Source organism: Dermochelys coriacea, chromosome 4, assembly GCF_009764565.3.
Source record: "Dermochelys coriacea isolate rDerCor1 chromosome 4, rDerCor1.pri.v4, whole genome shotgun sequence".
In the NCBI taxonomy this organism is placed as follows: Eukaryota; Metazoa; Chordata; order Testudines; family Dermochelyidae; genus Dermochelys; species Dermochelys coriacea.
The window spans coordinates 139,496,534-140,073,249 of NC_050071.1; the positions used below are offsets into that span (position 1 = coordinate 139,496,534).

Sequence of the window (576,716 nt, forward strand, 5' to 3'; positions counted from 1 at the left end):
CTAATATTGGCCTGGTATTGTGGCTGGCCCTTTAGGGTCAGAAGAACATTTTGTATATGTGAGCAGAGTTTTTAAATAATTTCTTACTGTACGGGACCCAGGTGCTGGTTGGGAGCCAGAGAACTGGAATGCAAGAAAGGGGGCTGTGTGATTTCCTTTTTTTGCTTCTTGATAACCAGTGTGAAGGATCAGAAACACAGTTTGTGACTGGTTGGTGAGTTTAACTTCAGTGTGAATCACGAATTTTGGGAATGTCTGCTCCCCTTTTGCAGCCTGCTCTGATTTTGGCATTTTCAGTGAGGGCTGCCCCAGAAACCCCAGCTCACAGAGGGCCCTGTAATACACACTCACCAGTGGGTCACAATTGCACAAGCAACATTAATTCTTGCATTTCCTAATTTTTGGGTCCTTGGTTTTGCAACCTGAATATTCTTTTAATTTAGGATTTTTCTACGCTTTACACACCGTACCCTCTATATTTAAATATTTATCTACATATCGTCTGAGAAAAGCACAATGGAGTGCTTTAACCAAAATGTTAGATGCCCTTTTTAATATTCAACCTGTTTAGCTTTAGATTGGCTACTTTTAACTGTCAGATCACCTGCAAAGCCAATGCATCCCTGCTAGAGCAACTGGTTTAAGAAGCTTTACTCATGCTGGCATAGCTCGACTTGGGATGAGAGCTTGAGGAGACCCATTTGGGGGTGATGGGGCTGCAGTTTAGCGAATGGAGTGGGGTCTAAATAGTGTTCAATCTATTGTGACGTAGTCAGACCAGAATTATGTAAGAGAGCGGTGGAAAGCAGATATATCAGCCTCAGGATGAGCAGGTCCCTGTTCCCTGGATAGCCAAACAAAGGCTACTCCAGGCCAATCAAGACACCTGACGCCAATGAACCAGTTAAGGTTGTTAGGCTAATGGAGACACGTGGAACCAGTGGTGAGCTGGAGCCAGTTCGCACTGGTTCAGGCGAACCAGTTGTTAAATTTTGAAGCTGGTTTAGAACCGGTTGTTAAAGGAGTGGGCAAAATTGCCTGAGCTCTCAGTTGGGGAGGCTCAGAATCCCTTTTTAATCCCTGAGAATCCCTTTTTAATTTTTACTCACCTGGTGGCGCTCCAGGTCTTCGGTGGCACATCCTACACTCGCTCCAGGTCTCTGGCGGCACTTTGGTGGCGGGTCCTTCACTCGCTCCGTGTCTTCGGTGGCGCTTTGGCAGTGGGCCCTTCAGTGCCGACGAAGACCTGGAGAGACTGAAGGATCTGTTGCCGAAGTGCCACCGAAGACCCGGAGCAACTGAAGGAACCGGTTCTTCAGCTTTTGGCAGCTCATCACTGGGTGGAACCAATCAAGGTCTCACTCAGACAGCTTAAAAGCTCTCCTTTCAAGTTCCCTCGAGAGAGCCCAGGTGAAAGGAGCTGGAGGAGGAAGCATTGCTGTATCCTGAGGTAGGGGTGAAGCTAGGGACCACAGGGGAAGTGGCCCATGGAATCAAAGCAGCATTTAGCGGTGGAGGGAAAGCCACCAACAGCTGTTTCCATTAGGGTCCCTGGACTGGAACCCGCAGTAGAAGGGGGGCCGGGTTCTCCCCTCCCCCCACATACTCTACAGAGATCCCCTTGAGAGGGGAAGCAAGACTTGGTCCATTCAGGAGGCTGAACTGTTCCTACTGAGCTCTATGGAGCAACCAAGACTGTGGGGTATTTCCCCTTCCCATCTCCCATACTGGCCTGTGATGAAAGTAACTCAATAGGCTGTGACACTTGCCACTACACTGTGAAAGGAAGGTCACACTGGGGCCTTCGTGAGTTTCTGAGGCTCCTGGATCCGCCAGGAAGCGCGGGACCCACAATTACAGGCTCGGAACTTTGTCACACTATGCAGGTCTTATACACTGGGGAAAAAAAGTGGCGTGTCAACGAGTGCACTCACCACTGGTGGTGCCTCCTTCTGGCCGTCCTGGGGATAAACTCTAGCCAGGTATCGTGCCCTCTCGCCCTGCGGACCCCTCTTGCTCGAGGAACTGCAACCCCCTCTTCATGACTTGGCTCCCCGACTAGGCCATTATAGTGGGGTGGTCACCCCGCTCCGGTTTGGAAGGGGTTAAAAGCAAACAAGGGAAGGTGGTTGGGTGGTCAGCCGCAGGTGTGGGTGCATCCAATTAGGGCACAGTTGGCCCTGATAAAAGGGCAGGTTGAGAGAGTGGGGGAGAGAGAGAGTCTTGCTCCAGCAGTGGAGAAAGAAGGACCTAGCTGCCATGTAGAGACAGGGGTACCTCAGATAGAGCAGTACTGGGAAAGGGCAGGCTGAGCTGGGGAGCTCTGGCCTGAGGCCCTCCCAGGCTGAGGCCTTGCGACAAAGGCCTGAGGAGGTACTAGGGCTGCAGGGAGGCAGCAAGGGCAAGAAAAGGCAGCAGGTCCAACCCCCTTGCCAGTGATGAGCGGCCATTGCAGACTGAAGTTTGCCCAAGAGAAGGGGCTAGATGACGACTGGCAGTAGCCACTGAGGCAAGGTGGGTATAGGGGGTTGGGGTTCCCTTGGGAGGGGAGACCCAGAGTGTGGGGACACTGCCATGGGGCAGCACCCCAAGGTAAGGGGCACCGTGGTCCAGGAGGGACTCGGGGCCTGAACTGGCGGAGATAAAGGGACTGCAGAGGGGCAGGTAAGGGCAGGGGGGAAACTGGCCAGAGGTGGGCGCTCCTGAGCTAATTCCCAGACTGAGCAGCAGGAGGCGCTGTGCCGGTGAGCCCCACCTGCTGCAGTCACTACCTGGTTTCCCTTTGCAGGGGTTACCCAAAGTCCTTCCATGCAAACCGTTTCGGACAGTCTGCTCCGGCACTGTCCTGATGGTGCCACTTCCCCAGTGGCCTGTAGGGGAACCCGGACTCGCCCACTACTCCAAGTTCCAATCCAGGGCCCCTCAGCTCAGCAGTTCTGGGCTCTACCCACTGATCTCTCACTGCACCTTCTCTGGACTGCTTCCTGCAGCCTTTCCCAGCATCCCCTCTCTGTTGCCAGCTTCCTGGTGTAATAGGGCCTGCCTGTTCCAGCCCAGCTGAGCCTGCTTTCCATCAATTCCCTGTTCCCTGCTGCAGCCTGTGGAGTGATTAGCCTGTCTAGCTGCCTTAACCCCTTCCAGGCTTGTGTGGGGTGGACACCTCATCACAAGATGTAATACTTGGTTTCACTCAGACCAAAGCTACACGGGAATCAGAATGATTGACCATGGAGTTTCCAATAACCCACGCAACATTGCCATTGATTGCAGGTTTCATAAGCTGCTCTGGGAAGCTTTACTGAAGTATTCCTCAAAAGTCCAAAATGACCGATTAGCTGGTGCAGGGATTGCATAACCGGAACCTATCAGGAAAAAGCATTTTGCAGAAAAATATAAAATAACTCCACTGTGTCAGCAATGTAACAGACAAGTTACAGATACAATACATGCTGAGGGTGAAATCCTGGTCCCCACTAAAATCAATGGGAATTTTGCCATTGACTTCAATGGGGCTGAGATTTCACCCTTCAAGGGTTGTCTTCTGTGTGTTCAGGGTTCAAGCTGAGCTGGTATTGCTGACATGACCCATCAGGGCTTCTGGTCATTGTACTAATGCAATTTGCAGCCTCTGGGGGCTTCAGCTGCTGTCCCTCGGGGTTCTAGTCAGTGAAAGAACAAAAACAACCCGCAGGGATGGCAAGGAGGCTCTAGAAAGAGAGGGAAGTGCTATGTGCCAGCATACCAAAGAGAAGGAAAGGATTCAGCAGAGAATAGTGGTAGAGTTGGGAGTAGAGTATAACTGAAACATCTTTAATGAACGCAAATATCTGCAAGGCACTACACTTGCTAGAGCTGGCTACCAAAACCTCCTGATTTAAAGGCAGAAATCACACAGGAAACAGCATCCCTTCCTGCTACACCACCATACTGTCATTATGACACTTATCCTGCCTCCCCAAGTAGCATGAGCATCCTTTGGTCCCATTCAAGCTCCACTGACAGTAGCTTTGCCGCTGGAATAGCTATAGTGTAGACATATCCTCAGAAATAAAAAAATATATTAAATAAAACAGACTGAACAAACTCCAGTAATAGTTCTGTTGCTATTTGGGACCTACAGTGTCATCTTTGGTGAAATCTAAACCAATTGTCTGGTGTATTTATGGGCGTTTTACAGACTCTGGAAGGTTAACTTAGTGATTAAATACATTTTAGTGAGATTTTTTTAGATTAATAGATTTGTTGAACTATTATTTGGTAAATATCCCATGGACACAAACTAATCTTTCATTTTCGAATCATTTTTACATTTCTACCCTGACTGGGGTCCACAAAAGATGATTTGGTAAATTCTCCTATTAAAAACAAAGTGTAAAACGGGGGGGGGGAAAAAACCCTAAACCAAATACCACCCTGGCGCTAGTGCAGTTTGAATATACTCTGGCTGTTTTAAGGGGAGTTTTTCTAAGGCCCAAGGCAGCTAGGCAGCTCCCACTCTTTGAAGAACAAAGAACTGTTCATTTCTCTTTGCTGTATTGAGGTGGTCCAGAAGCATTCAGTTGGCTTCAGAAAATCAAACCGTTTACTGACTCACAGCAGTCTGATTTACTAGCTCTGATGCCACCCAAAACCTCACCATTCAAGAACATGTTAGCAATCTTCTAACCCGCTGAATATCCCATGACCGTCACTGAGAGGATGCACATTATAAGGGCCTTTCTCAAAGCTCTGCAAGAGAGCCGCTCAGAGCTTCGACTTGGGCACAAAGAGCTAAACTATAACCTATGATTGGAAAAACAGAGTCACAACTGTCCGCTTTTCACAGTCTAGTTAACCTTTTAACATACAAGCCAGAGCAGATTCTTTGAAGCTGCTATGGTCTGTTGTATAAACACATTTAGAGAACCAGAATAGTCTTTGACATGCCTCCACTGACTGATTACTCTTCATACACCAAAATGTCATCCACGCTTCAACATCCTCTTGAAACATTTCAAATAAATCATTGCACTCAGAGCATAACAGAACAGCTTGCCTAAAACCACTTGGGAATCAAAGGCAGTTTTGAGCATTAAAATAGCATGTGAAACTAGCAAACTTTGGGATTTCTGTAATCAGGAAATAAAGTTCCAATTAAAAAAGTACATAGATGGATGGGAAAAAATGCTCTTTGGCTAAGACCTTATTTGCAAAGCTTCAGCATGGGGCAACTTTCACGAACCCCTGACAAATGATACTGAAATACAAGCATCAAGGTAAAAGGGATATAAAGCTTATACTAACATTCAGAAATGTAGCTCTAAAATTGAAATTAAACTGCTCTTGCAAGGAAATTAATGTGATCATTTAAGAGCTGATCCTGCAGTAAGCCCCATGCAGAAGGACCCAGTACATCTGCCTGGATTTGGGGAGGCTCCCTGCAGGCAAAGGTCTTCCCTGCCATTGCAGGATCAGGGCCATACAATGTCTTTGTCACAGGGCAGCCTGGGCCCTTTAAGAGGGAAATGCACCAGCCCAGCTGTGCCTTATTAACAGCCTTGATAGGATAGAGGACAGATATTCCCTTTCAAGAGCCAGAGGGGAACAGGAACAAGGTAGAGGAATCTGTGGCAACGAGAAGGAGCAAGAGGCTTCAGGAAACCTTCACTGGGAGAATGGTTGGTGTCTGGAAACCAGAAGACTGAGCTCCAGCTAGAAAGAACTGGGAGTTGTAGCAGCCAGGGACAGAAGAGCTCCAGGTGTGATAGAAGACATCACTGTTGAGCAGGTTGCTGTGATGGACTTTATTTTGGGACCCTGAGGATTGGTTTTGAACATCTTCGGTTATTAAACCGGCCTCAAGCAGGGAGGGTGTTTAGTTGCAAGAGAGACTGTGTGTAGTTCCTAAGGGGCCCTGGGGACAGGAAACAGAGCCATCCTTGGCCACGAGGGGGCACATGGGATGCAGTTGCCCCGTTACAGACTTGTAGAAACTGCAGTAGAATGTTTCTTACGTGCAATGAGCCAAGTGCATTTTGTTCTGAGCTTGCAGTTTCCAGTTTGTTACATACCCAAAAGATCCAGTCAGTATAAACAGAGCATGTAGATTAACATCACACTTCCACATGATAGTATAATTAAACCTCCTACCAGCCCCCAGATATAGTACTGGCAACCTCAAAGGTTCAGAAACCATGAGTCAGAACCTCCAAAAATCATAAGATCTTTTTAATGAAGCTTATATTGTGTTTCTTTGGTCTTGTGATTACTGAATACCCCTCCCCCATCCCTAAGGCGCGTGAGACAATTAGTGTCGCCAACTCTCCCAGCTTTAGTGGGTAAGGTCAGTTTGGATCCCCTTACAGACGTTCTCACCCTGCCACATCTGCCCAGCAACTAATGCTGCCCCATTAATCTTTAAATCAATCCTCTGCTCCTGGTGCTTGCACCAGTTCTGCCCCCGGGGCCATCCAGCCTCCATGGCAATTCTGCCCACACTTCAATTCAGGCCCCCTTCCCACACCTAGCCTCATCTCCAGTTATTCATCTCCCTCTCCCAAGCCTAGGGGGCTGCTGTGGGGTCCCCTCTGCCTTTTCCAGGCTGGGGGCGGGGGGAGATCCTGTGGCTCTTCACCCTCCTCTGCTCCCCTTTCCAGGCCAGGTACTGTAGGGGGGAAGGAAGTATCGAGGAGCCATCCTGTTGCTCACTGGAAGGGAGGAGGGAGTGGAGTTGCTCTGAGCTGCGTGGGGGGTGGGGGGGCTCTTTCTGCTCCCTCCTTCCTGCTACGAGAACAGTGTTGGGTCCCGAGGGTGGGGGGGGGAGGGTGGAGAGACCTTGGCTTGATTCCTGCAGCAGCTTTAATTGGCGTCTCTTCCCCAGGAGGCGGGCAAGTGGGGCAGGCAGCCAATCGAAGGAGGCATTCTTCTGGACAGTACAGAAATTCTCAAGAGGGATGGAGCTTCCCGTATCACAGTCAAGCTGGCTTCAGCCCCAGCTGAAATCCAGACATGGGGGGGGGGGAATAAATAAATCACAAGAATTGATAACACTGCAGCTATAAGCAGACTTTGGTACCTGGGGACCGACTCTGCAAGCCCTCCTGTTGGGAGTTCTGTGCTCGGAGGGTCAAACCCACCCCTGTGCACAGAGCCAGCATGAGTCCTAGGGCCATTTCAGTCCTGAGAACTTTGAAAAAAGAATATGCAAAAAACCGGTCCCACCTCAACATATCCACCCCCCCGACACACACACACGCACAGGTGTAGGTAAAGTCAGAACTGCTGACTTTTTTGACAAAACTACGTTGTTAGAGGTTTTTTTACTCCTGTTAGCCCTGCAGTGTAGCTAAGGCTTAGACTATATTTAAAAGTTTTTTGTTTTTTTTTTCCAGCATAGCTAGGTCAGTTCAGGATGTGATTTCCCCACCCCCACAGCATAGCTGTGCCCACGAAAGCCCTTGTGTTGATGAAGTTACACTGAGGTGTTTTTTTCCAATACAGCTCATTTTGTTCTGGAAACCTGTACAAGCTATCCCAGCCAAAGGACTCTTTTGCTGATATAAACTGTCTGACAAAGTGGGACTCTGCTGTAATTTTATGAATAAGATGCATGGCAGGGAGTTACTTGAGTAGGGATTGCTACCCAATGGGTGCAAAAGTGCTAAAGCTTTGGGCAGAACAGGAGATATGAGGTGTGGGGTCACATAACTCTTTGGGGAGGTATGAAAAGATCATGAAGGACTGGCTGAAACTGACCCCATATCAATGCAGGATCCGGAAAGACAGTGGGAATCCCAAGGAATGAACAACTGGCACCTATCAATGGGAAATTCCAGCACAAAGGACATGTGAATTTTGCAGGAGGAGGAAGACAGAGGACCAAGAGATGACAGGAGGCTGGCCTTCAGAGAGACACGGGGCTCTCACCTGGGACCGACAAAGGGCGAGAGAGCAGAAATGGATTCCACAGCAGTGTGACTGGATGATTGGGCTGGCTTGGCCAGAGCGGACCATGTCTTAACCATTGCTTCTCCTAGCTACCGTAAGGACTTCCTGAAGCTATGCTCCAGCTGCCTAATAAATCCGGCTCTGTTTTGAAAAGGTTACCTGGTGTCACTGCAAATATGCCGAGGTGCATTGGTCCTTGAACTGCGAAAAGTCTCTGACCAGGAGTCTGTCTCAGCTGGACCCGTGGGGCAGAGCTCCTGTGTGAAATAGGAGTGCTGGAGTCCAGCATCATAAGCAATGAGACTACATGGCCTCCCCTTAAGGAACAGTGGGACCCCTTGCGGGGCCTGGCACACTGCAGGGGTCCTCCAAGCGACTGTATAAAAGCAGTCCTGTGGATCCGTGACCAGCTGCATTGACACAGGAAATTTTGCTGGTATAGCTGTTCCGGCAAACCTTTTAAATCTAGACAAAGCCCTGGGGACAGGGAACTGGCATTTCTTTTCTGTCTTCTCTCTTCAGATCCATTTGGGCAACCCCCCATACAAAGCAATGGGGGTGCACCAATGCCACTGGGCTGAAAACTTGGCCTGCAGAATCTTTACCACTTGCTGTTGCCCAAAGAGGAAATAAGCCAGCTCAACTGTCAACTCGTGTTGCATTTGCAGGGTTAGCAGTCGGCAGCAGAAACCTTCTTTTTCTTTCAGAGTAGCAGCCGTGTTAGTCTGTATTCGCAAAAAGAAAAGGAGTACTTGTGGCACCTTAGAGACTAACAAATTTATTTGAGCATAAGCTTTCGTGAGCTTATGCTCAAATAAATTTTTTAGTCTCTAAGTGCCACAAGTACTCCTTTTCTTCTTTTACTTGCAGGCTGAGCCCATTTGATGTGGTCACTGAGAAGCAACGAGCGTGGCACCCCACAGGGCCATCTTGACAATCCGTATCCAGAAAATGTAAAAAAGCAAAAATGTCTCCAGTGTGCTAACACTGGCTCTGTGCAAACAGCCCAGGGGAGAAAGGGCAAGACCGCCCATGGTGCTAGCTAACAGCAGAGGCTTTGCAAAGGAGTGGAGTTCCATGGGTGATACCCTTTCGGGGAGGAGGTGGAGGAACACCATTCAGTCCATGCCACTTGAACTCATTGGTAAAGATCCTCCAGAGCAGAGTCCCCAACCCCTCCACAAGTCTTGATGCTCTCCAGAGTCAGGTCCTTTGCCCATTATTCTGAGCAGAGAAGAACCGGTTCCCCGACTCCCTGCAAAAGCTGGTGTTGTTCAGAGGAACTGGGTCTCCCACTCCACTGTTATGAGGGCTGGCACTGTCCAGAGGAGTCCCGTTCCACCCCTGTGCTCCCCCACTGCTCCCCACCCAGAATCGTACCTGACTGGAGAAGCCCAGTCCTTCTCACATGCACGCACTCACAGCTCTCCTGCTTAAGCCGGCAGGTTCCTCTGCCCCCCACGCACATTCTGCTCTCCAGCTCACCTGAAGCAGGTCCCCGCAGTGCTGACACAGGTCCCACACTCAGCGAGCCTGGCAGTTGCACTGTCCACGCTCCAACTGTCACTGCCTGCCATCCAGACCCTGCTTCTCGCATTCCCTCTCCTCAGCCACCAGCTCCGGTGCTGGCACCAACAGGCCTAGGAGCAGATTAGCCACTGCTGAGGAGGGCCATCTGCCCTGACATCTTCCAGACCTCATCTCCCTTCTCCTGGAGTCTGCCTCCTTCAGTCTGTAGCCACCTGCCTGTATCTACTCCTCAGATGCCTCAAGCACCTGTTATGCTTCTCCTCATGAAACAGATCAGCGACTGAGTGAGGAACAAGTCTAAGATGAGTGTTTTCTTCCTACCCACTCTCCAAACTGCCATTACTGCTAAGGATGCTTTGTCTCTAACCCGATTCTGTCCTGCTGAGCCAAGGAGATCCAAGTGCCAAGAGGAACCCCACAGTGGTACCCTGGGAGCCATTATGGGCCATGGGACATTTGCAAGACAGCTGCAATGGGATTGCAAAATAATAAAGGTGGGGAGTAGACTGGAATGAACTAACGTGCCCAGGAATTCGATTACAGATATAGCAACATTTTTCCAACAAATAGTTTGGTCGACAAAATTAGTCACAAATCTGACCCAACTGATTTCAGCCATTTACAAAACAGCCCGAAGCAGAGGAGGTGAAGGAAGTAGTGGTGGTGATGGTGCAGTTTTTCTGACACTCCAAAAATAAACTTTAGCCCAGGGCTTAGTGCACCTGAGAGGTGGGAAACCCAGGTTCAAATCCCCACCTTGGCCCAGACCTCCAATGGATTTTTTTTGATTCACCAAAAATTGTCCGATTTGGTTTGACCAAAACTGTGTTGTTGTTTTTTTCTTTCTTTTTCAGACCCGCCACTGAACTGAAAAATCAATTATTAGCCCAGCTCTAATTACAACCTTCTACTTCATATGCAGGAGTATCATGTCTCTCAGCGAGATACCACAGGAAGCCTGGATTTCCAGGGCCTGCTGAGCCATGCTGGCTGTGTCCTCTCCATCCTCTGCGGGGGATGGCTGCTTGACAGCATAGGTCATCATGAAGCTCAGGAGTGATAAAGTTTCTGTACTCCTGAGAGCCCCTTAGTTCTGGACCCTTCTAGGGATGATGGAGATGCACAGATAAGAGGGCACCTCACTACTCAGGGTGGACAGATGTTAGTCATGACACTGAATAGGACCCAGGCCTACCCGCTACTCTGGATCCCAACCCAGGGACCTCTAGTGGCAGCCTCTTTCTGCCCTCCCTCTCTCCGCTTGTCTATCTATCTTTCCCAGGCCACTTCCCCTTTGGTCCTTGCACCTTCTCAACCCTTTTTAGCAGGGGCACAGCCTGGCAGGTAACAGGCCGGAGCTCTCCTCTGCTCCCCCAAGCCTGCCCGGCACTGCTCTGTCCAAGCTGCTACCCTCAGGAGCCAGTCCTCCTCCCTTGCTAGTCAGGGACAGACTGCCCTCTCCTCTCTGCTGCAGCCTTTATATAGGGTTCAGTCTGGCCCTGATTAGCTCCCCCCAGGCCCTTGCTGTTTGGCTGCTGGTCTGCATAGCCTCTCTGGCCTGTTCCAGCCCTTTTTCTCATGGAGTGGGGCAGCCACCCCACTACAGGCAATGATAACTTGTTTGTATCAGGGTATAAAGATGCATCGCAGAGGGAGTATCTTTGTCCGGCCTAGGGAGGAAGAGAAAGTCCCGCCACTCACTGAGCTGGTCCATTGTTACAGACACACATGTATTAGTGGTCCAGTAGAGTCTGCTGGATACCTAGTCCTGTGCTTCATCAACAATAAACCTGGCTAAGTGCCTTCATCCTTTAATGGATCTTGTGGTCATTGGATGGTCCGCCCGAGGTCTGCCGTGCCAGCTGCCTGTGCAGGGTGGGAGCGGCACACAGAGGGAACACACACACGCAGCCAAACACTCTTCTCAGGGCACCCAGAACCATAAGCCACTATTTTACCTCTGTGCCTCAGCTAGGGAGAACTTTGCAGCTCACTTCCACACCCGCCTGTCCGCTTCACCATCAAACTCCTCGAGACTCTGCCAGTCTGAACTGTGCCTTGCAGGTAACCATCAGTGAACGTCAGTGCCCCAGAGACATCTCTCTGCAGCATCCAATCCCTCTCACTGGACACTCACAGAAATGATTAAGTTCACTGCCTCCAAAGAGACCGTGCACCCGCCTCCACACCCCACGTCTGTTAGCTTAGCTAAGGCCTCACCCTTTTCTTCAATATAACAGCACTGAGATGGTTTATAGTAAAGGTAAGAATACATTTATTAATAAACAAGATAGATTTAAGTGATACTAAGCAAGAGTAACACACAGAAGTGGTTACAAATACAACAAAAACAATATGCTTCCTACTGACTAAAAGTTAAACTTTGCCAAGTCAGTCTTGGCCTAACCAGTGTTCTCCCTTGCATCAAACTACCGGCATCTCTAGCCCTTCTTGTCAGAGGATCCAACGTTCCCAGAATCAGAGGGTGCTACCCCCTGTAGCCCCTGAGCAATAGATAACTAGAATATCTTTTTTGCTTCCCTTATATTTCCCACAGTCCATTGTCTTTGCCTCAAGAGCCAGGAAGACCTGAGGAAGACTACAGGTTCTTTTGTTGCTGCCTAGGCCAGCACCCTTTGTTCCTGTGAGGCTGGGCTGGGTTTGTCCCATACCTGCCCTGATGAGGTATGAATTGCCCCTCTGCTTCTGGAGAGTTTTTGTTTGGGCTTGCTTTAAGCCATGAGGATACATTTTCAGCCTCGTAACTACATAAATGAAATTATAACCTATAACATTACTGTAACAGGTTTCAGAGTAGCAGCCGTGTTAGTCTGTATTCTCAAAAAGAAAAGGAGTACTTGTGGCACCTTAGAGACTAACAAATTTATTAGAGCATAAGCTTTCGTGAGCTACAGCTCACTTCATCGGATGCATCCGATGAAGTGAGCTGTAGCTCACGAAAGCTTATGCTCTAATAAATTTGTTAGTCTCTAAGGTGCCACAAGTACTCCTTTTCTTTTTGAGATTACTGTAACAATCACTATAACAACCATGCTCATGCTACAGTGGGCTTTTGAATGGGGGTGGAGAGGGGGTGTTCAGTGCACCAGGCCCCACATGAACCTGATGACTATTTTATAGCAGCCTTCAACTACCTAAAGGGGGGTTCCAAAGAGGATGGAACTAGGCTGTTCTCAGTGGTGGCAGATGACTGAACAAGGAGCAATGGTCTCAAGTTGCAGTGTGGGAGGTCTAGGAATAAACAAGATAGATTTAAGTGATACTAAGCAAGAGTAACACACAGAAGTGGTTACAAATACAACAAAAACAATATGCTTCCTACTGACTAAAAGTTAAACTTTGCCAGGTAAAACATTCCAGTGCTTCACCACCCTCTGAGTGAAATAGCGTTTCCTAATATCCAACCTAGACCTCCCACACTGCAACTTGAGACCATTGCTCCTTGTTCAGTCATCTGCCACCACTGAGAACAGCCTAGTTCCATCCTCTTTGGAACCCCCCTTCAGGTAGTTGAAGGCTGCTATAAAATTCCCCCTCACTCTTCTCTTCTGCAGACTAAACATATCCAGTTCCCTCATAATTGTAAAATAGGAGAGTTTAGTTACGAGGATTCAAATTTGAAACTTCTCCCTTGACATTCAAAGGATTTCAGGTGAATTTTGAATCTTCTTTAGATAGATTCCAGCACATAACTGGGAGCTGTTTGTATACACACCTGATCCTTGTAAGCCAGTGTGCGCACATTAGACTTACAACTATTCATGGTACCCACAAGCAGCTATCACCTTGTACACATCCTGCCAGGCAATTCTTATCCAGTGTCATGCCTAAGCATGTGAAATTATTTTGTGTGAGATGTAGCTATACCACCACACATCTGAGCAATACTGACTGGTATTCATAGAATCATAAACTCATAGAAAATTAGGGCTGGATGAGACCTTAGGAGGTCATCTAAACCAACCCCCTGCTCAAAGCAGGACCAACACCAACTAAATCATCCCAGCCAGGTCTTTGTCAAGCCGGGCCTTAAAAAGCTCTAAGGATGGAAATTCCACCACCTACCTAGGTAAAACATTCCAGTGCTTCACCACCCTCTGAGTGAAATAGTGTTTCCTAATATCCAACCTAGACCTCCCACACTGCAACTTGAGACCATTGCTCCTTGTTCAGTCATCTGCCACCACTGAGAACAGCCTAGTTCCATCCTCTTTGGAACCCCCCTTCAGGTAGTTGAAGGCTGCTATAAAATTCCCCCTCACTCTTCTCTTCTGCAGACTAAACATATCCAGTTCCCTCAGCCTCTCCTCGTGAGTCATGTGCCTTAGCCCCCTAATCATTTATGTTGTCATCATGAGCCTTCTGAAGACACCCAACATGACAAACTTTGCATTGGCTACCACACAATCATTTTATAGAGATGAACATGGGAGTGCAGGGTGTTCCCCTGAGGTACAGAGCATCACAGCTCCTCCAACACCTTTTTAAGAACATTTCAAGCACACGAACATAACTCTTTACATTCAGCCCATACATACATCATGCAATGATATTTATGACCAGCATGTCCCCAGTTTTTATACCACCTTAAGGCACTGTTGAGCTAAATATTCTGACAACAGTGTGTTGAGCATGTCAGGCCCGATGAGAGTTACAGTGTAACTCCTGGCCCTCTGCCACTTGGCATTGAGGGGCTCCTAGTGTCACAGGGTGAGGAGGACAGTGTAAAATCCTGTATAGAACAGGACCTCTTTCCCTGTGGGCATGATTTCTGAGAGAGTAGAAGTCAAGAGGCATGGTGTTTCCTCTGCCATAGTGCCTACTAGTCTTGCTTGTCAAGCATTGCTAGGCCAGCCATGAGCCAAGCCTTCCACTTCTCTGCTAAGTTCGTTTCATCCTCTACTGCCTTTGTCTGTTTTGTCTGCTTGCAGCATCCCTGTCTGACACCTGGATAGTGAGCTCTCTGGGGCCTGAGCTGTCTTCTTTGTGATGTGTCTGTCCAGTGCTTAGGCTGTACTGTAAGAACAATGAACACTATTAAGAAGAAGTCAGAAGACATTTCTGAGAAGGTGTTTCAGCTCCTCATAGTCTACCAGAAGGTCAGACAGATTCATGCAGACTTGGCCAGAAGAAGTTCACAGTCTAGTACAAAAGAATTAGACATGGATATTGCTATTCATTTTCTTCACCTGCCAAACTCTCAGTTTTAGGTGTCTTTCCTCAGAGTTCATCAGGCAGCTAGCTTGGCCTTTCACGGACACCTTGTAGGCAGGGCATTTTCTCCGCAGCTTCTAGTCATCAGGTTCATGTGGGGCCTGGTGCACTGAACACCCCCTCTCCACCCCCATTCAAAAGCCCACTGTAGCATGAGATATTATTTTGACTGAGCCAATGAGCTTTTCTTTTAAGCCATTCCAGAACAGTTTGCACATGTACTTTTGTTTGTTTTTTCCCATGAATTAACACATTCCTGGTAGCAGAGATGCAGTTGGAGGTGCTAGTGTCTGACATACTTTATGCATGGCATAAGGGGCTCAGACAGCATGGTGATGACAGCAGTAGATGGCCAGACAGATATGCCAAGAAGCAGACTGCAGGCAATTTTGGTCCGCAGCTCTGCATGGTAAGCCCGCAAAGCCTATGATCTTTATCATCACTCTGACACGGGTGAATGATGCAGTGGCGCTCAAACATTTTTAGTATTGGGGGTGCTGAAAGCCAGCCCCCTTACCCTTGTTCATGCCCAAGCCCCAGTTGAGGCTGGGAGCAGGGCTGTGTCTCCAGGAGAGGGGGACCTGAACAGGGGTAAGGAGGCTAAGGATGTGGTCTCAGCTGGGGGCGAGTGTGGGGCCAAGAATGGAGCCCCGGGCAGGAGCCAGCAGCTGGATCCCCACATGCAGGGCCAGGAGCAGAGCCCCCTTACCGGGAGTGGGACCAGTTGCCGGGGAGCAGGGCCGCCGGCCAGGGCCCCAGGAACAGAGCCCTGGTGTGGGGCCGGGAGTGGGGAGCAGAGTGCGGGGTGTGGACCCAGTGGCTGGGGACTAGGGCTGGCAGCTGGGACAGGGAGTGGAGTGCGGGGCATGGACCCAGCGGCTGGGTAGCAGGGCCGGTGCCCGGGACCAGAGCCATGGGCAGGGGGTGGAAGGCTAGGTGGAAGGCCGGGAGCAGGGTCCTGGGCTCAGAGCCAGTGGCCCCACATAAAACCTGGAGGTGCTGCATCACCCCCTGCACCCCTACTTCTCTGGAATGATGAGCCTCTCTGGAGTTCTGGATGAATTAGCAATTTTATTCCCCCAGCCATTTAAAAAGATCAATTTGTTTGAAGCGCATTGTGGCTCCCATTGTAAATTTGTGCCTCCTCTAGGCAACTCCTCACAAGGCTGACTTCTGGGGAGGAGGGTTCCCACTGAGTAAGTTATTTCTGCTCTGCTTTAGCTTCTGGCAATAGTGACAGGCGGTTTCTCGGAGAAAACAGAAGACACGCAGAAGCCATAACTGCACCTATTTTAATTGCTTAATTTTTCATCTGTAAATATGATGAGAAAGCAGTCTTAAGCACATAACAGCTTAGGGTGAAATCTTTCCCTGTGCAGAAGGCCATTTCAAAAGGCCTAGCACCACTTAAATCTCTCAACTCCCCTTTGCCATCCTTCCCAGGGAATTTTACCCTTGGAGAGGAACTTGGGTATTTTGAATTTTGAACAATATAAAATGTAACTAGAGGGCTAGTAATGCCCTTTCTACTCCTGGTATTATACAAGAAAAACACTCTCAAAGCACATTTTCTGCAGGGGTTAGTTATTATAGCTTGCATTTATATAGCAGCTTTCATCCCAAAGTCTCATGAGATACTGTAAAAACTGATACACAGATATCTATCATTCTCTTTGCTGCTGAAATGCAGCCACCTCTGGGGTGAAACAGAACAGGCATTTAACTGCACAGGAATAGTACACAATCATTTAGGACAGGTAGTGAAGATGAACTCCTTATGTAATTAACACTGCCGGGTGAATCTGGTTACAGAGAATGTTAAAAATGGTCTGGAGCACTGGACTTAACACCTCCACTCTCGTGAACTGGTGCCTGGGACATTATTTAATGATCTCAAGTGAGCAGGACTTCACTTCTGCACCTTACCAAAAAAGACAACGCTTCCTTCAGCACAACTTTCCCTGACACCCCGATGAGGCACTGGACTCAGCAGCACTTGAATCACACAGTCACCTGGAGCAATTACGTTTTCTTTGAAGGACTCTGTGGCAGCAGAATGTAGCAAGATCTTTGTAGCAGCCCTGGAGCAGCAGTGAAGAGCTGTTTCTCCCTTTCTTCCTGTCCCCTGTACCTGGGTCTGAGGCAGCAATAAAATGGTTAATATCCTGTAGGACAATGGATGGAAAGAAAAGCTATTTCAACAGTCTCAAGATTCTTAAAGTGATGCAACAACCTTAATGCTAAATGCTCTGCAGTGCTCAATTTAAACATGGTTTCCATGATTCCCTGCACCCCCCCAAGCCCTGCCACAATACATTCTGCTCATGTAAACAAGTAGCTGACTCATTTCCTATTAAGAAGAAAAGCACTGACAAAAGGAACTAGAAAAATCAATATGCCTGACTCAACTCATCAAAAATTCTGGAGATATTCAGGTCAACAAACAGCAGTAGATTTGGGTAAAAAATATCTTTTAAACCCTCCTACCCACTTCTTCTTTGAAGACACAAGTGAACAGTAAAAAACAAAACTCTCAGAGCTATAAAGGATATTCAAATAAACAGATTAAAATGGAGGTTAGTAATATCTGCCAGATGTAATAATATCTCATTAGCAGAGTAGAAGAAATGAAGGGGGAAAACAGGCCAAGAAACGTCAAAGGGAGCTAAGGAGTGTACAATCTTGAAGGCTATCTTGATATGTGGAATCACAGTCCATCTTAAAACAGAAGGCATTTATTAAGGAAACTAATTATATGTACAAACAGGCTTCCACACAACTTGAACTCCAGCTTTGTCTCCCTTGTTTACCAGGGACCACAGGTTGTCTGGAGCTCTATGCAGCACACAGAGACATCTAATGGATGTTTAAGGTACTGCAAGACAAGGAATCATTATAAAGGTATGGACAAAAAAGGTTGAACTTAATATGCAGAGTAATATGGAGCCACTGAAGGACTTCAAAAAAGCTGCGAAGACAGTCATAGTAGTAGGTGAGAAAAATTATTTTGGCAGCAGTATTTTGTGCAGACCTTCTTCCTTCCTTATGTGCTTATTGCTGCTCCCTGCACCAGGCACAGTGTTTGTTTGCGAAGAGATTCAAAATGGAGGATAGGTGTCAGAGTGGACTCACTGCTGGCCTGCCTCCTCATAGCTGGGCACAGTGTAACAGGCTCTCCTCATCTAATGCCCCCCACCCCCCCGATGACCAATTGCTCCAGCCCTGCGGCCATCAGCTTCCTCCTTCGACTCAGCCCTCTGGCCAAGACACTTTTAGTCCCTCCACTTCTGGGGTAAGAGAGATTCCAACAAAACAGAAGTCCAGTAGCCTCAGGTTGCATCTTTGATCAAGTCCAGACTTCTTCCGCCCCTGGTGTCTGTGGTCTTTGCATCACCTTTTCCAGTGGCTGGTAGGGAAATCCAGGCTTTCCCTCTTCTCTGGGTTCCACTCCAGTTCCTTTGTTGTGAGCAGTCCAGGTCTGCATTTTCAGGCCTTCTGCTTGCACCCTGGGTTTCTGCCTCCTCAGCCTGTCCACAGGCTGTTCCCACAGACCTTTCTGGGACCACTGAGTGCCTGTATTCTTCCCAGGTTCCATGACCTCTTCAGTATCACCCTTCTTTCAGGGCAAGGACTCACAGGACTTGCCCCTGCCGTCCCCCAACAAATCCTAAATGAAAAAAGTAAATTTAAACCACGGCTTCCCTCCTCTCGCTTCAACTGTCATCCCTGTCAAATTTCCCCTTTTTGCATGCAGCATGTAAGTTGTTTCTCTGGTGAACTGGCCCATGCAGTTCAAAATACCTGTAAGGTTAGGCAAGGCTATGTCAGGTGATTTCAGCTCTGGGAGAGGTTGAAGGTCCCTTCTGAGAGGACTGTGACATCTGCTCATGAGTATCTTTTAAAGTCAATAGTATTTCTGTGAATATTCAGTTTCATTGCCAGGCAGGCACTGTGCCATCTCACGTGATAAATCCCAGCAACAATGGCTCTTGATTGTCTGTAACATTACTCAACTCCCTGACTGGCTTGGTATACCAAATAGCTGCAAAATATTCCATATTCTGTGCATTTATTACACCTCATGCCTTTGGCTAAACATACATCTGTTGGGCTATGAATTTTTACCACATCTTGTACATTTATTCTGAAAGGCTGTGTAGTTTGCCTGAAATATCCGCATACTGTAAAAGTCTTGAGGCTAATGATTTTTAGCGCTCATATGTCTGTTTATAGCTTCTAAACTAGTTTCAGGTTTTCAAGTTGCTCCTGCCTTTGGTTCTGCTGTTTGACTAGTTCAGACTGCTTTGCTATCTGTATAGCTGTGGGTAGATTTAAGTCTGTCATTTATTATAGTTGCTGTGAGAGGTTCTTGTCTGTTAACCCAAAACCAGCCTGTCACTGATATTTTCATGTTTTGCCGTCCCCCAAAAAATCAAAACTTGCAGCCAGTGCATGCAAAGCTATTATGAAAGATTCAGCATTTTCTCTTGGTTCCTGAATTATCTGGTGAAAATATGCTTTCATAAACTACATTTCTGAGGTATAAAGCATGCATCAAACATAACCCAAACTCTTTCAAAGTCATCTTTGCAATGGTCTTCAGTAAAGATAAAAGATAGAAAGATAGACTCTGCTTGCTTCCCCATAGCATAAATTAAAAATGATACCTGACTATCTCCGGTTTCTTGGTGGACTTGTGTAGCAATGTGAAATCTTGCAAAATATTGCTTCCATTCTATCCATTCTGAAGGTGTGTCTACTGAAGTTTGCTAGGGCACTGAAGAGTGACACGTTGATGAAATCAATCCTGCCAACTTTTCTTGCTATTTTCCTTCTGTTTCTGTTCTCCTCTGGCACTAGTTTATTTCTGATACGATGTCGTGGACACCTAGTACACAGTAGATTGCAGGGTTGCTACTAGCAGGTCACGCTTCTGTACCACATATGGAATGGCTACAGAGCTTCCTTCCCAGAGAGATACACCAGAGATGTCCCCACTTTAAGACACTTTAATGCACAGCCAGGAATGGCTGTTAAGAGATGAAGTAAGGTATGTTACACATGTCACACTCTAGTAGCTGAACATTATAACTTAGATAATATTTTTACTTCACAGTCCAAGAGACACAGACAAGGTTTTCATCTCAAGGCCAAAAGACCAAAAACATCAAGACACTTGATCATGGCCTTGCACTACAGACACTACCAGCTGCCTCTATAGTACATGTCTAGGAAAAGCTTTTTAATTTCAGATGATTTCCATTTGTATGTTACCTTCTAAGAACAAAGGGCCAGATGCTGCCCTCTGTTACATCAGTGTCCAGTAACACAGACACAGGTAACTAACCGCTTTCATGTTCTCTCCACAGGTACCATTGCGGAGAGTGGACCAGATGATAGGTCTGGGGGGAGAAAGCAGAAGGAGACTCCGCTGGTTGGGAGGCATGAGATGCGATGTCCTGAGGTTGGGGGTTCCACGACCACCACTCCCAAGAGGAGAAGGCGGGTGGTGGTGGTCGGGGACTCTCTCCTCCGGGGGACTGAGTCATCTATCTGCCGCCCTGACCGGGAAAACCGAGAAGTCTGCTGCTTGCCAGGGGCTAAGATTCGTGATGTGACGGAGAGACTGCCGAGACTCATCAAGCCCTCGGATCGCTACCCCTTCCTGCTTCTCCACGTGGGCACCAATGATACTGCCAAGAATGACCCTGAGCGGATCACTGCGGACTACGTGGCTCTGGGAAGAAGGATAAAGGAGTTGGAGGCCAAGTGGTGTTCTCGTCCATCCTCCCCGTGGAAGGAAAAGGCCTGGGTAGGGACCGTCGAATCGTGGAGGTCAACGAATGGCTACGCAGGTGGTGTCGGAGAGAAGGCTTTGGATTCTTTGACCATGGGATGGTGTTCCATGAAGGAGGAGTGCTGGGCAGAGACGGGCTCCATCTTACGAAGAGAGGGAAGAACATCTTGGCCAGCAGGCTGGCTAACCTAGTGAGGAGGGCTTTAAACTAGGTTCACCGGGGGAAGGAGACCAAAGCCCTGAGGTAAGTGGGAAAGCGGGATACCGGGAGGAAGCACAGGCAGGAATGTCTGTGAGGGGAGGGCTCCTGCCTCATACTGGGAATGAGGGGCGATCAACAGGTTATCTCAAGTGCTTATATACAAATGCACAAAGCCTTGGAAACAAGCAGGGAGAACTGGAGGTCCTGGTGATGTCAAAGAATTATGACGTGATTGGAATAACAGAGACTTGGTGGGATAACTCACATGACTGGAGTACAGTCATGGATGGTTATAAACTGTTCAGGAAGGACAGGCAGGGCAGAAAAGGTGGGGGAGTAGCACTGTATGTAAGGGAGCAGTATGACTGCTCAGAGCTCCGGTACGAAACTGTGGAAAAACCTGAGTGTCTCTGGATTAAGTTTAGAAGTGTGTGCAACAAGAGTGATGTCATGGTGGGAGTCTGCTATAGACCACCGGACCAGGGGGATGAGGTGGATGAGGCTTTCTTCCGGCAACTCACGGAAGCTACTAGATCGCATGCCCTGATTCTCATGGGTGACTTTAATTTTCCTGATATCTGCTGGGAGAGCAATACAGCGGTGCATAGACAATCCAGGAAGTTTTTGGAAAGCGTAGGGGACAATTTCCTGGTGCAAGTGCTAGGGGAGCCAACTAGGGGGAGCGCTTTTCTTGACCTGCTGCTCACAAACCGGGTAGAATTAGTGGGGGAAGCAAAAGTGGATGGGAATCTGGGAGGCAGTGACCATGAGTTGGTTGAGTTCAGGATCCTGACGCAGGGAAGAAAGGTAAGCAGCAGGATACGGACCCTGGACTTCAGGAAAGCAGACTTTGACTCCCTCAGGGAACAGATGGCCAGGATCCCCTGGGGGACTAACATGAAAGGGAAGGGAGTCCAGGAGAGCTGGCTGTATTTCAAGGAATCCCTGTTGAGGTTACAGGGACAAACCATCCCGATGAGTCGAAAGAATAGTAAATATGGCAGGCGACCAGCTTGGCTTAATGGTGAAATCCTAGCGGATCTTAAACATAAAAAAGAAGCTTACAAGAAGTGGAAGGTTGGACATATGACCAGGGAAGAGTATAAAAATATTGCTCGGGCATGTAGGAAAGATATCAGGAGGGCCAAATCGCACCTGGAGCTGCAGCTAGCAAGAGATGTCAAGAGTAACAAGAAGGGTTTCTTCAGGTATGTTGGCAACAAGAAGAAAGCCAAGGAAAGTGTGGGCCCCTTACTGAATGAGGGAGGCAAGCTAGTGACAGAGGATGTGGAAAAAGCTAATGTACTCAATGCTTTTTTTGCCTCTGTTTTCACTAACAAGGTCAGCTCCCAGACTGCTGTGCTGGGCATCACAAAATGGGGAAGAGATGGCCAGCCCTCTGTAGAGATAGAGGTGGTTAGGGACTATTTAGAAAAGCTGGACGTGCACAAGTCCATGGGGCCGGACGAATTGCATCCGAGAGTGCTGAGGGAATTGGCGGCTGTGATTGCAGAGCCCTTGGCCATTATCTTTGAAAACTCGTGGCGAACGGGGGAAGTCCCGGATGACTGGAAAAAAGCTAATGTAGTGCCCATCTTTAAAAAAGGGAAGAAGGAGGATCCTGGGAACTACAGGCCAGTCAGCCTCACCTCAGTCCCTGGAAAAATCATGGAGCAGGTCCTCAAAGAATCAATCCTGAAGCACTTAGAGGAGAGGAAAGTGATCAGGAACAGTCAGCATGAATTCACCAAGGGAAGGTCATGCCTGACTAATCTAATCGCCTTTTATGATGAGATTACTGGTTCTGTGGATGAAGGGAAAGCAGTGGATGTATTGTTTCTTGACTTTAGCAAAGCTTTTGACACGGTCTCCCACAGCATTCTTGTCAGCAAGTTAAGGAAGTATGGGCCGGATGAATGCACTATAAGGTGGGTAGAAAGCTGGCTAGATTGTCGGGCTCAACGGGTAGTGATCAATGGCTCCATGTCTAGTTGGCAGCCGGTGTCAAGTGGAGTGCCCCAGGGGTCGGTCCTGGGGCCCGTTTTGTTCAATATCTTCATAAATGATCTGGAGGATGGTGTGGATTGCACTCTCAGCAAATTTGCGGATGATACTAAACTGGGAGGAGTGGTAGATACGCTGGAGGGGAGGGATAGGATACAGAAGGACCTAGACAAATTGGAGGATTGGGCCAAAAGAAATCTAATGAGGTTCAATAAGGATAAGTGCAGGGTCCTGCACTTAGGATGGAAGAATCCAATGCACCGCTACAGACTAGGGACCGAATGGCTCGGCAGCAGTTCTGCGGAAAAGGACCTAGGGGTGACAGTGGACGAGAAGCTGGATATGAGTCAGCAGTGTGCCCTTGTTGCCAAGAAGGCCAATGGCATTTTGGGATGTATAAGTAGGGGCATAGCGAGCAGATCGAGGGACGTGATCGTTCCCCTCTATTCGACACTGGTGAGGCCTCATCTGGAGTACTGTGTCCAGTTTTGGGCCCCACACTACAAGAAGGATGTGGATAAATTGGAAAGAGTACAGCGAAGGGCAACAAAAATGATTAGGGGTCTAGAGCACATGACTTATGAGGAGAGGCTGAGGGAGCTGGGATTGTTTAGTCTGCAGAAGAGAAGAATGAGGGGGGATTTGATAGCTGCTTTCAACTACCTGAAAGGGGGTTTCAAAGAGGATGGCTCTAGACTGTTCTCAATGGTAGCAGATGACAGAACGAGGAGTAATGGTCTCAAGTTGCAATGGGGGAGGTTTAGATTGGATATTAGGAAAAACTTTTTCACTAAGAGGGTGGTGAAACACTGGAATGCGTTACCTAGGGAGGTGGTAGAATCTCCTTCCTTAGAGGTTTTTAAGGTCAGGCTTGACAAAGCCCTGGCTAGGATGATTTAACTGGGACTTGGTCCTGCTTTGAGCAGGGGGTTGGACTAGATGACCTTCTGGGGTCCCTTCCAACCCTGATATTCTATGATTCTATGATTCTATGAAACCCTGGATTCTATAGCTTTGGTGGATTTAACTGCAGGGCAGAATTTGGCTTAGTGTTTGCAATCATTGTTTTGCTCCGAGTTCCATAACAGTGCTAGGTAAATTAGTAGATCAGTTTTGCAAGACAAAAGATAAGTGCTGGAGTAAGTGGCATACAATCCAGCTGTCTCTTGAATCCATGATCCCTATGGAAAAAATGAGTGATACAAATGCCTGTCTAGATCAATGGTATTAGTCTCTCCACCTGGACTATATGAGAAGCAGTGGGCATATACCAATTTCACTGAAATACATATATTTTCCTTCTGTTGTTTTCTAAGGCCTGGTCTACACTAGGGGGGGATCGACCTAAGATATGCAACTTCAGCTTCAAGAATAGCGTAGCTGAAGTCGACGTATCTTAGGTCAATTTATCTCGTGTCCTCACAGAGCGGAGTCAACTGCTGCCGCTTCCCCGTCAACTCTGCTTCTGCCTCTTGCTGCGGTGGAGTACAGGAGTCGATGGCAGAGCGATTGGGGATCAATTTATCGCGACTACACTAGATGCGATAAATCAATCCCCTATAGATCGATCGCTACCAGCCAATCTGGCGGGTAGTGTAGACATACCCTAATACTCCACAACAAAAGCTGCTTGAGCTTATTTCCTTTTGAGATATCCTGTAGTCTGGCAGTTACTGTGAATTTACTGCTTTGTTCTGAGCAGGAGAGAATCATAAGACCTGTATAATCTTCTACCTTATGACCCTGTTGGGTAAAAAACAAGATGGGCTTAAAAACAGTTGATTTTAGCTTTATTCTATGTGTTTTAAGATGATGCTATTATCAGCTATGAATTCCATAGCTATGCAAAACCAGATAAGGCAAGAAAGATGAGAAGAAGAAAGACTAATTTCAAATCTCTGGTTTCTGCTGTGTTTTTCCTCTTTTTCTTCTCCACCTCTTTGCACAGACTCAATTTACCAAGTTACCTCATCTGTCTGCCTATCTAATTAAAACATTCCCATGCATAAATCACAGTAACTAACCTAAATCAATACGTTTTAGCAGGATAAACAACAATTTATCTGTCTACTTCTGTCAACTTTTCGCTGCTGTCCACCCCTTTGGCTCTATCCCGTTCTTATCTGACTGGTCTGTTTCTTGTGGTCTTAGGTTTTTACTTTTTGGTTGGTTTGGTTAGGAAGGGGTGGGAGGCACATGAAGTTAACAATTCTATCATGACCCTCTGTTTTACCTTGCTACTTACACAGGCCAAAGATTTGACAAAGACACACAAACCAGGTTTCATGAAGCTGTTTCAGCTAAGTTCTGAAATGCTGCATCAGCAAATACACATTCAGAAAGCAAAAATTCCTTCATAGAATATCAGGGTTGGAAGGGACCTCAGGAGGTCATCTAGTCTAATCCCCTGCTCAAAGCAAGACCAATCCCCAACTAAATCATCCCAGCCAGGGCTTTGTCAAGCCAGGCCTTAAAAACCTCTTCATATCTTCTTATAATACTATATATAGAATGTTATTTAATAAATAAGACTAACACAATTCATTATACAGTTTTCTAACAACTCAATCCCACACCCCTTAAAATCAAGGGCATTTTTGCTACTAGCTTCAATAGGAGCAGGTTTTTCTATAGTGCAGTGACATAACCTGCCTCAGAGAGCTTCCTGATTCATTTGCTTTTCCACCCTACCATTGATTTACTTTGCCACTCCATTTGTTCTGTTCATAGTGCCAGTATAAACTCCTCTTTAAGCCTCTTTCTCCAGTTTTCTTCCCCTTTACTGAGTTATAGAGGTAGAATGTTATATTTTTCCATTAAAGGAAATTGCCTTGGAACCCAAGGGCAATAATGATTAAGGGAAAGATACCCCAGGCAGGGCAGATAAAGAAGGTGTGTGCGCACATGCTACAGTACATTTCCTGCGCATTTCAACTTTGCTTTTCTTTCCTCAGTGCGCAGCATGTTCCCTGGAGGCATTTGCTGTCAAAAAGAAGAGCGTTAGCCCTTAAGCAATTTAAAAACAGATCCATTACTAGATTTAAAATGGTAGAGTTAATCAATAATAATGCAGACAGAAGTGTTTCATAAATATTTCTATTCTATATTTGGGAAAGAAACATGTTTTACTGATATCATATAACAACACTCTTTTCATTCCCCTAGTGTCTCAGAAGGACTTTAAACAACAGCTACTAAAGTTAGATATTTTTAAATCAGCAAGTCTGGGTAATTTACATCCAAGGGTTTTAAAAGAACTGGCTGGGCTTAGGTTAATGTTGATTTTCAATAAGTCCTGGCACTTCCCCAGTGTTCCAAAAGACTGGAAGAAAGCTAATTTTGTACTAATCTTTAGAAAAGGTAATGACCTGGGTAATTATATATTGTGAATGAGGAAATCATTGATCAGGTGTGTTTCTAGTGGGGTCCTGCAGGGACTGGTCCTTGGTCCTACGCTATTTAACAATTTTATCAATGACCTGAAATAAAACCAAGTCATCACTGATAAAGTTTGCAGAAGACACAAAAATTGGGGGTGTGGTAAATAAAAGCGATCTGGATCATTTGGTAAGCTGTACACATGCAAACAATATGCATTTTAATATGGGTAAATGTAAATGTATACATCAAGGAACAAAGCATGTAGGACATACTTACAGGATAGGGGACTCTATCCTGGGAAGCTGTGACTCAGAAAAAAATTGGGGGGTTATGGTGAATGATCAGCTGCACATGAGCTCTCAGTGCAATGCTGTAGCCAAAGGAGCTAAAGTGACCCTTGGGTGTATAAAGAGGGGGATCTCAAGTAGGAGTAAAGAGGTTATTTTACCCCAGTATTTGGCACTGGTGCAACTGCTGCTGGAATCCTGTGTCCAGTTCTGGTGTCCACAATTCAAGAAGGATGTTGATAAATTGGAGAGGACTCAGAGAAGAGCCACAAGAATAATTAATAGGATTAGAAAACATGCCTTATAGTGATAAATAGATTGAGATCCTGGATTCTAACTAATAAAGAGAAGAGGGTGACTTGATGACAGTCTGTAAGTACTTGCATGGAGAACAAATATTTAACAATAGGCTCTTCATTGTAACAGAGTAAGGTTTAACATGACCCAATGGCTGGAAGTTGAAACTAGACAAGTTCAGATCAGATGTAAGGCATACATTTTTAACAGAGAGAGTAATTAACCATTGGAACAACTTACCAAGGTTCATGGCGGATTCTCCATCACTGACAATTTTAAAATCAAGATTGGATGTTTTTCTAGAAGATCTGCTCTAGGAATTATTTGGGGGAAAGTTTTCTGGCCTGTGTTATACAAAAGATCAGACTAGATGATCACAATGGTCCCTTCTGGCCTTGGAATCTATCAATGTATTCAGCAGTCCGTCCCTGCTCAGCAAAGCACATGCTTAACATTAGCCATCTGTTTGATTGCACAATTGCTGAATTAAGGTTAAGATCACTGCACTAGAGGTAAGCAAGGGACTGATACACCTATCTGTCTCACAGAAATGTAGAGCTGGAAGGGACTTCAAGAGGTCATCTAGTCCACCACTTTGTGCTGAAGTAGGATCAAGCATACCTAGGCTATCCCTGACAGATGGTTGTCTAACTTATTCTTAACCTGCCTTCATTGACTTCCCTGGCATTAAATCACAATGTATGCCAGTATGAGAAGACAATCTGTCCACAGGTGCCCAGTGGCAATATTGTACTGTGTCCTTCCTAAATCACCACAACACACTTCATGGAGAGAAAAGGAGGGTGTTAAAGCAAGATTTCAAGAGGGGAACTGCTTCTATCTTGGAGACAAAGTGGAGAAACGCTAGTAGAGAACTGGATTAAACAAAGTAAACTGGTTTATGCCTTCTTTCTAACAAGATAGCAGAGCTGAGCTTTCCATGCCATAGTTCAATCAACAAGGATTTAAGTGAGACCTCACATTCAGACTTTCAGGAATACTCAGTGTAATATAGACATAAGATACCTGTTCAGCCAGAATGTTCTAGAATACGCAAGCTCTTAGGACCCAAAAGATCCCTTCTTCAGGGCTTCATTTATACTATTATTAGGTGTCTGTTTGCAGGCTAGAGAGATGTCACCATAAAACAAGCAATGCAGTGTTCCCAATCACCGAGATAATGTTTACTATCAACTGTTCCTGTTAATATCTTGTGCTCCCTGGCAATTAAATATTTAATGCCAAGATCTTTTCTTTGCCCTGCGATTGGCCTAGACCACAAGATGAAAACATGTTGAAGGATATTAGCGGTAGAGGAGAAAAATGCCTGGAAAAGTCAAAGAATTCAGGAGAACCTGAGAACAAGCGTCAACTAAAAGATTTGCATTATTAATGTGTTGTTTTGGTGGAAAACAAGAGATTTGCTTGGCATAATGAGCAGCTCAAAGGCTGTATTTCAACAAAAAAATGTAACCCACACACACCTCATAGGTGTGGTGTTCTCTCCCTTCTAGTGGCACCGAGATCACTTAGAGATTAATGAGTCTGCTACCGCCTTAGCTAACAGCCACATGGCTTCTAGCTCATGCAGTAGAGGCTCCTGCATTTAGCTCCAGAGGTCCCAGGTCTGATCCTGCTCGCCATCGAGCAGGATCTGACGGTGTTACAAAGATTGAACACCAGCCTTATTTACATAGGGAAAATGTAATGATACTGAGAACTTATAGGACCACATCCTCTGCTGGTAAAAAATGATGTAGTTCAGCAGAGTTATACTATTTTACAGTTGGTGAAGATCTGGCTGATATCATATAGCCCTTCTTACCCACAGATTTGAAAGAACATTACAGATATGGGTAGAGATGGCAATGAATTTGGGTGCCCCTGTTAACAAGGGATGTTTTTCTATCCCAATCTGATTGCTGATGATTTTGAACTACTCTAAAGCCTAGATTAATAAAGGTATTATTATGAGCTAGGTGAAACCTTTCTATGGGTTGAGTTAAAACTGATATGTGAATGTGCTGATCTTTTAAGACAGTTGTAAGAGACAGGTAAGGGGTCACGCCTAAAACAAGGCCTATTAGAGTCTGCCCAGAAATTTGCACCATGTGTGTGGGGGGTTCCACTGGGTATTGTGACCAGTGTGGGTGAGAGAGAACACAGAATCTGAGAACAGACAAGAAAAGAGAGAGGCAGAGGCAAAAAGCAAGAATGCAAAGCAGTAGCCTATGAGTGCAGTGTGATCCTGGAAAAAACGAGAGACAGAGAGCTTTTAGGGCTGGTATTGGCTAACGAGGCATGGGGCTGCAAACTAAGAAATTGTTCCTTTTGTTCCTGGTTCCTCCTCCGTTGCATAAAGCAGGGTTTTGTACATTCCTTGTAAATAAAACAAGATTCCATTAAAAGGAGAGAGAGACAGAGACTCTCTCTCAATTTCTGCTTCCAACTGGAACATCCCAGGGCCCCCAAAATTGACACACTGCTCAGGTCAATAAGGAACAACATTGGTGTCAGGAACTGGATGCAATTTCCAAGGGGAGAGATTGTGAGCTGGTACTCCTGTTGAACCAAGAGGGAACAAATAATAGAGGTGCTTGCAGAAATGAAAAATAGCCAGTGGATTTTACAACAAGACCTAAAACAGGAGCTGGGGGGTTTCATGAAAGGAATTAAAGCAGCAGCTGGAGGTTTGTGTGAAAGGGCTCGGAGATGACTTGCTGGCGGAGGCAATCTCTGTTGGAGCAGCAACTACAAAGAGTCTGGACAGATTGGGAAGCAGAGCTGCAACAGACCCAGGCAAGAACGGTAAAATGGATTTATGATGTGACCAGCAATCTGACTACCATAGACCAGAATTTCTTCCATGAAATAGTGAAGAACAAGCAAGCTTTAGCCAATCCAATAGGATTTAGAATCCTAAGTGCCTATGTCACTTTTGAAAAGGAGACTTAGGCATGGCAATGCTGAGCAGAACACCTAAAAACCTTTAAAAATCTCCCCTAAAGTGAATTTAGAAGATGAAGCCAAGACCACCAGTGCCTGTAATCTATAATTACCTTTACAGATTGGGAAAGAGTTTGTGGGCACGATCCTGAAAACCCTTGCTCATGCCCATAGTCGTCATTCTTGCAGGTAGTCTCACGGAGATCAATGGGACTATTTGCTGACACACGACAATGATGAGGAATCAGAAGGTGCCACTTTCTCCTAACACCAAACTAGGAACTTCAATAGACTAAGGAAAACAGCGAGGGGTAATGGAGTATCATAGAAGATTGGGGTTGGAAGAGACCTCAGGAGGTTATCTAGTCCAACCCCCTGCTCAAAGCAGGACTAACACCCACTAAATCATCCTAGCCAGCGCTTTGTCAAGCTGGGCCTTAAAAACCTCCAAGGATGGAGATTCCACCACCTCCCTAGGTAACCCATTCCAGTGCTTCACCACCCTCCTAGTGAAATAGTGTTTCCTAATATCCAACCTAGACCTTCCCCACTGCAACTTGAGACCACTGCTCCTTGTTCTGTCATCTACCACCACTGAGAATAGCCGAGCTCCATCCTCTTTGGAACCCCTCTTCAGGTAGTTGAAGGCTGCTATCAAATCCCCCCTCACTCTTCTCTTCTGCAGACTAAACAAGCCCAGTTCCCTCACCATCTCCTCGTAAGTCATGTGCCCCAGCCCCCTGATCATTTTTGTTGCCCTCCACTGGACTCTCTCCAATTTGTCCACATCATTTCTGTAGTGGAGGGCCCAAAACTGGATGCAGTACTCCAGATGTGGCCTCACCAGTGCCGAATAGAGAGGAATAATCACTTCCCTCGATCTGCTGCAATGCTCCTACTAATGCAGCCCAATCTGCCATTAGCCTTCTTGGCAACGAGGGCACACTGCTGACTCATATCCAACTGTAATCCCCCGTAGATGACCAGTAATGTCTTTTTCTCCACCTCTAGATTCTATGAATAATTATTGAGTGACTTGTGGGTCCTGCAGACCAGGGCTAGCAAGTTGTTTTGTATGTAGGTACAAAACCCAGGAGTATTTATCCTTAGCTCTCTGTGCATGAAAGGAAAGTTTCCAATTCACTTGTATCATGCAATGGCATAATCTGGCTTGGCCTTGCCCCTCGACTGAGCGAGCTCCACTCATTTATTACAGAGCCATCTCAGCAGATTGCAGGGATGCTTTTCATAGTGGCAAATTGCGATAACTCATAGTAAACTGACCACACTCTCCACCATAGCTACAGATTCCAAATGATTCTGAACAAGCAGCTCAGCCATCTCACACGTGCTCAGTCTCATCTTTCCTTCATTAAAAAAAAACCACCCACCCTGTACCTTCCACCAAGAAATATAGTCAGTCATTTCCTTTGCGTCCTGTCTGGTTTTAGACATTATTCATATAATCTCTGGCTTCTCTGAGCTGCTGCAATCCAAATCTAAAGTATTGATTAGTCTCTCTGGGCCAGATGCTCAGATGCACAGTTCGGTTGGCTTTACTGGAGCTAAGTGGATTTAAACCAGTTGCTGATCTGGCTGTATATTTTAAACCAGGTTTGGGCCAGTTGATGAAAACAGATTGTTGTCAAGATTTTAATTTAGTCTTAAAAATCTCTGCATGCTGAATTCAAGGACTGAATGAGTGTAGTTATGAATAATGCCCAGGTAATAACAAAGCAAGAGAGACCAGGGATGCAGTGAGCCATGGACCCTGAACTAGCTTCCTCTATACGTAAGCAGAGTCAGGATGAGCTTTACCCTGACATCTGGTGGCGAGTCATGGTGGGTTGTGGAAAAGAACTTCAGGGGCTGATCTCATTTGCATAGGCACACCCACCCTGCCTAGATGGTCACTTTGGCTGCTGTAGGAGCCCCAGTTTCTCTGTTATTGGGGCAGGAATAAACTGTTATCCTGATTATGTGAACCAAGGACAGTAGAACTATACTCGGCCTTTTGTTATGATGAAGGGACTCACCATCAACTAAGCAGCACTTGCTAGGCAAGGGTCATGGGTTCCACAACCCAGTGAAGGGAAAGAGGTTAGGGACAGGTACTAATACTGGGTGGCATGGGCCTGGGCCTACTAGTGAGGGCTTTACATGCTAGTTATGCTTCCTCCTCTCTCTACTGTGGAATATTAGAGTTAATTTTGATTCTAATACGAGTCTAGTTGTAGGCTGCTGAACTGAATTTGCTTTGGGCTAATGGTGCACAGCACTGAAGCTCCCTTCTAAGTACTAACCAGGCCTGACCTTGCTTAGCTTCTGAGAGCAGGTGTGTTCAGGGTGATATGGCTGTAGACATACTACAAGTAGAAATCACAAAAGAGCTAAACTTGCTAAGAGCTGAAATCACTGAGTGTTGTGTAGTGGGGGAGCCTGAAGATATATGGTAGAGCAGAGCATTGCAGTTTGCAGGTTGGTGAGCAGAGCAAAGTGGCTGGTGGAGCAGAGCGGTTTGTCAGATGCCTGGAGCAGCTCATGGGGGGCAGCTGGCAGAGTGGAGCCCCATGGAGAGGTGGGGCAATTGGCTTTGGACCACATAAGGTGCCCCTTAACCCCTTCCCCCCCATCTCCACCCAGGTTGGGAGGTAAAACTCTGCAGATAAACTTTCGAACTCTGGGGCTGCCCTGACCAGGGACAGAGACTTTTGGGTCGTTGGACTTTTGGGACTTTGGGTGATTTGGGGTTGCTGGACTCAAGAACCAAAGGGAAATAACACGCCCCAATTTGCTTGGGGTGGGTTTTCGCTCATGGGTTGTGTTATGAATCCTGTGGGTGGTGTTTCCCCAACATAATGCCACATTGTTTCTCTCTGTTATTAAAAGGCTTTCTGCTACACGCAGACGATGTGCTTGCGAGAGGGGAAGTATTGCCTCTTGGAGGCACCCAGCAGGGGTGGTATATATTTGTCCCAGGTCCCTGGGTGGGGGCTTGAGCCGGTTTTCTATTGTGTCATTGGAATGGATCCCCTCGATACTGAACCCGGCCCTTGTTGCTGCCAACTCTGACGGGCAGAAGGTTTACATATAGAAGTGGCTTACTTAGATCATAAGGTCTCTGGGGACAGGGACTGTTTGTTTGTTCTGTGTTTGTACGACATCTAGCACAATCGTTTCCTGGCCCATAACTGGGGCTCCTTGGCATCACCACAATACAAATAATTTAAAAAAATGGTCCTTCTTGGGCTTGAAACACATTTGTCTATATGGCACAAAGGATGCCTGTATGGATGCTACTAATGCCATGCCCGCTCTGTGTGGCCCTTCTTCAGCAAAAACACTTAAGTGCATGCTTAAACTTAAGCATGTAGTTAAGTCCCATTGAGATTTAAGCGTGTACTTAAAGGCTTTCCTGAACAGGGGTACTTTCCTTAATCAGGCCCTGGGTTAACACAATTCTTTAATTTCCAGGGCATCTTTCATAAACCCTACATTCAAGAAAAATCCTTACACTTTTTTGAACATGACAAACAAGGTATTCTGGTTAATAAACTATGATCCTGCTTAGAAGAATTCACAGAGTGCTTTGATTTGCACTTCTTGAGTAGAAATGTAGCTGCCTTCTGTTGTCCTTAAAGAGCAGTTGTGGAAGAGGGGAAAAATAATTTTATACAGCTGCTAGTAATAAATTATTAAAGCCTTTTAGGAATACACCGCATGCTCAATCCCAGTGCCTTCAGGCATTTTCTGCTCCTTTTGTGTTTTCAGAGCAATTAATCTTGTGCTTTCTCATCAGTTCGAAGCAGATTTGACAACTCTCTGACGAGGTGTGAAAAATCACAGAAACTACAGAATGAAAAATGTGAGATCCCCCAGCCCCTCTGCAGGATTATCCCCACAGGACATTTTCTGGGACTTTGTCTGATCCAGATTTAAAATCCCACACAATGGAAGGGACCTTTTCCCTTGGGAGATTATTTTGCTGTCTAATACATTTGTTAGTGTAATCCTGCTGCCAGGTGATGTCAGCAACAAGGGCCAGATTCAATATGTTGGGGTTCCTCTTAACATTACAAAACAGACTTGACTCAAGCACCCTGTCCAGAATTCTGGGAAAACTAAACACTACCTCTGGGTGCCTCTAGGAGGCAATACTTCCCGTCTCATAAGCACTGCGTATATCAACAGAAGGTAGCGGTATATAAAAAGAAAGCTTTTATTACAAGGAAGAACACAGCATTCGTTTGGGAAAACACTCTATCAAGGATTCAAAAGTATGCAACAATCAGTAAACAAACTCCCCACTGTATCTTAGGCTGTAGTCATTGGCTTTAGTATTCTCACCTTGTGCTGTGACAGTTCAGTGCTAAAGTCCCTTTAACATGCCACTTCCTTTCCTCCCTCCACTGCACCCCCCTCACAACTGGTTGTCAGAGGTCAGCAAAGTCCCAGGATCCAGGGATGTGTTCACCTCCAACTGCTAAAGGGCAGGGGATAGGCATGATAAAAGATTCCACTGCTGCCCCTTCTCACCATTGCTGCTATTCCCTCTGCCACTGCTTACTGTCATCTCTGCTACTGCTTGCACTGCCTCTGCCTCTAGCTGTGATGCTGCGTTCTGAGGTTCCTCCACTGAGCCCAGATCTGCACGATTTCAGCTCTTTATGATTTCTCTAGGTAGAAGGGAAACTCTCTGCATTATTTTTCACTGCAACACCATCCCCACACCAGGTCTAAGGGTGAGCACCTAGACCAGCTACATAGTGATTACAACTCTAGTGATTGATGAGCAGAAACAAGGAACTTTAATTGAGTCTTATGAGCTCTGTCTTTAAACACTGGAAAAGGAAGGTCAAATAGCATTTAGAACTCTTTAAACAAACTCTACACCACTAAATAAGAACATCTGCTCACACCCTCTCTCTCATTTGAGCTGGGCATCATTATCCCCTGCTTAGCAAGTGAGTTTATATTTAGGGTGACTTCCTCAATTAGGGCATATTAAGTACAGCTCAGTTTCCCTTTAATTACACAGTAAGGATAACATTTCATTACCTCTGCATCCAAGATTAAAGTGAATTTTCAGCCAAAACTGAGACTTTGGCATAGCAGGTCTGTGCTGATTACCTAGGTAAAATAAGTGTGTCTATGCAAATATGGTGTTCTCCTTAGGTCTCTTCCCTGAGTTCATCAATAGATGATGGGGAAAGTTCATTCAGACCCTGGTTTACAAGCATTTCTCCATTTTAAGCTTAAAGTTTCCCCTTCCTAATGCAATCACAGTATTCCCAATCCTATCCTCCATGTGCCTGCCAAAATAATTTTCCTTCCTCCTTGGTGATTAGATCCTTCATATATTTGTAGATGTTTATCACATTCGCCTTTGCCTGGATAGGATAAATAATGACAAAGTTACCTCTTAATTTTCCCTCATGCTGTAGATCATTCTCTCTGATTTCCAGGGCCATTTTTGTAGCTGTTCTCTGAGCTTTCTCCAGTTTGTCTGTCTGTATTAAAGTGCCCCCAGTTGTTGGATAATAAAATTAGCCTAATTACCATTAACTTCATTAGAATTTACTCATATCCTAGAAGAGGGGAATGGGTCCCACAAGCTGTCTCCCTAGAGTCACAGAGAGAGAATATAGAAATGCATCCTCTGTCCTGTGACATAATGCCTCTGCCATGGATAGAATCATAGAATCATAGAATATCAGGGTTGGAAGGGACCCCAGAAGGTCATCTAGTCCAACCCCCTGCTCAAAGCAGGACCAAGTCCCAGTTAAATCATCCCAGCTAGGGCTTTGTCAAGCCTGACCTTAAAAACCTCTAAGGAAGGAGATTCTACCACCTCCCTAGGTAACGCATTCCAGTGTTTCACCACCCTCTTAGTGAAAAAGTTTTTCCTAATATCCAATCTAAACCTCCCCCATTGCAACTTGAGACCATTACTCCTCGTTCTGTCATCTGCTAGTTAGTTAAACTAGCAGATAGTTAAACTATGGATAGTTAACTAGGATAGTTAAACTATGGATTATGTTATCTAAGGGTACTAGAGTCATGCTCTTATTTTATTAATAGCAGTTGTGGTTATACCTGCTAGACTCAGCACAATCTAGTTTCATGCTTCAGGACCTGACTTCATCATGGCAGGGACTAGAAAGAGTGATTTTCCCCACATAGTTAGCCTTGCACAAGAAGGCAGGGGAATTGGTTAAGAAACCAGTACTGGTGGTCTTCTTCCTGAAAACTAGATTTTTGTAATGTAAACAGGATCTACAATGCAGAGGGAACCAATTGCAACATGGCCATACCTTGTTATGATTCATCTTGCAATGCAAGCGGAGTCAAAATATGTATTAGCCATTTGCTAATGCCTTGGACAAGTCTAGTTAGAAACCATTAAAGTCAAAGGAGTTAGCATGAGTTGAAGAAATGGTTATAACACTACACCACATCCACACTTCAGGATGGAACTATGCCTTGACATACATCACAAGACAACTATGTTGTAAGCAGGTTTCCTGATAGAGCTGAATCTATAGGATCCTGATTACACTAAGGTCCACAGGGCAAAGAATCCAGGTTAGGAAAAGATCAGGGGTAAAGCCAAGAAACTGTATTTTCAATGGAAGAAAAATCAAATCATCCACATTCCAATGAGAATTACTGCTTCTGGTGTCGGCAGGTGCCAAAAAGGGACAATGTTTATTGCAGAAGCTATTTAAAGGCAGCTGGTTACAACTAGATGTAAGGATTACAGTCTGTTTATTTAGCACTGTCAGTTTTCCTAATGTTATAAACACATTAGATTACTGCCCAGTTATAGGAGACATGGATTCTGACTTGCAGCCGAAGTAAATCTCCCCCCCGCACCCCCCAGTTTAGTATGTTTTCCAAGTTAGAAGTATCCTGTTTTAAGAGCAATGCACTGAAGAAACATTTAATTTTTTAAATGCCTTAACCAAAGTCTCCAGACTTCCAGGCAGCTAGTCCGTTTTGGCTGTATATTGACTAGATATTACCTCTCTAAGCAGCAGAAAAGGAGACCAAATGATGCGCATTATTGGAACAATATTTTTCTCACAAGGTACTGAGTTACAGAGCTTGTCGCTCAAAATCTCAGAGTACCCAGAACAAGGAAAAAGTGAGAGAGGCTATCACTGTCACTCACGCATCAAAGCGGCTTCATTTTTGGTGCCCTGGTCTTCCACCAAAATTGAAACTTATCTTGCCTACTATCTATGAACCTGAGCATTTATTATTATGATTAATGTTTATTACATGCCTAAGGGCCAACCAAGATTGGTGATACGTTATGCTACATGCTGGACAAACAGAGTAGCAGATGGGTTCCTGTTCCCAAGTGAAAAGAAAAGGAGTACTTGTGGCACCTTAGAGACTAACAAATTTATTAGAGCATAAGCTTTCGTGAGCTACAGCTCACTTCATCGGATGCATTTGGTGGAAAAAACAGAGGAGAGATTTATATACACACACACACAGAGAACATGAAACAATGGGTTTATCATACACACTGTAAGGAGAGTGATCACTTAAGATAAGCCATCACCAACAGCAGGGGGGGGGGGGGAAGGAGGAAAACCTTTCATGGTGACAAGCAAGGTAGGCTAATTCCAGCAGTTAACAAGAATATCAGATTTCAGAGTAGCAGCCGTGTTAGTCTACAGACTAACACGGCTGCTACTCTGAAACCTGTCATTATGGAAGGCACTGAATTTAGCCGTATAGAGTGGAAATCTGTCAACTTCAAGAATATCAGAGGAACAGTGGGGGGTGGGGTGGGACCTTGACCTTAGATCACAGACCTAAGAGTGGCTATACTTCAACAAAAAAGCTTCAAAAACAGACTCCAACGAGAGACTGCTGAATTGGAATTAATTTGCAAACTGGATACAATTAACTTAGGCTTGAATAGAGACTGGGAATGGATGAGTCATTACACAAAGTAAAACTATTTCCCCATGGTATTTCTCCCTCCCACCCCACCCCCCACTGTTCCTCTGATATTCTTGTTAACTGCTGGAATTAGCCTACCTGCTTGTCACCATGAAAGGTTTTCCTCCTTCCCCCCCCCCCCTGCTGCTGGTGATGGCTTATCTTAAGTGATCACTCTCCTTACAGTGTGTATGATAAACCCATTGTTTCATGTTCTCTGTGTGTGTGTATATATAAATCTCTCCTCTGTTTTTTCCACCAAATGCATCCGATGAAGTGAGCTGTAGCTCACGAAAGCTTATGCTCTAATAAATTTGTTAGTCTCTAAGGTGCCACAAGTACTCCTTTTCTTTTTGCGAATACAGACTAACACGGCTGCTACTCTGAAACCTGTTCCCAAGTGCTGACTGTCTAAATAGGCAAGACAGACCTAGAGTGGGGGAAAGGGAACAACACGCCACCAATGTGATGGCAGCAAGCATCATGGCAGAGCCACAATTTTTTGTTTGGGTGGTGTGATGGAGTGCGCGCCCCACACCAACCCCAACAGAGTTGAATTAGGCCAGGCAGGCACAAACAGTCAATTAAACTGCAAAGGGGGGGAGATGTAGGCTGACTCAAGGGGGACAGCAGGCAGGAAGTCTGCCACCTGTCTTGCTGAGGTAAGGGAGATATAGGAACCCATGAGGTACTAGGAGACCTAAGAGAGAGGGGTCTGATTATGAATGCTGGTGAAGGAGAAGCCTAAAGAAGCTTGGCAGAAAGTTGTCCAGGGAAGAGAGCAGTAAGGTTGGAGGAATCCCAGACCTTAGCTGCTCTCTGTAGGGCTCTGGACTGGAACCCAGCATACAACGTGGGCCTAGGTTCCTCTGCCATCCTCTACCGAGTGGAATTGCTGGGGGCAGTGAGCAGGAAGACTGCCTGAATCACTGCGGCAGTGACCTACTCAGCACAGCGGGTGTGAGGACTGCCTGATGCTGCTTGTGCAAAGAGACTTGGAAAGACTCCCCCAGAAGGGGAACTCACAGCGTGACCTGGCCAGAGGGCCGAGTCACAAAGCAGCTGTCCTGCGACTCCATGAGCAGGAAGAGAGCTGTAACAGTGGAAGACCAGGAACGAGGCACTGAACGGGGTGGAGCTAATCTGCAGAATTGCCAGAAGAGGGTGCCACTCAGCGGTGAGCAGAGAACCCCACGACAGGTGGGTTTAGTTAAGAGGGGATCGTTATGTAGCAAGGGAAGGAAAAGGGGCTGAGGGGGACAGGCCAGGAGAGAAGAGGATGGGAGGGCCAGGTGTGCAGTGAATAAAAGATGGAGAGGGAAAGGGATGTTGCGCCCCGTCTCCACCTGGTTACCTTCTTTAATGCCAATCTGTTTACAGGTTTTGATGGACAGGTCTGGGTTCTTCTGGATCCCGCCACCCACTCAGCAGGGTGTATCTTCCTTATTTTTTCCTATGAATTTATTTGGCAGTGCCTCCACCCCCCTTGCTCCTTCCTGGCAGGGTCACCAGAGCAGCTTGGGAGGAAAATTCTAACCACAGGGTAATCCCCACTTACTTGCCAGATAGTTGAGACTTCCAAGAAATAACACAAACACAAACACAATAATTATATTAAACATAACATGGTAAAACACTATTTTTAGGTTCACTGGTGCCCACGCTGCTAATACCTGTGACCCTTTCCCAAGGCACGTGACTCGAAGTAGCAAATGTAAGATTAGTGTCCCATTGGTACGCGTACTTTGTTGGGGCCCTTGGTGACCTATGACCACAAAATTCTTCTCTGCAGTGGTTTAGCAGTGTGGCTGACTGGGTTCAGTACAGCCCAAAGGACTCAAGTGGGAGAAGGTGGTAAATCCCTCCACAGGTTTAATATGCAGCAGGTTATAACATCCCCACACCCTTACTCCCTGGCTTGAGGACACAGTTCAGGGAGTAGGGGGTCCCTAAAACAAATTCCCTGACTGACAAACTAAAAGATGGTGCGTTCACAAATTCCATGAATGATCCTCAGGTTCAGAGAGGACTCTGGACTCCTCGGTCACTGCAGAGGGGCTGATCTCTGCTGGCAGGGATCCTCTTCAGGCAGGAATCAGGTGGCTTCGGTCCCAGAATTTCCCCTCACCACAAAGGGGGGCAGGCCTCAAGGTGCAGATTACACAACTGTACTAAAATCCAAACTGTCGTCTCCTAGCCCAGCCTCCAGCCACACACAGCAGGCAGCAGCCCTGGACTAGCAGGCAGAGCAGAGCTGACCATGTGGTGACGGGTCTCACCCAGGGAGCTGGAGGGACTCAGCCTGGCTGGGGAAGTTTCCCAGCAAAACTCTACAAAGTGGGAGTCACCAGTGGAGAGGGAAAAGATCTTGCTTTCAGGTCCCTAGAGGCCAGTTCTCAGGGGAAACCCTGCATGCAGGCTTGGGACTCACCAGCCCCCCCAGCCCGTCCTGCCCTTGCCCTGCCCTGGCTGGATCCAGACTGACTCAAAAATGGCTTCTCCCCTTTCCTGAACTCCCTGGGAGGGCCTCTCACTCCCTGTTGGTTGCCGGGCAGACTCTGAGTTTGCTTTGGCTCTCACTCCCTACCAGGGACAGAGCTGCCAGCAGACAGAGCCCCCGGAAGCCAGGTCATCTGCTCGGGGGTTAGAGGGAGGAGGGACATGGGAAAGGCTGTAGCAGGGACTGCAAAAAGTGACAAAGGTCTCTAGCTTTGCTGCTGATCTTCCTACTGGCTGGAGTCTCTGGCTAGCTCCTCTCTGCAGTCTCCCCCCCATCCCAAAGCCACATAACAGAGGTGTGGTGGGCACCACTTGGGTCCTCATGCACAAGAGTTGGGGATGGGGTCTCTCCTGTGCAGTTCTGGGTCCAGGGGGCTGCTGGGGAAGGGATGGCCCCAGCTGGGCCCCATTTTACCCCTCCCCCCGCCTTGCTGAGTGCAGCAGTCCCTGTTTTGGCTGCTTCTGTTCCTACCCGGTGGAGTCTCTGGCGGTACAGCTGCCCTGGAATAAAAGGCCCATGGCACAGTCATGGCTGGTCTGGGTCAGCTGACCCAAGCTCACAGGGCTAAAAGCTACAGTTGAGATGTTTGGGCTCAGGGACACCACTCCCCTTGTGGGGTTCCAGAGCTCCAGCCCTAACCCAAACACCTGCACAGAAATTTTACTGTCCTGAGACAAGCCTGAGTCAGCTGACCTGGGGTCAGCCGTGGGTGTTTAATTGCTGTAAAGAAATACCCTCTCTGCAGTTTTCCGTCCCTTCCCCCACCACACACAGGACACTAGAGTATCTGAGCCCCTTACATCTGACATTTGCATGTAAATTGTATACATATGTAACCCTTCTGCCCATCAGAGTTGGCAGCAACAAGGGCCGGGTTCAGTATCGTGGGGATCCATTCCAATAACACAATGGAAAACCAGCTCGAGCCCCAACCCAGGGACCTGGGACAAATATATACCACCCCTGCTGGGTGCCTCCAAGAGGCAATACTTCCCCTCTCGCAAGCACATCGTCTGAGTGTAGCAGAAAGCCTTTTAATAACAGAGAGAAACAATGTGGCATTATGTTGGGGAAACATCACCCACAGGATTCATAACACAACCCATGAGCGAAAACCCACCCCAAGCAAATTGGGGCATGTCGTTTCCCTTTGGTTCTTGAGTCCAGCAACCCCAAATCACCCAAAGTCCCAAAAGTCTCTGTCCCTGGTCAGGGCAGCCCCAGAGTTTGAAAGTTTATCTGCAGAGTTTTACCTCCCAACCTGGGTGGAGATGGGGAAGGTGTTAAGGGGTACCTTATGTGGTCCAAAGCCGATTGCCCCACCTCTCCGTGGGGCTCTGCTCTGCCAGCAGCCCCCCCATGAGCTGCTCCGAGCATCCAACAAACTGCTCTGCTCCACCAGCCACTCTGCTCTGCCAGCCGTCCCGCAAATGGCTCCGCTCCACCAGCTGCTCTGCTCACTGTCCTGCAAACAGCTCTGCCATACACTACACAACACTCAGTGATTTCAGCTCTTAGCCAGTTTAGCTCTTTTGTGATTTCAGCTTGTGCTAGTACACCATTAGCCCAAAACAAATTCATCTCAGCAGCCTGTAACTAGACTCCTAATGGAATCAAAATTAGCTCTGATATTCCACAATGGAGCAAGGAGGAAGTGTAATTGGCATATAGGGCCCTTACCCCCAAGTATTAATACCTGTCCCCAGCCTCTCTCCCTTCATTGGGAGTTGGAACCCATGACCCTTGCCTAGCAAGTGCTGCTTAGTTGATGGTGAGTCCCTCCATCATAACAAAAGGCCGAGTATAGTTCTACTGTCCTTGGTTCACATAATCAGGATAACAACAGTTTATTCCTGCCCCAATAACAGAGAAACTGGGGCTCCTACAGCAGCCAAAGTGACCATCTAGGCAGGGTGGGTGTGCCTGTGTAAATGAGATCAGCCCCTGAAGTTCTTTTCCACAACCCACCATGACTCGCCACCAGATGTCAGGGTAGAGCTCGTCCTGACTCTGCTTACACATAGACCTAAAATTCTCTCTCCTTTCTGAGAGCAGGAAGAGGTTTGTGGGCCTGTCGGGACATCACAACCAGAAGGAACATCTCCCCCGCTTTCCAGCGGCACCAGCTGCCGAGGGTCAACCCCCCCGCCTTACAGCAGCTCTTGACCGAGAGCCCCCCCCTCTCTCCAGCAACACCAGCCGCCAATGGAGAGCCCCCCCCTCTGCAGCTGCAAGATGCTTTCAGGCAACCACCTCCCACTCCCACAGCTGCCCAGGTCCCCGACGCTGGTCGTGCTCTCACTGCTCTACACACCATCAAGAGAGGAATCTCCATAGATGGGATCAGCATCTCTCCAGAGAGACTACCCAGAGGGTCACCAGCACCTCGTCGGATGCTTGCCCAGCCTCAAACCACCCAGAGTGACCCCAGGTCCCTGCCCAGCCGAACCTCTCGACCCCAACTGCCCACATCAGGATGAACCAGCCAGCGATACTGCTGATGCTGCTGGAACCCTCCCGCTGCAAGGTAATGAGGACACCATCTATCTGCAGTACCCCCTTGCTGTGGACGTGCTCATCTGCCCCATCTGCTCTCAGCCCCGAAGCTTCCACCTCCTCGGTGGCGTCACCAGGCACCTGAAGAGATGCCACAGCAAGCAGGTCGCCTTCAGCTGTGCCCTCTGCAGCCTGCCCTTCAAGACACAGAAGCAATGCAAGACGCACCAAGTCGCCTGCAGAAAACTCCTCAAGGGAACAACACAGTCTCCTGCCCCAGCTCCCAACCCTCCTGCTGCACACCAGCCCGCTGCTCCTGAGCCTCAGCAAAGAAAAGCGATCATGCAAGCTGCCATCAAGAAGCCTTTCCCCATCGCCAGGCCAGCGCAACGGGGTGCTGCGACCGAGAAGGTACCTGCTGCCTCAGGGAACATCACCCAGGTCCTCGCCAGCAGGAGGCCCGTCTCACCCTCTCATGTCGCCAAGCAAATCTCCATACTCAGATGACTCAGTACTACCCTGCCACCTGCCCAGCACGTCCCCGTCCCCAGAAGGATCAGCGCCCCACCGTGCATAGCTGCTTGAGATCCTGTCGCCAGAAGAGCCAGCGCCACCCCTCAGAATGCCCTGCGAACTCCAACCACCGGAGGAGCCAAAGCCACACCTCAGACCGCCCTACGAGGTCCAGCAGCCAGAGGAGCCAGTGCCAAGCCTCAGACCGCCCTGCGAGCTCCAGCCACCGGAGGAGCCAGCACCATCCTCCAGATCGCCCTACAAACTCCAGATGTTACTGGAGGAACCAGCCCCACAGCCACAGCAAAGCACCAGGCCTTCATCACCAGACAGCCCAGCATGACCCCCGAGTTCATTCTGCAGGACACAGCCTACGGGAGATCTCCTGCTCCAGCAGCAACCACCCAGACAGCAGCCACTCCTAGAAGGACCAGCGATGTCCCAGCAACCCCCAAGCCAGACCGTGTCTCTCCGACCGCTAGCAACACCAGCATCCCGCCAGAGATCCCGCCCCAGCACCCAACCAATGGGAATCCTGAGCCACGAGATAGACGGCAGGCCGACCATGCAGGCTTTGAGCCTGCACCAGACGAGGTCGAGGACCATGAGGGCCAGATTGCCTGGACTGAGGAGCTGCAAGCAACAGCTTCCTTTGACGACTTTGACCTCCTCATAGACAGGCTCACCCAAGAACTGTCTGCTAAAACCGCTCCCAGGAGAAGTTCGAACCAGGAGAACGCCCCGCCTGCTCCAAACCTCAACACCATCACCAGGGGAGCCAGAAGTAGAGACGCCAGCCACCGCTACGATCCAACAGTGGCTTCAAGGATCCAAAAGCTGTACCGGGCAAACTGCTCCAAAGCCATGAGGGAGATCCTAGATGGGCCCTCGCCCTACTGCACGATCCCATCTGAGCATCTCTACAGCTACTTCAAGGATGTATTCGACAGCATAGCCCAGAATGACGCACAGCGCCCAGAGTGCCTCCACCCCCTGCCCCGTGTCGACAAAGCAGGGTGTCCTGGAAACTGACTTTACACCCAAGGAAGTGATGGCCAGACTCTCAAAAACAAAAAACACAGCTCCGGTGAAAGATGACATCCCCTACAGCCTCCTGAAAAAGCGAGATCCCGGATGCCTGGTCCTCACCACGCTCTTCAACCAGTGCAAGCGATTCTGCCGGACTCCCAGCTCCTGGAAGAAGACCATGACGGTACTGGTGTACAAGAAGGGTGAGCGGGACGACCCCAGCAACTGGAGGCCCATCTCCCTCTGCTCCACGATGTACAAGCTCTATGCCAGCTGCCTGGCGTCGAGGATCAGGGAGTGGTCAGTGAGCGGAGGAGCCATCAGCTCCACTCAGAAAGGCTTCATGTCCTGTGAGGGCTGCTATGAACACAACTTTGTCCTCCAAACCACCATCAGAAGGCCAGAAGGGCGCGGAGGCAGTGCACGGTAGCATGGCTCGACCTGGCTAATGCTTTTGGGTCCATGCCCCACCGCCACATCTTTGCCATGCTCCAGGAGTTTGGGATGCCAGAGAACTTCCTCCATGTGATCCAAGAGGTGTACGAGGGATGCAGCACCACCATTCGCTCGGTCGAAGGGGAGACTGCCAAAATCCCAATCCGGAGCGGAGTTAAGCAGGGCTGTCCCCTCAGCCCCATCATCTTTAACCTCACCATGGAGCTGTTGCTGCGAGCGATCTCCAATAGTACAGATGGCTTCAACCTCCACAGCGAGAGGGTGAGCGCCCTAGCTTATGCGGATGACTTGGTCCTGACCGCAGATGACCCAGAGAACCTCCAACGTATGCTAGATGCCACTAGTTGAGCTGCCGATTGGATGGGGCTCCGCTTCAATGCAAAGAAGTGTGCATCTCTCCACATTGACGGCAGCAAAAGGGACTCGGTGCAGGCGAAAGGGTTCCAGATCCAGGGCGAGCCAGTCATCCCCCTGGCAGAGGGGCAGGCGTACCGACACCTAGGCACACCGACAGGTTTCTGTGTCCGGCAGACACCCGAGGACACCATTCAGGATATCTTGCAGGATGCTGCCAAGATCGACGCCTCCTTGCTAGCACTGTGGCAGAAGATAAATGCCCTGAACGCCTTCCTGATCCCCCGCATCTCGTTCGTCCTAAGGGGATCAGCCGTGGCGAAGGTACCCCTCAACAAGGCAAACAAGATCGTCTGGCAGCTGGTGAAGAAGTGGCTGTTCCTTCCCCAGAGAGCCAGCAATGAGCTGGTCTATATCGCCCACAGGCATGGTGGTGCCAATGTCCCCGCATGCGTGACCTGTGTGACATCCCGGTGATCACCCATGCCTTCCGCCTGCTGACGTGTCCCGACGCCATGGTAAGGAACATCGCGGCAAACGCCCTCCATGACGCAACAAAGAAGCGGATCGGCAGTGCCCCCTCCAACCAAGACACTGCCAGATTCCTGAGCGGTTCTCTGGATGGCGAATTTGGACGGGACTGTGGCGATAACGCTTCGCTGTGGTCCCGCGCTCGCAATGCCACGTGTCGCCTGGGGAAGTGCATCAGCTGCCGCTGGGAGTGGTGTGAGGAGCACCAGGAGCTGGGAGTCCTGGTGCCACAGATCAGGTCCGACAACAACACCATCGTCACCCCGAGCGCCAGGGGCATGCTGGAGAGGACCCTGAAGGCGGCCATCCACTTGCTGTACATGGAAACTCTGAAGCATAAACCAGACCAAGGTAAAGTCTTCGAACTGACCAGCAAGTGGGACGCCAGCAAACACTTCGTCACCGCGGGCAGCTTCACCCATTTCACCGACTGGCGGTTCATCCACCGCGCCCAGCTCAACTGGGTCCTGCTCAACGGAGCCGTCCACCACGGGAACCGAGACAAGTGTTGCAGGAAGTGCGGCTACTCCAGCGAGACCCTGCCCCACGTCCTGTGCAGCTGCAAGCCCCACTCCAGAGCCTGGCAGCTGTGCCACAACGCCATCCAGAACCGCCTGGTGAAAACCATCGCACCGCACCTGGGGGAGGTCGCCGTGAACTCCATCATCCCTGGGACGGACAGCCAGTTGCAACCTGACGTGGTAGTCACCGACGAGGACCAGAAAAAGATCATCCTCATCGACATCACGGTCTCCTTCGAGAACAGGACCCTGGCCTTCCGTGAATCCCGAGCTCGTAAACTGGAAAAATACACCCCCCTGGCCGACACCCTGAGAGCGAAGGGCTACGAGGTGCAGATAGATGCCCTGATTGTCGGAACCCTGGGCACTTGCGACCCCTGCAACGAATGTGTGCTGCGGACCTATGGGATCGGTCGACGGTACGCACGGCTCATGCGGCGCCTCATGGTCTCGGACACAATCCGATGGTCCAGGGACATCTACATCGAACACATCACCGGCCACCGACAGTACCAAGAGGCGTGAGCCGGTACGACATCGTGCATCAACTATGGGAAAGGGACTGAGAGACTTTTTCCATTGGACCCTATGAACTGGAACCATAAACTCACTGAACATTAAATCCCACCAAATGAAGGTAGATCCATCCTCATCATCGTATCCGCTCATTATACTCCACAATGAACTTAGCCACTATATGGACAACATACCCTCATATCTCAATGTTTATACTTTGACCCGTTAAACCTTTACCCCCAATCAGGGAAATTGCAGATTATGTATTCCTTACGCCACCCGCTCCTAAACTGAATTTCACACCCCTTAATAATCTGTACCTTATTCCCTGATAACCAGAAACTTCTATGCCTAAACTGTGTACCGTTTTCTTTTTACTTCAACATTATCTTAATAATATTATGGGAACGCTGTAGCAAAGATAAACACTGAACATCAGGCTCATGCACCAACTGCTGCAGGGAGCACACATGGGCCACGTTTACAGATGGGGGCCCGCAACTCTCTGCTGCAGTTCCATCATCTCTAAAATATCTACTAGGCATTGATACTTTCTGGCTAGTAATGCTTCCCTATTGGAATAAGAGTGGAAAGAGAATGAATTTTATTTCCAAACTCCAGTCACTTGACCTGGGTCCATTTACAAAGGTTAATATCCTGCTGTGACATAAAAAAAGTCAATTTCTGCAGGTAGCATTACACCTGGCTCCTGGCTAGTGAGAGTGAACTAGCTCACTCTGGTTCAGCGCTTTGAAAAGGTAAATCGCTCAGTGCTGTTTGTGTGTTGAGAACCCCAGAGAGGAGCCGCGTCGGAATCAAGACTCTGCCCTTTACATTTCAGTGTGTTCCAAAATTATGCTGATGTGGGTTAAATTATGTTTTACAGGCAGACTGTGCTGAATTGATTCATTTCCACAAATAGCCTCCCTATTGATTGGTAGGCACAGATGTTTATTCAAATCCATGTCAAATTCCCAATCTATGATGATGCAGGGGAGATAGTGAGTCCTACCAGTGCTAACTCAACTGTGTCACATTTTCATTTATTCTTTAATCTTCTGCCCCAGGTCATAGACTGAAAAAATTGTTCGGTTAGAATGAGTGCAGCCATTTGCAACAGCATCCCTCATGGCAGGAGCCTCTGGAGTCCTGATATCCCAGCCCCACTTCCAGCAAGTGGGGAAGTATAGAGCAGCAAGAGGGACCAAGGAGAGCCAGTGTGGGGAGCCAGAGGAATAAGAGCTAGTGGTAGAGAGAGTAGGAGAATCGGGAGAGCCAGTAGCAGGGAAAGAAGGGAGTAGCAGCTACAAGGAAGGGACCAGGGAAGCCTGCAGCTGGGGCAGACACAGTGCAGTGTTCCATCTATATAAACACTTGAGAGATATTCCCACAACACCTGCATACATGTGTGTGCATATGCAACCCTGGGGTGCGGTGTTACTGTACAGAATAGCAATTTCCCCAAGTTTTATGCAGCAAAGGGAGCAGCTGCAGAACATTAATGAGGCTCAAAAAAATAGTATGTGATCAGACGATATCCTGATGTCTACGCTCAAGGGAGCTGCATAGGCCACCTTCACTCTGGCGTTTCCCAATTTGAGTGCTGGATTTTGGAGCCTTACTGGTTTTTAAATGGAGATTTTTGGTATGTAATATATAACATTTTATTATATGGCCCTATAACAGCATGGCACCCGCCTCTTGCAAGTGCCCCTTTCTGGTCAGCTGTGTTTGCAGTCTTTAAACCAATCCCGGCCCCGGTATCAGGCCAGACCCCCAGGGCTTCCTCCCTGGAGGCAATGGTTTAGCCCTTTTATAGTCTGTTCTGGCCCCAGCTCTTCAGCTGGGCCTCCTGACAGTTCAGTCCCCTTCTGGGGATTTACTGCTGTCCAATTGCAGGCCCTTCCCCAGTGGCCTATGGGGGGGACCTGGACCCATCCACTACTCTGGGTCCCAGCCCAGGGACCCTAAGAATAGCAGCCACGCACCACCACATCCCTTTAGCAAAACTGCCTTCAGCTCCCTGGGCCACTTCCCAGCAGCCCTAGCCTTCACAGTTCAAACCCAGCAGCCAGCCAGAAGCTCTTCCTTGCTCCATTTTCAGAGTAGCAGCTGTATTAGTCTGTATTCTCAAAAAGAAAAGGAGTACTTGTAGCACCTTAGAGACTAACAAATTTATTTGACCATAAGCTTTCGTGAGCTACAGCTCACTTCATCGGATGCATCCGATGAAGTGAGCTGTAGCTCACGAAAGCTTATGGTCAAATAAATTTGTTAGTCTCTAAGGTGCCACAAGTACTCCTTTTCCTTGCTCCCTGGGTCGCTACTAGCACTGAGCTGTCCGTTATGCTACAGTTCCCTTTGACTAACCAGGAGCACCATCTGCATTCCTCTAGCAGGGAAATTCCTGTCTCTGGCATGTTAGCTCCTTTTTATATGGCCCTCCTGGGCTCTGATTGGATGCTCCTGCAGCCTCTGATTGGCTGCTTCCCCAGCAACCACACTAGCCCGCTTGGAGGATCTCTCCATTGCTCCTTTCCTGGGACAAGCATGGCAAGACCCTGAGTCATCCAACAGGGGACTTCTGGACTTAGTTCATCCCATCACATCTCTGCCCACCCAGATAGGATTGGGGTGGTAGCTCTGTAGAGGGTACTCTCTCTTTTTACCCCCCATTTTGCCCTGCATTAGCAGGGTCTTCTCCCTCCCAGACCTCTCTGTCTGGAGGACTATTCGTTATAGTCTCTGTGTGCCACAATCTACCAGGCTCCTTTTCTCTCAGGCCTCTTCACCTTAAGAGTCTGTATTAGTCCTTGCCTCTTTCAATCGGGGGCTTCTCCCCCAGACCTCACTGTCTGGAGAGCTTCTACCCAGGCTTTCCTCTGGTTTCCCAGAGTCTACTCTCCCAGGTCTTTCTTACCTGAAGAGCATGTTTGGGGTCCCTTGACTCACTTTCACTTCCTGGGCTTTGGGGTCTCTGTACGCCATGCCTCTAACTGAATCTCATACACTGTGTGGAGCAAGTGCTCTTTTCCCTCCTTGGTGAACTGGAGATCTTCAGTCAGCTGTTCATTCCTGAACTTGAAATCCTCCAGCTCCTTTTCTGCTGCCTTCAGTCATTTCACCAGGCCATCCTCTCTTAGGAGGGAGCTCACAAAGCTTACCTGTGCCACTCCCTTCCCTATCCTAGGGTCCTGTTCTCTACCCCTTTCACATCTCCCTACTGGGGCGACTCTGTCTAGGCCTCTGTGCTAGTTATCACACTGGGTATTTTAACCTGAGTTCCAATGCTTACTCCAAGCTTCAAAAGCCTCTGAAGTTCAGGCTCTTGGGCTTCAGCCCATTATGCAAAGTGAGACAAGCTATGAAATTCAGCTCTGACTTTGGACCCTGGAACCCACCTGCCCCTGTTTGAGAGGGGTTTGTATCCCAGGCTTTGGTTTTGGCTTGGTCTCTCTAATACGATTATAGAGCTTCTTCCATCCAAGAGCAAGTTAAGAACATGTCCTGTTGCTGCTCTGAACCAACAGGCTGCTATGTTGGTTATAATGACAACTTACATTTCCATAGTCCCATGTTTCTGATGGATCAGCAGACATTTTAAAGACTACGTAGATCACTCACTCATCTCTGGGGTTACTATAAAGCCCATGAGTGGTAGGAGCTGCAGTTTTACATCAATTTTGAACAATGGCAGTGGCCCCTTAACCACAACTCTGAGGTAAGAGCATCACCTAGTGACTTGTGCTCCCGTACCCTATCAGCATCTCCCACCCATGCAACTCCAACTCAGAATGCCCTTTTCTGAAGGCTTCACAAAGCCCTTCTTGCTTCTCGTCCAGCGTACTAACCAAGGGTGACAGAGCATCTACATGAACAATAGTGGGTCTGTTTGTAGTGTGGCTGTGGTCACAATATGACTATGAAAGGAACTGGCTGCTTCTTTCTCAGCAGATCTGCTTCGGGTGTGTGCTCAAGTCATATCTGATTACTGATGTGCACATGATCCTTTCTACTGTCAGCATGGTGGTGCCAATACTGCTGTGGGAAAGCAAGCTCTGCGTTACTAACAGTGTGAGCTGAGATCTAATTGCAGTATCTTGTTTTATCTGGGATGACAAGAAAAACAAAGAATAGCCAGCTTATTACAGTATCATCCAAACAGTGATCCCTGATGTGACCATGTTACAGAAACCCCATTTGACCTGGCCACCAGCTCATACAACAAGAAGTTATATGTAGGTCTCACTGGACCCCCTACCACGATGTAGAGTTGATGCTCGGTGCTTGTAGGATGTACTGGGACAAGACTGCACCTTGACACGCACACCATAGAGTTCCCAGCCATTAATGGCTTCTGGGAGGTAGCATGCACTAGTATTAATATTACTATTCAAGCCATTGTTTCATTGACACCATATAGTCTGTTCCTACTGGGAGCCATTCTTAAATCATTGAAACTCTCAGATTCATTGGAGATAGGGCTGCTCCAGAATGCCAAACCTGAAGGCTTCTTTCATGGCCAAGGAAATCACAGTGCAATGCTAAAAAGTATCAACATTGCCAGGCACAGAGGGATGGTGCCATTAATTTTTCAACCAAGAGGCTAATGGGAAAAATACTTATTTATGAAAGTCTCCAGAAACCAGAGGACTTCAATAAAATATAGTTCAAAAGAGTGGCATGTATGTCTCCACAGAGCTCAAACCAAAGGTGCTCCCTTCTAGTTTAAACCAAGCTCTACCTAACCGCAAGGCACTATGAAAACCATGCTCCCAGCAATATAATAATAATATAAATAATCACTATCCTCTCTAGCAGCCACATACAAAGCAGATTCAGGAACCTGATTTTTTTTTTTAAGCCTGAAAAGACTGCTTTACCCTTACACAGCACCAGTACTGCACTTCTGGGTTAGGGAGGGAGAGAAAGCCAATGGGATAACACATAAAAACCTCCCTTATCCCATGCAAGCCTGTTTGAAATAACGCATACAGTTAGGGTTCAGAAAGTCAAGCTCAAGAACTGCTTAGAGGGCAGATGCCTGGAGCAAGTCTGCTTTACAGGAGCAAGTCCACTTTATTATATTGTGGTACCTTTTAGCAGCTCAGCAGCCATAGGGGCAAAACCAGCCTCTCTCTGTACAAAGTCCAGTTCAACAAGCTTTATGCCAGAGGTACTCCATTGCAGCTGGAGACAGAAACCTCCCCATCAGGATGAGGAATGCCAGCAATGCTAAGTAGCTTCCACTGCTACTGCTCCCCATCCACTATCAGAATAGAGAATTGGCTGATGTGCAGTCTCACTGGCCATGCTCCTGGCCTCCCTTTGGACCTGCCCCCAATGTCACAGTTCCATGCAAGGCAGATAGCAACACCTACACAGACTTTCTATAGCCTGTTGCCTTTATCCTTATGTGCTAAGAAATGACTTAAATATTAATATTTTACACTTGAATATGATGAATTACACTGTTGAATAGCTCTCCCAAGGGAACCCGATCACATGGGTCATAAAAAGTTGCTTATACAGAGCTAGAAAACACTTGACAATATTCCATCGAGAACCATTCTATGCTGGCAGAGGATGATCTGACAACACAACCAAAATAATAATAGCTCTTTCATCAAGGAATCTCTCTTTAAAGTCACTGATGGTTTCACTGAAAGTTTTGGGAAAAAAATGCCATTTTATAACCATTGTATAATACATCCAATATTTTCTAGAGAGGAATTTTTCCTCCATTTGTTTTTAATTATTTACTTCAGTCTTCACTGAAAAGGTTAACTGTGATTAGATACTCAGCACAATTAATATTAACAACATTAAGGGGGAAGGAATGCAAGCCAAAATAGGGAAAAAGCAGGTTAAAAATATTTAGGTAAATTGGATGTATTAAAGTCCACAGAGCCTGATGAAATTCACCCTATGGTATTTAAGGAACTAGCTGAAGCAATCTCAGAACCCTTAGCAATTATCTTTGAGAACGCATGGAGGACAGGTGAGGTCCCAGAAGACTGGAGAAGAAAAAACATAGTACCTGTTGTTAAAAAAGGGAAGAGGACCTGGGGAATTATAGACCCGTCAGCCTAACTTCAAAACCTGGCAAGTTACTGGAATAAAATATTAAACAATCAATTTGTAAACACCTAGAGAATAATATGGTTATAAGGAATAGCCAGCATGGATTTGTCGAGAACAAATAATAACAAGCTAACCTAATTTCCATTTTTGACAGGGTTACTGGTCTAGTGGATGAGGGGAAAGCAGATGATGTGATATATTTTTGACTTTAGTAAGGCTGTTGACACAGTACCACGACTGATTTCCCACCAATATTCCAATGGCATATTGGGCTGTATTAGTAGGAGCAGTGCCAGCAGATCGAGGGAAGTGATTATTCCCCTCTATTCGGCACTGGTGAGGCCACATCTGGAGTATTGCGTCCAGTTTTGGTCCCCCCACTACGCAAGGTATGTGGACAAATTGGAGAGAGTCCAGCAGAGGGCAACAAAAATTATTAGGGGCTGGGGCACATGACTTACGAGGAGAGGCTGAGGGAACTGGGATTATTTAGACTGCAGAAGAGAAGAGTGAGGGGGGATTTGATAGCAGCCTTCAACTACCTGAAGGGGGGGTTCCAAAGAGGATGGAGCTCGGCTGTTCTCAGTGGAGGCAGATGACAGAACAAGGAGCAGTGGTCTCAAGTTGCAGTGGGGAAGGTCTAGGTTGGATATTAGGAAACACTATTTCACTAGGAGGGTGGTGAAGCAATGGAATGGGTTACCGATGGAGGTGATGGAATTGCCATCCTTAGAGGTTTTCACGGCCCAGCTTGACAAAGCCCTGGCTGGGATGATTTAGTTGGTGTTGGCTTTGAGCAGGGGATTGGACTAGGTGACTTTCTGAGGTCTCTTCCAACCCTAACCTTCTATGATTCTATGACATACTCATAAACAAGCTAGGGAAATGTGGTCTAAATTAAATTACTATATAATGGGTGCAACTGATTGAAAAACTTACTCAAAGAGTAGTTATCAGCGGTTCGCTGTTAAACTGGGGGGGGAAGGGGCATGTATCTAGTGAGGTCCCAGAGGGGTCAGTCCAGAATTAGCCCATATTTTCACTGGTGACCTGGATAATGGAGTGGAAACTATGCTTATAAAATTTGCTGAGGATGCCAAGATGAGAGAGATTTCAAGCACTTTGGAGGACAGGGTTCAAAATTACCTTGATAAATTGGAGAATTGGTCTGAATTCAACAAGCTGAAATTCAGTAAGGACAAGTGCAAATTATTTCACTTTGGGAGGAAAAATCAAATGCAAAACTACAAATGGGGAATAGCTGGCTAGGCGGTAGTACTGCTGAAAGGATCTGGGGGTTACAGTGGATCACAAATTGAATACGAGTCAACAATGTGATGCAGTTATGTAAAAGGCAAATATCATCCTGGGGTGTATTTACAGGAATGTCATATGTAAGACAAGGGAGCTAACCGTCCCACTCTGTTTGGCACTGGTGAGGCTCAGCTGGGGTACTGTGTCCCATTCTGAGCACCACACTTAGGAAGGACAGAGGAGAGACTCAAAAATGCTAAAAGGGGCAAAAGGGGCATGTTTAGTCTTGAGAAAAGAAGGCTGAGGTGGGGACCTGATAGACCTTAACATATCTGAAGACTTGTTATGAAGAGAACGGTGATCCATTGTTCTCCATGTCCACTAAAGGTAATACAAGTAGTAATGGGCTTAATGTGCAGCAAAGGAGATTTAGGTTAGATATGAGGAAAAACTTTGTAACTATAAAGGCAGTTAAGCTCTGGAATAGGCCTTCAATGAAGATTGTGGAATCCCCGTCGTGGGAGGTTTTTAAGAACAGATTGGACAAACACCTGTCAGGAATGGTCTAGGTTTACTTGGTCCTGCCGCAGTGCAGCAGGCTGGACTTGATTACTTTTCAAGGTTCCTTCCAGCCCTACATATCTATGACAATCTGAATGAAAGGAGACTCCATGATGCTTAGGATTTCTTCAGCTCCTGCTCCCTATGGAGTTACTCCTGATTTACACCTGTGTAAATGAGACCAGAAGCTGGGCCAGAATTCCATGCTCATGACATACTAGTTTATTACTGGTTTCACTTTAGGGCTAGGTCTTGCTCTGATTTCATTTTACGATCATAATCACACAACCAATGGGTAAACACACAGACACAAAAAAAGAACAGTTAACAACAACGAGAACATAAATGTTACATTCAGTCATTTCTGTAGGTCACATGAGGAAGCACATTTTCCAAATGTGAGCTCCTAATTGTCTCTCAATCTCATATTTGGACAGTCAAATTAGCATTTAGGTGCATAAACTGGCAGTTATGTCAACTAATGGGTGGTCTGAGATTCCAAACATAGAATTTAAACATCCATTAAAGCTCATAGGTTTAAAAATTGGACCTTAAAATACCTTGGTCTCTAAGGTGCCACAAGGACTCCTCGTTGTTCTAGCTAGGAGAGTCCATCATGATGAACCTTTGCCTATTCCATGTTACTTTCATTCCCCGTCAGATCAATAAGGAAAATCCCTGTTTCCAATTTGCCAGATAAAGGTTGGATTATTAGCACAACTAATTCATCTTTCTCGAGAACCGACTTTATGGAAAACTCCTATAAAATTTACTAGGGATGAAACTACTAGGGTTCTACAGGAATTAATTTAAAATCTTATCCATTCTAATAGACATCCTTTTTTCTTATTTATTATTTGAACCGGGGTAGTGCCTAGAGGCCCAAGCCACAATGTGCCAGATGCTGTACAAACATAGAACAAAGAGACAATCCTTGCCCTGAAAGTTTATAATCTAAGAAGGTACAACCTTTCCATGGTTTCTGGAACCATCCTAGAGCAGGGATATACATCTTATTAAATTATGTTAAATGGTTTTTAAAACCTATAGAAAATATATAGATTTTTATTAGATTGTATAGGACTTTTGAGTAGGGTGGTATTCTGCCCATTAGGTATCCTGTCTCTGGTTCATAACTAATCCTTGAGAGGAAAGTACTCTACCATGCACTCTCAGTTTGGACAATGTTGTATTTATGGGTGGCTGTGGGGAGTAATCCTTCCTGAATTCAACAGATAAATCATCCTGCATAAAAGCCTGGCCTGCTGAAGTCAAAGGCCTCAATGGGGCCAGGATTTCATCTTTATGTTTTGACATAAATTTGCTACCAGAGTCATTTAACCATCTAAGAGACCCCGTTTGGAAAATGAAGGTTCTGTAATCATAAGCAGCTGTCCATTCTTCCGTAGCACCAACAGTTCTGCTGGTGTGTTGCTTTTGGAAAGCATGTGGAGTTACACAGCGGATTTGAAACAACACAGGCTTTTGACTCTTGTTTGAACTTTAAGACCTAGAATATGTGAGACATGGCTGTACAAGCAGAGAGATGCTGCGATGTACAATTTATAACTGCAGGTTGCTGTAAACACATCAAGTAGATTTCCTGTCTCCTTTCCCTAAGAGTAACATCATCCATTAATTACCATAGTTGACTGAGCACATGGTTTTCCCTAATGCCTCTTAACAGTAAACAAAACCAGATGACCCAATATGTGATAAACCTGCAGTGACATGCCAGGAACCCATTTATTCAGGATAATAGGATGTTGTTCTTTCAGGGAGGAAAAATTCATAGGATGTGAATGAAAAAGACAGAAGGGAAGAGGCAGACTTCAAAATGTTGTGTAAGAAGTGACATGGGTTGGATGTGGGCAAAGGGGAAAGCGCTGAAAATGGCTACCAGGTTACAAGAGAGATAGGTAAGGAGTAAGTTTGATTGTAATGGAGAATACACATAGCAGAGATTAGGAGGAAAGAAAGAGGGCTAACTGGCAATGTCAAACTTTAGGTGATGGTGGGCTGTGCAAGATGGAACATTAAAGACAATGAGCGATGCAAGATTAAAGCTATGGAAGGTCATGGACTCTGCTCTTTATATCCAGGTCACAAAGTACATTTGTAAGACATCGAACTGCCTAAAATGTAAAACACTTTCAAAATAAACGAGATGAGAGGGAGAATGTTGCAGATTCCTCATCTGTTGGGGATATTCATTTATATTGCTCATTTGTACAAATCTAAATAACTGAAGATGTCAATTGCGACTTTGTAAGGTTAAGTATAGACCAAGTAACGGACTTGTCTATAGAAGAGCTGGATAAAAGCCTTGATACGTCCTTTTGAAATCACTATAGAAAACTGCAGTAGGTTTTTCACCATAGCAGTGATAATTGACTAGTAGGCTCTCTCCTGTTAGTTACAGGTTTAAAATTCACTTCAGCTAGTCAGTGACTGAGAGTCATTACCCTCTTATGGCTATGTAACTATGTGCTATGAGTTAGCGGTCTCAGACCAATTCCTAGTGTACAAATAGAAGAACACAAAAAGGGCCATGCTGGGTCCCGACCAATAGTATATCTAGCTCAGTATCTTGTCTTTCAACAGTTTCAACAGGCAACAGCTAGTGCCAGATGCTTCAGGGGGGAATGAACAGAATAGGGCAATAATCGAGTGATCCACCTGTCATGCAGTCCCAGCTTCTGGCATTCAGAGGCCTAGGGACTTCCAGAGCATGGGGTTCTGTCACTGACCATCTTGGATAATAGCCACTGTTGGACCTATCCTCCATACATTTATCTAATTTTTTTTAAAACCTAGTTATTATACTTCTGGCCTTTGTAACATTCCCTGGCACACAAGTTCCACAGGCTGACTGTGAATTTGTGAAGAAGTACTTCCTTATGTTTGTTGGAAACCTGCTGCCTATTCATTTCAGCGGGTGACCCCCTGGTTCTTGTGTTATGTGAAGGGGTAAAAAAAACCACTTTCCTATTCGCTTTCTCCCAACCATTCGTGATTTTATAGACTTCTATCCCATACCCCCTTAGTCGTCTCTTTTCTAAGATGAACAGGCCCAGTTTTTTTAATCTCTCCTGGTGAGGAAAGTGGTCGAGAGCCCTATCATTTTTGTTGCCATTCTCTGTACCTTTTCCAGTTCTAATATAGCTTTTTTGAGATGGAGTGACCAGAATGGCACACAGTATTCAAGGTGCAGGAATACCATGGAGTTATATAGTGATATTATAATATTTCTGTCTTCTTGTTACCCCTTTCCTAATATGCTAGCTTTTTTGACTGTCACTGCATATGAACAGATGTTTTCAGAGGAACCTTATCCATGATCACTCCAGACTTTTTCTTGAGTGGTAAAGAAAATTTAGACCCCATAGTACGTCTAGTTGGGATTATGTTTTCCAGTGTGCATTTCATGCATTTATCAACAGTGACTTTCATCTGCCATATTGTTGCCTAAGTCTCTTTGTAACTCCTCACAGTCAGCTTGGACTGAACAAAATTACTCAAGTCAGTATCCTATGCAAACTTTGCCACCTCAGTATTTATCCCCTTTTCCAGGTCATTTCTAAATATGTTGAATAACTGAGGTCCCCCAAGGACCTGTGCATTTACCCTCTCTCCATTGTGAAACTGACCCATTTAGTCCTACTCTTTGTTTCCTGTTTTAACCAGTTACTGATCCATGAGAGGACTTTCCCTCTTATCCCAGACAGCTTACTTTGCTTAAGCGCCTTGGTGAGGGACCTTGTCGAAAGCTTTTCTGAAAGTTCAGGTACACCATTTCACTGAATCACCCTGTCCATATACTTGTTAACCTCTTTAAAGAATTCTAATAGATTAGCGAGGCATGATTTCCCTTCACAAAAGCCATGTTGGCTTTTACCCAAAATATTGTGTTCAGCTACATGGCTGATAATTCTGTTCTTTACTATAGTTTCAACCAATTTTCCTGGTACTGAAGTTAGGCTTATTGACCTGTAATTGTCAGGATTGCCTCTGGAGACTTAAAAAAAAATCAACTTTACATTAGCTATCCTCCAGTCATCTCGTACTGAGGCTGATTTAAGCAATATGTTATATGCCACACATCGTAGTTCTGCAATTTCATATTTCAGTTCTTTCAGACCTCTTGACTGAATACCATCTGGTCCTGGTGACTTATTACTGTTTAATTTACAATTTGTTCCGAAACCTTCTCTATTGACCTCTCAGTCTGAGACAGTTCCTCAGCTTTGTCACCAAAAAAGAATGGCTCAGGTGTGGGAATCTCCCTCTCATCGTCTGCAGTGAAGATGAAGGCAAAGAATTTATTCAGCCTTGTCTTCCCTGAGTGCTCCTGCAGTGGTTCAGTGGCAGGGTTCCTCCCCTTCCGGGTCCGTGGGAGGCCAGTCCACCTCATTACATCTCTGGGCATCGCCTGTAGTGGGGAATTAGCTGCGTGGCAAGAGTCTATAGCTTGGGCCTGTGTTCAGGGCCCCAGCCGAAGGCCGTAACAATGGCAGTGTGATTTGCCACTGGGTTAGCACGGATCCTGATTGCAACACACTGACCTAAACTCAGGCAGTGCTGCAGCCAGAGTAGGGTCAGCTGCCTCTGGGCCACTTCCTAACTCTGCCTCAGGTTGTACTTGGGTCTGTAGAGGGTTGTCCAGATCATCAGGGTAGAAGGCCTGTGGTAGTCCTGGCAACTCCTCCGTGGTCTGGTCAACATATGGCTCCAGTGGCTCTGACCAATCCTCAGCTCTGTGGGGGCCTGAAGCAGTCTCCCAGCTCGGGAGCAAGCATAAGACATCTGGCTCCTCCAGCAGTTGCAGCCCAACTACACTTCCAGGCCTGCCTTTTATACTTCCTTTCCTGCCTACTGACTTCCAGTGGGAGGGGTGAATATGGCTTGGCTCCACCCAACAGGGTGGACGTTCCAGTGAGGGGTTCCTCCCCCTCCAGGTCTCTGGGAGCTCCCTCAACCCCAGTCCAGCTGCTGGTTGTTCTTATTGGAAGGGCTAGGAAGTGGGCAGGCACAAGCCCGCCCATTTCTAAAGGCCCCTCCCCCAATCTAGTGGGAGGGACCACTGAACCTGGGAACCAACTGAAAACGAGGGACAACTAATGAATAACAGGGTCAGGAGTGAAGGTCAGAGGTTCAAAACTAGGGATCCAAGGGGGACACTGAGCAGATAACCCCGAACAGCACCCAGTGCTCCTCAAAGCTGTCTAGGGAGCCAGTGGACGCTTCCCAAAGGAACTCTGCCCGGATGGGTCAGACCAGGGAGGAACAGAAATAGACCCCACAGTCGCAGAGCACCTCCCCGTCTAGCATCCTCCTCCTGGTGTTGAAGATGGGCATTTTGGCCAGGGCCAGGAGGAGGTTGTTGAGGAGTTCTCACGACTTGGTGGGTCCATGGACAGCGTGTGCAAATATAAACTGCTCCTTCCTGGTCTCACGCATCTGCACAGAATTCCTCTGGGCGATGTCCGCTGGCTCCCTAGACAGCTTTGAGGAGCAGTGGGTGCTGTCCAGCGTTCTCTGGATCCCCCTCTGGATCCCTAGTTATAAACCATTGACCTCTACTCCCGTTCCTGTTGTTCATTAGTTGTCCCCCAAATTCAGTTGGTTCCCGGATCCAGTTGACCCTCCCAAGGGTCAAGGCTGTGGGAAGGGCCTTTAGACGTGGGCGGGCTTGTGTCCGCTCGCCTTCCAGGATTTCCGAAAAGGCCTCACTACAGCTCCGTTAGCATCTCGATTGTCCAGTGACCCCACTGAACTGGCTGGCTTCCTGCTTCAGATGCACTTAATTTTTTTGCTGTTAGTTTTGTGTCTTTTGCTAGTTGCTCTTCAAGTTCTTTTTTGGCCTGCCTAATTATAGTTTTTACACCTGACTTGCCAAAATTGATGCTCCTTTTTATTTTCCTCAGTAGGAACTGACTTCCAGTTTTTAAAGGGTGGCTTTTTGCCTCTAACTGCCTATTTTACTCTGTTGTTTATCCATGGTGGCTTTTTTGGGGGCAGGGTCCTCTTACTATTTTGTTTGATTTGGGCTATACATTTAGTTTGAGCCTCTATTATGGTGTTTTTAAATAGTTTCCATGTAGCTTTCAGGTGTTTCACCCTGGGTGACTTTTCCCTTTAATTTTTATTTAAGTAGCTTCCTCATTTTTGTGTAGTTCCCCTTTTTGAAGTTAAATGCTATTGTGGTGAGTTTCTTCAGTATTTCCCCCCCTACAAGGATGTTAAATTTAACTACATTATGGTCACTGTTACCAAGCTGTTTAGCTATATTCACCTCTTGGACCAGATCCCATGCTCCACTTAGGACTAAATCAAGTATTGCCTCTCCCCTTGTGGGTTGCAGGACTCGCTGCTCCAAGAAGCTGTCATTAACGGTGTTTAGACATTTTACCTCTGCTTTCTGGCCTGAGGTAACATGTTCCCAGTCAATATGGGGATAGTTGAAATCCTCCATTATTATTGAGTTTTTTGTCTTTGTATCCTCTCACCTCCCTGAGCATTTAACAATCATTGTCACCATCCTGGTCAGGTGGTCAGTAGTGAATAATAAGAGTATAGCAGTAAGAATACAAGCATGGAATTTCTGCCCCTAAAGATTCTATAGTACAGTTTGGTTCATTTCAGATTTTTACTGTATTTGACTCTCCGCTTTCTTTCACATATAGTGCCACTCCCCCACCAGCACAACCTACTCGGTCATTCCTATATTTTGTGCCCTCACATTATCATGCCCCATTGGTTATCATCATTCCACCAAGTTTCCGTGATGCCCATTATATCAATATCTTCATTTAATATCCGGCACTCAAGTTCACCCATCTTAGAATTTAGACTTCTAGCGTTTGTATACAAGCACTCAAAATTTGTAAATATTTAGTTGTCTGCCTTCATGTCATGTAACTGAATGGGACTCTTTCATTTGACTGTTTCTCTTCAGTTCCTATCTATATTTCATCAACTTCTATCCTCTCCCATTTACTAGGATATAGAGAATCCCCTTAATAGATCCTCCCCTAAGGGATGTCTCTGTCTGAACCGTGTGCTCCTCCACACCTGTTGGCTTTCCCCCAGCTCTTAGTTTAAAATCTCCTCTGTGCCCTTTTTAATTTTACATGCCAGAAATCTGGTTCTGTTTTGGTGTAGGTGGAACCCATCCTTCCTATATAGACTTCCCCCTTTCCCCCAAAATTCCCCTGTTCCTAATAAACCTAAATTCCTCAAACCAACAGTCTCATCCACACATTGAGACCCTGCAATTTTGTCTATCTACCTGGCACTGCATGTGGAACTGGAAGTATTTCCGAGACTGCTACCATGGAGGTCCTGGACTTTAATCTCTACCTAGCAGCCTAAATTTGGCCTCCAGGACCTCTGTCCTATCTTTCTCTATGTCATTGGTACCTACATGCCGCGGCCACTGGCTCCTCCCCAGTACTGCATATAAGTCTGTCTAGATGTTTTGAGAAGTCCGCAACCTTAGCACCCGGCAGGCAAGTCACCATGCAGTTCTCCCACTCATCACAAACCTTAATATATATTTTCAATAATCAAATTACTCATTACTATTACCTGTCTCTTCCTAATAACTGGGGTCCCCTCTCCTGGAGGGGTATCATCTGAAAGCAAGGTCCCACATCACAGCCGCATCACAAAGCCACCGTTATCACGGACTGATTCCCTTTTCTAGTCATCTAAGCAGAGGAGCAAGGGTTGAATGGGAAGTAGAGACTGAACTCCTTTCTCATCCAGGCAGGTCAGTATGAAGGCACATTGGAAGGGACAGCGAGTAGGATGAAGCGTGCACTGTCTCTGTTAGTGAGTCTGGGGATAAAGAAAGCACATTAACACCCTCGACCGAGTCTGAAATCATTAATATTCTAAATATACCTTACTGGGCCCTATTACTACAACCATGGAAAGGGGGTGAGGAGAGAGAGAGAGAAAGAGTACTGAGGTAAAGCAGACTATACAATTCCACTCAATGACATTTTAAGCTCTTTAATTAAAGCTCAGCCATGCTGTATCCATCCATCCCCAGGACTAGCAACTGTTCTGGAACTGCCTGATGCTGATGGTTTGAAACTCCAGAAAACACAGCTGAGATAGGAGCTGATTGGCATGGGTTGTACTTCAACATTGTTTGTGATCATAGTTATTTCTTTCCTCTCTGTTGCTTACATGTATCATCTGGGTAATTATTCCCATTCACAGAATCATAGAATATCAGGGTTGGAAGGGACCTCAGGAGGTCATCTAGCCCAACCCCCTACTCAAAGCAGGACCAATCCCCAACTAAATCTTCCATTGCCTATGACAGTCTCATACTGGAACCACTGAGTATGAAGTAGCAAGGCGAGATCTATAAGGACAAAATATATTATCACTCGGCGCCACAAAGACAGTCAAAATTTACGTAGAGAGGCTAAAAAAACCCCCCTGAAGATGTGGAGCCTGCTTTGCATCACAGCCAGGCACCTGGGGTCTCTCTTTTGGAGAACAAACATGTTGCAAGTTAGTTGTCTTCAAAATAATCTAGCTATATGTACAGTCTGCCACCTCAGAAACCTCAAAAACCAATGGGATGCTGGGGTCTCCTTAAAACTATAGGTAGGAAGAGCCATTTTAGAATCTGCTGTGTGGAGAGCCAGGCACCTAGAATAACAGGGACATATTTATTAAGGTATTCTGCTCATTGAGATGGTGGCTCTTTCAGAGCGAAAGGGTTACTTGGATTGTCAGCTCTTCAGAACAGAAGCGGTCTCTTGCTGTGTTTGTACAGCACCCAGCACAATTGGGTTGTGCTCTAAGTGGAGTCCTCTGATGCTACTGTCATAAATTATAACAATACATAAAAAGTTAGACACCAACTACAGCAGAGACACCTCCCAACAATAAATTCAACCAACTAACTTTTACTGCACTGCACCTTTGTAGCTACATTGCTAAGTGAGGAATTATACTAACAAAACAGCATCGAGGGTCCTGACCTGGACGTTTGTCCTAAATCCAGCCTGTCCAGAGGGTGCCTAATGCACTGGGATATTGGCAATGACATGCTACAGTTTGTACTGGCAGAGGGAATACTCCTCCCCAATCCAAGAGCTGTTAACCTCTGATTTCTGCTGCGTATGAACACAATGCAGCAAGAACTGCTTTACACGAACCTTTAGACAGCCTGGAACTAGTCCACCGCACCACGAATACCACCACGAATACCAACCCCAGGGTGACATGGTTAAGCAAACATCCACTCCCTGGTTTAAATTTAAGTTCCCAGAGCAGAGACTAGGCCATCTTGGGAGGCCAAACCAGAAATGGGAAGCAACAGGAAGAATTACTGTCATACCACGGGGGCCAAAAAAAAAGGGCTAGACTACAACCCATATTGCAGTTAGGGAATGTTGTTGGGTCAGCCACCATGTGAGCTCCCACTCATGGCCAGGGGTGGCTCTGCAGCACCCTGCCTCAGTTTGCCTTTTCTTAGCTCCTCACAGGCTTCTCTGTAAACAGCCCTCCTTAGGGTATGTGTTTATTAACATACAGTTGCAAAACAAAACTCAAAGTCCCAAAATAAACTCCCCAGAATCGAACTCAATTCCCCACTGTTAGCAGCCCATCCTCAGCCCTCCCCATTCCTCCTCGTCGCCTAAACGCTCTTGCAGCCCTCTAGTCTCTGCAACCAATTAGTAATTAGGGCTGGCTGATCCCAGGCCTCTAGGTTTTAAAGGAGCAAGCCATCCTGTTAAAGGGAAATACTAGTATTCCTTCCAAAAACATTGCAACCACAGGGAGAGCAAGCCAAGCACAGACTCAGTTGGCATTCCCTTTTTAAAATGATTGCATTAGACACTCAGCTGCACCATTTGATGCTGGTGATACAGTGCAGAGCTCATGTGTGCAATACCCTATGACTGCAGGAACCTTCTAAACAAACATGTCATGAACTGTGCATGCCAGTAGAAGGGGGTCAAGGGTAACCTATTATGCAGGAATAGCCCCTGCAAGAGTTTGATTCTGGAGGTAACAGATGGGTCATTGATTACAAAAATTTCGGCCTATTTCTCTACCACCACTAATTAAAAAACAAAAACAAAACATCCTGGTCTCTGGAGTGGAGTCTGTGTACAGATGCTGGCAGGTCCCAGCCATTTTGCCCCACCAGGACTTTTACTGGTTTTACATTATGAGTCAAATGATCAGATGGGGAGGTAGGTACTATCTCTATTAACTGGCTTTCTGATAAGAGCCCTCACACAGAACTACATGTTGGTGTTTTAGGCACTACCGGTCCCTGTAATCCCTGTCGACTACCCATAACACCACTCCTTGTAAGGCCTTAGACTACCATGCAAAGACCTGACAGTACACACCTTTACTTCGTGGATAATGTCTGCCTGCATAAAACCATGGGCAACCATACCTGTGGTTGTCACTTGCCCTCCAGCAAAAATAGTGCTGAGAACTCAGTTGAAGCCTACTCACTGCTTGCTTCCATCTGTCAAATATAGACACATCCAGGGCCAAATCCTGCTTATTAACGTGAGGGACCACCCGACCCTGAGAGGCAGTGAGCACTTGCAACTCCCACTGAAGTCAATGAGCCTGCATTTGCTGGTATTGAAATCAGCAGCAAACCTCCTGTTGACTAGTTGGAGCCGGGGGAACGGATTTCCAAGCATTCAGGCTCAGGTAAGACAAACAAGATTGGGGCTCAAGGGTAGGTCTCCTAAAGCAGTGATTAATTAAATAAATAACATATATAGGCCTTGGATTGATACAGTTTTTAGGAGACAGTAGATCCACTATGGCAAGGGAAAGAAAGGGTTAAACAGGAAGCAGCATGCTGTGCAAACACTAGTGAGGGTGTTCTGAAGCGTTGGGGGGAGCAGGGGTTCTGAAAGCCTCCTTCGCTTTTGCCCAGCTGCAGAAGGGAATTTCTCATCATTAGAGTCAATTCTTCCAGGACAGCATGGAGGGGCATTTTCATGCCTGATTAGCTTCTTCGGAAGATGAGGCCAATGCAGTCATTGTAGGATGACCTTTCGTGCTGCCCCAGCGAAATAAGCAACAGAGAAACTTGCTGTTGAAACAGACAAGACAGAGCATTTCTCAGCACAGCATAGCAGATGGCAGGAGAGCCATGGCACCAAAAATAGATGGGATGCTTCCAGCTGGAGATCAAAAAGAGTGACAAGGTTTCCGAGCTAGATTTCAAGCCCTGACATGTCTTCCTCATTTCTGGGGTGATGTTTGTATGTTACATGTCCATATTAAGGAAGCTGAGGCCAGGGCCAATCAGCTACCATGGAAGGGCTAGGGAGGAAGAAAATCAGCAGGAGAAGAGGCCTTAACCCAGATAGCAAACAGCATGGCTCCGTATACTTTTGGTGGACTCTTCCTTCTATTGCATCCTTTGCCCTTCCCCCACTGATTCCACATGACTGGTGCCTTAACCTACAGAAATAAAAAAACGGAGTTCACTGTATCTCTGCCCTGCTTAGCCCGAGCAGCTGCAACTCAGGGCTTGTCTACATAGGGCAAAGTCACACATTCGTGCTTACTGGCTACTCTCCCCTCATGCCGTTTAGATACTCTTACTGTGCACTTGGAGTGCCTTTGTCTGCAGCAGCTTACTGTACTTTGGAAGGGAGACTTAATGCACAAGGGTGCTTACACCTCGTCTACACTACGAGTGAGGGGTGTGATGCTCCTGCTAGCGTACACGCACTCGCACGAACTCTCATCGAGCTAGCATGAGCATAAATAGCAACATAGCCATGGTAGGACAGGGAGTGGCAGTATAGGCACGGTTTCAGGCAGGTTTGTACTAGACACGCCTCCACGGCCGCTACCAGGGCTACCATGGCTACATACTCGTGCAAGCTCAATGAGACTGTGTGTACACACAGGCAGGGGAAGCGTGCCTACAGAGCGTAGTGTAGACGTCGCCTAAGAGCATTGTAAGAGTGCCCAGGCAAGGAGTTAGGGCAGAGTAGCTAGTATACTTTAAATTCCCACCCTCACTTACTGCACACTCGCTTCCCCATGTGAGCAAACCCTTAAGCTGAGCAGAGTTTCACTTCCTGAGAGAAGTGGTTTTGACAGTCCCTGTGACTTGAGGGGGAGGTTATGCAATCTGGAGGGTGGTTTCTTACTGCAGACCCATTGTTCTCAGTTATTCAGGCGCTTGATTTATACATGCCTGAGGTAAAGCCCTTAACTAGCCAAGGCAAACTGAAACTGAGCTTGTCGGCTGCTGGCTTACGTGTGGGGAATTTTAGGTGTCAGACACAATGGGGCAGATCCTGGGCAGCTGGCCAGCCACCAAATGGTTCCCACTGCACAGGTTATGTCTCCCTGGGCTCTTGCAATCCCACTCAACTGTAATAGCCTTTGGGGCTATTGGCTATCAGCACAAGTGAGAGCAGACCTCAAGCTGCTCTGATTTGCACCAGGGGACTGGGCTGTACACTGACAGCCCAGGATCTGGGAGCAAAGGGATATCTTATAGTCACCCCTGCAGCTCCTACATCACTACAAGTTGCACTGAGGGCTCTTTGGCTAGGCCCAAGGCTCTGACCCAGTAATTGTATCTATCCACTAAAGAAATTCTAGGCAGGTAGTAGTGGGGAAAGAAAGAAGGAGATGGTGGGGCAGAACACATCCAGAGGACTGTAGAAGGTGTGACAGGTATGGAGCTGCCTGTGCTATTTATGAATGCTGTGTGTTGGCTTGGTCATTGGGATGGTGTTTACTGTGTGAATATATTGGTTTAACTCCATAGGGGTCTCACTGGATACAGCGGGAAGGAGAAGAATGGTTCAATAAACTGTCTCTTAGCATACACATAAGCATTGTTATGGTACATGTTACAGAACTCACTGTCTGACATTCCTTCACAACACAGGGAGGCATTGCACCAGCTTTACCTCACTTTCCCCTTGGTTGTCTACAGCTCCACCCAGCCTTCCAGCTTGGCCTTCCAGCTAAGTCATTAACAAAAGCCCCGCATTTCTTGGATATCCTAATCCAAAAACAAACAAACCAAAAAGGCTTTGCTCCAGTCTCAAACTGGGCCCAGCCTCTCCTTCCCCCAGGTTCTGTCTTCTCTCCTCTAATTCAAGCACTCTTCTCCCCACTGAGCTCAGCTTTTGCCCTTCCCAGGTTCCTTTCCATCTCTCCTCACAGCCCCTTCTGGGCTCTTTGGGTTGCTCTTGCTCTTCCCTGAGCAGCCACTTCAGGACTTCCTACTTGGAGTCTTCCATTGCCCTTGGCCTGCCTTGTGCTCTCCTCACAGCCTTCTCCTCTCCAGCCAGTTTCCTGCTGCTGGGCTTCCTTCCTTTTAAATCGAACACACTGCACATGTGTAGGAGGGCAAGACTCACTGAACAGGGCTGACTGGCTCCAGGCAACCTGGCCTTTAAAATGGGCAGGCTGTCCTGTTACGGGTCTGTGAGGGTTCCCCCACGCACACTCTGAACTCTGGGATACAGATGTGGGGACCCGCATGAAAGACCCCCTAAGCTTATATTTTACCAGCTTAGGTTAAAACTTCCCCAAGGCACAAATTCCTTTCCATGTCCTTGGACAGTATTGCTGCCACCACCACGTGATTTACATAAAAATTCAGGGAAGGGTCACTTGGAATCCCTATCCCTCCAAAATATGCCCCCAAGTCCCTTCACCCCCTTTCTTGGGGAGGCTTGAGAATAATATACCAACCAATTGCCTTAGCAATGTGAGCACAGACCAGACCCTTTGTCTTCGGGACACTAAAATCAATCAGGTTCTTAAAAGAAGAACTTTATTTATAAAGAAAAAAATAAAAGAATCACACCTGCAAAATCAGGATAGAAGGTAACTTTACAGGGTAATAAAAAGATTTAAAACACAGAGGATTCCCCTCTGGGTTCAGCTTCACAGTTAAAAAAACAGGAATAACACTACCTCTGTAGCATAGGAAAATTCACAAGCTAAAACAAAAGATAACCTAACGTATTTCCTTGCCCTACTTACAATTTCTGTTGATTTAGATGGATTATTCCAGGTATATTTTCAGGAGCTGTTGTACCTGCTTGGCTTCTCCCTCTGTCCAGAGAGGGAAAAACAAAAGAGAACAACAAACAAATCCTGCCCCACCACATTTGAAAGTATCTTCTTTTCTCGTTGGTCCTTCTGGTCAGGTGCCAATTAGGTTATTTGAACTACTTAACCCCTTACAGGTTACCTCACTTTCCCCTTGGCTGTCTGTCCCCTTCCCTTTATATTCATGACAGGGACAATACCAGAACTGTTAGCTTTGTTGATTCTGGCTTTAGTCTCCTACCAACCCATGACACTGGTTTGACTTGGCCCACCAAACACTGGAGAACAAAAAATTCAGGCAGGATTAAAAGGTGCGAACTCTTTCAGAGCAAGGGAAAGCAAGAGAGGAATCAGCCAGAAATGAGACTTGGATACAAAGCTTTCTGGGGGTACCTGGAGCAACTAGGTCTGCCCAGGTAGCCATCACAGGATGGTAGGATCCTAGGTAAGACACACAGACATGTAGGCTTTTTATTGTTTTAAAATCTCTCTCATGCTTTGTTCCTCCTGCTAAGTAAGAGCTAGTTTTGTTTTAAGAAGTCTGTCTGACACTATACAGCACTGGTTACAGATTCCACAACATAAGAGCCACAGGTGTCCAAACTCAGTCAGATGTGCAGGGTAAGAACAGTTGATACACAGTACTGTAGCCCAGGGCCCAACCTAAGAGGGGGAGAAATGCAGAATTCCACCCCAAGTCAGGAAAAGGCCTGAGGCCCGAGGCCTGAAGGGGTGCCTTTACATCAGAAAGGGAAAAGAAGTGCAGCTAACCCCATAACTGTGACAGAGGGATTATGCTTGCACTTTCTATTGGGGATGTGGTGCTGCCATTTTCCCATATGATTCACAATTTGGGGGTCCTTTGGGATTGTTTATAGCTTCTAGAGCTGCACATTGCATTAATTGCCTTCCCTCCTCATCTGCAGCTGGCTAGCTTGCAGCCCTTGCCCTATTCTTGATTGCTGTGTGATTGCTCAGCTTGAGAAGGGAGTGCTGAGAACAGTATAGTTAATTGCAGTATAAAGTGGGAATACATTTTTGATTTACAGGTGTCTAGTGTTGGATTTTGGCAGCTCATACAAGACTTTTTATCAGTAGCTCTTAAAGCATTTTACAAAGGAGGTCACTAACTATCTCCATTTTACATTTAACAAAAACACTAACCCTGCAACAAACCCCATTGCCAACTCTGTCCATGTATCTATTCAAGGGACACCATCATAGGACCTAACCACATCAGCTACACCATCCGGGGCTCGTTCACCTGCACATCTACCAATGTGATATATGCCATCATGTGCCAGCAATGCCCCTCTGCCATGTACATTGGCCCAACCGGACAGTCTCTATTCAAATGGACACCAATCTGACATCAGGAATTATAACATTCAAAAACCAGTCAGAGAACACTTCAACCTCCCTGGTCACTCAATAACAGACTTAAAAGTGGCCATTCTTCCACAAAAAAACTTCAAAACCAGACTCCAACATGAAATTGCAGAACTTGAATTAACCTGCAAACTGGACACCGTCAAATTAGGCCTGAAAAAAGACTGGGAGTGGATGGGTCATTACAAAAACTGATTTTACCATACTAATTTCCCTCTACTGTTACTCACACCTTCTTGTCAACTGTTTGAAATGGGCCACCCCCATTACCACTACAAAATGATTTTCCTCCCTTGGTATTCTACTGTTAATTGAATTGTTTCATTAGACTGCCCCCTCACTTGGTAAGGCAACTCCCATTGTTTCATGTACTATGTCTATATATACCTGCTACTGTATTTTCCACTCCGTGCATCTGATGAAGTGGGTTCTAGCCCATGAAAGCTTACGCCCAAATACATTTGTTAGTCTCTAAGGTGCCACAAGGACTTCTTCTCATTTTCTTGAGAGACTACAAAAGCCAAACTCATTCTAATACAATCTCTGTCCTACTGCTCTATTATCAGAAGTCAGTGACTTCCAGGGGTGAACAGATAATGATTATTGTATTATCTTAAACAAGATGAATCCCTCCAAAACAATCAGCAAAGCATTTTTCAGTGCCTCACAAGAGATATTCACCCAAGTTCCTTCTCCTTTCCTTGATTCTGCTTCATCTTTATTCCTCCACTCTAGGTACCAGACTCAGGAAAATAACTTGTATGGTTTTGATTGTTGGATTACATGTCCCATACCAATGTCCTAACAATCTCATTCTTTGTAACAATGAAGCAGGAGTTTGCCATGTTCTTTGTGCATGTGCTGGGGAAATTTAAAAACTCCTATTTTTATTGAAGCACAATGGGAGTAATGGCAAATTAGAGTGCAAAAATGTAGCGTGCACAAAAAGCCAGCTTTGGAGGTAATTCTTCTCCACTCTGATCACTCTTCTCTAGTGAAGAATCTGCTAAATCAATAGCAACCCTCATAAACAATCAGAAAAAATCTTGTCCGTCAACCCAATTTTGCAAATTAAGGTACGTAGATTATTAATTACAATGATGGCTATGAGAGGGAAAGGAACTTGGCATCTGGATACTTTTGTAAAAATACCCCACCCTCACCCACCCCATATCCTCTACTCTGACATTCTTATATGACATTTATATTAAACTATGTCATTAGTTGTTTATTTAAGTAATAACAATTGAGGTCCAAGGCATTTCCTGGAGATAACCGCACGGTGGGGAAGCTCTCTTGTTTCAACTGTTCATTAATCCCATAGTGAATATTCTGGTTTGAGGTCATTATTGAGACTATAATAAGATCATTTAATCGTAGGTTATTTTTTCACATTTAATTATACTAAGGTGCTGGTTGCAAGCTACCATCATTACTTCTGTTCCCAACCCCCTGTTGTCAGTCACTCGTAACTCTGAAAATTGCACTTTTTGAGCTAAAATTTTCCAGGTTTGGTCCCAGCCCAAAGGGGACTGGAAGGGGCACTGGACATAGTGGGGGCTCTGGCCATAGGGAGTGTTGCAGAGGTGCCTACTTTCTTATTTCCCCAGAGTTCCCCATGGAATCAGTGCCTATGGGGTGTTGGTGGGGAAGCTGTGTGGAGTCACATGAGCCAACCCCCAAGGGGAAGGGGCGTGCTAGTAGCCCAGAGCATGCAGGCCACCACGCGCCTGGCAACTGCTGGTTTGTAATAGTGCCCTGCATTGGACAAAGTGGGACCACCCCTGCCCTGCCCTGCCCTGCCCTGCCCTGCCATACCCCCCATGCCCCATTGCCATTGGCTGGCCCCTAGCTCTGGGGACTGACCTCCCCATGCCATGCTCCATTGCGGCACACAAAAAGTTAATCCAGCCCTGCTAGCAGCTCTTCCCTACTGCCTTTCTCCTGATCAACTCAGATGGTGCTGGGTACTGACTGACCTTCTATAGCCCCCAGGTGCTGCCCCACCCTCTTAATTAGCTCAGCTGGGAATACCTGGACTGGAATAGGAAAGCTGAGCCAGGTTCACGTAATGGGCCAGCTACCCTGTGACAGGGCCCTGATCCTTACCTGAGGTCCGTAGTTGCTAGTGTAATACAAAAAATATAAAAAGAAAAGGAGTACTTGTGGCACCTTAGAGACTAACAAATTTATTAGAGCATAAGCTTTCGTGAGCTACAGCTCACTTCATCGGATGCAGCTCACGAAAGCTTATGGTCTAATAAATGTGTTAGTCTCTAAGGTGCCACAAGTACTCCTTTTCTTTTTGCGAATACAGACTAACACTGCTACTCTGAAACCTGACAAAAAATATATAATCAATAATAGAATCAGTTAAGTAATTTGGACTAGGAGATATATATAGATAGATAGATAGATAGTATAGGACTTAGTTAGACTATGGGAATAAAATCTATTTTCCATTTACTTGTATAGTCCCTTTAGAAATGTGTTGATTGCTTTTAAATCTGTAGAGTTAGAGTACAAATTCAGTTGGCAGATTCTCGTGAAGAAAGACAGATTAATGGCACGTTAAAGAAAACCCAGCAGTTCGCATGCTGCAGTTTTACGAAGGCAATTTGAGGAGTTGTCACAGGAGCATTTCCAAATATTTGCACGGCATTGGGGGATTGAGATTCCAGTCCAGCAGGGCATGGATGCATATTTTTTGTCTCATTGCATTCAGTAGGAAGGCTCATGTGATGCAGGTTATCATGTGTTTGAGTGCTCTGCTCAGCTGGGGCCCACCGTGCAACAAGTCTTTCAAAATATGTACTGGCAATAATCCAGATTGTTCTGAGAAGCAACATTTGAGATGCTAATGTCGGCCTAGATAATGCCTTGTGGGTATGGTCTTGCACTGGGGACAGTGTAATCTGCACAGCCTCAAAGGGGCAGACTACCTCTCGGAGTTCCCTGGGGCATAGGGAGAGGCACCGTTTAAACACTGCATTATAGCACTATTAAAATGCAGTCTTTTTAGGGCCTAATCAAATTCTCATGGTCTTTACAAGAGCCTTTTTATTGACTTCCAAGAGCTATAGATCAGGCCCACAATGTAGAGGACTTAACAATTAAAAAAATAATAATTAAGAGATAGAGATGCTAAGCATCTCTAGTTTCCACTGAAGTCAAAGGGAGTTGCAGGTACAAAGCGGGTTCTGAGAAGTTCTCAGGAGTACTTGGCCTTGTCTCAGTTATAATACACTAGACCATTATGACAGTGAAATTAGTGGATACATACAAAAATGGAACATGTGTGTATCTAAGTGTGTAGAAAAATGTATGATACACTGTTATTTGAAAAATAGCATGATGTTATTGGAGTGCAGATGCACAAGGGGAAGGAGTTAGGGGGCATTCATGTCTTTGCAGAGGGCCGGCACAGGTCCTATGCACCACTAACCTCCTGTTCTACAGAGCAGTGAATTTCACTGGCATTCCCAGAGTAATGAGCACTTAATCATAACAGCCTATTTTCACAGATGGCTGTCACCAGTTTGAAAATAATACCGGACATAGCTACTGTCTTTGTATTTGAGCTGTTTCCGTAGTCTTGGAGGTGGGTATTATTAGTAGTATTCAGCTATCATACAAATCTAAATATACTGAACATAAGCTTGTTCACCGAGCCCAAGATGTATCTGTCTGAAGTTATTTATGAAGCACTCCTCACTGTGGTATAATGACACCTTTTAGGAAACAATAGTCCCTTGAGAACTCTCTCTTTTGTTCATCTACCTTCTCAAACACAACCAATGTGGCTACAGCTACCACATACAGACATACATTAGACACTTTTTTATAAACCTCCTGGAACTGCTGTGCACTAATGGTTTTCTCTGCCTCCAAAATAGCAGTCTCTTCTTTTGGTACAAGGCTACCCATGACTCACCCGCAGGCCAGCTCCCTCTGCTAGTAAAGTATTTACAGACCTACCCCACCCACCAACCACATGTTAGCACAGCCCACTCGCCATCCTGCCAATTTCCTGGCAGAGCTTTTTTTACCCCTCTGTTGAAAACATTAGAACTTTACCTCTTCGAGCAGGGCCCCCACGTTTTCCTTTGACTGTAACCTTTCTTGGATCCACCCCCGTTGCTCATCTCAGGCTGCCTTTCCTCAGTCCAGCACCTCTCACACGGTAACTCTGACAAGAGAAGTTCAAAGCAAAGAAACAGCATGCAAACCCCTTTTATATTTCTTGAATAAATCACAATCAGTTTTAAATTTTTATTAAAAAAATATTTAGATTATAATGAGACAATGTTGCCTTGCAAGAAACCCAAGGGATTCTGTAGTAATAGTCTTTTGGAGCCAACTCCTACGTGCCTCTGAACAGCTGCACCAGGATCAAATTGCAGTGGAAATACAACCCACAGTGTGCTCCAGAGCAATGATCCGTGGCAGCATTCTGAAACACAGAGTGAGTCGACACAATAGTGGCGTGTGATGGACAAAGAGTCTACATATAGGCACAGTACAGGGTAACTGGCTGAAATTTAAGAGCCTGTGGTATCCAGAAAGTCAGGCTAAATGATCTAACGGTCTGTTCTGTCCTTAAACTCTATGAGTATGTCTATACAGCAATTAAACACACGTGGCTGGCCTGGGTCAGCTTCTTAACTATTTGCAACTTGTCTCAGGTGGCACGTGACCAGGATTCATCACCAAATTTGGTCCACTGGTTGGATCATTAGCTTCCCCGGGCCAGGTTCTGATGGGGAGTAGGACATGAATGCTGATCCATGCCCCCCTGGGTCAGCTGACTCAGGCTCACAGGGCTCGGGCTTGCAAGTGGGGAGGGTCCCCGAGCCTGGGCTCACGCCCAGGATTGAACATCTACACTACAATTTTACAGCCCTGCAGCCCAAGTCAGCTGACACGGGTCAGCCATGGGTGTTTAATTGCTGTGTAGACATAGCCTATAAATATAAGCCCACAAGGCCCACACAGTCAAGGCCCGCGCTGGGTCACATCTGCTATTATCCCCACATACCCAAGAATGTCTGCTGCTTGTTGTAGCTGAGAATTCCAGCCCTCAGTCCTATGCATTTCACTCATATGTAGCGAGGCAGTGTGGTACAGTGGATAACACACTAGACTAGGAATCAAGAGATAAAGGCTCATTGACCTGCTATGTGACCTCTGGAAAATCAGTTTGCCTACCTGTGCCTCTACTTTCCTGTTCTGCCTATTTAGATTGCAAGTGTAACGCCAAGAGACCTGGTCGTCGGCGGGCGGAATCGAACCTGGGACTTCTGGAGCTAAATGCATGAGCCAAAAGCCACATGGCTGTTAGCTAACATTGTAGCAGATCCATTAATCTCTAAATGGTCTCGGTGCCACTACATGAGACAGAGTATCACACCCAGGAGGTGTGTGGATTACATAAACTCTTCAAGGTAGGGACTAAAAGAAAAGGAGTACTTGTGGCACCTTAGAGACTAACAAATTTATTTGAGCATAAGCTTTCGTGAGCTACATGAAGTGAGCTGTAGCTCATGAAAGCTTATGCTCAAATAAATTTGTTAGTCTCTAAGGTGCCACAAGTACTCCTTTTCTTTTTGCGAATACAGACTAACACGGCTGCTACTCTGAAAGGTAGGGACTGTTTCTCACTATGTGTATATACAGCACCCAGGGCAATCAGGCACCTAATATTAGTTGGGGCCTGTAGGCAATAGTTTGACGATAATAAATAATGGTTCATCACAGTAGGCTGATTGAATGTCTTATTTGTTTGGTTTGCATGCTGCTTTCCAGGGTCTGGCCCTGTAACAGAGAATGGAAGCAAAGCAGTATATAAAGCTCAGTATTAGGTGAACTCCAACCGGAGCTACACTTCCATAAGCAACAGATGTTTTACCTGTGAGACAGGGAGCAGCATGATTTAGTGACTGAGCACAGGACTGGGAATCAGGAATTCCTGACGTCTAATTCCACTTGTGTGGTACTCAAACTCTAGAAGACCAGAGATTCAGCTGGCGAAAATTGGTGTAGCTCCCTAGAAACTAATGGAGCTATGCTGATTTATACCAGCTGAGGATCTCACCCTGGGTATTGCAGTTTCTCCACCTGTAAAATGGGGATAGTCCTTTGCTACAAGTATTAAATATTGCAATACATCTATATTTGTAAGTGTATTGGAGTTTAACAGTATTAAACTATTAATACTTTGATGGTTTGAGATTTTTGTGTTTCCCTTTTTTCTCCAGCCCTTCTCTAATTATTGTTCTGGGGCTTTATCAATGACTGTATGGTGACCTATGTTTGTAAAACAGTGTATATCTTTTTTTTTTTTTTTTTATATAATAGTCTTTCAGGAACTTCATACTTTCCAATGTGACTCAGCCAACTCCTAATCACATGCCATTTACAGTACTATACTTATCTTGGGCTTTACGATTTATAATATTATACTTTGCAAAATTATTTCCTGTATGCATTTTATTGGCACTGATCACACTGCATCTCAAGCTGTGTTTACTGAACTGGTTCCAAACATGGTTTTAAAATGGGCTGACCAGTCATTATGAGCAGGGACAAAACTTACTCACTGAATCTGGAAACAAGGTTCACTACATTCTGTTTAAACACAGAATGGCCCCACTCACAATGGGGGGTCAATCATGCAAAGATTTAGGCATGTGCTTAAGTTTAAGCATGCATGTGAATAGTACCACTGAAGTCAACAGTGTTACTGACATGCTAAATTTCAAGCGGATGTGTAAATCTTTACAGGACCCAGGCTCAAGAGGCCAAACTGTGCTTAAACCAAGTTAGCCTGACAGGGTTTCAAATCATGCTTTAAATTGATTCTGCAGACACAGTTCCCAGCTCAGAATCCATTGTTAACATGATTTAAAACAGTATGATTTTAGGTTTTAAAGTAGACTGATTACAATTCTCTCACTTCAACCTGTGATTTTAAATAAAAGAAGTGTAGAACTGGAGTGAGGGACTTACAGAAATGTAATTTCAAAGATCTATGAACCAATAATTCCAAACCCAAGAGGTCTTTCCAGTACCATGAATTATTAACATGTGTTAAGAGCTGATGTAAAAACTACACATAAGAATCCATTTAGGGTGCACAAGTTTTATTGGTCCTACAAAACCCAAGAAAGACTATGCTACATATTTAGGGCTTTCTGGGTTTGGGTTTTTTTTTTTGGTTAATTAATTTCACTGGGGGGTGGTATTTTTAAATAATTTTTGGATTTTATGTAGGTGTCCAAAAATCAAAGTTTGTTGGAGCTTACTCATTCTATATACTGTAATGAGTAATGTTATTATATACATTACTCATTACAGTCGTCTAAACGGTAATGAGTATTCTCTTTGTAATGTTCTCTAGTGCACTTTAACGTAATACTGTTTCAAACAGCACTATGTTAAAGCTCACTAGGGAATCTTTAGTGCATGCCAGCAGGGTCTACACGGACCAATTAATGTGCTTTAGAAATTACATCCCCATAGTCTGCATTACTGCTCTGTGCAGACAAGCCCTTTGATACAAATAACTATAACCAGTGCTTACTGGATAAACACTGATTTGATTTTATTAATTTTTATACTGGGGGAGTTGTATCGGTGTTTTATGAGTTAAAACTGTTTTATCAGTTTTGTCAGTTAAAACTGAAAATCAGAAGCCCTACATATTCTTGGTTGTCATCGACTGGCACCTTATCCATTGACTATTTACGTAAAGATAGATACAGAACACTCCTGTAACAACATCAACCTCCAGTATATGTGTAAGGGGAACAAAACAATCCAAGGAGTAAAACTATGAAAGGGTTAATACAAAAATGAATTTTAATTGCATTAAAATTACACATACATGTTATGACCAAGGGAAAAGACAAAGATAACCCAAATACTGAACTGTTTCTTCTTTTCTTCTGTCCTCACTACCTAAAGTAAGGACCTAGGCATTCTTTCCTGGGGGACAATGTTGTTTTGCCCCAAGGTTTCTCCAGATCCAGGGGAAGTCTCCAGTATTTACTCTTAGTTCTGTTTTAGGTCACATGACGCAGCTTGTGAGGGCTGCTACTTACACTCCCATATGGCAGCAGCATGGAAAGGTGGAGGGAGTTTATTAGCTGAAACAAAATGGGGTGAGAGCCATGCAACTATAGAATTTGTCTATAGTACTTAGGAATCCATTGTGAGAACAATTTAATATATAGGCTGGATTTTTAGCAAGATGCGCTCTTGTGTTGTAAAATAGGTCTTCCAAAGGGGTGACTACTGAATGAACTAGATTGTTGGTCTCAGTCTAGTTTCCAGTGGGCAGGTGTCCATATTACAATGCCTGGCACTAGCTAGCACCCTTGTTGGGAGCGTCAGTAGAGGCTGAATGCACAGGAATCACAAGTTACCTTCTCAGTTGAGATGGTCCTCCAAAAGACCAGATTGGAAGAGGCCCTGGAGGTTTTTCACCTTCCTCTGTAGCATGGGGCACAGGTCACTTGAGGGAGGATTCTCTGCTCCTTGAAGTCTTTAAACCATGATCTGAGGACTTCAATAACTCAGACATAGGTGAGGTTTTTCATAGGAATGGGTGGGTGAGATTCTGTGGCCTGCGTTGTGCAGGAAGTTGGACTAGATGATCAGAATGGTCCCTTCTGACCTTAGTATTATGAAAACAGGACTGAGGCCCATTGGTGGGGCAGTGTGGACAGAGTAAATTCCCATTGCTACTGCTTTTCTGTTCGTGCCCAGAACAGGTAACTTCAGCCTCAATTGAGGTTAAATAGGCCAGCATCTTGCACCAGTATGAAGTTCCTTACCAGTTTTAAATAACAAGCAGACGTCCTCCCAAACACCAGAAAGGATTGGTATAATGTGTGCATGGGTGAAAGAGAGGAGTATAGGTCCACTAGTTATTACCCAGTCTTGCACTCCTTATGAAGGTAAAGTAATGTATGGGATTGGTTTCTTTTATGGTACGTTTACACTACAGGTGGGAACGTGCTTCCCAGCTTGGGCAGATAGACACGCACTGGCTGCGCTCAAGCTAGCATGCTAAAATAGTAGTGTAGCCAGGGGTAACAAGGGGGTCAGCTCAATATGTATCCAGGGGGCCTGGGTGGGTTTGTAATCCAGCAGCTAGCCCCAGCTGCTGCTCATGCTACTCTGGCTATACTGCTATTTTCAGTTTGCTGGTTTGAGCAGAGCTAGTATGTGTCTGCCGACCTGTGCTGGGAAGCAGGCACCCAGCTGCAGTGTAGACATACCCCAAGGGGTCTGATTTGCAGCTCATGTAGACATACCTGCGTGAACTGCATTCTAGCTAGTTCACCAGAAATAGCAGTGATGACACTGCACACAGGCTTCAGTGCCAACTGAACAAACAAGTACATATCCTAGGGTGTCAGGTGGGTTTGTATAGTCCATGCTGAAGCCCATATTGCCGTGTCCTCGCTTCTATTTTGAGCAAGATAGCTAGAGTACAGCTAGCCCGGGTACATCTACACAAGCTGCAAATCACACCTATGGTTGCAGTGTAGATGTGCTCTGAATGTTACAATCACTGTTGACCCTGGACATTCCTTTAACTCCATCATTGAGTAACAAAGCCGTCTGTGTCAGCCTTAAGAGACTTGCTCCTCTGCCAAGGTCTCTGTAAACCCTGTTGTCAATATGTAACCTCTCTTTTAAATAATAATTCCTAAACAGCTGCCCTGATTCCTTTTGTTCTTTCATTGAGTGTCCTGCATATTTGCAGCAGCACAACTCTTCATAGCAAATTTACTGAAGACTGGAAATGAAACATGATTGTCCACATTGCATTGAGGCTAATCAATGAAATATTAACTTCCAGTGAATCTTTTTTGGGCGGGGAGGAGAGATGGGAAAGAGGGTGGTGTTTTTAATACATTTTATGCTTTCTGCAGGGGTTATCTAACTTCTGCTTGTCAGCTAATAGTCTGCAAATTACTTATTGCAGTTGGGACTTCGCAGTCTGTTCTAGAAGAAAGCAACATGATGTATAAAGCACATGCTTGCCAAAAAACCCAACAACCTAGAATTGGACAATTAGAATTTAAGGAAGTGTGGCTCACAGACAAAGCCTTTATTCTTGTAATACTGGAGTTCAAGATTGTTATAAGTACTTCTTGTTCGCTTTGTGGTATTTCTCCGAGAACATTCATCAGGTACAGCCCATTGAGTTGATTTTTTGTTACTGAGGAGTGTAGTCCATTTCCTTTTAACTCTTTGCAGAATAATAAGACTTAAAAACAGAAGCAAGTCTGTTTCAGAGTGTGGAAGAGTTGGTGAGTAACGGTTATAGCACAGGACTGGCATTCTTTACTCCAGGGTTCCATTCACATCTCTGCTGTTGGCTTGCTGTGTGATCTCTGGGAAGGCACATTTTTAAGTATTTGCTACTTTTATATACCTTCATTTTTTAGGTGCCCAACTTGTGAGAATTAGGGACTGATCTTCAGAGCACTCACAGCTCCCCAGGGAAGCCAAATGGAGTTGCATGGGTCTCTGAAAATCTGGGTCCAGGTGGCTAAGATGGACCCCCAAAATTCAAGGCATTCAGAATTAGTAGACACTTTTGAACATTTAGGCCTTGACTTTAGTATAGTCCGTGCAGAGTTCAAACTGACTGAATTCTGTCAGTCATTGCTGCTGAATTCCTGCAAATTTTGGTGCCTACAAGGTAAGAAGGGTCAGGCTTGGTCAATACATAGATGGGAAACCTACAAGGAAAACACAGGTGCTGCAGGAAGTAGTGTTGTTATTCTTCCTTTTGAATCATAATTGATCCAATACCTCATTGTGCTGTTAGGAGCATTGTACTATTGAAGGCACTGTCTTCTCAATAAGATATAAAAACAAGGTCCTAACAACTTGTGATTGTTAGAGATCCTACTGAAATTCATGCAAGAATAGGTTTGTTGAAATATATTTCATTTTAGTAATTATATTCTGTCTACCTACAATTTCCACTGCAGTTCTGAAGAAGTATGACTTACTAACCTAACTTGTATAGTGCTGATATGCACCAGTTGTTACTGTCAACCCCAGAAATGACTGCATTTCAGGGTGAATCCAAATTATTTTAAAATCCTGTTGAATAGAAGGTGTTTTATAATTTTTCATCTATCCATTATTATGTCTGTAAATTTCACTGACATTTGATTAATTAAAGCAATTTCATAGTTATATGTGCATTTCTATTTAATTATATTTTCTAAGAATCTTTGGCAAATATGCTCACAACTAAAGGAAGGAAAAGGTAAGGTCAAATGAGACCTTTCGCAATATCTTGGGTTATGCATAAGTTCACTGTAAATGAGAGACCAGTGTGTTGTCAAACATACTTACAATGAGATTTGCAGGTAGATAAATAGAAAATAGTGGATTCTGATCTCACGTCCACTGGCTTTACACTGATGCAATTCCACTGACTTCACAGGATATACCCCTGATTTATACCCATGTAAGAGAGAGCAGAATTAGTACCAAGATGGTGTATTACATACTACAACAGAGACAAAACTAGAGCAACAGTGAGCTGTTTGCAAGAAATCTTAATGATGAAAAAAACCCAAACCTCTTCTTCAAACTACTGAAACAAAACTTTGGAGATAAATCACCTGGCTGCATGTCACTATAAAGCCTAGAATGTCTGTTGAGTCAGTGTGAAGTGATGAAACAGCTACAAGCATAGCAGAGAGCTCTTATTGCTCAGAATATCCCCATGTTCAATCATCGCTGGCATTCATGGTCTGTACCATCCAATTTTTAAGTTTGCAGCCATTTTGACTTTATGAACTATACCCAGGCAGTATACAGCTACAGTAAGGCATGTTATCTATTCCATGCCAAGAGTTCTAGATCACTGTGGTATCAGAGGTAATTGAACCAATCATCACCCTACGCTACAGCTAATTTCCATGCAACAATTTAATTGATCATATAAGGGACACGGCACAGCTGGTAGATTAGATGGCCCAAGTGCCACACCTGTGCGAGAGCATGGGGGCTTTTAACTACTAGTTAGATATAAGACTGGTAGGGTTGCAGATTTGTCAAGGCATTTTATTTATCAAAAAAAATCACAGATTATTCACGATAAATGTAATAAAATTCACAGGTTTAGTGACTGCTCTATGATTTTTGCTAAAAAAAAATGCTGTGACAGATGACGGAGCACCAACCAACCCAGCAGCACTCTCTGCCTTGGTACCACAATGCTATTCCAGATCCAGTGCAGAGGAGGGGCCAGGGCGGATGGAGAGGGCAGCAGGGTCTCCTGTGCTAAGCAGGACTGGGTCTTGTTCCCCACTCTGGGTGTTCCAGATCACAGTGCCGCTCAGGTTTGGCCTGCTCACTCCTGGCATGACACAGAGGCAGTTGGGCCAAACCTGAGTTGTGCTGTGACCCCGCACCCCTGGAAGCAATGGCAAGAGCAGGATGACAGGTCCAGCCCATGGGACACAGGAGCTGCCACTCTGAGGTGCATCATGGACGCATAAAAAATGTCACAGACAATGGGAAAATCATGTTCTCTCTTACTTTTTCCCCACTATGACAAACCTGCAGCCTTAATGGTTGACCAATACATGTCCTTCAAAGCTAACTGGGTATTTCAAGTATATATTGTTTAGGGACTAGGAGAGGCCTGATACTGCAGAGTTCAGATTCAGGTCCAAAATCTGGTGGTGGCTTTAGAGGGAGTGGGATTGCTGTTTGGATCCTGGGTTTTTGTTTAGCCCCATCTCTAGTGGGGGCCTCAATTTTTATATTGGTGGGGAGGATGAGAATATTGCTATCATTGGGAATGAGTCCTAGTTCATTCCCAATAAAGGGGGACTAGACAGGGAGAGGGAGGGATAGCTCAGTGGTTTGAGCATTGGCCTACTAAACTCAGGATTGTGAGTTCAATCCTTGAAGGGGCCATTTAGGGATCTGGGGCAGGGATTGGTCCTGCTTTCAGCAGGGGGTTGGACTAGATGACCTCCTGAGGTCCCTTCCAACCCTGATAATCTATAATTCTAGTTTTGGTGAGAAACTGGAATCCATGATGACTAAGATGAATATCCATGTGTCAGTGTGGTTCCAGTTTAAAGGTCTGATTCACTCTTACTCATAAGATATTTACTCACATGAGTATGAACCCAATAGAACTACTCAAAGTGAGCAAGAATATCAGAATTATCCCCCAAATTAAGCCATTAAATATCTTCATTACTCATCCCAGTCAAGATTCAGGTGACTCAGGCTGTTGTTTGGGCAACAGCATCTTCCTTCTTGCTACCGTCTGCATCCTGGAAGGGGTGAGACTTTGGCTGGTGGAGCAAGGAACCGCTTTGAAGTGGTCAGACAGTCCTACAGCCAAATGACAATACCTTTGCCACAAATGTGGTATCTGGCTGTTGCCATGAATGTATTCCTACAGCTATGCTGGGGTTGTAGGAGCAGAAGGAACTTCTGCACATATAGTAGGAAACATATGGGGTGCTATCTTTCCCCTGTTACTGAAGCAGCAAGAAGGATGTTTCTGAGTGATATGTCTTTACCAGGAAGAGGACAGAATGTTGGAAACAGAATATCCTGTGGCAGTCGTGTGTGACCGTTACCAGAAGGGACAGATGCTCAGAGGAGAAGGTTCCATGGCAGTTGGGTGGGACCGTTACCAGAAGGGACAGATGCTCAGAGCAGAAGGTTCCATGGCAGTCGTGTGTGACCGTTACCAGAAGGGACAGATGCTCAGAGCAGAAGGTTCCATGGCAGTCGGGTGGGACCGTTACCGAAGGGACAGATGCTCAGAGCAGAAGGTTCCATGGCAGTTGGGTGGGACCGTTACCAGAAGGGACAGATGCTCAGAGGAGAAGGTTCCATGGCAGTCGGGTGGGACCGTTACCAGAAGGGACAGATGCTCAGAGCAGAAGGTTCCATGGCAGTTGGGTGGGACCGTTACCAGAAGGGACAGATGCTCAGAGCAGAAGGTTCCATGGCAGTCGTGTGTGACCGTTACCAGAAGGGACAGATGCTCAGAGCAGAAGGTTCCATGGCAGTCGGTGGACCGTTACCAGAAGGGACAGATGCTCAGAGCAGAAGGTTCCATGGCAGTTGGGTGGGACCGTTACCAGAAGGGACAGATGCTCAGAGCAGAAGGTTCCATGGCAGTTGGGTGGGACCGTTACCAGAAGGGACAGATGCTCAGAAGAAGGTTCCATGGCAGTTGGGTGGGACCGTTACCAGAAGGGACAGATGCTCAGAGCAGAAGGTTCCATGGCAGTTGGGTGTGACCGTTACCAGAAGGGACAGATGCTCAGAGCAGAAGGTTCCATGGCAGTTGGTGACCGTTACCAGAAGGCACAGATGCTCAGAGCAGAAGGTTCCATGGCAGTTGGGTGGGACCGTTACCAGAAGGGACAGATGCTCAGAGCAGAAGGTTCCATGGCAGTTGGGTGGGACCGTTACCAGAAGGGACAGATGCTCAGAGCAGAAGGTTCCATGGCAGTCGGGTGGGACCGTTACCAGAAGGGACAGATGCTCAGAGCAGAAGGTTCCATGGCAGTTGGGTGGGACCGTTACCAGAAGGGACAGATGCTCAGAGCAGAAGGTTCCATGGCAGTTGGGGGACCGTTACCAGAAGGGACAGATGCTCAGAGCAGAAGGTTCCATGGCAGTTGGGTGGGACCGTTACCAGAAGGGACAGATGCTCAGAGCAGAAGGTTCCATGGCAGTTGGGTGTGACCGTTACCAGAAGGGACAGATGCTCAGAGCAGAAGGTTCCATGGCAGTTGGGTGGGACCGTTACCAGAAGGGACAGATGCTCAGAGCAGAAGGTTCCATGGCAGTTGGGTGGGACCGTTACCAGAAGGGACAGAATGCTCAGAGCAGAAGGTTCCATGGCAGTCGGGTGGGACCGTTACCAGAAGGGACAGATGCTCAGAGCAGAAGGTTCCATGGCAGTCGGGTGGGACCGTTACCAGAAGGGACAGATGCTCAGAGCAGAAGGTTCCATGGCAGTTGGGTGGACCGTTACCAAAGGACAGATGCTCAGAGCAGAAGGTTCCATGGCAGTGGGTGGACCGTTACCAGAAGGGACAGATGCTCAGAGCAGAAGGTTCCATGGCAGTCGGGTGGGACCGTTACCAGAAGGGACAGATGCTCAGAGCAGAAGGTTCCATGGCAGTCGGGTGGGACCGTTACCAGAAGGGACAGATGCTCAGAGCAGAAGGTTCCATGGCAGTCGGGTGGGACCGTTACCAGAAGGGACAGATGCTCAGAGCAGAAGGTTCCATGGCAGTTGGGTGGGACCGTTACCAGAAGGGACAGATGCTCAGAGCAGAAGGTTCCATGGCAGTTGGGTGGGACCGTTACCAGAAGGGACAGATGCTCAGAGCAGAAGGTTCCATGGCAGTTGGGTGGGACCGTTACCAGAAGGGACAGATGCTCAGAGCAGAAGGTTCCATGGCAGTCGGGTGGGACCGTTACCAGAAGGGACAGATGCTCAGAGCAGAAGGTTCCATGGCAGTCGGTGGGACCGTTACCAGAAGGGACAGATGCTCAGAGCAGAAGGTTCCATGGCAGTTGGGTGGGACCGTTACCAGAAGGGACAGATGCTCAGAGCAGAAGGTTCCATGGCAGTTGGTGGGACCGTTACCAGAAGGGACAGATGCTCAGAGCAGAAGGTTCCATGGCAGTTGGGTGGGACCGTTACCAGAAGGACAGATGCTCAGAGCAGAAGGTTCCATGGCAGTTGGGTGGGACCGTTACCAGAAGGGACAGATGCTCAGAGCAGAAGGTTCCATGGCAGTTGGGCATGACTGTTGTAGACCCTTTAACAGAAGGGCTGGAACGCTGGGACCAGAAGGTTCCTTGGCAGTTGAAGGTGAGAGTCAGGAGATGGCTCCTTGCAACTGAGGAGAAAAGCTGCTCTGAATGGGTTGTGGAGAAGGAATGAAAAGCTACTGAAGTTAGGGACACACTAGTCAGCAGTAGCTGGTCTCAGTGTCTAATAACTTGAGAAGGGAGTTATACTTGTTTGTTTCCACGGAGAGTAATGGAGATAAGAGGACACAACAAGGAAAGGGTCATTGCAAAACCATTCTTCTCTCAAAGAGGGAAAGATTCATTAATATAGCGGTGAGCATGCTGTAGTTACAATTTCTTGCAATCTTGACACCCAGACACCATGGTGACTGACACACAAGTTAGACAGGCTGGTAGTCAGCTTCCCAAAGCATTTCCACTGTGTGCATCTCTCCCTGATATTGAGCTCAGCTACGACTCAGCCCCTAGGGGAAATACTGGCCCGTTAAAGTCAGCGGGAGTTTTGTTGTTGACTTTGAGGGGGCCATAATTTCATCCCAAGTGTCTATTTACAACGCAGTCAGTCTCTGGCTATCTTGTCATTGTGCATCTCAGAAGGATAGTAACTTGACCTGCACCATGAATAAAGAGGTGACATTTAATTGCAAATATATACAGTGATCAGCTTCATAAGGGTTTAAAGTCTCTAGAGAGTGAGAAAGAGCGTAAGTGTAGTTCATCATTACAAACATGTTAGTGTAGTTCATCACAGACGCAACTGAGTTTAATACATCTGGGGAAATGTCTATTTAATAACCAGTTACTGATTTAAATGCTGTGTAGAAATATGTAAGGATAACTGAGGAGTATACTGTTCTAATGCAGGTCTAGGTCTCGGTATCCTGGGTTCTCCCTTTCCTAAATGTAATAATCACACTGAATGTGGTTTATAGAAACAGCATTGTCCTCTTTCACCTATTGCCAACAAATGTGTTTTAACCAGTTCAATATGTCTATTAGTAAATTTTCAGGAAAAAAAAGAAAGAAAAAAAAGCTCAGTCCAGACTCTGGGCTTACTTAATCCCTCCCACTCTATTCCATATATGTTTGTAGGTAAACTGTTTACCAACAATTGTATGAACTGGGAACTTTAATTTTCTTAGAAATTCCTGTCTTGTCATGTAAAATTGAACCAACCAAATTTACAATTAAATTAGCAAAGAAACTTTAAAAAAATCCTTATTGCTGAGATTGTGTATGCAAAGGGCAAACAATTATCATGCTTCAGAGCACAATTTGTTTATCACTTAGAGTCAGGAAGGAATTTCTTCTGATGGTAGTATGGAGCAGTTAAAAGGCATTTGGGATTGTTACAACTCTCTCTGAAGCATCCAAGATTGGCCTCTGTCAGAGGAAGGATACTGTCTTTGATGGAGTAGAGGTCTGTCTCACTATGAAAACTCCTTTGTTCTACTTTTCAACTCAAGTGAATCTGTAGAGCTGAACTCTTTTTAACTTTACAGTGTAACTTGAGAGATTCAAAGTTTGCTTGATAAAAACAAATCTATTATATTCTAACATGCAAGTATTCTAGTTACCCAGTTTATTTTCATCCAATGGAATTTTCACTGTAAGAAAAACACTTGAGTGAGAAATCCATTATCTAGAGAGAATACCGAGAGATATAGGTGAGTCAGAGATGGAAAGACATCACTCACGCCTTATTTGTTTTGATGTTTCATTTTAAGTTGATGGTATTTTATTATATTACTGTGTTGTAACTGATTTTATTCTCTTGGACAACATCCATGTGTTTTGGCAGAAACAAAAGTATTATCGTCTATGACAATTGCAGGCAAGCCCAGACCTGGCGAGTCAGAGCAAGTCTGAATGCAGGATCTCTTTAGCAGATGCCAGAACTAGCAAGATCTCTGTGACACATGAAAGCAGAGCTGCCTCAGAGAAGTGTCCACTGGTAGGATCCCTATGGCATGAGCAGATAGGAGCAAGGTAGGGTAGTCTCATCTATATTGCACACGCAGGGCAGAAGCTGAGTAGAAACAACATGCACTGCTAGTATCTCTATCCTTGGGGTGCTTGGTTAAGTCTCTGACCCAGTGCACCTTGGCAGCAGTCTGCAGCTCCAGGAATCATAGAATCATAGAATCATAGAATATCAGGGTTGGAAGGGACCCCAGAAGGTCATCTAGTCCAACCCCCTGCTCAAAGCAGGACCAAGTCCCAGTTAAATCATCCCAGCTAGGGCTTTGTCAAGCCTGACCTTAAAAACCTCTAAGGAAGGAGATTCTACCACCTCCCTAGGTAACGCATTCCAGTGTTTCACCACTCTCTTAGTGAAAAAGTTTTTCCTAATATCCAATCTAAACCTCCCCCATTGCAACTTGAGACCATTACTCCTCGTTCTGTCATCTGCTACCATTGAGAACAGTCTAGAGCCATCCTCTTTGAAACCCCCTTTCAGGTAGTTGAAAGCAGCTATCAAATCCCCCCTCATTCTTCTCTTCTGCAGACTAAACAATCCCAGCTCCCTCAGCCTCTCCTCATAAGTCATGTGCTCTAGACCCCTAATCATTTTCGTTGCCCTTCGTTGTACTCTTTCCAATTTATCCACATCCTTCCTGTAGTGTGGGGCCCAAAACTGGACACAGTACTCCAGATGAGGCCTCACCAGTGTCGAATAGAGGGAACGATCACGTCCCTCGATCTGCTCGCTATGCCCCTACTTATACAACCCAAAATGCCATTGGCCTTCTTGGCAACAAGGGCACACTGCTGACTCATATCCAGCTCTCGTCCACTGTCACCCTAGGTCCTTTTCCGCAGAACTGCTGCCGAGCCATTCGGTCCCTAGTCTGTAGCGGTGCATTGGATTCTTCCATCCTAAGTGCAGGACCCTGCACTTATCCTTATTGAACCTCATTAGATTTCTTTTGGCCCAATCCTCCAATTTGTCTAGGTCCTTCTGTATCCTATCCCTCCCCTCCAGCGTATCTACCACTCCTCCCAGTTTAGTATCATCCGCAAATTTGCTGAGAGTGCAATCCACACCATCCTCCAGATCATTTATGAAGATATTGAACAAAACGGGCCCCAGGACCGACCCTGGGGCACTCCACTTGACACCGGCTGCCAACTAGACATGGAGCCATTGATCACTACCACGTTGAGCCCGACAATCTAGCCAGCTTTCTACCCACCTTATAGTGCATTCATCAGCCATACTTCCTTAACTTGCTGACAAGAATGCTGTGGGAGACCGTGTCAAAAGCTTTGCTAAAGTCAAGAAACAATACATCCACTGCTTTCCCTTCATCCACAGAACCAGTAATCTCATCATAAAAGGCGATTAGATTAGTCAGGCATGACCTTCCCTTGGTGAATCCATGCTGACTGTTCCTGATCACTTTCCTCTCCTCTAAGTGCTTCAGGATTGATTCTTTGAGGACCTGCTCCATGATTTTTCCAGGGACTGAGGTGAGCTGACCGGCCTGTATTCCCAGGATCCTCCTTCTTCCCTTTTTTAAAGATGGGCACTACATTAGCCTTTTTCCAGTCATCCGGGACTTCCCCCTTCGCCACGAGTTTTCAAAGATAATGGCCAAGGGCTCTGCAATCACAGCCGCCAATTCCTTCAGCACTCTCGGATGCAATTCGTCCGGCCCCATGGACTTGTGCACGTCCAGCTTTTCTAAATAGTCCCTAACCACCTCTATCTCTACAGAGGGCTGGCCATCTCTTCCCCATTTTGTGTTGCCCAGCACAGCAGTCTGGGAGCTGACCTTGTTAGTGAAAACAGAGGCAAAAAAAGCATTGAGTACATTAGCTTTTTCCACATCCTCTGTCACTAGCTTGCCTCCCTCATTCAGTAAGGGGCCCACACTTTCCTTGGCTTTCTTCTTGTTGCCAACATACCTGAAGAAACCCTTCTTGTTACTCTTGACATCTCTTGCTAGCTGCAGCTCCAGGTGCGATTTGGCCCTCCTGATATCTTTCCTACATGCCCGAGCAATATTTTTATACTCTTCCCTGGTCATATGTCCAAGCTTCCACTTCTTGTAAGCTTCTTTTTTATGTTTAAGATCCGCTAGGATTTCACCATTAAGCCAAGCTGGTCGCCTGCCATATTTACTATTCTTTCGACTCATCGGGATGGTTTGTCCCTGTAACCTCAACAGGGATTCCTTGAAATACAGCCAGCTCTCCTGGACTCCCTTCCCTTTCATGTTAGTCCCCCAGGGGATCCTGGCCATCTGTTCCCTGAGGGAGTCAAAGTCTGCTTTCCTGAAGTCCAGGGTCCGTATCCTGCTGCTTACCTTTCTTCCCTGCGTCAGGATCCTGAACTCAACCAACTCATGGTCACTGCCTCCCAGATTCCCATCCACTTTTGCTCCCCCACTAATTCTACCCGGTTTGTGAGCACAGGTCAAGAAAAGCGCTCCCCCTAGTTGGCTCCCCTAGCACTTGCACCAGGAAATTGTCCCCTACGCTTTCCAAAAACTTCCTGGATTGTCTATGCACCGCTGTATTGCTCTCCCAGCAGATATCAGGAAAATTAAAGTCACCCATGAGAATCAGGGCATGCGATCTAGTAGCTTCCGTGAGTTGCCGGAAGAAAGCCTCATCCACCTCATCCCCCTGGTCCGGTGGTCTATAGCAGACTCCCACCATGACATCACTCTTGTTGCACACACTTCTAAACTTAATCCAGAGACACTCAGGTTTTTCCACAGTTTCGTACCGGAGCTCTGAGCAGTCATACTGCTCCCTTACATACAGTGCTACTCCCCCACCTTTTCTGCCCTGCCTGTCCTTCCTGAACAGTTTATAACCATCCATGACTGTACTCCAGTCATGTGAGTTATCCCACCAAGTCTCTGTTATTCCAATCACAGGAATGTGAGTATAGGGCACCCCGGAAAGAGCCCTCCATTCCTCCACCTTTATAGTATGGAAAGGAGGGTTTAACTGTAATAGCTATCTTAAATCTCTAACAGTTTACTTTATTATCTTTCTTTGGGTGCCAGGACATCTTAGCACAGAACTTTTAAACTAAGGCCTTGTCTACACTACAGGGGAAATTCCATCTAAGCTACGCAATTTGAGTTACGTGAATAGCGTAACTCAAATCAACGTAGCTTAGATCTACTTACCATAGGGTCCACACTATGCGATGTCAACAGGAGATGCTCTCCTGTCAACTCCCCCTGTTCTTCTTGAATGGGAGAGCGATCTGTGGTCAATTTAGCGGGTCACTAGACCCGCTAAATCGACCACTGATGCATCCCACTCATCGATCCCCGGTAAGTGTAGACAAGCCCTAAGTTGCAAACTTTCATTCTGATGACAGGCTCTGCCACTCTCTCAGGCTTGGAAGGTAAAAGGTTTAATAATCATGAGCGTGTCAGCTAAGTGCTTTGACTGACTAGATTTTCCATTTACATACATCTTTAGATTTACTTTCTGGTGTTTCTAATCAATACTTTCATTCTCTTCAGTAACCCACTCAGAAACCACATTGAAACCATCAGGAACCTGGCTCAGCTCAAACAAGCAAGTGCTTTTTTTTTTTTTTTTTAACTTCTAAATACAAATAATCTGTCTGGATTAAATATAGTAATTGATTGACTATTGTATTTTAGATTTTTTACCTGACCAGTTAGCCAAAGTTCAGAGCCCTGTACATTGTTTCCATTAGGAGGAGAAATTGATGACAGAATCAGCTACCTTTCATACAACCTTGTTTACAAAATCCTGTTTTCCTGAACACAGCAGGAATCAAACAACAGGAAATAGTGTCTTTGCTCCCAGCCCTGACCATCTTTCAGCCAGCATTCAGCCCAAAAGCTCTGTCTCTCTAGCTCACGAAAGCTTATGCTCTAATAAATTTGTTAGTCTCTAAGGTGCCACAAGTACTCCTTTTCTTTTGCGAATACAGACTAACACGGCTGCTACTCTGAAACCTGTACACCTTTTTCACAGCCACACTCTCAGTTTTTGTTCAGGTTATGTCTAGCTTTATGCTCCTCTATACGTTTCTACAGTGTTTTTCTTTCTTCTCTCTCTTTCTCATACACTGCTACTCAAAACCACATACAGCAAAACCTCTCTGCTCACATGTAGCTTTGTTCTGGGTGGTGACATACTTGTATTTTAGGTGGCAGCTGCTATTGTTTCACATTTCTGGTTCCATAAAGAAGCCCACTGGTTTCTTAAGGCTATTTTAAATAAAGGGTGACAGTTACACCCATCAGCTTCAATGACGTTTTTACCCAACCCTCAAAAACATAATTCTTTGCACTGCTGCACCTTACTTCAACCCCTCCCTTTTACAGTGCTTCCAAAACTTTCACTTTTGATTTCCCACTTAATAAAATAATTTAATCATCAGCCTTACCATGCACCTCTTTCCAAATTTAAAACAATGGATTAAATTTACCCTTAATGTAACTTCACTGCTATTATAAACAGATCAATGGAGAGCCACGAGGGATGAATTTGACCCAGTAACTTCAGTGAAATTTAGCCTCTTGTCACTTAAGTACTTCACATACTTCTCCAAACCCATAATCGAAGTTTTACTTATTTCTAACAAAACCTTTAATTTGAGCTCTCTTCCATCTTCTTCCCATTGCAAATAATAACCTTATTCCTATTAGTCTGTTTAGAAATGTATTTGTCACCTCACTCAGATAACTCAGGTCAATCACAGCTATGATGATGATATTGTTCTACTTGTTCTTTCTGACTCTTTAGCGCTCCTGGACCAGCCCCTAAACAACGGTGAAGATTCTCAAACCGCAACTTCTTCTTTATTCAAGCAAGCCTACAGCATACCCCTTTCTGAGTAATATCTGTTTTAACTACTCCCAAATGTAGCTATGGGAATTCAACTTCCCTTCCCAGTTACCGATTCTTTGGAATACATCAAGCATTGTGATATTGCAAACTTTTTAGCTACACAGTAGTAACTGAGGTATGAAATTTGAGAGTTTCAGTATAAAACTAAAATACTGCTATGTCCTTTAGTCATTAGTGGTGAGTACTATCAATGCAAATGCCATTTTTTGTTCCCTTGTACTTCTTGTTCCACCTGTTAACTGTTTATTCACCTGTTGTTTAGTCTCTAAATCCTAGATTGTAAGACCTGTGGGCTTGGGATGTCTGTTATTTTGTACAGTGCTTAGTGCAATTAAGTCTTTAGATAATAAATTGGAGAAGGTTCAGAGAAGAGCCACAAAATGATTAACAGATTAGAAAACATACCTTATAGTGATAGATTTAAGGACCTCTATTTAGCTTAACAAACAGAAGGCTGAGGGATGACTTGATTACAGTGTGTAAGTATCTATTTAAGGATCAAATATTTAATAATGTGCTCTTCACTTTAGCAGAGAAAAATGTAACATGATCCAATGGCTGGAAGTTAAAGCTAGACAAACTCAGACAGGAAATAACAAGTGAGCTGTAGCTCACGAAAGCTTATGCTCTAATAAATTTGTTAATCTCCAAGGTGCCACAAGTACTCCTTTTTCTTTTAGGAAATAAACAGTAAGTTTTTACCAGCAAAGGTAATTAACCATTGCAACAATTTACCATGGGTCATGGTGGATTCTCCGTCACTGTCAATTTTTAAATTAAATTAGCTATTTTTCTAAAAGACCTGCACTAGCAATTATTTTGGGAAGTTCTATGGTCTGTGTCATACAGGTGATCACACTGGATGATCAGAGGGGTCTTAGGCTCTATGACCATTAGAACAGAAAAATTAATTTTCTCCCATTGCAGGCTCCACCACCGCATCTCATCACTGAGTCAGGGCTTTCTTTTGCGGATGTTTGTTTCTTCCGCCTTGCGCTGGACGGGCTTTGAGAGAGTCCTTAGGCTTCCTTCAGTTTGAGCATTGGCCTGCTAACCCAGGGTTGTGAGTTCAATCCTTGAGGGGGCCATTTAGGGATGTGGGGCAAAAATTGGGGGATTGGTCCTGCTTTGAGCAGGGGGTTGGACTAGATGATCTCCTGAGGTCCCTTCCGAGCCCGGAAGTCTATGATTCAGCTACGAGGAGAAAGAAGAATTTTATGAGTGGGAAGGTGCCGCCCTGCAAACGTCCCCCCCCCCCCCCCCGGGACGGGGCCAGCAGTTTGCAATAACCAGGGAAATCCAGGCCCGCGTTTGCTCCCAGGGCCTGCTGCTCCGGGCTTGGGAGCGTGTCTGGGGCTGGCTGAAGACTCCCCAGCCCGCACCTCCTTGGCGAGGCTCTGGTTTGACGAGCAGCCAGTCGCCCAGGGGCAGCTGCGCCCTTTGCATTAAGCTGAGCTCCGAGGCATGGCCACCTCCTGTTCCCCCCGCACCGCTGCTGAGCCGGTCCGCGCCTGGGAAGCGGCGCCTCCAGCACGGTCCCATCCCCGCCTCTGTGGCGCGGTGGCGGAAGACGGGCCCCGCCCCGCCCCGCCCCGCCCCGCGCCGCGCCGCTCTGGCCGCCGCTGCCCCGCTCTCGATGCCGGTCCCCGTCCGCTCCGGAGAGCGCGTCGGGCGGCGACATGACGTCAGCGGGCGGCGGGCGGGTGATGACGTCATGGCGCCGCGGCCCGACGGGCTCCTCAGTCCTCCCGCGCCGAGAGAGAGAGGGGAGAGCGCGAGCCGCCTCCTTCCTCATCGGCCACCGTATCGGAAGCCCGCAGCGCCCCTCGCCGGCCACCGTCCGTCCGGTCGCTCAGTCCGGCCCGGGAGGCTTAGGGAGCCCGACTCCTCTCCCCCCCCCCCCTCCCAAGTCGACGGCAGCCGATAGCGGAGCAGCCGGAGCGGAGGCGCGGCGGCGCTGGGAGCCTGGGCTCGCAGGGCGGCGGCCTCCGCTCAGCTTCTCCTGGTGCTGTTGATGCTGGCGGCGGCGGCGGCGGCCGAGGGGAAGGAGTGCGATAAGCCGTGCGCCAATGGCGGGCGCTGCCAGCCGGGCAGTGGCCAGTGCGAGTGCCAGGCCGGCTGGGTGGGGGACCATGCCAGCACTGCGGGGGCCGCTTCAGGTGAGCTGGGGGCTAGGACCTGGGCGGGCGGGCGCCGCAATGTGGGAGAAGGGGCCTGGCTTCTTTCGCCCTGGGGATCGCTGCGGCGGCTGCGAGAAGGGGATTGGTCCCCGTCCCCGGGGGAGGCAGCCCCAGGGCAAGGAGCTTGGAAACGAGGCGACTAAGGGGGGGGATATGATAGAGGCCTATGAAATCATGAGTGGTGTAGAGACAGTAAATAGGGGAGTGTTATTTACTCCTTCTCATAATACAAGAACAGGGGGCCACCAAATGAAATTAATAGGTAGCAGGTTTAAAACAAACACAAGAAAGTATTTTTTCACACAACGCATTGTCAACCTCTGGAACTCCTTGCCGGAGGGTGTTGTGAAGGCCAGTACTATAACAGGGTTCAAAAGGGAGCTAGCTAGATTCATGGAAAGTAGGTTCATCAGTGGCTATTAGCCAGGATGGTGTCCCTAGCCTCTGTTTGCCAGAAGCTGGGATTGGGTGACAGGGCATGTATCACTTGATGATAACCTATCCGTTCATCTCTTTGGGACATCTGCCATTGGCCACTGTTAGAGGACAGGATACTGGGCTTGATGGAGCTTTGGACTGATCCAGTATGGCCGTTATTATCTTCTTAAGGAGTGCAGCAGGGTGTATGTGCAAGGGACACGGGTTTCTTGGTAAAAAAAAAGGAGTACTTGTGGCACCTTAGAGACTAACAAATTTATTTGAGCATAAGCTTTCGTGAGCTACAGCTCACTTCATCGGATGCACTCGGTGGAAAAACATCCTGGGTAGCTCCTCATCAAAGGTTAAGGGGTTAGTGGGATGGATGTGTACGAGGGCTCTGGCTTCTCTGGTAGTTCCAATCTTGGCTCCAAAGGGATTATGGGTCATGACTGTGTCAAGGGCTAGTCTCCTGTGGGTATGGTGAGCTCTGGAGGAGGGGAGGGGACTGTGGAGTATGTTTCGTAGCTTTGGCTCTTCTAGGCAGTGGCATCTCTGATGGGGAAGCAAAATAGTGTTTAATGAGGTGTCCAGTTTCTTTGTTAAGACCAGCTGTTTGGGTCAGAAAGCAAAATGCTTGGTCCTTTTGGGCAAGGCTGATTTTCCTCTGTCTGAAAGCTATCTTGGGGTTGAGGGCAACTAGATATTTGTGAAGGAAATCCAGCTAATGTAGATGACATACATTGAGTATTCTGTAGACAGCGTGTGTGGTTGGATCCTAGTTCCCCTTAATGTGCTGGCTGTGAAGTATTTGTGAGGAACATAACCCTGGGCCATGCTAGCTCTTGAAATCAATTGTTTGGTTCTTAAAGTTCTTACTGAGTTAGAAACAAGAACTGAATGTTGTCTGCACCCCCTGGTTGACAGAATTCAGTTTGATTCTGACATCATTTGATATTTGTCAGTTTATGTGCAACTAGTTTTAGGATATCTTTCAGGTTGTTTCATTTTAAGGAGACCATTCTTGAAAGGAGGCAGACTTCCCTGTGTATTTGAATTTCATGACTAGTACAGATGAGTAACTCTGTTCCTATCTAGATGTTAACGATTAATGTATATCTGGCCACGATTCCTTTATGCTTGTGTTGCAACACCTAGTTTGACATCTAGTGGAAATTTTGGTTCATTGACCTACTAAACTCGCCCAGATGTTAATAGAAAAGGAGTGCTTGTGGCACCTTAGAGACTAATAAATTTGCCACTGAATGCATCACGAAAGCTTATGCTGAAATAAATTTGTTAGTCTCTAAGGTGCCACAAGTACTCCTTTTCTTTTTGCGAATACAGACTAACACGGCCGCTACTCTGACAGATGTTAATGTTACGTAAAGTTTAGTTACGTATTTTTTAATGGAAGAATGAATGCCTTAGCTTTAAATTGTTGGCTTCTGATCTACTTATTCTTTTCTGTGTACGTTCTTATTCTTCATCACTGTAGCATCTGAGCACCTTTCTGTAATAAACAATGTGGCTAACAACTGTTATGCAGGTTATATTCTCTCTTTCTCATTCTTTCTCTCAGATTTTGTGTGCAGTGTAGTGTTTTGTTTTAGTAGGATTTTGTGATTTTTTTTTTTTTTTTAAATGTACACACCTACTTGGCATTTTAGAGAGGGCAAGGTCAGAAAGTGTGCCAGGAAGGTGGTGATGATTCTTAGTTCCTGTGGGAGTTCATTTCATAGTCTCTTACTTGCTTCCAAGGAGGCTCTGTTTCTTGCACAATTGAGCTTTACCCTTGTAGAAAATTACTCTCTGCCTGAGGAGCAGAATGGTCAACTGTGGTTCTCAGCGAAGATGATCTGCGATATGCTGGGCCTAGGCCTTTGAACAAGTTGAAGACAAGGACTGAGACCTTGAAGTTAACCTCAATATTCTGTGGTAAGCTAGTCTAGAGAGCAAAGGACAGACTTCATGTTTGAGGTAGTCTTTGTTGCTGAGGAGACATTCTGTACTTTATAGAGTTAACTGGACCATCAGCCCGTAGGAATGTTACGTTGTTATAGTCAAGACAGGAGGTGACAAAGGTAACTGCAGTCAGGTCATAGTCTGCTAGGATGGGACAGCGTTACCTACTGCATCAGAGACAGTAGCATCTGTGACTAATACTTTCTATCAGATGAGCGCTTAGCCTCAGCAAGGAATCCAGGAGCACTCCTAAATTATGAAGTGAATTGACCAATTGTGGATGCGTAGACACCAAAAAGAGATTGTGCCATGGCTGTGAACTCTTCAAGATGCTTTCTTCTGCCCATAAGCAAAACTTCTGTCTTGCTTGGGTTTGGCTTCAACCAGCTGTTCTTCGTCCTTGGTGGTACTGGTCTGATTGTACATGGTGAAGGATAGTTAGGGCTGTATAGGCTAGGTAGAGCTCATGCTTAAAAGATTAACACTATTCTATACAGTACTTTTCATACAAAAAGTTCCCAAAATGTTGGATTTACAAATTCTCGATCTGACTTTCAAAATTCATCACCATGATGGCAAATCCAGAAAGTGTAACCTCCTTACAAATCAGCATCACCTGGATCAATCCATAGCTAGTTCCTTCAGATGGTCTGGCTTAATATTCAGTTTATGTCCATTATTTGGCAATCTGATTGTGTCGCTGAAGCTTTTGGCTACGTAGCTGCATTCCTTGTTAAACATGTTTCATAATTCATTGATCTTCAGTCCTAATACATCTACACAAAGAAAGCCACTGAAACTGAACTCATAGAGGCTGTTGCTGGTTTCAGCTGCAAATATCTTCATTACTGATTTTGTCTTTTCAAAACACTAGTTGAATGCAAATAAGATTTATGCATGCAGATGGATAACTAGATGTATGATTGTAGTTGCGTACATAAAAGGCCAAACGCTTTTTGAATGTGCAATTGCATACCTAACTCTTTTAAAAATTGCACACTGCATGTATGGGGACACTCCATTGCCACTGAAATAATAGCTACTTCTGAGGTCAGTGAAAACTCTTCAATAGTGCTTAGCCCCACAAAACCACACTTTAAGAAATAAAATAGCTTAACAAGTATATTATTTTTAATTATCTTAATAGAAGCTTTATATATATATATATATATATATATATATAATGGTTGATTATTATAGAGTATGTAATGTACTTACATGACCAAAGAATACATAGTAAAGTAGAATTTTGTGGTTGAAAAATGTAGGTAAATCACTAGCTGAGTGAGCCATTAGCTAGCAAAGTATTATCACAATTTTCACTCTTAAAATACAATGGGACTTTTTGGAAAAACACAAACAAGCAAAATATATTCAGTTGCCAAAATGGTTAGTGATACAGTATTGTCAGAACTAAGTTAAGAATCAAACAAAACAAAATAAAAACCCTCAAGCAACAGTTAAAGTACATTGGCAACAAGAAATCTAGTTTAAAAAAAATTCTTTCAAAGAGTTATAAGTAGTTTCAGGTACTGCAGCTCCTCTCATCTCATGCCATTTTGTTTGTTTTTACAATCATATTATCATATATATTAAAAAAAGAAAAGAAAACCTTCCTTGTTCTATGAAAGACCCACACAAACAATGGACAGTGACAATACAAGGGGAACCACTAGGTATACATTAAATTGAAAATTAAACATTTTTTTCTCCATCTTCTTTCAGTTAGGCTATACTTTTAACTATAGAATGTATCATTTTCCAGCAGAATTATGATTTTTAAATTGACTGTTGTTTTAAGGCAGAAAATTTTAGCTTACACTTTCACCCTTATTTCATATTGTTTCATCTTCACTAATGTTCTCTGAATGGACAAGGGCAATGTTGGAGTTATTATTATTTATGCAGAATGTTACCAAGATACTAATTTAAATTCCTTTAATAAATCCAAACATCCAATGGTGTTTATACAATTCATCTAAACATGCCTAAATAATGAGCAATTTACTAGATGCAAACAGTAACAAAACATTTATACGTAGTTGATCAAGATACTTACAAATGGGCTAAAGCCAGGAGTAGTCCAACTTGGTCAGGCAGGTATTAGCAATGAACCTCAGGAGTTTATTTTTTTATTGCGTTTAACAAACAAGTGTGATGGCATTACCAATTATCAGACCTTAGCTAAGGCCAGATGAAGGATTTCCTGATATAGTCAATTATTTACTGCTCATAGTACCCAATTAACCATGTTTTATTTGTGTTACTTTAGCCCAATCCTTAAATAAGATAACACTGGCATTTTGAAGGGTCACTACAAATTTAACACAACTCCTTTTTTTCTCATGATTTCATTGTTTTTGGTTCAATGCTTTGAGCCTATTGTTCATGCTAATATTCCAACTCAATTTAAAACTATCGTTCACCCAGTGTAAGGTGGGCCTATATTCTACAGCAGTGGTGGGCAACCTGTGGACCATCAGGGTAATCTGATTGCGGGCCATGAGACATTTTGCTGACATTGACTGTCCGCAGCTCCCAGTGGCCGCGATTTGCCATTCCTGGCCAATGGAGCTGCAGGAAGTGATGGGCCACAGGGACGTGCTGGGAACTGTGGCCACTGGGAGCTATGGGGGGGCCGTGCCTGCGTATGGTCAACATCGGCAAAATGTCTTGCGGTCGGCAATCAGATTACCCTGATGGGCCACAGGTTGCCCATCACTCCTCTACAGGCGGTCTCTGACATTTTGTATAGGGCACAATTTAACAGGAAAGATCAACAAATGAATGTATGGAGTTTTTTTTGGTTGTTCCTAGGTCAATGTAAGCTTTCTCACTTTCTCACTGCCGTGCACAAAATGACCAGCACAAATATGTTGCTTGCTGCTATGTTTTTTCATAATTGTCCGAAAATTCTGATTTTTCCCCTCAGTTCAAACTTTCCACCTTATGGCAAATGAGCAATGGCTGAAAAGTCAGAGAAGGTTAAGTGGAAGACATAAGTGTATCTCTTATGGTGAGATAATGTAAGTCAGTCTGGGTCTTTCTGCTTCTTTCATGTCACACCTCTGAACTGTTCTAGTGTAATTATCTAAGTTGTCAAAAACTCCCGGGCTCAAATGAAGACCATTGAGGAGAGCAGCATCCAACAGCCTCCTTCCTCCTACATTTCTCTGAGAGTTAAGAGCTCTGTGGTATGAACAGCACAACTGGAGATTTCCTACTTCCTTTGCCAAATCCAAGAACTTGCCAGTGCCGAAAAGAGAAAAGACTGATTGTAAAAGTCCCCTTGTTTCCACTGGTCAAGGCTAAAGTAATTTCAGGTTCTCTTTTTTTTTTTTTTTTTTGGTCTCCTCTATTAATTTCTGTGTCAATATCATGCATCAGCCTTCTGAGTCAGCTGCCACTCCGGATTTTTTCATTATTCCACGTCTCCTATTGACACTTTTATTATCAACTTAAATGAGCTCATCTTTTCTGGTGAGGACTGTATCCAAATGGGATTCTTAAACATTTTAGGCAAGTTACCATCAATCTAAATGATTTCCTCTGAAATATCGCTCACACTACTGAAGTGAATGCTGTCTTCACAGGAGCAGTCTTTAATTTAAGTTTTGAGAAGATCAAGACCAATGATGCTGTTCACTTGCATCAAAGTGAAGCTAAATGTTACCATGTGCAGTATGTGTGACAAATTTCACTCTCCTGGTTTGTTTCACTAAGCTCTGCAAATTACGAGCTTTAAAGGTAAAACTGTGATAGTCACATAATATACATTTGGCTGTGACAAATTGCTCTGAAAATGTGCTACATATTGAAGGTAATGCACCTGTTCGCTAGATAGTTGCATGAGCAGGTTTAAGTATTTTTTTAAGATCCCTTTCTCAGAATAGCAGGGTGCTATGGAGAGATCCTTCAAATGTTCCTCTTTTGACCATCTGTATGTCTCTGTGTTTTCTATGCCTAGAACTTCCTTCTCAATCCCGTATGCCATTTTGCCTGCCTCTTTTCTTTAAATCCATTCTCAAAAATCACTTCTTCAAGGTGTCTTAAACTTAAACCTCTAATACATTAAAAAATAAAGTAAGAATTAGGATTGAGATTTGTGGGACTTGACAGAGGAGGGTCGGGTGATGGAGGAACAAACCACCACAAACCCTTGAAATAAGTCTGAGGGGCAGGACTAGAGTAATTTTAATAATATTTAGCCTCCATGTAATTGTATATTAAGGTATTTCTGTACACCCTGTGGCCTGTCTTGAAAGCTGGACTTGGTGAGCAGCAAATACAGAGTATTACAGGTTTCAGAGTAGCAGCCGTGTTAGTCTGTATTTGCAAAAAGAAAAGGAGTACTTGTGGCACCTTAGAGACTAACAAATGTATTTGAGCATAAGCTTTCGTGAGCTACAGCTCACTTCATCGGATGCATTATTACAGTAACTGTGAAAATGTGCTGCACATAAGAATTTGAATTAAATTACTCTATTTCAGTGACTACATCACTGTCACTGGTGCTTTGTTTCCATCTTCTGCTTCTTTCTTCTTGCCTTTTATCCATGCTGCCTAATCTGCATGAAATTGCCTTATAACCTATTTAAGGACGCCACCACTATCACTCCTGCATCCATCATCAATTTCTTAGTGCCTCAGTGTCCACAGGTTGAATTCGTAATCCCCTCCAGCTCGCCCTGCCCAATTTAAAAAAAAAAAAATTCTCAAAATTTGCATTTCCCAAATTTTGATTTTCTTTTTCTGACCTTTCTTCTCTCACTTAAATTGTAAGATTCTTAGGACAGTTCTTGCTTGAAACTGTGTTGTGTACAATGTCAATTTATTGTTGGTGCCAAATATTAAATGTAATACTACGTAATATAGTTCAGAACTTGACACCTAGAAATACATTTTCATCTCCGTTTAATCAAATCAGTTTTCAATTTATTTGTACTTGTCTTGTTAACTTTCACATCTTCACGTATTTCACATCCAAGTTTAAATTCCATATGGAAATTCTCACTGAAGAAGTAGCTTAGCAATATTAAGTGCATTTCTGCTCTAAAAATGACTTTGTAAAAATGGCATAATGAGGTTTTATATTAATTGTCTCACCAATTTCCATAACAAATGTATTAAATTTGCAAGTAAAAAGATGTCAGTTAAAAACATAAAAGCCTCACATAGCCTGGGCTTTGAAAGTCAAATTAGATTCTTTCCATCTTTTGCATCTTTACGAGACGGATTCCATAGGCCAAATTATGATGTGAGTTTGCCCAGGTGTCTGAAGACCGTGGAATTGCACAGATGTAGTTAATGGTATAATTTGGTTTGCAGAATCTCAAATATTGGTGCTGTTCAGGATGGACAGAACTCAGGGTTTGTGTACATTTAAAAGTTTGGTCGACATAGCTGTGTCTTCAGTGTGTGGCTGCAGCTATGTCCATTGAACAAAGCTGTGTTGGTGGAAGCAAAATTTGTTAGTCTCTAAGGTGCCACAAATACTCCTTTTCTTTTTGCGAATACAGACTAACACAGCTGCTACTCTGAAACCTTTCATTTGGGAAGTTGCTGTTCCTACAGCTTTGGGAAAAACTCCTGTTGGTGTAGGCTGCATCTTCACTTTAGGGTTATCCTGACATAGCTATTCTGGCATAACTGTGCTGGTATAGTCTCCGTAGTGTGGACGTACTCTCAGTTGCAGTTGCTATGTGTAGGGTTTGGTAGTTAGAATACACATATTTTACTTGCAAACTAAGCAATTTTGGTATGGAAAGCTGAGTCAATGAATACTGAATGCCAGAATGCCACCCACCCAGGCTAAGACCATGCTTTAAAGAAAAAGATCCATTATGCTGAGGCATATTTACATTGAAGATCGTTTTTAGGATAAATCGTGAAAAATATAATGTAAAGTTTTGCAATACTCAACTGAGCAGCATTTCTGTTTAAAGGCAAATTTTCAATAGTCTAAAATTCACACGCACTCAGATGGGTTTGAAAATTTTATACCACCTGAGGGCTTGGGGTAGAGTTTGTGGTGTGCCTTTGAGGTCATTTTGATAAGGGATTCCGGAAATATAGACACCCCCCCCCCCCAAATGTGCTATTTTGAATCTTCAGTGTGCTCTAAAATCCACATGCAAAGTTGGATTGGCTTGAAAATGGTTTTCTAATGAGGGTCTGAGGTTGTCTGAAGAAAATATAAGATCATTTTAATTAAGGGGTTCCTGAGATACAGCCTGCCCCTTAATTACTTTTTTTTATTTTTTTTTAATGCTTGGTCAGTGCATGTCACAAGCATCACATGCTGGGATTGGATTTAGGAGCTGAAAACAGGCAGGCTTGATGCATGACATGCAGACCCCCCTGTGGCAGACATGTTTGGTGAATGTCACAAGTGTTCAAACAGGAGTCATGATTTGAGGTTTAGGCACTGAGAAAATGACAGGTTTTGCTGGAATGACTAAGGTTCCTAATGTCTATTGCCATTTCCATGGATGCATTGTAAGGTTGTGTACGTTTGTGGTGTGGGAGGCATGACTGTAACTGTACTCTTCCTGGCTTTCTGATGTTTGTGTTTTGTTTATCTGAGTGTATTTTCTGCTGTTGAGAGGCTTCTGTTTTTGGTAGCTAATTTTCATATTCTGGGGGCACTGCTAAACAGTCTTAACTCCTCTTTAATGACATATTTTTGTTATTGGGTATTTGCTTGTGGCTGAAACTGAATATCTACAACTCTGCACAGACTTTAAGATCACTGGAAAAAACAAATGGACAGTTTGTTTTTAAAATTGTTTTATAAATTTTAATAAAAACACGTGAGCTTTACAGAGTTCCGAACTTGTTTTGCATTTTTTTTTAAAGAGAATAAATTATGGTTTCAGTGGGAAACTGAAACAGAAAGGTGACTTCACTTCCTTAACTCCAGTTATTGTTCTTTTAAAACCATTTCTTGAAGTGGGAGTTTTATTAAATTTGGTGGCTTTTGTCCATTATTAATGCAATGAAAATACGTTTTTTAGTGTTTTTGTTTTTAAATGACCTATTATAAGTTAAACCCTAGATCTGTTGAATGGATCTTATTTTTTTTCAGTCTCTTGTGTGCATATTATTATACTTTCTCTGCCCCACTTTTATGGTCTTATAATATTCAAATGGCTTCAGTGCTATGTCATGCATATTTCCATCAATTATTTTAATCTTAATAAGCAGTTGACTCATTTGTGGGCTTCTGGAATAAGTCCTATAATTGAGGTTTTTTGGTTGTACAACTTTTGTGAATTTGGAGTTTGTGGAGCTCAAGGATCAATATTTTTGGGTGAAACTATGTATGTTTGAGTCATGCTAAAGCAAGCTTTCTGAGATAGCTTTGCCCAGGCCGTTCTATGATGACCTATAGCAAGCTCACAACTGAAGTCCTGGGCTGTTTTTGTGTAATGATTGATTAGTAGACAGATGCTCTGTTGGTATTAAGTTAGGAATGCCAAATTAATTTTATTGGTAACTTTTTATCAGACCTGACTCCAGGGCTCAATATATGACATTTCAGCCTTTACCTCCTATATTTAATCTTGTGTGCTATTATTGGACTGATGCCAAGAAATACTTTTTTTTTAGTTACTGCAAGTCTTAAATAAAATGAAAATTAATGTATACCTTTAGTGCTGACTGTGCATGTTAGTACTGTAAGACAAAATATAATGATCAGGGTCAGCATGCAGCAGTTTTTCTCTAAAGACTTATTACAGGCTTCACTGTTATCTTATTTCAAGTGTACCATGTGTGTCTGCCTCCAAGTGTGATCAGATGTAAAACATGCCTGTCCAGTGGAAGGAAGATGCTGAATTTAAATGGTACATCAAGAAAGAATGGTTTTCGAGGCTGCTGCTGATTAAAATTTTCCAACACCTTGTGTTTGGATTAGGAGGTCAATATACGATTTTTGCCGTCCATGGCTTGCAAATTTTTAAAATTTGGAACTAAGTCGGTTGAACAGGGTATGCTGTACTTTTAGCTGTATTTATTTATAGCTACTTTTTGATTGCCTGACCGCATTTGAGTGCATTTTTGTAAATGGATTGATTCACTCTATTCAAATATATCTTCTGGCAGAGAGAGTCCTTTAAATTTAAACTAGGGCTGTCGATTAATTGCAGTTAGCTCACGTGAGTAACTCAAATTAATTGTGATTAAAAAAATTAATCGCAATTAATAGCAGTTTTAATTGCACTGTTAAACAATAGAATACCAATTGAAATTTTTTAAATATTTTGGATGTTTTTCTCCATTTTCATATGTATATTGTATTCTGTGTTGTAATTGAAATCAAAGTGTATATTTTTGATGACAAATATCTGCACTGTAAAAATGATAAACAAATAAATATTTTTCACTTTAACTCATAAATACTGTAGTGCAATCTCTTTGTTGTGAAAGAGCAATTTACAAATGTAGATTTTTGTTGTTGCGTAACTGCACTCAAAACCAAAGCAATGTAAAACTTCAGAGTCTACAAGTCCACTCAGTCCTATTTTTTGTTCAGCCAATCGCTAAGACAAACAAGTTTGTTTACATTTACAGGAGATAATGCTGCCCTCTTCTTATTTACAATGTCACCAGAAAGTGAGAACTGGCATTTGCATGGCACTTTTGTAACTGGCATTGTAAGATATTTACGTGCCAGATATGCAAAACATTTGTATGGAATGGTGGCCAAAGCATGAAGGGGCAGAGAACATGCTTCCATGCTGACGACACTTGATTTAAAAAAAAAAAAAAGCATTAATTAAATTTGTGACTGAACTCCTCGGAGGGAGGGGCCATGCTTCCATGCTGATGATGTTCATTTTAAAAAAAATGTGTTAATTAAATTTGTGACAGAACTCATTGGGGGAGAACTGTATGTCCTCTGCTCTGTTTTATCCGCATTCTGCCATATATTTCATGTTGTGGCAGTCTTGGATGATGACCCAGCACATCTTGTTCATTTTAAGAACACTTTCACTGCAGATTTGACAAAACGCAAAGAAGATACTATGTGAGATTTCTAAAGATAGCTAAAGCACTAAACCCAAGATTTAAGAATCTGAAGTGCCTTCCAAAATCTGAAAGGGACTAGGTGTGGAGCATGCTTTGAGAGAGCAATACTGCAATGTGGAAACTACAGAACCAGAACCACCAAAAAAAGAAAATCACTCTTCTACAGGTGGCATCTGACGCAGATAATGAAAATGAACATGCGTTGGTCCACACTGCTTTGGATTGTTGTCGAGAAGAACCAGTCATCAGCATGGACACATGTCCCCTGGAATGGGGTTGAAGCATGAAGGGACATGTGAATCTTTAGCGCATCTGGCACGTAAATATCTTGCAGTGCCGGCTACATCAGTGCCATGAGAACATCTCTTCTCCCTTTCAGGTGACATTGTAAACAAGAAGCGGGCAGCATTATCTCCTGTAAATGTAAACAAACTTGTTTCTCTTTGGTTGGCTGAACAAGAAGTAGGACTGAGTGGACTTGCAGGCTGTAAAATTTTATATTGTTTTATTTTTGAATGCAGTTTTTTTTTGTACATAATTCTACATTTGTAATTCAACTTTCATAATAGATTGCACTACAGTACTTGTATTTGGTTAATTGAAAAATACTATTTCTTTTGTTTTTTACAGCGCAAATATTTGTAATACAAAATAAATGTAAAGTGAGTACTGTACGCTTTGTATTCTGTCTTGTAATTGAAATCAATGTTTGAAAATGTAGAAAACATCCAAATATTTCAATAAATGGCATTCTATTATTGTTTAATCGCTTGACAGCCCTAAAGTAAACAGTCAGTATCTGTTCCTTGTCATTTCACGTTGCAAAGAATCTCTAAAGCCAGTCTCCTCTGTTCTGGGGCTGGAAATAGGCTTTAAACATGTCTGATTTAGTTGGCCTTTATTTGGGTTTTTAAATATGCCTTTATTTAGGAAACAGATATTTTAAAACATCAATATTGTAAGGAAGGGGATGAAAAAATCCTTTGTTACTGTCAATTTTTTTCAAAATGTTTATTGAATGTTTTTTTAATTCATGTTACAAATGAGATTGTATGGTACATGTCTGTAGTTCCTTGTAGTACATTTTAATAACTCCATTACTTTGCTTGGTGCTTTAGATAGATAGATAGTCAAAAAAAGAGACAGTTTCTGCCCTCAAGAGTTTATAATCTTTTTAACATGAAGAGAGCAAAAAAGGGGACAGAGAGAAAGAAGAGATCAAGATTAAAGTCAATAAACATGACGTATGGTGAATAAGTCATAAGTTCTGATAGGTTTTTTTTTTTTAAGGTAGAGACTCCGTGCCTATCTTTTTTTTTTTTTTTTTTTTTTTTAAACTGCATTGTCCCAGAGTTTTGCATCTGTCTTGTCAGGTAGTGGACAGAGATGTAGTTGACAGATGTAGCAAGGTTCTATCTAATCCATCATTGTCTCTGAAGATCAGGAACTGACAGGGGTGGTGGTGTTATGCTTGCTGAGGAAGCAGGTGCATATTGTACAAGTTGGAGTCTCTGTAGTGCTTCCACATTCAGTGTGTTACAATAAGGCACGTTGGAGGTGAGAAGTATGTGGCTTGTTGTTGCCCAGTTCTTCTCACAGGGAGAAGAACAAAGTTTGCCAGCAAACTGGACATGGAAGTTGGTGTGTTTTGACTCATATGACATCCGGTCATTTCAGCTTACTTGTAAATCAACAAGATGCCTAAACTTTGTACCAGTTTGAGTTGTGGGGTTCTTCTGGTGATGGTCCCTATTGTATTCCACTGAGGAACATGCACATATCCCCAGAGCTGGAGCTTTTGCAAGTAGTACTATTCAGCAGTCTGCACATGCATGCTGCACTGCCTCATGGTTTCTCCTGAGCTGATAAAGGCATTTCCTGTTCCTTCACACTGCCACATGGTCCAAGTGGAGCTTCTACTGTCCTATCGTCCTTAACACATTTTCCAAAAGTTTACAGAAGTACTCTTAGTACTGTTCAAAATCTGTGCTTCCTGCCCCTGCTCGTTTTCCATCAGCGACTAGCACCAGTGCTGTTTGTACTGGCTTGGAGAAGCCCACATCAGGTTCAGCAGTACTCCTCTCCTCCTGTGCCCATTCTCAAGAAAACTGGACTCTTTGCCTCAGGAAACACCTTATGGAGGCTGCTATGGGACTGGCATCAGAACCTGACTGGGGAACCCCCCTATAAATTGGCCTGAACAGGCAAAGAGCTCTTCTCCTACCACGGAACCTCCATCGGGCTCTGCCAGTAACACAGCTAAGGACCTTGTGCTGGAGCCCAGCCATGAACCAAGGCAGCATGCACATAAGCATGGCAGTAAGTCTTCCTCCAAATCTAAGAAGGAGTCGGCACCATCCATGAGTTCTGGACATGAAGGAATCACGCGTTCCTAGACTCACAAGACTAAGAAATACCCGCACCGATCGCCAAATCCGGCAGATACCGATCGTGGATCCCGTGACTCTGTCTGCTCTGGTGCTGCCAGTATCCCGGGAACCGCCAGTCTACAGACAGATGCAGTTACTGATACTTACTTCTCCAACGGAATGGATACAGTTGACCCCTGGGAGACTCAGAAACATTCCTGCTCCTCATGAGTTGTTTGCATTGGAGGCGCTGCAGTCTCCACGAGCCCTGATCTGATCATCAGTTCATAGGGATCCTTCTCCCGCTATGTTCCTGCTGCCTCCCATTCGGGCAGTTCCGATGGCACCATCATTTGGCGAGGTTTCTAACTCCTCTGATTTGGAAGACATTGATGTCCGACATGGTCCACTGCTCCTGTTCCAGAAACATGACTGCCGGAAGGCTCAGACGGCACTATGGCAGTTCCTAATCTTGCCTTCCCTGCAGAGTTGGTATCTGGCATCACACAACAGTAGGGTCAATCAGGTTGGCCATACTGGATCTCGTGGCCCCAATATTCACCCTCTGAACAGTCCTCCTCGGTTTGGGAGGACACCCCCACTTTGTCACTACAATTCTTATCAGGTAGGTGCTCCGATGTAGCATTGGATAACTCACCGATTAGCCTGATTCTGATGCTACCGATGGATTGGAGAGGCATCCTTCATCTTCTCCAGATGTGGCCACCTCGTCAATCCCCTCTTTTCCCCCGGACAACTGTCGCCAGTTCCAGGAGCTGCTGTGGAGAATAGCCAATGCCCTAGAGATCTCCTTAGAAGAAGTACAGGACAGTCAACACCAGCTGCTTGACATTCTCCACTCTTTGGTACCAGTGAGGGTGGCCCTACTAAGCAATGATGCCATCCTGCAGCTGGCATGCACTGTATGGCGCACCCCAGCCACGTGTGTTCCCACCCTGAAAGGCGCTGAGGAGAGGTACTGTTCCTCCCCCCCCCCCCAAAAGGTTCAGAGTTTCTATTCTCTCATCCCCAGCAAACTCATTGGTCATCCAGGTGGCATCAGAGCATTCCAAGCAGCAACAGCTCCACACTACCCCATCCGATAGAGAGGGTAAGAGGCTAGACCTCATGGGGAGAAAGATCTCCTCGGTGGGGCTCCAATTTAATATTTCAAATTACGCAACTCTGATGACCAAATATGATTTTATTAACTATGGACGGTTGGCTGAGTTCACAGACAAGCTACCCTTGCAAGATAACCAATTTCAGGCAGCTTCGCAGGAGGACAAGTTACTTACCAGGTCCATGCTACAAGCCACAGGGACTCCGCAGACATGGCTTCTTGTATCTTGGCAATGGGATTGTAATGAGGAGGAAATCCTGGTTACACTCCTGTGACTTCCCCAGAGAGGTGCAGAACACTATAGAAGATTCTCTCCTTAACAAATCACATCTCTTCAATCAGAAGACTGATGAGTCCTTCACTCCCTAAAGGACTCTAGAGCCACTTTAAGATCTGTGGGTATCTACACACCAGCACCCACGAAGAAATTCTATTGCCCACCCCAGTCACATCGTTACAGAGACCGTAGCTGTACCACCAACGTACCTATGAGCCTCCTCAAAAACACCCTAAGGTTCATAGACCCCATCTGCCTATGCCGACTGCCCAGTCATCCATGCAACACACCCCAACGTCCTGTAAGCCATATTTGAGTGTTCTTAGAGAGCCGTCACTCACTCCATACACAAGTGCCCACTTTGCCTACCCCCTTTGGGGACTGTCTCAAACTTTTTCTACCAGCATGGAAAGCCATAACCATGGACAAGTGGGTCCTAGATATTATCCAGAACAGCTAAGTCATAAAGTTTACAGCGATAGCCCCATCTTGCTCTTTTTCTTGATCCACATGCATGGAACACGTCCATGTAATGACCTCTACCAACTAGAGGTAAAAAGAAAAGGAAAGGGGAATGTATCCGATGAAGTGAGCTGTAGCTCATGAAAGCTTATGCTCTAATAAATTTGTTAGTCTCTAAGGTGCCACAAGTTCTCCTTTTCTTTTTGCGAATACAGACTAACACGGCTGCTACTCTGAAACCTGTCAACTAGAGGTAGACTCTCTCTTTTGGAGGGGAGCTGTGTCGGGGAATAGGGTTCTATTCAAGCTACTTCCTAGTCCCCAAAAAGAATGGAGGATGGAGACAATATTGGATCTTCAATGCCTCCACTGTTTGATTTCCAAACAGATTCCAAGATTCCACATGGTCATGCTTGTGACTATCATTCCCTCCCTAGAAAAAGGCATGTGGTGTACAGCTGTCGATGTGGGTGGGGGATGCCTACTTCCATATCGATATTCACCCGACACACACAAGGTTCTTGAGGTTCAAGGTCGGACCTCGACAATTTCAATATAGAGGTTTCCCTTTTGGGCTTACTGCTCCACGAATATTCACAAATGTTTTCATTGTGGTGGCAGCGCATCTCCAGACATCAGAGGATCGTAATTTTCACCTATTTTTATGACTGGCTAATAGCAGCATGGTCCAAAGAAGAGACCCAAGAATTGATGTCCCAATTGCTTCTACTCCTCTCCCTAGGGGTCAGCATCAGCATAAAAAAATTGACTTTATACCCTGCACAATCCCTTGATTTCATAGGAGCTTACGTGGGCGGAAGTCTCATCTGAGTTTATCTACCATGGGACAGATTCTAGACAATGCAAGAACTAATCAGTTTGGTGACTTCCAGGCTCTTCAGTTTCAACCAAAGTCTACCTTTTTCTATTGGGACACATGGCAGCCTACACATACGTCACACCCTTCACTTTCCTGCACCTGCACTACCTTCAACTCTGCCTCCAAAGAGTCTACTCTCCCATGTATCGACCTATGCACCTGTTCTGCATGCCACCAGAAGTCCTCTCCTCACTACAATGGTGGATGGATCCACTATGAGTCTGCTCAGGGATGACCTTCTTCCCATCCTCGCCTCATGGGCTGGGGTGCCCACATAGGCGACTGCATGACACAGGGTAGCTGGACAACACGGGAGGTCAGGATGTACATAAACGTATTGCAACTCTGGGCAGTATGCAAAGCTTGCCAGGCATTCCTGGCAACCACTCATGGCTGACACATTCTTGTCATGTCAGACAACACCATCATGGTCTTTTACATAAGCAAGCAAAGGGAACAAGAGGGGAATGGTGCATTGCACATCATGTGCTCTTGATGGCAGCCTACCTACTGGGCACCCAGAACACGATTGCCGATGCTCTCAGCAGAAACTTTGAAATTGACCATGCATGGGAGTTACACGACTCTGTAATCATGGACATTTTTGGCCAGTGGGAAATACCAGTGAGAGAGCTTTTTGCATCCCACAACACCACCAAATGTACCCAATTTTGTTCAATGGGGGGGAATTGTAGCTCACTCACGGAGAGACACCTTACTCATTGAATGGTTGGACTGGGCGAACTATGCTTTTCCCAGCCTTTATCTCTCCTCGCACGAGTAATCCACAAGATCAGATGAGAAAAAGCAACAGCCAGCTTGGTCACCCTCTTCTGGCCTCTCCAGTTCTGGCTCCTGCTTCTCCTTTTCATGTTGAGGCATCCTCCACTCACACTTCGGACATTCCCAGAGCTACTGACTCAGCACAATGGCACTCAGACACCCCAACATGGAAACACTTTGACTGACGGCTTGGTGTTTGGATGGACACCTCCACTAGCACAGGAGTGCTCTCTAGTAGTGCGCAATGTCCTTTCAAGCAGCAGGAAAGACTCCACAAGATGCTCATATTGAGCCAAATTGATGTGTTTCATTTCCTGGACTACATGCCAGGGCCTTGTCCCTGAAGCTGGGAGCATTTTACTCGTAGAATATTTCCTCTATCTGAAGAATTCAGGACTTGCCCTTTGTTCCATTAAGGTGCATGCAACTGCCCTTAGTGCTTTTCGCCCACAGGTGGACGGTCATTTGATTTTTACCCACCTTTTAATGTATGATTCTGGAAGGGCCTCCTATGAAAATACCCTCCCATTCAGCATATTGCCCCCCTAATGGGACCTTAACCTAGTCCTTACCTCATTAATGATCACTCCCTTGGAACCTATGGTCTCCTGCTCACTGTCTCTCCTTTTCATGAAAGTCACTTTCTTCATTGCTGTTGCTTCGGCTAGGAGGGTTGGCGAACTGCGAGCCATGGTGGTCTAACCCCCCTTTCACCTCTTTCCATAAAGACACGGTCTCTTTACTCTATCTCCCCAAGTTCCTACCCAAGGTGGTTTCCCAATTCCACCTCAGTCAACCGATACACGTACCTACCTTTTTCTCCAAGCCTCATGCCTCCAATGAAGAACAGAGACTTCACTTGTTAGATGTTCAGGGGATCTTGGCTTTTTATCTTGAGCCGGGAAAAAACATTTAGAAAATCTCCTGGGCTTTTTGTAGCTGTAGCCAAGAGAATCAAAGGTCAAGCCATTTCCACCCAGAGAAATTCCAAGTGGGTCTTTGAGTGAATTATGCACGGCTGTCAGTTACTGGGACATCCCTTGAAGAAGAAAAAAGGTTACTTTATCTCTAACTGAAGGCTCTTCGAGATTCCAAATTCACCATCTTTCCCCTTTGCTATGGATCCAACAGTATATCTGTGGTAGAGAAGGAACTGGAGACACTAGCGGCCTACTGCACCCTTTATCACCTTGGGCAAAACCACGAGGCGGTGCAGGGCACACACGTGGACCGCCGGACAGGACTACTCTGAAAAGCTCTGGCTCTGAGCTCATGGCACATGGACATAACCCTCAGTGGAATACAGATAAGGACCACAGATCTTGAAGACCCTCCAGTTACAGGGAAGTAACTTCATAATACCTGCGATGGAAGTGAGAATGGTACCCCTGCTAGTGCCTTGAAATGTTTTTCTTGTCTAGGCAGCGCCACTACAGTATTGACCAAATTATGATGTGCAAGTTTATATGATATTTAAGTTTGTATAATTTCATGATTATTTTGCCTTAATAGGAATGGGATGTTATATCCTTGAAAAAGAAAACACAAAGGTAGGATGTAGGAAAATGCAAATGTAAGATTTGATGACAACACAACTGGGGCAAATTGTTGATCCTCACTGACTTAGTTTCCACATCTACAAATTAGGGACAAGTTATTCGTATACTTTTATCAGGTGTATTATGATTAATATTTATATAGCAATTTGAAAATGAAAAGTATAAAGTGCTTATTTTGCATTGCAACTATTCCTGGAGCTTTTGGCTACTACTCACATCTTCTTATCAACTCTTTGAAATGGGCCATCCTAATTATCACTACAGAAGTTTTTTTTTTCTCCTATTGATAATAGCCCACCTTAGTTGATTAGTCTCATTACAGTTGGTATAGCAACACCCATTTTTCATGTTTTCTGCGTGTATATATATCTTCCTACTGTATTTTTCCACTGCATGCATCCGATGAAGTGGGTTTTAGCCCACGAAAGCTTATGCCCAAATAAATTTTATTCTCTAAAGTGCCACAAGTACTCGTTTTTTTTGTTAGAAAAATATTTTCCTATAGAAGTACAGTTAACGTGTAATACATATTTCTAAATCACTGTCGATACCAACTTTATTGAAGCTTACAAAAAAAGTTTAATGCTTGCTGACAGAGATAAAATCCAACTCTGATGTGGATGCTCAGTTAGCTTCTAACCTTAGTATTGACAGAAAATTATGATATGATATAAATGAAGTCAAGTTTAGGACAGGCTATTAACTTCATGTCTGCTCCTTGTCTTCTAATACTCCTGGTAAGTTCACAGATAAATAGTAAATGGTGATAAATAGTGTGATCCAGGAAAAATAAGAAAATGATGAATCCTCTTGTCATCTTATATTATTTTGTGGCCTATTAGCTAAGGCTTGGTTATAAATTATGGATGTGGCCTCTGATTTTGGGTGAAACCAGAATACCTGCTGATTTTCTCCTATTCTGCTTCCTGGTGTGTGTGTGTGTGTGTTAAGTTTCTAAGACAAATATTTTCTAGCTAAAAGAAAAGGAGTACTTGTGGCACCTTGGAGACTAACAAATTTATTAGAGCATAAGCTTTCGTGAGCTACAGCTCACCTTCATCGGATGCATTTGGTGGAAAAAACAGAGGAGAGATTTATATACACACACACACACACAGAGAACATGAAACAATGGGTTTATCATACACACTGTAAGGAGAGTGATCACTTAAGATAAACCATCACCCACAGCAGGGGGGGGGAAAGGAGGAAAACCTTCCATGGTGACAAGCAAGGTAGGCTAATTCCAGCAGTTAACAAGAATATCAGAGGAACAGTGGGGGTGGGGTGGGAGGGAGAAATACCATGGGGAAATAGTTTTAGTTTGTGTAATGACTCGTCCATTCCCAGTCTCTATTCAAGCCTAAGTTTTGTATCCAGTTTGCAAATTAATTCCAATTCAGCAGTCTCTCGTTGGAGTCTGTTTTTGAAGCTTTTTTGTTGAAGTATAGCCACTCTTAGGTCTGTGATCGAGTGACCAGAGAGATTGAAGTGTTCTCCAACTGGTTTTTGAATGTTATAATTTCTACAACCCATTACCCTCTGATCCCACTGAGAGTTACCAAAAAACTACAGCATTTGCTCAAGAAACTCCCTGAAAAAGCACAAGAACAAATCCGCACAGACACACCCCTGGAGCCCCGACCTGGGGTATTCTATCTGCTACCCAAGATCCATAAACCTGGAAATCCTGGACGCCCCATCATCTCAGGCATTGGCACCCTGACAGCAGGATTGTCTGGCTATGTAGACTCCCTCTCAGGCCCTTCGTTACCAGCACTCCCAGCTATCTTCGAGACACCACCGATTTCCTGAGGAAACTACAGTCCATTGGTGATCTTCCTAAAAACCATCCTAGCCACTATGGATGTAGAAGCCTCTACACCAACATTCCACACAAAGATGGACTACAAGCCGTCAGGAACAGTATCCCCGATACTGTCACGGCTAACCTGGTGGCAGAACTTTGTGACTTTGTCCTGACCCATAACTATTTCACATTTGGTGACAATGTATACCTTCAAATCAGCGGCACTGCGATGGGTACCCGCATGGCCCCACAGTATGCCAACATTTTTATGGCTGACTTAGAACAACGCTTCCTCAGCTCTCGTCCCCTAATGCCCTACTCTACTTACGCTACATTGATGACATCTTCATCATCTGGACCCATGGAAAAGAAGCTCTTGAGGAATTCCACCATGATTTCAACAATTTCCATCCCACCATCAACCTCAGCCTGGACCAGTCCACACAAGAGATCCACTTCCTGGACACTACGGTGCTAATAAGCGATGGTCACATAAACACCACCCTATATCGGAAACCTACTGACCGCTATTCCTACCTACATGCCTCTAGCTTTCATCCAGATCATACCACTCGATCCATTGTCTACAGCCAAGCGCTACGATATAACCGCATTTGCTCCAACCCCTCAGACAGAGACAAACACCTACAAGATCTCTATCATGCATTCCTACAACTACAGTACCCACCTGCTGAAGTGAAGAAACAGATTGACAGAGCCAGAAGAGTACCCAGAAGTCACCTACTACAGGACAGGCCCAACAAAGAAAACAACAGAACGCCACTAGCCATCACCTTCAGCCCCCAACTAAAACCTCTCCAACGCATCATCAAGGATCTACAACCTATCCTGAAGGACGAGCCATCGCTCTCTCAGATCTTGGGAGACAGACCAGTCCTTGCTTACAGACAGCCCCCCAATCTGAAGCAAATACTCACCAGCAACCACACACCACACAACAGAACCACTAACCCAGGAACCTATCCTTGCAACAAAGCCCGTTGCCAACTCTGTCCACATATCTATTCAGGGGATACCATCATAGGGCCTAATCACATCAGCCACACTATCAGAGGCTCGTTCACCTGCGCATCTACCAATGTGATTATGCCATCATGTGCCAGCAATGCCCCTCTGCCATGTACATTGGCCAAACTGGACAGTCTCTATGTAAAAGAATGAATGGACACAAGACGTCAAGAATTATAACATTCAAAAACCAGTTGGAGAACACTTCCATCTCTCTGGTCACTCGATTACAGACCTAAGAGTGGCTATCCTTCAACAAAAAAGCTTCAAAAACAGACTCCAACGAGAGACTGCTGAATTGGATTTAATTTGCAAACTGGATACAATTAACTTAGGCTTGAATAGAGACTGGGAATGAATGAGTCATTACACAAAGTAACACTATTTCCCCATGGTATTTCTCCCTCCCACCCCACCCCCCACTGTTCCTCTGATATTCTTGTTAACTGCTGGAATTAGCCTACCTGCTTATCACCATGAAAGGTTTTCCTCCTTTCCCCCCCCTGCTGCTGGTGATGGCTTATCTTAAGTGATCACTCTCCTTACAGTGTGTATGATAAACCCATTGTTTCATGTTCTCTCTGTGTGTGTGTGTGTGTGTGTGTGTGTGTGTGTGTGTGTGTGAGGTGTGTGTGTGTGTGGTGTGTGTGTGTGGTATAAATCTCTCCTCTGTTTTTTCCACCAAATGCATCTGATGAAGTGAGCTGTAGCTGACGAAAGCTTATGCTCTAATAAATTTGTTAGTCTCTAAGGTGCCCCAAGTACTCCTTTTTCTTTTTGCGAATACAAACTAACACGGCTGCTACTCTGAAACCTGTCATTTTCTAGCTAATCCACTATAATGTATCTCTGTTTCTCACTGCTGCTTTTAACTTAACACAAGGGAATGGCCAAAAGTGGTAAGGAGACTTGCATATGCAAAACTTTTTGAATTCATGCCATAAACACTTGAAATATCTAGTGTTGTGACATCGGAAACGTATTGAGCTTTTCACACTTTCTGCTGCTTTGAAATTCTTGACATGGAAGTTGCATTAATTCATGTCATTTTGGTGCATTTAATGTAATGGAGAAAAGCTCCTTCTCAGAATAGGATAAAACTGGAGGTTTACAAGGAAAATGATAGAAGCTAATGTATCCTTCAAAAGTTAATCATGAAAATACTTTGCAGTTCCTTAGATGAAAGATGCTATGCATCTCAAAGCTCTTTATGAACTTATTAATGTAATCCCTCTGTGAAGTAGGTAAGTACTATACCCATTTTGCTAGCTCATGAGGGCCATACCAAATTCACAGTCTATTTTGATCAATTTCACGGCCAGAGGGTTTTAAAATTGGTCAGTTTTATGTTTTCAGTTGTTTACACCTGAAATTTCACGGTGTTGTAACCATGGGGGTCCCAACCCAAAAGGTACCCGGAAGTGGGTCTGATCTCCTCCCTTTCCCCCCCCCCAGACATGCCATGCCAGGGAAGGACAAGTCCTGTCTCTCCACAGCCCAGCAGGACTCACCGCTAGGAACTCCGTGGCTGGGGCTCTTCCAGGAGCAGGAGAATATTGGACCCACCTCCACAAGTCTCCTCCAGCTGCAGGAACCTCCGGGACTGGAGCTTCTCGCCTAAGGAGAGGCACTCCAAGGTGTATCTGATCTCCCCTGAGAGCGATCATGCAGGGGAAGGACAAGTTCTCTCCCTCCCCAGCCCAGCTGGGACTTGCAAGTGAGTAGGTCCCAGACAGATGGCGCTCTCAGCAGCAAGGCGGAGATCAGATTTCATGGGGAAGGGCTTATTTCATGGTCTGTGACACATTTTTCACAGGGTGAAATTGGTAGGGCCAATTTCATGAGAGAACTCATGAGAGAATAACCTATTGTATGACTTCCAGTTCACTTCTCTCGCCACTAAATCTGTGCATCACAAATAATAAAAATCTCATTTTGTGACGATAATTAGCATCTTTGCAAAATGAAAGTGATACAAAAACTAGAAGGCTTGATTTTGCTACAGAAATTTATTGTTGAAAGTCTGATCTTATGTTTTCCTCAAATGCAAGAGTTAGGGCCCATTTTATAATACGACACATCATAAATCTTTTTTATGTAGGAAAATCTTCCATGGAAAATATGATGCCTGACTTCCCTGCCCTACATGTTAGCCTTGTTTGATGCTTACCAACTAGTAGCTATTTCAGAATCATAATTGGAGGGTGCTTAGTGTGAGTGAATAAGTTGGTGAGAAAAGGCAAAGGGTCTTGTGAGACCCCTTTGTTCATGACGTTGTTAAATAAACTTTCTATAAAACTAACTGCAAATCATGTTTAAAAAAAAAGTTTCAGATCTGATTTAGCTGTCAACACAAAATGGAGCATAACAAGGGCGGAGTAGCTAGAGGATTCTGATTGCTAGGCTAACATGACCATTACTGCTACACGTAGCAGGAAGTGGGCTGGTTCCAATATGAAAATTAACTGCCATCTGACAGCATTTGAAGGTAAGTGGGGTTGAGGTTCTCCTGACTGAAATATAGTAGTAAAGGTTTCCATATGTAGAATAACTGCAAAAGTTCTGTACTGTTAGTGTTTGGAATCTAAGAAGATACTGAGTTTTCTGTCCACATTATGTCACTTATTTTGCTGTTAGCTGGAGCAAAGTGCAGTGGTATTTGCCACGTGATCTAGGTGTCTTTTTTTTCTTGTAACTTGCTCGGTGCACTTTTGGTATATCAGGTACTGGATCAAAAACGTGAGGTTTTCAGTTGCTTTAAAAATAAGTACAAACTATCTGATTCAAATACATGTTTCATTGCGCTTTCCTGGTGTGTTTGCCCTCTCAAACCCTCATATTTATCCTCTGCCTCTCTCCCCTGTCCTTTGGGAACTTCCTAAAGTCAGCTGGAGCAGTACTCCATTCTTATGGCACTTATGAGGCTCACAGAAAGGGGGCTTCCCTTTTGCAGAGTTCAGGAGGTGCACTGGTGGGGAAGGGAGAAGGTCTCTGCTCTGATGCTCCTTAAGCCCCCTGCTACCAATAGTCCCCCATCTCCTTTCTTATGGACTGACCCTAAAAGCTGAAGAGTACCTTGAAGGAGATATTGTTTGGTCTCCTCCAGTAGGTCTGGGGAACAGCAGGATGCAACTGTGGGAAGGAATTCTTCGCTCCCCATGTCTTCTATGCTGAATGTGGATCAGAGAATTTTAATTTGCTGGGACTCTTGTGCAAAGTGTGAGGTGGGGACTAAGTGGTATGTACTCCCTTAACTCTACTGTAAAACAAGTTTTGTTTCGTATTTTTTTGTCTTTGGATAAGAGGTGACTTGGTTATTTCTTAGGTGGTAAAAATACCAGGTTTTCAGTGGTGTATGAAGTAGGAAGCAGAAATTCTGCATGAGATGCACTTACAATTTAGAGGTAATACATGCCAACTGTGTTTAAAGTAGTAGATAATTTTAAAAATTTTAGAATGATGACAGGAAAACTGGATGGCTCTATATTTGCAGAAGACAGCGCACACTTAACAGCTGGTTTGCAGATTCCAATCTAGGTCTGTAGGCTGTTTTGTCATGTGTGAAATGTGTAGTGTGTATGCATATGGGTTATTTTGGAATAATTCCAAAACACTGCTGTCCACTTCACACAGCCATTTATACAACTGACTTACAAGAGTGAGGTCAAAAACTGAATGGACTGAAAGTACTGTCCCACCCCCCACTGTTCCTCTGATATTCTTGTTAACTGCTGGAATTAGCCTACCTGCTTGTCACCATGAAAGGTTTTCCTCCTTTCCCCCCCCTGCTGTTGGTGATGGCTTATCTTAAGTGATCACTCTCCTTACAGTGTGTATGATAAACCCATTGTTTCATGTTCTCTGTGTGTGTGTATAAATCTCTCTCTGTTTTTTCCACCAAATGCATCCGATGAAGTGAGCTGTAGCTCACGAAAGCTTATGCTCTAATAAATTTGTTAGTCTCTAAGGTGCCACAAGTACTCCTTTTCTTTTTGCGAATACAGACTAACACGGCTGCTACTCTGAAACCAGTCATATTGTAAAGGTAATCCTCCCATGTCATCCTTATGCACATTCCTAGGGCACGGTAACTGAAGGTCACTATAGCTGAAGTTTGCACTGTTGATGCTCGGGCTGTCCTGTTACATGGATAAAGGACTCAGATTCTAAGGTCAGAAGTGACCATTATGATCATCAAGCTTGACCTGCTGTATAGCACAGGCCATAAAATTTTCCCAGAATAACTCCTAAAACATATCTTTAGAAAAACATCCAATCTTGATTTAAAATTGTCAGTGATGGAGAATCCACCTCAACTCTTGGTAAATTGTTCCGTTGACTAATTACTGTCACCATTAAAAATATATACCTTATTTTCCAGTCTGAATTTGTCTAGCTTCAACTTCCAGCTGTTGGATCGTGTTATACTTTCTCTGCTAAAGAGCCCGTTATTAATATTTGTTCCCCATGTGGGTAGCTAGACTATAATCAATCACCCCTTAACCTTCTCTTTGTTAAGCTAACTAGATACACTTAAGGAGCTCAATCACTATAAGGCATGTTTCTTATCCTTTAATCCAGAGGTGGGCCAACCTGACTATTAGAAGGAGCCAGAATTTACCAATGTACATTGCCAAAGAGCCACAATAATACGTCAGCAGCTCCCTTCCCCCCACTTCCAGCGCCTCCCACCCGCCGGCAGTCCTGCCGATCAGCGCCTCCCCCTCCCTCCCCATACCTCCCGATCAGCTGTTTCATGGTGTGCAGGAGGCTCGGGTGTGGGGGAGAGGGGAGGAGGCAAGGGCAATGGCAGGCTCAAGGCAGGGGTTGGAAGGGTTGGAGTGGGGGCAGGGCCTGCGGCAAAGCCAGGGATTGAGCAGGGGCACCCCCTGGCACATTGGAAAGTTTGCGCCTGTAGCTCCAGCCCTGCAGTTAGTTCCTATACAAGGAGCCGCGTATTAAATTCTGAAGAGCCGCAGGTTGGCCACCCCTGCTTAAATCATTCTTACGGCTCTTCTCTGAATCCCTTTACAATTTATCCACATCCTTCTTGAATTGTGGGCATCAGAAGTGGGACACAGTATTCAAGCAGTGGTCGCACAAATGCCAGATATAGAGTTAATAGAACATCTCCACTCCTACTCAAGATTCCCCTGTTCATGCATCTCAGGATCGCATTAATTTTTTTGGCCACAGCATCACACTGAAAGTTCATGTGCAGCTGATTATCCACCGTGACTCTTAAACCTTCGCCACTGTTTCCCAGGATAGCATCCCCAATCCTATCAGAATGGCCTTCATTCTTTGTTCCCAGACTCAGTCTTCAGTGTGGCCATAAATATTAATTCACATGAAAAAATTAAAATAACTAATGTAATAAATTCTGGCTAGAAGCTGGCTATCCATAGTAACTCCAGTATACAGAGTCAAGCCTTTAGAGTAGCAGCCGTGTTAGTCTGTATTCGCAAAAAGAAAAGGAGTACTTGTGGCACCTTAGAGACTAACAAATTTATTAGAGCATAAGCTTTCGTGAGCTACAGCTCACTTCATCGGATGGGGAGAAACTATTCATGAGGATGCAAACAGATACCTGCTATAGTTTCAAAATTCTCTCCATTCCCTACACTCTGAGAACAGCGTAAGGTACCATAGCCAATAAAATAAGAGCTTCTGATAGGAAATACAGAATCCTGATTGGCTTTTGATGAAGTAATGAGTTTATAACAGGACATGATTCTGACTTTGGCACAAGTTGCTCTTACACTAATCTGCATTTAATTTTTTAAAAATAAATTCATCTGATTGTGTTAACCACATTAAAATTGATAGAAATAAATCAATACATCTAGTGAACAGTTTGCACTTCTGGTAGTGATTCTCCTCTTTGCTAATCACTTTTTAAGACAGGACTTGAATTGAAATCATGTAAATGTAGAATTTACATAAAGTATCCTAATAAGATTTTTCTCTCGGTGATGAGTTTCTAATTTTAGTTTTTAGATATGTAGCCAAACTAAGTGACTTGATCATCTCTTAAAAAATAAAAATAAAGAAATCACTCATGCCTGGTGCTGAATACTCTTGAATCACTGCAGTGTCTGTGGGTGAAGGTATTTTGTGTGGTAATATTCTGGGTATGTTCTGTTTTGGACTTTAGAATCCTTTTACTTGTTGGCAGACACTTCTGTATCTGAATTTTATTTAAAACTGTTTTATCTTAGGGAAAGTTGCTCAAATGGCTAAATGTTGCTTACAATATCAATAACTTGCACATATCCCTTAATATGCCCATAATTTAATCTCACCCATTTAATCGATAGAGCTGGAGGAAGCCCAGGGTCAGAGAGGCTAAATGGCTTTTCTGAGGTCATACTGAGCCAGTAGAAAGCTGAGAATAGAACTGATACCTGTGCAGTCCCTTGCTCGAGCCATCACCATACTTCATCCTAGAACTCAGCTAACCTTGTACCAGAACTAGCTTAGTATAGATAAGTATTCCATTAACCGATGCAGTGAGTCATATTCAAATCACATTATTAATGTTAGCAGGGGCATCATTACATAATGGGACAGCTACCATCAGGTTAGTTCTGCTACTTAGTGCAAAATTTTATTCAGGTTTCTGTTTGGTAGTTCATCTAAACATTAGGTATTCTCTCTTTTGACATGTGGGTTCAGAATGCTTATAGCTGTTTTACTTTATGATCCACAAGCGACTCTTGGTGCACTAACATTGCATGTAAGGACCAATATTACAGTATCAGTACTTCTGAGTGTGTGCATAGTAGAGCTATGTGCACTGTTCTGTGATATTTTAATATTAAACTGTGCCTATGGTCTGAAAATACCCTATACAAAATATGGAATATCAAGGTTTTTATTTTTTATACTGTTGTGTCATATTTGCCAAGCTGGAAAAGTCAAAGCGAGATTATTGTACAGTCAGTCCTGCAAACTCAGCCTTGGATTGAACTATTTTCTGTTGGTGGAATACGCTAAAAGACATGTCTGTTCTGGAGTTTAGCAGTTGTAGATGATGCCAAAAGAATACAGCTTGCTCTTCAGCAGTTTTAGCTCACCAGTAATAATAGTAACTAACTTTGTGGCAGTAAATTTAAGCAGATGACTGAAGGTGCAGAGGAGAAATGCACAGGGAACAGAAGTACTGTTTCTTTACATACAATCCCTAAGATAGAAAAGGAGTACTTGTGGCACCTTAGAGACTAACAAATTTATTTGAGCATAAGCTTTCGTGAGCTACAGCTCACTTCATCGGATGCATTTGGTGGAAAAAACAGAGTAGAGATTTATATACACACACACAGAGAACATGAAACAATGGGTTTATCATACACACTGTAAGGAGAGTGATCACTTAAGATAAGCCATCACCAACAGCAGGGGGGGAAGGAGGAAAACCTTTCATGGTGACAAGCAGGTAGGCTAATTCCAGCAGTTAACAAGATATCAGAGGAACAGTGGGGGGCGGGGGGGGAGGGAGAAATACCATGGGGAAATAGTTTTACTTTGTGTAATGACTCATCCATTCCCAGTCTCTATTCAAGCCTAAGTTAATTGTATCCAGTTTGCAAATTAATTCCAATTCAGCAGTCTCTCGTTGGAGTCTGTTTTTGAAGCTTTTTTGTTGAAGTATAGCCACTCTTAGGTCTGTGATCGAGTGACCAGAGAGATTGAAGTGTTCTCCAACTGGTTTTTGAATGTTATAATTCTTGACGTCTGATTTGTGTCCATTCATTCTTTTACGTAGAGACTGTCCAGTTTGGCCAATGTACATGGCAGAGGGGCATTGCTGGCACATGATGGCATATATCACATTGGTAGATGCGCAGGTGAACGAGCCTCTGATAGTGTGGCTGATGTGATTAGGCCCTATGATGGTATCCCCTGAATAGATATGTGGACAGAGTTGGCAACGGGCTTTGTTGCAAGGATAGGTTCCTGGGTTAGTGGTTCTGTTGTGTGGTGTTGGTTGCTGGTGAGTATTTGCTTCAGATTGGGGGGCTGTCTGTAAGCAAGGACTGGTCTATCTCCCAAGATCTGAGAGAGCGATGGCTCGTCCTTCAGGATAGGTTGTAGATCCTTGATGATGCGTTGGAGGGGTTTTAGTTGGGGGCTGAAGGTGATGGCTAGTGGCGTTCTGTTGTTTCTTTGTTGGGCCTGTCCTGTAGTAGGTGACTTCTGGGTACTCTTCTGGCTCTGTCAATCTGTCAATCCTACCTACATGCCTCTAGCTTTCATCCAGATCATACCACTCGATCCATTGTCTACAGCCAAGCGCTACGATATAACCGCATTTGCTCCAACCCCTCAGACAGAGACAAACACCTACAAGATCTCTATCATGCATTCCTACAACTACAGTACCCACCTGCTGAAGTGAAGAAACAGATTGACAGAGCCAGAAGAGTACCCAGAAGTCACCTACTACAGGACAGGCCCAACAAAGAAAACAACAGAACGCCACTAGCCATCACCTTCAGCCCCCAACTAAAACCCCTCCAACGCATCATCAAGGATCTACAACCTATCCTGAAGGACGAGCCATCGCTCTCTCAGATCTTGGGAGATAGACCAGTCCTTGCTTACAGACAGCCCCCCAATCTGAAGCAAATACTCACCAGCAACCACACACCACACACAGAACCACTAACCCAGGAACCTATCCTTGCAACAAAGCCCGTTGCCAACTCTGTCCACATATCTATTCAGGGGATACCATCATAGGGCCTAATCACATCAGCCACACTATCAGAGGCTCCTTCACCTGCGCATCTACCAATGTGATATATGCCATCATGTGCCAGCAATGCCCCTCTGCCATGTACATTGGCCAACTGGACAGTCTCTACGTAAAAGAATGAATGGACACAAATCAGACGTCAAGAATTATGACATTCAAAACCAGTTGGAGAACACTTCAATCTCTCTGGTCACTCGATCACAGACCTAAGAGTGGCTATACTTCAACAAAAAAGCTTCAAAAACAGACTCCAACGAGAGACTGCTGAATTGGAATTAATTTGCAAACTGGATACAATTAACTTAGGCTTGAATAGAGACTGGGAATGGATGAGTCATTACACAAAGTAAAACTATTTCCCCATGGTATTTCTCCCTCCCACCCCACCCCCCACTGTTCCTCTGATATTCTTGTTAACTGCTGGAATTAGCCTACCTGCTTGTCACCATGAAAGGTTTCCTCCTTCCCCCCCCTGCTGTTGGTGATGGCTTATCTTAAGTGATCACTCTCCTTACAGTGTGTATGATAAACCCATTGTTTCATGTTCTCTGTGTGTGTGTATATAAATCTCTACTCTGTTTTTTCCACCAAATGCATCCGATGAAGTGAGCTGTAGCTCACGAAAGCTTATGCTCAAATAAATTTGTTAGTCTCTAAGGTGCCACAAGTACTCCTTTTCTTTTTGAGAATACAGACTAACACGGCTGCTACTCTAAATCCCTAAGATATTACTGTTTTACCTTTATTGAAACTTCATACATAGAAGCAAGTAAGCAATGAGGAAGAGTGCAGCACGTTTTTCTTTTAAAGTGATTTAGACTCAGAAGAATTAAAAGATTGTTTGTTGGTTTTTCATTGTCTGATTTCTGAGTTAGCCAATTGGACTGACGTCTGATCCATTACAGAAAGTGGATATTTGCAGCCGTTACAGTTTGATTTCTGGAGTATTGTCATACTTCTGAAGCTGATCAGTGAATCTAATCTGCACTTTAAAGTTGATAATAGTGAACTTCTTGCTATAGCTTTGTCTTTGGGAGTGAGGATTTCTTTTCTAAGCTGTGTTAGAGTGCTGGAGCTTAAAATAAAGGTTGCAAGTGAGAGCATGTTTCTGTATACAGGAGGATTGATTATTTATTTATTTATTTATTTATTTATTTATTTATCTGTATTGCAGGAGAACATAGGAGTCTCGTCAAAATTTAGAATGGACCATTTTGGGTGGAGTGGAGTCCTTTAAAGATGCTTGACATTTAAACAAATAGCATGCTTACTATTTACACTTGTAATTTGAGTGCATGCATGCATGTATTGTGTTCCACTAAATTTGTTGTTACATCAGTCCTGCTGTTTTCACACACAAGCAGAAAAACTACAGGTGTTTCTACACTCTTTAAATTTAGTCTTAAATAATTTTAGCTAATAATACTCCTAGGAACAGACCTTCTTCTTAGGATATCAAATATGTATTGAACACAATGCTCAAAGTGTCCACTAGGGAGAAGGTAAGGAAAAAGAATAAAATTATAGCCTCCTAATCAACATTATCTCAAAATGGTGAAGCATAGACCTAGGGGGCCCAGGCTGTGCTAGGAAGTTTAGTTTAAGTAGATTTCAGTCTCTCTCATTTTTGGATTATCATTTGTTTGTTCTATCCTCTGGCCAGGCTAAAAACTGATTAAATGCTATTGTTATCTCAAAAGCACTGCATAAATGTGTGTGTGTGTGTGTGTGTGTGAACATACGTATGTTTGAGCGATTGGCTGAACAAGAAATTGGACTGAGTGGACTTGTAGGCTCTAAAGTTTTACATTGTTTTATTTTTGAATGCAGGTATTTTTTGTACATAATTCTACATTTGTAAGTTCGACTTCCATGATAAAGAGATTGCACTACAGCACTTGTATAAAGTGAATTGAAAAATACTATTTCTTTTGTTTTTTACAGTGCAAATATTTGTAATAAAAATAAATATGAAGTGAGCACTGTACACTTTGTATTCTGTGTTATAATTGAAATCAATATCTTTGAAAATGTGGAAAACATCAAAAACATTTAAATAAATTGTGTTCTATTGTTTAACAGTGCAATTAATCGTGATTAATTTTTTTAATCACATGATTAATCACGATTAATTTTTTTAATTGCTTGATAGCCCTAATATAGATATAGATAAAAATATGGACTGTCTCAAGCCTCCACTTCTGTAGAGGCTTCTTTTTTAACTAATTCCAGTTATCTCTCCGAGACATAACTATCTGCATTGACATTAGAAAAAAATAAGTTTTCTGTCTTTTGATGTTGCTACTCCTTTTTCTCTTACCTCTCTCTCTGTGTCTTTGTGTTTTCATCTCACTGTAAAATGGGCTTGACTGGAGTTCTAGACTCGTGAGTTCAGTATCCAGTTTCAATATGAGAATGAGGAACATGCTCCATTTATTATATTTTGGTACACCAGCATTCTAAATATCTTGGTCTGTTTTCCAAAGTTCTAATTGCTTCCCTCCCGTCATCCCTGTCTCTCCTCCTTTCATCACAGTAGTGGAAACCTAGGTCTTGCTGGCATGCAGATAATACTTATAAAGATATAATTTAGATGGACCGGGATCACGTTATGTAAATAAATGAGAAGCCTATACCAAAGTAATTAATCTATAGTTAACTTCATGGTGGGAAACTTTTTTGACAAACAATAGAATGTCTTGAAGATATTAAAACTGTATGATAGGACAAAGCTTTGGGATGGTAGTTGCCAGTCAGTCTAATTAGTAGTAGATGGCGATCCCTCGGAGTTTGAGGATGATTGTCTTCCATTAAATGATAGCCGGTGTTTGATGGTGGATCCACAGATGGCTAATGAGACCAGTCTGGGATCTGTAGATCTTATCACAGTCGGGGCAGATGTTTGCTGGTGGAAGGGGTGGATCTGGATAGTTGATTCGGGCTGTGGCACATTATTTCTTCCTTTCCTGTTTTTCCATTTCCAGTTGTGTGTGTTGGGTCTTGGAATGCTGGGATCCTTACCACAAGGTCCTTCCAAGATTGAAGGCTTGGGTTTCGCATGAGTTTGTCAGTGTCACACTTCTTTATGTTGGCTTTGAGGTTGTCTTTGAAGTGCTTTTTTCCCTCCCCGTATCTATTGGCCATAGCTCAGTTGTGAGAATATGACCTGCTTTGAGAGTTGATTGTCGGACATTCAAAGAATGTGACGAGCCCAATGATGGATGATCATAGCTTCAATAGTGAAGGTTTTAGTTTGGTACAGAATACCGATGTTGGGGTGTCAGTCATCCCACTTGATATGGAAGATCTTTTCCAGGCACCATTGATGGTATCATTCAAGAGTCTTGAGGTGTCTACTGTACGTTCCTGCACCATGCAGGAGAGCAGAGATAATGATGGCCTGGTACATGAGAAGCTTGGTTTGGTTCTTAATGTCACGCTCTTCAGACACATTTTCGCAAGCATCTGAAAGCTGCACTGGCTCATTGGAGATAGTGTTGAATCTCCTTATCAATGATGGCTTTCTGTGACAGATAGCTGCCAAGGTGGGGGAAGTGCTCAAGGTCTCTTTGTTGATCTTGATTGTGGAAGCAGGCTACAGGTGGTTGGAAGCCTGTTCGAGGAGCACTTCAGTTTTCTTGGTGTTGAGTGTGAGGCCTACTTGGTTGTAGGCATCAGAGAAGATTTTTGACTGTTTTTTGGCGATCTTCCAAGTCTACGCACAGAGCACTGTCATCCACATATTGGAGTTCAGTGACTGATTTAATGTTGGTCTTTTTCTTGGATTGGAAGTGATTGAGGTTAAAGAGCTTGCTGTCCATTCTGTATTGGATGTCAAATCCGGAGGGGAGCTTGTCATCATTCTTCTCATCGCTGACAGCAAGGAAGGTGGAGAAAAAGGTTGTAGTGTTGACACAGCCTTGCTTGACTTGGAAGAGGTTTGTTTTGCATCCATTGCCGATGACCATTATGGGCATGTTATCATGGAGGAGTTGGACTGCAACAAATCGGTAACTAATAATTAACAGGACATTGAAGCTTTTGGAAAATAGCCATTATGACTGAGAAACAGAATGCAGTCTGCAGCTACACAAGCAGTCATGTCAGTGTGTGAACCCCACCAGCAGTCCACCTGACCAATTGCAGAACATGCAGGTTCCAGTTGACTCTACAATTACGAATGGATTTCTGAGCCAGAAAATCCATATTCTTGAGTTATAAAGTAAGAGCCGTCCGTGGAAGCTTGCTTGCTCTGCTATAAACTTTTACTTGGTTGTAATATATTTTGAAATAAGGCTTTATTCTGTCCTATAGAATCTGCTTTTTTCATTGGTTTCAGAGTAGCAGCCGTGTTAGTCTGTATTCGCAAAAAGAAAAGGAGTACTTGTGGCACCTTACAGGTTTCAGAGTATCGATGAAGTGAGCTGTAGCTCACGAAAGCTTATGCTCTAATAAATTTGTTAGTCTCTAAGGTGCCACAAGTACTCCTCTTCTTTTTACTGTAAGGAGAGTGATCACTTAAGATAAGCCATCACCAGCAGCAGGGGGGGGAAAGGAGGAAAACCTTTCATGGTGACAAGCAAGGTAGGCTAATTCCAGCAGTTAACAAGAATATCAGAGGAACAGTGGGGGATGGGGTGGGAGGGAGAAATACCATGGGGAAATCAAGGATCTACAACCTATCCTGAAGGACGACCCATCACTCTCACAGATCTTGGGAGACAGACCAGTCCTTGCTTACAGACAGCCCCCCAATCTGAAGCAAATACTCACCAGCAACCACACACCACACAACAGAACCACTAACCCAGGAACCTATCCTTGCAACAAAGCCCGTTGCCAACTCTGTCCACATATCTATTCAGGGGACACCATCATAGGGCCTAATCACATCAGCCACACTATCAGAGGCTCGTTCACCTGCGCATCTACCAATGTGATATATGCCATCATGTGCCAGCAATGCCCCTCTGCCATGTACATTGGTCAAACTGGACAGTCCTCTACGTAAAAGAATGAATGGACACAAATCAGACGTCAAGAATTATAACATTCAAAAACCAGTTGGAGAACACTTCAATCTCTCTGGTCACTCGATCACAGACCTAAGAGTGGCTATCCTTCAACAAAAAGCTTCAAAAACAGACTCCAACGAGAGACTGCTGAATTGGAATTAATTTGCAAACTGGATACAATTAACTTAGGCTTGAATAGAGACTGGGAATGGATGAGTCATTACACAAAGTAAAACTATTTCCCCATGGTATTTCTCCCTCCCAGCCCACCCCCCACTGTTCCTCTGATATTCTTGTTAACTGCTGGAATTAGCCTACCTTGCTTGTCACCATGAAAGGTTTTCCTCCTCTCCCTCTCCCCCCATCTCCCCCCCCCCCCCCCCCCCCCCCGCTGCTGGTGATGGCTTATCTTAAGTGATCACTCTCCTAACACGGCTGCTACTCTGAAACCTCTCCTTACAGTGTTTATGATAAACCCATTGTTTCATGTTCTCCGTGTGTGTATATCAATCTCCCCTCTGTTTTTTTCCACCAAATGCATCCGATGAAGCAAGCTGTAGCTCACGAAAGCTTATGCTCTAATAAATTTGTTAGTCTCTAAGGTGCCACAAGTACTCCTTTTCTTTTTGCTTTTTTCATTGTGTGTTTGAACTTTTAAATCTGTGTCTATTTTGCTAATTGAAACACTTTAGCAAAAACAGCTATATGGCTTTTCTGTGTATCTCTTAGAGAGGCGGTTCTTATAATTAATTAGCACCATGGTTATCATTTTAGGCCATGTTTTTTCTCAATTAAGTCAGAGTTTGTCTGCTCACTTTTTTCTTTACTTGTATAATGATCAATATAATAAAATGTACTTAAACATGTATGAAGTAAGCTTCACATTTAGCCAAATAATAATTTCAAATTTAATTTGTCAGGGGGAAGTTCTTGTACATCTGTGGTGTTTCCCATTAATGAAGATTTTTCTTTAGTTGCTGAATATTTAAGGGTTGGAGATAAGTACTGAAGAACTGCTATTAAAATATAGCATTAGTCATTATGTATGCGGTCATTATTAGGTGCTGGATACTGTGTGACTAGCGCTGACTTTTTTTCATCTCTGTGAGGAATAGGTAATGTTGGAACAGTGCTACGAGAGTATTGGATATTAACCAATTTTCAGAATACTGAGAGTGTATTTTGGCTAGCATGCAATTATGGTCTTATGATTAAAGAATTGGAAAAGCCACTCATTTTGACTTCAAAGAAGTGCTGGTCTAATTTGGGTCAGCCAGTGACTCACTATGCCTCAAGTAAATCACTTGACCATCTTATGCCTAACTAAACTTGTGTGTAAAATTTGTTGAGGTCAGGATCTTACTAGAAGTGTGATGTATTGAAATCGGATTGTGTACTGGGCTTTCATCACTTGAGATGTCTATTCAAATCTTCATTGCAGGGTGGATAAAAATCATGATTTAAAATCAGTGGGACTTGTACTGATTTTTTTTTTATTAAGTTAGATTGGTTTTATTTTTATGTACATGTTGCTAGTTCTTTACTTTTTACCATATTATAGTCTTAAATTGCTAAAGTGGAAGTTTTGTAATTGTTAGTAGAATTTCAGATTTCATATAGTCTTTTTTCTAAGAAATGTTCATCTATGCTGAAAGACAAGCCCAGGGTCTCATTAACATCCTTGATGTGAGAACAATGCAAACTCTGACTCAAAATTGATAAGCAAATGGCCTATCCTATGTTTGCATCCAGTACCACGTGATGATTTATTGAACTTTTGCAAGTCCAAAAGGTTGAAATGCTTCACCCATCTTATTTGATTTGAAGTCAGTAGGACTTGGTATGCTTAAGTCCCTAAGCCCTGGTCTACACTATGGGGTTAGGTCAAATTTAGCTGCGTTAGGTTGATTTTAAAATGAATGCATCTACACAACCAACCCCGTTCTATTGACCTAAAGGGCTCTTAAAATCAACTTCTGTACTTCTCCCTGGCGAGGGGAGTAGTGCTAAAATCGACCTTGCTGGGTTGAATTTGGGGTAGTGCAGACATAATTCGACAATATTGGCCTCTGGCAGCTATCCAATGTGGCTCCAATGTGACTGCTCTGGACAGCACTTTGAACTCCGATGCACTAGTCAGGTACACAGGAAAAGCCCTGGGAAATTTTGAATTTCATTTCCTGTTTGGTCAGTGTGGTGAGCTCAGCAGCACAGATGATTATGCAGTCCCCCCAGAATCGCAAACAAGCTCCAGCATGGAGCGAATGGGACACTGGATCTGATTGCTGTATGGGGAGAAGAATCTGTGCAGGCCAAACTCCGATCAAAAAGAAGAAATGCTAATAAATATGCCAAAATCACACAGGGCATGGTGGAGAGAGCCTACACCAGGGACACACAGCAGTGCCACGTGAAAGTTAAGGAGCTCAGGCAAGCATACCAAAAGACAAAGGAGGCAAACGGTCACTCCGGGTCAGAGCCCCATACATACCACTTCTATGATCAGCTGTATGGCATTCTAGGGGGGGACCCTGCCACTACCCCACCACTGTCCGTGGACACCTGCAAGGTGGGAGTCTCGCGCAACAAGGAGGAGGATTTTGTGGATGAGGAAGAAGAAGAGGAGGAGGAGGAGGAGAATGCGCAGCAGGAAAGCGGTGAATCCGTTCTCCCTGGCAGCCAGACCTTTTCATCACCCTGGAGCCAATATCCTCCCAAGGTGGGATCCCTGACCGTGAAGCCTGAGAAGGTACCTCTGGTGAGTGCTTATTTGTAACTACACTACAGGGTTTAAAAGCAATAGTGTTTAATATTTGATTTGCCCTGAAGAATTGGAATGCATTCGCGGCCAGCACAGCTCCTGGAAAAGTCTGCTAACGTGTCTGGGGATGGAGCTTGAATCCTCCAGGGGCATCTCCATGAAGCTCTCCTGGAGGTACTCTGAAAGCCTTTGCAGAAGGTTTCTGGGGAGGGCTGCCTTATTTCGTCCTTCATGGTAGGACACTTTACCACGCTTAGCCAGTAGCAAGTAGTCTGGAATCATTGCAGCACAGAGCATGGCAGCGAATGGTCCTGGGTTTTGGTTGCATTCAAGCAACATTTGGTCTGTGTCTTTCTGTTTTAGCCTCAGGAAAGTGATATCATTCACGGTCACCTGGTTGAAATAGAGGAATTTTTGTAAGGGAACAGTAAAAGGACCCTGTTCATGATGGGCTGTTTGTGCTTGGCTAAAAGGGATCATCCCGGAGAATAGCCATGTGGAGGCAGGAGGGATGAAGGGATTATCCCAGAGAATAGCCACGCAATGGGGTGGGGGAGGTGTATGCTGCACATCCACCCGAAAACCGCAGCCCCTCCTTTTAAATGTGAAACTCAACCGGCATTGCTTGCTATGGGAAAGGAGAGCACTGCAGTTTGAAACCATTCCCACATGTTATGAAGGCGTAAGAAGCCAACCCTGCATACCCTTTGGCTTACCATGGCTGCCTGGAAACCGAATTCTGTTGCCCAGCCATGTGTGATGTGTCACCATACTGGCAGGCGCTCAATATAAAAGCAAAATGCGACCTTATACCTAAAGCACATGTGCTGTCTGCTGTGAATTGCTTGATTCACTGTGGAAGAGTCTTCCTTTTTTTTAGTAACATTGCTACTAGTCCTTAGTGTATGTATTGTCTTACCATTGTGCTATTGTACCTAGTACAACTGGTTTTCCCCTGTAACGTTCCACTAATGTTAGACAAGTGGTTAACTCGAGTTAACTTTCTAGCTGAAATTATATATTGAGATGTTTTCATTAGGAATGCCATTCCATGGGTTGCTGGATGCTCTAAGCACTGTAGTATGGTAATGTATGTTCAGTTTAGAGTTCAAGTCCATAAAGTTGATGTTAGGTGGTTGGAGAACCTTGACTTTGGATTCACTCCCTAAAATAGGATGCCCCCTGCCATATACATTGGTCAAACTGGACAGTCTCTATGTAAAAGAATAAATGGACACAAATCAGATGTCAAGAATTATAACATTCAAAAATCAGTCAGAGAACACTTCAGTCTCTCTGGTCACTTGATTACAGACCTAAGAGTGGCTATTCTTCAACAAAAAAACTTCAAAAACAGACTCCAACGAGAGACTGCTGAATTGGAATTAATTTGTAAACTGGATACAATTAACTTAGGCTTGAATAGAGACTGGGAGTGGATGAGTCATTACACAAAGTAAAACTATTTCCCCATGGTATTTCCCCCTACCCCACCCCCCGCTGTTCCTCAGACGTTCTTGTCAACTGCTGGAAATGACCCACCTTGATTATCACTACTAAAGGTTTTCTTCCTCCCCCCTCACCCACCCACCTGCTGGTAATAGCTCATCTTAACTGATCACTCTCCTTACAATGTGTATGATAACACCCATTGTTTCATGTTCGCTGTGTATATAAATCATCTCCCCACTGTATTTTTCCACTGAATGCATCCGATGAAGTATTCGTTAGTCTCTAAGGTGCCATAAGTACTCCTTTTCTTTTTGCGAATACAGACTAACACGGCTGCTACTCTGAAACCTAATTAGTAGGATATCTTGACTGTATGCCATTTGGCAGATTCATCAGCCCAGGGCAATGCAAATAAGCCTAAGTGCTTGAGTTGAATTTCATGTCTTTCTTCAGGATAGGTTTATTAAATAATGGAAGATGCAAGAAGCTCAAAGTAATACAAGACACTTAAAAACAGAGACTTTTCTGCTTTCTGGTAGCTGGAGGGGAAGTGGGAGGGATAGTGTGCTCCAGTTAGCCGTTCCTGGCTACTCTGTAGGGTGGTGGTGCAGGTCCTTCCATGATCCTGAGTTTTTTCTGTCTCTTGCCCCTCGTGAGAGGCAGGAAGACTTTTATATCTGGCTTCCTGTATAGGTCATATGCTTGTTCCTAATCTTGTGGTCTGCAACTACAGTTGCCTGTTTTAAAGGACTCGGGACTGGGATGTCTGTGCATGCTCCATGGTCTTGTGGATTGTTACAGTGATCCTTAAAGTAAGGAATTTTTTTTTTTTGAGGTCGCAGAGGAAACCTGATGGGGCCATGTCTTCTTTTCACATTTGTAAAATGGGAACAAAACACTTACCTTTGTAAAGTGCTTTGAGATGCATGGACAAGACTTTGTAAAGCCTTGCATCCAAGGCAGGGAGTAGAATTAAATTAGGTTTGTAAAGCCAGAAGGGAAACTCAGCTGTTACATACCCAACATTATTCAAAGTACATTGCACTATGAAACTTACCTGATTACATTTAAGGTAGAAAAGGCACTAAGGCAAGTTGATGTTTACTTATGTCAGCAACATGGGGAAATAACTATTGAAGAAACACAACCAAGTGCTGACAATATTATGTCTGGTGACCAGTGAGTTGTCATATTACGTGTGATCTTTTCTTCAAAGATGGAATTTATTTTCTGTCGTTCTGTCATTCTTTCTTTCGTTCTGATTTGTAAATTAACAAGAGGCCCTATTGAACATTTGAGGTACCTCTGTCAGATAACTGAAATGACAATAAACTAGAGGCTCCAATGCGTTGTTGCTTATGTAGGCTGAGCTGTACACCTAGTGAGAGACCATCTTATAAAGCTGCTGCCTGTGATGTGTAGGCAGAAGCAGGAGGCACCAGAGACACTCCTCTGCCTGCTGCACCCAATGGGCACTCTGTGGTCCTTCTTCTCTCACTTGCACTAATGGAAATCAGGCTTTTCCAGTTTTCCAATTTTTACCAAAATCAGTAGGTTCTTTCCAGTGATACCTAGAACAGCCCCTGAAATTTTGGAATTGGTCAGATGAGTGGCACCATGCCCCTTCAGTCCAAAATTTATGTGATTGCTAAGGAACCAGCAGTATTGTCTGTTGAAGTCAAGTATTGGGAAGGCAGGAACACAGCCTCTACCCCTGAAACTGAATGCCCTACCCTTTTAAAGCATCACTCATCTGAGGGTCTCAAAGCACTTTACAGGCCTTGAGTAACAGGAGGCAAAGGAAAATTAAGATTCATTAGTCTCTTCCTGCTGCTTTGCTGCCCTCCTGCTCTCCCCTATATCTCTAACCTCCCTACCACCCAGACTTGTTGCCTTTTACTCATCCTCTCCTTCTCACTTACACCAAGGACGCTATTGACTCCTCTGTTCTTCATCCCTGCTCTCACTCCCCACCCTCCCAACTCTTGCTGCCTGTTTTAAAAAAAAAAATCTCATTCTAAGTGAAAGTAAGGGGCTACTAGAGGTGCTCATTGTAGGGTGTTTTGGGTTTCTAGCTTTATTGTACTTTATTGCTGACCCTTCTTAATAACTTAAATGCCACACAGCAGGATCTGTAGTCATAATTAACTAAAACTGCGTGAAACAGATATAAATTGGGAGGACAGAACAAGGAAAAATATTTTAATTAAAAATATGGAAACTCCAAAATGGTGATGTTAAAACAAAATGCACGTTGTCAGTGAACTCTTTTTCTACTTATGATCTGAATGGACAATATCAATCAAAAGTCATGATTTTCAGGTGTCAAATATGGCAGTTTGTTTTTGTTGGTTTCTCCCCTGCCCCCAGAAAGGTTATATTGAGAGCAACTGGCAAGATAAGTACGTCCTGGAGAATTTCCTTTACTTCCAAGGCTGTTTACTTTTAAACTTTCTGACGATGTGTGAGTGGTGTTGAGCAAGTGTTTTTTGTTAATTTGGTGGGAACAGATGGGATTTGATTGATCTCACAATTATGTCCAAGAATAACTCCTATTAAATCATCTTTGAGGAGGTGGGAAAGGTACATATAGCAGATGGGGAACTGGAAGCAATGATATTACTACTAAGTCTTCTCTCAAGCAACTATCCTTTTACTAAAAAAAAGGAAAAGGAGTACTTGCGGCACCATAGAGACTAACACATTTATTTGAGCATATTTGTTAGTCTCTAAGGTGCTACAAATACTCTTTTTCTTTTTGTGGATATAAACTAACACGGCTGCTACTCTGAAACCTATCCTTTTACTGAGCTGCAGGAGCTTCGGTTTCGTTTGCTTGAACTGACTGCTGCATTTAAAGGGATAAGGTCAACTCGATATGTTTTTAAATTGAGTAGAGCATGCTTCACGTAGTTCGTCCCTTAAAAATCCCCTTTAAATTTGATTTATAAGAGTTTCTGTGCTCTCTTGTTGTTAATGTTCATAAGGGTCTTTTCAGCAAGGGAGAAAAATAACTATACATGGAGAAAAAGGATTACTATGAGGAAGGAAATTAAATAAAAAAAACCCGTGGTACTATTGAGTTGTGTAGCTTGGGCTGCGGGACTAAAATAGACATTTGGGTTGCGTGTGGAGCCTGGGCTCTGAAACCTGGGGAATGTCTTGTCTGTCTTTTTTTAGCCCCATAGCCTGAGTCAGTTGACTGGGGTTCAGAGACTTGACACTGGGGGTTTTTCTTTGCAGTGTAGACATGTCCTTAGAAATCAATAGGCTGTTGGCCGTGGCCTCCACTGCACTGTCTGAGCTATTTCACAAACACTCACAGCTGCTTGTAACGTAAACACTAACACTTCCTGTATTACGAAGATTCTGTAGTGGATCCACAGTTAAGGTAACACTGATGAAAATTTAATCTCTGCTTTATATATGAGTAGTGAATCCTCCCCAAATTTACAGCATTTACTCTTCAAGTGCAAAAGTAATACCTGAAAAACTGCAACTTCAGTTTAGTCTGAGATACAAGCCCTTAAAAACAATCCTTTTTTGGAGGGTTTTTTTTTAATGAGTCTTTCTCTTTTTCCAGAACCCTCTAGCAAAGAAATGTGTGGATTTTGATAGCATAAAATAAATGCACTTGCAGATTATTCCAAAATATGAAAGGGGCGATTGAAGTTTATTGCAAAAATTGTTATTAAAATATAATCGTTTGGACATTGGTTACCTGAGAGAGTGCCTTTCTCCCTGGACAATACTGCTGTTGCATGTAGTGAGGGCATTCCATCTGAAATTCCTTTGCTATAAATAGTAGGTTGCTATTGGTAAGTGTGCTCAATGAGAGGCCCCCAACTTTGAAAATTGCTCCAATCGGAGTGCTGGTGGGTCAAGAGAGAACATGTCTTTTTGTTTTCCTAGGCTTTCTTGAAAGAGGTGTGCTTCATAATTGAGGAGCTGTGTTTATTTTATATTCAGAGAAGCTGAACATTTGTCCATGTGGGAGGATTAGTCTTTCCTATTATTTGGTATTGTAGGTTTTTATTAAAAATAAATGCCCAGACCATAAGAGAGTTGCCCAGCAAGAGGTATTTTTAAGCCTGACTAGATAAATGTTAGAGGCACAAGGTGGATGATGTAATATGTTTTGTTGAACCAGCTTCTGTTGGTGAGGGAGACAGGCTTTGAAGCAACACACAGCTTTGAAGAAGACCTAAAGAAGAGTTCTGTATAAGCTTGTCTCTCACCAACAGACGCTGATCCAATAAAAGATACGACTTCACCCCCTTGTCTCTCTAATCCTGGGATCAATTGTTTATGACTAAGGCCCTACCAAATTCACGATCCATTTTGGTCAATGTCATGGTCATAGGATTTTTAAAATAGTAAATGTCGTGATTTTACCTTAACTTTCATGGTGTTACAATGCTAGGAGTGCTGACCCAAAAAGGCGTTGTGGGAGGGTTGTAAGGTTATTGCAGGGGAGGTTGTGGTCCTGTTACCTTACTTCTGCGCTGCTGGTGGCAGTGGCTGCCTTCAGAACTGAGCAGCTGGAAAGCGGTGGTTGCTGGCCTGTACTCCAGTTCTGAAGGCAGAGCTGCCGCCAGCAACAGCACAGAAGTAAGGATGGCATGGTATGGTATTGCCACCTTTACTTCTGGGCTGCTGCCTGCAGAGCTGGGCCCTTAGTCAGCAGCCACCACTCTCCAGCCGCCCAGCTCTGAAGGCAGCACAGAAGTAAGGGTGGTAATATCGTGACCCCCTCCCCCCAAATTGTGACCCCCTGTAACTCTCTTTTGGGTCAGGTCCCCCAATTTGAGAAACTGGCCTCCCCTGTGAAATCTGTATAATATAGGGTAAAAGCACACAAAAGACCAGATTTCACAGTCAGTGATGTGTTTTTCATGGCCGTGAATTTGGTAGGGCCCTAGTTATGACATTAGATAATTACAGCATATTCGTGGCAACAAAAAAATTAGAAAAATGAGACTTACCCATAAGAATAAAAATGTGAATTTTGAACAGCATGTGAGTGTAGTCATCGGGAGTTTCTATTTAATCTTGGGTTTTGTTCTGTTTAACAAAGAAGACACTTGTTTCCTCAGGGGAGCTAAATGTACACATTTGGCCAGACCAATCAATAAGGCTTGCCAGATATTAAGGAGTACTTTAATGTTTAGTTCCCATAATTTCTCCTTAACTGTGCAAAATAGCTTTTCTTTTTAACTAAAGATGAGTAGACAGGGGAAAATCACAGTCCTAGTGTTCTGGAACAGAAAGTTAGCAATCGTTCTCCTGTCTCACTGTCATACTGTGGGTCATTAGGAAATTATAATTTATCAAAGCAGTTTGTGGGTTAGGAGAAACAGCTGGCTTGAATGTGAAAATGCCTAAATGGAAAAAGCCGAACATTCTTGATATTTATATAACGCGATTAAATGAACACAATGCTGTACAAACTGTAAATATGCAAATACACTGAGTTTATAAGGCTGAATAAAAGTTGAAGATAGAGCAGAAAAAAATGTTTGTACCCAGTTACCTCATTTGGACCCCTCCCAATCTGAAGTTAAATACTGCCTGCTTCCGTCATGGAGAGATGGCTGCTGTTTGTTTCCAGCTGCTTCTACAAGCCTTGGAAGAGCCTGGATGTCTGGAAAAACAGCTAGAAACAAGGATAAACTAGACTAACTGCTTTTGCTAAGGACTACTGCTCCATTAGAGCAAGAAGAGGTGAGGAGCTGCTGGCTACCACTTGAAGGTGCCAGTGGTTCCAGAAGAGGAGTTGAGAGGGGTTTAGTGGAGCCTAAACATTGGCAAAATGTTTATGGGAATAGAAAATGTAAAAAATTACAATTTAAAACATCAGATTTCTTATTTAAATTCATTTTTCTTTTTAAAATTAAATTTGAAATCATGACAATGTACATTAAGGCCTAAACTTGCTATAATCTAGTAAAACATTTAAATTACATAAGTAATATTCCAATAGTCCATATTTGCTGTCAAGGATTTCAAGAAAGTCAGACCACTGAACTGATGGAAGTCACTGGCTAAGCACCTGGTTACCTAGAGTTGCCAACTTTCTAATCACACAAACCCAAACACCCTTGTCCCGCTCCCTGCCCTGCCCCTTTCTGAGGCCCCGCCCCCTCACTCCATATGCCCTCCCTCTGTCATTTGCTGTCCCCCACCCTCACTCATTTTCACCAGACTGGGTCAGGGGTTTGGAGTGCAGGAGGGGGCTTTGGACTGGGGTAGGGGGTTGGGGTGCGGGATGGGGTGAGGGCTCTGGGGTGGGGCTAGGGATGAGGGGGCTTAGGGCTGGGGCAGGAGGTTGGGGTGTGGTAAGAGGTGAGGGGTGCAGGCTCTGGCTGGGTGGCGCTTACCTTACCAATTTTTGACAGCAGTAGGCTCGTCTGCAGGCACAGAGAATATTTTTTTCATTTCTGTTTGTTCAGCTAGTTCATTCAAAATTGAGAAACTGGTTGGGAGTTGAGCAAGCTTGTTGATGTCTTCCAATCTATGAATAGAAACAAGATGTAAGAGGATGAGATCTAGTTCTAAAATCTTGAAGGACATGCTGATGAGAAACAATCAGGTTAATTTGCTAACTACAGACACCTTTTGCTTCATTTAATATATCAGTTAATTATAAATGCAAAACACGTTTTGGTAAACTTTTTTCTTCTGTATCCAGCAAATGTAAAGTAGCTTTATTTAACTAATAAAAACAATTATTTTAAAGTGCTGTTTTTGTGCATTTTTAATTGAAGTCCAATTTCCATCCAAACACAGCTTGACACAGATTGTGAACAAACCGTTAATTATTATCTAGTAAATAAGAAATATCATTCACTATTTTCTAATAAAATGTAAAGATTAAGATTCGAAATGAATGTAATTGTATAATTGCTTAAATGTGCATAGATGTAGTGTTTCCCACTTGTTTGCAAAAAAAAAAAAAAAAAAAAACCATACTACATCAACCAGTGAGACTCAACCTTTCTTTAGGAAAATAACTCAAAAGTACAAATGCAAAACAAGATTAAAATTGATTTATTTAAATCATGATTAAATCACTGATTTTAATTGCATTGATATAAATAAATGTACCCTGCTTACAGTTAGTTTGAGCTTGTCTCCTAAAAATATTAGCCAGTCAATTTTTTGTGTAAAGATCTATTTCATTATTAAATGTAATTTGAAAACTTCTTTAGAGTTTGCTTTCTGATACTGGTTAAACTCTAGTGTCAGAGTGGGTTCGAAGTATTTGGGTAGTATCAGACTCTTTTTATTTGAAATCTTTTCTGAGCACTCAAGGTGTTCTTCTGTAGCATCAAATCGATATAAACAAAATTAGTTTTAACAAGTTACCTAAAATGTGCATTGCAATTTGAAACCGATCTGTAGATATTGACTTTTTAGTCTACAGATGAGCTTCTGTTTGTCAGTGTAGCTGAAAAAGTTTTAGAATCTGCTTCGCTATTATATACTCATTTTCCCCCAGGAGCTTCATCGCATCCCAGCTGGAACTTGAGGCGTCCCTTGCTTATCAGTTACTTTAATGCTCTGCATTCAAGGTACAAGTCCTTCATTCTTCCAGCTGAAGGCTGAACAAAACTTTAATCTTGGGCCGTAGTTGTTCCTTAATCTGCAGGAAACTATTTCCCAGGTGGATAGCACTGGGAAACTGGCTGAGGGTTTTGAACGTTAGGCCGGGACTATCTGCGAGTAGTTGCAGTAGTGAGAGGAATGCAGCGCAGGTTATGATGCTTACTTGTAGAAGTCTTGATTCCAGTAGCCCCCCTTTGGTCTGAAAAACTGTTAGATCTTTGGCCTGAACTTCCCTGATCAGCCTGCTTCCCCGCTACCAATTCTTGTCCTTGGACTGGGAATCATCAGTGGGGAAGAACACAGCTAGAATCCAGAATAGGATAGAACTGGGATGTGGGGAGAGAAGCAATTTGGTGTTGTGGGTTCAAATTTAGCCACTTTCCAGATGTGTAGATTGTGAAGAATTTAAGGAATTGTTGCATGTTTGTAGCCGTGGGAGGAGAGATGAGCAGAGAGGGAGGTCAACATGTCTGTTTGGAAGTTGGAGGTTTTGATAATGTAACTCATTGTCCTAGGGCATTAAATGTCTACATGGTCACAGAGCAAAATTATGCACTTTGCTCCCGGGAGCTGACCTCGTGCCTCTAAAATACTGTTGACTCCTACTGTCCTGGAGGGAGGAATACATGTCTGGAAATCAAACCCTCTTCAATCATATAACAAAGTGGATACACAATTAGGCCATTAGCCCAGCCCTCCTATCTGTATTTAAATGTAAGTCTTCACGTTATTGTTACAGAGTAAAAGTTCTTTCAAACTGGGGAGGAATATTGATGTGACTATAAATCTTGAAACATTTGAGTGGTTTTAAAAATTATAATTATGATGCCATATTTACAAGGTACACAGGTGCAGAATACTGTAATTTAAGCTCTCACATGTATTTAAGATACATTTTTGGCTAATTGTATGTTTCTAATTTTGGGAAACTGCTGAACTATCAGTAGGCAAACCTTGCTTGCTGTTGGCAACTGAGTATGAATCACAATGAGCTTTGAAACCGAACGGAGGTTGAGGAAAAAAAAGTGAAAAGGGAGTGACTGCTAGAAGCACTGAATCAGTTTAGTAGATTCACGGGTGCAAATTGTATCCTGAAATTATTTAAAACAACCCTTTGTTAAAAAATTTGTCATTGCTAACTGAGCTCTTGCTCTAGAAGGGGCTTATAAAATTTACCAAACTCATTGTAACCAGTGGTCTAACATTCTGGCTCTGGTTACGCTACCGCTTATGTTGGTATAACTTAGATCGTAGCCCCCTGAGTGACATAAGTTGCACCAACCTAAGCACTGGTGTTGATAGCCCTATGTTGCTAGGAGAAGCTCTCCTACCGACATAGCTACTGCCACTCATTGGGGAGGGTTAATTAAGTCGACAGGAGACCTCTCTCCAGTCGGCTTAGAGCTAATACACTAGAGAGCTTACAGTGGCGCAGCTGCATCAGTGCAGACTATGTGATCACTTTGGTCCCTTCTGACCTTAACATCTACAAATAAACTCACAGAGTTATGGGAGGACTGTTTTTACCAGTTACAGTGTCATGGTTAGTGTTGCCTGCCCACATAGCAAAATAGCCATGTGTCTAACCCATTACAGGAATCAGTCATTGTGCTGGATAACAGGTATGATGCATATGTAAGATCTACCTGTTGTTGACTTTGTGGACAATCACTATTGGTTTTTAGCCACTTGTCATGTCAGTTGAAGGCACAGTAAAATATTGCTGTGTGATTCTTTATAGAGATACCCCTAATTACACTAAAGTCCTTAAGGGTATGTCTATACTCCATTGTAAGCCCAGGGTTAGTGGGACTCAAGTCAGCTGACCCTGGGTTCAAGAACCCAGGGCTTGAGCATCTACACTGATTGTCAACCCTAGGTTAAGAATTGACTAAGCCGGGCTTGAATTTGGGCCTCTTGCGTCCACATTGCAGGGTGCAGACCGGAGTCAAATCAGCCATATCTCAGAATCCCTAGCATCCTCCTGAAATGTGGCCATTCTAGCCCTTTGACCGTGGTGCACTGTGGGGAAACTTGACTGTGCATCCTGCATGTTACAGGAAGTTGGCACAGCGTTCCAACACATCCTGCCAAGCAGTCATTTTGGTCTGTGTGCTTCCAGCACACAGGAGTGTGGAGGAGGCACCTTTTGAAGAATTTCTGTTGCTTATGCTTTCACTCCTGTGTCAGGAAAAGGGCAGAGCTTCTGTGAGACGCTGGTGAACATTTCAGCAACATTTTCTGACTCACTGAAGAAATCTGACAGAACTTATAATGGAGGAGGTGGAGGACACAGGCATGCCAGACTCAAATTGGCTGATGCTGCTCATGTCACTTGGTACAGCTTCTGATGCCCCCTACTTACACAGTCGCTCCTGGAGCAGGGCCACAAGCACAGACTGGTGGGACCACATTGTCATGCAGAGCTGGGATGACCAGCAGTGGGTCCAGAAGAAACGCATGAAGAAAGCTACATTTCTGGAACTTTGTGCGCAGCTTGCCCTGAGCCTCCAGTGTAAAGATACCCACATGTGAGTGGCCAAACTGGTCCAGAAATGGGTTGCTGTAACTGTCTGGAAGCTGGCTACCCCAAACTGCTACAGGTCCATTGCTAACCAGTTTGGTGTGAAAAAGTTGACAGTGGGTAAAGTGGTGGCAAGGTTTCTGAGGCAGTCAGGGTGTGGTTTACCTCAAGGTGAGCAGGCATAAAAGAGACTCTTGAGGTAATTTCTGGCTTTGAGAGAATGGAGTTTCCAAACTGCACCAGGGCCATTGATGGGACTCGTATCCATTGTTTGCCCTCCTCAGGAGCACATGAGTACATAAATATAAAAGAGTACTACTCCATTGTTATACAGGCCCTCAGGGACCACAGAGGTCAATTTATGAATGTCAATGTGGGTTGCACTGGAAAAGTTCATGATGACAGGGTTTTGTTTTGTTTTTTTTGCTGATGGGTAGTCTAAATTCATGAACAGGCTGGGACACTATTCCCACTAGATTACCTTGTCATAAATGTCTAGTTACTGTCCACTGTTAATCTGGGGGACCCCACATACCGTCTTTTGCCTGAGCTTATGAACCGTACACTGATTTCAGAGGCCCTGGAAAAATGTGCTCCTTTCCAAAAATTTACTTTCAAGACTTACTGTTTGCATTTCCCAATTGCCATTTTGAACTCTTTGGGGTAGGGTGCGGGAGGGAGCTGAGCTGCTGGCATTCATTCCACCATGCTGTTAGCTGGGGCTTCATAAGTGTTTCATTGGTTCATACAACGGAAGTCACTCCTAGTCCTATATTAATAAACATTAAAATGGAGCCAGAAACTTGTCAGGCTTCAGGGTGGCTTCTGTCCCTTCCTTATCTGCTGCCAGTTCCATGATGCTTTGTTTCTTGGGTGCGGGGGGAGGGGCATCAGAAAGCTTCTCTGGGTACAACCCCAAGATGTGCTACTTCTGCAGCAAAGTCTTTTCTGGGACTGGTGTCAGGAGCAGAGACACTTCACTGGCCTCACTCTGCACCTTCTGCTTGCTCCCACCAGTTCCCATGCTGGATTCTGGGGCCAGCAGATCGCATCCCAGCTTACAGGCCACCGTGTGCCATTATTTGCTCTGTGCTGGGTGCAGCATGCAACACTTGGTCAAACTCGTAAAATGGGCAAGATGTTGGTGAGTTGCCCAACGCGGAGTTCTGGTTCCCAATTCTCTGGTACTTGGTATTGAGTCAGTTAATCTGCTCTCTGCACTTGTTACCTGTCTGGTAAATTTGCAGTGCTGCCAGCTCCTTTACTATTTACTGGTTTGCGTGATCATTCCTGGTACCCTTACTAAAGTCTACTTTTTTGCTGACCTTGCACCAGAGATTCACCAAAATCTAACTGTGTTCCCAGACCTTGAAGCAGCATGCTTTGCAAAGGACTTCTTCTGGTCAGTCTCCATTGCAAATGTAGGAGGTTCTGTGATGGTGTGTTTGCAGCTTAGTTGTCCAAAAACAATGGAAGAGTTAACTGCTGACTCAGCAAGTTGCTACACTACCACAAGGGGAGTTGCTTCCATTTCTCCAGAGTTGATTGGCAATTTTTGGGATAGAGAAGATGAAGGAAGTTGGCTCATGGGATTGTTGGATGCTTTTGGTGGACTTCCAGGACCTAAGTTGAGGAGGACTGTGTTAGCATTGCAAAGCAAGAGGGCTTGAACCCTGAGACTCTGACTCAAGCCCTTCATTCCCACAGAGTCCTAGGACCCTGTGACTGAACCAGAGTCTGAGGGTTTGTCTACACTGCAATGTAAGAGCAAGGTTAGTAAAACTCGAATTAGCAGACCCTGGGTTTTAAGGCTTGAGCCTTTACACTGCCTTCTAATCTCCAGGTTAGGAATTGTTGAACTGTATCTTAACTTGGGGCTCTAGTTTCTACACTGCATAATGCAGGCCTGAGTCCAACCACCTGTGCCCCAGACTTCCTCGTGCCCTCTCAAAGTGTGACCTTTCTAGTTTTTTGTGGTGCATTGTGGGAAAACTTGATTGTCCACCAAACTTGACTGTCTAGGGGTTTGTCTACACTGCAGTTAGACACCCTTGACTGGCCCATGCCCACTGCCCATGCCTTGTGGGGCTTGGGCTAAGGGACAGTTTAATTGAGGTGTAGACGTTCAGGCTCGGGCTGCAGCCTGAGCTCTGGGACCCTCCTACCTCTCAGGGTCTTAGAGCTCAGGGTCTTAGAGCCCAGGCTCCAACCTGAACCTGAACATCTGCACCTCAATTAAACAGTCCATTAGCCCAAGTCTGTTGGCATGGGCCAGCCGTAGGTTTTTAATTGCAGTGTAGATATACCCTAGAGGACAAAGAAAGTCGGCCTATGGGACTGTGGAATACTCTTGGTGGACTCCCAGAGCATGAGTTCAGTGGGGCTGTGTCTATGCTGCAAAGCAATGGGGCATAAATCCTGGGTCCTGGGTTGACTCAGGTTTGGACTCTCCATGCCTGTGGAGTTCTGGGACCCTGGGTTCAAGCTCTGGGTTAGCACAAGTTGTTTGTAGATAGAGTGGGGGTTTGGGCTCAAGCCTGAGTCTGTGCCCAGGCTTACGCCGCAGTGTAGACATATCCTTAGGGTGTTAAAACTTCCAACATTTCAACACAGATGGTATTATCCTACAGATTTCCTTTTGCTTCCTGAGAACTAGATAAACCTGTATCTGTGCATATTTTTCAATTGACTGTTGCACAAAAGAATCCATGTAATACCATCTTAGGTAGTTTCTTTAACGTGCAAATGAAAAGTTCACACTTGTCTTCAGCATTGGAAGCGAAAAATTTTCATGCACATAACCACAGTTTTCAAAAGTACAAACTCTATTTGTAAGAGGTATGTGTTTGAAGGGACACTCCTGCTGGCAGTCCTGCCTAGCTAAGGTTTGGCTCTCGGGTGTACTAATGATCTTTGCAATTGGTAAGGAAAAGAGACAAAGCTTTTATAGGAATCATAAGGTAGATGCACTGGTTAATTTGTCTATATCGCTCGTCAATTTTGTCAGCTGTTCTTTGTCTACAATTTAAACAAAAACGTACATATGTCGAACCGTACCGTATCTGCGTGCCTTTCCACTTCAAGCAATGTGTGCACTATTTGAGAAAATAAGCAATTATGAAATAAGAGCTACATTAATTAATTTAGTATGGGATGCTGTGGGACTAGTAAATAGGATATATGAAACCTTTTAGTTATAGATCAGCAGTTTAAATTCATCTATAATAATGGCTATAAGTGATTTATGTGGAATTAATATGTGGTCTCATTCCAGGTCCAAGTGAAGAGGAGTCCACATCACAGCCAGCACTAATGAGCATTGTTGTCGACAGTATTTTAGAGAGGTCAAGGATTTGATGGGCTGGAGGGATAGAATTATCTGCTTTCCCTAGGGTTGGCCTTACAGGCCCTGATTAAGTAAGTCATGATGGTGAAAGACCAATGAATGAAGGGTAGGGGGAGTTTTACATTGTTTGTATTGTGCTACTTCTGTAGATAAATAGAAGGCAAATACTTTTTACTGTTTGTCACCAGTATCAAATTTACCTCAAATGTTGCTATGCTCTTCTAATAAACACATCATTACGTGACTGAGTGGTAGTTCTATTGTAGTACTGTTTAGTCTTTTTTTTTTTTAATGTTATGCACTTTGTTGTTAGCAAGGTGGGCTACTTGATATTTTAAGTAACTGAGCTGATGTATTAGCCTGGTTGCAGTCTGTGATTTTAGAGTAATGCTGTGAATATGCAATCATTTGTGTGTTTAAAAAAAATCCTTTCAGTATTAATAAATCTGAGATTGAGAGGTGAAGTTGCTAAATCTGATTTTCTGTTGTGGTCAGTTTTTGCATTTCATTCTGTTGGTCTGTTGAAACTTGATAGGTTGGTTTCACTCTCTGGTTCACTTGTATTAGGATTTTGCTTTTGGGTGGGTTGTTGGAACCTCACAGTAGAATCTAAATACAGAAAATATTTTAAATAATAAAACATTTCACATGAAATTTTGTAAGCTTTTTTTCAGCAAAATCTATTGAGCCTTTATACTGCTTCATCTTCCTTTTGATTTATAAAAAATTGAAACCCACAGTGTTCATGGCTTGATAACTCTCTTGTATGTGTCTAACTGTTAAGCATGAAATAGTTAGGTACTTTTGAAAATGGGACTACAGGACTACAATTTTCAAAAGTGACTTAAGTACTTAAGAGCCTAAGTCTGATTGAAAGCCAATGATGCTTAGGCTTTTAAGTCACCTAAGTGCTTTGGAAAATGTTACCTCAATACTATAAAAATCTGAGGTGTATTTGTAAAACAGATACTGTTTATAGCATTTTTCCACCCTGGAGGTCCTCCAAGTGCCTCTTAGAACTCTGAAGGTGTTAAGCCTCTCTATCCTCACTCCCTTCATTTGTTTGCCTGTTGTCCTTACATTACAGCAACTGCTTATCCCTGTCAAGAAGAGAGGTTGGAGCCAATTAAAACATGAACAGTCCAGAAGAGCTTCTTACAGAATGATAAGGAGTACTTGTGGCATCTCAGAGACTAACAAATTTATTTGAGCATAAGCTTTCGTGAGCTACAGCTCACTTCATTGGATGCATTCGGTGGAAAATACAGTGGGGAGGTTTATATACACAGAGAACATGAAACAATAGGTGTTACCATACACACTGTAACGAGTGATCAGGTAAGGTGAGCTATTACCAGCAGGAGAGCGGGGGGGGGGCGGGCAGGGACAGGGAGACCTTTTTGTAGTGATAGTCAAGGTGGCCATTTCCAGCAGTTGACAAGAATGTCTGAGGAACAGCACAGGGGGCATGGGGCGGGGGATAAACATGGGGAAATAGTTTTACTTTGTGTAATGACCCATCCACTCCCAGTCTGTATTCGAGCATAAGTTAATTGTATTCACTTTGCAAATTAATTCCAATTCAGCAGTCTCTCGTTGGAGTCTGTTTCTGACGTTTTTTTGTTGAAGAATTGCCACTTTTAGGTCCGTAATCGAGTGACCCAAGAAATTGAAGTGTTCTCCGACTGGTTTTTGAATACACAGCCTTCAAGTTATGGATTAATATATGCGTACAATTTTTAGTTCATTTCTAGACTGCCCATCACCATAGTATCTAGGTGATAACATTATAAATATACAAAAATACTGATGTCAGAGTCAAACTGTATGAGAATCAGTGACAGTATAGGATCCGATGAAGTGAGCTGTAGCTCACGAAAGCTTATGCTCAAATAAATTTGTTAGTCTCTAAGGTGCCACAAGTACTCCTTTTCTTTTTATAGGACTCAAGTGACCTTTATTCTCAATAGTATGTTAGTAAAAAGATCTCTCTCTTACAATGGTTCTGGTTGTCATATCATCTGGTGTTGGGGTGGCACTAGCTACACTGCAAATTTTCCCAGACCTTAAGTACCTTGCTCCTAGATTGTATGTTTTGATCTTATTCACATAGGGAAAACCAAACCATGTTTAAGGACTTGATGGGCCACTACCAAGCCAAAGTACAGTGCTTTAGTATGGTAGATTTTTGTGTAGTGTAGACAGAGGACCAATATTAGAAAAATTCTAGGGGTTTTTGTTTTTCATTAGTAATGGGAACCCAGTTTAACCTCTTATCAGCTCGTTTTTGTTGAATTTAACGATAAGACTCCAGCCTTAGCTTGCTTTGGTGCCAAGTATTTCTCCTTATCTCCAGCTTGTGGGTTGTTCATAGAATACCATGTGTTCTGTAATACCAGAGTGCAGTTATGAGAACTTAGTTTCAATTTCATTTGCTTTGGAAAGTGTTGAACTCTCAGCAATGATACTTAGTATACGTGGGTTTATTTGAGTTTAATATGTTCCAAAGGTTACTGAGGGATGTAAATCATTTACAGATTAGTATTTCAGATCTTGTTTTTACTAAGGAAACTTTGTTGATTAAAGTCTTGATTTTTTTTTAACTTAAACAGTTCATTTTGTTTTTGGATTGTTCAAATATGTCTAAGTTCTGTCAACACTGGAGCCTGCAAGATTTCCTGGAATGTTTGAGACATTATCTTACATTGCCTTTGATCAATTTCTGTAATGAATGCCAGAGTAATTGTTTCCAGAGCAGAGCAGGTTGTTCATAATGATTTCTGGGTAAAGGTTACTAGTTGTTTGAGAGCATGACAGATTGTTTTTTAGTTCCTGAGATTTACTCTGCTTCCAAAGTGTGCATACTATCAATTGCAGGCAAAGTGCCTTCAGAGTTGAAACATCAGCTTACTTAAAACATTAAGATTCCCAGGCTCCCCATTGACGCTGTTTTCAAAAAATTAATGTTTAGAAAAGAGTGCCAAATTTTTCAAATATTAGTGCCTAGAATTAGGTACCTGAGTCCTTGTTTGTTTAAAAATATAAATGGATAGTCTGACTCTTCAGAAATGCTGAACAATTGAAAAAACAAATAAACATAGTCCAAGCCTCCTCACTGAAGTTCATGGAAGCTGCAGGAACTCGGCACATGTCTGAAAATTGGGCCACTGCTCTAGTTGCCCCAAAATGGATTCGGTGCTGAACTTCAGGCTTAAAAGTTTTGGGCCCTGATATATTAAGTTGGAAAGTATAAAATGTAGAGCTGTGCAGAGAATGGGAATTCAATGAAGACATCAACATTTGTTTTAGTTCCAATTCGGAACAAACACCCCAAATTTGAAATTTCTCAGTGAAAGAAAATGTCAAAAGTTTCATTTTGGGTCAGTCAAAATAGTTAAAAGAAAAGGAGTACTTGTGGCACCTTAGAGACTAACAAATTTATTAGAGCATAAGCTTTCGTGAGCTACAGCTCACTTCACGAAAGCTTATGCTCTAATAAATTTGTTAGTCTCTAAGGTGCCACAAGTACTCCTTTTCTTTTTGCGAATACAGACTAACACGGCTGCTACTCTGAAACCTCAAAATAGTTAGCTTCAGTAAAATGGGAACATTTCACTTCCATTTGACTTTTATTTATAATATATAGCATGCAAAATTTGAAAAAAAAATTCCAAACCAGTCATTTAGAAAGGAAAAGTGAAACCATTTTTTTCTTAAACGTTGAAATGGGACATTTCGACATAGTTGGAACTTCTTTCCATTTTTGGTGAAATCAACACGATTTCATCAAGTATTTTTCATTTTGGTGGAGCTGCATTCTCCAGAAATGGTTCTGCCTAACTTTTTCCCGACCAGCTCTGATAAAATATACTTCTCTGAGAACTTGCTAAGCTGCTTTAAAATACAAGCATATTCTCCAGTGGAGCATCTTGTGGCTGCTCAGTTGCCAGAAAATGTTACTGGAACATGTTGATTGCTACTTCACAATGGTTTTAATGCCAAAATTCTCTTGTAAAATTTTCCACTGGCTTTTGGTACTCTTCTTTTTTTTAATGCATTTGTGAGGAACTACTAGGACTACTTGGTCTGATTTTATGTGCATCAGTCAAACTGGACCAGATAGTTATGGTCTTGATCTTGCTTTCTCCCCTAACTTCCAGTGGATTCTCAGACTCTCTCAGGATGGGTTGCACGTGTCCACTTCTGCTGCTCCCTTGGGGAAGGATGTTGCTCAGCACCAGTCAATAGTTAAACTGAGGAAAAAAGCAAGGAACCTGTAACTTGTAGTGGTTTTAAATCTCACAAGCCTTCCAGAAGCCTGGTGAGCTTGGAAATAGTGGAATGACGCAACTGTGGGGGAGGATGAATGAAGTCATGGTTTAGTGCTCCGTTCTCTTCCAGATGGAGGGTGAAAGCCAGGATTTGGAGAAATTTTTCACATTTATCTCCTGGAAAGGACTTTTGCTTTTATGTTACTGAAATAGTGGGGACTTGTGAGTATGTAATTAAAAAATAGTTTTCAGTTGATATAATAACTGAAGCAGAGTAGCTTATGAGATACAAAGCCACTACCCACAAGAAGTGCAGCTGCTTGGAGTAACTGCATTTTCTGCAGCGTGAGGATGGGTTTTTATTTGGCCTGTTGATTAATCACAGTTAACTCTCACGTGATTTACTCAAAATTAATCTCAATTTAAAAAAAATCAACCTGGATGAATTATGGTTTTAATTGCACTATTAAAGAATAGCATACCAATTGAAATTTATTAAATATTTGTGGATGGTTTTTCTACATTTTCAAATATATTGATTTAAATTACAGCACAGAATACGAAGTGTACAGAGCTCACTTTATATTATTTTTTATTACAAATATTTACACTGTAAAAATGATAAAAGAAAGTTTTTCAGTTCACCTCATACAAGTACTGTTGTGCAATTTTTATCATGAAAGTGCAGTTTACAAATGTAGATTTTGGGGGGGGGGTTATATAACTGTACTCAAAACCAAAGCAATGTCAAACTTTGTTTGTTTACATTTACGGGAGATAATGCTGTCTGCTTCTTGTTTATAATATCACCTAACAGTAAAAACAGGTGTTCACATGGCACTTCTGTAGCTGGCATTGCAAGATATTTATGTGACAGATATGCTAAACATTCATATGCCTTCATGCTTTGGCCACCATTCCAGAGGACATCCTTCTATGCTGATGATGCTCATTTGAAGAAAAAAAAATGCATTAATTAAATTTGTGACTGAACGTCTCGGCGGGGGAGAATTGTGTCTCCTGCTCTGTTTTACCTGCATTCTGCCATATAATTCATGTTATAGCAGCCTCAGATGATGACCCAGCACATGTTGTTTGTTTTAAGAACACTTTTTTACTGCAGATTTGACAAAATGCAAGAAAGCTACCAATGTGAGATTTCTAAAGATAGCTACGGTTCTTGACCCAAAAGTCTCAAGTGCTTTCCAAAATCTGAGAGTGGCGAAGTGTGGAGCATGCTTTCAGAAGTCTTAAAAGAGCAACACTCTGAAGCGGAAACTTACAGAATCCGAACCACCAAAAAAGAAAATCAACCTTCTGCTGGTGGCATCTGGCTCAGATGATGAAAATGAATATGCATCCATCCACACTGCTTTGGATAGTTATCGAGCAGAACCCGACATCGGCATGGACGCATGTCTTTTGGAAAGGTGGTCAAAGCATAAGGGGACATATGAATCTTTAGTGCATCTGGCATGTAAATATCTTGCAATGCGGTTACAACAGTCCAGGCAAACACCTGTTCTCGCTTTCAGGTGACATTGTAAACAAGAAGTGGGCAGCATTGTCTGCTATAAATGTAAACAAACTTGTTTGTCTGAGCGATTGGCTGAACAAGAAATAGGACTGAGTGGACTTATAGGCTCTAAAGTTTTACATTGTTTTTTTTTTTTTTGAGTGCAGGGTTTTTTTGTACATAATTCTACATTTGTAAGTTCAATTTCCGTGATAAAGAGATTGCATTATAGTACTTGTATGGGGTGAATTGAAAAATACTATTTCTTTTGGTTTTTACAGTGCAAATATTTGTAATCAAAAATTAAATATAAAGTTAGTGATGTACACTTCGTATTCTGTGTTGTAACTGAAATCAATATATTTGAAAATGTAGAAAACACCCAAATATTTAAATAAATGGTATTCTATTGTTTAGCATCTCAATTAATGTTTTTAATCACTTGACAGCCCTAGTTTTCATAACATGTTATGATAGAATTTGCTAATTATCCTTAATTTATGAGGTTATATTGGGTACCTGCTGTTACAAATAATTTTATCTAACTTTTAGTAAGATTGGATTTTATATCATTTAAAGTTTGCATTTGTGTTGCTTAAAGTGGAGTATTAGTATACTCATTGCAAGTGACACACAGGCCTGAGTCTTAACTGGACAATTGGAATGCTAATTTGGAAGTAATTACGCCCAGGGAGAAAGGGAAACATCAGGGAAATACAGTTTAATTGAGGACACTTAATCACTCACTCCACACCAGTACAGTTGGTGCATCCTCTATTGCTCTCGAATTCTTCCATAAGTAGGGTTTTGTTTTTGTTTTTACATAAACACCTCAAATGCTAGCTTTTATGAATCTGCTAATGAGTGCCTAAAATCATGCATTCAATCGGTATCCAGCAGTGATGCATTTTAACAAAGAGAGTGGAAAATATTTTGAGTAGTCTAAGGGGAAACAAATTGCTGGAAGAGGCAGCATTTTTAAGAAATAAACTTGTACCAGGAGCAGGGACCATTGCCCTTAAGGTGGATTATCAAAGTCTTCAAAGCAGAAATGAGTTATAACTGATCCAGGCACTGACAGAGAGGGATTATTCCATTTTCAAATGGAGTGGAGACTAAGGGGAGTTCAGCACATAGGTCTTGGACAAGAGTCTGTAACATGAGTCCAATCTAGACTGGACCATGAGTTACCCTTGAGACTGTTTTTGAAAGTAATATTTTGTTGTATTTTGAATTTTACTTTTGTAGTAACTTTGCAGTTTGTTTTAAACAAATCTTTCATTTTCTATTTGTTTTCACTACAGTCCTTATAAACAAGTACCTTGTTTCATCACTTTTTACTGCTCGATTAAGGAAAACTCTGTTGCCATCCTCCCTACATTACTCTTTCTGTACCCGACTTCAGTTATGAAAGAGATACCATTTGTCTGAGTTGCTGGTCTGAGAAGGAAGCTAGATGAGAACACCACGTTGAATTTCCTGGCAGAACTTGTGGGTACTCTGGCTAGTTACGAGAAGGAGTACAGACCAAGAGTACAATAGCAGAATCCCAATTGTCTGATCCATTTGTGTGTGTATTTTTTATAATGGCCATTCAATAAATGAAAACTTAAAGCTGGGTGCTTTAATCAGGGTATTTTTTTGAAACTAAGATGGTTGGAAAAACTCAAGTATTTAATCACATTGGAAACCTACATTTCTAATTTTTATTTACAGGCTAACTGGATCTTCTGGATATGTAACAGATGGGCCTGGAAATTATAAATACAAAACAAAATGCACTTGGCTCATTGAAGGAAAGTAAGTAGCAAACATCTTAATTTTTAGAGGGTGTTATTTACAGTAAATTTAAGTGCAGTTCAATTAGTGAACACGTTTAGACCTTGGTTTCACTCACTTTTGTGAATTATTGTGGGAAAGAACACTCTCACAATAATCAACATTGTCCTTTCTTTCTAAATGATGAATTTCAATGGCTTGACTGCTTTATAAAATTGGATAGTTGAAAAGATCAAAATGAATAGAATTTTGTCCTTGTGTTAAAATGACTTAAATGTTATGGTTGCAAACCCTCCAGATTTCCAAAGTTCAGATGGTTGGCTAGACTGCATTTGTAAACCCCTTCCCCCTCCCCCGCCCCATGCCAAAAGCAGAAAGCTCTAACTTTAAAAAGATCCTGTGCATGGAAAAAAAAATCAATTTTCAAATAAATGCTGAGCTTCTGTTGCTTTCCAAATATGTTTCCTTCTTGGAAAGATCTCTTAAAGTCGGAAAAGGCAGTTGGGAATCTCCCACACCAACACCCTCCTGTTGCTGTTGTAACTCACACACCTCCTGGGTGTAGTGATCTGTTCCCCTCTAGTGGCACTGAGACCACTTAGAGATTAATGAGTCTGCGATAGCCTTAGTTAAGAGCCCTGTGGCTTCTAGCTCATGCAGTAGAGGCTCATGCATTTAACTCCAGAGGTCACAGGTTTGAGCCTGCCTGCCGATGACCGAGATCTATTAGTGTTACACTGTGACATTGATCGCTTTTTTTTGCTTTTACTGACTTTTTTGCAGTAATTTTAAGAGTGACACTTACAGCGTTTAGCTTCTGACTGTCATCTGATTAGTAGTGTAACCATCATAAATGTTTGTTTTTTGCATTTTTTTAGTGTGTGAGTGCTGGCAGCAGAGCTGCAAAATCAGTCTAGTTTTTAAACATTTGAACTGTCAGCTGTCATGCATTAAACAATGTAGCTTTAAGTGAGGTTGAAGCAGAACTGTGGAACTCTGGAAAGAGGCTAAATGGGCAGGTTTCTGAATAAACACTAGGTTTTGTGATGAAATGAGTGACTTCACCTGTGCTAGGTTTCGTAGCTCACAAAAGCTTATGCTCTAATAAATTTGTTAGTCTCTAAGGTACCACAAGTACTCCTTTTCTTTTCACCTGTGCTGAAATTCATGGGAGTTGAGGTTACTCAGCATCTTGCGAGATCTGGTTCCCTAAGATCTTGAAACAGCAAAGAATACATTTTTAACAACGTTCTCTTCACATTTCGTTTCTGTTGGTTTTGTAAAATGATTTGACTCTACTCTGTTTTGAATCTCAAATAATAGATGTCTCTGTTTGTCTCTGTGGAATGTTCCTTAAGATTCTCCAAAGCTCAGCAATTTTGTTATAACAAGCTTTAATCTCGTATCACTATGCTAAAGTTTTCTACTTATTAACTTATTTTTCCAAATGTTCTATTCACAATTCCCTGATAAATATCAAAATAGCTAATCTTAGTCAGGTGCAGCGTTTCCTTGCATGTATCTGGCTGCTTTCCCAGGAAAACATATATTTTATGAGTAGTGAGTGAGGGATCTTCTTCCTCAGTCATACCACATGTTTGGTGTAGAGAGATGCACACAATGAACCTGTTAGTTGAAGTACTGAGCTGCACAAAGCTCTTCCAGCTTCTCATTCTCACTTGACTTTAGTCTTGGCATCAGAGGATCATGTGAATGAGGGTTCAGGCTGGACAGAAAGGAGACAGCAGAGAATTACGCTGCCAAAAACAAAGCACACATCCTTACAGAAATAGTCTGTTCTATCTCTGGTTTGCCAAATGTAAAGGTATGCAATTCTGAAGTATAGTTCTACTCTGAAAAGTTTCTATAAAACTGTCGATTGTGTAGGTGTCTTCACATTATGCCCTAAGTGAATCATGTGCTGCTGTTAAGAGAGCTCTTGAGCCTAGTAGACAAAGGTGTGTATCAAGATGCATAGCAGGAAGTTGAAGCTAGACAAATTCAGACTGGAAATAAGATGCAGGGAAATCATGTAAACTGCTGAACATTCCCTACCTTTTCATGCTTGGTAGGCTTACCATGCCTGTAAAACAGGGACTGCTGGAACCTGCAAAGCACTTGTGGCAGACTCCAGCATCGATTCCAGCCTTCAAAAGGATTTGAGTACTTTTGTTCTCTTCCAGTGTCAGGATCTCTTGTAGCAGCTGTCCAGGAGAAGTTCAAACAGCAAGGACCTCCCAAACCAACCCAAAGGGAGAAAGCTCCAGCTTTGTGGTGTATATTTGGGCAATAAAGTCTACTTCCTAGCCAGTCTCTAGATGTGAGAAATTAATTACCCAGAACTGGTAGCAAAATACAATTACTTGCCCTGGGACAAGCTGTCTCAATTTACGGTCACACTTCCTCTAGAGCAGGGGTGGGCAATTTTTGGGGCCCGAGGGCCACATTGGGGTTGCAAAACGGTATGGAGGGCCTAGTAGGGAAGGCTGTATCTCCACAAACAGCCTGGCCCCTATCCACCCCCTCCCACTTTCTGCCCCCTCAGAACCCCTGACCCATCCAACCCCCCCCGCTCCTTGTCTCCTGACCGCCCCCTCCCGGGACCCCCGTCCCTAACTGCCCCCCCACGACCTCACCCCCTATCCAACCCCCCCTTCTCCCTGTCTCCTGACCACCCCCCTCCCCAAACCTCCGCCCCATCTGACCACCCCCGTCCCCTGACTGTCCCCCGGGACCTCCTGCCCCTTATCCAACCCCCACTCTCCCCACCCCCTTACCATGCCACTTAGAGTGGCAGGACTAGCTTATTGGAAAGCCTGGGAGGTGGGTGGGCGCAAGCTGTGCTGCCCACGTGGCAGCATTTGGTGCGGGGGGGGGGAGGAGCTGGGGACTAGCCTCCCTGGCCAGGAGCTCAGGGACCGGGTAGGACGGTCCCGTGGGCCGTAGTTTGCCCACCTCTGCTTTAGAGTCTAGGAAAGAGTTCAAATCTATAATGAATGAGGAGAAGCTGGTATCTCACACTTCTCTATGGGCTGCGCTAGATTCATCTAATACAGCGTCACTCTCCATGGTCACATCTGAGATGTGAAGATTATCCTGGTTCCAAGCATTTGGGATTCCTATGGAGATCCAAATAACTGACTAGGGCTGTCGATTAATTGCAGTTAATTCACGTGATTAACTCAAAAAAATTAATTGTGATTAAAAAATTATTCGTGATTAATTGCAGTTTTAATTGCACTGTTAAATAATAGAATACCAGTTGAAATTTTTTAAATATTATGCATGTTTTTCTACATTTTTATATATATTGTATTCTGTGTTGTAATTGAAATCAAAGTGTATATTTTACTTACAAATATTTGCACTGCAAAAATGATAAAAGAAATAGTATTTTTCAATTCGTCTCATACAAGTACTGTAGGGCAAGTCTTTCTCTTTATAGTGAAAGTGCAATTTACAAATGTAGATTTGTTTGTTTGTTACATGACTGCATTCAAAAACAAAACAATGTAATACTTCAGAGCCTACAAGTCCACTAAGTCCTACTTCTTGTTCAGCCAATCGCTAAGACAAACAAGTTTGTTTACATTTACAGGAGATAATGCTGCCCCTCTTCTTATTTACGATGTCACCAGAAAATGAGAACAGGCATTTGCATGGCACTTTGTAGCCTGCATTGCAAGGTATTTACGTGCCAGATATGCAAAACATTTGTATGCCCCTTCATGCTTTGGCCACCATTCCAGAGGGCATGCTTCCATGCTGATAACGCTCATTAAAAAAATAAGCATTAATTAAATTTCTGACTGAACTCCTTGGAGCAGAATTGTATGTCCCCTGCTCTGTTTTACCCACATTCTGCCATACATATATGTCATGTTATAGCAGTCTTGGATGATAACCCAGCACATGTTCTTTTTAAGAACACAGTTGCTGCAGATCTGACAAAACGCAAAGAAGGTACCAGTGAGAGATTTCTAGAGATACCGACAGCACTCGACCCAAGATTTAAGAATCTGAAGTGCCTTCCAAAATCTGAGAGGGAGGGCGTGTGGGGCTTGCTTTCAGAAGTCTTAAAAGAGCATGTAGAAGTGTTCTCAAATTTCATTGCACCGCAACCCCCTTCCAACAACAAAAAATTACTATGTGACCCCAGGAAGGGGGACCGAAGCCAGACCCTCCAGAGCAGTGGGTCTCAGGCAGGCTAAGACAAAGACAAAACCTGAGCCCCACCACCCCAGGTGAGGAAGAGGTCAAAGCCAAAGGCTTTAGCCCCAGCCAGGGGACCTGTAACCTGAGGCTTGCCACATAGGGTTGAATGCCTTGGGCTTTGCTCTTGCATGGTGGGGCTTGGGCTTTGAGAACCGCTGCAGTAGATAGATTTCTGAAAAGTCTCATACATGATTATTTCCCCCCAATTTAGGAGCCCCCTTCCTCTTTGTGCCTCAATAGAGGATTAGCAAGGTTGATGGGTTCCCACCCTTTGAGTCTTTAGCAACTTGTTCACTATACCACCTTCCAGTGAAGACTGCTTTTTTTAGTGGCATTGCATCAGCTCAAAGGATAGGTGGCACATGGCAGATCCTCCTTGTATAGTGTTTCATAAGGATAGCGTCACAATCAGACCTCATTTCAAGTTCCTTCCAAAAATTGTTTGAGTTCCATATGAACCAGTCTGTTCATCTCCCAGTTTTCTTCCCCCAAGCCTCACTCCCAGGGAAAGCTAAGTTTCACACACTTGTCGTAAGGGCACTGCCTTTTTATATTGACAGGTCAAAACCATTCAGGAATACACTTGCACTGTTTCGCCTTTGCAGAAATGGTTAAGGGTCAGTCACTATTCTCTCAGATTATCTAAGTGGGACTCCAACTGTGTGAGAACTTTTTATGGGTTAGCCAAATTAGTCACCTGGTCACATCAGAGCTCAGGTAGCCTCTGCTGCCTGTTTCAAAAACATCCCTAGTTCTGAAATCTGTAGGGCAGCTACATGGAGCTCAGTACACACCTTTGCAAGACACTACTCTTTCGTCCTCTCTAGTCATTGTTTAAGTATCTATGCTGTATATGTTGTTATACCATATTTATCCAATTCCATGCAAACAAATAAATGCTTGTTAGTCACCAAAAGTGGAATCTATTTTTCTTCAAGTCATTGTCTAATAATTGAATACTTACCTTACAGAAATTGAGATGTGTGGATATCAAGGATCTCATGGCCCACCCTCCTTTCCTGCTTTTAGAGGCTTCTACCTAGAGAATTCTGTATTGGCATAGGAACAGAGGGATGGCTGGGTCCAGCCTGCCCTTAATGCCTTTGGGGGGCTAGGGTGGGGCGGTGAGAATGTTCTGGGCTCAGGTGTGGCCCCAGTGGACACTGCTAGCCAAATCTTGTGCATGGGGTACACAGAGTAGAATCTAAAAGGACAACATATCTTGAGAAATCACAGTTACTGTAAGATGAATAGCTGATTTTTTTTTTTGAGTCACTTTGAGAGTGAAACTGCACATCAAGGCAGTTTGGAGATGCTGCCATTGTGGGGTTTTTGTATGGTTAATTTAGGATTTTGTTTTTTCTTTAGGCCAAATACAATCCTGAGGCTTCGATTCAATCACTTTGCTACAGAATGCAGTTGGGACCATTTGTATGTGTATGACGGAGACTCAGTTTATGCTCCATTAGTGGCAGCTTTTAGGTAAGTCCTAACACACAGTATGAAGCTAATTGCATATTATGCTATTATTTTATTTGACTCCTAAATGAAGATTTGGCTTTCCAAGGAAAAAAATATGATCTAAGTATCATAAATATATAGCTCTGTGTGTATTGGTGATGGTGTACTGTTACGCAAACCAGAGCCAATCAAGAGTAAAAACTGTTAGTATTTCTCTGAGGGATGGATCAGGGGATTTCATGGTAGTACACTTGAATTCTTATTTTGTGTGAACTACATAAATCCTGTTGTTGTGGGTTTTTTTAATACCAAAAATGTTTAATTTGAAGTTATTCATTATGCAAGCCTTATGTAAACTACAAAATCTGCCCTTAAAGTATCAGGCTTACACATGGTAGTGAACTTACTATGTTATAGTAGGTTTGGGTCTTGCTTGTATGCCTGGAACCAAGCAGAATTACAGCCATACATTCCTCACAAACGGATCAGCAGCACCCTCAATTATATAGGTTTTTTTTTTTAAAAAAAGTCAAAACTTAAAGCTAGATTCTTCCAGTAATTTTGAAAGAGAGATTCGTGTTTACTTCTCATGAAGTCATTTGGATGCCACATTGATGGACCTTTTAAAAACAAATACAGGTAGAGTGATAAGCTCCTGGGGATGAGGGAGATTTGGCAGTATTGGTAGTAACATAAGGCATTATGGCTACTGGTGCCAAGAGGTTAATAATTTAAATGCAGAAGAAAGACCTAAATACAATATAGTTTAGTCTTCTAGCAACAGACCACCTTATGTTCTTGCCATCTTCAGCTGAGGTAAATAGATCCCAGAAGATGTATATGAATTGTTAATACCCACATTGGGCTCGAATCCTTTCCTGTGGGCCAGCTGTGCTCCCGTTTCCAGAATTACCATTGTACTTAATTTACACTTCATTTTTCATATAATGTTCCAAAAATACATTGCATTTGCTCTAGACATGACAGCCTTTCTACTCTGTACGCAGAAAAGGGAACAAGAATTAGGTAGAGACAATGGACAGGGAAAGGAAGTACAAAAAAGGTTGTAACTTATTAAAAACAAATTAGTGGGGTTTTTTTTGTTTTTTGTTTTTTTACTTTCACTGAAAATGTAAAGATTAACATTTTGTTATACCTTAAGGATGCTTCCTGTAGACCGGGGTGCGCAAACTACGGCCTGTGGAGAGCAGGGTCTGGGGTTGTCACCCTCCTGCGCTCCAGCCGTGGAGCAGGGTCGGGGGCCGCTCCACGCTGCTTCCGGAAGCAGCGGCGTGGCCCCACTCTGGCTCCTGTGTGTAGGGACAGCCAGGGGGCTCTGCTCTGCATGCTGCTGCCATACCAAGCACCGCCCCCCCACAGCTCCCATTGGCTGGGAACTGCAGCCGATGGAAGCTGCTGGGGCGGTGCCTGCAGACGGGTGCTCCTGCATAGGAGCCGAAGTGGGGACATGGCCTCTGCTTCCAGGAGCCGCTTGAGGTAAGTGCCGCCTGGAGCCTGCACCCCATAGCCTCTCCCCGTGCCCCAACCCCCTGCCCCAGCCCCGATCCCCCTCTCACCCTCCAAACCCCTTGGTCCCAACCCGGAGCATCTTCCTCCACCCCAAACTCCTCATTCTCAGCCGGAGCCAGCACCCTGCTCTCTGCCTAGAGCCCTCTCCTGCACCCTGAACTCCTCATTTCTGGCCCCACGCTGAGCCCTTACCCCCAACCAGAGCCCTCACCCATCCTGCATCCCAACCCCAATTTTGTGAGCATTCATGGCCCGCCATACAATTTCTATTCCCAGATGTGGCTCTTGGGCCGAAAAGTTTGCCTACCCGTGCTGTAAACACTCTACCTGTATTTAGGGCTCAAAAAGAGGAAGCACAATTAGGATATCATATTATTCTCATTCCTATTTTATACATGGGAAAATCATAGAATCATAGAATATCAGGGTTGGAAGGGACCTCAGGAGATCATCTAATCCAACCCCCTGCTCAAAGCAGGACCAATCCCCAATTTTTGCCCCAAATCCCTAAATGGCCCCCTCAAGGATTGAACTCACAACCCAAAATTTTTGGCTTTAAAAAGAAAATTAAGTGACTTGGCTTTGGGTCATCAATTTGGGTGATATCTGCGCTGGGAAAAAATTTTTCATTTTCCTGACTCCAATCATCAGCTCTTATCAAGCTGATTCTTAGTACATTGCTGAACAGGTGGAATAAGCATCGTATGTGCCTCCAGTTTTTATATATTTTCCCCAAATTAATTGGTTTTAAAATGAGGTTATTGGTAGTTCATAGCATTAAAATTCGTGATTCATAGTTTTAAAATCATGTTGCAAATCACCAGGAAGTCTGTGCCTGAAAATTTAAGCATAATGCAGTGGTGCTTTTGAGGTAGAAAAATTATATTCAATTGTTTAATTGCTGCTTTAGTTGGCATTTGAATTACACTCTTCATTAGTACAGAGCTGATTTGCTCTCTCAACTGATTTGAAGAAATAGCAGATGCCTCTAATCCTGATGAAGAGTGAAAAAAGGCATCTGTTCAAAAATTCTCCTCCTAGTACCATAACACAAGAGAACTGTTTAGAATTTTTAAGGAAGTATGGCCATAGTGTCTCACTTTCCTTTGCTTGGGTTGAATTTTAATATTTACTGTTATCACTTTCTTTAGCTTTTCACCTCTTTCCCTCATTGACTATGCTGACAGAGAACTTGTAGGAATTAAAGGGTGCAGCGTGTATGCTTTTAAACCTTCAAAATTTGGTATTAACTTATTATGAACAAAACATGTGAGAGTGGTATTATTTGTATTACAATAGCATCCAGAGACCCAGTCAAAAGGGGGAATACAGACACATAGGAAGAGACAGACTTTATCCTCAAAGAGCTTAGACAAAATGCAAAAAAATCGGTGTAACAAACAAATGTAGGGAGCATGAGGGAACAGGGATAAGAAAATGTGTCTAATGCAGGTTTGACGTTTCTCCATTTGCTTGACTAGAAACTTGAAAATTTGTGGGCTCTGCTCGTCTATGTAACCATATTTTCCGCTGTTTCCTCATCCTGCCTCCATTTCTTTGTTACAACCACTTGATGTATCAGATCTTTAATAAACTCATGAATTTGGGACAGGGAATGTCTCTCACCATGTTTTTATATAATACTTACCTCAGTGGGGCCTTGATCTAGACCCTACTATAACACGAGATGTAGAAGTAGTAATAATCTGTGTTGCACATTTCCTTTTCTATTCTGCTCCCTATTTGCTAAGTTAAGATTTGTTATGTGGGGTGATAAGCATTAATTAGAAAGCTGTATATTAGAATATGCTGTTATAGATTTACCGTGGTACATTTTCAATTGCTCATAGCTATTCACTAACACATCCGCTTGCACATGCAAGTGCAGCTGCTCAGTGGTGAATTGAAATAGCACAATTCTAGGTTGACTGAGATGAGATATCAGAAGCTTGCCTCTGATTTCTTGAGCATATGCTTTTCTTCTTGTTCTTTCTAGCCGAAGGTGCCATGGCCTAGAAGAATGAGCTTGGGGTTTATTATATGTGCCTTACAGCACTTGATAATGAAGAGAAATATCATTGCTTACATTTTGCAAATGGAATAACTGAAGCACCAAGAAGTTTATATGGCCAGTGACACTTAACAAATCAGTGCCAGAAATAGGTCTGTTCACTGCTGTTCAGATACTACAGTGATGGGCAGTGGAATAAAAGGCTCAGAGAACATCTATGCCTCATTCAGTCCAAATCTGATAGTTTGGATGGAGCCGAACAACAGTAAAGTTGAGCATTAAAAAGGCTGCATTTCTTACTACAGAACATTAGTGCATACATCCATTGAATTCTGTTTATCCAGGAAGGGATGATACATATTTGCTGGAGAAGAGATGTCTGAACAGAAGCTTTTTTACATTTGTTTTAACTCAAAGTTCTAAAGAATGTATTGCAGGGAAAACCCAGAATTTGCAATGGAGTGAGCTAAGTTGCTCAAAATGTCTTCATTTCTAGTTTCCAGGGTCCTGGAAGTTCTCAGAGAAAGAGGCAAGACCTGCTCTTCACATCTACGCTCTCTGTATGTTTATAGAGTAACTTTGATTGGAAGTAAATGTAATGGACTCTTCTGTTTGAGAGGCCTAGGTTCATAATTTAAGGCCAGAAGAGACCACTGGACCATCTAGTCTGACCTCCTGCATAACACAGGCCACAGGACTTTTGTTAATTAACTCATGCCTAAAGTACAATAGTGGTGATTGAACTAGAGCATATCCTTGAGATAAAATCATCTTAATTACAATATTTCCAGTGATGGAGAATCCACCACTACTCTTGACAGGTTGTCTCCATGTTAATTATCCTTTCTGTTAAAAATGTACACCTTATTTCTAGTCTAAATATGTCTAGCCTGAATATGCCTGGCTTCAATTTCTAACTATTGGATCTTGTTATATCTTTGTCTGCTAGATTGACGTGCCCTCTATTATCAAATATTTGTTCCTTATGTAGGTACTTGTAAACTATGATCAAGTTACCCTTTAACCTTTTCTTTGATGAGCTGAATAGATTGAGGTCCAAGAATCTTTCACTGTCAGGCATGTTTTCCAATCCTGTAATCATTCTTGTGGTTCTTCTTTGAACCCTCTCCAATTTATCAACATCTTCTTTACTTGTGTATTCCAGAACTGGGCACGTTATTCCAGTAGGGTCTCACTCCAATGCCAGTTATAGAGGTAAAATAACCTCTGTACTCCTATTCATTATTTCCTCCGGTTATACTTCGCAGAATCACATCAGCCCTTTAAGCCACCTCATCACAGTGGGAGCTCATGTTCAGCTGATTATCTACCATGACTTCCAAATCTCTTCCATGTCACTACTTCCCATGATGACCCCATCCTGTAAATATGGCATACGTTCTTTGTTCCTAGATGTATGACCTAACATCTGGCCATGTTGCAACACATTGTTTTCTTATGCTCAGCTTACCAAATGGTCCATATAGCTCTGTAGTGGTCTGTCCTCTTCATTATTTACCCTCTCCTTCAAGATGTCATCTTCAAACTTTAACAGTGGTGATTTTATGTTTTCTTTAAGATTATTGATAAAAATATTAAATGGCATAGAACTGAGAACCAGTCTGTGTGGGACCTCGCTAAAACACAAGCACTCAGTGATCATTCCTTGTGTACAATTACGTTTTGAGACCCATTAGCCAGTTTTTAATCCATTTAGTGTGTGCTAAGTTGATTTTCTGTCATGTTAGTTGCTTAATCAAAATGTCATGCAGTACCTAGTCAAATGTCTTTCAGAAGTTTTAAGTATATTTCATCAACACCATGATCTCCATTAACCCAATTTGTAATTTCAACAAAAAAGTAGATAAAGTTAGATAAGCTGTATTTAAACAGCATCTATTTTAGGGCATAAAGATAAGCCCTCAAAGTTTGTGTGAAGTGAATCTCTGTTTACAGTTGAAGAGGTTTTGAGGGTAGAAAGTGTCCCTGGTCTTTTTAAACTAAGGACTCTGAACTGAAAATTGTCACTTGATGGACTGAAGAAGAATTTTTTTTTTGGTCAGGAGCTTAAGTCTTCGGTGCCAGATATTTAATTGATAGCAATAGAATTCATGCTGAAAAATAAGTTTTGGCACCATAGGCATTAACACGATTAAATTAACATAGTGCATCTGTCTATGAATAACTACTTTAACACACTAGAAATATTTTAATAAGTCGCCACTGTGGTGGTAAAGCAAGACATATGTTGTTCTTACACTTGTCCCTTGCAACGGTTGATTTCACTAGACATAACGTAATGAATTATGGGCTTTACAGGAATGCATCTAAAGTGGCGTGAATTCATTATTAAGCTTGTTCATGGGACACAGTTGCTAAACTAAGATTGATACTGTTTTCTTAGCATAGTTTAGAAGGACAATGTAACCTAGATATTGAAGTGCTGATCGAGCAAAGAAAACTTTTTGAACAAGCCCCTGCACAAAGCATCATTGACTTCTGGGGAACTCTGCATGGATGCAGGTGTCCACCTTCATTGCTCTTAACATAGGATCAGGCCTGTAATGGTTTCAAGGACCTGAACTGCCGGGTCTATGTTAAACTAAGAAAAATGGTTTTCTCTTGCTTACATCGCTGTATGGGGAGTAAGTGTACGGGTAGCCTTCCTACAACAGTTTTGTGTTACTTTTATCCTTTTTCTTTTCCTGTTGTCCTTTGTATCTTTGTATTTTTCTCTTTCCCATCATAATTTTCAAGTTGTCTCTTAGGTGTTCCACTCCCTTCTGTGTGCAGGCAGCGCTTATTAGACTTTTGACATTTGATATGCTGAAAGGTAATGTCTCAAGAGAACATGATTCTTGTATATGCACTCTGCTGCCTGCATCCTGCAGAGAGAAGAGACCACACAAGAATGGGAATTGTTAAAAATGAAGCATGCAGGGGGGGAGAGAATCTAATAGAGCAGGGGAGAGAGGGCTTCTGGATACTGCTGTTAGCTCTGCCATTGACTCTGCCACTCAGACAATTGCTGCATTAGTTTCCGCACCTATGAAAGAGGGAAATTTTACTTACCTTACCTGGATGTTGAGACTGACTATTGTGAAGTGCTCGGAGATCCTCCAAGAGAGCCTAGGGATGACAACCTCTGAAACAGACTAGTCTAGAGCAGAATAAGGGCTTCAGGAGATTCTGGACCAGATTAAAGCATGTTTTTTTAAAGGTTGTCATCTTTCCAATTCTCCCCCATTACGTTACCGAATTCTGATGAAATTCAATAAAGACAAGTGCAGAGTACTTCACTTAGGAAGGAAAAGTCAAATGTACAAGTACGAAATGGGGAATAACTGTCGAGGTGGTAGTACTGTGGAAAAGTATCTGGGGGTTATAGTGAACCACAAACTGAATGAGTTGTCAATGTGATGCAGCTGCCAAAAAGGCTAATATTATTCTCAGGATGTGGTAACAGGAGTGTTGTATGTAAGACACTAAAGGTAATTGTCCTGCTTTACTCGGTACTGGTGAGGCCCCAGCTGGAGTACTGTGTCCAATTTTGGCTTGCTCCAGAGTGATACTAAACATTGTTTAACATAATTATGGTTGGCCTGCCTTTTAAGGCAGCTATATTGTCAAATATTCATTACACATTTTCAAGACTTCGTACTTGTGTGTAAAGGCTTTTGCCATATGTTTTAGATCACGGGTATGATGCAGTTCTGCAAATAGCAGTGTGAAGATCACCACATCATCCACCTTTCAGAGAGTTCTCAAAGAGGAATGTTGTCTAAGATTCCATACATGTTGGATTAAACAGTTAGTTCATGTGGTACCATCAAACATTCAAATCCATCCTGATTTTTCTCAGGTTCTCTCTTAGATTAATTTATTCTCTTAAGTATCTTCACATATGTAGTCACTAGAGTTGTCTGGTTTATTTCCCACACCCCTTACATTTCAACAATTAAATACATGTTTGTAAAACTGTCTAAAGAATTTGGTACTAAACAGTAACTTGATTACATCGGGGCTCATAGAGTATGACACACAGATGTGGAAAGGCCTACATGCCATTCAGAGAAAATGGAGAGAAATAAATTGAAAGAATGGAAAAGCAGCAGGAGACGGAAGTGAAGAGTGACAGACATATATCTTAACTCTTGCCACATAAATCCTGAACATCGCTTCTTCTAAAACGAGACATACCTGTCACCTTTCAGCCATTTTAAAAGTACTTTTCTTAACTTTATATCTGTTTTATTCCTTTTCTTATTACTTCACAAGCACTTTTTCTCTTCCATGTTCCTCCTCTGTCATTAATGTACACCTTTCTTTTGCTTGTATTTTCTTCCTGATGTTGCTGATCCCAATTCCGTCCAATTCTGGATTGGCTATGCTTTTGATATTAATAGTACATGGTGGATGATTAGAGAGGCAGAGAAAGGTATGCTGTCCCTCTGGTCCATGAGGAGTTGTTCTGCCCTGGCTGAATTACACTGAGATCACTATTTTCATATGGCAGGGACATGCTGTTCCTGTAATCATCTTATATAAAGGAAAATGGTACTCCAAGCAACAAAGAGAAACTTATGAGACTTTTCATCTTTGACATGTCGGAAGATAGTATCTCCAGGGAGATCATCTTCAGATCAGCAATCTAAAATTTCAAAATGAAACAAGCGTCTCTAATGCATGAATAAACTGCGAAAAGGAATTAATTCGGTGCTATTGATAAAAAAATTTCCGGGATCTGGCATAAAAAAAAATTCATCTGGCTTTCTTACAAAAAATGTTTTACAAAATCATGTTTTGTGGACATACTGGAATGGAAATTGCCTAGCCAAAACATCAGATGATGCAGAATTTTGTGGCATGTCAATGAAATGAAGCATGTAGCACATACTTACTTTAGTAAGGTGCAACCACATGCCAGCTTCTAACAAGTAGTGTCTTTGGACAGTTTAGCTGTACTACCATGGCCAAAATGTGTTTTTGTAACAAGGCATGATGCAAACTATTGCAACTTCTTGTTTTCATTTTCAGGTGTCAAAATGTAGTGAAAACTTCTGATAATGGGCAGGAAGGGTCTGTAGTATTCCTAGCTGTTAAAGCAGGCAATCGTATAATAGCACCATTAATATGGAAGTACTTATGTGGGGACTGAGATTTTATAGGCAATTAGGACATTTAACCCTGGCTAGCAGGATGGTTAGTAAAAGTTTCACTGCATATCGCTTTCCTGGGCTGAAAAACTCAAGGATAAATAGTAGCATTCTATTTATGTAGCCTTGTGAACCAGTCTTTGAATGAATTTGTTTTATTTTATATTCTGAAAGGGAATATAAAAATGCACATTTTTAAGTTGGGAAAATGTTCCATTTTCAGCATTGCTTTTTAGTCAGTCCTGCCCTTATATGAATCCAAGCTCATCTACATATCTCTGTAGAATCAGCTTCTTTACATGAGTGCTTCAGGATACTAGATTTCTACATGGTGCATGCCTGCATACAGAACTAACTATTGCATCTAAAATTTTCTTAGAAACAGTTCTCTCTCTTGCCAGTCAAGGTTTTGGGGGGAAGATATGACTCTTCTGTTTTTAATTTAAATTGGATTTAGCTACTATTAAAATATTCCTGATGGAAAATAGGTTAGAGGTTGAGGTGGGAGAAGTTTGATGGAGATGAGGGAAAAGTTTTGCTGTTAGAAACAGAAAAGCAGAATGTAAATTAAACACTGGTGTTAAATACAGTGCTTTAATACATAAAGATAAAAATGGATGTATTCATATTGGTTGTCTCTTTGTCGGAGGGGGACTGATTATTTTCTCATTGTTAAACTTAAAGAATTAGACCTTTCTCTTCAGATACCAAAGACTTTTTTTTTTTTTTTTGGCAAACCCGATAATGGCTTAGTATAGAAAGGTAACATTTTCAAAAGAGCCCAAACCCTATTTTTCCAGTGACTTAGGCCTTTAGGAGCTAAATCTCTTCTGAAAACTGCCCTTAGGCTCTTTTTTGAAAATTTTGCCTCAGACCTTAAGTGACCTTAGATCATCCAAATTTTTTCTATGGCACAGCGATAAGGAGGAGTGAGAGAAAGAGGGAAGTATTTTCATTAAGAGTAGAATTTCTGTTTTGAGACATCTTGAAGATTACTCCGGCCAGATATAAAAAAAACTGGTTCCTTTAAGCGTTCCCACCTCGATTCTTTTTCCTACATAGTTAAGATTGGTAGTCCATTGCTGACAATGATGACGATATTATCGGAGTTCTCATCTACGGCTACACATATGACTCTGAAGTCCGAACCATGATGCACAGAGTCGGCTGCACTGAGGGCATGGGAAGTCTGTATTTATGATGCTTGATGATGCAGCTCTGTGGTGCCTTTCACGTATAGCCTGGAGATGATTTTGTCAATCCTGCTCAAATCTGTCACATGCTGATCTTGTCCGAGACCACCAGTGAATCGTGTTCTGAGCCATTTGCTCAAGTTCTTTGGGATTGATGCCAGCTCACTGCAGACTGCTCTTCAGATTAGCTTTGAAGTGCTTATACGGATGACCCGTCTTTCTTTTACCCTGACTCAGTTCACCGTAGAAGATCTGTTTTGTGAGATGGTGGTCTTCCATTTTGATGACATGTCAGGTCCACCTAAGTTGTGCTCTCAGTAACTTTTCTTAGTGCTGGTTTTGTTTGCTCTCTCAAGGACCTTAATATAACCACTCTGTCTTGCTAGCGAATGCTCATTATTGAGTGGAGGGAGTGCATGTGAAATTGCTCAAGCTATTTAATGTGATGTCTATAGAGAGTCCACGTCTCAGATCCATACAGGAGAGATGTTAGAACCACTTCACTGTAGATCTTCAATTTAGTGGAGAGATGAATGTTGTGTTGGTTAAGGACTTTTGTTCAGAGTTGGACAAGGCTTTACTAATTTTGGAGGAAATTTCCTTATCAAGGAATCGTCGCTCGAGATGGTGCTGCCCAAATACTCAAACTGACCCATATGTTTCAGCTGTGTACCTTGGATGAAGATGGCTGGCACTGGGCATTGGAATGAGGTGCTGGTTGGAACAAACCTCTGTCTTCCCAAGACTGATGATGAGGCAAAGAGCTGGGATGCTTCAGAAAATCTGTCAATGATGACATGAAGGTCATCACGTCTATAGGACTAAAGGTGCAGTCATCTGCAAAAAATACGTGGATAAAAAGTCTCTCCAGCATCTTGGTCTTAGCATTGAGGTGCTGAAGATCAAAGAGGGAGCCATCAAGCCAGTACCGGATATATATATATATATCCCCTGATCCAAGTCCCTTGTGGAATGGCTGAGGACACAGACAAAGAACAAGCTGAACACCACTGGAGCAAGTATGCAGCCTTGCTTCACTCCATTTGAGATTTAGAATGTGTCAGGAAAGTCACCACTGGCGAGCCCTTGCACCGTCATGTTGTCATGGAACAGATGGATGATTTGTATGAACCTTCTTGGGCAGCCCAGTTTATGTAGAATAGCACATAGACTCTCTCTGACCATATCAAAAGCAGATGGGTAAGAGCAGTGGTAACCTGCATATAGTCCCATTCACAGCACAAGTGCCTCAAGCTTAATAGAACAGCCTTCAACATAGTAAAGCTAAAGCACACCAACAATCAGTTGCAGTTTCAGTAGTCATTTGATGACAAGCTTTTTTTCTTGCTTGCCAGTCACTGGCAACCCAACAGAAAAATGGAACTAGTTCAAACATGTGATAGTTAAGATTATACAAAGACCAAAAGCAGTATGTATTTTTCATCTGTTATGTTAGCTATGTGGCGGGTTTTTTTTTTTTTTGGCATTGTAAATTTCAAAATAGATGATGATTTTGCAAATTATTATACTGACTTGTTTGCTGAATGGCCTTATGCATCACATTTCTAAAGATTCCAATTTCACCTTAGTGACTGTTTCATATACATTCTTATGCCTTTGGAGATATGTAATTATTTCTTGGGGATAGTGTATTTCATAGATTGTGTTGGTTTTTTTTAAATAGAATTTCAGTCCAGAAGGGACCATTAGATTATTCAGTATGATCTCCTGTGTTTGTCGGTCACTAAATTTTACCCAGGTACCCTTTATTTTGAGCCCAATGACTTTAGTCAGACTGTAGCTAGACCCCATCTCTCGCAGTGGCCTATCAGTGTTTCAGCAGGAGGGGGGGAAAACCCAGAGTACATCTGGCCAGTTGTGTATTGGGGGAAATACAGCTCCTTCTTGACCCTTCTAAGTGACCAGCAAAAGCCCTGAAGCATAAGATTTGATTATACATAATGATACTGATCTCATTTGTAAAGCACTTTGAGAACTACTTATGAAAAGTGACAGGTTTCAGAGTAGCAGCCGTGTTAGTCTGTATTCGCAAAAAGAAAAGGAGTACTTGTGGCACCTTAGAGACTAACAAATTTATTAGAGCATAAGCTTTCGTGAGCTACAGCTCACTTCATCGGATGCATCCGATGAAGTGAGCTGTAGCTCACGAAAGCTTATGCTCTAATAAATTTGTTAGTCTCTAAGGTGCCACAAGTACTCCTTTTCTTTTTATGAAAAGTGCTATGATAAGGGTGAGGTGGTATTATTATTTATTGTCTTAGGACAGAGCTGCAAGTGTTAAGAGCATGCTGAGAGCAATGCAGGCAAGCCTGTAATCCCCATGGCCCATAAAGGTAGGGTATGAGAAGGGGAATTCATATATTTGGATTCCAGGGTCAGAAGGGACCGCTACAACCATGCAGTCTGACACCTTGCCACACTCCACGTTGTGCACAGGGCGTAGAATATCTCCCAAAGCTTAATTAAAGCCCCTCTTTTAAAAAGACATCTAATCTCTTTTAAAGATTCCAGGCAGTGGTGACCACCACTATTTCTGCGAGTGATGGTCCTTGTGTGTATTCCACTCGAGGTGTGCATGCACTGTGTGCATCTGAGACCAGAAGATTTTTCATTGGCAGTGTCTATTGGTCCATGCCTGCGCCTTTCACCACCTCATGCTCCAAACAGAGGGCCTAAAGGGCACATGGACTGCCTGCCTCTCTGGTTTCTTTCTACTGCCATTAGACTTAACTTCTCAGTGTCCATAGCTTTGCTGGTATTCCTGTTAAAAAATCCATTTTTCTTGTTATCAGTTGTTCTCTAATAGATATATTTTTGTTAGAATAGGATTAGAATGGGCCTGGGGGCTCTGTCCCCCTCCCTGTCCCCCTTCCTCTTTTGGTGTCACGTAATATGCCCAAGATCTCAGGATTCAGGAACTGTGGTGTGACACTTTGTGGGGTTACCCTAGATATTTGGGGTGAATCACTATCATCAGGAGAAACTGTCCCCGACGAGCTGATGGCAAAACAAGCACTCCACTCCAGGCTCCAAAAGTCCCGATCTTTTTCTGTGTAAGCTCTCTATTTGCATACCCCACTTGTTATATTTGAGTGACAATCATTTATATTCTGAACACCAGCAATGTGCACTGATCCTCTGCCTCCTGGGAAGCAATGCTCCCCACTTCACTGTTTCACCCGAGTTCAGTGCTGTACGTAGAACAAGGCACTTAGACAGGTTTATAGTAAAACCAAGTTGTAGTTTATTTAACAGAACTTGAGATAAAGATTCAAATAAAAGCAAGTATGAAGATCTGGAAGCATGAGGTTACAGTAAAGAAAAACAAGATGCAAACTATGGTCTGTACTGATTAACAAGTTACTTTCCTGTCTAGTAAGGTATTTCTCACCCAATGAGTAGTCCTTGCAGCTATATCTTTCATAAGACACCTCTGCTGGCAGAGTTTCTCCTCTCTAATGGATAACCCCTTGTGCCATGTCTTCTGTTCTCATACAGTTACAGGCTATTGTCTCGTAGTCTCGGTGGCCCCCTCTTCAGAGAACCCTCCTGAGGTTTTATTTGTCTTCGTCAATACGTAAATCTCCATGTAGACAGACAGTAAATGAAGTGCTGTCTCTCTGGATGTCCATTGTTCTTAATGTTGAATGTGTTAGCCCTGAGATCCTCCCTCATCTCAGATGACAAGTTTCTCTTCAACAGTTTTCCAACCTAATAGTCTGCATTTTCCATCTTCCATGAACTCTTTCCCATGTAAACATCACTCAGTAATCATGACAATCAGATTTTTAGCGGACTGCACACTGCCCTTTTCCACGTAATACTGAGAAAATGGTCAGACACAGATGTAATCTAGCCAGGGCATGCCTTTTACACATGTCACCTGTCCAAGGGTCATCCTGATTAGTGATTTGCACGACACTAGCCTTCATTGCCTTGGGGAATCCATCATCCACTCTCAGTGCAAATCTGCCTCTCCTTCTCCCCTCTGAACCCATCAATCCTGGGAATTCCAGCTCAGGAGATTTCTGATGGAATGGTCAATGAGACCCTAGTCGAACCCTGGGTCATCAGACCCCATGTCCATCTGCTGCAGGCTACCAAAAGTGCCCCTTTGAGCATGGTTTTACCCGGCTCTGGAATCACAGAGGGCAGAGCTAAGGACTCTAGGAAACAGGAGAAGAAGAGCAAGAATTCTCACAAAAAGTTGAGAAAAATCCCCTTCTAATCATCTTCTAAGAAGAAGACCTCTCCCCTTACACCTCTAAGCCCAGCAATACTCTGCACCCGAGTATGGGTGTGTCAGGAGCTCAAAAGGAGAACAGATCTTGCTCATTGGCACAGGGAGCCAAAAATGCACTGAACAGCCAGCCATTGAAGGGTGTGGAACCAGCATCAGTGTGGGTGAGGGAGGGAAGAGAATGAACACCCCTTACACAGAAGCTCCATACTCTGGATGTTTATCAGGCCTTGGCTTTCTACCTGCAGAACACAAGGAAATCTCCTAGACTATTCATCTCCTTTGCTCAACATATAAAAGGGAGGCAATCGCCTCATGGTCTTTGCATGTGCTTTGCTGTGAGCTGGCAGTGACAACTACCCTCTTAAGGTGAGAGCCCATTCAACCAGAGACCAGGCTACCTCAGTGTTCTTCTTCTTGAGGTCTGTAGAGCAGCAGTATGAGGTTCTGCATACCTTAGTAGTCATTGTGCCCTGGAACAAGCTTTTCAGCAGACGCATCCTTTGGCACAGCGGCCTGCATTATGGTACAGCAGGTTCCTTGCATCTTCCTCCTCAAGGAGTACTGCTTAGAAGTCAACCCAAGTTACACATGGGGACCATCACTCGAAGAAAAGAGGTTACTTACCTTACAGTAACTGAAGTTTTTGAGATCCAGAGTCCCTAAGTATATTCCACTACCCACTCTCCTTTCCCTTTTCTTTGGATGTTTTTTCCTAAGGTGATTCGTGGTAAGAAGAACTAGAGAGGCAGTCATTCTGCGCCACCCCTTGTGCCCTTGATTTGGAGCACAAGGAGGTGATGGGCACAGGTGTGGACCAATGGACATTTTTTTAATGAAAAATCTTTGTCTCAGGTGCCTGGAGCACATGCATACCTCGAGTGGAATACACATATGGACAATACATTTTTATAACACGAACTCCTGTTATACAATACAAGAACAAGAAGACAAGACAAAAACTCCTCTTCTGGCAGGTAACCAGAATTTCCCCCATGTAAACTGTTAGAATGTTTAATTACCCACACTGCTAGGAAATTGCATCTTATTTTAAGATTGAACTTCAGCTTTCAGTCATTTAATCTTATGCCTTTTCAGCAAGGTTGAAAGCCCATGGTATCTGATACCTTTTCTGTGCGTACAATGCAACATAGTGATCAAGTCACCTGTCATCCTTCTCTTAGATAAGCCAAATAAATTGAGCTCCTTAACCCTTTCATCATAAGGTTTATTTCTAGCCCCTGGATTATTTTTGTGTTCTTCCTTGTAAATACTGAGAGTTCAGCATTCTTCTTGACGTGTCCTAGAGCAGAACTGATCACAGCACTCCAGTAGCAGTCCTGTCAATGTTGTGTCTACAAAAGCAAGATTGCTTCCTACTTCTACTTAATTTTCCCCTTTTAATACATCCAAAGATCACATTGCACCCCTTTTTTGCTACACTATTGCACTGAGAGCTCATGTTGAGGTGATTATTTACAGTGATCCCATAGTCTCTGAGTCACTGCTTTCCAAGACTGTCTCCCATCCTTCATTCTTTGTTCCCAGCATTAGTCTACATTAAAATAGATTTTGTTGGATTCTGACCATATAAAGAGGAGATTCAGATTACTCTGTAATAGTAATTGGTGTTCTTTATTTACTATCCCACCAATCTTTGTCATTTGCAAAACCAGCAAAGATTTTTTATCATCATCTAGATAGTCAATAAAAATGTCAAATAGCTTTGGATCAAGAACTGATCCCTGTTGGAGCCTGCTAGAAATGTCCCACTCATTGATATCTTCCCATTAGCAACCACATTTTGAGAACTGTCAATGACTAGTTTTTAATCCATTTAATTATGTGTCCTATTAATTCTATGTAATGCAATTTTTTAAAATCAGAATGTCATGTGAGACTAAGTTAATTGCTTTGGAGAAATCCAAGGTATATTTAAGAAGTTAAGGGCTTTATCATTTTTTCCCCCTCTTAAGATATTTTTAAGGAGTTTCTTCAACAAAACACTAAATCTGATAATATTTCCATATTAAAGTCTTTGGTTATTATTGTAAATAAATAATACTTCAAAGTGATCGAATTTAAGAAATCATCCGGCCTGTGTCTTGAATTTATTTTTTTACACATGTATACATGTGTATACATGAGACACGTGTATAGTGGAGTTACTATAATTGTTATGCTCCCATGACTGTATATGTAACGTCGTACATTATCTTTCTTTTTCAGTGGTCTTATTGTTCCTGAGAGGGATGGCAATGAAACAATCCCAGAAGTTGTAGCCACTTCTGGCTATGTCCTACTCCATTTCTTTAGTGATGCTGCCTATAATTTGACAGGGTTTAACATCACCTATAAGTAAGTAATACTTCTTCCAAATTGTTTTGAGGAAATTTAAATGTTTTGTATTGAAAGAGCAGTCTAAATGCACTCCGACGATGGATCAGGAGAGGTATTTCCAGTAGGGACAGGGAAGTATGAATTCCACAGTACAAGGCACTGGCAAGACCTCACCTGGACAGCTGTGTATAGTTGTGGTCACCATATTTCAAGAAAGATGAGTTCAAACGGGAATAGGTGCAGAGAAGGATGATCGGGGATATGGAGAACCAATCTTATGGGACCAAGTATCAGAGGGGTAGCTGTGTTAGTCTGTATCCACAAAAACAATGAGGAGTCTGGTGGCACCTTAAAGACTAACAGATTTATTTGGGCATAAGCTTTCATGAGTAAAAAATCCACTTCTTCAGATGCAATTGAAGAAATGGGTTTTTTACCCACAAAAGCTTATGCCTAAATAAATCTGTTTAGTCTTTAAGGTGCTACTGGACTCCTCATTAATCTCATGGGAGAAGACTAAAAGAGCTTGGCTTGGTCAACATAGCAAAGCAAAGGCTGGGGGGCAGAAAAGAGCTATTTAAACTGAAAGACCATGTTGGCACAAGAACAAATGGGGTTAAACTGGTCAGGAATAAATTTAGGCTGGAAATTAGAAGGTTTCTAAGCATCGGAGAAGTGAGGTTCTGGAACAGCGGTCTAATAGGAGAAGTGGGAGCAAACAGCCTAACTAGTTTTAAGACAAAGCTTGATATGTTTATGAATGGGACGGCATGATAGCATTGCCTGAGACAGGAGGGATCTGGGCTCAATTACCCAGGAGCTACCTTCCTGTCCTATGATTTATGTCTTTTCTCTGTTTCTCTTGGTACTTGCAGCTGCCCTTGAAACATGAAACTGGAAGTTAATTTAAGTTTTAATCCTTCATTACCTTTTCTAGAAAGGTAAATATGTTCATGTGAACTTTTTGTAATGGATGGTTTAACACATGAAGTTAATAAATAGCTTATTTGGAAGGCCAAGAGGCAAATTAATCACATAATTTGTGTAAGGTGTCTAATATTCTGTCACTAACATTAATCTCACATGTGGATTGTAAACTTGGGTAAATGCAACATGAGTAATAGTGACTATTTTTGAGCAAATGTTACATTTCTACAATCACATGCAATCAATAGAATTTATCCCCTTTATGCATATGACTTCTTACGCTTTTTCGTTTCTCCTCCCTACATTCCTGCATACACACAAGAATTTCCCTCAGGCCACTGGACTAAACCTATATAGTAAAGAGAAATGTGTCGGGGCATCTCTAAAAAGCTTAAGACCATCTTAGTTCCAGTTGGTTACTGGGCTGCCTTAGCAGAGCTACCCGTCAGGGACTAATGACTATGAAGAAACTTCCTCACTTTCCCTGTTCATAATTTTAAGAGGCATTATGCATTGGTTCTTTGTGAACATTTGCTACAGTGTACTTTATGCTCAATGCTGTTTTTTTTAAATTCCTTTTAGGCTATTCCCTAATGGGCTAATTATTTGCAGAATGGTCACTTTAGAGACATAAGTAGAAGAAGCTGGTGTACACATGCTAGTAGAGATACTCATGGTATTGGACATTTAATTGAATTTCTTGCTTTGTGGCTGTAACAGCCTCTGAATTTTATTTCAATATAGTTGTGTCTGAGGATTTTGTATGGAGTGGGATTTGTTTTACTGTGGGTGTGAATTGGTGTTCATGTGCAGGAATTTTTAGCTCTTGGTAACATTTAATGTTGGTTGGTTGGTTGAAGAAATTCAGTTGCAAATGACTGTCTACAGAGCCCACAGGAAAAGCTTAAGCATCCCTGGTTGTTAAATGTGTATCAACCTGTGAAATGCATTTGTCATGTGAACCAACTATCTATATTGGGCTGTTTTTAAATAGGAAAAGAAGTCAGAAGCGAGTGGATGGAGTGCTACTTACTCAGAGGAACATGGTATAGCTACAGCTGAGCTATCCGTGTCTTCCCAGGCTTTCCTTTGACTTAATACATTTTGTCTGCTAGAGAGCCCTTTGCTTAAACTCGCTGGCCAAGATTTTCAAAACTGGATACCTAAAGTTAGGCTCTTAATCCACATTTAAGCACCTAAAAAGTGGTCTGTTTTTTTCCCAAAGGTGCTGAGCATTCCAGCAGCGGGAGGTGAGGGTACTCAGCACTTTCTAAAGTCATGCCAAAACTTGTTTAGCAGCCTTATTTTAGACATCTAATTTTGAAAATCTTGTTCACTCTGAAACCAAAAACCATGATACCATCTACTGGCAGCTGCCAATACTACATTGTGACAATAACAATGGTAGAACCGAAAAAAGCCAAAGAGAAGTTTCAGAGTAGCAGCCGTGTTAGTCTGTATTCGCAAAAAGAAAAGGAGTACTTGTGGCACCTTAGAGACTAACAAATTTATTAGAGCATAAGCTTTCGTGAGCTACAGCTCACTTCATCGGATGCATCCGATGAAGTGAGCTGTAGCTCACGAAAGCTTATGCTCTAATAAATTTGTTAGTCTCTAAGGTGCCACAAGTACTCCTTTTCTTTTTTCCAAAGAGAAGTGTGAGTGAAGAAAGCAAGCTGTGCCAAAAACATGAGGCCATGTCTGCTTGAGATGTGGACGCATCTGTGGATCCCTCGTGAGTTTACATTTGTACAAGATGCACTGAAACAAACTGACTCTCGTACATCAACTATGGTGGGAGACTCCAACATCATAATGCAATGAATAAATTCACTAACAACTAAACTGCCTTCCTTTAAAAGAAGGTGGATATAACTTGCTATATTTAAGCTGTATTTTAAAATTTCCCTTAATTCTACATGCTCAATCTCATTTCAGAACATTTTCTTTTAAAAAATAAAATAAAAAAATCTTGTTTTGATTTTTGATTGTTCTGTGTGTTATGGGTGAGAGACTTCCTTCTAATGTGTCCTTAACAGAAAGGATGCAAGGATTTTCTGTTTTTAAATTTGGATGTATTATAACCAGCTCAGAGTATTGTTGCTGGAGTTTTAATTCAAAGTCAAGCTTTGAAATTCACTCTGACCCTTACTATAATGGAGAGTGAAATCCTTTTATTCATTTAGTCTTTGTGCAGTTGGTTTAATCTGTTACAAGACCATAGGTGCCAATTAATACTGGGTGCTCAGCACCCACCGGCGGCCCTGCCTATCAGCTCCTCCCAGGGCCTCCCACTCACTGGTGATCAGCTGCTCAGCGGTGTTTAAGAGGCTCTGGGCAGGAGGAGGTGGAGCAAGGGCAGGGCGTGCTTGGGGGAGGCGCAGAGTGGGGGCATGATGGGGTGGGGCCTTGGGGGAAGCGGTGGGGTGGGTGCGGGGCCTGGGGTGGAGTGGGATTCGAGCACCCCTGAGGAAATTAGAAAGTCAGAGCCTCTGTACAGGAGAATGGGGTTTTGGATAGTGACCCCTATCTTTGATTCATGTTGTTGAATGCAAGGTCAGTGGTTATTTAAAGATCAGTTATCCACGATTTGATAAAGAATAAGGCCCTCTGAATGTGAATCTGTAACAGAGATATTGCTTAAAAATACTGGAGGACTAGTTTTCCCATAGTTGATTCCACTTGAGTGACTGTGTGCACCATGATTCAAGGGGATGTGTGTGGCTGGGTTATTGACATGCACCCTGTGGTGCATTTGTTAAGCGAATCCCAGAATAAAGTGTAATTGGGACTAGTTCTGATGCATAAATCACACTCTTACCACAAAGCCCTCATGTGAGCTGATGAAATCCTTCACTGTAGTGGTGTTGAGGTGATTTATTTTCATTATAAATAACTGGCATATATATGGATTGTTTTAGAAGCGTTGCTGTAGATTTAACTTGTTAAGCGAGCCAGCTCTTTAAATTATGGACCAAATCAACAAAACTTTTTACAAAGGCGGTTCAAATCCGAAAAGCATAACTTGTCAGTCATTTATTTTGGGACTCGCAGTAAAGTACCAGTTGTTCTGCTGAGCACTAAGAATTTAGTTTTCAGAGTAGCAGCCGTGTTAGTCTGTATCCGCAAAAAGAACAGGAGTACTTGTGGCACCTTGGAGATGAACAAATTTGTTAGTGCCACAAGTACTCCTGTTCTTTTTAAGAACTTAGTGAATCACTTAGTTTCCTCATCAGCTCACCTAATTTGGGACTCAGTTATAGAAATTGCTCTTAATGTTACTACTTAAAATATTAGCTAGACCAAAAACAAGTATAGACCCATAACTTCAAATCCTATCTCAGCAGAGACATGTAGAACAAACATTTATACCTTTGTATTAACATTGTTCAGCAGCTCTTTGTGTAATAAGAGGCAAGACTTGGTAGTCAGTTGAACTGCTGACAAATGTAGTTTTCCCCATGTTTGCAGTTTCAACATGTGTCCCAATAATTGTTCTGGACGAGGAGAGTGCAAACTTAGTAACGACAGTAACACTGTTAAATGTGAATGTTCTGAACACTGGAAAGGAGAGGCGTGTGATATTCCTTATTGCACAGATGATTGTGGATATCCTGTGAGAGGTCAGTGCAACATGAATGGGACCAAAGGATGCTCGTGCTATTCAGATTGGCAAGGTAAGTGCCTTGATAAACAGGAAGAGATTTTTTGCTAAGAGGGGGATGCTTTTCTCTGTGGGACATTTGCAGTTAAATCAGGGTTGCATGCTGCAGAGATTATAGTGTCTGGCAGATGTTTTCACTCAGCAGATGTTCTGATTCAACTCTCCTCCCTGCTGTACCTTGCTCACCTGCATACATCAGAGCCTTGATCCTGCTTTCTCAAACATTACCATGTATCTCTTTAAAAAAAAAAAAAAAAAAAAGGGGGGGGGGGGAAGGGAGCTAAGTTACTGACCATATGAGCAAGTGAATGCGATCTTAGAAGACGTAAGGATGTACGATTGTATCTGAAAGCAAAGTTGAGCCTTCAGGTAGGATTTAACTTGTCTCAAAAATACATGAAACGTATTTGTTTCTAATTCTGTTCAGGTACTGCCACACTGAAGTGTGGAGCTGTGCTCCATTTTTAATTAAAAACCCCTATAATTTCACCTCTTGCAATGTTCATTTTCTCACATAAAATTGATTTTCTTTGTATATTTTAAGAGCTAAAATTAGTCAGTCACATTTAAAAAAAAATCCCCAAATACTTTAAGAAGTGAATGTGTATAGTAATGAAATATAGCCACCTTTAGGGTTAAGCACAGCAGCTGTTTGACGGCATATAGCAACACTGCAAATTAGTTTAGAGAAAGAATTGTGAATAGAATATTGGCAGAAATTTTAGAAGGAATTTAGATAAGCAAAATTAAATTATCCAAATCCAGGGCACCAGGGATTATCCAAATTTACCAGAGCATCAAGGATAACAGTTCTACTCCTGGGGGAAAAACCTATGGAATGTTTAATGGCTACAGGTGATTAGGGCCCAGATCTTATGTACACTGCATCTTATGTACACTGTGCCTCCAAATAATGTGTTAGAGGACTGGTTGAGTACTGTCAGAGAGGGAAGATTTCTCTTTACTGAATCCCCAGCTTCAGTGTTTTTGAGGTCTACCATCCAAGTATTGGGCTTAAGTTGTGAAATCTGCAATGAAATTGCCACCCAACATGGCACAGCTACAAGCTGCGTCCTTACTTTCCTACTTTGAAGCTTTATTTTATCCATAAATGGTCACTTACATGTATGTTTGTAACAGTGTTTCTCAACATTTTAAACTTATTTTTCATTAAAAGGTCCTGGCTGTGCACTCCCTGTACCAGCTAATCAGTCGTTCTGGACTCGTGAGGAATACTCTAGTCCAAAGCTTCCCAGAGCGTCTCACAAAGCTGTTGTCAATGGCAATGTAATGTGGGTTGTTGGAGGCTACATGTTCAATCATTCCGATTCCCATATGGTTTTAGCGTGAGTAAAACCCAAATACCTTGATATCATTTTTGTTTTTCCAACTACAAGAGGATATTAGATGTCAAGAATTAATTTTAGAAAATATCACCTTGCAAACTGTGTCCAGACCTGCGCCCTATGCAAAGCTAGGATCTGTCAACATGAGTTTACTAATGTTTGTTGGGAGCTAGTTTTGGAAAAACTTCATACAGAGTCCTGAGGTTCAGTAAGTGCTGGCCTACTCCATCCTTCCTGCAACAGTATCCTGTCTCATTATTATTATTATTATTATTATTCTCTGTATATTCATCCATAAGCCCCACAAATTCTGTCTTGCCTCACCTTCAGTGAGGTCGAGTCTACATCCTCTCAGAGGCCATCTGAATTAACTCATTCTAATAAAACAGGTTTCAGAGTAGCAGCTGTGTTAGTCTGCATTCGCAAAAAGAAAAGGAGTACTTGTGGCACCTTAGAGACTAAAGTACCACAAGTACTCCTTTTCTAATAAAACAGTTTCTGCTATTTAACCTGCATGATTTCAGGCTGTGACTGCTCAATGAAGCTCTATTGGCTAATTGAAATGGATATTTGCACTTAGAAAGAGAGGAAGCATATCTCAATGGAGGAGGCACCAGACTGGGACGGACTCAGTGTATGACTTTGAGCAAGTCATTTAAATTCTGTGCCCTCATCTGTAAAATGAGGATGACACCCACTGTTGTGAAGAATATTGTTATGTCTTCTATACCATTATCATTAAGTGCACACTGATATTCTCTGTGGAAAGCTTTTAAACCACCTCTTGATCCAGATAGTGTTACAAACTAACAGATATAGGGCCTAATTCTACCCTAAAATGCATACATATAGCTTCCGTCAGCTTCAGTGAGAGTCATGCATTCAGAACTTGGGACAGCGTTTGGTCCATAAGTAGCAGTTTCTCTAAGCCATACTTGAAGGTCATTTGAAAATTCACACATCGTTGCAAGGCAGTCCATCCTCATTTTCACTAACTACTTTTTCAAAGTCTTGCCTTGTTTTTTCGTCTCACTAGACATATGCGGATAGACTTCATTAAAGATTTATCTTAAAGCTGATTTTTCTTTACATGAATGTAAGCATTGCAAATATAGCTACTTCCCTAGATGTAAAGCCAATTAACTTTTTTTGTGATGGGGTCTTTCTCTTGTTGATTTCCCTTGCCAAATTAAGAGAGAGTTTTTATGGTTGAATGATGAAAGTGTAATTACAAAATATTATGCTGTGAATACTGATGGTTTTCTTTAGAAATGTTGGAATTTACCCTGAGCTTTTGTAGAACCTATTTTTGACACACCTCAGATCCTCAGTTGGTATAAATTGGTATAGCTCTGTTGTGAATGTTGTCACTCTTGGTTTTGCATAGGGAAGTGCAACACTAAGTATGGTAAAGAAACAAAAGTATATTTGTTTAAAGTATACTGCTTAAGTTTGACTTTTATCCATAAAAGATTTTTTTATATATAATTTGTAACAATGTGTCTTCACACTTTTATTAATATATCTTTCCTAACAAATCCTGAGAAGGACTGGTAAATTTGTATATAAATTACACAGAAAAAACTCAAATTCTCATTTATACAGGTATGACCTTGTTTCTGAGGAGTGGCTTTCACTGAACAGTACTGTGAACTCTGTAGAGATTAGATATGGTCATTCATTGGCGTTACATGAGGTAGGTAGTTTTATTAGTGCTAATTAAATCTTGCTTTCAGTTGTTTTAGTTCTGTGTATATAATGTCTTGGGAGAAGCCACCTAGCTGAGTGGCAAGGGCAGCCCAAGGGATAAAAGAAAAGAAAACAAAAAGTTCACCTTAAGGTAATCCTACCAGACAGTTAAATTTAGTGGCATATACATTGCGTTGGAATTTTTTTGAATACAAATACAAAGAATATGGCTGGATGTGTCATTTGTATATTAGCATAATTTCAGACTTGGTCATCTTTCGTTAGATCCTAACTGCTTAACTAATTTGAGGCTCTTCACTTGCTTAGTAGTCATAGACTTTTAAAGTAATATACTTTTCATTTTTATTTTTCTTGAGATAGAGAGGATAGCATAGGGAACTTATTTTTTTCCTCCTTAAGTACGTTGTACATCAGACAACATAATTTGAATAAGACCAGGAGGAGGTGGACAGATGTTGCCCTAGATTTGCATTGGCCTTCTTAAACTCTACCATAACTCCTTAATAGTTAACGAGAAAAAGGTACATTACTGTAGTCCTTTTCCAGAGTGAGGCTGAGGAGAATTCAAATAGTTTTATTTACCTTATACTTAGAAGGAAAAATGAGAAACAGTTTTTCTTAATTTTTGTTTAACAGTGAAATGGTTGTATCTTCCATAATGCTTAGGAGACGTTTTCATTTAACTTTCCATTAGCATTAGCAGGAGTTGTTGTTAGTAAAAATCTGCACATATTGCACAATATGTGGGGACATTTGTTGGGGAACTATAAACCATAGCAGTTTGTTTCTTTTGTATGTGTGGTGTGTTAATGGCCAAAAAGTCTGACCATTTCTTTATTAAACCAACTTTTTTCCAGAATAAAATCTATATGTATGGAGGAAAAATAGATGCAACAGGGAATGTGACCAAACAGCTGTGGGTATTCCATATACACAATGAGTCATGGGTTCAAGTGACCCCAAAAGCCAAGGAGCAGTATGCAGTTGTTGGCCACTCAGCACACGTTGTCACTCTGGAAGATGGCAGTGTTGTGATGCTCGTCATCTTTGGGCACTGCCCTCTGTATGGATATATCAGCAATATGCAGGAATACAACCTTGGTAGGTACAGTCTTACCACTTGCTTGAATTTCAGTGTTCAGTTTGCAACCATTAATCAGATCTATGCAAAAACAGAATATTGAACTTATTGATGTTCAACTTCTTCCTTTTTTTCTACAGTATATTTTTTAGAACTTGAATCTAATGCCTTGTACAAAATGCTTGAATATCTGTACAGTGACTAGAAAGGCATGTACCCCTTAAGGCTATCCAGTAATGTGATAGAACTGCAATGAAGTATGAGGCAAGTTTAAGTGATTATGAAGCAACCTTGAGTTTTGTTGAAAGCATTCTAAAAATATACAGCAAAGTAGAAATGTAACTAAAATACTAGGAATGCCACACTCTTGCAGGGCTTGTGGAGAGCCTTTCTGGACTGGGGAAGTGTTGGTGTCTCCCCACCATGGTGTCTCCCTACCATGCCTCCAGAATGAAACTTCAAACTCTCCATGTTTTTTTTCTTGATGTTTAGAAAGCTACAAACTCTTTTGTAGCAGCTTTCATTATGCATGATATGTGAATAATTGAGTCAGATTCATTATAAAATGAATTTAAAACAAATCTGTTCTTTGCTTGCAAGTGGGATGCCTTTTTTTCTTGTGTATATATTGCTGCATTCAGTACTTAGCGCCCAGATAAAACATTATGTAGCATCATCCTCTTTGGGGGTGACTGGATTCACGTTTCATGTATTGTATTTCACACACATGCATACCTTCATCAAAAGCTATTTGTATCTCAGAAGTTGATCAGTTTTTAGAGACGTTCAGATATAAAAGTTAGACTGTAAGCTCTCCCAGATGGTTGCTGTTTCTTGCTGTATTTATATACAATGTCCAAGATAGTAAGGCACTGATCTCAATTGGTGCCTATAACTATTAGCGTACTATAAACAGCAAATCATAATTTTTGCAGTATATTATTGGTTTATACATTGTATTCATATATGTGTCAGCTCTTCCAGTTCATTTTCATAAATAACTTTTTTACTTCTTTAATTCATTGAAGTTTTATCTTGATTTTAAAGCATAGTACCCAACATTTGGTTGGGGCCAAATTTTGTAGTTAGCCACTACAGAGTTTTTTTTTTACTAGTTCTCCTTTAAATCTCTAATGTCACAGTCCTGGAATTAGTTTGACTTTTTGATTTACTTGGAGAACTTTTTGTTTAATCTAGGCATGCAGTGCCATTAGATAACATGCTGGGATGTAGTTACTGTATCTGAAATAGCTGATGATAGGAATTTGTGATTTTTCTTAAGAAGTGGGCAAAAGGAAACAAGATTTCTAGATTGCCATGTTGAATGAATCATAGAATCATAGAATATCAGGGTTGGAAGGGACCCCAGAAGGTCATCTAGTCCAACCCCCTGCTCAAAGCAGGACCAAGTCCCAGTTAAATCATCCTAGCCAGGGCTTTGTCAAGCCTGACCTTAAAAACCTCTAAGGAAGGAGATTCTACCACCTCCCTAGGTAACGCATTCCAGTGTTTCACCACCCTCTTAGTGAAAAAGTTTTTCCTAATATCCAATCTAAACCTCCCCCATTGCAACTTGAGACCATTACTCCTCGTTCTGTCATCTGCTACCATTGAGAACAGTCTAGAGCCATCCTCTTTGAAACCCCCTTTCAGGTAGTGAAACCCCCTTTCAGGTAGAATGGTGGCATCAGAGGCTATGGCAAATATGGATACCAAAATCTCCCTTGTGGGTCATTCAAATTATCAGCATTACTTTGGCAAAAAATCTATACAGCTGATTGTGGCCTAGTATTAAAGCTGAGAAGAGGCATTTTTCACCCTGTGTTACCCTCTCCTTTAAATAAAAACAGTCCAAAACTTTTTTCGGTATCTAGGAAACACAGCCTCCTGATATATGAACAACAACTGTGTCCTGATTTATTGTCAGAGGCAATGATTCTGATAGAAACAAACCAAGAGACGGTCTTGGTTCATTAGGGGAGTCTCCTTCACCCTCAGTTTTATATTTCCTGTATGGAAAAATACCTTTGGGGAGATAGACTTTAATCAGAGCTAGAGTCTGCTGTTTTAGAAAATTATGATGTGGGAACTCCGATATGGTTTTCTTCCTAGTTCTTAGACACTAAGGTGCATAAGTTTCCAAAGGCTACATCATTCGTTTCTTTTAATTTTGGGGAAGAAGTTCTTGCATATCTGTGAGAACCCTGAATTTATTTTGTTTCTTCCTGTATTTGCCTGCCTTGGGAAGTCTGCATAGCGTTTCATTCAGAGCCTCTCGGCATTCAGAGCTCCTTAATTGGGGGGGGAGGGGAGGGGAAGAAGTTTTTGTGTTTAGTTGGGTAAAATGCTTCTTTCAGGCTTATGATGTTTCCTTTGTTATGCTCCCAAACCCTGCCATTCCAGAGAGTCAGAGACCAGGGCCATCAATCACACTTGGGCTCTCGAGCATGACTATGAAGAATACTATAGTTAGGCCACCAGGCGGGCATTCTTTTAAAAAATATATCCCAGTGAGTTTGGCTTCTATGCTTTCTTGATTTACATCTATAGAATATTCAAAAAGAGTGCTTATTGATTTGCCATAACAAATCAAGTCACTTTAGTGGTGATTTGATGTCACCGAAATGTGACAGATTATTTTAATGTTTTTTTTATATTTCACTCTCTTGGCTTGTCTTTGAAGTTTAATGAATGACTGTTGGAGGAGAATGCTTATGGTCTAATTCAGGGGTAGGCATCCTATGGCACGCATGTCAAAGGCGGCACACGAGCTGATTTTCAGTGGCCCTCACACTGCCCGGGTCCTGGCCATTGGTCTGGGGGGCTCTGCATTTTAATTTAATTTTAAATGAAGCTTCTTAAACATTTTAAAAACCTTATTGACTTTACATACAACAATAGTTTAGTTATCTATTATAGACTTGTAGAAAGAGACCTTTTAAAAATGTAAAAATGTATTACTGGCATGCGAAACCTTAAATTAGAGTGAATAAATGAAGGCTCGGCACACCTCTTCTGAAAAGTTGCCGATCCCTGTTCTAATTAAAAGAATTAGACTGCACAATACCTCTTGGCAGCTAACTTACCCACTGAGTAGGCACTTTTTTCCCCTTTGAGGAGTAACTTAGACTGGCTCTTAAACAATAAAAGATAAAGAGAAGCTGTAGCTATGGCGTATGCAGTACTAATGGTTTCGAGTTAAGGGAGAGTCTGTTCCCTAGCTAAATCTGTTGACCTGTTTTCAGTGCTGATACATTACATGTCTTTTGTCACATACAAGTTTCATTCTCTTCTTAGCGACAAATACATGGAATATTTTACAAACAAGTGGAGCCTTGGTGCAGGGAGGCTATGGTCACAGCAGTGTTTACGATCCAAACACCAAATCAATCTATATCCATGGAGGTTACAAAGCATTCAGTGCCAACAAGTATAGATTAGCAGATGACTTATATAAATATGAAATTGATACACGGATGTGGTAAGTATCTTTTCACCTTCTGACCTCATCTGCATGTAATGTCTGAGTACTGGCTATTTGCAGAACAATAAAGTATTACCTGGTTAATTAAACTGAAGATAGAATACTACTGGTTTCTGTGACTTAGGTTTCAGGTTGTGAGTCCACTCCTTTCTGCCCAACTAAATTAGAAGTTCAGGCTTCCACTTCCCTCCCTTCTCAGGACTGGTGGTACATCCCATAAGATCTTCTAAACTGCCTTCTGGCAGCCCATTTTTTTCTGAGCACTTTCCTCCCCTTCAAGGGGAGTGGTGCTTCAAAAGCCCACCCATGCTTTTGGCTGGTTGCTCAACAGGCTTTTGTATTCCAGCCTCCGTCCAGGAGCAGAGCAGTGCTCAGAAACTTCTTCCATGCAGGAAGCACCACAGCACTCATCTCGCTATTCCACATCAGAGCAGGTCATTGGGCTGCATTGTTGAGTGCTTTGTTGTAGAAATGTGACTTACAGGTAGGGAAAATCTTTCCGTCTACATGAACTATAGTCACAATGTTGATGTCCAGCCGCATCCCAGCTACAACTTTGCTGGTTCTAGTGGCATGAACCCTCACAGCCAGGAAACTGATATTCAGTCAGCTATGCATTCCGTCCCAAACCTTTTAAGGCTCTCTCAAAACAAGGAGGAAATCGCAGATGAGACTGCTGTGTTTAGCTCTCAGTACTGTTGTTATTTTTGATTTGATGCAAGGTCAGTGGCTAATATAATTAATGCTGTCCATGATTTAATCATGGATGAGGCATCCAATTTTACATGTATTAATCTGAAGAGCTGTATTACTAGTTCAGAAGTTTCAGTCAAGATATTTGGCTTAGGTTGAGGGAGGGACAGCATCCAATTTAAATGATGACCCTTTTGGGTTGGCTTAGGGTTTTTTAACCACCAGGACAATCATGAAATTCTCCCAGGTAGTTTTTGGTTCAACAGCTGTTGCTGACCATATGCTAAATATTGTTTTTTGGTGAAGACTGGAGGTGGCAGATCGATGTATTACATCCTTGTCCAGGACAAGAAGTTTCAGTAGAATGCCACTGAATGAATATGGCCCCAAGAATCGGGGGGAGGGAGGGTAGTTGAGAAGAGGAGATCAAATTATAGGAGGCAAGGAGCAGACTGGAAAGAAAAGGCCATTGCATATTATATTAGAAAAATAAGTAAATGGATTGCCACCACAAATCTCTCTCCAAAGTGGGTTTGGAAATCACTTTGTCTTTGTCAGGTGGTTGTTAGTTTCTTAAAAAAATGTGTGTGTGTGTTTTAATTTCTGAAGGACGATTCTTAAAGATAGTAGATTTTTCCGCTATTTGCACACTGCTGTGATAATGAGTGGAACCATGCTGGTGTTTGGAGGAAATACACACAATGACACATCAATGAGCCATGGTGCTAAGTGCTTTTCTTCAGATTTTATGGCATATGATATTGGTAAGTTCCCAAGCAAAAACTTTTTCATAGAGATGAAAAGAGATAACTGTCTTTAAAAAGACTAATTTACATGCTGTGTAATGATACCAAATTTTATTGTAAGAATACTGCAGGAGAATGCATATGCAGGCAAGACTGACTTAACTTGATTTACTATACATTTCAAAACAATTGAACTGGATACTAGCAGTGCAGCGATTTTGTAGGCCAGTACAGGAGCAGTTACAAAGTCAGTAGGAGCTCACATACAACCTTGAATATTAAAACCCCGTCTCTGAGTAGGAGGTATATGGTTGGAATAAGTTTGTTGTTTACTCATTTTGGAAAGTGTTTGGGGATGTTTAGCTTGGGTAAACCACACACATTAGCATAAAGGATATAGATTTAACATCTCATCCGGGGAACTACTCTGGCATCTCCTAAACGCTGTATCTATGATGTAACAGAAACTTAGTATGTCATGACAAATACTAACACTGGATGCTGCTAGAGCTTGCCATGTAGTCAGCATTCTCTATTAGTTGACCTTAGGTCTAGGAGCAGGGTCTCCTGAATATAAAGCATCACAACAAGATAAATCTTGATTGATTAATGTGTACGCTCCATAAATCCAAATGTCTCTGCAAGTGCTATTGAATAACCAAGCCAAATGACTGGATTTTATTTCTAAAGGATTAGACATTGGTGACTTCGTGTAGCCAGAAGAGGGCAGCATTTATTTGCAAATACCTAGTCCAGAAACTATGTTAAATAAACATAAGAGGTGAAATTATTTAAAAAGAGAAAATACATGCATATCCAGAGAATTGAAATTTTAGGAGAAAGCACCATACAGAATTCAAATCGCTGTATCTTAGGGTATAGCTACACTGCAGTTAAACACCTGCAACTGGCTCGGGCTAAGGGGGTGTTTAATTGAGGTATACATATTCGGGCTGGAGCCTGGGTTGTAGGACCCTACAGAGTGAGAAGGGCGCAGAGCTTGGGCTACAGCCCAAGCCTGAACATCTGCATTGCAGTTAAATACCCCTTTAGCCTGAGCCCTGTAAGTCTGAGTCAGCTGACACAGGCCAGCTGTGGGTTTTTAATTGCAGTGTAGACATACCCTTAGATATTAAATACAGCAAAGGATAGATCTCACGTACTGAAATTCCCCTAAGTAAAGAATCCCTTCTTGATTCCCGGTAATAGGGTTAATATTCTGAATTTTGACTTCTTGATTTAAGCAAGTTTTTAAACTACACCAGACCCTCGCTAGGACGCAGGATTTGGGATCCATGTGCGGTACCACGTTAACGCGGGGATCGCGTTAAAATGAATTGCAATTAAAGTAATTAAATTTGGGATCCATGGCTGCGACCGCGTTATATGTGAATTCGCGCTATATAGATGCGCGTTCTAGCAAGGGTCCGGTGTATTTATCATTTTAAAAGGTCAACATAAAAATCATTTACAGTAAGGCCATGAATACAATTACTCTCCCCGCAAAAGGAGAAAAAAATAAATCTCTAATGTTTGCCCTATCAAACTGTTGTTATACCAATTACTGAGTAAAGCTGTATATTTTGACAGTACATATATTCTGTTTGGATAATCGATACATTGTAAATCTCAGGTTGGAAGGAGAGAATTCTTAGTAATTTCTAAACCATTAGTTTTTTCCAGTATTAGATCTTCTGTTAGAGATTGAGAAAGGAGCTTAGAAAGCAAAACATACCAAGTCTCCTAATTCTCTAGAAAAATATATTTTTTGGCCCCTCATAACTCACAATTTGCTGGATATAAAATTACAAATTATGGTCCAATTTTGCTGAAGTCTTCCATTACAAACTTGAACCATGTGTGCTAGTCTTATGAATGATGTCAGAAAAAGTTACATCCTGTAACAATTGAGTAGATAACTTAAAAAAAAAATCAATTTCAGAATAACCATTTGCTAGAGCATTAAATGCAGCTAGTAGAGTCATAACTGTTTTTCTTCTCACCACACCTTCTTGTCTAGGTATGGCACAGGAAGAAGGTAAATAAATGACTCTTTGTGGAAGGGTAGTGGCAGATCAAATCTCTTACCCCACAGTTCCTCAAATAACTTTCCTAAAGAAATAATAGGGTTATTTCTCACTGCACCATCTTGTAAGTCGATTTGCGCACCTGTTGGAGGATGTGGATTTATTTTCCAATGGCTTCAACCTGTGATGCAACATAGCATTACCTTATATTAAAGACTTTGTCAACAGTCTGGAGCTCTTTAGATTTTCTTCCCGAACAAAATACTGACTTTTCTCTATTAATTGCATAGAGATTTCCAGTTTCTCAGTCTTATGAAACATGTCAACTAATTGTAGATCAATTAACAAAGTTCAGTGTCTTCTTCTTCTGATGCTGAAGAAGCCAAACTATGAGAGAGGTTCTACCTAGACTGGCAGGGATAAGAAGTGTGCAGTCTTTTGGACATTAGCCTCCATGGCATTCCCTTTTACTTGGCCCAACATATAGCACTTTAATTTAGCTAACTTTTTCTGTTTTTGTTCCTTTGGCTAATTAGTGGGTTCTCTGTGTCTTGTGTGATTTCTTCATAGTGCCTAAAGAAAGAAATTACATGAGAAACCAAAGTAAATAAGCCGCACTCAGAAATGTAGTTTATTATCCAATAAGTTCTTGGAATGTATTGGAGGCAATATTTTATTTCAGAAGATAGAGACAGCTATGAGAGGAGAGGCTGTTGTAGGTTTGATTTTGACAATTAGGGAGGAACTGGTAGAGAATTTGAAAGTGGAAGTCAGCTTGGGTGAAAGTGATCATGAAATGATAGAGTTCATGATTCTAAGGAATGGTAGGAGGGAGAACAGCAAAATAAAGACAATGGATTTCAAGTAGGCAGACTTTAGCAAACTCAGGGAGTTCATAGGTAAGCTCCCATGAGAAGCAAGTCTAAGGGGAAAAACAATTGAAGACAGTCGGCAGTTTTTCAAAGAGATATTATTCAGGGCACAAGAAGAAACTATTGCACTGTGTAGGAAAGATAGGAAGTATGGCAAGAGACTACCCTGACTTAACCAGGAGATCGTCAATGATCTAAAAATCAAAAAAGTCCTACGAAAAGTGGAAACTAGGTCAAATTACAAAGGATGAATGTAAACAAATAACACAAGTATATAGAGAAAAAATTAGAAAGGCCAAGGCACAAAATGAGATCAAACTAGCTAGAGACATAAAGGGTAACAAGAAAACGTTCTACAAATACATTAGAAGCAAGGGGAAGACCAAGGACAGGGTAGGCCCGTTACTCAATGAGGGGGGGAAAAAAACAGTAGAAAATGTGGAAATGGCAAAGGTGCTTAACAACTTTTTTGTTTCGGTTTTCACCAAGAAGATTGGTGCTGATTGGATGTCTAATGTAGTGAATGCCAGTGAAAATGAGGAAGCATCAGAAGAGGCTCAAATAGGGAAAGAACAAGTTAAAAATTACTTGGACAAATTAGATGTCTTCAAGTCACCAGGGCCTGATGAAATGCATCCTAGAATACTCAAGGAGCTGAGGAGATATCTGAGCCATTAGCGATTTATCTTTGAGAAGTCATGGAAGATGGGAGAGATTCTAGAAGACTAGAAAAGAGCAAACATAGTGCCCATCTATAAAAAGGGAAATAAGGACAACCCAGGGAATTACAGACCAGTCAGCTTAACTTCTGTACCCGGAAAGATAATGGAGCAAAATAATTAAGCAAGCAATTTACAAACACCTAGAAGATAATAAGGTGAAAAGTTAGCATGTTTTTGTCAAAAACAAATAGTGTCAAACCAACCTGATAGCTTTTTTTGACAGGGTAACAAGCCTTGTGGATAGTGGGGAAGCGGTAGACACGGTATATCTTGATTTTAATAAAACTTTTGATACTGTCCAGCATGACCTTCTCATAAATAAACTAGGGAAATGCAATCTAGATGGAGCTACTATAAGGCGAGTGCAAAACTGGTTGGAAAACCATTCCCAGAGAGTAGTTATCTGTGGTTCAGTCATGCTGGAAGGGCATAATGAGTGGGGTCCCACAGGGATCAGTTCTGAGTCCGGTTCTGGTCAATATCTTCATCAATGATTTAGATAATGGCATGGAGAGTACACTTGTAAAGTTTGCCGACAATACCAATCTGGGAGGGGTAGCAAGTGCTTTGGAGGATAGGATTAAAATTCAAAACGATCTGGAGAAATGGTCTGAAGTAAATAGGATGAAATTCAATAAGGATAAATGCAAAGTACTGCACTTAGGAAGGAACAATCAGTTGCACATATACAAAATGGGAAATGACTGCCTAGGAAGGAGTACAGCGGAAAAGGATCTGGAGGTCATAGTGGGCCACAAGCTAAATATGAGTAAAAAGTATAACGCTGTTGCAAAAAAAGCGAACGTCATTCTGGGATGTATTAGCAGGAGTGTTGTAAGCAAGACACAAGAAGTAATTCTTCCACTCTACTCCGTGCTGATTAGGCCTCAGGTGGAGTATTGTGTCCAGTTCTGGGTGCCACATTTCAGGAAAGATGTGGACAAATTGGAGAAAATCCAGAGAAGAGAAGCAAAAATGATTAAAGGTCTAGAAAACATCACATATGAGGGAAGATTGAAAAAAATGTGTTTGTTTAGTCTGGAGAAGAGAAGAGTGAGAGGGGACATGCTAACAGTTTTCCAGTACATATAATGTTCTTACAAGGAGGAGGGAGAAGAATTGTTCTTATCCTCTGAGGATAGGACAAGAAGCAATGGGGTTAAATTGCAGCAAGGGAGGTTTAGGTTGGACATTCGGAAAACTTTCAGGGTGGTTAAACACTGGAATAAATTGCCTAGGGAGGTTGTGGAATCTCCATCATTGGAGATTTTTTAAAAGCGGGTTAGACAAACGCCTGTCGGGATAGTCTAGATACTTAGTCCTGCCTTGAGTGCAGGGGACTGGACTAGATGACCTCTCGAGGTTTCTTCAAGTTCTGTGATTCTATGTTATGCTAAAAGAAAAGAATGGAATAATCACACAGTAGTTTTAAAAAAAAATCATGACTCAAAACTATTATGCCAGGCTACCCTCAAATCACATAATTGCAAAATAATAATTATATGTGTATACATATCTTAAAGTCCTTGCTCCACATTATGTTCATTCAGGGCAAAATTGAGCATGTTCACATATAAACAGGTAAAAAGTAGGTTCATTTTTTGGTGATTAATTCCAGTAATTAAAACAGACAAACAAACAACCCACAAACTGTTACCCATAGTTCTCCCAAAGTCCTTGAAGTGAGTCCCTCAAAGTGAGGCCAGCAGGAGTAGCTAGCTCTCCAGCAGTACAGCTTACTCCCCATCTGCATGGATGGGTGCGAAGGTTGGGGAAGAACCACTGCATACCATCTCCTCCTCTTTGGGGGCTTCATGGGAAAGTAGGGATAAGAGCAGTTCCTTAACTCCCTGAAGCACAGGGAATGCTATTGTGCCCAGTCCTTATGCAGGTTGCATGATGGCGTAGGGAAGGCTTATTGCACTCCTGCCCACCAGAGACCCGTGTAAGGGCCAGACTGTATCTGGCTCTAAGATAGTTTCAAATGGATACAGTGTTCACTTTATCGTGAAATGTTGTATTGTGTGTTGTGCCTTGTGCTTTTAAACAGCTATCACATTCCACTGTAGAAGGTGGTTGCATTGTGGTGAGGGATGAAATGGTTTCTGTGTAGCTATTGAAGTACTGTACTTTGGAATCTTTCAGGAAGAAATGTGCTATTTAAATGTCAGTTATTAATTATGCTAGAGGAACTTTTCTGAAGTGAGCTTTCCTTAATCCTAGCTTGTGATCATTGGTCAGTACTTCCTCGACCTGATCTCCATCATGATGTGGACAGATTTGGACATTCTGCTGTGCTGAGTAACAGGTCAGAAGACAAAAAAAAGTCTTGCTTTATATCTGCATACTGTGTAGTTAAATGAGCCCATATGCAAACATATATGCATCTGTTTATAAGGTCACTGAGAACTTCCAACTGGAAACCAAATTCAAGTTCTGTGACCTTACTTCCTGTCATAGCTTCAACTTGCATCTCTGCTGAAGATTTCCAACCTATAACCTTTCTTATTTTTAGCTGCCCTGACTCATTCTCTTCTCTGACTAGACCAGACACTATTGCCATCTCATCTCTAGAACTTAATCAGTCCAAAATTGAGTTTTTCCTCTTCCTTCCAAATACTTCTCTTTCTCTTCCCTTCTCCATCTCCATCTCCATTGTCATCTCTGTTTTTGATTAGTTTTAATAGTTCCAAAAATAGACTGTTTCTTCACTGCTCCTACTTATAAGACCTCAGTTCACATCTTGGTTACCTTTTTTTGCTTGCTTGTAGCCTTCCTCCGGTCTGGCCTCATCTCTCTTTTGCACCCACGAAACATATGCTGTTTAGGCACAAATACAGTTGGGGTCCATGCCATTTTCCTGGCTGAGTTTGGTATAATAAAATCCATGTTTTAAGGAATATGTGATTTGCTAAGTCTCTGGTTTTGGTTCCAGTGTCATCTCTCTCTGAGGATGCCTCTCTTAAACACATGAAAGGAGGGAGATTATTTAAGTCACAAATGGGAGCTAGGCTTGTAATTCCCAATAACTTTCAAGGGAATTGAGCTTCTAGCTGCCCTTCATGCCTTTGAAAATCTCACACAAAATAGATAGCAGCTTGACTGTATACTAAATACCTTCAATGCAATGACTTTTGTGAATTGCATTTAAGCACATACTTAAGTTTTTTTCTTAATTGGGACCAAAAATAACTGTAGGATGAAAGGAAAGAACTTTTGCCAACCAAATTTCTATTCAGTTCTATTAGTTTTCACATTCTGCATTAACTAGTCCAGTGGTTCTCAAACTGTGGGTTGGGACCCCAAAGTGGGTTGTGACCCCATTTTAATTGGGTTGCCAGGGCCTGCATTAGACTTGCTGGGAGCCAGGGCTGAAGCTAAAGCCTGAGCTCCACCCCTGTCCTTGGGCTGTGGCTCCCTCTTCCCCCACCCAAGGTGGCAGGGCCTGGTCTCTGCCCCCCTCCAGGATCACTTCGTAACTTTGTTGTCAGAAGGGGGTCGCGGTGCAATGAAGTTTGAGACCCCCTGAACTAGTCATTATTAAAACAAAATTGTGTGTGCAGGTGTGTAAAAATAGCAGTAACGCATATGGTGTTATTGTGCCTAAAACATGGATGTGATCCTTGCCCTCATGAGCTTGGAAAAATCAATTCCCTAGCTAAATAGTGTTCTATTTTATCAGTTGACAAAATGACTCTTTGACTGTTCATGTGCAAAGGGCTACAGCATAATTTTGATCTTTGTGATGGCATTGTCTCACCCAAGACATTTTCCTTCATAACGTCTCAATATCAAACGAATTCAACACCCCAACCTCAGCACCAGTGCCACCCACAATATATTCTCCTATACCTCTTTGACTTGTTTTAGCGCCATCTCCCCATTGATGTTGCCATGCTAGTAATAGAAGCAAGGCATATGGCGTACACTCTGAATGTTGTGCACTCACATTTAATCGCGACCCCTCCAGCTACATCATTTGGTGCACAATAGTTGGGGCTTCAGTTATTTCCCCCCTTCTATATGGATGTTCGTCCACCATGATTCTTGGTGTGGTTTTATTTACTGGTATTTGATTAAGAAGCATGAAATACCTACCATGTCCCCAAAAGTATATTCCTGTATTGATTTTCCTGAAACAGCTTAATTTCACCATTATGGAAGAATTTACCGTAACATCATACATCTACACTTCGAGAGCTGCTGACTCATTCCATCCCACATGGACATTAGCCACTTCTTTTTCATAAATCACATCCAGAGTAGTTGCATTAAATCCCAAATTCCAAAAAGTGCAATTCAGGATGCTTATATTTGGGTTATTTTCATTATAACTAAATTTAAAGGTCAACCAGCACTCCCCTGTTATAATATAAAAATACCTCCATTGCTTCTCCAAGTCCTCTGGTTTTAAATATTCTCATGTAAATCCTTATTATTTTCCCACCATATTTCAAATTTCACCTCAAAAGGTTCCCACTCCCATCGGTCTTTGTTTGGTCGTATTTTCTCCATTATGTCACATGGATAGTTGAATGTATTAGCTCCTTTAAATCTATATCTCCATTTTAGAGGTGCTCTCATGTGCATATCCTTGTGCTCCTAAAGTTCTCCTGATACTCACAAAATATAAAAACAAGAAGTCATATCCCCCACCTTTCAGGGTGCCAAAATTTCTGTTTTTTCCTGAATCATTGCTGACACGGTTAGAACTTTTACTTTAAAATCAGTTTTCATTCCCTGCAAACTTTTTTTCTTCTGGTTCCACCTCTTATGTGTTGAGGTCATGGTCGTTATTCCAAAAGAATAATGTCCAGTGCCTCAGAATATACTACCTCAACCGCTTTTGTTAAGCCTTTGCTAACCCCTTCTGTTTTTGCTCGAGCTCTGATAGTCTTCTTCCTAAAATGTAATTCACACAGCACAATCTTTCCACCAGACAAATAATGCAAAGCAAAACGAGCGTAAGCAGCAAGCCCATTGCAAAAGTCATAGCACAGTATCCACACTTCCAATTCAGGATCTGTTCGGGATATCTCCGATGCAGTTGGACATTCCTCTTCTATTAAGCTTTGGTCCGTAACTTTAATTGTGATGTGTGTACCCATTTCCCCCTTTTTCCCTTATTAATTTGCACTACATTGAGGGAAATTTTTATTCATAATTGAAAAAGCTCCAACCCATTTTGATTCCAAGACATGATCTTTTGATGTCAGCCTCAGATACATCACCTTATCCCCTATGTTCACAAATTCGTATCTTGAGTGGTCTGTGTGAGTCCACATGTTCTCTTGCTTTCTAAATTGCACCTGTTAATCTAAATTCCATTTTCTTAAGTTCAGTCGGTAACTCTTTAACGCATTGGGTAAGCAATACTTCCTCTACTTCCCCTTCTCCTGGCTATAGTAGAGGGCTCCACAGCCTCATAGGCCTTCCAAAGAGAATTTAGTACGGCTAGTTCCCTGTACCTACCCGATGACTACTTCAAATTGCCACAAACACCAATGGTAATTTCTCATCCCAATCTTTACCTGTTTCCTGTACCATCTTTCGTAGAGCCTGCTTAATTGTTGGATTCATTCTCTCTACTGATCCTGATGATTGAGGATGGTAAGGAATGTGTAACTGCTGCTTTATTCCTAAAGCTTTTAGTAAGCTTTTCACTACTTGCCCCACAAAATGCTGTCTATTATCCAAATCAATTACTCTGAGTTCCATATCTGCTAAAAACAATTTCCCATAATTTCTTAGTGGTTGTCTCTGCAGTATAATTCCAGGTAGGAATCGCCTCCACCCATCCGGAAAAAGAATCTACCACCACCAGCAAATACTGATTTCCTCTGAAAGTGTTAGGCAACTTGTCAATATAGTCCATTTATATCCTACTCCGTGGCCATACAATTCTCTGATGTAACAATGGCCCTGCACTAGGTGTTTTATTGCTGTCTGCCACTCATTTTGTACAATTTTTAACAAATCCTTCTACATCTTCCCGTACTCGAGGCCAAATTTCAGTTTGTTTCACCTTAAAAAGCATGTTCTCTATTCCTTGATGTGCCATGGCGTGGCAGACGTTAATAATTTCATCCCTTTGCAGTTTTTTTCAGGTACCCATCTTACCTCTCCTGTCTTTGTTCACTGCATACAATGAACCTATTTCCACCCTCCATTCTCTGTTCCCAGTAGCAGCAGGCTGGGAATAGATAATGTTCTCCTGGAATTTGGTATATCACTTAAATTCCCATCTTGAGTGGACCAGGCTTTCTAGGCAGATCATACCATGCGTTGACTTTTGCTGCTATATGTGTTAATCTGTCTTGTACAAATTTCCATCAAAATAATGGTAATGACAAGACAAACTAGACAAATCACACGGCATAATTTTCGTTGTGACAGTAGACCCATGGTGTTCTAAGTTGTTCTGCTGGCACCAGCTTGCCTGTAGTGTCTGAAAAACAAAAAAAAAAATTTCCTTCCCCGTTGTGGGGACAGATTATTGCTTAAAATCACTCTCTTATGAATCTCCTTGCTGATTGCAAGAAAAACAGAGAAATTACCTCTATACTTTCCTATGATTTGTTCTATAGACAGGTGGGATTTCAATGGCTTCTATCCTTAAAGAAAAGGGTGAATTATCCCACTGTTTGTTTATGAAATTCATGAGGTGGAGTACCTCAGTTTTCCTTTTTGTACTGCAGACCAGGTTTGTAATGGCATCTCTGCTGTGCCAAGCTTTAAGTTTATTCACAGGTAATAGCTGAGAGTATTACTATGAGATCTTTGAACATGAGATTTATTTTTAATTATCATTTTTAGCATGCTGAAAATCTCCCTCCCTCCCTCCCCCCCCCAAAAAAAAAATTACACACATTATACATTGTTACAAGGATACTCACTAGCATTTATGTCAAGGTTTAACATTGTGACAGTCTGAATACTTAGAGCCACTTCAAGGCTGGGTGTTTCTGACATTGCTTCTTTTGTACATTTCACCTCTGCTCTTGCTTCAGAGATACACTGTCTGTCTCTTTGTGCCCCTCCTGCAGTACTCAACTGCTATTTATTACCAAAATAAAAAGGATCCAGAGTCTCTCTCCATTTTCCCAGTTGTGGCTACCCCTGCCATGGCCACATTCTTTGGTCCTCATTTTAAAAGATATTAAACTTTATAACCACATGGAAGTACCCAAAGGGTTAAATGCTAAATACCAAAGCCAGATCATACTAGCTGGCCATCTCTGGCAAAAGGGTCTGTCAATGTTGCAACTTTGGATGTGAGATTCAAATGTCGTTTTAATGGCATTACTATTTTATTTACAAACTAAACAAACCCAATTTATCTTAAACCTACAAACAGAATTTTACAAACAAGGAGTGTTGGTTTAGGTCCTTAAAACCTTACTTAATTACACACAAATATTTATACACACATATTCTTTTTTTTTTTTTTGCCTAATATCCCTTGCACTGCTCTAATTATTTTTTTCATAATACTATACCCAGATTACATTCCCATTTTGTATAATTGAAGGCAGTCAAGTTAAGTTCCAATACCCCTCCTCTTCCCCCCCCCCCCTTGCAAAAAGGGCCCATTTCCCCTCAGAATACTTGTAAAGACTTCTGGGGATAACACATTGTGGAGCAGTAGCCACTCTACCTGACCCCCTTGTATAATTTGTTTAACTACCACGGTTCCACCCAATGTGGCACTACTGCATTGCACATGTATTTATATTTACATTACTGGGTTTTATTATTAAACCAAGAATTCCCTTTTTATAACACCACAATTGTTACTTTTTAATGTTCTCACAGATCCTAAGTGTTTAATTCCCTACAAAGTCTATAGTATTAATTTTAGCAAAAGCTACTTGCAACTCTTCTCTTATTACTTCTGCATTCAATTCTTTAAGGTGCAATACAGCTGCCTTACCCTGTGGCTTTTCTGTTGTTGTTGCTTTTGTTTGCACCTCTGTTGAATTGCAGAAGTGCTATTCTCTGTTGCAGTTAATTGTTTCTGAGCAACTTCAGGGGTTAACCCATTCGCTCTCCTTTTTTCATCTCAAAACTTTTTTTTTTTCCTTTTTTCACTCTAACCAAGTGGCAGCTCCTGTCTCTTAAGATGTCTATTAACTTGGCTTCTGACTCCAAACCCTGTTGTGCCAAGTTATTTTTAACCGCCCCAAACTTTAATTTACAATCCTCCAGTAGCCTTTACTAGAGTAGCACCAAACGTAAAAAAAAATTACTGGCAGTCTCTCATAATGCTGCCTTTACTCGAAACCAGAGGTCTCAAACTCAAATGACCACGAGGGCCACATGAGGACTAGTACATTGGCCTGAGGGACGCACCACTGACCAACCCCTCCCTGCCCCGGTCCCGCCCCACTCCACCCCTTCTGTGAGGCCACGCCCCTACCCCACTTCGTCCCTCCCGTTCCCTGCCCCCATTCCAACCCCTTCCCTGAAATCTCCACCCCAACTCTGCCCCTCCCTGTCCCCAGAGGGTGCAGGAGGGGTGCGGGGTGCATCAGCGGGCAGGGGGTCAGGGTGCAGGGTGGGGCAGGGGGTCAGGGTGCAGGGTATGGCAGGTGGCTCAAGGCAGGGGGTTGGTGTGCAGGAGGGGTGTGGGGTGCGGCAGGGGGCTCAGGGCAGGGGGTTCGGCTGCAGGAGGACTTCAGGGGGCAGGTCTGGCCCAGCATGCACGGGGGGGCAGGTCTGGCCCAGCATGCACGGGGGGGCAGGTCTGGCCCAGCATGCACGGGGGGGCAGGGCAGGCTGCCTGCCTGCCTGCCCTGCCCCTGCGCCGCTCCGGGAAGTGGCCGGGATCTGGGAGAGGGGGGAGCACAGGGGTCTGTGTGTTGCCCTGGCTGCTCCTCCAGGTACCTCTCCCGAAGCTTCCGTTGGCTGGGAACGGGGAACCGCGGCCAACGGGAGCTTCGGGAGAGGTACCTGGAGGAGCAGCCAGGGCAACACACAGACCCCTGTGCCCCATCCTCCCAGGTCCCGGCCGCTTCCCGGAGCGGCGCGGGGGCAGGCAAGGAGGGAGCCTGTCCTGCCCCCGGTGCGCGCCGGGATGGAGCTGCTCTAGGTAAATGCTGGGCCGACGGGAATGCCGCAAGGAGCTGGCAGGCGGTGTGTTTGAGACCCCTGCTTTAAACTTTGTACAAGCGGACTTAAGTGTCTCATTTCTTTTACCCTCTCCCCTGGTTCCTGTCACACCAACAGAAAGCAGAAGACCAAAAATCCAAAATGCAGGCACTGTAATGTTTATTGGGGTTAATTCCAAGCAAACATATTCATAGCTCACATGCTGGCAGAGTCTGTTCCCCAGTATTCCGTTCCCAGCTCTCAGAGTAGCAGCCGTGTTAGTCTGTATTCGCAAAAAGAAAAGGAGTACTTGTGGCACCTTGGAGACTAACAAATTTATTTGAGCATAAGCTTTCGTGAGCTACTGCTCACTTCATCTGATGCATCGGATGAAGTAAGCTGTAGCTCACGAAAGCTTATGCTCAAATAAATTTGTTAGTCTCTAAGGTGCCACAAGTACTCCTTTTCTTTTTGTTCCCAGCTCTGATGCCACAGAGCCTTGCCTGTCTCCCCATTCCATCATTCTCTTTTCCAGTTCTCTAGTTTCTTTTCCCAGCTGTTACAAATGAGTCTGCATTACTTGTGCTTGCCTTACTTCCTTCTCTAAACTTTCCTGGCAGATTTTAAAACTTTCTTGCGGGGTCTGTAGCCCTGCACATGCCTCCCCCTTGTATTCAATTACCTTTTTCGTAGCCCGCCACACAACCATATCACAGCTCCCCTGCTTCTTGCTGGCATTAGGCTTGTATAGCTGTACATACTTCTCAAACATGTTTTCTAATGTATCAATTATCACATCAGGTTCCACTGTATCCTCCATCCAAGGGCAGGTCCCAAATGCAGTAATCTCCGTCTCTAACATAGAAGGGGCTTAACTTTAATCCGTTAGCATGCCTCCTCTACCCCTTTACTCTTTTTAAACATCTCAAAAACCTCACACGGTATCTCCCCGCACGCTCTCACTCACTTATACTTAATATGGCATGTTCCCAAAACTTGACGCAGTATCTCCCCATGCATACTTCTAATCCCACAAATAAGGAGTCACCTGTGAGACCCTGTCTCACAATCCGGCACTCCTTATATCTCTCCCCTCCACCCCCTCGCAATTCTCCACCAAATGTTAGGCTCTGATAGAGGCCTTCCTACGGGATGGGGTAGCAGGCAGATGCTGGACAGTGTTGGTATATAATGCTCTAAATATTTTTTTGGTTTATAATATAAACCCCACTCACTCCACATTCACACTCCTTTCATACTACACCAGAGTCTGAAGATCTGAAGCAAATCCCAATGGCTAGTCGAAATTCAGTCCGATCACAAGGCGTGGGCAGTCGCACATTACACGCCTCTTCTTTTTCAGGGATCTGGGTCTGTGTCTGACTCCAATTTCAGCTATAGCAAACAACTTTTTTTATAGACCAGACTGTTGCGTCATTAGCTCTTTGTCTGTTTAATAAATCTTTCATCCATAATTTCAGGACAGCAATTCTGGGCAGGCCGCCATAATCCAAGACATTCCATTTCCTCTTATGGACATGACAAAGTTTGTTTTGCATGACAATTCTTGACTGCTCATAACCTTAAATCCTTGCTTCAAGTGCCAGCACACAACTCACGTATGCATACAACATTTATACTAGGCCTGTATGACCTATACCGTATTGCAACATATACATCACAACAATCCCTGACTGAGGAGTGATCTGATGCAGTTTATGGCTCAAAAGTCATGGATTCAGATTTATTGAACTAATGGAAATCTGAGACATCATTCTGTTTAATATGTTCCTTAACCAACATCTATTTATTTAGTTGGATTTACAAGAAAAGGGCTCCTATCCCTTTTCTAGGTGCCCTGCACAGTTATCAAGAGCTGTATAACTGAAATGCAGCTATATATGGTCTACAAATATAGGTACAAATATATGAACATAACATTTACTTCAATTTTCTTATTTATGTTTAGCACTATGTATATATTTGGAGGTTTCAACAGTCTCCTCCTGAGTGATATCCTGAGGTATACACCAGAAAGCTGTGAAGCTTATGACAATGAGACATCTTGCTTAAGAGCAGGTCCTGGAGTCAGGTGTGTGTGGAACACCACTTTTTCTCTGTGTGTCCCATGGGAAAGAGCAACAGTAGAGCAACAACAAAAAGTTTTTGAAGAATGTCCTTCGAGACCAGGTATGTATGCATTACACTTGTGTAACCTAGACACATAGCAACAAGTATATTTGTGTTAAAAAGATGCACTACCACCAAAACAAGACACTCCACCACTCATGCTTCTCCATCAGAGGAGAGGATAAAAGAACAAACATCATGTGACCGATGTACAGTCACATAGCTTAATGCACTACTGGAAGGTACTCGGATACTATGGTGATGAATGTGGAATAAAAGCGTATATAGAATAGACTTCTGCTTTTTTTCTTTCCATACTGTTTCAAATCTTCTCTGTTCCTCCTCACATTTTTGTACATTACATTGTTCACTAAATAGCCAATGTCAGGGACTGTGGGCCAGGATTCTATATGATATGAACTTCAGATATAATCATGAACAAGTCAAGTGCGCCTACACTATTGGGTATGCCAAATCTTTTCATTACCACAGTTATAAACTTCAGGTTATTTCTTGAAAATATTCAACATTCCAAGAGTTAGCAAAAAGATAAACGAGTAAAAATCCAGGAGTTGGCTGGTTTTGTGGTCCCAAAAATAATTTGAATGTGTTTAGTATTTGTTTCTTCTAGCAGTAAACGACAACAGCGTGTGCGTTAGCAATCTATTGCTACATACCTTGTGTAGAAGGTGCACCTGTAGACTTGTAATAAATAGCCTTGTGTGTCTTACTGTGAGAGCATGACTTTAATTTTGTGTTAATAAAAACTGGACAGTTTACAAATTAAATGCTACAGTAAAGTGATAGAAATGGCTTGAGGGCCGCAGACTGCTGCTGAAATGATTGCTTGGCGATTTTGGAGTGGACAGTTAAAACTCTCAATTTTTCTCCTTTAAACATCCACCCAACTCAGACTGTTGCTATTTTCTTTGCTCCATTATTAAATTTCCCAATAGGAGCCAGGCTTGGACCATTGTTCCATAGAAAGTGACTGAGATTTGTCATTCTGAGAGCCACCAACTCTGTTGACAAGCACCATTGGGAAAGATGGAACAGGGCCATGCTGCACTCCTTTGTGCTCACCAAGAGAGGAGGTGACATCAGATGATTGTTGCTATCGCTTTTTCAACAAGAGTGAGAAGGGGGCTCATAGAGTTACTAATCTTTGAGCAATTTCTTGGAACTACATTTAATTCTGGACTCCGTTTTTATTAAATTTTCTAACAGCTATCAAGTCTGCAGTAGTTTATGCCAGTACTCTGCCAGCTCCCAGAGTTGATTTTTTTCAGAAACGTCCTTCTGTAGTATATTGCATCCTTTAATTGTGCGTAAACAATTGATATAAAAGGACAGTAATTTGGGATCTTTACTGTATAAACAAAGTACTGCATAAGCAGAGAAGATAAACGAGGAAGATGATGAACTGGAAGATTTAAACTTCATATGAAACTCCCAATTGAGAGTCAGGATTTCAGAAAAATGTGTCTGCATTTGCACACTTAAATTAGATGTCCATTTGTCATTTGTACATATATCTATTGGGCTTACATGGGCAATCTCAACATTTGTGTGTATTTCTGCATTTAATTGCACGTGCACTTTCCTGAAAGCAACTTAAAATTATTCACAGAAGAAATTAATGGAATTTCTTTCAACTTAGTTAAATTAAAGTAAAAACCAGAAGTCCAGTTTAATTGATAGATGTTGTGGGTTATGGGAAATCTGTTGGCACAGCCATTGGTTATATCACGTCTGTAAACAGCTTCTTAGAACTCTGTCAGGAAATGTTTGTTTTGGGTCATGCAGGTTTTTTTCTTTAATTGTTGTAGACCATGAAAAATGTAATCAGATTACAGACTGCTATAGCTGTACAGCGAATACGAATAACTGTCAATGGTGCACTGACCAGTGTATCTTAAAGCATAACAACTGCACAGATGATCAGGTAAAGGTGTTTAAATATCACTCTAAAAATGTTAATCTCACTATGAAGTTTCAAATGTCAGGAAAACTAATGTGTGTCACAATGACCTCATGTATGTGTTTCTGCTGTGTAAGTAACTGTAATTACAAACATCTGAATTTCTTGAGGTTCAGTGGCTTTTTGTGGGAATGAGGATTATATTATACTTCAGCTACTTAAGTAGTGAGTATCCTAAAGAGAGAATGGGAAGGGGCAAGGAAAGGTGAGGGTATCAGTAATAACATCAAGAATGAGGGGGTAGCCGTGTTAGTCTGGATCTGTAAAAGCGGCAAAGAATCCTGTGGCACCTTATAGACTAACAGACTTATTGGAGCATAAGCTTTCGTGGGTGAATACCCACTTCATCGACATCTTTGCCAGTAATAACTTCATACTATTTATTTGGTAAGGCATGTGCACATCTTGATGATTCCATTCATAAGGTCAAAAACCCCTTGATTCTCTCCTCAATCTTTTAAGCAAGATGGCACAACTGGTTTAAGAGGGACTTGAGCATGGTGAGGGAGGTGGCTTAGCATGCAGGTTTTGGGAAGGAATTCTGAACATGATACATCTTCTGAAAATATTGGTCCTTCGGTAGACCTAATTTGTTGCCCCTTCTACAGAATTATAGTTGTGGTCCTTGTGAGTGTGAATAGACATGTAAGAAAAAAACGTAAACATCCCATGTGTTTTAGGTACCCCTTACTGAATATGACAAATGCCCCAAGGATAACCCCGCATATTATTGTAACAAAAAGACAAGTTGTAAAAGCTGTGCCATGGATCAGAACTGTCAGTGGGAGCCCAGAAATCAAGAGTGCATAGCTTTACCTGGTACGTATATATTGTATTTAAAAACAAATGCAAAATCCCTAAATCCAAAAACATTCTTTATTTTCCTCCTCAAAATCTATGGTATGTTTTTAAGATTAGGGTGAGGTAAGGACTGTTCTCTATAAGGAACAATTAATTTTATATACATGTTAATTTTACGTGAGATTTGCTTTGAAATCCAACTGATTTTTATTTTTGATTACAAATATTTGTTCTGTAAAAAAGATACAGAAAAGAAATACTATTTTTCAGTTCACCTCATACAAGTACTGTACCGCAATCTCTTTATCGTGAAAACACCACTTACAAATGTGGACTTTTTTTATGTAACTGCACTCAAAACAAAAACAATGTAAAACTTTAGAGCCTACAAGTCCAAGCATGAACGGGCATACAAATGTTTAGTGTATTTGGCACATAAATACCTTTCAGAGTAGCAGCCATGTTAGTCTGTATTTGCAAAAAAGAAAAGGAGTACTTGTGGCACCTTAGAGACTAACAAATTTATTTGAGCATAAGCTTTTGTGAGCTACAGCTCACTTCATCGGATGCATGTGCTCAAATAAATTTGTTAGTCTCTAAGGTGCCACAAGTACTCCTTTTCTTTTTTTTTTATAAATACCTTGCAAAGCTTACAACAGTAGCAGGTGAATGCCTGTTCTTACTTTCAGGTGACATTGTAAATAAGAAGCAGGCATTAAATAAGAAGCATTGTCTCCTGTAAATGTAAACAAACTTGTTTCTCTTAGCAATTGCTGAACAAGCAGTAGGACTGAATGGGCTTGTATGAGGTTTTGTTTATATTTTTTACAGTGCAAATATTTGTAATAAAAATAATTTAAAGTGAGCACTGTACACTATGTATTCTGTGTTGTAATTGAAATCAGTATTTTTGAAAAATGTAGAAAAACATCCAAAATATTTATAATGAATTTAAATTTGTATTTTATGATTAACAGTGTGATTAAAACTGAAATTAATCGTGACAATTTTTTAATCTAGTTAATTTGTTTTGCATTAATCACATGCATTAACTGTGATTAATTGACAGCCCAAGCAGTAGTAATATAGTGGATGAAGAGATTGTACTTAAGCTCCAAGCATAATATTTCAGATCTGCTTTTGTCCTGCTTTTTTCTATTTCTTTATTCATGTAATTGTTTCAAAAGATTTTATATTCCATAAGACCCAGTTGTAATCAAGGCTAATTTAATTATCAAAAAATGTGTGCTTTCCCATCATCTGTTGTCTAATGTGAGATTGGTACTGTATTATTCATTTGGGAATCAAGAGGATGTTATAAAATACTAAATTCTATTATTTTTCCTAGTACTTCTGTATCCTGAATATTTCTACAACTGGATGAAGTAGGGCAACGAGTATACTGGCTTGAATTAATACTTTATTTTTCAAAAAATCTGAAAGAGAAATGTTTCTTCCCTCCCACCTCCAAAATTGCCAGCTTTCATAATTTAATGTTTTTCTCTGTTTGACACTTTTCTTTAGTCCTAAGCGCTTGGAGTCGTGTGACAAGAAACGGCTTTCATTTAACAAAAAATAAGTTTCTAGCCCATTTGGTTATAGAGAGAGGTTTTAAAACGTGACCTGAATGCACCCTAAAAATTCAAAGAACCGAAAGCAGTTAAAAAGCCCAAAATGTATTCATTTTTTATGTAATATTTTTCAAGCCAATTTCATGATTGGGTCGGGGGGGAGTGAGTCTAACTCAAAATTTAATTCTTGGGATTGGCAATACTGCACCCTACCTCCTGTTTTGGTTGTTTCCGACGGCAAGGGCATATTTCTTCTACTAGAATTTAGTTGAATATTTAATTTCTTTCAGTTGACAAAAATATTAAAAAGGTGCATTTGACATAAATTAGAGACAAATATCCAACTAAAACTAGTAGCTAACCTGCATACCCCAAACAAAACTCCACTCCTGCCGAAAGATCTGTTCCCATCAAAGCTACTCCTTCTCCAAAAGCCTTTGTTAATAGATGTGCCTTTTAGTATGGCAGGAAGGTTGGTGAACCAAGCTCTTTTGGATTAAATAGGCTCCAATGCTGAGGGCCCCTTGTGGAGGACATTTTCCATCTCTGAGTGATTTTTTTTGACCTGTGGGATAAAGGTTTTGTGTATCATGAATTGCTTTCACTTTTTTCATAGAAAATATCTGTGGAGCAAACTGGCATTTGGTTGGCAACTCGTGTTTGAAAATCACTAGTACAAAAGAGAGCTATGACAATGCTAAATTGGCATGCAGAACTCACAATGCTCTACTGGCATCTCTCACAACCCAGAAGAAGGTGGAATTTGTTCTAAAGGAGCTGCAGAGAATGCAGTCTTTGGTGAGTGTGATTCTTGAATATCATTTGAGTATTAGAACGCTGAATATGGAAGAGTACTTCCTGTGGTAGTGTGTGTTTTGTACCAAAGTCAAAATATGCCTCTTAAATCAGGGGACTGATTTTTCTTTTAAAATTCAACATATTCCATGGCAGCTTTGCAGTGAAATAGTAGAGAATGTAAATGTGTAACATAAATATAAACATGCAGGGTGCCTCAAGAATATCATTACATAATAAAATCACACACACACTTCTGATTTGGGATACATGACTGCAACATGAAGGTGAGTAGTTCTCATGTGAACTGTACCCTAGACTGTAAATAAAGGTTCCACTGGGGCGTGTAGCAAGGCATTCTCTTGCTTTTGCAACAAATCACACACAGACCTCTTCTGAGTGCAATCACCAGTGCCTTTTATTTACAGTGTCAACTCCCACCACCTTCTATTTACAGACCACTGCATAGTAGCAACCTGGGGGGACAGCTAGCTTCTCCAGCCAGCGGGGATGCCCAGCCTTTTTTGGGTTCTTCCCTTTCCTCCGCCCCCTTACTTCTTTCCTGCCAGCCCTTTATAGCCTCCTGGCTAATGAGGCCCTCAGGTGCTTCCCTTCTAGCAATTATGCGAGGCATACTCAGCCAGCCCCAATTAATATTTCTTAACTGGAGCTGAGCTAACAGGGGCCTGGCTCAGGACCTCCTGGCCAGCACCCTGTTACAGGGCACCATATATACTTCATGTAAAGCTCTTAAATTGTTGTTCTGTTCTGAAAAGTGGTTTGATACTCAACAGACCCATGTGAAATATTCAGTTAGATCTGCTCTTGTGACCAACATTTTCCCGTTAACGTTACAGAGCCAACACAACTAATAAAATGATTTAGAATCTATTACTGCTTGCACATCAATAGAATTGATTTTTTTTCTAATCACAGGTTTCAGAGTAGCAGCCGTGTTAGTCTGAATTCGCTAAAAGAAAAGGAGTACTTGTGGCACCTTAGAGACTAACAAATTTATTAGAGCATAAGCTTTCGTGAGCTACAGCTCACTTCATCGGATGCGTTTGGTGGGAAAAAAAAAACCAAATTTTTTTTCCACCAAATGTATCCGATGAAGTGAGCTGTAGCTCACGAAAGCTTATGCTCTAATAAATTTGTTAGTCTCTAAGGTGCCACAAGTACTCAGTTTCTTTTTGCAAATACAGACTAACACGGCTGCTACTCTGAAACCTGTCTTTATTGCTTAGAGAGTTGGTAATGGTGAGGGTCTTAGAAAAACTATGCAGATTTTCAAGGAATCTTTTGGTTTTAGTTTATATTTGTATGTTTTATTGTTTTAGCAAGTTTTGTAATTTCTAAAAATAGCTTTGGTAGAAAGCCACACTGTATCTGGTATTTGAACTCTGCCTTTCAATGATGTGCTGCTTTCACTCTGGTAATGACCTTCTGAGGGAGAGTGCTCACTGGTTGAGAGCCGAGTGATTGCAGCTTGTCTGTTCGTTTGTAGTTCCTCTGAAAAAATGTGGCCTGATTTTTCAGAGGTGCTGGATACCCACATTGCTTCAGTAAGTGTTGCAGGCTTAAGTTAAGCAAAGATAAAAGGTTTTGAAGTAGATGGATTACTTTGTGAGGCGTCCCAAAGTTTTCATTGCTTAGATAAACTATTTGTAGCTGCAAAAAGAAAAGGAGTACTTGTGGCACCTTAGAGACTAACAAATTTATTAGAGCATAAGCTTTCGTGAGCTACAGCTCACTTCATCGGATGCATGAAGTGAGCTGTAGCTCACGAAAGCTTATGCTCTAATAAATTTGTTAGTCTCTAAGGTGCCACAAGTACTCCTTTTCTTTTTGCGAATACAGACTAACACGGCTGCTACTCTGAAATATTTGTAGCTGTTTTCTTTAAGTTGTCATTACTTTCTGTATAACAATCACCCCAGAAAACTGCTGTTTCTATTTCCAACCTTTTACAGTACACTCATGAGCATCTAAGGCCAACTTTTTGTTAATTTCAGAATTGTTCAGGTTTAGTATATGTAAATGTTCTGCCTCCTCTCTAGTGCTTACCTTTTTTCAGCTATTTAAAAACTATGTGTGAAGTGGTGTGGGAGATGGGAGGGGGTGTGTTTTAAATTAGAGAAATAAGGCACGTGCCTGAAGAATGTTAATTCTCCAGTTGATGTGCTCTGTAAGTCCAGTGGGACTGAGAAAACGATATGCTCTTAATTAATGTTTGCACCTCCAAATCTGGTAGAGTGGTTCATACACGTTGCATGATGTTAGTTTTTTATTTGTTTGTTTGTTTGTTTTTAAAGTCCTGCTTCTTAACTATGCGAAGTGGTAAAATTGTGGTGTTCATTCAATCGAACATTTATTTTATCTCTAGCCCAAAACTTTGACCCCATGGGTTGGGCTGCGGAAGATCAATGTGTCGTACTGGTGCTGGGAAGACATGTCTCCATTTACAAACACCTTGCTCCAGTGGCTGCCTGGGGAACCAAGTGATGCTGGATTTTGTGGATATTTAGCTGAGCCTTATCAGCAGGGATTGAAGGCCGCAACATGTATCAACCAAGTTAATAGCAGTATCTGTGAAAGGCCTGGTAAATATGCGGCTGATAAAAAAAAAATTTTTTTTTTGTGGGAAACTAGTTGAGAAGTATTTTACTGTCTAAGTAACACAAATAAGATTCCCCCAATTAAATTTTGAATGTTTGCATCATTCAGTAACCAAACAGACCAGTTTGAACAATACTTTTTTTAGTTATTCTGTACAAAAATCAGGCATTTAAAAAACCAGCAGAAGTTCAGTGAGACTATTCAGTAATAATTATCTTTAAAACTTTCTCCCTATTGTATATTTGTATGTGACATTCAGGTTAATTATGGTATGGAACAATCTTCTTACTAAAAAATAAAATCTATTCTCTACCTGAATTTTTTTTGTTGTCTAGCCAGAGGATAATTTTTTTTGAAGTTTAAAATTAATTGAGCAAAACACTTTGGAAATATGAGAGGTTTTTAAAAATGAGTTTATTTGCTTTTGGAAAAGTCCTCTATCATTTTTGGAACTGCATATCTTTAAAATGGCTGGGTATATTAACTCTCCATTTTAGATAGTTAATCTAAATAACAATTAGAGCCTTCTTTTTAATTTTTTTAGAAAGGCTGGCTGATTACATATCTAAATTAGCCACACCAATGTAAGTCCTGCTTTGCGCTAGAGCAGGATGAAGTTAGAGATGAAGATGTTTGCAGAAACTTTCTCACAACATTTTAACCTAGTCTATAACTAGTTTAAACTTAACTTGGTCTGTGTCTGTCCCTTTTGATCTGAGAATGGTTCGTCTAAATTGTCATCTAATGGATTAAGCACCGGACTAGGAGCCAAAAATTCTTGAGTTAGAATTCTGGTTCTAATACTGATTTGATCTGTAGCATTGGTCAAGTTACTTAACCTTTATCCCACTCTTCCACATGTAAAATGCTGACACTATTAACTTCACAAAAGTGTGAAGAGGGCTATATAGATAACGTATATGCAGCACTATAAAGATATAAATAGCAATAACATTCAAGTTGTTTCCTTTCAGTTTTACTCTGCATTTGCCCTGAAGATAAGTCATAATGACTGAAAAATGAATTTGTTGTAACTGATATATTTCCTACTGGATCTTGTATTGTAAAGTTTCTCATCATGGCCACTTTACAGATGAAATGATTCAGTTCAGCAACAACTGAATGAAATACTCAAACTAAATTTTGAGAGATTTTTCAATTAGTAGTACAGTTGGGCTAATTATTTTTTGTGAAATAAACTAATCACTGAAAAATGCAGTTTTGGCGAACCCGAAACTATTCACAAATTGGGCACGAGTTAATCACATAGTTTTTTGACCAAACAAAAAATATCAAAACATTTTGGCAATGCCATTTTGTTTTGACCAGACTCAAAATGTCGTCTGTTTCAGTTTTGGGCATTTTGACAGAAGCAAAGGAGTTTATTCACAAAATGCATTGCGGCAATTTGTAATCATTCATAAAGACAATGACTAGGTTCTGAGCCAGGGAAAGAGAGTGAGAATGATTACCGGTATATTGATTGGTGGTTAGGGTTCTCACCTAAAGTGTGAGAAACCAGAGTTTAAGTCCCTGTTTCCAAGACTATTTAATTATTTATACAAAGTAGAACAGGTTCAATGGGGGAGACTGAGACCTGGTCTACACTAATGGCGTAAGTCGATCTAAGTTACGCTAGTTCCGTTATGTAACTGAAGTTGACGTAGCTTAGATCGATTTACAGCGGTGTCCACACTGCGCTATGTTGACAGGCGACGGTCTCCCCTCGGCATAGCTTCTGCCTCTCAGGGAGATGAATTACAGAGTCAACGGGAGAGTGCTCTCCCATAGACTTAGCGGTGCCAGTTTAGCTGGTAGTGTAGACATGGCCTGAGAGAGCACCATACCAGAATATCCCGTAGCCAGGACCCTGTCCTGCAGTGGGGGAGACCCAAATTCAAGTTAATTTCTCCACATCAAGCAGAAGGGGGAATTGAACCCAGGAAAGTACATTAACCACTAGAGTAACGATTACAATAGAAGTCATCTTCCCCCTGCCCTACATTTTGTGAATCTAGTTCTTTTTTGCATTTATGAAAATACCTGAAATTGGAACAAAAAAATTTCAAGTTAGGTTAAAACTAAATGTTTTGTTTCAACCCAACTCAATTTTTTTTGACTTCTTGATTCATCATAAATTTTGAAAATATTTTATTTTTGGTTCAACCTGAAACAAAGCTGTTTTCAATTTTTCAGAACTGCCAGCAAACCAAAAAAAATCCAGTATTTACCCAGCTCTAGTATATTTGTCACACTGAACTTCCCAGTTTGGCTAGTTGACAAAGAGCGATTCACCTCTATTTTTTTTTAATTGTGCAAATGAGCAAGGGCCTGTAATTTATTACCATAAAACAGAATATCGTGTAATCTGTTTTCTCATGTGATTGAGTGTTGTTTCTTAATGCCCAGCTAACCACAGTGCCAAGCAATGTCGCACACCCTGTGCCTTGAGGACGGCGTGTGGAGAATGCACGAGTAGCAGCTCTGAATGCATGTGGTGCAGTAACATGAAACAGTGCGTGGACTCAAATGCTTACGTGGCCTCTTTCCCCTATGGCCAGTGTATGGAGTGGTACACCATGAGCAGTTGTCCACGTGAGTAATTTCCTCTGTACCTGGAAAGATGGTCTAAGAAAGCTTGGCTTAGATAAATTGCTAACAAATTTAATGTGACAAAATCATAAGCAGTTACACAGTGTTAGAAAAATCACAGATCCCTGATTGGATGAGCTTTACAAACTCAAGGGCTAATCCTTGACCATGCTATGTTTCATGGAAGGTGTTGAGCAGGATTGTGCCCTAAAGTATGGCTCTAACCTAAACAGCAAATAACATAAGCTTTCAAATGGGGTTATGAAAACTCAGTTTTTTCAGGAAGAAAACATATCCAGTATTTTTTTCAGAATTTTTTCAATTTTTCAACTTGTCATTCTGAAATGTTTAAATTAGCAAAACATATGTAAAATATTTTTGCTAAGTTAGAAGTATTCATTTCTAATTTGATCTGTTAATTAAAAGGAGAGCTATTCTAAAAGTTAAACAGCAGTGAGGAGAACATCAAGGTTCTCGTTTTGTGTATTTTGAAACCATAAAATACCAGGTTATAGAATTTTGTAGGAGCCTCGTAGGAATGGGGGTCTGGGCAAAGTCATTGGTAATAGAGAATGGTGTAGTTGGGGGAATGAATTATCATTAAATATTGGAGGGGAAAATTAGGGGGCTGAGTTTGCTAGGATCTAGAAACTCCTGGAAGCTGGTCAAGAAATCTGATGATACGATTCTGGACGAAGCCGACTAGCATCTTATTTTTCATTCTACAGTATTTTATGCAATAGGTTGTTTCTTTTCATTCTCTTTTCAGTGAATATGAAAATTTCTTATAAACACTGTACAATGATTAGTTTTGAATTATTAATTCATAAACAGATAGGTATTTTACTCCACATGCCTGAAGTTGAAGGAAGTGATAGGAGATGTGATTGAATGGAGCAAAGTAATAGAAGCATATTGTTCTGCCTCTAAAGTCAAAATGCAAACACTGCCAAGAATTCAATAGTTTAGATAGAAAGACATAATACTACTCTACAAGTACAGAAAATCTTGCTTCATTTGTTCAAGATCAAATCTGTGATTGAATGAAACTGTGTATTTAAGCAGAATAGCACAACATTGAGGTTGATCCTGCAAATAAGACAAATTCTATGTCATCACGGAAACAGTCCCACTTATTAGCAAGGAACTGAGGAATAGCTAACGGGTGTGTGGAATTTACACCCTAGCTCAGCAGGATGCTGGGCTTGAGGGACCTTCATACCCCCCTAATTGTTGAGTTTGCTTTAGAATGTTTTGCGTATGCATGGTGCTGCACTCCATTTCTACGAAGTGGTTCTGTGGAGACAGTAGACTGAGGACAAATTACCTTGATAACCCCTTCTTTCTAATTTAGTTTTATATTTGCTATAGAAGCTGTATATGGTTCATGTATAAATAAAGTGGGGCACATCTCGGTAAAGATTTGAAACAGGTCATTGGTTAATCAAATTAAAACCGTTTCTTTCCTTCATTTGGAGACCATGTATTTCATGTTTCTAATATTTTATTGTAAATAAGACAGTTATAATTCAAAGAGTTAATTGAAAACATTAGGCAAAATTTTAGTGTGCATTGTTTAATTTTTAGAAAGGGACTGGGTGTTTTTCTGCTGTTTAATGGCTTTCTCTGTAACTGGTTAAATGATTTAGACTCTGTGCCTTACTGTACCAATTTGGATAACAGGCTGTTTTTTGTTTGTTTGTTTGTTTAGTCTGTAATAAAGTTTAAAAGCAAGCTTTGAGATTGTCGGATTAAGTACACGAATAGAAATTCATGAAAATACATCTGTTTATAAATGTATTAGAATAAATGTTGATTCCAACTTGTAAGGATCAGTCAAGATCAATAAAAGGCATATGAAGATTCTTATTTCAAATATTGTCTTGTACTGTGAGGTATCCAATGGTTTATTTTACCATTTGACATTTATTTTCAAAGCTGCAAACTGTTCTGGCTACTGTACATGTAGTCATTGTTTGGAACAGCCTGGTTGTGGTTGGTGTACAGACCCTAGTAACACAGGAAAGGGGAAATGCATGGAAGGCTCCTACAGAGGTCCAGTAAAGATGCCATCTCCACCAACAACAGGAAAATACTACCTGGAACCCATCCTTAATGTCAGCATGTGTCCGGCAGAGAACAAATACAACTGGTCCTTTATCCAGTGTCCAGGTAACTGAGCAGAAGTTTTTTTAATAATTGAAACACTTCAGAGGTCATAAAACTTAGACTATGTCTACACTGGCAATTGAACTACAATTTTGTCTTTCAGAGGCGTTGAACCCTCCCCCCTCCACCCAAGACAAAAGTTTAGCCACAGCAAGTGCCAGTGTGAATGCCGCTCATTGGGAGTAGAGGTTTTTTGTCATCAGAAGAGCAGACAAACAGCGGCTACACTGTATGATTTTTAGCGGCACAGCTGTGGTGACACAGCCATGTCACTAAAAGCCAGGGGTGAAAGTAGCAATAAACTCTTACCGGTACAGGGGCCTGGCTCCAGGCCCCCGGAAGGGGCAGGGCCTCGGGTGGAAGGGGTGGGGCTGGGGGGGGTCAGCCTCCCCCAGCCAGCCCATCTGCGCTGCCTGGCCTGTGCCGCCTTGGGCTCCAGCGGCGATTTAAAAGGGCCCGGAGCTCCAGCTGCTGCTGCAGTGGTGGCAGCCGGGAGCCCTGGGACCTTTTAAATTGCTGACCCCAGGGAAGCCGCCACTACCCCCGCCCCCTGTTTCGGGATCCTATCAGCAGGGCCGCCGACCTAAGGAGGGTTCTTTGCCATGGCAGCACTTTAACGTTGCTGCCCCTTTTGCCACCCCCTCCCACCCCGGCCGTTGGTGGCCCTACTGGTACAGTCCTTACCGGCAGGGCCACCGACAGGGGGAGGCAAAAGGGGCAGCGACAATGCTTTAACGTCGGCTGGTATGGGCTGGTACCAGCTTCTTACCCGGTATGCTGTACTGTACCAGCCCACTTTCACCCCTGTTAAAAGCTGTGTAGTGTAGACATAGCCTTAGACTCCAGGTAAAAGACCAAATGCTTAAATGATTGCAGAACTTAATTTCCTGTTACTAAATGAAGAGAAAAAAAGTGAAATATGCACAAAGAATGTAAATTTGATATTGAAAAGGAAGGAGTCCACAGTCAGACTACAGCATTTTAGTCTTTTTGTATTAATCACTTTTGAGTATATTTAAGCAGGAAGAATGAATGAAAATAAAAAGGAATGCAGTTCTGGTTTTCTAAATAAAATATGCAGTTGCCTATTAGCAAGGCCCAGTTTCTTATGCAGCACATTTGCGTTGAATTATCTAGTGAAGATCCCAGAATTATGTGGACTGCCTGCCTCCCTCCAAGCCCATGAACCTCTCCCTATTGTTAATTCCAGTCCACTCAGAACTGTATTTCTGTTGTATACTTTGGTAATCAATTTATTTTATACCTCTCTAACATTTTATATTTGAAACAGTCATCTTTGTGATGATCTCAGATGTCACGGCCCATAGCATGAGAACCAAGGTCTCTTTGCAATTCAGAACTTGCATGAGGTAGTTCCATTCATAAAGTGATTAAGCTGCTAACCCAAAATGCAGATCAGATTCTTCAGACACTCTGTGATACACTACATTTGAGCACAACTACCAAGTATCTTTTTGTTTCCTCAGCCTGCCAGTGCAATGGGCACAGTAAATGTGTAAATGAAAGCATCTGTGAAAAGTGTGAGAACCTGACAACTGGCAAACACTGTGAGACTTGTATATCTGGCTACTATGGAGATCCTACTAATGGAGGAACATGCCAGTGTAAGTGAAGTCTTAAATCTGTAGTATAATCAAATCTTGGGAGTTTTATACTGCAGCTTATCACCATAGTATCTGAGTGAAAATCAGATCCCTCTTAGTGTATTTCAGCTAATGTATTTCATTTATTACATATCCAAACTACACTAAAAGAACATTAAGGTTGTAAAGCCAAGCTCTCAAAAACTAGGAAATGCCAGGATGAAGGCTGTCTGTGCAACATTAATTCAATCCTCCTGTGCATATGCATTATGGGAGAGTCTTGTCAAACATCACAGAAGTCTGTGGCAGAATGAGGGGTAGAACTCATGCTGTGTGCTGAATGAGACGGGAATTCTGTGGAGACAAAAATAGCATAGGAGTATGTAATTTAAAAAAAACTTAGCATAACAAATATGCCCAAGAGGGCCAAATTAAGCTTGTACAGACTTCGTGACTGTCGTTAGTTTTGCTGAGGGGGAAGTCTGTTGCTGGAAATATCTTCTTACAGATGACAGATGCTGCTTGAGTTGCCTTAAATCAAGATTAGATGTCCTACTAAAAGAGATGCTCTAGTTTAGCCAAAGTTTTGGGCACAATACAGAAATCACTTGATGAAACTTTGTGACCTGTGTTATTCAGGACATCTTATTCGATTATCATAACGATCCCTTCCATCTCTAAAGCCTATGACCCATTGTGGATCATTTAAAAATTCCGTGCTCCTTTTTTTTTTTTTTTTTTTTTTTTTTTTTTAAATGAGTAGTATTAATCCCAGTGTTTTGGTAGCAAATCAAGCTGGAATTTGCCCTTTACCGTACAATATCTAAATTCTTCTTTTTGTTTTAGACATGCACTGTATTCTTTGCTAACTGTCAGACTGCTTTCAGAGTAGCAGCCGTGTTAGTCTGTATTCGCAAAAAGAAAAGGAGTACTTGTGGCACCTTAGAGACTAACAAATTTATTTGAGCATAAGCTTTCGTGAGCTATAGCTCACTTCATCGAATGCATCCGTAGCTCACAAAAGCTTATGCTGAAATAAATTTGTTAGTCTCTAAGGTGCCACAAGTACTCCTTTTCTTATTGTCAGACTGCTGTGCATTGTTAAAACGTTGCCATATTTCACTGCAAGATGATTGGATTTCAGTGGTGGAGTAAGTGAAACCCCATTGGAATTACATTTAAAATTGAAAAATTCTTTGGGCTCCTTAAGAAAGAAAAGCTTTATAAAAATATAAGATACTGTTAGCCAAAATAGGTATTTTAGATTTAGATATTTAGATTGGCAGTACTGGGAAATGAAATATGGTAGGCATGATGTTATATACTTAATACAACATTAAACCATGTAACATCTATGTGAATTATTATTGCTGGTATTTTTAAACTGACTTTACATAGGGTGCCTTGAGGCACAGAGTTATGAGTGGCCCAAGCTATGCAATGAATTGGAGAGCGAGCTGTCAATAGAAGGCATGCATTTTTACTCCCAGCATTCAGTTCTAACTGGTGGATTACAGTGTGTCTCTGTGACACAGAATTTGACACAGAATAAGTTACTTTTTGGGGGGCCAGGGAGGGTCCAGTCTATTTATCTGAGCATGACATAGAAACAGTTCGTTGTTGCTCGTGTGTTGTATGACTCTTGTGCTTCTGTGGCGCCAGCCACGTCAACCATTTCTCCTGCAACATCCTGCCATTGGTGAAGTTCTTCTGAGCTGAGACCCGGAACAATGAGATGCTTGTCCTGGCCTTGGCCTGCATCGTCACTGTCAGGTCTTTGTTGATCTCTTTCCTGTACATCTTGGTGTACCTGTGGCCTGGGCCAAGGTATTCGGATCAGCAGGACAAAGCTAGTTCCATGCTGCACACCCTGATTATTCTACTGCTGAATCCCATGATCTACAGCCTGAGAAATAAGGAGGTTTAAAGAGGCACAGAGGGGAAGGCTTCCTGTCACAGTCTGTGGCTAGCATCCTCCCACCCATCCGTACCTCCAGAGAACCTTCCCCAAGCAGAGTTTTCTATAACACAAAAAGAGAAGAGCCAGAGACTCAATGACCTCCACTAGGGACTTGGCTATGAAAGTCTGTCAAAGGTGGGAAGCACTGAAGCAGAGATTTCAAATGGACTGAAGGAAGTTAAATGCTCAAATCCGTTCATATGCCATGAGAGTGGAATGTCTTTCTCTCTTAGTATCCTTGTAAAATCCCAAACCAAATTCTATTCAAAGGTATGGAAAAAGCTAGAAACCATGGTAAGTATTAATAGGATAGCAATTAACATTTAATCCATAGCTGATAAAGCTAGTAGGTAATGTCAGAAGAAAAAAAATACTGTAAGGTATTTGGCCAAGTTTTTAGTTTACCCTCATTCTTTCAGTATTTACTGTGAAGGTGAACAAAACAGTTTGACCAATGAGGGCTAGCCTGGATTATAAATGGAGACCAGGGAGGCATGGCTACATCCCATGGTGCCTGAGCAATTGCTAGCCAGTTGTAGCTGTTTTTTGTTGGAAAGGCTGCCACGGTGAATTCCTAGAGTTCGTTACAGGCACTGGATTGGTTGGTGTGTACCAGGAGCAGTCTTCTGTTATATTAACCCTTTATGCTGCCTCCTTTTTTCTCCTCTGGGATTATTTGGGTATTAATTCCTCTTTGTTTTGTCTGTATTGGTCACTTTGTTGCACACGGTGTTTCAGTCACAGCCTTTGGGGGAGCGTGAATACTTGGAAGCAGTTGTGTGTTCAACAGCTATTGGTGATTGTGTTTGTATGGTATGATTAACATACCTTTGATTTACAGGATTGCAACTTTAGTCAGTTGGTTCTGGTAGTATGGCAGAGCATGGGTTAGATTCCCTCTCAAATGGGATAAAATTAATGTCAGAGGCATGGCAGGGTTGGTGATTCCAACTTTCCCAAGGATGGAAGTTGAAAAAATCCTTCTTTCCTGTGAATTGAACTGTTGTATATGACTTGGTGGCTGACTTGTGCATTGGTCTACGTAGAACTGTGATCAGGTCTTGGAATAGTTGTAGGCTTCAGAATAATGTAGGCTTTTTGACCCTAAAAATGTTGGCATACTTGGAATTTGAGTGACAAAAAGTGTGAGAAGGTGACAGCAAAAAGTGGGGTAGCTGAGGTCTTCCCTTTTTTCCTTCTTGCCAAGATAGATTACTTTAGGATGCTGCTGTTTTTAAGGCTTAATAAAGCTGTGGCCACTTGGTCGAAAGAGAGTTCTTTTCCCTTTTCTTATTTGCCCCTTGCCATTTGCAATATCAGAAAGACCATAACCAGATGATAGCTAATTCCCATCTCAGCAGCTGCTTTTTAAAAATAGTGTTGTCCTGTGTAGAACAGAATGTTAATAACTAAGGGCAGAAAATATAACCAATCGAAACGCAAAAATAGCTGTCAGGGAGCTTTCTCTAGTTTATTCAGTGTTTCTGAGTTGTCCGATGGAACTTTCACATGAAGAAATATTAGTGCTAGATAAAAATACTATTTGGAAGAAAATAGAAGGCACTGTTAGCCCTGAGATCAGATACATTTCCTCTCTGGTGATGATTCTAAAAAGGTGCTGTCTGGAACATTTGTTGGTGGTCCACAAGTAGCTGGTTGGTGATAGAGTGCTGCACTTGCCCCTGTGAGTTGCTAAATTGCACTGAAAGACAGCTAAACTACATAAATCCTTTTCCATGCAAAGGGTGCAATAGCTGCCACTGAGATGTTATGCAGTCATGAATGAGGAGGGAGTTTGCCCTCATGACAGTGAATGAGAATGGAGGTGGTCCCTGAGATAATCTCTGTATTTTGCAGTCTGCACTGTGGAAAAAGCCTGAGGAGCTCTGCTCTCTGGGAGTGCTAATCTATAGTTCGTAAATTGTTTTGGCTTATATGAGGTCCCCAGTGGATAAAAATTGACTATTTAAAATAAATAAAATCCATGTTTTAAAATCAAATTGAATTTTACAATTTAAATTAAATGCAGGAATATAAAAAAAACCTATGAAAAAGATCAAAATTGGCATTGTCATCCTATGTTAAGGCCAAAATGTATTGTAATCTATCATTTAAATTAAATACAAGAAATAATAAGCAGTACATGTTTTCTGCCAAGTTTTAAAGAAAATCAAACTGCTCTACTGGTGGAAGTCACTGGCTAAGTACCTGAAACCAAAGTTTGCTGAAGTGTTAAATCAGTGTTGGATAGCAGTACCCTTTTGTTCAGATGCAGAGAGAACATTTTCTTTTCAGTTTATTCAGCTAGTTCAGTTTAATAATTAGTTCATTCAAAGTTAAGAAACGAATTGGGAGTTGAAAAAGCAGGTAAGTTTTTTAAATCCTCTTTCCAACTATGGACAGATGTGAGAGGAGGAGATCTACTTCTGAAATCTTGAAGGACAGGGTGACCAGAAATAATCAGTTCAGTTTACTGATTACAAATAATGCTTCTTTGATTTAATAAATCAGTTATTTTTAAATACAAAATATGTTTTGGTAAACTTTGATATTTTTTTCGAACGTATCCAGCACATTTAAGCTTGTTTTATTGAATTAAAGAGAATCAACCTTTGAAAAATAACTAAAAAGTACAAATGCAAAACACAATTAAAATCAGTGATTTAAAATCAAGGTTTTCTGCTTGCTTATTTAAATCATGATTAAAATCAGTGATGTAAATTGTTCTAATTTAAATCAATCCTCCCTGATAAGGTCAATAATTTACAGCAGGAGGCTGAAGAATCTGCTTTTATACTCCTGGAAGTGTCTACTTCAGTACTTCTTCAGAAGCCATATATGTTACCCTTTCACACACATCCCTTGCGAAGATACAGGGCATGAGCCTGCCTTTCAGTCCTTTGGCTGGACAGCTCACAAAAGGAATCTAGGCACCATTTGAAAGGAACTTTGATAGCCTTTCATCTAATTTTCATCTAACATCCAAAAGGATGTTGATAAATTGGTGAGAGCTCAATGAAGAACCCTGAGAATGATTAAATGATTAAAGAAAAGATACTTTATAGTGATAGACTCAAGGAGCTTAATCTGTTTATTTTAACAAAGAGAAGGTAAAGAGGTGACTTGATTACAATCTGTAAATATCTACATGTGGAACAAATATTTACTAATGGACTCTTCAATCTAGCAGAGAAAGATATAACATGAGCCAGTGGGTGAAAGTTAAAGCTAAACAAATTCAGATGGGAAATAAGGAATACATTTTTAACAGGGAGGGTAATTAAGCAATGGAACAACCTACAAGGGGCCAGGGTGGATTCTCTATCAGGACGTTTCTCTGAAAGATATGCCCTAAGAATTATTTTTGGGGAAGTTCCCTGGCTTGTGTTATATAGGAGGTCAGACTAGATGATCACAATGTTCCCTTCTAGCCTTGGAATCTATGAACCTTTGAATTATATTAAATTAACTGCAAAGAAAAAAATTCTTGTACCTTTATTACTCCTTTATGAATAAAGATGTCAGAGTTTTTTCTGCTTGTTTAACATCGGAAATACTAGGAATATCAAGTCTTTGTTTTTCCTGGAGAAACCTTCAGCTCCCAAAAGAAGAGGTAGAAGTGTTGAATTATTCACACAGAGGTTTTCTCCGAAATGTTTGTCAGGAGTTTGAGTAAAATAGGTATTAATGTTGTTTTTTGGTATTCCTCCCTTTTTGAATTTTCATTCCCTTGTGATATCATCACATTAGTACACCAGTTCTTCCAAGTGTCATCCAGCAGAAATCGGGTAGATGAGGATTCATATATATGTATATATTTATTTATTTTAAGGTCAGAGGGGACCATTTTGATCACCTAGTCTGACTTCTTGCATAACAGAGACCAGAGAACTTCACCCAGTGATTTCTGTATATGGTGATACTTTTAATGTTAACCCCACCCCCAAAAAACATTAAAACAAACCAAAAATCTGATATTGAAGTCTTTAAGCATCATAAACAAGCAAATGGGCTCAAGTACATTTTTGGTTTGTAGTTCACCTTTAACACATCTCAGTTCTCTGCCTAAATGTTTTAATCACTATAAAAAAATCTGTCCATACTGTTTTACTCAAAACTACTTTTTTATCTTCTTTACAGCTTGTAAGTGTAATGGTCATGCCTCTATCTGTAATACAAATACAGGAAAGTGTTTCTGTACTACCAAAGGAATTAAAGGAGATGAGTGTCAACTGTGAGTTGCCATTTCTTATAAATATTTGCTATACAAGGCTGTACATTAATTAATTCTAAAGAATGAAAAATGTATGTATTTAGTATGGCATTAAACATTTCCCAGTGCTGACATTTAACTAACTTCACCATCAATGAAACCAGCAGTAGTTTTTATATTGTGATAGTGAGCAAAATGGTTTTCTCAAGATTACTATATTAAGAGTTTATCAACTGAGAGAGAACATTTTATACAGATTTTAAAAGATGAAAAGTAAGTTTTTTTTTTTCTTCAGAATTTATATACCGCTGCACGTATCCCTATTTTTTTTTTTTTTTTAATAGATGTGAACTGTCATTTTTAGGGCACTCTGTTTAAGCAGTTCCTACAGGGGTGGAAAGTCAATATATAGGAAATATAGATAAATCTGAGGTAAGTTTTGAAAGAGATTTGAACAAACTCTGTTTTAAAGGAGAACAAAGCGGTATAAACAGTCACAAAGTATAAGTGTAGAAAAAGTTTTTATACAACCCTACTCCTACATCTGTCTTATCTGTTTAGATTTTAAGCTTTATGGAGCAGAGATTGTCTGCTGTTGTGTTTGTACAGTGCTTAGCACAATGGGACCCCCCATTCTTAAGCACTACTGTAATCATAGAAATATGGGGCTGGAAGGGGCCTTGAGAGATCATCAAGTCCAGCCCCCTGCACTGACACATGACGAACTAAACCTACACCATCCCTGACAGGTGGTTGTCCAACCTGTTCTTAAAAACCTCCAGTGATGGAGATTCCACAGCCTCCCTTGGAAGCCTATTCTGGAGTTTAACTATCCTTATAGTTTGAAAGTTTGTCCAAATATCCAACCTAAATGACCCTTGCTGCAGATTAAGGTTATTACTTCTTGTCCTTCCTTTAGTGGACATGGAGAATAATTGATCACTGTCGTCTTTTCATACCAGCACTTGAAAACTTACTTGAAAGCTGTTATCAGGTCCCTGCTCAGTTGTCTTTTTTCAAGACTAAACATGTCTAATTTTTTTAACCTTTCCTCATAGGTCAGTTTTTTAAAACCTTTTTATTATTTTTTGTAGCTCTTCTATAAACGTTCTCCATTCTCCCCTCCCCCTTTTTCTTGAAATGTGGTGCCCAGAAGTGGTCAGTACTCCATCTGAGGCCTCACCAGTGCCAAGTAGAGTGGGACAGTTACCTCCCATGTCTTACACACTGCACTCTTGTTAATGCACTCCAGGATGATATTAGTCCTTTCTGCAACTGTATCACATTGTTGACTTGTATTTAATTTGCGATCCCCTACAGCCCCCAGATCCTTTTCTTCTGTACTACCACCTGGCCAGTTATTCCTCATTTTGTAGTTATGCATTTGATATTTACTTCCTAAGTGAATTACTTTGCACATGTCTTTATTCAATTTCATCTTGTGGATTGCAGACCAGTTCTTCATTGTATCATGCTTGTTTTGAATTCTAATCCTGTCCTTCAGAGTGCTACGTTGGTGTCATCAGCAAGTTTTATAAGCATACTCTCTGCTCCATTATCCAAGTCATTAATAAAAATATTGACTAGTACTTGACCCAGGACAGACCCCTGTGAATCCCACTAGATACATCCCCCTAATTTGACAGTCCTATACTTTTGGGTATAGTCTTTTAACCAATTGTACACCCACCTTTTAATAATTCCATCTAGACCATGTCTGTAGTTTGTTTGAGAATGTCATGTGAGACTGTGTAAAAAGAACTTACTAACTAAAAAAAATCGTCTGCTGTTTCCTCCTTATCCATTGTGCCAGGAGCCTATCAAAAAGGAAATTAGGTTGGTTTGGCATGATTTGTTCTTGAGAAACCCAGGCTGACTATTCCTTGCAACCCTGTTATCCTCTGGGTGCTTACACATTGATTATTTAATAATTTGTTCTGGTATCTTTCGAGGTAGTGAATAAATAATAATATAATAAATACGATTAAATATGAAAACACAACCTAATAGAAACGTTTCCATTGCAATGTTTAGAAAATGTCAATGCAAAGTTTATTTTTGAAGGATTACTCACATGAGTAAAGGTTAACAGGATTAGGCCCTAGTATGGCAGAAATGAAGACTATTCTTTATTTGGCTGGAGTTGCTTAATGGGGTACATGTGCGAAGAACTATTAAACTAATTTCAAGCAGAGGTTATTTCTTCTTTGAGTAGTGTTCTTGTGTATGTTTCACTTTGTGTGCATGTGCCCCTGCACCTTTGATCGGAGATTTTTGCTTGCAGTGCCTGTTCTGTCTGCATATGCACCTGACACATCCTCTTGTCCTGTACTGGGGCTATATAGGGCTGCATGGGCAAACCGCCCTTGGTTCCTTGTCAGCCGCCTTCCATCAGAGACGGAGGTATAGCGTGCACCTGTTTGCTGTATGCCTATTTCCCCCTTTTATTAGGGTTTATGCTTTATAGTCAGTTCTTATTAGTTTTAGGTTTAGTATCTTATACTTGGAACATTTATTCCCTTCGTCGTCGTCATCGTCTGTGTTTTTCTTCTTCTTCTTTTGTGGATGCTGGGCTCCCTGGTATTTGAAAGGTGCTCCTGTTGTTGAGAAGCAATCCTTGTTTGTGACAGGCACTTCCACTGCATTTGTTGCTTGGGAGACTCTCGTGTTCCCAAAAAGTGTAAAATATGCTTTCTTTTGAGGGAAAATCCTGCAAAAACAGGGAAATTAAGTAGAGACAATTAATGTTGGAGCAATCCTTAAAACCAGCTTTGGGTTGGGGCACTGAGCCCCTCCCTGTGCAGGGACCCTCCACATCTGTCAGTGCTCCATTGTCATTGAGATCACCGTCACAGAACTTCCAAGGGGAACATGGAATTAAAACTCAGATCTCCAACCCTCTCCTTGACAGAGATGCTGATAATCACACTGCCAATACTGAGAGCTTCGCACTCCAAGCTTAAGAAAGGAGATAAGAGGAGCAAAACAGAGTTCCTCATCAATGCAGATCCAGTCACCAGAGACTTCAGGCCCTCAGAGGAATGCTAGTGAGGGTCTGAGTACTTCAGGTACCATGAAGCATGTTAAGACTTCAACTAAGTCCCATACCTCAGCGGTAAAGAGATTGGTACCAAAGACTTCCACTACCAGGAGACCAGCTTCAATGGAATCCTCAACTCCTTTGGTATTGTCATTAGTGCCTCGCATGATGACCTCTGCAACACCATCGGTGCTGATACTGAGTTCTGTTGTGCCAGTACCACAGGAATTCCAGTACCTGAAAAACATTTTGGTACCGAATAAGCCTGAGTCTCCGCTCCTTGCAACCTCTGGATACCTCTCAGTAATGAGGTTGGCTGGTTCACCAACTGCTCATGTTTCTGGGAGACTTATCTCTTCTCCATCTTTGACTATCCATGAGGAGTGGTTGTCACCTCTGATACAAGGTAGAAGAGCATTCTGACTCAAACTCAGAGCTTTCACTTCAAGAATCTCCAATTTATTCCAGGAGATGTTACTCCCTGTGCAGAGGCAGGACACCAGACTACTGCCATTCAACTTTTGGGATGACCAGCATTAAATTCTTCCCCCCATGCCTTATGGTCTCCCTCATTGGCCTTCCTGGAAGCCATGGGCAATGTATCACCGGAAGTTTTCAGCAATCTCACCTAAGTCCCTAAGGCAACATGGAAGACCTCGTTCCCTGGTACAGTGCATCCCTCCTCCCTATTCTTAGCGTGAGGAGACCTTTTATTTATCTTTTAGCACAGGAACATCAAGAACAGCTCAGCTCCGTAACAAAGGAGAATCAGCTTTTGGCAAAAACTTCACTGTGGTCTTCACATGATGTGGCAGAGACGGCAGCCAGGTCTATTTCCACTACATTTAGTGATGAGGTGACCTTCCTGGCTTCAGTTGTCCAGTTTTCTGCGTGAAGGAAAATTGATTGTGGAAGATTAACCTTTCGATGGCCAGAAGCTTTTTGCAGATTCCATGGACCATTTGCTTCATTCCCTAAAGGACTCTAGGGCAATACTTAAGTCTTTGGGATATACACACATGCAAATTAAGGAAGTAATTTAATTAAGCAAATTAAGCAGGATACGGACCCTGGACTTCAGGAAAGCAGACTTTGACTCCCTCAGGGAACAGATGGCCAGGATCCCCTGGGGGACTAACATGAAAGGGAAGGGAGTCCAGGAGTGCTGGCTGTATTTCAAGGAATCCCTGTTGAGGTTACAGGGACAAACCATCCCGATGAGTCGAAAGAATAGTAAATATGGCAGGCGACCAGCTTGGCTTAATGGTGAAATCCTAGCGGATCTTAAACATAAAAAAGAAGCTTACAAGAAGTGGAAGGTTGGACATATGACCAGGGAAGAGTATAAAAATATTGCTCGGGCATGTAGGAAAGATATCCGGAGGGCCAAATCGCACCTGGAGCTGCAGCTAGCAAGAGATGTCAAGAGTAACAAGAAGGGTTTCTTCAGGTATGTTGGCAACAAGAAGAAAGCCAAGGAAAGTGTGGGCCCCTTACTGAATGAGGGAGGCAAGCTAGTGACAGAGGATGTGGAAAAAAGCTAATGTACTCAATGCTTTTTTTGCCTCTGTTTTCACTAACAAGGTCAGCTCCCAGACTGCTGTGCTGGGCAACACAAAATGGGGAAGAGATGGCCAGCCCTCTGTAGAGATAGAGGTGGTTAGGGACTATTTAGAAAAGCTGGACGTGCACAAGTCCATGGGGCCGGACGAATTGCATCCGAGAGTGCTGAAGGAATTGGCGGCTGTGATTGCAGAGCCCTTGGCCATTATCTTTGAAAACTCGTGGCGAACGGGGGAAGTCCCGGATGACTGGAAAAAGGCTAATGTAGTGCCCATCTTTAAAAAAGGGAAGAAGGAGGATCCTGGGAACTACAGGCCGGTCAGCCTCACCTCAGTCCCTGGAAAAATCATGGAGCAGGTCCTCAAAGAATCAATCCTGAAGCACTTAGAGGAGAGGAAAGTGATCAGGAACAGTCAGCATGGATTCACCAAGGGAAGGTCATGCCTGACTAATCTAATCGCCTTTTATGATGAGATTACTGGTTCTGTGGATGAAGGGAAAGCAGTGGATGTATTGTTTCTTGACTTTAGCAAAGCTTTTGACACGGTCTCCCACAGCATTCTTGTCAGCAAGTTAAGGAAGTATGGGCTGGATGAATGCACTATAAGGTGGGTAGAAAGCTGGCTAGATTGTCGGGCTCAACGGGTAGTGATCAATGGCTCCATGTCTAGTTGGCAGCCGGTGTCAAGTGGAGTGCCCCAGGGGTCGGTCCTGGGGCCCGTTTTGTTCAATATCTTCATAAATGATCTGGAGGATGGTGTGGATTGCACTCTCAGCAAATTTGCGGATGATACTAAACTGGGAGGAGTGGTAGATACGCTGGAGGGGAGGGATAGGATACAGAAGGACCTAGACAAATTGGAGGATTGGGCCAAAAGAAATCTAATGAGGTTCAATAAGGATAAGTGCAGGGTCCTGCACTTAGGATGGAAGAATCCAATGCACCGCTACAGACTAGGGACCGAATGGCTCGGCAGCAGTTCTGCGGAAAAGGACCTAGGGGTGACAGTGGACGAGAAGCTGGATATGAGTCAGCAGTGTGCCCTTGTTGCCAAGAAGGCCAATGGCATTTTGGGATGTATAAGTAGGGGCATAGCGAGCAGATCGAGGGACGTGATCGTTCCCCTCTATTCGACACTGGTGAGGCCTCATCTGGAGTACTGTGTCCAGTTTTGGGCCCCACACTACAGGAAGGATGTGGATAAATTGGAAAGAGTACAACGAAGGGCAACGAAAATGATTAGGGGTCTAGAGCACATGACTTATGAGGAGAGGCTGAGGGAGCTGGGATTGTTTAGTCTGCAGAAGAGAAGAATGAGGGGGGATTTGATAGCTGCTTTCAACTACCTGAAAGGGGGTTTCAAAGAGGATGGCTCTAGACTGTTCTCAATGGTAGCAGATGACAGAACGAGGAGTAATGGTCTCAAGTTGCAATGGGGGAGGTTTAGATTGGATATTAGGAAAAACTTTTTCACTAAGAGGGTGGTGAAACACTGGAATGCGTTACCTAGGGAGGTGGTAGAATCTCCTTCCTTAGAGGTTTTTAAGGTCAGGCTTGACAAAGCCCTGGCTGGGATGATTTAACTGGGACTTGGTCCTGCTTTGAGCAGGGGGTTGGACTAGATGACCTTCTGGGGTCCCTTCCAACCCTGATATTCTATGATTCTATGATTCTATGAAGTTTAGCAGGTCTCAGTTAGCTCAAAGGTCCTGCCCTGCTTTATTTTCAGCCTTCCATAGGACACCTAAACTACCAGCTAAGAGGTCATGGTTTTCAAAGAAAAAACCTTTAGATACCTCAGCTGCTTCATCCCAGCCTTCAGTATCGTCCAAATGCCAGTTTTGATTGTTTGGATGAGAATCCAGACCAACCAATGACCAGGTTTTATCATCTGCATAACACAACTCCGGTTCCTCAATTTGGACAATGCCTGTCTCTATTTCCTCAAGCATGCAAGTCTATAATGTCGGACAAATGGGTATTGGAAGCCATTACTTCGGGTTACACTACCCGGTTTACCTCAGTTCCTCCCTTGTAACCCCCTTCCCTGTCCGTTTTCAGGGTCTCCTTTCACAAGCAATTGCTGACACAGGAGGTGTCATCACTCCTAAAACTAGGAGCCTGGAGACAGTCTCACTTCAACACAGGGGAAAGGGGTTCTATTCAAAATATTTTCTGAAACACAAGAAAAACAGGGCTTGGAGACTGATACCAGATCTCAGACAATTGAACTAGCATGTCAGACTTTTTCAATTCAAGATGGTGTCCCTAGCGGCTGTAATTCTGTACCTGGAATTAGGAGACAGATTTGCGACCTTTGATCTAAAAAATGCCTACCACTTTTGCGAGACTGATGAATCCCACGTTCAGTCACAGTCATTACCAGTACTGTAATGTAAAATGTAAAACAGTACCAGGCTACTCTTCAGCCTGTCATCCACCCCAAGGGTATTCTGAAAAAACAAGGTGCTGCCTACCTCTGTCTTTCCCTACCTTGATGGAAGGCTCCTCAAGGGTCGGTCATATCAGGAGGTGCAGTTCAAACAACAGCTTCACCATTCCAAAGTTTATGCCTGCAGATAAATCTCAGAATCAGTCTTGACCCTTACAGAATGAATTATCTTTATAAGCCACTTCTGGATTCTATAATGGCAGAGTTTATCTCCCTCTCGACAGGTTCCTTGTTCTAAATAACCTTATACAAACAGTGTTGCTCAGCCCTCAGGTTCCAGCAAGGACATGTCTGCAACTGCTGGGACACGTGGCAGCTTGTGGTTTTGTGGCACAAAATGCCAGGTTGCATCTTTGATGTCTCCAAGGGTAGCTCCGGATTGTTCATACACCCAGCAAACACAGTCGCAACAAGCAAGTACCTGTATGCAATCAGGTCCTACAGTCACTCATCTGTTGGTGGAATCTATCCAAAGTTAATGTAGGAATTCTGTTCAACCAGAATCCCTCCTACAGTCATATTAACATCGGACTTTTCCCTCTTGGAATGGGGAGCACATTTGGGTCCTCACATAGGCCCTGGAAAATGGTCACAACAGGAACACTGCTTACACATCCCTTGGAATTAAGGGTGGTCAAAAATGCTTTCCTCCACTTCCTTCCCCTGCTCAAAAGCAAGTCCATCAAGATCATGACAGACAACATAGCATGCATGTATTAAATCAATCGTCCGGGCAGAGTGTGTTCCTCTCACTACACCTCAAAGCTGTAAAACTCTGGAACTGTTTCATAGCCAGATACTTATCTGGGCTTCTTACCTCCCAGATATACAAAACACCATGGCGGATGATCTGAGCAGACATTTGTCCTTAAATTACGAATAGGAGTTGGACTCTTGAGTGCTCAATAAAATACTCCTGACTTGGGGATTTCCAGAGATTAATTTTTTTGCGACAGCAGTCAAAACAAAGTGCAGGAAATTCTGTTCCAGAGGGAGTCTCAATCCCCAATCTCTAGGAGACGCTTTCCTCATTATATGGACAAAGGGTCTTCTCTATGCAAATACTCAACTCCATTCCTCTTAAAGATCCTTATCAAGAACACAGAGGACCAAGCCAAAGTCATTTTGTTTGCATCAAACTTGGCCAATATACGTTTGGTTTCTGAACCTCCTCAGACTCACCTCTTGCCTCTGTGGAGGCTACAGATAAAACCTCCAGTATTGTTTCAGGATGAGAGTCAGACCTTTCATCCCAATCTTGGTTCTTCAGAGACCTTATGCTCATCAGAAGTACAAAGATACTGTTGAATAGCAGAAATCTAATAGACATACTTACCTTCAGAAGTGGAGAATTTATAGCCTTTGGTGTAACCAATGTCATCTGTTTTCTGTCCGGTCTCTCTTTTCTCAATCTTGGACTACCTGTTGGAATTGAAAAATTCAGGCCTTTCCTGGAATTCCATCAAGGTTCATTTAACAGCAATAACAGCTTTCCATGTGTCAGGAGAAGGTTTCTTATTATTCACTCATCCAACCACAGTGAGATTTGTAAAAGTATTTATCAATCTTTTCCCACAGATAAGAGCCCCTACACTGCTTTGGGTTTTAAACCTGGTTCTTAACCATCTCAGGAAGCAGCTATGTGCTCACTTTTATATCTGTCTATGCAGCTATGTGCTCATTTTTATATCTGTCGTCTTGGTGGCCATCATTTCTGCTCAAAGGGATGAGGAAATGGGGGCGCTAATTGCAGACCCATCCTTTACTTTGTTCTCCAAGGAGAAGTTATCTCTACGACCCCATTCAAAGTTCTTACTCCTCTGGAGTTAATATCAACCAAACTATTCATCTTCTGTTTTTTCCCCTAAGTTGCATCAGTTTACACAAGAGTCTTCATTTCATACGTTAGCTGTTAAAAGAGCATTGGCTTCTCACTTGGACAGGACTAGGCCATTCAGGAAGACTCCCAGACTTCACTTCCGTTGCAGAGAAGTTTAATGGAGCACCTATCTTTACTCAGAAACTTTCTACATGTATCTTCTGGATATATTATTGCCTGCTATGGTTTTGCTGCGGTTACGCCTCTCCTAAGAGTGAGTGCACACTCTACTAGATCACTGTCTGCATCTCTACTCAGAGATGTTCTGATTGCTTAAATTTGCAGGGCTGCAACATGATCCTTGATGTACATGTTTTCTGACAACTGTGCCCTATTTACTCTGCCAGATCAGATGCAGCAATAGGCAATGCAGTTGTCTCTTTGGTAATGCTCTGCTCCAAAACTTTCAACTTCTCAAAGGGTTACTGATAGGGAGCCACCTAAAGTGGAGTGCCCACAGGGATTCTATTCGAAGATGGAGGAGTTACTCATGTTGTGTAGTAACTGGAATTCTTCAAGGTGCATCCCCCTGTGGGTGCTCCACTACCCACCCTTTTCCCCTCTGCTTAGGAGCTGCCTGTGTGGGCTTTGCGATAGAGGAAGAACTGAGAGCAGTTTGCCTGCTCCGCCATGTGAAACCTTGGTACAGGACATGAGGATGTGCAAGGTGCATGTGTGGGCAGAACGGGCACTGCTACCAAAAATCTCTGGTCAGAGGCACAGGGGCACGTGCGCACTTAAAGTGAAGCACCTGCAGGAGGACACATCTTGAAGAACTCCCATTAGTGCACAAGGTAAGTAACCTCTCCTTCCTGTAATTTTCATACTTCAGTTTCGTTGCTTTCTACTTGCTTGCTTGGGTCTTCCAAGTTTCCATGGTTTCTTCAATAACTCATTACAGCTTCAGACTTGCACCTTTTTGTTTTTAATTGTATACAGTTATTTTCTGAGCTCAAGCTGTGTTCTGTAATTGTTTTTAAATGGATAGAGATTCAAGCCAAAAAAAGGGAGAAAATCAGACTGAAAACCAATATTGATTTTAAAAAATATATTCTTTTTAGGTGTGAGGTAGAAAATCGATACCAAGGAAATCCACTTAAAGGAACATGTTATTGTAAGTACAGCTGCTTTTCTTTGCCTGAAAATAGTTAAATGTCTTATTTGATATATAGGAGCAAATAAGTTACATCTATTTTACTTAGCACATCTGTTTTAAGTGCAGATGGGTTAGGACAGTGGTTCTCAAACTGTGGGTCAGGACCCTGTTCTAATGGGGTTGCCAGGGCTGACATTAGACTTGCTGAGGCCTGGGGCCAAAGCTAAAGCCCAAACCCCACCACCTAGGGCTGAAGCCTGAGCCTCTGGCTTTGGCTTCACACCCCGTCCCCACCGGCAGTGGCAGAGCTTGGGTGGGCTCAGTCTTGGTTCCCCCCAAAGGGTCGTGTAATAATTCTTGTTGTCAGAAAGGGGTCGCAGTGCAATGAAGTTTGAGAACCCCTGGGTTAGGAAATACGGTCTTTACACTACGAAAATTCAGATTATCCTAGTTTTATCTTATTTTACCAGTCTTAAATATTTGAGATCAACACTTTTAGAAAGACATTAGATGAAAAAATATCTTAAATTAAATAGCAATGAAGGGTTCAGACAGGATTTCTAAGGAGGAGTGGAAATTAGAAGTGTGCTAAATCCTGCTTGGGCAGTCGAGGAGCAGCATTGATAGGTTTTAAATGCTAAAAACATTTTAAAGATATGCAGTTATCAAACACAACAATGTTGCTTATGCCAACCACATGGGAAAGGAGAAACAGCACAGTGTAGGGCAGGCTTCTTGATAGTAATTTTGAAACCCAGAAGACTGGGAACATGATGATCTTTAAAAAAGTTATTGTCAGTGCTGTCAATTGTCATGTTAGCTACAAATACTTCATTAAATATTTAGTTCCTTTGTGCACTCCTTTGAGCTCAGCAGAGACTGGAGAGGACTGGATTAGGCTTCTTTCATGGGAGGGGAGGGGAGGAAAAAAGAGAGAGAACAAGATAAGCTATCGGTGGGTCATGAAGCCCCAACCCACTTTTTGAAAAAGGCCTTGTTTTATTAGCCATAATAGCAATTCTGTTGTATTTGCCTGGCCTTTGATTTTTCCCAAATGCAGTGAAAATGTGGTGGTTTACCAGTTTTGCTAGGTGGGTTAATGTTTTTCCTCACACTGTTCTAATGGGAACATTGTATTCTGCCATTCGAAAATGTTTGGTCTTCCTTAAACTCCCATAACATTGATAAACAGTTTTGATAGGTACTTTAGACTTGGTGAAACTACAAGAACTAAGCAATATGTGGTTAAATTATGTAGTCAACCACATTTCCCTTCTATCAAGTTCTCTTAGGATGGAGGCTTTTATCAGATGTCCTGCTTGAAAAATGTAAACCTTTCCCCGCTTCTCTTCTCCCCCCCCCCCCCCCCCAAAAAAAAGTTGGCTTAACTTTAATAGAGTAGGATGTAATACCCTCCAAGCTTGGTATAGTGAGGTGTCTAAAATGTTGATTATTCTCTCCCAAATTCAACTTTCTGTTGGGGGCAGATTATAGCTGTGCAGTAACTCTCTCTTGTTGCAATAAGCTGTTTGCTTAATCTAAATTAGAAATCAGTTACCTGCCTTGCTTTCCAGAAGCTTGTTTTATTTCAAGGCATTTTTTTCACATTTTTTTTTTGCTTGTATTCTTTACAGATACTCTTCTTATTGACTATCAGTTCACCTTCAGCCTTTCCCAAGAGGATGATCGCTACTATACTGCAATCAATTTTGTAGCAACACCTGAAGAGGTGAGTATGGTCTCTTCCCTTTTTATACCCCTACATTTCATGCTTTGTTTCAAAAATCTGTCTTCTCCTTGCCCTGAAGAGAGTGGCTCATACAGTTCTTTGAACAGAACTACAGTCTTGGTGCATATGCATAGTCCACGTCCTAGCCAGAACGTCCTCAATCTGTGTAGCTACATCTTGCTTCCTTGCAGCACCGAATGTTTGTGGCCAAAGCGGGGCATAAGGAACCGCAGCCTAAACCTGCAGTTCACTTGCTTTGTACTGCTGGAATATGTAGTCAAACCCCTCTAGCTTTCTGTTGTTGCTTGCGTTTAGTCTTGTATCTTATTGTGTCTACTTTCTTCACTTTCTTTTAATCTAATATAGTTAGTCAGTGTAGAATTATGCCATGGCACAGTTCATTCTGTTGTTTATTTTGCTTTTTTTCCTGGTGCAAAAGGCATCTCCTTTTGGAATGGAAATATAGAGCAGTCATGTAAGGTATCTAACTTCAGATGCAGCTCCACATTCATGGTGACTCCTGTGCATCAGTGAAGGTCACTTTTCTTTGCTTCTTTCACCTCAAGAGCTCAGAGAGAGGTCAGCCTCCAGTCATTCTGCAGGGACAAATCCCATGGGTTAGCCAGAATAACTCTTAGTCAGTTAACACCAGGGCTCATTCTGTGTTTAATAACCAGCTGAATTCAGAATCCCAAAATGCCTCAGATCCTGTCGGGCAGGAAAAAGTCCTGTTGGTCCAAACACTGCAGTGAGTTAATGCTGTCAGTTTCATCCTTGGAACTGATGGGTGGGGAGACAGGAAAAAGCAACAGTACTCCATTTCTTAAATCAGACTCCAAGAACATCAGAACGTAGCTCAGAGGCTACCAGCACTGAGCTGGTTGTACAGTGCCTAATACAACGGGTCCTTGATCCATCTTTGTGGTCTGTGGTGCTATTGCAGTACAAACAGGAGGCTTCTTGGTACGGTGAATGACACGGACTCCTTCGGTGCAGACAAAACCACTTCCCGTTTTTTTCAGTGCTCACATCATTCCTACCAAAAGATGCTGGGGATGGGAAAAGTCAAAGCAGTACTAATGTCTGTCTGCTCAATCCAGCTGAGTACATGAACTTCTCCAAACACACTCTTGAGCAGAGACTTCTCCTTGGAATGCAGCTTACAGTTCCTTGTTGGCTGCTCTTAAGGAGCCTCTTGGCTCTATGAGAGAGCCCTGCATTCTCCCACAGGATCAACAACCACAGCCTTAAGGCTAACAATGGGGAAACCATGGCTTCGGTGGCCAGGACAACCTCCCCTTGGCACCCAGCAGTGTAATGAGGCCCTATGGGACCTGCACTCCATGACCGGGGTGTCAAGCCAAACAAGGGCTCTGTTGTATTTAATTAGATGGAATATATGGGCCCAAAGAGTCAAAGACATTAACATGGTGCTATTGCTGTCCAGCATTAACCAGTGTTAAAAAGGGTTTGGGGTTTGGTATACAGAGACCCCAGCCTGCCTAGTACATGGCAAACACTGTTAAGAATCGTTTGAATTCCTTATTTGGAATACAGAAAATAAGGAAAAAACCATTAAAAAGCATTTAAAAAGGAAAGCATTAATAAGTTTCATTCTCACAACTATCCTTCTTCCCTCTCCCTTTTGCCAGAGAGAGTCTTTAAAAACATGTCCACTTGTCTGAAAGTCTCCTAGATGGTACTACGGATGTTAACTATCCTTTTTGGGGAAAAGAGAAAAAGTTACTTATAATGGGTAGGAGCTATTGTTACTGTTGTTGAAATCTGATCCCATTTCCTAAAAGACAAAACAAATTAAATGCACACAAAAGGGAAAAATAAAGAACAACAAAGATAGAAAATACAACTTCTGTCTCTAGTGTTCTCTCACTTGCTGCTTCACTGCTGGAGAAATACAAGCACAGCACAAGGTCTTATCAGCGACTCTGAGACCTGACAAACTTGTACCAGCATCGGGATGTTTAGGGCATTACTTTTAGCTGCCTTTCCGGGCTCAGGCTTACCGCAATGTTTCAAAATATGCATTGTTGTCTAATAAGACAAATAACTGGACAAAAGGAAAAAGGAGAGGGCTAGGAAAGAGAAGAAATATGGTGGGAATGAAAAGAACCTTTTGGGAAACAGGGGAAGGAAGGAAAAGAGAAGGATGTGTGTGAGACAAAGCCTCACATGTCAGGTGATATTTGGGATTAGCATGAGCCAGTTGAGGTGGCAATGGTGATGTCGTCTGGGTCACTCTTCCTTGGCCCAATCTGCTCAGGACATCTCTCAGTATCCAGAAAATGAAGAGTCCGAGGAGATGGTGGGGTTGGCAGCTGTCATGATGAAGTTTTCACCTTCTTCTTCCCTAGTCAGCCATCTGTCTGTATTTCCCCTCACCCCCATCTTTTTTGTTAAGGACCCCAAAAGGGGAGTGATGGACAGAATAGTCCCATCCCCTCATTATTCTGTGCACCATTTAGGCCTAATTTCTGACACACCAATTTTGGTTCATTAATTTCCAGTCCCATACTTTTCTTGTTGACCAGGCATGGTCTTAACACTGTCCTTGAGTTATATTAGGAGGCCTTTTTTTGTTTAGGCTAATTCAGTTTTTTTGCACTTTTTCCCCGTCAACATTTATTATGAGTTATTGTGACATTTTGTGAACTTTCACTCACTTTTCACAGTTGCGCTCAGAGTTAGGGAAAAATTGTAGGCCCAGTTATCACAGAAGAGCCTACAAATTTATATTCTATTATAAAAATTTATATTATTGTATATTTTATAAAAGAAGGCACAGATATTGGAGTGAGAGGAACATATGGAGGGCCATTGTCAGAGCAAAGATGGAGGTGGGGAGGAATACCAATAGGTAACATGATTTGAAATCTAGACCAGGGTAGATATTTTGTGAGGTTACAAAGTTAATTATTTTATTGGGCAGAGGAAGAGTATTTAAAACCAAATATTATCTAAATGTGTTTGCGTTAAAATATATTTGAATGCTGCTACTGCCAGCGACCCCAGAATCATTCTTAGGATAGTCTGCAAAGAACCCTAAATGAATATGGTTTGGAATTACATTGAAGTAAACTTTTCTTTTGTGGGGAGATCCAAATGAAAATGTACAGCTATGTTCTATTTTATATACACTGGATCTTTAAAATGTGTCTTGCTAGATGTTAGTGCTCTCACATGTAGATGAGTATTCTATTCAACATACTGTGAAATAACTCTAGTTCTGATACTTTTAGTGAGAGTTGCTTTCAAAACAGAACAATTTTAATTGAATGACATCTGTTAAAAATAACAGTTTTCTTCTCTCTTTTTCTCTAAATCAGCAAAATAGAGACCTGGACATGTTTATCAACGCATCTAAAAACTTCAACCTCAACATAACTTGGTCAACGAGTTTTGCAGGTAAAAGAGAAAAGTAAACCAGAATCTCAACTGTATGGGAATAATTAAACACTATATGTTACATTTTAGAAATTGGGATGTGGGAAAGAGATGACATTAAGAAAGGAATTTTAGTTTTCCCCTCTCCGGTTTTCCAATTCTCACATCTTGATAATGTGCATTGGAGACAGTTGAAATGCTGATCTAACTTTTTGTAATGCAATATTTTGTGTGTTCATTGATTCTACTAATGAAATACAACTCAAAATTGCAGTCTTCCGCTGAATAGTTCCTTTTACGGTCACAACCATAACTTTATAACTAAGGATAATTGGTCCCCTTTGAAAATCAGTTAAGATCTGCACTGAAAGCAAACTTTTATTGCTACTTTTTAAATGCTGAAACAGCTGGCACCCAGGCAGGGGAGGAGATTCCAGTGGTTTCAAGGTCCAACATAAAGGAATACAAGGACAGCTTCTCCAATGAGAAATTTGATTTCCGGAGCAACCCCAACATCACTTTCTTTGTTTACGTCAGCAACTTCACCTGGCCAATAAAAATACAGGTAAGAACTCTTAATAACTAATAGATATACTCTATTAACACAACTTGTCATCTCTTCCTTCCCTAAAGCATCGGTAAATGTGATATGCTGTGCATTGTCTGAGTTGAGCCACAGCCTTAGACCGTGGAACATAGCACCAGACAAAGGATGAACAAAGAGCTTTCCTTTGGCAAGCAATTCCAAAATGCTCCCCCCTCCATCCCCAATCTTCTGGCACTGTCGCTGTCTCGTGCAGATCTGGAACTGTACCGGTGGAAATCTTCTGCCCCAGAAGCAAAGAAATTGGGCTTCTGATTATTTCAGGGGGGCAGTGAGCATGGTCCAGTGTTGTCATAGAAATGTATTAAAAAACCCAGTCTTTAGCTTTCATAACAAATATAGCATATTGTTTCTCACTCTCAGGGAAAAGTAACCAAATGTCAAAAAACGGAGACCGTTGGTGTGGAAACTAATAGAGGAAGCTTTTATAGGTTCTGCTGCCTCCTTTTTATTTCTTTTTCTTGCCTAGAAACAGCTGGAGGCTTTGCTCCAGGAATGATGGGGCCTGTGGGTTGGTTCTATTCTTTGGTTCAGTGCCCTCTGTTTACTCCTTTCTGTTCTGGTCACATGTGGCACAAATACACCTCATTACATTAGTCCTACATCAGCAGGGGGATTAGAACATAAGAATGGCCATACTGGATCAGACGCTTTGCTTATATTTTTGCTCAGTTCTGAAATCATATTCTCGGCTACTTTGCAATAGACACCACAATTGCAATTTTTAACCTAGTGAATCTGCATTCTTTTTACTTTAAAATGTTTTTTTCTTTTTGTGTTTTTTCTAGTCTGACAAGGTGAAACCTTTTTAAACTTTTTCTTTTTTTTTTTTTAATAGTTTGTTGGACTACTCTTTTTAGAAATCCTTAGCAGGTACTGTACATGGGGATAATGGGAGACTTTTTTGCCCAAGGTATGGTTGTAGTCAGAAGAACTACAATAAAAATGGCACCTCCTACTCAACAGATTGAATACCCAGAGAACCAGAATCGTTCCTGCTAATTTTGGTGGCAAAAATAAGGATTTTAAAAAAAAATATTTTATGTTGTTGGCATGGAACCAGTACAGTTAATGAGAGGTGCATCTTTAACAGTTTCTAGGTTAAATATTACAGATAAGTGTTTATAGTACCACTTGGCCCTAGGAAGGTTCATCACCCACACTAACTAGCTTTAATACTCACTTCTGGTGCTTCAGTACCAGAACATTTTGCGTATTCCAAACTCCCTGTCCCTGTCACAGCTTCATGGCATAGGGATGTGTAGAACTTGTAAGGTGTTGTGGAAACCAGAAGGATATCCTGGCCTGGGAGACAGGGTGAATACCCCAAACCACTTTGGGAATGATATTCTGTGTTCTTACTACAAAAACAGTATACACCCCAGGGGAGCTGAGCTGGCTCTTGGTTTGACAAATCTTGCTTGTGATAAAAATACCTGTCATGCAGAGTCAAATGGCAGCAGAGGCTCAGAAATGGTAGTGGAGTAAGCTCCAGGAGATCATGAGGGTGACCAGAGAGCAAGAACTGCAGTCCATGGAGTCCTTATTGCAGCTGCTGACAGTGCAAATAAGTAAGAGAAGACCCAGCCACTCCCTTATTCAGGTCTAGGTCAACTGTCAGCTGACTCTGGACTTCTACTGAGCCAAGTGCCATTTTTGGGCCAGGAATGCTTCCAGTGAACGGTGGGAACAGAGTTGTGATCGAGACTTAGAATGAGGTGCTGTTGGTATAGAATGTCTGAATGAGGAATACAGTTTTTGTATCTCTGGGGAACTTGTCCAGACATAAAAGCATAAATTCTTCCACGTGTACTTGCCGTTAACTAGAGTAGTAATTACTCTGTGAAAACTGGCAACCTCAGATGAGTCCTGCTGATGGATATATGCATTTCATGTTGCTAAGCCCACTGTGGGGGCTATTTAGCTGGAGATGATAATACACAGTGCCCTACATAGGGGGTGTAATCAAAGTGCACAATGTTGCTGAGATTATGAAGCGTTTTTGCAAGATGTTTCCCAGATTGTGCTTAGACTATTGATGACATCCATAGTTCTATTCTTTGCCTAGCGAGCATGATTGTCATCTGAAAAGGCTATATTCCATGTTGGGTGGACAGACCAGGGAAGTGAGGCAACAGCGTTTCATTCACCAGAACCAGAAGCTGTAGTTCAGAACCCCAGACTGGCTGAGGGCAATAGGCATGCTGCTGTGGTTAGGGAGATGCTCTCAACGGTTGGTTGTTTGCAACAGCACAGTAACAAACTCAAGGAGCTGACTGAGGCGATATCTGAGCCATTAGCGATTATCTTTGAAAAGTCATGGAAGATGAGAGACATTCCAGAAGACTGGAAAATAGCAAATATAGTGCCCATCTATAAAAATGGGAAATAAGGACAACCCGGGGAATTACAGACCAGTCAGCTTTAACTTCTGTACCCAGAAAGATAATGGAGCAAATAATTAAGCAATCAATTTGCAAACACGTAGAAGATAATCAGGTGATAAATAACAATCAGCATCAATTTGTCAAGAACAAATCTTGTCAAACCAACCTGATAGCTTTCTCTGACAGGTTAACAAGCTTTGCGGATGGGGGGAAGGGGTAGATGTGGTATATCTTGACTTTAGTAAGGCTTTTGATACTGTCTCACATGACCTTCTCATAAACAAACTAGGAAAATACAACCTAGATGAAGCTACTATAAGGTGGGTGCATAACTGGTTTGAAAATTGTTCCCAGAGAGTAGTTATCAGTGGTTCACAGTCATGCTGGAAGGGCATAATGAGTGGGATCCCACAGGGATCAGTTCTGGGTCTAGTTCTGTTCAATACTTTCATCAGTGATTTAGATAATGGCATAGAGAGTACACTTGTAAAGTTTGCCGACAATACCAATCTGGGAGGGGTTGCAAGACATTTGGAGGATGGAATTAAAATTCAAAATGATCTGGACAAACTGGAGAAATGGTCTGAAGTAAATAAGATGAAATTCAATAAGGACAAATGTAAAGTACCCCACTTAGGAAGGAACAGTCAGTTGCACACATACAAAATGGGAAATGACAGCCTAGGAAGGAGTACAGCGGTAAGGGATCTGGGAGTCATAGTGGATCACAACCAAAATATGAGTCAACAGTGTAACACTGTTGCAAGAAAAGCAAACCTCATTCTGAGATGTATTAGCAGGAGTATTGTAAGCAAGACACGAGAAATAATTCTTCCGCACTGATCAGGCCTCAGGTGGAGTATTGTGTCCAGTTCTGGGTGCCACATTTCAGGAAAAATGTGGACAAATTAGAGAAATTTAAGAGAAGAGCAACAAAAATGATTAAAGGTCTAGAAAACATGACCTGTGAGGGAAAATTGGGTTTGTTTAGTCTGGAGAGGAGAAGAGTGAGAGGGGACATGATGATAGTTTTCAAGTTCATAAAAGGTTGTTATAAGGAGGAGCAGGAAAAAATTGTTCTTCTTAACCTCTGAGGATAGGACAAGAAATAGTGGACTTAAATTGCAGCAAGGGTGGTTTAGGTTGGACATTAGGAAAAACTTCCTGACTGTCAGGGTGGTTAAGCACTGCAATAAATTGCCTAGGGAGGTGGTGGAATCTCCATCATTGAGGATTTTTAAGAGCAGGTTGGACAAATACCTGTCAGGGATGGTCTAGATAATCCTTAGTCCTGCCTTGAGTGCAGGGGACGGGACTAGATGACCTCTCTAAGTCCCTTCCTGTTCTATGATTCTATGAAACATGGTGATGGCCTTGAGCTAGAATAAGAGGTTCTCAAATTTCATTGCACAGCAACCCCCTTCTGACAACAAATATTACTACATGACCCCAGGAGGGGGGAATGAAGCCCAAGCCCCTTGTGGAGGGGGCCAAGGGGGCCGAAGCTTGAGCTCCGCTGCCCTGGGCAGGGGGGCCAAAGCTGTAGCCTGTGCCCCACCGCCCAGGCCTGAAGCTGAAGCCAGAGCCCCATGGCCTTGGGTGATGGGGCTCGGCCTTCAGCCCTGGGTCCCAGCAAGTCTAATGCCTGTCCTGGCGACCCCATTAAAAAGGGGTTGTGACCCATTTTGGGGTCCCAGCCCACACTTTGAGAACCATTGTGCTTGATTAATTGGCATCTGGAGGTGCAGGCAAAGGAGTGTTTTTGGGGTGGGCCTGGAGAACCATTATTCTTGAGGCTGTTAAATAGTAACCAACATGTGTTCTGTGCCCTGCTCGTTTGTTCTCTGGAGAGGGAAGAAATTTTTTTCCCTTAGAGTAATAGTGACCACACTCTGTGAAGTATAAACCCAACTCTTGTACTCCTTTTCATTCCCATTCTCTAGCTAATACAAAGATGAAATCGTAAGTCGTGTGTGGAGTTTCTTTCATCACCTGAGTTCTATGGTGCCTGACCTTGTTCCCCTTCCAGTGACACTTTCTTTTCCTGTCACCACACCACCATATACTTTGGTTCTTTTGAGTTTCGTGTGAGGCATTGATGGGAATTGCTTTGAGTAGATGTAATTGTAAAGGTACTAGGAGTTCTTGAGAAACGTTCAAAGCAATTTTTTGTGTAGACAGTGTTTTTCAAGAATTGAATGAACTTTTTATTTTGATAACAAAACTCAACTTTGCCACCTTCTATCAGAGCCTAATTACTAAACTACCCTGAATTATTTACCTTGCTTTCCCTTGACACACATTCACCAGCAGTAGTATATTTGCCTTAGTTCTGCGCAGATTTCTTAAATGCTCCTGTTTCTCATGGGAAAATTCTGACCTTTGCCATAACTTAAAAAAAAAATTAGTTTCTCACAGTTTAATTATATTATTCTTTTCCCGTAATTCTTTATATTGCACAATTTAGTTTATTTTCTCATGAACTTGAGCTAGCTTAGATTTATACATGATGTTGAAAACACTAGTGTCTCTCGCTCCAACAGTTGCTCCCTCCTCTTCCTCATAATTCTTGCATAGCAGTTCACAGAATGCTTTTGTATAAAAGATGTCCAGGGAAGAATTCTTAAAGGATAATTGAAAAATGTGGATGAGAAAATATAATTGTCCTCCAGGGTCTGCAGTGAGGGATTTAACCTTGCCTTTAAGGCTCTGCGTAATCTTCCCTCATCTTATTTTCTCCGACCCACTCACTAGCATTTTATATTTCTCCCACTCCTTTCCTTGATTGTTTCCCTTATTTTTCCACACTCAGCTTCTTACTTTCTAGTGTGGTGTTTCCTCTCCTACCTTGTGAACTGTTTTGGGAAGGGACTGCCTAATAACTGCTCCTTGATTGGAATTCTTAGACATTACCGGAATTTTCTTTTTCTTTTTCTTTTTCTTCCCTTTCCCTTTTTCTTTTTCTTTTTCAAGTGAAACAACCTATCCCTTCCCTCCTTCTTATCTTAAATCCCACAATTTTTAGGAATATTTCCTGCCTCCGCCTCTCTAGTAATCTCTCCACTCAATGCCCTTTCCTAAATTGTTGTTCATTGTTTTACGATGTATGTCCTATCGACTTTAGTTTGCAAGCCCTTTGGGACAAGTAGCTTGACTTAATTTGTTAGTTCAGACTCCATCTTGCAAAGTGTCTAGGGCATGTTTTTGTTTTTTTGTTTTTTTTAGAAGGCTGCCTCCTGCAGTTTTGGTCATTGCAGCAACATTTTTAACATAACATTGGTCATGTTACATTTTTAAACTTTCTGCAAATACTTAAAATGTGCTAATTTTCTTTTGAAACTACTGTTTTCAGTTCTTAAATTGTGGTGAATTCATTTAAAATGTGATAATTTCAAATTGTGGCTTGTGTGATAAGTTAGCAAAGACAGAGTAGTTCTATGGCATTTCTTTGCAACTTAAACGTTTTTAGTCATCTTTCTTTATTCAAATCTAATGATGTGTATTGCTCAGATTGGCCTTCTTGTTTTCTAGTTTGAATAGCATAATGATTATTCCTAGTATACAAGTTCTGTTGTATTAGCTCATTCTCATCTTTGTCGTGTTCTGCATGATCAAATCTGTGTAGTACAAAACTTTTTTTAAAAAGCTGTAGAAATCTACACTGAACGATATTACTTAATTTTTTTTAAAAATATTGTTCCTAAGATCCTTGATTCAAATTTGCCTTGTGTTTCTGGCTGTCCTACCCCCTCTCCTTGCCTTTTTAAGCTGGACTCGGAGCATATAAATGCTCTTTTGTGCTAGAGATAGCTGTATTCTTGCCAATGCTGAAATCTGGCTTTTTTTCCCCTTTTCACTCCACCTCTCCAAAACCACTTCAGTTAGTTTTTAAAGTATATTGGTGTAGGATGTCTTTTTTTTTTTTTTCCTCCCCTACTTTTTAGAAAATAATCATATAAAATCATTTAAGAATTAAAACTGCAAAATGTAGAGGGCCTGTTTTTAAAAAGTTACAGAAATCTGTTTCTGGGTTAGCTCTGTCTGAATAACTTCCATTTTATGAAAGCCACGTTGTGGAGTTCATTTAAAGACTTAGTTTGCCAAGCTTCCTTTGAAAACACAGGTAAGTTCTTGTTGAAAAATGTCTTGGTATTCTTCTCTATTTGCACTCTAGTTCTTTGCTGTCAGTAGATTTAGTTTGGCTTAACTATATTAAGCCTATGAGCGTTGTATAAAGCATAATATTCACCTTTCCACTTCAGTTTATTCTGTCTTGAATGTGCTGTATTAAGTAGTCCTTGCCAGAAGCAGGACAGACAATGTACCTCTAAAAATAGCATTTTTTTTGGAATGGTCACATGAAAGTGGTATGATGTAGCTAATATTTTATTTTACCTGTAATCCTCATCTTTTATGACAGTTTATAAAACAGTTGCTCTATTTGTACAGGAAAAATAATCTCTTGGATTATAAAAAATAATACAGTTTTTGAATATCACAACTAAGGAGGAAGGAAATTCAATGTAGGAACTTGCAGTGGAATTTTACTGATTATTTGAATTGAAAACAATGTTTTTCCTCTGTTTACATTTGTGAAACTAAAGTACAGTATCTGACAAGCACCTAATGGAGAGAACGTGAAATCCTCTTTGATACTTGTGTAAACATCAGCAGTATTAAACTGACGTGCATTTACTTTGAACAAATTACAGTAAATAAACCTCTCTTCAAAATAGCCAGTAGATCGACCATGTAGCTGCTAGTATAGCTAATTTGAAACCTATTTTAACAGCTTTAAGTTTTCTAATAAAGTAAGAGGCCAGCCAGGCAAGACTATTTTGCAAATCTAGTATTTATGGTATTTTTACCACTCAAAATAAATATACAAAGTTGTTTTCTTGTGTCATGATTCTTGTACTGAGGCCATTGGGAGTACCCAAATTCTATAGTCTGGCTCTTTTTGCGTCTGTATATAACAAGTTAAGGTGGTCCCTGGAGATATAGTTTGTAACCATATCATTGACTGGCAGTTTGGTTCATTTCTCTCTCCTGTGTTGGATTGAGTTCTCTTTACTGAGTTCTCTTAACTGACTGTTAAGTTATTCATCGATTCCAGAGCCCAAAGGGACCGTTGTGATCAATTAGTCTACCTCTTCTATAACACAGGCCATAGAATGTCCCTAAAATAATTCCTAGGGCAGATTTTTTTAGAAAAACATCCCATCCCAATTTAAAGATGGCCAGTGATGGAGATTTTACTTCTGCCCATGGTAGATTGTGCCTTTTATCTTCACTGTTAAAAATGTACATCTTTTTCTGTCCTAAATTTGTGTAGCTTCAGTTTCCAACCATTAGATCATGTTACATCTTTCTCTGCTAGATTGAGGAGCCAATTATAAAATATTTGTTCTCCATGTACATACTGAAAGACTGTAATCTAGTCACCCGTTAACCTCCTTTTATTAAGATAGATAAATTGAGGTCCTTCAGTCTATCACTATAAGGCATGTATTCTAGTCCTGTATTCATTCTTGTGGCTCTTCTCTGAACTCTCTCTAATTTATTAGCATCCTTATGAACCACATGTTCCAAAGAGCAAGGAAGACATAGGGACTTTTACAAACTCTTGCATATGAAATATTTTAATATACCTTTGCAAAATCTCACTATATGCTCACTACATGCCATTTGCTTGAAGAACTTCACCTCAACCACTTGAGGCTTCAGAAAACTTCCATGGTAGCAGTGGCCATCACAGCATGATATATCAGTTTAGAGCATCACATTGCAATTGGACAGTTTTTAGGTTTTGAGGATCTGAAATATGGGGTGACCAGTGGGATGGCTTCAGTTCACTTAAATTGTTGAATTCTTCTCTGATTTAATTACTACCATGGAGGGGAAAAGGGGAGTGGAGTATAGATGAAATTGTTTCTGCTGTTGATATCTGCATATCCCCAACATCTGAAATTTCTTTATGTGAAGTTCAATCTTGGTTTTTTTTTCTATATAGTGTATTCTGTATAGAGCTTTGGTCCTTCTTACTTGAGGATATCCTAAATCACCTGCATAGCATGTGTACCACCATCTGGGGTTCTCATAAGACAATCATTTTAGGTATTTTAAAGGTGCTTCCCATCATGGTATCAAAGTATTTTGTGAATCCATTTAATATATCGAATCACTTTCATTTATTTCACTAAATAAGTCTGTATGTGGAGCATGAAGATGGAAATCACCCATCTTTGTGAAATTGATAGTTGGCTTATGATTAAAGGCTGAAAACTCAAGCATAGAAATTGTAACAAATGGCAAAATTTAAAATTTAGTGCAGCCTGTAATACATCCTAATTAAGTCCATCTTTTAATTTACATAAAGTATTCTTTTCATTGATGATCTAGATGAAGGCATCTTAACTATTCATATAAATGTACACAGTTAAGTTACACAGCACACCAATTACTCTTGACATGAAAGCATTCTGTAAGGAGTATGTGTCAGTGGGACTGAAAGTGAAATTGGCACATTGAAACAGTTTGGGACTTGCATTCTATTTCATTATAAATGGAATTTCTTATTAGTGGATTCTATTGTATGTAGCTTTTTGTTACCTCCAGTTTCTTATCAAATTTTTTCATGATTGTTGTATCTTGTAGAAAGATGAGCATATCACCTTCCCAAATCAAATAGTAATGAAATGAAACCTCCTTTGAGCATATAAGTATAGGAGTACTGTTCTTCTCTAAGAAGTGATTATATAAAATGGCACCTCCTGTAACAAATCTGCTTCCTTCGTTTATGGAGTCATAGCTACAGTAGAACCTCAGAGTTGTGAACACTAGAGTTTCGAACGGCCCGGTCAATGACACACCGCATTTGGAACCGGAAGTATGCAATCAGGCAGCAGCAGAGACCCTCTCCCCCACCCTCGCCCCCAAAAAGAGCAAGTACAGTCCTGGGTTAAACATAAACTACTAAAAAATAAAGGGGAAGTTTAAAAAAGAAAACAGATTTGACAAGGCAAGGAAACTGCTTCTGTGCTTGTTTCATTTTAAATTAAGATGGTTAAAAGTAGCATTTTTTCTTCTACATAATATAGTTTCAAAGCAGTATTAAGTCAATGTTCAGTTGAAAACTTTTGAAAGAACCACCATAACATTTTGGTCAGAGTTGTGAACATTTCAGAGTTACAAACAACCTTCATTCCTGAGGTGTTCGTAGCTCTGAGGTGCTACTGTACTTATTTTACATGCCTTTTTTACTGCTTTTTTTCTCCTGTTAACCATTCAGTGCCAGCACAGCTAAGAAGGAATGAACTGGATTCTATGTATTTCTGTGCATCAACAGAATTAATTGCCAGTCAGTTTAATGAATGCACATGTAATCCCATTGAAGGCATTTGAGTTGCACAATTGTCACTGAATGTCTCTTTTGCTTCCAAAACTTATACTCTTGGTTGTGTGCAAAAACCAAGAATTGAAATTGACTTTGAGTGCACAAAGTTTGCAGAGCGGGCAGTTAGATGGCACTTGATATGACATTATGAAAACACAGCACACATGAAACACCATGATACCATTACATTCCCGTGATACTGGGAATGGATGAGTCATTACACAAAGTAAAACTATTTCCCCATGGTATTTCTCCCTCCCACCCCACCCCCCACTGTTCCTCTGATATTCTTGTTAACTGCTGGATTAGCCTACCTTGCTTGTCACCATGAAAGGGTTTCCTCCTTTCCCCCCCCTGCTGCTGGTGATGGCTTATCTTAAGTGATCACTCTCCTTACAGTGTGTCTGATAAACCCATTGTTTCATGTTCTCTGTGTGTGTGTATATAAATCTCTCCTCTGTTTTTTCCACCAAATGCATACGATGAAGTGAGCTGTAGCTCACGAAAGCTTATGCTCTAATAAATTTGTTAGTCTCTAAGGTGCCACAAGTACTCCTTTTCTCCTTACAGTGTGTATGATAAACCCATTGTTTCATGTTCTCTCTGTGTGTGTGTATACAAATCTCTCCTCTGTTTTTTCCACCAAATGCATCCGATGAAGTGAGCTGTAGCTCACGAAAGCTTATGCTCTAATAAATTTGTTAGTCTCTAAGGTGCCACAAGTACTCCTTTTCTTTTTGTGAATACAGACTAACACGGCTGCTACTCTGAAACCTGTCATGATACCATTGTTAGTCATATTTCAGAGTACATCTTTAATTTAAGATAAATTAAGATACTTCCAAAGAATGGCCTTCTTATTGAATACAGCAGGCGCATCTCCTGCTATAGTGGATTCAGCTATTTGAGAGGGAAATATTAACCAATATTTTGCGAACTGCCATGAGTTTATATTACTAGTACAGGTTAAACCCTCAGACAATGTAAGGGACATTCATTATCATATTATCATACATTAACACAATATGTCTGAGGTTCTTAGGACTATTCAAGCAAAATGCTTAAACATTAAATTCTTGTTTCAAAAACAAAATCAAAAAAAGGTTAAAGCATTACTAAAGCAGGTTTTAGTTACATTTCCTTCCCTATGACACTTGGTTCTCTGTGCTGCTGTTTTCACCAATTCTGTCGCTGTTAAATCTGGCTCTAATGGGGGACTTCGATCACACTTCATCTGCTGGGAGAGCAATACAGCAATGGACAGACAATCCAGGAAATTTTTGGAGAGTGTTGGGGACAACTTCCTTGTGCAAGTGCTGGAGCAACCAACTAGGGACTGTGCTCCTCTTGACCTGCTGCTTACAAACAGGGAAGAATTGGTAGGGCAAGTAGGAGTGGGTGTCAACCTAGGCAGCAGTGAGAATGAGATGGGTGAGTTCAGGATCCTGACAAAAGGAAGAAAGAGTAGCAAAATACAGACCCTGGACTTCTGAAAAGCAGACTGAGACTCTCTTAGGGAACTGATGGGCAGGATTCCCTGGGAAGCTAATATGAGGAGGCAAGAAGGGAAGATGACCTCCTGAGGTCTCTTCCAATCCTAATATTCTATGATAAACCAGGTGACCATCATTAGTATGAATTGGCATACCCATTTCAATTAGACATAAATTTTACATGCAATATACTGGTTAGTATTGCTTGGGAAGCATTTTCGAGAATGCAGAGTCAAGTCAAGTTATGGATGAAACTTTGTTTCAGCAAAACAAACATTGAGATGCAGTTACCCTCTGACAGGTGGTTAGCAATAGGCTGCAGCATAAGAATGGAACTTGATGAATGTTCCTTTTTTATTTTAAGCTTTCTTTTTCTTTAAGGGTACTTGTATACAGTACAGAAAGCCCACCTAGAGTGTAGAGCTCTAAGGAGCTTTACAGCCTAACTACAAAGCCTAAATTAAGACTGGATGATAACTGATTCCATGTTCATAAGCAAATTAAATGTAGTGGGTTTGGTAACTTTCCTGATAGGCCTTCAGTGAAATGTTGACTGTGTATGCTTACTATGCTCCCTGCATTAGGGATGGATAAAGGTGATCGAACAGAGCCAGTGTGAGCTATGTACATACACTCCACCCCCACATGCTCTTCATTATCAGATTCTGACAGCAGTAGAATATTCACGTCTCTTGTTAATGATGGCTCATGGTGTCTCTTTCCTTTGGATAAATATACTTGCATGTGCCTAGGAGCCTGTCACACTACATCTTTTCCTGACAATGATGGGATACTTGCTTTAATCCGAACAATGAAAGATAAATCAGTTTGTTTTAATCTTTTGCAATTTACTGTTGAATGTAATTACTTTCAGTGATATGCAATTACATGCTGATTTCCAGAACAGGCAAATTGACATCTCCTGTTGGGCATGGGGAGATTTGAAACAGAACAGTTAAATGGATACTTTAAAACATGAAACAGCTGTTTCCTTTCTAGCTCTTGCCTTCTTATTTTTGGCATCAATTGGTGACATTTTTCTCCCTTTTTGGAAGTTGTTCCCTTTAACATTAGGGAGTATTTTTGCAAGCATCTTTCTAAATCCTTGAAAATTAGGAATTGTTTTAGAAGGCAGTCCACCATTTTCAGGAGGTGTTGCAACTTTTAGGATTTGCCACCGAAGGTAATGACTTTCCGATGATAGGTGATTTCAGCATGAGTAGCTTTCTTTTTCAAGGTTGCTGATGTTTTATTGTAGAACAGTAGTATGGCATGTATGTAATCCATATATTATGGTGGGTTTTTTGCACTTGGAGTCAACTGCGACTCTAAAGCCATTACGGTTAAGTTGGACTTTGCGGCAGTACTACAGCCCTATGTTGTTGAAATCCGTTTGAGGAGCAATGTAGTATTGTCTCTCCTTGTTTTAGGATATCTCTGTAGTTTATGGCAATGTGTATGAAGTGTTTTGATGATAAAGAAATGGTTTTCCTTGAAGCCAGAAAATGTTATCTTTAGAAGTGAATTGACCTACTATTCTTTTTGTAGTTATGCCTCTTGGGTCATTGAGTTGTGTTAAATGGTTTCACAGCCTTAAACAGATGCTTCAATCTTGTCCTTCTCCAGTTTTATTATAATACATTCGTACAGCATTGTAAACTGCAGGATAAAAGAGATGTAGGATGAGAAATTTACTGATGACTAGATGGGATTACTTGAAGAACTGGCTTTCCATTTGGGATATAGGGAGATGGGGGATAGTGATTGTTTTACCAAAACAAATTGTACCTCTTCAAGGGTAAAACTCCAGGTCCCAAATGGCTAATACCTAACAGAGAGCTCCAAGAAAGGGCGCTACTTAAATTTAAATATATGCTCCAACAATAAGGCAGCTCCCTTCTTCATTGAAGTGGGAAGTCTGCTACCTCCTTACTTGAAATGGTGTTAGGATCGAAAAATATCTACTGGTATGTGGTCTGGAACGTGGCTGTGTAAGAGATTTGCAATGGTGCTGTGTTTGTGATCCAAGGAGGTACCGAAGCTTGGCCCTCACCGTGTAAAAGGCAGTGTTATCTCCTCTTAAGAAAATCTTCATTCTGAAATTGGTTCCCCTTTTTCTAAAATAGCCATCATTTGACCTTGAGTACACACTGCAAACTCCCAGCTGAGGGATTGGTAGGTGTTGGGCTTCTTAGAGCAAGAGCGTTTTTTCTTTTGGTGACCTTATGGATTGGTTTTATGTTGGTGTGTGCAGTGTTGTTTCGGCTATGTTGGTCCCAACATTTTAGAGAGACCAGGAGGGTGAAGTAATATCTTTTTTTGGACAAACTTCTGCAGGTGAAAGAGACAAGCTTTTGAGCTACAGAGGTCTTCTCCACAACTGAGGAGCAGCCCTGTGTAGCTTGAAAGCTTCTCTCTTTCACCAGCAGAAATTGGTCCAGTAAAAGATATTACCTCACTCACCTTGTCTGTCTTACGTGGGTGTGGTCAGTTTTAGGCTTCTCATATGATGCTTGAATGCAGGAGACTTACCTGTCTAGGCCTTTATTGTTAGTTGCCGTAATTATAATGCCAGCTGCTATTGTATCTGAATGCCTAAGAATGTTTTAGTTGCCTGTAACTAGGAATAGATGCTCTCTAAATCCCAATTAAAAAGTTAAATTAGTTGTCCTGTGAATATGGAACAGGGTAGAGACTCCCTGCAGAGTATGAAAGGGAAAAAGGCAGGATTTTAAAAATGGATATTATTTGTATTACCATACCACAAAACTGCCCAAGTAGATTTTTTTTTTAAAAAAGCCCACCCTTTTTACTTACTCTTAAATGTTGTGTGCAATTACTGCCTACAATCTGCCTCTTTTCCAGAATTCACTAATTTATAGGATCAATAAGAACACATTAAGGTGTTTTCCTATAGACCCATTGCTTCACTAAATGATATGAAAGTATTAGTAAATGTTTTAGACAGCAAGATCAAAATGAGTCATTAATTCTGAATTATCAGTCCGTCTTTGTATTAGAAAGTTCTCCATGTCACAGTAGAAGACAAATATTCCACATAATCTGGGCCTTCACCAACTGGTGGAATGAAAGGGAACTGCTAGTTACTGGTAATGAGTGTCCTGAACTCGTTTAAATGGCTTGCTTATTTTGCCTGCTAGAAAAGTGAAATTTAGTTCCAGCTCAACTCTCCTGTAACATAAACCCAGGGAAAAAATCTACACAAAAACAAAGTCCAGCATATGACACACAATCTGGCATAGGAACATTGAATAAATAATGTATTGTCAGATGGTGCTACTTAATGAGTCTAGTCCTTCGATCAGCTGTTAGATGTGCCTTAATACGGTATGATACACTGCTGGAATAATCCTCTTTCTTTCCAAAGCACATGCGTCTTTGCTCTTTCTTTTTATTTAAAAAGCAGAACAAAAATACCAGCAGCCTTATACTCAGAAACAACCAACCCTGCAAACAGTATGCACACAATAAAGAGAAAAAGTTTAAAGGGCCCAGTTTCATTTTCAAGTTTCAAACAGTTCATTATATAAACAGTGAGCAAAGAAATGATTTTTACAACGTTGAAATGTGCCTCCATACTGTCCTTTTAATCAGTGTGAAAACTGTGGTTCTCCTATCTTTTTTCCTCAAAATAAGTAGGCTGTTTAGAAACTGTTTTTGATTACAGCTACTTAATGTAGTAAGATGACACAAGAAATCTGAAATGGTGTGAGCTTTGGTATTGTCTAATGATAAGTGTTGTTACTAGGAAATATTTTTGTTACTGGGCTTTGTATAAAATACTTACCACTTCTGTAGAGACTTTAATGCTCAGCACTTTACAAATATTAATAAAATCTGTGAGTTTTTGTTATTCATTCCATATAATTGATAGAAATTGCTTTTAGGTCCCTTTAACCTGTAGATAGCAAAGACTTTATTAGGCCATCCATTCCCTCTCCTATCATGCAGGATTGTTTTCTGTTGTGCATATTTCTAGAGCTTTGTCTGGTTTAAATTGATACAAGTAATGAGGCTATCGCCTCTCTTCTTTAAAAAAAAAAAAAAAAAAAAAAAAGAGTACTTGTGGCACCTTAGACTAACAAATTTATTTGAGCATAAGCTTTTGTGAGCTACAGCTAACTTCATCGGATGCATTCGGTGGAAAATACAGTGGGGAGATTTATATACACACACAGAGAACATGAAACAATGGGTTTTATCATACACACTGTAAGGAGAGTGATCACTTAAGATGAGCTATTACCAGCAGGAAGGAGGGGGGGGGGGGAGGAGGAAAACCTTTTGTAGTGATAATTAAGGTGGGCCATTTCCAGCAGTTAACAAGAACGTCTGAGGAACAGTGGGGGGTGGGGTGGGGGGAGAAATAACATGGGGAAATAGTTTTACTTTGTGTAGGTTTCAGAGTAGCAGCCGTGTTAGTCTGTATTCGCAAAAAGAAAAGGAGTACTTGTGGCACCTTAGAGACTAACAAATTTATTAGAGCATAAGCTTTCGTGAGCTACAGCTCACTTCATCGGATGCATCCGATGAAGTGAGCTGTAGCTCAAGAAAGCTTATGCTCTAATAAATTTTAGTCTCTAAGGTACCACAAGTACTCCTTTTCTTTTTACTTTGTGTAATGACTCATCCACTCCCAGTCTCTATTCAAGCCTAAGTTAATTGTATCCAGTTTGCAAATTAATTCCAATTCAGCAGTCTCTCGTTGGAGTCTGTTTCTGAAGCTTTTTTGTTGAAGGATAGTCACTCTCAGGTCTGTAATCGTGTGACCGAAGAGATTGAAGTATTCTCCGACTGGTTTTTGAATGTTATAATTCTTGACGTCTGATTTGTGTCCATTTATTCTTTTACGTAGAGACTGTCCAGTTTGACCAATGTACATGGCAGAGGGGCATTGCTGGCACATGATGGCATATATCACATTGGTAGATGCGCAGGTGAACGAGCCTCTGATAGTGTGGCTGATGTGATTAGGCCCTATGATGGTGTCCCCTGAATAGATATGTGGACAGAGTTGGCAACGGGCTTTGTTGCAAGGATAGGTTCCTGGGTTAGTGGTTCTGTTGTGTGGTGTGTGGTTGCTGGTGAGTATTTGCTTCAGATTGGGGGGCTATCTGTAAGCAAGGACTGGCCTGTCTCCCAAGATCTGTGAGAGTGATGGGTCGTCCTTCAGGATAGGTTGTAGATCCTTGATGATGCGTTGGAGAGGTTTTAGTTGGGGGCTGAAGGTGATGGCTAGTGGTGTTCTGTTATTTTCTTTGTTGGGCCTGTCCTGCAGTAGGTGACTTTTGGGTACTCTTCTGGCTCTGTCAGTCTGTTTCTTCACTGCAGCAGGTGGGTATTGTAAGTTGTAAGAATGCATGATAGAGATCTTGTAGGTGTTTGTCTCTGTCTGAGGGGTTGGAGCAAATGCGCTTATATTGTAGAGCTTGGCTGTAGACAATGGATCGTGTGGCGTGATCTGGATGAAAGCTAGAGGCATGTAGGTAAGAATAGCGGTCAGTAGGTTTCCGATATAACACCTCTCTTCTAGCAACTATTCCACAGCCTAAACCAAACCAACCAATCAAAGGGACATGAATACTGATCTTTGTCAATCCCTAGCTTCATTTTCTTCTTGTTTCCTTCTTGTCAGTTTACAGTTTACAGGCACCTTTTGTTTAACATGTCTGTAAAGTACCTACCCTCTGTAAAGCTCATTGTTTTCCTACATTTTAGGGGATGGAGAATGTGTGAGAGCTGGACTGCACTACAAATTTTGACAGTGAATTGATATGTGTGATATTGATATATTGACAGTGAATTCACAGTGAATTGATATGTTGGTGAACACAGTTTGTCTTGGTTTACATTGACTTGCAAAGTCCTGATCAACACGCAGTCAACTAGTTTGATTCTTTACAAACATGTTCAAGCAGCAATATTTTATAGTGATTACTAACATTGAGTGATAGACCCGCCTTTCCCAGTTCCTTTTTCAGTGTTAATGGTTTCGTTTGTGTGTGTTTGTGTAATATGATTGACTGTTAGATTTGCTGTTGAATGGCTCTCTTTAGTTGTTAAAGGGTGTGTAGTCTCTGGCATAGTTACTCTAATAATTTATAAAACAAAATCAAATTTAAAATAAGTAAATGTAAACTATCTTTACATGTAAGATAGACTCTTGGGGTACAAAGACACTGGCAGTAGTAACAATGCCCACTTAGCATCTGCAAAGTTGCCGTAAACTCCAGATGACATTCTAACTAACTTCTTTCCTGCCTTTGTGGTATGAGCAGACTGGCATGTGGTTTACTAGGGAAAATAATCTTTGTGATGTTTGTAGTTGAGATTTGTCTCCTGCAGCTGGACTCCATGAGCAGTACCCATTTCCCTTGCAAGAAGCTTGCCAACTGACAGACTTTCAGGCTAATGCATTAGTCTACTATCCCAACTGCCAAACTCAAGATAACTCAAAACAGATTTGCAGCATAAATACATCTGAGGTCCAGTATAAGGGTTGATATTGTAACGGTTTTTCAGGAAGTCTTCTAGTTTGAACTCAAATGCTTTTAAACCTAGCTGTGGAAAATGTGAATTTTTTTTTTCAAAAAAGTCAAATGGTTTTTTTTTCCTTTTTAGTTTCAGATGAATTCCACATCCTGTAGCGAATTCCGAACTTAGATTTTGACTAACGAATGATATGTTTTTATAAAGATATTTTTTCTAGTCTATCATCTTTTCTTTTCTGAAAGCAATATACTACGAAACATTTGTTTTTATAATGTGCTGAGAAGAAATAGTAATCATTTAAACTGTAAAATTAAAACAGCACACACAATCATTCCAGAAATAGAGATCGGACCTGCAGCAACTTTATTTAGCATTGATGCTATCTTCAGAATTAGACACAATTGGATAAAAAAGGATGGTTAATGAAGACAATAGGATCGTCATAGAGTCAGGACATAGACAAAAAAGAGAACCAGTTCAGAGACAAACTGATTTGGCCAGGAAGACCTTGCCAGCATCTCTTGGCTATGCTTTATTAGTCCCCTATCCCCTTTCTTTGAACTCAGTATCAAGTGTGCTTATGTGCACGATCCAAAGATTTGGGGGGAGGAGGCAAAGTTAGTGATAGAGTGGTTGGGCTACTAGAAATAAACGAAATCTGGAGATTATCTCAATTTGGTAGTTTTGTTCCCCAAAGCATTAAAACAAGGTAAATACAAAAGTTTTAGGAAGTTTCCCTTTTTATAGTCGGAGTAGGTAGTGACACCTATAGTTAAATGTGCTTAACACCCTAAGCCTTTGTTTTCAGCTGATGAGAACATTGCCAAACTAAACCAGTTGAGATGAAATTTTCCATTCTGGCCCTCTGCCTTAGGCTGAATTATTATGTAAACTTTCAACAAAACCAGTTCAGCTGTTTCCAGGATCCATGTGAGTGGGAAAATTTGCTAGTTTGTTCTACTGTATTTTTGGAAAGCTGAAGTGCCTCCATGTGTTCAGGATTGAAATTTGCTAAAGGAATAGTCCTGTGGTCATGTTGTTGACATGAGAATGCATCCACATGTGTTCGAGTTATAATCTCCTGACAAATGCCATTCGCGCAGGTTCATTGGAACTTATTAGGCTTGCTCCTGCGATCTCTGAACATTCTATCTCCATTGAGTGTGCGCTAGGAAATTGCGTAGAGAGGAATATTTAAGGCTTCAAAAGTTTTTTAAAAATGCTAGAAGTAAAGTTGCCAATGCAACTTTAATTCAGACTCTTTGCATGTATACATTATAGTTGTCTTTAGTTACATGACTACATTCTGTTTGCTCTACAACAGGGGTCTCAAACTCAAATGACCATGGGGGCCACATGAGGACTAATACATTGGCCCAAGGGCCGCACCACTGACTGCCCCCACTCCACCCCTTCCATGAGGCTCCACTCCTGCCCCCCCTTTCCTGCCCCCATTCCAACCCCTTCCCTGAAATCCCACTGCAACTCTGCCCTATCCCTGGTGCAGCAGGGGGTTGGGGTGCAGCAGGGGGCTCACAGCAGGGGGTTGGGGTCCAGGAGGGGTGTGAGGTACAGCAGAGGGTCAGGGTGCAGGAGGGGTATGGCAGGGGGCTCAGGGCAGGGGGTCAGGGTGCAGAAGGAGTGCAGCAGTGGACTCAGGGCAGGTAGTTGGGGTGTGGCAAGGGGCTTAGGGCAGGGGGTCGGGGTGAAGGAGGGGTGTGGGGTGCAGCAGGGGGTTTGGCTGCAGGGAGGGTTCGGTGGGTGGGTCTGGCCTGGCGCGCACCGGGGGCAGGACAGGCTCCTTGCCTGCCTGCCCTGCCCCCGCGCAGCTCCAGGAAGCGGCCGGGACCTGGGGGGGCAGGGGCACAGGGGTTTGTATTTTGCCCTGGCTGCTTGGGGGAGGTACCTGGAGGAGCAGCTAGGGCAAAACACAGACCTCTGTGCCCCTCCTCCCCCAGGTCCCGGCCGCTTCCCAGAGCGACACGGGAGCAGGGCAGGCGGGCAGGGAGCCTGTCCTGCCCCTGGTGCGCACCGGGCCGGAGCTGCTCTAGGTAAATGCTGGCGGGTGCGGGGGGGCCACAGGAAATAGCCCCATGGGCTGCGTGTTTGAGACCCCTGCTCTACAAGAATCTTGTCTCATTCAGTGTGCAGGTAGGCTGCAAAGTGAATAAGGCAAAAGGCTGTGAGAAGAGCTGTTTTCTCTCTCTTGCTGAGCCACACATTTTTAATATGTTTGGCAGTGTTCTATCATGTGTATACCTAAGGGACCTGAATTAAGATTGCTCTACCAATTATGAGCCTTTGCATGACATTTTGCACTTTCGTCTAGATGTGCATCACTATTCTGCACCTGGCTATCTATTGAGTGGACCCTGCCAATCTGATAGATTTGTGTGGTAGTTCTTTGACACACAGAAATGGGGGGAATAGATCTTAAATACTCTTTGTAATTTAAAGAAAACTATTCCCACTTTTTGCTCTGCACAGCAATCTGAAAGCTCACATGGAGAGAGACGAGTGTATATAAATGGCATTTCTGAGCCAACTGCTGACTGCAGCCAGTTAACTGAAAAGTGACAGTTTGTGACTACTACAGTAAGGCAGCCCAGTGGTAAAATATAAATCAATCTTCATCTCAACTGAACATCAGAAGAAGTAAGCTGGTTCTTGTATTTGCACTATATTTTACATTTACACCATAAAGTTGTGGGGCCTCGGCTAGTAAGGTAAGGCAAGCAGGAAATAAATCAATCCTCTTGCATTGGTCTCCCACACTGATGTAACAAGTGATGCCATTTTTCAACAGCATAGCCCTCAACAGTTGATCAGAAAATCCAATTTTAATAAAAAGAAAAGGAGTACTTGTGGCACCTTAGAGACTAACAAATTTATTTGAGCATAAGCTTTCATGAGCTACAGCTCACTTCATCGGATCATTCAGTGGAAAATACAGTGGGGAGATTTATATACACACACAGAGAACATGAAACAATGGGTTTTATCATATACACTGTAAGGAGAGTGATCACTTAAGAAGAGCTATTACCAGCAGGTGGCGGGGGGGGGGAGGCGAAGAAAACCTTTTGTAGTGATAATCAAGGTGGGCCATTTCGAGCAGTTGACAAGAACGTCTGAGGAACAGGGGGGGGTGGCAAATAACATGGGGAAATAGTTTTACTTTGTGTAATGACTCATCCACTCCCAGTCTCTATTCAAGCCTAAGTTAATTTTATTCAGTTTCCAAATTAATTCCAATTCAGCAGTCTCTCGTTGGAGTCTGTTTTTGAAGTTTTTTTTGTTGAAGAATAGCCACTCTCAGGTCTGTAATTGAGTGACCAGAGAGATTGAAGTGTCCATTTATTCTTTTATGTAAAACCTCTCCAACGCATCATCAAGGATCTACAACCTATCCTGAAGGACGACCCATCACTCTCACAGATCTTGGGAGACAGGCCAGTCCTTGCTTACAGCCCCCCAACCTGAAGCAAATACTCACCAGCAACCGCACACCACACAACAGAACCACTAACCCAGGAACCTATCCTTGCAACAAAGCCCGTTGCCAACTCTGTTCATATATCTATTCAGGGGACACCATCATAGGGCCTAATCACATCAGCGGCTTGTTCACCTGCGCATCTACCAATGTGATATATGCCATCATGTGCCAGCAATGCCCCTCTGCCGGGTACATTGGTCAAACTGGACAGTCTCTACGTAAAAGAATAAATGGACACAAATCAGACGTCAAGAATTATAACATTCAAAAACCAGTCGGAGAACACTTCAGTCTCTCCGGTCACTCGATTACAGACCTGAGAGTGGCTATCCTTCAACAAAAAAACTTCAAAACCAGACTCCAGTGAGAGACTGCTGAATTGGAATTAATTTGCAAACTGGATACAATTAACTTAGGCTTGAATAGAGAATGGGAGTGGATGAGTCATTACAGAAAGTAAAACTATTTCCCCATGGTATTCCCCCTCCCCCCCACACACTATTCCTCAGACGTTCTTGTCAACTGGTGGAAATGGCCTACCTTGATTATCACTACAAAAGGTTTTCCTCCTCCTCCCCCCCTCCTTCCTGCTGGTAATAGCTCATCTTAAGTGATCACTCTCCTTGCAGTGTATATGATAAAACCCATTGTTTCATGTTCTCTGTGTGTGTATATCAATCTCCCCACTGTATTTTCCACCGAATGCATCTGATGAAGTGAGCTGTAGCTCACGAAAGCTTATGCTCAAATAAATTTGTTAGTCTCTAAGGTGCCACAAGTACTCCTTTTCTTTTTGTGAATATAGACTAACATGGCTGCTACTCTGAAATCTCCAATTTTAATGGAAACTTTATTTTGACCATTTATTCTTAGTGAGAAGTAAATATTACTGTGGGGAAACTCTCGGTTTGGTGCAAGCTACTTTTCTACAAAATTATAAAGCTGCATTCTATATGGAGGAGGAGGGATAGAAAATTATTTTTGGAGGTTTAAATGGATGATGGCTAATTCCTTTAATATGAGATTAATCCTTCGACCAACAAGGCATGTGCCCAAAATCTCTCTCTCTGATCTTCCCCTCCTCTAAATGCCAGATGAATCAATGTTGCAACTATTCATCTGATGCCCTTTCTGATTACACTATTCAGATTTGTCAACTTTCTCAGATGATTAAATAACTTACACCTGCCACCTCCATCTACAGACTCAATAACATCCCAGGCTGCCCCTCATATCCACAAAACTAACTCATTCGTCTATTTGAAATCCCTCCTTCAAACTTTTTCTTTCGGTGATACCTACAAAAAGCTTGACAACAATTAGGCTGCTGGTGTGCTGAGATCACTGCTTGTCATAATGATCAATATTGTCTCGTTTCCTTTTACTCCCCTGTCTGTCTCTATCTGTTATCGCAAGTCTGAAATTTACATTGTAAGGTGTCTTGCTCTGTGTCTGTACAGCACCTAGCACAATGAGAGCCATGTCTAGAGTTCTTAGGTGCTATGGTAATCACATAATAAATAATTTATTATTGAGCACATTACATGTGTGCTCTGTATAGTGCATGGCCTTCCTATTTCCTTCTTAGTTCCATTAAAAATGTTAGTATTTAATGTAAAGATCATACGCGGTTAGAGTCTTGACTTCAGCCTAGCCCTTGTACTTGCTCAACAGTTACAACAAGATGAAGCAGTCCTATTAACATTTCTTAGATTTAAAGTCAGATACTGGTCACAGAATTTGGATGAAGACACCAACTCTGGAATTGACTCTTTTCATTGGACTGCTAGAACTAGTGTTGATTTGACCATTAAGGCAGTGTTTGGGGGGTTTGCTTTTTTGGAGCTGCAGCGCACTTAACCAGCCTATCAGCCCTGTCGTGTCGCTTCTTCCCTATGCTTTGCAAACATGGGATAGCATGATCAACATCAAGCTCTGCTGTTGAGACTGACCGTTGCATTAAGGGCCTTTTCCGAGGGCTGGCCACTCAGAGAGGAGGGTTATCTGGCTAATAAGAGCCAGTTGGTAGCCACTGGCTAGAGCTGCCCTTTCTAGGAAATGTTGTTTTCAGGCACAAGATGGCTTGGTCAACAGTGAGTAAAGCACATGAATTTAGACTCGGGCTTGGTCTGTACTCAAAATTTAGGTTGACCTAGTTATTTTGGTCAGGGGTGTGAAATTCATGCCTTGGACTGACATAGCTAGGCACAGTTGCCAACTTTCACGCCGTAAATAAGCACCCTGACTTTCACAATAAGCCAAAAATCAAGCTAATCCCATTTCAAAACAAGGACAAAACAAGCCAGTCCCCAAGAATCCCAACACTCTATGTGAATAGATCCCCCGGGCTTTGTGCACCCCTGACTCTCTCCCTGCTTGCCCCACCTTGCCCCTGCTTGCCGGGAGCCGATCAAAAAAAAAAAAAAAAAGCAACAAGCTGCAACCCAAATAAGCAACAAGCTACAAGGCAAACACTAGCCAACAAGCAACTCACAAGCCAATTAAGTCAAAAACAAGCCCAATTTCTGTGTTTTTTCTCGGGTTTGGCATGTCTGTAACTAGGTCAACGTAACCCCTAGTGCAGATGCAGCTACAAGTATTTCTACACTGGGGAAAAAAAAAAAAAAAAAAAGCAACCCAAAAAAAACCTGCAGCAGCAAATCTGTGAGCCCAGGTCAACAGACTTGGGCTCACCCTCCGGGACTAAAAATAGCTGTGTAGAGCTTGAGTTCCAGCCCAAGTGGGAATATCTACACTGCTGTGTTTAGCCTTGTAGCGCAAGCCCAAGTCAGTTGACCTGGGAGCCGAGACTTGCTGCCATGGGGGTGATTGTGTTTTGCAGTGTAGATGTACCCTCTGTTGATGGAAGAACCCATTGACTTAACTAACTTTGGAGAGATGATGTTCCTACACAGGTGGAAAAAGATGGAAAAATCCCCTACATCGGTGTAGGCTGTGTCTATATTATGAGGTTATGGTGACATAGCTATGCCAATATAGTCTCTGTAGTGTCTACTTACCTTCACACTAGTATATGTAGAAGCTCAGTTGTACAAGATATTGGTTTATCAGTCTTCATCCAAGGTATATGGTTCAAGCCATTACAAGAGGAATAGCTCTGTGCACATATAATATGACTGCTTCCAGGACCAGGAATTCATGGCAGTGATCATTGAAGTAGCTTGTGAACTCACTTTAGCATTAGAACACCCCAGTCATTTTTGCTGTCTTGCAGAAAGCTGAATTTGAAGTTTCCAGAGTTATCTGGTGCTGCTTCACAAGATGATTAAAACCAAGAATTAATCAAAGGACTCACACAGCCACCGTCACCCTAACATCTTATTGCCTCACAATCCTTAATGTATTATTTACTCTCCCAGCACCCCTGGGAGGTAAGGAATTCCCCTTTTTTTTTTTACTTGGGGATTGAGGCACATCATCTATGTGGCTTGCCCAAGGTCACAAACGAAGTCTGTGGCAGAGCAAGGAATTGGACCTGTCTCTCCATAGTCCCAGGCTAGAGACCTAACTATTGGATCAGGTCAGGCGATGCATTCTGAATCTCCAATACTGGGAAATGCTGACCAAAAATTCTGGGCACAGTGCCAGAAATCATGTGTATACAAGGCAGTGGTTCTGAGCAGTCATGGTTGTCTAAATCTGTAAGGAGGAACCAGAATGAAAAAGAACCAAGAGAAGAACCTCCTAGTAGTATGGCCAGAAGAACACACAGCTAATGTTTCTGCATACTGGGAAATGTAAACATTACAGATTGGCAAGTCAGAACTCTGATCTTTAGAGGAGAGCACAAACCTACCTCAGAAGGTTCAACTGGAAGTTTCGCCTCTTAGGGTACATCTGCTCAGCAAAGAACCCGTGACTGGCTATGACAGCTGACTCGGGCTTGCGCGCTCAAGCTGCAATGCTGGTTTATTGCAGTGTAGGCTTCCAGGCTCGGGCTGGGGCCTCGCCTTCGGCACATGATTTCCATTGAGCCGAAGTTGGCTGGCACGAGCCATTTGCAAGTTTTTCTTTGCTGTGTAGACATACCCTTTTATTCAGATACACTCACTTTTTGGTGCTATTTTCTATCCTCTACATCTGTTTCAGTAAAGAGGATCTTGAAGCAATTATCAAGAAAGATTTTTTCCTGTTCCCTATTTGCTATCAGTTGTTGACAGTATACTGTGAATGTGTTATACTTTTAAAGCAAACATTTGGACAAAAGGCACAGGTTTTAATTGTGTTTTAAGAACCATTGCAACAAGCAACAGTCATAGATAGCATCTTGAGAGGAAGAACACAGTTACCTGCTTTCCCTACCAAAAGCTGTAAAGGGCCAAAATTAATATTTTAAATAACTGAAGAATACTTAAAAATGTTCAGCTGATAAGCTGACAGAAATGCAGGCCCTTAGAATTCTGGACATGGCTTCATGTTACTGTTTGCACTCTCCAAAGTCAAACTGAATTCATGCCTCATAAAAATGGCAGAAAATCGAGCTATGGGGGAGGAAATAAACAGAGATGTACATAAATGCCACATGCAGCTTATTTGCTGTTTGGATGCTTGTTTTATCTGTTTGGAAACCCTGAGACTTGGAAACCCTGCCAATCTTATCAGCCTTCTGTTCTGTCATTTTTCATTGATTTGTTTTGGCACTCAAGTTTTGTTTAAATATAAATTAAGGTAGCCTGAATCTCTGCTCGGACTACTGCACTTTTCAAAATGCTGTGTTGTCCCGTAGACTTAGAAAATATATAGTATGTAGTGTTCTCACAGTTATTATGTTACTGTTTCTGACAGGACAAGCTTTCTTGCTTGTTTAAATAAATCTTTTGAATTTTCAGTGAATTCAAAACTTTAGTACCCTGTTTCCTGTTAGCGTTTGTTCTCCATTTTACGCTTTTGCATATAACATAGAATCACAGAACTGGAAGGAACCTTGAGAGGTCATCTAGTCCAGTCCCCTGCACTCAAGGCAGGACTAAGTATCTAGACTATCCTGACAGGCGTTTGTCTAACCCGCTTTTAAAAAATCTCCAATGATGGAGATTCCACAACCTCCCTAGGCAATTTATTCCAGTGTTTAACCACCCTGAGAGTTAGTAAGTTTTTCTAATGTCCAACCTAAACCTCCCTTGCTGCAATTAGCCCCATTGCTGCTTGTCCTATCCTCAGAGGATAAGAACAATTCTTCTCCCTCCTCCTTGTAAGAATATTATATGTACTGGAAAACTGCTAGCATATGTTAACTGAGCTGTACTTTCCCTTTTTAGATAGTACTTAAAGAGGGCCTCCTGTTCAAAATATCATTGCTAGCTTCACTTTTTGTTGTCAGCTGGAATCTGAGAGGACCGTGAATAGAAGGGCTCTAAATGGTGCAAATTGCCTATGCTTTAAAAATTGCTGGGTATGGGCAAAAACCTAAATTTGGCATGTCCCTAGTGGAAGACAAGTGGGAATGGCAGCAGGATTCATGTGTTGTGAATGAATGTATGGGAAGGCTGAGTTGGGCTTCAAGACATCAAAAATGCTACGTATAATTATAGGAAAATTGAAATAGTTAAATATCTTTTAAAAAGCTTTCAGAAATATAAAAGTATTAATACATTATATTAAATGAAATGCTAGCACCCTATTACAGTTCTTATAGAATTACAATTAATATACGTAATTTATTCTTTTGTAATTATACCCTTTCCAGCAGTTAGGGATAATTAATTTAAAACATCCTACAGGAATTATATTGTTCCAATTTGTGTGTAGTTGTTTTCATAAAGTGTGTGTCAGAATATTAAGTTAAGTACAATGAGTCACACATTTAAGTAATCGTAATGAATCAGTTACTCTTACCGTATTTTTCATGAATGTATTGAACTTTGTTGCTTAATTGAAGTGTAGACTGAAGCATTTCTGATGAATTTATAAAAAACAGTTAGCTACCTTTTGCAAACGTAGTTCTTTGAGATGTATTGCTCATGTCCATTCCAGTCTACATGTGCGTGCGCCCATATGCATGGTTATCGGAGATTTTTGCCTTTGTGGTATCCGTAGGGTCGGCAGTGGCGCCTCTTTGAGTACCACACTCATGCGCTGGTGTATCAGGCATCACTCACCCTACGCCCTCTCAGTTCCTTCTTGCCAGTAACTCTGACAGGTGGGCAGGAAGGTGGATAATGGAATGGACATGAGCAACACCTCTCGAAGAACAAGTTACGAAAGGCAGGTAACCGTTTTTCTTCTTTGAGTGCTTGCTCATGTTGCTTCCAATCTAGGTGATTCACAGGTAGTGCCAGTGGAGGTGGGCTCACAGTTTACGGTCTTTCAGCTTGCAGCACTGGCCTGCCGAAGCCAGTATCATCCCGGGCCTGCTGGGTAAGCGCATAATGGGACATAAATGTGTGGACAGACAACCAGGTGGCAGCTCTACAGATCTCTTGAATCAGCACCTAAGCCAAGAAGGCTGCAGATGATGATTGCGCTCTAGTCAAGTGCATTTTGGCTATCACCAGGTGAGGCACATTCACGAGCGCGTAGCAGTATCAGATGCAGGCTGTGATCCAGGACAAAATCTTTTGAGCAACCACTGGGCAACCTTTCATCCTGTCTGTCACTGAAACAAACAGCTGTGTTGATTTACGGAACTGCCATGTCCTGTCAATATAGAAGGCCAGTGCCCTCTGCACATCCAGGGCATATAACCTGCACTCCTCTTCGGATTTATGGGTCTTCAGAAATAAGACCGGTAAGAAAATGCCTGGCTGGCATGAAACTGGGAAACTACCTTGCCCAGGAACGCCGAATGCAGCTACAACTGGACCTTATCTTTGTAGAACGCCATGTAGGGTGGTTCTGATATAAGTGCCCTGATCTCAGACACTCTGCAGGCGGATGTAACTGCCACCAGGAACGCAGCTTTCCAGGAGAGAAGCTGAAGAGAGCAGGAAGCCAAAGGTTCTAAGGGAGGCCCCATAAGCCTGGACAGCATGAGATTCAAATCCCAGGGAGGGACAGGGTTCCAGAAGTGAGGGTAAAGACACTCCAGACCTTTCAAGAACCAGACCATCATGTCGTGGGCGAAAACGGACCTGCCTTAGAATGGAGGGTGGAAAGCTGAAATAGCGGCCAAGTGTACCCTGATCGATGACAGGGACAAACCCTGAAGTATGAGGTGCAGAAGATAATCCAGGATCACCTGCTCTGCCCGGATGTGCCGATCCAAAGCTCAGCACGTAAATCTTTTCCACTTCACCAGGTAAGTCACTCTGGTGGAGGGCTTTCTGCTACCAAGTGAGACCTGTTGCACCCAGATCAAGCATTCCCGCTCTTCCGCATTCAGCCATGCAGTAGCCATGCTGTCAAGTGCAATACCTCCAGGCTCGGGTGCAGGAGATTGCCGTGGTCCTGGGACAGCAGGTCTGGCCAGAGACCGGCTACTGAAAGGTCCATCAGCGTGCTGAACCAGTGTTGGTGAGGCCACTTGGGGGCTATCGGGACAACCTTCGCCCTGTTTGATCGTCATGAGTACTCTGTGGATCAACGGCACCAGCAGGAAGGCGTCCATCAGGGCCCCTGACCACGGGAGCAGGAAAGCAACTGAGAAGGAATCCTTGTACATCCCCTGGAATGAACAGAACAACATGGCATTTCCTGTTTTGGCAGGATGCAAACAAGTCTCCCTGGGGAGTTCCCCACTTTTGGAAGATCTGGTCACAGATGGAGCGACCACTCGTGGCGAGATGAGAAGGTCCTGCTGAGGCAAACTGCTAGCACATTTTTGGTCCCAGGCAGGTGTGCGGCTCTCAGATGAGTGGCATGTCACACATAGCGGTCCCAAAGGCCGAGAGCTTCTTGGCAAAGGCTGACAACCTGGCTTCACCCTGCCTGTTGATGTAATACATGGCGGCGGTATGTCCATGAGGACCTGCATCACCTTGCCCCTCGGGTGGGACAAGAAAGCCTGGCAGGCCAGGCGAACTGCCCTTAGCTCCCTAACATTGATGTGAAGGGCCAGATCATCTCGCAGTCAGTGGCCCCGAGTGCTGAGCTTGCCCAGGTGGGCTCCCCCGCCCAGGTCCGAAGCATCTGAGACCAGGGTCAGCAACAGAGACAGGACCGCAAAGGGAACATCCTCCATCACCGACCCAGGGTTCAGCCACCACTTGAGGGATGACTGAATGTGATCTGGCACACTGACTACACGGTCTACACAGCTGGGGGTGTAAACTGACGCCAGCCACGCTTGCAGAGGCCAGAGGTGGAGCCGGGCATGACTGACCACGAACGTACAGACTGCATGTGGCCCAGCAACTGTAGGCAGATGTGAGCTATGGTGAGCAAGTGGCTCTTCCAATGGGAGATCAGGTCCAACATTGTCTGCAACTGCATCTCTGGAAGGAAGGCTCTGACTCGGGTGGAGTCGAGAGCCGCTCCAATGAACTCTATGCGTTGGACTGCCCTTAAGGTAGATTTTTTTCTCGTTTATTAACAGGCACAACACATAGAATGCACCAGATCGAGGCTTCTCTGCACTTGATCCCGAGACCTGCCCTTGATGAGCCAGCCATTGAGATACAGGAAGATCTGGACCCCTCGATGTTATAGGTAAGTGGCCACTGGCGCCATACATTTTGTGAAGACACTTGGAACCGATAAGAGGCCAAAGGGGGGAGTGCAGTAAATTGGAAATGGTGGTCGCCCACTATGAAACGGAGGAAACATCTGTGGCCTTGGAATATGGAAATAGGCATCCTACAAATGGAGGGCAGCATACCAGTCTTGTGGATCCAGAGAGGGGATGATGGAGGCCAGGGAGACCATGTGAAACTTCAGCTTCTTGAGAAACTAGTTGAGGCATCGCAGGTCCAAAATGGGTCTGAGACCCTCTTTTGCTTTCGGGATTAGGAAATAACGGGAATAGATTCCTTTCCCTGTCAAGTCCCAAGGGACCTCCTCCACCGCCCCCATGTGCAGGTGGTTCTTGACCTCTTGAACGAAGAGTTGCTCGTGAAAAGGGTCCCTGAAGAGGGACGGAAGGAAGGGGTGCCCAAAAACTGCAAGGTGCAACCTTGAAACACTATGTCCAGCACCCAACAGTCCAAGGTGACTCGGAACCAGGCCGAACAAAAGACGGTTGAGGAAAGAGCGAGGTGGATCCTGGAAGGTGACTGGGATGTCGCTCTTGACCGCACCCTCAAAATGAGTGATTGTGGCCTCTGAGATGATTTGCCGGTCCAGGTTGCACAGGTGAGTGGGAGGAGGAAGGACGACGGTGGCTGAAACTAACCTCTCTGTCCCTTCTCCTTGCAGACCCTAGGTGAGACTGCTAAGGCCTAGGCGGTGAGGGTGGCTGGAAATGTTTTCTTGCAGGCCGCGGTGAAAGCATGCCCAATGAGCAAAGGAAGAGGCCTGTGGTCTGAATCCAGAAGCTGCGCTTCATAACCACTGCCGACGCCATCACCATAGCCGTGTAGTCAGCCATATCCCACACTATCTGGAGGGAGCACCGAGCTGCCATGGTGCCCTACTCTACGAGGGTGCCAAATTCCTGGGCCAAGCCCTGAGGGAGGGACTCCTTGAATTTACGGAGAGAGTCCCATAACTTACAACTGTATCTCCCTAGGAGGGCCTGATGGTTCACCACTACTGTGCAGGCTGGCAGTTGTATAAATTTTTCTTCCAAATAGGTCCAATCTTTTGGCCTCTTTATTTTTGAGGTCGACTGGTATGGCCTTGTTTCTTTTTCATTGGCCCCAGAGACTACCAGCGAGCCCATGGGAGGGTGGGTGTAAAGGTATTCAAACCCTTTGGCAGGGTTTTAACCTTTTGGAATTAGCCTACCTTGCTTGTCACCATGAAAGGTTTTCCTCCTTCCCCCCCCCCCCCCCCGCTGCTGGTGATGGCTTATCTTAAGTGATCACTCTCCTTACAGTGTGTATGATAAACCCATTGTTTCATGTTCTCTGTGTGTGTGTATATAAATCTCTCCTCTGTTTTTTCCACCAAATGCATCCGATGAAGTGAGCTGTAGCTCACGAAAGCTTATGCTCTAATAAATTTGTTAGTCTCTAAGGTGCCACAAGTACTCCTTTTCTTTTTGTGAATACAGACTAACACGTCTGCTACTCTGAAACTATGTAACAAGTATCTTAGTTACTGTCAATTCCTGTTTCTATAATATATCAGGAGCTTGAAATTATTTGATTTGTTTGAAATTATTACTATTCCTATCTTGGTATCTGTTTTAAAGAAAACATAGATTTAGTCCTCTGTCCTTAAAATGTAAAGTGCAGCCCACAATATGTTTGCTATCCTTTTTAACTGGAAAACTCAAATAGGCTGTTGGGCACTGCATTAAAATTAAATTAAAAATACAGCTTGCCGAATCTTCCCATCATATGTAGGCAGTAGGATTGAAGGAATGGAATCATACTGTCTGCAGCTTTCAGTGCTGTTCAAGCTTTCCAGCAAAATAGAAAGTCTACCATTATGCACTCCAAAGGAGATTACAGTGTATAAAGATCACTTCAGCGTATTTGTAGACAAATGGTTCTGGCCTTCTACTATATCAGTTGCAATATAATATAGATATTTAAAACAAATATGGCAACAGACTATGTTTCTGGAAAAAATAATAAACAACTGGCTATTTTTCTGGTATTCATAGTATTCAACCTGTAGCTAACAGTGGGAATAAGTTAAAATTGATACCAATATTGCTAAGATGTGTAATTTAATGGGAAAATAGAAACAATACTTTGAGACAGACTCTATAAAAATGAAAAGCTTTTCTGTATAAACTGCCCGTTTCCATTTAGGGTCGGGAAAAGTTCCAATTGTTCAGGAAAGTGTTCATTTCCTGTTGCGGTGCTGGGATGGATGGTCAGAGGAAATAGGAGGTACCTGGAAAGAATTTGTGCAATAGTAGCAATCACAAGTTGCCTTTCTGTTGGCTTGCCTTCCCTTCCCTTGGCTTTGTCTTTTTTAACCAGACTCTCTAATCTCTCCTTTTGCCTCTAACCACCTCCCAATTTCCTGTTTCTTTCTTCCTTCTGCATTTTGTCCAAAAAATTGGGTTGTTTTTCACTTTTCTTTTCAGTTTGAGTGGCTTGCAGGAAAGTGGGTTAAAATGAATGCCATAGTTGTTTTTACAGTATCTATTATCTTCTGTGTTTCATGCCTTTTTGCTGCTCTGGGTGTAAGTTATTTATTCAAGAAGATCTTACTTTAAAAGTATTATTTCAATGAGGGCAAGCAATTCTGCTTACTTTTGAACTTTTTAGTATTTATTGTACTTTATTGGTTAATATGTCTGCAGTAATTCAAAATATTCTACTTTAGCTGTATGTTGCTTCTGATTTGTGAGTATTGTGATCATTTTGGATTTGGATTTTTTCAAAGATGATTACCATGTTCTTTTGCCTCATTTACCAAAGTGATATATTCCTGGATTGTAACTGGAAGAGCTGAAGAATTTGTTTTGTTTTTAAAAAGAAATTTGGATGAAGCATTTCAAATCTTAATCTGAGGTCTGTTTCTTCTTTGTCAGAATACTACTTAATATTTGTTTTTAAAAAATCAACATGGTGTACATTTGAAGAAAATGAAGCAGTATTTCATAGTAATTGTTGATCCCAGCAGCAGGGTAATGATGAATTTTGGATATAAATTACCTGCCAGTGAAGTAACAGGAAAACATTTGCTTTTCTTTTACAGATTGCTTTCTCACAGCACAGCAACTTTATGGACCTGGTACAGTTCTTTGTGACATTTTTCAGGTACTTTTCATTTTAGGCAGATAAATGTTTCAACTGTTTTAAGAAAGCTCCTTTTATCAATATACTGATGTATAGTTTATTAAAGTTAAACCATCATCTTTATCTAACATTTAAGTCTAGTGAATTGAAAGTACTACTATTAACATTTAAAATATTTTTTCTTGATAAGCTTAAATTAGAAAAATTGGCTACACGTCAGTGCAAGCACACACCGTCCTCTGAACAAAGTGAGCCCTTATTGTCAGTGTGAAACAGGTTCATGATGCCATAAGAATGGAAACAACAGAAGTAAAATAATATTCTATTTCTTCTTCCATTCTTCAAAAGGGTGTTCTTTACAAGAACATGGGAAGACTCCAGAAGTGATGAAAATTGAGTCCTTAAGATTTCATAAACTGATGTGCTGGACTATCTAATTGTAGGGACTGTTAATATTTCATAACATAACAATAATATATATACTACTTTCAAGTAAACATTTCAAAGTACCTTATGAACATTAAAGCCTCACAATCCTTTGTGAAGTAGGTAAGGATTATACATATTTTACTCATGAGTAAACAGATACAGAAATGGTATCGTGCCTGAGCTTTTACACACATTCAGTATCAGAAGAGGTATAAAATCTAAGAGCACTGAGTTGGCATTTCATGAAGATCACTTATCAGGGCTCCTCTATTAAACTTTTTTCGTAGTGTGGACTACATCTTAAAATAGTGCTGTGAGGACACTTTACAGTGGATGCTTGTTTACAGCAACACCTTGTAAGAGTGACCGCTGCTTGTGAGCAACATTTTCCCTGGGAACACTTTCCCTACTATGAATTGTTGACACTCCCCATAACAGCAACGGTCACTTAGGCACAACGTAGAAAAAGGGCACCGATATCTTCCTACTAGTAAGCATCTACTGTATATGGTTTACTTCCTGTCCGATTCATGTTGATATGGGGTAAAATCTTGTTCCCATTGAAGTAAATGAGGGTTCTTCTTCAAGTAGTGTCCTTGAGGGTGCTCCACTTCATGTGCCTCTCAAGCCCTTGATTGGAGATTTTCTATTAGTAGTGTCTGTTCGACTTATGCATGCACACTATACAACCTTGCGCCACGCTCCCAGGGCATACAGGGCTGCGCGGGAAAATCGCTCTGTTCCTTCTTTCCAACCTCCGCCTGAGATGGAGCTTTAGCGTGCCTGCCTTGTGTGTGCCTCAGTGTGTTTTGCAGTTTAGTTCAGTGTTTCTAGTTAGTGTTAGTTATTAGAATAAAATCAGTTAGATAGATATGAGAGGTTTCATTTTTTTCTCCCCCTGCCCCTCCTTTTTTCCCTTCTCCCCCACTTTTTTCTGGTGAACTCATTTGGTCTGGCTAGGTATGCCCGGCTCACCAGGTTTCAAAAGCTGCTTCTCTTGTTGGGCAGCTGTCCCAATCAGCAACAGCCACTCTAAAAGTATCCATTGTGTGGGAGAGTCCCATATCTCCCAAAAGTGTAACTTTTGCCTGGCTCTAAAATCTAGAGCTCAGACGAACTGGAAGACCAAACTGAAGCTGCTGCTGATGGAGCACTCCCCTCGACCTCCTTCCGAGTCAGGTCAGCAGACCACACGCTTTCCACCTTTCCTCCCCCTGCCATTCATCTGTCTTCAGGCGGCGTCCCTTTGGCTAAGGTCTTGCCTAGAAGGGGGAAGATCCCAGAGGACTTATGGAAGGTTCCAAAGCAGGGGAGCTCAGTCTCCCAACACACGGAGCCAGCTCCCAAGAAGTTATGATCTCCTGCTAGGTTTATGGTGTTGGAGGCCTCAGTCTCTCAACTCGATACTTTCTCAGCGGAAGACTCTCTTCCTCCAGTACCAATGGAGCAGGGAGACCGCAGAGCACGTCAGAGAAACATAATGCTGTCAGAGCACCAGTACCATCCGCCTCCAGATCAGCACCATCTATTTCAGACTTAGCAATGGTGCCTTCCCACTTGGCTCCTTCAGTACTATCCAGGGAAGTTGAAGTGCTTCAGGTTGGGGGGCTGTCTATAAGCAAGGACTGGCCTGTCTCCCGTGCACATCGGCGGAAGCACTCTATGTAGAAGTCCAGTCTGTTGTTTTGACTTTCAGGAGGAGTCCATGCAGAATCCTTCTTTTTGTATAGTTGGTAGGAAGGTTTCTGTGGGTTAGTACATTGTTCAGAGGTGTTGGAAATATTCCTTGAGTCGGAGACGTTGAAAGTAGGATTCTAGGTCACCACAGAACTGTATCGTGTTCGTGGGGGTGGAGGGGCACGAAGGACTATCCCTCACTCTCACAGACCTTGGGAGACAGGCCAGTCCTCTCTTATAGACAGCCCCCCAACCTGAAGCAAATACTCACCAGCAGCCACACACCACACAACAAAAACACTAACCCGGGAATCTATTCTTGCAACAAAGCCCGTTGCCAGCTCTGTCCACATATTTATTCAAGGGACACCATCATAGGACCTAATCAGATCAGCCACACCATCACGGGCTCGTTCACCTGCACATCTATCAATGTGATTATATGCCATCATGTGCCAGCAATGCCCCTCTTCTATGTACATTGGCCAAACCGGACAGTCTCTACGCAAAAGAATAAATGGACACAAATCAGACGTCAAGAATTATAACATTCAAAAACCAGTCGGAGAACACTTCAACCTCCCTGGTCACTCAATTTCAGACCTAAAAGTGGCCATTCAACAAAACACTTCAGAAACAGACTCCAATGAGAAACTGCACAACTGGAATTAATTTGCAAACTGGACACCATTAAATTAGGCTTGAATAAAGACTGGGAGTGGATGAGTCATTACACAAATTAAAAATTATTTCCCCATGCTAATTTTTCCCCTACTGTTACTCACACCTTCTTGTCAACTGTTTGAAATGGGCCATCCTGATTATCACTACAAAAGTTTTTTTTCTCCTACTGATAATAGCCCACCTTAATTGATAGATCTTGTTAGAGTTGGTATGGCAACCCCCATTTTTTCATGTTCTGTGTGTGTGTGTGTGTGTGTGTGTGTGTGTGTGTGTGTGTGTGTGTGTATATATATATCTGTCTTCCTACTGTATTTTCCACTGCATGCATCTGATGAAGTAGGTTTTAGCCCACGAAAGCTTATGCCCAAATAAATTTGTTAGTCTCTAAGGTGCCACAAGTATTCCTTGTTCTTTTTGCTGATGCATACTAACATGGTTACCACTCTGAAACTTGCATTTACAATGGACCCAAAAGATACTTGCACTTAATTCAATATGGTCTCCCAAGAATATCCAGGAAATTGCCATATCGACCACACTGGGGTCTGTTCCCAGCTCTGCCACTGACCTGTTGTGTGACCTTGGTCAGATAATTTCTCCTCTGTTTCCCCTGCTCTGTGCTTCAGTTTATCATCCTGTCCTGTCTTGTCTATTTCGACTGTAAGCTCTTCAGGGCATGGATTCTCTTTTATAAGTATGTACACTGCCATGTACAGTGGCACAATATCTGGACTGGGGCCTGTAGGCGCTACTGTAGCAGAGCTTATAAAAGTTATCTATATTGAATATTCCTTTGAGCATTACAGCACATACTGTATTTACAGATTGACAGAGCCAGAAGAGTACCCAGAAGTCACCTACTACAGGACAGGCCCAACAAAGAAAACAACAGAACGCCACTAGCCATCACCTTCAGCCCCCAACTAAAACCTCTCCAACGCATCATCAAGGATCTACAACCTATCCTGAAGGACAACCTATCTCTCTCACAGATCTTGGGAGACAGGCCAGTCCTTGCTTACAGACAGCCCCCAACCTGAAGCAAATACTCACCAGCAACCACACACCACACAACAGAACCACTAACCCAGGAACCTATCCTTGCAACAAAGCCCATTGCCAACTCTGTCCACATATCTATTCAGGGGATACCATCATAGGGCCTAATCACATCAGCCACACTATCAGAGGCTCATTCACCTGTGCATCTACCAATGTGATATATGTCATCGTGCCAGCAATGCCCCCTACCATGTACATTGGTCAAACTGGACAGTCTCTACGTAAAAGAATAAATGGACGCAAATCAGACGTCAAGAATTATAACATTCAAAAACCAGTCGGAGAACACTTCAGTTTCTCCGGTCACTCGATTACAGACCTGAGGGTGGCTATCCTTCAACAAAAAAACTTCAAAAACAGACTCCAACGAGAGACTGCTGAATTGGAATTCATTTGCAAACTGGATACAATTAACTGTTATTTCTCCCCCCCCCCCACTGTTCCTCAGATGTTCTTGTTAACTGCTGGAAATGCCCTACCTTGCTTGTCACCATGAAAGGTTTTCCTCTCCCCCCCCCCCCCCCCCGCTGCTGGTGATGGCTCATCTTAAGTGATCACTCTCCTTACAGTGTGTATGATAAAACCCATTGTTTCATGTTCTCTGTGTGTGTATGTAAATCTCCTCACTGTATTTTCCACCAAATGCATCCGATGAAGTGAGCTGTAGTTCACGAAAGCTTATGCTCAAATACATTTGTTAGTCTCTAAGGTGCCACTAGTTCCCCTTTTCTTTTTGTATTTATCTTGTTAGGTTTTAAGCGACAAGGGCTTTTTGAGTTGTATATTGCCAAGCACATTAGCAGACCTTGGGTGGTATTTACAGAAACTCAGCTGTACCTAAGCAAAGTTATGAACAATTTATGTATCTAATTTTGTGCACATGTGTGTTATGATATTAGGTTTTAGAACTCTATATACGGAGGTACAGCGCTATTTTACTGATTGCCTAACTTCTTTCAGGGTCTGTCCAGCTAAAAATGGCTTGGTTCGAATGTTTCATACTTTGCTTAGCCTATGCATAGATTTTAAAGGTATGTAACTAATTTTTAAAAATTAGCCATACTGTGTGGTACATCAATGCATTCTTTACATAAGAACGGCCATACTGGGTCAGACCGGTGGTCCCTCTAGCCCAATATTCTTTCTTCTGATAGTGGCCAATGCCAGGTACTTCAGAGGGAATGAACTGAACAAGTAATCAAGTGATCCATTCCGTCGCCCATTCCCAGCTTCTTGAAAACAGAGGTTAGGGACGCTTCAGAGCATTATTTTGCATTTCTGCCCATCCTAGCTGATAGCCATTGATAGACCTATCCTCCATGAACTTATCTAGTTCTTTTTTTTTAATCCTGTTATAGTCTTTTGTGGATACAGACTAACATGGCTACCCCTCTGATACTTGTTATAATCTTGGCCAACATCCTCTGGCAAAAGTTCCACAGGTTGACTGTGTGTTTTGTGAACAAATGCTTCCTTTTGGTAGTTTTAAACCTGCTGCCTATTAATCTCATTTGGTGACCCCTAGTTCTTGAGTTATGAGAAGGAGTAAATGACATTTCCTTATTTACTTTCTCCACACCAGACGTGATTTTCTAGACCTCTATCATATCAACCCCTTTAGTCATTTCTTTTTCCAAGCTGAAAAGTCCCAGTCATATTAATCTCTTGTCATCTGGAAGCTCTTCCATACTCCTAATCATTTTTGTCACATTGGAATTGGAAAAGGTACAGAAGAGAGTATCTTTTTTGAGATGGGGCGACCACATCTATACACAATATTCAAGATATGAACATACCATGGATTTATATAGAGGCAATATGATATTTTTTGTCTTATCGATTCCTTTCCTAGTGATTCCCAACATTATGTTAGCATTTTTGATTGCTGCTGCACATTAAGTGGCTATTTTCAGAGAACTATCCACAATGACTCCAAGATGTTTTTTCAGTTGTAACAGCTAATTTAGACCCCATCATTTTATATCTATAGTTGGGATTATGTTTTTCAATGTGCGTTACTTTGCATTGATCAAGTTTCCAAGTCTCATAGCTCCATACATGTGTTAAACTGTGCAAGGCAGGGCAAGGAGATGCAATAAGAGACAAGAACTCTGTAATTTCAAAGATCCCAGTAGGATGGGGAATCAATTACTTTGCACAACTCCAAATCTCAACTCAGCTTATGAAGGAACAGGGAAACCTGCAGAGCCCAAAAGCTCTACAGGGCAAGCAAAGTCACAGGTTGTTTGTTGGAAGCCAGTAATCCAGTAGAACATCGATACTCCAGAGACTATTGTTACCTAGGGCTGGCTGGGACTAAATTCTGCTCTGGGCCGGTACTTAATTTCCTTTTTTATTTAACAACCAAATTCCTCTCCTTCGAAAGATGTGGAGCTTGAAGTTCAGTGATTCTGAATGCCTGCAGCTTCCTTTGCTTTCAGTTGGAGTTAGGGCCCTCAACACCTTTGAAAATCAGGTCCAAGTTTGCTAGTTAACTTACGGTTATTATTCTATACAGTAGCTTTTTATTTTAAGCTCCAAAAATGTCAGCAGATAAAGGTTGAGAAAAATGGCTCTTACTGGCTCATTAATATTTCATTATAATTGAAACTGTAAGAGAAATGATATTCTAACCACTGTTAACCTTTTGTAAAACCAAATGAATTGCAAGGAAACTTTTTTTCCCCCTCTCCTTCCCTTCCTTTGCATAAGTTCTTTAATTTTTACTTTGCACAAATCCTGCTGTTTTCTTCCCTCAAAGTTTAAGCTATTGAAAGGTTTTTTTGTATGCACAGACTGTGGTTTTAAAAAAGTATCAATTTTTTTCTTCAAAATCTATTCCTCCCCATTCCCTCTTCACTAGTAATTTTTGTAACAGTATGCAAAATGGTTTTGTACCAAAGGCCTTATAAAGAGCCTTCAGTCCCTACTAATCTCATGCCACCTACATTTGATCTAATTTGCTATTATCTATTTACTATCATCCCGTGTTTCTCCGCAGGGATTGGTTCTGGGTCTGGTTCTGTTCAATATCTTTATCAGTGATTTAGATAATGGCTTAGAGAATACACTTATAAAGTTTGTGGACGATATCAAGCTGGGAGGGGTTGCAAGTGCTTTGGAGGATAGGATTAAAATTCAAAATGATCTGGAGAAATGGTCTGAAGTAAATATGATGAAATTCAATAAGGACAAATGCAAAGTACGCCACTTAGGAAAGAACAATCAGTTGCACGCATACAAAATGGGAAATGACTGCCTAGGAAGGAGTACAGCGGAAAGGGATCTCAGGGTCATAGTGGATCACAAGCTAAATATGTGTCAACAGAGTAACACTGTTGCAAAAAAAAGCAAACATCATTCTATTAGCAGAAATATTGTAAGCAAGACACAAGAAATAATTCTTCCACTCTATTCTGCGCTGATTAGGCCTCAAGTGGAGTACTGTGTCCAGTTCTGGGTGCCACATATCAAGAAAGATGTGGACAAATTGGAGAAAGTCCAGAGAAGAGCATCAAAAATGATTCAAGTCTAGAAAACATGACTTATGAGGGAAGCCTGAAAAAATTGGGTTTGTTTAGTTTGGAGAAGAGAAGACTGAGAGGGGACATGCTAACAGTTTTCAAGTACATAAAAGGTTGTTACGAGGAGGGAGAAGAATTGTTCTTCTTAACCTCTGAGGGTAGGACAAGAAGCAATGGGCTTAAATTGCAGCAAGGGAGGTTTAGGTTGGACATTAGGGAAAACTTCCTAACTGTCAGGGTGGTTAAGCACTGGAATAAATTGCCCAGGGAGGTTGTGGAATCTCCATCATTGTCTAACCAGCTATTAAAAATCTCCAAACACCTGTCAGGGATGATTTAGATAATCCTTAGTCCTGCCATGAGTGCAGGGGACTGGACTAGATGACCTCTCGAGGTCCCTTCCAGTCCTATGATCCCTCCTTAAAGCCTGTTGGTTCCAGGGATATTTGCTACTGTTTCTCCCCAGTTTCATTATAGTCTTCTCTTTCTTGAGCTGGCATTCTGTGTCTTTTCATGGATTTGAAATCTTTAGGAGAGGGATTGTGTTTTTATTTGTTTGTAAAGCTCCATATAAATTTATGTTGCTATGTTAGTGATTATCCATATATAATTCTGCTTATTTTGTTTTGAGGAAGTGGCAAATTTGATTTTAATTTCAGGAATCACTATTAGGGGAAGTAGTGTGTATAGTGTGTGACGGGGTAAGGCCAGATGGCTATGGAAGAGTAGTGAGAGATAGATATATTAGCTCCAGGCTAAACAAATCCCTGGTACCAGGATAAGTGAAATGGCAGCTGCTCCAGGTCAATTAAGACACCTGGGGCCAATTAAGAACTTTCCAGAAGGCAGGGATTGGCCTGAGTGGGGGGAGCCCTGGGACTAAACCCCCTAACCCCCGGGATAGGGGAGTGATTAAAAGCAATTATAGGTGTTATGCAAGTGGGGAGTGGGGACACATAGCAGCACAGTGTCCCAGCACCGAGGAGCCTATGCAGTGTAACTTGGGGGATTGGGAGGTCCCATGCTCCCTTATCCACCTAGCGGGGGTCGCATTAGCCCCGCATAATTACACCAGGCCAGTAAGGATAAATGGAGCAGAGACTACAGCGCTTGCAGACGCTGGGAGTGCTATCACCCTCATATTGGGTAAGCCGGTAAAAAATAATCAGCTGTTACAAGCCAAACGCGTAGCAGTGACGTGCGTGCATGGGGCCGTGAGCCATTACCCCACCATCCCAGTGGAGATAGAGGAAACCCCATTGAGGTGACCGTGGACGTAGTTCCTAAACTCCCATATCCTGTAGTCATTGGGAGGGATTATCCAGGGTTCGATAATTTACTACCCCGAAGAGGCTGGAGGGAGGCGGGGACCCTGAGGATAGCGACTCATCACTGTGGGAATGTCAACCCCCGATGTTCGCTGAGATTTCTCAGGATCTGTTCTCAGCCCCCCGAAAGACCCGGAAGACAAAAAAGGAGAGGAAGGCCTTAGGAATCCGGATCCTGACCCAGGGCCAGAAGACCTCCCTAGTAGGCAGATGGACGCGAGCAGCCAACAGAGAAACTTCCACCACAGAAGGTGAGCCAGAAGCTACCCCCAGCCATGACAGCGGCGAGCTGTTGGAAGAAGCAGAAGCCAGCCCCTGGGAGCTTGGGCAGGTTAGTCCTGGGAGAGAGACTTTTGGGCGGGACCAGGCGGAGGACCCCAGATATGATAATGCCAGGAAAGACGTGGCAGAGATCGATGGGATACCATGGATGGGAAGGTCCGGCGTCCCGGACCTTACTTTAAAGTGAAGAAAGATCTCCTGTACCGCGTGGTGCAAATGCAGGAGCAAGAGATACAACAACTTCTGGTGCCACGAAAACATCAAAAAGCCATATTGAGTCTCGCCCACAGTCACCTGTTTGGAGGACACCTAGGGGTAGAGAAAATCCAGGCACAGATCCTGCGGAGGTTCTTCTGGCCAGGAGTATATGAAGATGTCCGGCGATACTGACCCTCTTGTCCCGAGTGTCCGTTATCTAGCCCTCGCCCGCACTTGCGGGCTCCTTTGGTACCTCTTCCAATAATAGAGGTTCCTTTTGAATGGATAGCCATGGATCTAGTAAGGCCCCTAGAGAAGACAGCTCGGGGCCACCAACATGTACTTGTTGTACTGGACTATGCAACCCAGTATCTAGAAGCTGTTCCCCTACGCAACACAGCTTCCAAGACAATAGCTAAGGAGCTAGTACAGATCTTTGCCCCGGTTGGGCTACCCAAGGAGATATTGACTGATCAAGGGACACCTTTCATGTCCAAGTTGATGAAAGATCTCTGTTCATTGCTCCATGTACAAGCCCTACGGACCTCTGTGTACCACCCGCAAACAGATGGCCTTGTGGAAAGGTTCAATAGGACCCTCAAGGCCATGATCAGGAAAGTGGTGAGCCGGGATGGGAAAGATTGGGACACCCTATTGCCTTACTTCATGTTCGCCATCCGGGAGGTTCTGCAAGCCTCCACGGGTTTCTCTCCATTCGAACTGCTATATGGGCACCACCCTCGGGGCATATTGGATATAGCCAGAGATGCCTGGGAAGAGGAGCCAAATCCCGGAAGGAACATAGTTGAGCATGTACTGCAGATGAGAGATCGGATAGCCCGAGTTACTCCCATTGTACAGGAACACTTGGAAAGACTACAGGAGACCCAATGAACCCATTATAACCACCAAGCGAAGCTTCGACGGTTCCAACCAGGGGATCGGGTGATGGTACTGGTGCCCACAGCAGAAAGTAAACTGTTGGCCCAGTGGCAGGGACCCTACAAAATATTTGAAGCTGTGGGAGAGGTGAACTATAAGGTGCGGCAGCCAGGCCGCCAGAAATCGGAGCAAATTTACCACATCTATCTTCTAAAACCTTGGCACAATCGAGAGACATGCTTAGTCGTGCAGGAGACCCTTCCCCAGGAGGAGAACTTACACGAGCAAGTGAGGATATCATCTGACTTGACACCAATCCAAAAGATCGAGGCAGCCGACATGATTAATCGCAACCGAGATGTGTTCTCTACAAAACCAGGGCGGAAGACTGAGACCTATCACCATATCTGCATGATCCCCAAGCCAAGGTAACACTGAGACCCTACCGAATCCCAGCAGCCAAAAGAGAGGAAATCAAGGCCAAAGTAAAGAAAATGTTAGAATTAGGGGTTATTGAAGAATCTTGCAGTCAGTGGTCCAGTCCAATTGTTCTAGTGCCTAAACCTGACAGTACCATGAGATTCTGTAATGACTTTTGCCGACTGAATGAAATATCCCAGTTTGATGCATACCCCATACCAGGTTGACTGACTGGGTAGTGCTCGATTCTTGACTACACTGGATCTGACAAAAGGGTACTGGCAGATTCCTCTGACCAAAGAAGCTAAAGAAAAGACAGCATTCTCCACCCCGGATGGGCTATTCCAGTACACCATCCTCCCTTTTGGGCTACATGGGGCCCCAGCCACATTCCAGCATCTCATGGATAAGCTGCTGTGCCCCCATACTAGTTATGCAACTGCATACCTAGATGATGTCAGCATCCATATGTCAGACTGGGGAACCCACTTGGAGAAAGTTGAGGCAGTACTGCATACCTTAAGGCGGGCTGGCCTCACTGCTAATCCTGCTAAATGCACCATAGGGCTAGCAGAGGCTAGGTACCTGGGATATTTTGTGGGAAGGGGCATAGTGAAGCCCCAAACGAATAAGCTAGAGGCAATTCAAAACTGGCCCCGGCCGACCTGAAAGAAGCAGGTCCGGGCATTCCTAGGCGTGGTAGGCTACTACTGATGGTTTATTCCCCACTTCGCCACTAGGGCAAGTCCCCTAATGGATCTGGTGAAGGCCCGAGGTCCAGACATGGTAAAGTGGACTGACGCAGCAGAGGGGGCATTTACAGACCTTCGGACCGCCCTCTGTAATAACCCCATACTCATAGCCCTGGACTTTAACAGGGAATTTGTTTTACAGACGCTTCCAAGGTGGGGTTGGGGACAGTTCTATCACAAATGATGGGACAAGAGGAACACCCAATCCTCTACCTAAGCAGAAAGCTTCTCCCAAGAGAACAGAAATATGCAGTAGTCGAGATAGAATGCCTTGCTGTCAAATGGGCTATGGAGACACTGTGTTATTACCTCTTAGGCTGGCGATTTACTCTTGTGAAGGACCATGCACCCGTCCAGTGGATGCAGCGGAATAAGGAAAAGAATGCAAGGGTCACCAGGTGGTTCTTATCCCTCCACCATTCCAGTTCCGCATACGGCACAGGGCTGGATGCCACCATGGCAATGCTGATGGTCTGTCACGAGCATACTGCCTGGCGTCCCAAGTTGCTCAACTCTATGGTGTTGAGTGGGGGGAGGGGGCTGGCTATGTGACGGGGCAAGGCCAGATGGCTATAGAAAAGTAGTGGGAGATGGATATATTAACTCCAGACTAAACAAATCCCTGGTACCAGGATAAGTGAAATGGCAGCTGCTCCAGGTCAATTAAGACCCCTGGGGCCAATTAAGAACTTTCCAGGAGGCAGGGAGAAGGCTAGGTTGATTGGGACACCTGAAGCCAATCAGGGGCTGGCTGAAACTAGTTAAAAGCCTCCCAGTCAGTCAGCTGGATGTGCATGTCAGGAGCTGTGGGAAGAAGTTGTGCTGTTGGAGAGGCTGAGTAGTACACACCATATCAGGTACAAGGAAGGAGGCCCTGAGGTAAGGGTGAAGGGGAGCTTGAGGAAATGAGGGCTGCTGTGAGGGAAGCAGCCCAGGGAATTGTACAGGTCATGTTTCTAAAAGGTCAGCTACAATAGCTGATACTATTAGTGTCCCTGTGCTGGAGCCCGGAGTAGAGGGTGGGTCCGGGCTTCCCCTCTCCCCCCACCTTTGCCCCGATTAATCACTGAGACTGGGAGACAACAGAGACTGTGCAAGGAAAGATAACTTCTCATAACCTCCCTCGCTGTCTTATGATGAAAATGGCTCAGTAGACTGTGACCCTTGTCTCTAGAGAAAGAAGGGTTACGTGGAGGGTCACAGTGAGCCTCTGAGGCTAGCGAAAATCCGCCAGGAAATGCGGGATCCACGGAGGCAAGGACAGAGCTTTGTCACAAGTGGCACAATAGCTGAGCAGACATTTTTATATACTATATAGTGGTCTGCTTATTGTAAGCATTTCCCAATTGTTTTGGAAAGCAGGAATATGTCACATTACAATAATTCAGATCTCCTGGAGTCTTGCAGTAGATATTTTCTTCAATATTCTTTGCTTATCCATTGACGTATTTTATAGTGCCTATCACTATATGTCATTATATGTTACTATTTATAAAGATCACACAAAATCCAATCTCAAATCCATTTTTCTGAGAAACAACTGAGCTCATGTCGCTCTGGTCATTATTTCTAGACACATCAGTAATAGCAACCAGCGAGACTCTAAAAATAATACAGGCACGCTGATTCATGAACAATCTGAAGCCAAATCTCCCTAGTATCAGCTCAGAAGACTTCTCACCTGCATATGCAGCCAAACATGATGTTCCCTTCCAAAGTGCAGTCTCTTCTGGCTGGGGGGGTTGGACTAGATGACCTCCTGAGGTCCCTTCCAATCCTGATATTGTATGATTCTAGTCTCTGTCATACACGGTCCATGGCTATGCTCAGCACCTTAACCACCTTGTGTCTTGCACAGACTTGAATCCCACAGATGAGAGAAGCAGATTTCTCCTGGCAGTATGAAGTCGATCCCCACACATGATAGAGACAAGTGACAGTCATTAGCAAAGAACATTTGAAATAAACCATTGAGGCTTCTCTGTATGTTTCCCAACCCCACAAGTTCTGACAATGCAGTCAAACCTATGCAGTTGAGGAGCTGACCTCCATTCCTCTACCTTCTCCTTCACCCTTGACTCCTTTGCTCCTCTTTCCTATCGTAAGGGCCACTCTGCCAATCCCAACTCCGATTCACCTCAAATATCCATTTCCTTCGCTCCTGCTCTTGCACAGTGATGTGTCTGGAAGAAATCTCATGACCATGCTGACTTCCTCCACTACAAACTTGTTCTCTCTTCCTTTTGATTTTACCATCTTTAAAGCCAAGTCACACTGCTTCTCACTCTCTTTGAATTCCATGCCTGTAATCCCAACCAGTTTTTAACCACCTTTGACTCTTTCCTCAAACCCACTCTCCTACCCCCAGTTTTGTCTCTCAACAGGATCTTGCTGATCTCTGCAAATTGAAATATGACAAGATCCTCCCAGATCTGGGAAATCTGTCCGTACAACTTATGAATTCTGGCTGATGTTATAAAGTTATGAAACTTGTTTTATCATGGAATGCCTCTTTGTGGATGTGGAATCCATTATCTGCTGACAAGGCTGTAAGCACATCTCTCCTGTAACAAATACAAACGAGCATTGTTAACTTTGACTGGTGAGGAACCTGAGGCAAGGAAATGCATGTAAATCTTTTTCACGCTTTCTCTCTTCCCCTGCTGTCATAGGCACAGAAGTTGCTCATCTGGGCTCCTGCTAGCCCTTCCATTTGCTCTAATGACCCCATGCCATCTCATCTCCCTCACCCCACTTTTATCCCCTCCTTACCCTCTCTTCTTCCTCTGATTCTTACCTTTTCAATACAAACATGCTTTAATCTCTCACATAGTAACAACAACAAAAATCCTTGACCCCACTTGTCTCCATCTACTGCAGCAGCTCCCTTCTCCCTTTCATCTCTGCGTTCATTGTGCACACTACCAACATGGTCTGGTGATCCTCTCCTCCAGTTCCATCTTAGACTCATTCCTATCCAGCTTCTGCCCTTTGCACTCCACTGAAACTGCTCTCACTAGTCTCTGACATTTTTCTGTTAGCCAGCTTTGACACGTCAATCACATTCTTTTTCTTTTCAGAGTAGCAGCCGTGTTAGTCTGTATTCGCAAAAAGAAAAGGAGTACTTGTGGCACCTTAGAGACTAACAAATTTATTAGAGCATAAGCTTTCGTGAGCTACAGCTCACTTCATCGGATGCATTTGGTGGAAAAAACAGAGGAGAGATTTATATACACACACACACACAGAGAACATGAAACAATGGGTTTATCATACACACTGTAAGGAGAGTGATCACTTAAGATAAGCCATCACCAGCAGCAGGGAGGGGAAAGGAGGAAAACCTTTCATGGTGACAAGCAAGGTAGGCTAATTCCAGCAGTTAACAAGAATATCAGAGGAACAGTGGGGGGTGGGGTGGGAGGGAGAAATACCATGGGGAAATGCATCCGATGAAGTGAGCTGTAGCTCACGAAAGCTTATGCTCTAATAAATTTGTTAGTCTCTAAGGTGCCACAAGTACTCCTTTTCTTTTTGCGAATACAGACTAACACAGCTGCTACTCTGAAACATGGGGAAATAGTTTTAGTTTGTGTAATGACTCATCCATTCCCAGTCTCTATTCAAGCCTAAGTTAATTGTATCCAGTTTGCAAATTAATTCCAATTCAGCAGTCTCTCGTGGGAGTCTGTTTTTGAAGCTTTTTTGTTGAAGGATAGCCACTCTTAGATCTGTGATTGAGTGACCAGAGAGATTGAAGTGTTCTCCAACTGGTTTTTGAATGTTATAATTCTTGACGTCTGATTTGTGTCCATTCATTCTTTTACATAGAGACTGTCCAGTTTGGCCAATGTACATGGCAGAGGGGCATTGCTGGCACATGATGGCATATATCACATTGGTAGATGCGCAGGTGAACGAGCCTCTGATAGTGTGGCTGATGTGATTAGGCCCTATGATGGTATCCCCTGAATAGATATGTGGACAGAGTTGGCAACGGGCTTTGTTGCAAGGATAGGTTCCTGGGTTAGTGGTTCTGTTGTGTGGTGTGTGGTTGCTGGTGAGTATTTGCTTCAGATTGGGGGGCTGTCTGTAAGCAAGGACTGGTCTGTCTCCCAAGATCTGTGAGAGTGATGGGTCGTCCTTCAGGATAGGTTGTAGATCCTTGATGATGCGTTGGAGAGGTTTTAGTTGGGGGCTGAAGGTGATGGCTAGTGGCGTTCTGTTGTTTTCTTTGTTGGGCCTGTCCTGTAGTAGGTGACTTCTGGGTACTCTTCTGGCTCTGTCAATCTGTTTCTTCACTTCAGCAGGTGGGTATTGTAGTTGTAGGAATGCATGATAGAGATCTTGTAGGTGTTTGTCTCTGTCTGAGGGGTTGGAGCAAATGCGGTTATATCGTAGCGCTTGGCTGTAGACAATGGATCGAGTGGTATGATCTGGATGAAAGCTAGAGGCATGTAGGTAGGAATAGCGGTCAGTAGGTTTCCGATATAGGGTGGTGTTTATGTGACCATCGCTTATTAGCACCGTAGTGTCCAGGAAGTGGATCTCTTGTGTGGACTGGTCCAGGCTGAGGTTGATGGTGGGATGGAAATTGTTGAAATCATGGTGGAATTCCTCAAGAGCTGTTTTTCCATGGGTCCAGATGATGAAGATGTCATCAATGTAGCGCAAGTAGAGTAGGGGCATTAGGAGACGAGAGCTGAGGAAGCGTTGTTCTAAGTCAGCCATAAAAATGTTGGCATACTGTGGGGCCATGCGGGTACCCATCGCAGTGCCGCTGATTTGAAGGTATACATTGTCGCCAAATGTGAAATAGTTATGGGTCAGGACAAAGTCACAAAGTTCAGCCACCAGGTTAGCCGTGACAGTATCGGGGATACTGTTCCTGACGGCTTGTAGTCCATCTTTGTGTGGAATGTTGGTGTAGAGGCTTCTACATCCATAGTGGCTAGGATGGTGTTTTTAGGAAGATCACCAATGGACTGTAGTTTCCTCAGGAAGTCAGTGGTGTCTCGAAGATAGCTGGGAGTGCTGGTAACGAAGGGCCTGAGGAGGGAGTCTACATAGCCAGACAATCCTGCTGTCAGGGTGCCAATGCCTGAGATGATGGGGCGTCCAGGATTTCCAGGTTTATGGATCTTGGGTAGCAGATAGAATACCCCAGGTCGGGGCTCCAGGGGTGTGTCTGTGTGGATTTGTTCTTGTGCTTTTTCAGGAAGTTTCTTGAGCAAATGCTGTAGTTTCTTTTGGTAACTCTCAGTGGGATCAGAGGGTAATGGCTTGTAGAAAGTGGTGTTGGAGAGCTGCCTAGTAGCCTCTTGTTCATACTCCGACCTATTCATGATGACGACAGCACCTCCTTTGTCAGCCTTTTTGATTATGATGTCAGAGTTGTTTCTGAGGCTGTGGATGGCACTGTGTTCTGCATGGCTGAGGTTATGGGGTAAGCGATGCTGCTTTTCCACAATTTCAGCTCGTGCACTCCCAGCTATCTTCGAGACACCATCATAGGGCCTAATCACATCAGCCACACTATCAGAGGCTCGTTCACATGCGCATCTACCAATGTGATATATGCCATCATGTGCCAGCAATGCCCCTCTGCCATGTACATTGGCCAAACTGGATAGTCTCTACGTAAAAGAATGAATGGACACAAATCAGACGTCAAGAATTATGACATTCAAAAACCAGTTGGAGAACACTTCAATCTCTCTGGTCACTCGATCACAGACCTAAGAGTGGCTATCCTTCAACAAAAAAGCTTCAAAAACAGACTCCAACGAGAGACTGCTGAATTGGAATTAATTTGCAAACTGGATACAATTAACTTAGGCTTGAATAGAGACTGGGAATGGATGAGTCATTACACAAAGTAAAACTATTTCTCCATGGTATTTCTCCCTCCCACCCCACCCCCCACTGTTCCTCTGATATTCTTGTTAACTGCTGGAATTAGCCTACCTTGCTTGTCACCATGAAAGGTTTTCCTCCTTTTCCCCCCCCTGCTGCTGGTGATGGCTTATCTTAAGTGATCACTCTCCTTACAGTGTGTATGATAAACCCATTGTTTCATGTTCTCTGTGTGTGTGTGTATATAAATCTCTCCTCTGTTTTTTCCACCAAATGCATCCGATGAAGTGAGCTGTAGCTCACGAAAGCTTATGCTCTAATAAATTCATTCTTTTTCTTGGAATTTTGTCCTACCTCATCTTTGAGATTCAGTCCTCTTCAAATTCTCCTACCTCTCTAATCATTCCTTCAATATGTCATTTGGCCAGTCCTCCTCATCCATCTCAAACCTTTTGTGGGAATTCCCCACACAATTCTGTTCTTGGTCCTCTTCTCCCGCTACACATTATCTCTGGGCAATCCATCCACAACTAATGGTCTCTGGTGCTGATGACTTTCAGATCTGCCTCTTCACACCAGAACAATTTCCTGTCCAAACTAAAATCTCTGCCTGCCTTTCAGACCCCCACCTTCCGAATGCCCAGCTATCAGCTTCAGGTCAGCTGGCCAAAACAGAGGTCTTAATTTCTACATACACCCTTTCCTTTTTGCGAAAAGAAAAGGAGTACTTGTGGCACCTTAGAGACTAACAAATTTATTTGAGCATAAGCTTTCGTGAGCTACAGCTCAATGCATCCGATGAAGTACAAGTACTCCTTTTCTTTTTGTGAATACAGACTGACACGGCTGCTACTCTGAAACCTTTCCTTTTTGACTCACTGTAGGTAATGTGATATTCCTCCTTGTCACTCAGTCTCATAACGTTGGCATCATCTTCAACATGGAACCCACTTTAGATCCTCACATTCAGTCCATCTCCAAATCTTTCTATTCTTGCTGCAGAATATTTCTAAGAAAACAGCCTTTCCTCTCCATCCACACAGCTGAAACTCTTTTCCAACCTCTGTTCACCTCATGTTTCAACTACTGTGTAACATCCTCTTCTCTGGTTTGACAAATGCAGTCTTACCCCATAGGTACTCATTCAGAATCCTGCTGCAAAACTAAACTTTCCTGGCTCATGGCTGACCACATCACATCCCTCTTTACATCCCTCCATTCTCCGTTACATCAAACACAAACTGTTTTATCTTCCCATGCAAGGCCCACCGCAGCATTTCTACCCTACCTATCATTTCTCATATGCTTCTGAGAAGTCAATTCCTACCTCTGATCAACCCAGAATGCAAGCCTCCATCACCCCCTTCCACTTGTTTGAAAATTTAACAGCTGTGTTCATGCTTTCTCCTATGTTGTCCTTTTTGCATGGGAATTATTCCTTGTAAGGTTCTGCAAACTACCTTACTATCCTCCTTCAAATATCTTCTTAAAACACTTCCTTTGCAGCGAAGCCTATAAAGAAAAAATATGTAGTGAGTGAGCTGCGACCAGCACCTATCTACAATGTGTAGGAAAATTGCAGCATTATCATGGGGGACTTCAATTTGGGTGCCATAAGCGGGAGGTCTCATGCTGCTGGTACTAAAACATCCTTGGAATTTTTAAACATAATTGATGACTGTTTCCAAATTCAAAAAGTGTTACTGCCAACACTGGGGAATTTTGTCTATATTAGAACTTCTCCTAACACATAAAGAGGAACTGATCACAGAACTAAAAATTAATGGTAGCTTAGGTACAAGTGATCATGACTTGACCACATTTAGAGTATGTAAGCAGAATAAAGTCGAGATGAGTAATATATGTATATACACTCGAGGCTTTAGTAGGGCCAATTCCCCCAAACTGGAAACCAATTATGAGCAAAATCAACTGGTAGGAAGAATTCAGTCAGAAAAATGTGACTGATATTTGGGAATCATTTCAGAACACTTTATGAGGTGCCCTAGAAGACACAATTGAGAGAGAAGGGTGTGCTGGATAAAAAAAAAAACAAAACCCAACCTGATTTAGAGGAGAAGTGAAGGCAGCTGTAGGAGCACTGGGGAAGTCCCAGAAGACTGGAAGAAAGCTAATGTTATGCCAATTTTTTAAAAAGGGTAAATGGGATTATCCAGGTTATTATAGGCCTGTCAGCCTAACATTGATCCCAAGCGAGACAATGAAGCAGCTGATATGGGTCTCAATAAAGAACTAAAGGAGGGTAATTTATGCAAATGAACATGGGTTTGTGGAAAATAGATCCTGTCTAACTTGATATCTTTTTTAAGAGATTACAAGTTTGACTGATAAAGATAACATTGCTGATGTAATATGTTTAGACTTCTCTAAGGCATTTGACTTGGCCCTGCATGACATTTTTATTAAAAAACTAAATATAAAATTAATATGGTACGACTTAAATGAATTAAAGACTGGCTAACTGATAGGTCTCAATGCAATTGTAAATGGGGAATCATCATCAAATGAGTGTGTTTCTAGTGGGTGATTGGTTCTTAACCCTATACTATTTAACGTCTTTATCAATGACCTGGAACTTAACACAAAATCATCACTGATAAAGTTTGTAGATGAGACAAATACTGATTTGGGAGGGACCATAAACAATGAAGAGGACAGGTCACTGAGTCAGAGTGATCTGGATCATTTGATAAATTGGGTGCAGGCAAACAATATGCATTTTATATGGCTAAATGTAAATGTATACACCTAGGAACAAAGAATGCAGGTCGTATTTACGGGATGAGAGACTCTAACCTGAAATCAGTGACACTGATAAGGATTTGGGGGTCATGGTGGATAATCAGCTGAACACGAACTCCCAGTGTAATGTGGTGGCCAGAAGAGCTAATGCGTTCCTGGAATATGTAAACAGGAGAATCTCGAGTAGGAGTAGAGAGGTTACTTTATTTGACACTAGTGCGACCACTGCTGGAACACTGTGTCGAGTTCTAGTGTCCACAATTCAAGAAGGATGTTGATAAATTGGAGAGAGTTCAGAGAAGATCCATGAAAACTAGTAGAGGATTAAAAAATCCGCCTTATAGTGATAGACTCAAGAAGCTTGATCTAGTTAACTTAATAAAGCGATGGTTAAGGGGTGACTTGATTACAGTTTAGAAGTAATGTGGAACAAAATATTTAATAATGGACTCTTCAATCTAGTAGAGAAGAGTATAAGATGATCCAATGGCTGAAAGTTTGAAGTTTTATTTGTACAGTACCTAGCACAATGAGGCGCACTCCTATGAATGAGGCCATAGGCACTACTGCACTTCAAATAGCAATAATCACATAATGGATGTGGTCCTCCTCAGAAGAAAAGGAGACACTTACTGGACCTAAGAGCAGCAAGCTGGGATTCCTCAGGTTTGGTATCTAGCTCCAGAGAGAACCACCTTCTGGTCCATTAATTCTACAGCAGTGCATTTTCATAACTACATAACTGGCGGGAGGAGGCAGAAGTTCAAAGCTCTATTTTGTAGATGACACCGATTCACATCCTGGGCAGAGACTGATCCTTCATCTAAAAAGAAAACTAATCACAGTGGAATTGTCCCGTAAGCAGGAGGTGTTCTCCCAGGTGACACAAATGCGGCAGCTTTCAGTGTAAGCATGTTATGGACTTGTTCTCCCACAGTCACTGCTCTCTTTCCTTCTGATTTGAGAGAGTGCTCTTTCGTAGTAATCGTCACAAATGCCAGAATCCCACCAAATTCAACTGATTATCTTCACTTCTTTAAGTTGGATAGAGCTGCTGTGCACTAACAGATGCTGTATCCATTCTGGAAGTAGCAGCATTTCAGGTTTTCACAGATTCCAAGGCTAGAAAGAACCATTGTGATTTTTCTAGTCTGACCTCCAGAGAAGATCCCCAAAATAAATTCCTAGAGCAGATCTTCAAGTCAAACATCCAATCTTGATTTTAAAATTGCCAATGATGGATGTGGCATGTATTGATCTTGCATGTAATGGGAGAAATTTGAGATAGAAAGACAAGACACTAGATGAAAGAAGGATAAATTTATAGTAATATTTTATAAATATTTAGTTAGAATTGATACTTTTCCTGGGAAAAATCCTTGTATGTGGGGAAGGGTACCAGTTTACTCTCTGGTATCATGGGCAGAAGAGCAGCAGCACTGGCAATAGGACATTCTGCTCAGGCTGTGAATAAAGAGGCAGGCTTTTCATGGCTGCTTCTCCTGTGTGCTGCCACTCATGTAAATCTATTTCAGTCATTAACTATAAATAAGGTTGGTATCTTTCCTAGATATTGCAGGATTGTTCTCATTTTACTAGGGGGACTTTGCAAGTAGGTTTAACTACCCTTTTCAAAGTTCAAATGGCCAGTGTATTTTCTGAGCGAGGTCAAAGAGGATGAAACAATTTCCTACCCAAAAGGTATTTTTGATTCAGTCATCCTGCTGAGAATGATAAAATTCAAGAGTGTACCAGACTCTAACACTGTTATAATGGCAAATATTCAAGATGAAGTGGGTGATGGTTTGTTAAACCCTTATGGTGTCTCTCACAATAAAGAAAGTTCATTAATCTGTAAATTAGGTCCTTCCCTCCTTTGCTATTAGCATCAGGTAGCAGTTCAGGAAATACCAGCTGTGCAGTGTCAATGCACGCATTACTAAAGAAGCTGTTTAACCCGTCTGTTTAGCCTAGCATCTTTATACAGTCAACCACTCAGGCTTTATGTATTGGTTCTATCTTGTTTGGATTTTAATACATGGAACAGCTAAAATGTGACCTATAATTCTCCACACATTAAAAGTTACTTTCAGATAGCACTTACATAGTTTCCACTTCATCAGAATAATTTGAAATGTTTTTCTAGCAATCATCTTGATGTTTTCAGAAATCACAAATTGACTTTCACACACGAAGGCATATTAGAGCCAAAGCTGCAGTATATTTTGAGATTTAAAACTGTCATTTTTACTAGCCATTCTAATGTTGATAAATATCATAGGGTGGTTCAGTCATTTGGGCCTTAATGTGCCAGCTGGATTTTCTCCTCTCGTTGTCAGGATTCCTCTTACAGTGTTTTCCTCTCCAGTGTCATGTAAAAATGAAAACTTACTAGTTATAAGAATTTTAAGGAGACTTAAGAGTGCAAGGAAACTGTCAGAAAGGAGGTCAGCGAGAGAGGTGGAGAGGCAGCTGGGATGTTTGAGGTTTTAGTCAGAATTTATTTTAAGGATACACTTATGGATTATAAGAAGTTAATAAATTATGGACACTTAAATGGTTAATCAATTTGAGTCTAGCAGTCAATAAGTTACTTATAACCTTCTGTAACACCTTCTTCTGATGTGCCTATAAGCATCTAACACACACAACTCATGTAATATCCTTATAACATCTATTAATCATTTATTAACCCTTTATAAACTATAAATGTACCCTTAATATAAAGCATGACGATTTTTTTTCTGTAGCTGCTGTAGATGAGAGTTAAAAATAGACTTTCAGTTAAATGTGCTAGGATCTAGTCCTGAGCATGGGTCTTACTTTTCACCCCATAGAGGCTAAAAAAAATCCCCAATAGTTGTCTTTCAGTAGCTCAGTTACCATTGTCTTACGCTTAGCTATTGCCTCAATTTTCTCTTTTGCTCTCCTCAATTTGAAAAATTGAACTAGTCTTAAACTGTGCTCAACATCATTATTTTCAGAGTTCTCAGAGTGGGCAGCATTGGTGGGTCAGGTACCGGTGCTAAACATACAGTCTAGCCTTATTTTTTCAATAGCGCTCAAAATGCACTGTGGCTTTTACTGCAGAAGGAATATCACTCCTGTGCTCCTCTTTAAGAGATGTAGGTAGGTGGAGAAAAGATGGAGAAGAGGTGCTGTTCAGGGTGGCAGGAGCGGCAAAAAAAAGACCTAAACCAGCAGTGGCCAGATTGTGTTGCAGGACAGAAGAGGCTGGTGCTAGACGAACAGAGATAGAAGGGAGTGGAGTCGACAGAGCTAAGGCCAGAAGGAAGCTGGAGTAAGTCACACAGGGAGAGTTAGTTGGTTTGTATTGTTTTTGAAATAGGGGCATTTTGAAATTGTTGAATGATCTTAGTTCACAATGAGGAGTGGAATACAGAACATGGCCACGTGTGTGTAAAGCAAACCAGCAGCATTTGTTGAAGTGCAGAGAGCAGTGACTCTGTGAGCATACACATGACTGACACATGTTAATAATGCTGGAGAATACAGTCCATTAGTTCAGTGTTTGTGGTGTTGCTTGTGATCAGGTGGAAGAAACGGGGATGTTGGCAGAAAGCAGACCTCTCCAAATAACAGTATAATGCTGTTAACTATTTCAGACTATTTTACTCTGAGTAAACCCAAGAGATCTTGCTTTCAGTTTGGTCCTGCAGCTTTGCCATTAAATGACATCCTTTAGTGTACCAAGTAAACACTGCATTTTACTCTTTTAGGCGTGCTGCTGAAAGATGCAGTGCAGTGGGGGGAATACGTGTTTCCTTATTGGCTTTATATCTTTCACATGTATTTGCTGCCTCCTTGTGACCGTACAAAAAGCTTATCAGTGTTGTTCCTCTGCAAAATGTAGTGTAGCATTTAAAATGTTTTTAAAAAATCACATAACTAGTCCTAATTTTGAATTTTTATTTATACTTTTTCTCTAATAGTCTTGGTTATGATATTGGCATATTGGACTGTATTAGTAGGAGCATTGCCAGCAGATCGAGGGAAGTGATTATTCCCCTCTATTCGGCACTGGTGAGGCCACACCTGGAGGATTGTGTCTAGCTTTGGTCCCCCCACTACAGAAGGGATGTGGACAAATTGGAGAGAGTCCAGCAGAGGGCAATGAAAATGATTAGGGGCTGGGACACATGATTTAAGAGGAGAGGATGAGGGAACTGGGGTTATTTAGTCTGCAGAAGAGAAGAGTGATGGGGAATTTGATAGCAGCCTTCAAACACCTGAAGGGGGGGTTCCAAAGAGGAAGGAGCTAGACTGTTCTCAGTGGTGGCAGATGACAGAACAAGAAGCAATGGACTCAAGTTGCGTGGGGAAGGTCTAGGTGGGATATTAGGAAACAGTATTTCACTAGGAGGATGGTGAAGTCCTTGAATGAGTTATCTAAGGAGCTGGTAGAATCTCCATCCTTAGAGGTTTTTAAGGCCCAGCTTGACAAAGCCTTGGCTGGGATGATTTAGTTGGTGTTGATCCTGCTTTGAGCAGGGGGTTGGACTAGATGACCTCCTGTGGTCTCTTCCAACCTAATCTTCTATGATGTCAGCAATGAAAACAAAAGAGGAGCTGTGATATAGAAAAGGGCAAAAGAGAAAACCAACATGTACAGTTCTAAAAAATGCTTCATGTCTTCTAGAGATTGTTGTTGTATGACAGTGATCATCTAATTCATTCACAATCGGGTTTTTTTTGTTTTTTTTTTTCCAACTGGACAAATGAGCTTTTAAATATGGGTTCCATTAACAACGTTTAACAGATGTGAGCAATTAAAGGAATGGCATAATCTCCTAGTCCCAACCTACATTCTTGTGAGGCTCTTGTTAGCTTCCCCAATTATGCTCTGCATTACACAGTGTTGACAGTCCTTTGCCATGTCCCTCATTTCCAAGAGAAATTTTCTGAAAAGATCAGTTAGGACTTGAAAGAAAATCCATCTGAGGGGACTGGCCTAGTCCTGACAGTCAAGAGCTGCTGAACTGTCTAAAACTCTAGATCTCTTTCCCTTGGGAAATGAGCGATATCAAGGGTCATGGCAAAATCAGGACATCTATGACGGGAGCTGTTCTCCATAAGCCAAGTGCCATACATTTGCTTTCAGCTGAAAGTTGCTGTTGGAACCAGAACTTTAGCCCAATGGCCTGCCACGTAACTACAGTTAGTATACAGACTTTGCTTTGGCCTAGACACAGTCTTGAGAGGTATCATGCAGACCTTCGGATATTATTTACTTAGTGTCTGTATTAGGTGTTGTGGACAGGAAGGTTAAAAGATATTTGACCCCCAGGACTGTAGTCTAAACAACCAGTGTACAACTGGAGGATTGGGGATAGGATGTAACAATAAGCAGCATTATAGAAGAGTGAAGATTCAGCATGTTGTCTCAGTTCCACCATTTTTGGTTGGATGCTCCTTTGTTTATTTCTCTTTGCAGGGAGTCCTAGTGTGGGTAGGCATCTGTGATAAAGTGAATGCTGTGCCCTGCAGAGAGCCTTTGGGGTTCTTTGGGAATGGCAAACTTGTTACGGAGGAAAAAGCTTACCAAACCATTCAATAAGTGTTGTAGCATTCATGATCGGGAAGCTAACTGCAGCCTCAGGACAACCTCTGGAGCTCAAAAAGATTGCTATTCCATCATTTACTTGTGCCTGTTCAAGTGTGATGTATGCAAAAATTCAGCTAGTCAAAATCTAACCTTTTTCACGGGAGAAATGCCATTTTCAGGTAATGCAGATTCTATTCTTACACTTCACTAAATATATCAGTAGATTATTTTCCCTCCTGGGCCTGAGTGTGAAGCCGCTGCCTGCTTCTCAGCCTGCCCCCGGCTTCCCGCACGAAGATTGCGGAAAGCCTGGGGTGGGGGGGCGGCGAAGCAGAGCAGGGCGGCGCGTTCAGGGGACGAGGCGGAGGCGGGTTGGGGTCGGGCCAGGGGTGAGGTAGGGAGGGAAGCTGCCGGGGGGCTCTGCACCCACCATATTTTCCCCTTAGGTGCTCCAGGGCTGGAGCACCCATTGAGTCGGCGCCTAAGGCGCCACTTTTGGCCCGTTAAATTTAGAAGCCCTTTTAGAACCGGTTGTTCCTCGCGGAACAACCAGTTCTAAAAGGGCTTCTAAATTTAACAACCGGTTCTAGAGAACCGCTGGGAACTGGCTGCAGCTCACCACTGTATGCGTGTGCATTTCTTTGTCCTGATGGCAAGAAATTAATCTAAATGACTTCCTGGTTTGGGAGTGGAGCATGTTGTTTCGTTCTGTACTTGAATGAAATAAATAATAATAAATATATCACAATTAAGCGTAGGACCAATAAGGTGCTATAAAATAAACTTCAAAAGTACTTTTATGTCTGAATTTTTCTTGTATAACTGTAGAAAAGTGACTTTCATATGATTTTGCAGAGGACCAACGTAAAATCAAAATTGAATACCTCAGATTAAATGTGAGGAAGTGTTTTTGGAATTCTGCTATATTGGAAAATGGATGTCATCTGAGATGAAAAATGCAAAACAAACGTTTGTTGTTGCAAGCCCTAACAGTTAATGTAAATTGTGCATCTTTCTCTGTTACTCCCTGTTGGGATTCAATATAGGCTAATGAAAGTAAGGTCTGATGATGTCTGTAACACTGAGATACGGACTCTTTGTTTGAAACCTAATTCCAATAATCATAGTTTAATTTGCTAAAATATTTCACTTAAAACTTGAAAAAATATTTGTTTTGTCCGATGTACATATTGAATACTAAATTATTCCTTTTTTGAGCTAACCTCTCGTTTAAAATAAATATTGCTGAAGATTGCTGTATGGCATTATCCTTATGATTCACGTTTTGTCTTCTTATTGTCTTAAACTACTAATAGAATTTCTGGATTCTAATCACAGCTCTGTTGTTTTGACTTGCTGAGTGACCGGGGGCAAGTCACTTTAACATCCTTTTTGTGTCTCCTGTTTATCTCTCTGTAAAGTGGACGTAGTACCTAATGAGACTTAATGTTTGCAAAGCACTTTGCACTGTTACAGCATTTTTCATCAGAGGACTAGCCTTTATTTTGTTATAGCTTTCAAATGCTGATATATTCTGAATGGGGACAGTAAGTATTTGTGTTTTCTCCTCTACAGTTGTTTCCTGTCTTTGCTCCTGGTAGCTGCCGTGGTTTGGAAGATTAAACAAAGTTGCTGGGCATCACGACGAAGAGAGGCAGGTCAAATGACAGTACTGAATGTTCTCTAAATGACTTTTTGCCACTTTTATGCATCTCTTACATGTACTTAGACATACACATCCAGTATTTACCTTCAGTTAAGCATATAGACTTCTGTTTGCAGAGGTATATAATAAAACACATTGATTAGCATTTTGATGAAAAGCTATCCTATGTTGCTATCCTGGTTCTGCAGTTTAAGTCATGCACTAAGTATGGCAGGTGAACATATTGTGTTCCAGAAACTCAGACTCCAGAGTTTGTAAGCACAAAAATAGTGTATAGCAGAAATATTTTTTTTTCCAGTCAGTTCAGAAATTTGAAAATCAGAAACTTGCTATTATAGCCCGTCTCCTTTGCTGGAGTGCTCAACTACAATTAGCTCCTGCCTCTAACTGCCTCTGTAGCAGAATGGCTTTAATCTCACTTTAAAGTTGTAGGCCACATCAGTGGTTTGAGGGAGAATATTGTAACTCTAAGGGGGAGGGGGAATAGCTGAGGGTTAAGGGTACACTTTTGAAAAAGGCACCCAGGCTACCATAACATTGCTCTTCCTCCCACTTTATGGGGATCCCAGCCAGGCTCCCATCTTCCCTTTCTTGCATGCAGAATATGAAATGTACATCACAGCACACTGGAAATGCACTTTTCATACACGTATGTCTGATAAACGTGTGATGACTTTTCACCATACTAACTTTTGCTGTTTTCAGTAAAGTGTTCTAATTTTGCAATCTGGGTTGCACATGTAAACATGCTACCTTTGTCTACTAACATTTGGCTAATTGGCTGCCATGTAGAATCATAAGACCCAGTCCTGTGAGCTACTCCTTCGATCAGTCAGATCTCTTTACTTTTTTAAATATATTTTTAATTTTTAAAAGTGCAAATATATAGTTATTTTCTCTCAACCTTATGTTATTCCAAAAGTATAATACTAGGAAAACAAACTATAGATATGACAATGTGGGATGCTACATGCCATATCATGTCTTTGCTTATATGATGGAGTGCCGCTATAATCGGAAAGGATGGGTCTCCACATAAAATACAGGACCTGGAGCAGGTTAGTCTGAGTTGCATTCCGAACTACTATACAAACTTCCTATGTGGCCATGTGCAGCCTCTCTGTGCTTCTGTTTCCTTGTCTTTAAATAAGAATAGTCATACTTATCTTTTGCAGGGGTGTTATGGCTAAATTCATAAATATCTATAAAGCATCTTTGAACTCAAATGGGAGGTGCTATAGGAGTGGTAGTATAATTTTGTTCTGGTGAAGCAGTGGGTGAAATGTCTGATAGGAAAGAAAGAGGATAGTAGGGTGTTAAGGAATGAGCACAGAATCATTAGTTAGAGGTTCTGAGTTCTAATCTCGTCTCTGCTGTTTGTCCTTGGTAAGTCATTTCATTTATCTGCTTAAGTTTCCATCTGCAATGGGGGGATAATGTGTAGTTACCTCATGGGTGTTCTGAGAATTAATTTTTACAGTGCTTTGAAGATCTAAAGTTCTGGATAAGTGCTTATTTTCCTGCATATCTTCAAGGATCCACATTTGGTTTAATTTCACTGTAAAGTATGTAAATAAAGTATCATTGCTAGATTTGAGAATGCCCATTCTAATTATTTGATACAATAGCCTGCTTCATGATTATTTTTCCCCTTCCTCTTCTGTCAAACGTAACATGCTGTTTCTATTACTTGAGATTTGACATTAATGATAATGTCACTTAATATTTTCAAACAAATTAACAGTACACATTAATATAATTTAAATAATTGAAACTTCACCTGCTCTCCGAAGGTAGCTAGATTTAGCACAGATCATCTTTTTTTCCCCCCACCCTTCAACTTCTTAGCAAGAAAGAAAGCTAAAGTTCAATGGAAAATTTCCTGTTGACTTCTTGAATGAAATGTTAATCAGGGTTTATAGTGAATGTAGGCTAAGAAATATACCATGTTCCACCTGGAGCAGAGACATTTAATGAGAGCTTAAATGGAAAATGTCACTGGTGTGAAGTTATCCTTTGGGAGTGGGGACATTGTTAAGTCACAAATGAAAGTGAAGCGGTATCTCAGCATTACACTAAGTTTATTATATTCTGTTTACAAATGTGATTACGGTTGATAGACAGCTTGTCAGCATTTTCTTTTTCTGAAAGGTCCCTCTCTTCTCTCTTTATTTGACTTCCCTGTATTCAGTGAAACCATAATATAGTCAAGTTATCATTTCCATACTCTTAATATTGATAACGTGCTCTTGGATCCTCAGGGGAAAGATGTTCTACTAGTTCAAAGTGTGGTTTTTATTGTAGACGGTATATACAATTGTATTGTATACAGTATGCTACAAGGAAAATGCAGTGCACTGTAGTTCATTGAAACAAATTGGGAATTTAATTCCTTATTATTGTGACCGGATGCTGGGTAACAGCAGCTTAACCAGCACTCTGGTCACAGCAACTCTAATTACTTTAGAGCTGTGTCCAATTGATGGGCTGAGGCGAATGAAGAGGCTAGTTAGGCCCTTAGAAAAATGATAAAAAAGGCACAGGAAGCAAGCGGGAAAGCAGGAAAAGAGAGGGGGAGAGAGACTGCTCTTCCCTGCTTTCTTCAGGTGCTTTGGGCTCCCTAGCTCTGTAGGTTTAATGCTGTATCGTGTATAGGGTGGTGGAAACCAATATTGTAAATAAACTGCCTGAGATGTTTTACCAGCAAAACTGTCTCTGAGCAGTTTGCAGACTTAAGCAGAGGCAGGAGTGAGCAGGGCCTGCCACAATTATGTACAGAGCTGTTCCACTGAATCAGAATTCACGAAAAATGGGCTTCATTAAAAAACATCATCAGTCTCGGTCCTTGTTGTGGCCTATATGTCTGTGCCATTGCGTTTTCCTTTTTTTCAAACAAATAGTTGTAAAACTTCGGGAAACTCATTTAAACCCAGCCTGTGGTACAATTTTCAGGCCTTCCTCGTGAAGTCACTTATCAGATATTGCATAGTAAGAGGCAGTTATCTTCAGACTGGGATTAGAACTTAGATGGAATTCCACCCCGTGATCCTGTTTCCTTTGTTGTGTAGAGTTTGTTTTTAAGTTTTAGACTTTGGGATAGCACCCCAGAACTTTTTTTGTTGGTTCCAGAGAAACAGTCATATCAGGGCTATCTTTAAAAATGAACCATTAAAATAAAGAAGTAATTAATATCAATTCAGTGTCTCTAGGTCTTTGAATGTACACAGTTTCTAATGGGTTTTCACTCAGAATGGCTGTAAGGTTGGTAGTCTGCCACCTTGTTTTAAATTTTTCTGTTCTGTCTCTAGACATGGCGGTTCTTCTGGTTTCTTGGGAGTAGAGCCACTTCTGTGAAAACATTACCCAATCATTGTGTCACAGAGTATGAAAACTTTGAGGTGGTAGGACCAGTCACTAGCCACTGCTATAAACACACCTCCCCCCTCCATCTCTTAGCCACTGCAGAGCACCATGATTCTCTGATATGTGTCAGATGAAGTGGGAAAGAAGGAATCTGAAGCAATTGTGTTCTGAAACTGTCAGATTCAGTTAGAATTTTAACAGAAATATACTATGCTACAGCCATAGTAGAGAAGAGACCTTTCTCTTATGCAGACCCATGCTCAGGGTGTTGCTAAATCTTCAATTGCCAGAAGTTGGGGCTGGATGACAAAGATGAATCATTCAAAATTGCCATTTTATTTACCCCCCTCTGAAGCATCTGGCACTGGCCACTGTCAAAAGACAGGATGCTGAGCTAGATGGACTATTGGTCCAACCCAGTATGACCATTACTATGTTCTGATTCCATTTCAGCAGCTAAATTCCATCTTGCAGTGTTTTCCCAAATAGCAAATCAGTTTCAGTCCCAGATGCCTCACAGCTGAATGACTACTTGCCTTCATACAGGATTACCTTCATACAGTCTTTAACAACAAATATTGAATTCAAGACAGAAAACACACTTCAGCATTTGGCACATCATTGGGGCGGGACACTCTAAAAGACAATGAAAGCTGAGTCCCCATCTGTGATTCAGTTCCATGCCTGTTGTATCTGGTGAAATGTGCCCAGGAGTATCTAGAGTCGGACTTCTTCTGACAGATTGTCAATACCATTTTTTTAAAAGGAAAACCTGCCATAGTCTGGCCAATTCAAGAAACCATCTTTGGCCCCATCAGACTTTGCAGTCTATGGTCCAATGTAAAATCTCCCATTTTTAGGCAAGATAATCCTAACTGCTTCCTAATTCTGCCAGTATTTTAGTCCCTTTACTGTCGGAGTTCTGGCCAGGTCATGGGACAGACAGTGCTGGTGGATGGCCACCTCCTGCCCCTGGATAAGGGAAGGACAGCCATAGTCGTCCTCTGGGATCTCTCTGCAGTATTTCATTTTGAGACCATGGCATGTTACTGTCTCCTCTGAGATGCAGCAGTGGTTGGCAGGTGAGTTCTGAAATGGGCCCAGTCTTTAATTTCAGTATGCATACAGAAACTGGACAGCTCATCTGTGGAGTCACACAAGGATGACTTTCCCCATTCTTTTTAAATGTGCACATGGACATGTATGAAATTCTAAGATACTCTGGTCTCATTACCAGCATGATGCAGATGATACCCAGCTGTACATCATTTTTACTTCCAGTGCAAATATCATCCAGACCTAACTAATATCTCTGCCTGGTCAAGGTACACATTTGGATGAAAAGCATATGGCAGAAGCTGAACCCCAAGGAGGGGGAGGAGAGGAGGAAGCTCTTTGAAGACATAGCAATGACCTCAAACAAATCAGGTGCTGCATGCTGAAAACTTGATTATTTAAGAGAAAATAAATGACTTGAATCCTTTATAAAGAAGTAATGTCAGGGTACCTAACCACCAGGCAGCTAGGAGGGACAGCACAGATTTATAGCAAAAACATTTACTCCAGGTTGTAACCAAATGCTTTTATATCACCTTCTGTTGAGAGAGCACTGTAATGCAAATTCAGAATCTGTTCCAAGATATTCTGAGACATTTGAAGATAAAGGAAAAAACTAGAAAGAATTAAAAATACGCAAGGACAGTCTGTCTCTAATCCTCTGTGACCAGCTCCATGCACCTGTCAGCACTGACTTGCATCAGCTTCATGAAGCCAAGAGGTGTCTTTGGGATGTGAAAACAGAGTGGAGAAAAAAAATTTCCTAGCAAAATAAAGGAGTTTTAAGCATTTGTCAAGAATGCAGTTCTGGTGTGACATGAAACATGTTTTGGAGTAAAACTAGGGACTCTGCATGCAGTTACATATCTTTTGTGTTATATAGGGCTAGAAAAGAGAAGATAGAGGGTTGTAAAGTGTGCACTTGTTTTCTCTCCAGTGAGCAACATAACTAAATATTTTTAGACACTTTAAAGAGGGATATGGAAACAGGCTGTTTTTAGGAAGCTTAGAATGAAATGAAACATGGTAGGTTGTTAGGTATGTGAAATCATTTGTCCTTTATGACATGCCTTTTGGAAAGTGACATGTTAAGATGTATCAAGGTGGTGATAGAGAATACTGCACAAAATATGATAGTGGCATTATAAGTTAATACATCCATCTGTAACTGCGATCTTAAATTCCAGGCCTCAGATTCCATTCCTTATCTTCTTCCATCTGGCTTCTGCACTCTCCCAATCCCCACTTTCCCCGTGCACACGCTCTCCCCACTGTGAAACAGCTCTCTCCAGGGTCTCCATGAAGTACTGGCCCATTTCCCTGCTAAATGTCAGGGCCAGTACTTCATCCACATGCTTTTTGACCCCTCCGGGTGTCTGTGACACCACCAAACAATACTATTCTTGAAATTGTCATCCTTGGGCTTTCATGATTCTATCCTATCCTGGTTCTCCCTCTAGTCTTTCAAATCGCTTCTTCAAGAGCCATGTACAGTGCAGGATCCTCTTCTCCTGTTCCTCTTTTGATGCAGTGCCCCAGGGCTTTATCCTTGGCCCCTTCCTTTTCTCCATCTACTTCCATCTCTGGGTGATCTTATCCACAAACATAATCTTGACAACTAGCTCTCTAGTCCTGACTTGCGTATCTGCCTCTGTACTCTAGACTTACCTTCCTCCATTCAAGTGAAACTCTTGCTCTCTTTTTGCCATATCTCCTCGTGAATGTCCCGCCATCAAGTGAGCCTGATTGTGGCCAAAACCTCCCTATTTCTATCACTAACAATGGGTACAATTTTTTCCAAGTTACTTGGGTGCTTCTGAAAATTTTACCCAATGCCATCAATTCTACCTGAACCTGTTTTGATACAGAAATAAAACCACTTCTGACCGCACACCCCGAGTTATCATCTACCTACCACACTGGAAACCATAAGGCATATCATTAAACTACAACCCGTACTCGATGGGGATCCCATCCTGAAAGAAATCTTTCCTGAACGTTCTCTTCTGGCCTTCAGACAACCTCCCAACCTCTCAGAGCTCGTCATCAGAAGCAAGTTCCCCACAGACCAGAGCGCACCAACTCAAAGCAGCACCAGACCCTGCCAGAACAAACAAAAACACTGTACCTCTGGGTGACCACTTTTCACAAAGCGATTACTCTCTATCTGACCTATCAGTCCTCATCCTTTAAAGGAAACCTGCACAACACATTCAAAAGATGAGCCTGGGAGCGTAAATTCATCTCTTTGCTAGACACTAAAAATCATGGACTGAATAGACACACTGGATTTATGACTTATTACAACAATATATAACCCACTAACAACCCCTCTCAGCTGCTTCCCTCCCAGCCTCCCTGTGACTGGAGGAGTGTTAATGGGCCACTTTGTCTTGAGTGGTCCCTTGAAACATATTAATTACTGATGCCAAACAGTCTGTTCCATCTTGAGGTTAGCTTTGAGTAAATTTCCTGCACCTGAAGACAAGCTCTGTGTAAGCTCAAAATCTTATCTGTTTCACCAGCAGAAGTTGTTCTAGTAAAAGATCTTCTCTTACCTACCTTGTCTCTCTGGTAGCCTGGGACCAACACAGGTACAATAATACTGCATACATTATGGACCTGAGCAATAGGGATAATTAATCTTGGCTGCATCTTTGACTCAGCCCCCCCTTTTGACCCATGCACCAGGCCATATCTAATTCTTGCCCCTTCCTGCCCAGGATCTCCAAGACCTGATCTTTTCTCTCTGCCCACATTGCCAAAACTTGTCCAAGCCCTGATCATCTCGAGGCTTGACTGCCACCATTTTCCACCTCCTCCTCCTCTGACCTTGATGCTTCCTCATATCCATTCAATATGTGGCTGCTACAGTCATCTTCATTGCTCTGACTACATCATGCAAAATCCCTCTACTGGCTTCTCCTCCCCCAGTGCACTGAATACAAACCTCTTGTCTTTATTTTCAAAGTCCTCCACCATTGACCCCTCACCATACCTATCAGACCTGTCATCTTTTCAGAAGGTCAGCTTCTGCCTTCTGGGTTTATTTCAACAAGATATGTTTTAATAGTATCAAATGCAAGGTCACGCATCCAGGAAAATGGAATGTAGGTCACATAGGATGTGGGAGTGTATCCTGGAAGTCAGTGTCTCTGAAAGGGATGGGAGTCATGGCAAATAACCAACTACTCAAGCATTCCCCGTGCACGGAGGTGGCTAAGAACAAATGAGGTCCTTGGATATATAAGCAGAGGACTATAGAGTAAAAGTAGGGAGGTAGGATTACCACTGTATACAGCATTAATGAGACTGTCACTGAAGCATTGTGTGCACTTGGAGTGTCCACACCTTAAAAAGGATGTTGATGAATTGGAAAGGATTCAAGAAAGTGCTACAAGAATGACTTATCTGGAAAACCTCCACTCAATGTGCAGCGGCAGTCAAAAAAGCAAACAGAATGTTGGGAATCATTAGGAAAGGGATAAATAGTAAGACAGAAAATATCATTTTGCCTCTATAAATCCATGGTACACCCACATCTTGAATACTGGATATAGATGTGGTCATCTCACTCAGAAAAGATGCTTTGGAATTGGAAAAGGTATAAAAGAGGGTAACAAAAATGATTAGGGGTATGGAATAGCTTCCATATAAGGAGAGATTAATAAGACTGGGACTTTTCAGGTTGGAAAAGAGACAACTAAGAGGGGATATGATAGAGGTCTGTAAAATCATGACTGGTGTGGAGGAAGTAAATAAGGAAGTGTTAGTACCTGTTTCTCATAACATGAGAACTAGGGTCACCAAATTAAATGAATAGGCATCAGGTTTAAAACAAACAAAAGAAAGTATTTCTTCACACAACGCACAGTCAACGTTTGGAACTCTTTGCGAGAGGATGTTGTAAGGCCAAGACTATAACAGTGTTCAAAAAAAGAACTAGATAAGTTCATGGAGGATAGATCCATCAATGGCTATCAGCTAGGATGGGGAGGGATGGTGTCCCTAGCCTGTGTTTGCCAGAAGCTGGGAATAGGTGACGGGATGGATCACTTGATGATTACCTGTTCTGTTCATTCCCTCTGAAGCACCTCGCATTGGCCACTGTCGGAAGACAGGATACTAGGCTAGATGGACCTTTGGTCTGACCCAGTATAGCCTTTCTTATGTAAAACCTGCCTGACCAAGAACCTACTGTGACAAAGTTCCTCCTCTACCTTGATGGGTCTTGCACTTATTAGCTGATTTACTCGCCTTGGAGCTTCACAGCAGCCCTCAGTTTGGCCATTTTCATGAACCCACAGTCCAGGTCAACTCCTCCTGTGTCTGACCAGGAGTTGGGAGGTTTGGGGGGAACCCGGGCCCACCTTCTACTCTGGGTTCCAGCCCAGGGCCCTGTGGTATGCAGCTGTTTAGAGTGCCTCCTGGAACAGCTGTGCAACAGCTACAACTCCCTGGGATACTTCCCAACACCTTCTTTATCCTCACCATAGGACCTTCGTCCTGGTGTCTGATGATGCTTGTACTCCTCAGTTCTCCAACAGTACGCGTTCTCACTTTCAGCTCCTAGTGCCTCTTGCTCCCAGCTCACACACACACCATAAACTGAAGGGAGCTCCTTTTTAAACCCAGGTGCCCTGATTAGCCTGCCTTAATTGATTCTAGCAGCTTCTTGATTGGCTGCAGGTGTTCTAATCAGCCTGTCAGTCTTAATTGTCTCCAGAAGGTTCCTGATTGTTCTGGAACCTTACCTGTTACCAGGGGAAAGGGACCTACTTAACCTGGAGCTAATATATCTGCCTTCTATCACTCTCCTGTAACCATCTGGCCTGACCCTGTCACACTACCTGATCTGATACTATAGTGCTCTTCAGTCCAGCAGACAAAGAGAACAAGCTCCAGGGGCTGGAACCCGAAGCTAGACAAATTCAAGCTAGAAATAAAGTGCAAAATTTTAGCAATGAGATAATTAAACATTGAAACAATTTATCTGGGGTCAGGATGTGGTGAATTCTCGATCACTTGAAAACTTAAATGAAGTTTTAATTGGCTGTCAGATATGCTCTAACTCAACCACAAGTTATGTGCTTGATGCAGGGATCACTTGGTGTAATTCTGTGGTGTGTTGCGATGTAGATCAGACTAGATATCATGATATTCCTTATGGCCTTGAAATCTATGAATGGGAGCCATCCTTGTTGTGGCTCTTAAGCTCCAACACAATATAAATGTTAAATAATCTTCACTGTGGATACTGTATTTGCTTTTTGGTCACCATCTTAAAAAATGTGTAGAAGAAATGAAAGAGGCTGTAGAGGGAAGACCAGCAAAAAAATTAACGTATAGAGAGATTCGGGAGTAGATTCGAGGCTAATTGCATGCGGCACAGTTGAACTTGCAGGTGTCCATTTATGGCTGACAATTTATACATGTAAGTTTCTGATGTGTATGTACCATAGTGGCAATTGAAAGAATAAATCAGACGTGCAATTGCACATACTTTTTTATACCTGAAGTTTTGATATATTAATAAAGAAGCTGCTTCTGATATATACTGGAAGAGAGCTGCAGCCCAATGTTTCAGGCTGTGGTGAGAGTTTAACACTAGCGAGAGCACAACTTCTTTTTTCATTCAGCCTGTTGCATTTTCATAGGAATAGATCTTTCTGTATGACAACAGGAGCCAGTAGTACAAGTGTCTAATTTGACCATATGGAAAATGTGTGACAGATGTACGTTCTTCCATTATTATGATAAAAGCTCTATAGTCAATCAAAGGTGCTGTCTTGTCATTGTATGTCTTGTATTTTATATGTACGGTGCACCTCTCTTCCTTCTTAAAAATGACGTCTTAGTTGGCTTATTAAAGGTCAGCTTTTGTGTCCTCTCCTATTGGGCATGATTATGATAAATAACTTTTTTAATCCAGGACTGATTAAGTAAAGAGGCACTGTCATTTCAGCATGAGACAAATTCCCAGCAGCTTTACTTGCTAGGTTTGTTATATTTTGAAGTGTGGAAATGCCTGGTGAGAAGCAGTTGGACATTAATTCCCTCCTCTTCTCTTTTTTAACAGAGGCTGCAAAGTCAGTTACAAAACTAATTAGCTAACATTAATACAAACACCGCTTCAGGGAATTAAATCTTAATTTTCAGTGATGATGAAAGTGTCCGAGAAAATTTATTTGTTGACATGCATAGTACCTAACACAATTGTAGCCAAATGCTGCTGTTCGCTTATTTCTGATAAAACAGAGATCCTCTCTGTGGGGTAGTTATATTTTATGTATCTATGCATTTATCTGTATCCTATTTACAGAATTAAAATTCGAAGAGTGACTGTCAGTAGCCTGGAAACTATAATTCTGTCACATGGTATCAAATGAGAACTGCAGGTTTCAAAGACACCGTGGGACACCTTTTTCAGAGTTAGGCATGCACCACAGAACATGTACATTGGTGCATGCCTGACTAATGTAGGGTAATACCTGATGTGTGTGCACAAAAATAGGTATTTGTGTATGCACATAAACAGATGCCAGACTAACCGTATGCATTCAAACTTTGAATCAAACCCCAATGCATCCGATGAAGTGAGATGGAGCTCACGAAAGCTTATGCTCAAATAAATGTGTTAGTCTCTAAGATGCCACAAGTCCTCCTTTTCTTTTTGCAAATACAGACTAACACGGCTGCTACTCTGAAACCCCAATATCTGAATTGTAGCTACACATCTTATATTTCTTAGAGCCTAAAATATATGCATGCAATTGTGTGTGCATTCGAATCAGTCTGTCATGGTTGGCTGGTGCTTTAAGGCAAATTGGGGCCCAGCCTCACTTCTAATGGCTCAGATAGCTCTGAGCTAAAACTGGTTGGCTAGGGAACAGGTGATTATAAAAGCAAGCATGTAGCCCAGTTGGGGTAAGAGCTTCAGGGAGCAGGACTACTCCTCCAGGAGATCTTGGGGAAAGGTGGAGAGCCACAGCATGCAGATTGGGTCCTGTAATAAGCTCTGGACCAGGGTGACTCCCGTGTGAGCTGCCTGCTGTGTGTTTGTGTGCCTCTCCTCAAAGCTGCCAGCTGAGGTTGGAGACTGAGCAAAAGGTGGCCCAGGAGGGCTGTAGTGGACCCCAGGAGCAGGATGGAAGACTTGTTGGACTTGATGCCCCAGAAGAGGGTGGACTTTGAGGCCTTAACTGGAAGGCCAAATCACTTCAACCAACATCTGCCAAATTCCCTGTACCAGTGGGAATCCACCAGTTCACACTGGCCATTTATTTTTTGGTTTTAGATCTTTGATTAAATTACCCCGTTCTACATTGCGCTGGGCTTTGAGGAAAGATCAGAGAGATTTGAATATTTTTCACCTGGGCATCCTACTTGGTTTGGTGGTGCTAGAATTGAAGGTATTTATCAAAGATTAGTCAGTGAGAAGGAGATATTTTCATTCTGCATCAGTCTTTCCCTAGGAAAAGACTGACTTTTCTAAGAAATGAGGGGGACTGAGTTTGTGCCTTCTGGAGAGCAGATTTCTGCTCAAATATACTAAATTTAGTGTGTTGTGTGATAGGAAGATAGGAACTGTCCACTTAAGATAGGGTCAGCAGTTTGGTGCTGCTTGCACAATCTGAAATCTCATCATCTTTTTTTCTTAAAGTGTTAAATAACAGACCACAGGTCAGGTCCGTTTTGATGCTACTGTCTACCTGAGAATTTTAATCAGGAAGAAACTGGGTTTCAGCATTTCACACAGAGCAAAACTTCCTTTGAAGCCTGTGTGTAACTGTAACTATTTATTACATTCCCTCCACTGGATAGATTTGCACCAGTGTTGCATATTTAAAAATTACAAAGAGATACAGAGCTGATGAGGCAAATTTCTTTAAGCTACTGGTCTCCATCGGGTGCTCCAGGGCAGCCTTGTACAGAGGGCCATGAAAGAGGAGAGAAACCACAGGGATTGTCTGAGAGAAATGACTGCTGTTTTGTGTGGCAAGATGAACTAAATGCAAAAATCTAATTTCACTTGAAGAGAGTGTAGTGTGTGCACGTGGGTGTTGGACATCATTGTAAAACAGAGCTCCATCCAGATCAGAGCGACACTGAAAAACTGCAATAAAGAGTAATCTGGTGAGTTAACAAAATTCACCCCAAAGCTGATGAAGATCAACATCCCTACAGACAGAAGATCTAGAATCAGTTGAGAGTTAAAAATGTTGAGTGTAAGGAATTGCTAATGAGAGAGCTTGAGGACTTGCCTGGGTTTATGTATGAATAAATTCCCAAGCTCCTGGAATTGAATATTAAAAAGAAACCATTCTGTAGTGGAAAGGAGGTATAGAGCTTCCATGCAGAAAATGCAAAAGGGGCAGACAAGAAGGGTAGCAAAAGAAGCAAGTTTCTTATATTGAAATGTGGCAAGGACTCATAAGGCTGCCTAAGCTGCTGGAGAGATCATTTTCAAGGTAGATAAAACCTTGTTTTCTGCAGCCTAGAGTCTCCCACAATTTTGATATGTATGGGCTATTCCCCTCCTGTCTGCAGTATCCAGAGGAGGTTCAGTGCTTCAGCACAGCCTGTCTCCTGCTTGCTGACAGATCTTCTGTTTCTGCAGCAGCAAAATGGCGGTTTGCTTCTCTCCTGTCCTTGTCTTTTAGATATGTTATTTTTAGCTGTTTTCTGAGCAGTTAAAGGGGTTTTTTTTGGTTTTCAAGCCTTCTCTTGGTCCGAGATCTGAACATTGTGGCGGTCAGAGCCACCTAGCGCCTCCCTGCTGAGCTCCGCTTTCCAGAGCAGTGGGCTGAATCCAAAAGGTGCTCTGTATATGAAGCAGCATTCCCAGGCATGGAAGAAGGTAAAAAATGCCCAGCCTGCACCCAACCAGCCAACCCTATCTTTGCTAAGGCACAGGGCTCCAAGTCGGACAGGCATGTTGTGGCCCCAACTCTCCAAGAAGCCATGATTCCACGACAGGGAAACTTGACCAGGAGACCGAGCAGAATAGGAAGAGGCTCTGAGGATGCATACTTCAACTAGCCAACCTGGGGTAGGTCCTGGTGTAACAAAATAAGTGGGCTACTGGGCTTTCTGGGCTACTGGTTCCCCGCGCCCCCCTCCGCTACCCCCCAAGTTATAAATGGCATCCCAGAATCCCTGGGAAAAGAAACGGTACCTACACAGCTCTCTTCCTCCCTCGGAGAATTGGGGGGTTCTTATGATACTTTGAGGTAAGTCCTGCAAAACTCGGACTCCATGTCCCAAAAAGGCAAAGGCAAGCATGTGCTTCACAAAGCAGCAATTAGTATAGTTAATAAATAAGTGAGGTGAAGGTCAGGAGATAAAAGCGCTTTCTCCTTTGCCTTCTGCCCCCGAGGGAGCATTTGCTGGGGTTTGTCTCTGTCATCAGTCTCTCTCACAGTCTCTCTCTCTGAGCAGGGAACATGCTCAGTAGCCCTCCCTCACCCTGCAATATGTCTGGCCAAGCAGAGAAGCCTGTAGCTGCTTCAGCTTGCAGCCTCATGGAAACTGAGCCTGTCTCGCTTTCAGCCCAAGGACCCTCACTCTGCCAGTGAAAAGGGCTCGGATTTGAGGCAGCAGAAGAATGGGAGTTCTGCCTTCTGATCATCAGCCATAAACCCTTGCACTGCCAAGGAAAGGGGCTCACTCTGAAAGGCAGGAAAGGGTCTCTCTCTCGCCACCCCAAACTGCCTCCACATTAAAAGCTTGAGTATTTCAGGCAGCCTGTAACCAGAGGCATACGAGGATTGCACTCCCCATGAAGCTGCACTGTCGTGGGATTACAGAGGGATAAATTATAAATCCCTTCCCAAGTTCAAAATAGTCCTGATTTCCTAAGTAAAAGGTCCAAGTCGTACCAGGTTGCTCCTACAGCATTTACTTGGCTGCTAGCCAGCCTGAGGGAACGGGCAAGGCAGCCTTTCAGTCTCCTGGGGACAGCAAACAAGCTATTTTCACAATTGAGATGTATGTACCAGGAGCCCATCTCTGTTGCGTGGTCCCCAGATGAGTATCAGTAGTGTACAACCTCCCCCTGGGATTAGCCAGGGAAAGAAGTACCACACATGCAAAATAAATAAAAAGAAAGGAAAAAAAAGAACCACAACCAATCACAAAACCCACGACCACCAAAAGAACACAACAAAGAAATAAGCCAGCCAACCTACAGAACTTTTCCAAGACAGAATGTCAGTCAATGGCCCGCAAGGAATTTATTAATAAAATATCTTTTCTTTCAAGCATTTGTTGTCAGACATCTCTAGTGTGGTGCTCTGCTCTATCCAATGTTGATAACAGTCAGATGCGTGCGTGTGTTCCCTCTGTGTGCTGCCCCAGCTCTGCGCAGATAGCTGCCACAGCAGACCTTACGTTACCATCCATACACTCATGCCTGTCTCTTTAGTCTGCACATTTTCTTGTATGACTGATGGACAGATTTTATTATCCAATTTTTTTTTAATTCCCTTATGGTGGGCCTGGGAATATTAGGCCCGGGACCATGACTGAGAAACATAGTATTATGATTGAGCCTTAGAGGCTCTCCCAAGTAATTAATATATTTGAATAATATGGTTATGGCGTATATATTTGTAGCGTATATGGGTATATATGTATGTGTACATATAATACCACCTTATATACAAGCATAACCATGTTTTTCCAATCTGGTATTTTGTACTCTGGCCATTTTACGTTGGTGTCACAGATAGAAACACACTCCTATTAGGAAAAAAGAAAAGGAGTACTTGTGGTACCTTAGAGACTAACAAATTTATTAGAGCATAAGCTTTCGTGAGCTACAGCTCACTTCATCGAATGCATCCGATAAAGTGAGCTGTAGCTCACGAAAGCTTATGCTCAAATAAATGTGTTAGTCTCTAAGGTGCCACAAGTACTCCTTTTCTTTTTGCGAATACAGACTAACACGGCTGCTACTCTGACTCCAATTAGGGCAATTGCAGTTATTATCTGTATCATCGTTAGTGGTAGCCTGAGTGTTTTGAAATACTGAGATAGGCATTGCTATAGTGTGTTCCACAGTATTATGTATATGAGAAGTAAAACAGAAATTTGGAGTAGTGACACTACAAATGAGGCCTTTATATATAAATGTCTTGCAATTAGTTACTACACAGTACTGCCCATTTAAGTTATAGGTTACCCTTACTGCTGGTCATCACCTCTTGTAAGCTTTGCTGGGCAGGAAACGGGAACTGCTAGCTTCTCTATTCCATGGATTGCATTGCTCTGTGATACACCAGTAGTTGATCACAGATCCAGTTGTTTTTATGGATGTTGTTTTTCAGAAAACCTACTGAATGGACAGTAACCAATTTCTCAAATATTGCTAAAAGGATTTAGTATTGGTACCCAGACACGGAACAGAATTGTTTTGAATAACATGCGTCTCAGTTAGGATGCAGTGTTACTGATCCCAAATTTGTGACCAGTACTAACAGGGAATTTATATACCTAATTTGTAGTTACTGTATCACAATTTTTTTTAAAGGCACTTTGTTTCTCTTTGCCTTCATCTTGTTTGCTGCCATTTGATTAGTTGATTTTTACCTGTGTGTTGGTTAAACAGTTTATCAAGGTTATGCACATTGTAAATGTTGTACAGCAATAATACAGTACAGCAATAATACAACAGTACAACGATAATACAGTAGTATAGCAATAATAGTTGTTTTACACAATAACCAAGTTGAAATTAATTGACAGTTTATCCTGATCCAGCTAATGATGGTTAACTTAATTGTCCATAAATGGTAGATAGAGTGTATTTGACCAGTCTCCTATTTATAAAGCACTTCATTTTTCTTTTCTTGATGTTTGGGGGGTTTCTTCACTGTATACCGATATTTTCAGGTGTCTTCAGGATATGATATTTTCTGGTGTCTTTGGTCTGTGGGATGCAACTTAAACAACTTTTGTTAGTTAACGTAGTAAAGTTTTTTTTGTTTTTCCGTTTTTGTTTTTGTTTTCAGTAACCCAAACTTAATACAAAGTTTAACTTAGTTTGTTTACAATGTAATAGGGACAATATAATAGGGACCAAATCTTTTATAACTCAAGCTATACTTTTGCAATTGTTGTATAGACATTTATTTTCATTTGAAGTGCATTACTAATATGTTATACTAAATGTAGTGCTTAACTGCTAAAATAAATGCTCACAACCTTCTGCGAGAAGGTATATTGCTTTTTTTCCCCCTGCTGAACATTCTGTGTCAGCAAAACATAATAACAATAACATAATTTTTACCAAGCTTTTTAGAGTTAATTTGCTTGTGATACAAAACATCAGACTGGAAAAACGTGGTTATGCTTGTATGTAAGGTGGTGTCATATGTACACATACATATACTGTTTAGAAGCACAAACTTTAACAACCACTGCTTTCCATTAACATAACATAACAAAAGAAAAGCATATAAAATCAATCCAACTATAAAATTAAACCAAAATAAATTTTAAATACAGGTCCATGCAAATACTTTGAGGGTATTAAACTTTCATGATGCTTCGTTGTGTTTGGGAGCCAAAGGTGGAAACCTGTTGAAAACGTGGAAACCTGTTGAAATTGTTTGGTTAGCTTTATGCATAAATTGTTATTTTTAAACATTTTTGCTATCTCATTCTTATAACTATTTTTAAAAGTGCAAACAAGAAATTGACATTTTTGTTAATATTCTCTTTACCTTAATGTTGAGGTTTCCCCTTACATTTTTTTCTTTGAATAACAAATTAAAAAAGAAAACAAAACTGTGATTAATAAAAGAGAATTCTTTTTGTTTGCAATTGCATTATTTGTTGAGGCAGAACTATATATGTACATATATTTATAACTGAGACCTTGTTGAACTTGGAAGAAAAAAATGGTGGTATGATGGTTATACCCCAACCATAATATTAAAATGGTGTGGTACCACTTTATATATATATATATATATATATATATATATATATATATATATATATATATATATATATATATATATATAACAATACAAAGTAAGGCAAACAAAAATAAAAAGGGTTAAACATTTGAATATACAAGCTATTACCTTATTTAAAACTTTTAACAAAAATTGATAAAAAATATATTTGCCAAATTGATTGTATTAATTGGTAACAAGGAATTTTGCATTACTTTATATTTAACATTATTTTAAAACTCTGCTATATGGAAATAAGAAAAGCCCATGTTTCGAATATTAGTGAGTGGTTAGGATTAGAAGCAGAGTGTGCATTTCTGTTGCTTGGCAACCATATCTTCAAGAAAGTTAGGAATAATTCCAGCTGTTGCACTGCTGAAGGATGAAAATAATTAATTTAGTGGATTTATTTAAAGTAAAGTTTTTACCTTGTTTTCTTTTTGTTTCTTGTTTTGTACTGTTTTCAATTGCTTTATCTTTTGGAGGTTTCTGTAAAAACTATAACTTTTAGCACAGAGAAAGAGTCCAAGTGAGGAGAGGCTGGGGGGAAAAAAGGGCGTGGCGGGGAGGTGAAGAGCTACTTAGGGTAAGGGGACTGTTGCCCCCTTACTAACATTCAGTGGGGTGTTTTAGTCGCTAGCTCCCAGTACTAAAAGGGGAATTGGGACCCTGAGACTGCCAGTCCCTAGGAGCAATGGGGAGAGGCCAATGCTCCAGGTCAGCCTGAATGACAGAGTGGGCAGGCTAATCAGGGAATCAGGAGGCCAGGGAGGTCCCGTCCTCCGTGTGAGCTGGATTTGCCTGGGTCAGACAGAGTGGGGCCAAGCTAAGGAGAAAGCAGGGCCCCAAGCTGAGCTGGGGAGCAGAGCTGGGCCAGATCCAGAGGGACCAGAAAAGCAGCCCAGAGAGAGCAGACCCTGTCCTGGGAGCAGAGCTGCAGCCCCAAAGCCAGAGGCACAGTGCAGAGAGAGCAGACTTGCCCTGGGAGCAGAGCTGCAGCAACCAGAGCCAGAGGGGCCAGAGAAGCAGCCCAGGGATCTGGAGGCAGAGCAGCAGCCGTGCTGAGGCAGAGTGGAGCTGGAGCTGAGGCAGAGTGGAACTGCAGCTGGGGCTGGGGTTGGAGCAGTCCGGAGCCGGGTGTCATGAGCAGCTGGGAAGAGTGAGGGGGGACCCTGGGCAGTGGGCACAGCACAGGGAGACGCCTCAGCCAGGAGGCTCTGCAGGCCAGACTTGGAGGGGGATTGGTAACCCTGACAGGGTCGGGGTGATGCTGGGAAGAAGGGTCCTGCCACTTAGAGCCTGAGAGCATTTGGTCACCACCAGAGCGAGTGTCCAACCCGCAGTATACCTGCAGAACAGCCAGTGCCTGAAAAGGGGCCTGGGACCTACAAGGAACAGACTGTGAACTGCCCTGACGTTCCAGAGACACTGTTTGTGATGTTCCCTGCCACAGAGCGGGGTGATGTGTTTCCTTTAACCTTTCTCATTTCCCCTTATTCTTTTTAAAATTAGTTGTTGATTAAATAACTTGCATTTGCTTCAAATTGTATGTAATGATCAATGGGTCAGAGAAGTGCACAGTGCGGAGCGAGTACCTTGGATTGGGGACACCCTACCCCGTCCTAGGTGACCATAGTTGGGTTGGGGGTCAAGCCCCCCAGGAATCTTGGGCCCAGCCTTGTTGGGGTTACGAGGACTCTGCCAGACAGGAGAGTGGAAGGGGAGTCCTCAGCGGCAGGGAGGCCACTGGGTAACGGAAGTGGGAGCGAGGACTCAGATCCTTTCGCTAGCCCACTTCACCGGGGTAGTGCAGAAGCCAGGAAAGTTCCCCACAATAGCGGGACTATTCCCCAGCTTACACTAGGAAGGTAGTGAGACTTGAGCCAAGAGAGATTAACTCTTAAAGTATAGGCGGCAGCAGCAAGTTTAGAAAACTGATAAAGGATATAAAAGGAAACATACTGGTATGTAAAAATATTTGAGAAAGGAGGTTATATTTTTAGCTGAGTGCGAAGTATGGTTTCAATTTGTTAGTCTCTAAGATGCCACAAGTACTCCTGTTCTTTTTGCGGATACAGACTAACAAACTTTTGTTGCCCAAGAATAAATACATCTTGGGTTATTTTAATAAATCAACCCTGCAACCTAGATAGCCATTTTTCACTGTCTCGTGCAATACTCTGCCATTGCAGGACACTTGAACAGTTTCCCTAAGTTCTCGTGCTCTTTCTTCTCAGATCAGTAACACATCAATATTAACATGGGGTTTTCCCCACCACTGGGGTGTCAGTTCACATATATGCAGTTCTGGGAATAACAGCTACTAGATCTTAAAGAGCCACTGATCTGAAACAGTGTTGTTTCTTCAACATCAACTTGCTATCTTGGGCCCATATGAGGGGCACCCCCAATTGTTGTACATTCTTGATACCCTCTTCTTCCCACCACATGCTGTCTGCTCAATTTGTTCCTGTCAGATAGTCTTAGTCTCTTGTTGTACCAAAGCCTTGGGGCTCTGTTTCCATGCCAACTGCTCTGTAATCTCTTTAGCTTGCAATGCTCAGTATGAATTAGACTTGCATATTTTCCACTGATTTAAAAATGTAGTTACATCAATACTGAGTATTGGCCAGTCCAAACTGCGGTGTATATTATATCATATTATGAATTTACAGTACCTTTTGACTTAAAGTTTTCATTTAGGGCATAAATGGTTTAAAACACTCCTGTAGCCCTATCAATTATGTATTATATAAACAAAAACACTGTTTAAAAGTGATTAAGATTGGTTGTGTGACTTCCCACAAAGCAAATCACTGAAAGCAAGGCAATTCCAAGGTATGGGACATCTCTTTACCATAACCTAATACCTACATAGCATGTTTCCACTGACAAACTTTGCATTTTCACTCAAATCTTTTCTTTTTCCAGATAAGAACACACACTACACATGCAAAATCTGTCTCCTTAGCACTATAAGACAAAACCTTCATGAAAACATCAACCACATTAACAGTCATTCAGCAGGGATATATGTGCACAGATTAAGTGTACAAAATGTGTCTCTCTTGGGGAAAAATAAGGTCTTAATTAAGGAATATTTATTTCTAGAATCCATTTTTATAGTGGATTTTATTCTTTGTTACATGATTTACTCTATACAAATATGAAAAGCAACCAGTCTTTACATCAGCAGGTTTAATCCGTAAATAGGGCAATATCATTAAAATATGCACACAGGCTGAACTGCCAAACTTCAACTGGTACAGTTTAAGTACATAGGCTATATTTGTTGGGTTGCCTTTTGAAGGGACATCCTTATGCTTAGATGAGCTGTCAGTCTGTTTGAAACTGGGAGTGGTTTTCCATCTTAAAATATGACCATACAGTTGTTGACATAGAGCCAGACTTTATTCAGACATAGATGTCTGTTGTAATAACTGACAGTAATAGCCAGCATTTATGTAGTATTCCACATATTCAGATTACTCATACTGAGAGGTACAATCCTTTGTTGAAATGATAGTAGTTGCAGAGCTAAATCCTTGTCCAATTCTGAAAATGTAGGCAGTAATGTCACTTCAGTTGTTTGCATTTTCACAGTGTTAGAATTTTATCCCATAAAGTTGCTGTCGATTTCAACAGGCGTGATGAACTTTAGTAAACTAAACTTACTTGTAAGAGTTAGTTCATTCTTCTTTTGGACATCTTTTTCAGGACAGCTTGTTCTCTGATTTTACAGCCGTTATACAAAGCACTTTATGATAGCTGAAGGGGACAATTATGGGAACGACTACTCAACAATGTGCTTCATGCTTGCTTCAGTTTGCGATCTGCTGAGTGTATTTTAAGTGTTCTAAAACTCTGGAGGTTTAGTAGATCCGTGAGTGGTTCCTTACCACTGCTGAGTTTGCCTGGCAAGTAGTTAAAAAGATCATCATAGGCACAGAAAATCTAATTTCTAGGACTTCCCTTTAAGTTATTTGTGCTGATGTCTAAAATCAGTGCTATTATATAGCTTGTTGGTTTTTGCTAATCTTTTAGAAATCAGACCAAGTTTTGCTATTTTCTTTTTTAATTGTGTTGGTGAAAGGTGCTAGATTGAAATCCTACAAATTGAAGTCCTCTGTCCATAGAAGAGGCATAGTGGTCTGAGCTTCACCACATCATCCTGGGGAGAATTCTGTGCCAAAAAAATTAAAAATTCTGCACACAATATTTTAAAATTCTGTATATTTTATTTGTCAAAATAACATAATGTAATAACACCAGTAATTTATTTCAAAATACCTGTCAACAAGTATGTCAACAATACACACGACAACAAAAAAGATTTCCCCCCTCCTCACCCCCACCCCGGAGTAGAGAGTTAAAGAAATACCTATGACAACCCAGTTCCACTTGGGGGTACTTGAGGGGGCTGCATGGGACCCCCAGAGCCCAGACACCTACACTGCCCTCCCCCCAGAGCCCAGACACTCACACCCGCCCTGGAGCCCAGGCATGGGGTCCCCCCCAAAGCCTAGACATCCACACCACCCTTCCCCCAGAGTCGAGCCATGGACACCCCCAGAGCCCAGAAACCCACACCTCTTTCCCCCCAATGCCCAGCCAGGGGCATCCCCAGAGCCCAGACACCTGCACCCTCTTCCCCCCAGAGCCTAGCCACGGGGCATCCCCAGAATCATAGAATATCAGGATTGGAAGGGACCTCAGGAGGTCATCTAGTCCAACTCCTTGCTTAAAGCAGGACCAATCCCCGTCCCAGCCAGGGCTTTGTCAAGTCTGACCTTAAAAACCTCTAAGGAAGGAGATTCCACCACCTCCCTAGATAACGCATTCCAGTGTTTCACCACGCTCCTAGTGAAAAAGTTTTTCCTAATATCAAACCTAAACCTCCCCCACTGCAACTTGAGACCATTACTCCTTGTTCTGTCATCTGCTACCACTGGGAACAGTCTAGATCCATCCTCTTTGGAACCCCCCTTCAGGGAGTTGAAAGCAGCTATCAAATCCCCCCTCCTTCTTCTCTTCCGCAGACTAAACAATCCCAGTTCCCTCAGCCTCTCCTCATAAGTCATATGCTCCAGCCCCCTAATCTTTTTGTTGCCCATCCTTCTTGTAGTGTAAAGCCCAAAACTGGAGACAGTACTCAGATGAGGCCTCACCAATGCCGAATAGAGGGGAATGATCACGGCCCTCAATCTGCTGGCAATGCCCCTAATTATACAGCCCAAAATGCCGCTAGCCTTCTTGGCAACAAGGGCACACTGTCGACTCATATCTAGCTTCTCATCCACTGTAACCCCTAGGTCCTTTTCTGCAGAACTGCTGCCTAGCCACTCAGTCCCTAGTCTGTAGCAGTGCATGGGATTCTTCCATCCAAAGTGAAGGACTCTGCACTTGTCCTTGTTGAACCCTTTTGGCCCAATCCTCTAATTTGTCTAGATCCCTCTGTATACTATCCTTACCCTCCAGCGTATCTATCCAGAGCCCACACACCCGCACCCTTCTGCCCCCCAAAACCCAGGTATGGGGCAGCACCCGTCCCAGATATCTGTACACCCCAGCTTCTTTACTGTCCAGCCATGGAAAGTGGTGTGGTGTGGCCCTGCCCATCCTCACTCCTTGCCAGGACTGGTCTCCTGTCCCTGGAAGAATGAGGATCAAACCGGGCAGCCAGAACATGCAGCCTCTATCCTTGCAGGCTGGGCATTCTGTTCACTAAGAGCCGGGCTCTGCAAAGTCCAGCGGCCCACAGTGGTGGCCAGAAGCTCTGCAGCCCCAGTTCTGCAGGAAAAACATGAAATTGTGCACAAATTCTGCCATTGCACGTGGCACAGATTCTCCCGGCAGGTGGGAATGCTGAGTTTCCAGATGTTTTTGGTGTACCAAGTATGGAAAAGAACAGTACAAGAGGCGGGGCTGCGGTAACAAGTTGAAGACAGGCCAGAAGATTTTGGCTGGACTGAGGACTAAACTTTGGCTGAACTAAGGACTAATGATATAAGCAGCACCTGAGAGTCTTTACCACCACAGGATAATGGAACCCAAAGATAAGAATGATGAGAACATTGGGTGATAAACAACAGAAAAGGAATAAACAAGTGCTGTATATATATGGCTGTGGGAAGGGAAATAAAGTGCTTTTTACCAGCAACTGTTTCAGTTGTCCTGTAAGCCAGCCTGCTAGCAGCAACACAGGAGTACAATGCATCCGATGAAGTGAGCTGTAGCTCACGAAAGCTTATGCTCTAATAAATTTGTTAGTCTCTAAGGTGCCACAGGAGTACAGTGTGTCTCAACTCTAGGGATGAGAGGAGAGGGCTTTTAGTCTTCTGTGTAGTGCCTTAGCTGATACTGCCCACAAGAGTGCAAAACCTGATGATGATTTGAATGATGCATATACTGGTCCATGGGAACTGCAGTAAAACAACTTTTCACATAAAGCACCAAACTGAAACAAGACTAGATAGCAGAGATTGTTGGTCACTACTGACTTTGTCTACATTCACACTAGTGACCTGCAGATGAAAACCTATGTATCTTATTTCAAATTCACCAAGTCCATGTTTTCGCTCCCACTTCCTGTCTGTTTGTGGGTGGAAATGGCAGAGTAGAAGAGAGATGGGGAACAAGGATGTTCTTTACCTTGGTCAGCAATGAATGAGTTGAGCAGAAGTCAGCTGGACAAGAGAGGAAGAGGGACAGAAGGAGGTTCTCTGCTTAAAGAAAATACAGAAATTATGGCTCTCAAGGCCTGTCTGCTAACCCTAAATTTGTTCCCTTTGCTGGTATGTTATATCCTTTTCTGCCACCCTGAGACTGCTGTCTTAGGTTGTTTGAGAAAAGGACTCATTTTATTTTGTTTACAAATTGCCTAACACATCTTGAGTCCTGTAAATAATAATTAGTTGATTTTTTTGACCTCCCGATAGTAAAAACATTTAAAAGAGGAGGGGGGAAGTATTTTAACTTGCAATCTTTAACATCTCACTAGTCTAGCTTTTTGAGTCTGGAATAAATGTACTACATATAGAGTTGTAGTTATAATTCTCCAAGACGGTGATAGCTCATCTTGGGAAAGCCCAGAAGAGTTGCACCGAATATTATGGAATAATGTGCTGTGAACAAACTGTATCCAGGAGAAGGGAAACCCATTTCAGATCCAAGCAGTCCATGCTCATTAACCTGGGAAGGCAAGAGGACTAGGGTGAAACAACAGGTACCTGTTCCTGGCAGGCCAGCAGGCTATGACATATCATTCCTATTAACTGAATATGACGGATTGGCCTAGTAAGCCATTACATCTGAAACTTACTTGTTATAAAAACAGTACAGCAAGTCAAGACTGACTTACATGGGATTTAAGCCAGGCCTATCAAACCTAGCAAATGGAAATGGTCATGCATTTCAGGTAATGGCTAAACATATTACAAGTATTGCAAGCTAGAATGTCAGAACCCTGTTTGCTCTAGGCCAGACCATGCTAGTAGTGGTGGAGTTAAGGAAATTTCCTTGTAATTGCTGCCATACAGGAGACAACATTGGCTGGGTATGGAAGAGCTCACAGCTGGAAATTATACTTTACTTTATTCCAGACCATAGAGTAACAATATTACTCTGGAGGCAGGTGAACAGAAATGAGAAGGCTGGAGGCAGTAAAGATAAGTTCTTCAGAAGATGGCAGTTGTATAATGGAATGATTTTAAGACAAATTAAGTTAGAAGGAGAGTAGGATGTGAAATCAGGATATGGGATTGGCTGCAATTGAGAAGATTATGATGGTGAGGACATTGCAGAAGACAGATGATAGGATGCCGGTGAAAATGGTACAAGTACAACCAAAGTCAATCAGACCTAGAGGCCAACCACCGACTAGATGGTGGGACATCATCTGGAGGGACATGACTAAGCCATGGACAGGAATGAATGGTGATACGTACTGTTCCATATGTCAGCAAAGTTGCTTTGGGATTAGAAGTAGTAGTTATAGTAAGGTGATTGACAGGTAATAGTAACACAAAAGTGAAATACTAAATACTGTAAGTATATAAATCAGAGAGATTTCATTAGTATGCTGATCTTTAAGTTGCTGATGCTATTTGCAAAAAGAAAAGGAGTACTTGTGGCACCTTAGAGACTAACAAATTTATTAGAGCATAAGCTTTCGTGAGCTACAGCTCACTTCATCGGATGCATTTGGTGGTTTTTCCACCAAATGCATCCGATGAAGTGAGCTGTAGCTCACGAAAGCTTATGCTCTAATAAATTTGTTAGTCTCTAAGGTGCCACAAGTACTCCTTTTCTTTTTGCGAATACAGACTAACACGGCTGCTACTCTGAAACCTCTGATGCTATTTGTTTCCAATGTGTCATATCACTTTCATTATTTACAGGCAGTGCCACATCATTCCCATTCCTGCTGGAATTGATGTTTGACACCTACATCTCCTTACCAATCACTTGATCTGCTGTTAGTGCAAAGGACTTTTAACCACAGGAGCTAAAAAGGATATCTTTCCATACTACCGCTAAACTAAAGTTGGAACTGTAGTCTGCCACTTAGAAACTGCCATTGTATGTTTGAGAGAGAACCATAACACTAAAACTCAACTTGTAAAGAGAACAATAAAAGATGCCCCTTGTGTTTTAGGAGCTTCTAAAGATTTATTCAGGAGCGTGTATTGTATTTGAATAAAACATATTCCTGCAAGCCATACTTGCTGTTCACAGATACATTTGGCGTGTTTAGACTAATACACAGGACTGTTTAATGTTAATTTGTGGTATACTAATATGGTAAGTACACTGGCAGCTGTCTGATTTGTGTAGACTTACAAAATTTTCAGATTGGAGTTACTTAGACCTGTTTATATTTATACAATTGGTTTTATTTAGAAATTGTTCTCATCAGGTTCCCTTGTGTCATCTTTATGCCCAGTGAAAGCATCAGGAATTTGTTTTGAAGTGTTTGCATGCTGGAGTCCATATCTTTCCATATGCAGTAAAATCTGTCTAACATTTTTGTATTCTTTATGTTGGAACAGTGTATTAATACCTCTGTGTTTATTCACTAGCAACTACTCCGTGAGATGCAACAGATGGCTAGCCGTCCCTTTGCCTCCATCAATGTTGCCTTAGAAACAGACGAAGAGCCACCTGATCTCATTGGAGGAAGCATAAAGGTTAGAGTTCATGCTGTTTGGACGGTCCTACCTGTAATTAATCTTCATGGATGTTTTTTCTCAACTGTGGATAAAGCAGTAATGGAAATCTGCTGCTCATTGGCAACCTGTAGGAAATTATAAGGACTTGAAAGCTTGTATGAAAGCTTATGTCTTGTTTTGACTTCGTTATGCCTTCAGGTTATGCATTTCCATCTTTTGGACTACACTGGTTTTAATAAAAGTTACACCAATTTTTAATTTTTATGCTTGTAATGAAGAAGGATACAGCTTAACACAGCAGAACAGTTGGCTGGAAATAGCCGTAGGTGCTGCAAATAGAAACAGTTTTTGTGAGGTCTCTCCAAAGGAACAGAAGAGTAATTGTCTTTGAATTCTGTGAAGATATAAATGTATTTTTTGAAGCAAATAAACGTTCATCACAAAATATGATGCATACAAAGTAGGAGGAGAGAATTACAAAGTGTCTTCCCCCTAATCTGGAATACTTTTAGATGCAGTATGTTGTAATTGTAGGAATATGCAGAGTTAAAAGGGAAGATGAAGAATTTGAGAGAGATCATGGCTGTGGTAAATTTCTGATATCAGACCTGTAAACTAGAAAGCAAAGCTAAGCTCTCGTGAGTATAATTTGTCTATCTACTGTACACATGCTTAGCCTATAAGTTTATGGCACTCTCACTTAACAGCCGGCACAAAATCTTCTTTCCTGCCCTTACCATGATGACAAAAAAAAAAATTTCTTCCATTTAGAATATATGTTGGGTGTGTTTATGTATGAATATAAAATATAGCAAAAAAAATTGATAAAAGAATGTTAAAGTTGCAAAGTTCAGAATTCAGGTGCCAGGAAATGCCAGAATTAGGATGCCCGTACGACTTTAGTTCTGCACCTAATGCATATGAATTGATAGTCTTTAATTACATGTTCATACTATTTTTTTCATAGGACTTCTGCCTCATTCAGGGCACAGGATAAACAGCTCTCCATAAGTGAGGCAGCAGTTCAGAATTACTCTTTAGCCTCACTATTCAATGTGCACCCCTACCATATTTGCTATATACTGTCCAAATGTTGCATTGAATTTAGAATTAATTTTGTTCATGGAGTTTTCTCAGGTTTGCATTACCACAGCATCTGAGTGGTTCATCAGTTTATCTCTATCTCAGGCAGGGAGGTATGGTCCCTTTTTTTTTGTAAATAGGAAACTGAGCAATAGAGAAAATAAGGCCAAAACTTGCAAGATTTCACTAACTTTAAGTGTTTCAATGATTGGGCAACTAGTTTGAGATATTTATGGGGCCTGAATTTTTGGAACATCAGCTGTACTTTCATTTTAGTTGTGAGTGCTGAGTACTTTTGAATAGTAAGCCCTAGATACGTCCAGGATGTTAAATAAATGCCTCTGAGTTAGAATTGATAGAGAGATTAACCAAAAGACAATCTTTCTGTTAAGATATGGTCCACATCTCTGAAAAAGTTTGATACAAGTTTTAACAAGTTAAGAATTACTTAGAAAAGTTAGATGTCTTTGAGTCAAATGACGAACTATATTTTAGAATAGTAAAGGAACTGTGTGAGAAGATATGAGCCATTAGTGATTATCTTTGAGAAATCGTGGAGGACAGGAGTGATTCCAGAAAACTGAAAAAGGGCAAATATAGTATCTCTCCATGAAAAGGGGAACAAGGACAACCCATGGAATTATAGATAAGGCTACAGTTTAGTCATGGGTATTTTTAGTGTAAGTCATGAACGGGTCACGAGCAATAAACAAAAATTCACAGCCCGTACCTATCCATGACTTGTACTAAAAATACCTGTAACTAAATCTTGGGGGCAGTGCACGTCTGGGGCCAGTGGCACCAGCTGCTGGGGGCCACCCAGGGACTGCAGTCGCTCTGAGACCGCTGCCTGGGACCACGGCCACTCCCAGGGGCCACCCGAGAAGTCGCTGGTGTGGCTGTCCCGGAGGCCACTACAGCAGCGGCTGGTATGGCTGTCCCCAGGGCCACCTGGGCAGCTGGCCCTGGAGCCAGCTACTTGAGTGGCCCTGGGGCCAGCCACATCGGCCACTGCAGAAGTCACAGAAGGCATGGAATCCGTGACTTCCATGACAGACACAGAGCCCTAAATATAGATCAGTCAGCTTAATTTTGATACCCAGAAAGATAATGGAGCAAATAATCAAACAATCAATTTGTAAGCATCTAGAGGAAAATAAGGTGATAAATCAAGGACAAATCATGTCAAACCATCCAAATAACCTTCTTTGACATGGTAACAAGCCTTGTGAATGGGTGGGGGAGGCACTAGATGTAGTATGTCTTGACTTTAGTAAGGCTTTTAGTGCTCTCTCACATGACCTCTTAAACTAGAGAAATAGAGCCTGGACAAACATATTATAAGGTTTGGAAAAGCAAACTCAGAGTAGTTATCACTGTTCCACAATCAATCTGGAAGGGCATATCAAGTGGGGTCCCATAGGGGTCTGCCCTGGGTCCAGTTCTATTCAATATCTTCATAAATGATTTGGCTAATGGGCTAGAGAGTACATTCATAAACACCATGCTGGGAGGAGTTGCAAGCCCTTTTGATGACGGGATTAGAATTCAAAATGACCTTAACAAACTGCAGAAATGGTCTGAAATAGGATGAAATTCAATAATAACAAATGTAAAGTACTACACTTAGGAAGGAATAATACATTGCACAAATACAAAATGGGAAATGACTGCCTAGGGAGGAGTACAGCCAGAAAGGATCTGGAGGTTATAGTAGATCACAAACTAAAGGAGAGTCAATAATGTAATACTATTGCAAATAAAGCAATCATCATTCTGGGATGTATTAGCAGGGGTCTTGTAATCCAAACATGAGAAGTTATTCTTCCACTCTACTCAGTAGTGATAAGGCCTCGACTGGAGTATAGCATTCAGCTCTGGCAACCATACTTCTGGAAAGATGTGGACAAATTGGAGAAAGTCCAGAAGAAAGCAACAAAAATGATTAAAAGTCTGGAAAACATGACCTATATGAGGAAAGATTGAAAAAAAAGAAGGGTTTTAGTTTGGAGAAGACTGAGAGGGGATGTGGTAAGTCTTCAAGTACGTAAAAGCTTGTTATAAACACGAGCAATAAATTGTTCTCCTTATCGACTGAGGACAAGACAATGGGCTTAAACTGCAGCAAGAGAAAATTAGGTTAGACATTAGGAAAAACTTCTTGATTGTCAGAGTAGTTAAGCGTGGGAACAAATTTCCTAGGGAGGTTGTGGAATCTCCATCATTGGAGGCTTTTAAGAACAGGGTAGACAAACACCTGTCAAGGATGGTCTAGATAATGCTTCGTCATGCCTAAGTGTAGGGGACTGGACTAGATGACCTGCTGAGGTCCCTCCTGGTCCTTCATTTCTATGATTCTTTAATATCATGCATCCGATGAAGTGGGTTCTAGCCCATGTGAAAGCTTATGTCCAAATAAATCTGTTAGTCTTTAAGGTGCCACCAGATTGCTTGTTGTTTTTGTGGATACAGACTAACGCAGCTACCCTGATACTTTAATATCCTGGATGACCTAGTAGGTCTTCTCCATTTTTAGAGTCTGAAGTAGGTGGTTACAGAAAGTCTGTATGGAACCAGTTGTCCATATCACGTTGTCATAAAAATTGGCACTTTTGTTGTCTCAGCAGAGGCTCCAATGAATGGTTATGGACATTCTTCTCTCTCTGAAAAAAGGTGCATCCAAATCAAGTTCAAAGCATATTGGTGCAGAAAAGCTTGCCTACACTATGCCTGTTTGGTGGCTAAATTAGTTGATTTCAGTCTCTGATTAAGTCAGCCCAGCACTACTGTGAACATTATTTTTTAAGGGAAATGCAACAGCTGTATTACGTGACAGAGATGTGACATATTGGCTTAGTTCACGTAGGTGTACTATAAAAATATATTACAGTGGCCTTCTTTTTCACCTGTTGTTTTACACTGTATGTACAACTCACTTGTTTGTATGTTTCCCTCTTAATCTTGTTCGTCTGGGGAAATTAACTGATAGGATTTACAGAAAAGCCAACTTTCTTTAAAACAAAAATAATACTGTAAAAACTATGCATATGTTTATCGTTAGTATGAAAACAGACTGTCTTTGTTAAATTCAAATCAGGGTTAAGAAGTTCAGGCTAGCATGAATTATTAAAATTCTGCTCTGACTTTTCATAGAATCATAGAATATCAGGGTTGGAAGGGACCCCAGAAGGTCATCTAGTCCAACCCCCTGCTCAAAGCAGGACCAAGTCCCAGTTAAATCATCCCAGCCAGGGCTTTGTCAAGCCTGACCTTAAAAACCTCTAAGGAAGGAGATTCTACCACCTCCCTAGGTAACGCATTCCAGTGTTTCACCACCCTCTTAGTGAAAAAGTTTTTCCTAATATCCAATCTAAACCTCCCCCATTGCAACTTGAGACCATTACTCCTCGTTCTGTCATCTGCTACCATTGAGAACAGTCTAGAGCCATCCTCTTTGAAACCCCCTTTCAGGTAGTTGAAAGCAGCTATCAAATCCCCCCTCATTCTTCTCTTCTGCAGACTAAACAATCCCAGCTCCCTCAGCCTCTCCTCATAAGTCATGTGCTCTAGACCCCTAATCATTTTTGTTGCCCTTCGCTGTACTCTTTCCAATTTATCCACATCCTTCTTGTAGTGTGGGGCCCAAAACTGGACACAGTACTCCAGATGAGGCCTCACCAGTGTCGAATAGAGGGGAACGATCACGTCCCTCGATCTGCTCGCTATGCCCCTACTTATACATCCCAAAATGCCATTGGCCTTCTTGGCAACAAGGGCACACTGCTGACTCATATCCAGCTTCTCGTCCACTGTCACCCCTAGGTCCTTTTCCGCAGAACTGCTGCCGAGCCATTCGGTCCCTAGTCTGTAGCGGTGCATTGGATTCTTCCATCCTAAGTGCAGGACCCTGCACTTATCCTTATTGAACCTCATTAGATTTCTTTTGGCCCAATCTTCCAATTTGTCTAGGTCCTTCTGTATCCTATCCCTCCCCTCCAGCGTATCTACCACTCCTCCCAGTTTAGTATCATCTGCAAATTTGCTGAGAGTGCAATCCACACCATCCTCCAGATCATTTATGAAGATATTGAACAAAACGGGCCCCAGGACCGACCCCTGGGGCACTCCACTTGACACCGGCTGCCAACTAGACATGGAGCCATTGATCACTACCCGTTGAGCCCGACAATCTAGCCAGCTTTCTACCCACCTTATAGTGCATTCATCCAGCCCATACTTCCTTAACTTGCTGACAAGAATGCTGTGGGAGACCGTGTCAAAAGCTTTGCTAAAGTCAAGAAACAATACATCCACTGCTTTCCCTTCATCCACAGAACCAGTAATCTCATCATAAAAGGCGATTAGATTAGTCAGGCATGACCTTCCCTTGGTGAATCCATGCTGACTGTTCCTGATCACTTTCCTCTCCTCTAAGTGCTTCAGGATTGATTCTTTGAGGACCTGCTCCATGATTTTTCCAGGGACTGAGGTGAGGCTGACCGGCCTGTAGTTCCCAGGATCCTCCTTCTTCCCTTTTTTAAAGATGGGCACTACATTAGCCTTTTTCCAGTCATCCGGGACTTCCCCCGTTCGCCACGAGTTTTCAAAGATAATGGCCAAGGGCTCTGCAATCACAGCCGCCAATTCCCTCAGCACTCTCGGATGCAATTCGTCTGGCCCCATGGACTTGTGCACGTCCAGCTTTTCTAAATAGTCCCTAACCACCTCTATCTCTACAGAGGGCTGGCCATCTCTTCCCCATTTTGTGATGCCCAGCACAGCAGTCTGGGAGCTGACCTTGTTAGTGAAAACAGAGGCAAAAAAAGCATTGAGTACATTAGCTTTTTCCACATCCTCTGTCACTAGCTTGCCTCCCTCATTCAGTAAGGGGCCCACACTTTCCTTGGCTTTCTTCTTGTTGCCAACATACCTGAAGAAACCCTTCTTGTTACTCTTGACATCTCTTGTTAGCTGCAGCTCCAGGTGCAATTTGGCCCTCCTGATATCTTTCCTACATGCCCGAGCAATATTTTTATACTCTTCCCTGGTCATATGTCCAACCTTCCACTTCTTGTAAGCTTCTTTTTTATGTTTAAGATCCGCTAGGATTTCACCATTAAGCCAAGCTGGTCGCCTGCCATATTTACTATTCTTTCGACTCATCGGGATGGTTTGTCCCTGTAACCTCAACAGGGATTCCTTGAAATACAGCCAGCTCTCCTGGACTCCCTTCCCTTTCATGTTAGTCCCCCAGGGGATCCTGGCCATCTGTTCCCTGAGGGAGTCAAAGTCTGCTTTCCTGAAGTCCAGGGTCCGTATCCTGCTGCTTACCTTTCTTCCCTGCGTCAGGATCCTGAACTCAACCAACTCATGGTCACTGCCTCCCAGATTCCCATCCACTTTTGCTTCCCCCACTAATTCTACCCGGTTTGTGAGCAGCAGGTCAAGAAAAGCGCTCCCCCTAGTTGGCTCCCCTAGCACTTGCACCAGGAAATTGTCCCCTACGCTTTCCAAAAACTTCCTGGATTGTCTATGCACCGCTGTATTGCTCTCCCAGCAGATATCAGGAAAATTAAAGTCACCCATGAGAATCAGGGCATGCGATCTAGTAGCTTCCGTGAGTTGCCGGAAGAAAGCCTCATCCACCTCATCCCCCTGGTCCGGTGGTCTATAGCAGACTCCCACCATGACATCACTCTTGTTGCACACACTTCTAAACTTAATCCAGAGACACTCAGGTTTTTCCACAGTTTCGTACCGGAGCTCTGAGCAGTCATACTGCTCCCTTACATACAGTGCTACTCCCCCACCTTTTCTGCCCTGCCTGTCCTTCCTGAACAGTTTATAACCATCCATGACTGTACTCCAGTCATGTGAGTTATCCCACCAAGTCTCTGTTATTCCAATCACGTCATAATTCCTTGACATCACCAGGACCTCCAGTTCTCCCTGCTTGTTTCCAAGGCTTTGTGCATTTGTATATAAGCACTTGAGATAACCTGTTGATTGCCCCTCAATCCCAGTATGAGGCAGGAGCCCTCCCCTCACAGACATTCCTGCCTGTGCTTCCTCCCGGTATCCTGCTTTCCCACTTACCTCAGGGCTTTGGTCTCCTTCCCCCGGTGAACCTAGTTTAAAGCCCTCCTCACTAGGTTAGCCAGCCTGCTGGCAAAGATGTTCTTCCCTCTCTTCGTAAGATGGAGCCCGTCTCTGCCCAGCACTCCTCCTTCATGGAACACCATCCCATGGTCAAAGAATCCAAAGCCTTCTCTCCGACACCACCTGCGTAGCCATTCGTTGACCTCCACGATTCGACGGTCCCTACCCAGGCCTTTTCCTTCCACGGGGAGGATGGACGAGAACACCACTTGCGCCTCCAACTCCTTTATCCTTCTTCCCAGAGCCACGTAGTCCGCAGTGATCCGCTCAAGGTCATTCTTGGCAGTATCATTGGTGCCCACGTGGAGAAGCAGGAAGGGGTAGCGATCCGAGGGCTTGATGAGTCTCGGCAGTCTCTCCGTCACATCACGAATCTTAGCCCCTGGCAAGCAGCAGACTTCTCGGTTTTCCCGGTCAGGGCGGCAGATAGATGACTCAGTCCCCCGGAGGAGAGAGTCCCCGACCACCACCACCCGCCTTCTCCTCTTGGGAGTGGTGGTCGTGGAACCCCCAACCTCAGGACATCGCATCTCATGCCTCCCAACCAGCGGAGTCTCCTTCCGCTTTCTCCCCCCAGACATATCATCTGGTCCACTCTCCGCAATGGTACCTGTGGAGAGAACATGAAAGCGGTTAGTTACCTGTGTCTGTGTTACTGGAACCCGGACATTCCGCTTACCTCTTCTGGAGGTCACATGTTGCCAAGCTTCTTCACTGGCCTCTTGGCTCCTCTGTGCAACCTGCTCTATATCTTTAGAGCTTTGTGCCCCTAGAAGGCTATCCTGAGTTTGGTCCAGAAAATCCTCAGTCTCTCGTATACAACGCAGGGTCGTTACCTGTTGCTCCAGACCTTCAATCTTCTCTTCCAATATGGAGACCAGCTTGCACTTTGCACTTTTCACAGGGTCCATCATCTAAACTAAATTGACATTTACCATGAAAAAATGCCAGTCTTCCTGCAGGCACTTCCCCTTCCCCTCTTTCCATTTCTTAGCTTATTTCTAGAAAAACTAATTTAACTAAAAACACCACTCTTGCGGTATTAGCCCAGAACCAGTTGTTGTAGAGCTGTCCTAAACTTTTCTGACTTCATGACAAGTTTGTTTGCAGTTAATATCTTCTGTTCAGTTTTTGTTTTCACTTTGGATCTTTCAATATCTGCTCATTTCTTCCTCTCCTCTCCTGTTTAGCTTTCTGAACTGACTTTTTTCTGTTGTCTTTATCCTTTCCTTTTGTTTTTTCTTTTTGATTAGAACTGCATTAAAGAGGGCTGCCCCTCTGCTGTGAAGGGCTCCATAAATAGTAACACAGGATCTCATTCATTTCCTTCCTCACTTCTACGTGATACCTTCTGTCTGTCTGCCATTTTTTCTTTTCTGTTTTGTCAGACCTGGCAAACTCTGACATTCTTACATGGCCCAGGAATTGAAGGTGCAGGCCAGCTTTTCAAGAGTAAGAGGACAGTTAAGAATCCCGGTCATTTATGTAGCTTGCTGAATTTAACAGTAGTACTGAGACAGGGACTTGAGGCTAGTGTGTACAAACTTTCTGAAGCATTCAAGTGTAGATTGGATGGTTTGGGGGAGAAATTAAAAAGGGACAAAGCAAAAATGTAGGCTCTGAGTACTGCAGAAAATATTCCCAGAGAGGTGTTCTAGATTGTTGAATAATACTCCAGTGAAAGTGGTGGAAACTACACCTAACAGGTATATTCAGTTTCGAATATGTCGTCTACATGTCCTTTTGGTCAATTTCAGTTTTTCTCCCAGCCCTTTGCCACTTGCACTGGAATTCCCCAAATAATTTGCAAAGGAGAAGCTGCCATCATAGTCTACGCTCCCATTGCTCTTTGGTTGGAAATATTCTTAACTGAAGGGAATTGCAGGAATCTGAATTGATGTGGAATGGGCTGATAAGCAACTGTGGAACTGCATTTTTTTTGCCTTCTGTTTCCTGTTGCCAGAGCAGGGAGATTGAAAACAGAAATGTTGGGTACATTGTTGGACCTTAAGTTGTTATCCAGTCACTCTACCATTCAGTGTGCCACCATTGTTGATCCTGTATTTGGCTTACCCTCCCTTGTACACGCTTGGCACCAGAACTACAGATTTCTTAGTGCTAATCACAAACACATGGCTTTTTTTCACATGAATCGGAGATTTTTGGTTCATAACTACTTTATTTGGGGTACAAAAGAGAGTTGAAAAATGGGGCATTTTGTCTACAAGAGGCCTCTTTCCTTTTCCATTGTGCATGGCCAATTGGCAGCTTAGCATCAAGCTGGTTCCATCCTAAGCTAATATTTTCCAGCTGGACGTATTAGAACAGTGTTTTCAATTAGTATTTTTCCTAGGGCACATCATAGTAATAGAAAGTAATTTACCTTTAGGGAAACAATGTTATTAGTGTGCAGCTAAGCAACAGATAACTAGCTCCTTTGGGAGTTTTTCCATTCAGAAACCCAGTAGAGCACAAATCTTCTCTTAAATTTGGTTGGCCATTACAAGATCTATTGGCCCTTGACTGCAGCTGTTTGAACTCCCTGAAGCGCTAAACATTACAACTTTTATAAGAATATTTAAGACCCTTAGTCATCTAGAACCTGTGCAAATGTTTTAAACTGAGTTACTTGGAGTCAGGTTATTGTTTAGATCTTGTTCTTTGAACTGCTCTAAGAAGATTCTTGCAGTCAGTTGGAAATAGTCTTAAAAATCAGCTTTTCAAACAGAAGATAGAGAGTTTCTTAGAGTGTTGGCATAGATGATCTTTAAGCATCTTAAAGTAGGGAGGCGCATGCAACTAGTACTTGCATTCTCAGCAGAGGTAAATATATATACTGTGAAAGTCATCCTAAGCAGCCACCCCAGGGATGAACAAACAGATACCTAGTAAAGTTTCAGAGTGGCAGTCGTGTTAGTCTGTATTCGCAAAAAGAAAAGGAGTACTTGTGGCACCTTAGAGACTAACAAATTTATTTGAGCATAAGCTTTCATGAGCTACAGATCACTTCATCGGATGCACCTTAGAGACTAACAAATTTATTTGAGCATAAGCTTTCGTGAGCTACAGCTCACTTCATCGGATGCATCCAATGAAGTGAGCTGTAGCTCACGAAAGCTTATACTCAAATAAATGTGTTCATCTCTAAGGTGCCACAAGTACTCCTTTTCTTTATGCTCAAATAAATTTGTTAGTCTCTAAGATGCCACAAGTATACCTAGTAAAGTTTGTCTTTCATAACAGGTCAAACAAAATTGTGCTGGAAACCTTGAGGGAGACTGTAAAGCAGTTTCATAAGACAGTATTGTCAACTGGAGATGGCCATTCGTGCAGATTTCACTGTATTGTGTTCTGTTTTCCACACTTAGAATCCAGCACTGATAGATGGTTATCCTTTCATCTGTGAACTGGAGGCTATTCATGTCTACAAGTAGTCTAAATGGCTGAATAATGGTGGCGTTTGTCAAGAAAACAGTCTGCAGCTCGTTTGGAATGTTAATGTCTTTGAGGTGTGGATGTGCATTTAATTCCACAACATTAGTTTTCATAGGGCCAAAGTTAGTCTCACTGCAAATTCTTAATTGCCCCTTTTTCAAACATCAAGACTCCAAGCTTGAGTTCTGCTTTAAAAAGAACAGAAATGTGGCACAAGTGTAGCCTGTGTCAGTCCAGTAATCAATTCATACTGCCCAGGGTAGAAATGTTGTCAACGGCATCAAAAACTGCCTGAAGGTCCCAGCTATTTAAAGGTAGAGATAAACAGTAGTATGTTCAGATGGGTTCATTGGGATCTGTGCTCTTTCCACTCTTAACATCTTTATTAGTTATCTAGAAGGTGGTAAACAGCATGCTCAGGACATTCACAGTAGCATGAGAGGAGTTGTGAATATTAGCAAGGCCAGGAAGTAGCTAGAACGGTTAGACATTTGAACCAAAAAAAGCGAGGCTTAGACTTGAAGAACTGCAAGCTATTGCACTGGGGGGCAAATAATTTGAAATAAAAAATTGCACATAGACATCACTTCTAAAGCCTTGCTGTAACTGCACCCGGAATCTTGTATTCAGTTCTGAGTACTACTGTATTATAACAGGGTTCAAAAAAGAACTAGATAAGTTCATGGAGGATAGGTCCATCAATGGCTATTAGCCAGGATGGGCAGAGATGGTGTCCCTAGCCTCTGTTTGCCAGAAGCTGGGAATGGGCAACAGGGAATGGATCACTTGATGATAACCTGTTCTGTTTGTTCCCTTTGGGGCACCTGGCATTGGCCACTGTCAGAATATGGATCTTTGGTCTGACCCAGTATGGCTGATCTTATGATTTTATAAAAAAAAAACTGATTCAATAGGATGAGTTCAGAGGAGAGCAACCAAACTTCTCAGAGAGTTTGGCCTGACTTCTAAAAGGATTAAAAGCCAAGTAGGTACTGTATAGTTTGACTAAGCAATGTTTGAGAGGGGCACAACTGTCTGTATATATTTAAAGGGGCAGTGAGGAGAGGAATGAAAGGGATATCCCAGAGAGGAATGGGATGAAATTGAGAGGAAAATATAAACTGAACATCAGGAAAAAAAACGTTGTTAGTGAGAGCTGTAGCACTGCAGAATAGTCACTTCAGGGAAGTAATGGGGCTTCCATCACTTGGGACATTTTGTAATGATCTAGTCTAGTTTTTATAGGTACTATAAAGAAGAATCCTGTCTTAAAGCTTACCTAGAGGGAGGTTATCCCATAACTTCCTAGCATAGTGGTTCTTGAACCTTCGTTTTAAGCAGCTGTGGTGCTGTCCACTTTTAAAGACGGTACTGGACTCATTGAACCGTTGGTTTTGATCTAGCATGTCAGTGCCTATGTTCCTGTGACTTGGATGATTCGTTCATAGGTTTCAAAGCCACAGCGGGGGACTGTTATGATCTAGTCTGACCTCCCACGTATCACAGGCCATTGCATTTCATTCAGAAGACATGCTATAACAGCGTTTTAGTTCTAATTTATTACTTGTTCCATTCTTCTGAGAGAGCATCATTTGCCATTTAAAAGATTAATTGCTGATTTGTTAATACTAAAACACTCAGATTGCACGTAAGTGTGTAACTACGCTGTTTGCTTTTGAAAATATGCACCAACAGTGGAACAGCAAATGTGGTCCGCGTAGGTGAACAGATGTCAGGATAGCTACTGTTCTGTTGCAGTATAGAGGAATATGAGAACAAAGAGAGATTTATCCATTTGGGCCTTTTAAATTATATTTGTTGTTGACTCTGCCTATGTTCTCCTGCTTTCTACTTTATAGAAAAGTGTGTGCTACCCGTAATATGTAGTTGCTATTTTAAGAACCTAGAGATCGTGTGGACAAGTGAGGTGTGTAAAACTGATTAGCTCTCCTAGAATTTAATATACTCTAATAATGTTCTGTACTGTGAAAACAACAAAAGATGCTAAATCCTTCGCTTAATGAATTATTTCCAGCTAACGTAAGTGTGGGTTTCATTTGACATAATTTGCTACTTCGAGAAAGCTTTTCCATTGGTATGCAGTAAACATTTGGTAGTGACACTCTGTGATCTGCTGTTTGTCCTGACTGTGTGACTGCAAAGGTTCATTCCCCTGCCCTGAGTATACATTTTGGTAGGTAAATGGAATGATGGCAAGATTTAACTGTGTCCACATTTTGTAAATGTATGAGGTAAGTATTTATAAATAAAATTGAAAAGCTGATATTTTCAGTAAAACTGACCAGTAATGCAGTTGGAAATGCTTTTACCCTGATTTTAGCTGATAAGGAGGATGTGGCTCGAGAGAAAGCAAACTCTGTGAAGCTTTGAGTAAAAGGGTCTTTTTAAACTCTTCTTTCCCTTTGGCAGCAATGAGTACATTTTCCGATTGAAACACTAATAACACCAACAGCTTCTGAAAACTGTTGGAGAGGACCTATTTGCATTCCTTTGTGCACAGAAGTTGTGTTAAGTGTCTTGTGTCTGAGATCATCTGACTGCTGTTTCATCCTTTTTATGTGCACCTTTTATTATAAAAAGCAACCTAGTATTGAAATTAATAGCATAACTACCCTCTGGTACATGTGAAATCAAGGTGAACTTTTTAACATTTGTCACATGCATATTGGCCGTATTGTATGCTGTGGCCTTGTCTTACACTACCCATAGGGCAGCAGTGGAGAATTTCAGAATCAATGCGAATGTTACCTTATTTGTGAGAACGTTATGGGGCCAGAAGGTTTTGTAATTTAACATTGCCTGGGAACATTGCAAGTTCTCCTGACACTAATCTTTCCCTTCATGTAGACCTTGCATTGAATGCTTGCTTCTTGCATTAAAAGTGGGATGGTTATTTATTAAATGTAGCTGGGTATAACTCCCCATTGATCTTTCTGCTGTTCATTTGAGGCCATTTGCATTTCTGATACAAGATACTGATGAATCAGTGTCTCATGCCCATATGTTGACTCTGCTAGGGCTAGCCCAGAAGGCTTGAGCACCTTTTTAAAAAATTATATTCTTAAACTCCAGACATAGAAACCCAATATTGAAATGGGCTGAACAATTCAAGAAAAAAGATTGATTTACTGTGGGCCAGCTTCTAATTAAATATCAGGGCCAAGGTTTCAAAGATGAATATGAATTTTTAATTTAGAATTGTGCACTTCAAATAATTACAAGAAGTTAATTTGTCTCCATATGAGAAAGCACATGAAATACTCTGGGGATGTGATTTTTTTTAGAACTTCATTTATACCCTCTTTTTATGCAAAATTGCTTATGTTTTATTTTATGAATGCTTGGTCAGTTTTCAATCATACCATTCAAAAAAACTTGGGAAACTTAGCATGACACTATTCTACACAGTGAAGTCATCTGAAGCATAGCTGAAACTCTGTTTAACTATTTCAATAATAATGCCCTAGGTTCTGCTTCCATTTAAGAAACTCTGTGAGGCACATATCCTTACTGGAAATTGAAAGCATGTAATGGTTTGGGACTATTTACAAAGCCATACAAGAACGTTGTTAAAAATACATTTTGTCCTACTACGTTTGAAAAGCAATTGGCTTGGCCTGTCAGTGTTGCATGGTAACTGAATTATACATTCCAGTATACTTAAAATGTGTTCTAGAAAAATAAAATTGCTGTTCAGTGTTTTAAATTATATAGAATATTTATTATCTGTAGTCATTAGTTTTCATAAGTGTTATTAACTGTTAGAATGTGTTGTATGTTAATTGTATAAATAGAAATAATGGAATGAAATAAAAAGAGATTTTAGGCTAAACGTCACATAATGATGCCTGATTGTGAGATGTAGTAGGCTGTGAAACTGGCTCTCAAGGGAACTGGTGGTAGACACTTCACCTGAGTCATTTAAAACTAGTCTAGAGAAAGTACTACAAAATGTATTGCTAGTGTGGGAACAATATTGCCATGGGAGATGGATTAATTAGATGACCAAACTGAGACTTTTACCATTTTTAACTTGTATAATTCTCTGAACACTCTACATATTATGCACACATCAACACGCAAACAAAAACATTACTTGGCTTCAGAGTAGCAGCCGTGTTAGTCTGTATTCGCAAAAAGAAAAGGAGTACCCGTGGCACCTTAGAAACTAACAAATTTATTAGAGCATAAGCTTTCGTGAAGTGAGCTGTAGCTCACGAAAGCTTATGCTCTAATAAATTTGTTAGTCTCTAAGGTGCCACGGGTACTCCTTTTCTTATTACTTGGCTTGTGTCCACAACATTTCTGGTCAATATAGCAGCTTTATTGAAGAAATGCTAAAATAGATTTTTTTTACATCCTCAATAATTAACAAGGTATCATTAATTTTAAAATTACATTATAAAAAGGGCACTTTTTCTAATATTAACCAGAGCAAAACCCATGGCTGTTCTGGCCAATAAAAATCAATGGAGCCTCATCATTTCCTGACACTGAAGTTCAGCCCTCAGAAATGTGTCTGTTATGGGATCTAGGAATGACTATCATGTGACATGACTTGGTTATAAAATTTGAGTTACCTTGGCTCCTAGCATTTTGTTGTTCAGCAAAAAAAACAACACTTCCTTTAATAGTAGCTTTAATGGCAGAGGTGAGCCAGTGCAGGCATTTAGCAGCAGAAGGGTTCAATGTACCACCTGTGCAAAGTCGTCATTCTGGCCACATTTACATTTTTCCTTAAGGGGCGGGAGGAGCGGGGAGAAGCATTGATGAAAAGTGCCAAATTGACAGTCTTGGAGACTGAAGTCCCCTCTCCTCACAGACCAGATATGGCATTGGCAGAAGCACTGCAAGCTTCTCCTACGCTGACCACCTCTCAGATGTAACCTGAAGGAAATAAGTCTCTTTGCCATTCACTCCTTGGGGCATTTGAAACTGCCAACAAGGGTGCCATTTGTGGCTTATGTGATGTGTGGACTCAGAGCACCAACTCATATTTGATGGGCCATCAGATGGCAGTGATAGGAACATGCATTTGAACCAGTGCCCTAAAGGTGAAATCTTTTGTATCCCATTAACGACAATCCCTGGCCATCTGTTCCAACTGAGAGACCTTTTGTGATTTTAAAATGTAACATCCAAGTGTTTGAACACCAACGGCAGCACTAGTGATATGCCAAGAGTCTGAGGGCTGCACCTAATTTGCATAGATTTGCATAATGTGCACTTTTATTGTATCATTAGGTTTTCAATAAAAAGGAATTGCCTCTATATTTCAGTGATAGGCTTAGCAAAATACTCAATGTCAGAGTCCCCATAGTGATTTTTTTTATGGTGAACCTACTACTGAGAGGTGTAGCAAAGTTTGGAGAGCCATATTTTAAGAGGAAAATAGCAGCCATTTATCAGACAAAAACACTAATTCGTTATCGCAAAAAGGGAAAACTGCAAGCCTTCCTCAGTATCCACACTGTGTCTGCCTCCCTCTGATCTTGAAATGATGGCCTGGATCTCCAGTGTGAGAATTCGGTGGCCTACCGTTTGCAGCCCTAATCTCATAACATAGGGCTTCTGTCTCCAAGGGAAGTGGGGGAGTTTGCATTTGGAGCTTTTGTCATAGGGGAGATGGCTGAAGGTAGCTGTAATTTCTGTTATGGAAAAGAAGGGGAAAATTAGGAAGCTGAGCAAGTTAATGCTTTGGTTACTGGATGGGAGGGGGAAAAACATGGACTGTTTTTGGACTATGTCTGTCCGTGGCAGAGAAGTAATAACATGATGAAGTCTGAACAAGCTCTCCCGATTGGCAGCTGCTTATTGTTTGTTTGTACAGCAGCACCTAGAGAACACACTCACGATCAGGGCCCTATTGTGTTGAGTGCTGTACAAATATATGGTTATAGATAGTTCCTGACCCAGTTGGAAACCCTGTCATGTGCTACCAACGAGAGAAGCTTCTTTGGTGTGGCCCGTATGAATATGGGACTAGTGCGTCAAACTCCCTCACGATGTGGGACAGGCCAATATGTAACATGGTAATGTCTAGGCCCATGGTGATGCCAGCTCCAGCTTTGCAGGCAGTTGTGAGATCACAATCAAAATAGCCAGTAAACTGCTGTTTGACTTATTCACTAGTTTGTCTAAATCTATGTAGAACACATTCCCCAGACTTCAGTGATCAGCTGCCAGATGTAACAGAGGGCATAGTATGTCCTTCTCTACAGGCTGACCCATTGCCTACATCAGACTTAACGTTACCATCGCTTGATGCATGAGTCATATCCCCACCCTGGTTTTTGCTTTTTGCCCTGACTAATTAAGCTGAAGATGAGGTGTATTGTGAGTCACAGTTCCAAAAGCAGGTGACTGAGTTGGTGCTGTCAAAAACAAATTCACAAAACTTGATTCTGTTTTATATGCTGTGTGTGTTATTACTACTGACAGCCTGTCTTAGCAAAACAGTGCACAGTGGTAGGCAGTACATAGCATTTATTCTGGAGTTATCCAAAGCAACATGATTGTGTGTTTATTGTACCCCTTTCTTCCAAATGTATCCTAAAACAATAAATGTGGCGACCTCAATTGTACAAATTGTATATTTCCAAATCTCTTGATTCACCACAGAAATGCACCCATCTCTGTGGTGAAAAGTTGACAGCTGTTTAACAGCACACAGCTTTTCGGGTCAGTTTCATGCAGGAAGAGACAAATTCCATGAATAAATAAACCTGAAGTAGACATGTAGGGAAACAGGTTTCAGAGTAGCAGCCGTGTTAGTCTGTATTCGCAAAAAGAAAAGGAGTACTTGTGGCACCTTAGAGACTAACAAATGTATTTGAGCATAAGCTTTTGTGAGCTATGGCATACGATGAAGTGAGCTGTAGCTCACGAAAGCTTATTCTCAAATACATTTGTTAGTCTCTAAGGTGCCACAAGTACTCCTTTTCTTTTTGTAGGGAAACACAATGCACATACTTTAATTTAGAAATTAACCAGAGTATGAGGGTTAACCTCCCTCTTGTGAAAGTGGCATTGAATTTTGAGTGACTACAGCAGCTCAGGATGTGTTCTGTATCACACCCAAAAAGATATCGCCTCCAGCAGCACAGCGCATCCTCGTTATTACAAGGCTTTGGCTCAGTACTGGCAGAAGGAAGATGGCTATCTGCTGAATCACTTGCACAAGACTGCAGGTTATCTATAATGCTTCCATTTGAAAAGGGTAGCATCTAGCATTTACGTTTGGGGAAGGAATGGAGTAGCAAAGGTATTTTATAATCCAAGGGTGGGGCAAAGAGAATAAATTAAAATTTGATCATAAAACAAATGAGTTCTGTATGTTGCGCCAACATTTCGTTCACCCCACTGCGTTGTTCCATGCCATTGTATTCTCCTGGGGCTTTGCTATTTATTGTTGCTAACACTTAGAGTAAGATTAAGCGCCGGGCTTATGCTGCAGCACTAAATTACACCCCACACACTTAGTAGCATTTTTGGATAATGGAAGGAATACGTTTGCTTGGATTTTTTTCTTTTTCAGAGATTGCCAAGAAACTTTTAAATGCCCAGCATTTCCTCTCCATTCGGTAGGGTAGAAGGCTGGATGTAGTGTATTGCTTCAGTTTCCAAGAAGCTTTCCCTGTGCTCTCTCCATTACCCCTAGTAATTGAGTTGCCAGTCAGATAATATAGCACACACACACACATATGCTCAGTTGCTTTGTAGAACAAAAATTGTTTGGAGTTTGATCCTTTTTTTTTTCTTTTGGGAAGGGGAGTTTCATTTGTTTACGACTGCAGATTTTTACAGACTGCCTCTTATGTTATAGGCTGTGAAATACTAATTTATCTTGCAAAAAGACTAATAAATCATCATAATTATTAGGGTTAATATGAAATATGAAAATAGTTTAAAGTTTCATTTTGTTTGCTGTTGTATCCTTTTTTATTAGGCACCAGTAATTTAATTGCATTGTTTGATTCCTGTTCCCTTTCTAGAGTCTTGGATTATACTGAGTTTCCGTTGAGCCTTTAAATACAGTATTACAATTTTATGCCTAATGAAATAGAATCATAGAACTGGAAGGAACCTCGAGAGGTCATCTAGTCCCATCCCCTGCACTCAAGGCAGGACTAAGTATTATCTAGACCATCCCTGACAAGTGTTTGTCCAACCTGCTCTTAAAAATCCCCAGTGATGGAGATTCCACCACCTCCCTAGGCAATTTATTCCAGTGCTTAACCACCCTGACGGTCAGGAAGTTTTTCCTAATGTCCAACCTAAACCTCCCTTGCTGCAATTTAAGCCCATTGCTTCTTGTCCTATCCTCAGAGGTTAAAAACAACAATTTTTCTCCCTCCTCCTTGTAACAACCTTTTATGTACTTGAAAACTGTTATCATGTCCCCTCTGTCTTCTCTTCTCCAAACTAAACAAATCCAATTTTTCCAATCATTCCTCATAGCTCATGTTTTCTAGACCTTTAATTATTTTTGTTGCTCTTCTCTGGACTTTCTCCAATTTGTCCACATCTTTTCTGAAATGTGGCGCCCAGAACTGGACAGAGTATTCCACCTGAGGCCTAATCAGCACGGAATAGAACGGAAGAATTACTTCTCATGTCTTGCTTATGACACTCCTGCTAATACATCCCAGAATGATGTTTGCTTTTTTTTTTTTTTTTTTTGCAAGTGTTTTTTTTGCAGTACTCCTTCCTAGGCAGTCATTTCCCATTTTGTATGTGTGCAACTGATTGTTCCTTCATGTAAGCAAGAAGTATTTCATTAGTATCAAAGAAGCCACTAGGTGCTGTGTGTTCATAATCAACAGGAAACTAGAAGCCACTGAGCATAACATATAGAAGGTCCACCTCAGCTTACTTGCTGATATGAGGCAAGAGCTCGCCCTCAGTACCTGAGTTCTGAAGTTTATATAATACTTGCACGTTCTTTACTTACTGCGGAATTGTTCCATAGTAAAATTAAGCATGTGCATAAGTGTTAGCAGGATCAGGGCCTATTTGCTGGGTCAGGTAATAACCTATGTTAATATCGGCATCATGCGGTTACTTTTAAAAGGCAGATAAGCATGTCACTTTTATTACCTTGTCTTTTTAGTAACAAAGCCCCCTGAAATTAGCTGTTGATCTTTTCAAATTAAATGTTCAATGTTAATAGGAATACACTGGGGGAGATTTCTTAATGGCAGAAAGATCAAACGCCCAGTTCCCACTCACCGTCAGTGAGCGCTGGGTGACAAACTACTCTGTGTCTTTGGCAATCTTCCCCTTTGCACTTATTAATTCACCTATCATCCTTGTCTCTCATAGTTATATCTTATACAAACAAACACGCACACACACACACAGTAAATATCCCTTGGAACCCCTTGCGAGGAGAGTAAATAGTGTAATACTTCATACAGAGAAGCTTTGTGCAAGCCTTGATTTTTAACGACTAGACTTCATTAAGTAAATGTGTTGTGTTTTATGGTGATTAGGGTTATGATTGTCATAATATTGATTTCAGTCTTGACAACAATGTTCTGGGCACTAGTCAACCATAGATAAAGTCATAGTTCGTGCCCTGAAGCTTTAATGTACAATCTAACAGACAAAGGGTGCGGGAACAGGGAGGTAACAAACAAACAATGTTATTTCTTTCTTGCTACAGACTGTTCCCAAACCCATCGCGCTGGAGCCATGTTTTGGAAACAGAGCAGCTGTCCTCTCAGTATTTGTGAGGTTGCCTCGAGGAATGGGAGGTATCCCGCCACCAGGGCAGTCAGGTGAATGATATCATTATGCTTTGACATGTTTCTAATCTGTGTAGGTATTTATATTGTGCCCATCACCATGATCTCTGAGTCTTACAGATTAATTCAGGAATATATAAAATTCCCTAGTCAGTGGGAATTTATTTTACAGGGTAGGTAACCTAATTTACTAAGGGTTAGATTCTTCCGTTTGACTCCAGTTGGGTTGAACCTCACTCCTCCAGTCAGCTCTTTGAAATGGGTGGGCTCACTTGCAGAGTAAAGAACTACTCAGTTTTGTTAGGGTGGCATAATTAAGCCCTAAACAAACGGCATGCAGGGTTCGCCAGACAATTTCTGCTAACCGTGAAAATGCTAGAGTTGTTATAGCTGCGGTTTGATCCCTTGTCACTGAGCTTGTGCAAGGTAATCATTGGTGAAAATTTAGAGCCATATACTGTGGTGTCTGTCTTTTGTTTTCCCCTCAGGGTATTTTAGAAGAAGTAGGGATACATTTCATCTGAACACCAGTCACTGGGAAAAATACAGGGGCCACAAGTGGCTGGAAGTTTTCAATAGTTAGTTTTAAAAGAGCCTTATTTGCATCCCCAACTCCCCCCACAGAGAAAGGTTCACCTGTCTGACTTTCAAAGGCCATGCCCTGCTTCTTTCTCTCTTCTGATGGGAGCATGGGGCAGTAAGATGCTGTTCTTCCCACTCCTGTCCTAACACTTTATATGAGCTGAATCAGGTTGGATGCGATTGTTCTCTCTCTCACACACACAGTCCCCCCAAAATTTCAAGCTTTTCCCAGCCCCTCAGCTAATGGCTCCTTTGTGAGGAGCTGAGATATAGATAGCCTCTGGAACAGCTTCTGTTGCCTGCAGCTGGAGGACAGTCAGGACAAGATCTTTGTCTTTAGCAATCAGCAAAGCTAGTAAGTGTGGTGAAGGGAGGAAGGGACTAGAAGAGGGCATAAATTGCTTTTGAGTTCTAGTTTTGTACAATGGGGGATAATTAGGGATTTGAACTAAATAGAGGCCAGATCCAAGTAAACGCTTTGGTTTTCTCTCATCTGTGGTTATTTTGGGAGGGTGACTATTTTTCAGACCAGGAAAGTGTGGTTGCAGGCTGCTGGTAAAGCATAATGGACCTGCCATCCCCAAGAGCTTTGAGGAAACTGCTGTTCTTCTGTGGCATGATTACTTGCTTCCAATAAAAGCGGTTTAAATGAATATCCCGGTTTTTATGTTCAAAGGATTATCTTTGGCGGGTGACAGGAAGCAGTTGCTTTGATGGAAATGTACATTATTGAATAGCTTGCTTCAGAGTACCCCATCAAGTTTAATCTGCAAATCAAAATGCTGCTATAAAAATAAATAAATCACTTTTTGGATAAGATTTTATGCAACTGCAGTCCTTAGACTTTCACTTCTGTAACCACCTTGATTTACTGCTTCAGGTCTTGCAGTGGCCAGTGCTTTGGTGGACATTTCACAGCAAATGCCGATTGCCTACAAAGAGAAATCAGGAGCAGTACGAAATCGGAAACAACAGCCCCCGGCACAGCCAGGAACCTGTATTTGATGCATGGACATCATAAACTGCCTCTCTAGGGTTTTAAACACCAGTAACACATAGGAGGAGGAGGAGAAGAAAGATTTTACAGTTGTGACACACAAGAGACTAAAAATATATGGAAAACGCAACTTCCTTGAACCCAGCCTTTTTTCTCATATACTTGATAGTTGGCTTTGTTTGACAATTGCTCCACTTAAGTTTTACTGACATATGCCACAGGATGGTTTGACTTTTTTTCCCCCGGTTAAAAAAAAAATTATTTCAGGTCCAGCAACCTCTAATCACCACCACTGAAGGTCAGTGTGAATAAAACAGTACAAACATAAATGACACTCAGGTTTATGCATGGAAAGTGCATTATAGTACATGTACATATAGTACATAAATATCAAACTGAGCCAAGGGGGTGGAGGGGGGCAGATGCAGCATTTCCAGGTACGTCTCAGCCCTCAACACAATATTAAACTTCATTGTTGTTTTCATTTCAGATGTAGTAATTTCAAAGATTTTCTTTTTATTCCCACATTATTTAATTAGTGCTTTTTGTCATTTATGGCCCAGCTTAATATATAGCATCAAGATAGGAAAGAATGAAGCCAAGATTGAATATTGTACATTGCTTACTCTGAGTCCAATATTTACAAAGTTGAATGTCATTTTCTAAAGCATTCGTGTTTCTGTCATCTTAACCCAGTTGAAATACATGCATACAAGTGCCTAGACTTAAGCAGATCTAGGAAGTGAGGGAATTAGTACACGCAGGTTTTTACATAATTGTGTTCCTATATTTCTGTAAAAATTAATTAGTCACCCAAGGCAATCTCTGCCATTTGTAATGCATCATTTGTAGTCAGGGAAGATGAGGGCATTTTCCCACCCAAGAAACTACTTAACCTGGTGGCAGTATCTTGCGGGGGAAAGTGGAATTGAGTTCCTGTATCTTATGTGAACGCTGCTGTTTTCACCAGCTGGCATAAATGGAAGTTGTGTGTACCTGTGGCCTGCTACCTAATTATCACTTGGTGTTACCTTTTGAGTCCTTTTCTGCCCCTTTGACCTTCCCTGTTCTTGTGAACAAGGTCTGCACCCTATCAGTGGTCAGAAGCGTTGCTGTTCAGCACTTCCTCTTAAGGGACTGGAGCAGCTCCTCTAGGCCCCGTTGGTCTGAAGATTTTAATTTTAAAAAACATAGTAGCTCTGTTCGGCCTCATGTTTGAATGTTCAATCTTGAATTGCCCCCAGTGACTGTATGGTGTGGGGTAGCTGCCTTAGATATGTGAGGGAGACTTACTGCTGATAGGATGCACTCAGTAGTTGCTGAAGAGGGCTCAGTGTAGCAAGGGATTTATTATACGTTCTAACTCTTTTTTGCAATTGAGCCTCAAAATGATGCTGATAAGGTTTATTAGACTCAAAATTCGGCTTACCTTGTAATCATTAGAATCTGACATAAGAGGAGGTGCAGATTCTTGGTATTGCCAGTGCTTTTAAAACCAAAGTGTAACTGTTAACTAACAGACTTTGTTACCACACTGCAGCCAAGAGTAGTTGTGATGTTGATGCTGACGCATAGATGTTACGTTAAGGTATCAAACAAGGTATAGCTGTTCAATAACTATAGTAAGTTCAGTTCTATTCAGAACACTGGGCTCGAGTCTGTTTTCAGCTGGGGTATTTACTAACTGAAAAATAAATTGATTGAGGGGGAAAAATATTAACTGCAAAGTAACTATTGAATATTGTTTGATGTTAGAGCCCTCTTCCCAAGATAAAACTGAAGTAACTGCATCTTTTTTTCTTTTTATTTTGTGTTTTTGGCAGTCTACAACGTATCCATCAGTTTTTGCAAAACCTGGAATTCTTTCTTTGAGATGTAACTTTTAAATAGGAAAATAAATCACTGTGCATCTCAGAACAACAGTGGTGGTGGTAAAGATTGGAACTTGGTGGGCCGCAAACCTACAAACAAAAACACTTATGAATCCTTCTCCTAACAAATACAACACTACTCCAGAAAAATTCTTGTTAAAAACACATCTTTTTTTAAAAGCTATTTCTAAACCTGCAAGTTAAATGTGCTGAGGAGGGGTTGATAAGGAGAAACTTTGTGGGGTGAACGTTTTTAGTCAACTTTAATGTTAGCTGGTGCACAGATTACCTCAGAGTCACCTCCCAAAAGAACTTGCAACTTTTCTTGTTTATAGGGCTGCCCCGGGCTAGACCACACCGGAGAAATAACACAAGATAAAATTTCCCCCCTATATTTTAATTACCTCACAAATGTTCAGTTCAGATGCAGATCTAGTATTCATAGACTCTTACCCCATTACCCATCACACTGGGAAAACAAACACTGGCTACAATTCAGGAAAGCTTTTAACTTTATGCTTAAGTCCATACTTATTCAGGACAGCACTTAAGCAGGTGCCTAAAGTTATGCCTATGCTTAGGTAAAGAAATGCTTTGCTAAATGGGGGGCCATTAAGTGAAATTATTTTTACTTAAAAAAAAAAACCCCACACATTTCTGCTCCTTTTTAGAGAATTGTCTTATGCTCAGATTGTTGTGTCTCAATTGCTTATAGTGGAAGTGTGCCCAGAACACTCTCAAGAAAGGAGTTAAGGGGCAGATGTTAAAAATAAGGAAGACAAGCAAAATTGATCGATATTAAGTTTAATTGAGCCAAAAACTGTAAATAGAGGAATAAGACTTTATTAATATAAATGAAACAAAAAGATCCTTTAGGCTTTAGCCCTGCTCCGTATCTTATCTCCATACGGACAAGCGAAAAGAGAACTCTCATACATATCTCTGCTGCAAGGAGTTTCATCCCAGTTCAAAATAAATTATCGGGGGAAGGAGTGAAGAGAGGAGGGGGAGGGGCTGGGGGGAAGAAAACAAACTGTGGGTGTTTCATCAATGTACCAACATCAAAAGTGGATGATTGGAGGGGTCATAAAGGGGATTCTTTAAAAAACAACCACCACCTGTATTTCATGGGAGAATCTGTAAATAAGTGAAAAATAACACACTGATTTTGCACTTGTAAATAAACTATACAGTAGTGCAGAATGTGGACAGAGTTAGCGTGTATATAAAACAGAAATATCTAATGTATTTTTGATGCATTTTAAATGATGTATGAGTTTTGTCTTAACTTCTTCATATGATGACGAGGTAACTTTCCAGAGCTTTAAAAAGTCATCAGATTAATGCCTGATATCTGGCAGTAGAAAGCAAGGAGGCATAACCTGACATTTTTATGTATTTAAATGCATTCACTTGAACAATATAAGCAAAGTAGTTTAAAATACAGCTCTTCCATTTAAAAAGAGAACAGTTAGAAACAGGTGATATATTTATTCTTAAAGCAGCCACTATTATGAGATTATTAAGTCGGTGGTGTGCTGTCCAAGTCTCTCTCATTAAGATTGTGCTAGTGATTCCATTCCAAATCACTATTTTCTGGGGTTTTATAACCCTGGGTGAAATTTGGTATACAAGGTCTCACACTGTTCACTGGGAAGATTTTTATTCTTTGAGAAAGGTTTTTTTTTAGGTGTTGTTTTAACTGGAAATGTTGCAACCTCCTTAATGTAGAAAAGTCAGTGCCACTGGATACAAAAATACATTAATTGAAACCAATTTTTGTTCATAAACCTGCTCCAGTTTTTTTCACCAGAATTTCATTTGGATTTTTTTTATCATGCATGATAGGGTACAGCAGACCCTATAGTCATGTTGGTCAGTAATTTGTATACAGAGGAAGATTTATGGGTACACCCACCATTAAGTCTCTTTTAGAGCTATCGGCTTAAAAACATACTGTACCAAAAATGCCAATGTACAGATGTGTATGGTGCCTGTGAATTCCCAATATGTAATGTACCAAAATATGGTGATATTGTATAGTGAAAGAATGACAGGCCATAAAAGGCATCTTGTGCCAGATATATACTTCCTTAAAGGTAGGATGCATACTAAATATTGTTCTTGTATGTCATTCTCGGTCTGGCAAAACTGTACCAAAATATATATTTACTGGGTTTAGGTGTTTTCTCAAATGGCTGTTCATTTCGCCAGTCCTAAATTTAGCTTAAATGACCCTTTAGTGAAATCCATGGCCCCCTTCCCCAAGGGACTGAAATAAAACATTAAGATTTTCACACAAACCAGTGAAGCCAAAGACTGCTGATTCTCAGTCCTGAAGTGACATGAATGTTAGAGATATTTTTTTCTTTTTCATAAAAACCTAAATTCAGGATGGAGTGTCAAATGGAACTTTGAATCTGCTGGCTTTTGGTTTGCCACAATTCTTTAAATATCAGATCTGTAAATATGTATGCTCCACCACTGAACTTAAAATAAAAACTGATCGTACATGTCAGGAGCGACTTTTAAACTAAGCCATCTACGTTTCCATAGTAATCTCTGTGCAGTTTTTTAATCTTAAATCTTCAATATTCATTTGAGAGTGTAACAGTTTGTTTTACAGTGGATTCCTAAAGTAAGCTGGAAGATCAGGTTCTGAGAAGGAAACGTGCATATTTCATATGCAAAGGTGCATCTCCGTCTCCATTTTGGAATATATATTTGGGATGGAGTGGAGGCAAGAGAAGGTTAAGAGATCCTTTCACTTTTCTGACATGCTGTAGATAATTTTAGTCATAACCTTGCTTTCCGTTTTAGTTGCTTGAAATAAGTAAGTTCATCACGTGCCAGTAATGTCTACAATAGTACACATGCTGTTTATTCTGCTTCTGGATCAGGATGATTGTTGCCCAATTTACTGTCTTTCTAAAACAATAAACTACCTTTGTGTGTCTTCCAGGTACTAAAGACATTTCCCCCTGTGTTATCCACCCACTCCAAAATGCTCACCAGGAAAAAAAACAAAACCCACCACAAATCTATTTGTGGAAGAGTGTAAAATACATAAGTCCATTTTTTAAAAAAATAAAAAATAAAAATAGATTTTATATTACTCTGAAATTTGTGCACACTAAATGTTCTTTACACTAAGATCCTTGAACTAATTCAGTCTTAATTTTTTTTGTTCTCTAGTTATTTACAGTCCTTATCTATGTTCTGACTCGAGCTTAGTTTGTTAATATGTATAATTTAGTGTTTATTGCATTCATATGTAAATACCGAGTAAGTATTGTAAACTATTTCATTGCTGGGGATTGTGGGTGTTATACATACACACATTTAGGACTGCAGTTTTTTGGTATAATTTTTTGTATTGTAAAATAACAGCTAATTTAAGCAGGAACAAGAGAATTATGGGAAGTCAGTGCATTTTAAACATAAATGTGAAGTACATGTAAATAAATAAAAAGTAAATAATGCAAAATTTTCTTCTGAAATAAAAAGTAGGAAATCTGATTAAAATGTCTTTTTATTTTGCTTCCTGCTTTTTTTCTCCCCTTCAAGCAGACATTGGGGTATTTTTTTAGCTTAGTTTGTAAAGAGACGCTAGACCCATAGCCAGAGGAGGGTTGAGTTCTATGACGTACATCCGGGTTGGATGGTTCTCCTTCCACCTCCTAACTCGGAGCACTTTTCTTGCTCTGCCTTTTCATTGTGTCTTGCGAATCTCAACAGCAATTCCCTATTAGCTGCTCTGCCTGTTGTTCTTTAGATCCTGTTGCCTTAGACAACCATACTTTTTGTAGGCTACAATGACCCACCAAGTTGGCAGGAAGAAAAACCATAGGAGTGGTAGGACAGAGGAGGATACCTCTATAGGGTTTTCCTAGCAGGGATTTCAAAGCACCAGCCTCGCTCTGATGGGTTAGGTGAGAGCCGCAGAGCATAGAGGCCAGGTGGATTTGCAGGAAAGGACGACATCCTTCCATATAGATGACATCCTTGCCACTCTGCTGTGGATCCCTCCTCTCCCAGGTCCTGCTGGCGTCAGGCTTCTTTGCATTCCCCTGAGACAGTTTAGCATCTTCCAGGCTAGGATGCAGATGGAGGTATTACTGTGAGCTCTTGCCTGGATTTCTGGCCTGGGGTGTGTCGGCACGGAATAATGTATGCCCTGATCCATCCAAAACGGTCTCCAAAGGGTAAGGAGTTTTATGCTTTTGTCACAGAAATTCTGAGATTCATGTGCAAAGGACTCCTACCAATATACAGGTCAACTGGAAATGATCTGGGTTTGAGATTCATTTCCTTCCTCAAACTCGCTAATCTGGAACATAATTCCTTAGCTTGCCCGCAGCCTTCACTGTGGTTCTGAATGTTACCTACAGTTACATGGACGGCCTTTGCTTTTTCATTATAAGAACCAATTGGTAAACTAGAAAGCACTGGGAGTGACAGAGGTGGCAGGAATGCATATCACTGAGTTAGTTGCAACTAACTTGTTGCTTCTGGAGTAAAGGGATGAAGTATCTATGACGGGTTTGGTCACAGAGACCCCCTTGGGACTGCCACCTGATGTGCTGAGACTACCTCTGGCAGCCTATGAATGTGCTGGTGGTGGTCATGCCAATGCAACCCTCCAGTTATATCTCCAGCAGTCCAGTTCTCCACACAAAGACTAGGAGCCTGGTTCTGATCTCAGAACACCGTAACTCCAGTGTTCAGTAAATCAACTCCTGATTCTCACTGGTGTGAGATCAGCATCGAAACCAAGGCAAGGGATTATTGGGGCTATAAGAGGAAGGGCTGAATCATGGCAGTTGATCATGGGGTGGCGTTGTGAGGAAACTGAAATCAAATCCGTAGACTGACTTTGATAAACAAGCTTCTGCTTCCACACTATCAGCCATCATAAGTGCTGGAATTAGGTGGGCTGCAGCACCCCTTGGCTTGAAGTGGTTTCCATCATATGCAGGGTTTACAGACTGGTTCAATGGCTTTCAGCACCCCCACTCTACAAATTGTTCCAGCAACCTTGTCAGCAAGCTACCCCTCCCGCACCGACCATTAGCTAACAGCAGCTGTCTGCACTCGGTAAGGAAAGCTGATGTTTTAATAACCAAAATGTGACAGCTCCACCCATGTTAATGCTCTAGCACTGTTTGCACTGCAGTAGCTGATGGGAAGTTTTTGTTTCCATGTCAGTCCTCTTCTTACAGGATCTGGGTGTCAGCTGTCAAATTTTTGTTGTGTTGTGACTGCAGCCAGCGGCTGTCAGTATCGTCCCCATTCCATCTTTTTTATCTCCTATCAAAGTCATTGTGCCACTGCTGTTCCCTTGCATTGGTGGCAGTGTGGTGTAGTAGCTAAGGACCCAGCTTTTGGGGAACTGGGGTTCTAATCCTGGCTCTGTTACTAAATTGCTATGTGACCTGGGGCAAGTCACTTCACCCCTCGGCCCTTCTACTTCCTTTCTCCCACCTTTTATTGGTCTTCTCTATTTCGATTGCAAACCTATTGTGGCAGGCATTACATTCACAGATTCCTGGGCCAGAAGGGGACATTGTGATCCTCTCTTCTGACCTCCTGTCTAACACAGGCCAGAGACCTGCCCCACAATAATTCCTATAGCAGGCCTTTTAGGAACACATCCAGACTTGATGTAAAAATGGCCACCGATGGAGATTCCGCTATGACCCTTGGTAAAGTGTTTCAACTGTTAATTCCTCTCGCTGTTAAAAAGTTACGTCTTATCTGCAGACTGAATTTGTCTGGCTTCACGTTCCAGCCATTGGCTCATGTTCTGCCTTCTCAGCCAGACCGACGAGCCTATTGGTAAAAAGGGACTGATTCAGGGGCCGTGGCAGCCATCAGATCTACGTTCTCATTCAAATAGATTCATAGATTCATAGATACTAAGGTCAGAAGGGACCATTCTGATCATCTAGTCCGACCTCCTACACAGCGCAGGCCACAGAATCTCACCCACCCACTCCTATGAAAAACCTCACCCATGTCTGAGCTATTGAAGTCCTTAAATCATGGTTTAAAGACTTCAAGGAGCAGAGAAGCCTCCCTCCAGTCAACCATGCCCCATGCTACAGAGGAAGGCAAAAAAACCTCCAGGGCCTCTCCAATCTGCCCTGGAGGAAAATTCCTTCCCGACCCCAAATATGGCAATCAGCCAAACCCTGAGCATATGGGCAAGATTCACCAGCCAGATACCCAGGAAAGAATTTTCTATAGTAAATCAGATCCCATCCATCTAATATCCCATCTCAGGGGATTTGGCTTATTTACCCTGAATATTTAAAGATCAATTACTTACCAAAATCCCATTATCCCATCATACCATCTCCTCCATAAACTTATCGAGTAGAATTTTAAAACCAGATAGATCTTTTGCCCCCACTGCTTCCCTTGGAAGGTTATTCCAAAACTTCACTCCTCTGATGGTTAAAAACCTTCGTCTGATTTCAAGTCTAAACTTCCTGGTGGCCAGTTTATACCCATTTGTTCGTGTGTCCACATTGGTGCTGGGCTTAAATAATTCCTCTCCCTCTCCTATATTTATCCCTCTGATATATTTATAGAGAGCAATCATATCTCCCCTCAACCTTCTTTTAGTTAGGCTAAACAAGCCAAGCACCTTAAGTCTCCTTTCATAAGACAAGTTTTCCATTCCTCTGATCATCCTAGTAGCCCTTCTCTGTACCTGCTCCAGTTTGAATTCATCCTTTTTAAACATGGGAGACCAGAACTGCACACAGTATTCTAGGTGAGGTCTCACCAGTGCCTTGTATAACGGTACTAAAACCTCCTTATCCCTACTGGAAATGCCTCTCCTGATGCATCCCAAAACCGCATTAGCTTTTTTCACAGCCATATCACATTGGCAGCTCATAGTCATCCTATGATCAACCAATACTCCAAGGTCCTTCTCCTCTTCCGTTACTTCTAATTGATGCGTCCCCAACTTATAACTAAAATTCTTGTTATTAATCCCTAAATGCATAACCTTACACTTCTCGCTATTAAATTTCATGCTATTACTATTACTCCAGTTTACAAGGTCATCCAGATCCTCCTGTATAATATCCCGATCCTTCTCCGAATTGGCAATACCTCCCAGCTTTGTATCATCTGCAAACTTTATTAGCACACTCCCACTTTTTGTGCCAAGGTCAGTAATAAAAAGATTAAATAAGATTGGTCCCAAAACCGATCCCTGAGGAACTCCACTGGTAACCTCCCTCCAACCTGACAGTTCGCCTTTCAGTAGGACCCGTTGCAGTCTCCCCTTTAACCAATTCCTTATCCACCTTTTGATGTTCAGATTGATCCCCATCTTCTCCAATTTAACTAATAATTCCCCATGTGGCACGGTATCAAATGCCTTACTGAAATCTAGGTAAATTAGATCCACTGCATTTCCTTTATCTAAAAAATCTGTTACTTTTTCAAAAAAGGAGATTAGGTTGGTTTGGCACGATCTACCTTTTGTAAAACCATGTTGTATTTTGTCCCATTTACCATTGACTTCAATGTCCTTAACTAATTTCTCCTTCAAAATTTTTTCCAGGACCTTGCATACTACAGATGTCAAACTAACTGGCCTGTAGTTACCCGGATCACTTTTTTTTCCTTTCTTAAAAATAGGAACTATATTAGCAATTCTCCAATCATTCGGTACTATTCCTGAGTTTACGGATTCATTAAAAATTCTTGCTAATGGGCTTGCAATTTCAGGTGCCAATTCCTTTAATATTCTTGGATGAAGATTATCTGGGCCCCCCGATTTAGTCCCATTAAGCTGTTTCAGTTTCGCTTCTACCTCTGATATGGTAATATCTACCTCTATATCATCCTTCCCATTTGTCATGCTACCATTATCCCCAAGATCCTCTTTAGCCTTATTAAAGACTGAGGCAAAGTATTTGTTTAGATATTGGGCCATGCCTAGATTATCTTTAACCTCCGCTCCATCCTCAGTGTTAAGCGGCCCCACTTCTTCCTTCTTAGTTTTCTTCTTATTTATATGGCTATAGAACCTTTTACTATTGGTTTTAAATTCGCTTTGCAAGGTCCATCTCTACTCGACTTTTAGCCTGTCTCACTTTATCCCTACATGTTCTGACCTCAATTAGGTAGCTTTCCTTGCTGATCCCTCCCATCTTCCACTCCCTGTATGCTTTCTGCTTCTTCATAATCACCTCTCTAAGATGCTTGCTCATCCAGCTTGGTCTACAACTCCTTCCTATGAATTTTTTCCCCTTTCTTGGGATACAGGCTTCCGATAGCTTCTGCAGTTTTGATTTAAAGTAATCCCAGGCCTCCTCTCCCTTTAGATCCATAAGTTCTTCAGTCCAATCCACTTCCCTAACTAATTTCCTTAATTTTTGAAAGTCAGCCCTTTTGAAATCAAAAACCCTAGTTGCAGATTTATTTTTGTTAATCCTTCCATTTAGTTTGAACTGAATTAGCTCATGATGACTTGAGCCAAGATTGTCCCCTACAACCATTTCTTCTATGAGGTCCTCGCTACTCACCAAAATTAAATCTAAAATGGCATCCCCTCTAGTCGGTTCAGCAACTACTTGATGAAGGAATCTATCAGCTATCGCATCTAGGAAAATCTGAGCCCTATTATTATTACTAGCACTGGTCCTCCAGTCTATAACTGGGAAGTTAAAGTCTCCCATGATCACGCAGTTTCCATTAGTATTTACTTGATTAAAGACATTAAAAAGGGCTCTATCCATATCCAAATTAGATCCCGGAGGTCTATAGCACACCCCAAGCACTATCGTAGGAGAGGCTTTACTAGTTTTCTTCCCCAATGTAATTTTTGCCCAGACGGACTCTGTCTTATCCATTGCATCGCTTCTTATTTCTTTACATTCTACCTCATCATTGATATACAATGCTACTCCACCCCCTTTACCTTTGTTTCTGTCTTTCCTAAACAGCATATACCCTTCAATACCTGTAGTCCAGTCATGACTACTATTCCACCATATTTCTGTTATCCCTATAATATCTGGTTTCACTTCCTGCACCAGTAGCTCTAGTTCCTCCATTTTGTTACCTAGATTCCTCGCATTGGTGTACAAATATCTTAATTTTTGCTGTTTGGCCTCGCTCACATTTTGTACCCTATTAGGCACAGTCATTCTACAGCCAGTATAACCTATTAGACTAGTATCCACACCGCCCTCGCTCCTTATATACATTCTCCTACCCATGGCTGTATCCTTTCTTACTTCGTCTTCTTCCCTCTCAATGCTAAAATCTGGCGTGGAGATTTCCTGGACATCTCCCATCCATCTCCCCCCAATTCCTAGTTTAAAGCTCTCTTTATCAGTTGTGCCAGCCTCGATCCTAGAAGTCTATTTCCTTCCCTACTCAGATGAAGTCCATCCCGAGAGAACTGTCCTCCGTCCATGAATGCCTCCCAGTGGCCATACATCCCAAAGCCCTCCTTATAGCACCACTGCCTAAGCCATCTGTTGACAGTCATAATCTTGTCAGACCTTTGTTGCCCTTCTCTAGGAACAGGAAGGATCCCGCTAAAGGTCACCTGAGCCTCAATTTCCTTAAGCGTCTTCCCCAGCCTAGCATAGTCTCCCTTAATACTTTCCAGCGAGAATCTAGCCGTATCATTTGTTCCCACATGAAGGATAATTAGGGGATTCTTTCCCGATCCCTTTAGGATCCTTTTCAACCTCAGGTCTACATCCCGTATCTTAGCACCCGGAAGACAGCACACCCTTCTATTCTCAGGATCAGCTCTAGTTACAGGCCTGTCTATTCTTCTCAATAAAGAGTCCCCGATCACATAGACCTGCCTTTTCCTGGTGACGGTGCTATTCTCCAGTCTCTCCCCTGTTCCCTCTGGCTGCAAGTTCTTTCCATTCCTATTTTCCCTTACAATCTTCTTCAACCCATCCTGTATCCTCCTGGGGCTCATATTTGTTGTAGTCTCCCTTGACTCTTCCCCTTTTTCTACAGGACTAGCCTCTCTTCTCTTCTTCCTTACCCTTCCACCTTCAACAAGTACCTGCTGAGCCCCTTCTTCATTTTCCAACTCTGCAAACCTATTCCTAAGCTCTATTTCTCCTTCACTAGCCCGTCTTTTCCTCTGCCTGGTTCTTTGAGTCACATGTTTCCGCTGACCACTTTCCTCATCCAGTTTCTCCTCAAAATTCCCCAGCCCTGCTTCTATCTGTGAGTCTGAGCTTTTCCCTTCAGATACCTCCTATCTTTGCTCCATCATCTGCTCAAACCCCTTCCTAAACTCAACCAGATTTTCTACCTGCATCTCCAAACCTCGGATCTTTTCTTCCATCAGCTCTATCAGACGGTATTTCATGCAGAAAAAATACTTACGAGGTCCCCCCTCCAGGATCATGTACATACCACAGCTTCCACATCCAGTCATCCTCAATGTGTCTTTCACTACAGGAGTCACTCCCACAGCTGCCTCTGTATCTGTCATCTCCTTCCCACCTAAATCCTGTTAATCTAGGAAACACAAGCCACACCAAAAAGACCACACACCCCACAGCAAAAGCAAACCCCAAACAAGCACCACAAGCCAAACTCCCCTTGCAAACTCCCACTCAAACTCCCCTGTTTAGAGCTCCTGTGCCGCTGCAGCTGTCTGACAAATCAAGCAGACATGACCAAAAGTCTGGCAGGCTCTCTGCTTGCTGGAGTCTCCACAACTTCTATCCATGGCTCAGAGACCCCTGAGATACTCAGATGGGGACAAATGCACTGGATAAGTAGCTGCAAGTGGAACAAGATTTGGGATTTTGTCATTTACTCCCAACACGCCACCTATTTCCAGCTGTGCCTTATTAGTAAAAAGCAGATGCCTCCCTATACCCATTAGACAGGTTTGCTCAAAACTTTCCCACTGTTGTTACCATCAGTTCATGTCTACAGGTGAAAGCGCCAGCGGAAGCTGGAGTATGGATTCATTCAGAGATTTGAAGGAACAGTTATGATACACTAGTCTGATGTCCTGTATAACACAAGCCATGGGACTTTCCTGAATTATTTGCTGCTTCAAATCAAATGGCTGTGGATGAACTAGGGCGGATTCTTCAGGAACAAACCTATCTGGATTTAGAGGGTTCTGGTTTAAAGGTTTTTCCACTGGTTCATTATCCACAGTGCTAAAAATGTAATACTCATTGCTAGTCTGACTTTGTCTAGCTTCAACTTCCAGCCAGCTCCAAGCAAGCCTCATCCCCAGCTAATCAAACAGTAACACCCAGGTGCTTGCTGATAGATTTGTTATCCCTGCCTTACAGATGGGGAAACCGAGGCACAGGGTATATAAAATCACTTGCCTAAATCACGCAGCTAGTCTGGGGCAGTGCCTTCCCCCTTAGACCATCCTAGCCATCCATGCAGCACGAGGAGGGCAGGGCCTGAGGGTGCTTGCTACCTGTCGAGGAGCTATATTTCATTGCATCTTTCTTTATCTTATAGCATTGTGTGTTTGAATCAGGCAAGATGATGCTAAACATAGATGCTGAGCATACTGAGTCCTTAATTCAGCATGGTCTCCCGCCCCGCCTCCCCATGAGACCCTGTTCACCAGCAGGAGCTAAGCAACAACAACACCAACAAAATGCCATTGAGCTTTACGCATGCCTGTGGGGCCAAACATCTGTCTTTTCCCGCTGAAACCGTTTGTACCGATAAAAGTAAAATCAGCTTTGATTATGCACTTCACTCGCTCGCCCCTTTCAGCACTCACAGCTGCAAGTGTTTTTAGGTTGCAATATATAACAAACCCACCTCTCCCCTTCCCCTCCCCCGCAACTTTTATTCTGTTAGGGATCCACCGCTGTGTGCAGTGATGGAAGTTGCAGACTGCTGCAACAAGCTGGGTGTCTTGCTCTTCTACCCAGATACTGAAAATGATTTTCATTTATTTGAGCATAAGCTTTCGTGAGCTACAGCTCACTTCATCGAATGCTCACGAAAGCTTATGCTCAAATACATTTGTTAGTCTCTAAGGTGCCACAAGTCCTCCTTTTCTTTTTTGCGAATACAGACTAACACGGCTGCTACTCTGAAACCTGTTATTATGCAAGGCACTGAATTTAGCCGTATGGAGTGGAAATCTGTCAACTTCATGAAAAAACTTGTACAGATATAGACAGACATCATCGTCCTCTCCAAAGGCAAACAGATGGACATCATACCAAAAGTAAGATGCAGCCGATGAAGTGAGCTGTAGCTCACGAAAGCTTATGCTCAAATAAATTTGTTACACTGCAGAAAGTAGATTGCCTACAGGGGGCGCTGCTCTTGAGGCGGTAGATTACTGCTGTAGTTGCCATCCCATTGACTAATCGGCCTGACCGCTTGTGGTCATTAACACTCCTAAAGCAAGCTGGGCACGAGAGCCTTGGGTGGGTTAATCTGGGCTACATTCCACGGTTTGGCATTGCATCCTACTGCCCAAATTTTCTCCTGTACTTTCAATCCATTAACCCAGCGGTTCTCAACTGGGGGTCTGTGGCCCCACTGGGGTGGGCAGAGGCTGCAAGCCATTTCAGGGGGTTCTTGAGCCCCGAGACCCTCTGCCTCAAGGGGCTAAAGTCAAGAGCTCTGAGCCCCAGCACCCCGCAGGGCAGAAGCCCTGAGCCCCAGCACCCTACAGCCTCACCCCAACCCATGGGAGTAAAGCCTCGAATCCCTCCCCACCACACACACACTGGGTCCTGGGATTTTTATAGCATGTTAGCAGGGGGGGCCTCAGAAAGCAAAACATTGAGAACCCCTGCATTAAACTGTTCTTCCCTGTCCTAAATGGTGCAGGACCCCTGTGTGCTTTTAACCCTCTGCTTTGGGCCAATCCAAAGGTGGCACTGGTTTGTGGGGTACAACGATTTGCCTGAGTTTCTATTAACAGTCCAAGGACGCACAAATGTTTTCAATTAATACGGTCATAGAATTTAAGGCCAGAAGGACTGTGACACAAGCTAGGTGACCCCCGGTCTAACGTAAACCCTCCTAGTCAGGCTCACCCGGCTTGGACCTTGGCGGGAGCTTTAGGTGCTACCAAAGAAAACACCAGCCTTATTGTCAACCTCAGCAGAGAGACCTGTTCCAGACAGCGGCTCGGGCTAGCGCTTGCGCACCTATGATGAGCCCACTCCTCCATCCCAAACAATTGCAGCCACAGCCAAAAACCAAACTAGCATTGTCAGCTCTCACACAATGAGCCCAGCCAGCTCAGGGGAGGCATGTCAGTCTGGCCACGCTCATGGGATCAGAGGGGAAATAAAGAGGAGCAAAGGATCAGGAAAATGCATGTGTGCTTTATTCATGTACATGTTTGAATACTGATGCTTATAGAAGTTTAGTTAAATACAGATTATATCCCCGTAGTATACGCTAACATCAGCCATTCAACCCCCCGCCCCCCCGCGAGTGTGCGCACATACACACACACAGAGTCTCTTAGCATCACCTGCCATCACTTGTTTTATTGCAGAGATTAGTCCTTCCTGGAGAAACGCCTTCCTCACCAGGCGCTTTGTTGTTTTGGCGATTGAGATACACAAGGTGTAAGGAATTCCCAAACCACTCCAGAAATGGCACGGCTCCTCAGCAAATACAGCTCAGTGATGCCACAGAATTTTGCTTTATTAAAAAGGACATATCTTTGTGCTTATGCAAGTCTGTGGGGTACGTATTAGTTCATCTCAGCCCCTTTCCAGTGCAAGCAGATACACTAAGGGCCCTGGTTAGTAGAGAGGATTGAAAAAATTAATCATTTTAGTCATTTAAAGTTTTGCCAACATTTTGGCCCATAGCAAAAAGGGAAACTGCTCCCCCACAAACACACACATACAAAAAGTGATCATATTTTATCATTGGGTATAAAAGAAATGGCAAATGTTGAAATTGTTAATTTTTTTTTTATCAATTTCAAATACTGACGGGAAAAAAAGGGATGAAATGTTCATATAACAATTTCATCCGGTTTTTGTGAAGGGGTGGAAGAGATTTTTGTGTGTGTGTGAGAGAAAGAGAGAGAGAGACCAATTTTGTGTAGGTGTGAGAGAAAGACTGGTTTTGTGGATGGTGGGGGGGAGAGCTATGGAGGTTTGTGTGTGAGCGAGCGAGAGACCAGTTTTGTGAAGGGGTGGAAGAGCTATGGTGGGGGGGGAGAGAGACATTGGCTTGAATTCTTGTGTTAACCCTCCCCACAACATCTTCTCCACCTGGCCATTGCTTAGCATCCACAAGCTTTGCATTTTTAAATTGCAAGGATGGTGTGGGGAAAACAATAACCATTCAGCTTACAAGAACTAGGGCTGTTTTGTCCGAATACTAACCACCATGTCTGAGGCGTGAAATGTGACAGCTTGCTTTTAAAGCCCTGGGTTTGAAGGACCCATTGAGCGCGGTCTTCTGGAGGCTGAGAATGGTCACTGCCTGGCCAGCCGGCCCCTCTGCTGCTCAAAAAAGTGTGGCATTAAGACAGGGTACCCAAGACAGCTGACACCAGTTCCCTCAGCCAATTTATACCAGCTGAGCCACTCCGCCCCTTACTTAGAGCTAATTCTGCCCTGCCAAGCATGCGAGGACTAAAATTCTCCACACCGACATTAGGGAAAGGCTGGAATAACGTTTCTTAGTGCTGCGGCTGGCTGCAGGGAAAAACCCTTACTCACTTCGAACACACATATTGGCTAAGGAAATGGGAACCAGGCCTTTCGAAAGCCCCAGAGAGGTGAACTGGCCAGTGGGGTAAGTTCCTAGGTGGCGGTCATGTAAATGCCCAGTCTAACCCGTAACGTCGCCCGATTACATGGCTCAGCACATGAAGGATGGCATGGCAGCCAGCAGCTCAGGATACTGCGGGCAGAACGGCAGGAAATGTCCACACCTATTTAAAGCTAAGGAGCGTAGCACATAAAGGACTCTTATGAGGTAGCTTCCTGGTACACAGGGACGAGCCTTGTCGAGCTGTCATTGGGTCAGCGTTCAAATCCTGCCTCTGCTGAGCCAGCTGCTGTCAGGATTTGCATAGCACAGCTGTTAGTCGTGTCACTTCACGCACTATTAGAAGGCTCGCGCACGCTTGGGCTGCTCCCAGGAGCTATATATACTAGGGTTGTGCCTGCTAACCCCATCCCACTAAAAACACAATGTACCATGAGCTGTGGCCACTGCCTGCTGTTCTCTGTAGCTCTCATCTTCCTGGCTGGGTGCATGACACCAACGGGAGGACATGTCTGCTTCCAGTTTTGTTGTTCCACATTTACACCTGGTGTCCCTGCCCATAAGCCCTGATTTTATGAAGATCTCTGAGAAAAGCTGAGGCCTCTGTAAAACCAGGCCAATGAGATGTTAAGGTGCACCCCGGACAAACAGCTTTGGTCACTGCACCTCAGGGGTGTTGTTGGTGGGGGAAACATAACAGGACTTTGGTTAAACTAGGCTCAGAACTCCAGCGCATCACTCCAAAGTAAGTATTAACTGGTCATATTTCATGCTGGACTAAGGGCCTGGGAATGTTTCTCTTCCGTTGCAATTTTTCTTTAAAAGTTAAGCAATCGAGCTAAGAAATCAACTTCTGAGGGAACTGGGAGAGGAGGGCAACGGACTGCAGCCAAACCCCTATCCTGGGCTTTGTGCTTGCAGTGCTCCATTGGGTGGTGCTCGTGATCCCCACCTGCCACTCCTGGGCCCTGTCAAAATCCTTCCGCCAAACCCACGTCAGGAGACGGTTGCTGGTGGCGCTGGAGACATGTGACCCAAGGAATATGCTTCTGGAACCCAGCCGCCCAAAGTGCTGGAGGCCCTCAAGAAATGCTCCTCCGTGGGGCAGCCAGTCTGAGTATTTAATGAGGGGGCAATTCACCAGCGTTTCTATGAGCCTGATCCAGCACAGAGGCCCCCTCAGCTCGGCCACTGATGAGTTAGGGGCTCACTCATGACCCTCAGGATCATAAGCTCTATCTCCACAGAAAGGTAGGGGTGACCATGCAGGCTCAGACCCATGGTTCATCTAGCCCAGCAGTCTGTCTCTGGCAGTGGCTGGCCCCCAATGCACCAACAGAGGAAGGTGCAATAAATCCTGCAAGCAGCACGTATAGAGAACACTTCTTCCCAGATCCTATTATTTAGAGGTTGACTTAGTATCTGAAGAATGAGAGCATAAGCCAACCTAATGAGGGCAACTTTATTAGCTAACTGTTTAACAAGGTGAACCAGAGCAGGCCATGCCCTGATGCATTTAGTGCCTGGATCATTTCATACGGCAGCTGGGTTTTTGAGTGTCCCCAAATGGCCATTTGTCTGGGTGAATTGGTTGGTTGCTAGGTCTCTACTGAACCTTTTCCAGCCCATCTTTCATTTCTGTGACTAGAGATACCAAGTAAACCCCTGAACATCCTTTGTGTCACTATGGGTGTCTACACTGCAGTAAAACACTCGCAGCTGGCCCATATCAGCTGACTCAGGGCTATAAAATTGGAGTGTAGACACCAGGGCTCATGGGGTCCCAGAGCCCAGACATCTACACAGCAATTGTATAACACCAATGGCCTGATCCTGCTGACATGGGCCAGCTGCGGGTGCTCTATTGCAGTGTAGACACAACCTTAAGACCAAACAACTTGCTTGTCACAGGTGAGCACGAGTCAAGTGACATGAACATCAAGCCTTGCCTGGAGGCTTACACGTACCAAGAGATTTTTAAAAAACTAGCGTTGCGTGGGACAGTATATCCTACTCTCACCGCACACTTGGATGCGACAAAAACTACCCCAAAGACTTGACAGGGCCAGTTAAGAATGTTCCAGGCTCAGAAGGGGATGCCACCATGAATTGCCAAAGCCGGCAAAAAAAATGGAAGGCGACACACGTGTTTCTTCCTGAACACCATTAACGCATGAACACGATTTTCTACAGGAGAGGGGAAAGGGTCAGGGTTCGGCTGGGAGTTACACGCCAGCTACACAGGATGCTGTTAGGTATGTCGAAAAACCAGCTAGGTCAGGGATCGCACGGCCCTGGCTCTGCTGTACCCCACAGAGATGCCTGGTGTCTCCTTGGCGGGCAACGGCAATGCCTTGTGACAAAGTGGATGACAGCCTTAGTCTGAGCCAGGGATGGGGTTCTGTTGGTCCTTCCGCAGCTCGGGTCACTGTGTAGAAAGTTGCATGGCCTATCGCGAGACCCCACCATGTCCCTGTAGGCCAGAGTTTCACGAAACCTTCCAGACAGCTCATCTGTCGGGAGTCTTTCCTCGCTCGGCTGTCTCAGGAGAGCTCGGGGCCTCTGAATCTCATTTCTTGTGCGGGGCTCTATGAAGGGACCTGTCTGTGGCTCTGCACCACCATGGACACGCTACAGGGCGCTGCAGACGAGAAGCGAGCCAAGGAGCGGGAAGGGTGACCAGGAGCAAGCTGGTGAGACGTCTTCGATTTTACAAAATAAAATATGTTGGCTGGGGGGAGAGGGGCAATTTCCACACACGCCCCGCCCGCCCCCCGGCGAGACGTGCACAGAGTCACCGCTTGCCGCATGCTCGCTCCCTTTCACATCGCAAGCAGGAGTGGCACAGCGAGAGCCATGGAAACCCACATCAGCAGCCACCCCGCAGCGCAAGAGGCTGACGCCAAGCTGGAGGTTTCGGATGCCAGTTGGGTGGAGCCCTTTAGGAGTGGCTCCTCGCCAGGTCCCTGTGAAGAGAATGGAGACAATGCTGAGGGTTAACCCCACGCTCATCCTCCCACTCCTGGAAAAGACAGGAGCTGAGCGCATTGCACGACATTTAACGGTGATGCAGGCGGGGAGGGGAGTGAGGGCCAGGCTGATTGAGGCTTGTTATGAAGCATTGGCCTGAATTCTGGTCTCAAGCCAGCTCTGTTGAAGTCGATAGTTACACTGCGGTAAGGATGGAAGCGGCTCTCATCAGCTTCTAACGGAGGCCTTTCAGAATCAGAGCTCGGGACTACCATTAACAGGGCAAGCCCTGGAGCAGAATGGCCTGACAGTGACTTCACTTCAGTCTGAGGCCAGATAATACAGGCCCAAAGGCCTGGAGGCTCCTGGGTCATCGAGTCCAGTCTCCTGCTATCACAGGCAACCCTCTCATGCCATCCCACGCCTAAACTTACCACACCCCCATCTTCAAACTAGAGGGGTTGTTTGCTTCCTTCCCCCCGTGCCCGCTCTTACTGGGAAACTGTTCCAGAGCCTCACTCCTCTGATGGTTAGAAACCTTCTTCTAATTTCCAGCCTCTGGATATTCCTGGCCAGTTGATCAATTTGTTCTTGAGTCAACACTGTCCTTTAGTTAAAAGAAAAGGAGTACTTGTGGCACCTTAGAGACTAACAAATTTATTAGAGCATAAGCTTTCGTGAGCTACAGCTCACTTCATCGGATGCAAGCTGTAGCTCACGAAAGCTTATGCTCTAATAAATTTGTTAGTCTCTAAGGTGCCACAAGTACTCCTTTTCTTTTTGCGAATACAGACTAACACGGCTGCTACTCTGAAACCTTTAGTTAAAGTGGCTCTTTCCCTTCCCTGGTGTTTACCCTGAGTATGTATTTATAGAAAGCAACCCGATCCCCTCTCGGCCATTTGCTTTGCTAGGCTATAACCAAGCCTAGCTCTTTGAGTCTCCTTTTATACAATGGGCTTTCCAGTCCCTGATCACCCTACTTGTGCTTCTCGCTACCTGTCCCGTTTGAATTCATCTTTCTTGAACATGGAGACCAGAACTGTACCTAATTGTCCAGATAAAGTCTTACCAGTGCCTCAGATGATGGAATTAATCCTTCCCTCTCTCTCCTGGAAATACCTGGCCTAATAACATAGCTCTCCCTGCTCAGTGATTGTCATCAGGTGTGTCCATAATACATAGTTAATTCAATGATCCAAGTTCCTGTTCCTTCCCTGGTGTTAGGCAGGAGAGTGGCCACATTGCAAAATGGCAGGATTTGCTGGCGTTTCCTGTCTCCACTGGTGCTGTATGCAGTTTTGTGTGGTGCCCAGGTACCCCATACACCTGCTGGTGTGGTGTTCTGTCCCATCTCGTGGCACCAAGACCAGTTAGAGAGAGAAAATTAATGAGTCTTCTCTACAGACTTGGCTAAAAGCCAAATGGCACGCTTTGGTTGACTTCTGTGTCATATGGCTTTTAGCTCATGCAGTAGAGGCTTATGCACTAAGCTCCATAGATCCCAGGTTTGAGCCCACCTGCCAGCGACCGGGGTCTGTCAGTGTTACACCCAGACTTTTGGGGCATATCCCATGGTTCACAGCCCCTCAGGTTCTTTCACTACAGCTCACACCAGGCCTCTGATCAGAGCCACCTCTCCAAATATTAAGGGGGGGGAGGGTTGGAGGCCTTTTTTGCTACTTCTGTGTAATCAGCTTAGTGTTTCCTGTCCCCTAGAATACTGTTCCCAGGAGGAATGAACACAGCAGGGGAAGCTCAGCTTTAAGCAAAGACGCAGAAGTCAACCAAAGCATGCCGGTTGGGGACGTTATGGACGCCGGCTCTGCAAAATCGTCCCGACACTCACAGAGGACAAACACTTTGTGCTTTTTTTTAGGCTTGGTTTACTCTTAAAAGTTATATTGGCTGAGCTCCCACTCAGGGGTGTGTGAAAAAAACCACAACGTCCCAGTGACATAGCTATGCCAGCAAAACCCCGAGGGCGGATGCAGCTACGCCTGTGGAAGAGAATGTCTTTCGATGTAACTAATGTCACTGGGGGAGGTGGTATCTCTAAACCAGCAAAAAAGGCCTTCTGTCAGCATGCGCTGTGTCTACAGTCGGGGCCTGTTCTGACATAGCTATGCTGGCCTACGCTCTGTAGTGTGGATGTAGACTTAGAAGTGGGAGGGGGGAGGAGATGGGGTAGGAGGAGTTTAAATTATGTAGAATGAGAGTTGCTTTGGGATGAAGAATGACTTGGTGTTTGTGGCACCAGACTAGGACCCAGGAGAGCTCGGTGGAGTTCTGGGGTGTGTCATTGATTTCAATCGGTGTTAGGTGCCCAGATACCACTGAGGATTTGTGCCTCAGTTCCCCATCTGTATAAAGGGGATAATAGCACTGCCCTGCCTCACGGCAGTGAGGGGAGATAAACTCCTGAATGACTGTGAGGTGCTCAGACACTACCCTGGCAGGAGTCATAAAAGTACCCTAGTTACACACAGGAACAGCCACACTGGGTCAAACTGATAGTCCGCCTGGCTCTGTATCCTATCCCTGGCAGGGGCCCGTGCCAGCCGCTTCAGAGGGAATTAACAGAATGAGGCAATTTCGAGTGAGCCATCCCCTGTCGTCCAGTCCCAGCTCCTGGCAATTGGAGGTTTCGGGACAGCTGGAGCATGGGGGTGGAGCTGTACTTTGAGTCCCCCACTTTATTGCTGGCTGGGCATTTAAAGCTTAGTGATGACATGAACCATGTGCCAGGTCTGAGCAGCTGTCTAATGTTTGGATGCTGATCAGGACTAGCCTTCCTCCTTCAGCTTGCACCAAGGGACTAGGACTCTCCTAGGAACAGGCTCTTCCATTATACAGCCGGAAGGACGAGCAATGCCAATGGACAACTTTTCCGCCAGTGTCTCTGCACCTCCACTCCCAGAGGGAACCAGGAAGTGCAGAGTTACCTGAAACGGGGGACAGTTACCAGGGCGTTTTCAAGCCTCCCAGAAGACTGTGGTTGCAGCTGGGCTTGAGCCCTGGGTGAAGGTTTGAGGCTGGTTACTGTATTCTCTCCACCCTGCTGTGTTTGTCCCCAGTGATCCCAAGCAATGTAAAGGCAACACGTGTAACCCCCTGCACGAGGGAGCTTGCTCCACAGGAATGTGAGCCAGGGCTGCAGAGATTGCTTATTGCACATCTAGCTGAGGCTGTAATCTTGGGCGATTATGTCTTCACTGCAGAGTTAATAACCCATAGGGTCAGCTGCTGGGTCTGAGCACCCAGGGTAGCCTCACCCAGGGAGGAGCAGCCACACAGCAAAGCCACACTCAAGTTACTGCGTCCTCACTGGTGCTGCCCACTCATCTGTGTCTGGGGACATATCCCATGGCTCTGTGTGCTGAGATGCTCTAGGATTGTTTCCGCATCAATGGCAGGAGAACTGGTCTGTCTTTCAGGGGGATTTGTGGGACAGTACTGAAGGACTATCCCCAGGCAAGTGATTTTGCCCATGTCCTCACTGCAGAGTGGATGGGTTCCAGCCTGCGTTAAAGTGGAGCCCAGGCTTTAACCTGCACCCCCAGCCATATAAACTATTCTAGGCTTTAGGTAACTCCAAAGCCAGGTAAAAGGCTGCAGGGAGAGGGCTGTAGCCCATGGAGCCCAAGCAGGGGCCCCACGGGAGTGGAGGATGACCTCTTTACCACATGAGCTTTACCTCACCTGCTGAATTTCTAAATCTGCACAATGCTTAGTAATGAATGTGGAGGCCTCCCTCCCAGAATGGCAAACCCCTTACCATGTTAACTGGTTAACAATTAACTCACCTCTGACACGCCCCAAAGGCTAAGCTGGTTCTGTCCCTAATAGAGGGGACGTACATCCAGAGTTAACATGTAGAGGGTTAGGGGTTATTTCCATCTCTTCCCTGGTTGGCTAGCTTGCTCTGGGGGCTCAAGGGGTATTTCCCCTGTTGGGACCTACCCGGCACCATGGCATCTAGGGGCAAGCTGGCTTGGTCTCTCCACAATGGATGGCTCAGGGTAGCAGGCCGGAAGAGCTGTGGGGCTTTTACTATGCTCTGTCAGTCTACTCACATGTCCGGACAGGTGCCAACCTATTGCAACCTTCTGGAAAGTCGGGAGAGGTCCCACATGCAACTCAAAGGCCAAATCAAAGGGAGCTGCTGGTAACAAGCTAAGCCAGTTCCGTGCGTCTCTGCAGGAGGATGCAAGTACAAGCCAAAATTGTGGCACTGTGGTGCAGATAAATATATCTACATGTCAGGGACAACCTGCAAGGTCCTGACAAGCCGTTAGTGCTGCTGCAGCTGCATTTCAATCTTCTCCACCTCGGCCACTGGTAGGAAGTGGCAGGTGATTGCTGAGTGACGGAGGAGTTTCTGACATGCTGTGCTATTGCATGGCAGGGGAAGTGTAAGTGGGAAACAGGGCTTCCCAAACTCTGCATTGAGCCTGAAAGACAGCGAAGGCCAGCTGGTCCAGTACACGTCACTGGAGCGCTTCTGCTATCTGGCATGCAGTGAATCAGGGGCACTGTTATGTAATGAACTAATTTTATAGTTATTATGACTGTAATACACAGTAAACCAGGGTTATTGTTTATTTAAATAATAATCATTGAATATTACTGTCATACACAGTCTTCACTCAGCATAACAATAAAATACTACTAATAATTTAATATTTTTCTTGCATCTAGAGCCTTTCAGTTGAGGATCTCAAAGTGCTTAATGAACATTAATTAATTAATTGTTGACATCCCCAGGATAGAGCAATGTTATTCCCATACTACCAGTGGGGAAACAGAGGCACAGAGTGGTTCAGTGACTTGTCTGAGGTCACACAGCGAGCCTACAGCCGGGCCAGGAATAGAACCCGGGAGTCCTGACTCTCAAGCCTCTGCTGCCCGCAAAACTATCATCATCACTTACTCCTATCACGACATAGACGCACCGTGCACTTAGCAGGTGACAAGCTCACCAGAAGAAGAGGAGAAGAGTGAGGACAGCATGGCCTGATGGTTAGAACTGGGTTTATTAAAAGAGCTTATAAAGGAGGAGGGCTTGGGAAGGGCCTGAAGGAGAAGGGTGCGGTGTGGAGGGGGGGGGGTCAGGGAGTCTCAGGTGAGTGGCAGGGGCTGAGCGTAGAGGGCAGCAGAAGGTCCAGGAAGCCGAGGAGGAGCGCGAATTTGCTGAGAGCGCCAGTACAAAGGCTCCGTGAGCTCCTCGGTCTAACCCCTACCTTGGTGGGCTGGAGCTGCTCAAAGATGTTCCCTCCGAGGGTGGCGGCGGCCCTGTTGGTGTTTCGCTCCTGCTTGTACATCTGCGTCGTCGGGGGCATGGACGGGGCCAGTGCCGCGTTCAGGTATGTCCCATTGCTGAAGGCCAGGATGGCGTTTTCTTGGCGAGAGGGGGAAGAGCTGTCAGAGCAAAGCTCTCGAGGAAAGTGTTAATGTCCACCCCGACCCTCCCGCCACCCCCAAACCAGTGCCTCCCTCCCCAGAACAGATTGGGCACGGACCAGCCATCGCCTCCCACTGCCGCTCCTGCCAGCCCTGCCTCCCTACCCAGCGCCGCCCTGTCTGCCCAGGTGCCCTGCCTCCACTCGTGGGCGGGCAGGGAGCCGCTGGGCGACGGGGAAAGCAGACCAATGGGGGCAGAGCTTCCCAGCAGGGTGTGGGGGACAAAGCCACTGAAGGCAGAAGTTGCTGCCTGGCCCTGTTGCCCCAGTGGCCAGGAACTCTGCCCCCTCCACATGGCGTGTGCCTAGGGGCTCCCTCTGAGCATGGGAGAGGGGTTGCCCCACACGGTGTTCGGTCCCCCTCTATGGGGGCTCGGCCAAGGACACAGGTTGATGAGCCCATTATGGTCTTGGCTCTTTTCACTCAGGCAATAGCAGTTCGGGCCCTGCTGCTAACACCCCACCTGGGGCGAGCCGTTACACCTGCCAGATCCCAAGAGCCACTGAGCACAGGACAGGGAGCCAGGAACCCCTGAGTTTTAATGACCCAACTCCCTCTGTGACTCCAGGCCAGCCACTTACCCGCACTGAGCCTCAGTTTCCCATCCCATAAAAATGGGGAGGGCTGTCCAGGGGTGCCGAGAGGCCAAGTTCAGTCAGGTTTGTAAAGCCCTTTAGGAAGGCTAGGCATTGTCTCCTGGATTCTGTGGGAGTGCATAAGTTTGGCAGCCATTTCCACTGTCCCACGCAGCCAAGTCCCGCGGGCAGTCCAACCATCAGAGCCAGCTGTGGATGGGGAACACCCAGTAGGCTGGGTTCCCCTTGGCTTTTCCCCAGGTGGAGTCGACTACGAAGTTTGCAACATGCTGGCACCCTGGAATCCCCCACCCACTGACTCCAGTGCGCTAGACCCATCGATTTCAGCCAGGAGTTGGGCTCCTAAATGCCTTTGAGGATCTGGGCCTAAGTGACTCCATGAGGAGCTGAGCGGAGGGAATCGGGCCTTGGGGCTAACCCGAGAGCAATACTGGATGGGGCATAAAATCAACATGGAACCTTCCCTCTTTCCTGGGCAGAGCGACAGGGGCCCGCGCGTGCTGAGCAGCAAGGCGCTCGCTCACAGCAGAACATATGCAGTGACATCGGGGCGTAATGCATTTACAGAAGCGGTTATCCCAGAGGACAATGGGAGCTGCGGGCCCTCACGGCGTCTCAAAAGCTCCGGCTTTGTACGGGAGCAGCTCACACGGGCCGCTCCGCCCGGCAGCCAACTGCAGATTCTCTCCAGCTAAAGGATGCCCAGGATTCCCTCTTAAAACATGCACCACGTCACACCCTGCTGTCAATACATGGCCCCGCATAAAGCCCTCTGCGCACTGCCCAATGGTGCTCTGCGGCTTCGCAGCCCAGCGGCCGCCTCCTCGCGGGTCCTGATGAGAAGCCATCACACAGACTTGGTGGTGCGTTCCTTATCTGAGCGCAGGATGGCTGTGGTTTCACGCAGGGTCACGCCGCTGGGAAAGTCTGGCTGAGAGAGGAGAAAGACGCAGCCCTTTCCGGCCAGAGTAACAGCAGTGCAGGAAAATGCTGGTGAAGTTAGTTTCTCTTGGCACAAATGTTCCCCCTTGTCGGGTTTTCTCAAGCACGATAGTCCCAGGGCCTCGCTGGCAGCTGCTGGATGGAGCGCATGTCGTCTCAGGACGCTGATGGATTCCAACATCCTCAGCGCTTGTCATCTTTTCCAGTTTCTAGCCAGTCTACATAACTCAGACCGCCTCATCTCATGCTTCACCTTCTCCGAGCTCTTTCAAGGGCTAGGACATCCATTTTACAAAACAGTCCAGCAAGCGGCGCGCTGGCCAAGGATAGAGCAAGCCCGCTGAGCTCTCCTTGGGGGTTGTTGGGTTACATTTTAAGTGTACTTGTAACTAGTACAGGACAATGGCTAGGACACCAGACTGGGAGTCCGGAGAGTGGGATCCAATCCCAGTGCTGACGCTGCCCCGCTCGGTGACTGGGGGAGTCACTTCACGTCTCAGTTCCCCTCCTGCCCTTTGATGGCTTTGTCTATTTAGGGCAGTGGCTGTCTCTCACTAGCACAGGTGGGACCCTGATCTCAGCTGGGAGCTCTCAGTGCTCCTGGAAAACTCAGGAAGACCAAATTCCGGATTGTCTAGAGTGGATGTGCCGGAGGTGAGAGGGCACTGGGAACCCCATGGGGCAGCTGTAATTTGGCTGGGCAGCACAAGGACCAAGGCTAGCTGTGTCATGTGTAGCATTGCTAGCCTGTAGGGGACGTGTCTGGGGGCGGGCTGGCACAGGTAACGCTCTGACCATTCCACCTACCACCCGGCAGGTGCAGAGCTGGTGGCAGGACATCCTTTCACATGGCCTTTCTGTCCCCCTTGTGAGAGGCACCCAGGAGCCCCCCAGTGGACTTGCCCCATCTGATACTTACGGAGACAGAGGTTGTCAGTGAACAGGTGCAGAAAGCTCTCGCACTCCTCCTGGCGGTTGCCACTGGCATTGCAGGTGCACCAAGGCGCGATGCTGGCAGTCGAGTTGTCGATGTAGTTTGGCGTGATAGGACTACCTGCCAAGAAGGACGGAGCAGGGTTGCTGTTACTGGCGGAACCAGCTGAGAACCAAAACCACATGGACTCCCCAGAGCAAACCTTCTCCCCACTCAGCCATGTTCCTGTGGGTTCCACGCTGCTGCCCTTAGATCTGCCAGGACCTCTTTCCCTTTGTGGTTGACCTGCTAAGAAGTGGGGAACCCTGCTTCTTTCCAGGCCACGTTTCCAGGTCGATTCTGCTCTGTTCACATACCCAGCACAGCCCACGGTTAGAGGCCAGGGTGAGGCACTCAGCTACTGACATTACTTTGCTCCTTGTGCTACAACACCGTATGTCTTCCTGGTGTCCTTAGTCTGCCTGTCATGTAGTCCAGGGGTATGCAGCAACCCTAGACTTCCACACAGTCTTGTTCAGACAGAGAGACTTTGCCCATAGCCATGGACAGGTCAAGACTCCAGTAAGGGAAGATTAATACTGAATGGCTCCATAGTCTCTAAAAGTTCAGGATATGCCCAGACAAGCCTCTCCTTCCCATTTCCCTAGCCCATTTCCCTAGCCCACTTCCCAGGCTCCAGCAGCGGTCAGCTGGCTTTTCCAGACTGACCCATGCTATGCTGAGAGCTCCTGTCTCAGGCCTGAGCCAAAGCCCTCTGAAGCCAATGGAGGGTGGAGGAAGGTGGTTTACACGTGGCTCCACCAGTGGTGGCGGTGATGTGATTGGCAGACAGGTGACCTGGGACTGCCAATCCATGGATGCTCAGGATCTGGAAACATGGAGGACTGCTATTTCAAAAATATGCCACGCTTGCCCTTGTTCTTTGGGAGCATTCAACACAAAATCTTTAAATATCTTGATATCATGTAGTGTACACTATATGGAGCATGGGCAGGTACCTCTCAGGTGGTGAGGATTAAGGAGTGACACCTTTTCACCCATTAGGACCAGACCTGGGATCTGCTTCCTGGGTCCCTTTGAATCAAATTTGCTTTTTCTGCTGACCCACCCAAGTGGCTTGTTACCAGTTAGCCTTGCAGAGCCAGCGCAGTGATGGGAGAGTGAGCTGGATTCTCATCTGGCTCATCATCCTCCTCACCGGGATTGTGAGTGGAGCTCTGATTGCAGAATCTTTGTTGTCAGTGAGGATGCAAGAGGCAGAAGGGACATGGAGCATGCTCATTCGATTTGAGGGGCTAGCAACGGTCCAGAACGGGAGGCGAGAGAGAAGAGGAAAATCAACAACCGAAGGGCAGGGCCTCATACCTATGATTCCTGTGTACGCCAGCAGACAGGCAGCGTAGTTCTCCCTCCTGCAGCCAGTTGCAGACTGCAGGGAAGGCTGGCAGTTAAACTGAAACTCTGCATATCGGGACCTGCATGGGACAGAGAGTGTAAAGGGAGATGTCACCTCTACTTAACTTGCTGCATTCACTGCACTTGCATATAAATAGGCCCACTGATATGCTCGCTAACTTGTGTCCTAAACGTCCTACAATGAATAGCTAAAAAATGGCCATACTGGGTCAGATCAATGGTCCATTGAGCCCAATCTTCTGATGGTGGTCAATGCCAGGTGCTTCAGAGGGAATGAACAGAAGAAGGCAATTATCAAGTGATCCTGCCCCAGTCACCGAGTCCCAGCTTCTGGCAGTCAGACTTAGGGATATCCAGAGCATGGGGTTGCATCCCTGACCATCTGGGCAAATAGCCATTGATGGACCTATCTTCCAGGAACGTTTCTAATTCTTTTTTGAACCCAGTTATAGTTTTGGCCTTCACAACATCCCCTGGCAATGAGTTCCACAGATGGACTATACATTGTGAGAAGAAGCACTTCATAGATTCATAGATACTAAGGTCAGAAGGGATCATTCTGATCATCTAGTCCGACCTCCTGCACAGCACAGGCCACAGAATCTCACCCACCCACTCCTATGAAAAACCTCACCCATGTCTGAGCTATTGAAGTCCTTAAATCATGGTTTAAAGACTTCAAGGAGCAGAGAAGCCTCCCTCAAGTCAACCATGCCCCATGCTACAGAGGAAGGCGAAAAACCTCCAGGGCCTCTCCAATCTGCCCTGGAGGAAAATTCCTTCCCGACCCCAAATATGGCAATCAGCTAAACCCTGAGCATATGGGCAAGATTCACCAGCCACATACCCAGGAAAGAATTTTCTATAGTAACTCAGATCCCATCCATCTAATATCCCATCTCAGGGGATTTGGCCTATTTACCCTGAATATTTAAAGATCAATTACTTACCAAAAATCACATTATCCCAATATACCATCTCCTCCATAAACTTATCGAGTAGAATCTTAAAACCAGATAGATCTTTTGCCCCCACTGCTTCCCTTGGAAGGCTATTCCAAAACTTCACTCCTCTGATGGTTAGAAACCTTCATCTGATTTCAAGTCTAAACTTCCTGATGGCCAGTTTATACCCATTTGTTCTTGTGTCCACATTGGTGCTGAGCTTAAATAATTCTTCTCCCTCTCCTGTATTTATCCCTCTGATATATTTATAGAGAGCAATCATATCTCCCCTCAACCTTCTTTTAGTTAGGCTAAACAAGCCAAGCTCCTTAAGTCTCCTTTCATAAGACAAGTTTTCCATTCCTTGGATCATTCTAGTACCTGCTCCAGCTTGAATTAATCCTTTTTAAACATGGGAGACCAGAACTGCACACAGTATTCTAGGTGAGGTCTCACCAGTGCCTTGTATAACCGTACTAAAACCTCCTTATCCCTACTGGAAATGCCTCTCCTGATGCATCCCAAAACTGCATTAGCTTTTTTCACAGCCATATCACATTGGCAGCTCATAGTCATCCTATGAACAACCAATACTCCAAGGTCCTTCTCCTCTTCCGTTACTTCTAATTGATGTGTCCCCAACTTATAACTAAAATTCTTGTTATTAATCCCTAAATGCATAACCTTACACTTCTCACTATTAAATTTCATGCTATTACTATTACTCCAGTTTACAAGGTCATCCAGATCCTCCTGTATAATATCCCGATCCTTCTCCGAATTGGCAATACCTCCCAGCTTTGTATCATCTGCAAACTTTATTAGCACACTCCCACTTTTTGTGCCAAGGTCAGTAATAAAAAGATTAAATAAGATTGGTCCCAAAACCGATCCCTGAGGAACTCCACTGGTAACCTCCCTCCAACCTGACAGTTCGCCTTTCAGTAGGACCCGTTGCAGTCTCCCCTTTAACCAAATCCTTATCCACCTTTTGATGTTCATATTGATCACCATCTTCTCCAATTTAACTAATAATTCCCCATGTGGCACGGTATCAAATGCCTTACTGAAATCTAGGTAAATTAGATCCACTGCATTTCCTTTAACTAAAAAATCTGTTACCTTTTCAAAAAAGGAGATTAGGTTGGTTTGGCACGATCTACCTTTTGTAAAACCATGTTGTATTTTGTCCCATTTACCATTGACTTCAATGTCCTTAACTAATTTCTCCTTCAAAATTTTTTCCAGGACCTTGCATACTACAGATGTCAAACTAACTGGCCTGTAGTTACCCGGATCACTTTTTTTCCCTTTCTTAAAAATAGGAACTATATTAGCAATTCTCCAATCATTTGGTACTACTCCTGAGTTTACAGATTCATTAAAAATTCTTGCTAATGAGCTTGCAATTTCAGGTGCCAATTCCTTTAATATTCTTGGATGAAGATTATCTGGACCCCCCCAATTTAGTCCCATTAAGCTGTTTCAGTTTTGCTTCTACCTCAGATATGGTAATATCTACCTCTATATCCTCATTCCCTTTTGTCATGCTACCATTATCCCCAAGATCCTCTTTAGCCTTATTAAAGACTGAGGCAAAGTATTTGTTTAGATATTGGGCCATGCCTAGATTATCTTTAATCTCCGCTCCATCCTCAGTGTTAAGCGGCCCCACTTCTTAGTTTTCTTCTTATTTATATGGCTATAGAACCTTTTACTATTGGTTTTAATTCCCTTTGCAAGGTCCAACTCTACTCGACTTTTAGCCTGTCTCACTTTATCCCTACATCTTCTGACCTCAATTAGGTAGCTTTCCTTGCTGATCCCTCCCATCTTCCACTCCCTGTATGCTTTCTGCTTCTTCTTAATCACCTCTCTAAGATGCTTGCTCATCCAGCTTGGTCTACAACTCCTTCCTATGAATTTTTTCCCCTTTCTTGGGATACAGGCTTCTGATAGCTTCTGCAGCTTTGATTTAAAGTAATCCCAGGCCTCCTCTACCTTTAGATCCATAAGTTCTTCAGTCCAATCCACTTCCCTAACTAATTTCCTTAATTTTTGAAAGTCAGCCCTTTTGAAATCAAAAACCCTAGTTGCAGATTTATTTTTGTTAATCCTTCCATTTAGTTTGAACTGAATTAGCTCATGATCACTTGAGCCAAGATTGTCCCCTACAACCATTTCTTCTATGAGGTCCTCTCTACTCACCAAAATTAAATCTAAAATGGCATCCCCTCTAGTCGGTTCAGCAACTACTTGATGAAGGAATCCATCAGCTATCGCATCTAGGAAAATCTGAGCCCTATTATTATTATTACTAGCACTGGTCCTCCAGTCTATATCTGGGAAGTTAAAGTCTCCCATGATCACGCAGTTTCCATTAGTATTTACTTTATTAAAGACATTAAAAAGGGCTCTATCCATATCCAAATTAGATCCCGGAGGTCTATAGCACACCCCAAGCACTATCGTAGGAGAGGCTTTACTAGTTTTCTTCCCCAATGTAATTTTTGCCCAGACGGACTGTCTTATCCATTGCATCGCTTCTTATTTCTTTACATTCTAACTCATCGTTGATATACAATGCTACTCCACCCCCTTTACCTTTGTTTCTGTCTTTCCTAAACAGCACATACCCTTCAATACCTGTAGTCCAGTCATGACTACTATTCCACCATGTTTCTGTTATCCCTATAATATCTGGTTTCACTTCCTGCACCAGTAGCTCTAGTTCCTCCATTTTGTTACCTAGGCTCCTCGCATTGGTGTACAAACATCTTAATTTTTGCTGTTTGGCCTCGCTCACATTTTGTACCCTATTAGGCACAGTCATTCTACAGCCAGTATAACCTATTAGACTAGTATCCACACCTTGCTCCTTATATACATTCTCCTACCCACGGCTGTATCCTTTCTTACTTCGTCTTCTTCCCTCTCAATGCTAAAATCTGGCGTGGAGATTTCCTGGACATCTCCCATCCATCTCCCCCCAATTCCTAGTTTAAAGCTCTCTTTATCAGTTGTGCCAGCCTTGATCCTAGAAGTCTATTTCCTTCCCTACTCAGATGAAGTCCATCCCGAGAGAACTGTCCTCTGTCCATGAAGGCCTCCCAGTAGCCATACATCCCAAAGCCCTCCTTATAGCACCACTGCCTAAGCCATCTGTTGACAGTCATAATCTTGTCACACCTTTGTTGCCCTTCTCTAGGAACAGGAAGGATCCCGCTAAAGATCACCTGAGCCTCAATTTCCTTAAGCGTCTTCCCCAGCCTAGCATAGTCTCCCTTAATACTTTCCAGCGAGAATCTAGCCGTATCATTTGTTCCCACATGAAGGATAATTAGGGGATTCTTTCCCGCTCCCTTTAGGATCCTTTTCAACCTCAGGTCTACATCCCGTATCTTAGCACCCGGAAGACAGCACACCCTTCTATTCTCAGGATCAGCTCTAGTTACAGGCCTGTCTATTCTTCTCAATAAAGAGTCCCCGATCACATAGACCTGCCTTTTCCTGGTGACGGTGCTATTCTCCAGTCTCTCCCCTGTTCCCTCTGGCTGCAAGTTCTTTCCATTCCTATTTTCCCTTACAATCCTCTTCAACCCATCCGGTATCCTCCTGGGGCTCAGATTTGGTGTAGTCTCCCTTGACTCTTCCGCTTTTTCTATAGGACTAGCCTCTCTTCTCTTCTTCCTTACCCTTCCACCTTCAACAAGTACCTGCTGAGCCCCTTCTTCATTTTCCAACTCTGCAAACCTGTTCCTAAGCTCTATTTCTCCTTCACTAGCCCGTCTTTTCCTCTGCCTGGTTCTTTGAGTCACATGTTTCCACTGACCACTTTCCTCATCCAGTCTCTCCTCAAAATTCCCCAGCCCTGCTTCCATCCATGAGTCTGAGCTTTTCCCTTCAGATACCTCATATCTTTGCTCCATCATCTGCTCAAACCCCTTCCTAAACTCAACCAGACTTTCCACCTGCATCTCCAAACCTCGGATCTTTTCTTCCATCAGCTCTATCAGACGGTATTTCATGCAGAAAAAATACTTACGAGGTCCCCCCTCCAGGATCATGTACATACCACAGCTTCCACATCCAGGCATCCTCAATGTGTCTTCCACTACAGGAGTCACTCCCACAGCTGCCTCTGTATCTGTCATCACCTTCCCACCTAAATCCTGTTAATCTGGGAACCACCCCCCCAGCAAAAGCAAACCCCAAACAAGCACCACAATCCAAACTCCCCTTGCAAACTCCCACTCAAACTCCCCTGTTTAGAGCTCTGTTTGCTAGCTCCTGTGCCGCTGCCTGACTGGCTGGCTACCTTTATAGGACCCCTAGTCAGAAGCCCCACCCTCTAAGCAGGCTCAGCTGCTCTCCCAGCACAAAGCCCCCCCCCCACACACACACACGCTAAAAATAGAAAACCAAGCACAACTACCTTCTCCTCCAACAGAACTCCCACTCAAACTCCCCTGTTTAGAGCTCTGTTTGCTAGCTCCTGTGCCACTGCAGCTGTTAAACACTTCCTTTTGTTTGTTTTAAACCTGATGCCTATTAATTTCATTGGGTGACCCCTGGTTCTTGTGTCATGTGAAGGGGTAAATAACACTTCCTTATTCACTTTCTCTCCACCATTCATGACGGCATTGACCTCTAGCATATCGCTCCCGAGTAATCTCTTTTCTAAGATGAACAGTCCTAGGCTTTTTAAAATCTCTCCTCATATGGCAGCTGTTCCATGTCCCTCATCATTTGTGCTGCATTTCTCTATTCTTCTTCCAATTCTAATATTTCTTTTTCTATCATCTGCAAACTTTCCCATCTCACTGTTTACCCGTTTTTCCAGATCATTTAATATATTGAACAGCACTGGTCCTAGTACAGATATTCACCCCTCCCCCCGTTTACATTTCTCCACTTTGAAAACTGACCATTTATTCCTACTCTTTGTTTACCATCTTTTAATCAGTTAATCAGTTACTGACGCATGAGAGGACCTTCCCTCTTCAACTAAAGTTCAACTAAAGTAAACTACCTGAAAGGGGGTTTCAAAGAGGATGGCTCTAGACTGTTCTCAATGGTAGCAGATGACAGAACGAGGAGTAATGGTCTCAAGTTGCAATGGGGGAGGTTTAGATTGGATATTAGGAAAAACTTTTTCACTAAGAGGGTGGTGAAACACTGGAATGCGTTACCTAGGGAGGTGGTAGAATCTCCTTCCTTAGAGGTTTTTAAGGTCAGGCTTGACAAAGCCCTGGCTAGGATGATTTAACTGGGACTTGGTCCTGCTTTGAGCAGGGGGTTGGACTAGATGACCTTCTGGGGTCCCTTCCAACCCTGATATTCTATGATTCTATGATTCTTATTCCTCTTAATTTGCTTAAGAGTCTTTGTTGAGGAACTTTGTCAAAGGCTTTCTGAAGGCCCAAGTACAGTATATCATACTTAGATCACCCTGGTCCACATGACTGTTGACCTCCTCAAATAGATTGGTGAGGCATGATTTCCCTTTACAAAAGCCGTGTTGACTCTTCCCCCAGCATATTGTGTTCACCTATGTATGTAATAATTCTGTACTTTTCTATCAACCAATTTTCCAGGTACTGAAGTTAGACTTACTGGCCTGTAATTGCCCCTGGAGCCTTTTTAAAAAAAAAAAAAAGAAAAAGAAATCAGCGGTACAGTAGCTATCCTCCAGTCATCCGGTAAAGAGGCTGGTTTAAGCGATAGATTACGTACCATAACTAGTAGTTCTGCAATTTCATATCCGAGTTCCTTCAGAACTCTTGGGTGAATAGCATCTGGTCCTGGTTGTTGGGGGAGAAGGCATATTTAGGCCTGACGGAAGAGTCCGTTCTGATAATGTTTAACAGTGTAAGCATAAGTAGAACTGCCTTTGTGTAAGAAATTGCAGAATAATCATGTTTGTGAGACCAAGAGAAGATAAAGTGACTAAAAAGCTAGATGGATGGGGTGGAATAGGAGGAAATTTGGTGGCCTTAGAAGGGACAGAGGCAGGGAAAAGGAGATAAAAGAGATATAGGAACCATATAAGGAGTTGGATCTTTGGGAACTTCAGCATTTGTTCATATGGATATCACAGTATTGTGGGAGGAAAAATCAGAAAATGAGATTTCTGTTACAGAATCTGTTAAAGTTAAACAAACAACAGAATGAGGATATAGGGGAGGATTTAAAGGATATTCAGGATACCAGGACAGGTGTTTAGGGAAGTGGAAGCAGCAATGAATGAAATAGGAAAAATCCTGAACCAACCTCACTTATCAAAGGTGATTTATCTGCTCATGGGATGGCAGTTTCCTAATACAGGAGCTACACAGGTAGGACAAAAGGAAATTCAAGGTGGGAAAGTACCTAGGTTCATAACAGAGAAGATGGTAGAACAATGGACAAAAACAGAAGGAGCTTGATGCAAGGTTAGGCGCTGCTCAATGGTCTGTTATGCTGAGAAAAGGTGCAAGCTTGATGAAACATGGATTCTTTCATGGATTGGGGGAGCTGGAAAGCCCCAGGTACTTCATGTTGTTCCAAGAGGTATGGTACCTGGTTATGTCATTGTGATGTACTGCAGAAGATGTTGCCGACATGTGGGTCCACATACTGGCAAAAACCCCAGAATTGCACAGTAGGGACAAGGCAATGGGGACAAGGTCAAGCCAAGGTGGCCAAAGCTGGAGAAGGCAAATATTGTGTACCCTGTTGAGTCGGGCACTTCCAATATGGGACACAGACATATTATTATAAAAAGAAAAGGAGTACTTGTGGCACCTTAGAGACTAACAAATTGATTAGAGCATAAGCTCACGAAAGCTTATGCTCTAATCAATTTGTTAGTCTCCAAGGTGCCACAAGTACTCCTTTTCTTTTTGCGAATACAGACTAACACGGCTGCTACTATAAAACCAAACATATTATTATGACTGGCCAATGTTCTGCTTAGATCCAAGAAAGCTTACCCAAATAGAGGACAAAGGCAATTTTTCCAGTTCCCCAGCACGAGCTCCACAATGTATCATAGATACTAAGGTCAGAAGGGACCATTCTGATCATCTAGTCCGACCTCCTGCACAGTGCAGGCCACAGAATCTCACCCACCCACGCCTATGAAAAACCTCACCCATGTCTGAGCTATCGAAGTCCTTAAATCATAGTTTAAAGACTTCAAGGAGCAGAGAAGCCTCCCTCAAGTCACCCATGCCCCATGCTACAGAGGAAGGCGAAAAACCTCCAGGACCTCTCCAATCTGCCCTGGAGGAAAATTCCTTCCCCACCCCAAATATGGCGATCAGCTAAACCCTGAGCATATGAGCAAGATTCACCAGCCACATACTGCAGAAAATTCTTTCCTGGGTAACTCAGATCCCAGCTGGTGCCCCCCAACTGGTACTGCCCCGAACAGCTAAGCCATGTCATATCACAATTGCATTAAATGTACAGGCCTTAGTGGAAAGACATCCAGAATGTCTGTGGACCTTAAGGCAGGAGAGTCAAAATATTCCAAGTGACATAGGATCCTCTGGAAAAGGGGCCATGGTAGGAGTTAGTATACGATATTGGGGAAAATCCGTGGTTATGCATGATACCAATGGGCTTTGTGCAAGTCAAACTAGCAGCGGTGTTAATCGCATCGCTTTAGAAGGATAGGAGCTTGGTTAGGCAGCTGGGAAGGAGAAGAGTATATGAAATGCAGGCTTTGATGAAGCCTTAGAAAGGGATTCTATGGCTTCCCAGTGGGGAGTGTTGGGAGCAAAGGCATATTTAGGGTGACAGAAGCCTGCTGTGGAAGTTAAGAGTCTGCGCTGATAACATTTAATGGTATAAGCATAAGCAGAACTGCCTATGTGTAAGAAATTGAAGCATAATCATATTTGTGACAACAAGAAAAGAGAAAGCAACTAAAGAGCTAGAATTGAACGGTTTGAACTAATGCTAAACTTGTACTGGTGGGTGAGGAGAGTTAACATGGAAATGAGAGACCAATACATAACAAAAGATAACCGAAAGTTATACATAAGTTTGTATAACAAAGGAAAGTTGAAACTAAATTATCCAGTGCTGGAGGCAACTGTGATGAGATCATTCCAATGAGTTTCCCATTGGTGAGAAATTGATCACTACTTGCTGAGTGTTTTGCCTTAATAAAGATTTGTTAGACCCTTCTGCTGAGTAAGTGAATCTCAGTCCAACACTGGTGACTTATTACTGTTTAATTTTTCAATTTGTTCCAAAATCTCTTCTACTGACATCTCAACCTGGGACAGTTCCTCAAATTTGTTACCTAAAAAGAATAGTCCTGGTGTGGGAATCTCCCTCACGTCCTCTACAGTGAAGTCCGATTAAAAGAATTCATTTAGCTTCTCCACAACAGCCTTCTCTTCCTTGAGTGCTCCTTTAGCATCTCGATTGTCCAGTGGCCCCACTGTTTGGCAGGCTTCCTGCTTCACACTTTTATTTTTGCTGTTGGTTTGTGTGTCTTTTTCTAGCTACTCTTCAAATTCTTTTTTGGCCTGCCTAATTATACATTTACACTTGACTTGCCAGAGTTTATGGTCCTTTCTATTTATCTCAGTAGGATTTCACTTCCAATTCTTAAAGGATGCCTTTTTGTATCTAACTGGGGTTTTTTGGGAGGGCGGGGGGGCTTTTACTGTTTTGTTTGATTTGGGCTATGCCTTTAGATTGAGCCTCTATTATGATGCTTTTAAAAGGTTTCCAAGCAGCTTGCAGGCATTTTACTCTTGTGACTGTTCTTTTAACTAGTTTCCTCATTTTTGTTTACTTCCCCCTTTTGAGGTTAAAAGCTACTGTGGTAGGTTTCTTTGGCACTTTTCCTCTGTATAAGGATGTTAAATTTAACTGCATTATGGTTGTTATTACCGAGCAGTTCAGTTTCTTGGATCAGATCCTGTGCGCCACTCAGGACTAAATCAAGAATTGCCTCTCTCCTTCCGGGTTCCAGGACTAGTTGCTCCAAGAATCAGTCATTAATGGTGTCTAGACATTTTCTCTCTTCATCCTGTCCTGGGACGACATGTTCCCAGTCAATATGGAGATAGTTGAAATCCCCCATTATTATTGGGTTTTCTGTTTTTGTAGCATCTCTAATCACCCTGAGCATTTTCCAATCACCATCACCAGGCTGGTCAGAAGTTTATTCCTACTGCTATATTTGTATTATTCAAGCATGGAATTTCTATCCACAGAGATTCTGTGGTACTGTTGGAGTCATTTAAGACTTTTACTATATTTGACTCTACACTTCCTTTCACATACAGTTACTGCTTTCCCTCCAGGCTCAAGAAGGCAGGCTGGAAGGCAGGTTTCCCCTGCCTCATAAGACTACATCAGCTCCCATCAGCGTGAGCTGCTGAAAATGGCCAAATAGACCCATTTTTATAACAATCCAGACTCCTGTGCCAGGTGACCCTCCCCTTGCCAGCTTCCCCAGGTGAGCCGAGACCCTTGCCAGGTAACTTTATTGCCAAGGTGACCTCTCCCCTGACAAACTAGCTCTCCTGCATAGGAACTCTCTCATTTTCTGGAGAGATTACATTTCAGTGGTCAATCGTTTTAAGTCAATGACACACTTTTGTTGTTCTTTTGCCACCAGCTGGTGGGATTTCAGCCAGCTTGGATGTGGCCATTTCCAACAGTTGACAAGAAGGGGGTGAATATCAACAGAGGGAAAATTACTTTTTGTACTGTTAACGAGACTCACACCTTCTTGTCAACTGTTGGAAATGGGCCACATCCACCGTAATTGAATTGGCCTCGTTAGCACTGACCCCCCCCCCCACTTGGTAAAGCAACTCCCATCTTTTCATGTGCTGTATATTTATACATGCCTACTGTATTTTCTACTCCATGCATCTGATGAAGTGGGTTATAGCCCACAAAAGCTTATGCCCAAATAAATTGGTTAGTCTCTAAGCTAGCATGTGTGTGCACAAGGGTTGCCAAGTACCCAGATCACTTTGAATTCAAGGGGTTACAGCTGGGTATAAAATGGGGTTTACCCGATATTATTTTACTCTAACTGTTTCTTTAGAGAGCTGTGCTTTTGATCATGGCTCTCATTTTGGTTTCTGTGCCTTCTGCAGACTTTGACCGGATCTCGCATTTCCTTGCTGCTTCGGACATTGGCTCCAGAGGATACCTTTATTATCCGTTCAGAGACCAATGAACTAGCTAATTAACTAGCTAATTAAGTAGCTGTGCTACTTTAAGGCTGTGAAATCGTTCCTATCCTCCAGGAAATCAACACATTCACCTCTGCATCTCCCTTTCCCCATCAGCCTAGCTTATTTGTGTTTCCCCAGGGGGGTAACACTGCTAAATTTCAGATCCACTGGCTAGCTGTGTGAAATCCTATAGTACCTGGAGTAATGGCTGCTGGCTCCCCTGGCTTGCCATCTTTCAGATAAAACTTAAGCCAGAGGATCTAGCCACTGAGTCATTAAAATTCTTATGGTGCTTCTGGCAAAAATAAGGTGGCTCGCCTCAGCCAAATTCCAATGAAGAGAATTATGTTCTGCTCCTCCAGCAGTTTCAATTGGAGAAATTATTTGTCGTTCCTCCTCTTTAAAAGCCAAGTGCTTAGCATTACTGCTGCAGGGTGGTTAATGGGCTCTACCCCAGAAAGAGCTGCAGCAGGGTGGGTAAAGTGACTCTCTCATCTATAAAGTTCTTTGAGAACTTTAGGGATGAAAGTATCTATAAAGAAAATAGATAACTAACACACACGTTGACATAGCTACCCATGTGCATATAGTGTCCTTCATCTAAAAGCATCCTCCATAATTTCACCCTCCCCATACTGCCATGGAAGAGACACTATCATCCCCTTTGTAACCGATTTGTCCAGGAATTCACTGGCAGAACTAGGAATAGAACCCAGGAGGGCCAATACCCAGTGTCCTGGTCCAACTACTAGGCAGCACTGCCTCCCAGGAAGTGGCTGGTGTTATATCACACACAAAGTACCAGTATTCTCAAAAGAGAGAATTTTACCATTGACGGCTCTTTGGGGCCTTCGGAGTACACTTGGGTCTTATTTTCAAGCTTTTCTTTGCAGTCATGAAGGCTGGAGAATTACTTTTATTAATGAACACTGAGATTCTCATGCAAGCTTTGGATTCCAGCAGATGGGACTGTCCAAAAACCACCACCAAGTAGCACAACACTAGCTATAAAAATCACAGGAGGTGGCAACTCTGAATTAGGGGACGGAAGTCTGAAAAAGTCTGAAATCTGAAAAAGCTTGGGATGCCGTGTGCACGCCTCTTTGCCCTCTGAGGGTGTGACTGCAGCTCATGAAGACATACCCAAGCTAGCTTAACCCAGCTAGCCCAGGTCCCAGAGCAGTAAAAACAACAACATGGACTTCAACTCTGACTGTTGTGGCAAATTGCTGGTATGATTATGATGGGTTCCACACTTCCTCTTCTTGGGGGTGGGGCAAAGGGGTTCAGGGCACAGTTTCCTGCCCCTGAACTAGGGTATTTACTTTCCCACTAGTAACCCAGAGAAGGGTAGTGAAGAGGGAGGGACTCAAGCCCACCCTCTACTCTGGGTCCCAGCCCAGGGGCCCTAGGAATAGTGGTAAACCACTTGAACTAGTGCTTCCTTTCCCTGGGCTACTTCCCTCTCCTGCTCTTCAGCTTGTGGGGCTTCCTGCCCTCCCTCTCTGCACAAGCCAGGTGTCTCTTTACCTAGGGTCTTGATCTTCTAGCCAGCCATGGCTCTTCTCCAAACTCTCCTCTACTTCAACTCCTCCAAACTGCTCTCTGCTCCAACTCCTTCCCCTGACTGATTGAAGCAGGGGGGGTTTTATCAGGTGACTGGCTTCAGGTGCTTTAGTTGGCTTCAGGTGCTTTTAATTAATCTATAGAAACCTTTCTTCCCTCTACAGGGAATAAGGCTTCTCCTCATCTTGGGACTTACATATCTCTCCTAGATCACTCTCCTGCTGCCTTCTGGCCATGCTGTATCACACTGTTCAAGCCTGTGCAATTAAGTAATTACTAAGTAATTACTTGGGCAGCTAATCCATGTGGAAACTCATGCTGCTTCAGCTTCACTGGCTAGCTAGATTCAAGTTAGCTCAGGGATGTCTACTCAAGCTTCCATCACACTCCAGGACTGTAGCATAGACACATAAAAGCAGCAACTCCACCAAAGAGCTGGGGAAGGCATCTTGGAGCAGGGATAAACCTCCTTGAAAGGAGGCAGCTGTGGGAAGCCTGACACACGTCGTGCATCGTGGCCTTTCCAGATAAACTTTTCTGAAGCTTTGTGGCTTTTAATAGAGGTTTCCATTTGCTAGTGTTGGGTACTGTGTGCACCCCTCCCCATTATCCCTCCTGGTCACGCACAGGAGCTCAGCATCTGGTTCCTAGTGAGGCTCTTACTTCCTGTTTCCCTACATAGAGAAGTGGTGTTGCCTAGTGGGTAGACATGCACCTAACAGTCAGCAGGGTTGGGCACTGCTCCCTGATCTCTTTGTTCCTGAGTTTATCCCTTAGCGGTAACAAAGGTCAAATGCCTGCTGAGAGCTTAGCCAGGAGCGCTTGTAAATTGCTTTGGGATCCTTGGGACAACAGGTGCAATTAATACAACCTGACATTAGTTTTACCTCCCAGCTTTCCAGCTACCATACCTGGGGCAAAAGGGGGACAGTCCAAGGGATTTGCCTCAAGAACGCACCATGAGCATCTCACTCTACGTTTGACCCCGGGCTCCTCCTAGCCAACCCTTTACTTTAGTCCCTGGAGCAGAGGATCTCACTTTAGGGCCTGCTTCCACAATGGAGTCACTGGAAGGACTCCCCTCAGGCTTCAGTGGGTTGGACCAGGCCCTCCATGGGGTGGGACTGACTGGGCCCCACTGTGCTGCATGAGTGTTACCTGCAGACGTAGTTCTCCCGGCAGGAATCCAGGGGGGTCAGGCAGTTGGGCTTCTCCTTGGACTCGTAGGAGCAGGCAGGGACAATGGTCTGCCGGCGGCGCTCGGCGCAGGCTGTGTCATCACAGGGGCAGAAGAGCAGCTCATGCGTGTACTCAGGGGGCACGCGGTCAAAGAACTTGCGCAGGGCCTTGTGGCACTTGGAGCGGTTGCAGGCGTCGGCCCGGGCCAGGCGCCGGATGCAGAAGGAGACGTACTCCGTCCTCAGCCTCTGGCACATCTCATCCACGTTGCAGGCCTTGGCAGCATCCAGACAGCGGTTCACCTGCGTCACCTCGTTCTCGGAACCTGCATGACCGGGAGACCCCAACAAAGCTTAGCATCGGCCTTCACAACACCAGCACCCGAGGGGCCTCCAGCTCTTGGAGGACAGTGGGGCTGGCCCCGGTTAACCCAGAGCCCAGGGAGCAAGAGGAGCTGGGATTCACCCTGGGGTTTCTCCAATGAGAGACTGCTGAATTGGAATTAATTTGCAAACTGGATACAATTAACTTAGGCTTGAATAGAGACTGGGAGTGGATGGGTCATTACACAAAGTAAAACTATTTCCCCATGTTATTTGCCCCCCCCCCGCCCCATTCCTCAGACGTTCTTGTTAACTGCTGGAAATGGCTCACCTTGATTATCACCACAAAAGGTTTTCCTCCTTCCTGCTGGTAATAGCTCATCTTAAGTGATCACTCTCCTTACAGTGTGTATGATAAAACCCATTGTTTCATGTTCTCTGTGTGTGTATATAAATCTCCCCAAGGCATTTTCCACCGAATGCATCCGATGAAGTGAGCTGTAGCTCTAAGGTGCCACAAGTACTCCTTTTCTTTTTTGCGAATACAGACTAACACGGCTGCTACTCTGAACCCTGGGGTTAATAATTTAGCCCTGACAAGGTTGTTAAAAACTAGCTCGCTTAGCACTTGCAGTGGGGGGTACTGTTCCAGGAAGGAGGGAGAGTTTCTGGTCACAGGCCAGGTACGGGCCAGGTTAAGACTCTGGATTGAAGCAAATATCACCTCCCAAGCTGTGCTAATATCCTTCATCCCCACTCAGCCTGTCCCCCTCACTCCGATCTTGAGCTGGCAGTGGAAGCAGTTGTCACCTCCAGAGAGGGAAGGAGTGGCTCCGGCAAGGGAGGAAGGGCTGCTGGCAGAGAGGAGATGGGTGAGAAAGCGCCAATCAGGCAGCAGGTGGGGGATGGACTGCTGGCTATCCCAGACTTGGCAGTGCCAGCCCCTATGCTCCCCTCCTCCAGCCCCGGCAGGCTATCCCTGATATGTGAGTTCCAGCTCTCCCCCACCTAGCCCCTGTTGATTATCCCTGACCTGGCAGTGCCAGATGCTTGACCCCTCTGACTATCCTGGACCTGGCAGAGCCAGCTCCCCACACCCCTGCTGGCAGTACCTTTCCTGGCATTGCCAGCTCTGCCTACTGGTGCAACTTGTCATAACTACATACACACACCAGGCTTCTGCAAAATCATGAGCCACAGACCGCTCGGGAAATTTTGCTCCCCCAGAACCCCACAAGTCTAAAGCTTTGCCCTGTTCCAGGATCTCAAAGCATGTTGCAAACACGAAGTAAGCCTCACAACTCCCCTGCGAGATGGAGAAGCACAACTGCCCCCCACCCCCAGATTACAGAGGAGGGGCACCCAGGCACAGGGAGAGGAAACAAGTCACATAGCGAATCAGTGGCTGGCAGAGGTGGGAGTGGAACCCAGGCATCCTGGCCCAAGCTGCACCCAAGCCACGCCCCAAAAGGACAAATGAAGGCTGTCTGCAAATATTGTAAACTGGTCCAAAAGTGACCTCCTTAAGATTATTTGTCACAAGACTTTGCACTCTGTGGCGCCTTTCAAGAGAGCATGTCCAACTGCTTTCCAAGTGATTTAATGAACTCTGCCCCTGCCAGCATTGCTGTGAGGGAGACTAGGGCACGGTGGGGCCTGAGCCTGCGAGCACAGAAGATGCCCGTGAATGTCAGTGGGCCATAGATGATGCCAGTGGTGGGTATCTGAGGAACAGCATTCAGCAGGATGCAGAGGAGTTCTTTACAAAGAGTGGTGTTTCCTGCCCCTTCCTTGGAAGCATTTGGCCACTGTGGAGCTGGGATACTGGATTAGATGGACATTAGGGCTGATTCAGGCTGGCAATTCCTCATCCAGAACCTACTACTAAAGACAAGTGCAAACACTCCGTCTGGGTAAGCCAGTATTTCTGAAGGGTCGGCTGAGCCCCTGGGGTGGGGGTGGGTCTCCCAGGACTGGACAGGGCTGTGAGAGGCATATACATTTAGGTGGGCAGGCCTGTTACAGTGCATTGCGAGGCACAATGGGGGCGTGACTGGTGTCATTTCCCCAAAAGGCAGCTCTAGCTGGATGAAATCTTTTGCCATGGACTTCAGTGAGGCCAGGATTCCTCCCCCCCTCATCCCCCCCTCATGACTGGCCCTTATTTCTGTGACGGGCTTAATGAAAGCCCCAGTTCTCTGTGACTCTGCGCTAATAACGCTATTTCAGACTATTGTGCCCTCACTGGGAGTAACACACAAGGCTGGAGTTTGTGGAGACTAGCAAGGTGCGTGTTTGTGGCACAGTAGCACTGAAAGGACCCATTCAGAATTACAGCCTCACTGTACTGGGTGCAAGGTCCTTAGACACCCTCACAATTGAGCACCTCCCCACTGTTCAATGTATTAATTCCCACCACACCCCTGTGAGGCAGGGCAGCACCATTATTCCCATTGTATAGATGGAAAACTGAGGCACAGAAAGACATAGTGATTTGCCCAGGGTCACCCAGGGAGTCTGTGGCAGAGCAGAGATCTGTGCCCGCATCTCCTGAGTCCCAAGCTAGCATCCTAACTGCTCAACCATCCTTCCTCTCTCACCGGCTGTAAAAAGTGCACCATGAAAGACAGTCCCTGCCCGAGGCTCTCACAATCTAAACAGGGTCAAGACCCAATAGGGGTCTGCACAACACAACAGGGGTGGGAGAGATGGGAGCCTGACAGAGACAAGCCCACAAGGTCACATAGCTTCACAGCAAAGTGCACAAATTAGAGGCGTCAGAGTCTTTCATAAGAGAAAAGCACAAGAGAGACGGGTGGCTTGGTAATAGGCCACCTGCCCAGCCATTAGCCGGAGGATGGTGCCACAGCTGGGATGACTTTGAGAAAGGTTCTGACGGAGGACAGGGTCGTGGCTGTGTAAGTTGGTTCCCACGCTTGCGAGGCAGCAAGGGAAATGTTGGTTTGGGGGAGAACAGGGACAAGCAAGTGAAAGAGGCTGCCATGCTGGCAGAACGAGGAGCGGGAGGTTGAGATGTATGGTAGTGTGGGAAGAAGCCAGCAGAAGGTAGCCTTGAAAGGTGGAGAGTTTGGGGGAATTTGAGTGCAGATCAGTTCCAGAAAGAATCTGTTCCTTCCCTGCCCCCCTCGTCCGAGAGCAAGGGGGCTGCTCGGTGAGGTCAGGGGCAGGTCAATGCAGAGAGATATTTCTCCACGGAGCCAGACTGTGGGATTTGCAGCTTCCAAAGACCAGAGGATCAAAGAGTGGAGCTGGATTTAAAGAGAGGCTGGAGAACTTCATGAGCAGCGATAACATCCGTAGCTAAACAACTTCAGCTAAGTTCATCTAACCCCATGCAACAGTGTCAAATCACCACCCCAGGGGCCAGGAAGGAATTCTTTCTGTCTGTCTGGATTATTTTTCTGCCAGCTTTAGCTTCAGGTACTGGCCAGGATAGTGGACTGGATGGGCCCATTAATCCCCACTTTTAGAGGTACAGAGGTGAAATGCCCCAGGTCACACAGACAGTCAGTGGCAGAGCTGCGAGCAGATCCCAGGAATCCTGACACCCAGCCAATCTCCTGCTCTAACTACTACCCTACACCATCTCTCCACACCTGGTTGTCGTTACACTGTACAGTCTGATAGTTACATCAGGCCACTTCTCTATTCAACTGGACAAGTACAGCACCGTCAGAGAGCTTACTCCTAACCACCACCCAGCCCTATGAAAGTGCCATGACCCAGGCCCGGTGCGATAAGCCAGCTGGCAGTTGTGTCTCCACAGCTCCTTTACAGTTTAGGATGTCTACTGGGATTCCATGACAACCATATGCTTGATTGGACATCCCATAATCCCTGCTGCGCAGTCGCTAGGGAAGGCTTCTGGGGCGCTGCATACCCCAGCATTTGAGAGTGGAGGAGGCTCAGGCTTTATGACGTGCTCCCACCCCGGAAGCTGGGGAAGGGGCCACCCTGTATCACATATGAGCGGAGAAGGGAAAGACCACTCCCCCACCTCCTCAGATGACATTCAAGGTCAAGGCTGGGGATGGACATGGGGCCGGGAGGAAAGGGGAGAGTTTGCTAGAGGTGGCAGAGGACAGGGGCCAAGGCCATGAAAACTGCAGTGACCTAGGTCTGGGAAAGTTGCTGGCTCTGGACGGGGTCACAACCTAATCCCACCCTGATTTCAGGTGTTGTAGCCATACGTCCTACCTGATTGGAGCCAAACCTGATGGTGATGAGAGTCATCTCCATTGGGAACTGCACTGTTCTGAGGCCTTAATGAAGTTTGCAGACTATTAGCAGCACAGGGCTCTCTGACTGTGTGTGTACACACGAGCCTAGTTTCTAACATGGAGACTGTGCTTCAAGCCTGCTTCTGAGGACTTTCACCAGCGTGACCAAACCACCATCATGGAAACAACTGGAGGGCTGTGAATGCTACACAACTGTAATTGTGCTGGAGCTACAGCGAGAAGCAAGATGAATGACTGAAGAAGCCAACGTTCAAGAGCAAGTCACTGGAGGATGCTCTCAGGCAATGGCCTCCAGAGGATTTGGTGGACTGATGGGGTCATCTTTACAAAGAGCTGTCAACTGACTGGGGAACCTAGGCACTACAATAATTCAAATTACAAATAATAATAATCATCATCATCAATAATTGGGGGAGGAATAGCTCAGTGGTTTGAGCATGGGCCTGCTAAACCTAGGGTTGTGAGTTCAATCTCTGAGGGGACCATGTAGGGATCTGGACTGGTCCTGCTTTGAGCAGGAGCTTGGACTAGATGATCTCCTGAGGTCCCTTCTAACTCTGAGATTCTATGAATCTATAATAATATCCCCCAGCCTGAGATCATCACTGGAAGAAAAGTCAGAGCAAATCTGATGCCTTTCAAATCTCGATGTCATCTCTACCAGGAAATGCAGAGTCAACGGGCCTATCTCCACTCACTTCTAAAGGATGGAACTCCATTGGCCTCAGCAAAACCACCCTTGATGTATACCAGTGCAAGCAAAGAGCAGAATCTCAAGCATAGAAATGTCTCAGTGACTAGCAATCTGGATAAAAAACTAATAGTGTGGTTACTTGGGAGTAACACTGTCTTAGAAAGGAAAGGAGAGACCTCGGAAAAATCAAGTATCAGGGGGTAGCCGTATTAATCTGTATCCACAAAAACAACAAGGAGTCCAGTGAGAAACTGCAGATCCATTAATTTGGGCTTGAATAGGGACTGGGAGTGATTGGCTCACTACAAAAGAAGCTTTGCCTTTCCTGGAATTGACACCATCTCATCTATTATTGGGAGTGGACTACATCCACCCTGATCAAATTGGCCCTGTCAATACTGGTTCTCCACTTGTGAGGTAACTCCCTTCTCTTTATGCGTCAGTATATAATGCCTGCATCTGTAATTTTCGCTCCATGCAACTGAAGAGGTGGTTTTTTACCCACGAAAGCTTATGCCCAAATAAATCTGTTCGTCTTTAAGGTGCCACCAGATAAAAATCACATTATCTGCAAATATTAGGGATTGGTGAGGGGGAAAGAATATCCACATCTTTCTGATTTCACTGTTAAACTACTTGATTTGAGCATGGAAGATGATCCCTTTTACACAGGAGACTCCCTGTTAGGAGTGGTCAGGCGATTCATCTGAGACCTCATGAATCTCCTTATGTGATAAAAGAGATAAAGTGAGATTCCTCCTGGCTGCAAAGAAAAAGAATTTGAAGACAAACTTTTTCATCTTTTCCAACTTGAGACTCGAAGCAGGAGGGACTTTATGCCAATTAGAGAAATCTTTATGGAAGAAGAAGCCAAGTCTCTTGCTAAATTTAGGATGCTACATCAAGACAAAAAATATCTTTGGTGAGTCATTGAAACCAGTCAGCCTTCCTGAGGATGTTAACAAACAGCCTCCGACTTATGGCTGCTATGGCCCTACAGAGACATGTGACCAAGTCACCTGGTACTGGCCTCCATCTTAATATTAGTGTTTTTCCACTGTCTGGGCATGGGAATCTAACTGGGAGATGAAGGGTTCCCACTATATGCCAAAGCTATTTAAGACAGGGGAGTGACATCATTGTGGTTCGTTCTTCACTGACTCCCCGCCCAAGAAGGAAGACTGCTGGAAACACCCAAGAAACAAAAGACTGAACTAGGGGAGAAGGGCTGAACCCAGGCGAGAGAGTTTTCTAGCCTGTGAAAAGAATAACTGGAGTTTTAAACTGCAAGCAAGTGTAGCTTTCCCCCAAGAATGTCTACAATCTGCATAAAACAACATTTAGGGTGATAATTTGCTACTTATAACCAATTTATGTAGATTAAGCTTTGATTGTGTTTTGTTTATTTGCTAGGTAATCTGCTTTGATCTGTTTGCTACCCCTTATAATCACTTAACATCTATCTTTTGTAGTTAATAAACTTGTTTTGTTTTGTCTAAAACCAGTGTGTGGAATTCATAACTGGGGGGTGGGGGGGACACAAAGCTGTTGCATATATTCCTCCACATTGAGCGAGGGGGCCAATTTCATGAATTTACGCTGTACAAATCTCTGTGCAACTCAAGATGGTACAATTGTGGGGTTTACCCTCAACAGGGGCGGGTGTGCACTTGAGTAACTGGGCAATTCCTTAGTTGAGCCTTGCCATGCAGAGCTGATCTCAGCATCCATGTGTAGCTGCAGCTGGGTATGTCCCTACCTGTATGCGTGCTGGTAAAGTGCAATCTGAAGCCTGGGGGAGGGCTTGGCAGGTTGCACAGCAGTGCAGTGTAAACGGAGCCCAGACTGGTGGGTCAGACCGACTCAGAGGTACCCCGGTTCCAAATGGCACCCGTGGTAAGGGGAAACCCATCACAGCCCCCCCCTTCACCTGAGGCCTCTCTCCCCTCTGCTCCTCCCCACCCCATCGCTCACCCTTATGGCCAGTAAAAGGTGGGACGGCATAGAATCATAGAATATCAGAGTTCATCTAGTCCAATTCATAGCTCCCCCACTTTTAAAAATGATGGGGCCAGAGCCCCCCCCCCCCGTTCCGGTGCCCCTGCCCCGAACTGTATCTGGACCCCATTGCCCCATCAGGCAGGCATGGGGCCAGATTTACCAAAGAGGTCTGCTTCCACTGAGGCCCCTGAATGGGGCCAATGGCTGCTGATCTCTTTTAAAATCCAGCCAGCTGGCTCTGCCCTGAAGGGGATGGGCACCAGGAGAGCAGGGTTCTTCTGGCCAGAGCTCTTCTCCCAGAGTCATGGTGTTTTCTACCTCAGCTGGGGGAGCTTCAGAGGCTGCCTATCCAGCCCTTGCCTAACTCTGCCCTGGTCCCTCGCTCTTTATGGCCCTGGTCCAAACATAGAAAGTGCCTCTCCTGAAGATGTGCTCTTGTCTCAACAGCTTAGCATGGAAATTCTCGGCACAGACAATGCTAGAGGGAGCCGTGCAGCGCAATAGATGGCGGTGAGGCAGGGAGAGGCCTAATCATTTCAGCCCTCCCAGATCTGGATTGCGGGCCCCCTCCCAGTGAGCACCCTGCTTTGGGCCAACAAGTAGGAGAATGCGCTCCGGCCCACCTACCTGCGGTGATGGATGCCAGCCGGACGTAGTCAAAGCCCCTGACGAATGGCTCATACGGAGAACTCTCCAACACATTCATACCTGAGGTGAAAGGAAGATAAGTTGAACCCCAGTACAGTAAGGTAGCTCTGGCTCCTGAGATTTGTGTTAGGAACCTGTCTCAGTGCAGAAGCCGGAGTCTGCAGAACAGCGTTTGCATTATGGGTCTCCATGGTGCATATTCTTATAGCGAGTCCATTTCCCCAGAGTAATGCGCAGGATTTTAGGGGCTGGTGGAAGAGGCCAGATCAACAACATCTGGAAAGCCAAGCCCTTATCCCCAGCACAGGCCACAGGAGATTTAACCAGGGCTACCCCTTGAAAATGAACCTCAACCTTGGCCTGAGTGGGTTAGCTTCTATGGGCGAGAGCTGTTTGGTCTTCTTGGACCCCTCAGTTCTTGGCCTCTCTGTTGCCAGTGAGGGGCAGTTATACCCGGAACTGGACAGACTCCATGAATACACATGTGATGGTAGCAATTTTAATTCACTATGCACCCAGTGTTCTATCCCCCCGTGAGGTCTTTCTCAAACTGGCTGCTTTCCAGACAGCCATCCCTAGGCTGTGCTGTTTATTTCCTTACCCTAGATTGGGTGTGCCTTTATAGTTATTAACAGTGAGTCTCCTCCTAATGCATGCTGCTCTTTCTAGCCGAGCATATAGCGAATGACATGCAGCCCCAGCAAAAGCCTCCCCGTATAGATTAAGGATGCCGGAAATTTTATTCCATCAGAGCTCTCCTTTTATCAACGCCAAGGACCATAATGTGCCATGCTACTGACTGATGTCTCAGTTATACTCTGTGGAAAATAGCTTAGTAAGTTTAAAAACAAACAAACCACTGGGGGGATTAGACATTTATATGGATAAGATCAGCAGCCTGAGCTGCACTAGCTGGGATAAAAGGCTATCAAACCTCATGCTTCAGGGCATATGCTGATCCCCAGCTGGGGTCAGGAAGAAATTGCTCCCTTGATGCTCAGTACTATGGATTACCACCGGTGTATTACAAGGCAAGTTTACAGCTTTCTTTGAATTACCTGGCACTGCCACTGACTGCATCGGGGACCATTCGTATGCTTCAGTGGAGCAGTTTCTCTGTTCTGATGACACCACCTGGCATCTGTTAATGCGTCTCCAAATACTGAAGTGCCTAAACACAGACTTGCTCAATAGATGCAGAGTAAATGCTATGCTATGTAAATTCCCTGGGCGTATGGTGCCACAACTGATTTTTATAAAGGCTTCTAGGAAGCTTTTCTGGCCTCTTGGGTACGCCCGTATGAAAGAACAGTCTCTGCATGTCAGTTTCAGAGTGGCTTCCTTTTTTAGTCAATGAGACATTTAGGGATTCTGAATATTATTGGGAAAATGTGTCCCAAAGGAAATGAAAGCAGAGAAAACAAAGACTCAGCAGTGTTTAATGGACATGCGAGGCAATTTGCTGCTCAGAGAAAATAAGGGGCTCACGACCCCGAGTGAAGCCCAGGTCACCTGCCGTGGGAAGCAGAACCTAGTCAAATCCTGATTTAAAGCATTCACTGCTTTTCCAGCCCTGGGCTCCCCAAGTTACTCTGCCAATGCATCTCAATCCTGACCTGCAGTTCCCCTGCTATTGCAGTGTAGAGCACCCACACAGCTCTGATGATGTGTCTCAGTCCTGACTTACACCACCCCCTGGTATTACAGACTTGGGTGGGAGACCCTGCAGCATGGGTGGCAGGTGAACCGCTGGCTCAAGGAGGCTAGCCTCCAGCCCTGCTCCCCTCCGCCCCAGATCATTGCAGCCGCTGGCCCTCGCCAGCGTCCCCAGCCCCCCAACCCCAGAGTGCCGGGCAGCACGACCCCAGTCTCCCCAGCCCTGGAGTGCTGGGCAGCGTGGCTCCAGCCCCATGAGACTGGGCAGTGCGGCCCCAGTGCCAGCCCCAGCTGGGGCCATGGCACAGGGGAAGAGCCACCGGCAGAGCGGGAAGCAAGAGGGAGACTGGGGGCGGAGTGCGGGCAGGCCCACACCTGGCTGTTTGGGGAGGCTTAGCCTCTCCCAGCCTATGATACCCGCCACCCAGGCATGTAGCTCGTTTTGGCCGGGACAGTCCGTTTTTTAAACCCTGTCCCAGCCGTCGCAACTTAGATCAGTTAGGGTGCAGAGGAACATGTGGGAGTGGGGGGTTAGCGGTGATGCCAGCCTCGCTGGGGGTAGTGGTGGCAGATTTGGGCAGGGGTAGGCAGGGCTGGGGCGAGCAACAATGCCAGGAGATGGGGGGACTTGGGCTAACCCCATGCAATGTCCCATTTTCCCTTTGGGAAATATGGTCACCCTAGACCTGGGTCACTACCTCTGTCTATACCCCTCCGTCCAGCCCTCCACTCCGAGGTCTGGCTTTCAGGCTCCGGGGAAGCTGATAATGATCTCTGGCTTGAAAAAGACCAAAATGTGGATCAAACTGGCTTTCTTACTCAGTTGTTGAATCATTTCCATCGGAGAGTAGATCAGCAAAGCACCGCACATGAAAGGAAGGGGGCCTGGTGGCCGTGACCTGCTCTGCTTTCAACGGTTGGATGGGAAACCCACTGCATTTCTCAACACAACTAGAACACAATAGTGTTAAGTTACCTATCCCCTCGCCCCCAGGGCTTTAGTTTTTCCATGGGGGAAGCTCATATCAGAGGCTTTCCTCTTTACCTGGGATGCTCTAGGTCAAAGGTCACCTGCAGAACCTAAAACAGTGGCTCACAATGTCCGCGGAGGGAGTGGATCTGACTAATCTCCCCCCAAGCCTTCTGCACCATGTCCTTTATCTCAATCGCTGGGGACACCACACCACCAACGTTCTACTTGTCACTCAGGTCTGTAACCTGGGCATCATCTTCCCCTTGGGCCTCTCTCTAGATCCTCACATCCAGGCTACGTCCAAATCATGCCATTTCTTTCTGCCTCATATTTCTAGAATACGGCCTTTTGACTCCATCCGCACAGCCAAAACTCTTGTCCAAGCTCTCATCATCTTGGGTCTCAATAGGACCTTACCAAATTTATGGCCAAGAAAAAAGCATCACGGACCATGAAATCTGGTCTTTTGTGTGCTTTTGCCCTATACGACGCAGATTTCACAGGGGAGACCAGCGTTTCTCAAACTGGGGGGTCCTGACCCAGAAGGGAGTTACAGGGGGTCACAAGGTTCTTTTAGTAGGGTCTCAGTATTGCCACCCTTACTTCTGCACTGCTTCAGATCTCGGCAGCTGGAGAGCGGCAGCTGTTAGCAGGACACCTGGCTCTGCAGGTAGCGCCCCGCCAGCAGCAGCCCAGAAGTAAGGGTGGTAATACCATACCATGCCACCCTTCCTTCTGCGCTGATGTCTTCAGAGCTGAGCGGCTGGAGAGCGGCGGCTGCTGACCGAGGGCCCAGCTCTGCAGGCAGCAGTGGAGAAGTAAGGGTAGCAGTACTGCTCCTGGAAAGAGCTCCCCATAAACATCCACAAAGCTGCCTCCAGTGTCCTCCTTCAAATCCCATCTCAAAACTCTCCTTTGCCGTGAAGCCTACAAAAAACTGGACAATGGTCCGGCTGCTGGTGTGCAGAGAGCACTGCCTGTCATGCTGACCCTATTGCCTCATTGTTTCCTTGTACTCCCCTATTGGTCTATATCCATCTGTTGTCTCTTGTCTTATGCTGAGATTGGAAGCTCCTTGGGGTAGAGATATGTTTTTGTTCTGGGTTTATACAGGACCTAGACAATGGGGCCCTGACCCATGACTGGTTCTCCTACATTCTATGGTAATAAAAAACAGCAATAACTAATGAAAGCACAGATCCAAGGTATGTATTCCTCCACAACAGCCCTGGGAGCACACTGCTTCAGGGGTTTCACTGACGGTAATCTCAACCAAAAAGAGGGCCAGTCCTGCACGGTGCTGAGCCTCCTTCTTTGCTAATGACTTCACATCCCAGCACTCAGCACCTTGTAGGTTCAAGTCCTAAGATTGCAACTGAAAGCGGGATTCCCAAGAGGTACACTGAAGCAGAGATCATGGAAGCTGTGATTAGGGCAGTTTGCCTTCTGCTGAGGCTCAGGGGCTACTTGGAGGGAAAACGAATCTGAGTCTGCCAAAAACGGAGGTACATCTTAAAGTCCTATTTCAGGAAAAAGATGCAACTGAACTTTACCTGCAGTTCCCAAGAGCCAGCTCAGGATTTCTTAGCCCAGTCACTTGATTTGAGACAGAGAGTACTGTTTACCTATAAGAAACTGATTCTGACCTAAGATACGAGTGTCCTTGTACAAAACCTGTTCCTCCAGTCAGTCCTGGCAGGACAGAAAATGCCAATATTCAGACTTGTATGCAGTGTAGCTGTAGCTGTGTTGGTCCCAGGATATTAGAGAGACAAGGTAGGTGAGGTCATATCTTTTATTGGAGCTTTCGAGCCACACAGGCTCTTCTTCACGTCAGGCAAAAGCACTCTCAGCATCACAGCTAAATGCAACGTGGAACAGATTGTTTAGCATAAGTAGTTAGCACATATTGTAAGGGACCATTCAAGGCAGAATGGCCCATTATCACATCTGCAGTCATAGGACAAAAAGAGGGGGTTAGTGGGTTACAGGTTGTAATTCCACCAAATGCATCCGATGAAGTGAGCTGTAACTCACAAAAGCTTATGGTCAAATAAATTTGTTAGTCTCTAAGGTGCCACAAGTACTCCTTTTCTTTTTGCGAATACAGACTAACACGGCTGCTACTCTGAAATTTGTTCAGTTTGTGATTTTTAGTGTCTAGCAGTTATGAATTTAAGCTCCCCCCAGGTTCATCTTTTGAAAGTGTTGTGTAGGTTTCCTTTGAGGATGAGGACTGATAGGTCAGACATAGAGGGACCGGTTTGTGAAAAGTGGTCATCCGCAGGTGATAGGGTGTTTTTGTCCTTTATCATTTTCCTGTGTGAGTTCATTCGAGAGCATAATGATTGTCTCTCTCACCAACAGAAGTTGGTCCAATAAAAGATATTATCTCACCAACCTTCTCTCTCTAATATTCAGACCATGATATGACTTTATTTAAAAGACAGACTGATTGCGGAGGAGACCCTGACTGAGATGCTACATGCTGCTATACAGGAGAAGCAGCAGAAGTTGGGGACTGGAGCATGTACTTGGGTGCAAGGGCCCTACACAGAGCAGCATACAGTAAAGCAGCACTTCCTCCCAAGGGGAAAGGAGTCTCCCAAGGTGACTCATTAATGAATAAAAAGAAAACCATCTTCCTCTCCAAATGCAAACAGATGGACATCATACCGAAAGGACTGAAGGTAAAAAATCCATTACAATCTACATACCACACAGACTATGCTGACAGCTTGTGCCACACACTCTCAAGGAAACTGCGGAACCACCTGATCAACATCCTCTACAGAAAACAGGGAAAGATTAAGAATGAGCTTAGTCTCTAAGGTGCCACAAGTACTCCTTTTCTTTTTGCGAATACAGACTAACACGGCTGCTACTCTGAAACCTGTCATTAATGAATGAGATAACAGAACTAAAGACCAGTGGTGATTAACTCAAAGATGTGATGCCGAAATGAAGATATTACAGTGAGCTGTCCAGGTGCATGATGAAAGAAATCATAATGGCTTGATCAGACAGGCAGACAGACAGCTCCAGAGAAAAGGATGTGTGACAGCAGGCAGGCTGCCAGAGGCAGTACTTGTGACCACTGTTTCAGATGTGCCAGTAATGAATACCATCAGTCAGGATGTCATGCAGGAAAATCACAAGAGAGCAGAGACAAAGCTGGCACTGCATCTGATCTACCAGGAGCAGCCTACCTTTGCCGTCTTACACAGAAGCAGGAAACAAGAATAGCTAATTTAGTTGGAAATAAATGCACTCTGTGGTGTTTCGCCAAGTCCTGTGGGACACTAGAGCACAGGTATGCCTGGTCTCAAGTCGGTGGGTGGAAGATAATCTCCCAGGGACACACCTTAGAAAGTTTGAAAAGTTAGGGGAAATAGAAGATGGGCTTGGCCATAAAGCTGCCAATGGAACTCAAATCCCTTACAAAGGACGGACTAATGTCCTATTCCAATTAAGTGAAGATGATGACATCCTGATGTTCCTGGACTGGTCAGTGCACACAAATTAGAGTACTTAATCATCGGCTACGATGTTACTGAGAAGACAGTCAAATATCACTGCTGCAAATCCTGAAATTCACATGATGAGGTGATCACCAGCATGTAGCCTCACTGACAATATTAAATGTGTATTTCCTCACATTGCCATGGCAAAAGTGGAAGCTCTTGTGAACATCATCTGAAACAACAATTCTGAAACCTGAGCATGCTTCAAATGGAGAGAAGGGGTGTGATTATCCACCAAGGGAAAAATCCCCACTAATGTCACATGACGGACGCATACAGGTCTGGATACTGAAAGTTTAACAGCGATATTTGAGCCAGATGTTGCTCTCAGTTGCCTGAGAATTTGGACAAAAAAGAAACAGTAATGAAAATTATAATCGTCTTACCAGATAAATATCCCTGTGAGTAAACCATTAAAACTTGACATTATTTTAAAAGGACGAATTGCGCTGGGAATTTTACAGCAGATTAAATCTGAAATTCCAGTGGATATTCAGCAGATAAAATCCTTCCTGGTGGCAGTAGTGTCAAAAATGAGAGATGGTAGTCCCAAGGATCAAAGGCTAAGCCAACAAAGAAAACTACTTCTATCTAGAGGGGATGATCAAGATCTCTTTGAACCAGCACTGAACCTAGGCCATTTAACGGAGATGCAAAGGAAAATGGCCCAGCAGATGCTGAAAGAGAAGACCAAGGCATGGATTAAGACATGGGATGGATACCTAATCTGCAGATGCATATCAAGTTATATGACCAGCAACATGTACAGAAGGCTTACATCTCAGTGTCTCATCCACTGTATAAAGAAGTCAAGGAATACCTGCAAGATCTCTTAAACAGGGGATGGATCACAAAATCAAAGTCATCCTGTTCATCACCAGGGCGATGTATCCAGAAAAGGGATGCTAATCTAAGACGTTGCATCAGCTATTGGGAACAGAATAGAAAAACCAGACCAGACAAGCAACCCATCTCTCGAATCCAAGATGTTCTGAGTGGATTAAGAGGTAAATCTTGGTTCTCCATCTTAGATCAAGGGAAGTCCCTCAAGGTTCATTGACTGAAGAAACCCATCACTTCACAGCCTTCATTACTCCATGAGGTCTATACGAATGGATTAGCCTGCTTCCTTCCAGCAATGGACAGAAGAGTGCCTTGCAGAATTTTAGAAAAGGAGTACTTGTGGCACCTTAGAGACTAACAAATTTATTTGAGCGTAAACTTTCATGAGCTACAGCCCACTTCATCAGATGCATGCAGTGGAAAATACAGTGGGGAGATTTTATATACACGGAGAACATGAAACAATGGGTGTTACCATACACACTGTAACGAGAGTCATGTTCTCTGTGTATATAAAATCTCCCCACTGTATTTTCCACTGCATGCATCCGATGAAGTGAGCTGTAGCTCACAAAAGCTTATGCTCAAATAAATTTGTTAGTCTCTAAGGTGCCACAAGTCCTCCTTTTCTTTTTGCAGATACAGACTAACACGGCTGCTACTCTGAAACCTTGCAGAATTCAGTGATGAGATGTGTATGCCCTACCTGGATGATGTCCATGTGCGCAGTGACACTTTTGAAGAACACATGGAGAATGTAAGGAGTGTATTGCAAGAGCTACAGAAGCATGGAATTAAGATGAAAGCTGCCAAATGTGTGTTCTTTAAGAAAGAGGTACTTTACTTGGGAATTGAGGTATCTGCTGAAGGTTTTAAGATGGATCCATCTGACATTTTGGCTATTCATGATTTTGCAGATAAGCCACCAAATATCCTCAGGGAACTTCACAAGCTGCTAGGCTTCCTCACCTATTATCCAAGCTACTTCAAGACTTTTTTCAATTAGCAATGCCATTTCTATGACTTGTCGACTGTTCCATTGGAATCTGACACACAACACCATTAAAAGTGGACCTGGAAAAAGAAGATGCTTCCAGTAAGGCATTAGGTGTAGCCTTATACCAGCATCAGGAAAGTAAACCGAGAGTCATTGGTTATGGGTCAAGAACACTAACTGCAGCTAAGAAAAATGATCACCTTCATTCAGAAAAGCTGGATTCCTCGCTTTGAAGCAGGCTGTAACTGACAAATTCTGTGACTACCTCCACTATACACAATCCTTCACAGTTTACAGGGATAATAACCCATTAACCTATGTCCTCCCCTCTGCCAGGCTGAATGCCACAGCACACTATTAGGTTGAAGAATTAGTTGACTTTAATGTCAAAGTTAGATATTGTCCAGGGAAATCTAATGTGGTTGCAGATGCTTTATCCAGAATGTCCCTTGATGTGGAAAAATATATGATGAAATGCAGAGATGTTGTTAATGCTGTCTTCTTGGTTAGCAGTTATTACTATCAACCCTTTGGCAGCAGAAGACTTCTCCATGGCTATTAAATCCACCATAACGCCTATTCTGTGAGAAGATATTTTGGCAGCTCAGAAGGAAGATCCAGCTGTTGCTAAAATTCTTCATTATAAGTCCTTGGGGCATACACTGAACAACCAAAAGAGCTCAGGAGGATGTGGTAAGATCTCTGCCCTGATGTGAGAATGGCATTGGTTGCATTTGGATACAGATGGAATACATAAGCAGAAAACCTACTTATGAAAGCAGCGGTATCACTTGAAAAACCCTAAGGCGGGTATCAAGAACTACACAAAGAGATGGGACATTTAGGAGCAGAGCAAGAAATCAGTCTCACAAGAGACCACAGATGAAGCGGGATATTGAACATCATATCACTAGAGTCTATACATGTGTCACAAAACCTCACCAGCCTTCCAGAGTTCCACTAACATAGTCACAACAGAACCATCTGAGCTTGTATCAATGGACTTCTTGCATCTAGTCAGAAGCAAAGGAGGATATGAATAAATCCTAGTAATAGTGGATCACTTCACTGAGTTTGACCAACCCTACCCTACCACCACCAAGTCAGGCAAGACTGCAGCAAACATGATCTTCAATTACTTATTTGGTTTTCCTGAAAGGATCCATCATGACCAAGGGGCAGAGTTTGAAAATAATTTATTCAGAAGGTTACAGCATGACTGTAAAATTGAAACATCTCGCACAACCCCACACCACTACAGGATAATGATTAGGTAGAAAGGCTGAACTAAACGCTATGTTGAGAACCTTACCAGAAGAATAAAAGTTAAACTGGAAGGACTCTCTTAAATCAGGGGCAGATTTAAGGGTCAGAGCCTGGTTACCAAACATGAAGCTTAGGCTCAATGGTCTCATCAATTTAGGCTTTTTTTAAAGATAAAAAATGAAAAAAAAATCCCATAAAACAAAAAGCACAGACCTAAACAAAAGTGGACTCTCACCCAAATTTTGTTGGCTGGTGTATATCCAATTATTGGACCCTCACACCACAGCGACATTTTTCCTTGGCAAATTATTCTACGATGCTGTCCAGCTGTCTCATCTTTCTCAATTGCAAGGAGCACGCAGACTCTCAGCCATGTTTGTGATATGACTGACCACATGTAGTTTTTGACACATCTTAATGTGCTTATTGTGCAGTCAGCACTAGCTACTCCAATTGGTATGGTGAGAAAAAGTCAACACAACATTTCCATTTCCGGTAAAACAGCATCAAGAGAACGTGACATGCTGAAATTCAAGTAGTTCCGGACTCCAAGTAACAAAATGAACACTTCTGTGCCCTTTGTAAAATAATATATCTTGAAAGACAATCTCATGAACCAAGTCTAAAAGAAAAATATATGTATTTTCCCATCAGTTTAAGAACTTTTTTCTTTAAAGCTATATTATGAAGTCGCCTGGGATGAAGGAAACTAAATAGAGGAGCTACTTCTTGAAATCCCTCACACTGAGGTTTTAGTTCCACGATCACATTGTTTAAGACTTCAAAATATTTTTTTGACGGTTACCCTTTGTTTTTAAAGCAGAATCGTGTGCAAATTCATCATCCATGTGGCATACGCACCTTTTCCTGTGGCTTGGATAGTTTGCGTTTTCAAAACCCATTGCTTCCCCCCACCTGCTCTGAGATGTTTTTACAATTTTATCATATTTTTCTTCAGCTCTGAGTTTGCTGAGCTCATTCACTGTGCTCTCAAATGTCCAGAGGACTTGGAACAAGTCAATTTTCTTTGACTGTAGGATTCCAGAGGCTGCAGCTGTGATAACTAAGATCCTATGCCACCATAATAGATTGAGGTAAACCATCCAAGCCATCAAAGACAGGTTGCTTTTTGCTTGTAAGTCCTCGCCACTCCTGCGTTCAGCAACAGTTTAATCTTGTAGGCATTCAATTACATTCTCAAAATTTACTATCGTTGCCTCATTTCATTCAAGCTGCCCATCTAGACTTGCAGCGTACCTTAAGATGTAAAGGTCTCCTTCATTCTTCAGAAGCGTGTTCAATTTCATCGGCTGCATCAATCCTGTCAACTTCTGTGAGGGCTTGGATTGCATCATCATTTCCTCTTCCTTTTGCAAAGCTGTACTCTCTCAAGCACGATACAGATAAAAAAGATAAAGATTCTCTTTAGAATTAATCATTCATTTTTCCCATCGATGGTTAGAGTCTGTGAAATATTTATTTATTTCCTGCAAAGTTGTGAAGAAAACCTTCAGATCTAGACTGGCCTTACCTTCAGCAGCTTGCACCAAAACTAGGTTAATGTGATGTGCTGGGCAATGGATGTATGGTGCCTACACTTTGTCTCCCCTGCCTGAAGGATATTCTTTCTATTTTTGCTTGCAATCCTCCATGATCTCCAGCCATAACCTTGGCGCTATCTATTCCTGTCCAGACATCTGTTTGGGGTTTAATCTATATTTGCAGGATAAAACATTAGTTAACTGGTCACACAAGGATGCAGCACTTGCCTCTCTTACTGCTCAAAGCTTACAAACTGCTCTTTTATATCTGCCACTTCTTTGACACAATCAATATTAACAAAACAAAGCAAAATGGCCATTTGATCAACATTGTGAATATACATGACTTCATCTGCAATGACAGTAAAAAAAAAATAGCTTCTTTGCCACTGTTAAGTATGCACCACTTGCTAAAAGACATATAAATTCATTAGTAATTGTCTTGCTCAAGTATTTGACTATCTTGGTATCGCTGATATTTTGGGCAAAAGTTGTATTATGTCTGTCAAGTAGCTTTCTGATGGTCAGGTAAATACCACACTTGTTGCTCTCCAGCACCTCGGTGGCCATGGAAGGCGACACCTAAAGTAGCTAAAGTTTTGACTGTGCCAAGAAATATTTTTAGTACTTGACATTTCTTAATATTTTCAGATGCTTGTTTATCAAAACAGGCTTTGATGAGGTGACCCTTCGTGACCTGCAGAGCTGCCACACGTGACTGCGCACGTTGTTTGCTCCTCCCATGAGCACTGATTTTAGCATAGTCTTCCAATCATTGTTAGCCATGTTGATTTCCGAGTTTCTGAATCACCCAACGGGCAACATATGACCGTATGCGTAATCTGAAAGATCTGCATAAACGAAACCACTTGACATGCAAACCTTCATATGATCAATTTTTCATTCTGTAAAATGAAGATGAAAAGTGGCGATATGTAGGGGAAAAAAGGAAACTCTTCATTTGTCCTATTGCTCAATGGGCTGGCAAGGAGTAACCTGTAAAAGTATACACAATGGCTGAGGTGATAAAATGGAATCTTGAAAGCAATTCTGATCAGATGGGAACATCAAACCTATTTCAGCAGGAAGGCTGCTTGGACCTGCGTCATTGCTGCCTGTTTATCTACAGGAAACAAAGTACATTTCCCAATGGCAGCCCTTTGGCACTGGAGCGTGTCTGGTGTCTGTAACCCATGCAGGATGGGGTAGGAAACTTCTATTACTACCAGATATGGGGCATGCCCAAATGCTGAGAGATTTTGCAAAGGCATTGCAAGACGGGTGGGTGTGGATCTCTTGGGACCCTGATAAAAATGGTGGTTGATGTCCAGGGGCAGTGTTAGACACATGCAACCCGTACAATTGCATCAGCCCTGAGACTGTGCGGGGCCCCTTGCCAGGGTGACTGACTCAGTTATTTGTGGGGGTGAGGCCCCAGAATCAAGTGGTGGGGAGCAGTTGGTAATGGCAGAGGAATAGCTTATGCAGCTGCTTGCGGGCCCATGCAGTTGGAGGACCCCCTGCAGGCTCAGGGCTGCTCGGCTGCATAATATATGCCTGGCACAGGCTGCTGCCACTGTCTGCAGCCGGCTGACATCTCTAGGAAGAGCCCGGTGAGTGAGACTCCAAAATGGTGGCTCTGCCATGAACTCTGATGAGTAGGATGGCCAATGGCAGAGCCTCACCTCCCACTGTGAGGGCAAATTCAAATGAGAGGCAGCAGGAACTGGTGTGCGGCTCTTCCGAGAGGCTCTGACTCTAGCTCTGGTGGTTAGCGGCTCTGGCTCCCATGACAACAGTTCTGGCTTTGGCAGGAGCAGTGGCGATGGCTCTAGCAGCAGGAGCCCAGGAGCAGGGCCTGGGCCGGGGGAACAGATGGTATGGCCTGGAGCTAGACAGGCGTGAGGGATCAGGGAGCAGAGGAGGGGTGCAGAGACAAGGATGAGAGTGGGGGTTGGGGAAAGTGAGAGTTTATCTATCTGAATGTGGGCCATGTGACGGCCCACACTAAAAAACTGCACCGGGACCCATCTTTTTCTTACTCTATCATTGGCAGATGGGAGGAGGAGATGGGAGGGACCAGGTCAGCATTTGCTGGCTGTTAAATCTGCCACTGCACGTAATACGGTAAATTACACCTGTAATTGTACATGAAATTAGGCAGTAGGGTTTGCACTTTTCTATTTCTTGTATGGAATATCACCATGTTTGCCCATTGACGTCATATTTGGTTTATCTATGAATTTGGAATCTACAACCGAGGACCATAACAATTATGCTGAGAAATGGAAACAGCCGATGAAGGAAGCTTATGAACCGACATCAAAATGTTCTAAAAACTCTGCTACTCATGGTGAGAATCATTACGAACAGAAAGTGCATGGTGCTGACCTCTTAGCAGGTGAGAGAGTACTTGTCAGGAACTTTTCAGAGAGAGAGGGAGCAGGAAAATTAAGATCCTCCTGGGAAGATAAAATTCATGTAGTATTTGAAAGGAAAGAGTAGTCGATGAAGTAAAAGCAGAAGCTGGAAAGGGGTGTGTTAGAGTTCTTCATCGCAATCTTTCACTTTCCTCTGACTTCTCACCCTGGGATAGAACACCACCCTCTAACCACAAAGGAAGACACAGTGAACAAGGCAACTAGCCCAATAAGAGATCACAATAAAGACAGCAATTTGGATTCCAGGGACTCTAATAGTGAGTGAATCCAGGAGCAGAAGCATTTCATCCGCGTCTGGGAAATGAGGATGTTGTTGATCCTGCAAACTTGAGAACGGCTGATCAGACTGATATGACATACACACCAGCCGAAGAAAGACATGAATGCCAAAATGAGACCATGGTACCAGAAACCATCGTGCACAAGAGGACAGATCACCAGAACTATCCACTGACAGGTGAGATCATCTGACTAGAGAAAGAAGAAGCCGACAGACACTGGCATACGAAGAGTTAGGGACACCTACTCATCAGTGTCTAAATCCAACTATTGTACAGGTGATTGCACTACGGGGTTATCCTCAGGTTTGTTACATGCCATACCCATTGCTGTACCTTATCCTGCATTCTATGCAAGGCTGATGTAATACTGGTAAGTGAAGTGTTCGACAGCTCTGGATAGTTTGTAATTAGGGTAATTTAGTACATTTTCTAAATAGCTTTCAGTATGTCCTGTAACTTGCAGTTAGATGGTTATACCATTGATCACATCTGAACTGTTATTTTATAAGGTATGAATATATTTGTGGATTTAAGGGGTTCAGAGCTGACTATTCATAGAATCATAGATATGTCAGGCTGGAAGGGATCTCAAGAAGTCCTAAAGGTTAGCCCCCTGCGCTGAAGCAGGACCAAGTAAACCTAGACCATCCCTGACTGGTGTTTGTCCAACCTATTCTTAAAACCTCCTGCCCACCATGCTGACCAACATAGTCTCATTGTTTCCTTGTGCTTCCCCTCTGTCTGTATCCATCTGTTGTCTCTTGTCCTATACTTAGATTGGAAGACCCTTGGGGCAGAGACTTTCTTTTTGATCTGTGTTTGTGCAGCACCTAGGACAATGGGGCCCTGGCCCATGACTTGGTTTCCTATGTGCTACAGATAATTACACAGATAATTAACAACAACAATAGCTAATGGAAGCAGAGACCCTGGGTTGTATATCTCTCCACAATAGCCCTGGTAATGCTCTGCTTTGGGGATTTCATTGACAGTGAACTCAACCAACAAGCAACCCAAAAGAAGGGCCCAATCGAGCAAGGTGCTGAGCCCCCTTATTTCCCAATGACTTCACATTACGGCACTCAGCACCTGGTAGGTTTGGCCTAAGAGCTGCACTCAGGTTTCTGGGAAATGGGCAACACGGCCCTTGCTCCTGGTAGATCTGGGCAGCCATTCACTTTGTTCTGCACAGCCTCTTGATCCAAGCATCACCCTCAGCACCTTTGCTTTCTGCTCCTGTCAGCGTTTTATTAACCTATCTGTTCTGCAGCCTCTGGTTGGAAGTGTCCGTTTTATTCCTCATTTAATTTTCATGGTGCATAAAACACTGGCAGGCCTGACTGGGAAGAGTTATCGCTGCCGATGTGCACTGTTATAAGGGTGCTTAAAAATATTAAATCAACATTTACTTAAATATTTGCACCATGTGGGGATGAAATGCAGTGTCAGGAGCATGCGCCCCAAATCTGACACATTCCAAAGACACTGTCAGGCAGGAAACTCAACAGAGTTTGGTTTAGAACCATAGAACCACAGGGTTAGAAGGGACTGCAAGGGTCATCTAGTCTAGCCCCCCCACCAAGATGCAGGATTTGTTGTGTTTAAACTATCCAAGACAGGTAGCTCCAGCCTTCTTTTGAAAAGCTCCAGTGAAGGAGTTTCCACCCCCCACAGGCATCTGTTCCATTCTCCTAATGTTCTCACCATCAGGAAGTTTGTCCTGAGATTTAATCTAAATCTGCTATGCTGTAGTTTGAACCCATTGCCTCTTGTCCTGCCCTCTGTGGCAAGAGAGAACAACTTTTCTCCACCTTGTTTATGGCAGCCTTTCAAGGGTCTGAAGACAACTATCATATCCCCCCCTTAATCTCCTCTTTTCCAAACTGAACATACCCAGTTCCTTCAGCCTTTGCTCATATGGCTTGCATTCCATCCCTTTGATCATCTTCGTCACTCGCCTCTGGATCCTTTCCAGTTTCTCCACATCCTTTCTATACACTGGTGACCAAAACTGGACACAGTTCTCCAGGCAAGGCCTCACCAGGGCCGAGTAGAGCGTTACTATCACTTCCTGTGACTTCCATGCTGTGCCTTGATTAATGCAACCTAAAATTGCATTTGCTTTTTTTGAAACAGCATCACATTGCTGACTCTTGTTGAGGTTGTGATCCATGACAGCTCCCAGGTTGTTCGTTTTTTTTGTCACCCACACCATATTATTTCTTCAACACAGACTTTAAAGGGACATTTATATAAAATCAACAAAACCAGGTTTAGTTTATTCCTTTTTTTAGAAAAATGCACTTGCACTTCCCAGCTACAGAACTCTACCCAGGACACAAACATTACAGATTAAGTCTTGTAGCCACCGGGGAGTTAGATAATGATTATTCGCCTCATTAGCCAGATGGAGAAACTGAGGTACAAAGCAGTAAAGAGATTTACTAGAGGTTACAAAGCAGAACTGAAGCACAGTTAGGAAAAGAACCATCTATAAGTACCGATATGGGAAGGGATCTAATGTAGCAGACAAAGGCAAATAACAAAATCTAATAGCTGGGAGCTAAAGCTAGACAAAATCAGGTTAGAAATAAGGTGGATGTGTTTAACAGTGAGGGTAATTAATCATTGGAACAACTTATCAAGGGCTCTGGTGGATTCTCCACCACTGAGTGTCTTTAAACCAAGATGTATGAAACAAACAAACAAACTCTAGCTCATCCAGAAGATATGGGCTTGATGCAGGAATCATTGGTTGAGATTGCTATACGATCACAATGGTCCTTTCTAGCCTTAAAATGTATAAATCTATGACCTCTGATTTCCTGGATCCCAGTTTCCGTGCTTTACCCACACAGAGTATCTCCTGTGTTTTGGATTTCTTTCCCAGTGTTGGAAACACAAACACAACATCCCTGTGCTAATGTGTGAGTTGTGGCCAGGTGGTATCAGCACAGGCCAGGGGTGGGGGTGGGGGTGGGGGGCAGGAACACGCATATTCTGTCACTGATGCTTTCTGCAGCCTTGGGAAAAATCACTTAGTAATAATTCATTCCCCACCCCACAGCTGGGGAGAAATGAACCTAAGCGAATTTGGGGCTGGATCCCAAGTGCCTTCCATGTGGAACTCCCAGATAAGTCATTACAATGCAGGCTGCAAGCTCTCTGCGGTAGGGATTGTTTTCAGTGGATGTTGGTAAAGAGCCCAGAATGATGGAGCCTGACTGGGATCTCTGGGCGCTATGTCATAATGATAATAGATAAAGGGGGCAATGCAGAATTAGACCAAAGGCTTGGAAGATGAAATGGTCCAGCTGATGCAGCTGAGATAGCAGCTCTGCACACATACCTCTATCCCCAGGGCTCACCTTAGCTTGAGGCATGATGTAGCCACTCTGATATGCCCTTGGTAACACCATTCTAGACACTGGTAGTAGTGGGACTGAAGTATGGCTACACTAGACACTCTGCAGCTACAACGCCGTAGTGTAGACTTTTACCACAGCAATGGGAGGGGATTTTCTGTCGCTGTAGAACATTCAGCTCCCTGAGAGGCAATAACTAGGTCGAAGGAAGAATTCTTCTGTCAACTTAGTGCTGTCTCCACCAGGGCTTAGGTCGGCTTAACTATGCCACGCAGGGAGTGAATTTTTCTCACCCCTGAGTGACGTCATTGGAGCAACCTAAGATTTAGGTGTAGACCCGAGCTGACTAGAGAAAGAAGAAGCCGACAGACACTGGCATACGAAGAGTTAGGGACACCTACTCATCAGTGTCTAAATCCAACTATTGTACAGGTGATTGCACTGTCAGCCCAGGGGACTGACTGCAGAGCCTGTCATATCTAAGTCACTCCTGGTCTATTGAAGGATCCAAAAGTCTCTATCATCGGATGTGGCTGGTGGGAAACCTGGGAGAAATGGGTAGGTGGGTCTCAGCCCAGATCCGAGCGGGCATGAAAAACCACCACCAGAGCCAGCACTAACTGCAAACCAGGTGGGCATCTCAGCAGAGAGGCCAGCATCTGGATGGCGACTCAACTTGTCTGGAGAAGGTTTCAGTCTGCTCACAGCAAGTGGGGAGGAAGCTAGCCCGGCTGCAGCCTGCACTGATCCTGTTCTGTGGCTAGAAGGAGCTGGAGCAGGCGTGTTTCACCAACCCAAATTTCCTTTTTAAGACCCTATTTGGAGAACCCTCCCGCGGAGACGTGGCACAGACTGACCTTCCATCAGGGTGTGGTGGATGCTCCAATAGACACTCAGGCAATGTTTCTCCTTCTTCATGCCCCGTTTGCACTTGCAGCCATAGAGCTGGCTGGAAAGCAGGGCCGTCACCGTGCTCCGGCACTGGTTCTTGGCGTCTGGCCCCAGTTTGTTGGCTCCGTTGCCTGCGATGCATTGCCGGAGAGTCCGGAACTTGGAGCTGCAGCTGGGATCATTGGTGCAGGACTCCCCGGCCTGCAGGCAATCTCTGCCCGAACTCACGGCTTCTGTCATGCCTTCTGCAAGAGAATGAGAAAGAGTGAGAGTCATGGTGCGATGCTCCCAGATTGAAGATCAAAGCAATTCAACAACATCTCCCACTTTCCGGGCCAGGCTCTGAATAAGCCTTTGCTTAAATACACAAGCCCTGTGGCCTGGCTTCCCCAAAGATCCCCAAGCACCTTACAAACAATGGGCCCGCTCATGAAGTCCTTACTCAGCCAGATCTCCCGTTGACCTCAAGGGCACAAGTCCAAACTGCAAAATCAGGACTTCAATAGACAGTCACCTCCCTTCCTGCTGAAATGCTCCTATAGTGGAATGCAGCAGCTGCTTAGCAGTGTGTAGCAACACCACCCCACAGCCTCCCAAAGCTGCTCATGCAGCTCTCACAGATTCACCTAGAGGGGAACCGGGCGGGCAACATGCCCCCTTTGCCCCACACTGGCAGAGGGAAAGCCCCAGGAATGAACCGAGGCTATGCCTTCTTTCCCTGTTTTGTGGCCCATGGAAACTGCAGAGCTCCACTGAAGTCAAAGGCGATTTACACCAGTGGAAAATCTGGCTTTTTGACTGTAGTATCCCAGATGAAAGGCAGTGGCTCAGCCCTGCAAGGCTCGGTGCCCTGGCAATCCATTGCATGGACAGACCTACTGCATTGCTACTGATTCCCCTCTGTCTCCCACCAGCTGAGTGCGGTGCAGCTGCCTTGCCTGCCATGGGGAGGGCAGGGCCGTATGCGGGAGGAGAGGAGACTCAGATCCCTTCGCATGCATGTGTTCTCGCTCTCACGCATTCAGTGGGGTGGCAGATGGGAAAATTCTCCAAAGGTTCAAAAGGCATTGGGTGAATGCAGCCTCAGTAACCGCGGGGAGGTTTGGCTGTGCAGCGGGCAAGCCCCAGGTGTGCGATGACTGGGTCAGTGTCTGTTCCAGGGGCAGGCCAGTTTGTCACTGGCTAGCCATTAGGGTTGCTCCAGGGCTCGTGCCTGGTTCGATTATTTCCAATGCCTTGGCAGAGGGCAGGCAGGTCTCGAGTTTTCCCCTCTGAGGGTATGTCTACATCGCAGTGGGAGGCGTACGTCCCAGCTCCTGGGGACGTACCCGTAATATCTCTGATCAAGCCAGCTTGCTAAAAATAGCAGCGTCACTGCGGTTGCACCGGGGGGATGAGGGACGGGCTAGCCGCCCCAGGGACGGACCTACGGTTTCAGACAGGATCACACTCAGAGCACCTAACTCATCTCACTGCCTGTGCAGCTACTTCAGAGCTAGCACCGGTGTGTCTGTCTGAGCTGCAAGCCCCTGAGCAACCACAGAGTCAGCACCTCTGGACCGAGGGGCTGCAGAGCCCCTGGGGCCTTGGCCGACGACACCCTAGAGCAGGGGTGGGCAAACTTTTTAGCCCAAGGGCCACATCGGGGTTGCAAAACGGTATGGAGGGCCAGGTAGGGAAGGTTGTGCCTCTGCAAACAGCCTGGCCCCCACCCCCTCCCCCTTCCCGCCGCCTGACTGCCCCCCTCAGAATCCCCCACCCATCCAACCCCCCTGCTCCTTGTCCCCTGACTGCCCCCTCCCGGGACCTCCACCCCAACCGACCCCCGGGACCCCACCCCCTATCCAAACCCCCTTCTCCCTGTCCCCTGACTGCCCTGACCCCATCCACACCCCCACCCCCGAGAGGCCCCCCAGGACTCCTGGCCCCCTGCTCCTTGTCCCCGACCACCCCCTCCCAGAACCCCCGCCCCAACCACCCCCCTGGGACCCCTCCCCCTATCCAACCCCCCCCCGCTCCCTGTCCCCTGACTGCCCTGACCCCTATCCACACCCCCGCCCCCTGACAGGCCCCCCAGGACTCCTGACCCCCTGCTCCTTGTCCCCTGACCACTCCCTCCCAGAACCCCCACCCCTAACCACCCCCCTGGGACCCCTCCCCCATTCAACCCCCCCCCCGCTCCCTGTCTCCTGACCGTCCTGACCCCTATCCACACCCCCACCCCCTGACAGGCCCCCCAGGACTCCTGACCCATCCAACCCTTCCCCACCCCCACTCCTTGTCCTTTGACCACCCCCTTCCAGAACCCCCGCCTCTGACACCCTCCCAAAACCCCACCCCCATCCAACCCCCCCCACTCCATGTCTCCTGACCACCTCCCCCCAGAACCTCCGCCCCATCCAACTACCCCCTGTCCCCTGACTGCCCCCTGGGACCCCCTGCCCCTTATCTCACTCCCCCTGCCCCCTTACCAGGCCACTCAGAGGGGCAGGACTGGCTTATTGGACAGCCTGGGAGCTGGGCGGGCGCAAGCCGTGCTGTCCGCATGGCAGCATACCTGCGCGGGAGGGGTTGGGGGCGAACCTCCCCGGCTGGGAGCTCAGAGGCCGGGCAGGACAGTCCGGTGGGCCGGATGTGGCCCGCGGGCCGTAGTTTGCCCTCGATCGTTCTTTGGGGAAAGCCCAGGGACTAACACAGAGCCGTGCCGTGATGGGTGCTGAGCGACTGGGGTCCCGATGCGGCACTACGATGGTGTAATGCCAGGAGGCTGCCATGCGGGCAGCGTGATGGTGGCCCAGCGTTCCCAGGTGAATGGAGAGCAGACGGAGCATCTCAGACAGAGGGGACAACACCAAGTCCAGGAAAGGCCCAGCCCGAAGGAAAGCGGCTGACACACCTTCGCTGCTCCTTCAGCCACCCAAGCTGCACCTGTGACCAGGTCACGATTGAACACAGCCCCAACGTTTGGGTGTGGTGCTCAAAGGGTTAATCGCTCATGCTGGCCTGGATCGCAGGTGGCTGTTCTGCCCCAGAGCTGGGGGTGACAGCTGCGGGGGAGGCTATTCTGTGGGGCAGGTGCTCAGGTTACAGAGTGGATGTGGCATCCTCCTGGCGTGAGAGAATGGCCTTGCCATCCCGGCCGCCGTTTCAAACTAACATGACGGTCTCATTTGCTCCCTGTCCGAAATGGCTGCTCGGCCCCGTTGTGTCCCACCCCAGTGAGAGGGGGCCTCATTCTGCTCTCGCTTTGGTGTAAATCCGGAGTATCTCCGTCGAGGTCAGCGGGGGTCACACGGGGGGAGAACTGGTTTAAGTGAGAGGAGAATCAGGCCCATAGTTTATAAAGCAATTGCAGAACCAGCACTATAGAAACGTAAGCTATTGCTGTTACCTCAGAGCAGTAGTTCTCAATCTGCCCACACCGGGACCCCCTTTTCCATACCAGTACTCCACTCTCAGCCAGTGGTCCCACGACTATTTAGGAATGGGGGGTTAATGAACCCTTAACTACTGTGTGGGGACATGACCTCCAGGTTGAGAAGGCCTGCCTTACAACTCTTGGCAATTGGGTCTTCTTCAACCTCACAGAGTGCCCCATACCCCAATGTGGTGATTCCCTCAGTGCCATCTTTGGACAAGTGCAAAGGATTTTGGATCATCTCAGAAGAGAACCAGTTGCAAGTAGCTGCGGGCGGGGGGCATTATGCTGGGAAAGCCCCTTCTTTAGAGGCTGTAATGTGGCATGCCCCCCCTCACATCCGCATCACTGGCCAGTGGGGTAACTCACAGCAGACGCACATCACAGCTTGGTCTTTCAGAACCTCCTGGACTGCTCCAGTTTGAATGTATCTGATTCGTTTGAAATTTATTTTATGGCACAAGCAGCTGCCATGTCAAATAGCACTAAACCACCTTCTCGTCTGTAGGGGAGGTCCCTTTGCCCCCTCTGGTACCTTTGCGGGAAGAAGTATAGTCCACAACCCCACCTCAGAGGACTTGGTGAGCTATCATCCATTCTATTCATGGGGCTTCTCCCCACTTCCAGTTCCTCCCCAGCAATCCCCATTTCTCTCTGCCCTGATTTCACTAATCCCACTCCCGACACATTCACCTCTCCAGGCAATGCACCATTAGGATGTTTTTGGTGAGAGCTACTTCTGTGCTGGCTAGAATAGAGGGCACCAGCTGGTGTCTGGCTGCTTAAATTCTGTCCATCCAAGCTCCAGGCCAGCACAAACACGGCTGCCCTGAAATGCCGAGGCTGGCTCTCAACCACAGCAATCCTGTCAAACTCCAGATCATCCCAAACACCCGCATCTCTGAAAGCATACATTGTCTCATAACTTTATACAAAGTTTAGTTCAAGGCAAGCCTGATTTATTCATGGATCTCGATTTATTCAGCACTTTTGGATTGTTTAGATCACTCCAAAAGGTGGATAGAAACATTCTTTTAGGCGTGCATGAAACTCCCCCTTCAGCTCTTATAACCTTAAAAACTACTGAACCAACTTTCTTCAAACTGAGCTTGCTCGCTAAATCTTAATGAGATCTATAAAACAAGCTAAGTTTGGTGTCTCTGCCTTCAGTCACTGCTGACTTATCCATGCACAAATTTTCTGACCAGAACATACTGGGAAAAGTTCTATATTTTTTTTTTACATACACAACTAAAAAAAGGGACAACGGATTTTGCTCAGATGTTCTAAAAAGTGTCTGAGCTAAGACAAAATGTGCAAAATTTCAGCCCAAAAGGAATTAGTCAGTGTCACATAAGCAGCTGGCAAAGGTGGGTTGGAATGGATGGTGGGACACACTATGAACTCCAGCAGAGACTAACCATGCTTGGTATAAACACAGACAATCTGCAAAGACCAAAGTACTTTGGGAGCCTACTTAAAATAAATCAAACATTCGCAGATTGAAACATTTGCCTGCAAAATATAAAGTGAATATATTCTCAAGCTGAGAGCTGCTCACATGAACAGAGAGACTAGGAGCAATATTTAGAGATCAGTGCCTCGAGTGCTGGTGCTTTCTGTTTACGATGCAGGAACTGGAAGCAACTTTAACTGGGATGTTACAAAAGACCCATTCCATAATCACGTCATTTAATAACTAAAGGATCTGGGGGATTTTTATTGTTAGTGGTGTCTTTGCTGATGAGACAACATAACGTCACATTTCCCCAAGCATGGCCCTCAGGAGTCATTTTATACAATATAAAAAAAGTGTCTCTCTGAGAAAAATCTCTGTACCTTACAATATGGATGATGCGCCTTGACCTGCCCATGAGTGAAAGGAATGTAAGAACATAAGAATGGCCAGACTGGGTCAGACCAAAGGTCCTTCTAGCCCAGTATCCTGTCTTCTGACTGTGGCCAATGCCAAATGCCCCAGAAGGAATGAACAGAACAGGTAATCATCAAATGATCCATCCCTTTTTGCTCATTCCCAGCTTCTGGCAAACAGAGGCTAAGGACACCATCCCTGTCCATCCTGGCTAATAGCCATTGATGGACCCATCCTCCATGAACTGATCTAGTTCTTTTTTTTGAACCCTGTTATAGTCTTGGCCTTCACAACATCCTCTGGCAAAGAGTTCCACAGGTTGACTGTGCGTTGTGTGACAAAATGTTTCCTTTTGATTGTTTTAAACCTGCTGCCTATTAATTTCATTTGGTAACCCCTAGTTCTTGTGTTCTGAGAAGGAATAAATAACACGTCCTTATTTACTTTCTCCACACCAGTCATGATTTTATAGACCTCTACCATATCTCTCACTTAGTCGTTTCTTTTCCAAGCAGAAAAGCCCCAGTCTTATTAATCTCTCCTCATATGGCAGCTGTTCTATACCCCTAATCATTGTTTTGCCCTTTTCCAATTCCAATATATCTTTTTTGAGATGGGGCGACCAGATCTGCATGAACTAAATCAGATCTTCCTTGCCAAGGATGAGCAAGTTCACGGTTTTGCTTTCACTATGTTCTTTGAGGGGTCTCTCTCAACACAGTTCCACCTAATGATTTGTACACTGCTGCCCATCACCATGGTATGTGAGTGCCAGATTCAGGTCACTGGCATTTGGGCCACGGATATGGGCTTTTTTTCCTGCTGCCTTTTTGTTGTAGCAGAACTTTCAGCTCCCTTCTCTCTTTATTTGTGTATTTTGAAAGCCCTTTTGCCTGTATTATTCCCTTTTCTTGGTGCCAATTCCACACTGTTACTGTGGGCAGGTGGGGTCAGAAGTTTATTTTCACATCCTGTATATGGCTATATAATGTACCCGACCTGATTTTGATTTCGGATCGCCTTCTGATCTCACATCAGAGTAGCTTTCCTGCCCTGCTCAGAGGAAAATGGTCACCCAAATCCTCCACTAGGTGGCAGTAGCCTTTTACTGTCATTCTAGTTTAATTGAAAGGCTTTTACTTAATTCACTTAAGCGTTGATGAGAGAAGCCAGAAAGCATAAGATCCTGAAGTCCTCTGTTTATCCATGGACACCTACCCCCGGCAACATGCCTCCACTCTGATTTGCAGGGCCAAAGGGTGCTGTGAGTCTCCAGCCCCATCCCACCAAGATTCCCAGCTCATTCTGGGAGTTTTGTAACGTGGACACCTGCCTAGTAGGAGCTGGGCTAACACTATCAACTGGTCTCATGGAAGAGCCACCAAACAGCCCGTTAGACGATCCTGGTTTTCATATACCAACCGTGAAATTCAAACTGGTTAGTGGATACTGATACGTCTATTAGCAGCAAAATACTTAATATTCGGAAAACTAACCTCCCGTTTATTCAGAAAGGTCCAAAAAATGGTCAAACATGGCTTTGATGGAGAAGAGAACTACAAAACGGGGGGAGGAGGGGGAAACACACAGACACCAAATGTTGGTGTCCCAAGGATGCAGTTGTGCAGTTGTGAAGTTACCCGGCTCATCTGTATTGTCGTTACCAATGTTAAGATTACATTTGTAGCTTGTGTATGTCAATTTGTGTGGTCAGGTGCTCACGTGTGCATGAGGACAGAGCCCTTTACAGACAGCAACTGTTCATTTCACACATGCCGATGGAATAATGATAATGCTATCATGACTGGTTCATGTGCATCGAGTGCACTGCCCTGAACAAAGAGAATCAGTATTGCTCAATTTTGTGTCATAGTCACCATACTGCTAAGACTACTAGAGAGTCTCTTTTAGCATAAGTGCTAGAGGCAAGAGGATTTGGCTTCTATCCCCACAGCTCACAGTTATTGTGACGGGCAGCGTAGCAACAACCCTGCAGGGGTTGTCAGCCAATGATTTGTTATAATACCAAATGCTGGAAGGTGGTGTACAAAAAAAAATGAATAGGTTGCCTTGTCATGACAGGGACTGTTGAGAAGCATATTATTATGCGAACACAAACATGAAATACACCAGCTCCCTAGTATGCTGTGAAAAGCACAACAGAACCAGCAACATGTAAGGCCCCTTTCACATTGTGAAAGCAAATCAGGGAAGGGTTGTTCCCAGCACCTCCTCCAGTGCGGTGTCCAGCCCACTTTTAAATAACCCACACGCTGGAGCTTCCACCAGTCCCCTCTGGGAGACTGTTGCACACTCAAGTGTTTCTTTATAGCCACCCCCGCCGTACACATTGCACGGCTCATGCTGCTTGGCTGATTGTTTTACTGAATTAGGTCAGAGCAGCCAACACAAGTGGACGCTGATTGATAATGATTGTTAGGAGTAGCGCACGGGGAAATTAGAGATTTGGTGTAAAAACAGGCTTTAAACTCCAGAACAAAACATGCAGATAATGAAACAGCTACACAGGGCAGCTTGGTCGGTTGTTACTAACAATCCTCCTGGACAGGGAGATGTTTTGCTCAGAATTCTTTGGTGAGAGTGGCTCAGCAACCGAACTCATGAGGTTCTCAGAGCAACACCAGCCAGTTGGGGCAGCAGCAGGAGCTTGTACAAAGAAACAGGGTTTGCAGCAGCATTTAGGCTGCTGCTGTCCTGAGACCACTGCCCATCAAGTTGACCAATGCTGTCTCATTATTTCCTGGTCTGTCCGTACCTAGCTGCTGGTTCTTGTCTTAGACTTGGATTGTAAGCTCTTTGGGGTGGGGCTGTCTTTTTGTTCTGCGTTCGTACAGCGCCTAGCACAACAAATGCTATCACACTTGCTAAGTGTGTCCATCGCCCCCTAGTGGCCGGACCGCTTAGAAGATAGTTGACTACTTCTACCAGCTAATGCAATGACCCATTTAGTGCAAGTGGTTAGAGGACTCTGATCCAAAGCCCACTGTAACCAATGGAAAGCTTTTCATTGACTTCCACAGGCTTTAGATGAGACTCTTGAAAGGTCCTATGTTCAGTTCCTGCTGATGATAGATCCGCTACACACAGTGCTAGCCAGGGTAGTGCCATGCATGAGTGATCCAAGTACTATGAAGAGCAACACACGTGAATGCAAAACTCTTTCAGCCAGGATTACAAGACAACACCAGTTATCCATGCTTTCTTACTCCCAGGTGCCTAAATATTTCTAAGGATCTGGGCCCTCTCCTCCATTGAAGTCACTGGGAATTAAGCGCCTAAATACCTTTAAGGATCTGGGCCTAGGTACCTGCATGCCCAGAATTTGGCATGATGGATCCTCACACACCTGGAGAAAAAACATTTACGTGCACTGGTTGCTCACTCAATCGATCGATGACATTCTAGTTATAACTCATCTCTTTGCAGTTAACCGCTTTGGTTTCACAATTAGCCTAAAGAAAACCAAAGAGTTGTACTGAACTTTCCAGGGATGCACACACCCACCCAATTATTAACACCACCACCACTCCTCTCAAGTCTGTGGGTAAGTTTTGTTGCCGATGGAGCATGCCAGCACAAAGTGCCACAACAGATTACGGAATTACCCCTCGCACAGCCAAGGTAAGCTCTGCATCTGGAATGTTGTTGTCTACCTTTGCAACAATTGGGGTCTCAGAATAAACACAAAGCTAAATGTCTATCAGGCAGTTGTGCTAACAACATATCACCACCATATCAGTTCCAGATGCGCCATCTTCATGCTGTCTGCAGGGTCAAAGATTCCTAACACCTAAATCCTTAATTGTTGTCAGATATCCAGTGTTCAAAGCATGCTTATAATAGCTCCAACTATGTTGGTCTAGGCATCTTGTTCATATGGCCAACTCAAGAACCCCCAAGGCCATATTTTGTGGTCGGTTAAAGTGAGGCACCTGCTCTCATGGTGGTGAGTACAAATGATATAAAGTTACACTGAAATCAAACTTGAAAGCTTTGAGCAGGGGGTTGGACTAGATGACCTCCTGAGGTCCCTTCCAACCCTGATCTTCTATGATTCTATGTCAGGTTGATCCCAGTACCTGGGAAGCAACAATGCATGACAGAGCAAGGTGGGGGTAAATTTGTCATGTTGCCATTACGCCCAGCTTCCAAGCAGTTATTAACACACGTGAAAAACATGAACAGTGCGAAGCAAGGATACAACAATCTGCAATGGTCATGGACAAATTGTGTGTGTCCCACATGCAACTGTGTTTGCGGTTCTTGCACTGGCCTGATCTCCCACATACTCCTTCATTGCTAGCGTTCACTGAATTCTCATATGTGTACACCAACATGAGACTCCATCCAGCCATCCTATAGGGGCCAAGTCTCCCCTATCCAATCCCTTTTCACCCTGTGGAGTTATTTACACCTCTTCAAAGGGCGTATAGGATGCTACCATTGCAAATGGAGACATGAAGGACTCAAACGATGCAAGGGGATGGAGAATCAAGCCTTTGACTTCTGTTGAGATTAATAATCCCTATCTTGCATAACGCTTTTCATCTGTCGATCTCAAAGCACTTCAAAAAGGAAGCAACTATCATTATTCCTATTTTACAGATGGGGAAGGAAAAGCATAGAAAGGTGCAATGATTTGCCCATGGTCACACAGGAAGTCCAAGAGAGCTGGGGTAATGCAAGTCCAGTGCTTTATCCACTGGGCTTTATGTGGTTTTTTTACCCTGGGAAATATAACAAGTAATAGCACCTGTAGTATCACAGTTCTACCAAGCATCATGCAAAGACAGGGTCAGTACAGACACAGGGGGAAAAGCGCCCTCTATTGAACCAATAGCATCACTTTCTGCAGCACTTGTACCTTCCCTGACATTTCCCATTCTATGTCCTGATCAGATCTGACCCTGCTTAGCTCATGTGGCTAGAATCACAGGTAGTTGTTAAACCATGTAGGGATGTCCTGACATCAGACAAGTTCTCAGATGCTCCCCTGCAAAGTTACATTCACACCATCTGATACTGATGTGGCATTACCTCAAAGCATTGTCTGTGCTGGGTCTTAGTCCAAGAAGGATACTTGAATGCAGTCCCCGGCTCGATGCAGCCACTCATCAGTTACATGCAGGTTATGAAGAAGAGCTCTGTGTAAGCTTAAAAGCTTGTCTCTGTCACCAACACAAGTTGGTCCAATAAAAGATATTACCTCCCCCACCTTCTCATGCAGGATATGAATCAGGATTCTTTATTCCAGACACCAACATAAGAAACACACTCCCTGGTAGCTACATTGTGTACAAGGATCAAATACAGTCCAGCTCAAGGTCTTTTCTTTCTCCATGACAAACTTCAGTGGACACATGTTAGATGCATTTCTCTTGGCTGCTGGCCACCCAGCAGGGCACTTGCCTGTCTCATTAGTGCATGGACTAAAGAATCTCAAATTTTATTTTGTAGTGAGCCTGATTGTTGCCTTGTGCTAGCTCTGCCTCACCTGGGTTATGTTCTAGCTGCTCCATAGAGCTGTTCCACTTTCATGCAAAGCTGGGAGACAGAGCTGAGAGAATAATGATTTTTTTCTGTTCACGGACAGTTCCAAAAAAACCCTCATTTTTGGTCCAAGCAAAAATAAGATTTTTCAGAATTTTTTTACCTGAATTGAAAAGTCAAACAAACAAGCAAAAAGATGGCTTTGATTGGAAATAAAATGTTTCATTTCAGTTTTAACTCTTTTAAAATGTTTGACTTTTTAACAATAAAATTGAAGGACGTTTCAAAACAAAAAGTAGCTTCAAAACAAAAATGGATTTTGTTCCCCCCCAAAAAATGACAAAGATAAATATTTTGACTCTCAGAATTTTTTTTTGTATGAACCATTGAGCAAAACCAACATAAATTCACCAGACATGTTGGTGTCACCTCATCTGCATTTTTCACCAAAAAAAGGTTTGCCCAAGCACAACCCTGGGACCCTCCCTAGTGTACATTTCTATAGGACCTTGTAAGACCTTATACTCAGCAAGTTCTCCAACGTACTGTGTCAACCTCAAAATCCAGATCCAGTCTCTTTTCACTGTCATAATCTTTCTCCCCACATTTGTTGGTGATTGAAACTGTCCTGCCTCCATGTCACTGCATGCTGTGACTGTATCAAATTGCACAAACTGAGCACGGTCCATACTTTATTAGAGCATTGGGGAAGCCCGGATGCTGTGGGAAGCGATGCTCATGATCTAGTGCTCTTCCTTGTGAGTCAAAACCAGCCCAATGCTTCAGACAGGTGCTGTCTTTCGGGTGAAGCACAACATTGGCAACCTGCCGGGTTGGGCATTGATCTTTCACCCTCACCCTCTCAGGATTTGAGGAGCTGTTCTAAATGTCTTGCAGACAGTTTTGTTAACAACACTTCTGTATGGTTGTGAGACGTGGACAAACACAGTGCCTCCAAACTCGCTCAGTTCACTATGCACCATCTCCGGTCTGTTTTCAGGGTCAAATAAAAATGCCACAGCTCTTTTTGGAGCCGGAAGGGATAGTTAGCATTGGTGTCCCTGTTCAATTTCAATTTTAGGTATGCAGTAGGGGCTTCTCCTGCCTGGCATTAAACCCATCCACTGCCTCCGTTTACAGTCCATCTCACAAACAAACGGCCACATCCATTGTTCTCAGAACACCACTCCTCTTCTGGGGGTAGTTTATTACCATAAAATACTAAATACTTCTCCAGGCTCACTCAGTCTTAGAAGTTTATAATGGTTCTCAGCTTCTACACAGCTCTCCCCATAGAGTCTTTCCAGGCCTTTCTGAGGGTTTCTCCTTCCTTATAGCCCTGCCTTCAGGCCCACAGTCCTTTTCAGGCCTCCTCGCTGCGGCTTGCCACCTCAGAAGTTCCTGCTCCCTGGAAGTCACTCAGCTGAGTCTTCTCCCTGAAAAGTCTCATGTTTCTGGCAGTTCACATCCACTCTGATGTTCTCACCTCTACTGTCTGGGAGCTTTGGAGTGTTGTCTCCTCCCCTCTTGTTCGCCCCTAGACTGTCTCCTTGAAATATCTCAAAATCCTAACAAAAAGGTATATTGGAATTGGAAAAGGTGCAAAGAAGGGGTTTGATGATTAGGGGGATGGAACAGCTTCCATCTAAGGAGAGATTAAAAAAACGGGGACTATTCAGTTTAGAAAAGAGATAACAAAGGTAGAATACGATAGGGGTCTATAAAATTGTGAGCCGTGTGGAGAAAGTGAATAAAGAAATGTGATTTATCCCTTCACACAACACGAGAATGAGGTGTCACCCAATAAAATGAATAGGCAGCAGGTTTAAAACTTACATCAGGAAGTATTTCTTCACACAATGCATAGTCAACCTGCCAGTATTCTGTCTCGGACAGTGACCAGTGCCAGATGCTTGAGAGGGAATGAACAGTACAGGGTAATTTCAAGTCATCCACCCCCTGTCCCAGCTTCTGGCAGTTGGAGGTTTAGAGATACCCGGAGCAAGGGGTGGCATCCCTGACCATCTTGGCGAATCGCCATTGATGGACCTAACCTCCAAGAACTTGCCTAATTCTTTTTTGACCCCAGTTATAGTTTTGGCCTTTCGGGTCTTTGTCTCCCACTGGTGGATGGCCCACATGAATTTGTTTCTGAGTCTGCTATTGCTTTTGAAATAAGGGAATGGGGCTCTTTAGTTCAAGCAGCAGAGATACCTGCTTCCCCATTCCCGTGACCTGGGGTCAGTCCCTGCATGTGGAACAACTCTGGCCATCATCCCATGTTTTAACCAAAGCTTCCCGCTTCTCAGGCTGAGTTTTTCCAGGCTGTGATGTCATAATGCTCCATCAGTGACATCACAGGACACGGAGTCTGACACAAACACAAGATAACTTCACCGCTGAATGTGGCAGCGGGCAGAATCCAGGATAAAGTAGTGGGGGAAACGCTCGGAAGCAAGCACCACTGGCTTAACAAAGAGAAGGTTAAAGGGTGCCTTCACCTCCCAGGTAACAAATATTTGAACATGGACTCTTCAATCTAGCAAAGATATAACAAGATCCAGATGGGAAAGAAGGCACACATTTTTAACAGTGAGGATAGTTAACCATAAGAAGAACTTGCCAAGGGTTGCAGTCGATTCTGCATCACCGGCAATTTTTAAATCAAGATCATGGGCGGCGGGTATCAAAGGCCAGGGCAGGCTCAGCCTCCCCTGACCCAAGCCGTCGCCCTGCCCAGGTTCTGCCCCAAGGCCCCGCTCTCCCTTCCCCTCTACCCTGAGGTCGGCAGGATTCTGCTCCAGCCCGTGGTCCGGAGCTCAGGCACAGCGGGGGCCAGGGGCAGCCCTGGGGCTGGCTTGGGTGAGGAGGTGTCAGACCAGCAGCCTGTGGAGGCCCTGGGGCCGGCCCAGTGCTGTGGGGCCTAGCAGCCCGGGGTGGTGCTGGGGGGTGCAGCAGCCCACGACTGGGACAAGCGGCCTGGTGCCAGGGAGGGGGGTTGCCCAGTGCAGGTGGGGCATGTGGCTTCTGCAGCCGTGGGTGGGGTGTGGGGGCAGCTTGGGGCTTCTCCGACATGGGGGAAAGGGGAAAGATGACTAGGCTGGAAGGGGCAGGGCCAGCGGGCTAGCCTCCCCGAAGAGGGGCTTCACCCACCGCCCATGATCAAGATTGATTTTTTTCCCTAGAAGACGGGCTCTAGTTCAAACAGCAATTATTTCAGGGAAGTTCTCTGGCTTGTATTATCGAGCAGATCACATCAGATGATCACAGTGGTCCCTTCTGGCCTTGGATTCTATGGAACAATAGCCAAGGAAATTAAGGGACTTACTGGCCGAGCAGGTTTGCTTTTGGCTGCAGCATTCTGTCTTCTCATGCTTACTCCAGTGTGAAAACACCTCTTCACGAGCTCAAGGCAAGAGGTCCCAGGAGACTCACTCTAGCAGTGTCCTAAGCACTTCACTTCCCACATGCTGGGCACACAATTCCTTCCTTTGGCAGCTCCCTCTCATTCCTCAACCCCAGCCAGCCAGCTGGAGGAAAAGGAACAGCATTCTGACAAAGCCCGTCTCCAAGGACATGGGGGATGTAGAGAACATCTGTCGCCAGGCGTTTATCTTGAAACCCTCTTTGGGATGGGGAGCTGTGCTTCTGAGGGCACTGGGAACTCAAGGCAATGCCAGTCTGGGGAACACAGAGAGTGTAGGAGAGAGAGAGAGACACACACACATACACACACACACACACTCAAGGAATGAAAAAAGGTATGACCCAGGCTAACTATAAAAGCAGAGGCTGGCATTTTCAAAGGGGGGGTCTGAAATGCAATAGAAACTGGGCAAAAGGAAGTTGAGAAGGATGGGCTAGTGGTTAGAGCACAGTGTACAATGGAGGGTAGCTCTGTTCAATTCTCTGTGCTACCACAGACTTTACTGTATGATCTAAGGCAAGCCTCTTAAGTGCAGATCCTCAAAGGTATTTCGGCGCCTAACTTCCATTGAAATCAACTGGGACTTAGGCCATGTCTACACTACCCGCCGATCCGGCAGGTAGTGATTGATCTATCGGGGATCGATTTATTGAATCTAGTGTAGATGCGATAAATCGATCCCCGATCGCTCTGCCATCGACTCCGGAACTCCACCACGGTGAGAGGCGGAAGCGGAGTCGAAAGGGGAGCGGCGGCCGTCAATCCCATGCTGCAAAGACGCGAAGTAAGTGCTTCTAAATCGATCTAAGATACGTCGACTTCAGCTACACTATTCTCGTAGCTGAAGTTGTGTATCTTAGATCGATTCCCCCCCCCCTCCAGTGTAGACCAGGCCAGTCTCTGTGTGCCTCAGTCCCCCAATCTGTAAAATGGGCATAGTAGCCCTGCCTGACAGGGGTGTTGGGAGGATAAATGCATTGAAGATTGTGATGTGGTAGGTTACTCCAGTGAGTGGGGGCAACATATTGAACATTAATAGGCACCGAACATCCTTAGGCTCTTTGAAAATCTCAACCTGAGCCCTGATGGATCCTAAGGCTGATAGGAGGAAGCAGCCAAGGAAGGAATGGAAAGGTGTAGGAGATGCTGCTCCCTCCTCAAAGGAGAAGTGAAGTGAAGTGAAGTGAAGACACAGGGGAAGTGAAGTGAAGACATGGGAAGTGAAGCGAATGTATCTAGGTCTCACAGGCTGAGCTCTAAGTGGATTGCTTTATCAGCCTATCCATCACAGAGTTTTTCCAAGCAACTATTCTGACTGGCATAGCTAAGCACTTTGGGATCTTTTGGGATGAAAGCCTCCTTAGACACATGCATTCCCCTCATCTCAATTGACTCTGCATGCCACGAGAGTGTGAGTGTTCTAAAGAGAACGTGAGGATGTAAGTGAGCAAACAGCAGTGAAATGTATGGCTTCCCTGTACACCTCCTCGCCCTTTCTACCCTACAGGCGCTACAGTAGCACAACCGCAGCTATGCCATTGTAGCGTAGACACTTGGTACAGCAATGGAAGGGGTTTTTTTTCCGGTTGCTGTAGTAAAACCACCCCCTCAAGAGACAGCAGCTAGGCTGGTGGAAGAATTCTTCCCTCAACCTAGCAGAATCTCTACTGGGGCTTAGATCAGCTTAGCCAAGTTTCTCAGGGGCTGTGAATTTTTCAACACTGCTGAATAACATAGCGAGGTTAACCTAAGTTTTAGGTGCAGGCCAGGCCTCTTTCCTTCTCAGCAGCTCTTGAGAAGAATGCTGTTACATGGGGGAGTGCGCTGACCTTCTCAGGTTCTAGGAGGAAAGCAACATCCCAGGGGTTAACTTTTTCTAAATATGATGTGGCCCCATGCGTGAAGATGCAGTGTGAAAAGAAAGCTCATTCAGAAGTAGAGCAAATTCTTTATCAGATAAGAAATAAAATGGTCTTTCCTTCTACGGTTCTGCTTCTTTACCCCGCAGAAAGTGGGGCTTTGACAAATTTATAGAGGAAGGAAGACATGAAAATGATATTCGGGAAAAGCGTCAAGCAGTCCACTTCGATTTTTGAATGCTTCTGCTGACATGCGGGGAAATGCTGATATGAATCATGTCCTGTTCACCTGAACTGTAATATAGCTCACTCCATTTCTACGCATTACACTGTCTCAGATCTATATTACATTTACAGCTCATTCAGGTCTATGGATTACACTTTGTAGGCCCTGGTCTAGTAAACACTTAAGCACACACTTAAATTTAAACGTGTGAGCAATCCCATTGAGGCCATCCTGCGTTTCAGATCTCATTTCCTTTAATGGCTGTAAGAACCATAGGTAGAATCTTGACCTCACTGGAGTCAATGGGAGTTGTGTCATTTCACCCTCTCTTCCCTCCCCCCACCCAGAAGAGACGAGCCCAATGAGCATCCCCTTTCGTCTCCTGAAACATGCTTGGAATGTAACTTCAGGACACAAAGTCAACTCTTCTGAACAACGCTTCAGACATTTTAAGGGCTGAAGTGACCATCAGACCCATGTGACACAGGCCAGAGAATTTCACGCAGTTACCTCTGGGATGAGCCTAATGACTCTGTTTGACTAAAGCACACCTTCCAGAAAGGCACCCAGTCTTGATTTTAAGACATCAAGAGATGGAAAATTCACCATGTCCCTGGGTAGTTTGTTCCAGTGGTTAACCAGCCTCCCTGTTAAAAATTATCCCTGTTCTTCCTATGTATAGCATTTGTATGCTTGGCTGAACTCTGCCGTCAAACCAAGAGGGAGTAAGATTTTGCTTCTACCATGACTCCTTACTCTTTACTCATTATAAGTAACTTGACAGGACAGCATGAGTAAGTTTGCACAGTAAGTCCTTTATATTGGAATATTTAGCTTCTTGTTCAAATATTGGCATGGGTGACTTATCACTTCAGCCTTCCAGGATACTGTTATGACAGGCATCACCAGGTCAACTGTTGCACATAGTCTTCCAAGTCCTTTTTCTTAGTGTGTGAGCATGTTTTCAGTCTCAAAAAGACATAATGAGTTGTTAATTTGGGGCAAGCTTCTGTGTAGAGATAAAGTCTATGGAAAGGGAGTAGTGTGAGCAACAAGAGAGTTTACTCTCTGCCTTGGCCTCTGATTAGAGTCAACTCTTCAGGCAGACACCCTGGGAACCAGATGCTGGTGTTGGGCTGAGATTCCTGGGAGCCCTGCATGCTGCTTGACCACTTCTGTTCCAGGACTGATGTACATGTGTAAATAAAACAAGTTACACTAAGAATATACCCAAACTGCATCACTGATTTCTCCTTTACTGTGAAAGTGACCTGCAAGATCCCAGACACCTACTACTTCTCAGCAGAGGGGTAACACTGGTGTCAGAAGAAGGTACAACTATTCTAAAGAACCAGAACTCAGTTTATCTAGATAGGGTCTTTGGGTGAGACTGTTATAACCCAAGTCCTGCCTACTTTTGTGGACATTCAAACATCTCACAGTGCTCTTCATAAGAGTAGAGATTTGTCCTGTAGTCCTACAATCCCAGCACCAGTTCTTACGGTGCAGCAGGTCCTCTGCTGAAATGGCTGGCTATTCTCCATTGCAGAGGTGGGCACATTTTAGTAATGCAGTGTGTATAAAATGTATGAAGTGGTTTGGGATGGAAGATCCTATCAGAACATCATCATATTAATGAATAACTAATTTGTGATTCTTTAAGATGTCTTGGGATGCATGTGTGTGTGTGTGTGTGTGTGTGTTAAAAATATATAACAGCAGAGCCTCATCTCATCTCACCCCAATGTAAACCAGGAATAACTCTCCTGAAGTCAATAGAGGCAAACCTGAGTAAGTGAGAGATGGATCAAATCACATAGTGGCATGTGAATTCTGCTCCTCTCTCCTCACTGGAATAGGCTTAGTGAAGACCACAGTGCTTACCATTGGCAATGGCGGGAAGGAGCACCAATGGCCACACTCCACTGCCTATGCAACTCCGGCCTGGCAGCCCCTCCGTCATGGCAGGGGGTGTGGCAGCAGGGCCAAAATTGAGTGAGTTGCATTGTGACCTGGTGCACAGGGATCACCACGCTAAACTCGAGTTGGCTGTTCTGCCTCGCCTCTGCTGTGGATCTGCCTCCCCCCGGGGCCCAGCCTGGCCTTGCCCTGCTCTCATCAGCTCATGTCCCCTCTCTGGGATGGGGAGTGATGCTGCATCTGGGCGGGCCAGGCTGGAAGGCGACATGCTCGGGCCAGTGGCTGCTGCAGGTACATGGTCAAAAATTTCTGGGGGTGGCTCTGGTGAAGACATTGGGCCTGAGTCCTCCCATTTACACTGATGTAAATCAGAGTAACTTCACTGAAGTCAATAGAGTTCCACTAGTGCAAAACCAATGCCCAAGAGGAAGGCAATTACTCCTGTGAGTAAAGCAAGTGGGATTTTCCCCTCTAATCTATGTCATGTGATCTGCAGCTCAAGCCCTTACAGATAACATCTCTAGGTTCATGTTATTCATTTCTTAAGAAGCCCTCAAGTTTCTGAAGGGAGCAGAAAGACTCAGAGGTGACTGGTAGAGCTTGGAATGGGATATGAGCACACATTCCATCAAGATGGGTGATGGTGCCTCTGATATTCATACCCAGTCTTTCCCCTCCCTCCACTGCCTCATGCACACTAGCCTCCATGAGGACCGCTGTGCACTGGGGCCTGGGGCTTTGTGGAACCCAGATTTACAGCCAATGGTCTGAAGTGTCCCTCGTTTTAGATACACAAACAAGTGAGATGCCCTTGGCCCCTCAATCATGCTGAAGAAGTCCCAAGCCCTCAGAAGGTCACAGAGGGAGGAGGAAATGAATCTGATGCTGTTCAGAAAATGGTTCTGACCCCAGAGTTTCCGAGGAGCCAGAAAAATCCAACGTCTGGCTGAATATTCCCCACTGCATCTCTCACTCTCACTCCCACATGGAGTGGCTCATTGCAGAATGGGTGTTGGTGGGATCAGAAGGCAGGCTCAGATACTTCTCCTGCATATGGTGCTCACGTCCTCCATAGATGCTTCCCTCCCTCACCTCTGGAGCTGCCTTCCACCTTACTACTCCCTGAGCGACTGACTGGGCAAACAGCCTCCACAGTGCGGCGCGTGCCCCAAGGCAGGTGTATCGCTGCACAAAACCAGTCTCAAATGAGGGGCAGGGAATTAGCTCACTAGATCGCCACTGTGGGAGAAGGATGGTCCAGTGCTTAGGGTGCTAAGCTGGGACTCTAGAGACCTGGGTTCCTTTTCTAGCTCTGCCACAGACTCCCTGAGCGACCTTGGGCAAGCTCCATGCCTTGGTTACCTCTCTGCTCCATGAGGATAACAGCCCTGCTGTGAATCAATTACATACCACAGGAACTGGAATCAGAATTACTTGCTAGACACCATCAAGATGGGAGTCACCTACAGCAGCAGGAAGGTGGCTGTTACTTATTCATTTGTGCACCCCAGCATCTGCGGGAGGTCCAGTTCCTCCTGCCCTCTCCTGGCCAAAAAACACAGGGGAGAGGTGAACAAGCCCATGCAGGATGGATCTGCTTGCTTCCTGCATCTGCTGAACAACCATCAGCACCTGCTCTGGAAAGCAATTTTCTACTCACTGGAACAGCTGTATGAGCAGAGCACATTCAGCTGCCCTTTCCCTCAGAAGCCAATAGCAAAACACCCATTGACTTCAACAGGAGAAGACCCACTTGAAGATTAGCAACGTCTCCAAGGAAAGCAGGCCACCTGTTGACTCTCCACCCATCACCATTCCAATGAGCACCTATGTGGTTAGAGGTCTCCTCCACACAAGCAATGATCTAGCCCAGTGGTTCTCAAACTTTTGTACTGGTGACTCCTTTTACGTAACAAGCCTGTGTGTATGACCCCCCCTTTTAAATTAAAAACACTTCTTTACATATTTAACACCATTATAAATGCTGGAGCCTGTTATAAATATAAAGGGAAGGGTAACCACCTTTTTGTATACAGTGCTAAAAAAATTTTTTTGGCCAGAGGCAAAATTTTTTCACCTGTAAAGGGTTAAGAAGCTAAGGTAACCTTGCTGGCACCTGACCCAAAATAACCAATAAGGGGACAAGACACTTTTAAATTTGGAGGAGGGGACAAAGGGTTTTGTTTGTTTGTGTAATACCTTTGCCAAAACCAGATTAAAAATGCAAGTCTTTTAACTTTTGTAAAGTTAGTAAGTAATTTAGCTAAAAAATGCGTTAAATTTTTTTGGGTTTTTTTTGGCTTGTAAAATTTGCTGTGCTGAAGGAAATGCGTATTTTTGTTTTTGTGTAAGTGGGATCATTTTAAATCAAAAGTCATTTTAAACCAAAAGCACAGCAGAATTTTTGGGTCAGGTGCCAGTGAGGTTACCTTAGCTTCTTAATCCTTTATACGTGAAAGGATTTTGCCTCTGGCCAAAATTTTTTTTATAGCACTGTATACAAAAAGGTGGTTACCCTTCCCTTTATATTTATAACAGAGGCAAAGTCAGGTTTTGGGTGGAGATTGACACCTCATGACCTCAGTTTGAGGGGTTCACTGATCTAGCCCCAACCCTGCTTAGCTTTCAAAAATCTCAGCAAGTCCAAGAATAAGCCTGTAGAGCTGTGAACAAGTTGGAATGTACATACGCAAGAAGTGAGTGATTAGTCTCTCCCCCCCAGCCACGTACAAAACGGATTGATTAAGGAACAACTGTGAAGCCCACCTCTCGGTGAACCCCCTGCAATGTCTGATGGAGTCACTGCATTCAGCATCAATAGTTAGTTCTGGTTTCCAAATTTTTTCTAAGTCAAACTTGAGCTATAGCAGACTTTTCGATGATTAATTTCTCCTTTGTTGCATTAGTTTTTTTGAATGACTAAATGGTAGATATGACCAGTTTTCACAAAGGCTGGGGAGGTTTTAATCACATATAATTCCACACTTGCTTATGCGATCTGCACTCTGTGCTTTAAGATGAATACAGAGCTAAGCAATTTCTCAATTATCCTCCCCCACTCCATTTTTCCCAGTGTGTTTTCTCTGCAAGTCATAAAATTCATTAAAGCAAAAGCTAAAAAACCCCAAAACCCTGAAGTTTTATGAAGACGAATGTTGTTGGCTAGAATAAAGGACCATTGATCCTTCTTCTGACTCTGTACAACCACTGGGCTTCAAAGAGTGCTCTTCATGTCACTTTGCAATGAGATTTAGGGTTGAAGGACATCACATTTATATTAGAGGCAAAGCTGGCTCACTGTAGTTCAGTTGCCTGGCACTTCCTGTTATAAGACCCATTTTTTAGTGGCCTATAAATTTGCCAAACTTGAGCCATTTTGGCTGATCTTTTCCATGTTGGCTGCCTGCCTCAGGCAGCAGATGCAAAGACTGAGCTTGGATGGGGAGACGAGGGGTTGGGGGAGGCTGAGATGAGGAGCCCAGGGAGGCAGACTGGTCCCGGGAGCAGGGTTCTGGGAAGATTGGGACTTGGATGGGAAGCTTAATGGGGGAGACTGGGGTGAGGAGCCCAGGAAGGTGGAGACTGGGACTGGCTCGGTGAGGAGACTGAGAGGAGGAGACTGGGGCTGGGACACTGACTGGGATGAGGAACTGATGGGGCATATGAGACAGGACTGGGAAAGGGATGGGTTGGAGAGAAAGGGGCAGAAGGGGTCAAGTTTGGAGGAAATGGGCAGATGGGTCTGTGACCATCAGACGACAGACTCATCCAAAGCCTGGCACGAAACCCAAAATTCCTGAGTCTCACTGTTCCTCTGCTGTTAGCAAACAACTGTGAAACTCACTGGCAAAGTGTGTGTCTCAGCCCCCTCTAGCGCTGGTCAATATAGAGGATAACAACCTGCTATTGCTACTAAATACTCTGTTAGCTTAAGAGGCAGAGATCTGTGCTGTGGATCTAAAGGTTCCAGCTCTGCTGATGTCCCACATGTGGGGAGTCATGTTTGTTTCACATGCTGGAATTTCTGCTTTAAACATCTTAGGAAATTACATTAACACCCCCCATCCCATAACCCTACATTAAAATAACATTATTAAGGTTGCAAAGCCAAGCACTCAAAAGTTAGGAAATGCCAGAATTAAGGCTGCCCGTGTAACCTTAACTCAGCCCCCTTGTGAATATGCATTATGATACAGTCTTTAATTACATTATCACATATTCCGCCCCCTGCCACTCTTGTTGATTTACAAGATGCACTCTCAGGGCAGGGACTGTCTCTTGCAATGTGTGTCTACAGAACCCAGCACAATGACGTCCTGATCACAGTTTGGACTTTATGGCGCTACCATAAGATAAATAATAATAATAGAGTTTTGGGTTAAAATCTGCCTGTGGAAGGGATATAAATTCTCACTCTACAGGGCATAATATTCTATTTATGTCCTTTAATGCATTGGTTTTCAAACTGTGAGTGATGCCCCGGGGGGGGCGGAATGCAATGAGGTTAATTGGGGGAGAGGTGCAAGGTGGGGTGCAGGGCTGTGGCTGGCCAGATGAGGGCAGTAGCAAGAAGAGCACACAGGAAATCCTCAGCAGTTTGGGCATGGCGGGCAGGGGGGGGAGGAGGGGAGAACACAGTGCTGTCCAACCCAGCAGCATCCTGCTGCTCACCCCCTACCATGCCTGACTGCTGGGGACTCCCTGAACACTCTCGCTCCTGCTGCCTTGATCTGGTCTGGCCTCCACCCTGCCTGTTTTAACCCCCCTGAAACTTGTGGGGAGTAAGAGGCTTTGGGCAGAGGGGAGGGAGGACAAGGGACCCTGGTCTGCTCAGTGCTGCTAAGAGCTCTTCTAGAAATGGGGGCCGCTAAGTCCTGCTGCCGCCCCGGCCATGAGCTGCCTGCTCCCCTTGGGGTGTGTGTGTGACTTTCTGCCCCCGATGGGCAGGAGCTGCTCCGTGACTCCCATGGAGAAGAGGGGCCCAGCCAGAACAGTTTGGGAGTCTCTTCTGTAGGCTCTACTGTGTTAGACAAAAAAGCACCCATCCCAAGCTCTGAGTAACCGAGACAGACTCTGCAAATACATCTGAGAAGATAAGCACAGGGCATCCAACTGCTGATAATAAACAGCAATAATAAGCAATTAAGCAACTCTCCCCACCCTCCATCCCCCTTCTTTCCTTTGGAATGAGTCTGTTTCCAGGTTCCACTCACACACTCCAAATAATAACCCATCTTGTAAAACAGAAATGTAATCCAAGATAACTCGATCCCGCCACAGGTCTGTAATTCAATTGAAGGCTGCTGTTAACTTCCGAAAAGCATGAACACACCCAGGAACAGCAGCAGAACCCTGTAATTAAATTCCAAGATTCAGGTTTGATTGGGTACATGTGTAATTATTTATAACATACATTAAATGATTATTCAGGGGCTTCATATTAAAAACAAAAAAGGTCACAGGGTTGAAAACAAGTTTTGAATTCAAAACCGCTCGCTGCAGGAGTGAGGAAAAAATGATTCTAATGGATAATACAAGAGATGAGGATAAGGGAAATTGATTATGTAGGTTTACCAGGAACAAGTGTACTATTAAAAACCCCATTGTACGTCAGTGACTTTCAAGCCTTGAGATCGACAGGGCCTTAAAGGTAAATTACATTTTCTATCTTATAAATCAATTGGGGTTAATGGGGCCCTCGCGGCCGCTCTCTCTCTTCTGACTTCAATTGGCCATTTCTAGAGACGTTTAACATTTAATCAGACATTAAGCACTGTGAAGTTTGGCTTGGACCATGGCAGTCAAAAGAGCAAGAAGTAATAAAGTTCAATCACAGACCGTTTTTCCCTAATAATCTGTTCAGGTTATCATCTATTTACAGCTCTCCTTCAATGGCATCCGTTGTTATTATTTCAATATGCTATTCTTTGCTCTCATCTCATTGACACTGGGGTAAATCAGGAGTAGCTCCATTAAAGTCAGTGGAGTTACTGCAGGTTTGCATAGCTGTAACAGACCAGAATCTGGTTCCAGGTGAGCTCTTCTGAGGTCACATGTCAAGAAAGTAGTCAGAGCTACTTGGTGCCAGTCCAAAAATTATATTCCTCCCAGGGCCTGATTCTCCACTGCTGGCACTTTATGGAGTCATCTTCCCCTTCGTAAAATGCTACCAAGTCAGGATGGAGAGTATTTTATACCCGCTGGGCCCAGGAGTAAACAACGACAGAAGGATCTGTGTTTTTAATCTTCAAAGCACTTGACAGATATGAACTAGCTCAGGACGTCTCGACCCCCATTCATCAGCACTCCTAGCCAAACTGCCCTTCCCATATCGCTAAATAGATCCTGGTTAGAATAGAACTCATGGGGGAATTTTGTGTCACTGCACGTGCGCAGAATTCTTGGCCGCCGCAGGTGTCTTTGCTTCCCTGCAAAAAATGATTTCTGACAGGGAAGCCACAAGAGTGGCCAAGCGCCCCCTCCCTGGCAGCGCAGGAAGATCAATTTGGGCGCCCAGAGCAGCTGGTAGAGATGTAAAGGAGATGTAAGGAGCTGGGCAGTCATGCGTGTGTGTGTGTGTGTGTGTGTGTGAGAGAGAGAGAGAGAGACTGTGTCCCTCTCGCTCGCTATTGTGGCACACTCAGCATGGAGGGGCAGGGCTTTGGGGTGTTTCTGAGGAGGTAGCCATAGGGCAGGCTCTGTCCCCTCAGGCAGAGCAGAATGTAGCAGCCTGCCTGCTTAGTGAATTGTTCTTATTGTCTTTGTGAATTCTCGCAGGAGTATAAAACAGGTGTAAAAGTTTTAAGGCTCCTTTACATTGCTAGAGGGGAGTAAAGGACAGTATGGCCTTATAAATTCATATGATGCTTTAATGTTTAATCTACATTTTTGGATTGAAGAATTTTCCTATCAAAATGTGCTCCATGAACTGTTTACTGCTGACCTTTCTGGAGATGGTCAGTAGCCAATATAAATTGTGAGTTTGACTCCCCAGTCTTCACTTGCTCTTCGGTTGCCTATGACATTGAGCATATGGCTACATATATTTGTTGACTAATAACTAGAAGAAAAGGATCAATACTAGCTATATTACCATTAGAGAGAGGGGTCTTGGGGATTTCCTCCAGTGCTCCCCACGCCTATTTTCCATCCGTTGTACTGTAGTTTAAATAAATTACCAAAATAATTGAAACTGGAGGGATTATATTGTCTTATTTTGACAAATAAAATATGCAGAATTTTGCACAATTTTAAAATATTGCATGCAGAATTTTCACTTTTTGCTGCAGAATTCCCCCAGGAGTAGTTGATGGGGGAAGGGTCTAGGTACAGAAAAAGCAGAGAATCACTAATCTTCAGAACACCCCTCTGAGGTGGGTATTATCACCCCACCTAAAACATGGGGAAAGTGAGGCACAGGGACTTAGCTGAAGGCCATGCAAGGATACCATTTCCACAGTTAGGAATAGAATTCAGGGCTCCTAGCTCCCAGGTTTCCACTCAGCCTGCTAGGCCATGCTTCCACAGATGCTGTTGCGTGAAAGTCATTATTTTAGGAAACAACCATAGTTGCCATCAACTGAAAAATCTTTTCAATGGACAATTTTTAAACAAGCTGGGGCGTGAGGGCTACATGCGCATTCTGGCAAATTGTAGCTTATTTCTTTTTCCCTTTTAGATTTTCCTATTTGAAAGTCAAAGAAAACCATTGAAAGTTCCCCAGGCCGCACATCCATCCAGCTGGCAGCTGAACCTCCAACCTGCTGCAGAATTTCTCCTCTTCATTACCTCAGCTCTTCCCATCCTCTCTTTCTTCCTCTTTCACTAACTGTTCCCCCTTATTTTTATGAAGGCGCAGTCTAGGGTCTCACGCACAATCCCCACAGTACAAGCACATCATAGGCACGCAGTCCCTGCCCTCAAAGAGCTTATAATCTACAGAGGCAAGATGGACAAAGGATGTGAGGGGAAGGAGAGGTACAGAGAGGGAAAATGGGTTCTCACACAGGAGGAGAGCCAGGATTAGAACTCACGTCTCCTGAGGGTTGGTCTCATGCCTTACTCACTAGATCATGCTGCTTCCCGAGAATAGGCAGGAAAGGTCAATAAAGGGAACAGGCTATTAATGAAATGACAGTGGTCAATATTCAATAGCTAACAAGCACACAGTGGGTCCTGAGACACCAGAGACAACCCTGACTCCTAGAATGTGGAATTGCTACAGTATCTTCGATACCACCATGTGGTAATGCTGGTCAAATGCTGACTTTTAAAAGGTGTCCTAGAAAGGAAGAAAATAATTCAGGTGCTGCTCCCCTCCCCCTTTTCTCATATTTATAACTAAATATATGACTGAATAAAGTTATGAGACCATGCTGCCTGCAAAACTGACTAGGGCCAGGAGCCCTGGATTCTGATTCTGGCAAGTCATTTCACTTCTTTGTGCCTCTGCTTGCCTGTTTCCTTTGTCCATCTTCTCTGTTCCAGCTGCAAGCTCTTTGGGGGCAAGGACCATGCTTTACTATGTGTATGTGCAGTACCTTGCGCAATGGGGCTCTTCTCTTGGCAGACAGGCTTCTAGGCCATCCCCGTGAAAATCTGCTCCAATTTGGTCGAGTTATGAACCCCTGAAAAGTCTCAGTAGGTATATGCTCAGAAGAGACTTGTTAGAGTTTGGCAACGAAATTCTCCAAGCGCACCCTGCACTGAGTATGCACCATCCCAGGGTAATGGGAACCGAGTAGGACTTTCCTGGCCCTTGCTCCTCTTAGCAAGCTGGGGCTGTTATAGCCCCAGGTATGGGAGCTGAAAGCAGGGAGACTGAGAATCCAGATGAGATGATTTCCCCCTGCTGGTGCCCAGGCAGTGAGGAGGAGGAGGAAGAGGAAGCAGCCTGACTGGATTGCGGAAGGGTGAGGAGCCAGAGCGGGGTTGGCACTGGGACATGGAGAAAGTACAGGATGGGGCAAGAGACTGGGATGAGGAGCTGAGCAGAGAGACTGAGATGAGGAGCTAAGCGGGGAGGGAAGAGAGGAAGACTAGAAATGACACAAGGAGAGGCCGTCATGGACAGAAGAGGCCAGGGGCTAAAGGGTCTATGGGAACTTGAGCACACCCCATATCAGAACCTGGAATAGAACCCTGGATTTACAAGTCTCAACATCCCACTGTCGTCAGCAAATGGCTGATAAATTCCCTGAGTACCATATGTCTGACATGCTGAACGAGGCAGGGGCTCTGTGGAAGACATAGAATGTGGCACTTAGATTTTCAGGCTAAGAAGGGACATTGAATCATCTAGTCTGATCTTGTGTATAACGCACGTCAGAGAATTTCACCCAGTTAACCCGGCAGTGAGCCCTATCACTTCTGTCTGACTACAGATACCTTCCAGAAAGGCATCCAGGCTGGATCTGAAGACAGTGAGAGATTGAGAATCCATCACTTGCCTTGGCAGTTTGTTCCAATGACTAATCATCCTCACTGTTAAAAAATGAAAAGGAGTACTTGTGGCACCTTAGAGACTAACAAATTTATTAGAGCATAAGCTTTCGTGAGCTACAGCTCACTGAAGTGAGCTGTAGCTCACGAAAGCTTATGCTCTAATAAATTTGTTAGTCTCTAAGGTGCCACAAGTACTCCTTTTCTTTTTGAGAATACAGACTAACACGGCTGCTACTCTGAAACCTGTTAAAAAATGGTGCATTGTATCTTGAATATCTCTGGCTTTAACTTCCAGCCACTTCTTGTTCTGCCTTCCTCTGCTAGGTTAAAAGCCCTTTGCTACCCAGCGTTTTCTCCCTGTGAAGGTACTTCTGCACTTTAATCAAGTCACTTCCCAATCGTCTTTTCGATCGGCTAAACAGATTAAGCTCCTTAAGGCATTTTGTCCCATTTTTGTGACTCTTCCCTGCATCCTCTCCAAGTTGGCAACATACTTTTAAAAAAAGCTATGGGCCTCAAAACTGTACAGAGTACTCCAAGGTTGGCCTCACCAGTGCCGCATGCAGAAGTAAGATCTCCTGGCTGCTCCTACTCACTACTCCCATTTCCACATCCAAGTTTTGCATTAGACTTTTTTTCGCCACAGCATCACACTGGAAGCTCACGTTGAGCTGCTTGTCCACTATGATCCCTAAATCTTTTCAGAGTTGCTGCTTTCCAGGATCCAGGCCCCTATTCTGTAGCTATGGCCTGCATTCCTTCTTCCAAGATGCATGGCCTTTCATTTGCTGTAGTAGAAGGCCTTTTGTTTGTATTGGTCCAGCTCACCAAGTGATCCAGACCATGGCCCCATCCTCGTCAATATTTCCCCTTACACCTATCTTGGTGTCCACCCCTCTTTTTATCAACAATATCAGTCATGTAATTAAAGACGGTACGATGATGCGCACGCACAAGGGGACTGAGTTATGGTTGCACGGGCAGCCTTAATTATGGCATTTCCTAACTTTGCAACCTTAGTGCAGTTGTGTGTGTGAGAGAGATATTTTTACCTTGGCAGGGTCTCTCCAAAATAATATGTACATCTTGTCTTAAGAAAATGCATTCGCTGAACTCAGCGTATCCCCACTGAAGCACAAATGCCCTGAACATTGTAGAAGGAAACATTTCACAGGCTTCCTAATTGCCTTAATCACAGACAAGTGCATCCAGGAAGTACTGAGGCCCCAATAGCCTTCTTAATCTAAATAGCATAAATGGGATCGTTCCAATTTATATATGCAATTTACTATGAACGATGCCTCAAAAGGCCACACAGCATGGGTCTTGACTCTGCAAAGTGCAGGACACGTCTTGTGAAATGGTGACTTGACTTATCTCCCTTTATTCCATGTGGAACACAAGGCCTTCACCACCACCTCCCATCTTGGGTGATCTCCAGCTGCAGTTTTAGCTTCTTCCCATGTCATTTTAATAGCTTTCAGCTGTGCATTTCCAAGTTGTCCTGGACCTACCTCAGTGCCTCTTGCCCTGGGGATTCCAGTCCAGTGCCTATCTTGTTAGGTTGTTCAGTTCCTTGCTCCCTGTCTCTGCTAGCCATTTCCATTTTCCTTCTGTAATTTCCTGTTCCATCAGCTTCTGTTTTGTGCTCCTTACCACCAAAGCTCTTCATTTGCGATTTTTCCTGGCCATATGATGTTGAGGATTGTCTAAGGCAACTATGTATAAACACATGGTGTTTGGACACTATCATTTTGACAAATCTCTGAGTTTCAGCACCATACAGTAAGACAGACTTTAGAGTGGTGTTAAATATTCAAAGTTTAGTTTGGGTGGCAAGGTTTCTGTTTCTCCCAATTGGCTTCAGAGTTGAGAAGACAGGTCTGGCTTTAATGTCTTCCTCTCTTCCACCTGTTTTGCTTACGCTGCTGTCAAGATACGTGAAGCACTTGACTTCTTCTACATTCATCCCAGAAAGTGTTATTGGTGTTTCTTCAAAAAACAACAAGGAGTCCGGTGGCACCTTAAAGACTAACAGATATATTTGAGCATAAGCTTTCGTGGGTAAAAACCTCACTTCTTCAGATACATGGAGTGAAAGTTACAGATGCAGACATAAATATACTGACACATGAAAAAAAGGGAGTTACCTCACAAGTGGAGAACCAGTGTTGACAGGGCCAACAGAAGCAGCTTTGCCTCTCCTGGAATTGACACCTCCTCATCTATTGTTAGGAGTGGACTACATCCACCCTGATCGAATTGGCCCTGTCATCACTGGTTCTCCACTTGTGAGGTAACTCCCTTCTCTTCATGTGTCAGTATATTTATGTCTGCATCTGTAACTTTCACTCCATGCATCTGAAGAAGTGAGGTTTTTACCCACGAAAGCTTATGCTCTAATATATCTGTTAGTCTTTAAGGTGCCATCGGTCTCCTTGTTGTTTTTGTGGATACAGAGTAACACGGCTACCCCCTGATACTTGACATTGGTGTTTCTTGTGTCTCAAGGTGGTTTTAATTTTCTGTACTGATTTTCAGCCCTACAAACCATGCATAGGTCTAGAGATCATTTGTTTTAGCTAGCATGTCTGTGGGGGCATGGGACAGCAGGTTGACATTCTCTACAAAGCTGAGGTCTTTTAGCTTCCATATGGAAGTCCATTCTATACCACTTAGTTGCTCTATGGTCTCTCCCCAATCCATTACCAGGAGGTGGTCATGGATAGAACACTCTTGTCTGATGCTGGCAGTTATGTTAAATGGCAATGTCTTTTATTGGACCAACTTCTGTTTTGAGCTTGTCTCTCACACCAACAGAAGTTGGTCCAATAAAAGACGCTATTTCACCCGCCTTGTCTCTCTAATATCCTGGGCCAACATGGCTACAACAACCTTGCATATGTCAAATAGCTTAGTCAGTTTACTGCTATGTGTTACTTGACATGGCATATTTTCAAGGAAGTCTGAATATTATTCACAAATTTCTGGGGGATTTCACAGTGGCATAGCAACTTCCATAAAACTGTTCTAGCCACTGTGTCAAGGGCTTTTTGGAAATCTATGAAATTCATGAAGAGCAGTGGCTGCCCATTGATAGACAGTGGACACAGAGGGTTACTATTTAAATTATGCAGGATTTCTCATGTCTAAACCCTGCCTGGGTTTGCCATAGCCTAGAATCTACTGTGTTTTTTAGTGCATCCTAATACACAGAGCACTAGACTGGGATTCAAGAGATCTAGGTTCTACTCCCAGCTCTGACCTCCTAGGTGACCTTGGAAAAGTAACTTTACTGTTCTCTGCCTCAGTTTCCCCTTCTATAAAATGGGGATGATGATAGTGCCCTCCTTTGTAAAGTGCTCTGAGTTCTAAGGATGATAAGAACCTGGTGATGGCATCACATCAGACTCCAGCGAGAGGAAGGGATCTGCATGCTTCAGGATTAGGCCCACACATAACAAGGGAATGGGAGTGATAGATAGATAGATAGAAAATGACTTGAAGATTCAAACACTAAAAACATTTATATGGATAGTGAGAACATATAGTTACATGAAATAGCGGATAGTATTTTCCGAAGTTCCTAAGCAACTCAAACACTTGGGGCCCAGATCCCCAAAGGATTTAAATCAATGGGAGTTAGGTGCCTAAATATCTTCTGAGCCCAGAAGCCTGAGTATCCATGAGGTTTGGACTCCTAAGTGCCAGAGTCACTTTTGAAAATGAGGTTTAGGCTCCTAAGTCACTTGGGTGTTTTTGAAAATTTTACCCAGTTTTAAATGTTTTCACTAGGGAACAAACCCCTCATGGTTCAGGGCTTCAGCCCAACACTATCTCAGCAGGGTTAGGAAGAAACTTCTCCTTTGAAGCCATTGTTCCATAATTGCCCTCTTTACACATGGGAAACTGAGGCACAGAGCCACTAAGGGACTTGGCCAAGGTACATGATATTTGTGGCACAGCAGTAATTGAGCCAGGGTCTTCACGGTTGAAGCACTAGCCTGGGCCACAGGACTATATTTGCTCTAGCTGTTGGAGACCAGATACTAAGCTAGATGGTCTGGCCCAGCATGGCAATTCTTACATTCCCAAATAATTCTCCTCGCCTGTGTTTTTGTCAAAGATTTGACTCTGGCCCCAAGACAGGCCTTGGCCTCTGGAGGCTCTCTCAAAGTTTCACTGAAAAAAAAACAAAACTTCAGATACTTGGGAATTTGGCAGCTTTCATTAGTGCCCAAAATAAAAAGTTCATCTATGTCAGTACATTCCAGGGAGAATTGTACGGTCTGCCTGGCCCTCAGTTTATGGTTTTCAGATTGCCCTGGTTTTACTCTTGTGTTGAAGGTGTTTGATTCTGAGAACCAAAGTCTCAGGCTTTTACAGCCCCGTGAACCAGGTACTTTGCACACTGTACTTCCACAACCTGAATTCTTTTCCACATCAGGCCGTGTCACTCGGGCTATGCCTCCAGGTTACACTGGCAGGCTGGCTTCTTTGTACTTCTCTTTACAAGTGTCTCCAGCAAGTTTTCTTTTATCTTCCTGCCGCTTTTATTTGTTGCAATGCCATTCTTTGCTTAGATCCCACTGACTTCGTGAGAGCAGGAGCGCTCACATGGTACTGTATAGTCAGCCCATGTGAATCACTGTAGCTTCACTGAAGTCAATTGAAGCATCAGTGGTTTACATTAGATGAGAATGCAGCCCATAGTATCTAACTTTTCTCTGACATACAAGCCACTGAATCTGTAACACAGAGCGATTCTAGAACATGCAATAGGAACTTTGCAAGAAGTTACAAGAGCAAACATCTGAAAGAAGCCTGTGATAAACAAGTCAATGTGGGAACAAGGTTTTAATCTTAGATGCACCACTTTAAATCCAGAGGAATTCCACTGACTTCAGTGGCATTTCTCTGCATTTGCACCAATATCCCAGGTCAGATTCTGGCCTCATATGCCGATTGAGAGTGCAGAACTGATTCTGATCTCAATTATGCTGATGGAAACCTGGTGTAAATCCAGTAACATCAAAGCTGTTATTGAAATGTGAGCTCAGAATTAGTTCTTATGGGGCCAAACTCATACCTGGTGTAAATTAGCATCACTCTCGATTTTAATGGAAGCACAGCCATTTACACCAGCTAAGCATTCAGGCCCATGTGTGTCTGAAAAATGGCTGGTTGTACAGTAAATGCTCTGGACAACATTCATCTGTGGTGTAAATCTGGAGTAACTGAACTGACTCCAGTGGAGTTACTCCAGATGTACTGCTGGGTGTGCCTGGGGACCAACCAAAACCAGGGGCCCACTGTGCTATGCACTACACAAATGCAGAGTGATTGGTGGGTCACTCAGCTCCACTCAGGACCTGCACAGAACACACTGGAACAGTGAGGAGGGACGGTGTGATAATTCAGAATGAACCCTTTACTCCGGGCAGACTACGTGGAGGCCTGCCAAAGTCTGGTGACGAAGAGAAGGAATTCTCCATTAGCGGTTGCTATTCACCACTTCCAGATTTTATTACAATAATAGCAACATTTAAAAAAAAATCTACCCTCTTCTTCCCCATGGAAAATAAAGAATCTTAAAAAAAACCAACAGCAATATTTCCAAGTCTCAGTGTTCCAAACTAATGAGACTGCTTAAAAATCATGAAGGTTTTTTTAGAAAATCAATACATTTTGCATTCTTTCCATTTGCCTCCTGCTTTCTGAGCCTTTATGGTACATCAGTAGAGCCTCTTGCATACACTAGCAACTAGTGACCAGGGACAGCTGTGGTCAGCCTGGTGCTCGCCCCAATACAGCCATGCCAGAGGAGCTGCCCACATGGGGCGCTGGATCTTGCAAGCGGTGGCCCGACACGTTGCTGTTTTCAGTTCTCGATAGAGCTCTGCGGCTCCGCGGATATCCAATTCATATCCATATCGGTGGATATAAATTCTGTCTCCATGCCGGGCTCTGTAGATGTTTTCAAGCTTTTCTTGAACCATGATGCCTAGAAACTTCTCTTCCCTTCCCTCCCACCCCAACTGAAAGCTGAGATTCTCAGGTAACACCATGACTCCAGCAGCTGAGGCTTTAAGAAAAACACCAAGGACTGCAAGACTCACAATAAATTCATGAGTGTTGACCACACTGGGCTGGAAAGGCCCGTCTTCCTGTTGCACCTCACAAAGTGTTCTTTTTAAGGAGACACCAGCCCTTCACTCACAGGGCTGCTGCATTTACTGAGTAACACAATGTAACAGCATTTTTAAACAGCAACGTACAGCTGGCAGATCTAGAGGCAGGAGAAGGGAGGAGACGGAGAGCCGGTGCTAGCCCACTGGGGGCCCTAAGCAGGACTATTTGGGGGGAGGGCACCCCCACAATGCCAAAACAGACAAGTTCTTATAAGGTCCCCTCCTAGAGCTGCTTGGGGCCCTAAGCAATTGCTTAGTCTGCTTACGCCTAGCACGGCACCATGCTTGGCCATCATGAAGGGAATTCCTAGCTCAGGGAAAGAAGGCAGCAGCCGCACAGCCAGGCAGCCACAAACCATTAGTCATCCTTGTCTTTGGTGGGAGGGAAGCACGGGTGTCATTGTCTGTTGTCATTATCTTAAATTGCCAAATCTAGCACTATCACTTATTTCGCTGGCAGGGGGTTGGTTACAGTTACTTACTTATAGGACAGACTGAAAATGTTCTATCAAATCTGTTTTTCTATGAAAATTAGTTTATGGACCAAAAAAATTTTTTTTTCCCCACAAAAATGTTTCTGCTTGCCATGAAAATTAAAAATCTTTTTGTCAAAAACAGAATGCCCCAAAACTGAAATAGTTTGATTCCGAAATGCTGCCATGATGACTCATGGGAGTTGTAGTTCAGGTCCCTTGTACTCCCATTTTCCTCAATGGGCCAGGCTCCCTGGCCAGACTTTATCTCCCATGATGACTCTGAAATGCAGCCGCAATGCAACATATTTTGGTTTTTGCTAGAACTATTTTTGGTTTTGGCAAAATCTCAGAAATTGACTTGGAAAAATGTAGATGAAAATGATTTTCCATTCGTTTTTCTAAACATTTGCTACAGAAAAAAATAGCTTTTTTCTCACCAGCTCTGCTTAAAAATACCAAGCTCTCATGCACCACTTTTCATCTGTAGATCTCAAAGGGTTTTACAAAGGAGAGCGGTATCTTTATCTCCATTTTACAGATGGGGAAACTGAGGCACAGGGAAGGGAAATTACTTGTCTTAGATCACTAGTTGAGCCAGGATTTTAATCCCAGTCTCCTGCACCCCAGTGCTTCTAGGAGGTCCAACTGGTGGTCAGCAGGCAAGATCTGGTCTTTGGGACAATTCTGTGCAGCCCCTGAATGCATCTGGCCCCATTCCATTTTACACTACCAGATGGCATCCTCCAAGCAGTGGGACCTTGCACGGATGGTGCGTGTGTAACACCAACTGGTTATCTGCGGGTGGGATCAAACCTGGGACCTCTGGAGCTAAATGCATGAGCTAAAAGCCACATGGCTGGTAGCTAAGGCTGTAGAGCAGACTCATTAATCTCTGGTTTCAGAGTAGCAGCCGTGTTAGTCTGTATTCGCAAAAAGAAAAGGAGTACTTGTGGCACCTTAGAGACTAACAAATTTATTTGAGCACTGAATGCATCCAATGAAGTGAGCTGTAACTCACGAAAGCTTATGCTCAAATAAATTTGTTAGTCTCTAAGGTGCCACAAGTACTCCTTTTCTTTTTCATTAATCTCTGTCTAAGTGGGCTCAGTGCCACTAGATGGGACAGAACACCACACCCAGGAGGTGTGTGGGTTACAAAAAGTTGTGCTGTGCAGAGGACGCCATTTTGTTTCTATATGTTGCCCGTGCTATGCTTGTAGCCCATGTCATTGAAAAGGTTGGACCACCCGCCTCCCTTATTAGGCCTAAGTTCCTGAATGCTTTTTCTTTGATTTTGCAGGAATCTCAACCATCACGTGAATGACTCCAATGCATCTACTCATCTATCACTACATTATTATAGGTTCTATGGTATCAACTTGGCTACAATATCCATCTATATAACAATATCGAGTTATAGCAACTACACTATCTACTGATGTTTAAGCCTTTGACACTTAAGCTGACATTTATTTTAGTCAGTGCTGGTCTTGAATCCCACTTCCTGCCAGGCCACTGCACACTAGACGGAAAACTCTACAAACGCTTCCAAATTTAGCTGCCTCCCATTGGTGACAAAAGGAAGCCCCATGGTGACAATACTTGATGCTTAGAGACAGAGATGAACTGAAACTTTGGAGCTGAACCACTGTAATCACTGAATATCTTTAGCTCTAGATCCAAACTATACCTAGCTCCTTCTACCCACAACTCTCAAAGTGTTCTCCAAACATTAATTCTTAAAGCCCTGTGGAGTAGGTTTCATTATTCCCCACTTAATAGATGGGGAATCTAGGGCACAGAGAGGTTACAAGTTCAGATGGGAAGCCAGTGCTGAAGGAAAGGAAAAGAACTCAGCCTTCAGTCTGATTAGGTCTCTCTGGAGGAGGAAAAAAAAGAAAGAAGCAGTTGAGGCAGATCAGGTTTAGCTAATGTTAGATGATCCTGATCTTTTCCCTCGTGTAGACAAAGATTAACACCTTTTACCTCGATGAGGTTGATGGAAGACCAAGACTATAACAGGGTTCAAAAAAAAAGAACTAGATAAGTTCATGGAGGATAGGTCCATCAATGGCTATTAGCCAGGATGGGCAGGGATGGTGTCCCTAGCCTCTGTTTGCCAGAAGCTGGGAATGGGCCACAGGGAATGGATCATCTGATGATTACCAGTGGCGTAGCTAGGTGGAGCTAACAGGGGCAGCAGACATAAAAAAAGGGGCCACCTGCTTGTACTCACCAGGCAGCGTTCCAGGTCCTCGGTGGCACTGACGGCCCCCGCTGCCGAAATGCCACCGAGGAGCTGGAGCGCGTGAAGGCCCCCACCGAGCTGGAGCGCGTGAAGCCCCCCACCACCAAAGTGCTGCCGAGAAGCCGGAGCGCATGAAGCCCCCCACCGCCGAAGTGCCACTGAGGAGCCGGAGCACATGAAGGCCCCCACTGAGCCAGAGCGCGTGAAGGCCCCCGCCGCTGAAGACCCGCAGCACTGCCGGTTGAGTAAAAATTTAAAAAGACACCTATAAATTAAAAAGGTGCCACTTGTGCTCAGAGGGGGAGCAGCTGCTCCCCCCGCTCCCTCCCTGGCTACGTTACCGACGATTCCCTGTTCTGTTCATTCGCTCTTGGGCATCTGGCACTGGCCACTGTTGGAAGACAGGAGACTGAGCGAGATGGACCTTTGGTCTGACCCAGTCTGGCTGTTCTTATGTTCTTGTGAGGGTGGGTGGATGCAGGGGCAGAGCCTTATCCAAACAAACCCATTCTTTAACCACGAGGCAAGATTCCCGCCTTTCATATCCCTCGACAACAAAGACTGCCCAAGAGTCACAAGTGGATTACCCCTGCTCTAGCCCGGGGGCAGAAGCCAAAGCTGCACGGCTCTGCACAAAGCAGTGCCCCACCAGGGTGAGACGCTGGCAGTGCAAGGTTTGTCAAAAGCTTATTGCAGCTTCCCTTACCCCTTGATCGTGCACATTTAGCAAATGTGCTTTTACTCTCGTTAATGTTGTTTGAAAGGAGCAGCGGGTGAATCAGCTGCTGCAAATGGAACAGTTTAAGGAATACAGGCGTTTTCATTACTCACTTCTACTGAGGCACTTGCTGTTAGCAGGGAATTAACCCATTAAGTCTATTGATTTCTATTAATATCTTCCATTTCACCAGTGCTCAGATCCCAAAGGATCCGTAAGCACTTGACAACCATCTATAGGAATCAACTGTTTAATCAACACTGCACAACAAACCTATACAGCTGTTTGAGTCAGGAAGTGAAGAAGAAAATTATGTCTAATAGAAACTAAGAGGAATTTGGGGAGGAGGGATATAATTACTCCATCTGGAACACAGCCAGGATGCCAGAGCTAAAACACTGTTGATTTTGCAGAAGCTTTAATAAACACCAGTACTTGATATCACAGAATGATATCCCATCTGAAAGACAGTGGATCTTTAAGCACTACACTGGAGCATCGGTAGGAAGAACATTACCCACCAAGACACAGTGGGCTTTCCCAAGAGAGTTCCCATCCAAGTATCTACCTATCCTCATCGCATCTAGCTACTCTTCCCCCTTATCACAGGACCAGCTACCTTCAGCGTGCCACATGGCCAGAGGTCACTCTGCAGCACTCTACTTCCAATTTCTCTCCTTTCCAGGGGGACTTAACTTACAGTCCAAGGGTAATTAAGACAGTCCCCTCCTAAGGTCCCATCAACTGCCCTCAAGGTCCCAACCCCGATTCAGTCACACTCTCCCTTTAGACAGGGAGTCCCCAGGCCTTCTTCCCAGAGCTAGGCCCCAGTTCAAAGTCCCTAAGGCTTTCATCTGGCAGGAGCTCAGCCATCTGGCAGGGCTTCCAGGCCCCCAAACACTGCTCCCCGTCTGGGTCTCTAGTTGTAGATGGGCCCAGTGCTCCCAGGCTTTACCTGGCTGGAGCTCGGCCTCCCTCAGCCCTCTGGTTCTGGCTTCCACTCTCAGTCAGGGTCTCTAGCAGGCCAGGAACTTCCTGCTCGCTGCAGCTCCTCTTGGTCGCAGCTCCTGTGGTCTCAGGGCCTTCTCTGCAGGAGTATTTCACACTACCTGCAGTCTCTCCACCATTTCTTGAGCTTCCTCTCTCTTCACCGTGGCCTTCTGCTGCTCTTTACAGGGGAAATCACCCTGATCTCTCCCCAGTGTGGCTCATTCTGTACTCAGGATTGGCCCTCCAGTCTTTAAGGACTAAGCCACAACACCCATACACATCTATCCATCCATCCCCATGCACTTCTATCCATCTGTCCCCATACACATCTGTCTCTCTCTCTCAGGTACTTCTCAGGCCTCATCACTGTAGTATGTGAGCTCTTCATAATCCTTCATGTATTTATCCACACAACATGCCTTCCTCGAGTACAGACCAGACCCTTCGCTACTTCTTCCTGTCTATGTAGATGTTTGTACTGTGCTTGTCCAAGTAATGTCTAGCATCTGAGGTTCTCTGAGCACACCCCCCTCCAATGCCACTGTAGACAATGGTCTACTGCACACAACGGTTACACTAGCATCCTCGTAAATTTGCACATCCTTAAAGGGGAATTGCAGGGACCGTACAATACCTCTTATTTCTTGTAATTTATCTCATAGCCTGAGCATCTCCCGCAGAGTTCAATGCAATAGTCAGCTGACATGCATAATTTAACACTGTCAACTGTAACTTAACACACTTTGTCTAAATTAGGGCTTGTAATCCTGTTTGATACCCTTTTGTGGGCATGTCTACACTTAAAACACTGCATCGACACCTCTATGTTGCTGTAATGCTTTTATGAAGACACTACATGACAACTGGAGAGAGCTCTCCCATTGGCACAGTTAATCCATCTCCACGAGAGGTGGTAGCTGTGTTGGTGGGAGAAACCCTCCTGCCGACACAGCAGTATCTACACTGGTGCTTAGGTTGGTATAATTATGTCCCTCGGGGGGTGTGGATTTTTCACAACCCTGAGTGACACAGTCATACCGAAGTAATTCTGTAATTCTGCCCTCTGGCAATTACTACCTAGCACACTTGTAACACGCCTTGGGCTGTGTCTACACTGGACTATTTGGGGAAATCTTCCAGCACTGCAATTCCATTGACACCATCATGGTAGCAACAGTGGAGGAGCTAGGGTAGCCTGGGAGCTGGTGTTTTCACCCTGAAGTGGATGCCATCTGTGCCACGTAGTAGCATTAGGGGTATTTCAGCTGTTGGACGTTTTCCAGAACACTGTACTTACTTACACACACACACACACACACACACACACACATGCAGAGTGTTCATCACCTGCCCTGCCCACGGGTTCCAGGTATAATTATTATTATTTATCATTTGCATGCCAGTACTACCTAGAATCCTCAGTCATGGACCAGGACCCATTGTGCTGGGTGTTGTACAATCACAGAACAGAAGTCCCTGCCCAAAAGAGCTTTCGATCCAAGTATCAGACAAGAGACAACAGGTGGATATGGACAGACAAAAGGAGGAGCACAAGGGAACAATGAGAACTGTCAGCATGGTCGACAGGTGGTGTGATGAAACCACTACCTAATCACTGCCAGCCAGCTAGCGTAGTTAATTAATATACCGGTCTATATTCCTGTCCATTTGGGACAGAGAAACTACATTACAGTCATACTAGAAACAACAATGTTACAAGCAGTTGTCAAGCTCACATCCCAACCCATCCTTGCCAGCCTGTTGTTCTGGGTCTTGCACCTGGCAGAGCTCAGAGTGACTGAATCTTGGTGACCTCAGTGTAACACATACAAAAAGCCCCTTCTTCAACCAACCCTGCCCGTTATCACACCACCTACAGAAGACCCCTCTTGTGTGGGTCTGCCTGGGGAGACAGAACTCTGGTAGGTTGCAGATGCTGAGGTCACATCCCCTGTAATTTATTCCACCATTTGCTGGCTTATATTCCCTGCTTCCCCCCAAAATCCAGTTGTAATAGCCCCTTCCTACTCCGCTTGTAACGAGCTTCAGCTCATCTTGGCAGCAAACCTGATCCTGCCTCTCACATCCCAGTGTAATTACTAAACTACCCTGCTGAAATATTCAGTCATCTGCTGGTATTTTACTTGCAATTAGAACTATGAACGTGCTCCATTAGGTTTATAATATCCTTTATGCTCAGCCTGGCATTTGGGGAACTATTTTATTACATCTGACATTCTGGGAATAGGGCTGGCGAAGTTAGCATAGATAAGGGCAGGGATCGACAACCTTTCAGAAGAGGTGTGTGCCAAGTCTTCATTTATTCACTCTAATTTAAGGTTTTGCATGCCAATAATACATTTTAACATTTTTAGAAGGTCTCTTTCTATAAGTCTATAATATATAACTAAACTATTGTTGTATGTAAAGTAAACAAGGTTTTAAAAATGTTTAAGTAGCTTCATTTAAAATTAAATTAACATGCAGAGCCCCCTGGACTGGTGGGCAGGACCCAGGCAGTGTGCGTGCCACTGAAAATCACCTTGCGTGACACAGGTTGCCTACCCCTGGGTAAGGCAGTTCTTGACCCCAATTTTTGAAAGCAGGATGGTGTCTGAACAAAACTATCATTTCTGTAACACTCACTCCTGTCTCACTCTTAGCCCTTGGTGACAACGGTGGTACAGGCCATAATCTCTGACGGCCTTTATAGCAAAATATGTCTGGCTTGAGATGAACATGTGTTTGTTGCCAGGGAAAGTTAAGGTACCATGGATGAAAGCTGCATTTCTCATTAAAAAGAAAACAGGCATATTGATCACAAGAGAGGTCTGCACACAGGACTGGGAGCGAGGAACACCTGAGTTCTAGACCTAGTTTTGAACCTGACCCCCTGTAAAGCCTTGGAGAATTCTTCGTGCCTATTATAATTTGTATCACAGTAGCAGCTGTCTCCTGAATGCCCCGTGACGGACAGCCTCTGCCCCGAAAAGCTCAAACCAGAGAAACAGAAAGGGGTCACATAGGAGATTTGTGCCAGCGTTGGGATTAGAAACCAGTGCTCCTGGGTCCCAGTGTAGCCACCTGATGTTTGATTTCTAATCACTGCCAGAAATATTGGCCATCTCACATTTTATATCTCAGAAAATTAAATGGATCTCTGGCAACACCACACAATTCTAAAGCTTTCATGGCATCTTTCCCAGGAGATCTCAAAGCACCTGACAAGCACAAGCGCTGACTTTCATTTTTCCAGGTGGGCTCCACCCCTTCTCTGCCCCAAGCTCCAGCCCCCATTCCGCCCCTTCCCCCAAGCCCCGCTCTTGCTCTACTCTTCCCACAGTTGCTCTGCCCCCTCCCCAAAGCACATCCTGCCCGCTGCCAAACAGCTGATCCGTGGACCCACCAAACAGCTGATCGGCAGGTGGCTGGTGTGTGCTGAGCCCCCACTATTTTTATTCCTTGGGTGCTCCAGCCCCGGAGCACCCATGGAGTCAACACCTATGCTGATAAGCATCAGTTAACCTTCACAATCTCCCGTGTGAAGCAGGCCACTTGTTACCCATGTCTTACACAGGCGAAGACTGAGAAACAGAGGTGACATGACTTGCCCAAAGTCCCAGAGCCAGACCCGGAACCCAGGGCTCCGGATTGCTGCTCCCAGGCCTTACCCACAGTCCCTCCCCATAGGCCACGCCCCCTTTCTGCATCCTTCAAAATCCACCCCGTAGCAAGATGAAATATGGAAGAAAACACAAGGAATTGCTGACGCCTCCAGCTGCTCTTCCCTCTAAAGTCAGCAGTCGGATACCGCTGCTCCCAGGACTGCTCATTCCCCCGCTTCCTCCCCCACACCCAGCTGACTAATTCCTCACACTTGCTCTGCGGGGGACCTTTTCCCAGAACGGCACTGCACGCCCCATAGCTTTTTAAAGCCTTCCCGCAGGTGCACAACCATATGTTTTTGTTAGTGCCTCTGATTAGGGGTTTTTCTCTCTCTCTCTTTAACTCAGCAGAACAGAGTGTCCTTGAGAGAGGCCAAATTGACAGTCCTGGACACGGCAATTCTCTGTTTCTGTACAGAACAAAAAGGGCCCCGGCAGTGCAAGTGTAACCCACACCCGCACTTGTGACAAGACACCCCAGGTGGGTGGGTGGGCAGTGGCAAGGTTTGAACTTGTGACCTCTGAAGCTTAAAGAGCCAACTCTATTAGTCAAGGCTATGGCAGGCTCATCAGCCTGTTAGTTGCCCAGCCAGAACTACAGAGGCACAGGGCAGCCCCATGCGTGATGTGGGCTACAAGCACTTTACTTACTTTACAAACTGGACAGGAATTTTCTGATAAAACATTTTGGGGGGGGGGAATGTCGATTTGTCTGAACTTCGGGAAAGGTTCAGTTTCAACAAACGTCCCCGTTCGAAAACATTTTGAACATTCAAAATGTTTTTGAAATGAAAAAACATTTTCTTTTCCCATTAGAAACAGACTTTTTGTTTCACAAATGTAGCTAATCTAGACTAAATAAAAAAAAGTCTGTATTTTTTTAAAAGGTCAAAGTGAAACATTCCAACTGAGTCGATCCAAAATGTTCTTTCTGGTTTGCAAAAATGGTCGAGATTTTGGCGTTTGGTCCTGATGTGGTATGGGAGAAAAATTTGAAATCTTGAAAACTCTTGTAGAATGGGAAAGTGTAGCGAGAAGAGAATCACACCCTAGGTGTGCCTATGTAGTAACATAGATACATATCAAGATGACATATTTTCCAGCTGGGTTTTGACTCTGAGCCTCTTTCCTAAGAAAATCCCCAAAATGGATTTTCATTCCTGTCCCTCCATCTCAGGCTCAGAAAGAACCGCCTGTCGGCCTACGAGAAACAAACACAAACAGTGCTGAAGCAAGAGAGGTTCTGCGGAGTGGAAGGTCAGGGAAAACCAATTAGGCTCATTCTGCTGTTCCAGCTCCTGCCCCCTTCCTTGGATTTGTGCACATGTGACTAAATCAGACCACCCACAGAGAAGGCTCCTTTTTGTGCCACTCATGTTCCTGATGTCCTACAAAGTTTAAACATTTCCAACCCCCCAAGCCCACCCCTTCCTGCTGTAACAACCAAGCTCCAGCTCTTGGCTCGGAAAACACAATCTTATCTCAACAAACCACTCCAGCCCAACTCACCTAGGTTTCCATCTCTCGCCTCTGGCTTTAATGAAGAGCCCATTTCTTTTCAGAAGCAGGACGGAGCCCAGATTAAAAGAAACTTCTAGCTGCCAGCGATATTATCCTCCCTTACCCTCTGAGTTTTTGTCCTTCTTGCATTTTCTATTGAGCACGGAGCTGAATGGTGAAATGAAAACTGAACTTCCCAGCTGAGACCACAGATGCTTGGTTGTGCATACCTTGGGGAAAAATGTGTGTGATTTCCATTTTGGCCAATTATTATGCGTGGGGAATCTTTTATCCCGGGGCTGAAGGTAGATAGTGTGCGTGTGGTGGAGAGAGCTTCCAAAGGGTTGATTTATCTTTTAAAGGAACAATGTCGGTTTAGAAATATCAAGCCAGATCCTCAGCTGGTATTAATCAGCATTGCACCCTTGCAGTCAGCAAGGTTTTGCGGCTGAGGACCTGGCCTAGTATATATTAAAGAAGGAAAAATTCCTGTGTACCACGTGGCTTAGTGCTGTTTGTTTCCTTTTTGTCTTTCTCTCAGCTTGGCCAATGGAAATCAAAGAGTCAGTCTTGCTTATATGACAGGTGAGTCTACACGACCATGCCGTGCTGTTGTAGAACGACTGGTGAAGCCAGCAGAATTATTCCACCTCCACGAGAGACGGAAGCTATGGCAGCGAAAGAGCGTCTCCCCCGACACAGTGCGGTGTGGACACCTCTTTAAGTCGGTGTAACTTACGTTGCTCGGGGGTGTGTGGCTTTTTCACACCCTTGAGCGACGTAACTTACATCGACTTAAGCAGTAGTCTAGACAAGCCCTATGTGAGCAAAATTCATCCCTGTGCATTGGCCCAGCCAAGGTCCAGGCCCCACTTATATGCTCTTCAATGTGTGATGTTGCACAGCACAGGTGCAGAGAAGTTGGATAAAAATATAAAATACTCCTGCAGGAAGATTGCAACGTAACACTACTTCGTGTCTTAGAACTCCTAACGATAACACACAAGAATGCCAAACCACAGAGAGACAAAGCAGGCTGCTCCCTAAAACTGAGGGGCACAACTCACCTGACCTTACTATCAGGAGCAGTGGAAGCTCCCTAAAAGTGGGGGGCCACCAGTGCCCAAACCATGGCCCCACCCCACACTGCCCATTCCCCAAGCACCCTGCCTTGCACTGCCCCTTCCTGCCTCTTCTTCCCAAGATCCCGCCCCTGCTCACTCCTCCCCTCCCCCTCCGCCTCCCCCATCACTCGCCTTTATGTAGGGTGACCAGAGAGCAAGTGTGAAAATAAGAAGGGGGGGGAAATAGGAGCCTATATAAGAGAAAGACCCAAAAATCGGGACCGTTCCTGTAACATCGGGACATCTGGTCACCCTAGCTTTATGGCCAGTAAAAAGTGATGGGGCCATGGCCCCCCGACACCCCTGCCCCCATTCCCAGTGCTCTTGCTTGCTATAGGCTGTCTGTCTGCAGCCCAACTCTGATCATGTGCTTCCCCTGCCTCCTGCCTGCAAGAACCCCTTACAAATTAAAGTCACAGGTTTCCATACACCAGAACATGGGGCATAGGTCAGGATGACCAGATAGCAAGTGTGAAACATTGGGACAAGGGATGGGTACTAGTAGGCACCTGTATAAGACAAAGCCCCAAATATCGGGACTGTCCCAATAAAAGCAGGACATCTGGTCACCCTAGCATAGGTCTTGTGCCAGCTCTTTGCACAAGCATTAATGTCACCCTCTAAGCATTATTTATTTTGACCACTTTAGTTTCTAGTCAGTTTCACTTTCCAGTTCTCACGCATTCCTTTCTTTAACTCTCATCCTTTTTCACTCCATCACCTCTCTACTGAATGTCAGCCTGGGGCACATCTAAAACTCAAGGTCTGACCCTGCAAACATTTATTAATCAATAAAGGACCCGATCCTGCAAGCTGCTCTGTGTGGGTAACTCCTGCAGCCCCAAACAACCCCATTGAACAGAGCAGAATTGGGGCCAGCGTGTTTGCTACTCTGAACAATCCTACTTGAGTCCCTTAATATCAGCAGTTTTAGGCCCCAAGATGATAAATTGTTTGGGGGCAGACACTGCATCTTTTTTGGTTGCCTGTGAAGCATCCGGCACAGTTTTAGACACCGTAAACTAAACCAGAAATAAATAAGGATGTACTAGCCCAATGTCTATATTTCAAAGGCTTTAGAGGCATTGGGGTTCTTGAAAAAGAAGGGGGGGAAAAAAACAAAACTCTTTCCCTACTGGAAAAAAAAATCCAGGCAAATATTTCTGTGAGTTTTGTAAAATCTCATTTCCTCCCTGTAATCAACCTAAAATCTGGGTCAGATCTCCCCTATAAACACAGGCAGGGCAAAGCCCACCATGGTGTGGCTCCAGGGAGGTCCCTGGAATGGATCTGACCCAATGTTGCTTTGGGGGTGCAGCAAACCCCAGTTCTTTTCCTTGTCTGCTAGTGAGCACACAGGCTCATGAATGCGAAGGGTGTGAGAAGGGCCCCGCTGTGCGCAGCTGAGGCTAAGACTAATTATTCTTTTCTCCATGTAGATTGAACAGCTGTGCGTGGGGGTGGAGGTGGGGGGGGGTGCAGAGCTCCACAAATCATTCATTTGCCTTATCCCCTCTGGGAGGGGGCAAAGTTCAGACAACCCAGTAACACTATTCAGCTCTTACTTAGCAAAGACATCACATTCCCTTTTACCGTAATAAAGACACTAAGCCTCTCCTCTCGCCTTCCTGATCAACATCAGCTATGCTCTGGCCAGGAAGGATATGTCCACACTGCAGCTGGGGTCGAGCCTTTGGCCTGGGTAGATAGACTTGCTTGAACTAGCATGCTAAAAACAGCAGTCTGGACGTTGCACCTTGGTCTAGCTGCCTGAGTCCAAGGGTGCTTGACCCCAAGTCCACGCTTGGAGGTTAGCCTGAGCCACCACCCTTGCTGCAACGGAAACACTGCTATTTTTAGGGCAAGCTAGCTCAAGCAGAACTGACACAGAACTGCCCGAGCTGGGTGGCTTGCCCCCAGCTGCAGCATAGATGTACCTGAAGAGCACCACTGTCAAAACATCCCCTGCCCTTCTGTATCAAAGCCTCATCTGCAGTGTTCTCCTTTGCCCTGAGTTTGTCTTTTCTCATTTGTGGGCCATCAGTTTTCATCTCCCCTTGGGTTTCAAAGGCAGTAGAAGCCAGCTACATCCCTGGACTCTAATGAAAAGGCATGTAAAGAAGGCAGCTGCGGTGGTGGTATCACCAGTGTGGCCACGTGACTAGTAGGTTCTGCGCTAAAATCTCTGACTCATTGTGCCGTGGATAGGCTAACAGAGGGGGGCAACTTTTAATCGCGGCTGACCTGAATTGGAGGTGATAAGCAAGAGGAGACTGATGTCTTATCCCCAGCACCGTCCACTTTCCCCATCCTCTCACCTCTAAACTTTTCTGCTAGGCACTTCCTGTCCCTCTGCGACAGAGGGCATGATTCTCAGTTACTCTGACACTCCGCTGTGCATGCTAGAAATGCAACGGGACCTTAATGCAGGTGTAAATTGAGGCCTGGGCAGTGGAAAGGAGCCTACGCTTGGCTGAGAATTCAGGCTGAAAGGATTGGAAAAGAACCCCGGGGGATGGGGCTAAATGACATACCTCTGGTAGTTTATTTCTGTGGCTTCCTAACTGCTGGGTTGTGGGGATAGAATGAGACAAGGGCTAGACCGGCCCTGGCTGTGGGGCTGATGAACAGCAATGGTACGCTCATCACGCCTGCCACACCCAGAGGGCTGTAGGAACGCAGTGGAAGTTACAGGCATATGAATTCTAGTTCACTGCTTAGCTTTATTCCTTCTGGGGCTATCTGACTTGCAAGATCTATTTGATCAACGGTGTTTTTATTGGCTTTGTTACTTAGATCTGAGGTGTCAGACTGCTCAGAGAATGAGAAGATGTTAGATTTTTTCCATGCCCAAAGAGAATCCCTGTTCTTTCAGTTTCAGGGATCTTTATTTTGTACTAAGTCTATAAATGAGGGAAGGATAAAAGTCAGCATCTCAAAGAGTGAGTGCAGTGCGTTTGGGTCTCCTCTGAAGCAATCTGCTCTGAACTCAGCACAAAATGGCTGCTGCTAGAGGTTGTTGGAAAATGGAAATACTGGGATTTGGAAATACTGTACTCCCACTGTGCCTCATGGGAGCTGTAGTTTGAGTGCCTCGTGTGCTCATTCTCATCTATAGGCTGGACTCCCTAGTTGGACTACATCTCCCATGATGAACCACCATTTTCCCTCTTGGCGAGGGGAAGCGGTACACCGTGAGAGTCCCTGGCCATGGTGCACTATGGGAAATGTAGTCTGGCTAGGGAGCCTGGCCCATAGAGAACAGGGACATGAGGCAATCAAACTAAAACTCCCATGAAGTAATGAGGGTACAGAAATACATCACTTTTCATGAAAACATGTGTTTAGTTTCAAACCCAGTTTTCTGTCCACATTGTTTTTCAGTTAGCCCTAGTGCCTGCCTCTGCAGACAACACAGCATAGGCACTGAATTTTATTTTTCCATGGGGGTACTCTGCCCCAAGGCCCCGCCCCCACTCTGCCCCACTCCCACTTCATCTCTGGCCTTCTCCCAAAACCCCACCCTCGCTCTATCTCTTCCTACCCCAACTCCTCCCCCCGAAGCCCCCGCCAGTTTGTTGCTCTCTGCCCTCCCCCAAGAGCCTCCCCCAGTTGTCAAACAGCTGATCAGTAGCACTGCCAGACAGCTGTGGCTGATGGGTATTGAGCACCCACTATTTCCCCCCAAATAACAGTTATATTGCTAAATACATCATCAAGAGGACTCCAGCAGTACCAGGGTGTTGTACCAGCAGTACTAATGCTGTCCTCAGATGTCTATGAAGGGGGATTCTATGTCCAGCAAAATCTGGGATGGACTGGTAATAATAATTCCACTTTAAATAGCCCTGGGGTCACTGAACCTGGAGTTCTGTGGGCAGTTCTGATCTCCCCAGCTGTGGAGGATTAATCCACACCCAGCTCATGGCTGTCCAGTGGCATGAAATGAGTCTGTTGGTCTCAGACCGGTTCCTAGTGGCCCGGTGTCTGTACACAAAAACCACCTCTCCAGTGGACTCTTCTGGGCTGTCCTAGCAGAGAAATCAAGAGCCGGATGGGCATGGAGAGTGAATTCTTCTTTTGTGCCAGGGCATGGCCCCTGCAGGTTAATGTTTAGGCACATCGATGGGCTAGCATGAGGGGACATTGCAGTGCCACTGCCCATGCGCTGACCAGTCTGTGCATAAACGCTGGGCATCTCTCAAGCACTACATTCTCTCTCCCTGGTACATACACAAATAATTTAGAAAAACTATAGGATAGCTGCTGTAGGCGGGGAGTGTGCGCCAGAGCCCCAGTTGGCGTAAACAGGTGTAGCTCCATTTGCACCAACAGGGCCAAATCCCCAGCTGGTGTAAATAGGCAGAGCTCCTTTGGCGACAATGGGACAGATCCCAAGTGGGAGTAAACAGATGCAGCTCCACTAGAGTCACCAGGCTGCTCCCCAGCTGGTGTAAATCAGTGTTGCTCTGTTGGAGTCACTGGACCACTGGTGTAAATCACTGAAGCTCTGTTGCGTTCCGTGGAGCCATGCCACAATACACCTGTTGAGACTCTGGTCTGTTGCCTTCTTTGTGTGTGGGCAGCGCTTTGCTTAGCATATTGTGGACACTACCAGAATAGCAATGAATAAACAATCATCATAGAGAAAATACAAGAAACAGCAACAAGAATGATACAGGGATGAGAGGCGAGGGAGCTCACTTTATAGACTTTAGGGGAAATAAAAATCCCAGGGAGGTAAGATGACAGTCTATAAACAACCGTCTAAAGGAAGGAAAGAGCTCATTCACACTCCCAGAAAACAGGAGGACAAGGAGCCATGGCCTGAAGCTAAGAAAGGGAAAGTTTAGACAGCGTATTAAGAAAAACGTTTTTCACAGATTGTGAAGATCCCCACCCCCCGCCCCCGCATGCGGAGGCCACACAAGAAGGCCAAGGTACCATTTAAGTCCAACTAAAGCCAATCAGGGCACAGGCTTTGTCCTGGCTTGCTGCACGGGGAGATTTTACCCAGTAAGAGTAACATAGCACTGAAACCAACTCCGGAAGGGAGACGGGTCATAACCTCATCACACCTGAGATTCAAGAATACAGTTGTGGAGAGGCAGTCAGTATCATCAACCCCAAATGTTCAAAAATCACGAATCAGGCCTCACCCCAAATCAGGAGATGGACTTAAAATCATGAGATTTTAAAAATAAAATAAGTTGTTTGTTTCTTTTTATTAGCCTTCTGGGTTTTGACTCTTTCGACCCTTTCCCATTTTCCAGCCTTTTCCCATAACTGTGAGGCCTGAAAAACTTACCTTAAAAAAAAAAAGAAAGAAAGCTGAGAGTCCCATGTGATCACGTCTCCATATGCTGGGGACATAATTAAAAAAAAACCCTTCAAATATCACAACCCTTGTGATGAAATTGTGAGAGATGGACCACTGTGCAGGGGTGTGACTGGATGGCCCAAATCATCTTTCCTGCCCTGCTGACCTAATGAGGATGATCTGTCCCCATCCCAATGTGCAAAAAAGCCCATATTGATGAGGAGCGAACCTCAAAAGGCAAGGACAATCGGAGCGATGTTATTTAACCAATTGGTAGATGGAACTGATGAGCAAAGTTCACGTTAGTTCTCTAGCAGTGCAACAAAACACACACTTGTAACATTGCATCATTGGTAAAGGGAATTGTTGCAGGTGGAGTGAAAAATTCATTACCACCAACACTTACCAACTATAAACTAAATGTGTAGAGACCTATGGCCTACCATGCTGACCAATAACGTTGCATTGTTTACTTGTACTCCAGTCTGTATCCACCTGGGGTCTCTTGTCTTAGATTGCTAGCTCTTTGGGGAAGGAACTGTCTTTTTGTTCTGTACAGTGCCTAGCACAATGGGGTCCTTTTCCATGACTGAGGTTCCTCGGTGCTACCACAATGCAAATAATAACAAATCACGCTCCCCTTACAATTGGGATAAGTCCCATTGGCTGTGATGATACTATTTGCATTTCATTCTAATGCAGCTGTAATTGTGCCACACAGATTAACTCCCCTTTGTAATAGAATTGTTGGAGCTAGTCGAAAAAATTGAAAACTAGTTTCATGAAAAAGTTCAACATTTTGAAGGTGTTTCATTATGAAGGGTTCAAAATGGGCTCACTTTAAAATTAAAATTGCTCTGATTTTTCATTAAAAATGTTATTGTAACTGTTATAGAAATTTTTCATTTATCAGAAGCCAGTTTTCATTCAATAAAAACTACTCAAAACCTTTTTGATAAAAAAATTGATTTAAATGATGAAAAAAAATAGCGAGATCAATTAGGTGGGTGAAGTAGTATCTTTAATTGGACCAACTCCTGCAGGGGAAAGAGACCCGCTTTCGAGTTACATGGAGCTCTTCTTCAAGTTGACACTAAAACTAAAGATAGTGCCTTTTTTGAGTAAAATAAAAAAAAGTTCTGTGTTAAATTTAGAAAAAAAAATGTTTCTGAGAAAAGGCCACTTTTCAACAAAAACCTGTTTGTTAAAAAAGTTTTGAGCAGCTTTAATAATGGTCTCAGTATCTTCCTTTTCCTCCTTTATTGTGTTCGCAAGAAAGAGCGACACAAGGAAGAATAAAAATGACAATAGCTCTTTTTTGAGTTGTCCCTCTTTCACAGGGAATGTGAAATTGCCTTTGTTAGCCTTTTCCTTCCAACCCAGCTAAAACCAAGGTGATTGGCGCGAAGGGATAAATTCTGGTTTTAGTGACAGCAGCATACATCCCAAGTAACTCTGAGCAGAATCTGGCCTCGAAGGCAACTAATCAGAGACAGCAGAATTGTGGCTTTTATCATCTCAGATTTTTCCCCCTACTTTGAATTTTGTTTGCATGACTAAATTGAGTTGGTACAAATTAGCAATTGTTCTAAGAAAGAGCTAAGTATTTGGGGGGGACGTTAGTATTCAGCAGAAATACAGGACTTTGGGCGATACGCTTCACTGATATAGTTAATGAAATGGCTTAGGAAAGCTGCCATATTTTTATTAATGCTTCCCCCCCTTTTTAATTTCAGTCTGGTTAAAGGTGCCAGATTGATCGCTCTGGAGAACGCACACCTATTTATTCGCAGAACACGTATGAAGTCAGATCCAACCTTGCCACGTTCAGCTCTGAGATGGAAGGACTGGACTGGTTCCTGGTTTAAAATCTCTCTCTAACATGTTATTCCAGTGACCTGAATGGAGTTCTTCCATTTATACCGGTGTGTCTAACTCAGTGGGTGAGAGGGGAGCTCTGTCCCTAGGCCTCTCTAGTGCTTGTCTGCCCGGCCAAGGTGATGTTTGTGGTGTTGACACTTACTAACTAAAAAATGGGCCAAGACCATGACACATATGTCACTGAACAGCCAAGCCAGCAGATGGTGATGGGTTTTAGTCCACAAAGCCAGAGCTGGATTTGAACTGGTGATCTATCAGTGAAAAGATCTGTATCTTATTACTTTCGCCCTCATGGTCGATGTATTTTCATGGTGCTAAGTACACAGCAAACATAATTACACAGGAATATGAATTACACTACTTAGATTGGTACTTAGTACCCTAAATTCAAGGATGCTGGTTAGACAGCCAAAGAAACAAAAATCATTAGGGGCAAAATCCATGCCTGTGTGGTCCCTCCCACCTGGTGAGTGCCTTATCTATTTAGATTGTAAGAACTTTGGGTCAGGGCCTGTCTCTTACTGTACATTTGCACAGTGCCTAGCAGAATGGGGTCCTGACCCAGTGTGGGGCCTTTAGGTATTAATGTAATAAATAATAATCCCTTGTGCTCGGGGGTAATATTGTGTAAGTGCTCAGCAACACATGTAAGAATTGCATAGTCTTAGCTGATGCTAAAAAAAAAATCTCCTCCGACCCCTCCAAAATCAACAAAATACCTGTTGGTTTGACACAGCTTTCCCAACATCTCTCTGCATACTCTGAATTTAACTGATTTCTTGAATGAGATGTATGAAATCTCTGAGTAGCCATCACACAACAACCTTAAAATAATACCCTAAGAATAAGTTTTGAGGTTAGCAACTTGCAGTTTCAAAAAATATCTGCTATGACTGGGTCAACTTCATAATCATATAGTCATCTCCCACTCTACATTTATGGCCTGCAAAGTGCTTTAGGGTCCTTTAGGATCAAAGGCACCTAAGTATAATGTTTATCGAGGACCAACAGCCAAAGATCTACTTAGAGACATAGAGTTCATCATGACTTTAACTCTTCATCCAAGATTCGGTTAAGGGCAGCTTTTCCTGTCCCACACGCAGTCATTGAACCCAAAGGCAGGTGCACAGAAGGTTTTGAAAGAAAGAAAGAAAGAAAGAAAGAAAGAAAGAAAGAAAGAAAGAAAGCTCCAAGAAGTGGGTTATTTTTGGCCAACAATCATCTCTAATAAAGTTTGACTCTGTTAATTAATTGAGATGTGCCTTGGAGTGCTGCTGCCGTTGCTGGAAACTGGCCAGGAAAAATCTCATTTTCTCTGCAAACCTGCTGATTGGGCCAGTTCTCTCGGGTTCGCCGTAGCACACTTTGGTGAAATAAGCAAACTCACAGGGCTTTCAACTACATGCAGGAGCCAACTTGCTTGACATAAGGGGGAATATAGAGAACCAGTGTTTGCAAACTTCCTGGACTGACCTGGTCATCCATCCCACCCTGCTATAAACTTTTGATTCAATAAACAATTTCAGCCAAATTTCAGGGAAGAAAATGTAGGTGTCAATGTGAGCGGGGGGCATGGGTATGGCAGGGTGCTATGAATACACATGTGATGAGAAGTTGTGGGGTGTGTGTGTGTGTGTTGGGGATGTGTATGTGTATATTCTTCTTGGAACTTCAGTCTAAAGGTGTGTACACATTAGCAGAAAATTAAGGTTGGGTGTTTCAAAGGGATGTATGGAGCTTCCATTGAATCCCAGTGAGAACAGGCACCAACTTCTCACAGAACCAGGTTGGATATAGTTTGCAATGCATGGGACTCAATATCTCCTCCCTCCTCAAAGGAGGGCTGGGATCAACATAGGGCAGGTTTCATCCTATTCGGACGTCACAATCCTACTCTAGCTCCCCAGTCCTCCAAAGCGTTCAAGAGCAAAACCAGGGAAAATAAGGCCCAAGGTTCCCGGTATTTTGGAGGGGTACAGCAAGTGTCTCCATGCGTCGTTAAGGGTGCTACCTTTGCAGCTCATTTTGGGCACAGTGTAAAATTGGCAAGGCAACCTAGTGCTCTCCATCACCACACCTGATTTGGACTCCAGAATCCCTACACACCCATGGAAGAGCCACGTATCAGAAATTATTACATAGGAAAGGAGAGGCAAATATCAGAGTGAGGCTCCAATGAGTGGACCTGAGAACAGAGCATCATCTACAGCAGGGAGGTTTAAACTCATTAATGCTGATGTGTGCGAGAAGGATTTTACAAAGGAAGCCACTTCTTCACTAGACTCGATGACCTTGAGCTACTTTCTCCAGGGCCTGTTGCTTTCAGGTTGCCTCTGTCTTTTTACAAGAAAGCTTCAAGGAGGATTGAAAGCATCTTTCAAAGCACTTACACTCTTTGTCTAAAAGATAAAACTCTTCTGTCGCAGAAATTAGAGACTGGCGTTACAGACCAGGTAAAGTAAAAACTCTGCTGACAGCTCTGGTTGCACAAGCTGTAGCCTCTGCCAGGGCTCAGCAGGAGACCTGACAGTATCATGAAAGTGTCTGAGTTGGCAGTCATTTGGAACAGGCCCCGGGGATGAATGTGTTGATGCCGAAGCAGATAAAATGGTTTGGTTCCCCCACTCCTCAACAAAATTGGGTGGAAAAGAATGTTTTTGTCAAAAATATTTTACTGAAAACTTGTAATTTTTGTGGAAAAATCAAAATCCCAAATATTTCTGCCAAGAAACAAAAGACTTTGATTCTGGAATGCTGCCCCTGTGCTCTATGGGAGTTGTAGTTCAGGTGCTTCATGCTCTCATTCTCCTCTATAGGTTAAGTTCCCTGGTTGGACTACCTCTCCCATGATGCACCACTGTTTTCTATCTTGGAGAAGGAAGCAATATGGGAGATCTAGTCCGGTCAGGGAGTTCAGCCCATAGGGAATGGGGGCATGAAGCAAATGAACTATAACTCCCATGAGACATTGGGGTAACATATTCAAGTATAAACTCTTTGACTATCAGGGGTTCATATTTTTGACATAAAAAAAATCTAAGTTTTGTGCTAAAAGCAGACACTTTCTGCAAAAAAATAAAAATCATTTAGGTGAAAACCCAAATCTCTGTTCACAAACAGTTCAGGTGGAACATTTTCAACCAGCCATAGTTTGCATTCCCTGTACCCAGGCGCTGCTCACTGCCAGACAAAAACACAACCCATCGGGCTCTTTGCTTCCCTCAGCCAGCTTGGACAGGAGAGTGCTGCGGAGCAGCCACCTTCTGCTCTTCTCCATGCCCAGCTGGCTGCTGCATTCCATTTCAGTCTGCCATGCTCACAGCTATTCAGGGCAGAGATCCCCTTTTTCATTCTGTGTTGGTACAGCACCTTGTATAACAGGAATCTGCTCCAGGACTGGGGCTCCTAAGTGCTACGGCAATAACAGCAGCAGCGTTCTCAAACACACAAGTCCCGACCCCTCTTCACAGCCACAGAGAGCCCTACCGGCGGAGGAGTTACATTATGGGAGCCCACACAAGCGTCTGCACCCTACCCATGTGATGGAGCCCAAATGGTGAGATGACAGAAGCATCTGGGCACCTCTTCATCAATGGAAAGATGAACTGTGTTCATTGATGATCTGTCCAGAGAGAGCCATTGATCAGAACTGGTGCACATGGAGGGGGTGGACATGTAGCCACGCTCATTTTCTTGCCCTGATTTACCTCTGTGCGGTTTGCTTGAAAGATAGCTGTTGGGCACAGGGCCATGCAGCACTTCCACTGAAGGGAGCACCCTCTTATTCCCAATGCAGTCAAGTCCTGGGAGCGAGCCCAGTGAACGCCAAGCTCCTGGCTATTTGCTACTGAGCAAACAGTCCTGGATTAAAGAGAAGAACTCAGGGCAAAACAGAACCAAAAGGCCTCCTCTGATCCGTTAATGACAAGATCCATTCCCTATTAGGAGCCAACATTTCTTCTTCTATTATTTATTTCATTTTCAAGCCCCACAAAATAGTGCAAGGCCTCCCCCATACACACGGTCCCTGTCCCAAGGAGCTCCCAGTCTGAATTCAACAGGACACAGCAAGGGAAGGTCAAGGACAGACAAGAGAAGGGGAAGGGCAGAGGAGGGCAGAAAGTGATTGTAGTAAGATCAGGCAGCTACCCAGTAAGGTGTGGGCACATTGTGATGGTTGCACTGAGGAGGAGATGGGATGCGGCAAAGGGAAGTGGGTTGGTGAACCAGTTTGAAGAGGGTGCCCCGTACGTAGGGAATGGGGTGGAAAATGGTGCAGAAGTGGGGAGACGGGAATAAAAAGGGACATTACATTTGCCATCAACAGCAGACTGGAGGAATGCAAAAGGAGATAAAATCAAAGATACCAGTTGGGCCTGAGTAGCAAAAGGCCTTAATTGCAAGGAGCTTGAACTTGATATGGAGTGCAGCGGAGGGATTTGGCATGAGCCAGACGACACGGTAAGGAAGACGGTTTTGGTGACAGCATTTTGGACAGACTAGAAGGGGCATGGTTAATCCCCAGAAAGCCAGACCTGAAGAGGAGGATGTTATGATAACTGAGGCAGGAAAGGGTCAGGGCTTGGACAAGCAATTTGGCCACAAAGGAAGGGTTGAACCAGGAAGTGTTGTGGAGGATAACACAACAGGATTTGGCCACAGCCTGGACGTGGGAGGTGGAAAAGAGGGAGTCACAAGTGACCCCTCAGGTCATGGGCCTGGCACACAGGGAGGATGGGTGGTGCTATCAAGTGTCATAGAGAAACAGCCATGAAGACGGCATGGGGGGGGGAAGATTATGAGCCAGATCCTCCACTGCTGCAAAATCGGCACAGCTCCACTGATGTCAGCAAAGCGACACTACAGATTGACAAGCTGCAGACTGACACCATCTGAGGACCTGACCCTCTGAGCTTGGGTCATGTTGAGCTTGAAACGACGGTGAGACGTGTGAGAGAATGAAGTGCAGGAGGCAGGTCCAGAGTGGAGAAGCGTAATTGAGCTTTGTTGCCATAGATGTGATAGTTCACCCCTGGGGATGGGTCCCAGAGGTGGAGGAGTCTACTTAGAAAAAGGCAAGTACAACCTCCTTCCTCACTATGAATACTAACAGGTGCTGGCGAGGGGACTGCATGATCCTAGGAGATGTGTTATAGCACCCTCCAACTTTAGGTTATGAGTGTGAATCCAGCCCACTGCAGCAGTGGGGTTTTTTTTTGCCTTCCTCTGCAGCATGGGGCATGGGTCACTTGCAGGTTGAAACTAGTGTAAATGGTGGATTTTCTGTGACTTGAAGTCTTTAGACCATGATTTGAGGACTTCAGTGACTCAGCCAGAGGTTATGGGCCTGTTACAGGAGTGGGCGGGTAGGCGCTGTGGTCTACGACTTGCAGGAGGTGAGACTAGATGATCATGATGGTCCCTTCTGGCCTTAAAGTCTATCAGTCTCTGAGCAGTCTCTGATGGTTGTTACATCTGATGGCTGTGACGCCTTCATGAAGCAAGAAGCTTGGTGCCCTACAAACAAATGTCCTCATGCACAGAAATCTCCAGAACTGGCAACCTGAGCAGAGGAACCATAGAATGATTCAGCCTTTTAAACTGGCTGGCCCTTCTGAACAGAAGGCTAGAGCTGGTGGAAAGTTTTCCAACTGAACGTTTTTCCATTGGAAAATGCCTTTTGATCTATATCAAACTTTCTGCGGGAACATGAGGCTTTTGAGGACATTTCGTTTAGAAAAGAAAAAAAAAGCACCAAAAAGAAGCATTTTGATGTTGAAGTGTTTTGTTTCAGCACTTTCTGAATGGAACATTTTGAATTGTCGTTTTAAAAAATTATTTTGTTTTGAAATTTATTTTGTATTAAAAATATAAAAACAAAAATGTCTAAATTGAAACGACACGTACAAATCTGTAAAATGGGGTGATGAAACGGACCTTCTTTGTAAAGCATGTTGAGATTTACTGATGAAAAGCATTCTCAGAGTCAGTTATTATTACTATTAGATCGATGGGAAATTTCACAGGAAATTGATGCACACAATTTTGTGGTGATCCTTTTTTTTTTCCCTTGGTCTGAGTCATAACAAAAAAGGGGTTTAAAGTTCCCGAACAGCTCTAGTTCAGCCCCATTGCTGAGGGAGCTTCATTTGCTGTTGTCAATGCTGAGGATAGAGGGCCTCTGAATGAAATTTACAAATGTGATTTAGGAGAATGGCACTTTGCCTTCTGAATCACTCTTGTGAATGTTACCCTCTGCCTCTCAGTCTGGAAATCTGACACCTTTTAATAGCACTAAACCCACTAAAAGTCAGTGAGGTCAATTGGAAGCAGTTGTTTCCTCCCCATTGCCTTGAAGTGACTCCATTAGCTTTGCTGGGCAATGGTGAGGAAATGCCTCCAGCTCTAAGCTTGGGTGTTCTGCGTTTGTTAATGGACTTTCTGTTTTATTTCCCATTGCAGCTTCTGTTAGGCTTTGGGATTGGAAAAGGCCTTTTTCCCGGCAGAAACGAACCTGGGAACCTGCTACATGAACTCTGCAATGTGGCATCCAAAACATTCCAGCTTGAAAACAAGATACAGTTGCAGGAAATCTTTGTTAGCAATTAACTGTGGATTTAGGCCTTCATTCTCCAGTGACGGTTTCTGCAACAATGACCAAAAGAAAACTGTGTCCAGTTGTTACTGGAGTCCCACTAGGATATATCTAAGTAATGCAGATTCTTAGCCTAATGACGAGGTCATGACACTACTTTCAGCATCAAAAAAATCTCACTACACAAGCTCAGTAAAAGAATATAAGTCAGGGAAATGATGTGGGGATAGGGGGAATCCAGTCTGGGCCAAAATTAGAACAAACACTCTGTCTGGGGACCTCTGAATATTCAGAGGGCAACTATGCTGCAACGTTCTTCTCTTCCTGAGATGCCCTAACTGTCATCACATTTGGGTGTTTATAGAATATATGGGTATGAATGTGCAAGCCTCGGTGTGCTTATGTCTGACCATGCAATTCCTCATGCATGTGAGCCTATGGGCAAATGTATTCTGTAGCGTGTGTGTCAGTCTGTTGTCAGTTTGTGTCAGCATGTGTTGGTGTTCGCATATGTGAGAATCTGCGTGTCAAACCAATGGGGGTTAGCCAGGAGAAGAGAGAGGAGAAACAGGCCAAAGTTTGTGTCCGAGTCCATGTGTGTTTGTATGGGAATATGAGTGTGTGTGTGTGTGTGTGTTAATATGGGGAGGAGGGTGTGCATGCACAACCATGAGCATGAGGCCTTTGATGTTCCAGCAATGAACCTTTTTTGTATTGAACTTATGTTAGTATGTAAATTAAAATATGACTGGAATGATAGACAAAGAAAGCTACAAAGAGAAAGGTAGAGACTGATTATGTGCATATGTTAAGTACTCTGTGTCTGTTTATTTGAAAGAATAAGAGTGAAAGAGAAGCGCTGACAATACACACGAAAATATTATATACATAAACATTTCTTCTTTGTTTTAATTTATAGATTAAAATAAGACGTGTTGAGAGCATAGAAACATACATCTCTCTTTTAGGCTTTATATAACAATCAACATAAAACAACATGAAAGTACCTGACAGCTTAAATAAGGATGGGAGCCTGGGCTCCTATCTCCCCCATTAATCTTTTCTGATCCAGACAGCGTAAAGAGGCATAAAAGACTCCGATAATAACAACATCTTTTCTGCACACTGACTCCCATAGGCAGATTTTATACTCGGTTACTCCACATAATATCAACATTGTTACCAGACAAAACCACCATGAAGGAATTTTTTCCCCTTCAGATCTTCTGCCTAGTAAGTGCCGTACAAAGCTTTGTGTGCCGGATAAAACCCAGTAAAGTCAAGTGGAAGCTTTCCAGTGACTCCAATGAGTTCCGGATCAGGCCCCAGGTGATCTTGACAACAGGGACATGTGGTAAGGTACAAGTAGCTTTAGCTGGGCACAGATCATAGAGAATGAAGCTGGAAAATACCTAGTAATTCATCCTGCCCATGCCCTGTCCTGTAATAGTAAACACTGCAGTCAATGGATACCAATCCCATCACACTATTATGCTTTGCACCCAGATATACCAGTTTATTCAGGCCAGGGAATAAAGACTCACCTCCGAGGTGTCACACTTTTATTATGGCCAGTCTGAGATTGTTCCCCATTCTCCAATGCTTTGTGCAATCCAATTTAAAATGGGGCTTCCACCCCTGCTTTTGGGAGACCTAATAAGTCTCATTGTTAGAAAGTTCTTCCTGAAGTCCAGCCAATGATTTCCCTGGCTCTGTTTAAATCACATTAGCCCATTTACACCCCTTGAAGTTAGTTTAAACCAGCAGTGTCCAATAGAAATTCGATGCTAGCCACACTTGTGGTTTTGAATTTTTCTTATAGCCACACTATAAAAAAGCCAGGTGCATTAGCCACAATTCAATAGCCTATTAGCCACATGTGGCTAGTGGTGAACATATTGGACACTGCTGCTTTAAACAATTCCCCTTCCTCTTTTCTCAGGCAGGTGACAGCAGTGACTCTGTTGCTGACTTCTTCAGCAAGCCAAGAAATAGCTACAACATTCATGTTATTTCTCTCGCTCTCTCTCCTGAGAAGCACGCCCCTGGAGGAAGCTGCAGAGAGCCTGGGTAACAGGTGCAATTGTCACCTAAGAGATTACAATAATAGTACTTTCCCCTTCTGCACCGCTTTGCACCGAAGATCTCACACACTTTGATGGAATAGGGTGTAGTAGCTACAGGCTACCCTATGCATCCCCTCATAGCAGGGTGTGGCTCTGCTGAGGTCTGCCTCAGTTTCCCCTTCAATGGGGATAACAAAGAGTTCACTTTCACAGCCTGGGCAAGGAGAAGCTGAGCACTCTAATTAACCTCAGTGGGTATCCTTTTAATGAAGCCTTCTGAAAGGAGAACTTGTACAATACTTTAAAGGCTAGTGCCTCAGGATCCAGCTTTGGACTACTCAGGATTTCAAAGTCCCAAAACAAAAGTCTTGTCAAACCAATCTTCTGGGAGCTGGGCCAGGGATCACCCTCCCTTGCCAATTGTGCAGCTTCTAACCCACACATACCCTTTGGCTTCCTCTTCCTGTTTTAAATAGGGTAGTCCTCCGGCTGCAATAGGGAGCCTCCCTGATTATATACAGGTGGTCCTGATTGCAGCTTCTGGCTGGCTGTTAAAGGATAGCATACTCCTTCACATGGGTTCACAATGACAGGAACTAGGGCTTGCAGCTGATCCTGGGGCCAGCTGGCTCCACCACCCAAGTGGGCAACAAAGGACTCACAGCTGAATCACTGCTGGCTTTCAGCAGGATCTCTTGATTGGTCAGCTGCCCGACTGGCTGGAGGAACAACAGGTGTGCTCTTACACCCAGCAGCAGCATTAGGCCACTGGCTGCTCAGAGCACTCACCCAGGGCTGCAAGAGTGCCTGGACCTGATTTTTTCCAGACTCAGACTCGTTCTCAATTCCTGACTTTGGCTCAGACACTTGGCTCTGGCCTCTGACTCCAGGTTCCAATTCCTGGCTACCAACTCCTGCTCCAACCACTAGATATGACTGCCCATGTCTCAGTCTCTGACACACAGCCTACGAAGATCACTCAGGAAGTTAGCGACAGAGGTGGGAGAAGAGCTTAGTTTCTCCTGACAGCCAGGACAGTACCTAATGCACAGAGCATCTTTCCTCATTGGGATCACTCAGCTGATTAGACACTGTGGTTGAAATTCTGCCTCTACTGAAGTCAGCGGGAGCTTTGCAGAACCAAATCCCTCTTATATACCTATCTAAGCTCTGTTGACTTCACGCTCAGCCACTATTCTCACCAACGTGAAGTTTTTGGCATCAGTTTTAGTGTCTCCTTCTTATTCCATCACTTGAGGTCAGAACCTCTGAGACCACCCTCAGCCATGAGGTCTGGGCAGCTTTCACAACCTGGCAGGCATCTAGGTCCCTTCATTAGCTGGCATTCAGATGTGCTGTACAGATTCAGCTCAGAAGATCTTGCCTTCTCACAGGACTTGAGCCAGTGGCCACTCAACTCACTGGGAGTCCTTTGGAGCTAGCACACAGGGGAGCTGGGTGAGGGAGTTCTCCGCGTGAAGAAGGAGTGACTATGTGACCCTTGGGGTGAGTTTCTTGTCTGTAAGTTTGCATTGTGCCAGCTGCTGGCCATGTGTCTGCTGCATTAAAGTTTATAGTGTGGTCTCTTTGGGGGCCTAGCGGCTAGCTAGACACAGCTGAGAGCATCCTAACGAGGCTCTAGCCTGCCATCCCTGGATCCCTGATCCCATTAGGATCCCTTAATAAAGGCATGGGACTACTAAGGAAGAGAAAGGGTTTAAAAAGCCAGCTCCTAAGCAAACAAGGGAGTTTAGAGAGGATGGGGGAGAGCCAGATACACCTAACATTCTCTAAACTTAGACCAACAATGACACACATACATCAGCAACAAACACCCCACAGCAGTAAAACTAATGCAGGTGGAAGTCCAGCTGCAGAGTGGGAGCTATGCAGTTTATTGCATTGACGGCAGCATGTAGGATTATCTGCCATATGGGCAGGTGGTGTATGTGTGCATTTGGTGCAAGCAACTCATGGCCCTCAGTGACCAAGTACAGGAAGGGCTCTTGGGACCAGACTATCTGAACTGGAGGGACCAAGGGAGACAGAGAGGTACATAGATGAGACATTCCAAAACGCAGTAGAGCGGTCCCACCTCAAGTCTGACGGTCTCTGTGCTGGTGAGGAGGATGAAAGTTGCAGGGAAAGAGAACATCAAGCTGGAGTGGGGAGAAATGAACCCATAATTGGGAACCTGCTTTCAAATGTCATGGTATCCTCTCGCTCTGAGAATACCCCTCTGGGTTATTAGAAAGAGACTGGCAGTATTAGTGGGGGATTTGATTAATAGAAATATAGATAGCTTGGTTTGTGATGACCAGGACAACCATATGGTGAGTCACTTGCTGGGTGCGAAGATTGTGGAGCTCTTGAGACATCAAGACAGGATTATGTGCCATGCTGGAGAGAAGCCGATGGTCATAGGACATGTAGGTACCAGTCAGAGGGAAAGGTAGGAGAGATGTGCTAGAGGCCAAATTTAGGCTGCTAGATAAGAGATTAAACTCGAGGATCTTCATGGTCGCAGTCTCTGAAATGCTTGCAGTTCCACACCCAGGGCCAGTTAGATTGGCAGAACTCCAGGGTCTCAATGCGTGGATGACACAATGGTGCATGGAGGAGGGTTTTAGGTTTATTAGGAACTGGGGAATTTTGGGAAAGGAGGAGCCTATACAGGAAGGATGGGTTCCACCTAAACCAAAACAGAACCAGATTACATCCTTTTTAATTTGACATGCCAACAGAGGAGTTTCCAACTAAGGGCTGGGGAAAGCCAACAGATGCAAAGGAGCACACGGTTCAGACGGAGCTATGCCTCAGGGGAGGATCTATTAATAGGGATTCTCTATATCCTAGTAAATAGGAGAGGATAGAAAGGACAGGTAGGAACTGAAGAGAAACAGTCACATGAAAGAGTCATGTTCAGTTACATCACATTAAGGCAGACAACTAAATACTGACAAATTTTATAAGTGCTTGTACACAAATGCTAAAAAAGTCAAAATACTAAGATGGGTGAACTTGAGGTATTAAATGAGGACAATGGGCATCACAGAAACTTGGTGGATTGATGATAATCAATGGAACATGGTAATATCAGGGTACAAAATATATAGGAATGACAGAGTAGGTCGTGCTGGTGGGGGAGTGTAACTATATGGGAAAGAAAGCACAGAGTCAAATATAGTAAAAACTTTAAATGAATCAAACTGTACCCATCTCTGTGGCTAGAAATTCTGTGCTTGAATAATAGCAGTAGGAATAAACTACCGACCACGATGGTGAAGGTGACTGAAATTCTCAGGGAGATTTGCAAGGCTACAAAATAGAAAACCCAATAAAAATGGGGGATTTCAACTATCCCCATAGTTTCTGGGTCCGGTTCTGTTCAATATCTTCATCAGTGATTTAGATAATGGCATGGAGCATACACTTAAAGTTTGCGGATGATACCAAGCTGGGAGGGGTTTCAAGTGCTTTGGAGGATAGGATTAAAGTTCAAAGTGATCTGGACAAACTGGAGAACTGGTCTGAAGTAAATAGGATGAAATTCAATAAGGACAAATGCAAAGTACTCCACTTAGGAAGGATCAATCAGTTGCACACATACAAAATGGGAAATGACTGCCTAGGAAAGAGTACGGCAGAAAGGGATCTGGGGTCACAGTGGATCACAAGCTAAATATGAGTCAACAGTGTAAGGTGTAGAATTGATGGTCAAAAAGGACTTCTTGGGTCACCCAGCCTCACCCACTTGGTTTTGCTGGATGGCTGTCCACACACATCCCATTAACATCTGCTTTCTTCTGCTCTTGAGTTTCTACAGGAATAGGGTCTCAGGCTATGTCTACTCCTGCGTACCTTACAGTGGCACAGCTGTAAGGCTACAGCAGTGCCGCTGTGAGGTCTCCCGGGTAGCCGCTCTGTGCCGGTAGGAGAGAACTCTCCTGCCAGCAAAATAAAACCACCCTCAATGAGGGGTGGTAGCTTTGTTGGTGGGAGAGCATCTCCTGCCGACAAAGCACTGTCCACACTGGTGCTCTTTGGCGGTAAAACTTTGGTCAGTCAGGAGGGTGGTTTTTTTCACACCCCTGACCGACAAAAGTTTCACCAACAAAAGTGCAGTGTAGACATAGCCTCAGTCACCTCCCTGGGCGGTGGGAGCTCTCATTCATGTCATCTTTCCACCCAGAATCCCCAGGTGAGCAGACTAGATTTCCCTACAAAGCCAAGCAAATGCCGCTTCGCTAGGAACCCTGAGATGCCTACCCGGAAGCCATGGTTGAACTCTGTCCCACCGTAGTTGAACGGGTCCTAGTTGCAGGTGTGTGGGTGCACTCCGTCATGACCAAGATACAGAACTCTACGGCAGAACAACCACTTTAACCCAGGAGTCTGGCCAAGGCCTGAGAACCTGTACCACCCTCCAGTGCCTCTGACTGGTAAGAGTTTTCCCCTAAATCTTTCCTCCTCCACTTCATACTGTTGATCTTTCTCTTGTCTTCTAGGAGTGTGACTGATTCCTCTTTCTCCCATGACACTCTTATTTTGAAGGTATTTATAGATTGCGATCATGTTCCCCCCCTTCCATCTTCCCTTTTCTACTCGGTATAAATTGAGTTTTCTCAGCCTCTTCTCTTGTGCCTTATCCTCACAAGGTCATGCTACCTGCATCTCCAAGCCAAGGAAAGCTCAGCACAGCTTCTAGAGAGTTGGCCAGTGGGGAGGACACCCTTTGGGATCGGGTCCAGCTACTACCATGCTCTGTGAGGGTCTCAGCTGTGAAAATGTGCTATGTGCATCTTCTGCTGAATGTATCCTCTAGATAGGGGCCTCTACTGAAGTGTGTGTCAAGGAGAGTTACCTGCCCCCATTCTTATCTTGCATTATCTCACAGCATTGTTATCATGCTGGATTGCTAACAGGAAGTAGTAGGATGAAAGATGAATGGGTGGGGGAGGAAGGAGGTGGAATGCGTTTGTCCAGTGGGTCTAAGAAGATACCACGGTCTGGAATGGCCAGGGTGTTTCCTCGTTGTCTTGTTGCTTCTCTTAGCCATTCCCACATCACGGTGGCATACCGTAGAACTTGAATCCTCCACTCCAGCAGCACCAACCTCCAAGACTGATGCTAAAAGCTAGGGAGAATCATCCTTAGTGGTTAATAGCATAGGGACAGAGATCAGTCAGCACCCAGAACTCAGGGCCAGAGGAGCTCAGCTCCCATTTAGGTACCGAAATAAGTGGCCAGATATTCAAAAGAGCTCAGCACACCTGGATGCACTTTGGATGCTATTGTAAATCTGACCTAGAAGGTCTATGACACACAGTTGAACAATTCTGAGTCCCTCTAGTAGTGGGCAACGGGGGATGTGTGCGCAATAGCCACCTCACTACTATACTTTGCATGTTGACAGCCCCTTTCATGCAGGAACCTCAAAGGCTATATATTACAAAGCCACAGAGTACCCCTTTGACACAGCTACTGTATAATTATCCCCATTTTACAGAGGGCTCAAGTGAGTCACAGAGAGTCCAGATCACTTGCCCAAGCCTGTGGATGAGCTGAAAATAGGTTCCATGAGAACTGAATCCCTATTCTAACCACTGGACAACACTGCCTTGCAAAATGAGGGTTTCCTGCTGGATCTCTCAGGATTCTCCAGAGTGTAAAGTCCCCCCTCCCCCAAGCCCTTCTGATTATCATCATATTTATGCATACTATGGTAGCACCTAAGAGCCCTAGTCAAGGATTAGGGCCCTACTGTGATAGATACTTGATTGCAAACAGGCTTTAATGGACTTAACCTCCATGAATTTATCCAGTTCTCTTTCAAACCCTGTTATAGTCAAAGGCAGGGGGCACACCCCTTTCGGGAGGGACGCTCTCTCCAAGCAAAGAGCACCAGGACAAAGGAACAAGTAGTCACCTGGAAAGTTTTCCTCCCTCTGTGTGGGTGTCTATTTAGGTGGTAAACTATTCAGGGCAGGGACTGTCTCTTACTCCATAGCTTTATAGTGCCTAGCAGAATGGGGCCCTGATCTCAGACGGTGCCTCTGGCTGCTAACATAAATGAAGTATAATAAAGTCCAAGACAGCAGCTGACCCCCAATTTCAGAGCCTCACAAGGCAGGAGGAAATTATTCCCCCCATCCCCACTTTTATTTGGCATGACATTTTCAGCGCAGTTTTATTAATTCCAAGTTTAATGCTCACATCAGCAACTCTTTGGTGCTCAGCTGCCCACAGAAAACTCTGTTTTGTTTTTTGTTTTACTCGGTTAGTCACCACAGCAGCCGAGTGCTTCATTTCCAAGAGTTTAAAAAAAAAATCTGGATTACAGATGCCACCAGGAGAAAGAAAACCAGAAGCAGCCAGCTGACGCCCAAAGACATAGGCCCACCGTGGTGCCTCAGACTGGGTTCGATTCCAGTTCTGAACTGCCAGGGGAGTGATTTGTGAAAGACTCATCTACTTGCTTCCCTTGCCCCAGCACTAGGGAATCTGAGCACCACCAATACTCAAAGGCCTTACCTCTTTTCCTGGCACCCTAGGATGCCCAGACAACCCCATGACAACCAGGATATACCCGATAACTAACATGGGCATTTATTTTCTGCAGAGCCTTGGATACTGATAAGTCTGGAAAGGGTCTCCTATTTAGTCAGGAAACTTTATTATTATTGTGATACTAGCCATTGGGTGCTGTACATACAGTGAGAGACAGTCCCTGCCCCCCAGAAGTTTATAATCTAAATAGGTAAGGATGGGAGGGGAACATATAACAGGTTGGAAGCAGAGCTGAGAATACAATCACTAGCCCCCACTACCTCTTGGCCATTTTCACGCACGCCTATGGCTTGCTCTTCATTGTTTATAAAACAATAGGGGGCTAAATTCATCTTTGCTGGTCCACAGCAGAAACAAAAGGCATTGACACAAAATTCCACCGGGCAATCTACAGCAGCTGAGTCTCACAACCGGCAAAATGCTATTGAAGCAAATGAATAATGGTGACTCTTGATCTGAATTACGTGCTTGGGCTTTTGTCTTCTTTGTAAAAACCCATTGGATCCTTATGCCCTAAATGCTAGCCATTTAGCATCTGGACAATTTTAAAATCTTGTTGCCAAAGCTGACTGCTCTCCCCTCGGATTCAAACAATACTCTGCTGAGAGCAGCGGTGAATGAAAGATAAACCATTAAATCATACTTAGCGAGGGGATACTGGAGGACCTGTCTCCATTCCCCCCACATCAATAAACCGGACACATGAGCTATAAACCAGCTGCACACACTTGAGTGTCCATGTCCCCTCCAACACATGTGTCTGTGGTTAGCCTAGTAAGTGATATTGCACAACCCTGTCAAAACACTCACATGGTGCAAGTATTGGAAAGAGGAGAGATTTTTGCAGTTTGAGTCAATAAATCAAAACCACAATACAACTATTTTTATAGTGCCTTTCATGCAAACTGCATCCCAGAAGGCTTTAAAGAGAAAGATGAATTATACGGTTACAGAGTTCGGTACGTAACGAATAATAGCAGCAGAAAAGAGAGAGGGGCTCAGAGCCACGCGCCAAGAGAAAAAGAGATGTTTTCAGAGGTGAACGTAAAAGAGATGAAGAGCAGAGGGGATACAGAATAGGAGGGATTTTTGGACTGGTGGTTCCTGGCCCAGGAAAGAAAAGAAGAAAACAAACAGTCGTCACTTGAAACACTTAATGAAACCGATGGAGCTATGATCATTTATACCCATTGAGGATCTTTCCAAGCAGACCTTGGCATATGATATATTAGAAGTCAGGAGGAAGGGGAAACTTTCTCTTAAAAGTAAAATAGGCGAGGGGGGGAGATTCGGCGGCTGGTCCATTGGAAAGACCATATGACGGTCATGCTTTCTCCCATAGCATCCCAGATGTGTGGAAGGAGCACCCTGTACATGGTCCTCCTTCAAATCTGACCTTCAAATTCACCTCTGCCTGGATGCCCACAATCATTCTAAACAGTCAGGCAGCTGATGAGCTCCACCCACCGCTTATTATGCTGATCCCAATGATCTGACTGTTCTCTGTCTGCATCCCCTTTTGTTTTTTGTCTGATACTCAGATTGGAAGCTCTCTGGGGCAGGGACTGTCTCTTTGTGCTGTGTTTGTGCAACACCATAGCACAACTGGGGATTGGAGCCCCTAGGTGCTCACACAAGCCAAATACTCAGTAACAACAATGCACCAAGGGGACTAGGACTTAGGATACCAAGGCTCTATGCGTGGGCAACCGCTGACACTGGCCTGCTGGGGGACCTTGGGCAAGCCACTCCACTTGTGTACCTCAGTTTCCCCATCTGTAACTTGTAAAGCGCTTTGAGCTGTGCTGGTGAAAAGAGCTAGGTACTGTTATAAAATGTCTCTCTGACATTTCCTGGGTCTGTCAATTTAATGTAACATACCCAAAACTAAGCTCATGATTTTTCCTCCCAATCTCTCCTTCCTCTTTTTCTCTGTCCTTGCTGACATCACCATACCAAAATACAAACATAAAATTTTACTACATGTCCCCCTTAGAACAATTTATCCTCCCAAGACTTTCCCAGAGCATTGTGTCGTGACCGATAGAACCCGTCTCCTACCTACCCATGATCAACCTAGCTGGCCACTAGATTGATCCGGACTCTGGACTGGTAACTATAACATCAACTAGCTAGGGAGAGAGAGAGAGTGTGTGTGTGTGTGTGTGGTGTGATTGAATGCATATGCTAATTGTTGTATCTTCAATAAACGTGGCATATTGCCGTTTCCCCTAAAAATGATCCCGTGTGCGTCTTATAAGCATAACAGTAAGGCCCATCACCAGGGCCTGCCACCCAGGGATTATCTTGCCCTGCTAGACTGTGTCTTTCTGAGGGGGATGGAGGGATCCATCTACTGACTTGACAGGGTGTCCTACCTGGCGCCCATGTTTGAGACATTACGGAAAGGTTGCAGAGGCTCATCTGCCTCTCTGACCACTACCCCATGCTGTTCCTCCAGGTGGGCACTATTGCTACGGTCAGGTCTGACCCTGAGCAGATCAGCAGTGACAACAGGACTGTGGGAACAAGGGTGAAGGAGCCAGGGGCACAAGTGGTGTTCTCATCCATCCTCCTGGTTGAGGGCAAGGGCCCAAGCAGAGACACGCATCCTGGAGATGAATGCATGGGCTCAAAGATGGTGTTGATGGAAGGGTTGTGGCTTTAGAGGCTGTTCTAGGAAGGAGGACTGTTGGGAAGAGATGGGGTCCATCTGACCAAGAAGGAGAAGAGCATTTTCACGCACCGACTCGTGAGGAGGGCTTTCAACTAGGTGAACAGGAGACAGGAGACAAAAGTCCACAAGCAGATATAGAAAAATCTGACTTTAACAGAGGGCTACATGGGGGTGGGGGGGAATGGAAAAATGCAATAGGGTCCATAGAAGCAACAAGAGGGATAACAGTGGGTAAAATTGGCTCAACATCTTAGATGTCTATTTACAAATGCAAGAAGTGTGAGGAATAAGAAGGAAAAACTGGAAGTATTAGTACATATGCTAAATTATATACCACAGAGATTTAGTGGGAGAAATCTCATGACTGGAATATCAGTATAGTAGCTTGTTCAAGAAGGATAGGCAAGGTAAAAAGGGAGGACATGTTGCATTATACATCAAGAATGTATACACTTGTTCTGAGGTCCAGATGGAGGTGAGAGACAGATCAGTTGGAAGTGTTTAGGTGAAGATAAAAGGGGGACTTTTCATGGCAGATGTCTACTACAGACCACCAAATCAGGAAGATGTCCCGGATAAGGCATTTCTAGAACAAACAGACATATCCAAAACAAGATCTCATAGCAACGGAGGACTTTAACTACCCAGACATCTATTGGAAATGTGACATGGAAAAACCTAAAATGTCCACTACGTTCTTGGAACGTACTGGGGACAACATTTTGTTTCAGAAAGTGGAAAGAGGGGTCAAGAACTGGGACACCGTACTATGGGGGGGCAGCCATCTTAGAGTTGACTGACCAACAGGGATGTTGTGAATCTGAAGATTGAAGGCAATTTGGGTGAAATGGATCATGAAATGATAGATTTCATTATTCTAAGGAAAAGAAGGAGTGAGAACAGCAGAATAAGGACAATGGACTTTAAAAAAAAAGCAGACTTTAACAAACTCAGCAAACTGGTAAGTAAGGGCCCATGGGAAGAAAATCTACAGGAAAAAGGAGCTCAGGAGAGATGGTGTTTTTTTAAGAGAGACAATAATAAAGGTGCCACAGCAAACTATCCCACTGTGAAAGAAAGTTAGGAAGAATAGTAAGAGGCCACTATGGCTCAATTAGGAGGTCTTTAATTGCCTGAAAATCAAAAAGGAATCCTACAAAAAGTGGCAATATAGAGAAATAGCAAAGGAGGAGTATAAAATAATAGCACAAGCAGGTAGGGACAAAATCAGAAAGGCTAAGGCACAGAATGGACTAGACTAGCAAGGGACAGTAAAGGCAAAAAGAAGAGGTTCTGTAAATACAGGAGGAGCAAGAGAAAGATCAAAGTGTAGATTCTCTACTTCGTGGGGAAGGAGAGCTAATAATGGACGACATCCAGAACACTGACTGTTTAATGCTTATTTTGCTTCAATCTTCACTAAAAAAGTTAATCACAACCAGATGCTTAATACAATGAATATTAACAACAAGGGGGAAGAAATGCAAGGCAAAATAGGAAAAGAATTGGCAAAGCCTATTTAGATAAGTTAGATGTATTTACATCTGCAGGGCATAATGGAATTCACCCTAGGGTATTTAAGGAACTAGCTGAATCAGTCTTAGAATCTTTAGCGAGTATCTTCAAGAACTCATGGAGGACGGGGAGTTCCACAGGACTGGAGAAGGGCAAACGTACCTATCTTTAGAACAAAGAGGACCCAGGAATTATAGACCAGTTAGTCAAACTTCAAAACCTGGAAAGATACTAGAACAAATTATGAATCAGTCAATTATTTTGTAAAGACACAGAGAATAAAAGGGTTAATAAGGAATAGGCAGCAGGGGCCCCAGGGGGCAGGGAGTGTTCTCAGCCCTCTTACCCCAGGCAGGTGGAGGGACCTGGGTTTCCTGGCCCAGCTGCAGCTTCTGGCTTGGCCAGGGGGCAGGTCCTTGGGTAAGAAGAGGAGGTGCGCTGGTGGGGTGGGGCCTCACCCCCCACACTTTTAGGAAGACTCCGTCACCCCTGGTGGGTGCACAACTGGTTGAAAGACCATGTTCAAAGAGCAGCGATCTATGGTTTGATGTCAAACTGGGAGAACATATCTAGTGGAGTCCCACAGGGACTTGGATAATGACTCAGTTATTATTGATGACATGGATAACGACTAGGATAATGGAGTGGAGAGTATGCTTATAGCATTTGCAGATTATGTTAAGATGGAGGATAGGATTAGAATTGAAAATGATCTTGACAAATTGAAGAATTGGTCTGAAATCACCAAGATGAAATTCAATAAAGACAAGTGCAAAGCACTACACTTAAGAAGGAAAAATCAAATGCACAGCCACAAAATGGGGAATAATTGGCTAGGCAGTAGTATTGCAAAGGATCTGGGGTTACAGAGGAACACACATTGAATGTGAGTCAACAATGTGATGCAATTGTGAAAAAGGCTAATGTCATTTTAGGGTGTATTAACAGAAGTGTCGTATGTTACTGTTGGAGGTAACTGTCCCGCTTTACTCAGTGCTGGTGAGGCCTCAGCTGGAGTATTGTGGTGCCTCGAGCTGGACACACTTTAGGAAGGATGTGGACAAATTGGAGAGAGTCCAGAGGAGAGCATCAACAATAATAAAAGGTTTAGAAAACCTGGCGTATAAGGAAAGGGTAAAAAACCCTAGGCATGTTTAGTCTTGAGAAAAGAAGACTGAGGGGGGACCTGGTAACAGTCTGCAAATATGGTAAGGGCTGTTACAAAGAGGACAGCGATCAGTTGTTCTCCATGTCCTCTGCAGGTAGGACAAGAAATAAGTGGCTAAATCTGCGGCAAGAGAGATTTAGGTTAGATATTAGGAAAAAACTTTCTAACGATCAGGATAGTTAAGCTCTGGAACAGGCTGCCAAGGAAGGTTGTGAAATCCCCGTCATTGGAGGTTTTGAAGAACAGGTTGGGTAAACCCCTGTCAGGGATGGTCTAGGTTTACTTGGTCCTGCTTCAGTTCAAGCAGCTACACTAAATAACCTCTCAAGTTCCCTTTCAGCCCTACATTTTTATGATTCTATGACTCCCACAAGAAATCTACTGGCAATGATGGGGAGAGAGGGTGATAAAAATGTATCTTTGTATTTTTTAAAAATTATATTAAAATGTTATGTATTCAGGAAAAAAAGTCTTATTAAATCACTAAATCCAACCCCAGGAAGTGCAGGATGCAAAACACAGATATAAGAATGTACCAGATGTTAAACTGATGCTCCACTTGATTTCAGCCGAAAGGAAGAATTTATATAGACCTTCATGCCTTGGTGCTCAATGAAGGCCTGATTCAAAGCTCATTGAAGTCAACTGCAGTCATTCCCTCCACTTCTTTGGGATTCAGATCAGGGCCCAAGTCACAAGCATGTCATCATCCTTTCCCCCCCTCTTTACCTCAAATGTCTATGAGTCTCAACTCAACGGCAGTCCTGTCCTTCAATGTCCTACGACAGAACCTCCAAAGAGCACTGGGGGGGGGGGAGAAGAGAGGCACCAAAGATACCAAGACTAATGGGAGGATTTGTTTGCAAAGTTTCCCCAATAGAATTTGAGAGGAGGAAAATCAGGGTCAAAACGCCATTGGGGAGTGTTCTAAAACAGGCAAGTGAACAGACTGATGCTGAAGCTCACTGTGGGGCAGGCGTGCTCAATATACCATCTTTGGCAGAGACACAGCAGGCAGGGACCAAAAGGAGGCGTAAGGATGCTTTTACACCTATGTAGGTTGGTCCCTCCAGGTCCAAATTCAGACAGCCTGGTGGGGCAATGTTAGGGAAGCTCAAACGACCTGTTTGAAGTAGTTGTCCTTTAGAGAGCTGAAAATAAGGGCTCCCTTCACAGCGCTACATACACTTAAAACAACAACAACAACAACGCAAAACAACCCCCCCTCCCCAAGGTATTTCAGTTTGCTAGACTGGAGAAAAACAATAATCTGGTTTGACTGAGCTTGTCTTATTGGGATCCGGGAAGTGGGCGGGCGAAGCCCATCCACTGCTAAAGGGTCCCCCCCAGCCTAAAAGGGGGATCCACAGGACCTAGATACCCAAAAAATTCCGGGGGACAACTAATAAAATAATAGGGACAGGAGTGCGGTCAAAGGGTCAAAAGAAGGGAACCGGACGGGGACACCGAGCAGAGAACCCCGGACAGAGCCCACTGCTCCTCAAAGGCGTCAAGGGAGTCAGAGGACGCCGCCCAGAGGAACTCTGCCCGGATACGTGAACGGACCGAGGATCGGAAATAGGCCCCACAGTCACAGGAGACTCCATCGGCCAACCTCCTCACTCTGGTTTTGTAGATGGCCATTTTAGCTAGGGCCAGGAGGAGGTTGACCAGGAGATCCCGGGACTTTGTGGGGCCACGGATAGGGAGTGCATAAATGAGAAGGTGAGGGGAGAAGTGCAACCAAAGACGTAATAAGATATTGGTGAGGAGCCGGAATAGGGGCTGCAGCCTGGCACACTCCAGGTAGACATGTGCCAGGGTATCCCTCACGCCGCAAAAGGGGCAGGTGTCTGGGATTGTGGTGAACCGCGCCAAGTTTGTGAGCTTGTGGCAGGGCTCCAAGAAATCCTGAGTTTTAATCCTGGCCCTGCTACCTTCTTGCTGAAGTCATTTAAGCTAGGATTCTCAAAAGACAATAAGGGAGTTAGGTGCTGAACTATGTGCCTCAGTTTCTCACCTATAAAAGGAGATATTGGTAATTATGCACCCATGGGGGGTACTGTTGAAGCTAAATTACATAGTCTCTGTCCTAAAGATCTTATGATCTTGTTGTTCAGTGTTTGTGCAGCGCCTAACACAATGGGATCCTGGCCCATGACAGGGACTCCGAGAGTAAGTCTGCACAGCAAAGAAAAACCTGTGGCTGGCCCATGCCCGCCGACTCAGGCTCCCAGGGCTCATGCTGCAGGTTTGTTCCATTGCGGTGGAGACTTCCAGTCTTGGGCGGCAGCCCGGGCTCAAGGGTCCCTGCGAGGAGGGAAGGTCCCAGAGCTTGGGCTCCAGCCAAGCCCAGAAGTCTACATAGCAATGAAACAGCCCCACCGCCACAGTCAGCTGGCGCAGGCCAGCTGCAGGTGTCCAGTTGATGTGTAGACATACTCCTAGGTGCAGGAGTGATGGAAGCTCTCAAAAAGTGGGGGGGCACTGGCACCCAAACTGTGGCCCCCGCCACCCCTTCTTCTGAGGCCTTGCTCCTGCACACGACCCCTTCCCCCCAAGCCTCCGCACTCATGCCACCCCTTCCCCCTACCCCCCGAGACCTCTCCTCCCACTTGCTCCTCTCTTCACCCCCTAGGGTGACCAGACAGCAACTGTGAAAAATTAGGACAGGGGGGTGGGAGGTAATAGGCACCTATATAAGACAAAGCCCCAACTATTGGGACTGTCCCTATAAAATCGGAACATCTGGTCACCCAAACACCCCTGCCCCCATTACTAACCCTTGAAGCTGGTAAAAAGGAGGAGGGCATAGCCCCTCACCCTTTTAAAAGTGATGGGACCATGGCCCCCTGGCCCACACTGTTCCAGCGTCCCTGCCTACATGCTATCACTGTACAAATAATAACATCAATTGTCACTGATGACAAAATTCCAGGTGAAACTAGTAAAACTTCCATTGGCTTCAGTGGAACCTAGATTTTACCCCCAGTCTGCAAAAGGCTTTGAAATCCTTTGTAGGGAAGGTGCTATAGAAGAATAGGTGCTACTGTTAGTAGAGATGGTCAAAAACGTAAGTATATTCACAGAAAAATGAGAAAAATTAACTTTTTGGGTTTTTTTTTAAATTTGTAGTGAAATTTTCCACTATGTTTTATGGAGTGGGAAAAAACCCAATTCTCTTTCATTTTTTACACTAGAGAAGGGGGCAGCAAAAAACAAGTGTTTTTTTCACCCTCAGAAGAAAATAAGGAGTGCTGAAAAAAAATCACTTTTTTTCTTCATTTTTTAAATTCAAACTTCATCAAAAAGCAGAAAATTTCAGATATAAGGAAAAATATTGTGAAAATTTTCATTCTGTCAGAAAAGGCATTTCTCTCCATGAAAAGTACTTTGATTAACATGTGTCAGGTCTAAATATCAGTGGTTATTTAAGGCAGTGCAGCCCTGGGGAAATCTTCTCCCAATGCAGAGTACACACCACCACATTTCCCTGGATTTGGGGGTCTTTTCACAAGTCAGAATTGTGGTAGTGTCTGAGGGCAGCCTGCTGATCTGGATGTTTTAAACCTTATGCAGTTCTGACAGTCATTGAGAAACGTAAGTATAAGGTGCACATTAATATGCAAACAATGGATTATTTCTGTCAAAGCTGAGATGGGTGTTGCTGACAAACGCAACCATTTTTGTAGCATTCCAATTCCACTCCCCCCCACAGATATACACATATATGGTTTCTCAAGAGCTTTTTGTGCTTTCCCTGGGATCGGAGTTCCTATCACAGGTAAGAAGCAGCAAGAGGATCAGCCGTCTCTGTGTTTGATTGCGGCTGCGATTAATCTGCAGGAAACATACGCCAACAAATTATATTAAGTACCAAGCACAATAAAACTTGCCAGGTAAACACTTCACTACTAGACAGTGGAAAGGTTTCATCCCAGCTGCCACTTCACAGTACATCATTAATAGAGGTGATTTGTAATGGTCTGGAACCACATCTGGGCCTGATGGAGACTTCACAATGGAAAGGGGCTATTTCCAACTCTCATCCCCCAACATTTCATCCTTTTCATTTCAGTTTCATGACCATCATTACGTTAATTACTTATTAAGTATGATCAGTATTGTGACAAACATCTGCTCGGCTCTTTATAAATAAGCCTGCAGACGAGGGTCATAAACTCTTTGCATTACACACTAAACAGGATCTTGCACTCTAAATATTTTAATAAAACTAATTAATGATACTCTGCCCTTCTAAAGCACCAGTCATCCAAAGATCCAAAAGCTCTTTAAAATGTTAAATAAACCTCACCACTTCCTTACTCTATCCATTAAAAAGCTGGAAAAACCGAGGCACCAAGAGATTAAATGATCATTAAATGAGTCAGTTACAGGTTCTAGAATGGGACCCAGGAATCCTGACAAAGTCTTATGTTCTAGAAACAATCCCACGACCAATGTTTGCCCCATTTTTTCTTACACGGAACAGCGTCACTTGACCAAACAAAGGGCACGTACTTGACTAATAACATCTCACCATAGTTGGGTATTTATTTCATGCCTGATTTCAACAAACACAGAGAACCTGGGAACGATCACAGGAAGTGTTGGGGACAGTTTGAAAGATGATCTTTTCATGCTATATGTGTACAGTGCCTAGCACAATGGAGCCCTGATCTCTGACAGGTGTGATCACAAGACAAATATTAATTAATAATCATAATAATTACAAAGAGCTAAACACTTCTACCAGTGAAAAATATCTATACTCTCATGTGAATTTTCGCTCATGAGGACAGCCTTCCCCAAGATTATCCCACTGGGAATTACATTGACCAGTGACCCCAGCCGGGGCAAATGTCAGTTCAAAAGGGAAAAGGTCATTTTGCTGTTCCTTTTGAGCTTCTCTCTCTCTACACCAAAGGGTCAAATGCCAAGGTGTGAAAGCCGACTGATAATAGCTAACCTTACAACTCTGACCCGTGGCAATTGTCTTTCATGTGTGGTGAAACCTGCTAACCTAAGTCACATACTCAGAGATCTGTTCTTTTTAAAAGCCCTTTTCTATTCGTCCAGGTTAATATTACTCCAGGAGCTTTATGTGAGAGTAAACTTCAAGGAAGGTGGTACCTTTAGGAGCAGTGTTACCTTCCTTCACTTTCTATACTGCATGTACATCACAGAATATATTCTAAACTGTAAATAAAACTGTATTGTTCCCAACCCATGACCTACCCCTGGTTTAACTTGTAGATAAACACTGCATGTGCATTTACATGAAATGACCACACGGTACGTTTAACTATTGTCTTGCAGTATGGAGATTGCCTACCTAACTCCAGCTACTGTGGTGATGGGAACCATAGAAGAACACCTGCTACTGGAGACATCTAGAATTTTTGTTGGCTCAGAGAAAAGGTAAAAGGAATCACCTTGTAGTGTAACAATTAATGGTCTAAGGAATTTTCTTTTAGAAACTATTTTTGTCTTTACAATGAGACACTGCCCCACCCTGACATCAGAGACTCAGGGGAAATAAATGATTAGGGCATGTAGTCCATTCCCATGGGACAGTGCAAGATTTTTTCCCTCCAGTATTTTGCTAGTACTCCGTCCCCTCTACTTCTTAAAATCTCAAGCGACAAGGCTCTTTTTCCCTCTCCTCCTTCACTTCCTTGCAACATACAACACAAGAATAGTGCCACAAACAAAATAAATGCTTAGTGTCTTGGACATTCTTAGTTCAGGGCTTTTTTAAGTCCAGTCCCATTCTTCACTGGGTGAAAGGGGAGATATTTTCTTACAATATAGAAGCTGCACGTTTACAAAAAAAAAAACCAACAAAAATGATGAAGCATGAGAATAATTGCACAGTGCTGATAGCAGCTAAAGTGAGAGAGAAATCCAGAGAGCTAAACGACTGACATCTTTAGCTGCTGTACACCTAATGCTGGAGTTTGAACAGTCTCTGGTATTCAGTCTGTGTGCTACCTGCATCGTCGCTGATTTCAGTTGTCAAAACAAATCACATCGCATTTAATTCTTTTTAGCAGCACCTCTTCAGCTCCTCAACAAAAAAAAAAAAGCCCAAAAACCAAAACACAAAAACAAAAACCACCTTTTCTATCTCAAGTGACACAAAAAGCATGCTTTGTTCCCAATGTGGCATCATGTTTTTAATATATTTGGTGCATGTTTTGATGCCATTCACTGTATCCTAGTGGTTAGCAGCAGCGTCCAGCAGTACTTGCTAAATCTGCCCCCGAAGATCACAGGAAAACAAAAACACATTACAGTATAAGGAGAACATCTACCCTTCTTTCTCTCCAGTCCAAGAGACTTGAGACGATCCAGACTTCAATGATCTAGAAAGGTTTTTAGAAACCTCTGCCGATAATCCCCCAGGTGCAATTCGACCAAACGTTGGAAATAACAAACTCTGGACAATTCCATTATGAAAATGTTACATGTCCACATTTCAAATTTAAGGCTATACGCTCACTAGGGCAGACCCGCAGTTACACATTAGGACTATGACAATGTATACCCGCCGAAGATCTGTTCTATTGGGTCTGCATTGTGGGGGTGGGGGGGACAGAAAATTGAACTTACAGGTTGGGGAATCTGAAATCTTGCTTTATTTTCCAGAGTCCCTTCTACTAGTTTGGGGCATTAAATGAGTTAGATGGGATCTTCAAAATCTTCTAAAGAGCCACAGTTTTATCCCCTGTGTGGTACCTTATCACTGAAGAAGCATCATCCGGATTTAAAAGTGGGATTAAAGATTTCTCTGGATAACGAGAATATCTAGGGTTATACCCGTACATATTAAACATAAACATAAACACTCATCTTGGCCCAGATACAAACCCTCCACGGCACAAGCCAGGCACCGACTAATGAGATTTGGGGGGGAGGCTCCCCCAAAACTGCGACCACAGGCTTCCTTGCACCTTCCTCCGATTCATCTGGTCCTGGCCACGGGCAGCCCCAGACTAGAGGGACCCCTGCTCTGACCCAGTCTGGCGTCTCCTCCCTCCGGAGCACTGGGACTCAATCCCGCAGGGCCTTCAAAGGGCGGCCCTGCCCCAGAAGCGGCGGGAGACCCGGAGGGAAAAGCCGGCTCCGGTTTGTGTCCCGCACACGCTGCCCTGGTCTGCGTCCGGCGAGGGAGCGGAGCATCCCAAAGGCCAGTCCCGCCCCGCACCCAGAAAGTTGGCTCCGCTCTTTCAAAGCGAAGCCGCCCGAGGGGAGGGGGGGGGACGCACCGCCCCCCCCCCCCGCCAGCCAAGGGCCCGTCTCGCCCTTCCAGCCAAGGGCAGAGGGTCAGCGATGAACCCGGGCTCCGAGCAGGGGCTTCCGCGACTCACCTGCGAGGATCAGCATGACAAAGTAACAGACCCCCCTCATCCTATTGACTCTGGGAGACCCGGAGCTGGGGGAGGCGGCTTCGGTTCGCACCCCCGGGGGGCTCCAGCGGGCGCTGCAAGGCTGGGGAGGGTTAATCCCCCCTGGGCAGCCCCCTCTCTGCAGGGAAGGGAGCGCGGGCCGGCAGGGACCCCGGGTCCGGCTGGGGCATGGTCCCCCCCCCTGCGCCCCGCTCTCCGCTGCGCGCCGGCGGCTCCCGGGGGCCGGGCCGGGCCAGCCCCGCAGCCGGCAGGGGCGGCGTTTGCAAACTGCTCCCGGGGAGCCGCGGGGGGGGGGTCTCCCCGCCGGGGGCTGGGGGGGCTCCGCGGGCTGCCGGCTGCTGCCACCGCCGCTGCCGCTCCGGCTGGGCAGGGAGCAGCGGGGAGAGGCTTAAAGGCGCAGCAGCGCCGCTCCTCCTCCACCCCCCCGCCCCCCGCCCCCCGCCCCCGTGGGGCACCGGCTCCCGCTCTGCCCCCCTCCCCTCCCCCCGTGGGGCACCGGCTCCTGCTCTGCCCCCTCCCCTCCCCGCCGTGGGGCACCGGCTCCCGCTCTGCCCCCTCCCCTCCCCGCCGTGGGGCACCGGCTCCCGCTCTGCCCCCTCCCCTCCCCTCCCCCCGTGGGGCACCGGCTCCTGCTCTGCCCCCTCCCCTCCCCCCGTGGGGCACCGGCTCCTGCTCTGCCCCCTCCCCTCCCCGCCGTGGGGCACCGGCTCCCGCTCTGCCCCCTCCCCTCCCCGCCGTGGGGCACCGGCTCCTGCTCTGCCCCCTCCCCTCCCCTCCCCCCGTGGGGCACCGGCTCCCGCTCTGCCCCCTCCCCTCCCCGCCGTGGGGCACCGGCTCCCGCTCTGCCCCCCTCCCCACCCCTCCCCCCGTGGGGCACCGGCTCCTGCTCTGCCCCCTCCCCTCCCCCCCGTTGGGCACCGGCTCCCGCTCTGTCCCCCTCCCATCCTCCCTGTGGGGCACCGGCTCCTGCTCTGCCCCCTCCCCTCCCCCCGTGGGGCACCGGCTCCCGCTCTGCCCCCTCCCCTCCCCGCCGTGGGGCACCGGCTCCTGCTCTGCCCCCTCCCCTCCCCCCCGTGGGGCACCGGCTCCCGCTCTGCCCCCTCCCCTCCCCGCCGTGGGGCACCGGCTCCCGCTCTGCCCCCTCCCCACCCCTCCCCCCGTTGGGCACCGGCTCCCGCTCTGCCCCCTCCCCTCCCCCCGTGGGGCACCGGCTCCTGCCCTGCCCCCTCCCCTCCCCGCCGTGGGGCACCGGCTCCTGCTCTGCCCCCTCCCCTCCCCTCTCCCCGTGGGGCACCGGCTCCCGCTCTGCCCCCTCCCCTCCCCGCCGTGGGGCACCGGCTCCCGCTCTGCCCCCTCCCCTCCCCTCTCCCCGTGGGGCACCGGCTCCCGCTCTGCCCCCTCCCCTCCCCGCCGTGGGCACCGGCTCCCGCTCTGCCCCCTCCCCTCCCCGCCGTGGGGCACCGGCTCCTGCTCTGCCCCCTCCCCTCCCCTCTCCCCGTGGGGCACCGGCTCCTGCTCTGCCCCCTCCCCTCCCCTCTCCCCTTGGGGCACCGGCTCCTGCTCTGCCCCCTCCCCTCCCCTCTCCCCGTGGGGCACCGGCTCCCGCTCTGCCCCCTCCCCTCCCCGCCGTGGGGCACCGGCTCCCGCTCTGCCCCCTCCCCTCCCCTCCCCCCGTTGGGCACCGGCTCCTGCTCTGCCCCCTCCCCTCCCCCCCGTTGGGCACCGGCTCCTGCTCTGTCCCCCTCCCATCCTCCCTGTGGGGCACCGGATCCTGCTCTGCCCCCCCTCCCATGGGGTATCAGAGCCGAGCTCTGCCTCCTCCCCTCCCCACTGTGGGGCTGGATCCTGCTCTGCCCCCTCCTCTCCTCTCCCCCCCGTGGGGCATTACCCACTTGCTCTGAGGCCCCTCCCCACAAGGGCTTTGTGCTCCCCCGTCTCCCTCCTTTGGCGATCTCCCTTTCCACCCCTCTGAAAGGAAACACACAGCCAGTTGCCCCCTGTGAGCCCCCAGTCCATTTCTCCATGAGCCCCCTGCCCGGCCTTCCTCCTTGAGCAGCCCCCCTTGTCCCCATCAGCCCCCCTCTCTGTAGTCCCTGGGGCTATATCTTCCGTGAGCCCCCCTGTTTCCATGATCTCCAGACCACGTCCTCCAGGAGCTCCCATCTTGTCCTCATGAATCCCCAGCTACATGACCCCCAGCCCACATTCTCCATGAATCCCCATCTCATCCCCATGAATCCCCATCACCGTGCTCCAGACCCCGTCCTCCAAGAGCCCCCAGGCCACATCCTCCATGAACCCCCCCATCTCTGTAGCCCTCAGGCCACATCCTTCATGAGCTCCCCACCTCCGTGATCTCCAGACAACATCCTCCATGAGTGCCCATCTTGTCCCCATGCACGCCCATCTACAGGACCCCTAAGCCACATCCTCTACTGATCCGTTGGCTGCATCCCCAAGAACCTCCTGTCTCTGTAGCCCCCAGGCCAAATTCTTCATGAATCCCCGCATCTTCATGATACTCAGTCCACGTCCCCCATGAGCCCCCTTGGCCCCAGCTCATCCCCATGAGCCCCCAGTCCACATGATCCCCAGACCTCATCCTCCATGAGCCCCCTTCCCTCTGACTTGTCCCCATGAAACCCAGTCTACATGATCCCCAGATCATATCCTCCATGAGCCCCTTGCCTCCTGTCTCATCCCCATGACTCCTTCCCCCCCATCTACATGACCCCTGGGCCAAGTCCTCCATGAGACCTTCATCTCTGTGACTCCCAAGGCACGTCATCTGACTCCTCCATGAGCCTCTTCACTGCCTTAGACTTCATGGCATGCCCCTGTGGGCCTCTCTCCATTTCCTTTAGCCTCATGCGATGATTCTCATGGCCTTGAAGTTGATCTCCAGGGGGAAAAGTCTGTGCCTTTTTTTAGAGTGGTCTACAGCACTTTCCATCCTTGCCTCCTAAAGTCCTTTCCAATGCTGAGTCAGTAACAGGCACTTGCTCATTGCATTGGAGATAAGGCTACAGCACAGAACAGATAGAGCAACCTAGGCACAAAGGGGTGAAGGGACTTGCCCAAGTTCACACAGCAAGTCAATGGTAGCATCAGGACTAGAGCCAAGTTCTCATCATTCCCAGTTCAGTGACCTACCCAGTGGGCCATAATCTTCCTTCTTTGTAATTTAGTTTAAAAAGCCTGGACTTCACATTTACCCCATCCTCCTCCGGTTAACAAATGGACATCAGAAGCATCATGAACATTGAGACTTGTCTTTCCTCTTTGTGATGGAGGACTCCCTTTGGGAATCACAGATGTGCAGTGGGAGCTTTCTGAGCCTCAATGGTGGGGCAGGAGGTGGTGTTGAATTTTTACATTAGAGACCTTTTCTCCCACCTATGTGCAAGGTGTTGGAGTTAAATGAGTGTTAATAAAACAATGACAACAACATCTAAAGTGTGGCTAAAAGTCCCTTCCCACTGGAACTGCTCAGGGTTTTTCTCTGTTTTTTTGTAATGCCATGATGAAATTAATTCTCTGGGTCCTCCAGGCAAACCAGGGAAGCAGTGTGAAAAACAGAGGGAAAAATTAACTAAAACACACTTTCCAGGTCATCCATATGCACATCATAAAGAAACCAATGAAAGCACAAACATATTTCTTCCTGGCAGTTACCATTAAGACCCGTGCCAAGTCCACCAACCTCTTCTCCTCTGGAACAAAGCAGCAAGATGTAGACACCCTTTTCTGCTGCTTTCTTTACACCGTGCCCTGTTTTAGAGGGTGCATCAGTGGGGCAGCATAGTGGGATCTATGTCTGCACTGAAGCAATGTCCTCTGGCCAGCCCACCCTGGGGTGCTTTGGAGAAGGGGATCCTTGTCCCGTTCCAAAGGTCAGCTGAAGGCACCAAGCTAGATTATCCTCTCACCTACCCAACCGTCAATCAGGACAACTCCCCTGAAGCCAGCAGGGTTATACCAGACACCTTATGTTGGTGGAGCAGAAAAGCTGGATGTACAATACCACTTTTGCACCAGCTTTTGCAAAGCGGGTGCCGGCTAGGTAAGGCACTGCCTCTCTGTCCAGCTTGCTGAAGACAGGAGACTCGCCTAAAGGTGAATCTGTGCCATAGTCACATGCCAACACTGAATGAATCCAAGGGTGGTCTGGATCTGGTTTGGCCCATCCCATAGACAGCACTAGGCTTAGGCTATGAGCAGCACCCATCAGGGGAATGCAGAGGCTGGAGAGAATTGAATGGCACTAAAGCAACATGGCCTCCTTCACAATAAGTAGACTGTGAGGTGGGGGATGGGGAAAGTCCAGCGTGGGACAAGACCATTGGTGTGTCCCAACACTGAGGCATTTCCTGTCCTTTAAATGTGCTGGGGGAGGCTAAACCCTTAGGAACAGCCACCCAGAAAGGATGTGCTGCAAATGTGGTTAAGTGAGAGGTCGCCACTCCCTGCAGGGGTGTGTGAATTGGATTATAACTTGTACTAATCACCCCGATGGGTCCGGGAGGTTTACTTGTTCGTTCCCCCTTACAGAGCCAAGAGATTGATCAATCCATGTCTAAAAAAGCCACTGTGCATCATGCTAACCCAGCCCTGAATAGTGATTCTCCATGAGCCCTAGCCAACAGAGCGGCTAGGCTCAGAATGCCAATGAAAGGAGGAATTGTTTAGGGTGGTCCCGGGAGTGCAGAATCAGGAGGAGTGGGATGAAAAGGGAAAAATTCGACTGATGATAAGAAAAGAGCTCCTAAGAGTGAAATCTATCATTGCTATTATTCTTTGTGTCACACTAGCCCTAGGGGTCCCAGCTGAGATCGGGGCCCAATGTGCTGGGAGCTGTACATACACACAGTAAAAGGCAATCCTTCAACACAGGAAAAAAAAGCCCACTGACCGTACACCCCTAGTTATCACCTACCACCCCACACTGGAACCCATACCGGATATCATCAAACAGTTACAACTCATATTTGCTGGGGACCACATCCTGAAAGAAATCTTTCCCAAACCGCATCTTCTGCCCTTCAAACAACCCCCCATCTTGCCAAGCTCATCACCAGAGCAAGCTCCCTACGGAACAACTCCAAGTGGCACCAGACCCTGCCAGAACAACAGATGCTAAACCTGCAGCTATATCTCCACTTAGGGTGACCATATTTCCCAAAGGGAAAACAGGACACTGTGCAGGGCTGCCCCAAATCCTCCCACTTCATCCTCCTCCCTCTCCGCTCACCCATACCCTGTCATTCCTTGCTCAAACACTGCCTGCTCCCTGGGGGGGGGGAAGTTGGGCTGTGTGGGGCCCCAGGTCTCCCTCCCCCCATGGTCTGGGAGGCAGGAGCTGTGGAGGGGCACTTTTGGGGGCTCCACAGGCCCAGAGTGGCCCGTGGGATTAGCGTGGGGCAGAAGATGGGATTGGGTGACAGGGCATGGATCACTTGATGATAACCTGTCTGTTCATTCCCTTTGGGGGACCTGCCATTGGCCACTGTTAGAGGACAGGAGACTGGGCTTGATGGACCTTTGCTCTGACCCAGTCTGGCCGTTCTTATGTTCTTATGAACTCACTCAGAAAAATGATAACCTATCACCTGCGGGTGACCACTTTTCACAAAGCGGCCATTCCATATTGGATCACTCAGTCCTTCTCATCAAAGGAAACGTGCGCACTCCCTTCAAGAGCACACCTGGGAGCTTGCATTCATAACTTTGCTAGACAATAAAGCTCACGGACTCAGTGGAGAAACTGGCTCATTACGACAATCTGTAACCCACAAACCCTCCTTTGTCCTCTGACCCCACTTCATCTTGAATGGTCTCTTGCAACATGTGTTAACTCCTTATGCCTAACATTCTGTTTCACTTTGTATATATCTGTGACACTGAGTACCTTTCCAGAGCAGAGGAAGAACTCTGTTGAGCTCGAAAGTTTGTCTCTCTCACCAATAGAAGTTGGTCCAACTAAAGATATGACCTCCCCCCCCCTTGTCTGTCTAATATCCTGCGACCAACATGGCTACAACACTATAAACGACAATCTTAAAAACAGACAAAAGAAATATTACTATCCCCATTTTACAGATGAAGAAGTGAGGCATAGCGAGATTAAATGATTTACCCAAGATCACACGGGAAGTTTGCAGCAGAGACAGAACTGAACCCAGGTCACCTGAGTCTTAAACCACTGCCATAACCATACAAGTATCCCTTCTTCCATTATTGGATAGGGTTAGAGTCTACTTAAGAGAAATGGCAGAAGCCCCGTGTCTTGTGACAGACGGATGCACTGACCGGGACAGTCTTGCGCTGGCGAAGGCCCTAGGGCATAGAGGTGTAGAATAGGTGATCTAAGATGACATTCCATAGACAAAACTGCATAAGAAATTTGGGGGAGGGGAGAAGGATGGTGAGAGAATCCAGAAGATCTGCTGCAGCACTGAGACAGAGAGATGAAGAGGTGCTTAGATACTACAACACGAGGTGCTATAGGAGACCCTAAGGGTACATCTACATGGGGACAAAAGCCCTGAAGCATGGCCACAGCTGGTCTGGGTCTGCTGACTCGGGTTCACAAAGCTCAGGCTGTGCTGTGGGGCTTGTAGGGTCTCAGAGCTTGGGCTCCAGCCTGAGCCCAAATGTCTACACAGCAATTTTTCAGCCCTGCAGCCCAAGTCCTGTGAGCCTGAGTCAGCTGACATTAGCCAGCCACAGGTTTATCATCTCCACACAGACATGCCCTAAGACAGACACATAGATCAACAAGACAGTAAAAGATTGGGCTATCTCCCACACGGTGGTTGTGCCCGAGTTGTATCCAGATCAGACTTTGGGAGCTGCTCAGAACATTTTGAAAAGTGTGAAATTTGGACAAAAATGGGGGGACATCAATATTTTTTGCAGAAAACTTTCATTTTTTGGACCAGCTCTGCTAACTTCTTTGATTTTACAGGGCTTGATTTTCAGAGAGGCTGAGCGCTAGCTCATCCTATTGACTTCACTTGGAGTGAGGCACCTAAACGCCTTCGAGGACCCAGGCCTCAGTGCTTCTTCAAATCTCAGGCCCAGACCTTCTTATGTACAAATATGTCTGAGGGCAGGAGAGTTGAGGGGAAATGCTTTTTTCTGAGTTAGGCAGCCAGTGGAGTTTATGGTGGGGTATTCAGCTTGCTTCTAAGAATAGGTCTACCCTGGGAACTTACACTGGCATAGCTATGTCTCACAGGGGTGTGAAACCCCTCTGAGAGACATAGCTACACCGACCTAACCCTAGTGTAGACAGTGCTAGATACATGGAAGAATTCTGTGTGCCTCTAGGGTAGGTGGATTAACTATGCCGACCAGAGAAACCCTCCGATCATCACAGGTAGCAGCTACACTGAAGCACTACAACAACACAGTTGTTCCACTGTAGCGGTTTAAGTGTAAACATACATTTCTAGTCGTAGGGTACGTTTGGAGAGCAGAGATGTGGAATAGCTGCAAAAGCAATCTGCAGCAGGAAGCAAGAAGATACCACGTGCTGGCTGCCCAAAAGTACTTGGCTGCAAAGCGTTTCTTTTTTTTGGGTTATTTTTCTTTCCCATCATGTTCTTGGAAAAAATGTGTAATGGGGCTAGATGGGTAATAACATGCACAGACCTTGACCACATCACTGAATGGAATCAGATCCTTTGATTAATGAGTCCTAAAGAGCTTCCAGGGCTCAGGTCAGCATGGCAACTGACTCCCGAGGAGGAAATATGAGGACCCTTGTGGGAACGAGCAAGGAGCGTTTGGGGCAAAGATCTGAGCCGGAAAGAAATCTAAGATGGTTGTTTGACAAACCGTGCTCAGGCTCAGCGCCCATTGACGTCACTGAGTGAAGAGTGCATAAGGATGGAAGGATTTGGCTGGACATAGAATCATAGAATCATAGAATATCAGGGTTGGAAGGGACCTCAGGAGATCATCTAGTCCAACCCCCTGCTCAAAGCAGGACCAATCCCCAATTTTTGCCCCAAATGGCCCCCTCAGGGATTGAACTCACAACCCTGGGTTTAGCAAGCTAATGCTCAAACCACTGAGCTATCCCTCCCCCCATGTTAAAGCATGAGGATGTCCTGAACAGAGAGGGGGGCTGGAGTCAGTCTGAGGTCAGAGAAACACACTTTAAAGCGTGCAAGTGTCGCACAGTATGTGAATGATGGCAGGATGTCTATGAGGAAGGGCTCACCACTGATTATTACCCCAGTCCCTGTGATGAGGGCACTGATATTCTGTGAACACATTGCTGTATTTGGTCGCCATGAGAAGAGACATATGGAGAGAGAGGGTTTGGAATGATGGGGCTGGAGTAGCAATTTCAAAGTTAAGACGGTAAAGCCATTGCCTTTCTGGTTTTGACACAACCTTCCCCATCTACCTGACAGATTGTAGAGCCAATCTAGGAGGATACCTAGCTCTTACATGGAGCCTTCTTTCCATGGATCTCAGCGTGTTTTGGAGAAGAAGGTCAACATCATTTCATCCCCATATTATAGGTGGGGAAACTGAGGCACACAGTTTTGCCCTAAATGACACAGTGGGTCAGTGCCAGAGCTGGGAATGGAACCCAGGTCTCTGAGTCCAGTGTCCTACTCACTAGACCGTCCTACTTCCTTATGGGTATTGGGTCTCCTCCCATGGTTGAATCCTTTTGCTTCATTTGATCAGACCAGTTGTTTATGGGAGACCTTGCCTTCAACTAGAACTGGTTTCACACATTCAGAAACATCTTCTAATGTTGAACAGTCACCACTAGCTTAAAACAATTCATTCTAGGAACTCCAGCATTGCAGCATTAGCTGGGCCTCAAGGAAAACTACTTCACTAGGGCATATTGAACAGTGCTGTGTAGATGTGTCCCAAGAACCACTTAAAACCAGCTGACCAGGGAGTTACAGGAATCTCCTGATTCTGGAATTTACATTCTGGTTCACCGAAGAGTGTCAGATGGGATCTCAAATGAAAGCCGGTGTCACATTGGTTATCACTATCATTGTGAAATATATGCACAGATCCTATGTAGGGAGTTATGTATCTGTACTGCAAAAATGTTCTTAATGTCTGTATCAAGGTATTAGTCACCAGCAAAGGTGAAAAACAGGTTTTCCACTAGACAAGAGAGGGTTGTCCATTTATCTGTTTACATATAAATTGGGCCTTGTCTCATTCACAATGGGTCCCCGATCACCAGTCAGAACTGAATGCAGGATGAAGGATTGTGAGGACTCCAGTGAAAAAAATCTAACAGGAAGAGAAAAGTGGCAGGAAGCGGGGACCCTATCTGGAGATATTTGTCGAGAATACCAATACAGCTGTGCTGCTATCAGATCGCTCGCGTAGCCACGTTATGCGAACAGGACAGAGCTCTCCCATCGGCATCATAAAACCAACACAACGAGCGGCAGGAGATGCTCTTCCACTGACCTAGTGCTGTGCACATGAGTGTTTATGCCGGCAAAACTCATGTAGCTCAGGACTGTGGTTTTTTCACACCCCTGAGCGACAAAAGCTTTGCCAACGTAAGTGCTAGTGTAGACATGGCCTTAGTCTTGGTTTCACTCCACATCCATGAATGTGCTGTGCTGTTAAGCAGCTAAGTGCTGGTCCCGAATTGACTCTTCCAGGGCGGTGTGTGCAACTGTGCACTGTTCCCTTGGAAACAGCAGGCCTGGTAATTCCATGAGTGTCCAGTGGATGGGGGCTGGATACTGCAGGGAACACTGCGGACTTTGGTGTGTGCCTATTGCCACTGGTGCAGAGAGTGCAATGACGGGGGTCGGGGGCAAGCAGTGCTTGTGCTGCTAGAGGCTGTTGGTTAACACATAGCAAGCAAAGACAAGACTCTTTCAGGTGAAGGGCAGGTAGTGGTGAGGTTCCTCACAAGCTCGGGTAGCCCTGGGGAGAATCATAGCGGATAAAAAAAAGTTACTTGCATGTGAACAAACAAGATCCCGGCTGCTATCCAAAAAATCTCCACAAAGATTCTAGTTCTAGGGAGGAGTCCAGTGCCTCTGACAGTCTGCAGGGCAGGTAAGCTCACTGCGGAGGTGCTTCAGGTTTCAGAACTTACACATGCTACATAGAAGCTTTGCCCTGACACCAGTAGAATGTGTCAGGGACTCCTGCAGTTTAGAAGAGGCCTAGAGGGTCTTACATATTTTATAAGCTCTGCTCAGACTCTGGAGCTGAGCACCTCCTGCAATGTTCGGGCCGCCTTCCTTTCACAGTGACGTCACTTGAGGACCACAGGATCTTGCAGAATTGGGCCACAACTATACAAAGGAATCATTTCACCCGCCACTGAAATGCAGCCACCGCTGGAGCAGGATACAGTAGCTGCTAAACAGCAATACTATGTAATAGGTTTGGCCAGAAGGTGAGGAAAGGGGGATGGAGATAGGAAGAACAGAATTATGGAATAAGAACATGGCCAGCACGCTGACACTCCTAATTAGCAAAAAAAACTGACATGGGATTTTTCTTCACCACAAATTGTCATGACCTTGGTGTTAACCTCTTATTTCAGAGTGTCCTTAAATAGTGATGGATGTGTAGCTCTTTCGCTGTAGGAAATTGCTCATGACAAGCAACAGGAGGGATCTGATAGAAGGGTGATGAGTGCCCTAGAAATACCTTATATTCAACAGTTTTCAAAAATGTCCACTGATTTTGAGTGCCTACAGTCTTGGGTTCCTAACTTGAGACCCCTTCTAAAGCTGAGCAAAAATTGTGACACCCCAAACAACTGCTCATCACCCCAGCTATCACATAGTCTCCTGCCCAGACTTCAGGATATTGACATGAAGCCACTTCTCCTAAATCCACTTAAGATCTGCAACAGCAACAACAATTCAAGCACACAGCTCGATGAGCTTTCTACAGGCTACAGTAGCCTTGGTAACTCCAGGGGCGGGGGGAGGAGGGTATTTTCCCTTTCATCCATAAACTGAACCCTGTCATTTGCTTTAGGGACAATTAAACATAAACCTCAATTTTTTTTCCAAAACCTTTGTCCTAATTTAAAAACAGTGACATTTGTCAAAGGAGTGTCATAGATTTTTAATTTTCTGCTCATTGTTTTAATTTTATTTTTTAAATAAAAAACACAGTTGACTTTTTATTTATTGACCTGCTTTCCCCTGTCTCTTTTAAACATTCTTTCATTCACTTCTAAGCTTGGTTGTATAAGCGAGAAAGCAGATTCTGTCCTGACCCACAATCCACTTGGCTTGCATTTGACACAGAATTTGTAAGTGGGGCATATTATTCCTTATTATTTGTATAGCACCAACAGTATGACAGATACTTTCTGGATCGGCAGGAAGATACAATCCTTATACAATGTGCTAACACAGAAGGCAGGATGTCTCTTCAATGAGTTGAGAGGCAGTGTGATCTGGCAGATAGGACACTGGCTGGGGCCTTACATAGACACAAGTTCTATTCCCAGTTCTCCTGCTGACTTGCAGGACCCTGAACAAAATGTTTCTCCTCTCACCTTCTTGTCTATTCGAACTGTAAATTCTTCAGGGGAAAGACTTTTGCTTACTATGAGTTTGAATAGTGTCCAGTACAGTGTTTCCCTGACCTCAGTTGAGCCCTGGCAGCACTGTGTATTACTAATCACATGTGGTCTGTAGATCATGAGTCTTCCTTGCAGTGTTTGGGGGCCCTCCAGGAAGGTTATGCTCCCCCCGTCCCGATCCCCCAGAGCAGGAGAAATTTCAATATGTTTTTCTTTATGTAAATTCTAGTGCAGATGGAAAGGAGCAAAATCAGACTGACAGCCCCGGAGAGAAAAGTGCTGTTTCTCTCCACCAGGAGCAGCATGAGAAACTTTCCCCACACTGTCCTGGCAGTATGCCTCAATCCAGACCTGGACGGGGCCACTTAAGGTGCAAGAACAGGAGAGGTCAACCCCCTGCTCCATCCTGTGGACACTCAGGACTGTCCCAGACACAATATATGCTTTACGACCTTATCCAGCTCTGTTTTAATGTCTCAAGCCAATGGCCCACTTCCCCTGGAACTTCAGGCTACGTTCTTCTTTGCTGAGAGAGCGAGAAGCCACTGCAATGACATCAGTGGAGTTACACCAAGGGTGATTTTGACTGGGGACATCTCATCCTGCACCTTTGAAATCAAACAGGGGCATGATCAGGCCTTGATGTTAGGGCAAATGATGGAAGGTCCTTAGCAGTGGACTAGAGGGTGACCCTATAAGGTACAGCAAAGGTCAAACCCTAAAGGTCACACTAAGACAACATTCCTTCTGATTTCAAGGGCCATGTTCAATCTATCCGCCCTCCCCAAATCACCACAGTATCCTTCCTCTCCCATGCTGGTTCTGCTTGATTAAGGCTTCAGCAATCAGACTCAAGTTTGAGCTCAGACTTTAGTCTGACTAGCTGCAGCTTAAAGTCTCCAAGCCACAGACAGGCTGAGCTACACCAAGCATTTAGGCATTGATTGCAGCAGGGATCAGCTGTTATCCAGCTGTGCGTACCACAAATCCTTGGCCTCACATCAGAGCACAGGTCATAGAGGTACACGGAACAGAACTGCAGCATGATCCGCTGGGCTGAGAAGACATGCATGAATATTCACCACAGCATAGGAATGCTGAGCCCAAACCGGGCCTTTGACTTGGCAACTGAGGTTAGTGCTTTTCACATTTCTGGCTGGCCCCCTCCATGCTAATACACAGAGAGTAACCCTATTCCTCCCCCCCCCCCTCCGCCCATGCAATGATCTCCCTGGGGTCTCCACACTGCCTCCTGTTCTGGAATGAGTAACAGGAGCCAAGCCTTCATTTGTAGCTTTGATTTACAGACTGTGGGGTCTGACTGGCACATTAGCAAGGCAACAACTTTGCTTGTAAATAGCCCTTTTCATCCAAAGATCTCAAAGTGTTGCACAAAATTAAAGGAACTAAACGTTACTATGCTTATTTTTTAGATGGGGGAACTAAGACACTAAGAGACAGTAATGCCTAGGAAGGTTGTGGAATTTCCTTCACTGGAGATTTTTAAGAGCCCCAGGTTAGACAAACACATCTCAGGGATGGTCTAGATAAGCGTTTCTCAAACTTTGTTGCACTGTGACCCCCTTCTGACAAAAAAAAAATACTATATGACCTGGGGGGGGGGCAGAGCCTGAGCCCCACCCCCCAGTGGGGGCCCCCCCCCCAGGCTTCAGCTTCAGACTTGGGTCCCATCAATTCTAATGCTGATCCTGGCAATGACCCACTTTGGGGTCCCAACCCACAGTTTGAGAATGGCAGGTCTAGATAATACTTAGTCTTGCTCTGAGAGCAGGGGACTGGACTGGACGACCTCTCGAGGTCTCTTCCCATCCTACAGTTCTAATGACATACCCCAGGCCCTACAGTAATGGATCTTGGAACAGAATCAGGATCTCCTGCCTGCAGGTCCTGTATTCCTAGCACCAGACTGTGTTGTCATTGTATGATGCAAGAATATATCATAGATCCGGCAGCTTTCCAGAAATCTTTCCAGAAATCAATGTTGCTCTAAGGCATATAGACTTGGCAGACAACTGTGCATCACACCAACTATATACGCGCCAGTGTACCAGAAAGCCGGGGCTGTCCCCATGTGAGCAGGTGGTACCAAATGATCCACAAGGAAGCTTGATTTAGCAGTTTGTCAAAAGCTCATCTCTCTCACCAGCAGGAGTTGGTTCAATAAAAGCTATCACCTCATTTACCTTGTCTTATACAAAAACAGCGTGGAGTCTGGTAGCACCTTAAAGATTACCCATGAAAGCTTATGTCCAAATAAATGTTAGTCTTTATGGTGCCACCGGACACCTCATTGTTTTTGTGGATACAGACTAACATGGCTACCCGTCAGATACTTGTCTTATACAGGGTACTTGATTCTGCTATTTAGAAATCTTTAGTCAACCGGACAGAATTTGTCAGTTGGTGTGAAACCTGAAATTTGTAAAAAAAATAAAATAAATAATGAGCTTTCTGGATTTTGAGGAAAACCTTGATTTTCCTTCTTTAGAAAATGGTCTTTTCTGTGGAAATGTCTGTTTTCATCAATAACATTTTTCCCCTCCTGGAAAAAAAGCTCCTTTCAAATAAAAGATTTCAGCCAGCTCTGATGCTAATTGACAGACACAGGGTCCCCATACCTTGAAAAATCAGGCTGCTTATTTTAATATCTAATTACAGATTTAATGCCCCAGCTTTTGGCACCCAAGTTCAAAAATGTTGTCCTTACAGATAAATCATGTCTGTAAAGTTGAGCTTGTGCCCACTCTTTGCTTATTTGTCGCTGCTTTATGATGGGTAGAACAAGAGGGAATGGTTTTTAGTTGTCAAGGGGCTTTTTTTGGTTCAGTTGTCTAGTGCCTTATAAATATCTGGTTCTTCCCAGCTTTGCTAGACGATCTCTTTCCTAGTTGTCTTTTACTTGTGTGGCTTACCTCTAAAGGTGAGGTAGCAACTTATGGAGATTGATGAGCACATTCCAGTCTTGACTAACAGAGCCGGCTGTTTTAGCTCAAACAGTAGTGGCTCATGCCTTAAGATCCAGAGGACCCAGGATTATATCCTACTTCTGACAACTCATCCAGGGGCATAACCTGACAGTTAGAACTGTGCACAAGCCCACTGTGTTTCTCTTTTGCAACTCAGTTTCCCCATTGGCAAAAGAGAAATAATAACATTACCCTTCCCATCCCAGGGTTTTGTGGGATTAAATTCATTCCCGATGAAGTGCTTTGAAATCATTGCAGGAAAGCTGCTGTGGAGTCCAGTAAATTGCACCTAAGTTTAGGATATGTTGGTTGTATGCCTGTCTGTGCTGTGTGACCTGGGGCAAGTCATTTTGCCTTTCTTTTCGCCTTTGCATGTTTAGACTGCAAGCTGCTTGGGGCAGGGGCTCTCTCTTACCATGTCTTCATACAACACCTACCACGGTGGGCACTGATCCAAGTTGCGGTTTCTAGATGCTACAGTAGATGACATAATTATTAATAATAAAAGTTTAAGTAGGAAGGGTTTAGCAGCCTCTTGTGTTTCCTCCACCACTTATTAAGGCCATCATACTGTGAAAATGGAACATGTTACAGCTACACTGAGAAGGAGAAAGTGGACCCTTTGGAATGATCATTTAAACCCCATTTACAGGGTCTGTGTACACTAGATCATCTTACCAGTATAGCTGCCTGGAGCCAAATCTGAGTGGGGAGGGGCATGGGGGAGAGCAGAGCATGCTGTGAAAACCAGAGATGCTGTGTCAGAAGAGGGTTATGATGATAATAGAGAAAGCAGAGCAGGCCGGGCGGCCCTGGTAAATGTATTGTGGAAGGAAGGAGAAATGATGAACTGTTAAGTCAATATGTCGTATTTGTTTCTGCTCCCAGAGACAGATTTAATGAAGAAAAATTCAGCAGGGAAAAAAGAGAATGCACAGAGGGAAATTCGCCTCCCCAGCCTGGAAAGCAGCAAGGGATAATTGGTTAATGCTATTCTCTGAAGTACTTTCACTCTTCTGGTTAATTGGGAAGGAGAGCTGAAAGCTTTGAGGGGCGGGGAGTGGGACCAATTTTTAAAAGGAAGAGCTCTGCCGGACTTTTGCATTTCCTCTCCCCCTTCTGCCCTCAAACCTTCCACTGAGCCCCTTAATTCCCCCACTGCGTCTTCCTCACTCCTAACGAGACTCATGAGCCTTGGCTCTCTGGATGCCGGTGCCACAGCACCACCCTTGCTGTGACTTTCCAACCGGCTTTGGCCACGTTGCCTATGAATCTGTCCCATGTCATAGCCTCATTCGGAGACCCTCCAATGAGCCAAGGCCTCATTCTCTTCCATGACTCTGCCGTAGCCCTGGATCTCATTCCCTCCTCTGCCTCTCTTTAATAGTGGCCAGCCTCACCTGCTCCATCTCCCCCACTCTCTGACAGGCTTTGGCCTCACACTCCATGATGCTCTGTTGAGACCTTGGATGAATTCTCTTCCATTCTCCTGCAAGTCCTCGGCCTCAGACTGTCCTTGTCGGAACACGATCCCACGGAAGATCCCTTTCCAAGGGCTAGTTTGTTATCTGTCAGCCTCCGATTGGCTCTGCTGCTGAATGAGGTCCTGGACTTGTCAGGAGATGCAGTGCACTGTGGGATACATAGTACTAGAGCCCATAAACATAGGCCACTGCTGAGTGTTGCATAGAGTGGGAGAGGGGAGGTGGTGCAGGTTGAGAGGAATCAGAACCTGTTTGAAACCCAGGGACATGGGAGAGGCAAGGCGGAGAGAACTGGGCTTATTTAGTCTGCAGAAGAGAAGAGTGAGGGGGGATTTGATAGCAGCCTTCAACTACCTGAAGGGGGGTTCCAAAGAGGATGGAGCTCGGCTGTTCTCAGTGGAGGCAGATGACAGAACAAGGAGCTATGGTCTCAAGTTGCAGTGCGGGAGGTCTAGGTTGGCTATTAGGAAAAACTATTTCACTAGGCGAGTGGTGAAGCACTGGAATGGGTTACTTAGGGAGGTGGTGGAATCTCCATCCTTAGAGGTTTTTAAGGCCCAGCTTTGACAAAGTCCTGGCTGGGATGATTTAGTTGGGCTTGGTCCTGCTTTGAGCAGGGGGTTGGACTAGATGACCTCCTGAGGTCTCTTCCAACCCTAATCGTCTATGATTCTGTGACATAAGGGGCACCTATGAGAGGTGGAGCAGGGAGCTGTTAGAGGGGAGTGGAGAAGGGGAAAAATGATCCAAAAGACATTCAGGTGGTCATCCAAACCACCAAGCCTGTAAAAGTCACCCTGCACCAATGAAAACATGGCTGGGGTTACTGGTTGCAATTCTTTCCTATAAACCATTTTCTTAAAAAACCAACAAAAAAACCCCCCAACCTTTTTGAACGAAATGAAAATGATATTTTGGATCAATTTTGGGGGGGGGTAGGAGGAGGATGAGAGTCTCCTCCCCCCCATTTCTGGCACACTTTTCCAGCAGAAGAAAGGAGGGAAAATCACGAGAGCTGTTTTTTCAAAAACCAACACCCTGCAATTTCAGTTTTCATTGACATGAAAAAAAAACAAAACTCCACCAGAAATTTCATGAAAACCAAGTAGGCACCCAAATGAGGGCGATTCAAGGACCTGTGCAGACTAGCGATGGCATTATTCTGCCAGCTGTCCTGGCTGATCACTGCAGGCAAGCAGCTCTGCTCCACATGCTCATTGTGGTAACGTTTGCCGGTTTGTTCCCTTAGCTGAACAGCTTATGCACTATAGCTGGCAAACCCATTGTAATTGCCATAATGTGCTGCCTATTAAATCTGATAGCTCTATTATCGGTGTTAATAACAGCTAATTAGCAAGGCAGCAACAGGGGAATGTTTTTCATAAATGAAGGTATTTGTTCCTACTTCATATAAACACTCTACATCATAGCTGAGAAAAGCACACACAATTTTAAGGGCACAGACACTCAATAGCTTTTGACAGGGGTAAATGAAGTGAAAGGTGCCAGGCTGACTGACTGTCTACAAGGGGGCAAGGTTAGTATAATTATGTCGCTCATCACCCCCCTGAGCCACGTAGTTGTACTGATATAGGTCTGTAATGTTGACCAGACCATAAAGTCAACTAGTTACAGGGGACAAATGAAAGTGGCAGGAACAGTAATGGGGTTGGAGAGACAATAAAAGAGGGGAGCACAGAGCAGAGAATCCTGGACAGCACTCGCTGCTCAGAAAAGAGATCGAGTAAGTAGATAGCACCTAGTCGAATTTTGCCCCGGTGCAGGAGCGTAATGCCGCACAGAACGGAGTTCAACAGAATGTGGGCAGCAAGCCACCGTCTGTCAGTTCTGCTCTGGATGGACATCTGGAATGGATGAAAGCAGCAGTTCTCAAACTGTTGGTTGGGACCCCAAAATGGGTCGTGACCCTGTTTTAATGGGGTTGCCAGGGCTGGTGTTAGACTTGCTGGGGCCTGGGACTGAAGCCAAAAGTCTGAGCCCCACTGCCCAGGGCTGAAGCCGAACCCTGAGGGCTTCAGTCCTGGGCGGTGAGGCTCTGGTTACAACCCCCAAGCTTAAGCTCTCGAGCTTTGGCTTTGCCCCCGCATCCAGGGTAGCAGGGCTCGGTCTTTGGTTTCCCTTCCCGGGGTCGTGTAGTAATTTTGTCAGAAGGGTGTCGGTGAAATGAAGTTTGAGAAACCCTGGAAGAGTGTAAGGTTCTGCCTCAAAGGCAGTTGGTTACTCTAGGGTGAAGGCACTACAAGGACCTAGATAAAAGCTAAAATCAGCAGAGCTGCTCACATCTATTATTTTCATGAAAAAATTGGTTTTGTACTTTTTCCCCCCAACGTTTTTGAGGGATTTCATTGAAGAACCACAAACCCAAAATTGTTTTGATCAAAAACTGAGACTTTTCTTGTATCAAAAAATTATTAAGCATTTGGTTTTCAACCACTGGAAGATTTCTTTTGATCTAAATGAAGATTTTTCCATTTTGTTGAGAAAAAAAATCAGTTTTGGTTCAAAACAAAAAAAATTTCAGGGAGACTTTTTTGGTTTGGTCACTGAACCTCTCAACCCCCGCTTTGTGGCCAGCAGAGTTAAGGACAATAAGGAGTTTTTAAAATATATTGGGAACAAAAAGAGTCCTGCTAATGGTATTGGTTCATTTCTAGACATAAATGGCAGAATTAGCAATAATAATGCAGAAAAGGGTTTCAATACATATTTCTGTTCTGTATTTGCGGGGGGGGGGGGGGGGGGGGCTGAGGATATAGTTTCATTGTATAGTGCTAATACTCTTTCCATTCCACTAGTATCTCTGGAGGATGTTAAACAGAAGTTACTAAAGGCATTTTAAAATCAGCATGTCTAAATAACTTGCACCCAAGAGGCTTTAAAAGAGTTGGCTGATGAGCTCACTGGACTGTTAATGTTGATTTTTACCAAGTCTTGGAGCACTGGGAAAGTTCTAGAAGACTGGAAGAAAGCTAATGTTGTGCCAATGTTTAAAAAAAGTAAGCAGGATGACCCAGATAATTGTAGGCCTGTCTACCTGGGATTGTTGTCAGGCAAATGATGGAGTGGCTGGTACGGGACTCAATTAAAAAATTAGAATGATATAAAATTGACACGGCACACATTAAATGCATTAAAAACTGGCTAGCTGATAGGTCTGAAAATGTAATTGTAAAAGGGAACTCGTCATCAAGCGGGATATGCCCACTGGGGTCTTGTAGGGATGGGTTTTGGCTCTAACTTGTTTAACATATTAATCATTGGCCCGGAAGAAAACAAAGTAATCCGTGATAAAGTTTGTGGATGACACAAAAATTGGGGGAGTGATAAATAATGAAGACAGGTTACTGATTCTGAGTGATCTGGATCACTTGGTAAACTGGGTGCAAGCAAACAATATGTTTTAATATGGCTAAATGTAAACGTATACATTTGGGAACCAAGAATGTTGGCCATGTTTACAGGATGGGGGACTGTCCTGGGAAGTAATGACTCCAAAAAAGATTTGTGGGTGGTGGTGGATAATCAGATGAACTTGAGTTCCCAGTGTGACACTGTGGCCAAAAGAACTGATGCAATCCTGGTACACATAAAACAGGAATCTCGAGTAGGAGTAGGGAGGTTATTTTACCCTGTATTTAGCACTGGTGCAACTGCTGCTGGAACACTGTGTCCTGTTCTGGTGCCCACAATTCAAGAAGGATGTTGATACATTGGAGATAGTTCAGAGAAGAGCTAGGAACAGGATTAGAAAACATGCCTTTTAGTGATTGAATTCCTTGAGTCTATCTATACAGACTAACAAAGAAGTTAAGGGGTGACTTGATTATGGTCTATAATTACTTACATAGGGAATGTATTTAATCATGGTTCCTTCAGTCTAGCAGAGAAAGGTATAACATGGCCCAATGGCTGGAAGTTGAAGCTAGACAAAATCATCCTGGAAATAAGGCATACATTTTTAACAGTGACAGTAATTAACCTTTGGAACAATTTACCACGGGTCACGGTAGATTCTCCATCACTGAATTTTTAAAATCGAGATGGGATGTTTTTCTAAAAGCTCTGCTCTAGGAATTACTTTGGAGAAGTTTTATGGCCTGTGTTATACAAGAGGTCAGACTAGATAATGATCACAGTGGTCCTTTCTGGGCTTGCACCTATGGAAAAAAAATTCAAAGGATCATTGGAAATTTTCCCACCAGATCTATAAATCTGACCATGAGCCTAGAGGTGTAATTTGATGATGTGGACATGGGTCCATTAGGAATTGATTTGTAGTCCTACCAAATCACAAACACTAGTATTGGAAGGGGCCTTTACTAAGGTATCATCCTGATCCAACCAACCATTACGATGTCTTCAGGCCATTGGTACCTGCATGAAAGGGAAGATAACTCCAGCAAAGCTGGTGATGGTAGTGGGGAAAGGTATAGAGCACAATGACGTACTGTGGCGAGAATGGTTACTGCACAAGCTGGTTGTTTGTGAATTATATTTTTATAACTGTGCAAGCTGATGCAACAACAACAGGGCCTGAAGGGGAGCTGTGATGTTTGCATGCAGCTGTTTGGGCATAACTAGCTCTCACCATCCTCACCTTACCCACAGGAAGCGAGACTGACTTGGGGGGGCGGGGGTAGAAGCCATCATTTTGGGAAGAAGATAAATGGAAATCATTTATTGTGTGGGCTAGCTGTGGGCTACCGGTCTGGGCATCAGGAGACTAACCTTCTATTCCTGCCTCAGCCACTGTCCTGCTCTGACTTCTTGAGCAAGTCACTCGTTCAGCCTCTCTTGTACCTCCTCCCCTGGCCTGTCTTGTCTGTTGAGATTGCAAGGCCTTTGAGGCAGGAACTGTTCTGCTATATGTTTGTACAGCACCTGGCACCATGGGCCCCCTGCTCACAGGAGATGCTCAGGAATGGACTACTCATGTTTCCATTCTGGACACGCAAACACGCAAATACGTAACTACTGCTCGTGAAAACAACAAGGAGTCCAGTGGCACCTTAAAATGCATCTGAAGAAGTGGGGTTTTTTTAACCCACGAAAGCTTATGCCCAAATAAATCTGTTAGTCTTTAAGGTACCATTGGACTCCTTGTTGTTTTTGCGGATACAGAATAACACAGCTACCCCCCCAACCCCCCCACCCCCCGATACTGCTCGTGAACAGCAGTTAAACTCTTGGCCACTGTGGGGCAACAGTGCATCCACTTGATTTTTGCCTTGTGTCAAAATGAAAGTGTCGAAGCCCTCAGTGTTTTAATTAAAGTAGCAGCAGTTTTAGGAGATGGATGGTCCCTTAATGACTTTACTCACTCCGCTGCCAGGTTCAGGAGGTGAATCTGCAGGTGGAGTTTGTTTTATTGCTTCTGCTGCTGTTTTTGGCATCTGGCTTCACTTGTTGGAAGAGGTGAAAGTAAGCCGGTAGGGGCCTGTATGGCGTACCGGTAAGAAAGCCGATACGGGCCGATACACAGCTGATCATACTGGCAGGGCCACTACATACAGGGCGGCAGGGAGGAAGGGAGCAGCTGCCCCGATGGCTGGCGATTTAAAAGGGCCTGTGTCTCCAGCCGCTGCCGTCACTACCTCAGGGCTCTGGTAGTAATTTAAAGGGCCCGGGGCTCCGATGGTGATTTAAGCCAGCATTCAGTGAGGTTCTCTTATTTACATTTAAGTTTTTTATTAGTAAATGTCAAAGTTTGTGCAAGATGCAGTGCTGACAGTCTCTGAAGACTGCAGCCACAAGAAGGGCAGTCGCAAGGTAAGCTTCCACCATCCTGCCACTGCATCTCAACCCTAACCTAGAAAGTTTGATTGCAGTACGTTAGTTTGCCACCAGATGTGTGCGCTGTATATAGCATTTCAGATAGGGTTTGTTCCTGGTATACATGAGAGATTAGGCTGGAACTTGAACTGTGTTGAAGGCTGATTTCTTTATAGTTGTAGCTGTGCTGTACAATAAATGCCTCCGATTTAAGATGGACTGTGTCACGGCAGGAATGGAAGGTTTGTTTAGTGACAACAGCCCATTCAGTTATTGTCCTCCCTGGGAGCACAGGTGTCAATTAATGCCAACTATGCAGCAGTTTGTGGCATGGACATCTATCCACTAGGAAGTGCAATGATAGCTCACTGGACAAGCCTCAGACTTCTGGTCACAAACAACCCGAACCCGAACTGAATGGGTAAGGCCATACTGGGTTAGACCAATGGTCCAGCTAGTGCAGTATCTTGATTTCTGACAATGGCCAATGCCAGGTGCTTCAGAGGGAATGAACAGAACAGGCAATTATCAAGTGATCAATCCCCTATTGTGCAGTCCCAGGATCTGGCAGTCAGAAGCTTAGGGACACCCATACCATGCAGTTGCATCCCTGACCATCTTGGCTAATAGCCATTAATGGATATATCCTCCATGAACCTACCTAATTCTTGTTTGAACCCAGTTCTAGTTTTGGCCTTCACAACATTCTTGGGCAAAATGTTCCACAGGTTGACTGTGCGTTGTGTGACGAAATACTTCCTTTTGTTTGTTTTAAACCTGCTGCCTATGCATTTTATCGGGTGACCCCTGGTTCTTGTATTATGGGAAGGGGTAAATAACTCTTCCTTATTCACTTTCTCTGCACCATTCATGGATTTTTATAGACCTCTAGCACAACCCTCTCCAGTTGTTGCTTTTCCAAGCTGAAAAGTCCATCGTATTAATCTTTCCTCATATGGAAACTATTCCATACCCTTAATCATTTTTGTTGCCCTTCTCTGTACCTTTTCCAATTACAATACATCTTTTTTTAAGATGGGGCAACCAGAACTGCCCGCAGCATTCAAGATGTGGGTGTACCATGGATTATATAGTGGCATTATGATATTTACTCTGATCACTTATCCCTTTTCTAATGGTTCCTAACATTGTTAGCTGTTTTGACGGCCGCTGCACATTGAACAGATGTTTTCAGAGAACTATCCACAATGATGCCATGATCTTTCTTGAGTGGGTAAGAGCCAATATAGACCCCATCATTTGGTATGTATAGTTGGGATTAGGTTTTCTAATGTGCATTACTTTGCATTTATCAACATTGAATTTCATCTGCCATTTTATTGCTCAGTCACCCAGTTTTGTGAAATCCTTTTGAAACTCTTCAGTCTACTTTGGACTTCACTATCTTGTGCATCCAAGACAAGAACAGAATGGGGACCAGATCCATAGCTAGGGTAAAGCAGCATAGCTCCATTGAAGTGGACCTGGCCCGTGAAGATTAGATACATGCCCACATGCCAACAAAACCCACCAGGCCACATTATTTTCATTTACATGGGTATAGATGTGGTGACCTGGCTAGGCTAACTGAGGAGAGGCAGAGGCAAACCAAGACAAAGGGAAAATTAAGGGTTGGGGGTTTTTTAGAATTTATAAAGGAAAAACGTCAGAGTTGTATCAGCAGCATAAATATAGAACATTACAATAATAAACTATAGATTTCCAACACATTAACCTTTGCGCTCTTCCTTACTCTGTGCAGTTATTATCAGGAGCAAAACAAAAAATTATTCAACACTAGACTGTGTCACTTCAGAGAGGAATCAACTTTTCCTTGCCTTGGCTGTGAGCCAAGCTCAATTTACTGTCCTGCTCTTTAGGTTAAAGTGCTCCTTAGAGTTGATGTCCCGTGGTTGTACCTCTTTTCACTAAGTTTATCCACAAGCTGGGTTTCTTCACCCAGGGGGCCTTTACTTTTCCATTAGGCTCCTTTACACTCTATTCCTTCACTAGATGTGCATCCGATGAAGTGATCTGTAGCTCACGAAAGCGTATGCTCAAATAAATTTGTTAGTCTCTAAGGTGCCACAAGAACTCCTTTTCTTTTTGCGAATACAGACTAATACAGCTACTACTCTGAAACTAGATGTTCAGTCACTCTCTGTTCATGTACTTCAGGTCCACTCTGGGTGGGCTTCTCGTTTACATCTAACAGCTTTTTGATCGATTCCTTTTTCACCAATTATATTTCCTTGCAGTTCTTTCCCTTGATACTCTCTCTGGCAAGTCTGTAGATTTTATTTCCCTCTGCTTCCCTTCTCTAATAGGGTCTGCTCATGTACCCAGATGTATTTTTCCCCTGCTTGTCCTGACCTGAAACCTTTCTTATTTTCCTTCTTCTCACTTCCCAGTCCCCTATTCTTATTTTATCACCTCTCACCCCAGCTTCAGTTCATCTCCTAGCTCAGCATTTCCAGTCTTCTCATTCTCTGAGAGGTACCCTGACCCCCAACTGCCCCTTTGGGTGGATTCTGAGCCCTGTCCTGGCACTGAGAGGGCAGCTCGAGCTGCCATCTCTCCCCTTGAGACAGCACTCAAGCCTGCTGCACCAGAGTTGATGCAGGGTCAGCATTACTACATAAATTGCTAGCAACTCCACTAGTTTCAGTGAAATTATACCAATGCAACTAAACATAGAATTAGACCCACTGTCTGTAGATTTAGTAGCAATGGTCAACAAATTATATTCCATACTGCAGGAGGAAGAGAACATTACCAGAAAGAGCATCTTGGTACTTGTGCAGGCAGGTGTAGGACATAAATTACAGACTGCAGCGTGTGAGGGTTTTGGGTGCTGGTTTTGATATCACAGCATGCCCTATTTTCAGGCATGAATAATGGAGTGTGTTGAATATGAATGTGACAGTCTTTCAGGACCCAGCCGAGGGAAATGCACGTGTCTTGAAGGTACTCTTTAGGGACCAATCGCCTTCCATTTAATCTCGGAGCCAGGCCCTGGCTGAAAATGCAAACTCTGGTCAGAAGGGAAAAAAAAAATCCCCACAGAGGGAGTGTGTGTCCATATTACTCGCAGTGTAGCTGGACACAGATGCACGGGTGTAGAAAAGAAGCCAGCTAGCGCCAGCCAACAGAAAGCAATTAGGCTGTAGGCTTCAACCTACAGTTTACACACTACAGAAACACTGCATATAAATCAGAACAGAAACAGATTGAACTCTAGGGCTTCGCAGGCACACACACGAGTGATGATTATGCTGTTGCTTTAAATTCCTGTTTAAAAGGGGCAGGTGAGGTGCTCAGACGCTGAGCCCAAGAAGCTGGATTTGCTGTGTGGCTTCAGGGCTTGCATAGCCATATGGCACAAGGTACAGTGCGGGCCCTTTAAAATTCTTCATATCCTCCAAGAAAAAAGTCCTTTTCAGTGTAAGCTCAGTGTTATTCAATGGCATTTATCTGGCAAGACAAGAAATCCACCTCCAGCACAGATGGAATTTTAAACGGCCACCACTGAACATGCAAGGGAACAGAGAGCATTCAGCAGAGTTTGAATCATCAGCTCCAAGAGGCTGGGCACTTGTGATTGTATCACATCTCAGTGTGCGGTCCCTTTACAACCCTGGTCATTGACATATTCAGTCTGTTGGGCCTCTAAGTGGAACATGTGCATATAAAATCCCAGACACCTAATTTACTTGGGTTAGGAATGTGTTGGGGGAATCCAAGTGTTGAAGCAACTCCATCCTTAATTATTCCTCCTTGAAAGGAAGGTTGTGTATGGCAATCAGTCCATGATGGAGACATTTGGCTGAGGAGCGCCACAACTTCTCACGGACTGATCTGTGCGGTTTTGCCAAGACTGGGAGGTGGGCGGTCTGAGCTAGTTGTCAGAGTAGGAATCAAGACCCAGGCCAGGCCAGATACCAGGAGGTCAAAGAGCAAACCAGGAGTCAGGCAGGATGAAGTTACCAGATGATCAGCGGCAGGTTGTAGGCACAGGTGTTGCAAGGGAAGCAGTCCTCAGGTGGCAGAAACCAGCTGCATAGACAACTTTGTGTTCCTATGCTTGGTTCACAGCTTCTATTTAAGCCAATCAGGACCCCCAGCGTTCCACCAGTCAGCTCACAGGACTGGAGTCCTCTGTCGAGGTTCATCTTATATTCTGGTACCTGTTAGCAGGTCACTACTGCCTAGTGCCCAAGGACCCTGTAGATCAAGGAATAAACCCTGCGGTCCCTGATCAGTTTCTTCACCAAAACCCCATGCTGATCTGCTGAAGTTTCCTAAGCATTATTGTACACCCTCCTTTTTCTTATGTCAGACCGATCCTCACCTCGGCCTCTCTTTCCTGATCCCAAATCCAGTCAGGATATTTCAGTTAGAAGTTTCCCCAACCAAAGACCCAGATTCCGATCAGACTCTTGTGGCTCAGGTCCATCTCAGATTTTAAGCAGGACCGCTGTTGGCCCCTGGTACACTGTCACACTGCAAAGACTGGGGGCTGTTGATCACACTGAGAGATGTTTCAGTTACAAGTGAAATGCAGACAGACAACATGCGCGCTGGGGACTTGACTCTCCTCCTGCTGACACCAGGGTAAAGCTGTGTCTACACTGCCACTGGAGATGGGACCAGCTAGCTCAAGTTACAACAGCTGTGAAGCTGCACCGGCATGGGCTAGCCACTCAAGTACATACACAGGGTCCCCAGTGGGGTTGTTGAGCCCAAGCTCCCATCCAAGCTGCTCAAACAGCTGCTGCAGCAGGCCAGGCAAGTTCCCCCCCTCCCCCACCTCTTCCCCACCATGCTGGGTTCCTGCCCCATCTCCTCCCCCTCCCTGCTGCCGATCAGCTGACGGCCCTTGAGAGGGAGGAGGAGGAGAAGCGGAGCCGCAGCGCGCTCTCTGCTCTGGGGAGGAGGCAGAGAAGAGGTGGGGACGGGGCTGTGGGGATGGGGGGGAATGGAATCAGGGCACATCCCCTCTAGCCCCCTGCTGTGAGCTGCTTAGGGCAGAGGGCTGGGAGCACCCCCACGACCCCAGCCCATACCCCCTAGCCCTCACCCCTGCAACCCCCACATTCCCACCCCCACCCTGAGCTCCAAACGGGAGCTCCTGCACCCTCCACACATTCCCACCTGCACCAATTGTACCAAATGGGAGCTGCCCAGGTAAGCGCTCCACACCCAAACCTCCTGCCCCAACCCTGAGCCCCCCCCTCATTCTAGCTCCTGGTGCACCCTAACGCCCAATCCTGTACTCAGGCACTCCCACCCTCAGCTCAGTGCAGAGAGAGAGGAAGAGAATGGCTAGAACCAGGGAGAAGGTAGGTACCCACTCTATGTGGGCAGGGCCGGGATCCCAGACTGGCAGCGGGCTGAGCGGAGCCGGCAGCCGGGACCCTGGCTGGCAGAAGCCGGTGGACAGACCCCAGACAGGCAGCAGGCTGAGCAGCAGTGGGCTGAGCTGCTCAGCCCACTGCCCGCCAGGATCCCAGCTGCAGGCCGTGCTCAGCCCGCTGCTGGCCTATTGAACGGAACCCCAGGCTGGCAATGGGCTGAGCGGGCCGGTGGCGTAAGATCAGCATTTTAATTTAATTTTAAATGAAGCTTCTTAAACATTTTGAAAACCTTGTTTACTTTACATACGACAATAGTTTAGTTATATAATACATCTACTTATAGAGAGAGAACTTCTAAAAAAAAACATTAAAATGTACTGGCATGCGAAATCTTAGATTAAAATGAATAAATGAAGACTCGGCACACCACTTCTGAAAGGTTGCCGATCCCTGAAGTAGAGAATCAGGACGATTGTTATTTACATCTCTGCCCAGTTGGGGTGAGGTGCTGCCCCCAGTGTAAGTGGGTAGAGAATTCTGGCTTGAGACAGAGAGCGATGGACACTTACTTTGCACAGGGCAATGAGAGAGCGAGCAGTGAATCTGGCCCCTGGCCTCACTTGAGATCATCTTCCCTAGCTGGGGTCCTGCTCCAGTTAAATCTCTCCCCTTGCCCCCAATCCATAGAGCCTCATGCTGGGCTTCATTAGCTGCCCTGCCCCTGACGAGCCCAGGATCCCAGCTGTCATGGCTGGTCTTAAAAAGTGAGGAAGGAAGGCAGAGGCGAGTACACTGAGGGTTTTGTAGATCAGTGGATGTTATATTCCCATTTAATGCTGCTAGTCATGCACCTATCCTCTTTGCTCTGTACCTGTAAAAACAAAAACTACTCAACTACACACTAGCAATTTTTAGCCACTGCTTTCCCTCTTTATCTGCTGAATGCTCTGTAGCGTAAAGAAATGTTTCACAGGTAGGCCTAAGCTGCAAAATTCAGAGATGGGTTTTGAACCCATTACAATTCAGGAGAGTTCACATTTGGCCCATGGATTGAAGGAGGAAGAGGTTTGATCTGCCGTCTATATAATGAGAAGCAAGCAGGTGTGAAATTCAGAAACAGGCTCTGATTGGTTCGGATTGTGTGTGGGTGTCACCTTGCTATCTCACTGCACTGAAGTATGTGAGCCACGTGATTCCTTCCCAGCCTCGAAGGTCGAGTTAGGAGAAAATGGCAGACATTTTCAGCAGAGAAACCCAGCCACAGCTTGTGTGTCTGAAAAATTCCCCACTTTTAATTGAAAAACCAAAAACTAAAATTTCCGGCCCAAAATTCTGGATTTGGCTGGGGGTGGGGTAGGGGGGAAGAGTTCAGATTAAAAAAAAAAAGGTTGAGGAAAGCACTCTCTGGAAATTTGGTTAAATCAAAAAGTTTCAATGGAAGATTGTCAAAGCGCCTTACTCTGAAGGCTGAATTACATTACCTGGTACAACAAACCCACCGAATCACATTCTACATATTCCTCCTTCCAGGCCAAGGTTCTAGCTAGAGAACAAAATATTCCCTGGTGCTGCTCCTGACACTTCACTGCTCACCTGCTTACACCCTGAACCCAGTCACAATTCCAGTCTGTCTTCAACATCCTTTCCAGTTTCTGCCACACATATGTAGCTCACCTTCAACACCATGCACTGCTCCCTGCTTCTTAGGTGGTGTGGCTTAGTGTCTTGAGCAGTAGGACTCAGGAGGCCTGGGTTCTATCCTCAGTTTTGCCAATTGCCTCCTGAGAGGCCTTGGGAAGTCATTCACATCTGAGCCTCAGTTTCCCCATCCGTAAAATGGGAATGCTGATACCGATCTTTGTCAAGTGCTTATAGATCTGCTGAAAGGTGCTATATGCGAACTAGGGATTATTATAGATTAACATTTTCTGCAGAACTAAAGACCAAACAGCAAGGCTGCTGCTCCCTCTCAAACCACAGAGCCAAATTCCTCTCTGGTGTAACTCCAATATCTGTAAAAAAGAAAAGGAGTACTTGTGGCACCTTAGAGACTAGAGACTAACAAATTTGTTAGTCTCTAAGGTGCCACAAGTACTCCTTTTCTTTTTTGCAAATACAGACTAACACAGCTGCTATTCTGAATCCAATATCTGTAGGAGGGATTCAGTCATTGCATTACTACTTTGGAAAAACCACTCCAAATGCATCGGATGAGATCTTCCATTTCATTAACCAGGATTATTTTTAATTAGATGTGTCTCAGATATTCTCCTACACTCTCCAATTCATGTTGCCAACACCTTCCTCCCCCCCCCCCCCTTCACTGATGCAGATGTATGTAGAGACTTCAATTTCTTGCATCTTCCCTCTTGGAGCCTTTAAAATTAGGTGCTACATACACACTCTACAGATTTGATGGGAGATTGTTTTAGGATATTCTCTGCTTCCAAACAGCTGAAATATATCTGCTTGCAGTTCCCTCTCTCCGTTTGGCCCCAGAATAGGGGAACAGAAACACTGAAACTGGCCTTAAGTCTTACCAGCTGTCAGACAGTTGTGCTACTTCTTTATATCTGCAGCAGGAAGCTGGGCAGAAGTTTTTTGGCAGAAGCACTGCAATGAGACCAAGAGAAAGATAGAGGAGCATTAGTGAGGATACCTCCCCCCCCCACCACAAATGAAGATCCTTGTTCAGTATTAGAGGAAAGTGACCCATTCTATGCCACTGGTCTCCAGACATTCTGATTCTTCATCACCATATTCTGGCTTGATCCTGATTTTCTTTAATACTTCTTATGGCTGGACTCCACTTTCTGTCTAATTCTGCCACGTTTTCCAGCCTCTCGTCAACATGAATTCCTAGATTTTAAGGCCAAGAAGGACCACTGTGATCTCGCCTGATCTCCTGCATAACACAGCCCAGAGAACCTCACCTACTGATTTCTGCATCAAGCTCAGAACTCCTGGTTGAGCTAAGGTGCATCACGTTCTATTTACGCTTCAGCTCTAAGTTCAGCCAGACTTTGGCTTCTCTGTGGACACAGGAGCCGTCTGGAGGCAGCGGTCTGAGGATGAGGACAAATCTCCACAACCTCACTTCACGTGGGTTACCAAATATCGGGCCAACCTTCCCGCACTGGGTTTTAACACATGACCAAGAAGTGAAAGGTTTTGTATTTGACATCAGACCCTTATCCAAAGCTTGTGTCTTTCACCCTCCCATTCACTCTTCAAAGGAGTAATGCCTGTGGCTAAGTAGGTTCTGTCTCAACATCCCAAGCTCTGCTTTTCATTAAGAATCACAGAAATGTCAGGCTGGAAGGGACCATGAGAGGACATTTAGTCCAGTCCCCTGCATTGCAGCAGGGCCAAATAAACCTAGTCCAACCCTGACAGGTGTTTGTCCTACTAGTTCTTAAAAACCTCCAAGCCTTGAGGGATACCTTTTTGTCCCAAGAGATAGGCTGACAAGGAAAAGAGGGTGGATCAGGAGGTAGTTTTCTCAGATGCCTTTCCCTTCACTTCTGACTTGAGCAACTGCCCCCCCTGGGTCTCTCAAAACTGGGAACCTTGCATTAAAAGCACCCTGAGTGCAATCATGCAAATCCTCTGCCCATGGAGCAGACCTGATCAGTGAGATTTCAGTGCTCGGAGGGTTTGCAGGCTAAGCCCCTAAACTGCAGCATTAGGGCAACACATCACCCCTACGATAAACGGATGACAGAAAATTAAGAGTTTCTGTTCCGCAAAAAAGAACAAGATAATTCATGGAGGACAGGTCCATCAATGGCTATTAATCAGGATGGGCAGGGATGGTGTCCCTAGCCTCTGTTTGCCAGAAGCTGGGAATGGGCAACAGAGGATGGATCACTTGATGATTACCTGTTCTGTTCATTCCCTCTGGGGCACCTGGCACTGGCCACTGTCAGAGACAGGATACAGGGCTAGATGGACCTTTGTGGCTGTTATCATATGTTCCAAAAGGAGACGGAGGGAGATGGGAGTAGGAGAGTGCCAACTTCACTTGGCAGGGATGGAGAAGGAGCTCCCATGCAGCTGGGCTCTGACATGAAGGCAGGGCAAGCCCTCAAATGTGACTTCAGCTACCTGCCCCCAAGAGATGGGAATCATGCCAGCTTGGCTGCAGGGAAGAAGAGGCAGGATTTGCCCCCTCAGGAAGAATTTTTTTTTTTTTTTTTTTTTGGTGAGAGAAGTTCTGTTTCAGTTGAAAAGAGGTTTTGGCCAAACTTGTTTTTTTAAGCAAAGAATTTGAGTCTTTTAAAACCAAAACCTCAACATTTTTAGCCCCGAATCGGCCACAAAGAAATTGGACTTTATATGGATGCAGAAGAGAGACAAATTTGCCCCTGACAACCTCCAGGGTCACGCAAGCGAAAACAATGTTGTTCTTTTAGGAAGTCTCATTGGGTGGCTGAAAGTCAGGCCTGGAGTGGTACAGCCAGGAGAATGCAGAGAACCTCATTATCACCTGCCGCTCGTCTCTCTCCTCCATAACACCTTCTTGGTGTGTGATTAAAAGACAGGCACGAGAGACTTACATTGTTACTGGCTCTGGAGGCTTAAGGTAAGTCAGAGGCCACTGGAGGGCCTGCCTACATCCACTCCTAATCCCACCCAGAATGTCACACCTGCTGGTGAGGGGCACTCATTTGTCCTGGGGCACTGCTGTCTGTTGGCGATTGGTGTAGTTGAAGTCACAGTTTGTGGAAGAGGTGCTCTGGGAGCACTGCACTGACTGCAACCCTTAGCCAAACCAGCACAGAACCCAAGCTGTAAGAAATGGGTAGCTTGGCAGTTTTATCTGTGGTGTCTATTTAGACAAAATTCTCTGGGACAGGAACAGTCTCTTAATATGTATGTATATAGCATATTGGAGAGTGGGGTCTCTAGGGTCTAGCGTAATAAGAATCCTGGGAGATAGTCCATGGTCTGTCTCGGGGAAGGGGCATATGACAAGAATCTGCCACATTTGTTTGCAAAAAAAAAAAAAAAATCTCTTCCCCAATCACTTACACATGCTGTGGTTTATATAGGATAACCATCTGGACTGAAATAAATCCTGTTGTTACAAACTGGTCATTATTCTTTTGGTTCCTCTGGTTCTCTTATACAAGCATTGCTATAATTCCATCAGAGAGAAAGGACAATGCATTCATTAGCTATAGCCATAAAGAGAACAAAGATACTCTATACTTATTGTAAAATGGGGGAATAGTCCTGCTATTGTGGGCAACTTTCCTGGCTTCTGCACTACCCCAGTGAAATGGGCTAGCAGAAGAATCCGAGCCCTCGCTCCCACTTTCTTTATCCAGAGGCCTCCCTCCCTGAGAACTCCCCTACCGCTCTCCTGTCTGGCAGAGTCCTTGTAACCCCAACAAAGGCTGGGCCCAGGATTCCTGAGGGGCTTGACCCACAACCTTGCTGTGGTCACCTAGGACAGGGGCTAGGGTGTCCCCACTCCGGGGTACTCTATCTGCACTGAACACTTCCCTGACCCACTGATTACATACAATTTAAAGCAAATACAATTTATTTAATCAACAACTAATTTTAAAAAGGAATAAGGCAAAATGGGAAGGTTAAAGGAAACACATCGCCCCGCTCGGTGGCAGGGAACATCACAAACAGTGTCTCTGGAACGTCAGGGCAGTTCACAGTCTGTTCCTTGTAGGTCCCAGGCCCCTTTTCAGGCCCTGGCTGTGCTGCAGGGATGCTGCGGGTTGGACACTTGCTCTGGCAGTGGCCTCAGGCTCTTAAGTGGCAGGACCCATCTTCCCAGTATCGCCCTTGCCCCGTTGGGGTTACAATCCCCCTCCAAATCTGGCCTGCAGAGCCTCTTGGCTGAGGCATCTCCCTGTGCTGGACCTGCTGCAGGGTCCCCCCTCGCTCTTCCCAGCTGCTCACCGCACCGGGCTCCGGACTGCTCCAGCCCCAGCTCCACCGCTCTGTCTCAGCTCCAGCTCCACGCTGCTTCAGCACGGCTGCTGCTGCTCTGCTTCCAGCTCCCTGGCCCCTCTGGCTGCTACAGCTCTGCTCCCAGGACAGGTCTGCTCTGCAGGCTGCTTCTGTGATTCTGCTCCCAGCACTGACCTGCTCTCTGGGCTGGTTCTCTGGCCCCTCTGGCTCAGCTCTGCTCCCCAGCTCAGTTTGAGCCCCTGCTTCCTCCTTAGCTCAGCCCCACTCTGTCTGACCCAGGCAATTCCAGCTCACACAGAGGACAGGACCCCCCTGACTCTGTGATTAGCCTGCCCGCCCTGTCATTCAGGCTGACCTGGAGCATTGGCCTCTCCCCATTGTTCCTGGGGACTGTCACTCTCAGGGTCCTGATTTCCCATCGACCCTTCCCCTTTCTTTTAATACTGGGAGCTAGCCAACCAAAACACCCCCACTGAATGTTAGTAAGGGGACAAGAGTCCCCTTACATTGGATACATAGCATCTATCATTGAAGACTCAGAACACTCTACAAAAACTGTAGCCTGACAAAAGACAGCGGAACCAATGTGTCTAGAGATCAAGCTGTAGGTAGCTTGTCTTAGGGGATTCTGCTCTGCGTGGAGCAGGAGCTCTCACTGCACCATGAGGCAGAGATGTTCAGGGTCAGCTGAAAACATGGCCCTGGATCTGTGGATCCTTTGGTCAGTGTCTTTGAGAGAGGACAACAGAAGTAGCAGACATTGCTGCTATAACAGCTGGGTGGGGTTGAGGGCAGGGCCAGATTTCTACTTTGAACTGGCCCATAGGCACTGTGGATGGATCCAAAGCTCAGAAGATGGACCCCGATGTTATGAGGCTGGGCTACCCCAGACACATGCATATGTTAGCATTATGATTAATCGTGTAAAGAGGGACTTAACTAGACATCAGTATCCAAACTCGAAATACATCATGAGCTCCCATCTCCCAAGCATCAGTGAAGGCTGATTGGCTGCACAGGTAGGTAGGCAAAAAGAGTAGGCACCTAGAATGGTTCAGGAATCCATCAAATAACCCCCAAATTCCTGTTCTTCTTTTAGGGGAGTGCATGGCTGCAGGGAACAAGTAAACAGGCTTCTCTACGGGGCTGCTTAAATGCAGCTCCAAACATTAGGAACCCAAAGGAATAACTGATACCCAACCCTCAGCTGGTGTGAATCACAGAACACTGGGAGTTATACCAGCTGGGGATCTGGCCCTCAGCCTGGCAGTCAGTGGAGGATAGTCAATGGAGTGAGACTGATTTTCATGAGCTGATAATCGTGTCCAGTGTTTACTGGCAGGGGGAGGGGAACCCATAAAATATTGTTTTCCTTGGCTGGAAACCTCATTAAACCCCTCAAAATACATTGGAAAGCTAGTCTGCATTAGGTCACTGTGTCTGTGCGGCCCAGGGGGTCTACGGACACTGCACATCTATCTTCCAAATGTTACTTCTGAGCCCTTAAGATGTATTATTGGCTCAGATCTGTGCTGCTGGAGCAATGAAACAAACACTGTAATTAAAATCTTTATCAGTCACACAATGACTGAGCTTTAAGTCCTCCTCCGAGCCTGTCCATCTCCTACTGATGCCCCCTAAGATAAGTGCTGAAAAACTCTGCAAAATACATAGAAAAACATGCTGTTTTTTTGCTGGTTGTCAACTAATTTGTGTGTGTTTGTTTTTTAAATCCTCCAGCATTTGAAATTCATTAGACAGTGGGGCAGGAGGTTAAACTGTACCATGTACAAGTTACATTTTATTTTGGGTTGCATACACTCTAGAGAATTCCTGCCCAATTCTAGCACCCTTCTCCTCCCTTTGTTGTTCTTGTTATGCTAAAAACCAGCAAGCCTGATCTTGCCCAGTGTTTCAGAGTCTTTTCTGGTTCTGACTACTTGTTTTTACATCTCTCAAGAATACAAGAATGGCCATACTGGGTCGGACCAAAGGTCCATCCAGCCCAGTATCCTGTCTACCGACAGTGGCCAATGCCAGGTACCCCAGAGGGAGTGAACCTAACAGATTATGATCAAGTGATCTCTCTCCTGCCATCCATCTCCACCCTCTGACAAACAGAGGCTAGGGACACTATTCCTTACCCATCCTGGCTAATAGCCATTAATGGACTTAACCTCCATGAATTTATCCAGTTCTCTTTTAAACCCTGTTATAGTCCTAACCTTCACAACCTCCAGGCACCTAACTCCCATTGACTTCCAGTGGAATTTGGGAGCTTGCTCTTCCCTTCTGTCTTGGAAAAATCTCACCATAAAACAAACAAAAGTATTGAACCTGCAGCCACCCAGGTGATCTTACTCTTACAACCCTTATACTGGCCTCGCCCTTTTCCTTCCCTACTCTTGCGCTACCCAGATTCATTGGGCAAGGTGTCTTGAACTCAGTGGAACTACTGGATTTACACCATCTGAGAAACCAATCTAAAATTAGAACATAATGAAGTCCAGGACCATTCTACTTGATTCTCTTCTAAGCTCTTATTGTGAACCCATCCCTATGGTATCCATGTGCCTTGTCTTTCTATCTGGATTGTAATTATGATTCTCTAACACTTGAACTCTTTAAATCAAGACTGGAGACCTTTCTTAAAGATATGATCTAACTCGCCCAGAAGTTATGGGTTTGAAGCTGAAATTATTGAGTTGTTTCAGAGTAGCAGCCGTGTTAGTCTGTATTCGCAAAAAGAAAAGGAGTACTTGTGGCACCTTAGAGACTAACAAATTTATTTGAGCATAAGCTTTCGTGAGCTACAGCTCACTTCATTGGATGCATTTGGAGTAGCTCCATTGACTTTAATGGAACTCCCTCTGTGTAGCTATACTTAAACACCAGCTGAGGATCTGGCCTTTGTTGTGAGTTCAGAATCTGGGCCAGCCACTCCATAGCTGACGATAACTGGAGTAGCTCCGATTTCAGAGTAGCAGCCATGTTAGTCTGTATTCGCAAAAAGAAAAGGAGTACTTGTGGCACCTTAGAGACTAACAAATTTATTTGAGCATAAGCTTTCGTGAGCTATAGCTCACTTCATTGGATGCATTATTGATTGAGGTTCCTGGACCTGTGTTATGCTGGTGGCCAGTCTAGATAATCACAATGGTCCCTTCTGGCCTTTGCATCTGTTAACTTATTAAATGAATGCTTCCTTACAAATAATAAGACACTGTCCCCTGGAGCTCATAAGCCAGCCTCAGATGGAAGGCCTTGAGGAGCCTAATAAGGCGGCAGGGAGGAATGAAGAGCAGGGGCACCATCAAGATTACGCCACAATTTCTGAAGTGGCCACCCATTTTTGGTGGGGATTCTTCAGCATCTCAGGCTGGGCACCCAAAACCTCAGGGGCCTCAAACACCAGAGGCCACTTTTGAAAATGGCAGCCTGTGTGGGAACTCAGCAAGGCTAGTGCTAGAATTACAGGCCCCGTTTTTTTTAAATAAGCCAAAGTGGGGGGCATGGGGGGAGAAGAGTTCAAGCAGCACTCGGTGTTGGTCTAACATTGAAGTCAAAGAGATTCTTATTCTGGACTTCAGTGGGCACAAGGTCAGGCTAAAGCTGGGCACTTCTTGAAAATCCCACCCAAAATTAGGCCAGGTAAAATGGTCAACGTCATTTGACATCCAGTACAGTTTCAGTGCTCTCCATCATTTGTAGCAGTCCCTCCCACAGCTGCTGTTGACTGAACTAAGCCAAGGCTTCACAGTGTTTGCCACCAGTCCAAAGGCAAAAATGGGGGGGGGGAAGCAGAAAAACACAGCTTGGAGTTTGTTTTAGTTGCATCCATTGCTAAATGCCAAAGGGACAGTTACCAGATAAGAAATGGACTTTATCAAGGTTTGTGGAGTTCACTGTGAAGCCAGAATACATGGGGAAAAACAGCTCACAAACCAAATTAACTAGAAATGTAAATTGTTTTTTGCGAACAACCAGCAGGGAGATGCATTCAGCTCTCACAATGTATTAATCATGGGGTTTGTTTGTTATTGTAGATATGAGTGATTAAAGAGGAGATGTTATATAAACAGAATAAGAAAGTAGCCAGTAGTGAGGAAGTCTAGCACATTATATTTGGCATCTTGGATTATAGCACTCTAAAATGCTGGTGTATTTGGATGCTGTATGACCCTTGCTCCGTATACAGCAGGAGAACACAATAAGCGTGAGAAATACACTCAACCAGCCAGCCTTTAGTTAAGTGTTCTGCTATGCTTAGGTACTACAGATCTTCTGTCTTGAAATATGAATGGAGCCTGATAAAAGTCTGTAAAGTTTATAGTGTTAGCACTACATAATTGTGACGGGGCGGGACTCACTGCTGTGGCACCTCCTGCTGCCCGTCCAGGGAATTAGCGTTTCCAGCCTCCAGAGCACCCTCTGCAGGCCGGTGTCCCACTTGCCATTGGGCCTCCGAGTCCCTCCCAGACCCCGGTGTCCCTTTCACACCAGGGTGCTGCCCCCTGGCAGTACCCCCACAAATCTGGGTCTCCCTCCCCAGGGAACCCCCATTGTCTATCCCCACCTTGCCTCAGTCTTTGGCTACTGCCAGTCACCATCTAGCCCCCGCTCCCTGGGGCGGACTGCAGTATAATTGTCACTCATCATTGGCAAGGAGGGTCTGGACCTGCTGCTTCTGCCTACCCTTGGGCGGCCCTCTGCAACCCCAGTACCCTTTTCTAAGCCTTCATCAAGGCCTGCAGCCTGGGGGTTTCTCAGGCCGTAGCTCCCCAGCTCCTCTGGCCTTTCCCCAGCCCTTCTCCACTTTAGGTACCCTGCTCAGCTCCCAGTAGTCAGGCCCCACCCACTCAACATCTAGAGAGACTGTCCTCCTGGCCCACTGCCCTCTTATAAAGGCCAGCTGGGCTTTGATTGGGGCATGGCCACAGCTGTGGCTGTTTCCCCAGTAAGCTGGGGCTTGCTGCTTTCCCTAGCAGCAGCCCTCTTGCAGCCTCAGCCCTCTCCCAGGGCTGATTTCAAGCCCTTCAGGGCAGGAGCGGGTGACCACCCCACTACAATAATAGAATATGTATTTCTGTTCAACTATGAATTTTACTCATATTCAGCTTTTTACTTCTCTTAAACGGTTTAAACAAGGGAAAAAGAAGTATAATCTCAGTGTGAGGTAGAGACATTCTAGAGAACATGGACAAGAAACAATCTGTTGTTGCTTTGCTAACAGGCCCACTGTATCAAGCTATAACTGATGAAGGCTGTCTCTGGGTTTACTGACTTCTGGAATACTAGGATCAAAACAAGATTAACTAGTTACAAACTTTGTCCTGTTTACTGCGGGGTCTGTGCAATCCCAGGGATTAAAAAAAAAAGTCTTCAAAAACAAGTCGAAGTAGTAGTAATGCAAAGAAATGGTGAAATCCTCCACCCTAGTATCTATAGAGTCAGAGTATGGCTCAGATTTTGAGTCAGTTGGCCAGCTACACTGTCACACAGATTGGTGGTAACATATGGCTCTTCCTATCTGTACTATGCCATTTGAATCTTTAACTAATAATGTTGGATAAATAAAAATCAATTAAGCCTAGCTATTTGGTATCTCTGCTTGCTAAATTAACTTTACCCTGTAACACTGCTTAGTCCAAGCAAAGACTTCGGGAGGCCTTGTGTGGTGACCCTAGACAGAACAGGCCAGAAGTGACGGAACCAGGGAGAACTACAGGTCTTGTCTGGGTCCAGCAGCCTCAATTAAGAATTCCTTCTATGGGTCTTATCTCTTTTCTCGGTGATGGACACCAAACACAATCTGAAGCTCAGTGTTAATATGGAAATTACTCAGAAGGCCTCTGCCTAACCTCCAGCTATTGCTATTGAACAGCAAAGAGATGAAAATGAGAGTATGCCCTGATTCAGCATGCAAGGCTATGTTCCCCATGGAGAGGGTTCCTATGGAGCCAAGTCTAGGAAGCAGATGGCTTTGAGACCAGTAAGGGGCCAATTACTTTTACATCATCAACTTCAAGTGAATTAACAATCACTTAGATATATATGGAAAGACATGGGGCAGGTTAGCAAATTAAGCACTGACACTTCAATTCTTGATTCTAATCCAATGTGCTAAATGGAAAGTCTTCAACTGTTGCAGTTCCCTGTGGCCCATCTCTCGATCCCAGAACCATCAGTTCTAATCCAGAGAAGTGTGTTGTCAAAGGGCTGGTCTCATCTTGGGAGAGGCCCAGGACTAAGATTGCATGAGAAATGAATTAGGTCTTTGCTCCTAAAGAGTTTCACAATTCATCGGCCCAGATTCTGAACTCACAACAAAGGCCAGATCCTCAGCTGGTGTTTAAGTATAGCTACACAGAGGGAGTTCCATTAAAGTCAATGGAGCTACTCCAAATGCATCCAATGAAGTGAGCTGTAGCTCACGAAAGCTTATGCTCTAATAAATTTGTTAGTCTCTAAGGTGCCACAAGTACTCCTTTTCTTTTTGCGAATACAGACTAACACGGCTGCTACTCTGAAACCGGAGCTACTCCAGTTATCGTCAGCTATGGAGTGGGCCCCAGTGATGTTGGAGTTGAAGCAGCAGAGTTGAGAGAAGAAACGAAACATAATTTCTCCAGCAGAAGCTGTATGGGGGCTTAGGGTCTGAAACAATGCCCATAGAAGTCAATGGAAAGGCTGCCCTTATTAGCAGACAGAATGTAATTGCCCAGTTGGAATTCAGCCAGGACGCTGGGTTGAATGCCCTATTCTTACAGTGCATTATGGGATCTTCCATGACCACAAGAGGTCAGGACCCCACAGCTTTAGCAGTGACATGATAATAGCAACTAAAGGAAAAGTTTTGTCTCAATTATCTTGAATCTCATTTGTAACCTCAACACAGAATTTCCAGAGTCAGTTATTCATATAACATCTTGTTGAAATGTTGTGCTGAATAAATAACTCAGGATTTGCCAACAATGCAAGTTAAATAGTTATTAAAGAGAAACATTTTCACTTCAGGACAGCAGACTCTGGAGGCACACAGAAAACACTTCTGAGCAGGAGTGAAAAAGCTACCTGCAGATGAGTTAGTGTCACCAAGCTATTGCCTGCTGGGCCAGGACAACCTGACCACCACAGAGAAAAGGGGTGTTGCAGGAGCAGGAAGAAAAAGGGAGCCAACAAGAATGTTGTAGTACTTTAAAAAAAAAAAAGTGCATCAGTATCTAGTCTATCAGCAGCAACTACACCCAGAGATCTTTAGTCCCAGTTCCCCATAATTTCTGTTACCTCTCAAGCAAATCCAAAATTTCCCAAGGGAGGCAGCACCCTGCCCAAACACTGTATCTTTTCTCCACAGTCATTATCTTTCCTTCAGCCCCTCTCTGGGGCTGGTTTCCCCTTAGCAATCCTTCAGCCTCCTAAGGTGTTGCCTCTCCTCTTATACCCCTTAGAATAAGCTGGCTCTGTTTTATACAGGCCCATACTCCTCCCACTCCCAGCAGCCTCTGACAGGATTGGTTAATTGGAGTCAGCAGTTTACGTTGGTTTGTTTCTCTCCCACCCCACAGGTGACAGTTCACATTCTGTCATGGTTAGTAATCAGGAGCATTTTTCAAGATACTCATTCACATAGCTATTGTGTAGACAACAGTGTATGTCCAGGAGGAAGTTTGCTAAACTGGGGAATTGACATCATTCCAGGACCTACTTTCCAGAAAGGCAGAACACACCCAATGGGAGCTGCAGGTGCTCAGCACCTCCAATTAAAATAGGCTCCTAGAAGATGTTATTGAAATGAAGGTAGAACATGCAAGCAACCAAAAGGCCATGGGGATCCCAGAGGAGTTTTATGGCTGCAGGGTCAAGATTTTCATAAGTGGCTGGTGATTTTTTATTTATTTTTTTTTTGGAGGGGGTCTCTAGAGTTGTTAAGATACATCAAACGGGGCATCCTAAGGAGCCTGATTTTCAGAAAATGCTGAACATCAACCCCTGAAAATCAGTTCTGCGAAGGTGTATCAATCTGGGCCCCACCCAAAAAATGGAGATACCCTATTCCCTTTTGAAAACCTTGCACATGTAACTCCACTGAGGGCAGTGGAGTCACTCCAGCTTTTCACCACTGCGAGATCAGAATCAAGCTCTGTGCACATGCAGTATGCTTGTGTCAAGCACCTACACCCTTATTAAGCTAGGGTTCATCCTCAAAGTCACAGTTTCATTTGATCAGAATTTTGTCAAGGATCCCTACTGTAATGGAATGCTAAACTGCATTATACTGGTCAGACACTAGGTGGCACTGTGTGTAAGATGCCTTATTTAAACCAGTGGTTCTCAACCAGGGGGTACGTGTACCGCCGGCGGTTTGCAGAGGTCTTCCGGGGGGACATCAACTCATCTAGATATTGGCCTAGTTTTACAACAGGCTACATAAAAAGCACTAGCAAAGTCAGAACAAGCTAAAATGTCATACAGACAATGATTTGTTTATACTGCTCTGTACATGGGTGCCAGGGTTGTATAATTTTTGTGGTGCCCAGAACAGGTCCAGGCAGAACCATCCCGTCCATAGGATGGACCGGGGCAACCATCCCAGGCCCCACGCTTTGGGGACCCTCTCTTTTCAGGGGGATGCAGAGTCCAGGGCGGCCTGGGGGGCTAGTGGGGGACCTGGCGCCGGCAGCAGTGAGCGACTTGGCCCAGCCCAGCCCTGTTCCGCCCCCTCCCCACCTTCATTCCATCCTTTCCCCCAAGCCCCCGCCCTGCCATTGTTTCTGGGATCTATCAGATGTGATGACATGGAGCCTGCCTGGAGAGTGAAACTGAATTCATGGCAAGACTACTGACTTTGAAATAGACTCAGAAGCTCATGTCACAGTCATCTCAGAAGGGGCTTAAAATCACCGGACACAGCTCTGACTAGCCCTGGAGGTATCTGACTTGCATGGGCCAGTTCACCACAGAAACAACTTACAGAGACAAAAGCTTGGCATTCAGAGTGTATATGATCAAAGACCACAGACCAACAGCCTTCTCAGCCACAGCATGGCAGCCAGGATGGACCTTGTGAGAAAGGTGGAAGAACTCGATGCAGGGGCGTGCGCAGGAATTTAAATTTGACCCCTTTTGGGGTGGCGGTGCACAGATGCTTGCTCCCCCCACTCCCCACCTGGACTCGGGAGGAGCTTGCTCTTCCCTCCCTCCACCCTGCCCCAGCAGGAGATCGATCTTCCTTGCCTCCGTGATTATTGGAGGGGGGCATGCCCATGACTCAATGGAATATTTGGTGATATTGAACTTTTGACAGAAGATCCAGTACAAATAACCTTAAAAGCCAATCCTGATCCATATCCTGTACGTAATGACAGGTCTCAGAGTAGCAGCCGTATTAGTCTGTATTCGCAAAAAGAAAAGGAGTACTTGTGGCACCTTAGAGACTAACAAATTTATTAGAGCATAAGCTTTCGTGAGCTACAGCTCACTTCATCGGATGCATAGGAAGTGAGCTGTAGCTCACGAAAGCTTATGCTCTAATAAATTTGTTAGTCTCTAAGGTGCCACAAGTACTCCTTTTCTTTTTGCATATCCTGTACATACACCTTGCAGGATTCCTATCCCATTACTTCATAAATTGGAAACCGAGTAAGAGAATGGAATGGATTGGCATAATCAAGAAAATCTCTCAGCCAACAGCATGGTGTGACCCAATGGTACCAGTTATAAAGAAAAATGGAAAAATATGAATCTGCGTAGATCTTAAAAGATTTAATGAAGCAGTGGTGAGAGGAAAAAATATCTCCTCCCACCCCTGGATGACTTTCTCCCCAGAGTGAAAGAAGCTACAGGATTCTTCCAGCTGGATGCCGTGAGTGGATTCTGGCAAATTCCTTTAGCCAAAGAAAGTGCTAAACTGACTACATTTATCACACCCTTTGGGAGATTTTGCTTTCGAAGATTGCCTTTTGGGATTACCAGTGCAAAGAAACATGGCCGCACTGTTAACGAACACAAATGGAGTCGTCATTTTTTCCCTTGGATGATTTTCTGATAGACGGACCAGCACAACAAAACCCTCAGCAAATTTCTAAGCCCAATCAGTCAGTCTGTACTGAAGCTAAACAAGGGAAACTGTGTTTCTGTCTGCCCCAAATCGATTTTTTTGGGGTCAGACAATATACAAAGATGGAATCAGTCCTACCCCTGAGAAAGTAAAGGCAATTTGAGATTTGAATGCCAAGTTATGTACCAGAACTGAGACATATACTGGGGATGGTAAATTACTTGATACCTACAAGACCTTTCTACAGCGACAAAACTACTGAATGAATTGCTAAAGTTCAACACATCTTGTGGCTATGGAGGCCAAATCAAGAAATTGCCTTCAGAAAAGTAAAAGAAATGATCTCAACAGACCCAGTCCTCAAGTACTACAATGTGCAGAAACCCACAATGGTCAGCGTGGATGCAAACTGCTATGGCTGAAGTGGTGTATTGTTGCAACATCCCTTTGAGTGGAAGTCAGTAGCATTTTGCTCTCACATGTTTACGGAAGCAGAAAAACAATATGCACAGATTGAAAAGGCATGCCTAGCAAGCATATGGGCATGTGAGAACTTTTACAGGTTTACACTGATAACGGATCATAAACCGTTTGTAACACTCATCAATGGCAAACACCCAGATAAAGCACCGAGATGCCAACGTCCATTGATAAGGTTAATGCTATTTAACCCAATTGCTAAATATGTTCCTAGGAAAAATCTGGTCGTAGTAGATTCCAACATGGAGCCCAGCATCACATTCAACTACCTGTGAGCTCGAAGATAACATAAAGGTGTCCGTGGATGCCGTGAACACATATAGACAAGTGTCAGAAAGAGACTACGCCAGCTACAACAAGCAACCTCAATAGAAAAGTACAAGATGGTCTAAGCTACATTAGGAGCGGCTGGCCCAAGTATCTGAAGGACATGAAGGAAGTGACAAGAGACTACTTCGCGGTCCATGAACAATTAAATGAGTCAAATGGACTCATAATGAAAGGTGAGTGCATTGTAATTCCAAATGAAACGAGGAGAAATCCTAAACCTCATCCATGAGGGACATCAAGGCTGAATGAAATGCCTTGAACAGGCCAACCAGTCGGTGTGGGTGCTGGGCATCAGCAATGGCACAAAGAATCTTCAAGTGAACATTGCAGAACTAAGAGACCAACACACCACAAAGAACCTTTAACAACACCACTGCTACCAGAGAGAAAAGGCGGGTGGAGTCATCTCTTTTATTGGACCAGCTTCTGTTGGTGAGAGAGGCAAGCTTTCAAGTTTACACAGAGCTCTTCTTCAGGTCTGGGAAACTTAGAGCATCACAGCTAAATAGAAGGTGGAACAGCTTGTTTAGCATAAGTAGTTAACATGTATTTCAAGGACCATTCAAGGTGAAGTGGCCTGTTATACTCCTTCAGTCATAGAGAGAAATGAAGGGGGAGGGGGAAAGCAGCTGAGAGGGGTTGTTAGTGGGTTATAAATTATTGTAATAAGTCATAAATCCGGTGTCTCTGTTCAGTCCATGATTTTTAGTGTCTAGCAAAGTTATGAACTTAAGCTCCCAGGCTTGCCTTTTGAAAGTGTTGTGCAGATTTCTTTGAGGACGAGGACGGAGCTCAGCTCTAGAGAGATGGCTTTATGGAAGTGTAGCAGTTCGATGACTCACCGGTGCAGCGCCTCCTGCTGGTTGTCTCAGGAATTAGCACTTCCAGCCCAGAGCACCCTCTGCAGGCCAGTGTCTTGCCTGCCGCTGGCCCCCATGTCCCTCCCAGACCCCGTGCCCCTTTTCCTTGGGGTGCTGCTCCCTGGCAATGTCCCCACACTCTAGGTCACCCTCCCAGGGGAACCCCCAACCCTCTATCCCCTCCTTTCCTCAGTGGCTACTGCCAGTCACCATCTAGCCCCCGCTCACTGGGGCAGACTGCAGTCTATGAACCACTCATCACGGGCAAGGGGGTTTGGATTAGCTGCCTCTGCCTATTCACAGGCTACACCTCTGTAGCCCCAGTACCTTTCCTGGTCTTTAGCCAGGCCTGCAGCTTGGGGGTTTTCCAGGCTGGAGCTCCCCAAGCCTTCCCCCAGCCCTGCTCCACTCTAGGCACCCTGCTCGGCTCCCAAGTAGCCAAGTCCTTCTCTCTCTACACTGAGAGAGAAAGTCTCCCTGAGCACCTGGCTCACAACCCTTTTATAGGGCATGTTTGCCCTGATTGGGGCATGGCCCCAGCTGTGGCTGTTTCCCCAATCAGCTGAGGCTTTTCTCTCAGCCCCAGCCCACTTCAAGGGCTTGCTTTTAACCCCTTCTGAGCCGGAGCGGGGTGACCGCCCTGCTACAGAAAGAGTTTAGTCACAGGTGACAGGGTGTTTTTTGACTTTTATCATTTTCCCGTGCGAGTTCATTTGAGAGCACAGAGGTTGTCTGCTTTCACCCACATAGTTGCTATTGGGGCATTTGGTGCACTGGATGAGGTAACTTTCATGTACTGTAAGCTGGGTAATAACGAGATGGGAGGACTCCATATTTCTAAAACTAAATCATCTCTTTATTAAGAGAACTATTTACAGAGATGCTGGACTGCTGCTGGCATTCCAAGCATGTGCACTGACTTTCGGGTGCTTCCTCCAAACTCTTCCTTCCTGCAACTTGCGCTCCTCTCTCCAAGTTCCATGCCTGTTGCTACACCCTCACTCCTCATCTTATGCCTAAATCACAAAACCATCCTACTGAGTATACAGATCGGCTCACTCAGCCTAAACTCTGCTGGTTTGGGAATGTGACATACTGGGATGCAATCCAGACTAGTAGGGGATTGTGTCAGCCCTGCCCTGCAACCTTGTGTGCCTTACAATGCTTTGGTGACCGTAGCTCCCACCTGCACTGCACACAAACAGCCTTCCAGCATGCAAGCCAAATCCTGAGTGTCTGTGTGTAATTGCCGCCTGACAGCCACACTTGGGTAACACTCTGGCTCTCACCAGCCTCGGTTATACTGCGGGGTGATCCCACCATACTCTCAGTCCCAGATTTCCCCCCAGAAATGTATGCCCTGTACTGCCTATCTCTCTCCTGGACAGTCCAAATATATTAAGTCCATTATTCCTATAAGGGAATAATATACACACAAGTTGCTACCCTAAATGGAGTTACCCAGACACACTGGATTAGATGAAATAATAAAATAAGTTTATTAACTACAAAGATAGATTTGAAGTGAGTATAAGCAATGAGGCATAAGAGTCAAAAAGGTTACAAGAACACCAAAAGATAAAAATGCTTTTTAGTGCCTAACTTAACAGACTATATTAGATTTAAGCAAAGTTTCTCACCAGTGCTTGCCAACAGCATTATGACCAAACTTTCAGGACCCCTCCCCCAGGGTCTAAGGGTTTTTCCTTTGTCTTCCCAGCTGAAGAGAATGAGATGGGCAGGTGGAGAGAGAGGGGTGTCTTAGGGTGTTTGCCTCTCCTTTTTATAATTTCAATCTCTCTTTGAAAAGCATTTCCAGCTGAGAACCATGAGACACGGAGTCTGGTGGAAGAAGGAGACCTCATGCTTCTATTTGCCAGAAGCTGGGCATGGGCAACACAGAATGGATCATTTGATAATTACCTGTTCTGTCCATTCCCTCTGGGGCACCTGGCATTGGCCACTGTCGGAAGACAGGATACTGGGCTAGCTGGACCTTGGTCTGACCCAGTATGGTCGCTCTTATGTTCTTATGGTGTGTCTTTGTCTCTTTGATTGCTTTGTCCCTTCCCCCCCTTTCTTGCCAAAGATAGGTGATGGCCCATCAGCTTTGTAGACACCTGACTGGGGTGTCAGTTTTCCCTTTGTAGTTGAGAAAATGGTTTACCCCCTCCCCAGACTGATCTGGGAAACACATGTCAGTCATGATTTCAGCTTATGTTCATAACTTTATACAGAGTGTTGCTACATGCCTTTTACCATGATATTACTGATCAGCAAGTTAGGAATTTTCAGATGATACCTCACAAGGTACTCCTAGTACAAAGATTATTACAATAGTGTGGAGGGTGTGAATACACGGGGGCATTCCGTCACAAGGAAGCACTCGAGACCCGACCTATCAAAGGGTACCGACAACTCCAGATACACCCCAGTGAGACCAAGTCCCAGGAAGCTCTGGCTAGATTGTCGGGCTCAACAGGTAGTGATCAATGGTTCCATGTCTAGTTGGCAGCCAGTATCAAGCAGAGTGCCCCAAGGGTTGGTCCTGGGGCCAGTTTTGTTCAATATCTTCATTAATGATCTGGAGGATAGCGTGGATTGCACCCTCAGCAAATTTGCAGATGACACTAAACTGGGAGGAGAGGTAGATATGTTGGAGGGTAGGGATAGGATACAGAGGGACCTAGACAAATTAGAGGATTGGGCCAAAGAAATCTGATGACGTTCAACAAGGACAAGTGCAGAGTCCTGCACTTAGGACGGAAGAATCCCATGCACCGCTACAGACCAAATGGCTAGGCAGCAGTTCTTCAGAAAAGGGCCTAGGGGTTACAGTGGATGAGAAGCTGGATATGAGTCAACAGTGTGCCCTTGTTGCCAAGAAGGCTAACAGCATTTAGGGCTATATAAGTAGGGGCATTGCCAGCAGATCAAGGGACATGATCATTCCCCTCTATTCAACACTGGTGAGACCTCATCTGGAGTACTGTGTCCAGATTTGGGCCTCGCACTATAAGAAGGATGTGGAAAAATTAGAAAGCGTCCAGTGGAGGGCAACAAAAATTATTAGGGGACTGGAACACATGACTTATGAGGAGAGGCTGAGGGAACTGGGATTGTTTAGTCTGCGGAAAAGAAGAATGAAGGGGGATTTGATAGCTGCTTTCAACTACCTGAAAGGGGGGTTCCAAAGAGGATGGATCTAGACTGTTCTCAATGGTAGCAGATGACAGAACAAGGAATAATGGTCTCAAGTTGCAGTGGGAGTGGTTTAGGTTGGATAATAGGAAAAACTTTTTCACTAGGAGGGTGGTGAAGCACTGGAATGGGTTACCTAGGGTGGTGGACAAAGCCCTGGCTGGGATGATTTAGTTGGGAATTGGTCCTGCTTTGAGCAGGGGGTTGGACTAGATGACCTCCTGAGCTCTCTTCCAACCCTGATATTCTATGATTCTAAGGGAAGTCTCCTTTTATCAGAAGATTTGTTGAGCCAATACAATGTTACTTCAGAGACTCTGCTGTGTTAAGAGCAGCATCAAATGTGTCAGCTTTTGTAGCAATCAAAATGACAATATTTTGGCTTTCAGATACCGTTATCAAAGGAGATTAAAAAAAAAGCAGCAGCAGCAGCCATTCCCGCCTGAAGGAAGATAACAGCACTGCAGCTGCATTTCATCAGCTGTTCAAAGGCAGCACTCTAGCAGCTACCTGGGTTTCAGAGTTTCTCATTTATTGTCCTTTGTTTTTTGCTTGCTGAAAAGTCTGCCCCAGACAAATTCTAATAATATCACCATCACGGGTCAGTGCTAGCAACATCTTTTACCCTATGCAGTCTCTCTGAGTGTAATCCCCACAGGTGTCAAGTCTCTTGGCTTCACCTGACCTGGGATTGAGTCCTGCTATTCTCCCAGCCTCAGGCTGGGTCTTGGCTACACTACCCTGTAATGTATCAGCCCTGACTGCTCAGTAAGCCCAAACAGAGTGCAGCTTCCCTTCAGGAGCTAGGAACAGCACAGGAGAACACAGTGACCCAAACCAGCCTTTTCAAATCAAAGTATCGTTGAAGCTCAACAGTCGGAACAGAGCATGACAAGAGTGAAGGGGTTAACACAACAAACAGCCTACACATCTATCTGTCCCACCAACAGCTTAGGTAGGCCAGCCTTCCGTGAGGTACCCCCACTTCTTCCCATTATTTTAATTTTGATGGAATAAATGGGCCCCGAGAGTCAAAGATGTTAACAAGATCCTGTCACCATACAGCACTAACAGCTTAAAACAAAAATTGGAGTTCTGACTAAAGAGACTTTGGCCTGTTTAGGCCCCTGGCAAACATACCATTAAAAGTTTCCTTAAAACTTTGTTTGAAAATATGGAACAGAAGGAAAAACAATTAAAACGTTTGAGATATCAAGCAGCGAGGGTTTCATTTCCACAATATCGCTTATTCCCCTTCCCTTTAGCTGGAAGGAAGAGGAGAAACAACCTAACAGACTGCCACAAAGGCAGTTATTAAAAGTGGTAATAACTTTCTTTTTGAGGAGAAACAGTTGAGATGGGCTGGACCTCTTGTTGTTGCTGAGGTCCAACCTCATTTCCTAGAAGACAAACACACACAAAACACGATATTTGAAGAAGACTAGCAACAAATAGACAATGCAGCTTCTGTCTCTGGTGCTTAATCTCACTTGCAACAGCAAGTGCTGGAAAAACACAGGCCCAGCACATGGTCTGATCAACCACTCTGAGACCTGGCTAACTTGTACCAGCTTTGGGCTGTTCTTCAGGGCATTGTTTTTAGCTGCCTGTCTGGTCACAGGCTTGCAGCACTGTTGCAAAATATACAGTCCTGGCTGGCTAAACCAGACTCTTATTAAACAGAAGGCAAAAAAAGAGGGATAGGAAAGAAAGAAGAAGAAAAAATTGGTGAGAAAGGAAAGTCAAACTGTGTGTGTAGGACAAAGTCGCACAACCCAGGTGGTCAGAATTCAGCCAGAGCCGGTAGAGATGGTGATGTCATCTGGGTCCTTCTCTCTGGCCCTGTCTGGTCAGGACATGTCTCAGAATTAGGATGACAAAGGCCCAACCCTGTCATGGTGAATCCTGGGGTTGCAGGAGATAGTGGGGGTGGCAGCCATGATGGTGAAGTTTGGTCTTTCTCATCCACCTGTTTCCCCATTAACATTTGATTTGATTTTCCCCACAAAGTATTTTAAGGATGCCAAAAGGGAGTGATGGATGGAATAACCCATCCACTAATTATTTTGCTCATCACTTAGGCCTAGTTTCCGACACACAAATTCTAGTCCAGTGATTTCCAGTCCCATGCTCCTGTTGTTTATTAATAATTTTAACCCATTCCGTGGGTTTTTCGCTTGAATTAATGTAGGTGGGGTTTTTTTGGCTGGGGTTGTTTTGCTTTTTGTGTGAGGGTTTTGTGCAGGTTTTTTTGTCTCCCTTTTGTACTTTATCGTTTATTGCTATTGGTAGTTTCCACATTTTATATGCGTTCATTTACTTTCCCACAGTTAAGCTTACAACTGGGGTAGGTCTGCTGGGCCCCAGTTATTACAACTCCCCCCACCTGTTTTTCAATGGTTCCCCTTTCAATCTCCCCCAAGTTCTTTGTCTTCCTGTGTCTTTTGAAATTTGTAACACTGGTTTATGAGGCCCTCCTGGTGGGGCTTCAAGGCAGTTGCTTCTCGGCACTGTCTTTGAAGTATCCATAAATGGGTGGCTATCAGAAGGGTTTGTCCTCCATCCTGCCTATGTGCCAGTCAGCTCCTGCTGCAATGAACCCCTGGTAAACATGTAGCAAACACCACACTAGCAAGCAGACAGAACAGATAATGTTCATAAAATATGACAGGCAGGTCCACATACTCCAGAGTCACTACACATTCATAGGGAGCCTTTCCCAACTGGAATCCCAAAGCTCTTTGCCAGCTTGACTCTAGCTAGACCAGATCCCCAAGGTCTTCCCTTACCTCAGGCTAAGCTCCCAGAGGGCCAAATTTTGCCCATAGGTGTAATTCCAGAGTAACTGCTGTGGAGTTGCCACCGTCTAGCTCCAATTCTCCACCATCTTGCTCTTTGTTTCACCATTCACCCCTGTGCAAAGTGAGAGTGAAAAGCTACAGGTTCAGAAAGGTTTAGTTTTACACTGATTTTGGACTGGTGAAAATAACTAAACAACATGCAAAGGGGGAGAGGGGGGAATGGATTTACATCATTGTAACAACAGTGATGCCTGGTGCAGAGATTCTCAGGGTACGAATGAAGACAGGTGGGCTGACCTGTATAATGGAAAGATCCATCATGGCAGGTGAGACGGCTCAGGAGGAATAGCCACAAAATAGCCAGAAGGCTTCTCAGATTGTCAGACCCTGCCTTTCTCATATTGCCAAATGGAAGGGGAGTCCCTGGTATAGCCGCACCAAATGGGAAAGAGGTATTGGTGGGGGGAGCGTAATGGGGTGTGCATCCCACACCAGCCCTGACAGGGTTAATGAGAGCTGTGAGGGCAGCTGGGTTACCTGGCCTCACCCCAGAGAGGGAGGGCCCGGGTAAACTGAGAGTAACCCCGCTGGGGAAGGGCGGGGCCAGCACTATAAAGCCAGGAGGCTGACAGCAGAAGGAGGCTGCAGGGGAAGGGGGCTGGAGTCACTCCTTCGGAGGAGAAAGGTTGTCTGGGACAAGGAGGAAGTCTGGGGCAGAGCAAGTCCTGTGAGCTTGGCCTGGAGTAAGGAACCTAGCAAGAGGCTAGGAGCAGGTGAAGCAGCCCTGGGGAGCAGAGCAGGCTCCTGTGGTAAACCCAGAAACAGGAGAGAGAAGAGGGAGAGGCTGGATAGGAAAGAGCCTATGATGCTGGCTAGGAAAGAGCAATAGGGAGGGGACAGAACAAAGCTGAATTGCTGTAGAGTCCCTAGACAGGACCTTAGTGTAGTGGATGGGCCTGGGTTCCCCTGACAGATACTGGTGTGTGGTGGTATCAAGCCCAGAGCAAGGGATGAGCACCATCTAGAGAAGGTATTCAACCAGTGATCTGGTTGGACTTCGTAACCCTGGAAGGGGTGGATTAAATGGGGACCTGGCTGGAAGGCCAAGTTACCAGAAGAGAGACTATCTAAGAGCGAGCAGGGAGCAGAAGGGGGCACCCAGTGCCACAAGAGCTACTTTCCCAGCTATAGACACGAGGAGGCGGACTAGCAGTGAATGGGAACCCTGTTACGGGGAGGGTAAAAGGGGGTTGTTGTATGGCATTGTCCTGCTTATATTATGTTCCCTTCCTTGATGTCTTATATTACGCCGCAGGAGATGGAGAAATCACCAGCAGGCTGCAGCCATCAGCTGCCTTGCCTACTACCTAGTAGAATAAGTAGAGACCCGGGCCCTTATCTCTTGAGGAAGCACTTCCTTTTCCCAGGACCAAGAAGTCAGCACGACTTGTCGGATGATGCTTTCCGGGAACCCTGGGAGTGGGCCTGGGAATGCTGCTGACATCTAGCCCCACATGTGATGGCAGAAATGCAGCTACATCATAACAGCTGGTTGTTGTTTTTATGGATGGTGGGTATTGGCCTCCTGCTGGCCAGAGCAGGCTAACTGACAGGATGACTTAAAGCCACAAATACACACATAGTGTGGAAATCACCAGCCAACCGTGAGGGGGTTGATAGATTGAAGCAAAAAACATGTGGAGTCAAAGACCTATAAATTTGGCCTCCAGCCTCCATAGACAAGGTTATTTGGGCCGGAATTCTTACTAACACGAGCAAATTGGGTCCCTGACAGAAGTAGCCATTATCTGAAGCGGTATTACCTGAGCTTATGAAAGTTCATTCAATCCATTTATTTATGGAATTCATAATAAAAATAAAAGTGAGATTCAAGGCATTTCTGACTGGTCCCATCATTCCTTTCTTCCATGCATGGCAAATCTACAACCCACTGACTTCACGCCACAGCTGTATATTGCGGGAAAACTAGTAAAGGTGCATCTACAGCTAGTAGTCAATAGAGCTCCATTGATTCTCCCTTCCTTGCTTAATCTAATGGAGATACTTTGGGCGAGATCCTCAACTGGTGTAAATCAGTGTAGGTCCATTGACTTCTATGCAGACTTATGACATCTGAGGATCTATCCCTTTGTCTTAAGGAACCATTGCTTGCTGAGGTAAGTGTAAAACTAGTGTAACTCTACTGAAATTAGTTTGTCTAGGAAGACTATAAGGACTAGACCAGCGGGTCTCAAATTTTTTTTTTTCCCCTAAACGGACCACTTGAAAATCACTGACGGTCTCGGCGGACCACTTAATGATCTTTTCAAATGTTGTTTATACCATTAGCTAACTATTGGAAAACACTTTGGATAAAAGCACTATATAAAAATACCCTTATTAACTAACTTTTTTGTTCTACAAATAAAAGCACACAACTCATATTTTAATATCAGTAGTTTTACCTTTCCAATGCGATGGATGTGCCCTCTCTCCCCTGCCGCAGCAGCCCCCGGGCTGGGAAGGAGGGAGGGTCTCTCCCTCACCACAGCAGCCACAGAGCGGAGGTTGGGAGGGAGGGCCGTCTCTCCCCAGCAGCCACAGCCCTGGAGCAGGGGAAAGTTGCCACTTTCTCTGGCCACGGTAGCCCTGCACATCCCAAATTCCCCCCACCCCCTCTTCTAACTCCACTGTCCCCTCCCACCTACTCCCTATTCCCCCCAAGGCCACCACCTCACCTTACATGTGTATCTTCTCTGGGGTCCAGGCACCTAATTAGTGGAGCCACACCTCTGGACTAGAATCATAGAATATCAGGTTTGGAAGGGACCTCAGGAGGTCATCTAGTCCAACCCCCTGCTCAAAGCAGAACCAATCTCCAACTAAATCATCCCAGCCAGGGCTTTGTCAAGCCTGACCTTAAAAACTAGAGCTTGTGTAGTCCAGACAATGGGATTAACATCCCAAAAGCACCAGGTATAGGCAAAATTGTGGATCTTTTTCTGAAAATTGTTGCAGACTCATTTTGCACCTTCGTGATTTTGCAAAATGGGATTGTCATGCTGAAACGTGCAGTTCAAATTCTTGCATGCTTTGATTCATCTGGAGTAAAAATCCAGATGTTGACATTGCAATCATTTTTAGGTTTGCTTGCTTGCTTCAAGGGACTCCAAGTGGAATAGCTTAGAGCAAAAACTGGATCTTTTGTAGGTTGGTTAATGAAATCAGAAATTGCAATAAAAATCAGATGCCTATATTTTTAAATTTTGAAGCTTTAAAATGGCACAAATCTTGTATGTTTAATGATCCCAAATGATCAGAAGCTGGATTTACATCACTTCTGGCACTATGATGAAACATTGAATCAATAATAAAAGGAGTACTTGTGGCACCTTAGAGACTAACAAATTTATTAGAGCATAAGCTTTCGTGAGCTACAGCTCACTTCCGATGCATCCGATGAAGTGAGCTGTAGCTCACGAAAGCTTATGCTCTAATAAATTTGTTAGTCTCTAAGGTGCCACAAGTACTCCTTTTCTTTTTGCGAATACAGACTAACACGGCTGCTACTCTGAAACCTGAATCAATAATGAGTCTGAAGGAAGAGCACGGAGGGAAAAGATACATTGCCACAGAATTTTCTGTTGAAAGAATAAAAACAAAACCTCTTATTTGGGTTTATATTAATCACTGAGTCTGCCTGAGATGCCACAGTGCCTCATGGGTGTTTTAGTTAAGGGTATTTGGTGCCCCAGTTCTCACATATGGGTTGTACTACACCTCCCGTCACAGCTGGCATTCTCTTTCTGTGGCATTTTGACACCAGAGTTAAAAATTGTCAGAACTTTTTATTCTGTGAAAAATTTTGATATTTTGACTTTCTGGCTTGATTCAAGATGAAAACAAATGCCAAAATCTCAGAATCTCCCAGGGGATGGAAATTCCTATCAACTCTACCTACAGTAGTTCATTTCCTAAAATGACTGTTTTCTCTCCAGTGCTTACCCAATGAGACCCTGGTTTGCTTGAGAGATCTGGTGAGATCACAGCCCACAATGAATATAAATCACAACAGGATCTTCACTGCAACAAGTCCTCTTTTATGACGGAAATGACTTATTTTAAATCCAGATGGCTTCTTTGCTCCTGGGATGGCATGGAGCAACAATCAAGATACCGTTTGTTCTCTGAAATTAAATTGAAAAATTATTAGCACAATATTTCAGAAGTGACTCTTGTTGCTAAGCTTTAGAAATGTATTAATTTCATTGTTTAAGTCAATAGGATTTTGTTTGACATGAATGGTAATTCTTTAATTTCTCCAGAGGAAGTTCTAGATTAGCACAACATTACAGTTAAAGCATCAGCAGCAAGTGCATGAGGAGGATTTTGGTGCAATTGATCATCTTTGAGTTTAAAAAAATATATATATAAGAAGCCAAATGTGGCTGTGACTTGAGAGGGATGTGATATAGCTACACTTTAGCAAAGCTTTTGATACAGTTTCCCACAGTATTTTTGCCAGCAAGTTAAAGTAGTATGGATTGGATGAATGGGTTAGAAGGTGGATAGAAAGCTGGCTAGATCGTCAGGCTCAATGGGTAGTGATCAACAGCTCGATGTCTAGTTGGCAGCTGGTATCAATTGGAGTGCTCCAGAGGTCAGTTCTAGGGCCTGTTTTGTTCAACATCCTGATTAATGATCGGGATGATGGGATGGATTGTACCCTCAGCAAGTTCGCAGATGACACTAAGCTGGGGTGGGGGAGAGTAGATACACTGGAGAGTAGGGATAGGGTCCAGAGTAACCTAGACAAATTGGAGGATTGCGTCAAAAGAAATCTGATGAGGTTCAACAAGGACAAGTGCAGAGTCCTGCACTTAGGATGGAAGAATCCCATGCACTGTTACAGGCTGGGGACTGACTAGCTAAATGGCAGTTCTGCAGAAAAGGACCCGGGGATTACAGTGAATGAGAAGCTGGATATGAGTCTGCAGTGTGCCCTTGTTGCCAAGAAGGCTAACAGCATATTGGGCTGCATTAGTAGGAGCACTGCCAGCAGATCGAGGGAAGTGATTATTCCCCTGTATTTGGCACTGGTGAGGCCACATCTGGGGTATTGCATCCAATTTTCTCCCACCCCCACTACAGAAGGGATGTGGACAAATTGGAGAGAGTCCAGTGGAGGGCATCAAAAATGTTTAGGTGGCTGGGGCACATGACTTATGAGGAGAGGCTGAGGGAACTGGGCTTATTTAGTCTCAGAAGAGGGAAGTGAGGAGGGATTTGATAGCAGCCTTCAACTATGTGAAGGAGGGTTCCAAAGAGGATGGAACTAGACTGTTCTCACTGGTGGCAGATGACAGAACAAGGAGCAATGGTCTCAAGTTGCAGTGGGGGAAGGTCTAGGTTGGATATTAGGAAAAACTATTTCACTAGGAGGCTGGTGAAGCACTCGAATGGGTTATCTAGGGAGGTGGTGGAATCTCCATCCTTAGAGGTTTTTAAGGCCCGGCTTGACAAAGCCCTGGAGGGGATGATTTAGTTGGGCTTGGTCCTGCTTTGAGCAGGGGGTTGGACTAGATGACCTCCTGAGGTCTCTTCCAACCCTAATAGTCTATGATTCTATGATTCTGGGATATACACCTTAACACACTCAAAACTGCCTTCACCAGACAAGGGCATTCCACCAGGGAATTAGATCAGAACTTGGAATGGGCCAAGAGAACCTGCTTCAGTACAGAAATAAAACCTCCTCTGACCGCACACCCTTAGTTGTCACCTACCACCCCACACTGGAACCCATATGGGGTATCATCAAACAACTACAACTCATACTTGAGGGAGACCCCATCCTGAAACAAAACTTTCCTGAACCCCATCTTTAGACCTTCAAATTACACGCCCCCCCAACCTCATCATCAGAAGCAAGCTCCACACAGATCAGGACACATCAACTCAAAGTGGCAGCAGACTGCGCTAGCACAACAGATGCAAAACCTGCAGACATAGCTCCGTTGCTACAATGATCAACACCCCCCACAACACACCCTTAAAGACCCCGGGGTCCTACACAGGCCTATCACAATATCTGATGTACTTCATCCAGTGCACTAAATGCTCCAGTAACAATTGTGTGTGTGAAACGAGACAATCACTACACTCACAAATGAACTCACATAGGAAAATGATAAAAGACAAAAAAACACTATCACCTGTGGGTGAACACTTTTCACAAAGCCATCACTCTGTCTGACCCAGGGGTCGGCAACCTTTCAGAAGTGGTGTGCCGAGTCTTCATTCACTCACCTTAATTTAAGGTTTCGTGTGCCAGTAATACATTTTAAGGTTTCTTCCTATTAACCTATTATCCAATAGAAGGTTTCTTCCTATTAATCTATATATTATATAACTAAACTATTGTTGTATGTAAAAGAAACAAAATTTTCAAAATATTTAAGAAGCTTCATTTAAAAATAAATTAAAATGCTGATCTTACGCCACTGACCCGCTCAGCCCGCTGCCAGCCTGGGTTCCGTTCACCTTGGCCGGCAGCGGGCTGATCAGGGCCTGTGGCCGGGACTCCGGCTGGCAAGGGGCAGGCAGCCAGAACCTCAGACTGGCAGTGGGCTGAGAGGGGCCGGCGGCCGGGACCCAAGACTGGCGGAGGGATGAGCAGCTCAGCCCACTGTCGGTCTGGGATTCCATCTGCCAGCTCCTGCCAGCCAGGGTCTCGGCTGCCGGCCCCGTTCAGCCCGCTGCTGGTCTGGAGTCCCAGCCCTGCCCACATAGAGTAGGTACCTACCTTCTCCCTGGTTCTAGCCATTCTCTTCCTCTCTCTCCTCACTGAACTGAGGGTGGGAGTGCACTGAGCACAGGGCTGAGGGTGAAGGAGCAGGCTGGGGGTTGGGGTGTAGGATCTGGCCAGGAGCTAGAATGAGGGAGGGGGATCAGGGTTGGGGCAGGAGGTTTGGGTGTGGAGCGCTTACCTGGGCAGCTCCCATTCGGTGCAAGGGGTGCAGGTGGGTATGTGTGGAGGGTGCAGGAGCTCCCGTTTGGAGCTCAGGGTGGGGGTGGGAATGTGGGGGGTGCAAGAGTCAGGGCAGGAGGTGTGAGGGGGCTGGGTATGTGTGGGGGTGCTGGAGTCAGGGCTGAGGTCATGGGGTGGTGCAGGGGTCAGGGCAGAGGGCTGGGGGGGTGGGCTGGGGTCGTGGGGGTGCTCCCAGCCCCCTGCCCTGAGCGGCTCATGGCAGGGGGCTGGCAGGGATATGCCCCGATTCCACCCCCCGTCCCCATGGCCCCATCCCCACCTCTTCTCCGCCTCCTCCCCAGAGCAGAGAGCGCGCTGTGGCTCTGCTTCTCCCCCACAAGCGCCGTCAGCTGATCGGCGGCAGGGAGGAAGAGGAGGAGGGACAGGACCCCAGCAGGCTGGGAGAAGAGGTGGGGGGGGGAGCTTGCCTGCCCTACAGCAGCAGCTGGCAGGACCAAGCTTCTTCACCCTGCCCCCGCGGGGAAGGGCGGAGAAGAGTGGGCCAGGGCGGGCAAGATTTTTAATGACACGCTGCTGCCTCCCGGGGTCCCGGCCTGGGTTCGGCAGCGGGCTGAGCGGGGCCGGCGGCTGGGACCCGGCAGGCAGCAGCGTGCCATTAAAAATCGGCTCGCCTGCCCGTCTTTGGCACACGTGCCATAGGTTGCCGACCCCTGGTCTAACCTATCAGTCCTCATCTCCAAAGGAAACCTGCACAATGCTTTCAGGAGATGAGCCTTAAATTCATAACTTTGCTAGGCACTAAAAATCATGGCCTGAACAGAGACACCGGATTTATGGAGTATTACAACAATCTGTAACCTACTAACCACCCCCAGCTGCCTTTCCCTCCCTGTCCCTTCCTTTTCCCCTAGGACTGGAGGAGTGTTAATGAGCCACTTCACCTTGAACGGTCCCTTGAAATGCATGTTAACTTCTTATGATAACAACCTGTTCCATCTAGTATTTAGCTGTGATGCTCCGAGTACCTTTCCCAGACCAGAAGAGGAGCTCTGTGTAGCTTGAAAGCTTGTCTCTTCTGCCAACAGAAGTTGGTCCAATAAAAGATAATTCTTCACCCACCTTGTCTCTATAATACCACCAGTAAAGTAAACACTGTACTTTAAATGGCAGAGTAAGTTCCTCAGCTGGTGTAAATCCAATCCACTGAAGTCAATGGAGCTATGCCAGTCTGCAACAGCTGAGCATCTGACCCAGACTTACGTATGTTGTTTTGTTCCAAGGAAGAACTGTACTCTGGGAGTCTGAAACAAGCAAGCACCAGACTTAAATTCCCCCAATTACCATCAGCGCTAAATGTCCTTCAGCCAAAAAGGAAAAAAAAAGTTCTGAAACTCTAAAATCAATATAGATCAGCAGAGAACGAAGCAGGAGCCTCGTTAGTCAGGCTTGTGAGAGTAGCCACTAGTTCCTGCAGTGGATTTGCACTCTCAGACCACGGCTTCTGTCAGGAGGGGGAGAACCAACAACATTCGGAAATATGGATCTGCCTCTTCTAACCAGCTTGTTGTGCCATAATTGCAATCTGCTGTCTCAGGGAAACAGACAGATTTGTTTAAATGAACCAAGCCCCTACAGCATCTGTCCCAAACAAACAGTATTCTATCTCAGAAGCCGGTGTGAAAAGGTATAATTTGTGTCCGTGGTTGAGTTTTATTCAAAGCTCTTCTTTTATAAATATACGCCCCATAATTACTAGCAGAACCTCCCAGCTTTCTTCTGGACACAGCAGCCTTGCTTCGGGGGTGCCGAGAGGACAGGTATTTAGGAAAATAGCTGGGATGCCGTTGGTTGGTGAAGAGAATGAAGGGACATTGTGTTCTCCCGTTATCAATGACACCTCATCCGCAGGGATTGAACCCTAGCATCCCCGAGATCTAAAAGCATCAACCTTGGGTGCTCAAGCTAAAAGACCAGCTCTGATACCTTGGAGTAGTAAACTAAACCTCTTACATAACCTCAACCTCCCCCAGCCACTAGAAGGAAACAGGTTTCAGAGTAGCAGCTGTTAGTCTGTATTCGCAAAAAGAAAAGGAGGACTTGTGGCACCTTAGAGACTAACAAATTTATTTGAGCATAAGCTTTCGTGAGCTACAGCTCACTTCATCGGATGCATTCGGTGGAAAATACAGTGGGGAGATTTATATACACATACAGAGAACATGAAACAATGGGTTTTATCATACACACTGTAAGGAGAGTGATCACTTAAGATGAGCCATCACCAGCCGGGACGGGGGGAGGAGGAAAACCTTTCATGGTGACAAGCAAGGTAGGCCATTTCCAGCAGTTAACAAGAACATCTGAGGAACAGTGGGGGGGGGGGTGGGGGGGAGAAATAACATGGGGAAATAGTTTTACTTTGTGTAATGACTCATCCACTCCCAGTCTCTATTCAAGCCTAAGTTAATTGTATCCAGTTTGCAAATTAATTCCAATTCAGCAGTCTCTCGTTGGAGTCTGTTTTTGAAGTTTTTTTGTTGAAGGTTAGCCACTCTCAGGTCTGTAATCGAGTGACCAGAGAGATTGAAGTGTTCTCCGACTAGTTTTTGAATGTTATAAGAGGGAAACAGACTCCCGCTGGCACTAATGCGGATTCCAGAGCTGTAGACAAATTAGAGATCTGATAGTCTCGTGCGTCTGCGTCATAGGCTGTCCTTCTAACTCTCCCACACCTTAAAGCAGCCTCCACCCTGCTTTACCTTACACTTTTCCAGGCTCCACAGTATTCAGGTTACCCCAGATCACAAATAGTTTCAAGCAGGGCTAATCTGCCTTGTCTACAGTGGGGGTCTGCACTGACACAGTGAGGTCTGGGGCTGGCCTTGGATCCCAGCAATCCTCAGTGTAAGCAGACTAAGGCATAGCTCAAGGCCCTTGAGTATCTCTAAGGAAGCCTACATTGTGTATGTTGGGCCTAATGCTGACATCTGCCCTGTGGAGTTTGCATGCTCCCCAGTTCTGTGGAAAGCCTTTATGAGAACAGGTATTTCATCGGAAAGATCTTTTTCACATGGTGAACAAGACAAATGGAGAGCAAGAGACAACATCTCTTGCCAAACAGACATTGGCCTAGCTTACCAGTAGGATCTATGCTTGAGGACTCCATTGAAGACTTTTGGACAGTAGGTGAAGCTCTTTCTTCCACGTCATTGTTCAGTCAGTGCTCCAGCAGGGTGTTATTAGGTGGTGATGTACACAAAACTAAAGCCTTGATTGCCTGTGAGCCTTACATACCTCCTAGCGCACTGGGGAAGCAAGTGGCCAAATGCAGCCATAGCGCAAAGAGGAACGACTTCAGGGTGGAATTTGGCCTGAGGTTTCACTCGCTGTCCCAGACAAATTCTAGCCTGGGTAATTACCTTCCCACCTCCCAAACCATTCCCTACAATTTCAGTTGGGTGAAGCATTCTTCACCCACTGTCCCAGGATGTTGGGTAGAGTTGTTGTGTATAAACAGCTGCCGAGTTTCCTCCCCAGAGGTGGCTGCATTATAGTGGTGGGTGAAGTGAGGTGATCTATTTTGGAGGTGCTCAGGGATGTTTTGTGAAATCTTATTATTCAGAACAACTAGCAACCAAGATCCCCACCCCCAACTCTTTCACCAAAGTTTCCAGAACAGCCACAGCAGCAACCGAGACAACACCAACCTTTTAAGCACTGCATGCAGAGTATCTGGCCAGCAGGATGAGATTAAATATCAGAACAACTAGCAATCAAAAAGACACAAACGTCAGAAAATTAATAATGCTGCTCTATGATCTGTCTTTGCGACCCCTACTAACAGCGCAACTCTGTCCCCTCTAGTGGGGAGTTGTTTAACTCAAGGGCAAGAGCAGACTCAATGTGCTGATATTTTATCTAAAGCAGTAGAGTCCCATACCATTGTATGCTGAGTTCCGGAGTTCAATCCCCACAGACCATCTAGCCCGGCGTGTTGTTACGTCTGGAATCTGGGGTCACTGGCTGCTGCATCCTCATTGCCTGGAGGAGAAGCCTGCTACCCTCATGCACTCATCTCCCCCGCAGGCTGTGACTTTTCTTGCCCATTGCTCCCCTTCTATCTATCTTAGGTACTGAAATGGGCCCCATTTCCACCTGAGCGCCTCACGACCCTTCATACATCTTTCCTCCCAATACCGCTGGGAGGCAGGGCAGTGTCATTACCCCCCCCTCCCCAGCACAGAGGAGGAACTGAGGCACAGAGAGACTAAGGCTCAGATCCTCAAAGGTATTTAGGTGCCTAACACCCACTGATTTCTATGGGAGTTAGGTGCCTAGATACCTCTGAGGATCTGAGTCTAAGTGACCGGCCCAAACTCACACAGGGATTTCAATTTGCCAGGCTAGTGCCCCTAACCACTAAAACAACAAGGAGTCTGGTGGCACCTTAACCACTAAGCCATCCTTCCCTCTTCCCTTGCTTCCCTTTGGTCTCTGCTTTCAGCTTCCTTTCATCCTCCCCCTTTCTTCCCATCCTCCCCCTTCTGTGGTGTTTGCTCTCTTCCCTTTGATTTACTCTCATCTTTTTCTCCTGTTCTTGTCTCTCTTTACCTCAGAAACCAGCTGTCCCTAGATTCATTTTTTTTAAACCAGCATTTCAATGTCACGTCATTCTCTCCTTCCCACCTCAGCTTTCCCCCTCTGGCCTCCCTTGCACTGACACTCCCTGCTAGTGCCCTGTCACTCTTTCCCTCTCTACTCCACTTGTGTGAACCCCCTTGTTCAGTTCTCTCCTCAGCAAGGTCACAAGTCAGGCAGACACACCCCAGCACCAACCTGGGAGGGATTTAAAAAAGGAGAATGGAGAGATGACCACATAGAGGTGGAAATACAGCCTCTTGCAAGATCCTTCTGCCACATGCTGTCTCCATAGAGGCCGAGGTATCTATTAGGTTGCTGGGAGAGATGTCAGTTTGAAGACATGCCCAAGTGGATACTGATAAGAAGGACGTTTCTCTCTTGGTCTTTTGCCTTCTCCACCCTTTCGACCAGGTCATGGACAGCATATTTTCCTGGCTGGCACCGAGTGCCTTGGGTCAGGTGCCAGCCTGGATCAAAGCCATCCCCAGAAGGCTCTACGTCAAATCAAGGCGGGCCATGAATGACTGAGGTTGGCTGCGCAAGTGCTGGTTGTGTGACAGCTTTGGTTCCTGACCTTTGGGGGAAGACAGACTTTAATAAAGCCACCACCCACCTCTAGCGGACGTGTCCTCAAGGAAGAGTGATGCCCGTTGTTAGAGAGGGAGAGAAAGGGTAATTAAAAGACCCAGTGACAGGCCATGTGAAAAATACAACATATAGAGACATCTCTGGTGAGAGAGCCTGTATTGTCTGTCTGTCCGTCCGTCCGTCTCTCCCCAGGCATAGTTAATGCCAGTGAACAATTGACAGAGGACTGAAAGTCTTTAGCTATAGCAGATACAGCATGGGGGGGAAGCAACAAGACAAGCTTCCTCCATACTGCCTAGCCCTGACTCGGGGGCAGGAGGGGGGGGATCATCTCTAGTGGTGCAAAGGGAGTTCACTCAGTCCTTGGTTCCTGTGCTTAGGGCACCAGTCAGTGCCAAATGAGGCCTGATTGAGTACCCGTGCCCTAGTAACAGAGCTGAAACTCACCCGACTGTGCCACTGCTCTTATCACCAGGGAGATGGGCATGAAAACAGGCTGGATCTTTGCTGCTTGTGGAGATACTGGAATCCACAGGCCTTCCCCTCCTGCAGTGAGGGTGGAAGGGCTCCTGGGCTATGTGGCCTCCCTGAGCCAAGCCAACACATTGGGCAGGGAGGATTCATTCCCACACCCGCTCTTCCATCCCCAAGAGAAAACCCAGTCACTTGAGCTCCTGGAGCGATGGGTACACTGTCTGTACTTCAGCCCCTCACTCAGTGATGGAGTGCCCTCCCCTGTCACCCTAAGCCAAGACCAAGAGTGTTGTCACTATCCTGGTGCAACTTCGGCAAAGGCCATAGGCCATCTAGGGCACCAGTGGCAGGCTGGCAAAGCTTCGGGTGCATGCCTGTGTGAATTTGGTACTGGTCCAAAGGGGTGGAAAGCCATATCCAAGTGATCAGAGCACCCAGAGGGTGATGGAAAACACATGCCAGACCACTGTGTGTTTCCCCCTTGCTCACCCCCCCAGTGCAGCTTCTCATTTAGGGTCTGACCCAAAACTCACTGAGGCCTTCAGTGGGTCTGGGTTTTGATGGGCATTGCTGTTGTGGGCCTTGGCCCGTCGGTTGCTGGGCACCTCAGGTGCCACGCTTTGGACATTCTGGACTGAAGGGGCTGCCCTGCTGTGCCGACTGGATGTCTAGGGTGCTCCTCTCTCAAGGTCTCTTGCTTTGTGCTCGGCCAGTCTGCAGATCGGTGCTCACAGAGCATTTGCAGGGCAGGGCCTTCTGTATTTTAAAGGTGATTGTGTGAGGGGGAGGGGAGAGATAAAGCCCAGCTCCTGGCTTTCCTTCCAAGCAGCTCTTGCTGATAAGGGAAGCTAACTCAGTTAGTGAAGAATTGTTCATCACCTCGCCCCGCCGGGACTCCTTCCTCAGAGGAGGTCAATGTGCAAAGAGACTCCGTGTCATTCCTGGCCTTCCCTGACTAGTGTTGACTCTCCAATTCTCACGCTATCACACTCCTCCCTAATCCCGAGCCCCCTCTCTAGTTTATGTCTCGATTGAGCAGCTATAGAGGGGGACATTTCTGCACATGCTGTTGTTGTGAACTATTTTATTCATTAAGTTGTCACTATTTTTGCCAGTTCTCCTCCGAGTCTTTAACCTCAAGCAGGTCATTTCTGGATGATAATTACTCAACCTCTGGTGGAGTAGCACCCTACAGGTCACTCCTTGGGTAGAGTGGGTTGCTCAAGGAAAGGAGCAAAAAATCATCTATCCCCCATTGCGGTAGTATTGGAGCACCTCATGGTTGTTGATATATTCATCCTCGCAGCGCCCTATGAGGTAGGGATGTGCTATTATCCCCATGTCTGAAACCAGGTCACAGAGAGACTACGTGATTTGACCCAGGCCACACAGGAAGTGTGTGGCAGAATAGGGAATCGAACATAATCTCCTGACTCCTATGCTAGTACCGTAGCCACTGGACCATCCTTCCCCCTCGTTCTGTGTCACTTTCTACAAGGGCAGAGTTGGTTAACTTCAGGCTTTGAGCAAATTTCAACTGGGGGCTGTCCCTAATGATGGGAGAACCTCCAGAAAGTTCTAAGTTCAAGTTGAGTCTGGATCATTATTATTTGTATTACAGTAGGGGCCTTGAAGTCCCAGTCATGGACCAGGACCCCACTGTGCTAGGAGCTGAACAAAGAACAAAAGGATGGTCTCTGCCCCAAAGAGCTTACAATGTAGGATAAGCACCCAAAATTTCAGCTGCTGACCTGAGGCTTATCAGAACCTCGTGAGCCTGCAAAATCATGCTGGTAGTGCCCTAAAAAGAGATGGTGAAGCTGCACGGATGATATAATAGGTCTGTCTCATCTCTGACTTGGACAAATCTTTTTCTGGATGCAAAAACTGCTGTTAAAAACCATTTCAGACTATGACAAAAGATTGGTTTGAGTTCGAGGATAAAAATGGGTGATGATTTGGATGTTATTTTTTCTGAATGTGCATTTCCATGTCTGGAAATTACATTCTGTCTACCTACAACTCCCCCTGGAACCTCCTTGGAAGAAGTTCTTCTTCTTCTTTTATCTCCCTAGACCCTGTTCTGTAATCTTGCTAGCACAAAACATCTGCCAAGCTACACCCCAGAGGTGGCTGTATTTCAGTGGCAGGTGGAGATTGCTCCTCTTACGCTCTACTCTTCTGCCCTGTCTCCCTCACTTCATTCCGATCCCCTTTCTTTCCATTTAGTGTATCCTGTCTGTCACAGGGCAGCTCAGCCTGGAGCACCTTGCAGTGTCAGACCATGGCACAACAGGGCACCTGACTTGGTTTCTCTTCTTCAGAGTCCCCAGTAACTTCATGCAAACTTTCTTGCCTCAGTAAATACTTCTCTTGGGCCAGTTTGTTACAAAAATATAGTCCATTTATCACCCCAGTACATGTAATGCTTAAAATCCCACACCATCTAGTCCCTCCACATACCTCACTCCAGCATTTTCCACCATACCTGGGCTCTTCCTCAATCTTCTCCTGTTCTTCTGGCAGGACATCCACCCCAGCATTCCCAGCTGGAGCACTACCCCGCTCTTCCCAGATGGAGCCCCCACAGCCTCTCTGCTGGGGGATCAGCCTCACCATGAGAGCATCCCTCACTCCCTCTGTTCTGCTAGCCTTTTGTCTCAGACAGGCCAACAGGGAGGCCTTTCCACTGTTGCTCTGGCTCCTGCCCTCTAGTGCAGAGACATCAGTGCTCAGGGTTCAGCTGATCGCCATATTTGGGTTCAGGAAGGAATTTTCCTCCACACCAGATTGGAAGAGGCCCTGGACTTTTTTTGCCTTCCTATGTAGCATGGGGCACGGGTCACTTGCTGGACGATTCTCTGCTCCTTGAGGTCTTTAAACCATGATCTGAGGACTTCAATAGCTCAGACATAGGTGAGAGGTTTTTCACAGGAGTGGGTGGGTGAGATTCTGTGGCCTGCATTGTGCAGGAGGTCAGACTAGATGATCATAATGGTCCCTTCTGACCTTAATATCTATGAATAAGTCCATGGCTGTTCCCCATTCTTCAGCCCTGGGCTTTAGCAATCTGGGTTAGAAACCAGAAGTTCTGCTGCTCTCTGGCCTTCAGCACTCTGCAGCCCTATGGTCCTGGCTCAGGGAGATCAGCTAGCAAACCCCTCTGCTGCTCTCCTGCCTTTCCCCAGGGACACCTACAGCTTCCTTCCAGGACCTCCTACAGTCTTCTGGTCTCTAGCAAGTCTCACCTGCCAAGCTCCCCCAGATGCCTTTTTATAAGCCCAACTGGGGTCAGCTGATCAGTCCCAGCTGTACTAGTCTCTTCTCTCTTAAAGGGCTTGTGTCGCCCTCCTCACCAAACCCACCCCACCTCCAAAAAACATCATGGAACGAACATGCTATTTGCCACCATCATATCGTTCCCTCGGCTGGCTTGTTCTGCCCCTCCCTGCCCCTTCTGTCTGTCTATTTAGACTGTAAGCTCTTTGGGACAGGTTCTCCCGATCCCAAAGGACCAAGCCCCAGACCCAGGTCAATATACAAATCAGATCTTACCCACAAATCACGCTGTTGCCAGTCCTTTAGAATCTAAAATCTAAAGGTTTATTCATAGAAGGAAAAAGATAGAGATGAGAGCTAGAATTGGTTAAATGGAATCAATTTCATACTGTAACGACAAAGTTCTTGGTTCAGGCTTGTAGCAGCGATAGGGTAAACTGCAGGTTCAAATCAAGTCTTTGGAGTACATCCACAGCTGGGATGGGTCATTCAGTCCTTTGTTCAAAGCTTCAGTGCAGCAAAGTCCCTCCATAGGCAAGAAGCAGGATTGAAGACAAGTTGGAGATGAGGCAGCTGCCTTTTATAGTCTCTTTCAGGTGTAAGAACCCCTCTTTGTCCTACTGTGGAAAATTACAACAAAATGAAGTTTGGAGTCACATGGGCAAGTCACGTGTCTATGCATGACTCAGTTCTTTACAGGTGGCAACCATTGCTCACGTGCTACCTTTTATAGTCTCTTGCCATGTGGTCTTTGCTTTCTTTGTCCCAAGGACGGGCTATCCATCACATGGCATAGAAAAACCTTAGAGTTCTGTCCATAGGCAGGTCCCTGCATACCTTGCTGAGTCACAAGGGGTGTATCTGCCTTCTCTCAATGGGTCAATTGTATAGCTGATGCTCCTTAATGGGCCATCAGGCAGGCTAGGCAGAGCTGACACCAACTTATCTGGGATGTCATCCAGAAGCATAGCATAAGTTTGAAATACAGACAGTATAGAGCCATTATTCATAACTTCAACTACAAAAATGATACACATAAATGGATAGCATAATTATAACCAGCCAATCACAACCTTCCCATAGACACCTTACATGACCACCTTTGTACAATATTTGCTGAAAATATAGAGCAGTGGTTGCAACAGCGATCTATATGGTTAGAGATTCTGTCAATAACGTCACAGGGACCATCTACTACTCTGTGCTTATGCAGTGCCTAGCACAATAGGGCTGCATTCGTGGCTGGCCCTTAGGCCCTACCCTGATAAATGTGATTAATGCTAATAAGGTGGTACTGTTCTTTGGGATGACAGAAGCTGTGCAGAGCCTTGACAGTACAATGGTGGAACTGTAGAAATGCCTTCAGTTACATAATGCCAGTGATGGGGGCGATCGGCCCCACCGACTCTAAGTAAACCCCATGATACAGCTATTGCTCCCTTTCAGCATTAATGTAACTTGTTGTTTTTCACTTCCTTTTACTTATGTTTGAGTGTCACTTTGTTTTGTAACGATGAAGGGTGTTAGTCCTGCCAGAACTCTGAAGGCAAGGAATTTGCTTCATGCATTGTGGTTGTTGGTTTTTTTTATTGCCCTCAGAGAAGCGATCTGACCTCTAGTGCTTCCTTGTTTTATGATCATCCATACTGAAAGCTCGCTAGATTTATGTACTGTAAATGGTAAGTGCTTTGTTCTTCAGGATATGTGCCTGGGATCCATATGGCCCTGTCGTGCCTGCTTGTAAAGTTTAAGGGCATTTGGGGAAGTAGGCAAAGAAGGCTCTTCCATTGTGTTTTATTCAAATTCTTCCAGTAAGTAACTTTTGTGAATCTCAGATTCTTTGGCTTTGAATTGAATGTTCTAGTCCATTTGGCTGAAGTCTTCGAATACTTGGGTACTTTATAAGGTATATTTGTGATAGATTATTCTACAAGCATCTACATGAGCTGACTCAGGGTCAGCTCTGAAGAAGTGGCGTTTTACCCATGAAAGCTTATGCCCAAATAAATCTGTTAGTCTTTAAGGTGCCACCAGACTCCTTGTTGTTTTTGTGGATACAGACTAACATAGCTACCCCCTGATTCTTAAGAGAGAGTGTTCATCCCTTAATGTTGGCTAAATGAAACTCTTTTTCAAAACATAACTAACTGTGTTTCATGTTGTGATGGGTAAATCTCAGGGCAGGTCTACACTACGGAGCTAAGCTGACCTAAGTTACACAACTTCAGCTACCTGAATCACGTAGCATAGCTTAGGTCGACTTACTGCGGTGTCTACTCCATGCTGGGTCAACGAGAGAAACTCTCCCGTTGATTTCCCTTATGCTTCTCGTTCTGGTTGAGTATTGGAGTCAACGAGAGAGCGATCGGCGGTTGATTTAGCAGGTCTTCACTCGACCCGCTAAATCGACCCCGGGTGGATCGATTGCCATGCGTTGATCCCCCAGTAAGTGGAGACAAGCCTATGACATGTTGCTGCCCTTTAAGATGCCACCTGATGTACTGGGATACCACTGAGCCCACCTGTTCTGCTAGCCTGGGCACCCTTTAACCCTGTGTTGCTGAGCCAGGCTCTTAAGCCTCCTCCAGCACACACACACACAGGGCCACACACAATTGCAGAATTACAGATGCTGAGATCGGTTGTGGGAAGACTCAGCTTAAGGAGCTTGCCCCAGCACTCAGTTGTCACCTCCCTTGGTGTGCAGACCCAAAGGTATATTGTCTTGCGCTGTAGAGAAACCTATACAATGCAAGCTCATAAATTCGCCCCCTCCATCAATGTGGAGGAAGATAGGAACAACTTCTTCCCTCCCCCCCACCGTTAGAAATTACAGAAATTGGGTTTAATAATAAACAAAACAAATTTATTAACTAGAAAGAGTAGATTTTACGTGGTTAAAGAGATAGCAAACAGAACAAAGCAGATTACTAAGCAAATAAAAAAACACGCAAACTAAACTTGATTCACCAAAGAAACAGGTTACAAAATGTAGTTTCTCACCCTAAATGTTGAATTAGGCTGGATGCAGAGTTTCTGTAGCTCAGAATTCCAGTTATTTCTTCTTAAACAACAAGGAGTCTGGTGGCACTTTAAAGACTAACAGATTTATTTGAGCATAAGCTTTTGTGGGTAAAAACCACATAATTTCTTCTTACAGACTGTATCTCTGTCTCAGTCTGGACTCACCCCTGCCTTTCCCTTCAGGTTAGTTCCTTTGTCCCTTCAGGTTCTTTCAGCAGTCCTTCTTCTTGGGTAGACAATGGAGGAGAGTCCCATTTGCCTTCCTCCTCACCCTTAAATAAGATTTACATAAGGCAGGAATCCTTTGTTTCCCAAATTTGACCCCCCTTCCCTTTTAGTGGAAAGTTACAAGAAATCCAAGATAACGTTTAGTATCAGGTGACAAGACCACCTGACCTAGTAGTGTCACAGTTACGTCCCAGGATGCCTCCAAGGAAGGAGAGAGATTAGTATCTTCACAGTCTCATTTCTCCCTAATGGTCCATCAAATTTGATGGCCTGTCATCTGGTGGGTGTCTTCCCAAAACACACCCAGTTGTAATTGTTACATAGTCCATATTCCTAACTTCAGATACAGAAATGATACAGGCATACAAATTGGGTAATCACATTCAGTAGATCATAACCTTTCCAATGACACTTTAAATGAGCCATCTTGCATAAAGTACATCTCAGTTATGTCACATCCATATCATAAGCATATTTTCATAAAGAATATGGAGCATAATGTCACAAAGCCCTCAGCAGGAATGGTGAGGATGGCTTAAAAAGGGGCCTGGAATCGATGAGTGGAGATACCAAGCTCCTTATTTTAAATCTGTCTGTAACAATAAAGAATAATGGACTGGATGTCTAGGGAGCGAAGATGAGTCTTGATAAAAGCTCAAATCCTCCAAACTATTTTGGTGCCTAAATCCCAATGAAATCAATGGGAATTAGCTGCCTAAGGAACTTTGAAGATCTGGACAAAAGAGCAGGTGAGGGAGTACTTGGAAAGTGTGAGCATACACAGTGTAAATCAGCCATCTAGGCTACATGATGGGAGAGAAGTTAAGGGCATTAATAACAACATTTTTTAAACCATTAACCAACAGTATTTCTGAAATATCATGGTGAATTGGAGTGGTCCTGGAAGGCGGGAGAAAAACAAATGCAATACATGTAGGAGATGGAAACAAAATATGGCCAATGAAAAAGGAGCGTCATCCTGACAATTCTAATCCTATGAATAATAGAACAAACATTGAGAGAAAGCACTAGAGATCTAGTGGATTTATTTTTAAAACCCACCCGTAAGCCATAGGTGTGGGTTTATAAAAAGTAAATCTTGCCAGATACTGCTGTTTGCTATTTTTAGCAGAAACTACTAGTGGATAAAAGGAATATGGGATTTTATTAAAACATTTGAAACCTTGCTCTCAAAATGAATTCAAATATGCATAGGTTAGCCAAAGGAGGCTGGGGGGGGGAGTATCTCCCAGGTTGTGAACAGTCTCCCAAAGGAAGTACTGGGAGTCATGTGTGACATTCAAAACTAGAGAAATTGAGAAAGTGACATGATTAGTCACTTAGGGTCCGACCCAAAAGCCCATTGACACTCTTTGGAAAGGCTCTCATTGAGTTCAGTGGGCTTTGCATTAGCTACAGCTCAAAATCCAGAAACTTTTCTAATCTATTTTATGCAGGTCAGTGAGAATACTGTATGATCACCAGTGGAAAGGGAGGTAGGCCCACAAGCAGAACTCTGTGTTAAAATGTGGTCCATACTAGAAAAACATCTAAGAACCCTGCAGCCCCAAAATATATTCATACAGTTACTTGAACTGCAGCATGGGGCACGAGTCAGTTGCAGGTTTAATCTAGTGTAAATGGTGGATTCTCTGTAATTTAAAGTCTTTAAATCATGATTTGAGGATGTCAGTGACTCAGCCAGAGGTTAGGGGTCTGTTACAGGAGTGGGTGGATGAGGTTCTGTGGCCTGCGGTGTTCAGGAGGTCAGACTGGATGATCATGATGGCCCCTTCTGACCTCAGAGTCTATGAACTACTCTCAGCAAAAAGAAAAGGAGGACTTGTGGCACCTTAGAGACTAACAAATTTATTTGAGCATAAGCTTTCATGAGCTACGGCTCACTTCGTCGGATGCATGTAGTGGAAAATACAGTGGGGAGATTTTATATAAAACTTCAAAAACAGACTCCAACGAGAGACTCCCGAATTGGAATTAATTTGTAAACTGGATACAATTAACTTAGGCTTGAATAGAGACTGGGAGTGGATGAGTCATTACACAAAGTAAAACTATTTCCCCTTGTTTATTCTGCTCCCCCCCCCCTTCCTCAGACGTTCTTGTCAACTGCAGGAAATGGCCCACCTTGATTATCACTACAAAAGGTCCCCTTCCCCCCCTCTCTCCTGCTGGTAATAGCTCACCTTACCTGATCACTCTTGTTACAGTGTGTATGGTAACACCCATTGTTTCATGTTCTCTGTGTATATAAATCTCCCCACTGTATTTTCTACTGAATGCATCCGATGAAGTGAGCTGTAGCTCACGAACGCTTATGCTCAAATAAATTTGTTAGTCTCTAAAGTGCCACAAGTCCTCCTTTTCTTTTTGCAGATACAGACTAACATGGCTGCTACTCTGAATACTCTCAGCAAGTGTCCCACAACCATACATGCCTCAGTTCAGCAAGCTGTGCATTAGTGCTTGGATCCTTATCCCAAGCCCGTCGATGTCAAAGGGAGTCTCTCCATTGACTCCAAAATGACATTGGATCAGACTCAGTTACTTTGACGAGTGCCACACAACAATTCATAGATTCCAAGGCCAGAAGGGACGACTGTGATCATCTAGTCTGACCTCCCTGTATAACACAGGCCAGGGAACTTCCCCAAAATAATTCCTAGAGCAGACCCTAGTGTGGCATGCTCCACATCAGCACTTGGGTCCTTATCCTAAGCTCATTGCAGTCTCTGTAAAGACTCACGCGGACTTCAATAGGGTTTGGACTAGAATTGGGGGGAAATTTGCAAACAAAACCTTTTTCTGGCAAAAAATGAAGAATCAGCAACACAAACATTTAACAAATTCTTGTTGTTGTTGTTGTTTGAATTGTTCATGATGGTGGAAAAAATCTGCAAAATTCAAAACTCTCATTTTGATATTTTCAAAATCATAGAATCATAGACTTTAAGGTCAGAAGGGACCATTATGATCATCTAGTCTGACCTCCTGCACAACACAGACCATGGAATCTCACCCACCAACTCCTGTAACAAACCCCTAACTTATGTCTGAGCTACTGAAGTCCTCAAATCGTGGTTTAAAGACTTCAGGGTGCAGAGAATGCTCCAGCAAGTGACCTGTGCCCCACGCTGCAGAGGAAAGCAAAAAACTTTTCAATTTTTCAGTTCAAAACTACTGTTTTGAAATTTTCTTCAATTCTGTTTTTTTAAATTAAATGTTAAACTCTCGGGCCTAGTCTACACTAGCAGTGTAAATTATGCTACTTAAGCTATGTAAGTTACATAACTGAAGTCAACATAACTTACATTGACTTAATGTGGTGTCTACACCACGCTGTATCAATGGGAGATACTCTCCCATCGCCTTAGCTTCTGCCTTTTGTTGAGGTGGATTACTTAAGTCAATGGGAGAGCGTTCTCCCGTCGACTTATCACATCTTCACCAGACCCGCTAAATGGATGCCCACTGCATTGATTGCAGTGGCACTGATTTAGCCCATAGTGTAAACAAGTCCTCAAAGTCTAAATGAAATGTTTCATTTCAGGTCAAGCATTTTGTTTGACCCACCAAAAATTTACAAAAAAAAAGGGGGGGGGCTTCAGTTGAACCTGAGATGATCTCTCTTTTCCTTTGGAATTGCCAGCAAACCAAAAATCCATTATTCGGCCAGCTCTAACCAGAAAGACTCTCAATGACTTCATTTGGCTTTGGCCCAGGCCTTTAGATGCTTTATATCTCACAGCACCAGCCCGCAAGTGGCTATGATGTAACATCTCAGCACAAACTGCAAGATGAAAAGCAGAGGCTCCAATTCAAGCACATTTTAAAACGTGTGTGTTCAAGGAAAGGACTTTTTAATGTTTTAATAACAAAATATTACAAGATATTTTTCTCCATACCCGGTGCCTGCTGAGCCATCATGCTGGGCCCATATTTATGGCACTGTAAAACACAATGAAGGCAACAGCACTAGGAATACTAATAGCCTTAAGTTTATTACACGAAGGCTGAGTGCTTCATTTTAATTGCATGGAAACATTTAATTTGTTAGATGAGGTGTCATGTAGTTTTCCTCAGGCACCAGTAACTCATACCAACACTGGGACAATCTGACAAACTAAGGGAGGTTATAAAATTACATGGATTTTTCTGTTTCTTTCCTTTTCTTGTGAGCTGGTTCTTCTGTGTGGTAAAGTTAAAATACTGATGGCTGCTGCTGGTTGTTGGGAGGAACAATTGGATAGTCCCCTAGAATGAACCCCCCGCCCAAGACAAGACTGATCCTGGAAGGCACAGTATTAGATTGTAAGCTCTTTGGGGAAAGGTCTTGCTGTTTCTATACCGCCAGACACAGACTAATGGCACTCTGCTGTTTATATAACACATTAAGCAGGCTGTCCCTCCACTGTTAGTAGTGGTTCACAAAAAAGGATAAGAGCCTACTATTGCTACCAGCCAGGCCTGCTGACAGCAATTCCGGGCCCCAGGCCAGAACAGTCAATGGGGACGCAATCCGCCTGACATTTGGGCGGTGCTGTGTCTATGCTGGCTGGTGCCCAGTGAGCTGCCGGCTGCACTGCTGGGCGCGCTGTCCCGGCATGGCCAGGGCTTCCACATGCCCGCCCATATTCAAAACAGCTCCCTTCCCCCACCCCTTACCCTTTTTCAGTGGCAAAATTTTAAAAAGGAGGGAAAAACCAAACATGTTTATTTCCCTCTCCCTTCCCCCTCCTCCCACTTGTGAGTTTTGTTGGAGAAACAGGAAATTTCACAAATTGAAAATTTGCTTGAGAAAGTTGCAGGTGTTTTTTGTTTTTTTTTTAAAAAGCACCATTTCTGTGGGATTCCAACCCCGCCCCCGCATTTTCCAATATGCCCAATTTTTAATGACTACATGGGGGAGAGCAATGGAGAATCAAGCCCAGTGTGAGTAAGGGTGGCACAATCCGGCCCTGCTGTACTGACCATGCATGGGCAACGTACAAATAGTATTAAAAATGGCCTATGTTTCCAGGGTATATGAAGCGGCTCTGGCCAGCCCAGAGACTGCAGTGATAAGGATGATTTCATACCATCTCACTTGTCTCCAATGTCGTGGTTTCAATGACTCATGTTAGTTTGTTTCAAGCATTGACACAAGAAGCTTTAACCCTGACATTAGAAAAATTCTAATGAAAATAAGAGGTGATTTTTACCAGGGAGGGTAAGTATTCAGTGGAACAGTTTGCCAGAGGACCCTTTTCATTGAGAGGAGATGTCTTTCTGAGAGATACCCTCTAGTTCAACAACCACTCATAGGGTTCATTGGTGTCACTGGCATACGAGGGAAGAATAATTCCTACTGCAGGAATCAAAATAGTGCATTCTCTGATCTGTGCTAGGCAGGAGATCAAACTAGATCCGTGATACTCAGACCTCAGTGGTTCAGGAGTCAAATTAGCAATCGACACTACCCAAAAGAGCCACACTAGTGTGAATTCATGATTTGCTATAGTACTATTCATATTTAAATAAATGACAGGGAAAATGTTTAGATATTTATTCTCATAACAAATAAGTTAATAACTTAGTGCAAATTGATAATTTAACTGGTTAATAACATAGTAAAAGCATCCTGATTGGTTAATAATTAAATCGCAGTGTGTTAATATCATGTGCTTCAAAGAGACACATTAAAGAGCCACTTGTGGCTTGCGAGCCACAGTGGGAGTATCACTGGAGTAGATTATCATAATGGTCCCTTTTGGTCTTACAGTTAATGAATCTATGAACTAGACACACTGACTGTATCCAAGTATGACGCCCCCACTATCTGCACAATATCCAGCAGTGTGTTAATGAAAGGCCTGGGGAAGGCGCAAATAATCCAGCCAGTTACCTTAAGGAATGTTGCCTCCAGGAAGTTGGAGATTGTACCTTAGTATAATGACAGATTTCAGAGTAGCAGCCATGTTAGTCTGTATTCGCAAAAAGAAAAGGAGTACTTGTGGCACCTTAGAGACTAACAAATTTATTAGAGCATAAGATTTCGTGAGCTACAGCTCACTTCATCGGATGCATTTGGTGGAAAAAATGCATCCGATGAAGTTAGCTGTAGCTCACGAAAGCTTATGCTCAAATAAATTTGTTAGTCTCTAAGGTGCCACAAGTACTCCTTTTCTTTTTGTACCTTAGTAGCATACACAGTACTGGTATATGCCCGAGTACACTCTCTGCATTGTCTGTCAAGCAAGTTGAAGGGAAATACGAGTAACTTAGTGCTGGACACGGATGTCAATGTTCTAATCGACTGTAGGTTTTCCCCTTTGCTAGATGTCAGTGCTGAGGTTGTCAACCCATCTGAGCTCTTCGCTCCACCAGACGTGAGTGGGAAGCTTTTTATAGAAAGTTTGTAGGAGGTGTCTGAGGGCAGGAAGAAAGTCATGGAGACAGAGAGAAGGCTGTGAGAGGGATTTTTCCATTATCTGAAGGAGAGGCATAGCAATGGGCCTGAAATTGGAATGGCTCCAGCAACAGTTCGGGTTGGTTTGCTGAGGGGAAATTTTGGGATTGCTTCTAAGGAGAGCTATGGCAAGCGAATGCCACAAAAGGATTTTTTTTTAATCAGTATTCAGTAGCATTTTAAACGAGTTCTCTTCATCTTTGATACCGCTTTTTGTGAGTGTTTTCTCAGATTAGCCTAATGAATGAGTTTGCTAAGAAGAATATCCATTAAAATTTGTTGTTTGCAACAGATATTACAGACCATTCATCCAATGGGTGAGCGGCAGACACCATCAATTTGGTTGACTTAATATACCTGCTCTACACACACACACACACACACACACACACACACACACACACACACACCCATAACCTCATGCATCATTTGAAGCTTATTATGTCTACTTTAAGATGAAGTATGATGTGGAGCTCTCAAAGGGTGCTGTTACCATAGAAATGGGGATAAACAATGACACCATCAACACGGTAAAGTGTCCACTTTGAAATATCTGCATTAGCGTCATTAAACTGACTGAAACAGTGTATTATTTTTAGACATAAAATTGGATTTCTTTATGAGCACAAAAGCATCACAACAACAATCTAAACGGTAAAACAACAATCTAATAATAAATTTTCACAGTATTATTGAAATGTAATAGCGCTGGTAACATTTTCAGTCAACATTATCATCTTGTTCATCATTCTGACCTCTGTCAAGAGTGCATGGGTTACTGCAGGTTTCAGAGTAGCAGCCGTGTTAGTCTGTATTCGCAAAAAGAAAAGGAGGACTTGTGGCACCTTAGAGACTAACAAATTTATTAGAGCATAA

General features: G+C 44.1%; 2 protein-coding genes and 1 long non-coding RNA gene across 7 annotated transcripts; 1 reads left to right on the forward strand and 2 right to left on the reverse strand.

Moving 5' to 3' along the window:
* Positions 1 to 5,906: 5,906 nt before the first annotated feature.
* On the reverse strand, positions 5,907 to 35,141 carry LOC122459762. 4 transcript variants are annotated; one of them, XR_006280648.1, is made up of 5 exons: positions 29,053 to 29,063; positions 25,245 to 25,250; positions 22,805 to 22,808; positions 16,618 to 16,822; positions 5,907 to 6,974 (listed from the first exon to the last, which is right to left on the reverse strand). It is a non-coding gene; the product is annotated as an uncharacterized LOC122459762 (long non-coding RNA). The 4 variants fall into 4 exon arrangements; XR_006280647.1 differs by lacking the exons at positions 22,805 to 22,808; positions 25,245 to 25,250; positions 29,053 to 29,063 and adding an exon at positions 35,025 to 35,141; XR_006280649.1 differs by lacking the exons at positions 22,805 to 22,808; positions 25,245 to 25,250; positions 29,053 to 29,063 and adding an exon at positions 34,664 to 34,781.
* A 59,189-nt stretch (positions 35,142 to 94,330) lies between these two features.
* ATRN (attractin) lies at positions 94,331 to 356,340 on the forward strand. Its single transcript, XM_038398370.2, is given in 30 exon segments — positions 94,331 to 94,713; positions 94,716 to 94,743; positions 155,442 to 155,525; positions 161,088 to 161,201; positions 177,561 to 177,689; positions 182,070 to 182,275; positions 183,440 to 183,608; positions 185,214 to 185,304; positions 186,176 to 186,419; positions 189,697 to 189,880; positions 191,186 to 191,340; positions 197,167 to 197,251; positions 206,003 to 206,223; positions 207,993 to 208,108; positions 208,825 to 208,963; positions 211,133 to 211,314; positions 213,698 to 213,914; positions 216,340 to 216,525; positions 218,461 to 218,694; positions 220,179 to 220,316; positions 226,396 to 226,489; positions 236,465 to 236,517; positions 238,134 to 238,228; positions 241,573 to 241,651; positions 242,038 to 242,195; positions 275,241 to 275,302; positions 302,280 to 302,358; positions 328,835 to 328,942; positions 349,290 to 349,404; positions 350,834 to 356,340. Coding segments are annotated over 30 exon segments (4,005 nt in total). The 5' UTR covers positions 94,331 to 94,598; the 3' UTR covers positions 350,959 to 356,340.
* A 10,480-nt stretch (positions 356,341 to 366,820) lies between these two features.
* GFRA4 (GDNF family receptor alpha 4) lies at positions 366,821 to 499,641 on the reverse strand. 2 transcript variants are annotated; one of them, XM_038400512.2, is made up of 8 exons: positions 499,255 to 499,641; positions 419,466 to 419,744; positions 401,701 to 401,781; positions 393,773 to 394,118; positions 379,855 to 379,964; positions 378,475 to 378,609; positions 375,798 to 375,955; positions 366,821 to 370,550 (listed from the first exon to the last, which is right to left on the reverse strand). In XM_038400512.2, exons 1-8 carry the CDS (start codon positions 499,292 to 499,294, stop codon positions 370,407 to 370,409), a joined length of 1,293 nt encoding a protein of 430 aa, XP_038256440.1. In that variant the 5' UTR covers positions 499,295 to 499,641; the 3' UTR covers positions 366,821 to 370,406. The 2 variants fall into 2 exon arrangements, with proteins under 2 accessions (XP_038256440.1, XP_038256441.1); XM_038400513.2 differs by lacking the exon at positions 499,255 to 499,641 and adding an exon at positions 498,755 to 498,887.
* Positions 499,642 to 576,716: the final 77,075 nt, after the last annotated feature.

Bases quoted from the DNA above. Each gene is read 5' to 3' on its own strand.
- GFRA4 (XM_038400512.2), bottom strand. From the start codon at position 499,294: ATGAGGGGGGTCTGTTACTTTGTCATGCTGATCCTCGCAG. The intron at 378,610-379,854 runs GTATGAGGCCCT...CCTTCTTGGCAG, and splicing joins GGCGTACACAGGAATCATAG to GTAGTCCTATCACGCCAAAC. The intron at 370,551-375,797 runs GTAGGGGTTAGA...TTCTCTTCACAG, and splicing joins AGCAGCTCCAGCCCACCAAG to GGACCTGGCGAGGAGCCACT.